The 576,716-nt window shown below is 39.3% G+C and overlaps 1 protein-coding gene across 2 annotated transcripts; it reads left to right on the top strand.

Annotated features, from left to right (window-relative positions):
• Positions 1-225,729: 225,729 nt before the first annotated feature.
• CNTNAP4 (contactin associated protein like 4) lies at positions 225,730-511,286 on the top strand. 2 transcript variants are annotated; one of them, XM_027513975.1, is made up of 24 exons: positions 225,730-226,372; positions 269,157-269,267; positions 320,936-321,129; positions 378,869-379,016; positions 399,490-399,693; positions 400,281-400,465; positions 401,252-401,395; positions 404,706-404,967; positions 412,993-413,142; positions 420,523-420,694; positions 424,333-424,439; positions 427,456-427,575; positions 437,927-438,124; positions 441,733-441,889; positions 447,936-448,063; positions 467,518-467,688; positions 468,710-468,928; positions 482,822-483,061; positions 484,528-484,752; positions 486,068-486,201; positions 487,042-487,129; positions 498,641-498,859; positions 502,888-502,959; positions 508,937-511,286. In XM_027513975.1, exons 1-24 carry the CDS (start codon positions 226,288-226,290, stop codon positions 509,128-509,130), a joined length of 3,927 nt encoding a protein of 1,308 aa, XP_027369776.1. In that variant the 5' UTR covers positions 225,730-226,287; the 3' UTR covers positions 509,131-511,286. The 2 variants fall into 2 exon arrangements, with proteins under 2 accessions (XP_027369776.1, XP_027369778.1); XM_027513977.1 differs by lacking the exons at positions 225,730-226,372; positions 269,157-269,267; positions 320,936-321,129; positions 378,869-379,016; positions 399,490-399,693 and having other exon boundaries at positions 400,389-400,465; positions 401,257-401,395.
• The last annotated feature ends 65,430 nt before the right edge of the window (positions 511,287-576,716 follow it).

Below are 576,716 nucleotides of genomic sequence, written 5' to 3'. Positions count from 1 at the left end.
AATTAAGGCTGGCCGTAAGTTAATTTGTTTTAGAGCTGAACAATCACTATATTGAGGAGTTCCCCGGTGGCTCAGACAGTAAAGCGTCTGTCTACCATACGGGAGATCCAAGTTCGATCCCTGGATCAGGGAGATCCCCTGGAGAAGGAAATGGCAATCTACTCCAGTACTATTCCCTGGAAAATCCCATGGACAGAGGAGCCTGGTAGGCTACGGTCCATGGGGTCACAAAGAGTCGGACACGACTGAGCGACTTCATTTTCACTAATCACTATATGAGGGCTGATTAGAGTGTTCTCTGTACTTTTTGCTGTGTTTGAAAGTTTGCATAGTGAAAAGGAGAACATGACACAAAGATAATAAGTGAAAGAATTGTATTTTCTGTGACTGAAGACATGGTGACATAATCACATCAAATCTGGATGGTGTTTGGAGCTAATATAAAATTTTTAGACATCGTTTAAATACAATTGCAAAACAAGAGGAGTGCTTTGATCTTGTGTTCAGTTCAGTTCAGTCACTCAGTCGTGTCCGACTCTTTGCGACCCCATGAATTGCAGCACGCCAGGCCTCCCTGTCCATCACCAACTCCCAGAGTTCACTCAGACTCACATCCATCGAGTCAGTGATGCCATCCAGCCATCTCTTCCTCTGTTGTCCCCTTCTCCTCCTGCCCCCAATCCCTCCCAGCATCAGTGTCTTTTCCAGTGAGTCAACTCTTCGCATGAGGTGGCCAAAGTACTGGAGTTTCAGCTTTAGCATCATTCCTTCCAAAGAAATCCCAGGGCTGATCTCCTTCAGAATGGACTGGTTGGATCTCCGAAGTTAGCATTTTTGTAAATTTATCTCACTGTGAATTTTACCTACCTATGAGATGTATATAACACAGTTTCCAAAACACATTACTGATAGTTGCTCTATTATTTAAGCGAGCTAAGAATTTAATTGGTTCTGACATTTTGGGTGGGTTCCAACATCTTCCTGGGGATGACTGTCTGGTTAGCTGTGATTTCAGTGCTCTTGCAGGAAGAGCACTGTCCTTCTGTTCTGCCATTTTGAACCAGTCTTTGGTTTTGGTGTTTTAAAGTTTTATTTTATATTGAAGTATAATTGATTTACAAATATTGTGTTAGTTTCAGGCTTACAGCAAAGTGATTCAGCTGAATAACTGTACATATACCTATATCCATTCTTCAGATTCCTTTCCCATGTAAGTTATTACAGTATATTGAGTAGAATTCCTTGGGCTACTCAGGAGATCTCTGTTTATGATCTATTTTATATATAGTAGTGTGTAATCCTCAACTCCTAGTTTGTCCCTCCCCTCCCACATTTCCCCACTGGTAATCATAAGTTTGTTTTTGAAGTCTGTGAGTCTGTTTCTCTTTTATAAGTTCATTTGTATCATTTTTAAAGATTTCACATATAAGTGATATCATATGATATTTATCTTTCTCTTTCTGATTTACTTTACTTAGTATGATAATCTCGAGATCATCCATCTGATAGTTTTAATATTGTCAAAATACCAAGTTTTCTAAATTTTTTTTGGCAATGCTGAGGGGAAAACATGATCTCCCCTTCTTTTGCAAGTGGTACTTTCCAACTTCTTTATTTAAATAACTTGTAATGACAGGTAAAATGATCGTAATATTTATTATATCTATTTATTTTGAGAATATTTACTAATTCCTCACTCAGAGGCTGTGGATACACACAGTGATTTAGTTTATTTTAAGCAAATGTTACAAAGTGCATTTAAAACAGTTATACCATATGTGACTGTTTTCAGCGAAGTACCTGAAAAAGCACCAGTGTGAAATTGGGGAAACTGAGCTAATAAATAATATTTAAGGATCTGCATCATTCAAAAGGTGCTGAAAAGCAAAACAGTGTGAGTTTAAATAAAGCAGTCCTCTATGTGCCTGGGCAGAGGGCCCTACCCTATAATACAAACATTCAGGCACACGTGTCCTCCTCAGAGTCTCCCCAAAGCAAGTGAATTCACATGACGCCTTGTCTTTCTTCCTTTGTATCATTTCTCCATCTTTTCAGACCCTCAGAAGACAAACCTTCTGTGAGTGAAACAACTGATCAGCCACTGCTAAGACCTCATCTACAGAACAGAATCTGTGATGCTTCATGCTGATATCTCATCTCTATACATATATATATATTAGTATATTTTGTTTTGGTAAAAATGCTTAACATGAGATCAACCTCTTAATAACATTTTAAGTGTACATTATCATTGCCTCTAGGTACAGTCTTGAATAGCAGATCTCTAGAATGTATTTAATTTGTCCTGTATTCAATGCATTAAATACAAATGTACTTAATTTGTCCTGTATTTAATGCATCAAAAATGCATTAAATGTATTTAATTTGTACTGCCACGGTTGTGTTCCCCGAGTGATCTAGGAGTGGTCTTGTTGATTGCTCCGCTTGCTCTCTGTGGGGGACACTTCTTTGTACGCACACGTCCTATCAGGTACACCTTTATAGGAATTCATCTCTCTCTGTTCTGCCCCAAATGGCAGTCCAACTCAAGAGACTGTCTGAGTGTGCAATGTACCACTTGATTTTCTTCCCAGCTGATTGCTGCTCTTAATAAGATTTTCTTTACCTCCAATCCTTGTTGTAAGTTAGACGCACTAAACATCAGATAAAAAGGGGGAAGACAAGTATTAGTGTCTCGTGGATACCCCTGGTTTCTTTGGGTGGTTTCAATTGCAGTGTTTTCCTATTTTAATGAGACTCAGTGTTCATGGGACTAGGGAGCTGCATAAAATGCAATGATGTGAACAAGTCTGAAAGCCCAAACAGCACAATACAATTCGCCTTTGGGACTCTCTGGAACTTTGAAGGAGCATTATGGAACACTGTTGTGTTGAAGCACTGCAGGTCCCTGAGCGGGTGTGAGGTGGAGACACATGGAAAGTTTCTGTGTATTGAATCAGTACCAGCCATCGTTTTACGGAAAACATCCAATTAAGTGTTTGTTAGCCTTTCGTGTGGAAGAAATCTCATTCACATTAGACTAATTCAATGTTTCAGAGTAGGAAAAAAAGTCACTCAGGTACTGGAGATTAGATAATTCCCAGATGGGTCTATTCATTTGTTTGAAGCAGTGGCTCTTTTAAAGTGTGTTCTGGGGACCAGTAGCATCAGCATCACCCAGAAATTTGTTAAAAATGCAAATTACCAAATCCCACTCCAGACCTACTGATTCAAAAACTCCTCCATGGCTCCCAGAAATCTGTTTTCCCTATGAAGGGATTCTGGGGAATACATGAATTTAAGAACCACTGTTTCAATGTGTATTTTTCAAAAGAAAGATTTTGAGATTTTCAGTCCATTAAAAGTTTTCTTAATATAGTAAAATCCTTTGAAATAATTCTTCAAGTCAGATAGTCTTTTTTTTTCTTTCAAGATAATTAATTCAAAACAATGGCAATCATATTCGCTTGATAATTCTGCTTGTTGATGGTTAGTCAGAAAATACTCGTATTTATTATCATTACAGCTGTCCCATTTTATTGTTCTGCTGACATGATTGAAGGCAGGAGGAGAAGGGGATGACAGAGGATGAGATGGTTGGATGGCATCACTCACTCGATGGACATGAGTTTGAGCAAGCTCTGGGAGTTGGTGATGGACAGGGAAGCCTGGTGTGCTGCAGTCCATGGGGTCACAGAGTCAGACACGACTGAGCGACTGAACCGAACTGAACTGTGCACTGTAAGTGGCCTGATGCGTAGCTTTAATGCCTGTGTATTTCTAAGGAAAACAAGAGAGGAATGCCTGTAGCTCCTTTGGGATCCATGGATTAATAATGAAGCAAAATTAATCATGGATAGAGTGTGAAGCTCATTTCAGCTTCAGATTCTAGGTCTGAACAGCATCATTTTCTCCCATTCTAAGGAGGCAGTGCGTGTAGCAGTCATTGCCTTGGCGAGTATGCCAAAGGAGCCTAATGTTAGTTATTGTCCTAGTGCTCTTTAACACTAATCCAGAGAAGTCTGCTGCAAGCTTCCCTGTTTATGCCATTATAAAGCTTGACTAATTGACAGAAACAAAAAATTAAGCAACTCCAGTTCGACAGCCCAGTTTCTCATATGACTATGCATGTACATTCTAAAGGGAGTATTAGAAATTGGCAGTATATTAAAAATGAATTTACTATGACTAAGGTCAGTTAAACTTTTTTTTTTTTTTTGCTTTTAAAAGTTGCTTTTTTTTTTCCCCTAATTTTATTTTATTTTTAAACTTTACATAATTGTATTAGTTTTGCCAAATATCAAAATGAATCCGCCACAGGTATACATGTGTTCGCCATCCTGAACCCTCCTCCCTCCTCCCTCCCCATACTCCCTCTGGGTCGTCCCAGTGCACTAGCCCCAAGCATCCAGTATCGTGCATCGAACCTGGACTGGCAACTCGTTTCTTACATGATATTTTACATGTAATTCTTATGACCTATCTATCCCTAAGAAGATGCCTTTTTATTATAAAGTGCTATTGCTTGTTTAAAAGTTTTCTTTGTCTGATACTAATATAGTTCCATCAGCTTTATTTTAGTTAGTAATCTTTTGGTATATCTTTCTTCCTCCCTTTGTTTTAGACAGTTTTTGTCATTTAAAACATACACCTTGTAAACAGCATATAGCAGGATTTTGTTATTTCTATCTAATCTGAAAGTCTGCCGTTTATAGAATATTTTTTCCATTAACATTTAATTAGTTATTACTGTAATTACTTATTACTAAATTTACCACCTTGCTTTTCTCTATTTACCCCTTTTCTTTCTTTGTTTCTTTTTCTTTCCTCAACTGAGTATCTTTGGATTGATCAAGTGTTTTTGTTATTCTCATTCTTTCCTCATTTTTAGTAATAAGTTGATAGTAATATTTATCCTTGACTTACTAAAATTTATTTTGAATGAATACTTTTATACTTCCAAAATGCCGTTGTTATTTAATAAAGGTTTAACTCCATTTAACCGCTCCTTGGGGACTTTTCTTCTTGTTCCTCTTTCATGTTACAACCATTCCCTGTTTTTGTCTTTGAGGGTATTTATTGTATTTATTTAAAATTCTTGGTCCAAATGTTTTAATAATTTGGGTGATATGCATTCTTCAGCTTTTGTGTTTCTTACTGTATTTACATTACTCTCCCCACCCCCCAAGTTTTATGACCAGTGAGTTGCTCATGTGCCCCTCAATTAGCACGTTGTCTGATAGGAAGGGCTTGGGCTGTAGTTCACAGTGTGTTTGGACATAAGGGGTGGATGCTCTCTCTAATGGACAGCTGCAGGTACCACAGAACCACTGTCCCCAACTCTGAAGGGCTCTGTCCCCCAGGTGAACCCTCAAGTTAGGGAGTAGGAATCTCCTTCCGTTTGGAGTTTAGGGTTTTAGACTAGAGAGTGGAGGAATCAGTGGAAGATGGCAGCACAGTAGCCCATATATGTTTTTGTTGGTGTTCTGCTCTCATACTGTTCTGGGAACACTGGGATTCCTGATCCAGTGTCAGGCAAAGGTGGTTCCAAAGCACCATGTGTGGGAGAGGAGGCGAAGATGGAGACTAAAAGAGAACTTAAAAGACTAAAAGAGAAATTTAAAACTAATACAATTATGTAAAGTTTAAAAAATAAAATAAAATTAGAGAAAAAAAAAAATAAAATAAATATACTAAATATAAAAAAAAAAAAAAAAAAAAAAAAAATAAAAGAGTTTTCCTACAAGCTTTAGTCTCATGGTCTTCTGGCCAGGCTGTGTCTATCAAAGCCCCCACACCCACCCATGGCACACATGCCCTCATAAAGAGATATAGTATAAGCTGCAGCAATCTCAGATCTCCTGAGGAACTCCTCATAGTTAGTATATGTTTATTCAAATTCATGCTGTCTTTTCATTTTATAATTTCTCCACAGAGACAAATGCAGAATCCATGCTAGGTCTCCACAGAGCAAGCCTGTTATTTCATTTATGATCCTCTCTCTGCCTTTTCTCCCAGCTCTCTTGTTGAAACTCATAAAACGGGGTTCTATATTTTGATACAGAAGAAGATTTGTGAATCAAAAACTAAGGCTGTGAATAAGTATGTGATACAATCATTTGCTCTGGGAAGACTATGTATTATGACAGGGAAAGTCTGTCTTCATTTCCATGTCTTGACCAGGTTCCAAATCCAGAAATCAGAGATTGAAATGAAAGTGAGCCCCGTGGCTCTCCCCTACCACAGACTTTTTTTTTTAATTATTAATCTAAGTAAAAGACGGCAAAGTAAGTGTAAAGCCAATCTGGGTATAGAAAGAAAGAAATAAAAGAAAGTGAAGTCGCTCATTTGTGTCCAACTCTTTGCGACCCCATGGACTGCAGCTTACCAGGCTCCTCTGTCCATGGGATTTTCCAGGCAAGAGTACTGGAGTGGGTTGCTATTTACTTCTCCAAATCTGGGTATAAATGATTTTAATTCATTTTCGTGGTGACTGTTCATGGAAACTTTTTTTTTTTGGTATTTCCCATAAAGGAAAAAAATTTTTAATAAAAAGGAACAGAAAATTAGAATTTTCTATACCAACTAATATGATAGTAACAAATGAAGCAACAAGAGGATGAAGCTGATAATTAAAAAAATTACTAAAATGTCTCCAGGGGATCAGACTATTGCTAACAGCCTGATTGTTTTTTTGCATAGTTTTCATGTAGATGTCCAAGATTATTTGATGAAGTGGAAGTTTAGTCATTGCTGAAATTGTTTTCAGGACTCTCAAGGAAAATTCTTTAAAACATACTTGGGATAATGAAGAATTGGATGAAATAAAACTGTAATAGATGCTTTCTCTTCGAGGTCTATTATAGTCACTCTTGCAGCCCAGCCTAAATCTCACTATCTTGCTTTGGATTTACTTGAAGAGAAAATGTTTCATTTTTGTGAAGAGCTGTTGGACACAGGGAAACTTCCCCTTCAATAAGATTATTTCTGGGCATGGGAACAATTGAAGCATTGTTTCTTCAAAATCGCTGAAATACACTTGAGAAGCCCTCCTGGTAGAATACGCTTTAATTTAGGTCTTATCACTGCTCGTCAGAGCTTTTGTGTCCACCTCTCTTTTGTCTCCAAATTATGAGTAGAGTTGGCACCGCACAGACAATTCAGAGAGGTGTTCTGAACTGTCATTGTTTTGGAAGTTTTTATTCGTCTATAGACCATGGAAGGAAGATGCAGTAAAAGATGTTAGGTCAGACACTTAAAAGGTTCTTACACTTAATTCCATTGTATGTTTTCTCTATCTGATGGTGTCAATAATTTTATGTGGGGACATTTTCTTTGATGAGGTTCACAGAGTACAGGATGTTTTATTTTGATTGGTGTAGAAGTGGCTGGGGTGGCCGTGTGGAAGAAAGCTTTCATAGCTTTCTAAATTTCATATGTTCTTTGCTCTATATTTTTCAGTTTCATCCAGGCACAAGTTTTTTATCCATGTGTCCTGGTCCCTATTCTTATTCAAGGAAGGAGCACTGTAAGCCTTTGATTTTTCCTACAGAAATAAGGGAATGTGGCACATTTATTATCAACACTTCATAAGATGCCTTCACTCAAATTCATTTGACAGTAAATTATTTTTAATTACACAGTATGATTATAGGGTTATGGTTTTAATCTTTTTTCTTCATCAAATAAAGCAAAAGTATGTTTTCACATACTGTAGATCAATTTTCCATGAATTTGTTGCTTTAAAATTTTCATTTTTCCTTTGTCAACTGTTTTGTTTCCCTCTTACATGGCCTGGTTTATTCCTCTGGGAATAAATGTTTCATTTATACGTTTATAAGCATTCTCCTTTTAGTTACCCTTGAAACTCTTTAATTATTTTTGTTCTATTTTTTTCTCTTATAAAATTAAAAATAGAACTGCCATGTGATCCAATAATTCTACCCCTGGGTAAAAAGAGTTGAAATCAAGATTTTAAAGAGATGCTTGCATCCCCATGTTCATTGCAGCAATATTCACAATAGCCACGATATGGAAATGACTCATATGCCTTGGCAGATGAATGTAGGAAGAAAATGTGGCATATACACACAGTGGAATATTATTCGGCCTTAAGAAAGAAATTTTGTCATATATGACAACATGAATGAACCTAGAAGACATTATGTGAAGTGAATTGAGCCAGTCACAGAAGGACAGTCCTTCATGATTCCGCTTAAATGCAGTATCTAAAATAGTCAAATACGTAGAAGCAGAGAATGGAATGTGGTTGCTGGGGCGGGGGAGGGGGTGTTTTTTGGTCAAGGAGTATTAAGTTCTAGTTATGGAAGATGAACATTCCAGAGATTTGCGGTGTAACATGTGCCGTAGTTAACAATATGGCTTTGTGTGTTTTAATATAGGTTAAGAGAATAGATTTCTTGTTTTCTTAACCCCAAAACAAAATGAAACAAGTCCACAAAAGAACATAAGGGCATTTTTGGACGTGATGGATATGTTTAGTACCTTGATTGTAGTGATGGTATCATGGGTGGATGCAATATGCCCAGACTCATCATGATGTATATATTCAATATGTGTAGTTTTTATCAGTTATACCTTGATAAATGTTAATCAGCATTTTATTTATAACTATAGAGATGTGTCAATTTTTTTTACCCTTCTTCTTAAAATCTTTTCTACCTCCAGATACATGTCCAGAGTTGTTTTGATTAGTTGACTGCAAAAGTATTTTGCAGTAAAGCAGGGATTATTGCTGTGTTGCTAAGACGTCTCTGACTCTTTTGTGACCACATGCAGTATAGCCCACCAGGCTCCTCTATGTGATTTCCCAGGCAAGAATACTGGAGTGGGTTGCCATTTCCTTCTCCCAGGGATCTTCCCAACCCAGGGATTGAATCCACATCTCCTGCATTGGCAGGTGGGTTCTTTACTGCTGGGCCACCATGGAAGCCCAAAGCAGGGATCACGTGTGTCTGTTTGCTGCCCTCTATATCCAGTTCTCATCTGGAGGAACAGCCAAATGGCATGTTCCACAGAGGTTCTCCTGACTTTGCTCTGTTTCTATTTCCTTTAGTTTTTCTATAGGAAATCCAATAATCTCATCCTTAGAAAAGTAATTTCTATTTTATTTTTCAGATTCTTGACTTGGAATTCTTACAACAATTGTAAAAACATGTGTTTTCTAGATATTTCATTGTAACATATATTACTAGTGAAAAGTTGGAGAGAATTTATGAATTAACCAATAGAAGAATATGATACTATGACTTAGGCTATATTATTTTTATAATGCTGTATTTTAAAGTGAAAAAGAAGATTAAAAAATATTAATTCAGTCATGTAAAGTATATGTGTGTGCTTTGGGGAAATGTGATTGGAAGGATATCAAACAAAATGTTAGCAATGATTATTGTTGTGGATGGTGGGGTTGTGTATTTTTTGTGTAACTTCTACTTTCATTTTTAAATTTGTATTTGGTTTATTATTTTGTAAAAAGCAAAGTACATGTATTTCTTTTTCTTGCAGTTACAACTCATTTCCACTTGGGGAGTAAACCAGTTCCCATTCACAAATTTAGCAATTACCTTATAGCATGTTGCTTTCCTTTCATAGATTCTCATATATAATCTTAACATTCACTCCAATATTCACTGCTATGTTCTTTATCTAGCCTGTTTTCAAAGAAATATTTTTTCTTCTGGAAAGCATTCTTTTCTCTTAATATTTTAATGTAGACAAATACTGGTTTTTAAGTTTTCTACTGATATACTATGATTGCCTTATTAAATTCTAAAGTGAGAATTCCTAGGCCTATGTCTGGGGATAATTCCTAGGCCTATGTCTGGATGGCATCACTCACTCAATGGAAATGAGTTTGAGTAAGCTCTGGGAGTTGGTGATGGACAGGGAAGCCTGGCGTGCTGCAGTCCATGGGGTTGCAAAGAGTCAGACATGACTGAGCGACTGAACTGACTGATGTCTGGTGAGAATTATTTTTTAAGTTTGTAGATCTGGAATGGATGCCTTGTCAGTGAAATTACATGCCTTATCAGTAGGAGGGATATGTACATTGGTCAGATTTTTTGTAAATTAAATTTTGCGAGAAATAAAACTCCTTTGGCTCTACTTCTGCAGACCATGGGATGGATTTTTAAAAAAATTGAAAGTCACAGAAAATCTGTTATAAATTCAGAATGTAATATGTTGGCATAGAAATGATATGATTCATCAATGAAGATTTTTATACCTTAATGGGATCTTTAAAATAATCTAGGAAAACCAGTTTGTTTGACAGACACAAGAACTCTATTGCAGAGATGTACACTATCCAGGATCTCATGACAATTACTAGCATTTAACAGATGATTATTAAATAGCTACTATGTGTTCAGCACTATGCTAGATATTAGGAATTTTTATTGTTTCTATTTAGTTTTTAATTATTTCCAATTTCCTTATAGTTTTAGAAATACTTAGGAAGTATTTCTTCCACTATAAGTGATCTCTTTACTCTCTGAAAACCTGTTACTGAATGTTAACACAGTAACTGCTCATATTCTGTTTGTTTGGCATTGTCGTTCTTTGTTATATATTGTTTTCTAGGAGTTTTTTGTATATATAAAAGTCTCATTCCAAACATATAACATTTTATTTCCAAGTCCATGAAAATTGGAGGAGTAAACTCCTACTGAAGAAAACAAACAAATTGGAAAAATATAGGATAAAGAATTCTCATGCATGCACACATACACGTGAACATTTGTGCTATCCCATCTCACTTCCTGGGGTAACCTCTCCCACTTTTAACTCGGTGTACACTCTTTTTGACATTTTCCTATGCATTTAAACTTGCACGCAAAGAAACACACAACTATATATTTATTTTTACACAACTGTTATAATACACAAATTTTACCACACAATTTACTCTTAAGTTAAATCTTACAGATTTTTTGATGTCAGACACATGAGCTCATTTTTATTAAAGACTGCATAATATTTCACAGAATGATGGATAAGAATAATCACATATTTATCTACTTCCCAATTAATAGACATTTGGAATACCTCTGTGGGCCACTATGCTGAGCATATGAACCTGTTTAAACCCATCTTTGTATGATACGTGGACTTTAGTATGAGGAAACAGAAATGGAATCACAAGGCCAAATTGGGCAAATTTTTAGTAATACTGATTTTTAAATTCCTGCTACAGTGCCCTTAAAATGGTAGAGCAGATTATGACAGAATCTTCTTCCTCCTCTTTCATCCACACTGTATGCTATCAACCTGATTGGGCTACAACTTCCGTAAGGAGATTATAGGGGCAAATACTCTCCTGTAACTGAGCTTTGCTGGTTGGAATGCGTGTGTAAAAAGGCTCGATTAAGTTCTCGCTGTAAAGTGGAACCACAGTTGCAAAATTCAGTCATAAGAAGTGCTATAGTGCTGCTGAATATAAGTGGCACATCTGTAGAATGGCCTGTAAGGGAGGGAGGGGATGGTAGGCATAGACTAGAAAAATAGCATTGCCAGAAACTATAGACAGGACAACTTTATTTTTACTCTAGTTCTAAATTTTTGAATGCCAAGGTACAGGGAGAAGGACCCAAAGAAATAGACTGCCTACACATTAGAATGTATTGTTAGCTGAGATCTTTTTTTCGTAAAATATTAGTATTTCATATATCTGATGAAATTCTTTCAATATTCAAAAGTCAACATGTAAGTTAATTGTTATCAAATAAGACTTTCCGCTGGATCATCGAAAAAGCAAGAGAGTTCCAGAAAAACACCGATTTCTGCTTTATTGACTACGCCAAAGCCTGTGACTGTGTGGATCACAATAAACTGTGGAAAATTCTGAAAGAGATGGGAATACCAGACCACCTGACCTGCCTCTTGAGAAACCTATATGCAGATCAGGAAGCAACAGTTAGAACTGGACATGAAACAACAGACTGGTTCCAAATAGGAAAAGGAGTACATCAAGGCTGTATATTGTCACCCTGCTTATTTAACTTCTATGCGGAGTACATCATGAGAAACGCTAGGCTGGAAGAAGCACAAGCTGGAATCAAGATTGCCCGGAGAAATATCAATATCCTCAGATATGCAGATGACACCACCCTTATGGCAGAAAGTGAAGAGGAACTAAAAAGCCTCTTGATGAAAGTGAAAGAGCAGAGTGAAAAAGTTGGTTTAAAGCTCAACATTCAGAAAACTAAGATCATGGCATCTGGTCCCATCACTTCATGGGAAATAGATGGGGAAACAGTGGAAACAGTGTCAGACTTTATTTTTTGGGGTTCCAAAACCACTGCAGATGGTGATTTCAGCCATGAAATTAAAAGACGCTTACTCCTTGGAAGGAAAGTTATGACCAACCTAGATAGCATATTGAAAGGCAGAGACATTAATTTGCCAACAAAGGTTCGTCTAGTCAAGGCTATGGTTTTTCCTGTGGACATGTATGCATGTGAGAGTTGGACTGTGAAGAAAGCTGAGCACCAAAGAATTGATGCTTTTGAACTATGGTGTTGGAGAAGACTCTTGAGAGTCCCTTGGACTGCAAGGAGATCCAACCAGTCCATTCTAAAGGAGATCAGTCCTGGGTGTTCTTTTGAAGGAATGATGCTAAAGCTGAAACTCCAGTCCTTTGGCCACCTCATGCAAAGAGTTGACTCATTGGAAAAGACTCGGATGCTGGGAGGGATTGGGCACAGGAGGAGAAGGGGACGACAGAGGATGAGATGGCTGGATGGCCTCTTGATGGACGTGAGTTTTTTTTTTTTTAATTTTAATTTTATTTTATTTTTAAACTTTACATAATTGTATTAGTTTTGCCAAATATCAAAATGAATCCACCACAGGTATACATGTGTTCCCCATCCTGAACCCTCCTCCCTCCTCCCTCCCCATACCATCCCTCTGGGTTGTCCCAGTGCACTAGCCCCAAGCATCCAGTATCATGCATCGAACCTGGACTGGCAGGAGAATGGTATTGAAACATGTAAAATATCATGTATGAAATGAGATGCCAGTCCAGGTTCGATGGACGTGAGTTTGAGTGAACTCTGGGAGTTGGTGATGGACAGGGAGGCCTGGCGTGCTGCTATTCATGGGGTCGTAAAGAGTAGGACACGACTGAGCGACTGAACTGAACTAAAGTGAAGACTTTTGTAGGTGCTCAGTTCAGAATTGCAGCCATGGGCTTCCCTGGTGGCCCAGTGGTTAAGAAGCCACCTTGTAATGCAAGGGACATTGCTTCAGTCCCTGGTCCAGGAAGATCCCACGTGCTGCAGGGTGGCTGAGCCCGTGGCCACCTCTGCTGAGCCAGCGCTCGAGAGCCCAGGAGCCACAACCACTGAGGCCCGTGTGCCTAGAGCCTGCACTCCACGAGAAGGGAAGCCACTGCAGCGAGAAGCCCACTCACCACAGCTGGAGAGAGTGCACATGCGGCCACGAAGACCCACCACAGCGGAATAGATACATAAATAAATAAACCGTAAAAAGCTGCAGCCGCACGTTATTCACAGCAGGTTTTTCAGTGTCAGTTTTGAACACAAGTAAAAGCAAAGTAATTTCTCCTCCTTAATTTGTATTTAGGAAGAAGATACGCACACACACACACACACACACACACACACACTACTCAATTCCAAATGTCTATCTGCTATGTATAGCAGTTTCAGCTTTATAGGTGGGAACCAAATGTTTACTGTCCCTTCTCCCTCTGTCCTCAGAGTCCTGCCCAGTGAGAGCTCATATGCAGATCAACCAGAATCCTCCCGCAAACCTGTCATTTTACCCGTATTGTTTTCATAAATTTGCTACCTCCCTTGGTGAAACGTATGATTTTCTTCTTCAGTTCACCTGAAAATTGCTTCTTCAGGCCTTCATTTGGAACAGTATAGATTTGGGTATTGTCAGCGGTTCAGGGATATATTTGAATGAAGTCACACTCCCTCGATCTAGGGCAATGTCATCAATCATTTGTGTCTCAGGGGTTTGTTTTGTGGCCCCATAGATCTTTGGCTCCAAAATGAGATAAATCCCTCACTTATGAACAGGGTCTGCAGCTGCACTTGATGGAGTCTTTCTGTCCGTTTCTAGATGATTGGACCAAGGGTGTTCCCAGATGAAGTTTGTATGTGTGGACGTGTTCACTGAATGTATAGCTTTTTCCTAAAAGCTTAAGTATTCTAGCAAAAGAGAATTTTATCTAAGAATATCTATCTAGGAATTTTATTTAAATTTTATCTAAGAAACTAAGGGTCAAGTTTAAGAAGAATATATGAAAAATTTGTATTCCTCCTCAAGTTAAGTGTTTGAAAAAACACAGAAGAGAAAGTTCCAAGTGTGGACAACAGTTCTAGATTGAGTAGATTTGTGCTAAGCACAAAAATTTCAATTATGAAGGAAAATCGCATTATCCAGTAAAATAACTTTTTAAATTATGATGGTAACATAGTTCACTCTGTGAAAAAACATTCAGAAAAGTAGAAAATTCCAACAATATTGGCAAAGAATGTGTCCATTAGTTTCTTTCCTTCTCATGTCATTTACATCTATATGTTTATATAAACATACCTTTATATGTTTATATAAAATCCATTCTTACATTATGTAATAGTAATACTAATAAATAATATTAAGCACTCAGCTAACGTGTACCTTCCAATTACTTTCTCATTCAATTCTACTGAAAAAAACTGTAATACATGTATTATTACATTCATTTTATAGATGTGAAGGCTAAAACTTAAAGTGGTAAATTTTCCAGGACACAAATTTACTAAGTTTGGTCCTTTGCCTATGCACAATTTTGCATCATTGTCTCTTTCAATCTGCACTTTGCAACTAACATAATTATGTTACATTCATTGTCCATGTTGCTGTGTTCCCTTTATAACAATAATTTCTAATGACTGTATTATGTCCATTAAATGCAAGTGCCTAAAATTGAACTATTCTAGGGTTGAAAATTGTATTACATTAAAAATTTCAGCAGAGTACTTTGTTAAATATTGTGGCACACATCATCTTTTCCATATTTTGGATTATTTTCTTAGGATATATGTTCATGACTAAAATTTATGCTCCCCTAAAAGATAAATATTAACATTTTCAGTACGCTGGATGTGTATTACCAAGCTATTTTCCAAAAAGATTCAGTTCACTTCAGTTCATTCGCTCAGTCGTGTCTGACTCTTTGCGACCCCAGGCATGCCAGGCCTCCCTGTCTATCACCAACTCCCAGAGTTTACCCAAACTCATGTCCATTGAGTTGGTGATGCCATCCAGCCTTCTCAGCCTCTGTCGTTCCCTTCTCCTTCCTCCTTCAATCTTTCCCAGCATCAGGGTCTTTTCAAATGAGTCAGTTCTTCATATCACGTGGCTAAAGTATTGGAGTTTCAGCTTCAGCATCAGTCCTTCTAATGAATATTCAGGACTGATTTCCTTTAGGATGGACTGGTTGGATCTCCTTGCAGTCCAAGGGACTCTCAAGAGTCTTCTCCAACACCACAGTTCAAAAGCATCAATTCTTTGGCACTCAGTTTTCTTTATAGTCCAACTCTTACATCCATACATGACCACTGGAAAAACCATAGTCTTGACTAGATGGACCTTTGTTGGCAAAGTAATGTCTCTGCTTTTTAATATGCTGTCTAGGTTGGTCATAGCTTTTCTTCCAAGGAGCAAGCAAGGAACAATATAACCAAAAAGGTTATATTGTTCTAAAAATTTACCAGTAGTTCTTCAGAGCAGTAGGTTTTCCACACCTTTACCAACATCAGTATAGTATTTTAGCTGTTTATAGGATACTTGAAATACAAGTTTACTGAAATAATAATTCAAATGTTGTAATGATGAATAAAATAATGAGTTAAAACTCCTTACTCACCTCTTCTCAAAATACACCCCTTGAAGTAGTGAATGTTTATAGCTCACTGTATTTGCTTCTGAGATACTTTCTGTGGTACATATTTGTATATGTATATATGTATGTTGGAGAAGGCAATGGCACCCCACTCCAGTATTCTTGCCTGGAAAATCCCATGGACGGAGGAGCCTGGTGGGCTGTAGTCCATGTGGTCGCTAAGAGTAGGAGACGACTGAGCGACTTCACTTTCACTTTTCACTTTCGTGCACTGGAGAAGGAAATGGCAACCCACTCCAGTGTTCTTGCCTGGAGAATCCCAGGGACGGGGGAGCCTGGTGGGCTGCTGTCTATGGGGTCGCACAGAGTCGGACACGACTGAAGTGACTTAGCAGCAGCAGCAGCAGCAACATATGTATGTATCCATCAGTCATAGTGTGACATGCATTATTCCTATTTAGTAATCTAACTAGTTATCTAAATAATGGACACCACACTACTTCTCTTTTGTTATTTAGTCGCTAAGTTGTGTCCGCGTCTTTTGTAACCCCATGGACCGTAGCCCACCAGGCTCTTCTGTCCATGGGATTTCCCAGGCAAGAATACTGGAATGGGTTGCCATTTCCTTCTCCATGGTATCTTCCCAGAGATCGAACCCATGTCTATCTATCTATCTATTATAGTGTGACATGCATTATTCCTATTTAGTTATCTAAATAATGGATACCACTCTATTTCATAGATACATTGTAATCTCAGAGGGTCTGTGATATGCTTTTGCATTTCCCTGAGTGGTCAATTGCTTTTGATTGTTACTGGTGCATGCTAGCCTGTTTTGGGAAGCAAGGGGAGTCTGTTTTCCTTGGCCAGCCATAGTTTTATACAGATCCTTAGTCCTTGATTCTCAGGGGTGGGGTTTTCTCAGTGATCCTGCCATTGCACCTGTATTAGGACCCGTCTAATGGATCGAGTCCAGGATGGTTTCCTGCTCATCCCTTAAGGGAATTTTCTTTTTCCGTTTTTTCATTTTCCATAGTGGTAGTAGATCTCTTACTCTGCCCTCGGGGATTCACGTTTGTGGCCCTTTCCCCGATGGGTTAAACCTGGTGTTGCCTAGAGGAGAAGGCACAGGGTGGCATTTTGTATTTTTCCCCACAGGCTGCCTTCCCGCCCTCTCGGTCCGCAACACCGAGAGAGGCTTTCTCCCGTCTCCCCTCTCCTCCCACTCTTTGTCTTGTGCATTTGGTGAGTCCTGTGTACCTGAATGAGTTCATGGCGAAGAGTCTCTAAGTGGGTGCAAAGTCCTGTGTGTCAGTAGCTCTTAGGGCTTCTGTTCTCTTACAGTTGCTCACACTGGGTCTGTATGAAGATCTCATCTTCATCCTGCTGCAGCTATTACAACAAGGCTCACGCCCTGTCTCTCCTTTGATATTAGAGTCGGTTGTTCTATTACCACAGCTTTTTGATGTGTCCAAGAAACATTATAATTTTGTACATTATCCTGCATTTTCTTGTCGTTAGGGTGGGAGTGATGTTCTTACCAGCTTTCTACATCTTAGAAACTGGAAATCTGTCTACTTTCATGAAAAGTATTTTACAGATACGCCTATGAAGTATCTTTTACTTTTGCTTGTTTTTTTTCTGACTTCTTTCAGTGTCTTATCTGCAATTTTTATATTTAGATTGTTTTCCTATGATGTTTTTGGAACTGTGCTTTTTCTTTCCTCAATATGTTGTCTTCTCTCCAGGACTGGCTCCGTTTACTTCACTGTACTGCTTTTAAAAATTTTTATTTTTTAGTAATTTCTCCAGAGTTAATAAGTGTAATCTATAGCATAGTCAGCTTGGTAGGAGTTTTTTTGACCATATCAGATAATTTGCTCTTATCTCTGTCTTCAATTTGGGATCATGGTTATCTACGTACATGGGGAGTCTGACATGATTTAACCTTAGCTTTCTGCTTAGTCCTGCCAACCTCTGTGCCCACAGATTTTAGTCCATCAGTTTCCCCTAAATTAGTCCCATCTGGTGTTTAGCAACACTAGAGAGGACTTTCTTTCAAGATTCACAGACTTCTGTAACTCTAGCTGTGCCCTCTCAGAGTCTCAGCAGGTATGACCCTAGTTCAGTTCAGTCAGTTCAGTTGCTCAGCCATGTCCCAGTCTTTTCAACCCCATGGACTGCAGCACACCAGGCCTCCTTGTCCATCACCAACTCCCGGAGTCCACCCAAACCCATGTCCATTGAGTCGGTGATGCCATCCAACCATCTTATCCTGTGTCATCCCCTTCTCCTCCTGCCTTCAATCTTTCCCAGCATCAGGGTCTTTTCAGATGAGTCAGTTCTTCACATCAGGTGGCCAAAGTATTGGAGTTTCAGCTTCAACATCAGTCCTTCCAATGAACACCCAGGACTGATCTCCTTTAGGATAGGCTGTGTTGGATCTCCTTGTAATCCAAGGAACTCTCAAGAGTCTTCTCCAACACCATAGTTCAAAAGCATCAATTCTTCAGCGCTCAGCTTTCTTTATAGTCCAACTCTCACATCCATATATGACTACTGGAAAAACCATAGCCTTGACTAGACAGATGTTTATTGGCAAAGTAATGTCTCTGCTTTTTAATATGCTGTCTAGATTGGTCATAGCTTTTCTTCCAAGGAGCAAGCATCTTTTCATTTCATGGCTGCAGTCACCATCTGTAGTAATTTGGGAGCCCCCCAAAATAAAGTCTCTCACTGATTCCATTGTTTCCCGATCTATTTGCCATGAAGTGATGGGACTGGATGCCATGATCTTTGTTTTCTGAGTGTTGAATTTTAAGCCAACTTTTTCACTCTCCTCTTTTACTTTCAGCAAGAGGCTCTTTAGTTCCTCTTCGCTTTCTGCTACAAGGCTGGTGTCATCTGAGTATCTGAGGCTATTGATATTTCTCCCAACAGTCTTGATTCCAGCTTGTGCTTCATCCAGCCCAGCATTTCTCATGATGTACTCTCATATAAGTTAAATAAGCAGGGTGACAATACGCAGGGTGACGTATTCCTTTCCCGACTTGGAACCAGTCTGTTGGTCCATGTCCAGTTCTAACTGTTGCTTCTTGACCCTTGTCGTATTGGTTAATTTTAAAAACTCCTCAAGTGATTCTAAAGCCTGATCAGTTTAAATTGGGAGATTGGGATTGACATACACACACTACTATGTTTAAAATAGTGAACCAACAAGGACCTGTGATACAGCACAGAGAACTCTGCTCAATATTCTGTAACAACCTAAATGGAAAAAGAGCTTGAAAAAGAAGATACACGTACATGTAGAACTGGATCACTTTGTTGTACACCTGAAAGACATTATTAATCAACTATACTCCAATATAAAATAAAAATTAAAAAACCCACTTAAGTTCTTATTCTACAGTTTTCATGACCTACAGTGAGGTCATGAACTCAGTAGCAAAACCTTCATGACAAATTGAGTTTTAAAGAGTGTAGAGAATTTAGAGTTGTGGAAAAAAGACAAAAAGTAATTCTTAACAATGAAAGTAGCACAATCAAAGAAACAGGCAGAAAAGTAAGGTGAATGTAATTACTGCTGCATTACTGCAATACAGCATGCTTGTTAGAAATTAGTTTGGGGCTAAATTTAGGTTGGTCTTGGAAGTCAAACTAAGGATACCAGGGTTCATTCTCTAGATAACAGGAACTCAATTAAGGTTTTGAAATGAAGAATAACGTGATTAATGCTGCCCACAAAAAACTAATCTACTAGCTTGTATATCCCTGACTGACATCCAGAGACTAGAAGTAGAAATAATATTTGCAATATTCTAGGAAAGAGTGATTGTGGGCTTGAATAAGAGGCTGATCACTGGAATGTAAAGGTTGTGACAGATGTGAAAACTAATAAGGCAAAAGGATCAGTGCAAGAGAGGGTAGCGTCAAGGGTAGTACTGAGGTTTTAAATGTAAATGATTAGAAAAACTAAGCTGTCATTTATAGCAACTGGGAACAGAGAAGCAAAAGCAGCTTTGGGGAAAAGATAAAACATTTAATTGGGGTCAGAATTCTTTTAGGGGTTGCTGGTACTTCCAACTGGTTTTAAGGCAAACTAGTCTAATTTCATTAATGCAAAAAATACAGTCCATCAGGCATGCAAACTTTCTGTTTTTAATAGTAAAATTCTATAATTGAGATTTTCTCATTTAATCCAGGGTACCCTGTGGATATATTGAATTAATACTCAATTTATTCATTTTGCATTTAATATGTAATATTTCACTTCATAATAATAATTTGATCTTTCAGAGAGTTTTCAAAAGTTTACTTAAATCATTTAAAGAATAAGTCAGGAAACTTGATTTACTTTCTAGTACAAAATCCTAACACTGATTATCCTCTGGTTTCTTTTGTGATTAATTTGATATTATGCTTTAATTTTATTCAGTGATATAACTTCCATTATTTTTAGCCTGTATTTTAAAATAATTTTTATCAAATTACAGTGTCCATACAGAAAAGTGCATAAATACCAGGTATAGACTGAAGAATTTTCACAACGTCCCCTCCGTTTTACTGCCTACCTCTTCCAGAGGAAACAGGCTCTTTCACTTTTACATTGTTTTTGCCTGAATGGAATCATACAGTAATTCTGTTTTAGAAATAGTTATTTCTTTTTATGAATTCCTCTAATCTTTATTGATATTTACATTGTTTCTGGTTGGCAGCTATTCAAAGGATGCTATTATATTGTAGTGATGTAAACCTTTCAGTCAATATATGTATGGGTGTTTGGGTTCATGTTTAGACTTGTGATTTTTGAGGGTGGGAATGGTAGGGTTTGTGCAAGTCCATCCTTTTGTAGAGAGTACCAAACAGTTTTCCAAAGTGGAAATGATGCGAGTTCCAGGTTCTCCTCATCCTTTTCTGTCCTTGGTGATCCTCTGGTCTTTTAAATTTCAGTCATTATTGATGTATATGCAATTGTAAATTACTGTGAAGTTAGTTTACATTTTGTGGTGGTTAAGGGAACTGGATACTTTCTCATGTTTATTGACCACACATTATCCTCATTTAAGAAGGAATTGCAGAAGATTCTTGGCTGTTTACTTTTTTTTTTTGTATGCAAGGAGTTTTATTACAGAATTTTAAAAAATTGAGGTGTAGTTGATATATTATTATATAATTATCATTTATAATTATATATAAATATTATATATTACATAATTTTCAAGGGTACAGTACAGTGATTCACAACTTTTAAAGGCTGTACTCCATTTATAGTTACTGTAAAATACTGGCTGTAGTCCCTGTGTTGTACAATATATCCATGTAGTTTATTTTATACAGAATAGTTTATACCTCCTAATTCCTTACTGCCATCTCGCCCCTCCTTCCTTCTCTCTCCCTGCTGGTAACTACTAGTTTATTCTGTAATCTGTGAGTATGTTTCTTTTTTGTTTTATTCACCAGTTTGTTTCTTTTTTAGATTCCGCACATAAGTGATACCATACAGTCTTTGCCTTTCTCTGTCTGCCATTTCACTAAGCACAGTACCCTCCAAGTCCATCCCTGTTGTTCAAATGGCACAATTTCATTCTTTTTTATGGCTGAGCAGTATCCCATTGTAGCTATACATACCACACCTTCATTTGAAGGGCACGTAAGTTGCTTCCATATCTTGACAATTGTAAATAATGCTGCTGTGAATATTGGGTTGCATGTATCTTTCTGAAATAGTGTTTTTGTTTTATATCCAGGAGTGGAATTGCTGAGACATATGGTAATTCCATTTTTAGTTTTTGGAGAAACCTCCACACTTCTCTCCTCATTGGCCGTACCACTGAATATAATTTTTTGACATCAAATATTTTTTTAAGATAGCTTAAGGAAGACTTCTGTTAGTATATAACAAGTTTTCTCATGGAAATGTCAAAAACCGTTGAATCTTATCATATACTTTCTTTGAAACTGTCAAAGTGACCATACATTTCTACCCTTTATTCTGTTAATGTGATGAATTGTGTGATTTGTTTTTATGTGTTAAAACCAGTTGCTCATTCCAGTAATTAATCCAACTTGTATATATTTCTGGATTATTTTTGCTAATATTTTATATAAAATTTTGTATGTATGTTTTTGACAGATGTTTGGTATGGCAGTTATGCTGGTCTCATAGAATAGTTGAGAAATTTCTATTTTTCTACTCTCTAGTTTTAAAAATAAGATCAATATTAATTATTTCTTAAATACATGGAGAAATTCAATTATAGAATCATGTCAGTCTGAAGTTTTCTCTGAAGATTTTCATTTGATAATGAAATACTGCAATAATTAGTAGATACACATTTCTTAGATTTTCTGTTTCTTATGCCAGATTTACTAAGTGTGTTTCACTAGAAATCTGTTCATTGTTTAATCTAAATTTATATAAAGTTGTTTATATATTTTTACATTGTTTTGTAGTTTTCATTCCTGATGTTGTTTGCTTGGGTTTTTCTCTTTGTATATCTCTGAAGTCTTCACATGGAGTTGATAGTTTTATTAAATTACTGTTTATTTTATGAAACTGTTAGTTTTCAAATGTTACAGTTAAAATTTTTTCTTTGTGTGCTTTTTTGTTTATTGTATTAATTTCTTATCTAATTTTACAGTTATCTTACTTTTGTTGGATAACTTACTGAGTTGGATGCTTCAGTTCAGTTCAGTTCAGTTGCTCAGTCGTGTCCGACTCTTCGCGGCCCCATGAATCGCAGCACGCCAGGCCTCCTTGTCCATCACCAACTCCTGGAGTTCACTCAGACTCACATCCATCGAGTCGGTGATGCCATCCAGCCATCTCTTCCTCTGTTGTCCCCTTCTCCTCCTGCCCCCAATCCCTCCCAGCATCAGAGTCTTTTCCAATAAGTCAACTCTTCGCATGAGGTGGCCAAAATACTGGAATTTCAGCTTCAGCATCATTCCCTCCAAAGAAATCCCAGGGCTGATGTCCTTCAGAATGGACTGGTTGGATCTCCTTGCAGTCCAAGGGACTCTCAAGAGTCTTCTCCAACACCACAGTTCAAAAGCATCAATTCTTCGGCGCTCAGCCTTCTTCACAGTCCAACTCTCACATCCATACATGACTACTGGAAAAACCATAGCCTTGACTAGACGAACCTTTGTTGGCAAAGTAATGTCTCTGCTTTTGAATATGCTATCTAGGTTGGTCATAACTTTCCTTCCAAGGAGTAAGCGTCTTTTAATTTCATGGCTGAACTCACCATCGGTAGTGATTTTGGAGCCCAAAAAAATAAAGTCTGACACTGTTTCCACTGTTTCCCCATCTATTTCCCATGAAGTGATGGGGCCGGATGCCATGATCTTCGTTTTCTGAATGTTGAGCTTTAAGCCAACTTTTTCACTCTCCACTTTCACTTTCATCAAGAGGCTTTTGAGTTCCTCTTCACTTTCTGCCATAAGGGTGGTATCATTTGCATATCTGAGGTTATTGATATTTCTCCCAGCAGTCTTGATTCCAGCTTGTGTTTCTTCCAGTCCAGCGTTTCTCATGATGTACTCTGCATAGAAGTTAAATAAACAGGGTGACAACATACAGCCTTGACGTACTCCTTTTCCTATTTGGAACCAGTCTGTTGTTCCATGTCCAGTTCTAACTGTTGCTTCCTGACCTGCATACAGATATCTCAAGAGGCAGGTCAGGTGGTCTGGTATTCCCATCTCCTTCAGGATTTTCCACAGTTTATTGTGATCCACAACTATGGCAAAGGCTTTTGCAAAGTCAATAAAGCAGAAATAGATGTTTTTCTGGAACTCTCTTGCTTTTTCCATGATCCAGCGGATGTTGGCAATTTGATCTCTGGTTCCTCTGCCTTTTCTAAAACCAGCTTGAACATCAGGAAGTTCATGGTTCACATATTGCTGAAGCCTGGCTTGGAGAATTTTGAACATTACTTTACTAGCATGTGAGATGAGTGCAATCATGCGGTAGTTTGAGCATTCTTTGGCATTGCCTTTCTTTGGGATTGGAATGAAAACTGACCTTTTCCAGGCCTGTGGCCACTGCTGAGTTTTCCAACTTTGCTGGCATAATGAGTGCAGCACTTTCACAGCATCATCTTTCAGGATTTGAAATAGCTCAACTGTAATTCCATCACCTCACCTCCACTAGCTTTGTTCGTAGTGATGCTTTCTAAGGCCCACTTGACTTCACATTCCAGGATGTCTGGCTCTAGGTCAGTGATCACACAATTGTGATTATCTAGGTTGTGAATATCTTTTTTGTACACTTCTTCTGTGTATTCTTGCCACCTCTTCTTGATATCTTCTGCTTCTGTTAGGTCCATACCATTTCTGTCCTTTATCGAGCCCATCTTTGCATGAAATGTCCCCTTGGAATCTGTAATTTTCTTGAAGAGATCTCTAGTCCTTCCCATTCTGTTATTTTCCTCTATTTCTTTGCATTGATCACTGAGGAAGGCTTTCTTATCTCTTCTTGCTATTCTTTGGAACTCTGCATTCAGATGCTTATAACTTGCCTTTTCTCCTTTGCTTTTCGCTTCTCTTCTTTTCACAGCTATTTGTAAGGCCTCCCCAGACAGCCATTTTGCTTTTTTTGTATTTCTTTTCCATGGGGATGGTCTTGATCCCTGTCTCCTGTACAATGTCACAAACCTCATTCCATAGTTCATCAGGCACTCTGTCTATCAGATCTAGGCCCTTAAATCTATTTCTCACTTCCACTGTATAATCATAAGGGATTTGATTTAGGTCATACCTGAATGGTCTAGTGGTTTGCCCTACTTTCTTCAGTTTAAGTCTGAATTTGGTAATAAGAAGCTCTTGATCTGAGTCACAATCAGCTCCCGGTCTTGTTTTTGTTGACTGTACAGAGCTTCTCCATCTTTGGCTGCAGAGAACATAATCAATCTGATTTCGGTGTTGACCATCTGGTGATGTCCATGTATAGAGTCTTCTCTTGTGTTGTTGGAAGAGGATGTTTGCTATGACCAGTGCATTTTCTTGGCAAAACTCTATTAGTCTTTGCCCTGCTTCATTCCGTATTCCAAGGCCAAATTTGCCTGTTATTCCAGGTGTTTCTTTTTTTTTTTTCCAGGTGTTTCTTGACTTCCTACTTTTGCATTCCAGTCCACCAGTGTTTATTCTTTTTATAAGTATGCCTTGAAAGTGAAAGTGAAGTCGCTCAGTCATGTCCAACTCTTTGTGACTCCCTGCGACTGTAGCCTACTAGGCTCCTCCATCCGTGGGATTTTCCAGGCAAGAGTACTGGAGTGGGGTGCCATTGCCTTTTCCAGGGGATCTTCCCAATCCAGGGGTTGAACCTGGGTCTCCCACACTGCAGACAGACCCCTTCACCATCTGAGCCACCAGGGAAGCCCCTATCAGTACAATTATATTCATTATCTTTCTATTTGACTGATTAAAAAATTACATTGTCTAACATTAACTTTGGCTCAGATATTGGGAGATTTTCTCGTTATACTTCTGTTACTTGTTTCTAATTCCCTTTGATCACATATGCACATGGAATTATCTCAGTCCTTGTAAATTTGTTGAGACTTACTATGAAACGGTATATTATCAATGTTGAAAAATTCTCCACATTACCTTGGGAGAAATGTGTGTTCTCCAGTTTGTGAGGATGGTGTTGTATACACTGATGTGATCAAAATTTTATTTATTTTTTATATATTTTTAATATAAATTTATTTTAATTGGAGGCTAATTACAATATTGTATTGGTTTTGCCATTTTGCTCTTCAAAACTTTTCTGTCTTTACTACTAATACTGACTTCTCTTACTAGTTACTGAGAACAATATGTTAAAATTTATTACTTTGCTTTTGTATTTCATATACTAGTCTATAAGATACATAAATTTTTCTGATGGATAGATTATTTAATCACAATAAAATGTCTTATTTTTTTCTTGAGTAATCTTCTTGCTTTGGAGTTGACATTTTTTTCTATTGATAAAGCTATACACACCCTTCTGGGCAATGTTTGTATTATATATAATATATTCTTTTACTGAAAACCTCTTTATCATTGTATTTAAGTCATATATTATTATTGTGCTTCATTTTATTTAGCCAGTCTCACAAGCTTTCTTTTAAGAAGTATGTAGTACACTTAAATTCAATTGAATTACAAATATTTTATGAATGTGTAGTAATTTTAGCACTTAAAATTTTTGGTATGCTGATGAAAAACTCAGTTTTGCTCATCTGGAGCTCTTTTCATTTTACTTCAGTTTTGAAGGATGTTTTCTCTTAGGTGTAGTTATCTAAATCAAAATACTTTTCTTTCAGCACTTTGATAGTGTCATTCCATTGATTTCTAATCTTTACAGTTTCTATTCAAGTGTTAACTATTAGCCTTATTGTTGTTCCTTTGAGGGTGATGTGTCTTTTTCTCTAGCTGATTTTATGATGTACGCCTTGGTACATATTGACTTTTCCAATTCCTTGAAAATGTGGAAACCTCCGCTAGTTTCCTCAGATTCTATAGGTAATGTTCCTCAGAGCCTGTAAGTGATGTTTTCACCTTTACCTCGTTCAGAATTTTTACATCATTAGTGGACTAAATCTGCATATACATGCCTGATGGATTTTTCTGGAAGGCTGCTCTAGATGTTCATGTGCTAAAAATGCTCAGGAATTAAAAATCCCTGAAAGTAAGTCTAATGACTGGCATTTGTTGGTATATAAATCTTAACAGTTCCCCCACATTTGTGTAGGATAATCCTGGAGCATGTGTTTTACATGATTTATTTTTTATTTATTTTTTGAATTTTTTTTATTTATTATTTTTTAATTTAATTTAATTTTTAAACTTTACAATATTGTATTGGTTTTGCCATATATCAACATGATCCACCACAGGTATGCACGTGTTCCCCATCTTGAACCCTCCTCCCTCCTCCCTCCCCATACCCTCCCTCTGGGTCGTCCCAGTGCACTAGCCCCAAGCATCCAGTATCGTGCATCAAACCTGGACTGGTGACTCATTTCATATATGATATTATACATGTTTCAATGCCATTCTCCCAAATCATCCCACCCTCTCCCTCTCCCACAGAGTCCAAAAGACTGTTCTATACATCAGTGTCTCTTTTGCTGTCTCGTACACAGGGTTATCGTTACCATCTTTCTAATTCCATATATATGCGTTAGTATACTGTACTGGTGTTTTTCTTTCTGGCTTACCTCACTCTGTATAATAGGCTCCAGTTTCATCCACCTCATTAGAACTGATTCAAATGTATTCTTTTTAATGGCTGAGTAATACGCCATTGTGTATATGTACCACAGCTTTCTTATCCATACACTATTTTTTTTAAAACTTTGAGCTTCCCCTAAGGGATTAGCTAGCATAATAATGTATCTTTTATCAGTTGCCATCCCTTCCCAGCATCACTTCCTCCGTTTTAGTGTTCCTTTCACTTTCAAATAAACCTTTTGTGACAGAGTCCTCCTCTCAGGGTTTGAGTCTACCCTAATCTCAGGAGACTAAAAAAAAGATTGTTAAGACCCTCCTGTGTGTGGGAGGGTAATACAGAGGTCAGGTGATATGTGAAGTCCTGGCTCAACTGTCTCACTGTGAATCCAATGGTTCATAAGTGCGCTCTAGTGAATTCCCCAGTCCCTCATTACATAATAAAGGCACATATAATTTGGCATAATTCTCACATTGGTGCCTGATTTCTGGAGAAAGAAGCAAAATGTTTGGGAAAAACAAGTAGAATCCCTTAAAATTACTCCCTGGTCAAGAGACTAAATGAGAATCCATAATGCATCCTGAGAGAAATGGCAGACTTAGTGTCACCTTGTAGACTTGGAGGCTGCAGGGTTGGTAGTCCCTATTATATTTCCATTCAATAAGCTAGTCTGAGTCCTAAAAATATCAGGATATTATGAAAAATTATGAGGAACTGCCATAAATGTAACCCAAGTGATAGCACCAGTCATATTGCCTTTTTGCAGTTGTCCACATGGTGATAAAGACAAATCTCAATATTATGAAAATGTTGGTGACTCCAAAGACCCCTGAGTATCAGGCACCTGCAGCGTCTGACTGAGCGCGGGAGTAGCAGCAGTGGTCCCTTTAAGTGTTACTCCTAATGACCAGGCTTGAGGAATTTGGGCTTCAGTTTCCAGAAGAGAAAAGCTTCTACCAGGCTGTGGAGCGAGAGATCCACACAAGCCAGATTACAGCTAACCCTAGTCATTCTGGGCTCTCTCATAGGAGTGCAGAAGCATTCAGGAAGTTACTACACTGTCAGTGGAAACTGATCATTATTACCACGAGGATATAAAGTTCAGTTCAGTTCAGTTCCGTCACTCAATTGTGTCCGACTCCTTGCGACTCCATGAACTGCAGCACGCCAGGCCTCCCTGTCCATCAGTAACTCCTGGAGCCCACCCAAACCTATGTCCATTGAGTCGGTGATGCCATCCAGCCATCTCATCCTCTGTCGTCCTCTTCTCCTCCTGCCCTCGATATAGAGTTGCTGCTGCATAATGAAGGCAGGAAGATTCACTGTCTTTCCACATGTGTACAGGCATGCTCAGTCGTGTCCAGCTCTTTGAGAGCCCACCAACCTCCCCTGTCCGTTATCCAGGCCAGAATACTAGAGTCAGTTGCCGTTTCCTTCTCCAGGGCATCTTCCTGACCCAGGATTGAACCCTTGTCTCCTGCATCTCCTGCACTGCAGGCGGATTATTATTATTATTTTTTTTTTACTGCTGAGCCACATCTTGCCCTATCTAATAATTTATGATAAATAGGTTCTAGCAGAAAGCATAACAAGAGCATGGTAACCAGAGGCTGCAGCCTTTAAGGGTGAGGATCTTCTTTACCCCACGTCATCAGAAGTACTGGCCAATTACAGAGGGGGATTAAATGGCGGAAGGGAGATACACAGTGTGTACGAGTCTCAGACTTTGGATGCACGGCGATGAGACGTGTCTCATGGCTCACTAAAACTCCTGCACGTCCATTTTTAAAACATTTCACCTTGAAGAAGAGTGACAAGACTTGACAAAATAGAGCAAACTAAACTTGAGGTGTGAGTTGTTCTGAGCATTACAGAGGGCAGACTGCCTGTAGCAGATATTGTCGATACCGTCTCAAATCCCCAGAGCTTATCGTGTCTGTGTGCTTTCGGTAATTGACAACTGTCAGTATCTGTATCTTCATGCTTCATGACTTGTTCTGGAAGGCTACTCTTCTATACCCAAGGAAGGTTAGAAATGCTCTGGAATTAAATCACATCTCAGCATTATCTCTCACCTAGTGCCTGATAAGAAAGAATGTACAAAAACCTCTGCCCCATCATGCCTTAGATGGGAAATATCTGAGCATAGTATGTGCTTTACAACATTTCCCAGAGTGACTCTAGTAATAAGTTATTGCCATCCTTTGTATCTTGCTGATTAGGGTCCTCTTTATTGCTTGTGTCCCTTCCCTCCTAGAGCAGTTTCCACTTCGCTCCTGATGTCCCTGGCATCTCCCAAAATGAACTACTTGCACTAAGATCTTTATGTCAGGCTCTGCTTTCGGAAAAACTCAAAACTAAGATTTGTAACCACTACATTTTGATAGTTTTTTTTTTTTTTTGCCTCTTAGCCAACTGCTTGAGGATTAGAAAATCCCTTAGGTGTAAAAGTACTTTTAAATACCAAACTCACTTCTCCGCTCTTCTTTTCTCTCTAGGTTCTTGACCCTTCAAGTCCTTCCTGGTTTGATAGTCCTCTGATGCCTTGAAACAGCCTCTAAAAAGTGTTATCTAGTTATTACAGTTGTTCTCAGTAGGAGAGTTGGTCCAACGTAACTGATAGCAGAAATCAATTTCTTTCATAAATCCATATGTGAATCAGAGAAACTTTAATGAGAACTTAAAAAGGCAGTTACTGCCTTCTTCCATGACATTTTGAAAACTCCGGGAACATTTGAAAAATGTAACATCCAGTTTTCTAGAGGTGAAAAATGATCAATTCAAGCTGAAGCCGTTCTTACATTGTAACTCATTCAATCACCTTTGATTCTTTGTTTTCTGCCAATCTCTACATCTTTTATGAGTAGTTCCTTTGCTCTTATTTTATGAGAGAGGATTAGACTTTTAAATTTGCTATTGTTTTCATGACATCTTCAGGGAGTAATTATCTGGCTTTTAAGGATCATACACTCATTCCTTTGGGGGTAAGGGAGAAAGTATAAAACATTCATATTTTTCTTCATTTTCATTCCAGTAAATATATTCTGAGGGGCACAGCGTAGTGCTTTAAATGGAAAGAGAGGTTAAGGGAATGAAAAAGTGCTTGTTTGAAGAGTTCACCATTAAGACTCATTCTGTAGATTAATAGAGAGATCACCAGTCTCCAGGGTTAGCAAGTCAACCATTTCATTAAAATTAAATTTACATGAAAATGTGGAGAAAATGAGTAACATTTCAGTCTTTGTTGGTAGCAGGTCAAAAAGCCACATCCCTGTTGAATCTGGAACTCTGCTTTATGGTGACTTTTTCTATGACCTATTTTCCAGCTCTCATTTTATTGACTAGCTAAAGGCTTCTCCATGAACCAGTTGGTTTATTTGCAGTTTTCTGTTTCATGTATTCAGGAAACTATGCCTATGAGCTGAGTTGTAAATATCATGCTCTAAGTGACGTGTCATTTAGAGAATGCCATGAAGTGTGATTGTTTCCTGAACAGTGACACATTTTACCTAATTAATTGTCTCTATGCTAAGGAGTTGGACATAGTATCATCTTGTTTGCTGATGTAAGGTGTGTCCCTTAACAATTACTTGCATGTTGGAGAGAAAAAAAAAAAAAGGACTTCCCTGGTAACTCAGACGGTAAAGCGTCTGCCTACAATGCGGCAGACCCGGATTCTATCCCTGGGTCAGGAAGATCCCCTGGAGAAGGAAACGGCAACCCACTCCAGTATTCATGCCTGGAAAATCCCATGGACGGAGGAGCCTGGTGGGCTACAATCCATGGGGTCGCAAAGAGTCGGACACGACTGAGCGACTTCTGTGTGTGTGTGGAGAAAAAAGAGGGAAACAACTTATGCCGTATTTATCATAAGGACTAGTCACAACTGAATGTTTATCCCATAATGTTAAAAAAAGAAAGAAAAAATGCCTAAGTTTTCTTATCGTGTCAATTAGATATAGGAAAAGAGTTTTCTTTATTCTCTCTGCGAAAGAATGTGAGTTGCTGATATAATACTCATTTCCTTCCCCTGTGAGATGCCACTCTGAAGTTATGGGGTATGAAAATATTACCAATTACTCTTGTAGCTTAGGTATCAAAAATGCTTTTAGATTAATTTCTAGTGTGCAAAAGCAGAGTGAAAGAAGCTTGCTCACTGTCTTAAATTCTGTGTGCTCCTTCTTTTTTGTGAGCATCCTACTTAATCCTGGCATTCTCAGTCTTGTTCCAGACTTCTCATTTCCTTGAGATAAGGAGAGATTTACAGCAATCTTGGTTATGGCTCTTGTCCACCACTGAATTACAGGTGTTTAATTGGCACATATAAGTTGAAGCAATTTCAACTCTGAAGCAGAGTCCATATCAAATGGTTCAAGATATGGCAATGATATCGTCTAAATTTTTTTTTTTTTTTTGGTGGTGGTGATACTACAGTAGCAACTAGCAGAGGTACCCAAGGAATTGTTCCAATGTGAGCAGGATAGATTTTAAAAAATTTCTCTGTATAGAGAACTTAAAAGTTAGATTATTTTGCTTATTCCGCCTCTTTGTGACCCCATGGACTGTAGCTTGCCAGGCTCCTCTGTCCATGGAATTCTCCAGGCAAGAATACTGGGGTGGGTAGCCATTGCCTTCTCCAGGGGATCTTCCCAACCCAGGAATTGAACCCAGGTCTCCTGCACTGCAGCCAGAGTCTTTACTGTCTCAGCCATCAGGGAAACTCCATATTCGTCATATGTTCTCCCTAAATGTCATGTAGTATTTTAATGTATTTATTATCATTCATTCATCCAAAATATATAGATAACTTACATACTAAGAATATTGCAAAATGATTGGTTTAAAAATATTAAAAAAATAAATATTTGCTTCCAAAAGAGCTGGCTGAACAACATTAGTGTTTGTTTTTTCTAAAAATAAGTGCCAGATTTAGGGCTAGATATTTCAGATATGCTAATGTTTATGACTGTTTGTATGAATGCTATGCTATATAATTTATTTAAACTAGTGTTCAAGATTTCCGTCAAAAGCATACTAACGTGCACCATCCTGTATTCAAGGTGAACTTTTGTTGTTTTTATACAGTGTGAACCTGGAAGCACCAGTCAGTATAGCATATGCTACTCTTATCCCAAATATATTTTTTTCTTTTCTGATATTTACTGAATGCTAATAATGTACTCGAAGCACCTTATTGCCTTTATATTTCATGATCCTTTTGTGGGAAGCGTTAGTCGCTCAGTCGTGTCCAATTCTTTGCAACTCCATGGACTGTAGCCCACCATGCTCCTCTGGTTCATGGGATTCTCCAGGCAAAAATACTGGAGTGGGTTGCCATTCCCTTCTCCAGGGAATCTTCCTGACCCAGGGATCGAACCTGGGTCTCCTTCACTGTAGGCAGGTTACCATCTGAGCCACTGGGGAAGCCCTGATCCTTATAGGTGCTGCTGTTAATACTTCAGTTTTACAAATAAGGAAATAGCCTGCGAGTCTCAGGTCACTCAGTCAGAGCCTTCACTCAGGGTCTACACCTTGGATGCTTTGTTGCCTTATGATCAAGAATATTTGGAGTTTGTGTGAGAATTTTCTTTCCAGTTAACACATGCTACTAAAGTAATGCTTAAAATTCTCCAAGCCAGGCTTCAGCAATATGTGAACCGTGAACTTCCTGATGACAAGCTGGTTTTAGAAAAGGCAGAGGAACCAGAGATCAAATTGCCAACATCCGCTGGATCATGGAAAAAGCAAGAGAGTTCCAAAAAAACATCTATTTCTGCTTTATTGACTATGCCAAAGCCTTTGCCATAGTTGTGGATCACCATCAACTGTGGAAAATTCTGAAAGAGATGGGAATACCAGACACCTGACCTGCCTCTTGAGAAATCTGTACGCAGGTCAGGAAGCAACAGTTAAAACTGGACATGGAACAACAGACTGGTTCCAAATAGGAAAAGGAGTACGTCAAGGCTGTATATTGTCACCCTGTTTATTTAACTTCTATGCAGAGTACATCATGAGAAACGCTGGACTGGAAGAAACACAAGCTGGAATCAAGATTGCTGGGAGAAATATCAATAACCTCAGATATGCAGATGACACCACCCTTATGGCAGAAAGTGAAGAGGAACTCAAAAGCCTCTTGATGAAGGTGAAAGTGGAGAGTGAAAAAGTTGGCTTAAAGCTCAACATTCAGAAAATGAAGATCATGGCATCCGGTCCCATCACTTCATGGGAAATAGATGGGGAAACAGTGGAAACAGTGTCAGACTTTATTTTTCTGGGCTCCAAAATCACTACAGATGGTGACTGCAGCCATGAAATTAAAAGACGCTTACTCCTTGGAAGGAAAGTTATGACCAACCTAGATAGCATATTCAAAAGCAGAGACATTACTTTGCCAACAAAGTTTCGTCTAGTCAAGGCTATGATTTTTCCTGTGGTCATGTATGGATGTGAGAGTTGGACTGTGAAGAAGGCTGAGCGCTGAAGAATTGATGCTTTTGAACTGTGGTGTTGGAGAAGACTCTTGAGAGTCCCTTGGACTGCAAGGAGATCCAACCAGTCCATTCTGAAGGAGATCAGCCCTGGGATTTCTTTGGAAGGAATGATGCTGAAGCTGAAACTCCAGTACTTTGGCCACCTCATGCAAAGAGTTGACTCATTGGAAAAGACTCTGATTGTGGGAGGGATTGGGGGCAAGAGGAGAAGGGGACGACAGAGGATGAGATGGCTGGATGGCATCACTGACTCAATGGATGTGAGTCTGAGTGAACTCCAGGAGTTGGTGATGGACAGGGAGGCCTGGCGTGCTGCAATTCATGGGGTCACAAAGAGTCGGACACAACTGAGCAACTGATCTGATCTAATGATGAGTTATAGTCAAGTCATTTTCCTCACAGGCTTAACTGCATTTTGAGTAGGGGAGCATCCCATACCTCAATATTGCCTCTGGATGTGGTTCCTGGCTGATTTTTGTATGTTTAGGCAAGAATGAAAGAAGGAAATAAGTTTGTAAAAGTAAGTGCTCTAGGGCATTTGTGGAATCAGAGAAGTGTATTAATACTCTAATCTACAGTTAGCCACCTATTCTTCCTGAGTACTATGTGCTGGCCCAGAAAAATAGAGTCAGCCACTGTTTCTACTGTTTTCCCGTCTATTTGCCAGGAAGTGATGGAACCAGATGCCATGATCTTAGTTTTCTGAATGTTGAGCTTTAAGCCAACTTTTTCACTCTCCTCTTTCACGTTCATCAAGAGGCTTTTTAGTTCCTCTTCACTTTCTGCCATAAGGGTGGTGTCATCTGCATATGTGAGGTTATTGATATTTCTCCCAGCAATCTTGATTCCAGCTTATGCTTCATCCAGTCCAGCATTTCTTATGATGCACTCTGCATAGAAGTTAAATAAGCAGGGTGCCAATATACAGCCTTGACGTACTCCTTTTCCTATTTGGAACCAGTCTGTTGTTCCATGTCCAGTTCTAACTGTTGCTTCCTGACCTGCATATAGGTTTCTCAAGAGGCAGGTCAGGTGGTCTGGTATTCCCATCTCTTTCAGAATTTTCCACAGTTTGTGGTGATCCACACAGTCAAAAGCTTTAGAATAGTCTGTAAAGCAGAAATAGATGTTTTTCTGGAACTCTCTTGCTTTTTTCAATGATCCAGCGGTTGTAGGCCATTTGATCTCTGTTTCCTCTGCCTTTTCTAAAACCAGCTTGAACATCTGGAAGTTCACGGTTCACGTACTGCTGAGGCCTGGCTTGCAGAATTTTGAACATTACTTTACTAGCGTGTGAGATGAGTGTAATTGTGCAGTAGTTTGAGCATTCTTTGGCATTGCCTTTCTTTGGGATTGGAATGAAAACTGACCTTTTCCAGGCCTGTGGCCACTGCTAAGTTTTCCAAATTTGCTGGCATATTGAGTGCAGCACTTTCACATCATGTTTCAGGATTTGAAATAGCTCAACTGGAATTCCATCACCTCACCTCCACTAGCTTTGTTCGTAGTGATGCTTTCTAAGGCCCACTTGACTTCACATTCCAGGATGTCTGGCTCTAGGTGAGTGATCACACCATCATGATTATCTGGGTCATGAAGATCTCTTTTGTACAGTTCTTCTGTGTATTCTTGCCACCTCTTCTTAATATCTTCTGCTTCTGTTAGGTCCATACCATTTCTGTCCTTTATTGAGCCCGTCTTTGCATGAAAAATCACTGCAGATGGTGACTGCAGCCATGAAATAAAAAGACGCTTACTCCTTGGAAGGAAAGTTATGACCAACCTAGAGAGCATATTAAAAAGCAGACATTACTTTGTCAACAAAGCTCTGTCTAGTCAAGGCTATGGTTTTTCCAGTGGTCATGTATGGATGTGAGAGTTGGACAATAAAGAAAGCTGAGCACCGAAGGATTGATGCTTTTGAATTGTGGTGTTGGAGAAGACTCTTGAGAGTCCCTTGGACTGCAAGGAGATCCAACCAGTCCATCCTAAAGGAGATCAGTCCTGGGTGTTCATTGGAAGGACTGATGCTGAAGCTGAAACTGCAATACTTTGGCCACCTGATGTGAAGAGCTGAGTCTTTGGAAAAGACCCTGATGCTGGGAATGATTGAGGGCAGGCGAGAAGGGGATGACAGAGGATGAGATGGTCAGATGGCATCAGTGACTCAATGGACAATGGGTTTGAGTGGACTCCGGGTGTTGGTGTGGACAGGGAGGCCTGGCGTGCTGGGATTCATGGGGTCCCAAAGAGTCGGACATGACTGAGCACACAACGGAACGTGCTGGCATCAGTAGGATTTGGGGGGATTTCCTGAGCTTTTTTGTTTGGCCATAAGCAATGAAAAGGAAAGGGGAAAATGACACGGGGGCAAAAAAAAATGCAAAGGGGTGAAGTGACATGGCAGGGAGATGAACAAAGAGACGCATATGGAAGGGGCAGCCCTGACCCGCCAGAGTGCTGGCTGGGTCTCTGGCAGGCACCGTTCTGTCAATTATTCCTCCTGCTCTGGTGAAGAGGGATAGAATTCATCACCAGCGCCTTTCCCCCTCCCCACTTCCACGTTTCTCTCTGGGGTTGGGAAAGGTGAGCAATTTGTTACAAATGCATGATGAATTTCATTAAGTATTCACAACTGCTGTTAAAATCACTGGAGATCTGCAAAATAGAACCCAACATGCCCAGAACAGATTTGACACACAGAGCAGAGATGTGAAATTTGCCAGAAATTAAAAGCTCTGCTGGTATTCAGGTCCTTTATGAGTCGTCTTTTTTTTTTTTTCCTGAGAAGAACATGATTTTATTGAAATGATGACAGTTACATGTTTTATTAATGTGCTTTTTAGACAGGCTTCATAACATGATCTCATCATAAAATTCTGAAGGTAATGGATTTATCATTCAATGAGTTAATGCAATAGAGAGTGCTTTGTAGCCTGGAAAGTGCTAAATAAATATTAGATATTACAGTCATAACCCACATAGCATTTTGTCTTATAGATTTTTAAAAAATTTTAAATGAGCTTTTTATTTTAGAATAATTTTAGATTTACAGAAAAGTTGTGAAATAGTACAAAGAGCTTCCACATACCCTGCACCTAGGTTCCCCTATTATGAGTACCTTAAAGTGTATGGCACAATTTATCATGAGTAATGAACCAGTATTAGTACATTATGTAAAGCCCACACTTTGTTCAGATTTCCTTAATTTTCACCTGAGGTCCTCTTCCTGCTCCACACTGCTATCCAGGATACCACTTTACATTTAGTTCTTAGGTTTCCTTAGAATCCTCCTGGCTGTGACAGTTACTCAGACTTTCCTTGCTTTTGGTGACCATGACAGTTTTGACGAGTACTGGTCAGGAATTTTATAGACTGTCCCTCAAGTGGAATTGTTCTGATGCTTTTCATATGGTTAGGCTGAAGTTATGAGTTTTTGAGAGTGTGATCGCAGAGGTAAAGTGCTGTCTTCATCACAGCATATCAAAGGTACGTACTGCCAATTTGATTTGTGATTCTTGGTGTTCATTGTGACCACGAGGCTGAAGTTGTGTTTATCAGTTTCCCCACTGTACGTTACTTTTTGTCTCCCTTTTCCACACTGTCCTCTTGGAAAGGAAGTCACTGTGCAGCGCACAGTCAGGCGGTGGGAGTTATGCTCCAGTTCCTTTAGTGGGAAGTGTCTACATGCATTATTTGAAATTTTTCTGCTCAGGAAATCTCTCTCTCTCTTATGTACATAATCATGTCCTTATATCCATATGGAACTGTAAATATTTAGTGTTTACTTTGCATTATAATCCAATACAAGTTAATTTTGTTGCTCAGATTATTCCAGCTTTGGCCATAGGGGGCTGTTTATTTTGGCTCTTAGGTCCCTTTGACGTACTTCCACGTGGGTATGTGTGGTTTTCTTTTTTTTTTTTTTTTTAACTTATTATTTTTGTTTAGCACTTGCATGCTTTCTGGCACTTATTAGATGCTCCAGGCTCCTCTTGCAGATATTCTGGCCCAGTACTGGGATCAACTATTTCTTCAAAGAGCCGTGGTGCCTTTTATTGAAGAATGTCATTAGAAATCAAGATATGAGTTATTTTGATACCAAAATGTCATTTCACAGTTTTCTCAGCTGACAAAGTAAAGAAATACTTGTGTGTACAGTAGTCCATGTATGTGCTTTACAACAGATCTCAAGGTGCAGCCACTGGATAGCCATCTGATGATGCTGTTCGTTGCAGAAGACCCCTAAAGGAAGATCTGAGACAGGCATTTCCATGGCCATCACAACTCTCCCTCATTGTGTGGGTCTGTTATGGGTCAAATTGTATCCTAACCCCAACCCCTCAGAATGTGACTGTGTTTAGAGATAGGGCCTTTAAAATAAGTAATTAAAGTAAAATAAGTTCAAAAGAGTGGGCCTAATTCCAGTATGACTCATATGCATGTAAGCAGAGGACCTTAGGACACAACACACACGGGAGGAAGGCCGTGTAAAGACACAGGGGAAGAGGGTCATCAAGCTGACCCAGTGGAAGAAACCAGCCCTGCTGACACCTCCAACTGGGCATATAGCCTCCAGGATTGCGAGAAAATTTCTGTTGTTTAAGCCACCCCATCTCTGGTACTTCGTTATGACAGCTCTAGAAAAAATAAAAGGTCCTCACATTTAAAACTCTTTAATGAAAAAAAACTATCTCAGAAACACTTGAGTATTTACAAGTAGCATGCTATGATGTCTGGAATTTATTTTTATATAGTCCAATCAAAAAAGGATTGGACTATATAAAAAAGGATGACAGATGATAAAGAATGGCAAAATGACTCTTACTGTGGAAGCTGTTTTGAGTATATGAAAATTCATTATCTAGTCTCTCTATTTTAGTGTATGATTGAAAATTGACATAATAAATTGTTTCAAAATGTAACTAACTCATTACTGTTAATTATTGATGAGTCTACTGGGCACAGCATGCCAGGATCTGTATGGATTTAAAAATGTTAAATTTAGAAAACCACAACAACAGTAATGGCTACCCACTGAAAGTCAGAGGTTCCATAGCACCCTCTGTGTAAGCTGTTTCAATGTTTACAACACAAGCCAATAAGATAGCTATTGTTGGCACTGATTTATAGTTAGTAAACAGCATAGTTTGGACTTGAATAGTAGCTTGCCTGTTTCAAAAGCCAGTTATTTCCACTATACTTTTCCATTATGCAACTGTGTCCCACACCAAGAGCTACTTTTACTGGATAAATACTGTGTGTCAAGCATTTTGTTGGGTGTAGTGTATCATGAAGGAGTGTAAAATTTGAAAAAAAATACCTTTTATGCATCTATCGATGTGGTTATATGATTGTTCTAATTTGTTCTATTAAGGCGGTAAAATGCATTAATTGATTTTTAGTAACGTTATTTGGATATAATTGATGTATAATTAACTGCCCATATTTAAAATCAACAATTTATTAGATTTTGGTATATCTACGCACCCATGAAACAATCACCACAGCTGGGATAATTACTGTAGTGCTCCCACCCAAGATTTCTCGTGCTCTTTTATAATCGCTGACTTCTGATCCCTTAAAACCCACACAACCAGTCATCTGGTTAATGTCACGATAGGTTAGCTTACAGTTTTTAGAACAATGATCAGCAAAAAATGACCTGTGGGCCAAATCTGGCCCAACCACCTGCTTCTATAAATGAAAATTTATTGGAACACAGACACACTCATTTGTTTACCTATTGTGTGGGTCTGAGAACACGGCCCAAGTTTTGGCAGTTCATAAGTCTTCCCTGGCTTTTAATTTTCTGCTGAGTCTCCTTGTATTTTTTCTGGGAATATGTAAGGCTTCATGACACAGATGGTGATATTTGGAGAGATAGGACCCTCTCTAGTGTCTCCTGAGTGCCAGTGCAGTTTTGCACATGTACATGGCCTTCCAGGAAGCCAGAGACTTATCAAAGCCCACTGTAGTGTCTCATTCCGTGATCCTTGTCAACTTTCTGGCTAGTCGGGCAGTCTACTGCCGGTCTCAACCAGAATTGCAGTCTCATGCTGGCTGTGATTTCATTCTCCCTATTGGTTTGCCACCAGGATTGCTACAGGTTTTGGCCAATGTCCAGGCATTTGGGATTTATCTACTTTCTGATTCAAATTAAATCCATGCCCTCCAGCGGTACAACTACTGGTTCCTGCTTAGTGAGTTGGTAAGGTAGGAGAGGGGCAGATCAAAACTGCCCCAAGCTAAAACTCCATCAAGTCCCACTGTTTTTGCCTCACGTTTGGTAGTTTTCTTCAGTGAACTCTTCTCCACTTAAAAAATATGCCTCTGGATGCTCTCCAGAGTACTGGAATTATTTCGGTCAATTTTGTCCAGCTGTGTCATTGCTTTGGGGGAGAGGTTTTGCAGAGCTCCACACTCCTCCATTCCAGAAGTCCTGCCTCCTCAGGCTGCTCTTTGCAGAAGTGTTATTATAAGTCTCATGATTCTCTCATTCTCGTCACTAATGCCCATCTTCTAAGAATTGTCAGCTGTAACTTTCATTTTTCTTCAGTTCAGTTCAGTCGCTTAGTCGTGTCCGACTCTTTGTGACCCCATGAACCGCAGCACGCCAGGCCTCCCTGTCCATCACCAACTCCCAGGGTTTACTCAAACTCATGTCCATTGAGTCGGTGATGCCATCCAGCCATCTCATCCTCTGTCATCCCCTTCTCCTCTTGCTCCCAATCCCTCCCAGCATCAGGGTCTTTTCCAATGAGTCAACACTTCACATGAGGTGGCCAGAGTATTGGAGTTTCAGCTTTAGCATCATTCCTTCCAAAGAACATCCAGGACTGATCTCCTTTAGGATGGACTGGTTGGATCTCCTTGCAGTCCAAGGGACTCTCAAGAGTCTTCTCCATCACCACAGTTCAAAAGCATCAATTCTTTGGCGCTCAGCTTTCTTCACAATCCAACTCTCACATCCATACATGACCAATGGAAAAACCATAGCTTTGACTAGACGGACCTTTGTTGGCAAAGTAATGTCTCTGCTTTTGAATATGCTGCCTAGGTTGGTCATAACTTTTCTTCCAAGGAGTAAGCATCTTTTAATTTCATGGCTGCAATCACCATCTACAGGGATTTTGGAGCCCCCAAAATAAAGTCAGCCACTGTTTCCACTGTTGCCCCATCTATTTCCCATGAAGTGATGGGACCAGATGCCATGATCTTCGTTTTCTGAATGTTGAGCTTTAAGCCAACTTTCTCACTCTCCTCTTTCACTTTCATCAAGAGGCTTTTTAGGTCCTCTTCACTTTCTGCCATAAGGATGGTGTCATCTGCATATCTGAAGTTATTGATATTTTTCCCGGCCATCTTGATTCCAGCTTGTGCTTCTTCCAGCCCAGCGTTTCTCATGATGTACTCTGCATAGAAGTTAAATAAGCAGGGTGACAATATACAGCCTTGACGTACTCCTTTTCCTGTTTGGAACCAGTCTGTTAAGTTACATCCTGTTTTGTGACCCTTATTACATCTTCTGTGCTGTTTGTAAATTATCATATTTACTTAACTAATATTTACTCTGTATTTACAATTTGCCTGTCAGTGTGGCAGCTTCTGAGTTAGGAAAGATGCATCAAATGGGCTGGTACCTTGCCTTCCTGAAATTCACACAAAATACATACATGATAAATCGATAAAATCACATGTGAAAACAATCAGTGCTTTTAAGTAAGTACAACTGTTCTACAAAGGGAATAGCTGGGGCAGTGGGTGGTGACTGTTTTGGGTAGAATGACGTGCTTTTAAAAGCTAATAGGTTAGGCCTGGTATGGAGGGTAAGAAGAGTCTGATGTGGTAATTTGTGGGACATGTGTTTCAGGCCAAGAGTCCCAAGGGCAGATATTTTTAAGTTGCCTATTAATGGCATGTAAAATGATAAATCTAAAACCTGGGTGAGATGAAGACTGGTAAGCAGGAGCAGGAGAAGGCAATGGCACCCCACTCCAGTACTCTTGCCTGGAAAATCCTATGGACGGAGGAGCCTGGTAGGCTGCAGTCCATGGGGTCGCTACAAGTCGGACAGGACTGAGCGATTTCCCTTTCACGTTTCACTTTCATGCATTGGAGGCGGAAATGGCAACCCCCTCCAGTGTTCTTGCCTGGAGAATCCCAGGGACAGGGGAGCCTGGTGGGCTGCCGTCTATGGGGTCGCACAGAGTCGGACACGACTGAAGCGACGCAGCAGCAGCAGCAAGCAGGAGCAAGGGCAAAAAATACTAGGTCAGTAATTGGAACATTAAAGAATGTTATTGACGTGAATCAGACTATGTAGGTGACACTTGCTATAGAGCCCAGTAGTATGGTGAAATTGCATTTCCCTCGTTGGAGTTTCAGTAACATACTTTTATTTCCATTCATTGGAGAAAGTTCCTAACTTTCAAATAAGTGCTCCCTTTCTATACCTTCCCAACTTGTTGAAAGTTTTTTCCTCATCTTAAATTCAGACTAGATATTTGAACAACTGGATTGGGAGGAAGGAACTTAGACATAATTTTAACATTTTAGTTTGGATTGATTGACGAATAGTTCACTTACTCGTACAGGCTGGGTGTTTCATGAACAAAGGAGTGATTGGCACAAATAAGGATAAAAACTGGGCTTTGATTTTCTCTCACCTCCTGATTGAGGTTCCGGAGCCTTGGTATGATGAGATGTTTCCATATTGCAAGTGTATTAGGGCCCTTGACACTGAAGCCTGGTTAAAAGTTAGAGTCCAGTATCCTTATTTTTCAAAGTGAGGTTTTGTCACAGCTAAACAGCAGCCAGGGGATTTACATGCTGTACAGCTGGAGCAGCCTGTGACAGCCGCAGCAAATTATGGAACTCCATCCTGACGTTAGTTTATAATAAACACACAAAAAGCAAGAAAGCATCTCACTTTCAGATACGAAAAATAAATACCCAAGAAAGAATTCAGATAATGGGTTCTTGTTTTAGGTTGGACATTAACTGAAGCAGATGTAAACAATGGCACCTTCCAGGGACCATTCAGGACCTTGAATGGTGTCCCTCAAAGGCTAGAGAAAAGAAAGAGAAATTGAACTCCTCCAAACACGTAGAGATTTGTTTATACATTAAACTTCTAAGGACGATGAAAATTTTGGCATAACACTTCATAGTATGATATCACCATTTTAATGTATTTATGAAGAAATAGAAGCAGATTTATACATTCCTCCTAAAATATGGATACATGCTCTTCAGAGGATGAATATATTCTCTTTTAATACCTATTTCAACGAAGAACTGAAATAACACAAGTGCCTTCCATAAAAATGATGAAAACTGAAAATGTGAAATGTGAAATCTCCAGAGAAATAGTAAATATTTAAAAGTTGAGCAGAAAACACCGAGAATTGCTGCATAACCATGTTCCAACACACTCACAGCCTCCCCCACCATCAACGTCCTTCGCAGAGTGGTGTTTTTGTTAAAGCTGATGAACCTGCATTAAAACATGATCACCCAAAACTCATCGTTTGCATTAGGGCTTATATTTGCCATTGTGCATTCTGCGGGTTTGGACAAATGTCTAACGACCTGTATTAACATACAGAATAGTTTTACTCCTCTAAAAATTCTCTGTCCTCTGCCTGTTTATCCCTTCCTTCCTGCCAACCGCTGATTTTTCACTCTCTCCCTAATCTTGTCTTTTTAGGAGTGTCATATCATTGGAACCACACAGTATGCAGTCTTTTCACATTGGCTTCAGTAAGTTAGCAAAATGCATTCAAGATTTCTCTGTGTCTTTTCATTGCTTGGTAGCTCATTTCTTTTCAGTGCTGACTGGATTATACCAGTTTATTCATACATTCATCTACTAAAGTGCATTGTTATTCCTTCCAAGTTTTGGCAGTTATGAATAAAGCTACTATAAACATCCATGCCAACAAAGGTCCATCTGGTCAAGGCTATGGTTTTTCCAGTGGTCATGTATGGATGTGAGAGTTGGACTGTGAAGAAAGCTGAGGGCCGAAGAATGGATGCTTTTGAACTGTGGTGTTGGAGAAGACTCTTGAGAGTCCCTTGGACTGCAAGGAGATCCAACCAGTCCATTCGGAAGGAGATCAGCCCTGGGATTTCTTTGGAAGGAATGATGCTAAAGCTGAAACTCCAGTACTTTGGCCACCTCATGCGAAGAGTTGACTCATTGGAAAAGACTCTGATACTGGGAGGGATTGGGGGCAGGAGGAGAAGGGGATGACAGAGGATGAGATGGCTGGATGGCATCACTGACTCGATGGACATGAGTCTGAGTAAACCCTGGGATTTGGTGATGGACAGGGACGCCTGGCGTGCTGCGATTCTCATGGGGTCGCAAAGAGTTGGACATGACTGAGCAACTGAACTGACTGACTGAAACATCCATGTGCAAAACATAAGTTCTGTGTGGCCAAAGGTTTCAGTTCATTTGAGTAAATACCAAGGAATGTGATTGCTGGATCATATGGATTATGTATAGTTTTGTAGGAAACTGACCAGCTAACTTCTAAAGTGACCGTCCCATTTTGCATTCCCACCAGAAATGAATGAGAGAGCCTATATTCCATATCCTTACCAATATTTGGGGTTTTCAGTGTTCTGGATTTTGGCCTTTCTAATAGGTGTGTTGTATGTCATTATTGTTTTAATTTGCAATTCCCTAATATCAGATGATGTTGAATGTTTTTTTATACACTTATTTCCCATCTGTATATCTTCTATCTGAGGTGTCTGTTAGTTTTTGGCCATTTTAAAATTGTTTCTGTATTGTTGTGTTTGAAGAGTTTTTTGTATATTTTGAATAGCAGTCCTTTATTGGATATACCTTTTCCAAATGTTTTCTCCCAGTCTTTGGCTTGTTTTTTCATTCTCTTGACATTTTTTATTTTAATGAATTCCAGCTTGCAAATTGCTTCTTTTGTGAGCCATACTTTTAGTATTGTGTTTAAAAATACAATTGATTTTGTACAACAAATATACATTGATATACAGAAAGTTATCAAGATTTTCTTTTATGTTATCTTCTAGGAGTTTTATAGTTTTTCATTTTACATTTGTATCTGATTCACTGTGAGCTGATTTTTGTGGAGTGTTGAGACTGTGTCTATGTGTCTGGATTCTAGAGGGTTTTTGTGTTTTTTTTTGGTAGGTGGATGTCCAGTTGTTCCAGAGCTATTTGTTGAAAAGACCATCTTTTCTCCGTTGTATTGCCTCTGCTCCTTTGTTGAAGATTATTTGACTTTATTTCTGTGGGTTTATTTCTGGACTCTGACCTGTTCCATTGATGTGTTCGCCTCTTCTTTGGCCAGTACCACACAAACGTGATTACTGTAGCTTTATAGAGAATTGTGGAGTTGGGTAGTGACGTCAGTCTTCCCTCTTTGTTATTCTCCTTCGATACTTGTTAGTTATTCTAGGTCTTCTGCTTCTCTATATAAACTTTAGAATCAGTTTGTCAGTATTGACAAAATAGCTTGTTAGAATTTTGATTGCACCAATTGTATCATTTTTTAACTGTTTGTATCAAGATCCAAGTAGGGTCAGGTGTTGCAAACTATTTATATATCTTTAAGTATCTTAAACATTTATAAAAATTTTTTTACAATGTTGTGTTGGTTTCTGCCATATAACAGCACAAATCAGTCATCACCATACGTATATCCCTTCCCTCCCTTCATCCCATTCCACCCCCTAGGTTGTCACAGAGCATAAGACTGCGCTCCAAAGAAACTTCTGTAGTATGAATCTATAAAATCCTAAATAATCATTAATATTGGAATACCAAAGATTTCATTTTAAGAAAGAGAATAAAACAAGGAGGCCTGCTATCATCACATCATTCAACATGATAGTGGAGAGCTCAACCAATTCAGTAATACAGACACTGAAGTGAACAGAATAAATAAAAGGAAGCCAGCCATTATTCATTATAAGCATAAGTGTGTGCATAGAAAGTATTTTAGCAATCTAAGCACAGAAAATTAGAATACAGTAGTATCTGTATTGGTATAAAATTGGTATAAAATAATTTAATTTTGTATTTGGCAAACTTATAAAGAAGGTGAATAAATACTCTTTTTAAGGTCTGAGCATTTATTTAATAGAGTAGAAAATCTATGGGTTTTTATTTTCAGCTCAAAATCAGGCATCAATATGTACATGCTGTATACCTCAAATGATTTTCATAATATTTTATTTACCAGACACAGGAACAGAATTTACCCATTCCTTCTAAGGAATACAATTAGATTTTATGTATACTAGAAATGACCTGCCATAAACAGGGCTGGAAATGATGAAAATTAGTACAACGTGGTACATGGATAAAAGAACAAATAACATTTTGTCTATCTTCAAGAATGTTGCTTCCTTCTGAAATTAAACCCAGCAGGTAGGAAGATTCTAAACAGACTTCGAATTGTTGAACATCTGCTCACCCTTGTGCAATCTAAAACAAGGGATGCATAACATTTTACAATGCTAAAATTCATACAATCCAGTTAGAGTCATTACAGTATTAAATTTTGGAGGGGGAGGATGTCTCAAATAGGATCTAAAATGTTTTTATTTTCTAGGTCGTAAAATACTATGAAACTGACCCAAACAGCTCTTTCATTATGTTAAAAATAGTTTAGTATCTTTTGCTAATTTAGGTTTATATCATTTCCTAAAGTTTCTCGAAGAGTAAAATTAATAAACCTTAAGGTCAACTATATTTAAATGAAATGGAAATTTAGATTTCAGCTTTAAGATGAAGCTGCTTTATTTTCTTCTTTGTAACCACGTGGCACCGTAACATGTTCTGGTTTGCTGCAGATGAGAAAGGGCTCAGTGCAGGCTGGAGTGACAAAAATACCCAAGAGTTTATCCTGCCTACTAATGCAGTGGTTATTCTAAAGAGTAGGTGGATGCCTCTAGTCCTGATCTTATAACTCATAGCCACTGCACAACTTGAAGGCTCTGCCTCCGTAGAAGGATGTCCCCCTGTTCTAATTTGCCTGGGTCCCCGCGCATCCTTCCAAGGGTTTAAAGAACAGTGGATAGGGCTTCTCTGGTGGCTCAGTGGTAAAGAATCCACCTGCCAAAGCAGGAAACATGGATTTGATCCCTGATCTCGGAAGATCCCACATGTCCCAGAGCAGCTAAGCCCACGTGCCACAACTATTGAGATTGTGCTCTAGAATCTGGGAGCCTCAACCCTGAAGCCCACGCATCCTGGAGCCTGTGCTCCACAAGAGAAGCTGCCGCAATGAGAGCACGTGCACTGCAACTGGAGAGCAGCACCACTTGCCACAACTAGAGAGAGAGCTGATGCAGCAAAGACCCAGCACAGCCAAAAACAAATAAATAGAAGTATTTTACAAAAAAAGAACAATGGGTAAGCAGCTGCCATAGATGGCTCAAGAGTTTTGTACTTCACAACTGATCTCATTTCCTCAGTTCATTTTCTGTGCAGAAAGAATCATGACACCCCTCAAGTGTCATGAACTTGCAAGTTGGTCTTTTCTAAAACTTTGTTGTCGTTCAGTTGCTCAGTTGTGTCCTACTCTTTGCAACCCCATGGATTGCAGCACGCCAGGCTTCCTTGTCCTTTAGTATCTCCTGGAATTTACTCAAACTCATGTCCATTGAGTAGGATGCCATCCAACCATCTCATCCTCTGTCATCCCCTTCTTATTTCCTTAGTCACAGACAAAACATGTTGAACTCTATCTGACATTCTCAAAAAGATGGAAGTATGTAATGAACGGATCAGCAGTTTACCAGGGCTTAAGGGAAAAGAGAAAGTTGTGACTTATAAAAGGTAGCATAGGTTCCCCACCCCTGACCCCGGGGTGATAGAATTATTCTGCATCCTGATCATGGTGGTAGTAACATGAATCTATATATGTGTTAAAATCCACAGATGTGTTCACCAGAAAAAAGGAAAGAGTCAATTTTACTGTTTGACAATTTAAAAGATAAAATTAAAAAAAATCATCCTAAAAGAAAATCCGAAGTGTTGTTATTTGTAGAGAGGTTCCCTGTCTGACCCCAGATCCACACCCACACAATCCAGTTAAGTAAAAAGTTTTCCAAGCACAGGCTTCCATGCTACTTTGTGTCTTAAACAGGATTATTTAAAAGCATGCTAAGGCAATTATCTCCTGTTGATGCCTAAGGAGAAGAAAAAAGCTGCGTTTTAAAAAGCTTTTAAACAACATTTAAAGCGAGAAACAGCCTTTGAAAAGCTATTTTCTTTTCTTAAAACATGCCCCCCTCCCCACTACAAATGGCACTTTTGTCGGGGCCTGTGTGAGACTGCAAGCGAAGGCATTACATTCAAAATTCTTTACTTTGGTTTGAGAGTGCCCTTTCCCCTTTCCTTTGTTGAATCATCAAGATCATGTACCTGTATTGTTATAGAACAAAGAGCTATTCTGTCTTTGGTTGCACAGTGATATAGACAAAAAATTTTAGGGTTTGTGGGACTTATTTTTTGTTGCATTCTGTCCCTTATATTTTGTTACTTCAGTTTTCCCCCCCAAGAGTGGAAAGCTATCAGTAATAAAAATGTAGAGCAGACGCTGACCCATGATGCTATGATTTGTCCAAGAGAAACAGAAATCATAAACATCAAATTCTAAGTTTGTCTCTGAATAATTTATTTATAAGATGATAATTTATATGCGAATTTGTGTGGCAAAACTGCATGCATGGCTATAAAACCGGAAGTAAATCAGCAAGCTAAAGATCATGGAACTTGTATCAGGGACTTCAGCAGTGTTCTTTGCCCTTGGTCTTTCCTCTTTGTGCAGTGAAAGCAAAGTAATCAAGTTTCTTACTCCCAAAATAGCTAAGTTGTAAGGAAGTCTTTTGATGATTTTGTTTTTATAAAAATTTATCTCAGTGAAATGAACCCCTGAGTTTCTAGCTAAAGTCATCGATTTTCTGCCTAGAAACATAGGTCCTTCTTCCTGGATTTGTGGTGAGTTTGTTCTTTCAAGATACCTTGATTCAGAACAAAAAATCAGATCTTCCGCAGAATCGATGATGAGAAATCTGTCAATTAGCGAAGATACTTGGTAAAATGTATTAAGTTATATTTAGAAAAAGGTAACAGAGAAGAGTTATAAAACTCTGTATGAAAACAGGCTTGTTTATCAAATGCCTTACTTTTCCTATAAGCAGTGTGATTCTGCCTGACTTAATTAATGTAATTGAGGTATATTTTCTCTCAGCAAAATTAGATAACAATAACTCTGTCTTAAATTTCCTGTGAAAATTAGACAAACAATACCTGCACTTTAAAAAGGCCTAGCATAGTTCCTTGGCAGATAATAAGCATGTGCTATTCTATCTCCTTGTCTTTTGACGTTTAAAACCATGTTTCTCAAACTTTTAAAACCCATAGAAGTTTTTGTTTTCTAGTGACCTCTCACCTGGCACCCAATATGTACCAGACCAAATCAGAGCTTTCTGGTTAAAGAGGAATTGAAAGCTTGCATTTCCAGTCCTAGAGTCTCCTGTCTTCTCTTGCATATCACATGTACCCTCCCTCCAACCCCCCATCTCCTTCCTCACTGCCACCCCCACTGCTACAGGTCTGCACTCTGCCTCAATAGCCTAGGACTCCAATCAAGAAATGTCGTTTGAAAACTCTACACCAAAGTTTAGAAAGACAGCGTGCTCATATTTAATAGCCTGTGCAAGTGTCTTATGCACAGTAACATTAGACTCATTGTGTTGGTTAAAGAGGAAAACATAAAAATGTTCATGTGAACCTAATGTTTTGTGTTCACTCAAAATCACACACATGCACATTATTTATTTGTGAGTCTTTTTGTGTAGAACCAATTTTTTTTTTTTTTAGAACAGTGTTCAGTTGATTGTAATTCTTGGGAAAAATATGCCTATAATTCTGTTATCCGTGATACCTAGTTTGACTTTAAAAAAGTGTACAACTTAATATGTTAAGTATATTCACCTTGTCATGAAACAGAACTTTTTTGTTTTGCAAATCTGAAAGGCTGTTCCTACTAAACAACCCCCCATCCCCACCTCCGAATGGCACTTTTTTAAAGTAATAGATTAAAGAGAATTGTGTAACCCTCTAAGAGCAAAATCTTTCTACTTGCATTCCTCAGCTTGTCCTAGACTGTCATTCATGTCTAATTTGAAAGCATTATTACATTATGTTTCTTTATTGTGTCTTCCTAAAGCGCCCCACTCCAGTACTCTTGCCTGGAAAATCCCATGGGCGGAGGAGCCTGGGGGGCTACAGTCTATGGGGTCGCGAAGAGTCGGGTCGCGAAGAGTCGGACACGACTGAGCGACTTCACTTTCACTTTTCACTTTCATGCATTGGAGAAGGAAATGGCAACCCACTCCAGTGTTCTTGCCTGGGGAATCCCAGGGATGGGGGAGCCTGGTGGGCTGCCGTCTATGGGGTTGCACAGAGTCGGACATGACTGAAGTGACTTAGCAGTAAAGCATTCAAGTTACTTTTCTTGAAAGAAATAGGTATCATCTCTCCCTCAGATTTCTTTTTTTTTCATTTTAATTTTGTTCTAATTTAATTACATTTCATACATATCAAGCTTCCCTGGTGGCTCAGATGGTAAGGAATCTGCCTGCAATGTAGGAGACTGGGTTTGATCCCTGGGTCAGGAAGGTCCCCTGGAGCAGGAAATGGCAACCCACTTCAGTATTCTTGCCTAGAGAATTCCATGGACAGAGGAGCCTGGAGGGCTAGAGTCCATGGGGTCGCAAAGAGTAGGACAGGACTGGGTGACTAACACCTTCACTTTGATTATTACGTTTCATTTATATCAAGCACAATTAGCTTAAGACATAAGAAGTGTCTCCACTCACTCTTAGTAAATGCATTTGTTTGGAGAAGCAGTTGACAAGCACTCTAGCAAACGGCCTACAAGTCCTGGGCTGTAACATGTTATGAACATGCTATGAACACATATGAAATATATGGATAATATAGCGTGTTTGTCAAATGGATATTACTGACAATGAGAAAGTGAGTTGCCATTTATCTGTCTATCCAAAAATCTGTCTATAACCTATAAGAATATATATATCAAATTGAAATACAAAGTTGGAGCTATGAAAGTGATCATGCTGCTGTTGCACATTTTGAAAATGGTTGTATATAGTTAGCAGTATTATATAGGGCAAGTACTTTAATACTTTGCTATTATGTAATACTTTGCTATTGAAGATATCAAGAGAAGACAAACAAATTCATAGTGTGTAACCATAAACAACACAGCTTGCTTTCCTTCAGGAAAATTTAAGAATTGTCTCTAATTTTCTTAAATTTAGAATTAATTCCCTTTGTGCTCTGCCTAAGGTATAGGGGGTGGTGAATATGTTGAACTCTGAAATGGAAATAGCAAAAGGAGGCAACATATTTTTAAATTTAGAAAAGAGAATCTAACCAAGGATTATAAATTCTGAGACTATGTAGACTTTTACACAGAAATTTGGGGGTTTCTGTAGTCTGAAGACTAAATTCAAAGTTATGAAATGTTTCAGAGCTCTGAGATAGTTGTGAAATTGATACAGAATTTATCAGTGAACTGCTGGTAATGTCGAGGAGCCCATCTCTTCCCTCTTGAAATGTAAATGGAAATTTCTCATCTTATTCTTTCACGCTTGTACTTTTCACTCACATTGGTTCATAATTAGGTATAACTCAGACTTCCCAAGTGTTGCTAGTGGTAAAGAAACTACTTGCCAATGCAAGAGATGTGGATTTGATCTCTGGGTTGGAAAGATCCCCTGGAGTAAGAAATGGTACCCCAACCTTCAGGATTCTTGCCTAGAAAATTCCATGGGCAGAGGAGCCTGGCAGGCTACAGTCCATGGGACTGCAGAGTCAGACACGACTGAGCAACGCAGTTAAGTGTATCAGTTGAAAATCTTCATCACCTACTGCTTTTGACGAGCTGGGAACTGATCCAAATCTTTGACAGCCACTTACTTTTAATACTTACTTTCTAACTTCTCTTTTTAATCTTGAGAATGTTGTTTATCATAATTTGTCAAACTGTCTTCAAAATATGAAAGTTCAAGATAGACATTACAAATTTGGGCTTGTTTTCTAACAAGTTTCAAACATATCTTAATTTTTTTTTAATGATGAGAGATACCCTATGAAGGGGTCAATGGCTTTAACCCACGTTCTATGAAAGCAGATCTCTTATACTCTTAATACATGTTTATTTTTTCCAACATCATCTTGTTTTTTTTTTTGAAAAATTCAGTTGCTTGTTCACTTGCATATGTGAGAAAATTAAGAATGCCAACTTTTATGTCACACTCTTTCAGGTTATTCTTGAGTTGAATTCCCTGGCTTTGGACTCACTCGTACAAGGTTATAGCACATAAACAATGTCCATAAATTCTCAGAAGGAAGTGGGCAATCAAGTGCTACCAGTTATTCTGCCATCCTTAAACGTGTTTAGTGTTTCAGCTAAAAAGAAAGCTGTGTCATACACAATTTGGGCATCTAATTGGTTGATGGGAAAAGATGCACCGTAAGCATGCCTACCAAAATAAGATCTTTTGGGGGATTCTGATTTAGTTAACTGCTAACCACATGAGAGTCATACTCTTCCACCCTCCCCTCCTTAAACGGCATATTTTGCTGATAGCAAGTAGTTTTTGGTTTCTACATCAGTCACTTATTTAGTTCATGAGTCTGCAATTTGGTGAGGGCTCAGTGAATTATAATTGTCTCTCTGCCATGTGGCTTGAGTGGGAGTAAATAGCAGTCTTAGAATGGCTCATTCAAGGTGGCTGACAAGGAGGTGCTTTTGTTCCCCTCCACATGGGTATCTCCACCCAAGTTTTTGCCAAGACTTTCAGCTTCCTTACAGGATGGTGTCTGAGGTCCTAGAGGGAGTATCCAGAGGAACAAAGTAGAACCTACCAGCTTCCAACAACAGGGACCATAAGCTGGTGCAGTAACCTTCTTCCATCTTATTTCATTGGTAAAACACAGAGCCCAAATTCAACTGGAAGGCCTGTGGATCTCACTTCTTGATAAGAGAGATGTCAGCACCATGGTAAATCAACTATATTTTAGTTAAGAAAAAGATGTCATAGGTAGTTGAGGCCATGTTTTAAAACTAACATGTCATTTACAAGTATAATAGAATTTAAATTATGATTCCTTTTTGATCTGTAGGTTAAATAGAAATTTAATATATAAGGGAATTTTCTAGTTATATTTTTGTTACTAAATTTCAAGTCTAATTATTCTATAGTGCAAGACTATTTACTACACATCAATAATCAATTCTGAGTTTAGGACTTGTTTTATATCTCAAGATATGATTGGAAATAGAGGAAAAACTAGATATATCCTAAAGTTTTGGGGCATAGTATTCAGTATATGAGTTAAGTTTACCAATTTTTAAATTATTTTTATTCAACTGTTCTATCAGATCAGATCAGTCGCTCAGTCGTGTCCGACTCTTTGCGACCCCATGAATCGCAGCACGCCAGGCCTCCCTGTCCATCACCAACTCCCGGAGTTCACTCAGACTCACGTCCATCGAGTCAGTGATGCCATCCAGCCATCTCATCCTCTGTCGTCCCCTTCTCCTCCTGCCCCCAATCCCTCCCAGCATCAGAGTCTTTTCCAATGAGTCAACTCTTCACATGAGGTGGCCAAAGTACTGGAGTTTCAGCTTCAGCATCATTCCTTCCAAAGAAATCCCAGGGCTGATCTCCTTCAGAATGGACTGGTTGGATCTCCTTGCAGTCCAAGGGACTCTCAAGAGTCTTCTCCAACACCACAGTTCAAAAGCATCAATTCTTCAGTGCTCAGCCTTCTTCACAGTCCAACTCTCACATCCATATATGACCACAGGAAAAACCATAGTCTTGACTAGACGAATCTTTGTTGGCAAAGTAATGTCTCTGCTTTTGAATATGCTGTCTAGGTTGGTCATAACTTTTCTTCCAAGGAGTAAGCATCTTTTGATTTCATGGCTGCAGTCACCATCTGTAGTGATTTTGGAGCCCAGAAAAATAAAGTCTGACACTGTTTCCACTGTTTCCCCATCTATTTGCCATGAAGTGATGGGACCAGATGCCATGATCTTCATTTTCTGAATGTTGAGCTTTAAGCCAACTTTTTCACTCTCCTCTTTCACTTTCATCAAGAGGCTTTTGAGTTCCTCCTCACTTTCTGCCATAAGGGTGGTGTCATCTGCATATCTGAGGTTATTGATATTTCTCCCGGCAATCTTGATTCCAGTTTGTGTTTCTTCCAGTCCAGCGTTTCTCATGATGTACTCTGCATATAAGTTAAATAAGCAGGGTGACAATATACAGCCTTGACGAACTCCTTTTCCTATTTGGAACCAGTCTGTTTTTCCATGTCCAGTTCTAAACTGTTGCTTCCTGACCTGCATACAGATTTCTCAAGAGGCAGGTCAGGTGGTCTGGTATTCCCATCTCTTTCAGAATTTTCCACAGTTTATTGTGATCCACACAGTCAAAGGCTTTGGCATAGTCAATAAAGCAGAAATAGATGTTTTTCTGGAACTCTCTTGCTTTTTCCATGATCCAGTGGATGTTGGCAATTTGATCTCTGGTTCCTCTACCTTTTCTAAAACCAGCTTGAACATCAGGAATTTCACGGTTCACATATTGCTGAAGCCTGGCTTGGAGAATTTTGAGCATTACTTTACTAGCGTGTGAGATGAGTGTAATTGTGCGGTAGTTTGAGCATTCTTTGGCATTGCCTTTCTTTGGGATTGGAATGAAAACTGACCTTTTCCAGGCCTGTGGCCACTGCTGAGTTTTCCAAATTTGCTGGCATATTGAGTGCAGCACTTTCACAGCATCATCTTTCAGGATTTGGAATAGCTCAACTGTAATTCCATCACCTCCACTAGCTTTGTTCGTAGTGATGCTTTCTAAGGCCCACTTGACTTCACATTCCAGGATGTCTGGCTCTAGGTCACTGATCACACCATCGTGATTATCTGGGTCGTGAAGATCTTTTTTGTACAGTTCTTCTGTGTATTCTTTCCATCTCTTCTTAATATCTTCTGCTTCTGTTAGGTCCATACCATTTCTGTCCTTTATCAAGCTCATCTTTGCATGAAATGTTCCTTTGGTATCTCTGATTTTCTTGAAGAGATCCCTAGTATTGCTAAATTTAGTTGGGTTCTTTAATTAGATACTGTCTGCTATGCTAAGTTGCTTCAGTCATGTTCGACTCTTTGCGACCCTGTTGACCATAGCCTATCAGGCTCCTCTGTCCGTGGGATTCTCCAGGCAAGAGTACTGGAGTGGGTTGCCATGCCCTCCTGTAATTAGATGCTAGGATCAGTTAGAATGTCACATAAATGATGGATTTTCTATTTTCCTTTAATTCTTCCAACTGTTTATACTGTATATATTTATTGAAATATAGTTGATTGATTTACAGTATACAAGATTGAAGATTAAAGCTTTGTGATGCTTTATTTTTATAGATCATACCCCGTATAAAATTATTATAATGTATGGCTATGTTCCCTGTGCTATATATTACATCCTTGTAACTTATTTATTTTATGCCCAGCAGTGTGTACCTCTCAATCCCCTTCACCTATTTTGGCCCTCTAGTTACCACTGGTAACCATTAGTTAGTTTTCTGTATCTGTGAGTCTGTTCCTGTTTGTTTGCTTTATTTTTCAGATTCCACATTTAAGTGGAAATATGTAATACTTGTCTATATCTTACTTATTTCACTAAACATATTATCCCCCAGGTCTATTCATGTTGTTGCAAATGGCAAAATTTTATTCTTCTCTATGACAGTAACATTTCATTGTGTTTCATATCTTCTTAATTCATTCATCTGTTGATGGACACGTAGGTTGTCTCTGTATCTTGGCTATTGTAAATAATGCTGCTGTGAACTTAGGGTGCACGTATCTTTTCAAATTTGTATTTTCATTTTCTTTTGGATAAATACCCTGGAGGAAAATTACTGGATTATATGGTAGTTCTAGTTTTAATTTTTTGAGGGAACTCAGTACTGTTTTCCGTAGTGGTTGCACCAATTTACATTCCCACGAACAGTGTACTGGGCGCTTCCTTTCTCTCTAGACCCTTGTCAACACTTGTTACTTCTTGTCTTTCTGACAGTGAGGTAACATTTCATTGTGGCTTTAATTTGCATTTCCTTGGAGATCAGCAATGTTGAGCATCTTTTCATGTGACTCTTGGCTACCTATATGTTTTGAATTACTGTTTTTATTTCACTTACCTATTCATTGTTTCTTTTCCTCTACATTCATAAGTTTAAATTTATATTTTCTTTTGTCTTTTCTCCTCTATGATTTTTAAAAATTACTTCTTAAAATTTTAAAATTTTTAATTTTTTAATTGAAGGATAATTGCTTTACAGAATTGTGTTGGTTTCTACCAAACATCAACACGAATCAGTCATTCCTCTGTGATTTTTTAAAGGTATACCATCCTTGAAAATTGTTTCAGTAATTTTCTAGAGAAGCAGAGATTCATGCCACATACGTAGCTAACTTATCAAAGTTAACATATTTTAAAAATTTTCCATACTTCCCAGAGAAAACAAAATTCTTGAAGTATATGAACTCGATCTATTATTGTTCTCAAACATTTTAATTTTTGGTATTACATACTTTAAATATAACAATGCCTTATTATTATCATTTTATACAGTCAACATTCATTTAGATTCACCCAATCATTTGCACTTTCACTCAGAAAAAATACCGTATGGCATTTAAAAAATACCACTTTGGAGATTTCCTTCTGTGTCTGGGTTTCCATAATTTTTGTTGAGAAGTTTGTTGCAAGACTTACTCTTGATTCTTTGAAGGTGCTGGATGTTATTTCCACAAATACTTAATTTTTTTCAATTTATTTGGTTTTCAAAGATTTCAAATAGTTTTCAAAAATATCTGCCTATAATTATTTGTTTGATTATTGTTTGTTTAATCCTTCTTCCTCTTCTTCTTTGCCTGCAGCTTCTTGAATATGTTATCAATTTTGGAAAATTCTCAGCCAATCTTTTTTTCTGCCATGTTCTTTCTATTCTTTCAGTTTTCTAGTAACATGTGAACTCTTTTCACCCCCATAGTAACTTACAACCTACTTTTACTCTTTTCCCTTCTATTATTCGATTTGGCCATTTTATTTTATTTACTGTGTTTGGATAATTGATTTCCTCCTTAGGTTTGTATAATCTGCTATTGAGCACATTCGTTGTTTTCAGTCTCAATAATTGATGATTTCTCATTAACTGAATTCTTTTTGTGTTCTTTTGTATTGTTCTATGCAAAAGTTTTTGATCTGAATTTTGCCTCTTTAAACATATGATGCAGTTATTTTAAAATTAATGATAATTCAATTACCTGAGTCCTGTGCAGATTTATTTGTATTCTCTGTTGCTTTCTTGATTTTGTCACTTAGTTCAGTTCAGTTCAGTTACTCAGTTGTGTCCAACTCTTTGCGACCCCATGAATCACAGCACACCAGGACTCCCTGTCTGTCACCAACTCCTGGAGTTCACTCAAACTCATATTCATCGAGTTGGTGATGCCATCCAGGCATCTCATCCTCTGTCGTCCCCTTCTCGTCCTGCCCTCAATCCCTCTCAGCATCAGAGTCTTTTCCAATGAGTCAATTCTTTGCATGAGGTGGCCAAAGTATTGGAGCTTCAACTTTAGCATCAGTCCTTCCAAAGAACACCCAGGACTGATCTCCTTTGGGATGGACTGGTTGGATCTCCTTGCAGTCCAAGGGACTCTCAAGAGTCTTCTCCAACACCACAGTTCAAAAGCATCAATTCTTCGGCCCTCAGCTTTCTTCACAGTCCAACTCTCACATCCATACATGACCACAGGAAAAACCATAGCCTTGACTAGACGGACCTTTGTTGGCAAAGTAATGTCTCTGCTTTTCAATATGCTATCTAGGTTGGTAATAACTTTCCTTCCAAGGAGTAAATGTCTTAATTTCATGGCTGCAGTCACCATCTGCAGTGGTTTTGGAGCCCCCAAAAATAAAGTCTGACACTGTTTCCACTGTTTCCCCATCTATTTCCCATGAAGTGATGGGACCAGATGCCATGATCTTCGTTTTCTGAATGTTGAGCTTTAAGCCAACATTTTCACTCTCCTCTTTCACTTTCATCAAGAGGCTTTTGAGTTCCTCCTCACTTTCTGCCATAAGGGTGGTGTCATCTGCATATCTGAGGCTATTGATATTTCTCCCAGCAATCTTGATTCCAGCTTGTGCTTCTTCCAGCCCAGCATTTCTCATGATGTACTCTGCAGAGAAGTTAAATAAGCAGGGTGACAATATACAGCCTTGACGTACTCTTTTTCCTATTTGGAACCAGTCTGTTGTTCCATGTCCAGTTCTAACTGTTGCTTCCTGACCTGCATACTGGTTTCTGAAGAGGCAAGTCAGGTGGTCTGGTATTCCCATCTCTTTCAGAATTTTCCACAGTTAATTGTGATCCACACAGTCAAAGGCTTTGGCATAGTCAAGAAAGCAGAAATAGGTGTTTTTCTGGAACTCTCTTGCTTTTTCCATGATCCAGTGAATGTTGGCAATTTGATCTCTGATTCTTCTGCCTTTTCTAAAACCAGCTTGAACATCTGTGAGTTCACAGTTCCCGTATTGATGAAGCCTGGAGAATTTTGAGCATTACTTTAGTAGTGTGTGAGAGGAGTTCATATGTGTGGTAGTTTGAGCATTCTTTGGCATTGCCTTTCTTTGGGATTAGTATCATCTGCTAATAGTGACTTTCTAAAATATGCAATCGAGTTTGATCCTTGGGTTTGGAAGATCCCCAGGAGGAGGACATGGCAACCCACTTCAGTATTCTTGCCTGAACAATCACATGGATGGAGGAGCCTGGCCGGCTACAATCCATAGGGTCTCAAAGAGTCAGGCATGATTGAAGTACTTAGCACACACACATGGAAAACATCCAGTGATGTATATTGTGAATAAGAAGTGGTCAAATTAATTTGCACCCTAGAAAAATATACTGTTTCTCCAGAGAGGTTTTAAGTTTGTTTTGAATGAAAGGTAGGGTCACAAGGAATCATTGATCTAATGAAGGCTTATCTCTAGCTTCAGTTCAGTTCAGTTCAGTTGCTCAGTAGTGTCCGACTCTTTGTGACCCCATGGACTGCATGCAGCACACCAGGGCTCCCTGTCCATCACCAACTCCTGGAGTTTACTCAAACTCATGTCCATCAAGTTGGTGATGCCATCCAACCATCTCATCCTCTGTCGTCCCCTTCTCCTCCTGCTTTCAGTCTTTCCTAGCATCAGCGTCTTTTGCAATCAGTCAGTTCTTCGCATTAGGTGGCCAAAGTATTGGAGTTTCAGCTTCAGCATCATTCCTTCCAAAGAACACCCAGGACTGATCTCCTTTAGGATGGACTGGTTGGATCTCCTTGCAGTCCAAGGGACTCTCAAGAGTCTTCTCCAACACCACAGTTCAAAAGCATCAATTCTTTGGTGCTCAACTTTCTTTATAGTCCAGCTCTCACATCCATACATGACTACTGGAAAAACCATAGCTTTGGCTAGATTGATCTTTGTTGGCAAAGCAGTGTCTCTGCTTTTTAATATCCTTCTCTTATTGGATAAGCCTTTGTGATTTACTAAGCTTTTCTCTACTTGGAAGTTCCTTAATTATTTTTTCATACTCCTGAAGTTGTAAATCTATCAAAAGTCTTGTTTTTAGGCACTTCTAAAATCAACATCAATTTCTATGATAAATATGGACTTTAATTTTGGGTTTATCTCACTGAGTTTCTTATGCTGGCCTTCTACCCTTTAATTTTTTTTATTATCTCCTTAATTCTTTGATGCCTTCACACGTAATTTATTAACTTTTTTTGCAGTTTTCTAATTGTTCTCAATTAGAAGGTTGTTCTCAGGGGTGAGCTTGGCCATTTTCCAAACTGGAGTTCTTATTTATTTATGTATAGCAGTAATTCTATAAAATTATTTATTAAACAAATATACAAACATGTAGTTTTTAAGTTCTTATAGTTAAAACTGTGAGATACAGGTGTTCTGTGACTCATGAAAGTTTTCATCAACCCTTCCCTGTTATTCAAACTTCTGGTTTATGTCTACTTAATTTTATGACTGTGTTTAAAACAGAATGAATTAAATTAAAAAAAAATTTGAGCTGAAGGATAATTTGAACACCAGTAAGTCTCTCTATTTTATAGGTCTTGTAATTGCAATTTAGAACAGTGGCAGCAGCAAGAGCATCAACTATGCTGAATGCACAATACTGTCTACAGCCTGCACAGCGAATCTTTAGGTCAAGAACCATACTTATCCTATATACTTTTATTATTGAGTATGAGTATATATTTCAAGGATACTTCAGTTCTGAGGCCAATAGCACTACAGGAGGGTTTTATCACCAGTTTCTAACAAATGTCCCCAATAGTTTCTTCCATGATTTACCTGCTCACAAATTATAGTTCCTTGTCATGCAGAAGGAAATGGTTCCCCTTGTTGAAGCAAAACATCTTGGGTTGGCCGTTTCATACAATCAGGAGACCAACATTGAGAGATACAGTCAGTAATTTTACTATTTGCCTGTAACAAAACCCAGATCAAATGAGGAGTGAGAAAATAATTGCTCAGTAGTCTAATCTTTTATATTTAATATTTTAATAGATCTAATTCATATCCACATAAAGAACTTGAAAAGAAAAATCTTTGAAAAAGGTGTTGCTTCAGACGTAGAAGAGAAGATAAAGATAGATGAAGTCCTTGCTTTGTATAATACATTTACACATCATTTCAAGAGAAATTGTTTTTGAAACAAAGTCCTAGTTCTAGACTCCAGACAACTTATTGTCATCTAACAACATAATAGAAATCTAATATATTTTACTCTTTTCTACATTTTGCTATCATATACTATCAGCCAAATTTTATGTAGTCTGTAACATTTTTTATCAAGTTTATCAATTGTGGGGTATAATTATGTACTACTAAAATACTTACCACTTTTTTTTTCAAAATTGCTTTATTTTCAGGTAGGAAACAAAATTTTATCTTTAACCAAACCAATGTACATTTGAAATCTACTGTTAGTGAGATATAGTAATTCTAATTCAACTTAATGTTTTGGTGTCAATTATTGTACATGATATTTTGGTTTATTGTCTTTTTGTTATTAATTCGAGTCGATTTCAGGGAAAATATTAAAATGAAAAAACTGAACAACACATGTCCTATAGGAATTTCTATTTTTAAAGAGCAGGTTTTCAGATAAACATAGGCAGTTGGTTTATAAGTATTCAACTGTTTCATTACCCATGGAATCAAGAAAAAATGATACTAGTTTCTGAAAATACAGGAAACACATCTCATGTAATGTGATTTCAATATTATGTCTATTTTTTTTCTCTATTGCTAATACACGTAGCTTGCGATTCACAAGTCATTATTTAATACCATATAAATTTAATATACCCTGAAGGGAATTTGCCCTAGGGACACATTAACAGGGCTAAATATGATTTTGAAAGCTATAAACTAAGCTTTCCAATTTACTGTTATTCAATCAGACCTAATTTGTATTTTCAGCATAAGCTAGAAGCAGAATAGTCAGTTTGCCTGCTTACTGTCAGAGGCAAAGAGAAACTTCTAGCAAATTCTCTAATGTATGTCTAATTGATACTTCTGTTGATAAACTACTAACAATATTAATTATTAATAGTATCCCTCAAGAGAAGGAAATACTTAAGATTTCTTTCTTTGCAAATATATAAATGTATTTGCAAAAAACCATGTTGTACTTTGGATCAATGAACTTAATTCAACCGACTCCTTTCATTGGCATGATTGTCAATATAAGTTTCTGCCTGTATTAATAATAAAGGTTTCGCTGTCAGTCTAATTCAATATGTAATTGTTCTCCTCCCATCCCAGGCTGTTAGCCAGGAATCAGTCTTGAAGCATGTGCACCACACCCTTAAATGGCATTGTTAGCGCTGTGACCGACAAGTGCAGCACGCTTTCATCTGCACATCCTAACTGCTGGTAACTGTGACAAGCAAAAGAAATGCAGAATGCTTCAGCGACAGGAAGACACTTTAGAGACTCCAAGGCCAAAGGTACAACTCATGGGCCTTGGTATATTTACAGAAACCATGTAGCATGGCCCTGGTTGTGCAGACAGAATTGCCAACATTTGCAAGTTACTGTTTGTGTAATATCTACTACCTGTGTGGTTTCTTTTTATGAAGCAGTTATTATTGAGGTATAATTCACGTTGAAGGCAAAAGGAGAAGGGAGCAGCAGAGGATGAAATAGATAGCATTACTGACTCAATGGACATGGATTTGAGCAAACTTTGGGAGATAGTGGAGGACAGAGGAGCCTGGTGTACTGCAGTCTGTGGGGTCACAAAGAGTCGGATATGATTTAGCGACTGAACAACAACAACTTCATATATCACAAACTTTACCCATTTTAAGTGTACAATATTTTTTTTTGCCGGATTTACAGAGTTTTGCAGATAGTTTCATAATTGCATATTTCCATCTCCCCCCAAAGTTTCCTTGTGTCCATTTGGAGTCAATTTCTGTTTCCACTCTAAGTGCTAGGCAAACAAAAATCTGCTTATGTCTCTATAGATTTTCCTTTTCTAGATATTTCCTATGTGTGGAAGCATTTCCTATAAATGGAAATGTATAATGTATTGTCTTTATGTCTGACTTTGTCCACTTAACATAATGCTTATTAATCATTAATCTGTCTTTTTTTGGGGTAAAATATCAATTCTACAACTTTTTTTTTCATTTTTAGTCAGGTTTTCATATTTCCTGGTTTTAAGAATTCTTTGTAGTTTTTGATACAAGTCTTTTATGAGATACTTGTCTTGCAAATAATGTCTACTAATCTGATCCCTGGTTTTAGATTATCTAGGTATCTTTTAAAACATAAAAGTCTGAAATTTTGATAAAGTCCAATTTATTCATTATATCATTTATAAATGGTGTTTCTCATGTTGTATCTAAAAGAGTTTTGCATAAGCTCAATTATAGAAAAAATTTTCTCCTATGTATTATTTTTTATTTTTTCTACCATTTAAAAAATTTTATAGTTTTTATTCTTTCTTTTAGGCTTTGGTACATTTGGGTTAACTTGCCATATGGCTGCCTCCATCTTCAAAGCCACCAAGAGAGACTCTTTCAGTTTTCCTTCATGTGTTTTAAATATTTTCTCCAGGAAGAACCTAGTCTATTTTTAGGACTCATCTGATTAGGTCAGATCCAGGGAGGATCATATCCTTTTTAAAAAGTCAATCGTGCCATATAATACAACCTAATCATATTCTGTCATATACCTCCCACTTTCAATAGAAGAGGCTATACAAGGACATTAATCACAGGGAAAAATTGTAGAATTCTGTGCAATACTTCTATTGACATGTGTATTAAGGCATAATATATTGATGTAAAAACATGTATGCTAGTCAGTTTCACTTGCCATTCTCAGGGAGATTTTATTTTATTTTATTATTATTTTTTTAATTTTATTTTATTTTTAAAACTTTACAATATTGTATTAGTTTTGCCAAATATCGAAATGAATCCGCCACAGGTATACCCGCGTTCCCCATCCTGAACCCTCCTCCCTCCTCCCTCCCCTACCCTCCGTCCCAGTGCACCAGCCCCAAGCATCCAGTACCGTGCATCGAACCTGGACTGGCGACTCGTTTCATACATGATATTATACATGTTTCAATGCTATTCTCCCAAATCTTCCCACCCTCTCCCTCTCCCACAGAGTCCATAAGACTGATCTATACATCAGTGTCTCTTTTGCTGTCTCGTACACAGGGTTATTGTTACCATCTTTCTGAATTCCATATATATGTGTTAGTATACTGTATTGGTGTTTTTCTTTCTGGCTTACTTCATTCTGTATAATAGGTTCCAGTTTTATCCATCTCATTAGAACTGATTCAAATGTATTCTTTTTAATGGCTGAGTAATACTCCATTGTGTATATGTACCATAGCTTTCTTATCCATTCATCTGCTGATGGGCATCTAGGTTGCTTCCATGTCCTGGCTATTATAAACAGTGCTGCGATGAACATTGGGGTACACGTGTCTCTTTCCCTTCTGGTTTCCTCAGTGTGTGTGCCCAGCAGTGAGATTGCTGGATCATAAGGCAGTTCTATTTCCAGTTTTTTAAGGAATCTCCATACTGTTCTCCATAGTGGCTGTACTAGTTTGCATTCCCACCAACATTGTAAGAAAGTTCCCCTTTCTCCACACCCTCTCCAGCATTTATTGCTTGTAGACTTTTGGATCGCAGCCATTCTGACTGGCGTGAAATGGTATCTCATAGTGGTTTTGATTTGCATTTCTCTGATAATGAGTGATGTTGAGCATCTTTTCATGTGTTTGTTAGCCATCTGTATGTCTTCTTTGGAGAAATGTCTATTTAGTTCTTTGGCTCATTTTTTGATTGGGTCATTTATTTTTCTGGAGTTGAGCTGTAGGAGTTGCTTGTATATTTTTGAGATTAGTTGTTTGTCAGTTGCTTCATTTGCTATTATTTTCTCCCATTCTGAAGGCTGCCTTTTCACCTTGCTAATAGTTTCCTTTGTTGTGCAGAAGCTTTTGAGTTTAATTAGGTCCCATTTGTTTATTTTTGCTTTTATTTCCAATATTCTGGGAGATGGGTCATAGAGGATCCTGCTGTGATGTATGTCAGAGAGTGTTTTGCCTATGTTCTCCTCTAGGAGTTTTATAGTTTCTGGTCTTACATTTAGATCTTTAATCCATTTTGAGTTTATTTTTGTGTATGGTGTTAGAAAGTGTTCTAGTTTCATTCTTTTACAAGTGGTTGACCAGTTTTCCCAGCACCACTTGTTAAAGAGATTGTCTTTAATCCATTGTATATTCTTGCATTCTTTGTCAAAGATAAGGTGTCCATATGTGCGTGGATTTATCTCTGGGCTTTCTATTTTATTCCATTGATCAATATTTCTGTCTTTGTGCCAGTACCATACTGTCTTGATGACTGTGGCTTTGTAATAGAGTCTGAAGTCAGGTAGGTTGATTCCTCCAGTTCCATTCTTCTTTGTCAAGATCGCTTTGGCTATTCGAGGTTTTTTGTATTTCCATACAAATTGTGAAATTATTTGTTCTAGCTCTGTGAAGAATACCATTGGTAGCTTGATAGGGATTGCATTGAATTTATAAATTGCTTTGGGTATTATACTCATTTTCACTATATTGATTCTTCCGATCCATGAACATGGTATATTTCTCCATCTATTAGTGTCCTCTTTGATTTCTTTCACCAGTGTTTTATAGTTTTCTATATATAGGTCTTTAGTTTCTTTAGGTAGATATATTCCTAAGTATTTTATTCTTTCCGTTGCAATGGTGAATGGAATTGTTTCCTTAATTTCTCTTTCAGTTTTCTCATTATTAGTGTATAGGAATGCAAGGGATTTCTGTGTGTTGATTTTATATCCTGCAACTTTACTATAATCATTGATTAGTTCTAGTAATTTTCTGGTGGAGTCTTTAGGGTTTTTTATGTAAAGGATCATGTCATCTGCAAACAGTGAGAGTTTTACTTCTTCTTTTCCCATTTGGATTCCTTTTATTTCTTTTTCTGCTCTGATTGCTGGGGCCAAAACTTCCAAAACTATGTTGAATAGTAATGGTGAAAGTGGGCACCCTTGTCTTGTTCCTGACTTTAGAGGAAATGCTTTCAATTTTTCACCATTGAGGATAATGTTTGCTGTGGGTTTGTCATATATAGCTTTTATTATGTTGAGGTATGTTCCTTCTATTCCTGCTTTCTGGAGAGTTCTTATCATAAATGGATGTTGAATTTTGTCAAAGGCTTTCTCTGCATCTATTGAGATAATCATATGGTTTTTGTTTTTCAATTTGTTAATGTGGTGTATAACATTGATTGATTTGTGGATATTGAAGAATCCTTGCATCCCTGGGATAAAGCCCACTTGGTCATGGTGTATGATGTTTTTAATGTATTGTTGGATTCTGATTGCTAGAATTTTGTTAAGGATTTTTGCATCCATGTTCATCAGTGATATTGGCCTGTAGTTTTCTTTTTTTGTGGGATCTTTGTCAGGTTTTGGTATTAGGGTGATGGTGGCCTCATATAATGAGTTTGGAAGTTGACCTTCCTCTGCAATTTTCTGGAAGAGTTTGAGCAGGATAGGTGTTAGCTCTTCTCTAAATTTTTGGTAGAATTCAGCTGTGAAGCTGTCTGGACCTGGGCTTTTGTTTGCTGGAAGATTTCTGATTACAGTTTCAACTTCCGTGCTTGTGATGGGTCTGTTGAAATTTTCTGTTTCTTCCTGGTCTAGTTTTGGAAAGTTGTACTTTTCTAAGAATTTGTCCATTTTTTCCACGTTGTCCATTTTATTGGCATATAATTGTTTATAGTAGTCTCTTATGATCCTTTGTATTTCTGTGTTGTCTGTTGTGATCTCTCCATTTTCATTTCTAATTTTATTGATTTGATTTTTCTCCCTTTGTTTCTTGATGAGTCTGGCTAATGGTTTGTCCATTTTATTTATCCTTTCAAAGAACCAGCTTTTGGCTTTGTTGATTTTTGCTATGGTCTCTTTTGTTTCTTTTGCATTTATTTCTGCCCTAATTTTTAAGATTTCTTTCCTTCTACTAACCCTGGGGTTCTTCATTTCTTCCTTTTCTAGTTGCTTTAGGTGTAGGGTTAGGTTATTTATTTGAGTTTTTTCTTGTTTCTTTAGGTATGCCTGTATTGCTATGAACTTTCCCCTTAGGACTGCTTTTAAAGTGTCCCACAGGTTTTGAGTTGTTGTGTTTTCATTTTCATTCATTTCTATGCAAATTTTGATTTCTTTTTTGATTTCTTCTGTGATTTGTTGGTTATTCAGCAGCATGTTGTTCATCCTCCATATGTTGGAATTTTTAATAGTTTTTCTCCTGTAATTGAGATCTAATCTTACTGCATTGTGGTCAGAAAAGATGCTTGGAATGATTTCTATTTTTTTGAATTTACCAAGGCTAGATTTATGGCCCAGGATGTGATCTATCCTGGAGAAGGTTCTATGTGCGCTTGAGAAAAAGGTGAAATTCATTGTTTTGGGATGAAATGTCCTATAGATATCAATTAGGTCTAACTGGTCTATTGTATCTTTTAATGTTTGTGTTTCCTTGTTAATTTTCTGTTTAGTTGATCTATCCATAGGTGTGAGTGGGGTATTAAAGTCTCCCACTATTATTGTGTTATTGTTAATTTCCCCTTTCATACTTGTTAGCATTTGTCTTACATATTGCGGCGCTCCTGTGTTGGGTGCATATATATTTATAATTGTTTTATCTTCTTCTTGGATTGATCCTTTGATCATTAGGTAGTGACCATCTTTGTCTCTTTTCACAGCCTTTGTTTTAAAGTCTATTTTATCTGATATGAGTATTGCTACTCCTGCTTTCTTTTGGTCCCTATTTGCATGGAAAATCTTTTTCCAGCCCTTCACTTTCAGTCTGTATGGGTCCCCTGTTTTGAGGTGGGTCTCTTGTAGACAACATATGTAGGGGTCTTGTTTTTGTATCCATTCAGCCAGTCTTTGTCTTTTGGTTGGGGCATTCAACCCATTTACGTTTAAGGTAATTACTGATAAGTATGATCCCGTTGCCATTTACTTTATTGTTTTGGGTTTGAGTTTATACACTATTTTTGTGTTTCCTGTCTAGAGAATATCCTTTAGTATTTGTTGGAGAGCTGGTTTGGTGGTGCTGAATTCTCTCAGCTTTACCTTGTCTGAGAAGCTTTTGGTTTCTCCTTCATATTTGAATGAGATCCTTGCTGGGTACAATAATCTGGGCTGTAGGTTATTTTCTTTCATCATTTTAAGTATGTCTTGCCATTCCCTCCTGGCTTGAAGAGTTTCTATTGAAAGATCAGCTGTTATCCTTATGGGAATTCCCTTGTGTGTTATTTGTTGTTTTTCCCTTGCTGCTTTTAAATTTGTTCTTTGTGTTTGATCTTTGTTAATTTGATTAATATGTGTCTTGGAGTGTTTCACCTTGGGTTTATCCTGTTTGGGACTCTCTGGGTTTCTTGGACTTGGGTGATTATTTCCTTCCCCATTTTAGGGAAGTTTTCAACTATTATCTCCTCAAGTATTTTCTCATGGTCTTTCTTTTTGTCTTCTTCTTCTGGGACCCCTATGATTCAAATGTTGTAGCGTTTAATATTGTCCTGGAGGTCTCTGAGATTGTCCTCATTTCTTTTAATTCGTTTTTCTTTTATCCTCTCTGATTCATTTATTTCTACCATTCTATCTTCTAATTCACTAATCCTATCTTCTGCCTCTGTTATTCTACTATTTGTTGCCTCCAGAGTGTTTTTAATTTCATTTATTACATTATTCATTTTATATTGACTCTCTTTTATTTCTTCTAGGTCCTTGTTAAACCTTTCTTGTATCTTCTCAATCTTAGTCTCCAAGCTATTTATCTGTGATTCCATTTTGATTTCAAGATTTTGGATCAATTTCACTATCATTATTCGGAATTCTTTATCAGGTAGATTCCCTATCTCTTCCTCTTTTGTTTGGTTTGGTGGGCATTTATCCTGTTCCTTTATCTGCTGGGTATTCCTCTGTCTCTTCTTCTTGTTTAAATTGCTGAGTTTGGGGTGTCCTTTCTGTATTCTGGCAGTTTGTGGAGTTCTCTTTATTGTGGCGTTTCCTCGCTGTGTGTGGGTTTGTACAGGTGGCTTGTCAAGGTTTCCTGGTTAGGGAAGCCTGTGTCGGTGTTCTGGTGAGTGGAGCTGTATTTCTTCTCTCTGGAGTGCAATGAAATGTCCAGTAATGAGTTATGGGATGTCTATGGTTTTGGGGTGACTTTGGGCTGCCTGTATCTTGGAGCTCAGGGCTGTGTTCCTTGCTGCTGGAGATTTTGCTTGGTATGTCTTGCCCTGAAATTTGTTTCACCCAGAGAGGTTTACAGCGTTATATGGAGAAGAGCAGAGTGAGGAGGGAGTTAGAGGTGACCCGAATGTGATGAGGTGGAGTCAGTAGAGGAGAGAGTGGGCTATTCAGTAATCTCTTCCTTATGTGCACTCCACAACTGGACCACTCAGAGTTGTTCACAGAGCTATACAGAGAAGAGAAGAAGGAAGAAGGTGGCAGAGGTGGCCAGGAGGATAAATGGGGGGAATGAAAAGGAGGGAGACAGATCCAGCCAGTAATTAGTTCCCTAAGTGTTCTCCACCGTCTGGAACACACAGAAATTCACAGAGTTGGGTAGAGTAGAGAGGGGTTAGGGAGGAGACACAGGCGACCTAGTGGAGAAAAAGGAGAGTCCAGAGGGAGAGAGAGCAGTTAAGCCAGTAATCTCGCTCCCTAGTGAAAAATGGGTACTGAAGATTGGGTTCTTAAAGGTACAAATTTGGTAACAAATACATAGAAGCAAAAATTTAAAATCTAGAGTAGAGTTTGGAATTTCAAAAATACGATGTTAAAGAAAAGAAGAAGGAAAAGAAAGAGAAAAAACGAACAACAAAAAAAAAAACAAGGTTGCAAAAATTATACAGAAAATATAGGTACAAAATTGATAACTAATACCAAAAAGAAAAAGTTAAAAATCTAGAGTAGAGTTTGGAATTTCAAAAATACAGTGTTAAAAAAAGAGGAAGAAAAAGAAAGAGAGGGAAAAAAAACACAAACAAACAAGAACAAACAAGGTCGCATAAATTATATATATATATAAAAAAAACTGGTACAAAATTGATAACAAATACCAAAAAGCATAAATTAAAAATCTAGAATAGAGTTTGGAATTTCAGATATACAATGTTAGTTAAAAGAAGAAGAGAAAGAGACAGAGAAAAAGAAAAAGAAAAAATAAAAAAGGGTCACAGAAATTATATAAAAACAAAAACAAAAAAAAAACTATAGGTACAAAATTGATAACAAATACTAAAAAGCTAAAATTAAAAATCTAGAGTAGAGTTTGGAATTTCAAAAATACAATGTTAAAAAAAAGAAGGGAAAAGAAAAAAAAAGTCAAAAAAATTATTAAAAAAATATATATATGAAGTTTGCTTTAAAAAAATAGGGTCTTCTTTTTTTTTTTTTGCCAAGTAATCGGTTATAAAAGTGGAAATTAAAGGAATAATAGAGGACTTAAATTTTTTTTTTTTTTATAGGCTCACTTGTTCAGTCGCACTGAGGGGAGGTAGGGAGGGATGCTGCAAACAAATAACACTGGCGTGTGCTCGCAGTGCCTCAGCCACTCTGGGTCTGCCCCCAGTTCACAGCGCGTGTAGCCTCTCTGTACACGCTGCTCAGGCTCTAGGTTGCTTTGCCGCGAACCATCCGCGGCCCGCCCTGGGCTGCCTGTACTTCCCGGGTCCAAGCCGCTCCGGTTCAGGCACTCGGGTAGTCCTCAGAGGCGCAGACTCTCAGTTGGGCCTGCATTTTGTGCCCTTCCCAGATCCGAGCAGCTCAGGTGATGAGGTGTTTTGCGCACGTGATTGCTGCGACTTATCGCCTCCCCGCCGCTCGGTTATCTAGTTGTGCACCGGCACAACTTCTCAGGCAGATGTTGACAGTCCAGACCCCCAAGAAGTTTTAGTTAGCAAAGAAGCCTGCTTACATTTTTATAGATAATGTCTCTCTGGGGCTGCGATTGTCCCCTTCCGGCTCTGGCTGCCTATCACCGGAAGGGGATGGTCTGCCGCCGGCTATCTCTGTTCAGTCCTTAGTTCCGTGCGTGGGCCTGGCGGTGTCATAGGTTAGGGCTGGCTCTTCGCGTGGTAGATATCCCACAGTCTGGTTTGCTAGCCCAAATTATTTCGCTCAGATAGTGCTCGGGGTATTCAGGCCAGATTCTTGAGATGCAGCCCGCGCCGCGCCTCTCAGGGAGATTTTAAAATGTTACATCAAGAGGAACAAAACAAAAAAGCGATTTACTTCATCTTCCTCTTGTGTATCTCTCTCAAACTGTGGTTCTTTGAAATGTTCTTAAGTGCAAAATTTCAAAAACCTAGTCTAATATATCATTACTCAAACTAAAATAGTTATAATCACTATTTAATACTAGGAAATGTAAACTTCAAATCTTGCTATTTATTAAAGATACTTTATTTGTAATATATAGTATCTCATTTTCCATTCACTGACTCATAAAGATGAATAGAATGAGGTGACAGAAAAAAATATTTTTGTGATAAATGAGAAATGGTATAGTTGCCTTTAGAGTTAATATGCAGTTTGGACTGGCCTTTTTTCAAATTCAAGTGCATGATAAATTACATTGATTGCATTTTCATGAAGATACCTGTGCTTAGAACAATGGCCTCATAGGAGCCATAAGATGCTATACTTGAATGGCTTTGAAAATATAAATACAATTATTTGGAAACTGATATGTTGAGGTAGGTTAGAATATATTTGGTTTTAAAGGACTTAACCCACTCTAATTCTTCATTAAGAAAATCAATCACAGGATGAGAACATGAATTAGATATCCCTAAATGTCATAACATTTATATATTGGATTTTATTTTTACTTCATTAAGAAACCAAATAGGACTGTAATTAAAGAAAACGATAGCATATGGTAGAGAGGCTGTTCATGGTTTTCCCAACTTTAAACACCATTAGAAATTCTACACTATGAAGGACAAGCCAAGTGAACTATATGCATAATTGATTAGAAACTTATCCATTTTTAAATCACAGAGAAAGCTACTTTTATTTAATTTGAAATCTGTTACACAACTCTGTTTGAAACTGAATGCCCTAAAATTTCCCATGAAATTTGAAGGGGATGAAAATAAATGAGTGAGCAAGGGCTTGAAAAAGGCTTGAAAGAGGCTTGAAAATCCCCTAACAATATTATTTAATTTAGAATAGATACATCTCAAAATTATATTTTTATAACTTCAATAACAAGTTAATCCCTCTCCTCAAAGTTTTGAATCAATAAAAACTATGTGAATGCCTACTGTATGTCAAGTGCTGGAAAAAATTCTGGGCAAAACATTTGATTCCTGTCCTCATCAAGTGGGTTGGAAAACAAGACAAGCAAAGTAATATTTACAATATATTGGATAAATACTCTCTGGTCTGAGAAGAGTGACTGGGGGACAAATGAGCATTTGATCTTAAAAGTCATTCTGATCACCCACAAATGATCAGGATTCAGCTTAATTTTTTTCCTCTCCCATTGCAGTTTTCTGGCTTGTTTACATAACTACAGTTTTCATTCTAAGTATTCATGTATTTTATAAGTATGGACATAAAAATCTGCCCCTGAGGTCCACACTAATTTTTATTTAGGTCAGTATTCTAATATGAAGCAGTAGAAGAATGAGATAGCCTTGAATGCCAATGTTTCCTTTTGTTTTTGACTTAGTGTAGAGCCAGTGCCAAATGCACAGCATTTGAATAATTTATGTTTGTATGTTTGGTGTGGGAGAGGTTGATGTGGTGTGTGGTGTGTTGTGACAGTTAGTGTGGGGATGTGTTGGAAGTGGCATGGTGTGTTGTGTGGTTGGGTTATGTGGTCTGTTGTGGATGGTAGGGTAATGTGTGCTATGCTCTGTGGTGCAGTGTGGTGTGTTAGGATGGTAGAGGTTATGGGGTGTGATGTTCAAGGTGGCATGTGACCCAGTGGGAGTTATATAGATGGTGTGTTCTGAGATGTGGCATGCCATACACAATGTGTTATATGGAACATCGTAGGTGTGTGAGTGTTGGCTAAGGTATAATATGATGCTATATTTTGCATTATTTTTTTGAAGTTCCATGTTCCTTAAGTCCTGTAAACACTGAAGGAAATATAAGTTCCTGCAAGTTAATATGGAACCAGGTTACACTAAGATATTATTTACTGTGTGAACTTGCATGCAATATAATTTTCCTGTGATGGTTGCAAGAGCACATATATGTAGAAGGCTTGTTGGACACAGACTGGGAGCTGGATGTTCCTAAGATGAGTAAGACAAATTGAGTAAGCATCCTCCAAGAGCTCTGGCCTAGGAAGAGCCACCAGTACAGCAAGGATGAGGTTTCCATTGAGGGGAGGAGATATTCTGAGGGAAACATCCTGGTAGATGACTTGAGCTAGGAGGTGAAATTGCAGGACATGAGTGTCCAGAGCACCCAATCACCATCAAGAGCTACTCAGTAGGAGGAAATCTGATGACTTAAAAAAATTTTTTTTAATAATTTATTTTTTAATTGAAGGATAATTGCTTTACAGACTTTTGTTGTTTTCTGTCAAACCTCAACATGAATCAGCCATAGGTATACATATATCCCCTCCCTTTTGACCCTCCCTCCCATCTCTCTCCCCACCCCACCCCTCTAGGTTGATACAGAGCCCCTGTTTGAGTTTCCTGAGCCATACAGCAAATTCCCATTGCTGTCTATTTTACATACGGTAATGTAAGTTTCCATGTTACTCTTTCCAACATCTCACCCTCTCCTCCCCTCTCCCCGTGTCCATAAGTCTATTGTCTGTTTCTCCATTGTCTGATGACTTTTTGATTCTTTTGTCTTTTTCTTTCTGATTGGAAAAGAGGTGGGCGAGATATAAATGAATGAAGAGACTTAGAAAAAAGGTACCCAATGAACTTATTTTCTGTGAGGACTGGTAGGGGAGAGGGATGAGGGGAAGGGAAGCTAGCACACATTTAAGAGGTTTTTCATGTTTCATAGCAAATTGCGTTCCTTCTTGTCATGTAAACACACCCTTCAGACTTTGCCTCTTTCCTTAAAACTACCATTGACTTTGGTAACCTCAGGATGCTGTGTGAAGAGGATTTGCAGAGAACGATGTGAAAGGAGACTGAATCCAGGAAAGTTCAGTGGAGCCTCAGGCAGAGGGGACCTGAGAATGAAGCACTTGCTGTCTGTGCAGACATTGGAGAAGGTTCTCTGTTACCCCATGATGTAGCTTCAGGAACTGGTACTAGTCTCAAGAGACTGAGAGACCCAGGTGATTTATAGGTATGAGGTAGGTATTTATAGGTATGAGGCCCATCCTTCTAGTCATAATTATGGAAGAAACAAACTGATGCTAGAGACTATAACTTCTCATTTCAGCTTGATACCACCTGGGTTCTTGAACTCTTTGATCAATGGAAATTGATAACAGGCCAGATGAGAATTGATAAAGTCCAGGCTTTATTGGGACTTGCTCTGTGAGTAACAGGTATCCTTGCTCACTCCCCAAGGAGGCGGCAAGTTGGCCCCTTAAATGGGGTGAGGATGGGGGCACACCTCGGGGTCAGGCTGGGGGAGCGGCAGAGGTGGTCTGACACCCGCTTGGTGCGGCTGTGTGCAGGGATCGTGCATGTTAGTTACTCTGCTTTTGCTCCCAGCACTTCAAAAGTGGCAGCTGGCTTTTGGCCTTTTTGTATCTTATTGTTCATAAATTGACCCAGTTACCCCTGAGTGTTGTTACTTTCAGTCCCCTTAGAATTTCTGTTCTGTTCCTCGAAGAGACGTCTGTCCAGGTGCAAGCACTCTAGTAAAGGGTTGCAGGTCCCATCCTACCTCAGGCTGAAGTATGAAGGATAGGCAAGAAGCACCGTGACAGTGTTGTCATTGGCAAGAAAAACTGGGTATGTTATTGGCATAGAGGAAAAATAAAATTGAGAAAAGCTGGTGTGATTTTCTCACATAGTAAGAGAGGCTGGATATAGGACTGGAGAGAGGTAAAACTCGGTTCTTTTTCTTTCATATAAAGCCATTGCTCCCACCTGACTTTTCTACTTATCCCTGCATGAGTATCTCTCCTTCTCCAATCGCCTCTCTTTCCTCTTGTTATATCCTTTCTGTTCTTCCTCCTTAGCTCTTGAGTGACCACTCATCTTCTCTGTCTCTAAATTTTCATAGTACAGATGGCCAAAAGGTAGTGGGAAGAGACAAGGATTTTATAGTCAAAGGAAAATTCAAAATACTCAGTTTGAGGAACAGACTCTAGGGCATCCCCATGATCCCTGCCTTGGTGTTCATGCCTTGTGAAATCCTCCTGTGAGTGTAGGAGGTAACTGAGACTTTCTTCTGGTCAATAGAATATGGAAAAGGTGAAGAGATTATTGCAGGTATAATTAAAGTGTCAAATAGTTGACTCCAAGTTAATCAGAAGGCAGATATTCCTGGGTGGGCCAGTCTTAATCGGATAAAAGCTCTTAAAGGAAGGACTGAGCTCTCATTTAGGTGAGGAACACACTCTCTCTCCATCACTGTTTTGAAGAATTGAACTTCCAGATAGTGAGAAGGGTGGCTTCTAGAAGCTGAGAATGACCTTGGGCTGACAGAAAGAAAGAAAACAAAAACCTCAGTCCTACAGCTGCAAGGAGATGAATAATACTAACATCATGAGAGCGGATGCATATCTTTCTCCATTGAGTCTCTAATGGGAACCCAGCTCTGGGTGATACCTACACTTTACTTGGTCAGATCCTGAAATGGAGAACCCAGGCAAGCCGTGACTGGACTTCTCACCTATGGAAGCCATGAGAGAATAAAGGAGTGTGGTTTTAAACTGCTAAGTTCGTTAATAGTGTATTAGGCAGCACAGAAAGCTAATATGCTCACCAATATGTAACTGAATTCTGATCCAGAAGATCTCAGTGGTCTGAGATGATCAAAATAGCAAATACTGACCAAAATATGATATACTAAGTAGCTTAATGGAGTAGGAAATGGCAACCCACTCCAGTACTCTTGCCTAGAAAACCCCATGGACAAAGGCACCTGGCGGGCTACAGTCCATGATGTCACAAAGAGTTGGACGTGACTAAGCACGCATGCAAGTAGCTTTAACACTCTGAATTTATTTTCTTATAGTTCTGGAGGCTAGAATTTCAACATCAAGGTTCTGGTCAATTTAGTCTTCCGTGAGGGCTGTTTTCCTGGCCTGCAGACAGTTGCCTTCTCGCTTTGTCTTCACATGCCCTTACCTTGGTGCATGCGCACAGAGATTGAGTTCTCTGGTGTCTCTACTTGGAAGGACATTACTTCAGTCAAATCAGAGCCCCACCCATTGGACCTTATTTAACTGTACTTACTTACTTTTTTACTCAAAGTGCAGTCACATGAGGGGTTAGTGCTTTACCATGTGAATTTTGAGGGAGACATACATTTAGTCCATAATAGTATTTCCCTCATAGGATTTCATGACTTTCCCCAGAGGATTTCATGCATTACATAAATGATATGCAACATATAAATCTGTAATACGTAAAAAGTTCCTACAAAATAATGACTGGAATGATAGAGAATTTGGCAGAAGGATTACTGACATTATCTGAAAAGACCATTTGATGTCCCAATAATAAATGTAGATGAAAACCATGACATTGCTTTTGCCTATAAATTTGCAAAGCTTAAAGTAAAAATTCTCAGTGATGACAGATGTTGCTGATTTCACAATTTTCAAAATTTTAAATGCACATGCAATGTAAGCATATAGGAAGATATCTACTATAACATTATTAGGTGATAGCAATATATTGAACTCAACTAAGTGTTCCATTAAGAGGACACAAGTTAAATACATTACTATAGGTATCACACTAACAGTCTGAAGAAAAGCAGGTAGGCCTATTTGCATTGATTTTAAAACAAGGCTTTTATATAGTATTAAGTGAGAAAAAAGTTGTAGTTTATTTCTTATAGTTCATTACTATGATATCTTTTTTTTTTTTTTTACAAATATGCTTAGCATTTTATATACATGTTACTGAAAACAGTGATAGGATCTCGATATTGAGACTTTGGAAATGATTTTTATTTTTTGAAATGTTCTGTTTTGTTTGATTTTTTTCTTAATAAAATCTTCTCCGACCATAAAATTAAAAAAAAGATAGACTTAATTATGTTTCACAAGAACATCCATCTATACAATTAAAAAGAGAATATTTTTAAATATACAACTTCTATATTTTTGTTTTGCTTTTAACCAAATAAAAGGAAATTCATTACCTTTATGACTGTGTTAAAGCTTGCCACTGTAACTGTGCTAGATGATTCAGCTTTTATATTATTCACTTAGATGCAATAGTTTTTCATTCTTAACAATATCTGTGCAGTTTGTGATTCATTCCAATTGGTTTGGTGAGTTATGTTCTACTGCTCTCCTCTTTACAAAAGAGGAATACAAACTTTAAGAGTGGTTGCTTTGCTGAAATTAAACAAATCAGTCATTTTTTGCAAGTAGCTAAAAAAAAAGAGTCAGAATATTATTTTGGTAGTTTTGTACTTGGTTCTCTGCAGTTCTCTCGTGTATAGAGGAGTTCTGTTTCTTTGATTATGCAGATAAAACCTAAATAACATTCCCTCCCGTCTTACTCATTATTCTTTTATTAGTGCCTTCCTCTAATATTTCATTAAGAAATAAATTATACCATGGTTATATTTAATGAACATGTTCCAATCGCTATGTACACAGTCACTGGGAATTCTGTACCCAATAAATGCTGTGGTTTTCATTCCTTTTTCTCTAAGGTCTGTTTCTTTTTATAGGATGGCATGATCTAGTGTTCATCACTACAAAATAATGTGTTTATCTGGCTCAAAAGGAAAATCCTAAAAAGCCCATATGTTACTGCATGCATGTGTGTGTGCTCAGTCGTGTTTGATTCTTTGTATCCCCATGGACTGTAGCCCGCCAGGCTCCTCTGTCCGTGGAATTTTTCCAGGCAAGAATACTGGAGTGGGTTGCCATTTCCTACTCCAGGGGATCTTCCCAATCCAGTGATTGAACCACATGTCTTGTGTCTCCCTCTTGGTAGGCAGATTCTTTACCACTGGGCCGCCTGGGAAGCCCGTATGTTACTGGTCCTAAGTAAATAGGATTTATGATAAGACAACACTCTTTAAATGATTGAGAAACTGTAACACAGCATCCTTTAAATGACCAAGTAAGGTAAACAACTCAATCCAGCAATTACAAACCCCCATACAAAGTATGGGAAAAAAGCCTCCTAGTCGTGCTCTTTATAGTGCTCTACCGTATCTTCCTCATACTGATAGTGAGATGTCCTCAGCTCTGTCTTGCTCCTGATCACTGGCCTGGTCCTATGGTGGACTGGACACAAATGACCTGTGGCTTCAGTCTGGGAAGTACAAGCTGTATGGAAACACTCAGCAGATAGAAATGTGTATGATATCGAGGCAATTGCCTGGATAACTAAGGCACTGACATACTTTTCCTTTAAACACCAACACTGTGATGCCTGCATGGACCAAATTGGTTTTTTCCTTTGCCACTTGAAAAAATAACTTATGTAGGATGTAGCTAACAAATAAGATACTTGAAGGTGGAATTTAATCTTATGGCTCCAATCAGTATTTATTTTCCCTGATCTCTTTCACATTGTTAATTATATTTTCAAGTGGTAAAATATTTGAGGCTCCTTGAAAATGAGCCCCAGTAGACTTTTATTAAGTTGCTGATATCCTGTCCTAATAATGAGCCCCAATCATGAGGGAGGTTGTCCATGCATCTCTCATCTTTTTGGTTTATTTCTTGAATGTAATTCACACTGCTACATATTTTTGTAAAGAAGCCTGAGACACAAGCACATTTGCTGGAAATGTTGAGATAAATGGGACTACTTTGCCTAGATCTCCATACTAGGTTAAAACATTTTTCATATTTTTCAGTAATAAAACTAAACTAATAAAATGAAACTTTGAAAATCACTCTTCTTTTTCTAATGGCACATGAATTGATACAGCAGCACATGTTGTTGAAATTTGTTATCTAGCTGAATAGAAATTGATGTTGCCCTTAATTTGGATCCATCATTCCAGCCCCAATAATATTTTATAATACTATCTCTGCTCCAAGAGCACTGTGATTTATCAAACCCTCTCAGAGAAGGGACGTGTGACCTTGTCCACAGTATCTTTCTTTGAGACTCTGTAAACAAAGTGACATGATGTGTGCAGTAAGCCTCTTCATAAGAATTGTTGTTATTCAGCTGCTAAGTCGTATCCAACTCTTTTGTGACCCTATGGACTGTAGCCTGCCAGGCTCCCCTGTTCATGGCATTTTCCTGGCAAGAATACTGGAGTGAGTTACCATTTCCTTCTTCCAGGGATCTTCCCGAGCCAGGAATTGAACCCCCATCTCCTGCACTGACAGGTGGATTTTTTATGACCAAACCACCATAAGAATATCAATGTATTGTTGTTGTTCAGTCACTCAGTCGTGTCCAACTCTTTGCGACCCCATTGACTGCAGCACGCCAGGCCTCCCTGTCCTTCACTATCTCCCAGAGTTTGTTCAAACTCATGTCCACTGAGTTAAATGATGCCATCCAATCATGTCATCCTCTGTTGCCCCCTTCTCCTCCAGCTTCCAGTCTTTCCCAGCATCAGGGTCTCTTCAAAAGTTGATTAATTAGTATTGAGAAAGGAGTACATGAAAGCTGTATATTGTCACCCTGCTTATTTAACTTATATGCAGAGTACATCATGAGAAATGCTGGACTGGATGAAGCACAAGCTGGAATCAAGATTGCAGGGAGTAATATCAATAATCTCAGATATGCAGATGACACTTCCTTTATGGCAGATAGTGAAGAGGAACTAAAGAGCCTCTTGATGAAAGTGAAAGAGGAGAGTGAAAAAGTTGGCTTAAAACTCAGCATTCAGAAAATTAAGATTGTGGCATCCGGTCCCATCACTTCCTGGCAAATAGATGGGGAAGCAGTGGAAACAGTGGCAGACTTTATTTTTTTAGGCTCCAAAATCACTGCAGATGGTGACTGCAGCCATGAAATTAAAAGACACTTACTCCTTGGAAGAAAAGTTATGACCAACCTGTACAACATATTAAAAAACAGAGACATTACTTTGCGAACAAAGGTCCATCTAATCAAGGCTATGGTTTTTCCAGTGGTCATGTATGGATGTGAGAGTTGGACTATAAAGAAAGCTGAATGCCAAAGAATTGATGCTTTTGAACTGTGGTGTTGGAGAAGACTCTTGAGAGTCCCTTGGACTGCAAGGAGATCCAACCAGTCCATCCTAAAGGAGATCAGTCCTGGGTGTTCATTGGAAGGCCTGATGCTGGAGCTGAAACTTCAAAACTTTGGCCACCTAATGCAAAGAACTGACTCATTTGAAAAGACCCTGATTCTGGGAAAGATTAAGGGTGGGAGAAGGGGACCACAGAGGATGAGATGGTTGGATGTCATCACTGACTCAATGGACATGAGTTTGAGTAAACTCTGAGAGTTGGTGATGGACAGGGAGGCCTGGTGTGCTGCAGTCCGTGGGGTCGCAAAGAGTGGAAAGAGGCTGAGCGACTGAACTGAACTGAATAAATAAACAAAGTAGTGTACATTAATAAGGTTATGGTGAACTATTTATGAGTTTCAAAAATTATTTTGTGTTTAGTAAACTTTATTTCATTGATGACAAGTTTCAAGGTGGTATTATCAGGATCACTACCTCTAGAAAGATGGTACTGATGAGCCCATATGCAGGGCAGCAGTGGAGACGCAGACATAGAGAACAGACTTGTGGCACGCAGGGGGATGGATAGAGTAGCAGGTAAACATGTACTTTCCCGTGTGTAAAATAGATTGCAAGTGGGAATTTGCTGTATGCCCAGGGAACTCAAACCGGGGCTCTGTGACAACATAGAGGCGTGGGATCAGGTGGGAAGTGGAAGGGAGTTTCAAGAGGGAGGGGACATATGTATCCTTATGGTTGATTCATGTTGATGTATAGCAGAGCCAACACAATACTATAAAGCAACTATCCTTCAATTAAGGAAAGATTAGTGTCATCAGGATTCTTAAATGTTACATTTGTTCATTCATCCATCTATTGATTCAGATATTTACTGAACATTTATTATATGTCCAATGTTATGTTCTACCCAGTGGACACAAAGGTAAATAGGAAACCACAAGTACTCTTAGGAACTCACAGCATTGGGACAAACCGCCATGAAATCCAAGGGCTTTAATGAAGTGTGGCCAAGTACAACCATAGAAATGCATAGGGGGTATCAATGTAGCATTGGGAAGAAGCATGAACCAACTTGGGCCTGGCCTGGGAGGTTTTGCAGACGTCACAGGTAATCAGAGACTTACAGGCTCAGTAAGAGAGTCAGCAGAAAAGGGATAGGAAAACTTCTTAGCCAACTGGGGTTACAGGGGGGAAATAGCCTGGGGCTAGGATGAGCAAAGAGGAAAACAGGTAGGCAGTCCAGTCTCCTATAATAGGAGTTAGGAGATGGGGATGAAGACGACAGTGAGGTGAAGAGGCGCACAGAGCGCTGAGCATTAAGTCCATGTTTTAGCATGTTACCAGTGTATATAACTAGGCTTCAACAGTATGCGAACTGAGAACTTCCAGATATTCAAGCTGGATTTAGGAAAGGTAGAGGAACCAGAGATCAAATTGCTAGCATCTGTTGGATCATAGAAAAAGCAAGAGAATTCCAGAAAAACATCTACTTCTGCTTCATTGACTCTGCTAAAGCTGTTGACTGTGTGGATCACAACAAACTGTGGAAAATTCTTAAAGAGATGGGAATACCAGACCACCTGACCCGATTCCCGTGAAACCTGTATGCAGGTCAAGAAGCAACAGTTAGAACTGAACATGGAACAATGGACTGGTTCCAAATTGGGAAAGGAGTATGTCAAGGCTGTATGTTGTCACCCTGCTTATTTAACTTCTATGTAGAGTACATCATGTGAAATGTTGGGCTGGATGAAGTACAAGCTGGAATCAAGACTGCTGGGAGAAATATCAATAATCTCAGATGTGCAGATGACACCACCCTTATGGCAGAAAGTGAAGAGGAACTAAAAAGCCTCTTGATGAAGGTGAAAGAGGAGAGTGAAAAAAACTGACTTAAAACTCAACATTCCAAAAACTAAGATCATGGCATCTGTTCCCATCACTTCCTGGCAAATAGACAGGGAAACAATGGAAACAGTGACAGACTTTATTTTCTTGGGCTCCAAAATCACTGTGGATGGTGCCTGCAGCTATGAAATTAAAAGATGCTTGCTCCTTGGAAGAAAAGCTATGACCAACCTAGACAGCAGATTAAAAAGCAGAGACATTACTTGGCTGACAATGTCCTATATAGTCAAAGCTGTGGTTTTTCCAATGGTCATGTATGCATGTGAGAGTTGAACCATAAAGAAAGCTGAGTGCCGAAGAATTGATGCTTTTGAACTGTGATGTTAGAGAAGACTGTTGAGAGTCCCTTGGACTGCAAGGAGATCAAAACAGTCAATCCTAAAGGAAATCAACCCTGAATAGTCATTGGAATGATTGATGCTGAAGCTGAAGCTCCAATACTCTGGCTACCTAATGCGAAGAGCTGACACATTAGAGAAGACCCTGATGCTGGGGAAGACTGAAGGCAGGAGGAGAAGGGGACAGAGGATGAGATGGTTGGATGGCATCACCAACTCAATGGGCATGAGTTTGAGCGAGCTCTGGGAGATGGTGAAGGACAGGGAAGCCTTTCGTGCTGCAGTCCATTGGGTCGCAAAGAGTCAGACACCACTGAGCACCTGAACAAGTATGTATAAAATAAACTTTGTCTTGGCCAAGGGGAAATAGAGATTTTCTTAGCCAAGAAGTAGTTGGCTAAGAAATTGGCTAAGCCAAAGAATGTTTTGTCTTAGCCAAGATTTCTTCCTGGCTAAGACAATATATTTTTGACACCAATATTCTAGTCACTTCCTTTTGAAAATATTTCTTTTTCTGGAGACTACTCAGCCTATTCAAGGTATATGCTCAGTGGATCCAAACTTCAAATCCTTTTTCTGGTGCTGGTCCACTGCAGTCTATCTGGGTTACTTGGCATCAGAGAAGAACTAACAAGTAGTTTCAGCAAGCAACTTACACCGAATTATAAAGAATTCTCTGTGTGTCGGGGCAGTTGCAAGAAGGGAAATGAGGTAAAAGAGACTTTGGAAGACTGGAAGCAGGGCATGCGCAAGGGAGGGAAGGGCCATTGACCATGTGTTCCTGCTGAGAGGACAAATAGAATGAGGAAGAGGGAAAAGACCTTGATTGGTGGAAGGCATTGTCTCCCTGAGAGATGTTATAGTGGAAGGATAAACACATGCAGATAGATACAAATTCCGTTTTCAGTATTGCAGAGGGATGAATGGTGATGAAATAGTTACAGTGCGTAATATTTGCGACATTGGATGAAGCGAAACACTGAGAAGCCTTGAAGAAGGGTGACGTGTGTGTGTGTGTGTGTGTGTGTGTGTGTGTGTATTTTTTTCTTTCCTCCATAGGACAGCATATTTGATTTTTATTTTAAAGGGTTCTTTTGGGGGTTTTATTTTGTTCTGTTTAGGATCAGAAATAAGTCCAAACTCTAATATGTTGTTATTACTTTGTACCCATATAACACATTTGTATCCATTGTTCTTCAGATATTTAAAGTCCTCTGCATACCTTTGGTAAAGTTATTCTGCAGCCCACCTCCTGATTTAAAGACGGGTTATTTCATGTCCACTGAGTGCTTGATGAGGCAGCTGCCTGGAGACGCAAAGTCTACCTCTCACAGGGCTCACAGATTTAGAAATAAACCACTGATTTAGGACAATGTTTGTGGATGTTTAGAAAAGAATTCTAAAAATGTTCTGTTAAAGATGTATTTAGGTGAGAACGTGTCAAACTCTCTGATATTCATTCAGTGTAAATATCCATTTTTCTCCTCTTATATATGAGGAATAAGAAGTGGATAAAATGGAAATATAGCATCTTACTTTGGTTCACTTTTTTCTTTTACGTTACTAACTTAAATTCTCAATCTTTTCTGATAAAATCATGATTTAAAAAAATTACCTTTCCAATACAGAAATCACTTGGTAAATATGATTTGAACATTCACGTCACAGAGGAAAGCCTGAGAAAAAAATAAAACAATTGTGCCTTCTTGTTCTCCACAGCTTTGAAGATCCCACTGATTTAGTAACCCTGAAAGTAGATTTAGGCTTATTGCATAGCGAGCCAAATAATATTGTCTGCCAATTATTACAGTAAAAAGGAAACTTGTATTAACTTAGAAATGAAGTCATTTCTTTCTTTGAGTGAGTAGAATAAAGTTGGAGGTGATTTTGATGCTATTGAGGCGGCCTTAATCACATTGTCTAGTTAAGTTGTTTATCCGAATCTTTTCATGAGAATGCCTAAGGGAAGTTCCCCTAACCCCCATTACTACACAATTAGGAAAATATTAGATCTTAATAGCAAACCAGACTGGTACATTTTCTACTAGGATCTCTTTTAAATCTAGGATTTAATTTAAGGATTTAATCTAATTTTCTCTTGAATCACTCATTTCTTTTCACAGTGCTGAAGTGTAGGATTTCATTTAAGGAAACCTCCCAATTCATCAATACTGTGTGAACACATAAACTAATATTCAAATAAAAATTAAAAAGGAATTTCAGGTAACTGAGGATTTCCCTTACCGTATCACTTTTATTGAAGATAAAATTTAAGCCTGAATATAGAGGAAAGCATAGCCCATTTGCAAGGCTATTTAGAAAAGATAATAAGAAAAGATAATAATAATCCTTGGGACTTATTGAGCGCACACCATCTGCCAGGTATTGCTCAAATGATTTGCATTCATTATGATATTTATTTCTCTCAGGAACCAGATAAGATAGATACTGGTAATATCACCCAAGTCACAGAGAGGTTAAAGAGCTTAAATAAGTTCACACAGTTGGTAAGAATGGAATCCAGAATCTATTCTCAAGCAGTCTGATTTAAGAACCTATAGCTAATTCTCAAAACACAACTTTGAGTAACCTATTTCATTGCTCAACAGTTGTTAGCAAGATGAGCTCGTCTTTAAATGTAACATAGAATTTGGGAAGTCAACAAAAATGGAGAAGTAGCTAATAGCCTACTAGCTATAATATTTTATAATGTTTTATATAAACCTATCTCAAAAATTTATTTTAGTAGATTCAGTTCTATAAGGTATATTTTCTTGTGTTTTCTTGACTATTGTAAGTGTTTTTCTCTGTATTCTAATTCACATCACAGTACAAATTCTGAATAGGTCCAGTACTGGCCAGAGCCTCCAGTCATAAAATGTAAATGTCCCTCATGGTGGAAATCAGTCCAGCAGCTTTGGCAAATGGTAGATAAATTAAAATGCAAAGTCATTACGGGTACTGAGTCCACATTTCACCATTTTGTCAGTCTGAATGAAGAGTTTGTTCAAATGACTTGGTAAAATCCAAATACCCTCATAATTCAGGAGTGAACTTTTAAAAGGGCCAAGGGGACACTTCCGCCTGGCTACTATAATCTGGTATTCCACTCTAGCCATGAGAGAAAGTTTATAAGTGTAGAAAAATGAATGTGCAAGAAAAGCAAGATTTTTGGGGGGGAAGGTTATCTTTTTCCTTTGAGAGTAGGAGAAGAGAAGTGACCCTCCCCAGGACTTTCTGCTATAAAACAAAGTGCAGATGATGGGCTTTTAGGAAATATGCAGACTTTATTTTGGATGTTGTCAGAAAAACTGTGAATTTTGTGTTGGAGAGAACTCTGCAAAGAAGGCCAGTTGGTCCCTGCCGTGTCCTTTAAATACATGATTCCCTATAGATTTCAGGAGCTGAGCAAAGAAGCAAGATAAATAAAGTCTGCAGGGGAGGATGCAGAAAATGTAGAAAAGGGGAGGTGCAGAAAAGGGACTGTTCTGAATCAGTGAGAGCTAAAGCCCAAGAGCAAGTGTGTGTGTAAATGGCGTGTGGAGTCAGCCACGATGCCAGCGGAGTAAGATGCTGACCTAGCTAGACTGAGTAAGGGAGTCTAACTCCTGTACAAAATTCCCAGCAGAATCACAGACCTGTAAATTGTTGTACTTTTCATTTAATTACTCAGTGCATTTCCTTAGACGTTTACCAAGAGGATCATTAAGTAATTCTTTAAAACAATGATCTGTGCTTAGAGTTTTGGTTAGATTATTTGGTGGAAGCAAAATTACCTGCGTGGTAGAAAACTAGGTGAAGTGTATCTAGTCCTCAAACTGATATCTAACCCCAGATGGCTGTTAAGAACTGAGTCTGTCTGTTCTCGTGCTTCTGGTGGGGTGAAATAATCACTGAACATAGAACACTGAACAAGAAATGATGAGGTGTACGAGAGTATTTAAGTTTAAATTAGGATACTTTCTTATACAAACGTTTTTCCTATTCTTGAATCATTTTTATGTCTGAAATTAAAAAGATTTGGCATACACAGGCACACACACAGAACACAGACATGTGTACATGCACAAGTTTACTTTGGGATTTTAAAAAATAAATATAACTTAAAAGACAAAATTGAAGATATTTCGCTGATGGAAATGTCATTAGTATTTTGAAAAAAATTTCAAATGTCATTTAAAATATTTATTTTTTGAATTGCATGCTCAATTTCCTTTCAGCATAAACTTCTCATGTCCACCAGGTAGATGGTAGAGGGGAGTGGAGTTTAATAACCTCATTCATTACTTCAGAAATAAGCATTTCAATTTGAAATTTCCATTTGGATATATTTTAATGAATACAGATTTCAAAATGGGTTGGGGTCTGATAAATCTCAGAACCTGTCATGATTATAGGGGCTTCCCAGGTGGTATAGTGGTAAAGAATCTGGCTGCCAATGCAGGAGATGCAAGAGACTTGGGTTAGATCCTTGGGTTGGGAAGATTCCCTGTAGCAGGAAATGGCAGCCCGCTCCAGTACTCTTACCTGGAAAACCCTATGGACAGAGGAGCCTGGTGGCCAGGCATGGGATCACAGAGAGTCGAAGCGACTGAGTGACTGAACACGTCATGGTAGTAACAATCATCGTGGACTCTATCAACTTTTAAAAGCAATAATAGTTGAATATAGGAACTCTGTACTGGTACATTTTAATAGCTAATCCTCTGAACTTTTGACATGAATTAAAAGTGCATTTCCAATGCTAATTACAACTACATCTCGCACACTGTTGTCTCTAAAGTTGGTTTGGTGTGGTTGTTTGAATCTTGGAGATTCAAGTGTACCAATGGAACACTGTGAGCAAATCACAAGTAGGTGGGTCTGTGGAATTATTTGGGGCTTTATCTTCGGTAAATTTAGGTTCAAGACCATCAAGACCATCTTGAAACTTACATTTTAAGTTCCATATTTATAATGATATGTAAAGAAGAAATTTGCCAATTTGTATCTTTCTTCTACATTTTAGAATATATTTTCTGCATAAAGTTAACTGTTGATTACATAAAGGATTACTTTTGTTTTATCTAATTGTTAATACATTAACTCCATATTTTAACCTATTCATGGCATTCAGTATTATAACCAGAGAATGGTTCTTCCATCACACCTTTGGAAGAAGTACTGTTTCTATAGCAGATACTCTTATGGGCACTTAGGTTGGTTCTATGACACACACCCCTCCCCCTCTCCCCTCTGCCTGCCCCACCAAGATGTCTCACTAAAGAGAATTGAGATCTCAACTAGGGCTGTTTGATTGTAAAACTCCATAGGGGCTTAACAAAACTATTGAAATGGCATGGCATGGAAGAACACCTAAATTGAGAAAATGAGAACTATAACCAAAGTAGTATGAAATACAATCAATAAAATCAATCAAGAAATCACAAGATATATATTCTGAGTTATGAAGCAGAATATTTTCCCTCAGTTGTAAAGGAATTGTTAGTAAGCGGCCCAAGTTGAGAATAAGGGAGGAACTTCCCTGGCAGTCCGTTGTTTAAGATTAGCCTTCCAATGCAGCGGGTACGGGTTTAGTCCCTGGTTGGGAACCCAAGATCCCACATGCCTGTGGACAAAAAACCAAAGCATAAAACAGAAGCAATATTGTAACAAATTAAATAAAGACTTTAAAAATGGTCCACATCAAAAAAATCTTAAAAATAAAAAAAAGAATAAGGAAAACAAGGGCTAACAATTCACACATGTTGTGGGAAAAATGGCTTAGAATTCCTTCTTAGTATTCAACCACTTTACAAATCAAATCCCTTATGATTATACAGTGGAAGTGACAAATATATTCAAGGGATTAGATCTGATAGACAGAGTGCCTGAAGAACTATGGATGGAGGTTTGTGACATTGTACAGGAGACAGTGATCAAGACCATCCCCAAGAAAGGGAAATGAAAAAAGGCAAAATGGTTGTCTGAGGAGGCCTTACAGATAGCTGAGAAAAGAAGGGAAGCAAAAGGCAAAGGAGAAAAGGAAAGATATACCCATTTGAATGCAGACTTCCAAAGAATAGCAAGGAGAGATAAGAAAGGCTTCTTCAATGATCAGTGCAAAGAAATAGAGGAAAACAATAGAATGGGAAAGACTAGAGATCTCTTCAAGAAAATTAGAGATACCAAAGGAACCTTTCATGCAAAAGTGAAAGTGAAAGTGAAGTTGCTCAGTTGTGTCTGAATCTTTATGACCCCATGGACTATGAGGGTAGCCTGTGAGTAGCCTATGAGGCTTCTCCATCCATGGAATTTTCCAGGTAAGAGTACTGGAGTGGGTTGCCATTTCCTTCTCCAGGGGAACTTCCCCATGCAGGGATCAAACCCGGGTCTCCTGCATTGCAAGTAGACACTTTTACTGTCTGAGCCACCAGGGAAGTTTCATGCAAAGATGGGCACACTAAAGGACAGAAATAGTAGGGACCTAACAGAAGCAGAAGATATTAAGAAGAGGTGGCAAGAATACACAGAACTATACAAAAAAAGATCTTCATGACCCAGATAACCAAAATGTTGTGATCACTCACCTAGAACCGGATATCCTGAAATGTGAAGTCAAGTGAGCCTTAGGGAGCATCAGTACGAACAAAGCTAGTGGAGGTGATAGAATTCCAGTTGAGCTGTTTTAAATCCTAAAAGATGATGCTGTGAAAGTGCTGCACTCAATATGCCAGCAAATTTGGAAAACTCAGCAGTAGCCACAGGACTGGAAAAGGTCAGTTTTCATTCCAATCCCAAAGAATGCTCAAACTACAGTGCAATTGCACTCACCTCACATGCTCGCAAAGTAATGGTCAAAATCCTTCAAGCCAGGCTTCAACAATACGTGAACCGAGAACTTCCAGATGTTCAAACTGGATTTAGGAAAGGCAGAGGAACCAGAGATCAAATTGCCAACATCCATTGGAACATAGAAAAAGCAAGAGAGTTCCAGAAAAACATCTATTTCTGCTCTATTGACTATGCCAAAGCCTTTGACTGTGTGGATCACAACAAACTGTGGAAAATTCTTGAAGAGATGGGAATATCAGATCACCTGACCTGCCTCCTGAGAAACCTGCATGCGGGTCAAGAAGCAACAGTTAGAACTGCACATGGAACAAAAGACTGGTTCCAAGTAGGAAAAGGAGTACGTCAAGGCTGTATACTGTCACCCTTCTTGTTTAGCTTCTATGCAGAGTACATCATATGAAATGCTGGGCTGGAAGAAGCACAAGCTGGAATCAAGATTGCTGGGAAAAATATCAATAACTTCAGATATGCAGATGACACCACCCTTATGGCAGAAAGCAAAGAAGAACTAAAGAGCCTCTTGATGAAAGTGAAAGAAGAGAGTGAAAAAACTGGCTTAAGACTTAACATTAAACAAACTCAGATCATGGCGTCTGGTTCCATCACTTCATGGCAAATAGAAGGGGAAACAATGGAAAACAGTGTCAGACTTTATTTTTTTGAGCTCAAAAATCACTGCAGATGGTGACTGCAGCCATGAAATTAAGACGCTTGCTCCGAGGAATAAAAGCTATGATCAACCTAGACAGCATATTAAAAAGCAGAGACATTACTTTGCCAACAAAGGTCTGTCTAGTCAAAGCTATGGTTTTCCAGTAGTCACGTATGGATGTGAGAGTTGGACTATAAAGAAAGCTGAGTGCTGAATTGATGCTTTTGAACCGATATTGGAGAAGACTCTTGAGAGTCCCTTGGACTACAAGGAGATCAAACCAGTCAATCCTAAAGGAAATCAGTCCTGAATATTCATTGGAAGGACAGATGCTGAAGCTGAAACTCCAATACTTTGGCCACCTGATGCGAAGAATTGACTCCTTGCAAAAGACCCTGATGCTGGGAAAGATTGAAGGCAGGAAGAGAAGGGGACGACAGAGGATGAGATGGTTGGATGGCATCACCAACTCAATGGACATGAGTTTGAGCAATTTCCTGGAGTTGGTGATGGAGAGGGAAGCCTGGCATGCTGCAGTCTATGGGGTTGCAGAGAGTCAGACACGACTAAGCGATTGAACTGAACTGAACTGAACATGAGATAATATACTGAAGAGAAAAATAGGGAATGCACATTTACTGAGCACTTATGAAGAGTTAGTTTTGTTCCAGACATTGTACATGATCCCATGGCCACTCTCTGTATTATAGTTATTACATTTACAGTTCAAGTAAATGGGGCTTAGAGACACAGAATCATTGGACATCTCAGAGTCAAAGGCAGAAATCATGGCAAGAACTCTTTAAAGTACAGTTCTGTGCTCATCTTAACATACCATAGAATTTGTGAACCTAACTGCATTAGGATAGAAGATATCCTGTCATTTAGCAAGAAATTCCTTGTAAGTCTCCAATAGTCTACCTTCTCTCCTTAGTCTCCTTTCTCAGCTCTTCCTCTTGACGTATTTCTTATATGCTGATTCTTTTTTTTTAAACAAAATTCACCCTTTTATTTATTTAAAAATATTTATTTGTTTATATCTTTATTTACTTGGCTTTTCTGGGTCTTAGCTGGGGCATGTGGTATCTAGTTCAAACTCAGGGCCTCTGCCTTGCTATGCCATTGTTCATATAAGGTAACAGGGGAAAAGGGGGGAGCAGTTAACAACAGATAGAAGAACAGAATTTATTGGTATAGTCCCTATTTATGTAGCTGTTCACAAAGTCAAAGTTAATCAGACCTTTATTCTTCTGTTGTTCTATCTGTGTTTCACTTACTGCGTATCAGCAGGAATGGTGTTCTTGGGAGGTCTGAGTGAACCTTTCATTTCTTAAAAAAACCCTTAATAGTTGATATTCCTGTTTTTCACGATTTGTCTTAGTTTTTCATAGACTAGGACGATTGGCCAATGGTGTGCTAATTATAATCAATTCCTAATTTCCTTTATATTTCTATATCAAGACCTGTGTTTGGACTGTGTTCTACAAGTACACGTAGAAAAAACACCCTATATGTATTTCATAGCTTGTAATGGTTTAACCACAACATTTTAAAGTAGAATAGCATGAATAATTTATCATCAGCATGTGTTTCTGTAACTAGGAAGACTGCTTCACAATACAAATCGTACTATGAGATGGCTTTAATGAGAAACAATCTTGCAAAGCCTTTGCCAGAAACACACACACATTTTTAAACTATGTGGATTATTCAAATCAAGTTGACTTGAAATTTAAAGTGTGAATTTGCTAATGGAAGACAGTGTTTGAAATAGCAAACACACTAGTCATTGACTACATTTTAACCAAACTAGGCTGTTTGAACTGGGAGATCTATTAGTTCCTTGAAAATCATTGCTAAATTTGATGTATAGAACTACATTTTTAATTTTACAGATTTTAATTTCTTGGCTTAATTACTCTGCATTGCTCAGGTTGTAAAAGCAACCTGATGAGTTATTTTTATTTATAGTGCTCCCATTCAAGGTGCTTATAATTATAGCTCACTGCAATGGAAATATGCAATCATCTATTTCATTGCCTTTAAGTTTTTTGAAATTAAACTTTTGCCAAAGGTTAAAGAACAGTTTTTAAAGATAAAATATTATTTGCCAAGATGATAAATAAGGAAATTTGCACATATGTGCATTGCAAAATCATTACAAATGGATGAAGTTATAATTTCTATTTGGCCAAGTCATTCAGTTTCAGAGTCATTAAACATTTATTGAGTAGCTTCAGTGTGCCATGCGTTTTCATATGACACCTTCATTTAGTGCTCAGAAATTTATAAACTTGATGCTCTCAGTAATACAAAAGCAAGTCTACTCTTATTTAGTAGGCACCTTGTGAGTTCTGTAATCATCAGGATACATAAAGATGCATTTCAGCTTCTTTGACTTGATTTGGGAGACCTCCATGGCCCCCCTCTCCAGCCCTACTCTGATCACTCCCCCAGGCACATCCCCGGTGACAGCTCTCCCGACCTTATTTCAGTTCCTCAGACACCTTTTTCTCTCCCCTACTCGTCCCTGTGCCTGTCTTGATCACCATTCCTACTCCACATCGTCACCCTTCCTCTGAACCAAGTCCAAATCATCTTTCAGGCACCAGCCTAAAGGTCATCTTATTCATTTAATGATGCCCAACTAGTGTTTATCAAATATTTTATCTGGTCCCACTTGACTAGGTTATGTGATCTTGCTACCTGTTACAGCCCATTCAAATTCTATCACAGTACTTATCAACTGTTACCATAATTTCTTATTTAATATACCTGTCTCCCTGGCAGGATGCTTAGCTCAGAGGCCAGACAATGACTGTATTCTTTCTCCTTGAAGTTCTGCCACCTGTCATCAGTTCTTTGTAATAGATGCTAGTAAACATGGTAAATCAATCATTGAACAGACTCACGGATCACAAAATACTTTCGTAAGTAGTATAGAACAAGCAGGTAAGGCTGAGTCCTTAGTTTGTTACAAATAACACAAAATGTCCTGGCTTTAAACCTGGGGAGTCAGCATGGGCTGCGAGGCAGTCAGCATTTGTGAAGAAACTGTGTGGTTACATAATATGAGCCTGGTGTGGCTATTGGGCTCTTCAGAGGTAGAGACTCTAGCGTTTCACCCTTCTAGAATGTGCCTGTGCCACCCTAGTTCAAAGCCGATGCATCAGCTGGTTTTCTTACTGAAAGATCTCTCAAGCATCAGCTGTCTGCAGAGCCAGTTCATAGCACGGCAGCTCAGAGGCTCCTGGAGATACTCTGCTTAGTTTATGCAGTTGATCTTTCTGCCCAGAGATCATGCCAGTCAGGGGGTGTATTTTTTACACTAATGAGATTAAGAATTGTGAAGAGCTCTCAGGTCAGAAATGACCTATGGAATGGTAGAAGCACTGCAATAAAACATATATATGCTGAAGAAGGAATTGTTAATTTGGTAACTATCATTTCCTACTCGGTTTAAAGGAGATTTTCCTCGTTGGCTAAATGAGCGTATGAACCGGAGCCCATGCACCGGCCATCACCAGGCTGATTTATTCTGTGTGCACATGTTTCTCTGCATTCTTAAACATTCATTTTCATTCCTGCCTTCCTCCCATTCCTCACACCCAAAACTTCATCTTTAAATCCAGTTGTTTTTGTCAGTATCATAAGAATGACAAATCACACGTATTTATTTATAAGAGACTTTGTAAAAGGTCTCTCAAGTGGAGGGGGGTAAAGAAAGAAGCTGCTAATGAATTGTCAGAAGGATAGTTAATTAAATTAAATTGGATTTTGTAAGTCTTAACGTGGGAGCCCCATCAAGTGATGCTGAGCACGGCATCACTTCTGAGTAAAGGTGGTGGGCAGAGAGCATGTCGTAAGATTCCCGTACCTGTGAGGACAACCCCACCTGCATTTTCATTTCCTTGTGGAAATCAACTATTGGCTTTGAGGAACGGAATACCAATTAGGACATTTGGGGCATGAAGGTAATTTAGTGGGTGAAGAAACAAAAATATCATCATCGCTTCTGTTGCTTACAGCAAATTAGCAGGTGGCCTAGAGAATGAACGAGCTGTTGAATGTTGTGCATTCACGAGCCCAGTTCCCCAAGGTGCAGCAAGAAAACACGTTCATCACGGAAGCAGGCATAGCTTCTGGACATGTTAGCACTTATTTTAAAAAGTGTGGAAATAACTTCTGCTTTAATGTGAATCAGAACTGAAGCTAGGTAATAATTTTCTTCCCACGTTTGGGTTGCCTTTAACTCTCAATTCAAAACTATATTCCATTGATTAGAAACATACAGAAATCAAACCAATTATTCACACACATTTTATAATAGATATAAAGCCACTTTATACTTTGCCTTTATGAATGACAATTTAAAGAGGCTTACAGGTGATTTGATCACCTAAGCCAATTTACATAAATGCAATGTGAGGAGGGCTTTATACTGCCAAATTGGATGAGGTATTTTTTTTAGTTTGCATAAAGTATTCTGCAAATGGTTCCATTTTCTTACTCTGTATCCAAGATTTCTCAAAACAGAATATCTGTTGGATTTACATTCTCTGTGTGGGAACAAACTGATGGAACTGAATGAAGGATTCAGTGTAAAAGATGAGCCTCACTGAGCAGAAACAGGCATCAAAGTGACTTGCCTTATCAGAAGCCCCAAATGACTAATCTATAATAATTAAAACAGTGCGATGCTGGCATAAGTGGATCAACTAACCAATTTACATTATCTTTAAAGAGACTCTTGGTATGATACATATAATAAAATGAAAAGGAATAGATTATTTTAAAATTCACTGGGCTAATTATCTATCTAAACAAGCACACACACACACACACACATGCACAGTACACTCCTTGGAATTTTTATCAAACCTCAGAAGAATAAATATTCTGAGGTGTTGTAAGTATCTATGCTTATGCTTATACTTCAATTGTAGATATCACAAAAGTCTACAAGTATATTAAGCCAATAAATAATTAAGAAAGATGTTTATAATTTTTAAAAAATCTCCAGAGGAAATAATCAGTCCTAGTGTACTTAAGGCTTCCCTCATAGCTCAGTTGGTAAAGAATCTGTCTGCCATGCAGGAGACCCTGGTTCAATCCCTGGGTCAGAAAGATCCCCTGGAGGAGGAAATGGCAACCCACTCCAGTATCCTTGCCTGGAGAATCCCAAGGACAGGGGAGCCTGGCAGGCTACAGTCCATGGGGTCCCAAGAGTCAGACACAACTTAGTGACTAAACCACCACCAGTATACTTAACCCCACAAAATATAACCTCTGTATATCAAAGGCACTGCAGAAAATTAAAGATCAAATGACAACCCAAGGAAAACATTTAGAGCATTTATGACAGAATAATAGTTAATATAGAGTTATATTTAAAGTGTGTATATCATACAAATCTTGAGAAACAAGAGTAAAAAATGAAGTAAAATAGGAAAAAGATTTGGATGGAAAAAGATTTAAAGAAAGTGGAAGACCAGTAAATGCTAAACTTTAGAAAAGATAAATTATCCAGTAATAAAAATATGTATCAATTAAACACCAGGCTGCAGTGAACACTCAGTCTTTCTGCAGACTGAGTGCATTGTGGAACAGAAGGGAGGAGTGTACTTGTAACCTGCCTCCATCCGTTCCAGCCCACCTGGGCTGATCATGCCCTTCTATTGATGGCCACATCTATCGATGGCCACAGCTCCCGCCAGCTGTCACTTTCTGTTTAGCAATTGCCTCAGGTTTCAGCCAGCCACCCAGCCCTTTGCCCCTACAGAAGAGGTGGCATAGCTTTCCCATGTGGCTGGCCTCAGAGGACCCTGCTCTTTGGTTGTCCTTAAGATTTTCCCACGTCTTTGTAAAGAACGTCTCAATTACCCTACTGAGTTTAGCATCAATTTCCTGTTAGGATACATGAAAACAAATGGGAAAACACCTTTTTTGTTGTTATAGAATAGACATATATAGAATCTTGTCATTACATTAAGAAAATGACATTTAAGGCTATATTCCAGTTTGGATTCCTTCACAGGCTTTATACACTTGTCTTTTAAATTTTAAATGGGTATTAATTTAAACATTAAAGGACAAAGATTTATTTTTCATTACATAAATTTCTTTTTAATACAAACAAGAGGAAAGGCACTTTACTATTCATTACTTACAGTTTGTGTTAATTTAAAATTATTAAAATTTTAATTTAATAGCATTGCTAAATCTGAGAAAATTTCATTTTTGGAGTGAATTGAAATGAAGTAAAACTAACCATTATTAGTATGTATCTTGGAAAATAACTTTTAATATGCAGTTGTTAATTTGTGTTCATTAATACCACTAAAACAAAGATGAACTGGATGTTGCAACAGTGACAGAGCACCATTAAAGTCCGAATTTTGTAAAAACACTTCAATACAGCATAAATAACAAGAAAAATATGGAGTCAACAATATATGCCAATTGGGGAAGTTTCTTTCTGAAACAAATGTCTCCCTGAAGTAAACTGTAGAGTAACAGTTAAGTGAAAGTCACTCAGTCATGCCTGACTCTTTGCGACCCCATGGACTATACAGCCCATAAAATTCTCCAGGCCAGAATACTGGAGTGGGTAGCTTTTCCCTTCTCCAGGGGATCTTCCCAACCCAGTGGCTGAACTTGCGTCTCCTGTGTCCCCTGCATTAGCAGGCATGTTCTTTGCCATTGAGCAACTGGGAAGTAAATATATAAACTGTGTTAAACAGTGATGAAGGAAAGTTATGTCCAACCTAGACAGCATATTCAAAAGCAGAGACATTACTTTGCCAACAAAGGTCCGTCCAGTCAAGGCTATGGTTTTTCTGTGGTCATGTATGGATGTGAGAGTTGGACTGTGAAGAAGGCTGAGCGCCAAAGAATTGATGCTTTTAAACTGTAGTGTTGGAGAAGACTCTTGAGAGTCCCTTGGACTGCAAGGAGATCCAACTAGTCCATTCTGAAGGAGATCAGCCCTGGGATTTCTTTGGAAGGAATGATGCTAAAGCTGAAACTCCAGTACTTTGGCCACCTCATGTGAAGAGTTGACTCATTGGAAAAGACTCTGATGCTGGGAGGGATTGGGGGCAAGAGGAGAAGGGGACGACAGAGGATGAAATGGCTGGATGGCATCACTGACTCAATGGACGTGAGTCTCAGTGAACTCCAGGAGTTGGTGATGGACAGGGAGGCCTGGCGTGCTGCGATTCATGGGGTTGCAAAGAGTCGGACATGACTGAGCGACTGATCTGATCTGATCTGAGGGATCGAACCCTAATCTCTCACATTGCAAGCGGATTCTTTACCAGCTGAGCCACAAGAGAAGCCCATAATAACAGTTAACATGGAATTAAATTTACTCATAAAACATTTAACAGTATGAAAAACCACATTGATTCATAAATTCAGAAAATAATAATAGAAATGAACAACAATAAACAAAACCCAAAAGAATAAAAATGAGATTTTAAAAAAAGATTAAAAAGGGTAAAATGGAAAGTAGTGGAAATGGAAGACAGGAAGAGAAGGAATAAATTCATATTATTTCAATTCCTGAAGAATAAAACAAAAGAGTGGAACAGAAATAGTGTTTAAAACTCTGAGAAAACTTTCCACATTTTTACTCACACATACATGCATGTACATTAAAGTTTTTTATATATGTGTGTATATCAACACCTGTATTATATGTATATATACACACAACATGCATATATACACATGCATGGATTATGTGTGTACGTATATATATATTCACATACACATGCATGTCTTCTAAAGTCAGTATCATCTTATTTAGTAAGTAACAGTAATGATGTTTCCAAAAAGAATAAGGCAAATATACCTACAGTCTCTGCATGCATCAGCACTTTGAATCAAATATTGATCAATGTGGTTGATCATAGGAAATGATTTATAGGCATAAGAATAGATAAAATGGACAGACAAGCAATAAAATTATCTTTAAAATTTTTTTTGCTGCTGGCCTGAATGTATATTTGAAAAACTCAAAGGAATGTAAAGAGTGAATTATGAAAAAAATTCAGTAAGTTATGAGGGTTTTGCCAACAAAGGTCTGTCTAGTCAAGGCTATGGTTTTTCCAGTGGTCATGTATGGATGTGAGAGTTGGACTATAAAGAAAGCTGAGCACCGAAGAATTGATGCTTTTGAACTGTGGTGTTGGAAAAGACTCTTGAGAGTTTTGGACTGCAAGGAGATCCAACCAGTCCATCCTAAAGGAGACTGGTCCTGGGTGTTCATTGGAAGGACTGATGCTGAAGCTGAAACTTCTATATTTTCACCACCTATGCGAAGAGTTGACTCATTGGAAAAGAGTCTGATGCTGGGAGGGATTGGGGGCAGGAGGAGAAGGGGATGACAGAAGTTGAGATGGCTGGATGGCATCATTGACTCGATGGACATGAGTTTGGGTGAACTCTGGGAGTTGGTGATGGACAGGGAGGCCTGGAGTGCTGCGATTCATGGGGTCACAGAGTTGGACACGACTGAGCAACTGAACTGAACTGAACTGAAGGAACATACAAAAATTAGAACTAGGTAGAGGACCAGTTGAGGAAAAGTGAAATATTTCTCAAGGACAAAAGAATAGACTCAAACAAATGGGAAAACATCACCTGTTCTTAGAGCAACTCAAATTTATAAAGATGTTTGTATTGTCTAGGTTGCTTTCTAAATTTTAATTCACTACCCACTAAAAAGGAAAATAACAGCAATTGTTTTTCATGGGGTTAGACCTAATAGACACTAAACCTTATATAAAAAAGGCAAATTTTAACATGTATACCTGTGGCGGATTCATTACGATATTTGGCAAAACTAATACAATTATGTAAAGTTTAAAAATAAAATAAAATTTAAAAAAAACAATGAAAATAATGAAAAACCATGAGGGGGGATAAGCCCTACCAGGGCTTATTTATTACTATTTATTTATTAAATTTATAAATATATTTATAAAAATTATAAATTTATTACTATAAATTCACCAAAACTCAAATAGTTTGGTTCATGGAGATACAAATAGAATTGTGCCATGGACAGTATTCTGTAATACTCCAGTATTCTTGCATAGAGAATCCCACGGACAGAGGAGCCTGGTGGGCTAAAGTCCATGGGATCGCAGAGAGTCAGACATGACTGAGCAACTAACACGTTCACTTTTGTAGAATAAAAAGTCAAGAAATAGACCCAAATACACATGGAAATTTAATATATTAAAAAATAACAAATGGACTTTATAATATCAGTGCTTTAAAACAAGACATTTATAAGCAAATAATAATTCCATGAAAAAGAGGAATGCATAATTCTCCAAAAATATGGACCCAAAGAACATAACGAATAAGTTTTAATGTCGCATTGAATATAATTTAGAACAAGTGTCACAAAGGAAAGAGAAATGACAGTGCTAGTTAATGAATGTTATGAGAGGTCCAGAAGTAGTAGTATGTAACATTATATGTAACATTTGTGTGTGCACACAAATGCCTTCAGTTCAGTTCAGTTGCTCAGTCGTGTCCGACTCTTTGCAACCCCATGAACTGCAGCACACCAGGCCTCCCTGTCCATCACCAACTCCCGGAGATCACTCAGACTCACGTCCATAGAGTCAGTGATGCCATCCAGCCATCTCATCCTCGGTCGTCCCCTTCTCCTCCTGCCCCTAATCCCTCCCAGCATCAGAGTCTTTTCCAATGAGTCAACTCTTCACATGAAATGGCCAAAGTATTGGAGTTTCAGCTTCAGCATCAGTCCTTCCAAAGAACACCCAGGACTGATCTCCTTTAGAATGGACTGGTTGGATCTCCTTGCAGTCCAAGGCACTCTCAAGAGTCTTCTCCAACACCACAGTTCAAAAGCATCAATACTTCGGTGCTCAGCTTTCTTCACAGTCCAACTTTCATATCCATACATGACCACTGGAAAAGCCATAACCTTGACTAGACGAACCTTTGTTGGCAAAGTAATGTCTCTGCTTTTGTATATGCTATCTAGGTTGGTCATAACTTTCCTTCCAAGGAGTAAGTGTCTTTTAATTTCATGGCTGCAATCACCATCTGCAGTGATTTTGGAGCCTAAAAAAATAAAGTCTGACACTGTTTCCACTGTTTCCCCATCTATTTGCCATGAAGTGATGGGACCAGATGCCATGATCTTAGTTTTCTGAATGTTGAGCTTTAAGCCAGCTTTTTCACTCTCCTCTTTCACTTTTATCAAGAGGCTTTTTAGTTCCTCTTCACTTTCTGCCATAAAGGTGTTGTCATCTGCATATCTGAGGCTATTGATATTTCTTCCAGCAATCTTTTTTTTTTTGCAAGATTCCCAGCAATCTTGATTCCATCTTATGCTTCTTCCAGCCCAGCGTTTCTCATGATGTACTCTGCATAGACGTTAAATAAGCAGGGTGACAATATACAGCCTTGACATAGTCCTTTTCCTATTTGGAACCAGTCTGTTGTTCGATGTCCAGTTCTAACTGTTGCTTCCTGATCTGCATATAGGTTTCTCAAGAGGCAGGTCAGGTGGTCTGATATTCCCATCTTTTTCAGAATTTTCCACAGTTTATTGTGATGTACACAGTCAAAGGCTTTGGAATATTCAATAAAGCAGAAATAGATGTTTTTCTGGAATTCTCTTCCTTTTTCCATGAAAAGTTCAAGCATATATAAACAAGAGAGAAGAAAAGATTCTTACTGTCAATGCTAATACTATAGCAATAAATGTAGAAAGAATAATAAAGTTAAAAAAGTTACCAGGTTGCAGCCATCATAGTTATAATTTATTCAGGCAATGGTGATCAATTGAGGCTAAAGCTGGATGAGAAAAAAGATATTTATGTGGTTTCATAATATCTCCACAAAATGCTCCTTTAACTACAAAGAGAAAAAATGCTAGCTTTACACCAGGTGAGAAATCTGGTAGATGTCACTCTAATCTAGTGGTCAAAGTTACCATCATCAGTGTGGAGAAAAACCAACATGATGTCATTCATGATATGTTGGACTTAGTAGGACAGCATCATTTCTGTGGTACCCCTGCTACATATGCATAACCTTAGTCATAAGGAAACGTCAAAGAAACCCAAGTTGAGGGATAGTATACAAAACAGCTGGCCTTGATTCCTCCAAAAATGAGAATATCATGAGTCACGAAGAGGCTCAGGGATATTTAAGGTTACAGGTGAATAAAGAATTATGACAAATGGGACTTCCTTGGTGGTCCAGTGGCTAAGACTCTAAGTTCCCAATGCAGAAAACCTGGGTTCAGTCCCTGGTCAGGAAACTGGATCCTGCGTGCCACAACTAAAGATTGCGCATGCCACAACTAAGCCCCAGCAGAGGCAAAAAATTAAATAAATATGTCTAAAAAAAGAATCATGACAAAAGCAGTATGTGATCTGAACAATGGACTAGAGGGAAATTATCTAAGAAGCAATATGGGGACAATTCTGAAATCAGAACAAGGACTGCGTATTAACCTGTAGTGTGTGTTCAACACTGAATTTCATTATTTTTGTAGTTTTATGTCATGCAAGAAAATATTCTTGTTCTTAGAAAATAAACATGGAAGTGCATACAGGAAAAGGAGCCTGATGTGTGCAAATTCTCAAATGGTTCAGAAAAAAAATCATGCATGAATGTTTATATTGTGCACGTATGTACCTAGTTAGAGGTGGAATAGGAAGAAAAATAGAGATGGAGAAAATGATAAAGAAATGTGACAAATATTAACAATTAGGAAATATGGCTGCAGGGTATGTAGGGTGGTTAGATAAAATTCAGGACACCCAAATAAAGAAAAACTATTTTTAGTATAGATATGTCCCAAATACTATAGTAATGTACTTTTTCTAAATAAATTCTTTGTTTTTAACCTGAAACTCATGTTTAATTGAGTGTTTTTTTTCTTTTGCTGATTCTGATAGCTCTACTATTACTTGACGCTTCTACTATTAATTAATAGTACTATCAATTTGGAAGGTGATTTCACCTTTTTAAATATGAAATATATAGCTGATGTGATAAACAGTCTGTGTGATATTCTTTCAGATTCTCTGATGTTTAAAATTATTTCAAAATAAAAATTTATAATTATCTGGGCTCTTACATTTCTAATTCCTATGAACTAATTTGTATAAGGTTAGAGGGCAGACATGAAGTAGGTAACATTTTTGAGGCTTCTCTATAATAAGATATATTTGCATAGTTCCTTACAGATCAACCATATTAGGTAGTAATTACTGTATATGTTATACTGAGGATCAATAAGGCTAATTAATTTCTCCAAGGTATTGCTATTTAGCAAGATCTCTAAAGTATACTGTCAAAAGTAATCTTATTGATATAGTAAATCCAGTATCAAAGATATTTCCACAAGTTGATTTTTTCGTTTATTCTTCTATCCATCAATATAATCCACGGGTAGTTATTAAAATCTTTTTATATTAGGAATCATGTCAATTAATGAACTAAGTATTAAAGCTTTCTTTTATGTTAAACAGTGAGTTTTTGAATCTGTAACTATAATAATTCATTAAGAGACTTTCTTTAATTCATTGGAGTAAGATTCATAAACTCTGTATCAACAGAATAGAAAGTAAACAAAATTATTAAGTAAAAATTTTCAGAAGTACTCATCACATTAGTTAACATTAAATAAAATTTTAATAAAATGGAATGTGAAGAATTTATTTATATGGTCTACAATTAAGTAGGAATTAATATGGATATCTTATTCTTTATAAAATTATGTTAAATAATCATTTTGTTCTCAAAGACTGTACTTCCTCCTGGTTCAGTCCCTAAATGCTCATTTGTAACTGTTAAAGTCAGACATTTGCCTGTGGTGAGAAACCCAGTCTGCTAATTACTACTATTAATTTGGATGGTGACTTTGCCTCTGTAAAAATGAAATATTAGCTGATACGATAAACAATGTATTTTGAATCTAAAAAAAGCAACAGCAAACACATAAGTGCTTTTTATATTTTACTTGCACTCGCGTGCTAAGTCACTTCAGTTGTGTCCGACTCTTTGCAAACTCCTGAACTGTACCCTGCCAGGCTCTTCTGTCCATGGGATTCTCCAGGCAAGAATCCTGGAGGGGGTTGCCATGCCCTCCCCTCCTCCAGAGGATCTTCCCGACCCAGGGATCTAACCCACATCACTTAAGTCTCCTGCACTGGCAAGTGGGTTCTTTACTACTAGTGCCACCTGGGAAGGCTTTACATTTTACTTAAATATGCCTATTTATCAAAATGTCTATATAAATTTGCAAACAAGTACAACTTTCTCAATGTCTCCTTTTTAAAATGCAGATATTTAGGTATATACATTTGCTGTCTATACGGCAATGCAGTAACTTTCTTTCAAAATATCTTCAAAGATTTAAAAAGTGAATATATTTAACCTCCCTTTAAAAATGGATTACACGTCAAGTTTAAAATTAAGAATTAGCTGAGGAAAATCAGACTTGACTAAAATTTGTTTTTAGAGAGAACTTGACAACCATATTGTTAGGTGGGTCGCCATAGCCCCTCCTCCCAGTATTCCTGCCTCAGTGTGTTCCTCTCCCTGAGTGTGAGGAGGACCTATGTCTTGCTTCTAAGCAATAAAATATGACAAAGGTGACACCCACCTAGCATGCCCTTCTCGTGATTATGCTTTATTCTGTGATGCAGACTTGCTTCAGAGGCTCTTCTTGCTGGTTGCTGAAGGAAGCTATGATGTAATGAACTTCCTAGGGAAAAAAAAAATCTGTGGGCACTCTGAGAACTGGGGGTGCCTCTAGGCACTATCAGTTAAGTTCAGTTTGTCACTCAGTCATGTCTGACTCTTTGCAACCCCATGAATTGCAGCACGCCAGGCGTCCCTGTCCATCACCAACTCCTGGAGTTCACCCAAACTCATGTCCATCGAGTCGGTGACGCCATCCAGCCATCTCATCCTCTGTAGTCCCCTTCTCCTCCTGCCCCCAATCCCTCCTAGCATCAGAGTCTTTTCCAATGAGTCAATACTTCGCATGAGGTGGCCAAAGTATTGGAGTTTCAGCTACAGCATCAGTCCTTTCAATGAACACCCAGGACTGATCTCCTTTAGGATGGACTGGCTGGAACTCCTTGCAGCCCAAGGGACTCTCAAGAGTCTTCTCCAACACCACAGTTCAATAGCATCAATTCTTCAGTGCTCAGCTTTCTTCACAGTCCAACTTTCACATCCATACATGACCACTGGAAAAAACATAGCCTTGACTAGATGGATCTTTATTGGCAAAATAACGTCTCTGCTTTTGAATATGCTGTACAGGTTGGTCATAACTTTACTTCCAAGGAGTAAGCATCTTTTAATTTCATGGCTTCAGTGATTTTGGAGCCCAGAAAAATAAAGTCAACCACTGTTTCCACTGTTTCCCCATCTATTTGCCATGAAGTGATGGGACCAGATGCCATGATCTTCATTTCTGAATGTTGAGCTTTAAGCCACCTTTTTCACTCTCCTCTTTCACTTTCATCAAGAGGCTTTTTAGTTCTTCACTTTCTGCCATAAGGGTGGTGTCATCTGCATATCTAAGGTTATTGATATTTCTCCCGGCAATCTTGATTCCAGCTTGTGCTTCATCCAGCCCAGCGTTTCTCATGATGTACTCTGTGTAGAAGTTAAATAAGCAGGATGACAATATACAGCCTTGATGTACTCCTTTTCCTATTTGGAACCAGTCTGTTGCTCCATGTCCAGTTCTAACTGTTGCTTCCTGACCTGCATACAGGTTTCTCAGGAGGCAGGTCAGGTGGTCTGGTATTCCCATCTCTTTCAGAATTTTCCACAGTTGATTGTGATCCACACAGTTAAAGGCTTTGGCATAGTCAAGAAAGCAGAAATAGATGTTTTTCCGGAACCCTCTTGCTTTTTCCATGATCCAGCAGATGTTGGCAATTTGATCTCTGGTTCCTCTGCCTTTTCTAAACCCAGCTTGAACATCTGGAAGTTCATGGTTCACATATTGCTGAAGCCTGGCTTGGAGAATTTTGAGCATTACTTTACTAGCGTGTGAGATGAGTGCAATTGTGCGGTAGTTTGAGCATTCTTTAGCATTGCCTTTCTTTGGGATTGGAATGAAAACTGACCTTTTGCAGTCCTGTGGCCACTGCTGAGTTTTCCCAATTTGCTGGCATATTGAGTGCAGCACTTTCACAGCATCATCTTTCAGGATTTGAAATAGCTCAACTGGAATTCCATCACCTCCATTAGCTTTATTCATAGTGATGCTTTCTAAGGCCCACTTGACTTCAAATCCAGGCTGTCTGACTCTAGGTGAGAGATCACACCATCATGATTATCTGGGTCATGAAGATCTTTTTTGTACAGTTCTTCTGTGTATTCTTGCCACCTCTTCTTAATATCTTCTGCTTCTGTTAGGTCCATACAATTGATCCCATTTTTGCATGGAATCTCTAATTTTCTTGAAGAGATCTCTAGTGTTTCCCATTCTGTTGTTTTCCTCTATTTCTTTGCATTGATTGCAAGGAAGGCTTTCTTATCTTTCCTTGCTATTCTTTGGAACTCTGCATTCAAATGGATATATCTTTCCTTTTCTCCTTTGCTTTTTGCTTCTCTTCTTTTTACAGCTATTTGTAAGACCTCCTCAGACAGCCATTTTGCTTCTTTGCATTTCTTTTTCTTGGAGATGTTCTTGATCCCTGTCTCCTGTACAGTGTCACGAACCTCTGTCCATAGTTCATCAGACACTCTATCATATCTAGTCCCTTAAATCTATTTCTCACTTCCACTGTATAATCATAAGGGATTTGATTTAGGTCATACCTGAATGGTCTAGTGGTTTTTCCCATTTTCTTCAATTTAAGAAGAAAATTGACACTTTGGGCAGCTTCTAGGAGATGGAGGCAGCCTCCAGCCCATAGCCAGTAAGAAGTCCATGTCTTCAGTTTTACACACACAAGGAAATGAATTCTGTCAATAATCTGAGTGAGAATCCAGGTAGATTCTCTCCCATTATAGCTTCCAGATGAGGATGCAGCCCAGGCTATACCTTGATTTCAGCCTTATTGAACTAAATGGCAGAGTTCCCTGGTAAGTTTACTTACAGACACTGTGAGATTATAAGTGTGTGTGTGTGTACGTTTAACTACTAATTTTGTGGTAGTTTGTTACCTAGCAGTAGGCAACTGATAAGAGATAACTTTCTTTCATTTTCTGTAATGTTCCCCAAAGACTTTTGAAATTAAAGAACATGAATGTGGTTTAAAAAAATGAAGCAGATTTTAGCTATAAACCATCAATATGAAAACATCTTTGAATTTTAAAATATTAAATACAATTAAAGAAGTTTTCTTTAATTAGATTTTTGCTAAAAGGTTAAGCAAAACAAACTAAAAAGAGGAAGTTTATTCTAAAATAATTCCTCGGAAGTTTTAACCTCTTAATTATAACTTTGGGGAAATTGCAAAGTTAATTTTTGAACAGTTAATAAAGTATTAGTCAACCTCTGATACATCTTTATGAGGAAACAACATAAATGAGTAAAGTTTAGTATCAGTGAACTGCAGATAGATAGGTTGATATAATACAAAAATGTAATGGTTATGTATTAATAAGACATTTATATTTCATAATTTTGCACTAAAATTATGGGAAAATGCATCAGAACCTTAATTTAAAAAATATTTTTAGCCTGATTCTGTACAAAAATAAATAATAGTTTAATTCAGCTGTTACTGAAAAATTAGGTATAGGAAGAGACATTAAATTTTTGAAGACTTATCCGATACATTTGCAATGAGGTATGTGTAAAATAATTTCCAGTTCTACTTTGGAAAACAGGAATTTTAACTGGGTCTGTTTATGAGATGGCCAACTCACTTGAAACAGTACTGTTTTTAAGTACTCTATTTTACTATTCCCATAAAACAGCAGATATTCTAAAAAAATCCAAATTTTTTGAAACTGCTGCTGCTGCTGCTAAGTCGCTTCAGTCGTGTCCGACTCTGTGCGACCCCATAGACGGCAGCCCACCAGGGTCCGCCGTCCCTGGGATTTCCCAGGCAAGAACATTGGAATGGGTTGCCATTTCCTTCTCCAATGAATGAAAGAGAAAAGTGAAAGTGAAGTTGCTCAGTCATGTCCGTCTCTTTGTGACCCCATGGACTACAGCCCACCAGGCTCCTCTGTCCATGGGATTTTCCAGGCAAGAGAACTGGAGTGGGGTGCCATTGCTTTCTCTTTCTCCGTTTTTGAAACTAGTAATTTACAAGATAATGTCTACAAGTATCACAATAAATTGTCCAAGTGAACTGAAACGTAAATTGCATATTTATTCATTCATCAGTTAAAAAACACACATTGAATTCCTGTGTATTCATCCATGTGACATACAGCATTTAGATGTTCTATCAAATTTCCCTTGTTCAGTACCATTCTTCCCATTGGATTCTTGCCATTTTCTTTTATTCCCTTCCCCTTTTCCCCCCACCTACATACAATCTTGGTCATCTTTCACTTTCTAAAAGTATTTTATTTTAGTTAAAAAAATAAAATAGGGGCTTGCCTTGTAGTCCAGTGGCTAGGACTTTGCACTTCCAATGAAGGAAGCTCCCAGTGCAATGGATTCTGCATGTAGCAACTAAGACCTAGCCAAATAAGTAAAATAAAAAAAAAATTAAATGTTTAAATTGTAGAATGAATGCTGTAATAACTATATATATATATATATATATATATATATATATATGCCTCTGGGGGCACAAGTGGTAAAGAATCTGCCTGCTAATGCAGGAGATGCAAGAGACACAGGTTCAGTCCCTGGGTCGGGAAGATCCCCTGGAGAAGGGAATGGCAACCCACTCCAAGTCTGGAAAATTCCATGGACAGAGGAGCCTGGCAGGCTGCGGTCAATGGGGTCCGCAGAGCCGGATGTGACTGAGTGACTAAGCACAGCCTATATATATATATAGAGAGAGAGAGAGCAGATATTTAATACTTCCAGGCTGTGGTTGGTTCTATGAAACCATTTGTCTTGGATCAACAGGCAATTTTCATGGCTCAGAATTTCCTTCTGGTATTTTGCCTAGACACCCTCTTCATGTACAAAGGCTTTGAGTTCTCTCCAGTCAGTTTACATCCCAAGGTAAATTGTGAACTTGTCGAACACAAAACAAATGCATCATACTCCTTGTGACCAGCAGGTGGGCCTAGAGGGGACCTTGTTGGTCACACAGAGCCTGAGGTTACACTGCCCAGCTTTGTAGCAGGGTAGAGGCTTGAGATAGCCACCAATTTCCAGCATCATGTCTTGTTGTAATAAAACCTTAGTTTTCTTCAGCCTCGAGAAAGTCAAATGCAGCCCTTAGCCCAATTTCTAGACGCTGTCTGCCCACAGTTTGCATGTATATGTCCTCTCTCTGCTGGTTCAGGTAAGAAACGGCCATTTAAGAATTCTTATGTAGGCAAAATGCAGGGCAGTGTTAATGACACTTCTGCTGAAACTGTCCTTAGCTACCTACTGCTGGACAGTTCCTCCTTTCATTTCAAGGATCAGATTTCTCTTCATATTTACCTTGCCCAAGTGGGTAAAGGATGAGTAACTAATCACCATCATATCTTCATCATCATCTCTCTGTATATTTCCATTCATGTATGTTGAGTGATGGGCTTCTCCTGTGACTCTAGTGGTAAAGAACCCACCTGCAGTGTAGGAGATGGAAGAGACAAGGGTTAGATCTCTGGGTTGGGAAGATCCCCTGGAGGAGGGCATGGCAACCCACTCCAGTATTCTTGCCTGGAGAACCCCATGGACAGAGGAGCCTGGTGGGCTACAGTCCAAAGGGTCGCAAAAAGTTGAACACGACTGGAGTGACTTAGCACACACTTCATGCACATGTTGAGTGAGAAAGCTGCATTTTGCAATAAGAATGAATTTTCCAGTTTCACTGCTTTGTAAACCAGACAAGGACTCCCAATTAGAAATGGGATGATGAAGATAAGGGAAAAATGTGCACCGAGTATTTCAGGAAACTGTTGCTGGAGTAAAGTTAGTTTTGAAGCCACAGGCATCCTCATATTGGTCTGTTAAGAGAACACACTAGCATTTAGCCTATGTCACCTGTGCCTACAACTTTCTGTGTACAGAAGGACAGACCATACTGAGAAGTCATAGAAGCCAGCTTTATATGCAAACTTCAAAACCTTTCTCATCTAGAAAAGTCTTTCCAAATCAATGACTCTATTCTTACATTATACGCTAAATACACACATTTATTAATAATTTTACCTCATGAAACTTTTATAAAAGCATATTCATTGCCAAAGGGAAAGCACCTTGAAACCAAAAACACTTTGAAAAACCTAAGTTTCTCCTTCTGCCCTATTTTGTAAAGACTTCCCCCTTATGTTTTCCATTAATATTCTGTATCATGATACACAAACATTAGTGTGGATCAGAATTTCAAAGTTAACATACATTTCAAAGCCATTAGAAAAAGCACAGACTGTGGTTGTTCTTTTTATGAGAATGGAGATTGAAGGCAGCTGTTTGCAAAAGCACTAATGTACTTTCAAACAGTGATGTAATGTCTAATGTCCGTAACCTTTTTAAGCCTGGTAATGTAGAAGACGTTTAGATTTACTGTGGAAACATGTCTCAATTTTATTTCCTCCAAAAAAAGGTACAGAGAGGCATGTGGAGTTTTGTTTTTACATTTGGTATCTAAATGTCATGGCCCATAAATAAAGCTACATACTACACAGAACTGGGATAAATTTGTTAGTTATCATTTTGGCCTAACAAAAAGTATAAGAACCTATTCAGACTATGAAATAGTGTCCCTTTAGATTAACCAAAGTGGGGTTAATCTAAAGGATTAATCTAAACAGGATAAATATCCTGTTCAAGTGGAGACTAATTAAATTGTTTGCTCTAAAAGAGCCATCCCTTATGTAAATATTAATTGAGATCTAATTATTTTTAAAGAAGTCCTTGGGAAACAAAATAGACTAAGTAGTAGTCTATCATCTGGGACTTTCCCAGATGGAGAGTAAGACTTAATCAGGCCAATACAAGATGTATTCGTTTCTTGTTTCTGCTGTAACAAACTGCTGCAAACTTAATGGCTTAAAGCTACACAGACTTATTATTACTATCTTGAAGTTCTGGAATTTAGAAGTGTAAAGTGGGTTGCTTTTTGCGCTCTGTTCCTTCCTGAGGTTCTAGGGAGACATCTGTTTCCTTGCTATTTCTAGATTCTAGAATTCTCCTGTACTCCCTCGCGCATGGCCTCTTTATCCATCCTCACAGTCAGCAGCACGATATCTTCAAATCTGTCTCTGCTTGTCATCACATCTCATTCTCTGATTTTGACCCTCCTGCCTTACCTTATAAATGACCTTATGGTTACAGCAGGGGCTTCCCTGGTGGCTCAGTGGTAAAGAATCTGCCTGCCAATGCAGGAAATGTGGGTTTGATCCCTGAGTTGGGAGGATCCCCTGAAGAAGGAATTGGCAACCCACTCTGGTAGTCTTGCCTTGGGAAATCCTGTGGACAGAGGAGCCTGGTGGGGTACAGTCCACGGGGTTGAAAAAGAGGCGGACACAACTTAGCAACAACTGAACAACAACATGTTTACATCAGCTCCCCCCCACCCCCTGATAATCCACGATGGTCTCTCATCTCATGACCCTTAACTTAGTGATATCTAGAAAGTTCCCTTTTGCCATGCAAGATGATCCAGTCACAATGTGTGTCTCTTTTTCGGTAGGAGAAGGCATATTCTGCCTATTATACAAGGTAAACTATCTGAAGTGCTAGAGTACTGTTAGAAAAACATCTAAATGTTGGAGGTGGTGTGAAACAGGGGATGAGAAAAACTAGTGCTGAGAGAGGTGGCCTGGGGCACTTACCATTGCTTGAATGTTTAGGCTTTCTTAGGGGACACGTCAAGAGGTTACTAAGAGCAAACTGTACTACCCAACTCGATGCAGCAAAAGATTCAGGTTATGTCTCTTGATATCCTGTGTTTGTGAAGATGTTGAGCAGGAGAGTGAGTCCATCAGATCCTTCTTTTGGGGATATAATGTTGGCACAAACATGGTGTTCTGTGACATGTGCTCATCTTGGGGACATAGGGGATGCCAGACAATCAACTGGAGGTTAAGGTAGAGATTTTTGAATTTTTATTTTTATTCACTGTTACAGTCATTTTAATTTCAAATTATGTTTGATCTGTAAGGTACAAAAAGTTGAGTATAAGCAAAATGTGAATATCAAATATTTAATGTAGATACATTTAGGGTGCATGTACTGTCTTTTTACTTCAACTTTCTTCCAAACAGCTCAAACCCACCAACAACAATAACAATAGTGATACCCAGTCCTAATGAGACTAGAAGTGAGTGGTTCAGAGTACACCCCAGACTGGGGACAAATGGGAATCAGGTTCAGTCAGAAACTGCAACAGCAGAAGACTCAGAAGTTAGATATCCTATTATTATTTTATGCCATATTCTTCTTGTAGAGGTAAAAACTGGAGAATTCTGTGAATCATTGTGATTTTTAAAATTATAAATCTAGGGATGTGGATCCTGAGACAACGTCAAAATTTTAAACCTTCATGACTGATGGTATAACCTGAATTAAGGCACAGAATAAAGACAAAGCAAGTGAGAAAATAATGAATCATAGAGAAAGGCTCTTAAAGAAGGAAAATGTTAAATGCTAACCATGAAGTTTTGGTGGATAAAAGGATAATTTATCTCTGCAGTATTATATACTAAGTTCCTTTAGTCAAAAATGAAGGTAATTGAGAATGGTAATTCCTAGGACAGAGTACGTGTCCCATAGCTTTGACATTTAATCAATCAGTGACTGGTGATCACAAAGTGAAAGTGAAAGTCGCTCAGTCGTGTCTGACTCTTTGCCACCCCATGGACTATACAGTCCGTGGAATTCTCCAGGCCAGAATACTGGAGTGGGTAGCCTTTCCCTTCTCCAAGGGATCTTCCCAACCCAGGGATTGAACCCAGGTCTCCTGTATTGCAGGTGGATTGTTTACCGGCTGAGCCACCAGGGAAGCCCAAGGGTACTGTAGTGAGTGGCCTATCTGTTTTCCAGAGGATCTTCCTGATCCAGGGATTGAACAGGGGTCTCCTGCAGTACCTGCAGGTTCTTACCAGCTGAGCTCTCAGGTGATCACAAAACCAGTTAATCTGTAATATGTGGGTGATTCTTTTTCTCATCCTATTTTGCTGTTTTTAGAAACCAGTAAATTAAAAATTGTATGTTAACATTTAATTAGTACTCAATAAATGCTAGACATTAAAAAGAATACTTTATAAAATGTTTTCTATAATAAAGTTTATATAATGAAATGTTTTGTATTACTCACACAAAAATATAGTAAGCACATGTAAATGTTCATTTAGTACGTGAATGAGGGAAAAAACCAAAATATTAACGCTGGTTAAAAAGAATTCAAGATAGAGTGTATATATAAACACAGAAACAAAAAAATGCTGGCATAAGATCATCAAATAATAGTGTAAAATTAGTTTCGTGTCCTACAAGGCAATAAAGCCTTAAGTTTGTGGGCTGTCTTTTCTACTAGACAAAAATCATTGGCAGCTTTAACAGACAAAACTCTACAAGTTGATATGAAACTTCCTAGAATTGGACTCTAATTAATAATAAATACATAGTGAAACAAAGAAAAATTCCCCTTTAGAATTAATAGTCATTGTTTTGTGGAGACTTATTCAGAACTGCTCCAAGTACGGCAGTAAAATGACATAAAATCATCTTTTTGCCTAAGTTCCAAGTTTTAAGTAATTATACATTTATGTTCATTATGCAGTGAGAGAACTGAACTTTAGAAAAGATTCAACTTATCCTAGGTAAAAAGAATTATAAATGGAGAAACCAGGATTTCAACCTACATAGTTTAGATGTAAATAATTATTGAAACAATTGCTCACATATATTGAGCCTTAGCAATATATTGTGTGTGTGTGTGTGTGTGTGTGCATATGTATGTCCGACTTTGCAACCCTATGGACTGTAGCCCACCAGGCTCCTCTGTCCATAGGATTCTCCAGGCAAGAGAGTTGGAGTGGGTTGCCGTGCCCTCCTACAGGGGATCTTCCCACCCAGGGATCCAACCCGCATCTGTTCCTTACCACTAGTGCCACCTGGGAAACCCAGCAATATAGTGTAAACTCACCTGAATGTTTTACATTAATAACTCATTTAATTCTCACAGTAAACTTGGGGTAAGTTCTGATTCCATCCCCATTTCCTAATAGAAAATTACTGTTTTCCAGCTGTATATTACTAAATGGGATGAGAAAAAATGAAAGCTTTTGGCAGTACATATTGTGTTGAGAATTATCTGCCTTCATCCAGCTGTGTTACTTGAGAAGAAGATTCCGGACCTTGGATGGACACGTACTGCTGTTTACTGAGCTAATTAAATTTACTGTGTCCTGCAAATCACCATGATGAAGAGATTAGAGAATATATGGATTATTTGTTTTTTGATTGTCTTAATTTAGTGATTCATATTCTCTCCCTTGATTTCCTTCCTGTTTTTGAAATTTGTTTATTGATTCATATCAGACCAATTTGATTCATGTTTAAGCTCTGAGATCATCTCAAGGACTACACTTCTCTACCTATTTAATTATATATTGTTATTGACCATTTCTTAAAGTTCTACTTCTCCAAAGCAATGAAAACTCAAGATTAATAGTAGCATTTCCCTAACTCAACTTGATCCCATCCATTCCGTTCAAAGCCATCTTTTACATCAGTTATCTCTGATCCCTACTAAGACAAAATAGGACTGTGATTGGTACTGGTAATGTTAATATTATTTTTAGTATCAGGATTGAGGTATTTGGCAGAAATTGAAGAGTCAAAGGAAGGTTTATGTTCCATACAACTACATTATATGTTTATAGTTTATGGACATGTTCTATTGTACTGATGTAGCATGTACATTAAAATTACAACACATTTGAAGTGACAGATATGAATCAAAAATAATGCTAGTTGATTTTCTTGAACCCTACCCATCTCCATCCAGAGTGTACACATGTCATTCAGGAGATCATAACTCTAAATTGCTGCCGACATTATCTTTCCAAAAGAGATATCTGTTGGTCACATTATCCTATTCAATCTGTTAAACATGTGCCAAGAATCAAAATTTCTTGCCCCTCATTCTGACCTTACTTTTTATAATATAGTTCTCTCTGAAAAGTCTTTTTTCCTTGCTCATCTTGCTCGATAGCAATCTATCAACATTAATTAAATACTCCCAAGGTAGCACATGTTTCTTTATGGCCCTTTTCCAGCCTTCTATTCTATCCGTCTCTCTTCCCTATTTCTATATTAAGTACTCGCTTTGTTATAACAGTATGACGGTTGACACTGTGGTGTCACTATCAAAGTCTTTCTCTCCAAGTGAAATTCTGAGAAGAAAGACGGAAGCTAAGTCTTTGTTTTCTTAGTAGTTCTTTGCAAACAGTGAATGCTCAATAATGGGATATCAAATAATTACCTTGTTGGAGAGCAAAATGAGTCAGACATGAATTAGTTCCCACCTGAATAAGTATTTTTATATCCTCTTCTGATTGAATCCCAGAAGTCACCTTTCATGTTTTATTTGATCATCCTGATTGCTTTGTCATATTTTCGCTCGATTGAGATAGTGACTTGCGGAGAGATTCATGCTATTCTAGCAGATGGATTTCTCTAAATGGGTCAAGATATTATGGAAGGAAAAGTTCCCACAACTCTCAATTATTTTCTTCAGGAAACAGAATTGAACCATGATTTCATACTGAAACCAAACTCTATCGCTGTATTTGAAAATACTAAGTTTGAAGCAGTTTAGTAATTTCTAAAGAGCTTTCTTCTATCTCCACTTACATAAAGAGAGCAACCACAACCTTTTTGTTTTTTTCTAACGGTTTTAAGATGTAACTTACACATTCTAATATACTGTCATGTTTTCATATCATGATAAATATTTAATGTTAATGGAAAAGAAGCATATATTTTGGACATAAATGTGGGACAAATGTTTAAAAAATAGAGAAAGGAGAAATTTGAGTTTCTAAAGGTATTTTATTCCTCAAAATGCTTTCCTACTGTCAGTGAATCTGCTTTTAAAAATCATTGTGTATAGAACAGTCTTATGGACTCTGTGGGAGAGGGAGAGGGTGGGAAGATTTGGGAGAATGACATTGTAACATGTAAAATATCATGTAAGAAACGAGTTGCCAGTCCAGGTTCGATGCACGATACTGGATGCTTGGGGCTGGTGCACTGGGACGACCCAGAGGGATGGTATGGGGAGGGAGGAGGGAGGAGGGTTCAGGATGGGGAACACATGTATACCTGTGGTGGATTCATTTTGATGTTTGGCAAAACTAATACAATTATGTAAAGTTTAAAAATAAAATAAAATTAAAACCAAAAAAAAAAAAATCATTGTGATATGAAATTTCTAATGAATATATGTTTAGCAAAGGAAGTAGGAAAATAGTAAGTACCTGCTTTTGAGAACTATCTTTTCAGGTCTAGAGGTGAACTGTTTTCAGTTCTGTTTTGTCAGGAGCTAATCTGTTAAAGAATTCACAGATGGAGTTGCCCTGGGGCACAGAGAGTGTTGGTGAGCATAGGGGGATGTGGGTCATCCATTATAGGGCTCCTTAACTATATTGGAATGTAAAGATTCATATAATGTCAAAACACACTTTCTCCTGGCAGCAGTTCCCCCAAAGAATGTGTATCTATCTGTTCTTCAAAGAATATAATTCCATGGTTCTCATCATCAGTCACTCAGTACTGTCTGACTCTTTGCAACTCCATGGGCTGTACCCTGCCAGGCTCCTGTCATGGAATTTTTCCAGGCAAATACTGGAGTGGGTTGCCATTTCCTAGGCCAGGGACCCTGGGATCAAACCCATGTCTCTTGAGCTTCCTGCACTGGCAGGCAGATTCTTTACCACTGAGCCACCTGGGAAGCCACGGCTGTCATAAATAGCTGAAAAATAATGAGGAACTCTGGCCCCTTACCTGGTTTACATAACAGAGGGCATCATTAGATATCACTTGAGATACAAGGGTCTAAATAAACTGAAAATTTTTTCTTTATGTAATTTTACTCATTTAGAGAGAAAAAAATACAAAAGAAAAACAGCCACTTGAAATGAAAACTTGAACTGGCCAGGAGTAAGACAGTGGTGTTATAACCTGAGATAAAATGAACCCTGAGATCCTCTATCCTTTCTTTCACCATCTGCATCAAAAAGATGATAAGCCTTTTTGTCAGTGCCTGTGTTTCACGTAAATTATACATACACGTGAACTTGAGAGCTCGTGACTAGGGGCCACATTCTCCATGTGAGTAGTGGTCAAACAGGAGATGGCAAGAATAAACATTGACATTTTAGGAATGAGCAAATTAAAATGGACTGGAATGGGTGAATTTAACTCAGATGACCATTATATCTACTACTGTGGGCAAGAATCCCTTAGAAGAAATGGAGTAACCATCATAGTCAACAAAAGAAAGCAAAATGCAGTACTTGGATGCAGTCTCAAAAACGATAGAATCATCTCTGTTTGCTTCCAAGGCAAACCATGCAATATCACAGTAATCCAAGTCTATGCCCCGACCAGTAAAGGTCCTCATTTAGCTTGAGGAAGCTGAAGCTGAATGATTCTATGAAGAACTTCTAGAACTAACACCCAAAAAAGATGTCCTTTTAATCATAGGGGGCTGGAATGCAAAAGTAGGAAGTCAAGAATTACCTGGAGTAACAGACAAATTTGGCCTTGGAGTACAGAATGAAGCAGGGCAAAGGCTAATAGAGTTTTGCCAAGACAACACACTGGTCATAGCAAACACCCTCTTCCAACAACACAAGAGAAGACTCTACACATGTACATCACCAGATGGTCAACACTGAAATCAGATTGATTATATTCTTTGCAACCAAAGATGGAGAAGCTCTATACAGTCAGCAAAAACAAGACTGGGCGCTGACTGTGGCACAGACCATGAATTCCTTATTGCTAAATTCAGACTTAAATTGAAGAAAGTAGGGAAAACCACTAAACCATTCAGGTATGACCTAAATCAACCCCCTTATGATTATACAGTGGAAGTGAGAAATAGATTTAAGGGACTAGATCTGATAGAGTGCCTGATGAACTATGGATGGGGGTTCGTGACATTGTACAGGAAGCAGGGATCAAGACCATCCCCAAGGAAAAGAAATGCAAAAAAACAAAATGGCTGTCTGAGGAGGCCTTACAAATAGCTATGAATAGAAGAGAAGTGAAAGGTAAAGGAGAAAAGGAAAGATATTCCCATTTGAATGCAGAGTTCCAAAGAAGAGCAAGGAGAGATAAGAAAGCCTTCCTCAGCAATCAGTGCAAAGAAATAGAGGAAAACAATAGAATGGGAAAGTCTAGAGATCTCTTCAAAAAAATTAGAGATACCAAAGGAACATTTCATGCAAAGATGGGCTCGATAAAGGACAGAAATGATATGGACCTAACAGAAGCGTGGCAAGAATACACAGAACTGTACAAAAAGATCTTCACAACCCAGATAATCACGATGGTGTGATCACTCACCAAGAGCCAGACATCCTGGAATGCAAAGTCAAGTGGGCCTTAGGAAGCATCACTACGAACAAAGCTAGTGGAGGTGATGGAATTCCAGTTGAGCTATTTCAAATCCTAAAAGATGATGCTGTGAAAGTGCTGCACTCAATATGCCAGCAAATTTGGAAAACTCAGCAGTGGCCACAGGACTGGAAAAGGTCAGTTTTCATTCCAATCCCAAAGAAAGGCAATGCCAAAGAATGCTCAAACTACCGCAGAATTGCATTCATCTCACATGCAGGCAAAGTAATGCTCAAAATTCTCCAAGCCAGGCTTCAACAGTAATGAACTGTGAGCTTCCAGATGTTCGAGCTGGATTTAGAAAAGGCAAAGAAACCAGAGATCAAATTGCCAACATCTGCTGGATCATCGACAAAGCAAGAGAGTTCCAGAAAAACATCTATTTCTGCTTTATTGACTATGCCAAAGCCTTTCACTGTGTGGACCACAACAAACTGTGGAAAATTCTGAAAGAGATGGGAATACCAGACCACCTGACCTGCCTCTTGAGAAATCTGTATGCAGGTCAGGAAGCAACAGTTAGAACTGGACATGGAACAACAGACTGGTTCCAAGTCGGGAAAAGGAGTACGTCAAGGCTGACTATTGTCACCCTGCTTATTTAATTTATATGCAGAGTACATCATGAGTGATGCTGGGCTGGATGAAGCAAAAGCTGGAGTCAAGATTGCCGAGTGAAATATCAGTAACCTCAGATATGCAGATGACACCACCCTTATGGCAGAAAGTGAAGAAGAACTAAAGAGCCTCTTGATGAAAGTGAAAGAGGAGAGTGAAAAAGGTGGCTTAAAGCTCAACATTCAGAAAACTAAGATCATGGCATCTGGTCCCATCACTTCATGGCAAACATATGGGGAAACAGTGAGAGCCATTATTTTTTTTTTAGCTCCAAAATCGCTACAGATGGTGACTGCAGCCATGAAATTAAAAGAAGCTTGCTCCTTTGAAGAAAACGCATGACTAACCTAGACAGCATATTAAAAGGCAGAGACATTACTTTTCCAACAAAGGTCCATCTAGTCAAGGCTATGGTTTTTCCAGTAGTCATTTTTGAATGTGAGAGTTGGATTATAAAGAAAGCTGAGTGCCTAAGAATTGATGCTTTTGAACTGTGGTGTTGGAAAACACTCTTGAGAATCCCTTGGACTTCAAGGAGTTCCAACCAGTCCATCCTAAAGGAAATCAGTCCTGAATATTCATTAGAAGGACTGATGCTGAAACTGAAACTCCAGTACTTTGGCCACCTGATGGGAAGAACTGACTCATTTGAAAAAACCCTGATGCTGGGGAAGATTGAAGGCAGGAGGAGAAGGGGATGACAGAGGATGAGATGATTGGATGGCATCACCAACTCAGTGGATATGAGTTTGAGTAAACTGCAGTTGTTGGCGATGGACAGGGAAGACTGGTGTGCTGCATGTAGTCCATGGGGTCGCAAAGATTGGGGCACGACTGAGCGACTGAACTGAACTGAGCTGAACTGATATTGAAACAAATTGGGATATTAAATGCTTGCTATTAGGGAGCTTTGAGGGCTTTCTTTGCCCTTCATCCTCATGCAGATCCTGCAGATCTGAGCATCATTCTAACAGTGTCAGCATGACCACCACGGACTGACCTGCCACCTCTTCTCTATCTACCTCCACTCCCTGGTACCAGGAGCTGATTTCATGAACTTCACAGTGCATTCATTTTGGTTCTGGCAAATTTATAGTGTGCCTTGGGATATAAATTTAATTGACTATCATTTCAGGCTTTGTCATCAGAAAGGTCATTGGAGAAAAATACATAGGGAAATTCTGAAGTAGGAAAATTGTCAGTTAATCTGAGCTTTTCATTTAACTAAGATTTTATTTTTAGGTCCAATTTCAACTTGCTATGCCAAAGGCCATTATAAAACCTGATGAAGAAATCATTTCCTTTTAAAAATGGTATAACATTTAATTGTAATTCTAATTATATTCAACTTAATGGTGATATTAAGGTATATTTTGAGTGGAGGCTGAGTTCTATCTGCTTTATTCCTTGGCAATGGTGGAATTGAGGCCATTGAAGTTGAATGACTTCTAGAATTACATACTTATCACTTACAATACTTTGTTAAATTTATTTTCCTGACGTGAAAAAATCTTTAAATATATGTATTTTAAGGAGTATTTTTATTTTAAAGATTACTTGCATTTCAAATGAAAGGAAAGAAAAATGTGTATCTGGAAATGTGGTTTTCTTGGACCTCCTTTTTATTTTTATTTATATATTATGTCTATTTAGTCTATGGATGGCTCTTATCATCATTTCCTAAAGTGTATGGAAAACTGTTGTCCATATTTATTCTTCCTCTTTTCTGCTATAATTGCTAACTTACATTCTTCAAAATTTCTTCTTTTCATGAGTAACTAAGTAGAAGTAAATATTAATTTGCCATCTCCAAAGAAAAGTCAACATAACAGGCTCAACTCGCATTCACTCATTTGCATGTCCATTGTTTTTATTTTTCAGTGAATGCTGAGTGCTTCTTGCATACGTATAATTTACTCGGTGCAAGAAAGAATTGAAATAAGATGGGTGGCACAAACCAGCTTTAAAGAATATTGAAGGAATGGAGACACTCTAGGATTTTCACATACATCAGATAACAAGAACATAAAATAAGAGGTAAGCAGTGTTTTTTTTTTTTTAAGGACGAGGTGGACTATTGGAAAGGACCTCTCCATAGACTAAGGGAAAAGTTTCATAAATGATGGGAAACTGCTATGAAAGTTGAAGAATAAGGAGAATTTGGATGAGTCAGAAATTAAGTGGAAGAAATGACAGGGAATGAGACCAACAAGAGTCAAGGCAGAGTTAGGAATAGAATGGGCAGCAGATTAGTAAGAGCAGAGAAGGTGGTTTGTGTGGAAAGAAGGAGGAGTTATTCACATGAAAAAGAAGGTTGGAACTGATTTTACAAGGCTTTGGTTTCCAACTCTTTGACTCAGGGGAATGCAATACCATCAGCCCTGTGTATCTGTGTGGGATCGATTCCAAAAGCTCCTGAATACCCAAATCTGCTAAAGCTTTAGTCCCTTGTTTAAAATGGCATAGTGCAGTCGGCCATCAGCATCTGAAGATGTGAAAGCCATGGATACAGGGGGCCACTTTCATCCTAAGGGATGGTGTTCCTAAACACTTCAGTTTACTGTTGTAACAAAGTCAACAAACCCTTCATGCTTTTGTAGCTGATTAATGACCACTTGATAAATCTTGAGAAAGGACATTAAAAAAAATTTTTTTAATACTGGAACTAATGGGGATGTCCCCATCTGATATTTGCTCAGATGTACTTCCCTATCAATGCTTTAATCATTTTTTAAAGACTGCTGGTTGTTGCCTCAATCACAGATGTGATGAAGCAGAAGTAGGTTATGCTACATCTAATTGTTCTTCATTCTCTGTTATATATTCTCATTTTATAACAATGATTTAAAAAAATTAATTTTTCATTGTAAAAATGAGTCATTTTATATTTCTCATAGCCAAAAATGAAACCCAAACATATTATTCTGGGATGCGCTCTTTTTCTTATCTTAAAAGAGCTAAACATAATGCTTGTTTTAAAGAATTTGGCAAAGTTGATATTGATGGGCTCTGGATTTTTTTTTCTGGCTTATTTTGCCTCCTGCTGGCTGCCTAAGTGATTGTTCCATCAGGCAGATATTAGAAATATACAAACACATGCAAGCCACTTGCAGTCTTCCAATCAGATTTCATCTGCTAATGGGCAGCCCAGCTCTCTCATGTATTTAAATCCATCTGGTGCTTCCCATGTTTCTGTGATGTATTTATTCACGGCCGTAATTTGGGTGTCAGCAACATGTTTCTCTGTCTTGAATTATCCACTTTTATCATTCAAATTATTAGTCTGTTCATTAAATGAGCTTTCATTTACATGCAACAGTGCTTTTGTTAATACTTTTAAATCCCTTTGGGAATTTTGAGACATATTTCTAGAATCTGATTGTGGATTATGATCCAAGTTACTATTCATTTATTCCTACAAAAAAGACATGTCATTGCTTCATATTTCTGAGACCAAGGAGTTGCATACCATGATGATCAATCAGAGGAATAAATAAAAGCCGATGGGAAGATATCAGTTGAGCAGAATGTTAATGTAACACAAGAGAATAGTTTATGTATAAATACAGAATTATAAACCAAACTTTAAGTAAATGAGGAAGAATCACATGTTGGAGTGAAAATGACAAATGAAATCCACCCATTCTTAGTGTTTGGCAGTTACCTAAAGCATGAAATAGGGAATAAATGGGGTAAGAATAAGATCAAATTAACATCTTGAACATTTTCAAGAAGGAGGGACTTGTACATCCATGAGGATGAGGGAAAGGACCAATGAGGGTCCAGGCATGTAGAGGGAAAGTAATTATTATTATGGGAAAGTCCGTGGAATAATGGAAGGCAACTTGAGTCATTGATGTAAGAAGAGAGAAATTCAAGGTTATCAAAAAGGTGGAGGCTGATAGAAAGATCATCGTGTGTGTCTCTGCCTTTTAAAGTGAAAATGCAGCCGTTTTACATTTTTCATCTTGCCTGATTGAAACTCTATACCTGTTAAACAGCATCTTCCTGTTTTCCCCTTCCCACCATTTTATTTTCTGTTTCTATGAGTTTGACTACTTTAGAGACCTCATGTGAGTAGAATCTTGCAGTATTTTTTTTCTGTGGCTGATTTATTTCACTTGGCATAATGTCTTCCAGGTTCATCCATGTCATTGCATATGACAGGATTTCCTTCTTTTTGTCATGGCTGAATAATGTTCCATTGTGCATATATATATATATATATATAAAGTTTTCTTCATCCGTTCATCTGTTGACATTAGGTTGTTTCTGGCTCTTGGCTATGGTAAATAACATGGGAGTGCACATATCTCTTAGAGACAATGATTTTAATTCTCTTGGAATTAAAGTGGCATCTGTTGCCTATTGTCAGGAGTAGAAATCTGAGCACTTCTGACCACTGCATCTTGGTATTGGAGTCTCCATGGAAAAATACTGCAGTCAAGCACTGGATGGAAAAAATGCTTTACTCACATGGAGAAGAGACACAGCAAGACCAGCTTCAGTGGCGGATGTCAGTCCCCAGTGGTCAGTAGGTGCCTCCCTGCAGCTGATGGAGCCTAATTGTTCTGCATTCATCCCTCTGTACTCCAGCAAGAGGGCCCTGTGGACAGATACAGTCATGAGGTTGTCAGGGTGCCATATGATGCACATGCTTAAGCAGGACGATCTAAGGAGCACACGCCGAGTCTGAAATTCTGAAATAGGAAAACATTTTCCCATTAGAAACATTTGACTGTGTTTTCTGTTGCTGTGTTAATAGTTTTTGTTTTAATTATTTTGTTGTGGTAAAATATACATAATATAAATTTACCATTTTAACAATTTTCCCACTAAGTGTTCATTTCTGTTCATTATGTTAAGGAGTTGATTGATATAGGATAATGAGTTATTAATATAAAGCTAACATTATTTTCCTTCCTCCAAAATTAGCAGTATGTTAATATTCCAGAAATATTTCTAATACAGTTTTGTAAGATATAAGATGAATTTTTATAGTTTTCCTCTGTAGTAGATTCTTTAACATTTTTTTAAAATTTTATATTGAAGTACAGTTGATTTACAATATTGTATTACTTTCGAGTGTATGGCAGAGTGATTCAGTTACATACTTATATCTCTTCTTTTTCAGGTTCTTTTCCCATAGAGGTGATTAGAGAGTTTTGAGTACAGTGCTCTCTGCTGTACTGTAGGTTCTTGTTGATTATTTTTTATATACTAGGTTGTTTATGTTAACCTGAAACTCCTGACTTATCCCTTCCCCTACTTTTTCCTTTTGGTATCCATAGTTTGTTTTCTAAGTCTGCTAGGTGGCTTCTAAAAGTATGGCTAGCATCATTCAGTGCAGGTCAAAAGTCATAGAGAAAAAAACCAACATCCAGTACCCAATCAAACTCACATTCAGGTCGCAATGAAATGGGTGTTTTCTTCTTCCTTCCACCGGTAACACGGCTCTAATTTCCTATTGCCATTTTGGTTTTGATTTCTATTTTCTTGATGGCTACTGATGTTAAACATTTTTTCAATATACCTATTGGCCATTTTTGTGTCTTTTTTGGGAGAAAAGTCTTTTCAAGCCCTTTGCCTCTTTTAAAATTGGATTATTTATTTGTTTTGTTTTGCTATTAAGTAGAAAGAGTTCCTTATGTACTTTGGAAACGAACCCTTATCAGATACATGGCTTGCAAGTATTTTCTCCCATTCTATAATTTACCTTTTCATACCATTGATTGCTTCTTTTGATGTGCAGGAGCTTTTGGTTTTAGTGTAGTCTAGCTTATCTAATTTCAGGTCTTATGTTTAACTGTTTAATGCATTTTGAGTTGATTTTTGAGAATGGTGTAAGATGAAGGCCCAATTTCATTCTTTTGCATATGAATATTCAATTTACCAGGTATAATTTATTGAGAAGAATTTCCTATCCCAACTGTGTGTTCTTGGCACCCTTATCAAAGATCAGTTGATAGTAGGTGTGGGTTTATTCTAGGATCTCTGTGGTACTGTTCTCTGAGCCTTTGCCCAGTACTATACTGTTTTGATTGTATCTTTGTAATATGTTTTGAAATCAGGAAGTATGAGGCCTTCAGTTTTGTCCTTTTTGCTCAAGATTGTTTTGACTATTCAAGGCCCTTTGTGGTTCCATATGAATTTTGGAATTGTTTTTTTTTTTTTAATTTTGGCAAAAAAATACCCTTAGGATTCTTAAGATGCATTGCACTGAATCTGTAGATTGTTTCAGCAGTATGGACATTTTAACAATATTGTCTTCTATTCCATGAACATGGCTTGTCTTTCCATTTATATGTGTCTTCTTTAATTCCTTTCAGCAATGTAATTATCACTGTAATAAGTCTTTTTCCCTCCTTGGTTAAATTTCTTCTTAAACATTTTATTCTTCTTGGTGGTATTGTAATGGAGATTGTTTTTCTAGCTTCCTTTTCAGATTGATAATTGTTAGTATGTCCACATCTGACTTTTGTGTGTTGATATACCTTTTCATTTTAAAAATAGAATGAGGCATAGAATCTAGAGAAGAAAATTGCAAAGACCAGGTTGGGGAGGTGGGAGGAGATGAGTTATGGCAGAAAATCAGTGGAGATATGGAAGTCAAACAGGGCAATATAAGCTACAGTGTCATGGATAATGAGATTCAGGCCCTCAACAATGAGTTCATCCATCTTTCCTGGGGACCTGCCATTCCTCTGTGACAGGTACTGTGATGTGCATTGGAAACACAGTGATGAAAGTCCAAGGGCAGGAAGTAAGACTGAGTATCTAACTCTTTCAGAGACCAGGGAGGATTTCAGTATAGCTGAAATACAGAGTGTTAGGTCAAGGCAGTAGAAGATTTTAAGAAGAAGAGGTCAACACTGCCACATTCTGAAGAGATATTGTGAAATTAAGGGAGCATGGCCACTGAGTTAGTTAGAAGGCAGGCAATGGTGATATTGACAAAAGCAGTTTCAGTAGATTTATTTTGGGTTAGAAGCCATATTAAGGGACTTGACAGGTAAATGAAAGAAGAGGAAATATGTGGAAAACTGAGCCCAAATCAGATTAAGACTTTCAGTGCCTGTAAGCGTGAGAATAGAGCCCACTCTCTTAAAGGTTATTTTCAACACAATTGTGTTTTTCAGAATGACACAAAATTTGCATGAATTCTGGAGTTGGAACAGCTTTCTTGTGTATCATCTAATTGCACAGCTCTGCATGAAAATGCTGTAATAGACTCCTTGGTATTTTGTGCCTTTGCTTTGCTGATGTCCTGTGCTTACTGCCCCACATGTATGTGGTGGCCCAGCACTTAAGAGGACTCATTTCAGGGAACTGGACTTTAAAGGAGAGAAATCTGAAGCATTGAAAAAGAGTTGGGAAATTAGGGTGAGGGGTTTGGGGCAAGGAAGGTGTTATGTTGTTTTTCATTTGGGGAACGTGTGAGAATTTTTAAACATTGATAGGAATGCAGTCCATAAAAAGAAATTTGGCTATGCATACGAGAAGGCAGGGTTGATGAAGCAAGTTTGCTGACAAGTTGAAAAGGATAAGATTGGGAGAAGAAATGGAAAGACTAGAATTAGTGAAACAACATACTCTCCATAGGAAGTACACCCCAAGATGTCCACCCTAGAGTATAGTGGGTTAAGGCAAATCAATATAATGCAACTATGTAGAGCATCCACTGGTTTAACATGTATATGTTCCTCATCAGTTCACACAGTTGTGGTCAGATGGTGACTGTAGTCATGAAATTAAAAGACGCTTGCTCCTTGGAAGAAAAGCTATCACCAACCTAGATAGCATATTAAAAAGCAGAGACATTACTTTGCCAACAAATGTCGGTCTAGTCAAAGCTATGGTTTTTCCAGTAGTCATGTATGGATGTGAGAGTTGGACTATAAAGAAACCTGAGCACCGAAGAATTGATGATTTTGAACTGTGGAGTTGGAGAAGATCTTGAGAGTCCCTTGGACTGCAAGGAGATCCAACCAGTAAATTCTGAAGGAAATCAGTCCTGAATATTCATTGGAAGGACTGATGCTGCAGCTGAAACTCCAATACTTTGGCCACCTGATGCAAAGAACTGACTCCTTGGAAAATACCCTGATGCTGGGGAAAATTGAAGGCAGGAAGAGGATGAGATGGTTGGATGGCATCACCGACTCAATGGACATGAGTTTGAGTGAACTCCGGGAGCTGGTGATGGACAGGGAAGCCTGGCGTGCTACAGTCCATGGGGTCGCAGAGTTGGACATGACTGAATGACTGACCTGAACTGCTACATATGCTTGTGTATTCATTTGTTTTTAGTGAAGTGCATTATATTTTGAGAAACTTGATCAGAGGAATCAATTGAAACAGACCTTCCATGGTGCTAACTTAGAAAATTTAACTATTCATAACAGTTTTTAAATGATCCTATGAACTAGACGCTCTGCCAAGTACTTTACGGGCATCATTTTATTTCATTTTCACCACAGACCTATGGATTAGCAACTATTAATATTGCCAAGGGTCATGGAGACAGAATGTAAACAAGATTTGATTATAAAGCCCTTGGCCTATCCATACTGATGTAATGTTTTCATTTACCATGTTTAAAGTAAGATGGAACATGGAAAAATAGTTCCTATAACCTGTTCTGTTTCCACTGTGTATCATAGGCTGAAATGCAACTAGATTGGACCACAAATATAGAGGACCAGTTGGAATTCAAGAAAGTTTAGATTCAGTTCAGTTCAGTTCAGTCGCTTAGTCGTGTCCAACTCTTTGCATGAATCTCAGCACGCCAGGCCTCCCTGTCCATCAATTAAACTACTCCCAGAGTTCACCCAGACTCACGTCCATCTAGTCAGTGATGCCATCCAGCCATCTCATCCTCTGTCGTCCCCTTCTCCTCCTGCCCCCAATCCCTCCCAGCATCAGAGTCTTTTCCAATTAGTCAACTCTTCGCATGAGGTGGCCAAAGGACTGGAGTTTCAGCTTTAGCATCATTCCTTCCAAAGAAATCCCAGGGCTGATCTCCTTCCGAATGGACTGGTTGGATCTCCTTGCAGTCCAAGGGACTCTCAAGAGTCTTCTCCAACACCACAGTTCAAAAGCATCAATTCTTTGGTGCTCAGCCTTCTTCACAGTCCAACCCTCACATCCATACATGACCACAGGAAAAACCATAGCCTTGACTAGACGAACCTTTGTTGGCAAAGTAATGTCTCTGCTTTTGTATATGCTATCTAGGTTGGTCATAACTTTCCTTCCAAGGAGTAAGCGTCTTTTAATTTCATGGCTGCAGTCAAAGTTGGCGCTCAGCCTTCTTCACAGTCCAACCCTCACATCCATACATGACCACAGGAAAAACCATAGCCTTGACTAGACGAACCTTTGTTGGCAAAGTAATGTCTCTGCTTTTGAATATGCTATCTAGGTTGGTCATAACTTTCCTTCCAAGGAGTAAGCGTCTTTTAATTTCATGGCTGCAGTCACCATCTGCAGTGATTTTGGAGCCCCCCAAAATAAAGTCTGACACTGTTTCCACTGTTTCCCCATCTGTTTGCCATGAAGTGATGGGACCGGATGCCATGATCTTTGTTTTCTGATTGTTGAGCTTTAAGCCAACTTTTTCACTCTCCAGTTTCACTTTCATCAAGAGGCTTTTTGGTTTGGATTACATGTCACCAAAACTCAGTAACTAAGCTGCAGCAGTTGGTTGAAGGGATGCTTTATAACCAACTTATGTAGATCAGTTTAAGAAGTGAATTTTTCATGTTAATGACAGACGCATAAAATAACACAGTGATGCCTACCAAAAACAATCTATTGAAACTCAATAAGAGAGTCATTATAAAGGGACTATGCAGAAACTCAAAGGCATATAGATGGTGTCATGTACACATGACCCTGTGAGCCTTGAGCTGTCTCTGCAGGCTTCTGTTCTGTTTCGCTCTGGTCCACCTCTCTCATACTTCCTGCTCTCTTCTCTGTCCATTCAGAGACAACGTACTCTTGACATGTGTTCCATTGTCCCTTTCATTGTAGGCTCTGAAATCTATCCTCCCCTTGCAAAGACCTGCCTGAATCTCAGGAGTGATTTCAATTCAACTTCAAGCTGGGAGGTCTACCACATAGGGTTTTGTTTAGGCATGTAACATCCTGGTAAGGATGACCTGCTGTTTTCATTTTCATTTTTCAGTTGAGAAAACTGAAACTAGGAGTGATTTTTCTAAGGTCCAACTTAGAATAATTTGTGTGGATAGGGCTTGCATTCTTGCTTTCTAATGCTATATGTCATAGCCTTCTATTGGATGGTAGTACCTAGATATAGGCTTCTCCCAAGATAGTTTGGTGACACAATGTAAATTGCTTTGAGGATCACACTCCTTCACATCATAACGCTTAGGTCTGACAGGTAAAGATGCTGAACTGTGAAGAGTGATGGAAACAAAGTGTGAGCATAAGTAAGGGCACAGATGGTTGCTGAAAATTATGAAATCAAGGTGCCAGGGGTTATGAAGAATCATACTCTGAGTGTACACGCTCCAGAGGTTCTCAGAATGATGGAAACTTATGATAAATGTATAAATGTATGACATCTTTGATGTTATTTTTTCCTATCATATTATTATCAAATGTTCTTAGTGCTGATTTATCACCATAAAATCTCAATAGATTTCAATATTGTAGAATATATATAGAAAAATATTACTAATGTAAAACCACCATGATACAGTGAAAATCACTATTATAACAGCAAATTTCTTTAAGAATGCAAAAGAGCCCATTAGAAACATTTGACTGTGCTTTTCTGTTGCTGTGTTTTCTATTTGTGCTTTACTTTCTCTATAATTACAAAAGAAGAAACTGCTATTACTGCCTACTTCAGAGACTAGAAAGGGAAATGAGTAACAGAATTTTTCTTCTTTTTTTTCCCTCACATGCAGCATACCAGTTTTATATGACTTCTGTTGTTAATTTCACTATTAGAAGTCTTTCTAATAAACTATTTCAAAATTATCACACAGTGAAAAAAATGTTAATTGAAAAAAACCAATGCATTAAATCATGTAATCTATAAACTTCCTAGTTGATCTCTATTTCTTTAAACAAAATCAAATGCTTTCTCCCCTATTATTAGCCATACTACTAATTAATCAGTCACATAGCTCTGCAAAGTTTCATAGAAAAACATTCCTTTCTGTTGGAAATGCACTTGTAGTTTGCAGTACTTACCTTCTGTCTGTTGCAGCTATGTAGATAAGAAGTTTAGCTTATGAGGCTTCATTTTAAATATTCAATATTTAATAAGTATTTATTAAAGCAAATGTAAGGTAAAAGAGCCTATTATTGTCTTTCTAAAAATGGAAGAGCTCAGTTATTAATTTGTAAACCCTGAGGAAGTTAGTTAACTCTATGAGATTCAATTTTCTCCACAAGAATAGCATAATAGTTTTTTCTCCATAAGGCCAAGCATTTTCATAATCTTTGGATCTTGTTTTAGGCAAAGAGTTCTCACATATGACACTCACAGCACAATCCATAGAGAAATAAATGGCAAATCTGACTTCAAAATTAAAAGATTTTTGTGCTCCAATAGACTTATTTAAGAAATAAAATGATAAGCAGCAGATTGTGATAAAATATTTGCAAGTGATATATCTGACAAATGATTTGTATCGGAAGTATGAAAAGGACTCTTACAAATCAACAATAAAGAACCAAATAATCCAATTTAAAAGTTGAGGGAGAAGAAAAATGGGCAGTGATTATTAATGGGTGCAAGCTTTCGTTTGGAGATGATGAAATGTTCTAAAATTAGGTGATGGTGATGGTTGTACAACTCTGTAAATATACTAAAAATGATTAAGTTGTGTACTTTTAATGGATGAACTGTGTCTTATGTAAATAAGACTTCACAAAACTGTTAATAATGGGAAAAATATACCAATAGACACTTCACCAAAGAGGACATATAAATGGCCAATAAACACATGAAAGGACATTCACCATCATTAGTCATTAGGAAATTGCAAATTAAAACCACAGTGGAGCAGCAGTTCATCTCACTGGAATGGTTGTAATAAAGAAGATAACACAGGCATTGGCAGGCATGTGGAGAAAATGGAACCCTCAAACATTACTGGTTACATGTAAAATGATATAGATACTTTGGAAAATAGTACGGCAGTTTATTTAAAAGTTGGATATGAATATATATCTACAACTCAGCAACTTCACTTGAAGTATCTACCAGAGGGAAATAAAAGTGTATGTTGACAAAAGACTTGTGAATGTTCATGGAGGCATTATTCATAATAGACAGAAAGTGGGAACACGCAGAACTGTATAAGCAGAATATGAAGCCCATAGAATGAGATACTACTCAGTCATAAAAATGAGGAACTACTGATACCTACATAAACATGAATGAAACTCCAAGTGTTATGATAATTGATTAAGAAAAACTGCCCAGAAGACTATTTGTTGTATGATTATGATTATGTGAAATGCCTTAAAAAAGCAAATTTATATAGACAGAAGGATTAGTGGCTGGCTGGGGCTGGAGGGGAAATGGGGATTGAGTGCAAACAAGCCTGAGGAATCTTTTTGGGGTGCTAGGCATGTTCTAAAACTGAACTGTGGTGATGGCTGCACAGTTGTATAAGTTAAAAAAATAATTGGATTCTACACTTAAAATGAGTGACATTTAATGGCATGTCAGTTACACTTCAGGGCTTGCCTGGTGGCTCAGTGGTGGAGAACCCTCCTGCCAATGCAGGAGATGTGGATTCAATCCATGAGTTGGAAAGATCCTCTGGAAAAGGAAATGACAATCCACTCCAGTATTCTTGCCCAGGAAATCCCATGTGCAGAGGAGCCTGGCTGGTGACAGTCCATGGAGTCGCAAAGAGTCAGACATGGCTTAGTGACTGAACAACAACAACAAATTACACTTCAAAAAGATATTTAAAAGGCTAAACAAAGAAAAGTAAAAATAACCTTGAATTATGTAGAACATTAAAGAAGAACCAGGAAAATTGCTGATTCTCTTTCCGTATATTCACATCAGACTTCTAATCATGTATATATACACATAATTACATGCATGTATGTAAGATTAATAGTCTAGTGTTAATATGCTATTACTCTTACATTTCTGTAGGGGTACTGCTGGTTAAGTAATGGGAAGTGAAAGAAGGAGATCTTGTGACATAGCAGAGACTGCTTATCATCTTTGCCATATGACTTAATGAAGGATCACTGTTGGTAGAGTGATCAATTAGTTACCTCCTAGGATTCCCTTCAGGGTAAGAGTTAAGTAATTACTGTGATTAAGAAAAGTCTGTTTATTGAAATGGTATGGATCATGTTCATTTTTCTTTTATTGTTCATTGCTAATGGTAAAAATAGAAAATTTGAAAGATACTGCATTCAAAACTAAGATTCTTTTCCCTTGAGTTGTATTGTACTTAAGAAATTAATTCCTGTGGTACATTGCTCAGAGTTGTAACAATAATATAGTCTTAGTGATTTTTCTGAGATCTAAGAGATGGTTTGGGGCTTCCCTCATGGCTCAGTGGTAAAGAATTCAGCTGGCAATGCAGGAGATGCGGGTTCAATCCCTGGGTCAGGAAGATCCCCTGGAGAAGGGAATGGCTACCCACTCCAGTATTCTTGCCTGGAAGATCCCATGGACAGAGGAGCCTGACAGGCTAAAGCCCAGGGGTCACAAAAGAGTTGGACTGTACTTAGCGACTAAAACAGCAAAACAGACAGTTTAGATCTTTGGGAAGCTTTAGAAGTCATTCACAAGATAGGGAGGAGGGATCTGATGATGGGAGACCCCATCGTGAGTCATCAGAAAACTTAGAGCTCTAGAACATGTGCTTAGTGGGTTAGAGACGATGGAGGAGACATGTGGTTTAGCATCTGTCACATGGGAATGACAATCCAGGGTACACCCTAGAAATTCACAGCCTATTGGCATGCTTCCAGGGTTGAATGTTCCAGATGGTACAGTCCACGCCTTGGTATATTAATGCTTCCCCTGATACCACTTTCTTGTGCTGGTGAATTTGCATATCAAGTGTATATGCCCTGCTGACTTCCTGACGTCAAAAATATACATCCCCCAAGTGATATATACATACATATATATATGTATGTGTGTATATATGTGTGTGTGTGTGTCTTATATATATATGTTCTACATACATATATATGTGCCTTAACTCCATAGTGAAAGAGTACTTCATCACAGTGGACTAGAACACCTATTTTACGATGTTTGCTAGAATTCTATGAGAATAGGAGAACATTTCCTGAGCTGAAACTATTTGGCACACAATTTTCTGGCATTGTATAGACATGATGTATAGCATGAGTAGGAATCGCACATTCAGCTAAATTGCTAGGATAACATAACAGGACCCCACAGTCACTGTGCTTTAATTGCAGAAGGTAACAGCCACCTAAGCAGGAATAAATTATGCCCAATTGTTAAGGACAATTATGTCTCTTATCAGCTGGTCAGCAACAAGAGACTGGGATATATGGACCATTAATCTGCGTGCGAGCATCTGTTCTGTTGTCCCTTCCAGAGAGAAAGTGAGAGACCTTTTGACCTCCCTTGTCAATCATCAGCAAATTAAAAACAACTGGCATCTTTTATATTGTAGGTCAGTTTTTAAAGGAGAATATTAGCCTAGATAATAGACCTACATTACTTTTGAAACCAATTAAGCTTTCTAAGACTTCTCTCTCCATACTTTCTCATATTCTATAACTGAAGCATTTCAGAGAGAAAGAGACTCAAAACCAGGAGATTCTATAAGTCATCATGACTTTAATTCTCAACTTCCCTATATTTGCTTGCTTTACTTTTGTATTCTAGCCTTTATCCTAAGAGGGCGATCAATAAATAATCAAATATATAACTAAACAAATACATATTTAAAAAATGAGGAACAATGGAACAGTATAGATAGAAAAAGGAAAAGGATGAAACCAAGGAGGTTAATTGCTAAATTCATTCTCCAAAGCTCTGTGTTTCTAAGTCCAGGTTTTCAAATTGCATTTTAGAAAGTTTACCACAAACTTACCTGGTTTTATAGTAGCAAAGGCGAGGATAGAAGTGATTCACACTGTCTTTATGACAAAAGCAATCAGATGATAAGAAAAACACAATTCTTAATACTGCCACTGGGAAGAAATTCGTCATGAAGAGCCCATTGTGTTATGTAGTGACTCATAGCATCAATAGCATCGTTATCCGTGAATACTGAGAACATCATAATTTTCTTTTCTTTTTATTACTTTTAGCATTACTCAGTTAGGGGATGGCGTTGTACCAAAAAATTGTTAGGTAAAATAATTGATTCTGGAGAACATTTGGAAGGCAGACCGCGTTTCTATGTGCTCTAGGGGAAGGGACTGGCAAAAATAACCTTAGTAATGCATGTTGGCTAAGTATTATAAGGAAAACATGAGCTCAGGGAAATGTTGGCTGTTTTATAAGAGGAAAGGACTATGCATCACCTGGATGGGAGCTGAATTCATGGAATAAATGACGATTATGCTGACACCCTTGGAGAGAACGTGAGTGTTCTCATGTTTGTGAGGAAGAGTCGTGAGTATTTGGGTATGACACATACAGATGGTGGCAGAAACTGGCAAGATGTCCCCCGATCACATTTTCCTATTTCTAGGCATGTGGGGAGAGTACATATGCCTGTGTCCCTTGCAGGTGGATTGCAGCCTCTCAACTAGTTCTGGACAGTGGAGCATAGCAGCGGATGAGGGGTGCTTTCGCTAGGCCTTGGTCATGAGCTCATTTACGTGATCCCAGGCAATCTCGTTCTTTCTCCTTCCTCTGTTGCCTGTGTCCTTTAAGGTGGGCACCATGGGAGAGAAGACTGGATATGTGAGAACCCATATGGGAGCGGAGGGGATAGCCAGCCTCTCATATCAGATTGTGATGTGCCCTAGAGAGCGTTACCCTGAAAAATCCAGCTCATTAAAAAAAAAAAAATTGTAGTGTTAATGAAGAAATAAATGAGTCAGAATTTGCCTATCATATTTTATTATCATTATTTAGTCTAATATTATCAATAACATTTATGTAAGTATAGTGTAATTTCAGACTTTTTTAAACTGTTTTCTTACCTCTATCATCATCAAAAATTGTCGTTGCTTTCAATATTTGAAAAGTGTAGATATGTTAAGTGACCTATACAAGTCACAGAGTTCATGAAATTACCTGTTGGAATTTTTGCCTTTTGATTGATTTACTTTTTAGTTGGGAATGATTTGTTATGTTTTTCCATTTATTATTTGTTTATATTATATGCTTTAGCACGGTAAACTGTAGTTTTATTATATTATTATATATTTGTAATTGTATTTTCTTATATAACCATCCATTTCATTGAAGTTTTCATTTATTTGGAAAGAAGTTAAGTGATATATCACCATATATATCAAGACAGTGTGAACATTTTTACCTGAATGGACCCCTCTCTACCATTTACTGTTTGTATGAAATTGATATGCCATTTGAACTTGGAAAGTACTGTCTTCTTAATTTTCTTTACTTTTTATAAAAAGGTAAACATGTAAAGTACCTATTACATCTGCATTATGAGAACTAAGGTCATATATAAACCCTTTCGGAGAAGGCAGTGGCACCCACTCCAGTACTCTTGCCTGGAAAATCCCATGGATAGAGAAGCCTGGTGCTGCAGTCCCTGGGGTCGCTGTGAGTCCGACACAAATGAGCGGCTTTGCTTTCACTTTTCACTTTCATCATTGGAGAAGGAAATGGCAACCCACTCCAGTGTTCTTGCCTGGAGAATCCCAGGTATGGCGGAGTCTGGTGGGCTGCCGTCTATGAGGTTGCACAGAGTCGGACATGACTGAAGTGACTTAGCAGTAGCAGTATAAACCCTTTAGAACCCACTGGGAACTCAATGTATATTAAATAGTGTTACTATTTCACAGTATCTCTAGCATCTTTTTACATGCATGATGGTTCAGTTCAGTTCAGTTCAGTCGCTCAGTCGTATCTGACTCTTTGCGACCCCATGAATCACAGCACGCCAGGCCTCCTTGTCCATCACCAACACCCTGATTTCACCCAAACTCATGTGCATCGAATCGGTGATGCCATCCAGCCATCTCATCCTCTGTCCTCCCCTTCTCTTCCTGCCCCCAATCCCACCCAGCATCAGGGTCTTTTCCAATGAGTCAACTCTTCGCATGAGGTGGCCAAAGTACTGGAGTTTCAGCTTCAGCATCAGTCCTTCCAATGAAAACCCAGGACTGGTCCCATTTAGGATGGACCGGTTGGATCTCCTTGCAGTCCAAGGGACTCTCAAGAGTCTTCTCCAACACCACAGTTCAAAAGCATCAATTCTTCAGCACTCAGCTTTCTTTGCAGTTCAACTCTCACATCCATCAATACATGACCACTGGAAAAACCATAGCCTTGATTAGACGGACATTTGTTGGCAAAGTAATGTCTCTGCTTTTGAATATGCTATCTAGGTTGGTCATAACTTTTCTTCCAAGGAGTAAGCGTCTTTTAATTTCATGGCTGCAGTCACCATCTGCAGTGATTTTGGAGCCCCCCAAAATAAAGTCTGACACTGTTTCCACTGTTTCCCCATCTATTTCCCATGAAGTGATGGAACTGGATGCCATGATCTTAGTTTTCTGAATGTTGAGCTTTAAGCCAACTTTTTCACTCTCCTCTTTCACTTTCTTTCTTTTTTTTATTTTATTTTTAAACTTTACAATATTGTATTAGTTTTGCCAAATATCGAAATGAATCCGCCACAGGTATACCTGTGTTCCCCATCCTGAACCCTCCTCCCTCCTCCCTCCCCATACCCTCCCTCTGGGTCATCCCAGTGCACCAGCCCCAAGCATCCAGTATCATGCATCACTTTCATCAAGAGGCTTTTTAGTTCCTCTTCACTTTCTGCCATAAGGGTGGTGTCATCTGCATATCTGAGGTTATTGATATTTCTTCCGGCAATCTTGATTCCAGCTTGCGCTTTTTCCAGCCCAGCATTTCTCATGATGTACTCTGCAGAGAAGTTAAATAAGCAGGGTGACAATATACAGCCTTGATGTACTCCTTTTCCTATTTGGAACCAGTCTGTTGTTCCATGTCCAATTCTAACTGTTACTTCCTGACCTGCATACTGGTTTCTGAAGAGGCAGGTCAGGTGGTCTGGTATTCCCATCTCTTTCAGAATTTTCCACAGTTTATTGTGACCCACACAGTCAAAGGCTTTGGCATAGTCAATAGAGCAGAAATAGATGTTTTTCTGGAACTCTCTTGCTTTTTTGATGATCCAGCGGATGTTGGCAATTTGATCTCTGGTTCTTCTGCCTTTTCTAAAACTAGCTTGAATATCTGGAAGTTCACGGTTCACATATTGCTGAAGCCTGGCTTGGAGAATTTTGAGCATTACTTTACTAGCGTGTGAGATGAGTGCAATTGTGCAGTTTGAGCATTCTTTAGCATTGCCTTTCTTTGGGATTGGAATGAAAACTGACCTTTTCCAGGCCTGTGACCACGGCTGAGTTTTCCAAATTTTTTGGCATATTGAGTGCAGCACTTGCACAACATCATCTTTCAGGATTTGAGATAGCTCAACTGGAATTCCATCACCTCCACTAGCTTTGTTCATAGTGATGCTTCCTAAGGCCCACTTGACTTCACATTCCAGGATGTCTGGCTCTAGGTGAGTGATCACACCATCATGATTATCTGGGTTGTGAAAATCTTTTTGTACAGTTCTTCTGTGTATTCTTGCCACCTCATCTTGATATCTTCTGCTTCTGTTAGGTCCATACCATTTCTGTCCTTTATCGAGCCCATCTTTGCATGAAATGTCCCCTTGGAGTCTGTAATTTTCTTGAAAAGATCTCTAGTCTTTCCCATTCTATTGTTTCCCTCTCTTTCTTTGCATTGATCGCTAAGGAAGGCTTTCTTATCTCTCCTTGTTATTCTTTGGAACTCTGCATTCAGATGCTTATAATCTTTCCTTTTCTCCTTTGCTTTTTGCTTCTCTTCTTTTCACAGCTATTTGTAAGGCCTCCTCAGACAGCCGTTTTGCTTTTTTGCATTTCTTTTCCATGGGGATGGTCTTGATCCCTGTCTCCTGTACAATGTCACGAACCCCCATCTATAGTTCATCAGGCACTCTGTCCATCAGATCTAGTCCCTTAAATCTATTTCTCACTTCCACTGTATAATCATAAGGGATTTGATTTAGTTTATACCTAAATGGTCTAGTGGTTTTCCCTACTTTCTTCAATTTAAATCTGAATTTGGCAATAAGGAGTTCATGATCTGAGCGACAGTTAGCTCCTGGTCTTGTTTTTGCTGACTGTCTAGAGCTTCTCCATCTTTGGATGCAAAGAATATAATCCATCTGATTTCGGTGTTGACCATCTGGTGATGTCCATGTGTAGAGTCTTCTCTTGTGTTGTTGGAAGAGGGTGTTTGCTATGACCAGTGTGTTCTGTTTGCAAAACTCTATTAGCGTGGTAAGTTGTGCTCATTTGTTCTTTCTTCACAAAAAAGTAATTAACCAACTAAACTTTGAGTCCTTTCACTGGGCTCACATCCTCACCTCTGTTTTCCAGCCAGGTGGAAAGCACCTCTCTTTCTTACTGCATGTGACAAATGGCAGACAGCCTGATGGCGGACTGGCCAATGGCTGGGGGACGCAGTACATTTGACTTGCCCGGCAGTTCCTACTGTGGATTCCTTATTGATTACCACTCATCTTTTCATCCTTGAATAAGGAAAATGTATCCCCTCTGTACAGCAGATCAAAAGGAAAATAGGAGAAGTTGACAAAGATGACCTGAATTTAACTTTTGGAATCTCAATAACAAATTCTTAGGGTACATTGTAGAGAATGGGTAATTAGAGGGGAAAAATATAAATATTAATGTCTAGGACAAAAGATTTAGAGTATTTACATTTAAAAATTAACATTTAATGCACTAACAGTCTTTATTATAGAACCTACTTAAAAAACAAAAATCACTAACTTATTTTAGTTGGTAGGGATACACAAAACAAAGAAAGTATTTTAAGAAGCAAGAGTTTTTATAAAAATTGGGGAAACCAACTCTGTATTGGAAAAAATTATTGAACATTGATTGAACATTCCCATCCCTGCCATTTATTACATACATAATCTTAAGCAAGTCCTCTTACAACTTTGAACCTCAGTCTTATTGTTAATAAAACAGTAAAAGTAATAATTTTTAGTGGGATTTTGAGCAATTGTATAAAAAGTACTACATGTACAATGAGAGGAGAACTGGAGTTTATTACATGTAGGTAGCTTTTCTCTTTCCTTATTATTCCTAAGCTTTATAGAAAAATGCAAGGCAAGGATAATAGAGAAAACTTGGCTGTGCTATATATTGTAGCAATGTGTAAGGAATAATATAAATAGTAAGCTATTAATGAAGTTTTGATGCCAACTGAAATAGAGGTCACAACATAAACACTGAAGTGGGGAAACTATAAAAAACAATTACTATAAAGTTACAGGCAGGATTTTCATTTAAATTTCCAGATTCAGAATATATGATTATGCACAAGGCCATCAATGTCTGAAAGTAAAAAAAAAACAAAACAAAAAATATCACTTGAAGTATCTTCTCCATAAAGAAAGCAAATGTACTGATAGAATATGTAGAATATTTTTCTAGGGAGCAATCCGAACAGAAGGAATTCTGTTATTTGGAAACATATGTACATGCAATCTTCCAAATGACAGCTCTTTCAATATATAATTTATAAACCTATATAAAATATATGCACACCTATAAAATCATGAGTAAAAGTCCAAATGAAAGGGCAATGAAGAGTTTAATTATCAGATCTATTTTGTGATATCTCAGGAAGAGCATATGTACTTGTTTTAATGGTTTTCCTTTTAGTGAAACTCTTAAAGCTTTTCCATTCATTAATAATATATGGAAAATCTTAGAATTAATTTTGTGTGACCACAACTTTTACTGAAAAAAAACAAAACAAAACTAAGCACAACTCTCAAGAGTTCTCTTATTTCAGATTGATGATTCTCTAGTAGCAATATTTCATCCATCAATTATTTAATTCCTCACCAAAGGATTAAAATAAAACATGATACTTAGAGCGATATCATATTTTGTATGATGTACCTAAAGGAGTGTGTACAGGAAAATTATAGCTTAAAAACATGTATTATTAAAGAGTCATTCAAAATCAGTAATCTCAGATTCCATCTAATCTAAAAAAAGTTAAAATTAAATCCAAAGAAAGACAATGGACTGGATAAGCAAACAATAGAGAAAATCAACAAGGTCAAACATTATCCATTAAAAATATTAATAAAATTGAACCCCCAGAAAAACTGATTTAGAAAAAAATAATCTTTATGAAAAATAAAAGAGTGACGTAACCACCAATCCTGTGATTTTAAAAGGGTGAGAAGAGAGTATCTGGACAAGTTTTAAGGAGGTATGTTAGACATTTTCTTATATTAAGTCTTCAAAATCTAGCATATATATTGTAACTGTAGCACGTATGAATTTGGACTAGTTACATATCAAGTCCGCAGTAACCACGTGTGGCCACCATATCGGATTTACATACGTGTGTGTAGTGATCTCAGTTAAACTTGTCGCAAGCCACCAAAGTTGAAAACCTAGTTTACCAAAATTAAAGACCAAATAAGACCAATTAATGTATGATTTTAAGGTATTTATCTTTGTGTCTACAGCAAAGCTCTAATTTGTAAACTGTTGCTTTTGAAATCAGACTTGCAGATTAATTTGTCAGCTGAGGTGGGCAGTGTTTTATAGGCTGGTGTTTCATTGGGATTGACCAGTAGGTAAAACAATCATTAACTGAAAGGAAATTGACAGTAACAGTAAGATAAAAATCTCAAACAATATGGAAGCAATTAATGCTACAGATTAGAACAATAACAATTCCAGATGAGATAAACATTAAACCCAGAAGGGATTCAGTAACTAAGGCAGAAAAAACTGGACAGAAAGAGTAGGCAGTGCTTCGCCACAGCGTTGGGAATATTCTCTAGAATGATTCCGCATCGGAGAGCAAATAATGTGTCTTCTCTTTTTTCACATCTGTAAATGGCATGCACTCTTTTCCTCACTCTTTGGTTTTCAGGGGAAAAAAGTTTATTTTAATTACAGATAAACAGAAAATAGGATTAAGTAGAGTCTTTTTTTTTTCTTTCTTTTTTTAAAATTTTTCAATTATTATTTTTTTTACTTGACAATATTGTATTGGTTTTGCCATACATCAACATGGTTCTGCCATGGGTGTACACATCTTTTTTAGATGGTGATCACTTAAACTGCCTCTTGGGATTAGAATTTTGAGTCTTCCTCTTACTTTTAATAAGTCTAGTTTCCTGTTGAGACTTGTCTAGATTGCCTCGTTTGTCTCTTATTATTTGAAATTAGATCCCAGTAAGTGCTGTTAGTCTTGTTTGTGTTCCCACGCACTAATCAAGGTACATAAATCATAATAATTGACCTGGGTTTAGTTCTGTTCCTCCTTCTAGCTAATTAATGATGTAGTCATCACAAGTAGATAAAAGAAGTAAAATGCACTGACTGATTATTTTGAGTATTAAAGACTCAATGCATAATCTTGGATTGGCTGTTAAGGATAAAAATCTGCTTTTACTTGACTTTCAGAAACAGGATTTGGGGAACTCAAGGTTATAATAAATGTCATTAAAATCAACTCACATTCTAGTCATTAAAATATCCTGGTTTACTAGTGTCATAGTGTTCAAGATGGGAGCATGAGGTAAGTCAGTGGTTTATCTCTCCAATGTTATTTTCTGAAAATGAAGAGAAGTGCATGGTTCTAGGTAGTGTCATGAGGGAATAGAGATAACTCTGTCTTAAGAATTTGAATGGAAGATCAGCTTAATAGGGTAAAGAAAGAATTCTACCTTTCTATATGCCACTGTAACAGTAAACAAGGATAATAGATGAAAATAAAAGTTATGACTCTCATGGTAAAATCATGAAAATGATTTTATTTAACTGATTAAAAAATTAAATAGTTTGAAACAGAATTAAAAATTGTTAAGTAAAAAATTTTTTTAAAGTCTAGGCTATTCTCTCTTAGAAAATCCATAAAAACCCATAATTGTATATATGTAAAATATACTGTGCAACAGAGAAAAAACTTTACCTATAGAAGTGGATGTACTTTGTTCTTCATTTTTGCAAACCTCTTTTTCTGTGGTTTTATCATAATGTGGATCAGCCCTATGAGTTAAAAAGTATGTTTTATTTTTCCCTCCTTTCCCATCAAAGTTTTTACTCAGATAATTTTAGATTCAGCTTCTCTGGTGGTTCACTGGTAAAGAATCTGCCTGCCAATGTAGGAGATATGGGTTCTATTCCTGGGTCAGGAAGATCCCTTGGAGAAGGAAATGGCAACCCACTCCAGTATTCTTGCAAAAAAGTCCATGGACAAAGGAGCCTGGTAGGCTACAATCCTTGGGGTTACAAAAGAGTTGGACACAACTTAGCAACTAAACAACAACAATTTAAAAATTCATGTACAGTTTTAAGAAATAACATTAAGTGATTCTGTGTACTTGTTACCATCTTTCGAAACTGTAGTACAGTATTACAACCAGAATACAATCCACTGATTTTATTCACAATTCCCCGTTTTTGCAAGTACATTTGTCCTTTGGTATCTGTGGGGGATTGGTTCCAAGACCTGCCATGGATACCAGAATCTGGGATTCTAAATTCTATACTCAGCCAGCCAGCCCTCTGCATCCAAGGAGGTTCTGCATTCTGAGACTTAAGCAACCACTGATCCTGTAGTACATACTGTATTTATTGAAAAGACTCGAAGTATAATTGAACCATGCAGTTCACACTTGCGTGGTTCATAGGTCAGCTGTGAAAGTGAAAGTCACTCAGTTGTGTCTGACTCTTTGCAACCCCCCTGGACTATACAGTCCATTGATTTCTCCAGGCCAGAATACTGGAGGGATCCCCCAACCCAGGGATCAAACCCAGGTCTCCCGCATGGCAGGTGGATTCTTTACCAACTGAGCTCATGTATTTTTGTGTGTCTGTGTATCTAGTTTTATGCAGTTTTGTCACATGTGCAGGTTGGTGTATTCATTACTACATTCAAGATACAGAGCAGTCCTATTTTCACAAGAATCCCTCACATTACCCTTTTATACCTTGCTCCCACACTCTACTCCCATCCCTAGCCTCAGGCAAAACCTAATCTCTTCTCCATTTCTATGATTTGTTATTTTAAGAAGATTATTTTAAGATTCTATATAAATAGAATCACACAGTATGTAACCTTTTGGATTGGATTTTTCACTCACATTTTCTTCAATGTCATTTCCAAATTGTTCTGTGTATCAGTAATTCATACCTTTTTGTTGTTGGGTAGTATTCCATGGTATGGATGTACCACAGTTTATTTCACCATTTGTCCATCAGAAAACATGTGGTTTGTTTTCAGTCTTTGGCTATTGCAAATAAAATGACAAATGCTATGAACATTTGTTTACAGGTTTTTCTGTGTTCTTTCTCTTTCTAAGAAACACACATGTAAATTCTATGGACTTTTGCAATGCAGACTTTAAATATTTTGTTTAAAATTGTGAATTAAACAAGGTAGGCAAACTCAATAATTTCTTTGAAAATGCTTAACTAAATGTGTGTTGGTATCATTTAAAAGTAGTTTTTAGATTGTCTATAAAATGAAGTTGAGATCAGAATTTCCTTGGAAGAGGAGAGGGGTGGTTGGAGGTGGTATGGAGTTCTTGAATCACCTTAAAATGAAATCCCATGGAGCTCTCATAGAGCACGCTGGACAGTCCCTCTGAGCAGTCTGCACCCAGAAAGAGGAGGGAGGCCAGGGTGGAGCCTCTGGCATGCTTACTGTGTTTACTCAGTGATTCCCTTGTCCTGGGGGAAACTGAATGAGGAGTTGGCATGGGCTGAGTTTTCACTGGTATCTCTCTGCTTTTCCCGTGGAAGAAAACAGCGAGCATTAGACACGTTTGTCCCTACCTCTCAAGGACCTCATAACACCAAATATTACAGTGCAGAACGAAGGCCATTTTGGATTCCTTTAGAATTACTTACTGAGGGTGTTGAATGCTAGGACTCTCTTGAGCCTGTTTCTATTTGTTCAGCTGAGGACCAAGACGTTGTTGAGGGAAAAACTTTATTACTATTTACCAGAGGCTCACAGTAGCATCCTCAGAACTTGAGGTAAAGAGAGTTAGATGTTTTCACAGCGTTCTTTTTTTTAACTTTCTATTTTATATTGGAGCATAGGCTCCCCAGGTGACCCTACTTGTAAAGAACCCACCTGCCAATGCAGGAGACATAAGAGATGCAGCTTGGAAAGATCTCCTGGAAAAGGGCATGACAATCCACTCCAGTATTCTTGCCTAGAAAATCCCCATGGACATAGGAGCCTGGTAGGGTACAGTCCATGGGATCACAAAGAGTCGGACACATCGGAAGCAACTTAGCATGCACATACCACCAATTAACAATGTTATGATAGTTTCAGATGGACAGCAAAGGGACTCAGCCACACATATACATGTATCCATTCTCCCCTAAACATCCCTGCTATCCAGGCTGCCACGTAACATTGACCAGAGTTCCCTGTGCTATACTGTAGGACCTTGCTTCTTATCCTTTTTAAATATAGCAGTGCATACCTCAGTTCAGTTCAATAGCTCAGTCATGTCCGACTCTTTGCGACCCCATGGACTGCAGCATGCCAGGCTTCCCTGTCCATCACCAACTCCTGGAGCTTGCTCAAACTCATGTTCATCAAGTCAGTGATCCTATCCAACCATCTCATCCTCTGTCACCCTCTTCTCCTCCTGCCTTCAATCTTTCCCAGCATCAGGGTCTTTTCTAAGGAGTCATTTCTTCACATCAGGTGGCCAAAGTATTGGATGCTGGTCTCAAACTCGCTAACTGTCCCTTTCCCCCATTCTCCCCTGGCAACTGTAAATTCATTCTCTAAGTCTTCACAGCATTTCTTTCTTGGTGTCCTTACTAAGGTAGGGTGCTGTGCAAACTAGTTGTTTAAGATAAAAAGCGTATTGCTTTCCTCAAAACCCCCCCCAGAAATCCAGCAAAACAAAAACCCAGAAATAAAAACCCACAGATTCCACACAGTATCCACTTGCTTTCTAATATAGCTCTATTTCTACAAACAAGTCAAGGTTTCAGCATTTCACTGAACTGTAAAAGCAGAACTCATGAGAGTAAATCTCACAGACAACAGTGATATTATGTGTCATCCTTTTCTCATTCAATTTTTCAAGAGGCAACAGTTCCTTATCTCACAGCCTGTCTGTGTTTTCAGAGTAGAGGTTGTACATTGCCCTTCAGAAGTGGGGACTGTTGGGTTTTTGTGTTAAGGTCATTTAAGTCACAAACCCCAGCTATTTCTCTCTTTCTGCAAATTAAACACACTCCCCGTTGTGTTGTAATGGATTTCAGTCCTTTGTAATTAAAGATCCAACTGTTCACCTCCTGAAACCAAGCGCTTTTTACCACATTGTTGCTTCATTTATCTCTGGGGGAAGACAGTGATCCACCCATTTGCTGCTGCAGTGACGCAGCACTCTCAGTACTGCTGGCAGTAACACAGCAATAAAAGCGGATACTCGACATTTTGGAGGAGAACCATTACCTTAACTCTCTAATGAGTTTTGTTTTTCAAGAGCTTTTCAGTAAAAAAGATTTACAGCAGAGGAAACCTCAGTCAGATGACTAGCTCATCAGAGTCTTATCACTGCTCAGAGTGATTAAAATATTTACTCTCAAGTTCTTCAGCTGGACTCTAGATTTCCTTTATCTAATATTTCCTTTCCTCTTTCATAAAAGAATTTCATTTCTTGCTTATTTTCTTCTCTTTTACTTTAACTCATTCCGTGGTTGCTCATGACTCATGACAACTTCTTTGTCCAAGTCCTATTCTGGGTTCCTCTGAAAGCAGAGTCTGGGACGGAGGGTGGGTGTGCTGTTCCCAAAGGAAGCAAGAGTGAGTGAAAGGGAGGGAGGCAAAAGAGGAGGAGGATGCATTTTCATGCTGATGCTACAAAGTTTGTTGAGTGTGGCTAGTTGCCAGATCCATGGTAACAAGCCTCTGAGAAGCTGAATAAGCAGCATTATCATCAGCTTAGGGTGGAAGGGAGAAGCACTCATTGACTGAATCCCGTTTCTGTTCAGAGGGTCACCCTATGAAGTCTTGCATTTCTGCAGATGCATGTCAGGACACTTGTATCCCATTGATTCTCTGGGAGAAGTCGCCAAGGAAGGCCCCATAGAAGCAGAGGTGCTCTTAGGGGGATGTTTGTCAGAATTCAGCCAGGGCTCAGGCAGAGCTGATAGTCACAGCAGCTGATGGAATAGAAGACAGTTGAGGCTTATTACGTGTCCAGTACATAGGGCATCGCTTCCTGTCGATTGTTGATCCATGTAGAAGCACAGGTGAAGCTAGTCCCTGCAATTGGGGGGGATTTAAAATAGTCTTGGAATTATGTTTTACTATAAAAAGAGATGACTAATTCAATCCTCTTTGAGAAACTAGAAAACAGGGAATGTACATGATTCATTCTGCATTTTTAAAAGGAAATGGAAAGTTTCCCAAAAACAGATGGCTCAATACAATTCTTACTAATAATGAGTATTTGTGGATAATTTGCATTTTTGGAACACCGGGATTTACAAATTTCAGTCACTAAAAGAATAACTTCAGTGCATTTTTTTTTGACACTAGTTTCGTATCAAAATTGGAAGTTTGGTCTCTGACATAATAGAGCCATTGAACAAGTTTGCTGTTAATAATTGTCATTTGTACTCAGGAGTCTCTGGAGACTATAATGTGTCCATTTTCATTTGACAAGTCTGGTCTGTTCAAGACCCAAAGTCCTGGACATAAGGAGATGTTATCCAGGACATACGAGCATGAAGACATTTCTTATAGCTCAGATAATAGTCACGTCTGCCTGTATGTATCAGTGCTGCCTTAGGAAATTTTAGCTAAAATGTTTCCCTAAGAGTGCTAAGCTACTACAGGTAAAAAGAGGTTAAAAAATAAGTAAGAATGTAAAAAGCAGTGTTACATTGGATCGTGTTTATTTGGCTTTCTTTCATTTTGGCTTTTGCTGAGAATTTTTTTAAGGGTAGGTGATTTATTTAGCCATAATTTTTATTTATTTAGCTATAAATTTATTTAGCCATAAATTTAAAAAAATAGTTTCAAACCTCTGTTGTTATAGAAATATCAATTTGTATTCTGGATTAAGACACAGGCAAACAATTTGTATCTCCTTCCCGTAAAATTCAAGCAACTAATTTTTTTCCAAATCCACATAACAGATTCTTCAGTTAGGTATTTTATGTTCTTAAAAATTTTTCTTTTGAAAAATACCTCTTGCATTCTTCTAAAGATATATAAGGATTTTGAAATCATATTCTTTGAATAATATTTCAGATGGATGACTTTTAAAATTTTTATTTTATTGAAGTATAGTTGATTTACAATGTTGTGTTAATTTCTGCTGTACAGCAGTGATTCAGCTATACATATATATATGTATATGCACACATTCTTTTTTGCATTCTTTTCCATTATGCTTTATCACAAGACATTGAACATAGTTCCCTGTGCTATACAGTAGGTCCTTGTTGTTTATCTCTTCTATATATAATAGTTTGCATTGGCTAATCCCATACTCCTAATCCATCCCTCTCGACTCCCACCCCGCTTGCTAATCATGAGTCTGTTCTCTGTCTGTGAGTCTGTTTTCTGTTTTACAGATAAGTTCGTTTGTGTCATGTTTTGGATTCCACATGTAAGTGAGAGCGTATGGTGTTTCTCTTTCTCTTTCTGACTTACTTCAGTTTGTATGCCATCATATGTATGTACCACATCTTTTTTATTTATTCACCTATTGATGGACATTTAGATTGTTTCCATGTCTTGGCTATTGTGACTAGTGTTGCTATGAACATAGGGGTGCATGTGTCTTTTTGAATTATAGTCTTGTCCGGATATATGCCCAGGAATTGGATTGCTGGATCATAAGGCAACTCTATTTTTAGTTTTTTGAGGAATCTCCATACTCTTCTCCATAGTGGCTGCACCAATTTACATTCCTGCCAACTGTGTAGGAGAGTTCCCTTTTCTTTCCACTCTCTCCAGCATTCGTTATTTGTAGACCTTTTAATGATGGCCATTTTGACTGTTATGAGTCGGTACCTTATTGTAGTTTTTTTTTGTATTTCTCTAGCGATTAGTGATGGCGAATGTCTTTTCATGTGACTATTGACCATTTACATGTCTTCTTTGGAGAAATATCCATTTAGGTCTTCTGCCCATGTTTTGATTGGGCTGTTTGTTTTTTTGTTATTGAGTCATATGAGCTGTTTCAGCAAGTATTTTTTTTTTTTTTCTTCCAATTTTATTTTATTTTTAAACTTTACATAATTGTATTAGTTTTGCCAAATATCAAAATGAATCCACCACAGGTATACATGTGTTCCCCATCCCGAACCCTCCTCCCTCCTCCCTCCCCATACCATCCCTCTGGGTCGTCCCAGTGCACCAGCCCCAAGCATCCAGCATCATGCATCGAACCTGGACTGGCAACTCGTTTCCTACATGATATTTTACATGTTTCATTGCCATTCTCCCAAATCTTCCCACCCTCTCCCTCTCCCACAGAGTCCATAAGACTGTTCTATACATCAGTGTCTCTTTTGCTGTCTCATACACCGGGTTATTGTTACCATCTTTCTAAATTCCATATATATGCGTTAGAATACTGTATTTATGTTTTTCCTTCTGGCTTACTTCACTCTGTATAATAGGCTCCAGTTTCATCCACCTCATTAGAACTGATTCAAATGTATTCTTTTTAATGGCTGAGTAATACTCCATTGTGTATATGTACCACAGCTTTCTTATCCATTCATCTGCTGATGGACATCTAGGTTGCTTCCATGTCTTGGCTATTATAAACAGTGCTGCGATGAACATTGGGGTACACGTGTCTCTTTCCCTTCTGGTTTCCTCAGTGTGTATGCCCAGCAGTGGGGTTGCTGGATCATAAGGCAGTTCTATTTCCAGTTTTTTAAGGAATCTCCACACTGTTCTCCATAGTGGCTGTACTAGTTTGCATTCCCACCAACAGTGTAAGAGGGTTCCCTTTTCTCCACACCCTCTCCAGCATTTATTATTTGTAGACTTTTGGATCGCAGCCATTCTGACTGGTGTGAAATGGTACCTCATAGTGGTTTTGATTTGCATTTCTCTGATAATGAGTGATGTTGAGCATCTTTTCATGTGTTTGTTAGCCATCTGTATGTCTTTTTTGGAGAAATGTCTATTTAGTTCTTTGGCCCATTTTTTGATTGGGTCGTTTATTTTTCTGGAGTTGAGCTGTAGGAGTTGCTTGTATATTTTTGAGATTAGTTGTTTGTCGGTTGCTTCATTTGCTATTATTTTCTCCCATTCTGAAGGCTGTCTTTTCACCTTGCTAATAGTTTCCTTTGATGTGCAGAAGCTTTTAAGGTTAATTAGGTCCCATTTGTTTATTTTTGCTTTTATTTCCAATATTCTGGGAGGTGGGTCATAGAGGATCCTGCTGTGATGTATGTCGGAGAGTGTTTTGCCTATGTTCTCCTCTAGGAGTTTTATAGTTTCTGGTCTTACGTTTAGATCTTTAATCCATTTTGAGTTTATTTTTGTGTATGGTGTTAGAAAGTGGTCCAGTTTCATTCTTTTACAAGTGGTTGACCAGATTTCCCAGCACCACTTGTTAAAGAGATTGTCTTTAATCCATTGTATATTCTTGCCTCCTTTGTCGAAGATAAGGTGTCCATATGTGCATGGATTTATCTCTGGGCTTTCTATTTTATTCCATTGATCAATATTTCTGTCTTTGTGCCAGTACCATACTGTCTTGATAACTGTGGCTTTGTAGTAGAGCCTGAAGTCAGGTAGGTTGATTCCTCCAGTTCCATTCTTCTTTCTCAAGATCGCTTTGGCTATTCGAGGTTTTTTGTATTTCCATACAAATTGTGAAATTATTTGTTCTAGCTCTGTGAAGAATACTGTTGGTAGCTTGATAGGGATTGCGTTGAATCTATAAATTGCGTTGGGTAGTATACTCATTTTCACTATATTGATTCTTCCAATCCATGAACATGGTATATTTCTCCATCTATTAGTGTCCTCTTTGATTTCTTTCACCAGTGTTTTATAGTTTTCTATATATAGGTCTTTAGTTTCTTTAGGTAGATATATTCCTAAGTATTTTATTCTTTCTGTTGCAATGGTGAATGGAATTGTTTCCTTAATTTCTCTTTCTGTTTTCTCATTATTAGTGTATAGGAATGCAAGGGATTTCTGTGTGTTGATTTTATATCCTGCAACTTTACTGTAGTCATTGATTAGTTCTAGTAATTTTCTGGTGGACTCTTTAGGGTTTTCTATGTAGAGGATCATGTCATCTGCAAATAGTGAGAGTTTTACTTCTTCTTTTCCAATTTGGATTCCTTTTATTTCTTTTTCTGCTCTGATTGCTGTGGCCAAAACTTCCAAAACTATGTTGAATAGTAATGGTGAAAGTGGGCACCCTTGTCTTGTTCCTGACTTTAGAGGAAATGCTTTCAATTTTTCACCATTGAGGATAATGTTTGCAGTGGGTTTGTCATCAGCAAGTATTTTTTAAACCGCCGTACAAAACTAGTCACAAATGAAAAAAAAAAATCAAAATTATTTTCCTTTATCGCTTTTTCCTGTATTTGCTTCATGAATAGGTCTTCCCTTGAAGTCAACCTATTTCAATACCTAAACAAATGTTCTGTTCACTGTACAGTCTCAGAAATAATTTCCCTTTTAAATAAATCATCCGATATCATATAATTTATGGTTACCCACATTTGATCATAGTCAAGTCCATGTTTTTAAAGAAATATTTTAGGGCTACAAAGGTTAAAAATGTATGCTATGAAAAACTGTGTCTAGATCCCAGGGAGTGAAATCAGTGTCATGTATTTAATATTTATCACTGTTTCTTACCATCAGAAGTGGCACCAAATAATTCCTCAAAACTACCCCTGCTCTTTATGTGATCCACTGCTCTGTCACGACACGTTAACTGAGACATAGACGCTGGAAAACCTTTCTTCTTAGCCTCTACCTAAATTGCCTGTAGATAAAAAGGAGCTCCCTAATCCCCAAGCCGTGACAGCAGTGTCATCTATTATACTGCAGAAGCAGAGAGAGGGAAAAGGGTAGATGTTGTTAAGAAACAAAATTCAGCTGAATAAACTTGAAATTTTAATTGGTTTTATTAAACAATTCATGAATCAAGTGTCCTCCCATGTAAGGTTGCTCTTAGGAGTTGTGCAAAATACAGGGGGCAGGGGTGGTGGTTCTAGGAGGACGTTAGGGCATGAAAGTGACTAGCCAAAGAAAATAATTGTCTTAGGCCAGGTCACCTTCTTTTGGGAGAGAGGTAAGTGTCTCTCTTGCAGATTACCTCTTCATGTGTGTGTGTGTGTGTTGGGGTGGGTGGAGGAAGAGGCCTGTGTGACAGATTACCTCACTGGTACTGACCAGAAGATTCCAGACTGGCTGATTAAGATTCCATTCCTGGGGAAGGTCAAAGCTGCAATTAGGTCAGGTATTAAATCTCGGTTAGGTTTCATGGGCTTTAGCACGAGTGATGTCATTTTAGGCCAGTGTTTTTTTTTCTTAAACAAGATTAAAATTCGGGGCTCCAGAGATAGGTTGCCTTCAGTCAGATTTGGCCTCCACCATTCACTAGCTCTGTGGCCTTAGGCAGGTTACTTAAGACTCAGTACCTCACCTGTAGAATGGCCATTTAAAAAAAGGATCTAAGCCCATAGGCTGTTAGGAGGCTTGAATAATGTAACATCTGCAAAGTGCATAGGAAGTTGTAGTGCGTAGATTATATCCACAAAGGTGAGCTATGGTGTTTCTCTTCTCTCTGTCCTAGTTGCTTCCCAACAGTAATTTCCATTCTTGGATTTCCTCCTTCATAAAAACATACGGCTTGGGAAGTCCACCCTATCTCCATGGCTTTGGGTGTATACAGTAATTCCTCCCTCATAACAGGCTCCACTTTTCATGGTTGCAGTTTCCTGAGGTCAGCTGCAGTCTGAAAATATTAAATGTAAAATTCCGGAAATAAATAGTTTATAAGTTTTAAACTGTGCCATTCTGACTAGCGTGATTCAGTCTTGCGCTGTCTGGCTCCAACCCGCCTGTGAGTCACCCCTTTGTCTCTGCCATTCCTTAGTGTTAGTCACTTAGTGCTCATCTTGCTTTTCAGATTGACTGTCAGGGTATCTCAGTGCTTGTGTTCAAATAACCCTTATTTTACCTAATAATGGCCCCAAAGTGCAAGAGGAGTGATGCTGGCAATTTGGATATGCCAGAGAGAAGCCGTAAAGTGCTTCCTTTAAGTGAAAAGTTGAAAGTTCTTGACTTAATAAGGAAAGATAAAAAATCCTATGCTGAGGTTGCTAAGATGTGTAGTAAGAATCAATCTTCTATCTGTGAAATTGTAAAGAAGGAAAAAGAAATTCATGCTAGTTTTGCTGTCACGCCTCAAACTGAAAAAGTTAACAGCCACAGTTAGTGGTAAGTGCTTAGCTAAGATGGAACAGGCATTGCATTTATTTATACAGTGAGATATTTTGAGAGAGCATTAGAGAGAGACCATATATATATAATGTATATATATATATATATATACACACACACACTGCTGCTGCTGCTGCTGCTGCTAAGTCGCTTAAGTCGTGTCCGACTCTGTGCGACCCCATAGACGGCAGCCCACCAGGCTCCCGCATCCCTGGGATTCTCCAGGCAAGAATACTGGAGTGGGTTGCCATTTCCTTCTCTAACGCATAAAAGTGAAAGTGAAGTCCTGTCTGACTCTTAGCGACCCCATGGACTACATCCTACCAGGCTCCTCCATCCATGGGATTTTCCAGGCAAGAGTACTGGAGTGGGGTGCCATTGCCTTCTCCAATATATATACACACACATATATAAAACTTTTATTATAGTACATTATTATTAATGTCCTATTTATTATTAGTTACTGTTGTTAATCTCTTGGTGTGCCTAGTTCATAAATGAAACTTTACCATAGATATGTTTGCATAGGGAAAAGCGTAGTGTGTGTTGGGGTCAGTACTATCTCCTATCTCAGGCGTCCACTTGGGGTTTGGAACACAACTCCCTGTAGGTAAGGGGGACTACTGTATTTTCTTTTTGTTCTTCTGTATCAGTTCTCCCTTTGATATGTTAACAGCACACAGAGCACCTCTTCCTAGTGTAAAGGCTGATAGAAATGTAAATAGTCAGCTTTTGAGTAGGGAAGGAGGCCACAGATGGGAAGAGGAAATAGGCTGCCTTCTGTTCTTTCCTTGCAGAAAACCTCACCATCTTGAACCCTCAGAGAGTTCAGCAAGAGAATGTATGGCTTGGGAAAGTGGCCAGAGCATTTGGCACCATGATTCAGCAGAGGAATCTTGGAAACAATGCACTATTTCTAGTAAAATGCGCCTTCTTCACGTGTAAGGGGCAGGCTCTGCAGAGTCCTGGGCAAACAAAGCATCATTTGCCTGCGTACAGAATGCTTCAGTCTGTTCTTTTCTCCAAACATATCCCATTTTCAATTTTCTGTTTTATTATAACCGTGTGCTGTTGTGACTCTTGCACTGACATTCTCGCTTGGCTTTCTTTGTTCCTGAGTAGGGGAAGTCTGTGTCAAAGACAGAAGCCTGGGGACTCCTGAGAGTCCTTTATAGGCAAATGCTAAAATTCCCAAGGTCCAAATCCTAAATGCAAAACAGCAAATGGTTTTAGTGTTCTAGGTTGACACACAAAATATGTTCATAGTTATATATATATTTTTTCTCATATAGTGATGGTTTTCAACTGAGAAATCCACCCTTCCCTCTCAATCATGTGTCAATGGTGACAACAGGAAAGGATACTGAGGATGAGAGATGTACCCGAGGAATTGTCACAGGTAGCATTCTGGTCCAAATATGTTTTCTGGGTCGGTTTTGTGGCCATGGGACTTTCAGTACTGTCACACGATTTTCAGCATAGGGCACATAAGAATCATATTTTCATAACGTTTCTGGATCTAATGAAATAGTTGATGTTAGTCATCCCAAATGAAGCAACAGTTGATATGTTATCATCTTCAGTTAGGACTCAAAAGATTAACATTTTGAAATCTAGAAACTAGCTCTTACTGATGCTCATTGAAGGCATTTTACCTGATTTATGGCCAGAATCTCTATTATATTTTGTAACAGGTCATAAAATGGGCCTGACAACACACAGTGGATGGAATGCATTGATGAAATACAGGTAGCATCTGACAATTCCATACTTTGATGATAATCTCCGATGTAAACGCTTTGGTCAAATGTTTTTGAGAACTAAGATGTTCTGATCACCCAGTGCCTGGGAACATTTAAGAAAAAACATACTCTCTCTCTCTCTCTCTCTCTCTCTCTCTCCCCCTCTCCCCCCACACTTTCTCTATCATTTTATTGCACTAACTCCTTTGTTTTCATCTTGCTGTCTGTCATTCAAAACTATGAAGAATAAATAAGTGTTCAAAGATTTAAAAAGCAGCGATAAATAAGTAAGCATTGATGTCATTTGCACAGGTTCCTAGTAACTACAAAAATAGTTTCATCTTCATTCCTTTAAAGGATCTGGAATTGATTCCTATATATAATGTAAGAAAAAGAGAGATGGAGACCTAAAATAAGACAGCCAAATGTGCAGCAATTCTAAAAAACCCCAATTTAAAAAGTTTTGAGTTTTTAAAAGTGAACCTAACATATTTAGTATACATAGCATGTCTTTCTAATATTAGAAAACTTGCAAATCATGAAATTTTATCAGAGTCACTTGCAGATAATTTTAACACACAAACATACAAATTAAGATATATCAGATATTTCACTCTATATGTTGATATATGAAGAGGAATTCCAAGATGTATTACGCATTACACTTTTTTTCTTATGAGGTCATTGTCATTTGCCAGAGCATTTTCTCATTATTTCTAAACATTTGCTAATGGGCGGGCTTACTAGTATTGCTTGAAAGAGACAGAAAGAGCTCCCATGTGAATTTAACCTAACTTTCCTCTAAATAAGTTACCCTTTCTTATACTCCATTGTGTCATTCTTGCAAATTCTCTTAAGAGACTCATCTTTGAAATCAATTGATAAAAACAGGCACAAAGCAGGTTGCTGTGATGTTGGCTACTAAGAAGGCGTATGTGTATCCGTGTGTGTGTGTGGTTATAACATGCCCATCCATCCTTAATAGCAATGCTTTATCATAAATCCAAGAAAGGAGAAAACTATATTACAGCAGAGCAATGTCCAGTGAAATTTGATCATCTTTCAGCCTGAGAATTGAATAACAAGTTAAATATTATTATTATCATTATTTAAATTAATAAGGCAAGGTAATATAATTTTAGAAATGGTTCAGTCTTTAATTGAAAGAACATGTGTAGAATTTAGTAATTTTATTTTTTTCAAAATCAAATGCTCATTAGTGAGCAAAAAGCAAGGGGAGAGAAACTCAGTCAAACCAAAGAAATAAGAATATACACAGCCCTTAAGATGGGGTAGCTTCTCAGCAAAGCCAGATTCCCTGAGCTCCTCTGACAGCCTCCTTCATGTGGACTGATTATCTGAATAACGGTTACTCCTTTTTCTGAGGCCAACTACTACATGCAGCTTGCAGGCAAGAGAGCCTGTTGTCAAAGCAGCCCATTATTCTGAGGTGTCAGGGAACAGGCAGATCTAAGAGACAGAAGAATCTGGATCCACATTCTAGATTTTTTGCTTATAGAGAAAGGTTTTAAAGAATCAACTATAGGAAGTTTTTTAAAAAAAGATTTATCTATTTATTTTATTTTTGGCTGTGCTGGGTCTTCCTTAGTGTGTGAGTGAGTGAATGAGTGAAAAACGCTCAGTCGTGTCCGACTCTTTGAGACCCCATGGACTATACAGTCCATGGAATTCTCCAGGCCAGAGTATTGGAGTGGGTAGCCTTTCCCTTCTCCAGATCTCCAGGAGATCTTCCAAACCCAGGGATTGAACCCAGGTACCCTACATTGCAGGCAGATTCTTTACCAGCTGAGCCATGAGGGAAGCCCAAGAATACTGGAGTGGGTGGCCTATCCCTTCTCCAGGGGATCTTCCTGACCTGGGTATTGAACTGGGGTTTCCTGCATTGCAGGTGGATTCTTTACCAACTGAGCTATCAGGGAAGCCCTGGTGTGCAAGGACTTTCTCTAACTGTGGCGAGAGGGGGCTACTCTTCTTGGCAGTGCATGGGCTTCTCATTGTGGTGGTGGTGCTTCTCTTGAGCACAGGCTCCACGGTGTTCAGGAGTTGTCGTCTGTGGTCTCTAGAGCACTGGCTCTGTAGTTGTGGTGCACAGGCTTGGTGGCTGTGCAACATGTGGCATCTTCCCAGACCAGGGATCGAACCCACGTGGCCTGCAACGGCAGGCAGGTTCTGTCGCCGGAAGTGGTGAATTGGTGAGCTCACTTTCTTCCTGTTACACATGGGAGGGCTCGTGGTGGTTGTCTAGTTATCCCATCATGTGTGTCTATTAGATGTGTTGGGTGATCAATAAGGTGATCATTTGGCTGTAGGGAATCAATGAGGAGCACTTCTGGATCTCATTGAAAAGAAAGCACATCATCCAAAGGTCCTGAACTGAGAGCTGGAGCCATCAGTGGGCCAGACCTTCATAGGATTAGTATACTTTAAGATGCATGTAGGAAAGTTACATTATTTTATTCAGGATTATTTTTTTTCCATTATAGTTAGGGGAAGGGTGTATGTGTGGATGCTAAAGAAGCATGCAATAAAATGCAGCTACATTTTTGTCTGCTTAAGCATCATTTTCCTTTCGGGAACCCTTATGTGAGCTGTGTGGGGCTATCCAGCAGATGGGCTGGTCCTGTGGGCACCTGATCTCAGGTGGGAGAACTGAAGCATGTCACCCCTGGATACAATGTTGATGTATGGGTGGAAATAAGAAGTATCATAATAGTTGTAAGAAGACTGATGTGGGAGTATGGGAGCCTGAAGATCCACCACCCAAGGTGGATGGGTCATGGTGGAGGATTCGGACAAAATGTGGTCCCCTGGAGAATGAAATGGCAAACCACTTCAGTATTCTTGCTTGAGAACCCCATGAACAGTAAGAAAAGGCAAAAAGATATAATAGAGAGGAACTCCCCAGGTTGGTAGGTACCCAAAATGCTACTGTAGAAAAGTGGAGAAATAACTCCAGAAAGAATGAAGAGATGGAGCCAAAGTGAAAACAATGCCCAGTTGTGTATGTGACTGCTAATGGAAGTAAGGTCTGATGCTGTAAGAACAATATTTCATAGGAACCTGGAATATTGTTAGATTTGTGAGTCAAGGTAAATTCAGTTGAATTCAGTTCAGTCACTCAGTCATGTCCGACTCTTTGCGACCTCATGAATTGCAGCATACCAGGCCTCCCTGTCCATCACAAACTCCCAGAGTTCACTCAAACTCATGTCCATCAAGTCTGTGTAAGGTAAATTAGAAGAGGTCAAACAGGAGATGGCAAGAGTGAACATCGACATTTTAGGAATCAGTGAACTAAAATGGACTGGAAAGGGGAAATTTTATTCATATGACCATTATATCTATTACTGTGGGCAAGAATCCCTCAGAAGAAGTGGAGTAACCCTCATAGTCAACAAAAGAGTCCAAAATGCAGTACTTGGGTGTGATCTCAAAAATGACAGAATGATTTCTGTTTGTTATCAAGGCAAGTGATTCAGTATCACAGTAATCCAAGTCTATGACCAAGTAGTAATGCTGAGGAAGCTGAAGTTGAACGGTTTTATGAAGACCTAGAAGATCATTTAGAACTAACACCCAAAAAAGATGTCCTTTTCATTATAGGGGACTGGAATGCAAAAGTAGGAAGTCAAGAAACACCTGGAGTAACAGGTAAATTTGGCCTTGGAGTACAGAATGAAGCAGTGTAAAAGCTAATAGAGTTTTGCCAAGAGAATGCACCGGTCATAGCAAACACCCTTTTCCAACAACACAAGACAAGGCTCTACACATGGACATCACCAGATGGTCAATACTGAAATCAGATTGATTATATTCTTTGTATCTGAAGATGGAGAAGCTCTAGACAGTCAGCAAAAACAAGACCGGGAGCTGACTGTGGCTCAGATCATGAACTCCTTATTGCCAAATTCAGACTTAAATTGAAGAAAGTGGGGAAAACCACTGGATCATTCAGGTATGACCTAAATCAAATCCCTTATGATTATACAGTGGAAGTGAGAAATCGATTTAAGGAACTAGATCTGATAGACAGAGTGCCTGATGAACTATGGATGGAGGTTCGTGACATTGTACAGGAGACAGGGATTAAGAAAATCCCCAAGAAAAGAGAAATACAAAAAAGCAAAATGGCTATCTGAGGAGGCCTTACAAATAGCTGTGAAAAGAAGAGAAGTGAAAAGCAATGGAGACAAGGAAAGATATAAGCATTTGAATGCAGAGTTCCAAAGAATAACAAGGAGAGATAAGAAAGCCTTCCTCAGCAATCAATGCAAAGAAATAGAGGAAAACAACAGAAGGGGAAAGACTAGAGATCTCTTCAAGAAAATTAGAAATACCAAAGGAACATTTCATGCAAAGATGGGCTCAATAAAGGACAGAAATGGTATGGACCTAACAGAAGCAGAAGATATTAAGAAGAGGTGGCAAGAATACACAGAAGAACTGTACAAAAAAGATCTTAATGACCAAGATAATCACGATGGTGTGATCCCTCACCTAGAGCCAGACATTCTGGAATGTGAGGTCAAGTGGGCCTTAGGAAGCATCACTACGAACAAAGCTAGTGGAGGTGATGGAATTCCAGGTGAGCTATTTCAAATCCTAAAAGAAGATGCTGTGAAAGTGCTATACTCATATGTCAGCAAATTTGGAAAACTCAGCCGTGGCCACAGGACTGGAAAAGGCCAGTTTTCATTCTAATCCCAAAGAAAGGCAATGCCAAGAATGCTCAAACTACCGCACAATTGCAGTCATCTCACACGCTAGTAGTACTCGAAATTCCCCAAGCCAAGCTTCAGCAATACATGAACTGTGAACTTCCAGATGTTCAAGCTGGTTTTAGAAAAGGCAGAGGAACCAGAGATCAAATTGCCAACATCCACTGGATCATGGAAAAAGCAAGAGAATTCCAGAAAAACATCTATTTCTGCTTTATTGCCTATGCCAAAGCCTTTCACTGTGTGGATCACAATACACTGTGGAAAATTCTGAAAGAGATGGGAATACCAGACCACCTGACCTGCCTCTTGAGAAAACTGTATGCAGGTCAGTAAGCAACAGTTAGAACTGGACATGGAACAACAGACTTGTTCCAAATAAGAAAGGAATACTGTATATTGTCACCCTGCTTATTTAACTTGTATGCAGAGTACATCATGAGAAACGCTGGGCTGGATGAAGCACAATTGGAATCAAGATTGCCAGGAGAAATATCAATAACCTCAAATATGCAGATGACACCACCCTTATGGCAGAAAGTGAAGAAGAACTAAAGAACCTCTTGATGAAAGTGAAAGAGGAGAGTGAAAAAGTTGGCTTAAAGCTCAACATTCAGAAAACTAAGATCATGGCATCTGGTCCCATCACTTCATGGGAAATAGATGGGGAAACAGTGGAAACAGTGTCAGGCTTTATTTTTTTGGGCTCCAAAATCACTGCAGATGGTGATTGCAGCCATGAAATTAAAAGACACTTACTCCTTGGAAGAAAAGTTATGACCAACCTAGATAGCATATACAAAAGCAGAGACATTACTTTACCAACAAATGTCTGTCTAGTCAAGGCTATCCATGTAGTCATGTATGGATGTGAGAATTAGACTGTGAAGCAAACTGAGCACTGAATAATTGCTGCTTTTGAACTGTGGTGTTGGAGAAGACTCTTGCGAGTCCCTTGGACTGCAAGGAGATCCAACCAGTCCATTCTAAAGGAGATCAGCCCTGGGATTTCTTTGGAAGGAATGATGCTAAAGCTGAAACTCCAGTACTTTGGCCACCTCATGTGAAGAGTTGACTCATTGGAAAAGACTCTGATGCTGGGAGGGATTGGGGGCAGGAGGAGAAGGGGACGACAGAGGATGAGATGGCTGGATGGCATCACTGACTCTATGGACATGAGTTTGAGTGAACTCTGGGAGTAGTTTAGTTGATGGACAGGGAGGCCTGGTGTGCTGTGATTCGTGTGGTTGCCAAGAGTCAGACATGACTGAGCGACTGAACTGAACTGAAAGCCTTTGACTCTGTGGATCACAACAGTTCAGTTTAGTTGCTCAGTCATGTCTGACTCTTTGCAATGCCATGGACTGCAGCATGCCAAGCTTCCCTGTCCATCATCAACTCCCAGAGTTCAGTCAAACTCATATCCATTGAGTCGGTGATGCCATCCATCCATCTTATCCCCTTCTCCTCCCACTTTCTATTTTTCCTAGTCTCAGGTTCTCTTCCAATGAGTCATTTCTTCACATCAGGTGGCCAGAGTATTGGAGTTTCAGCTCCAGTGTCTGTCCTTCCAATGAATATTCAGGACTGATTTCCTTTAGGATGGACTGGGTGGATCTCCTTGCTGTCCAAGGGACTCTCAAGAGTCTTCTCCAACACACAGTTCAAAAGCATCAATTTTTCGATGCTCAGCTTTCTTTGTAGTCCAACTCTCACATCCATACATGACCACTGGAAAAACCATAGCCTTGACTAGACAGACCTTTGTTGGCAAAGTAATGTCTCTGCTTTTTAATATGCTGTCTAGGTTGGTGATAGCTTTTCTTCCAAGGAGCAAGTGTCTTTTAATTTCATGGTTGCAGTCATCATCTGAGGTGATTTTGGAGCCCCCCAAAATAACTGTTTCTATTGTTTCCTGTCACAACTGTCACTGTTTCTATTGTTTCCCCATTTGCCAGGAAGTGATGGGACCAGATGCCATGATCTTTGTTTTCTGAATGTTGAGTTTTAAGCCAACTTTTTCACTCTCTTCTTTCACTTTCATCAAGAGGCTTTTTAGTTCCTTCATCTTCATTGGAAATAGATGGGGAAACAATGGAAAGATCAACAGGGTTTATTTTCTTGGGCTCTAAAATCACTTCAGATGATGACTTCTGCCATGAAATTAAAATATGCTTGCTCTTTGGAAGAAAAGCTATGACCAACCTAGACAGCATATTATAAAGCAGAGACATTACTTGGCCAACAAAGGTCTGTCTAGTCTAAGCTATGGTTTTTCCAGTAGTCATGTATGGATGTGAGAGTTACACTATAAAGCAAGCTCAGCACTGAAGAGTTGATGCTTTTGAACTGTGATGTTGGAAAAGACAGTTGAGTGTCCCTTGAACTGCAAGTAGATCAAACCAGTCAATCCTAAAGGAAACCAGTCCTGAATATTCATCAGAAGGACTGATGCTGAAGCTGAAACTTCAGTACTTTGCCCCGTGATGTAAGAACTGACTCCTTGGAAGAGACCCTGATGCTGGGAAAGATTGAAGGCAGGAGGAGAAGGGGATGGCAGAGGAAGAGATGGTTGGATGGCATCACCGACTCAATGGACATAAGTTTGAGCAAGCTCCAGGAGTTGGTGATGGCAGGGAAGCCTGCCATGCTGCAGTCCATTGGGTTGCAAAGAGTCAGACACGACTGAACAACTGAACTGAACTTAAATGAGGATCCCAGCAGCATGCAGTGGGCCATGAGGATGAGGTGAAACAAAGATTGGATACCCAAGAATGCCCATGGCAAATTTAGGCCTTGGGCCTTCCAGGTGTGTGCCGCAGTAATTACCTACTCTGTTAGCTCCCTGTTTCTGGTATAACAAATGATCACAAATTTAGTGGTTTAAAATAACACGGATGTATTATTTTCTAGTCTGGAGGTCAAAAGTCTGAAATTGGTCCTGTATGACTAAAATTAAGGTGTGTGCAGAGCTGCATTCATTCTGGAATCCAAGGAAGAATTTCTTTCTTGGCCTTTTCCAGCTTCTGGATGGTGCTTGTATTCCTGCTCATTTCCCCTTCCTTCTCATGCGATGTTAGTTATGTAGCCTCTTCATTTCTCTCTCTTCTTCCAATGTCTCTTCACCTTCCCTAATTCTAACCCTCCAGCATCCTTCCTGTAAGGACCCTTGGTTATAGTTGGCCCACACATTTAGTCCTGAATAATCTCCCCATGTCAAGATCCATAACTTAATTACGTATAGTTTCTTTTGCCATGCATGATAACATAACAGGTTGTAGGAAGTTGGATGTGGCCATCCTTGGAAGGGTGTTATTCAGTTTATCACATCTATTTTCAGCTGGCTTGAATTGGGATTTTGTCACTTTTATGCAGGAGAATCCTAATTAAGACCCAATGAGTCTGCATTTTTATTTCCCTTAGAAGTCAACTACCTGTTATTAATATAATCTCCTCCATTTAGTGCATATTGTAAATTCAAAAAAGTGGAGATATTTAGAAGAAATGACAGTAGAATGTGAATTATTAGTATTTTAACCCTCACTAGAGCAAATTACATATTTGCTTTCAGGTTTAGTTTCTTCATTTATAGTATTCAGAAAATAACTCTTGATTTGCCTGATTCACAGGGTTATGGTGAAAATCAAATGAGATTTACAAAACACACTAAATTCATGCTGCATGCACACAGAAATTACTTTTTTAAAATCTCATGTATGTGTAAGCTTTTAGGGTGAGTTATTCATTCAGTATTATTAACTGTGGTTTTTGGCCATGAATCTTGCTGTAATTGCTTTTGTGTATTCCTCCAGCCTAATGAAAAAAATAAAGATATGTAAGTCCCCTCTGCTTGAAGAAAGCAGAGAATAGGCAATTTCCTTTTCCCCTTTGCTTCAAAATCCATTGGGGAAAAAAGCAAAACAAGAAGAAATGGAAGGGAAAAAACCTCTTTTATGGAAGCAAGGAAATGATCATATCTCAACATGCCAAAACGTGAAGAAGATGTATTAAATGTTGTGAAATAACGCTTAGAGACAAGTAAGTATAAGAGAAAGCAAGACATACCTTTTTGTATATAAGGAAAGTTAAAGATTCTCCTGATAGCCTATGACTGACTCCAAGATAACTTTTTTCAGCTTAGTTCAGAGAGATAGGATATATAAATGTGAACATGTAACAGCTCAGAATGATGGAGGAGATATTGATGAAGGGAAAACCATACTATAGCACTTCAAAAAAATATATGCAGCTTAACTGAGGGCAGGGAGTTTGATTCTTGACCTAAAGAAGATGGGAAGGTAAATAACAGTCCTCAGGTCAAAAATTAATGTAAAGACATTTGCTGTGAGCACGATGACATCGTGGATACTAAAACTGAAAGATGATGTACAAAAAGATGGAAGAAATCCCAGATTTGATGACAGCATGCTTGAAGTAGCATATCCAAGTCTGTTATGGATCCCTGCATGAGATACCTAGATAAGAAATGATCTGCTGAGGACCAGTCTTAACATAACCAGTATGTGATCTGAGCACACTCACTCTATCATCAATCAAAAGGGAAAAGGAACTAAAATATAGAGAAGAAATGAATGTAGATCATATTGAAAAATTGCCCAGAGGAGGAGAGAGGTCACCAAGATAATTTACATAATCAAAATCTCCCTAAACAAATTATTTAAAGAAAATATAAAATATTTAAAATTATATGACAAAAAAAGAAAATGAGGAAAAAATTAAGGTATTGAAGAGATGAAATCTATATCTATAGAGTCAACCTAAATAAAGATGAGGCAAGCTCTGATTACCAGAGTTTGAGTTTATTCAAGACTAGCAGAGGAATTGCCTTTTAGGAAATGCAAACTGTGGCAAGTTACAAGTGGGTCTGCTGAGGGTTCAAGGTGGGCTGTTTTTGGGGTGCGCATGGAATACAATGGGGAGGAAGTCTAGTCACAGTCTGTGATAACTTAATTTGCTTGAGGATGGGGAGAGATCTTTGGTGGGTGTTTATTGTTAAGGAGGTTAAGTTTTGGTCTTCTATATATCAGACGTTTATGAGAAATCAGTCTCTTTGTCTTCTTGAGGGCCCATGTGTGAGATTCTCCTTTCCATATCCTCTGATTCCTTTTTAGATTGAAATCCTTTCAAAGTAGCATATACATATAAAATATATTTCAGATTAATTCTCAAATATAAAATTGAACAACTTTTTTCCCCCAACTGAACTAAGATCTTGAGTTGATCTTGTGAAAAGGTAGAACTTGTCCCAGGAAAAAAGTTAATGCCAACTTTAATTGGTATTTCTAAAAAATGTAGGTTTTTATTATTATTCAGGTAAAATGAGGCAAACAGATCAGGAGGCAATTGCCGTTGAATAAATAGTTTGTTATTCATAGTTCCCAAGAGAAAGGGTGCATCCTGCCATGCAGGGCCACACATAGAAACACCGGGGTCCATTAGGAGGCAGAGGGGACAAAGAGAAAATGTGGAAGAGTTTTTAATCTTGGTTTCTGTGGGAAGGAATGGATGAGGCAGGCTAGGCAAGTTTAAGATTAGTTAATTTAAATAACTTTAGTAGGCTCTGGGCTGGAAGGCTGTTCTTGTTACCAAGTCCAAGCTTGCTCTGCTCACCACATAACAGGCCAATAAAACTAGAGACGAGGTGTTGAGACAAGGAATATGACTATTTAGAAAGCTGGCTGACCAAGAAGATGGCAGACTAATGTCTGAAAATAACCATCCTATCAGGTCTGGATGCAGGTTCTTTTACAGAACAGAGATGGGGGGAGGCGAGGAAATAAAGTAAAAAAGCCATTAATTTTGCAAACATCTCCTAGAATAGCAAGACTTGGGTAAGGGATGTGTTAATTTCTTCCTTCTGTTGCACGAAGGGGGACCCCTTCCAGGGCCCAAAATTGGGCTCTTGTCTAACACCCAGAAATGAATTGTCTGAAGAGACACACATGCTGACAAATGAGAGACTTTATTGGGAAGGGGTAATCACTGCAGGTGGTGACTGCAGCCATGAAATTAAAAGACGCTTACTCCTTGGAAGAAAAGTTATGACCAACCTAGATAGCATATTCAAAAGCAGAGACATTACTTTACCAACAAAGGTTCGTCTAGTCAAGGCTATGATTTTTCCTATGGTCACGTATGGATGTGAGAGTTGGACTGTGAAGAAGGCTGAGCACCGAAGAATTGATGCTTTTGAACTGTGGTGTTGGAGAAGACTCTTGAGAGTCCCTTGGACTGCAAGGAGATCCAACCAGTCCATTCTGAAGGAGATCAACCCTGGGATTTCTTTGGAAGGAATGATGCTAAAGCTGAAACTCCAGTACTTTGGCCACCTCATGCGAAGAGTTGACTCATTGGAAAAGACTCTGATGCTGGGAGGGATTGGGGGCAGGAGGAGAAGGGGACGACAGAGGATGAGATGGCTGGATGGCATCACTGACTCGATGGACGTGAGTCTGAGTGAATTCTGGGAGCTGGTAATGGACAGGGAGGCCTGGCGTGCTGCGATTCATGGGGTCGCAAAGAGTCGGTCATGACTGAGTGACTGAACTGAACCTCGGTGGAGTGCAGTAGGGTAAGGGAACCCAGGAGGACTGCTCTGCCATGTGGCTCAAAGTTTGGGTTTTATGGTGATGGGATTAGTTTCCAGGTTGTCTCTGACCAATCATTCTGACTCAGGGGCCTTCCTGGTGGCACATGCATTGCTCAGCCAAGAGGGATGTCAGGAGGATTCTGGGAAGTGACAGACACTTGGCATCTCCTTTTGACCTTTCCTGAATTCTTCTGTTTGGTGGTAGCTTGTTAGTTCTGTTTCTTACCAGTACCTTCTGTCCTAAAATAACTCACACAAAGGCTACTATGGTGCCTGGCCAGGGTAGGCTGTTTGTTCGTAAGTTTCCCCTAACACTTTCTGAAACCACCCATGGGTGGATAGGGTCCTGAACAAAGACTCTTTGGTTTAATATTCAGTCAGAGGGACAGGGTTCCCTGAGGCCGGCTGTTATGTATAAACAATATCCTTTTAATGAACAAAAGCAATGGGAAGCAAAAGTTAGAGAAACAGATCTAACATGAAGTCCGTTATTCCCTGTAACACCCCTAGTTGTCTGTCACCTAGTCTTGGGGTGATGATGGTAGGGGAATACTGGCCTGAGTGTGAGTGCACTGTGAGAGCCACATAAAGGAGGAGAATGGGCTTTGGAATTGTGTTTTGCAAATGAAAGGCAGAGTTTGGTAGGGTTGTTGCTGTTTCTAGGAATTGGTAAATCCTAGAGGAATGTCTTTACCAGTGTCAGCAAGGCCCCAGATGTCAAAGTATCATGACATACAGAAAACATGACTAATAAAAGGTGCAGTAGTGTTGCAGGAAGGGCAACCCCTTCCAGGGCCCGAAACTGGGCTCTTGTCTAACACTTGGAATTGAATTGTCCAAGGAGACACGTCTCCTTTTGACCTTTCCTGAACTCTTCTGGTTGGTGGTGGCTTATTAGCTCTGTGTTCCTTAGCAGGACCTCCTGTCGTAAAACAGCTCATGCAAGTGGTTACTATGGTGCCTGGTCAGGGTGGGCTGTTTCAGTGTGCTTCCCCTAACAGTTTAATCTCCATGCAGTCCAAGGGACTCTCAAGAGTCTTCTCCAACACCATAGTTCTTTGCCGCTCAGCTTTCTTTACAATCCAACTCTCACATCCATACATGACTATTGGAGGGCTCTTAATAGTGGTGCTCTTAATAGAGCTCTTAATAATGAGGGCTCTTAATAGACAGTGAATCACAGTTCTAAAGAATGGTTTGCCATGCTTTGCCAAAATTATCATTTATTGTAACCATGATGCAATATTTATTTAATTAAAGCCTAATGAAGTTACATTGTATATTATCAGTAGATCATTGAGTTACAGAGGAATACCTTTCAACAATTTTGTGTGGAAGTGTCCAAAAAGAAGTTTGTTTTTCTTAAAATTAGATACTCTACGAATGCGCTATTGAAAATTTTTTATCTTCAAGGCAGAATGTTGGTAACGCTGCCCCTGAATTTGTATTTCATGCTATGTAAATTAACACCTGAACAAAGAAGAAATACACGGATGGATATATTTTCATGCATATACCCACAGAGACTTCAGGCTTGTAAGAGTTTTCACGTAATTGGAACCCAGGATGTGTGAAAATCTGGATAAAAAGGAATTTAGGATTCCAGACAAAAAGGAAAAGACAAAGGGAAGGAGTATTTATTAAGTCAGTGGGAGAACTTTTCATCCAGACTCATTAACATAACTAATAAACTTACGCTAAAACAGGTTTTTTCTTTTGTTAAAATAAATACCACCATTGGTATTGAGAATCTTGGAAAGGATCCCATGCAGTGGTAGAAAAGGATGAGAAGGAAAACTAATTCATTTTGCAGAAATGATTGGTCAGTTTACAGCACTTTGTGGACCAGAGAAGTATGAAGTAACTATTCACTCGTTTTCGTTCAGATACTTGTCAACAGAGTAAAAAAAAACAAATTATGTTACCGTTCAGCAGGGGGCTAGTGTTATCTGAGAATAGATACCAGTGACTTGAAGGCACTGGGAATGTGTCTCATTAAAATCACAAATGGCATCATGTTGGATGTGAGGACATACAGTCTGTAACATGGAAATAAGATTCAGAATTTCCTTTTTAAATTGGAGAAATGAAATGAGCTGTCAAAATAGAATGAAACTGAAGAGGGACACAATTGGCTCATTGACTGTGCACTTCCATCATTAAAGTTTCTCATCTGAAAAACGGACATAAAAGCTGTAAACAAAGGACAAATCCCTGGTCACAACATTGTTACCAGCAGCATGAAAGTTTTTGGTATAAAGTCTGTACATGCTTGACTTCTAAATGCCATGCATGAAATTCTTCTAAAACTCCAGAGTTAAGTTTCAACTATTTAATTTTTGTTGAAGATAAAAACCTCTGTGTTTTCAACAACTTTACAAAGCTTTTTGGATAATTAGCACTTTTTAGTTTTAGGTCTCTGCACTTGTTTTGGAGAGAGACAAAGATTCTTCAAATGTCTAAAACATTTGACAGCAAACACTTGCCTTTTCATGTGTTCAAGGGCACTCTGTATATACTTTGACGAATCTCAATTCCATCTATAGGAATGTTAGGGGAAGCACACTGACTGAAACTTTCCACCCTGGCCAGGCACCATAGTAACTATTTGCATACGTTGTTTTAAGACAGGAGGTCCTGGTAAGGAACATGGAACTAATAAGCCTCCGCCAACCGGAAGAGTTCGGGAAAGGTCAAAAGGAGACACCGCGGCTCCGACCACCTCCCAGAATCCTTCTCTCTAGCATCCATCTTGGCTGAGCAATGCGTGTGCCACCAGGAAAGACTCTGAATTAGAATGATTGGCCAAAAACCACCAGGAAACTGACCCCATCACCATAAAACCAAGACTGCAAGTCATGTGGCAGAACTGTTCTCCTGGGTTCACTTACCCTACTGCTCTCACCCGGGTGCCCTTCCCAATACAATCTCTTGCTTTGTCAGCACGTGTCTCCTTGGACAATTCTTTTCCGAGTGTTAGACAAGAGCCCAGTTTTGGGCCTTGGAAGGGGGTTCCCCTTCCTGCAACAGGCATATCTCAGAGATGTTGCTTCCCTGGCTAATGGTTTGTCAATTTTATTTATCCTTTGTAGATTTTTGCTATGGTCTCTTTTGTTTCTTTTGCATTTATTTCCACCCTAATTTTTAAGATTTCTTTCCTTCTACTAACCCTGGGGTTCTTCATTTCTTCCTTTTCTAGTTGCTTTAGGTGTAGAGTTAGGTTATTTATTTGACTTTTTTCTTGTTTCTTGAGGTATGCCTGGATTGCTATGAACTTTCCCCTTAGCACTGCTTTTACAGTGTCCCATAGGTTTTGGGTTGTTGTGTTTTCATTTTCATTCATTTCTATGCATATTTTGATTTCTTTTTTGATTTCTTCTGTGATTTGTTGGTTATTCAGTAGCGTGTTGTTCAGCCTCCATATGTTGGAATTTTTAATCGTTTTTCTCCTGTGATTGAGATCTAATCTTACTGCATTGTGGTCAGAAAATATGCTTGGAATGATTTCAATTTTTTTAAATTTACCAAGGCTAGATTTATGGCCCAGGATGTGATCTATCCTGGAGAAGGTTCCGTGTGCACTTGAGAAAGAGGTGAAATTCATTGTTTTGGGGTGAAATGTCCTATAGATATCAATTAGGTCTAACTGGTCTATTGTATCATTTAAAGTTTGTGTTTCCTTGTTAATTTTCTGTTTAGTTGATCTATCCATAGGTGTGAGTGGGGTATTAAAGTCTCCCACTATTATTGTGTTATTGTTAATTTCCCCTTTCATACTTGTTAGCATTTGTCTTACATATTGCAGTGCTCCTATGTTGGGTGCATATATATTTATAATTGTTATATCTTCTTCTTGGATTGACCTTTGATCATTATGTAGTGTCCTTTTTTGTCTCTTTTCACAGCCTGTGTTTTAAAGTCTATTTTATCTGATATGAGTATTGGTACTCCTGCTTTCTTTTGGTCTCGATTTGCATGGAATATTTTTTTCCAGACCTTCACTTTCAGTGTGTATGTGCTCCCTATTTTGAGGTGGGTCTCTTGTAGACAACATATATAGGTGTCTTATTTTTGTATCCATTCAGCCAGTCTTTGTCTTTTGGTTGGGGTATTCAACCCATTTACGTTTAAGGTAATTATTGATAAGTATGATCCCGTTGCCATTTACTTTATTGTTTTGGGTTTGAGTTTATACACCGTTTTTGTGTTTCCTGACTAGAGAATATCCTTTAGTATTTGTTGGAGAGCTGGTTTGCTGATGCTGAATTCTCTCAGCTTTTGCTTGTCTGTAAAGTTTTTGATTTCTCCTTCATATTTGAATGAGCTCCTTGCTGGGTACAGTAATCTGGGCTGTAGGTTTTTCTCTTTCATCACTTTAAGCATGTCCTGCCATTCCCTTCTGGCCTGAAGAGTTTCTATTGAAAGAACTGCTGTTAATTCTTATGGGAATCCTCTTGTGTGTTATTTGTTGTTTTTCCCTTGCTGCTTTTAATAGTTGTTCTTTGTGTTTGATCTTTGTTAATTTGATTAACATGTGTCTTGGGGTGTTTTGCCTTGGGTTTATCCTGTTTGGGACTCTCTGGGTTTCTTGCATTTGGGTGATTATTTCCTTCCCCATTTTAGGGAAGTTTTCAACTATTATCTCCTCAAGTATTTTCTCATGATCTTTCTTTTTGTCTTCTTCTTCTGGGACTCCTATGATTCGAATGTTGGGGCATTTAATATTGTCCTGGAGGTCTCTGAGATTGTCCTCATTTCTTTTAATTCGTTTTTCTTTTTTCCTCTCTGATTCATTTATTTCTACCTTCATTCTATCTTCTACTTCACTAATCCTATCTTCTGCCTCCATTATTCTACTATTTGTTGCCTCCAGAGTGTTTTTGATCTCACTTATTGCATTATTCATTATATATTGACTCTTTTTTATTTCTTCTAGGTCCTTGTTAAACCTTTCTTGCATCTCTCAATCCTTGTCTCCAGGCTATTTACCTGTGATTCCATTTTGATTTCAAGATTTTGGATCATTTTCACTATCATTATTTGGAATTCTTTATCAGGTAGATTCCATATCTCTTCCTCTTTTGTTTGGTTTGGTGGGCATTTATCCTGTTCCTTTACCTGCTGGGTATTCCTCTGTCTCTTCATCTTGTTTATAGTGCTGAATTTGGGGTGGCCTTTCTGTATTCTGGCAGTTTGTGGAGTTCTCTTTATTGTGGAGTTTACTCACTGTGGGTGGGGTTGTATCGGTGACTTGTCAAGGTTTCCTGGTTAGGGAAGCTTGTGTTGGTGTTCTGGTGGGTGGAGCTGGATTTCTTCTCTCTGGAGTGTGCAGTGAAGTGTCTAGTAATGAGTTATGAGATGTCAGTGGGTTTGGAGTGACTTTGGGCAGCCTGTATATTGAAGCTCAGGGCTGTGTTCCTGTGTTGTTGGAGAATTTGCATGGTATGTCTTACTCTGGAACTTGTTGGCCCTTGGGTGGTGCTTGGTTTCAGTGTAGGTATGGAGGCATTTGATGAGCTCCTGTCGATTAATGTTCCCTGAAGTCAGGAGTTCTCTGGTGTTCTCAGGATTTGGACTTAAGCCTCCTGCTTCTGGTTTTCAGTCTTATTTTAACAGTAGTCTCAATACTTCTCCTTCTATACAGCACCATTGATAAAACATCTAGGTTAAAGATGAAAAGTTTCTCCACAGTGAAGGACACCCAGAGAGGTTCACAGAGTTACATGGAGAAGAGAAGAGGGAGGAGGGGGTTAGAGGTGACCCGAATGAAATGAAGTGGAATCAAAAGAGGAGAGAGCAAGCTAGCCAGTAATCACTTCCTTATGTGTGCTCCACAGTCTGGACTGCTCAGAGATGTTCGCGGAGTTATACAGAGAAGAGAAGAGGGAGGAAGGAGACAGAGGTGTCCAGGAGGATAAAAGGGGGGAATGAAAAGGAGAGAGATAGATCCAGCCAGTAATCAGTTCCCTAAGTGTTCTCCACCATCTGGAACACACAGAGATTCACAGAGTTGGGTAGAGAAGAGAAGGGGGAGGGAGGAGACAGAGGAGACCTGGTGGAGAAAAAGGAGAGTCCAAAGGGGGAGAGAGCTGTCAAGCCAGTAATCTTGCTCCCAAGTAAAAATGGGTACTGAAGATTGGGTTCTTAAAGGTACAGAATTGATAAAAAATACCAAAAAGCAAAGATTAAAAACCTCTGGAGTAGAGGTTGGATTTTCAAAAATACAATATTAAAGAAAAGAAGGAAAAAAGTCACAAAATTTATAAATATATATATATGAAGTTTGCTTTAAAAAATAGGGTCTTTTTTTTTTTTGCAAAGTAATAGTAGGTTATAAAAATGAAAATTAAAGGAGTAATATAGGACTTAAAAATTAAAAAAAAAAAGAATTATTGTAAAAATAGTAAAAATATATTTAGGACTCTCTCTGGTGTTGTTGTGGGCAGTGTTGGCATCAGTTCATTTTCGGATAGTTCCTTGGTCCGGCTTATATTTCTCAAGATCTATAGGCCCCTTCCTATGTAGTTGGTACTAACGACAGGGTTTTAATATATTGCACCTGTCACTTCCAAGACAGTTCCCTCTGTTTTAGCTTCTTCTGTTTGCTGGTCTCTTAAGTGTCTGATTTCCGCCCTGACACAAGGTGGGCAGTGTGGACACTTTTTTTGGCGGGGGGCTCACTTGTTCAGTTGCACTGTGGGGAGGGAGGGCGCTGCAAACAAATAACACTGGCGTGTGCTCACTGTGTCTCAGCCACACTGGGCCTGCCCCCGCTCACGGTGCATGTGCCCTCCCTGTCCACACTGCTCAGGCTCTAGGTTGCTCCACCAGGAACCGTCCGAGGCCTGCCCTGGGCTGCATGCACCTCCCAGGTCTAAGCTGCTCAGGTTCAGGCACTCGGGTAGTCCTCAGAGGTGCAGACTCTGTTGGGCCTGTGTTTTGTGCCCTTCCCAGGTCCGAGCAGCTCAGGTGATGAGGTGTTTGGCGAGCGCGGTCGCTGCGACTTATCGCCTCCCTGGTCCCTGCCGCTCGGTTTTCTGGGTGTACACCGGCACACCTTCTCAGGCGGATGTTGACTGTCCAGAACCCCAAGAAGTCTTAGTTAGCAAAGAAACCTGCTCGCAGTTTGGTAGATAATGTCTCTCTGGGGCTGCGATTGCCCCCTTCTGGCTCTGGCTGCCTGTCCCAGAGGGGGTGGTCTGCAGCCAGCTAGTTCTGTTCAGTCCTTTGTTCTGTGCACGGTCCTGGCGATGTCTTAGGTTAGGGCTTTTCTCGCAGTAGCTATCCCGCAGTCTGGTTTGCTAGCCCAAGTTAGTTCTCTCAGATTGCCCTCGGGGCATTCAGGCCGGGTCCTTACTCTAAGTAATGCAGCCCGCACCTCCCTGCCCAGCCCCTGCTTGCTAGTGGCGGGTGCAGGCGTCTGCACTGCTTCTCCGCTGGGGGAGTTACCTTTGGGCACGTAATCTGTAGGTTTAAATTATTTATTTATTTTTTCTCCCTGTTATGTTGCCCTCTGTGCTTCCAAGGCTCACCACAGACTCGGCAGTGAGAGTGTTTCCTGGTGGTTGGAAACTTCTCTCTCTTTGAGACTCCCTTCCCGGGATGGAGCTCCATCCCTACCTCTTTTGTCTCTTTTTTTGTTTTTTATATTTTTTCCTATCTCCTTTCAAAAACAATGGGCTGCTTTTCTGGGTGCCTGATGTCCTCTGCAGGCATTCAGAAGTTGTTTTGTGGAATTTACTCAGCGTTTAGATGTTCTTTTGATGAATTTGTGGGGGAGAAAGTGGTCTCCCCGTCCTATTCCTCTACCATCTTAGGACCCCACCCCCCAAACCAATTATGATAGTGACATCAAAGATCACAGGTCATCATCATAAATACAATGATAATGAAAAAGTTTCAAATATTGAGAGAGTTACCCAGGTTTGACACAGACATGAAGTGAGCAAATGTTGGAAAAATGGTGTTGATAAACTTGCTTGATGCAGGGCTGCCACAAAACTTCAATTTGTAAAAAGTACAATATCTGCAAAGCACTATACATATTATACTAAAGTGCAATAAAATATTCCTGTATTTATTCTGAGATCAAGTCAATAAACTAATGTTCACAGGAACATTGAGAATGTTCTTAAGAAGAATTTGATAGAATATAAATATATGCCATATTGTACAGGATATATATTTCCATGTCCATTTTAACCATGGGTCTTAATGATCATTTATGTTGCTTAAGCAACTTCCAAAGGTTATCTCATTTACTCATGTTGAAATTAAGTAAGGAAGACAAGGTTGGTACTAATGTTTGCTTAAAAATATGGAATTTGTCTTCTCTGAATGAGCTATTTCACTTGGCCTGATACCCTCTAGACCTGCCCATGTTGTTGCAAGTGGCAAGATTTCATCTTCTTTTAATGACTGAGTGGTATCCCAGTGTATGTACATACCGCATGTTCTTTATTTCTGTTGATGAACATTTAGGTTGCTTCCATATCTTGGCTATTTTAAATAATGCTGTGATGAGCACAGGGGGACATATATCTCTTTGAACTTGGGTTTTTATTTTCTTCAGATCACTACCCCGATGTGCAACTGCTGGATCTTATGGTAGTTCTATTTTTAATTTTTTGAGGACTCTCCATGCTGCTTTCTACAGTGGCTGTACCAGTTTACATTCCCAGCAGGTGTGAGAGTTTCTTTTTCTCCACCACCTCAGCAACATTTGCTATTTGTTGTCTTTTTGATTGTCATTCTGACAGGTGTGAAGTGATACCTCGTTGTGGTTCTGATTTGCATTTCCCTGAGAATTACTAAGCCGTGTGGTGACACTCACAGAGAGATGTGAAGAATACTCACCAAAAACACTGATAGTGATGATGAAGTAAAGTTTATATTTTAAGATAGGACAGGAAAAAGAATTAAATATGAAATTCTCTCTCTGTGTTTCTTTGGTCCTTGAAGTGAAGTCGCTCAGTCGTGTCCGACTCTTTGCGACCCCGTGGACTGTAGCCCACCAGGCTCCTCCATCCATGGAATTTTCTAGGCAAGAGCACTGGGGAGTGGGTTGCTATTTTGGGCCTTCCCCCTCCCTAAGGTGCAGTGTGCATCTGCTTTACATGTTAACCAGAGTCCCTCAAAGATGAGAGTGCCTGCTCAACCATAAAAATATTGTTTTTTCTTTCTTCTGATGCTAGCAATGTAACTTCTTAAAAAACATAATGCTGTTTCTCAGCTCTGTAAGGGGTCATGGCGACTTGTTGCTCACTTTGTGTATGCTTTCCTGGACTATGTATCTTTGGTGACCTTTATGTAAAATATCAAGATGTCATTTTGATGTATGATCCTTTGTCTTAAAATATACGTGACTGTGCCTTAGATTTCTAACAGGTGGGCCAGTTCTCAGAGCTTTCTGAAAATCTGCTTCCTGGGCTATGAGCCTCAGTTGGGCTTGAATACAATTCCTGTTTTTTTAACTTGATAGATAGTTCATTAAATTTTTGTTGACAGTGATTGTTTCTGGGTGGTAGGAATTCCAGACTTTTATTTTTGTACCTTTTAATCTTTTTTGAACTTTTATAAACAGAAAAATTAAAGAACTAAATGAAGCCCTAACTAAGAGAGAGCTTAACAGAGGGAAACTATGGTATAAGAGGGGCATGTGTGTGTGCTAAGTCGCTTCAGGAGTATCCAACTCTTTGCAGCCCCATGCATCATAACCTGCAAAGGCTCCCTGTTCCAAGGGGTGCTCTCCAGGCAAAAATACTGGAGTGGTTTGCCCTGCTGTCCTCCAGGGGATCTTCCCCACGCAGGGATTGAACCCACATCTCTTACGTCTCCTGCAATGGGAGGCGGGTTCTTTTCCACTAGCGCCACCTGGGGGCAGCGTCGTATTAAAAAAGAGCACTAGGTTCTAATGAGGTGGATGAAACTGGAGCCTATTATACAGAGTGAAGTAAGCCAGAAGGAAAAACATAAATACAGTATACTAACGCATATATATGGAATTTAGGAAGATGGTAACAATAACCCGGTGTTCGAGACAGCAAAAGAGACACTGATGTATAGAACAGTCTTATGGACTCTGTGGGAGAGGGAGAGGGTGGGAAGATTTGGGAGAATGGCAATGAAACATGTAAAATATCATGTAGGAAACGAGTTGCCAGTCCAGGTTCGATGCGCGATGCTGGATGCTTGGGGCTGGTGCACTGGGACGGCCCAGAGGGATGGTATGGGGAGGGAGGAGGGAGGAGGGTTCGGGATGGGGAACACATGTATACCTGTGGCGGATTTATTTTGATATTTGGCAAAACTAATACAATTATGTAAAGTTTAAAAATAAAATAAAATTAGAAAAAAAAAAGAAAAAAAAAAAAAAAGAAAAAGTTGAAACCCAACTGCTGAATGATAGACTCAGCATACGACAAACTTGGGCAAGAGTTACAGTGGAAAATAATAAGTCTTTACTTGAAACTGTAGTTTGAGGCCTGAATGTTCATCCTTGCTGGAAACCAAAGAGTGTGAAAATAGAGCATTTCATAAATAGAAGAAAGAAAATGTTTTTCCAGCTAATCTAAAGCTCTCACTTCAAGTTCAAAGCAAATAAAATTTGATTTAGATCTAAAAAAAAAAAAAAAAAAGAGCACTAGGTAAATAGAATGAGACTGAGCATGCGTTTGCCACCAAATGGATAGATGGCTATCTTGATATTCTTTGGCTTTTAGCATTTGCTAGTACTCTTGCCTGGAAAATCCCATGGACGGAGGAGCCTGGTGGGCTGCAGTCCATGGGGTCGCTAAGAGTCAGACACGACTGAGCGACTTCACTTTCACTTTTCAGTTTCATGCATTGGAGAAGGAAATGGCAACCCACTCCAGTGTTCTTGCCTGGAGAATCCCAGGGACGGGGGAGCCTGGTGGGCTGCCGTCTATGGGGTCGCACAGAGTCGGACACGACTGAAGTGACTTAGCAGCAGCAGCAGCAGTGTTGCTATTCCTTTATGGTTATTTCTAAAATGTGTAATAATTCAGTACCTTCTAGTCATTTTTCCTTTCTTCTAGGATCCTTCCCATCGCAGGTATGCGCCTCAGCTTTGTCATTTATGTAAACAATTAGAGAGTACCACACACACGGTGAGAGTGTAATAAACACCAGCGCTTAATGCTGTTATTGTTAGCATTAATTCAACCCATACTTATTGAATATGTATGCTAATTCTGTTGCCTGTCACATTTGAAAAGGGAGAAGCATACAACACAGATGATTGTCTTTAGAGACCTTATACTCTAACGAGGATACAAAGGAATCTCTTCAAAATCCAATTCTCCCATCATGCTGCAACAGCCATTTGTTTTTTAAATAAGATAAAGTCCAAAGCATTGACACATTACCCAGTCTTTTGTGATCTGACATTTCCCTATAGATTCAGCCTTATAATAATGTTTCATGCTCAGTTGTGTCCGACTCTTTGTGACCTCATGGACTGTAGCCCACCAGGACCATCTGTCCATGGGATTTCCCAGGCAAGAATACTGGAGTGGGTTGCCATTTCCTTCTCTAGGGGATCTTTCTGACCCAGGGATCGAACCCATGTCTCCTGCATTGCAAGCAAATTCTTTACCACTGAGCCACCCGAGAAGCCCAGCTTCAGCCTTACTACTTGCCATTTACTTCTTTTAAGTTTTCAAAGCACCCGTGTTTTGTGATTCCTTTGTCCCGGCTGCACATTAATCTTGCAGAAGCTCCCTTTTCTCCTTTGTGTGTAATATTTTCCTTACTTAGAATTTTCTGGAGACAGCATAAAACTGGCTAATCAATGTGTATTCTTTAAGATTTGGCTCAAAGCCCACCTTTTCTATATAGCCCTCTCTGATCTTTTCTCAAATTCTGACCCTAGGATGTGTGTTATTTCTGCGTCTGACACAGTGGTGTATAACTGTCGTTCTTAGCTGGGGGCCATCTTTCTCCATAGGGGACATTTGGCAAAGCCTGGAAACATTTTAGTTGCCACAATGGGGCGATGCTCCTGCATCCAGTGGGTGTAGGCCAGGGAGAGTGATGAAAGTCCTGTGATGCTCAGAACAGCCTCCTCCAGCAAAGAGTTGACTGGTCCCACATGGCAGGAGTGCTGAGGTTCGAGACCTCATGTTGATGATTCTCCCCAGCCACTAGGTTATGACCTTCCCTTCTGTTTTATCTCTATGTCCTCAGCCTTAAGTCCAAAGCCTGCAACATGTTCATTAGATATTTCCTAAATACATGAAAGAAGGAGGAGATTAAAAGTATGCATGGCTATATAAATGATTATTGTCCAATAATAAAGACATTGGCAGTATTTTGACCAATAACAGTACTTCCTGATTGGGGAATTAAACTGTTGAAATGGGGTGTTAGATGACAGAGGGAACAGGGGTATGGGACAGAGAAATCTGTCTTAATCTTAATTGAGGATTAAGATTTTAATTACGGAAAAGGAAAATTAAGAGAAAATATCAGAGATTCATATGTACAGTGACATTTTCAACAGATTAAATCTTTTAGTAGATGGAAAAAAGTGTCAGAATAGTTTTTATTATTGTAGCCAACCAAGATTAATGGTATGTATAGTTACAATAGGGGCTTCCCTGGTGGCTCAGTTGGTAAAGAATCTGCCTGCAATGCAGGAGACCCTGGTTCAATTCCTGAGTGGGGAAGATCTTCTGGAGAAGAATAGGCTACCCACGCCAATATTCCTGGGCTTCCCTGGTGGCTCAGCTGGTAAAGAAGTGAACAGCTACTCACTCCAGTATTCTAGCCTGGGGAATTCACAGTCCATGGGGTCGCAAAGAGTTGGACACGACTAAGCAACTTTCACTTTCACTTTATTGTTACAATGAATGAAATTATTTTCCTTTTATTAAAATTAGAACTAATGTAATGTATCTGAATATTAACACAACATTGATTATTTAAGATGGGCTGTCTCAGTCTTTCTTACTCTTTATTCCAGGTATAAAATTCTGTGTAAGTAAATGCTTCTTTTTTCTGATATTAGTTTATGGTAGGTGAAAGAATTCTTATAACATAAGAGCTACTTTAAACTTTCAAACTAAAATTAAATGGAAATAGTTTTGAAGTTTAAAATACTTCTTTAAATTTTATGCCTTTTTGAAGTATATTATTTCAATCAACATCAGCCAAGAAAGCACTGAATTATTATCAAATACAGCTCTTGAAATACTTCCAAGTTGCGTAGGAAAAAAATCCTCCCAAACTCAAATGGCTGCCAATCTCACTGGAGACTATAAGGAAAAGAGAGTTAAAAAGCTATCAGAAAATGGAGAATCTGAGACCCTGTACTTCCTTCAGTTCAGTTCAGTCACTCAGTCGTGTCTGACTCTTTGCAACCCCATGGACTGCAGCATGCCAGGCCTCCCTGCCATCACAAACTCCCGGGGTTTACTCAAACTCATGTCCATTGAGTCAGTGATGTCATCCAACCATCTCATCCTCTGTTGTCCCCTTTTCCTGCCTTCAGTCTTTCCCAGCATCAGAGACTTTTCCAATGAGTCAGCTCTTTGCATCAGGTGGCCAAAGTATTGGAGTTTCAACTTCAACATCAGTCCTTCCAATGAATATTCAGGATTGATCTCCTTTAGGATGGACTGGTTGGATCTCCTTGCAATCCAAGGGACTCTCAAGGGTCTTCTCCAACACCACAGTTCAAAAGCATCAATTCTTCTGTGCTCAGCTTTCTTCACAGTCCAACTCTCATATCCATACATGACTCCTTGAAAAACCATAGCCTTGACTAGAGAGACCTTTGATGGCAAAGTAATGTCTCTGCTTTTAATATGCTGTCTAGGTTGGTCATAACTTTCCTTCCAAGGAGCAAATGTCTTTTAATTTCATGGCTGCAGTCACCATCTGCAGTGATTTTGGAGCCCCCCCCCAAAATAAAGTCAGCCACTGTTTCCACTGTTTCCCCATCTATTTGCCGTGAAGTGATGGGACTGGATGCCATGACCTTAGTTTTCTGAATGTTGAGCTTTAAGGCAACATTTTCACTCTCCCCTTTCACTTTGATCAAGAGGCTTTTTAGTTCTTCTTCACTTTCTGCCATAAAGGTGGTGTCATCTGCATATCTGAGGTTGTTGATATTTCTCCCAGCAATCTTGATTCCAGCTTGTGTTTCATCCAGCCCAGTGTTTCTCATGATGTACTCTGCATATAAGTTAAAAAAGCAGGGTGAGAATATACAGCCTTGATGTACTCCTTTCCCGATTTGTAACCAGTCTGTTGTTCCATGTCCAGTTCTAACTGTTGCTTCCTGACCTGCATACAGATTTCTTAGGAGGCAGGTCAGGTGGTCTGGTATTCCCATCTCTTGAACAATTTTCCACAGTTTGTTGTGACCCACACAGTCCCTTAAATATCATCATAAACATGACTTTTAATATCACATTTTCTTTAAAAAGATTAAATGAAAGTATATGAGGATTTCCTACTTCTGCCTGTAGATATTTAGGAAAGCTCATTTTATTAATATACTTCCATAAAATCCCATCCCAGGATTGAAGATTTTTCTCCTCCCTGCCTTCCAGTTTCTTCTAATGTACCTTTTCCTCTCACATTCTTTTTTAACTTTTAAAAAATATTTGTGAAATTTTTGCGTGTGAATAGTCTCCACATAGATAGGTATAACTGACATATCCCTTGTGTTATTTTGGAGTGTACAACGTATTGGTTTGATTGCAAAGTTATCACCACAATGTCTATTAACATCTGTCACCATACATACTTAAAATTTTTTTTCTTATGATGAGGACTTTTAAGATCTACTTTTTTACCAACTCTCAAATATGCAATACAGATTATTAACGAAGTCACTATGAAACTTATTTATTTTATAACTAGAAGTTTGTGCATTTTGACCCTCTTCACCCGTTTTTTCTCCCCATCCCCAGCCTGACAACCGCAAGTCTATTCTCTGTATCTCACATAGGTCCACTTTTTATGTTCTGCCCTTTGAAATGTGTGCATGCTAAGGTGCTCCACTCATGTCTGAGTCTCTGCAACCCCAAGGACTGTAGCCCACCGGCTCCTCTGTCCATGGATTCTCCAGGCGAGGATACCAGAGTGGGTTGCCATGCCCCCCTCTAGGGGGTCTTCGTGACCCAGGGGTTGAACCCGTGTCTCTTACATCTCGCAAATTGGCAGGCGAGCTGTTTACCAGCAGTTCTGCTTGGGAAGCCCACCCTTTAAAAGTACTGTAAACATACCCATCAATGAAGTGCTTTCCACAGAGGATGCCTGTAGTGTTTTTACTTATAACTTTTAAAATTATATTTTAAATCACCATTTTCATCAACACTAAAATTTTATAAGCAAAATGTTTTCTAAAACTCTTTCTTCTTTAGTGCAGAAGAACTTGAGAGAGTCTGACTCTTAATACCACCAAATGGTTATCACTGAATTGCAGTTCCATAGAAATTTCTGACTCCAAAGTTGTCCCTAGCTGAAGTAACAGTTAAGAAATAATGGCTTATACTAATCTTCTATATGCCTTTAGGGGATTGATTAATGGCCACCCAAAGATATCAAACTCTACTCCCCAGAACCTATAAATGATACTGTATAGGGAGAAGAGGTCTTTTCAGGTGTGATTAAGTTAAGGATCTTGAGATGGGATGATTATTCTGCATTATCAGTGTGAACCCTAAATGCCACCCAAAGTGTTCTTATAGGAGAGAGACAGAAGGAGGTTTGATACAGACACAAGAGAAAAAGGTGCGCACAGTGGAAAAGGTTTTGGAACCATGGGGGCTGAGAGTGGAGGGATGTGACCACAAGTGAAGGAATGCTCGCTGCCACCAAGAACTGAAGGGAGCAGGCAACCTGATTTCAATCTAGAGACATTGATTTTGGACTTCTGGCATCCAGAGTTGTGAGAGCACAACTTTCTGTGTTTTTTTTAAACCCCTAAATTTGTGGTAATTTGTGGCTGTATCCCCAGAAAATAAATATATGACACTTGGCACCAAAACATATCTTACGAACTAGATGGGAAAAAAAGATTGAAAAATGAATGTGCCATTCATGGGTCCATGTATGAATGTGAATGCAGCCAATTCCATCAGTACATAGAGGACTATGGGATCCGGTTTGAAGGTGAGCTGAGAAATCATTTGGTCCACTTTGATTCCCAATGTAGAAACTCTCTGTAATAACCTCTTTCTTGGTTGATCATTAAGCATTTACATGAGTCCTTTTAGAGACAGAGGGCTCACCATTTTAAAGGCAATGCATTCAGTAGTTGGCTATCTCTAATTCTTGGGGAAAAAATGCATGCATCATGATATAAATGAAGATAAGACAGGTGGCATTACTGGTAAGGAACCTGTCTGCCAATTCAAGAGACATAAGAGACATGGGTTTGATCCCTGGGTGGAAAGATTTGCTGGAGGCGGGCCTGGCAACCCATTCCAATATCCTTACCTGGAGAGTCCCATGGACAAAGGACCCTGGTGGGCTACAGTCCATAGAGTCACAAAGAGTCAGACATGACTGAAGTGGCTTAGCACACACACACAACCTATTTATACATTTGGCAAATATTAATTAACATTCATAACATGTGAAGCAATTCTTCAAGACACTGGGGCACAGCACAAATAAAGAAGAAGAAAAAGAGATTATTTTGTAGTTTGTTACAGCAGCCACGAGAAACGAATACATGCCTGACATAAGTTAAGTGGAAATAAAGTAGTGCATGGTGCCTGAAGTAAGAAATCAATAATGGAATAAAAGAATTCTAAAAAATAAAAAGAAAAAAATGAGGTTATTGATAAGAAAGTGATGAACTTCACACATATAACAAGGTGTTGATGGAGGATAAGTTTTTTTAAAAATGGAAAATTATAGTTAAAGCAATTGCTTTGCATTCTTACTGAAAAGTCATTCATATCCTTTAAGCAGTGCAGGCTAAATGGGTTTTTCCTGCAAGCATAGTTGTTTTAAAAGAGGGAATATGAATAACTTATTCGTAACTTATATTAATTAGTTATATCCTTTTGATTCTTCTAAGAAGAAAGAATCCTGAACACTATTTAATAAATATTGAAAAAGTCCCCTCTCCTGTTTAATTGTCACATTCCTGTCATCTTCTTAGTTCAGCATGTGCCGAATAAAGTTGCTTGAGTATCATGTTGTGGCCTCTCTTAAAGTAATGCTGTTGAATGCTGTGAAGGGGAAGGTGTGTAGTCTTTCTGTGGGGAGAGACGTGACCAACAGAGGGAAAAATGAGAATCCTGTGCTTTAAAGGCTGGATGAGGCAGATTATGGGACTTGCATAAGACTTTAATAACTGGGCATCAGGAGGGAACTGACTTTGAAAGTTAAGCGAGCAGAAGAGGGGCATGACAAAAGGATCATTACCCGAAACAGCTTAAGACAGACTAGCGATAGGAGCCTAAGAGATGGGAAGTTCATGAGGGAATTAGGACATAAGGATTGTTTTGTCCAGTAAGAAACACAAGGAGAGAGAGGAGGGACAATTCAAATGCAGACTCTGCAGAACTTACTGACCCACTGGGTAAAGGGCAATGAAGGAAGAAGAGCCAGATATTTCTCCTGGATTTATACAGTAGGTGATTGGGGAAGGTAACAGTAGGGAAGAAAAATTCCAAAGGCTGGATGTTGTAGGAGAAAAAAATTAATGAATGTGAATTTCCAAACAGAAGTTTTCAGTGGTCAATTAGGCATACAGAAATGGAATAAAGCAAGAAGCCAGAATTCTGATTTTCCCAGTAGAAACATACTCAGGGGCATCAGTCCGTTTTATATTCTGACTCCCTTTAGCTGGTAGGTTTAAATTCCTGTGACTCACTTACTCTGATGCTGACTAGTAGTGTGAAAGACGGACATGTAAGACTGAGCCCCCCAAAAGATGACGGGTGACTTTGGTGGAGTGTTGTGTCGGCCTGTGGCGAGAGACAATTCTGTCAAGCTGAACCTGAGAAATGTTTGTTTTTTAACAGTCTGTGATTATACGTGTATAATTATGGCTGATATGCATTGTTGTTCAGCAGAGACCAACACAACCATTGTAAGGCAATTTTACTCCAATTAAAAAATTAATTTAAGAAATGTCTATGATTGATGTGAGGAGTAATCTTTGTAATGGTTAACCTCATTAGCAGCATTCTTGAAAAAGGAACTATTGGAATTGGACTCTTTGATCATGGAAATACAATTTCAACGTCAGTTGCAGCCTGGGTCCACAGGTCACATTGGAATGGGAATTCTAGAGTTCTGTTTACAAGGGGTGGGTATAGGGTGGGATAGTCAACCCCCATCTGTACCTCAGTCTCCTTATCTGTAAAAATAAATGTTTTCTTCATAGGGATGTTATAAGGATACAGTGTCCCTACTGTGCAAAACCAATGTGACAGTTTTGATCCCTGGCTCTTTACAGGGACTCAGTAAACATTAATTCCAATCTTTATACCCTACCCACCTCCCATACACACACCAGAAGAAAAAAAAAATCTGTTTTCAACTGCTCAGTTAAGAAAAATGATCATGTTTATATTGCTTTGTGAACAAAGGCTCAGGTCAGTGAATAGGTAGTAAAACTAGCCTCACTGGACCACTGGGGAAGTCCCGATGTGTCAGTGATTTTGAATACATTATTGTGCTTAGTCCTGTGAAAGCAAGCATTTCACCTTTTAGTTGATGAAATAGTCTACTGTTTAAGCACACAGTGGCAACATCCATATGTTTTAACACTTTAACAAAATAGCTTCACTGTGCCCACACTTTATCAAGCCCAGGAAGCATAGATGTATTTAAGAGAGGAGAGGACCAACAGAATGCAGGATAAGAACTGCTTGAAGTTGACTTTGAATGGATAGTTGAATACGAAACAACCCGCGTTGTCATTATAATTTATTTAATCCAGAGCATCATCTAGCGGTTTACTCCCGGTAGCTTTTAGGAGTTTACCTTCAAAGGTACGCTGGGTTAGTATTCTTTCATAGGGTATAGACATGACCAACACTGAGAAGAATGACTAATGCTTTTCCAAAAGTGCTGAATGCTGGGTCCGCTTGGAGTTCATCTTGGTGAAAAATATTCTGATCACTGAAAAACTAAGGCAAAGTGTGAGTCCTGAGACTCATAGCAGCTTTAACAAAGATAGCATGAGTCACATTTGTCATTCTTAGTTGGAAATTAAAAATACATTTGACATTTTTGTGAAACAAATTCTATGATTTTTTTTTTGTCCTGAGGAAGAGTAAAACATTTCTCACCTTTCCTGGCCATCTCTATTTTGTTATTTAAATATAAAGAGTAAAAAATATTTTAGACCAGCTACTAGTGGGGACTTGGATAGTGCTCCAGAGATGGCAATCAACAGAGATTCAGATTACCCTGTGACTTCAGTGTTTGAAACATTTAAAGGAGAAAACAATGTGAAATTAGGTAAACTAGCAGCATTTGTAACAGAGGGCAGTTTACACAGTTCATTTAAGACAGACCATGGAGTCAATAATGTAATGCTCTGAGTTTTTGTTGGAACCTCTCTCTAGCTTTTCATAAGCTCATCTCTGCTTTGCAATAATTTAACTGTTTTTTCCCTGCTACAAGCCAATAGGGTATATCAGCAAATGTGCAGATAATGAAAAATCAATGCACTCTGTCAAACGCTCCCACTTCTCTTCAGATAATTCTCACTTTGGAAAGAAACTAAAGCAGTCACTTCAGTTCAGTTGCTCAGTCGTGTCTGACTCTTTGCGACCCCATGAATTGCAGCATGCCAGGCCTCCCTGTCCATCACCAACTCCCAGAGTTCACCCAAACTCACGTCCATTGAGTCAGTGATGCCATCCAGCCATCTCATCCTCTGTCCTCCCCTTCTCCTCCTGCCCCCAATCCTTCCCAGCATCAGAGTCTTTTCCAATGAGTCAACTCTTCGCATGAGGTGGCCGAAGTATTGGAGTTTCAGCTTTAGCATGAGTCCTTCCAAAGAACACCAAGGACTGATCTCCTTTAGAATGGACTGGTTGGATCTCCTTGCAGTCCAAGGGACTCTCAAGAGTCTTCTCCAACACCACAGTTCACCACTAGCAATATTAAATTCTTGACGAAATAATAGGACAAGTCTAAGCAAAAAAATCTCACAGGATTTGGGGTCAATTCAGGATGTGTATTTGTCTCAGGGCTCAAGTAATGTCTTCTCTCATATTGAAGTTATTTTGTTGTTATTTTGATTTGCATTTCTCTTCATAATTTATTTTTTCATATATGTTTGTTATGAACACTTAAAATGACCTGACTTAAAGAAACTTATTCTTTAAGCAGCTTTTCAGTTGTAAATAGTGGCAAGTACTTATCTTTCTATCCATTCTTATTAGTTTGCATGATTTGATGGGCTATTTTAGAAATGATAAGTTTTAAAGAACATAGTAATTCACTTGGTGAATACTCTGTGTTGTAACTTTGCATTTAAATCTGTACTTTAATCAAAAAGAGAAGAATTGTTTGGAAGAGGAAAAATGACCACAAGCACATGGAAAATATTTTGTTGGGAGTAGTGAAATATAGACGTAAAATGTATTTTAATAATATGTAGCATTAATTTAAAATATATGTGCACTCAGCATTGATATATCCTAAAAGAAAAAAAACATCCCATGTTCTTCTCCCATCTGTTTCTTCTTTTGTTTTCCAAAAAAAAATCTAATGAGTTCCAGAGAAGAGGCATTGGTTTTTTCATAAAGCTAGAGAATATATATCTCCTTTCATAAAATGCCAAGCTGTGTCCAATATTCTTGTGATTCATAGAATTCTAGGGTGTATTTGCTGAAACTGAAAAGTTCTGAACTCACTTGATGAAAAAAGCATGACAGATCTGTAAAAAGATTTTAGAAATTCCATTCCATTATAATCTGTAGCATCCACTAACAACCAATTTGGAGATGCTTGACTTTATGTAAAAACTTTAGTTTCTATTTTAATATTGATGCATATAAGAAGTACTGAGCCAACTTTCAAGAAAAGGAAACTGACACCGTGTTACACAGCTTTTGTTATATATGCTGATTGAAATGTACATCTTGTGATTGTTGGTTCATATAAGAATCTTAGATTTCTATGCTGAAGACTTGGAAAATAAAATTAGTTTCTAATGGTATCTGTTTATGCTTTTGCTAATTTCAATGACTTTATTGTTTGGCTAGGCTAAGTATCTTAATTTACATATCTTATATTTCACCTAACAGTGTTTTAAAATCTGTTGTTATATAAAACTCTGCTTGCTTTTCTGAATTCATAACTGTAAGGAGCAACATATTTATGATTAATGATGGAAAGTATGCTTCCAAGATGTTTTTATTTGCATTTATAGATATAATTTGCTAAAGGATTTATGTGCATACTACTCATAAATGTTCTGATCAGATATTTGACTGTAAAACATTTCTAAATGCCAGCCTCCACAGGCTAATGATCTATTCGTCCGAAATAGTATTCTGACACCCGTAAGTGATACATATTTTAGATCTTTTAGAAATACCCTTTGTATCTCTACCTCCTGTTTTAGCATATACCTGGGACAAGAATAAATTTCCTAGACAGTTAGGACAATTCAGAAGATAGGCTGATGATGGACCCTGACCTATGAAGCAGGTTAACCCAGGATAACTTTACAGGTTAACCTCTGAAGTCCAGGTGAGAACTCACAGAGTCAGGAAAGCCAAGAGGACACAGAGTACTCAAAGTGAAAAGGAACATAATGAGAAAGTCACTTGCCAGATCACAGAGCATTGTATGTGATGGAGGACCTCCATGGGAAATTGAGACATCCTGGCTCAACAGATAAAAATGAGTGATATGCCCAGACCATCTCAATTTATAGATAGGGTTGTACACTTTCAGGGAATATTTGTCAATTCACATTCCCCCCCACATAAATGCTGTTGTCCTACATTATCTCATTAAATCTTACCCCATCTTTTCTCCATAAATACCTGGTTCCCCACCCACCGACCCCTCCCACCCTTGGGCCACCTTTTCTAGATGTTCCAAGGCAGTGTGCTTGGCTCCATTATAAGTTCCCCATGTTCGTTTTTCTCTTTATTCCACATGTCCTGTTTATTGTTTTTGTTGTTGTTGTATAGTAGCTAGGTCGTGACTGACTCTTTTGCAGCCCCATGGACTGTAGCCCACCAGGTTTCAGAACTAGGAAAATTGTACATTGATATGTTGTCAAAGCACAAGTTATGTGGGAGGGAAGACTTTATTTAGACTGTTGTAATGGAGGAGAGAGACTGGATTCAACTTCCCTGATAGAAAAGGTCAGAGGGATTTTAAGTGCTGGGGTGAGTAAGTGGATAAGTCCTGGAGGACATTAAGGGGGAGGGGGGTTAATGGGACATGTTGAGCACATCAGGATTATTCCTGAGTTTGCAAATGGTTTGCCCTGTGATTAGGCCTTTGCATTTGCTAATTGCTGTCCACCAAAGCTAGTCTGCTATTCTCCCACAGAGGCTGGGAGATAGGGGTGCTGTCTCTCCTTTGATGTTTACTTTCAAAGAGATGGTTCCCAGGTCCCTGAGAAAACATTCCCTGAGTTGTAAATCTGACAAGAGCCTGGGAGAAGATTTATATACATTCCAAAGGTGCAGGGGAGAAATTTACAATTGCAAGTTTTCTCAGTAAAGGCTCTAAGAATAAGCAAGTCAGAGCCTAAAGTTAGGAAGAAATCTGTCTAAAGTTTAATGAAACTGAAGAGAATGCTAAGGCTGTCTAAATCAAGGGTTCATTAATTTTCAAATACTAACATTTATATCCATAGGCTGTCTAGGTCAGGTGTTTGTTGATTTTCAAATATTACTGTTTATATTCCTTGTGTGTCAGTTGCGTATCTTACATCTGATTATGAATTCTGTAACATACAAATGCATAAATGTAAATATTTCATACCAGTCTTCAGCCTTCTGTGTACTTAATTCTATATCCTATTTCTAGATCTCCATCATCATTTATTGTGCTGAAATTCACCAGAATGCCTCTAGGGCCAAACACTGAAACAGCTAAGACAGTCCCTTCTCCCCAAGACCTCTCTCCACTGTGTACAAGAACGCGTAGATCTTTATTGCTTGAGGGTAACTCCATTCACAGACGAAAGGGACGGTGGTCCAGTGTATTATCCAGTAGCCTTCGTGCAAGCCGCACCACTGGACACATAGTCCGAAAGAATACAACACAAAAGCAGTCATGCATCCCTTTGCCCATTCAGTACATTCCAGCGCAGAAAGTATCTGCAGAGGAGAGATGCACATTGCTTCTCTTCATTGTTCGGTTTGTTCCTGACTTCCCATAGTCTTTGTTCAAAACTCTAGAGCTGCTCTGTCCAGTAAGGTAGTCACTAGACACATGTGACTGCTGAGCTCTTGAAATGTGACCAGTCGAAGTTAAGAAGTGCTGTAATTTAAAAATATACACTGAATTTCAGAAACAATATAAAAATAATGTAAAATATCTCTGATAATTTTATATTCATTATTTGTTAAAACGATACTCTTTTGGATATATTGGGCTAAATATTAAAATGAATTTTATCTATTTTAGTTTTTACAATATGGTTGCTAGGAAATGTAAAATCATGTATGTGGCATGTATTAAATTTCTATTGGTCGGTAAGAGTCTAGAGAGTCAGACTCCCCACTTCCCAGTACCTAGGGTTTCGCTCTCCTTTGCCTTGGTCCCTATTATAAGGATTATTGGGCTTCCCAGGTGATGCTAGTGGTAAAGAACCTGCCTGCCAATCCAGGAGATATAGAGATGTGAGTTCGATCCCTGGGTCGGGAAGATCCCCTGGAGAAGGAAATGGCAACCCACTCCAGTATTCTTGCCTGAAGAATCCCATGGACAGAGGAGTCTGACAGGCTACAGTCCATGGAGTCGCACAGAGCCAGGCATGCCTGAAGCAGCTTAGCATGCGTAAGGATTATTGCCTTCCAGTTCTGCCTGCTTCTCTTGTTTAAATGCTAGCTGAAATGGAACCTCTTCCCTACATCACTGAGCTACTTAACACTAATTTATCATTTATAATGGTCATATATGTATCATTTTATTCCTCACACTGAAAATATATTCCCTTTTGTATCTAACCCTCCCATGGTGTTTATAATTAACACATGTATAGCTCAATAAATATCTATTTAATGTTCTAAATTCTGATCAAACAGCTAGCTGAAAACCCACTGTTTTCAATTTACCATCACATTCCTATAATTTCACTTAGGGGAGGAAGAAGATGTAAAGTAAAACCTTTATGTAAACTGTTTCTCTGAGTTCAGAGACTTTGAGAAAACCTAACCTACCCCCTTCCCGAGCTCCAACCTGGTCATTAGGTCTCAATCAAAGGGGTGGAGTAAGTTACCAGATGGGATCTGATTTCTTGTTTCTGTTAAAGGAGCTTATACTGCATTCAAGGACAAGTTGAGTAGAAGATTTTCTACTTGGATAAAATCAAGGGAACTATGATGAAAAACATACTTTTTATTGATGTGCAAGCTTTTCTTTTTTTCATAAAGAATCTTACTCAATGTTGTGATTGTTTGTTATAAAAATGATGTCAAAAGGCAGGATGCTATCCTTGTAAACTGTCAATAAGCATCCTTGATAAACCAGTGAAAGAAATCAGAGTATTCACTGGAAAGAATTTCAACCCCATGCTGACTTCAAGCAAGTATAATTTAATGGAAACATCAATGACAAAATATTCCTATGGTCAATGTGCAGACCTATAAATTATTAAATCCTCCAAGGCTGTGAAGGAATGGTCAAATTCAGTTTTCAAAGTGTTTTAGGTAAATGTGTTTTAAAAGAGTTTCCGCTTGAGGCACACATAGAACAGCTTACTCTGTTCCCTTGTAAAAGGCTAATCGAGTAGCTTAGAGCATCATAAAAATGATCGTCTCCCCCAGGGAACAGAAAACACCATTTTATCTTTCACATTGTCCATTCTGGGCACACCAGGGAATTATACTTGCTGCTAATGCAGAAGACGAGGGAGCGCTTACCTAAACACACCAGGAATGAGGATTTATAGGGGCAGATTCTAGAGGGGCTCTGGGATTGGGGCAGTAGCTCCCATTCACTGTCTTCTAATAGCTGACCCTAGCAGCTAAGGCCGGGGGTCCTGCACACCATGGAGAAGTGCGTGGAGCTTAGTGAGAACACAGCGTGAGGAGCCCAGCTCTGAGAGACATGCTAGAAATATAAACTTACTCCATTTTCTCCCAGTTTCAAGGGTGACATTGAGACTTTATGGATTGCTGCAGTTGATGAAGCTAAACATTTCATTTCCAACAAAAGGAACCAACATATTACTTATTCTGAATAATGATTTACATCACACATATTAACTTGGAGAAAACATGCATTATACTTTTTCTGTATTAAAATTTAAAGGTCAGGGTTTAAGTCAGGATTTCTTAGTCTCAGAACTATTAACATGTGGGGTTTAATAGTTATTTTTCAGGGGGAGATGACATCCTGTGCATTGGAGGATACTTAGCAAATTCCTGGCCTCTACTCTTTAGAAGCCAGTAGCTTCTGTCTCTGGTTTGTGACAACCAAAATGTCTCTGCACATTGCCAAATACCCTTTGTGGAGGAGGGCAAAATTGCCCATGAGACCACTGATTTAAATTAATAGTTTAAAGAGTTCACTTACATATCTGTGTATAATACACTCACATATACTGGATCTTTATCAGGGTGTACAGGTGCATATGATCAAATAGAAATCGTAGCATATCTAAGTATACTTTACTAAACACATGAAATAAAACTTCAGTGCAATCAGTGTCTAGGGAAATCAAGAGGGACAATAATGATCTTCTCAGATTATATATTCATGCGCCAAGGTTTTTTTTGTTGTTGTTGAACATTTGCTTCAAATATCATTATGTTAATTATAAAAGCACCCATCATTATAATTAAACAAAATACAGTATTCTAAAAATGTTTGTTGAGCAAATTGAATGAGCCAGATGCTATTCCAAGGGTTTGGGCTGAAGAACAGAAACGAAGCAAATGGATCCCTGCCCTCGTGAAGCTTCCAGTAGAGGGTGGTCGTATAATAATTAAATAAGTGTGTTAGTCTATCAGTCGTGTCTGACTCTTTGTGACCCCATGGACTGTAGCCCACCAGGCTCCTCTGTCCATGGGATTTCCCAGGCAAGAATACTGGAGTGGGTTGCCATTTCCTTCTCCAGGGGATTTTCCCCAGGGATTGAACTCAGGTCTCCTGCATTGCAGGCAGATTCTTTACCATCTGAGCCACCAGGGAAACCCAATAATTATTCATGCAAATATGAAATTAAGCATTGTGACATGAGCTCTGAAGGCAGGGTTTGTAGTAGAGACTCTTCCCCAAGGAAGCGGATTATAATACGTGTACTGTGTGTAACCGTACATATGCATATGCCAACAACGGTCACTGTTGTTTTCAGTTGCTCAGTCGTGTCCGACTCTTTGTGACCCCATGGACTGCAGCACGCCAGGCTGCTCGGTCCTCCACTATCCCCAAGAGTTTGCTGAAATTCATATTCACTGAGTCAGTGATGCTATCTAACCATCTCATCCTCTGTAACCTCCTTCTTCTTTTGCCTTCAATCTTTCCCAGCATCAGGGACTTTTCCAATGAGTAGGCTCTTCACATCAGGTGGCCAAAGAGTTGGAACTTCAGTTTCAGCATCAGTTTTTCCAATGAAAATTCAGGATTGATTTCCTGTAGGATTGACTGGTTTGATCTCTTTGCAGTCCAGGGTACTCTTAAGAGTCTTCTCCAGAATCACAGTTCAAACACATCAATTCTTTGGCACCCAGCCTTCTTTATGGCTCAACTTTATGGCGCATCCATATGTGACTATGGAAAAACCTTAGCTTTGACTATACAAACCTTTGTCGGCAAAGTGATGTCCCTGCTTTTTAATATGCCGTCTAGATTTATCATAGCTTTCCTTCCAGGAAGCCAGCACCTTTTAATTTTGTGCTTGCAGTCACTGTCCACAGTGATTTTGGAGCCCAGGAAAAGAAAATCTGTCACTGCTTCCACTTTTGCTGCTTCTATTTGCCATGAAGTGATGGGACTGGATGCCATGATCTTAGTTTTTTTAATATTGAGTTTCAAGTCAGCTTTTTCACTGTCCTCTTTCATCCTCAACAAGAGGCTCTTTAGTTCCTCCTTACTTTCTGGCATTAGAGTGGTATCATCTGCATATCAGAAGTTGTTAATATTTCTCCCAGCAATCTTAATTCAACTTGTGATCACCCAAGCCTGAAATTTTGCATGATGTACTCTGCATATAAATTAAATAAGCAAGGTGACAATATACAGCCTTACTGTGCTCTTTTCCCAATTTTGAACCTGTCAGTTGTTCCATGTCTGGTTCTAACTGTTGCTTCTTGACCTGGTAATAGGTTTCTCAGGAGACAGGTAAGGGGTCTGGTACTCCCATCTTTTTAAGAATTTTTCACAGTTTTTTTTGTGATCCATACAGTCAAAGGCTTTAGCATAGTCAGTGAAGCCGAAGTAGATGTTCTTCTGAAATTCCCTTGCTTTCTCCATAATCCAACAAATGTTGGTAATTTGATCTCTGGTTCCTCTGCCTTTTCTAAACCCAGCTTGTACTTCTGGAAGTTCTTGGTTCATATACTATCGAAGCCTTGTTTGGAGAATTTTGAGCATAACCTTACCAGGATGTGAAATGAGCACAATTGTACTGTAGTTTGAACCTTCTTAGGCATTGCCCTTCTTTGGGATTGGAATGAAAACTGATGTTTTCCAGTCCAGTGGCCATTGCTGAGTTCTCCAAATTTGCTGGCGTGTTGAGTGCAACACTTTAACGACATCATCTAGGATTTTAAACAGCTCAGCTGGAGCCTCTGCTAGGTTTGTTCATACAATGGTCACTATTGTTGTTCAGTCATTAAGTCATGTCTGACTGTTTTTGACCACATGGACTGTAACCTTTTAGGCTCCTTTGTCCATGGGATTTCCCAAGCAAGAATACTGGAGTGGGTTGCCATGTCCTTCTCCAGGGGATCTTCTCCACCCAGGGGTTGAACCTAGTCCCCTGCATTGCAGGTGGATTCTTTACTGCTGAGCCACCATATTATCATTTAAATCAATGGTGGTGCTCAGGTAATTCCACCATGTATTGGAGTAGGAGACTGGAATCGGGACAGGTGTTAACCGTGAAGGTTTCAGGTAAAACAAAGACTAGCGGTCAAGTTAAACTATTGATCCATAGGCTGGAAAAAAGAAGGAAGACTGGAACAAGAAAAAAGAGTGATGCTATACAGCAAACAAAAAATTAATGCATTCTAATAAGAACTACAGTTGAATACATATATGTATATATATGTATACCGTATACATATACATATATATGTATATTGTAAGATTTTTAAATAGCAATTCTGTTCTGTAAAAATCTTATAAAGAAAAAGACTTGGGGATTTAAAATTTCTGAACATCAATTTTCCTGGACAGCAAGATAAGGGGAGATAATTTATCTGGTGGTTTATAAATGGAAGGTACAGAGGTACAGTTGTATTTATAAGCTGTCTGCAAAGGAGGATCAAAACCCGTGGAACAAGTGCCGTGACAAAGATGAACACTTTTCTTACTAGCCAGTGAGTCTACTTTCCACTCCTGTTGGGAGTCCACAGTGGGTTAGGATGGGAGGTTGGGGTGAGGTTCTAGATCTCACAGCTGATCAGATAGAGATTCAACCATGTTGTATTCAATCCATGTTGTAGCGGAAACTTCTGGAACACCATGGCAGGGCAAACTGTGGTCTTTCGCTGACTATTTCACTGGCTGTAAAAGTCACGTGGTATTGCCTAACCATGTAGGGGGGAGAACATGAAATATTTTGAAGAACACTGGTATGTCTGCTATAGACATCACGATGTATACTTTGTACACTTTACAACAGTGTTTGTATTTAGTACTATGGTGTCTGTGACAGACACAAAATAGAAGGAACTAAATGATCATCAATATAGCAGGTTAAATGCCACCGTAGGGTAGCATATCATGGAGTGGGATACTGTGGAGGAGGTCCTCCCATGCTTATGTGGAAAGAGCTGCCAGATGAATTGCTAAGGACAAAGAAGAAAACATCGGGGGACTTTTATAGTATGAAACTTCTGCTGGCAAAACCAGGGCCTGGGGGGGTCAAAAGAGAAACTTTTATTTTTACTTGCTAGCCTTCTATACTATTTGGATTACCTACATTTTGAATTTTTCATTTTTTACTATGGATTTAATCAAGCATTACTGAATTAATAGGCTAAGAGAATATAATGGTTATATTTTGACTACTCAGATGAGAGACATATTATGACTGTAACAATATCACTGGAGCCCATTCAGAAATCATAGTGCAATAAAGGAAAGAATCTTTAGGAGCAATACAAGCTTAGAGCAATTTTAACTTGTTCTCTTTCTTAAGCCTAAAATTGTTCAATGAGCTCAAACTACGGCTGGCATTTTGACCATCAATTATCACTGTGTATTTATAGATATGCTCTTTCCCAGCAATTTCAGAAGGTTAAAGCAAATCTATATAATCAGTCTATTATTTGCCAGAAGATAAAGTGCCATTGAGGCTTGTGTAATCAAAGGCAAATGGTTCCAAATCTAACTTTAGCATTGGCTGGTGTTAAAATGTTGAAAGAAAGAGCTTTTCAAAAATAAGATAAATGTATATATTTACTTCCAAATATAGTCAAGTTGGGGCTTAAAAACCACAGTCTTTCATGTGTGAATATGATTTTATTGACGTACCATCACAGGGGTATATTACTGGAATTATGTTTTGTAGGAGTGATGGATTTTTCTTCAGATATTTCTTCAGTGCAGCTGGTGTGCTCTGGTGCAGTTGTAAGCTTTAAGTGATTCTTCCTCTGGTTGGTCACAATTTTTCTTCTTTCACCCAGTCAATATTTATGGTTCAGACAGAAATTCAGAGTCACTTCTCCAGGGACAGTTTCTGTGACCTCAGGACTGGATTAGGCCCCTTGAGTGGATAATTGGAGCTGCTTTACAGTTTTCCTCAGCTCTGCTTCTTACACTAGCCAGGTAAAGTTTGTGTTTGACATGACTTGTCTGCCTCACACAACTGCAAGCTCCAAGTCTGCTTTGCTCACCGTTGTAAACACACTTCTGATCGCAGCTGCTGAAATTCTGTTGTTGTTGTTCAGTCGCCCGGTGGTGTCTGAGTCTGTGACCCCAAGGATTGCAGCACACGAGGCCTCCCTGTCCCTCACCATCTCCCGGAGTCTGCCCAAGTTCATGTCCATTGCATCAGTGATGCTGTCCAACCATCTCATCCCCTGACGCCCTCTTCTCCTTTTGTCCTCAATCTTTCCCAGCATCAGGGGTTTTCCAATGAGTCGGCTGTTCGCATCAGATGACCAAAATACTGGAGCTTCAGCTTCAGCGTCAGTCTTTCCAACAAGTATTCAGGGTTGATTTGCCTTGAGATTGACTGGTTTGATCTCCTTGCTGTCCATGGGACTTTCAGGAATCTTCTCCAGCACCACAGTTCAAAGGCATCAATTCTTTGGTGCTCTGCCTTCTTTATGGTCCAGCTCTCACAACCGTACGTGACCACTGGGAAGACCGTAGCCTTGACCATACGGACCTTTGTTGGCAGAGTAAATGTCTCTACTTTTCAACACACTATCTAGATTTGTCATAGCTTTCCTGCCGAGAAGCAATTGTCTTCTGATTTCATGTGGCTGCAGTCACCATCTACAGTGATTTTAGAGCCCAAGAAGAGGAAATCTGTCACTACTTCCACCATTCCCCCCTCTATTTGCCATGAAGTAATGGGGCCAGATGCCATGATCTTAGCTGAAATGTAGGAAGTTTCAGAAGATGGCTATTGAATGAATGTATGCCGGCAAACGTACGTGCTCATATTCATGTGTGTGCATGTCCTATGCAGGGTAATTACAGAAGGAGGCTGGGGTACTGCAGAGAGAGTAAAGAGTCATGTCGTCCCCTCTCACATGAAAAGAACTCAAAGAGAATGATGTAGTGTGTTGGAGTCTGCTCTGAACCATCCTATGGGACGTGGAGAACCAAGACAAACCCTGTATTTTCTGGCCCTAGTCTCATCATGGTGTGATTTTTGAAATCATATCTCAGGCTTTGGAAAACATACTGTGGCCACTGGACTGTTATGTCCACCGGACTGCCCTGGTTCAGGGTGGGGATGGGGAAAGATAGTGGGATTATATTAACCCCTGTTGGCAGGAGTTGGATTTTCCTAGAGAGGAATGAAGGTATAGACAGTCAGACTTTGAAAGCATGGCATGAATCTATGGGTTAGCAGACTATTAAATATGTAAACAGGCAAGTAGAACTAGCAATGGGGAATCTTTGGGGGGACACCATGAGAATGGCTTGGTCTTTCCCTCTCCCCCTGTAAACACATTTCATTTGCTACCTTATAGTTTCTTCTAGACTTCCCTAAATGATCCATAAAGTCGCTTCCTCATGATCAGCCTTTCTCTCAGTGACAGACTAAGGAATGAAGCAAGGTTGTTAAGAGGTGGCTGTCGGCTCCACTAGGGAGAGCCATGCTCTTGAAGGTCCAGGCTAGATTGAATCAAGGTCATCAGAGAAGCCGGGCAAAGTTGTAATCAGATGATCTCTGGGCTGATGATGAGGGGGATTGACCCCTGGGAGGGCGAAGGAAGTGTAGACAGGAGAGAGCACAGGAATCACACTGCTTTCAAGGGCTAAGAAATGACTGTGTATAATTGTACACTGGGAGTTGAGGCTGCACAGAAAAAAAAATTGCATCAGTTGTGCCCTTGGTATGGAGATTGGATATTATTCTGCAATCAAACAGGAATCATGTGTAGTTTCTGAGCGGCTGAAATTTCTCATCTGTCTAGGTTTCAGCAGGATAAGCTGAGTCAGTGTGGAGGAACGGCAGACCAGTGCTGAAGTCATTCGAATGTAAGCGCCAGAAAGAGTAGTTTCCAAAAGACAGAGATTCTGATTTCTTATATTCTATGTTTGTAAGTTTGTTTTCACTTGAAATTTTTAAAATTTATTAAAATTATGGGAAAATCATCAACTTAGAAGACAGGCCAAGATTGGGGAAGAGTATCAAGATTTTGCTAAAGGATACCTGTTTTGTGACATTGGTAAACAGAAAAATAGAAACACAATTGGACAAGCTTAGGACCAAAGAAAAAAGAAATAGCCATGGTTGTTGCTGTTGGTCAGTGCTTGATGGCATAGCTGACCCAACTAGAATCATGAAAAGACACGTATTTGTATCCTTGAAGAATGAGGCTTGTTATACCACTGGAGGATGTGTGTTGTGTGTGAGGGAGTGAGTGAAAGTCTCTCAGTCGTGTCCGACTCTGCAACCGCATGCGCTATACAGTCCATGGAATTCTCCAGGCCAGAATACTGGAGTGGGTAGCTTTTCCCTTCTCCAGGGGATATGCGTAGGCATTTGTGTATATTGTATGCACACCACACACATACACACACACATTTTGTAGGATAATTGCCTTACAATATCATCTTGCTTTCTGCCATACATCGACATGAATCAGCCATAGGTATACATATGCCCCTCCCTCTTGATCCTTCCTCCTGTCTCCCATCCCATCCCACCCCTCTAGGTTGTCACAGAGCACCTCACCAGAGATTTTTAAATTGTAAATACTGTAGCAGTGTTAATTTTATTATCTGACAGAACTTCTTTTCCCAATAATTGCTCTGCAAGAATTAAATGCTAAATCAGCAAAGTTCTAGAGTATTCAGTCGATCTGCTTATTATACAAGATTATACAATTTCTGTTAAGTGGTTCCCAGAGGCTTCCAAAACAGGTTATCTTTGTCCTAAATGTAGATTAATTTCTTTACTATTTCCCAGCCTCATTTAACCTTTTTAATGTGAGGTATGATTCGTTTACCTCATTCTTAAAATTTGATTTAAATATCAGGAAAATTAACTCTCAGAAATGTTAATTCCTTTGATATATTTTAGGAAGTATAGCACTAGAGGTTTTCATATTAATTTTGGTTGTACTTTTTTATTACCTACCTCCAAATATATGTACATAAACATATGTATATTTGTATAATCTCTGATGACATTTGGGAAATTTCATGTTGCTATAGAGAGTTTCTCCTGTGAATAAAAGATATTTGTTTAAGGAAATAAGGGGAATTCCTGCAAACGTAGCAAGACCTTTGTCCAGTATACCCTGTTAAGTAATATATGTACTTTATTTGGCCTGTGCTTCCTTGGTATATAATTCGTTAAAAATATGAGAATGTAGCAACATCAGCTAGCCCAGAAGCAATGCTATTAACCTGTGTGGTCAGGGCAGTTGGAGCCGTGTGGGAGCAGTTAATCAGCTAATGGATATTTCTGTAGGGAGAAGGTGTCAGGTGGTGACGTATGAGTCGCACAGCCCGAGCAGACGGAATCATGAGTCTACAACCACAGGCTCTTTCTGGGTTGTTTTGCTGCCTGTCTCTGCAGACCTTTTCTCCTCCTCTGCCACTTTACTATTGCCTGTCGTTAATTTACTACATCCATTGTTTACAAAATTACTGAATTTATAAGATAAAAGATATTTTGTATTCGCAAAAGAAGCAAGTTTAATTATAAATTATGTTACTCATATCTGTAACTTGCACTGAAGTAAGGCTAGCTTTGAAAACTTTACAGTATATTTTCTACTATATATATAACATTTTGTAATTTATTATTTTAATACAAGAAACCACAATAAACTATGAATAAGAGGTCCAAATCTCATCACTAGATAAACTCTGGAGTTGCCTTTTCTAGGTGGTCTCATCTTCAAATTCTGTCAACAGGGTGTAGGATATTATAAAATATTTTAGTTTTTGCTTTTCTGGAAAGGGAACAAGGGTATTTTATAATTTTAATTTGTATCATTATAGGTGACATTCTCGATTCTTACTTATTGGCCATGGCCAAAAATGCTTCTTGCATCTAATTTATCTTTAAATGTTTAAAAGTATGCTTACTGGATAGAGATATCATAGCTCTGGTGGTAAAGAATCTGCCTGCAGTGCAGGAAACCCAGGTTCGATTCCTGGGTCAGGAAGATCCCCTGGAGAAGGAAATGGCAACCCACTCCAGTATTCTTGCCTGGAGAATCCCATGGACAGAGGAGCTGGTGGGCTACAGTCCATGGGGTCGCAAGAGTTGGACACGACTTAGTGACTAAAGAGAGAGATATATTAAATGCAACTCTCATGATATGAGATAACTTCAGTCTATACAAATAAAATAATTAAACATTAATAACTTACTCTTCATAATAATTGGTAAAATCTGGGAAAACATGAATAGTATCAGTCATATATATTATTCATCAAAACATGTTTTGGATTTCTTCTCAAGCAGGAGAGCACAGCAATAGGCTGTCAATCTGTCAACCACAGATCAGACCGGTGGTTCACATGGTGGGGTCTTCAGACCAGCAGTATCAGTAACACATGGGGACTTGTTAGAAATACCTAATTTGGGGCCCCCTAAAACCTAGTAATCAGAATACTGGGGCGGGGCCCCTCAATCTGTGTTTTAACAAGCCCTTCGTGTGATTATGGGGCTTCCTGGATAGCTCAGTTGGTAAAGAATCCACCTGCAATGCAGGAAACCCCAGTTCACTTCCTGGGTTGGGAAGATGGTGAAGGGATAGGCCACCCTCTCCAGTATTCTTGGGCTTCCCTGGTGGCTCAGCTGGTAAAGTATCCACCTGCAATGTGAGAGACCTGGGTTCAGTCCCTGGGTTGGGATGAGCCCCTGGAGAAGGGAAAGGCTACCCACTCCAGTATTCTGGGCTGGAGAATTCCATGGCCTGTATGGTCCATGGGGTTGCAAAGAGTCAGACGCGACCAAGCGACTTTAACTTCACTTCACTTCAGGTGATTACAATGAAGCAAGCACCTTCAAGTCTGAGAATAACTGGACTAGAGTGAGGAGGCTCACGTGAGATGCTGCTTGAGTTACTTTTCTCACCCCCTGCATCGTGTCACTTTGCACCTTTTCTCTTTTACTTTGAGGTTTGTTTTCGGCTGTGCCAGCTCTCTGTTGCTGTGCTGGCTTTTCTCTGGTTGCGGCGGGCAGGGGCTGCCCTTCGGCTGCGGTGCACAGGACGCGGGCTCCGGGCGCGAGGACCTCAGCAGCTGCGGCTCCCCAGCTCTCGAGCACAGGCTCGGCAGTTGTGGTGCGTAGGTTTCGTTTCTCCGTGGTACTCCTGGATCGGATGTCGAACCTGTGTCTCCTGCGTTGGCAGGCTGATTCTTTACCCGCTAGCCACCAGGGAAGCCCCGATGCATTTTCTAGTAAGACCTCTCTCCTCCTTCTCTCTCTCTCTCCCGTTCTCTTTCTCTATTTCTCTGTCTCTCTCTTACACACAAACACACACACATACACATTCTATTTATGGGTGTCTTTATTCTTTAATCTTTTCTAGATAATAGCTTTGTTAATGTATTGGTACATGTGGAGAATCTATTAGCTTTTAAGATAAAAAGTTAATTTGCTAAATTTTCCCCATATGTTCAAACTCATAGTGTTTGCTGTGATTGCGATGTATAAAAAAAAAGCATATTGCTCAACTTGGCATAACTTTAAGAATACTTTTGTGGACTTGCATCAGCACTGTTCTAAACATGCTCTATTAAAATCTAAATCTTTCAGACTAGAGGTCATTGCTGCTACTGCTAAGTCACTTCAGTCCTGTCTGACTCAGTGCAACCCCACAGACGGCAGCCCACGAGGCTTCCCCGTCCCTGGGATTCTCCAGGCAAGAACACTGGAGTGGGTTGCCCTTTCCTTCTCCAATGCATGAAAGTGAAAAGTGAAAGTGAAGTCGCTCAGTCGTGTCCGACCGTCAGCGACCCCATGGACTGCAGCCTTCCAGGCTCCTCCGTCCATGGGATTTTCCAGGCAAGAGTACTGGAGTGGGGTGCCATTGCCTTCTCTGCTAGAGGTCATTACAGAAGCCTTATTATGTGTCAGGATTTTAGACTGAAAATTTCTAATCAAAGCTTACTTATTCCTAAAGACAGTGAATGGAATATGCATATTATTATTACTACCATTATTATTATTTATTTATCTTTAAAAATATGTTGAGGTAACACTGGTTTGTAATATTACAATATTAATATTACAAATATTTAATGTGTAAGACATTATATTTAAATTTGTATGTGCATCACAGTGTGCTCACCACCAAAAGTTTATTTTCCATCAGTTACCCTACGGTTGATCCTTTTTACCCATTTCATTCTCTCCATATGGCCCATCTGGTAACCACTACACTGTCCTCTATATCTCCATGTTAGTTTTTGTTTGCCACAGTTATTTGGTTTGGTAGGCATTTATCCTGTTCCTTTACCAGCCATGGTTATTGTTAAAACTGTGTATGTTACTATCTTTACATATCTTATTTCCTTCAAGCTTTATAATAACTCTATTATTCTTGTACACACAGGTCTACAGGAATATACATTATAAAAAGAATTGGATAGACACTCAAAATTTTAAATGTGTGTGATTGAGACTATTAAATTCTGCTCATCAGAACAGATTCTAAATAGACTTTAGATTAACCTAAAGGCTTTTAATGAAACTAAATTTTATTAGGCAGTTTTCATATTTAATATTTATATAACTCTCATGTTATCTAATATTGTACCATTTAATGAGGGGTTGAATAGTAGGATTTTCTTTCTATGTAAATAATTCTTTGGAAAGATTATTTGTGTCCTAAGGAGCTATAACTATGCTGTTGTGAATTTGGGTATCTTTTAGGCTGAGGTGTTTCTGGAGAATTCATAAAAGTTTTCTATTTTGTAGTGCAGTTCAGTCCAAGTCATCATTTTCTAAATGTTGAGTGTCTATAAACTCATAGCTTCAAAGAATGGTACAGTATTGAAAATGCAATAACGAATAAGAAAATGGAACCTATTCTTCCATAAATAAATTCACTCTGGTCCCATTAAAGTTCATCAGAATTTAAGAATAATGTGAGAGCATAGTGCCTGTTTATTAAGTGCTACTTTATGAGCTACTCTTTTGGAACCAAACTTATAAAGAACTATGTTTACTTTTGCTGTGGAGCCTATTCAAAAGAGGATGCTAAGAAAATTGGAGGTGCTCATTTTCTTATTTGCATCAAAGTAACAAAATGGGCTTTTTTCTAGAAGATGTATTTATCAAAAACAATTTAATAAAAGATTGTACTTATAACAAATATTGGATTTTTTGGAATTAAAACATTGAGGTATTTGAAGCACAGATAAAGTAAGAAATCTGGGTTTCTGTAGTTGTCAAACAGAGAAGAAACCTAAAGATAAATAGATCATCCTTTATGGAAAATGTAATTAACTTATGTGTACTTTAGTAGCATTTGAATGAGAGAAAAATGGAGATTGGCCATAATGATTTTAGAGGAGAAATGGACACAATCCAGTGATTCTGCACTGATGAGACTTTGCCTTCCTTGAAGGACAGATATGGACAATTTTGTTTGTAAAAAATATATCCCATTACATTCAGAGAAACATTCTTGATTGGAAATGTGATATGAGATAATGTGTGTGTGAGGTAATTGGGCAGTCAAATGTATAATGTTTTGGCTACTCAAAGTTCACCTCCATCAGGGTTTGGGGGCATTTCCCAGTGGGTTGACTGGTGAGAAGCAGAGGGCTTCCTACCAACAGGACATCACAGGGGGATCCACCTCCTTACTGACTCTCTGGCAGCCAGTGTGTGGGCTTGCATCTAAGACTGGGATGTTTACTTGCTTCCTACCCAGACCAGGTGCTGATGAGTCTAAGACTGTGGGAGAGCTGGTTCCTGGCTCTCAGCTCCAAGGGTTGCCTTGGTTTCTGGGCAATTTCTAACCCAAGTCCTTGAGAAGAATCCCATGAATTTGCATTATCTTTCTACTGTATTTCCTTCTTGCTTATGGTGATTGGTATTAGTTTCTTTTGCTTACAACCAAGATCTCTAATGTTGGAAATTTTTGTATCTATTTTTGTATCTATTTCTTAAGAGTTTGCTATATTTTAGTAATGTGCATATGTTGCAGTTTTATTTACTAAGGAAAATCATGGTTTATGCCTCCACATAGTTGGACTGTGAAGAAAGCTGAGCACCGAAGAATTGATGCTTTTGAATTGTGGTATTGGAGAAGACTCTTGAGAGTCCCTTGGACTGCAAGGAGATCCAACCAGTCCATTCTAAAGGAGATCAGTCCTGGGTGTTCTGTGGAAGGAATGATGCTAAAGCTGAAACTCCAATACTTTGGCTACCTCATGAGAAGAGTTGACTCATTGGAAAAGACCCTGATGCTGGGAGGGATTGGGGGCAGGAGGAGAAGGGAACAACAGAGGATGAGATGGCTGGATGGCATCACCAATGTGAGTTTGGGTGAACTCCTGGAGTTGGTGATGGACAGGGAGGCCTGGCATGCTGCGATTCATGAGGTCGCAAAGAGTCGTACACGACTGAGCGACTGAACTGAACTGAACTGATGCCTCCACAAATTTACAGCTTCAAGCAGGATGTGAATCAGTATGGAAAGTGCAACATACAGAGTAATAAAATAATCTTAGTGTTAATATGCATGTTAAAGAACTAGCATGTTATACAGGATATGTTTTGAAGCAATTCAACAAAGTGCCATGACTTTTCACACACAGTAGCCCTACTTTCATTGGATAAATTTGAAAGCAACTCTGTGTGTGTGAATGTTTTGTGGTGTTTAAAAGAACCTATGCATGATTTTCTCAAAGCCACCCAATTCAGAAACTACTTTTTTTTTTTTTTTAACATGAACTGCTATCTCCAGAGAACACATAATTTGAAAGGGGGCTTTAAGATTGTGATCCAATGACTGACTTTTCCAATAAAAAGAAAATTCATCCATCTTTCCTCTTGCCTTCGCATAACTGAAAACAACTCATTTTAAATACTAATTATTCAAGTCTTTTGAGGCTGCTAAAATACTGAAGAATCTTTAAAAAAAAATGTGCTGATAACCAAGTGCACAGATGACTCTCTGTAGCCTACCTGCTGCATAACCTCTTACTGGATATAAAGAAATAGATAGATTTAAGGCATTTCTCCCCTTATACACACTGAATTTAATACAAGTCCCGTGTAAAGATAAGGAGGAAAACGAACTGTTTGTTTCTGTACACTTTCATCTAAAATAGATCAAGTTGCACCTATCAACTTTCATTCCAACTTTGATTCAATAGTGAGACCTAGTTATGTGTTTACCAATGTGAAGGTTTCTGGCAGCCAAATCTTCAAAGAAATAACTACTTCATAGTCTTTCAGGGAGTTAAGTAGGGGAATGATATAGGAACTTTTTGAATCTGATAATGTTTAATCTGCAACTAAATCTGGGTATGTATAATTTTCTTTCCTAGCATACCATATCTTATTCCTTAATATGAATTAAAAAATACCTTTGTCTTCAAAAGTATTATTCGAAAATGGACAATGTGCTGGTGTGCTCAGTTGTGGCCGACTCTTTGAGACCCCATGGACTGTAGCCCACCAGATTCCTTTGTCAATGGAATTTTCCAGGCAAGAATATTGGAGTGGGTTGCCATTTCCTTCTCCAAAAAATAGACAATAGGCAAAAGAATAACATTATCTTTAAAGACTGTTTTTATAATGCAGAAAGATTGTTGAACTGGGGGTTGATGAAAAACAAATATAAATCTGTTGGTCACTGTCAATTACCTCAAATTAATATCTGATTTAAAACTTAATTTCATACTATACCCAAGTAGAAACTAAGTCACTGTGAAAGAACAAACAGATATTTGCAATAGAAGGTGGCTTGTTTTAGACAGTATTCCTGCATTGATTTGGGCAGCATTAGTGTGGGGATGGGGAGTGATCAGGTGACCAGTAGTCATGGAAGTCGTTGGAAGCTGAAGCTCCTATACTGTGGCCACCTGATGCAAAGAGCCGACCCATTGGGAAAGACCCTGATGCTGGGAAAAACTGAGGGCAAAAGGAGAAGGGGGCAGCAGAGGATGAGATGGTTGGATGGCATCACCAACTCAACAGACATGAATTTGAGCAAATTCCAGGAGACAGTGAAGGACAGAGGAGCCTAGCGTGCTGCAGTCCATGGGGTCGCAAGAGTTGGACACAATTTAGCAACTGAACCAGAACAAGAACAGCAGAGTGCGCTCTGTGATGTCCGAGGCACACACGCCTTCACAGTCTGTACTGGGGGTGGATGACCTTGCATTATCTAATAATAGCACACCCTGTATGTGTAGCGCATCCTTCTGTCTCCATCTTGCCAAGGTGAGTCATTTTCAGGATCCGCCTTGGACTTTTACTTGAAAATGTTGTATTTACCACTTTGTTTTTTTTTCCTTTCTCAAATTCCCCTATCATGATAAGAATGTAGTTTTAAAAATAATCAACAATTCTGGAAGTGAAAAAGAGTTCTGAGAGTCCACCATTAACTAAAGATATCAGTGGCAGGGGAATCAGAAGGTGACCCAGAAATGGTAACTAATTTAGGAAGCAAAGTAATTCTGAGCCCAGAACCTTGTGTGGAGGAATAGTGAAGCCGTCACGCCCACAGGAACCCTGAGAAGCCCAATACTCAGGGGTTTCCAGTTACCCCTCAGTGAGGCCATCACGCCCACAGGAACCCTGAGAAGCCCAATACTCAGGGGCTTCCAGTTACCCCTCAGTGAAGCCGTCACGCCCACAGGAACCCTGAGAAGCCCAATACTCAGGGGCTTCCAGTTACCCCTCCGTGAAGCCGTCACACCCACAGGAACCCTGAGAAGCCCAATACTCAGGGGCTTCCAGTTACCCCTCAGTGAAGCCATCACACCCACAGGAACCCTGAGAAGCCCAATACTCAGGGGCTTCCAGTTACCCCTCAGTGAGGGTCGGGCCCTGGATGAAAAGAGAAAAAAATGGACAGAAAATAGGAAAATATTGACTGTTGACAGAGCACAAAAGAAATTTCCTCCTCTCTGCACATACAGGAGTTTATAGTTTCTCGAGCTGGCTCGAGGCAGTTCCTTTGTTTCACTCTCAGTTCTGACTACCTTCTTTTCCAGAAATGTCGTATCTCTGTGAAGCAGAATCTTCAGTGATTTCTGTGATACATAGATTGTGCTGCATGGAAATTAATATGGAATAGGGACTGAGGGTGTTGATGTCTGTTCTAATTCTAAAAATTGAGAAGTTGTGCACTCATGTTCAGTTGCTCAGTCGTGTCCAGCTCTTTGTGACTCTTTGGACTACAGCCTGTCAGGCTCCTCTGCCTATAGGGTTTTTCAGGCAAGCATACTGGAGTGGGTTGCATTTTCCTCCTCTGAGCGATCTTCCCGATCCAGGGATGAAACCTCCATCTCATGTGTCTCCTGCATTGCAGGGGAATTCTCTACCCACTGAGCCATAACAGGCACACACTCACTTTTCATTAAAAACTATTATTATATTTTCTACAATTGACAGATATTGTTTACTCATATGGCTACTAAGTTGTTAGGGATATGGATACGTATTGCATTGCTCGGTCCCAGCAACTTAAAAGAGGGGGATTGTTTGGTTATTTCTTTTGCCTAGGGGCCCTGTGGAAATAATCACAGATGCACCAATGGAGCTGTGATCTGAGGAAGTTTGGGACCCTTTGGTCTAAGCCAATTAAAGCAATGCCATTCTTTTGTGTAAAATCCTAACTGCCCCACCCTGCCTTGAAGTTAGGAGTCACCTTAGGATCCAGTGTTGGTCAATGAGATGCAGGAGAAATTGTACTGTGTAACATCTTAGAGAGTCATTTCTCTTCCTAATAAGAGCTGTCCATAGGAGATGAAAAGATTTTGCCGCCATGGTCAGCCCCTGCTTCCTGCTTTTGAAGGTGGCCCTGTTGCCTGGAGCTGAGTTAGCCGTCATGCCACATGATTTGACAACCAAGAATACAAAGCAAAGTACTGAAGACAGCAGGGAAGAACAGCAACCATCTACCTCCAAAGTTCTCAATAGATAAAAGTAGAACCTCGGTTGGTTTAAATCACTGTGGGTGACTTTACTATTACTTGTGTCTGAAATTCCTAACTGATGTAATGAAAATGTAAACATGGATGAGTCTTGAGTTAACAAAAAGTATGAAATAGAAACTACATGGCGAGTGTGTGAGGCACTGGGGGATGGTGAGGCTTCACAGAGTTACCATCTATAGAGTCAAAGGCAAGCGAATAATGTACAAAAGTACATCACTTTTTAAAATATGAAGGTAAATGCTAGAGGAAAGATTGAGGGTGTTTGCCAAGAGAATTAGGATAGGGAAGGTAGGGGTAGTAATAATAACTAACTTTTAATCAACCCTGAATATTCATTGGAAGGACTGATGCTGAAGCTCCAATACTTTGGCCACCTGATGCAAAGAGCCAACCCGTCGGAAAAGACTCTGATGCTGGGAAAGATTGAGGGCAGGAGGAGAGGGGGCGACAGAGGACGAGATGGTCGGATGGCATCACCGACTGCATGGACATGAGTTTGAGCAAGCTCCGGGAGATAGTGAAGGACAGGGAAGCCTGGCGTGCTGTACCACGGGGTTGCAGAGTTGGACACGATATGGAGACTGAACGACAATCGCAAAACATTTACTTTGCTCTTAGCGTGTTCCGGGAGTTGTGCACATTGTTTCACACGTCTGCTCACAACAGTTCTATGAGGTAGAGACTTTTTAATGTCTCCATTTATCAGATGAAGAAGTGAGGCAGAAATACAGTTAACCTGATGGCTAAAACAGGAGACTGCTGTTGTTTATTATTAAACTTTCCAGCAAGCTTTTATTTTTTTTTTTACTAAGTACTTTTATTAATGTAGCAAATATAAAAAAATCATTTAAAAGATTTCAGCAACCAAAGTTTTACTCACTTCTGTTTTTTGAAGAAATTAAGTATCTCTGAATTAATATTCCTGAATCATTATGCTGTTATGTTCTTAATAACAGTAAGAACATTGGATCTGAAGAGACCACATAGTACTTTAAATTGATGTTTGCAATGTCTGGCAACACTTTTAGAAGTGGATTTTGTGTTGGCCAGAAATCCTGATGAATGCTATTCTGAAATATCAGGCATCTTAAAAGAGAATCATGGGTTGGGGTTTGGCAGATCTTGCATTTGCAACTTAACTTAGGCGGTTGTTTCTATTTCATTGAGCACCACATATGCAAATAGATTGAAGTAATTTTAAATTCAAGCAAGATCAGATACAATTAGGAAAAATATAAAATAAATTAACTTCATCTTAACTTTCACCCCAGAGAAATCAATATTATGTCCTTTAAGATAACTTCTTAGTATTTCCTTGGATCTGAACAAGGCTTTAAGGATTGTTTAGTCTAACTTAGACCTGGTCTGCAAAATCTCTATAAATTCCCAGAGAATGAATTACCAGTACCTGTTAAATCAATCCTGTGACAGGGAAAGCAAACCTTTTGAGGTCATCCAGAGGGATTCCAATTATGTCTTAGAGACTCATATTGAAATTACTTTTTAAGAATTAATAATCTTGATTAACAAAGCTTGAAATAACATAGTCATTGAACTAATATATAAAGATAATTATATGAAAGACAATATGAGATTTTCTAAGGCTCTTTCTTTTCCCATTAGTTTACCCAAATCAAAGTGCCTGCTAGGTACAATTAGCCACAAGAGACTTCGCACACTGGGAGATGGGAAAGGGACACCAAATGCTCTTGCTTTCGTTGTTGCTGCTCATGTTGGAAATAAGTGAATAATTTAATCCAGCTTTTACAAGAATCTATATCTTAAGAATTTGCTTTAACTTTGGCAACAGAATTTGTTTTCGCCAATATGAAAATTATGAATGTTGTCACCCTCTATATCCAATGGTATGTTCTTCTGTTGTATTTTTTTTTTTTGTATTGACCTGAATGCTCCTTTTTAAAAAAAAACATTTATTGGAGTTTAGTTTATTTACAATGTTATGGTAGGTTCAGGTGTATGGCAAAGTGAATCAGTTATATGTATACATACACTCAGTCCTCTTTTTTCAGATTCTTTCCCCATATAGGCCATTACAGAGTATAGATTTACCCGTGCCACACAGCAAGTTGTTATTAGTTATCTATTTTATATATAGTAGTGTGCATATGTGCATATATTCCACTGTATATATGTCCCACATCTTCTTCATCCATTCCTCTGTCGATGGACACTTAGGCTGCTTCCATGTCCTGGCTGTCGTGAGTAGTGCAGCAGTGAACACTGGGGTGCATGTATCTTCTTGAGTTGTGGTTTTCTCCAGGTATTTGCCCTGGAGTGGGATTGCTGGATCATATGGTAGTCCTATTTTTAGTTTTTTAAGGAACCTCCACACTGTTCTCCATAGTGGCTGTATCAGTTCACTTTCCCACCAACAGTGTAGGAGGGTTCCCTTTTCCCATACCCTCTCCACCATTTATTGTTTGTAGATTTTTTGATGATGGTCAATCTGTAGTTTTGATGGCCTCATTGTAGTTTTGATTTTCATCTCTCTGATGATTAGTGATGTTGAGAATCTTTTCATGTGCTTTTTGGCCATCTGTATGTCTTCTCTGAAGAAATGTCAGGTTAGGTCTTCTGCCCATTTTTTGATTGGGTCGTTTGTTTTGGGGTATTTAGCTGCATGAGCTCTTTGTATATTTTGGAGATTAATCCTTTGTTGGTTGCTTCATTTACAAACATTTTCTCTCATTCTAAGGGCTATCTTTTTGTTTTGTTTATGGTTTCCTTTGCTGTGCAAAAGCTTTTAAGTTTAATTCAGTTCAGTTCAGTTCAGTTCAGTCGCTCAGTCGTGTCCAACTCTTTGTGACCCCATGGACTGCAGCACACCAGGCCCCCCTGTCCATCACCAACTCCTGGAGTTTACTCAAACTCGTGTCCATTGAGTCGGTGATGCCATCCAGCCATCTCATCCTCTGTCGTCCCCTTTTCCTTTCACCTTCAATCATTCCCAGCATCAGGGTCTTTTCAGATGAGTCAGTTCTTCACATCAGGTGGCCAAAGTACTGAAGTTTCAGCTTCAGCATCAGTCCTTCCAATGAAAATGTTTCTAATAGTAGCTTCTAAATCAGCAGTACTTCTTACTCATACTTCCTGTGTGGGATACTACATAATTCATGGTATATAAAAAAATACATATACATATATATATATATATATATACCTTTTTAAATGATGAAACCATTGCTTCATGACTTTCATTCTTGAATATGTTCTTTGATTTAACTGGCTAAATCCAGCATGATTATGTAGTTTACATTTCACTAATCCAAATGAAGGCAAAAGAAGGGAGAAAGATTAATTTTATAAGTTGTATACTAAACAAAAAGATGTTTATACACAAAGGAAAGCATTGTCCTTTATTGATTTTACATGGATATGGATTTTTTAAAAAAAACTCATCAATTATCATAATTGAAAAGAAAATTTAGGAGTAGAAGGAAAGACAAATTTGCATGTAAAGATTATTTTCTATTTTCGCGTTTCTTTTTCAAACGATTCATACAAGCAGTCTAGCAATAAAGTTGGATATAGGCTCAATATGCAAAGGGGATAGTTTTTATAATATATCATCAAAAAACAATTTGAAGGCCCACACATATATGCCTATGTATATTTAAGATGTATAATTTACAACTAAAATATAGTGGATCTAAAAATATATCTAGCAAAAATTTTTTAAACCTTGTTCATGGGTGTTATTAAAATTTTGTTGAAATGCAGTAAGTAAAATTTTAATAAATGGATATATATCCCATTATCATGATGGAAGCACTTACTTTTTGAGGCTATTCTTTCTAAATTGATTTTTAGACTTGAGACCTCTTCAGTAAAAATCTGCAAAAAATTTCCATGAAACTCGGATAGCTGATTCTTGGGTTATATGAGTCCAGTGGTCCTAAAAGACAAGTTACGTTTGAACAAGAAGATGGATAATGAGGGGAAACTTTTCCTATTTGAAGATTAAGATTTTAAAAACCATGTATAGAATATCACTGATACATGGGTATATAAATTGACCAGCACAGTAACACATGGGCTTCCCTGGTGGCTCAGATGGTAAAGAATCTGCCTGCAATGCAGCTGACCTGGGTTTGATCCCTGGGTTGGGAGGATCCCCTGGAGAAGTGAATGGCAACCCACTCTAGAATTCTTGCCTGGAAAATTTCATGGACAGAGGAGCTTGGTGAGTTACAGTCCATGGAGTTGCAAAGAGTCAGACATGACTGAGCGACTAACACACACACACACACAACATAATAACATACAAAGTCCATACATGGTACCAGTAAAATTATGGATAGAAATATAAACTTGCATTTCCTAAGGAAGCATGTATATTCAATAAGTAAACATTTGAAGAAAGTGTAAGTTCACCATAATCAGAAACATGCAGAATGACCTACTATGCTGTGTTCATTCAACCAGAAACAAAGTCGAGGTAAAATCCCCAGCGTTTAAGAGGATGCGGATCAATGAAATTTATCATTCATTACTGTCAGCAGTTTAAATTGGCATAACCATGTTGAAAACTAGTTTTATATTAGCTTATAAATTTGAAATTTTATATACCCAGAAATTGTATCTCTTGTGAAATATTTATTAGAAATTTTACACCTTGCACCAGGAGACTTAAAGCAGATAATTCATAGCAGCAATGTTTGTGATTTTAAAAATCCAGAAATGGCCCAGTTTATTTTTTTTAAATTGTACTATATTCACAAAATAGATAGCAACAAAATTAATGAACTATACTATACAAGGGTGACAGGACAAAATAAATTATTCTTGTAACATCCTATTGAATGAAAATAAAAAGGCTACACAAAGAATGGTTTTTTTCATGTCTTCAACAACTAGCAAAACTAGAGTTAGTTCATGGGTATTTCTTATATTACTTATCTTCATTATTTTTCAAAATTAAGAAACAGACTAAAAATTAAAATGAAATTAAAGAGAGCCATATATGAACTCACAGTGACAGAGAATGTGAATCAAACATTATGATTTCTCCCATTCCATGTAGCTGATAGAAAGAAATAAGAGATCAGTGAAGTTAATCCATTTGTCAAATGTCATACAAATACCATGGTACAAAAGCTGAATTCAGTCAGTGGGATTTAAAGCCAGTATGTTCCCACCATACCACATTACCACAAAGAGCAGGGGAATAGAAAAGAGTAGTTCTTTAAAAGAGCTTTGCACAAAACTTGTAAAATTATGGAAGGTGTACATTCCTCGTAACTCTTTTAAGAGCAACATTTTTCTCTAAGACCCATAAGTCTAATTTATACAAAGTTTGTTTCCTCTAATATTTTTCTAGCTTCATTTGAAAATAATGAAATAAGAGAATAGCTACACAAAAATACAGGCAACGACACTGACATTTTAAATATTTATAATAAACTGAAAGCAAATTTTGTCATGCATTCTCCCATGCACTTTGACTCAAATATCTTTTAAAGCATTTTCATTTTACCTTATCAGAGCTGAAAGGAGCATTTGAGATCATCTATTCCAAATCTTATTCTGTAGATAAAGTTCCCAAGGTTACAGTGCTCATAGCCAAGCCTGGACTCAAGGTCACTTCTCCTGGTGTCTAAATCCCATGGAAGTTTCTAGTCCTGATCTAGTGACCTGAGGGATTTCTGTCATTCTGGACAGAATAATGCTTTTAGAAGCAATTTGAGGAAGAGAAAGTGAATGCCAAATATTCTAGTGTATTCCTCACACGGGAGATGGATGTACCACAAATTTATTATGCGTCTACAAAGTGCAATCACAGTGGAATTCAGCAGCTGCTCCCCACTGAGCCAGTCCCTCTGCTACTTCGGGTAAACTTTATTAAAAGTTAGTGAGGATGGAGAAATAAATTCGTGCTTATTTAAAATATAAAGGAATAAAATTGGTGTGACCACATGGGAAATGTCCTTAGTTATTTTCACCTATTCTTAAATAGGGAAAAGGTGTGGAATGCTTTATTGACGTCTTTATAAAGAGATGCCATTTTTGAGGGAAATCAAATTAAATCTAACTTCAGGCTTTTTTCAAAATATTTCTCTTATTTCTATTAATAAAAAGTGAGCACTTTGAATGCTATCAAATCCAAGAAACAGCTGTCTTTCAAATTTATAGTTTAGGCTCACCTAGAAACAAAACAAAACTCCCAGAATGTCATATCCTCTACTTGGAAATTCCCTGTCCTGCCCAGATAGTGACTCAGACTCCTGTCTATTATTTAAAATACAGTTTATACGTTACCTCTTCTGGTCTCCCAGGGTAGTAAGCTTCTTTCATTTTTACCTTATCACAATACTCATTGCAATTGGACTTGCTTTAGGGTTTCTCGCAAGTATGTCCCTCGTTGCACTGTGACCCATGGAGGCAAATACTGTGTCTTACTCACAGAGCTTACTTACAGTGCCATTGTGCTCTGAACACGATTTGGTGTTTTTCTCTGGCCGCACTGCTCAGCATGTGGGGTCTTAGTTCTCCAACCAAGGAGCGAAACCAGGCCCCCTGCATTGGAAGCTCTGAGTCTTAACCACTGGACCACCAGGGAAGTCCCCTAAGCGTCTTTCTCACCCCTCAGTGTTCTGCCTGTGTTGTAGGACGCTGGGAAGCTGTGGACTGTGTTTCCCAAACTCCTATTATTTCTGGGTCCTGTTAGGGTCAGTCAATGAGAGGTACAAAGGGAAAACGCTACTCCTTTCTTGGAGCTGCAAGGGTAGTGCCAGGAGCAGCCTGGGATCACGGGGAGCTCCTGGGAGGGCAGGCAGGGTTCTGAACGTGCCCTTAGGCGGCTCCGCTCCAGCCGTGCCTGCCCGGGGGCACAGTGTCCTGGGTAACATTATCAACTCCTTTGCTTCTCCACCTCAGGAGTGGTGGTGTTCTCCTGCAGTTATGAATAGCCTTTCTTTTGGGGCTTCCCAGGTGGCGCAGTGGTAAAGAAGCCACCTGCCTGCCAGTGCAGGAGACGCAAGAGATGCGGGCTCAGTCCCTGGGTTGGGAAGATGGAGTAGGACGTGGCAACCCACTCCAGTAATCTTGGCTGAAAAATTCCATGAACAGAGGAACCTGGCAGGCTAAGGTCCGTGGGGTCACAAAGAGTCGGACACGACTGAGTGACTGAGCAGATGCACAGCCTTTCCTTCTGTTCTAACAGCTCTTTCAATACCCATATAAGAAAATTCTATGTGAAACTCTCTTTGTTGAAATTCACAGAACAGTTCTGTTTATTCATATTTGGAACTGTTGCAATGTTTACTATAAAATAAGGACTGTAAAAAATAATTTGGGTGTGAGACGGCCCTTACTAACTAAATATGATTCCAGGGCTGCAACTACCAGGTTTTATTTTAAAGGGACACGAAACTCATAAGAGCAAAGCAGTCTTTTAAAATGATTATAAAGTCATTCTTTAAAAATGATTATAAAGTCAGATTTAAAATGATTATCTCAGTCATCATTTCTGTTTAACACTAGCAGATACCCCCACCCCCGCCAACTCACTGTGTTAGGTCATTTGTAGGTTAGCTCATTGTTGAGTATAAGATGTTGTTAACATTATATATACCCAGCACATTAAATGCAAATTCATTTCAAATTTCAAAAGATAGTGATTTGAATATCAAAAGATTAAGAAGGGCCCTTGGAAAAATTGACTGAAGACCACAAATATTTTTGCAAAATTCACTTTTGTGTTTATATTGTTGAAGTCAGATAGATGCAAACTGAATGTCAACATTCAGTCACACAGTTTTGTCAGAAATATAATTTAAAAGTAAAGAAAAAGAAGACTCAGCATGAGTTAGGTTCTTCAACGGTTACAAATTCTTCCCATCCCACCGCGTACCTCTCTGTGATGTGAATCACCACCTCCTCCTGTCGCTAGAGTAGACTCTCTTTCTCCAGCCCCTTAAATCTGAACTGGGCTTGTGCTTTGCTGTGACAAATAGAATATGTTGGAAATGATATAGTGTGACCCCTGGAGATTAGGCTTCAAGATACCTTGCTGTTTACATCCTCATCCTCTGATCACTGCCCTGAAACCTCCATGTAAGGAAGCAAAGTTAACCGTGTGGAGGAGAACTGAAATGCTCCAACTGGCGTCCAACCAACACACATGAAATGAGGCCATCTTGGATAGTCTAGTCCACCAACCACCAGAAGTAGGAGAAATAATAAATCATTACTGTCTTTGGCCACTGCATTTAGGGATGGCTTTTACACAGCAGAGTTTGGCTAAAAATACAACAGTTGCTTCAGTTTTAGATTATTTTAATAACTAGCAAAGAGTCGCAGTATTTTAATGATTGTTACTTTTTTGAAGACTGTGCCCTTGCCCATATAAAGCAGTAATTTATTTTAAAATCAATAGTACTTTTTAAGCTAATTTTATATTTTCTTCAAATAGTATCCCATTAGTGAATAAATATTTGTCATTGTCAGAAATCTCAATTTCTGAAAGAAAGTGAACGTGCAGGTTTTTATGAGTGATCACAATATTCATCCTATACTGGTTCATATCTTCAAGAAAAAAATGACATTTAATAAGCAGGCCAGTGATTTTTGCAATACATGATGTAATGAGATGTTTTCAAAGGAATCCATGAGTTTCTTAAAATTTCCCTCTATGTTTTAAACAAAATTAGCAGGGTCATTGAGTAAAGGCACAGTTTATTCAAGAATGTACAGCATTATAATTTGTATAATATGTATTTTGTTCAGTATTGTTGAGGTTGCGTTTCACTTCACTGCAGCAGAAGCAGAGTGTACATTCTGATTTGCTAGTAATATATAAATCTCCCTTTCTTTGAGGGAGAGCCTGTGAGGGTGAAATTTTCTTGAAAATGAATCTAGTGAAGAAATGATACCTATAAAACCACACACTCAATATTCGATGTTATCAAAATATTGTTAGATACATAACTATACGTATATACATATGTAATAAGAAACACAAGTTAAGTAAAAAAAAAAAAAACATAATAATAATTGTGACCTGACAGTGACCTGTATTCAGTGGCGTGTCAGTGGTGCTTCTTGTGCAAAGAAAATTTTGACATTCTTAATTCAATCGGGGGGTTCAATGATGTAAAAGAATTTCACAAAGACTTTGTAACTTAAAAAGGCTCACATCACTTGCAAATTTTTTTAGCAAATAAAGAGAACATAAATATAATGGATTTGAATAATACAATTTTTCTTTTAGTCTAAAGTGGACCCTGGGTAGCATAATCTGAATATACAACAGATAGCTACAAGAATTTAAAGTTGTCAAAACTAACATTTTTACCCTTTGGTAAATATATCTATGAGATATGTTTTGAAATCTAAGTATGACTATATTAAGTCTCTCATTTGGGCTAAACACGGAGTGACATCAAATACATTTATAATTATTAGCTGTTTTTGGAAAGTCTTTTTAAGAACAGTTTTCTTGGGTTTACTTTTTTTCTTTTAAGTATTTTTTATTGAAGGATAATAATTTACAGAATTCTGCTGTTTTCTTTAAGACTACTTTATTGAGGTATAGAATCAGCATACTAAAGCTATATTGTATTTAATGTATACAACTTAATGCATTTTCTTGGATTTTGTTGCTGTCTAGTCACTCAGGTATGTCTGCCTCTTCTGCATTCCCTTGGACTGTAGCCCGCAGGCTCCTCTGCCCATGGGATTTCCCGGGCAAGCATACTGGAGTGGGTTGCCATTTCCCCTTCCACCAAATCTTCCTGACTCGGGGACTGACCCACGTCTCTACCACTGAGCCACCTGGGAAGCCTGTTTTTACATTAATAATGATTTGACCCTTTTATTAAGCTTTCCTGTGTTATGGGAGCTAGAAAATTTGCCTTAGTTGTTTTCATACAGTTTTCACGACCCTCTTGGAAGGCAGGTATAAATAATAAGTCTTAGAGAGATTTGGTGACTTGCTCAAATGGGTGAAAGAAGTAGAAATTCAAAAGTCTTGCTTTTGGTCTCCTCCCCTCCACTGTTTCATTCAAGTGGGCCACCATGCTGTTTTAACTGGGATCAATTTTATTTTATTTTTAGGCCATTTTTCTTTTCTTTTCTCATATACAAACTGCTTAATTTCTAATTATTTTTTATTTTCTTGTATAAAAATGTGAACTAGAGGATCACACTAATTTGTTTTAGAGGACTATTGGTTACAGAGGAATATTGTTTGTGAGCACTCTTGATGGTTATTGCAGGTGGCTGAGTTCACTTTTCATCCATAAAATACAGAGACATTTTAACTCTTCTGAGATATTACAATCTGAAATTTTAATGCCCATGATTTCTGTAAATTTTGAAGGAAAATTGCTTTTAATTGTCTTTAATGGAAAAATAAGGTACTGAAATACTGGCATGTTATAAAAACTTTACCCAGCCTTTGCGAACATCTAGAGCAGCACTGTCCATTGTGGCTTTCCATGGATGGAAATGTCCTATATGCGCATCGTCCAGCATGGCAGCCGCTGTTGAGCACTTGAAATGCGGAAGGTGGGGCAGAGCACCAGGCTTTAATAGTAACACGGCTAGTGGGTGCCGTGTTGGACAGCAGGTCAAAATGAAATGGCTTCAAGCATCCATCCCCTTCATAGGGCTGACTGCCCACACTGTTCAGACAGCACGCAGAAAGTCAGCTAATGTCTTTAAGGAAACAAGAGAACTCTGTTACTGCACTCTTCCTGTTTCTTGCCTCTGTAGAGATGCATTACCATGTTTGCAAAAGTAATGACCAGTTTTACTTGTAGGACATTAACCCCAGCTATCCCCACTCTTCTGTAACAGTGGTTTTTCTGCCTGAGAGTTGGAGAACTGCTCCCTGAAGACACTTTACAGCTCTTCAGCTGCTGGGCAAAAAACCTGCCGTGCTTTGTGGATCTGAAGATCTAGGTGGTGGGTGGATTTGATTTTCCTGGACCTGCCGGAGGACAAAATTGTTTCTGCTTCATTATCCTAAGAAATGGAACTTTTCAGGAGGCGGTCTAGAGTTCTAAAACATAAATATTGGTAGCTATAAAAGATATTCAAACTTCTTATCTAAGGAATTCTTTGTTTTCTGTAGTAACTGTGTTCCCTCATGTTTATATCATTTCACTATAAAGATATCACAAATCTAGGCATGACATTTCTGAATGCTATGCATTCCTACTGGAATAAGCTTTTTCTATCAGAGAAGTAAAACTCTGATTGCTGTAGTCACAAGATTTTACCAAGACAAAACTGTACAGAAAGCAAATCCATCTTTGACATGTAATTATCTTTTTCTGCATCCTCTCCTTCCCCCACCACATATATTCTTTATTCTGTTCTTTTCCCCTTTTCTGTCTAACCCTCTTGAATGGGTGATCTTCGCCCTCTTCTAAATCATGGTTGGTTCCTAGGAAGGGGGCTGAAATTCAGATGAGGATGATCAAAAATAGTCTTACCTTTTTAGTATACTTGAATTTTAAGCACAATGTTATTTCTGTTTAAGAAATTGAGTATTTTGTCTTATGCTAAACATATTTAAAATAATTTGATGCAATCAAGAGTTTACTTCCTAGCTCCTGAAATCTCACCCCAATTTTGGGTAACTAAAGTTCTTATGTGTAAAGTTAATCCTGATTTATGGTCTCTTAATCTTTCTAAATCAATGAAGACATCTAAATCAGGAAAGAACATATATGGATAATGCATCAGTGGATACTGGTGTCATGATGCCTTATGATGTTAAATCAGACATGATAAGTCACATTAATGGTATGTACTTTTGATAGAGTCACCTGGTGGCTCAGATGGTGAAGAATCTGCCTGCAATGCAGGACACTTGGGTTCAATCCCTGGCTCAGGAAGATGCCCTGGAGAAAGGAATGGCTCCTCACTCCAATATTCTTAGAGAAGGAAATGGCAACCCACTCCGATATTCTTACCTGAAGAGGTCCATGGGCAGAGGAGCCTGGTGGGCTACAGTCCACGGGGTTGTAAAGAGTGAGATGCAACTGAGAGATTTTCACTCGCTCACTTTTGATATAGTGTAATAGCAACAGCAAGTGGGCCTTAGGAAGCATCACTATGAACAAAGCTAGTGGAGGTGATGGATTTCCAGCTGATATATTTCAAATCCTAAAAGATGATGCTGTGAAAGTGCTGCACTCAATATGCTAGCAAATTTGGAAAACTCAGCAGTGGCCACAGGACTGGAAAAGGTCAGTGTTCATTCCAATCCCAAAGAAAAACAATGCCAAAAAATGCTCAAACTACTGCACAATTGCACTCATCTCACACACTAGCAAAGTAATGCTCAAAATTCTCCAAGCTTGGCCTCAATAGTATGTGAACCGAGAACTTCCAGGTGTTCAAGCTGAATTTAGAAAAGGCAGAGGAACCGGAGATCAAATTGTCAACATCCACTGGATCGTAGAAAAAGCAAGAGAGTTCCAGAAAAACATCTATTTCTGCTTTATTAACTATGCCAAAGCCTTTGACTGTGTGGATTACAACTGTAGAAAATTCTTAAAGAGATGGGAATGCCAGACCACCTTACCTGCCTCTAGAGAAATCTGTATTCAGGTCACGAAGAAACAGTTAGAAATGGACATGGAACAATGGACTGGTTCCAAATTGGGAAAGGAGTACGTCAAGGCTGTATATTGTCACCCTGCTTATTTAACTTATATGCAGAGTACATCATGAGAAATGCTGGGCTAGATGAAGCACAAGCTGGAATCAAGATTGCTGGGAGAAATATCAATAACCTCAAATAAGCAGATGACACCACCCTTATGGCAGAAAGTGAAGAGGAACTAAAAAGCCTCTTGATGAAGGTGAAAGTGGAGAGTGAAAAATCTGGCTTAAAGCTCAACACTTAAAAAACGAAGATCATGGATGGCATCTGGTCCCATCACTTCATGGCAAATAGATGGGGAAACAATGGAAACAGTGGCAGACTTTATTTTCCTGGGCTCCAAAATCACTGCAGATGGTGACAGCAGCCATGAAATTAAAAGATGCTTGCTCCTTGGAAGAAAAGCTATGACCAACCTAGACAGCATATTAAAAAGCAGAGACATTACTTTGCCGACAAAGGTCCAGCTAGTGAAAGCTATAGTTTTTCCAGTAGTCATGTATGGATGTGAGAGTTGAACCATAAAGAAGGCTGAGCACTGAAGAATTGATGCTTTTGAACTGTGGTGTTGGAGAAGACTCTTGAGAGTCCCTTGGACTGCAAGGAGATCAAACCAGTCAATCCTTAAGATCAGTCCTGAATATTCATTGGAAGGGCTGATGTTGAAGCTCCAATACTTGGGCTACCTGATGTGAAGAACTGACTCATTGGAAAAGACCCTGATGCTGGGGAAGATTGAAGGCAGGAGGAGAAGAGGACAACAGGGGATGAGATGGTTGGATGGCATCACCGACTCGATGGACTTGAGTTTGAGCAAGCTCTGGGAGTTGGTGATGGACAGGGAGGCCTGGCGTGCTAGAGCCATGGGATTGCAGAGTTGGACACAATTGAGTGACTGAACTGAACTGACTGAATGGGAACGGCACTTTATCTCCACAGTCTTCCCTTTGCTATCATTCCAGTTTAATCATAAGAAAAGTAACAGACAAATTCCAATACGAGACATTGTACAGAATAACTGACCAGTATGCCTCAAAACTGCTGCTGCTGCTGAGTCGCTTCAGTTGTGTCCGACTCTGTGTGACCCCAGAGATGGCAGCCCACCAGGCTCCCCCGTCCCTGGGATTCTCCAGTCAAGAATACTGGAGTGGGTTGCCATTTCCTTCTCCAATGCATGAAAGTGAAAAGTGAAAGTGAAATTACTTAGTCATCTCCGACTCCTAGCGACCCCATGGACTGCAGCCTACCAGGCTTCTCCATCCATGGGATTTTCCAGGCAAGAGTACTGGAGTAGGGTGCCATTGCCTTCTCCTCAAAACTGCTAAAATAGTAAAAAAGAAGGAAAGCTTGATAAAGAGTTAAAGCCAAAAGTATCCTGTGTGTGAAGTCACTCTGTCGTGTCCGACTCTTTGTGACCCCATGGACTGCAGCCCATCAGGCTCCTCTGTCCATGGAATTTTTTAGGCAAGAGTACTGGAGTGGGTTGCCATTTCCTTCTCCAGGGGATCTTCCCGACCCAGGGATTGAACCTGGGTCTCCCGCATTGCAGGCAGATGCTTTACCATCTGATACCTCCAAAAGTATCCTAAGGAGGCGCAAATACTAAATGTAACGTAGTGTCCCTGGTGGGATCCTAGAATACGTAAAGTTCATTAGGAAACACAAAGGGGGGTCTGAGTAAGATATGACCTTTTAGTTAATGATAATATATTAGTATTGACTCATTAGTCATAACAAATGTACCAAACTAATATAAGATATCAATCATAGAAAAAACTATGTTTGTGTGTGGGGGTGTAAATGGGAGCTTTCTGTTCTTTGTAATTTCTCTATAAATCAAAAAGTTTTAAAATTAAAATTCATTTTTATTACAATACTTAATATGTTAAAATATTTAAGAAATATTTAAAATTAAAAAAAATTTTAAACTGGTTTTCAAAAAAGTCATTAATGACATCACACTTAATGTACTATATTTTATTCAGAATGATATCTGAAAATCCTAAATGCTTTTTTTTGAAAACTATTATACTTCATACTTTAAATCTTGTTGCATTATGCAAACTATGTAAAGAGATGCATATGTATAATTTCTGAGGAGAGTGTCCAGTGTCGCCTACAGTTTTTACCTTTATTTGCACAGTGTCTTTATTATGTAAAGGTTGTGTCAGGTGAGATATTAATAGGAAAAATCCACTGCTCGAGCTCTGGGTATTTGCAGAGTTGCAAAACTCAGTATGTGTATTATTATCAAAGTCATCACTTAAGCTATTTGTAACACACTGATTAAAAGAGAAAACAAAATAGTAATAAGGCAGTATAAAGATCGCTTGTGAAAAGTGCATTTAAGTTATACAATGTTGAGCCCCTTAACTGAAAATATAGTACAAAATAAACGTAAATACCATTAATAAAATATTAACTCAGTGAAGTTTCAATCCTAATGAAAAAGACAATGAATAGTTTTTGTATGTTGACTGTTATGGCAAAGAAAACATTGTTCATAGTCAGTATAAATATATTTGGGAAGGGGCTTTTGGCAATAACGTTCTTGCCCCATAAATAGGTTTCTCAGACCAATTTCCACGTGTGTGAGGTCCCCCACACCAACAAGCAATTCTCAGACAGCAGCGGCATCCAGAAATGGCATCAGGTTCCTCAGGTGGAGGGTTCAGTCCTACAAGACCAGCACCCTGTCCCCACTTCAGACTTCAGTCATGAGTCCAGGTTGTTACCAGTGCTTCTGACTGACCAGCTATAAATCAGAGCTTTCCAGGACCCCCACCTTGGGTTCAATTAATTTGCTTAAGTGGTTCCCAGAACTCAGAAATACTGTACTTACTAGGCCAATGGCTTATTATAACAGGATTTAATTCAGGAACAGATGAAAGAGATACCTAAAGCAAGGTAAGGGGAGGGGCGTGGAGCGTCCATGCCCCTACCAGGAGCACCACCATCCGTCAACTCTCCATGTGTTCACCAACCTAGATGCTCTCAGACAGCTGTCCTTTTGGGGGTTTATGGAAGCTTTGATTACGTAGGCATGCTTAATTCAACCTCCAGTCCCCATCCTTAGAAGTAACCTCATTCACATATCACAAGACATCTTTAAAACTGTCAACACAAGAGATTCTAGGAGTTTGGGGAGCTCTTGAGCCAGGAACCGAGGAAGAAGACCAAATGAATATAAGAGAAATACATTTGGTCATTCCGATGACCAAAACACATTTCTCATGAATCACAAAAAGAATCAATTTTGAGTAGTCACATCAACAAAACTGCAGAACAGGAAGCCCAGCCTCTCCTCCCCGCAGGGAGACACCCACAAACCAACTGCCTTTGTAAGAAATCCAAAAACCAGGTAAGAGGTTCAGGCACCAGATAACACAGTTCACATGAATAATGGAAATGGAGTTGCATCTTAATCTCTTTCCACTCTTTTGCTGTGACTTTGTTCCTCTATGACCTGATGATCCTTTTTTCAATTTGAAGTACAGTCCAGGAGCCTCTGTCTACACTGTGGTGGGACACACTTCTCTGGCAAGTTGTACCAAAAGGAAATTGAAAGCCTTACTTTACAAATTCTAACCTTTTTAGTTTGATTTATAATGCTTTCCCAGGCAGGGTCTGGCCCATAATATGCATACGCCAAACCTGAAGCACCAGCAGTTGTTTTTATCTTAATCAGTGGAAAATGTAACCACAAATGTATACACGGGGAGAAATGATTTGTGACGTCTGAATCAGCAGTACTGTAATGTGCGAAATTAGGTCTCTACGCTTTTCTGATTTTTTTCCCATTCAGACTCATTGGCTTTTTTTTTGTTTGTTTTTTTCCTCCTGACATTAAGCACCACTCTGGAAGGGATGGAGAAAAAAAAAAAAGCACAAATCAGTAGGTCTTGGTGAACAGCCCTTTTCTGCCACCAATGAGTCATGTCCCTCTAGCAAGTCATAATCCTCTCCTCATCAGATTTATCATCTGTGCAAAAAGAGCTGTAATAATATAGTGATTACAGGAACAATATTGATTGTCTGACTCTCAGGGGCTTTTACTTCAGAAGCATTGTCTCAGCCATGAAGTTGATACTCCACTTATCCTTGGTTCACAGATGAGGAGACTGAGAATGAGGAATGGTACACAGCTTGCTCAAGGGCAGGCTTGAAGCTGGGCTACCAGACTCCAACACTGCCTGCTCAAACCACTTCTCTGAACAGTCAGCGTGCAGATAGCTAAGGCCAGTGAGTGATTACGGACCCACCACGTGCTAGGCACTCAGTGGGGAGTTGTCACAAATTATATCAGGATGACTCTGAGACATTAGTCTCTTATCTTTTTTAAAAAAGGAAGTCAAAGAGTGATCAGAACCACAGCGAAAGCTGAATTCATATCTGGGCTTCTTGGTTATAATGTCTAAACTCTCTCCACTGTGTCATGTGGTCAGTGTGGCTCTCTCCTCTCTGAGGCCGTCAGGCAGAGTCTGGTGGTGCAGTGGCTTAAAATGCCTGAGTGTTTTATTAAGTGCCAGCCTCCAAGTCATTTCTATCACCATAGCCCATTGATATGGAAAAATCCATCTTTAATGGCTGCTATGAAAATTTACACTTTGTCCTAAAGAGGTTATTATTGCCGGGAAATGTCCAGTTATTTTTAATGTTTGATATGTGTAGTGATCCTTTTAAAATGTATCCTCTAATTTATTTTATGGGAACAATTAAGTATAAAGTTTTAGTAGAAAGACAACTTTTCTCTTCTGGAGAGTCTGAGACCCATTCCCCTGTGTGCAGTCATCGAAGGAAAGAGTTTTAGAGCTTTGTGGACCAGAATGCTGAGCCTACTCTCTGTGGCACTTCGGACAGACTGCTGAACTTCACTGAGGCTCAGTCTGTTTGTTTGTTAAATGGGCACAATGATATTTCCCTCAAAGATTTCTATAGTAATTTAATTAGATAATAAGTGGCATATATGTTCAACAATATTTAATCCCTTTGATAATTACTTAACAGAAATCATCCATTTATATCTGCGTTGGCTTAACATGCTATGTTTGAAAATAACAAAACCAGGGATATTGGTCTAGAAATACAGAGTAAACAGTTAAGCAACGACCTTTCTTTTCCACTGCTGTCTTTTTTTTTTTTTTTTTAACAGACCTCAGGTTATCACTGGCACTGGCAGAGCTCAGGAAGGAGTTATACTCTTATGTGAGGGGCAGCAAGTCCTCGAATGAGAGCAGTAAGACTAGGGTCAGAAAAACAAAATCCAGTCCTTGGTGCTTCTCTTACTAACTCTATGCTCTCCTCAAATCATTTAAATTCCTGTTCTTGTTTTCTCATCTGCAAAATAGAAACATTAAAAATACCTGTTCTGTTTTGTTTGCAGGCAAGAGCTATCTCTTATGGTTATACCGGAGACGACTTCTCCCATTTCCCCCTTATTTCATTCATTTCAGAGCAAGGTTGCTGCTGCTGAATGCTTCTGTTTCTTCTTATTTGTTATCACCAAGAAGTGCTTGAGAACCTCAGGATTCCCATTCTGATAAAATTTAGCACATTCTAAGTTAAATATCTTGACATTTTAAAGAGATTATTTATCCTTCTATGACCCATGCAATACACTTATTTATGTGATATTACCTTCATTATTTAAATATTTTAATATTCTGTTCAAGAACTGGTAGTATCTGTGGATCAGCCATTAGAAGAATAATTTTTCTATAGTTGGTGGTCTTCTGAACTCAACTTTACTCCTCTGTCCTCTAGACCATTTGCAAACATCTTTATATTATTTAGGAGGTTTGGTATAAGCGTGTTGTGTGTGTGTGTTTGTGGGGGTTCCTTTTCTTCAGTGTCTCGTCATTTTTATTTTGGGGCCTTTGGAGAATTGTTATTAAAGAATTTGATTGTAGTATGCCACTGTGGCCTGATGCATTCATCAGAATAGATCTAGCCAAAGCATTCAGTTTGTGGATTTGTACTCCTGATGCACTAAAATAAGAAATGTTAATTTCTTGTAGACTATTACTAGATGATTTTAAATATGTGCCAAACAGGAATGTCTGTTTCCTTGTGAAGCAATTCCATAATAAAAATGCTGGCACCGTAGCTGAAGAGGAGAATTTTATATAAACAGAAGAAAAACAACAGCAAGTATTTTCCCCAAGGACAGTTTTAGCTACAATTTAGCAATGCTGCTTAGTTACTTCTGTCTCATTTTATGCTTTTGTTTTGAAACAAAGCGCAATTTTACCTGGATGCACTCCCGGATAATCAGGAATTAGCTCAGTACGTTGACTGGCTTTGCTGAAGGCGAGACCTCCGGAAAATCAGGATGCTCCACCGCCCCGCCCCGCCCCCCACTGACATCTCCAGAGGGGAGAAAAGGGTTAAGGATTATTGAAGAATAGAAGAGACGGGGAGGGAGCCCCGAGGAGGCCCGGGAGCAGCAGGCCGCGCCTCCAGGTCCAGCTTTCATCAGCGGCGCAGCGCGCAGCGGAGCTCCGGGCACCGCTGCGTATTCGGAGGAGGGACGCGGCTGCCAATTTCTGGGACCACGGCTGCGAGGGGTGGGCGTGGCTTCGGCAGTGTGGATGCTTGTTAGAAAAGATGCTGGGCGCTTTTCAGTGAGCAGTCAGGGCTGTGGTGTGCGTGTTTGTGTGTGTGTGTGTGTGTGTATGTGTGTGTGTGTGAGTGAGTGAGAGAGAGGGGTGCTGTTCAGAGAGAGAGAGGAGGGAGACTGAGCGACCCAGAGGTGCTGAAGACCCAGACAGAGCTGGGCGAGGGACTGAGAACAGCACTGGAGCCGTCGGAGAGCCACTCAAGATCTTTTGGGGGAGCCCAGTAAATGTGAACATGGGGTCTGTCACGGGAGCTGTCCTCAAGACGCTACTTCTGCTGTCTACTCCAAATTGGAACAGGGTTTTAGCTGGGAATTCCTGTAAGTATACATACATGATTTAAAACTTGCAGGGGGGCCTCTCTGCAAAACTTTAATTCTGTTCTTTTTTTTTTTTATGATTATTATTTGCAACTCGGACTGCCTCAAAGCATATTGCTATAAAGGAAGCATCATTTTAAAAATCTTGCGTATATGACTGGGTTTACACATGTCATTCCTCTGGGTCCGGTCAGAATATGCCAAGTATCATTTCTTGTCCTTTTTTTTTTTTTTTTTGTCTGTGAACAGAATCTTATCCTCTGGTATTTGTGTATTCATTGAGAAAGCTCAAGTTCTCCTAAAGCATTAAATTAGCATCTGAACCAAGGAATAGGCAGTGAATGTTCCTTCTTCATTTCTGCCCTTTTTTAGGTTTACTGAATTTAATTGGAATTATGTGTAGCAGGAAAACAAACTGGCAGACTTTGCATGATGCTGCATTAGCTTAGATTTCTGAAGTTTGCGCTTTAGCAGACCAATAGGCGGCTGTGCCTTTAAAATGATGCCAGGATAATAGCTGAAATGTGCTGCAGAATTCAGGGGCAGAATTGGGGAGGTGAGCCTTAATACTCGGAGTTGCGTCCTCAGTGCCACCAGAATGAGCCTTCAGCATTGCTCAGAGAGCACACCTGAGCCCCGAATGTCACTTAAAGAAAATACACTCAGGTGATTTTTCAGAAGCACTATCCTTGAATTTTTAGCTTCATAAATTTGTGATTGAATATTCTGGTTCTGAGTTAATGGTATGAGGGAGGATTTATTTAAGACCTTATTTCTAATGTAAGTATCATCCAAAATAATTTGGCAGAGATCTCTCCATCCAGGTTTTATTAGAGAGAAGAAAAGTTTTAAAAGTTGTATTTGGCCTAAAATCTCTAAATGGGAGAATTTCCCCCTTCTTGATGAATGATCAACAAGCTCAGCAAATATGACTTTCTCTTTCTTGTACTTCAGAGGAAAAGCTTATCTGCTGGTAAGGTCTGTTCAAGACTTTGTGTCATATTGTTAGGTTTGGGGACACAAATAAGCCAGTAACCAGATGTTTGCTTGGGCACATCCCTTGAGTGCACTGAAGCACTCTGATGTGGGAAGAACATTAGAAATGACCTTACTGGCACAAGTCAAATGCTCATTTACACGGAATGGCCACTGTGCTTCCATGCTTCCATTCACTATTAACTCATTTAATGGTGTGGTGCCTCTATCACTCTGAAGGAAAAGGACTTCACTTGGGCGCTGTGCTGTGTCTCAGTCTCTGTTTTCATTTGTGGGTGTAAGAATGCCGTGAGTCAGTAAAATGTGCGTGTTTTCACCTAGTCAAAATCTTGGGAGGCTGTCAAAGTAGCCTTTGCAACAAACAATAATAACACAGACCCACTTGCACACACACAAAGTTTTGTAGAAAAGGCATAAGTAATACATCGTCCAACTACTGAAGTTCAGTAAAAAAGGAAGCACTAGAGGTCACTCTTACAATGGAAAGCACATCATGTGAAGCGTCCTTCCCTTAAGAAAAGCAGAGCTGAAGTCTGGCCTAGAGGCAGTGTTGTCTTTACAGTACACTGGCTGTTTGAGTTTATAATCAGTTAATGCAACTGATTGGGCTACTTGTTTACATTTGTTTGCTTTCTTGAAGTCCAATAAAAGGCAGAATAACATCCAGTAGCTTTCTTTGTAATGTATCTTCTTCAAAGGAAAGATGAGCTGCTGAGAAGATCTGAGAAGAGTAGAATGTTTGTGGGTGCTTACCTCTGGTTGGGCTTATTTTTCAAGAAGTTGTTTAATGCTCTTTTACACATTCGATAAACTTAAAGAACCTATAGGTTCTTAAATTCTTAGGGACTTTTAAATATTAAAGTTGGAATTCTTGGTTACCAATATATTTTCAGAGTTGGCTGTTCTTGAAGTGTCATAAATACAGGTAAAATGACTTCAGATAATTAAAGGTGCAGTCAGCAATTTCTTATTCCTATCACATTGATAATACAATTTGTTGCAATAGATATAAAAGAAAAATTCATTTCCCAATTTCATTTCACTCTTTTAACATTTGGTATTTTGGTATGTGAAGGAAGCAAGGTCTACATATTACCAAGTCAGGGTGCTTCCTGTGTTGTATCTTTTTTGGAGGAACAAGTATACATGTTTACCAGAAAGGGTGAAATTCAGTGTGTGGACAAGTGACCATCAACCAGCATGCCAGCATGAGTATTTTTAAAGTATTGTAACTCCAGTAATTCTTTTGGACAAGACTTTTATATTAAAACACGAATCAATCTTGAACACCAATATTAAAGTCAGGGAGAACTGAATGGAAATTAAGAAAATTAAAGGTCAGTCTCTCAGGTGAATACAAAGACATGGAACAGCTGATTCCCCAGTAACCAAGTCTGCGGTCCATTGCGTCGGCCCAAGACTGCCTAAGGCTGCCAGTGTGAACCTTGGCACAGGACAGCATCTCTACACCAGGGACAGCTCCGGGATGAGGCAACTTTAATTTGAATGTTAGTTGATGTAATTAATCAACAGGATGACTTTACATTAGAAGGATTCCGTGCGAACACTCACACAGATATTCATGTCCATGTGTATGTATTTGTGTGTGTGAACATATGTTTATATAAAGATGCAGAAACCGCTGGGCCCACGCGCTTCCACATCTTTGGTGGCTTGCTTCTCCTCTTCTACCTAAAGATGAAATATATGGAACCGACCACCTTCTTTGCCTACTGGCACCGTACTTGACGTTTCAGAAGTGTTGAACCAGCCCCAGGTCTTTGCTCCTTGTTCTGGTCAAGGTGTTTGTTATTGTACTGAAGGGCTCCTTCCACGAAAGTTTAGACACAGACTCTTCTATAAGGGCTTGTGCTTTGATAAGTTGCACAGGCTGTTATTGGTTTCCTCACTTGCTACTAAGACACGTGCACTGAGAAGGGAGTCATCTATTTTCAAATTGCTCTCATGAACCCAGTTTTCTTCTGAGCATTAAGACGTTGTTAAGGAGGGGGGCGTTGATGTGGTGGAACAGCTGTTAGTCTTGAGGCAAGTTAAGAGTTTTGCTTTTTACTCCTGCACATCATGTGATGGAAGCTCTCTGGCTTCAGATACACTGAGAATTTTAATGCTTACCAAGCAGCTTATGAATGACATAATTAGAGGTTACGTTCTTGCTGTGTGCTTTCTTTTCGCTATTTGGAATAAAGGCTGTATCTGATATCTACCCTGAAAGAAGCACTAAAGAGTATGTTAAAATTAACAACAGATGACGATGATGACTTAGGTAGATGATCACTCTTGGGGGCTCTGGGATATCACCTAATTGCTACTGGTCAGATTCTCAAATTGCTCAAATTCAGTCTGGTACTTTTTTCTAGAAACTTCCTTCTTTTCCTCCACCCAAATTCTTTTCCATAGCAAAAAATAACCAGAATACAACAACAGTAAAATTATTGATAAAATAGAATTATATGATGCAATACATAAATAGCCGGCCTCAGGATATAAAGGTGAGCCTGAACTTTGACTCACTTTTCTGACAGCAGTACTGTATTTGTTTTCATCAGTTTGGTGCATTCCCCCTCCCTGACTGTATGCATCTCAGATCCTTTCTGAGTAGAGCAGCCTCCAGCTGTGGAGATAATACAGCTCATAGCCAGCAGGTGATCGAACACGTGGCTTCCATATGATACCTAGTGCTTACCCTAAGTATCTACAAAGCATTTCCATGTCTTCTAAAATTAATTTCAGAATCCATATCATATATAAACAATTCTTTATGGAAGCCAATCTCTGTATCAAGATTGAATTAATTTACCTTGAAAACAATACGACTGTAAGATATCCTTTGTAAGATAATGTAATACTTAGTTCAGAGGTTGGTAAAATACAGCTCATGGGCCAAGTCTTGCCCACTGCCTGTTTTGTGTCATATTCTGTGAATTAAGAGTGGGTTTTTACATTTTTAAATATTTGAAAAAAAATTAACTGAAGGATTATTTGTGACATAAGAGAATCATATTAAATTCAAATTTTAGTTGTTCATTCTTCTCATTAGTAGACCTGTATGGCAAAACTTTATACTTAATTATTCTTATATTTTAAATTTTGTCAATAAAATCATTTTAAAATTGATTTCCCTCTTGTCATACAAGAACATGCATAATATTATCTATTCTCTAGCTCTTTATATAAAAAGTTCATTGACCTTTGATTTAAAGAATACACAATACAGTATAATGATGTGACCTGGATAGTGGATAAATTACATACTACTATGATAAAATTAAAATTTAGTCTTAATTATTTAGCATACAAATACATTCCTGAAGAATTAAAGTGTGGACTGTAATGATACAGTTGCCAGAAGCTATAACAGAAAAGGGCTTCCCTGGTGGCTCAGACAGTAAAGAATCCGCCTGCAGCGCAGGAGACCTGGGTTTGATCCCTGGGTTGGGAAGATCCCCTGGAGGAGGGCATGGCAACCCACTCCAGTATTCTTGCCTGGAGAATCCCATGGACAGAGGAGCCTGGCGGGCTATAATCCATGAGGTCACAGAGTTGGCACAACTGAGCAACTCAGCACACACATAACAGAAAAGGCCTTCATTAGCATCTTCTCGACATATGTCTTTTTAAATACTTTATCCTTCAGAAATCTTGTTATTTCCACGGGTATGAATTATTTATAACTATTTGCAAAGTTTCAGCAGTTTTGGCTGCTAAAGAGTAGCTTTCAATCTCAAGTAATCCCATTAGTATCAGAAGCTCAATAAAGTGTATAAGTAATTGCATCTTAGATATTCTGAATGAAAATTCTATTGTTATTTGATACTTTCATGAGTATAAAATATTCCACTCCATAATTATCAGAACTTGCATTTGAAATCACTGATTGTATGAAGTAAATCATCTTAGGGGAAGAGTGTTCTTGTCCTTATGACTTTTACATTAGCTTCCTAAAAATTCTGAAATTGGCAAACTTTCTATAATAAATTGAAAAGTAGAGTTTCATTTAAGCACTGCCCACTGAGAATTTATAATAATTGAGCAGGTGCCTTTCACCTACTCATGCCAAGATAATTAATCTTTATATGAATGCCTTATCTATTTGGAATTGTATTTAATTTTCCTTTCCAAATACTGATGAGTGGCCTCATTTTATTTACCTTATACTGTTTACTATGGTGTTTGTTAGAAGTTTGAGTTAAAAAATAATAGAGAGTATTCTATTTTTAAAATTATTTTCCTTGAAATTTCGCTGTAGCATTTTCCCCAAAATAAATGGCTATATGTTAATTTATTTTTCATAAAACTGTTTATAATGGTCCAGTGCTGGTGAAGATTTCTGTCTTATCAGAAGACCAACTCCAGATCATGTCAGCCTAGGACGGTCTCATAAAACTTCCTTAATGGGACTTACTCTGGACATTGATAAGAGTGATGAGTGGATTCATGACTCTTCATGGTAAATAGGTAAAAAAGGATAATGACAGTCATATTACATGATTCTGAACTTTTTTACAATAGACTATCAGTCTTGCTTTGCAAGCACCTCTTTTTCACAATTTGATACTACATTTAGAATCCGAATCCCTTTTACCTTAGATAAGTCATATTAGGGCCTTAATGTTGTCAACTTATGAATCATATGACTGATTAGTCAGGTTACTTAAGAAGTCCTTCTCTGTCCTTTAATAAAATGTTTTCCTTCCCCTTCATTGTGACTTTTAAGTTTCCATAATGACCTCGCTTCTGAAAACAGTACGAAAAAATAATAAGAATTTATCCAAAATTGTTACTTAAATCTCAGATATGTATATTCAGATTGGTGGATGAATGTTTCTGGTGAAATATTAATATTAAAGAATGCAGATTTGGATATTTTCAGCGGCCTGGTGTTTCCATTCTTGCTTTTAGCTTAATTATTTTTTCATTTTTATTAATTCAGAAATCTTGGCCTCAGTAACATTTCATATTTTTCTAGAATTATTGCAGTTTTTCAAGTAAACTAGTATGATAAGGAAAGACGAACCTGTCATAGAATATGTGCTTAAAATAGGGGAGGTTTCATGGATTAATCATAATCATGAGGTGAACTGAGCTGTGTTCTTGGTGATGGCAGGGTGAATCCCCATAGAATATTTGGATCATTGTTTTAATGGGTATTTCTGTTGGGAACTTTCAGAAATACTCTTTAACAAACAGATCTTTAAAAACATGTCTTGAATTGTAGCATCAAATGCTAAGGTCAATTTGATTTTGGCCCCTTTAAAAAGAAGAATCTCAGAAAGAGAAATAAATGCCCCAAAATAAAATGCAAACAAAAGATTATGGAGCTTTAGAAGGATGAAAAGTCCTTAAACTCATCAAAAAGCCTCAATTAATTGAATCTACTTAAATGAATAAATCATCTACAATATTAATATCATAATTTGAAGTCTTTGAGTTTTTTTTTTTTTTTGGAAGTTCAAAATTTCTTGAGAAATAATAGGTAGTTTACCCATAAGGCTAAGTTACAATAAATGTATTTCTAAATAACCAAGATGTCTTTGACATTGGATTATCTTTTTAGTTACTTTTGGCGGGAAACTGATGTCTGAGATTTCAAATTTAAATTTCTTCAGTGAGTTCTGAGGCTGTTGTCACTTGGTTGCGTGCTTCAATTAGGCATGTATTATGTATCCATGTGTTTATTTATCTGACTTCTAGAACTATCATTCACTGTTTACTATCTGAGAATTTACACCTTCCACAATGCTGATCACTCTGGGATCTTGATGACTCTGTGTTGGTAAACACCATTATCAGATATACTACTGCACAAGTAGAGATATTTTTGCTTGCCAGTTGACTTTGAAAGGATAAAGTTTTTGCCGGAACGTCTTTTTGGGCATTCACATACATGGTACCAGGAACTACAGTTATTGCTTAATGGTAAGGAATTCACATGCAAAGTGCATTACAAATCGTCATTGCTTCGGTTCTTCTGAGTTAAGTTGGCATTTGGAAGAGGAAGAGTATGTGCTTCATTTTTTTTCTCCCAGTGCATTTTTGTCATGGTTCACAGAAAAGTGTATTCTGGTCATAAAATCAGAGAAATAGCATAACAGGAGGTAAAAATGAGCCTGTTTATGTTACAGTTAATGAGTCATTCCAATGTAATAATTGGAAAAGTGAGTGAAGCCTGAAAACATTTGACATTTTAAGTAGTTTAAAATTAGTAACTATAAAATTTTTTATGCCATAAGTATTTAATAGAGCAGTGAAGAAATTTACCTCTAAGATTTTTAAATCACAAAGGAAAAAAGAGTGTAATATGTATCAGTTGGCCTAAAGCTCTAATTACTTTTTTTTTTATTAAGTCCCTCTTATTACTTGGCAGTGCTCTAGATTAAGATGTTATATGCTTCTAAATTGTAAAAGATGTATTTGTTTCTGTAACCAATATTTTTTCTCCCTCACTGGCAATTATGGTACTTACAAATGAGGCCACAGGTTGATATTAGTTTAGAAACAGCATGTGAATATGTGAATTCAACTGCTTTCCTAAATTACATTTACTGTATAGTTTTAAGACAAACTACAACCTGTGATTTCATTTACTTCAGACTTAACTCTGAAGTTATAACGTAGAGAGAGCTATTTTTTGAATGTCCATTGAAGGGCATGGATAAACTCTCCTAGGAACTGGTTGCAGGCCTTGGGATTAGTAGATGGTTGGGTGACAACGAGCAGCCCACAGCTAAGAGCCCCGCATCTTCCTGTTAATGTGAACCAGTTACCTTTGTGTTTCAGACCCCAAGGAGAGATTTTTGAGAAAATTTGGGAAAGTTCAACTTATCTCTGGACTAATAGCTTTGTTCCAAAAGATCGAATATGTATTTTTAATTTTTAAAATAATTTTATTTATTTATTTATTCTCTTGGCTGTGGTGGGTCTTGGTTGCTACCTGGGATTTTCTCTAGTTGCAGCCACTCCCTGGTCGCGGTGTGCAGGCTCCTCACCGCGGCGGCTTCTCTCGTTGCGGAGGGTGGGCTCTAGAGCACAGACTCAGTAGCTGCGGTGCGCGGGCTTAGTTGCTCCCCGACACGTGGGTTCTTCCCGGACCAGGGATCATACCTGTGTCCCCTGCATTGGCAAGTGGATTCTTTACCACCGAGCCACCAGAGAAACCCTGATTATGTATTTAGATCTTGAAGACTAGTGTTTGGTTTTGAAAGGTAGTGATGTGTGTTTGTCTTGTAAGATTTGTTCCTCAGTAGGTACACAGAAAGAAGGAACTAAATGCAAAATGGTCTGTGAGAGAAATGAATTGCTGAGAGGGAACTATGTGTGTGTGAGTGTGCACGTGTGTGCACACCAATGTTGGAAGGTACTGTGGGTGGGGACTGGGAAACAGGCCATGCTGACAGAGAAATGGAAAACATTCCCCTAGGTGGCACATTTTCAATTAAGTATTGTTGGGATATATAATAAAATTTTTATTTTATTGCTGCCACACAGAATAGTCTCCCATATAGTTTAAAAACAGTATGTGGGATTAAAAAAATAGCAGGAGGTCTTTTTGCATCCGATTTAAACTCATCCCAAGCAGAGGGATAGTGTTGCCCTTCTGTGACCCCAAAGTGCTTTATTTTCTAGGAAATGCCACAAAGACCTTTGGATCTCCAATACTTAACTTCCAGTCAGTCTCAGGGCGCTAGTCTTTATGAATATGGCAACAAAGGCAGAAAATGGCAGGAGAGATTTTGACTTAAAAAGCACTAGATAAATTGAAACATAATTTAACTCTTAAAGACAATGTGGTAAAGGGATAGGGCATTCTAAACAAACTTTGCGTTTTTCACATCATTCACTTTTATCTCTCAATTTTGGCTGACTTTAAACAAAAAGAATCTATCTCCAAGGCAGAAAGCTGCATGAATGCTTAGTGATCCTCATAATTAAGGATTTATAATACATATTTACATTTGCCATGTTTAGATGTTTAGGACTTAATTAAAAGAGCATTGCTAAAATAAAAGCAATTCTATCTAAAGTGGTGGTGAGGGAATTTTGTGCAAGGTTATAAAGCTGCTCGATTAGGCTCCTTTGTTTCATTGTAAGTATGATGTTTGAACTGTTGTACTTTAAACATGGAGCCTGTATTATAATCCTCTTAAGAAAACATCATGCACCTCTAAAATGTCATAATACAGCTTCTTAAGTATCATAAGATGTATGTGTGCTAAGTCGCTTCAGTCGTGTCCAACTCTTTGCAACCCTTTGGACAGTAGCCCGCCACATTCCTCTGTCCATGGGATTCTCCAAGCTAGAATACTAGAGTGGGTTTCCATGTCCTCCTCCAGGGGCTTTTCCTGACCCAGGGTCAAACCCACATCTTTTGTTTCCTTCATTGGCAGGCGGGTTCTTTACCAAGAGTGCTGCTGTATAGTCCTTCCTAAAACACACAAAGAGAGAACGTGTGGAGAAAGCCCTAAGATAGATTCAGAAAGCAAAGAGCAAACACTGTAGATACCTTCTTTTTCTTAACTTCATAGCAACCTACAGGATCAAATCACAAAGTGGAATATGATAAAATAAAATAGTTCATAGTCAAATGTCCACTAGAGAAATGGAAAAAGGAAGCTACCAAAAATACGATGTAGAATTTTGGGTACTAAGAATAAAGTTATGATTGCAATAATTTGCTATGCTTGATGCATAAAACTGAGTCATCTGCTGGTGTGGCCTTGTAAACGATCATGTTCATGTCTTAGAAACCTTTCCTTCTCTTTCTGTCTCTCTCTCCCTTGCTTTATATATACATATGTGTGTGTGTGCTGCTGCTGCTGCTAAGTTGCTTCAGTCATGTCCGACTCTGTGCGACCCAATAGACAGCAGCCCACCAGGCTCCCCCGTCCCTGGGATTCTCCAGGCAAGAACACTGGAGTGGGTTGCCATTTCCTTTTCCAATGCATGAAAGTGAAAAGTGAAAGTGAAATCGCTCAGTCATGTATGACTCTTAGCGACCCCATGGTGTGTGTGTATGTGTATATAAATTGCAACATTAAATAGATCAGCATGAAAAGAGTGTATGCAGTATCATTAATCACTGAGACTGTCTCTAGAGAAGATGCCAGCAGGGCCTGCTTGTTCTGAGTTAACAGAATCGAGTCTCCCTTGCTCACTTTGCTGGATGTGAGGGGCTCCGGCTGTGGCATCTGCCATCGTTACGATTGCCAGGGCTGATCTGGCCGACAAGACTGGCAAGGCGGCTGTCCTCTTCCTCCCTCACTACTTCCTGTGACTCATGCAGTATTTTTAAATACTTACACATATATCCTATTTTTAGGTATGTCTGCCATAAAAATGCATTGATGTTTTCAATCAGTGTTTTAAGGCTTTTATCAAAAAAGAAACCAAGTCTTGTCTCATAGCTATATTTCATTGTTAGGTGTTTTCAGTTGAAGTTCCAGCTTATTAGGGTAGTAAACAAATACCTTCCTGCCCTGAATCTGCTTATCTTTCCCCTTTTGTCGGTCTTGACTGCTTTCTCTCCCTCCCATTCCTGCCCACCCCGGCCCAAGGGTCCTCCAGCCTAAAGGTATCCAGCCTCTGGGATCTAATGCCTGATGCTCTGAGGTGGAGTTGATGTAGTCATCGAAATAAAGCGCACAGGCAATGTGCTTGAGTCATCCCGAAACCATATACCCCAACCCCAGTCTGTGGAAAAATTGTCTTCCGTGAAACTGGTCCCTGGTGCCAAAAACGCTGGGGACCACTGCTCTAGCCTCTGTCACCTGGTCTTTCCAGCTGCTGTTCCCTTTGCCTGGTTGCCTTCAATCACTTCCTCTAAATCCTCCTGGAAAACTTACACTGAAACCTAGCCTCACCTCCTTCCTCTGTGGACTCTTACATGATCAAATCACCTCACCTCTCTCCATCCTCCTCATAGAAATTCAGTAGAACCTTGAGTGTTCATTCACCTATTCCTGATCATAGAGCATCAAGTCTGATTTTTTTTTTTAAGAAAACACATCTCTGTCTCTGCTTTCTTTTGTATTCATAGCAAACGTCATCTGATAGGCCACTCTGTCAGATCAATTTTGATTGAGAATGTTCAGTGGACAGGCGAACAAAAAATACATCATAAATATAAAATTGTATTAGCATATTCCCCTTTCCAGGCCATCATGTTGCCCCTTCATCTCTGTAGCAACTCCCAGGTCATCCCCTTCAATTTGAGAAGTTATTTTGAAAAATTCTTGCCACATTTCGGGAAGAAATGTTCAACTCCTTTATTTATCCTGCACTTCAATTCCTTTATTTTGTGTTTTCTCATTCGAAGATTTTTCTCCTTTTTGGAAGATAGAAGAAAAATAAAATCAATTTTCTCTTTTCATCATTAACTTTTATTAATAAAGACATACTTGTAGTTTCTTTGCTTTTCTTTTGTCTATAAATATACACAAAGTGTTTTTCATTGCCTTTAGTAATTTTGACAAGCATGAATGGGTTCTGAACTTGTGTTTTCCTTTTAATTCCATATATTAAAAAAAATATTTTCTTGTAAAACATTGTCACTTTTTAAAGATTGCTCGCATGTTCCTTCCTCCTCGTGGTATACATTTGGGACTTTCGTTTGTAATTCATAGCTTTCCACACATGTTGACATAAATCATGATTAATATTGACACATGTTCTTTTTGTGTTGACCCTGTGGACTCCACGATGGTGGAGTGTACCTCACAGGCCTGGGAGGCAAATATTATCACCATTAGACAAACTAAGAAATTGAAATTTAGGAGGTATTTCCAAAGTCACTGAGTAAGAAAGGATAGAGCTGGGGCTTGAACCCAACGTTAATGATGCCAGATCCATTGCTCTTTGAAATGGAATACACTCATCTTCTCCGTGAGCCTGTGAAATCACCTATACTGAGTATTAGAACTCACACTTGTCTGTTCTCAGGGTTCCCCCCCTGGTGTGATAAACCATAAGGTAATATGCTTGTGTCTTCCAAGGATTCTGTCACTTGCATTTTATCAGCATGCTCTTCCTTACTAATTGGGCTAAAGTATCAAACATTACCCAGTGAAAATATCAGTGTAAATTTTCTCCTCTGAATTACATCAACAACCCCCTACCTTTGCTCTCTGATACCCAAGGACCTATCCATTCTGTCTAAATTCTTTCTTTGAGTCAGTAGTTCCAGGAACAAGTTCTAAGAGGCTTGAACAGTGCAAATCAGAAAGGAAAACCAGCTCCTTTCTGCAGGATGGCAGATCTACCCGATTGAGGCGATCTGCGATTTTGTTTTCTCTTCACTCTTCAGTCACAGTTTTATTTACATATACATACAGTATAATACTTTCCTAATGCTCTCAAAATGCTATAAATAAAAATGAAGATACTGCAGTGCTACTGCTGGACACAAATGTCAGCGCCGTGGATGTGTGAGCACAGTTTCTTTGTCCTTTAGAATCAGTGAACAGGTTAGGCTCCAAGTAGTATACAGCCTAGGACAGAAAAAAGATGCAGTGGCCTGTGAATTAGATCCTCATTCTTCATCACTGGCACAAGATCAACGAAGGAGTTTTCAGCATCCCCGGTACCTTTCCTGGGTCTCTCCCCTGAAGACAGGTAATGTTATATATGTGTATGCCTTCAGGGTTAAAACCAGATAAGATAGGATTCTGCAGGATATACACAGATTCCTGGGGAGCTGCTGAGAGGAGCCAGGCCACTTCAGAGACCCAGACTGGATCGGTGCCTCTGTTTCTATGTCTGCACGCGGGGCCTCTGCTTCAGTGGGTGCCGTGAGCAAAACGGTGACTGTCTGCTGTCTGCTGGGTAAACTGCTGGAGGCTGACGTGCTGCAGCTCTTCAGTCGCCCATTCCAGTTCTTGTTCTTTGTCCTGTAATCGTTTGGTGTCTTGTCCAAGAGATCTTTCCGCAGGTTTAGTAATGTTTTCCAGCCTCAGACCCTGCTGGCAAAACTCGGCTCCTTCCCCATGTTCAGCGGTGTGCTCCCTTAGGGAGCTGTCTTAGTCTGCTAGAGTTGTCATAGCAAAACACTGCAGACTAGGTGGCTCAAACAACAGAAATTTATATTTTCAAAGTTCTAGTGGCTGGAAATGAAAGATCAAGGTGCCAGCTGGGTTGATGCCTCGTGACAGCTCATTTCTTGGCTTCTGGTGGCCACCTGTTTGCTATGTCCTCACACAGCCTTCCTTCTGTGATTGGTCGGAGAGAGAGAAAGCGAGCTCCGGTGTGTATCTCCTCTTCTTATAAGACCACCAGTCCTATCCCATTGGGATCCCACCCTTATGATCTCATTTAACCTGAAGTACCTCCTGAAAGGCCCTGCCTCCAAATATAGTCACATGGGGGACTCAGGCTTCAGGGTATGCATTTTTAGGGGAGGGACATAATTCAGTCCATAATAAGTGCTTAAATGGCAACCCACTCCAGTACTCTTGCCTGGAAGATCCCGTGGACGGAGGAGCCTGGTGGGCTACAGTCCATGGGGTGGCAAAGAGTAGGACATGACTGAGCGACTTCACTTTCACTTTTATTTTAACTGCCTGCAGAAAGTGTATCTTCTCTTGGTATCCGAGAGATACATTGCTCTGACCTGTTGAAACCCATCATGTGAGTGCGGTCATCCTCTAGTGTTTTTTTTGTCTTCCAGTTGAGCCCTCCTCAGTGGTGCTGCGGGACCACGTGGCTGGCCGTCACAGAAGCTGCCTCCCCCGACCATTCTCTCCTTCCTTCCATCTGAGCCTTGCTCTCTCACTGCCTCTACCTGAGGCTTGCTGATAACCGGTACAGGATTCCATCATAGTGATAAAACAAAAAAAGCCTTCCCATAATATAACAACAGTCTTGGATCTTTGAAGCAAGTCGTTCCCTTCCTGAGTGTATGATTCTGTTCTAAATACTCCTTCCAGCAGATCTTAGACATAGATAAGATGGTAATTTACTGCCCTTTATTAAAATCGCCTCTCCATTTATCACCGACCCTCACACAGCAGTTACCAGAAATATTATTTTATCCCCCTCCAAATTCTTTTCTCCTTTATGTTACTGAGCTCCAGTTGTGTTGTGATTTGCTCCCTGTGTTTCTCATGTCCCCTTCCTCAAAGCTGATTTTGCAGTGCGTTTCCTCAGGCACTTTTCTGCTTCTAATCCATAAAACCCAGAGCACGCGAATTCTTTTTTTTTCCGCTGGCATGTCTTCTATGTCGAGCCAAAGAACAAACAAAACATAAGTAAAACAAATGAACAATCATCATCCTAATAACTTCTTTAAATTCAATTTAAAATTTGTCTAATTTAGAGTTTGTGGGATGGCCTCCTCGTTTGGAAAACTGGGACAGATGTTTGCCATACACTGTTGCAGTCAATCTTACCGCAGCATCTGTTCACTCCTTTGCGTGTTTTCCTATCCTCTCCAGTGCATTTCTCTTGTGGCGAAATAGTCTTTGTCTTTTTAAACGGTTCTTCATAACTTATCAGGTGGATGTGCTGTTATTTAAACATTAAGAACCAATTGGTTGTTCATTGATTTTTAAATTTTCTTAGGTTGCCAGTGTCCACTTCTAGTGGTATATGGCTATCTTTAAGATGCCTGTGGTTCTCTAAGTATCTTAATCCATTTACCTAGGTCAGTGTCATGAAGTGCTCAACGTCTTTGTCCTACTTTAGCAAAACTCTAAATTTATTTTGGAAGGCGAAATTTAAAGCAGTGGCTGTCTTACACCCTTCTCTTCCCTGCTCAAGAATTTATAACACTTAAAGACGGTTCTGTGTCTCTTCCAGCAGTATCATTTGTTCAGACATGAATCAGAGGTGGTGGGTAGAGATGCCACACTGACAGGTCGCAGAAGCTCATCTGTCACCCTCCGGGAAACCTGCTCGCTCATCACTTGGTCTTGTCAGTCACACACACAGCCGTGTCGTCTCTACAGCCTTCCGCGGCATCACCAATCACCCCTCCGTGTGTCCCCCTTGGGAGCTCGGTGCCCCTGGCCTCTGACGGGCTGCTGCGAGTGCAGGTCTTCAGATATCACCATGAGCCTGATATCTCCTCCAGAAGGCACAAGTCTCTGTTTATGGGAAGAACCTCTTAACTGCCGTCTCACGCCTCACTTGCTACTGATTTTGATTTTCCTCTGGCATCTTTTGAGTTTTGTCTTCCTTTTAAAAATATCTGTAACTTTTTCCATCTTTTTGAGAAAATTTTAACATCTCAAGAAGCATTAGGATTCCTCCATACTGTCGTTCTCTCCTTAATCAGCAAAAGCAACCTATATTTAAAAATGAAGACCACAGTGAACAAGAAAAGCTTAAGATTTACGATTTTGAATGAGAACTCTGTTTCCCAGAGTGGATATGATTCTGTGAAAAAGCTGATACGTGTTTGAATGGTGTTCATTGATCCCAGTCTCTTTCTGAAAAAGAAAAATATCAGAGACATTGAGGACACTTTGTGTCTCACTCTTTGAGTGTTGACCCTGTTTATCCAGCCCAGCTCTCTTTAAAAGGTTCATCTTACTTTGCTCAAGCAATACACTACACCTTAAAATTTTTACTCTATTGAACAAAGCAATGAGATCATCATTTTAATATTATCTTTGATGTAACAATATCAATATTGATGAGCTCTCTAGTTCTAGGTACAACCGTCTTGAATGCTTCCCAGTTCTTCATCTTCCCAACTGTACAAGTAAAAAATATTAAGGGAAAATGATTTCCTAGGGCATTAATTAATTGGTTCTAAAATGAGTTTCTTCTTAGTTTGTACAATCTACCTTTTGGGTGGACTTAGGTGACCTGCACTTAAGGCAACCTTTCACAAAATGTATCTTCATAGTGTTATGGCTATATGCTTGGAACTATTTGGATACTGTTGAAAATAAATGTATTCAATCACCCATTTCATCTGCCAGGCAAATACCAGGTGAAATACCACAAGCAAATGGGCTAATCCAAGAAGTGAAATCTATTGTATCTTCTTGAAAGTGCTGTGTTGTTGTTTTTTTAATTAAAAGATACGACTTTTATGATGCCTGGAACTGAGAGTAGCGTTTTTAGCAGAGTGGTTGGAACTGAAAGTTGTGATCAGTTTTTATTCTTTATGTCTTTATAAGACAATTTCTTCTGTCTTACATTCTTCTAAAAGTAGGAGATGTAAACTGACCAAGTCCCAGTCTGCCCAGCAGTTGCCATTTCAGGGGAGCTTCCTGTGCGACGCCCAGTAAAAGAAATATCCTGTTACCCTGGAGTTACCGTAGTTTGGAGGGCAAGTAGAATAGGCAAAGAAATTATCCATTCATCTCCTCAGCTTCTAAAATTACATCTGAGTTTTTGTTCTAGTTAGGCAGGTGAAGGTAAAATCATAAATGCCTGCCACTCAGGGACCCAAAACCGTTTGTGGAAGACAGAAAGACATACCTGAAAGTAATTCAGATGAAAGGCAGGCTCTGATACATACTTCACTTCAATCTAGATTTCTGATGTAATGCCATTATGATTTATTTGGTAACTTAGTGTGTTTCCTCTCATTTCCGTTAAAAATCAATATATGACCGGTAATATTACTGGAGTTGATAAGAGATGAGTTATTATATTTTTTTACTGACTGTGAGTTTGGAAATTTATCTCCGTAAATTACACTGGGTGAAAATGTTCCATATTAAGTGAACTCCATAATTGTACTCTTTGGGACTCTGGCTGTTTTTAGGTTGGCACTGATGATTTAGAGAATTATACCTAAGAAAGAAATACTAGCTAAGAATATTATAAAAATTCTTAGTGAAATAACATTTACATTGGCTGGATGTGCTTGGTTGCATACAAGCAATTGCTTTTCACTGGGTTGGGTGGTTGTTCATTCAGTCTATTAAAGTATTCCTTGCTCTTATAATTGTTGAGGCTTCTTCTGCTCACCTCATTCACATATTTACTCAGTGAATATTTAGTGTGCCTCTGCAGTGTGCTGCCTATCATTACACATGTCTGCAGCATCAGTGGTTTTGAAATGTTATAATGGTCAGAATCACTAACTTCTTGCTGACAATTGAGAATGGAAGTTTTGACTCCTGGATTCATGAAGCTTTTGAAACCACGTTTTATGCCTAAGGTTTTGACTGTCTTACAAGAAAATGTACAATACGGTTCAGGGTACTCACAGGATGGATGGTTCTGTGGCAAGCAGTGTGCTCAGTTGCTGTTTTGGCTGACTCTCAACCAGCCCACGATGGGCTGACGCTCAGTACTGCCATTTGCTAGTTCTGTAGAAAAGCACACTAGTGTGTGATAGGCATGATGAGAGAGAGGAATACAAGGCATTTGGGCTGCTTATAGGCAGAGCATCAGAGAAAGCTATTTCTTGAACAAATAGAAGAGCCTGGAGGGGGAAGTGGGGGAAGCACATTTCAGTTAGAAGGAGCCTCACAAAGCATGGAGCACTGGAATACACCACAGGCAGTCCAGAAGGACTGGCTGAAAGTGAGGCCCGACAGCAGGTAAAACTAATGAAATACATAGTCACGAAGCATCCCAGGGGACGAGTCTTTAACATAAAGCAGAGACCTCAGTATTCTCCAGGGGATCACATTATTGTTAGAAGTGTTATATGTACACTTGTGGGTGACGTTGATTAGATCTGTCTTTTGTAAAGTTAAACTCTTGGCAATATGAAGAGAGGAATGATGAGGAAAGGGGAATGGAGTCTATCCTGGGAACACAGAATCAGATAGTTAGCGGGTGAATTAGTTCCTGTAAGAATAAGAACTGTGAAACATCTGAGCCAGTGACAGTGGAGACGGCCTCGTTCCACGAGAACATGTAAGAATGATGAACATCGAGACTGATTGGATGTAATATATCAACACATGAGTGCAAGGAGTGGTCAATTCCAGTTAGTGATTTTCGTTTTTGCTTTATTATAACTGTGTTTATATTCCAAAAAGTATAATATACTTTTGGTATGTAGCTTCTTTCTTTGCAAATAAGGAATCTTGATTCATTTATATATATATATATATATTTTTTTTTTCATTCTCTTCTGCACCCTCTTTACAAAGGATCGTATGTAAATTTTTTGAGATAGTGTGTGTTATGTACACTGTGATATTTCATAAAGGTCTGTGCCATGGGGCTATATTAAGTAAAACCTTTCTGAAATAAGGCTCATACAGAGTACTGTCTGGCATCGCATGTTGTTACATTTTAATGACATCTCTTATTTTGGGCAGTAACAGAAATATATCCTGAATTAAAGATTTCTTGTACTATTCTTCCCCATCACTGCTAAATATGATGTTTTCCTATCTTCCACTCAGATATCCAACCCCACCCCACCCAGATGGCTTAGAAAGTAGAGATTCAATACTAAAATGTTGAATACCTGTAGTTGGGTTATTTAAAGATTTCGGGACAGATACAGTCTGGGTTGAAGTATCTATCACTTGATGTGTAAAAAGAGGGCCTAGGCAAAATAGAAAAGCAAAACTTGATTAAAATTTTACAGTGTGCTCTTTAATTTAATTGAACAAACATTTACCAAGTGCCATTGGTGTCAAACTATGTGCTAGAAAACAGGTATATATCAGTGTATAGACTCTGCTCTCAAAATGGAAGAGAGAGAAAAGAGAGAAATGGTATTAACTGTAACATTTTTGAAAATGCCTCATAATTTAAAATGCACTTCTTTGCTATACTTTGGAAACCATAAATGGATACTATTAAATTATTGACCATCTTTGATACTACACGCAGTGAGAAGAACCGAGGTAATTATCCCTCTAGAGAGTTTTAATTCTCCAGTGTGTTTTGCAGGGCCACACAGTCTTGTGAGATTTAAAAATCTGTGGTAGGAAACATTGGAGGCTTATAGTTGTTCTCCAGTGGCAACTGGTACATTTTTAAAATATGCCTCTGGACATATCCAGCTATGAAAAAAACCCAGAAGGCTTTTACTCAACAAAGTTGTAAAGAAATAACCTTTTCTAATTTATAAGTGAACTCAGAGGATTTATGAAAGATAGAAGAAAAACTTTTTTTTTTTTTTAATTCTAGTGTTTGATCATTAGAATTTCAAGTACAATAGAATCAACAACTGGTATTTAACAGCTATTTAAATTAATGATTTACATTTTAGCATTTGTAATACACTGTTATTTAATTTAAACTTTGCTTAAAACCAGCAAACATATAGTCAAAATTCTATTAGATAAGAATGTGCCCTGCCCTTATTAATGCAAAGAACTTCAGGTATTGAATGAATTATAATAAAAAATGATTATTTATATTTATTTTTACTCAAGCACAGTAATATATTTTATTTATTATGCTGCACTTAAAAAAATAAAACAGGACCTGTTCCTTCAGATGTGCGTATTATGAGTTATTGTACACTGGAAACAGGGAATTCTTGGTTTCAGTTTATCACTTCAGCCTCCTCCATGTTAATTGAAATCCACATTGTCAGGCTATGAAATAACCGGTCTTTATCCCTTAAAATTTTCAACATTTACTAAACAAAAAGAAGCCAAGAAATTTATGAGAAATAGGTAGATAGATAGGCAGATGATACATAATTCTTCACTCTGCTAATGGTTATATGTAATCTTCCAGCATGCTGTTTTCAGATCACTTTACCCAAAGACTCCAAATAACTTGCCATTTCTTGTTTTGTTTGGCATTTGCAACATATAAAATTTTCTGCTTTAAATATTTCTTTTAAAATATTACTCACACTACACAAGACCTGATACATCAGATTCTAACCTAAAAGCCAGAGATCATGTCTGATCTTCTGTCCCCTCCTCTTTAGATGAGATTCGTTACCTTTTCTGATAACCTGTAGTCAGAAACCCTTCAAGACACTCTGATTCTCTGCTGCCTTCACCGATCTGTTGGAGTGGTCACAAATTGCTAGTTCTTCCTTCGTCAGCATCTCTGCACTCACACCTTTCCTTTTGTTTTCCTGTCACAGCCAGAAAGGTGGAGCCCTTTCCATGACACTGTGGGGCTGAGCATTTAGATGGGGACAATAGATGTGTGAACACAGAATTTCAATGTGTTAATTACTGTGCAAGAGTCTTATACAGAGCGCCAGGAGGACAAGGAAGACACTCAAGCCCAAGGAGGTCAGCTAATGGCTCTTTGTATAGAGGCCATTCCTAGCTGACCGTCTCAGCCAGTGGCACAGAGCGATGAACCTGAATAGAACTGCTAGTTTAATCAAAATGTAATAGTCTAGTTTAACCAAGATGTAATCATTAAAATGTAATAGTCCTGGAGATTTCATATGAAGAAGGGTTGATGGGATGGGGACAAGTAAAGTTGAAATGAATTTGGAATGAACACTCCTGGTATCCTGCATGGTGATCAGATGGTTTAGAATACCCCATTCAAATGTGTGTGTGTGTGTGTGTGTGTTTGGAGGAGGGGGTAGGCTGGGAGGCAGTGCTGGGAGGCAGCCAGAGCCTCCTGTTATAGCATCCAACCAAGTGGTGAAATCCATCAGGATCCGCGACCACATCCTGGAGGTAATGAGGTGGTTGTAGCCATTTGCTCTCCAAGGGCCCTGTTGTCTGCAAGGATATTGGATAGCTGGCTTGTAAACCATCTGCAGGATCACAGTCCCATCAGTGGGGTCATTTTCTGATATGCAGACCCTTAGGTCTTTTCAGCAAAGGAAGTGTGCCTGGTGAGCATTTAAATACTGGTTATAGACTGGGGAGGAATAAGTAGAGCTGAAATGATATCCCAGTGAACTTTGTGCTACACTGATTCCTCTTTCCTGATTGTGACTCAGTGTTCTCTAGAGCCTGGTAGAGAGTTTATTTTGTTTTCTTTTTGGCCACTCTGCGTGACTTGCAGGATTCCCTGACAGGGGATAGAACCCAGGCCTCTGTCAGTGAGAGTGGAGAGTCCTAACCACTGGATCGCTGGGGATTCCCCTGGTTCAGTTCAGTCCAGTCACTCAGTTGTGTCCCACTCTTTGCCACCCCATCGTCCAATGAACACCCAGGACTGATCTCCTTTAGGATGGACTGGTTGGATCTCCTTGCAGTCCAAGGGACTGTCAAGCATCTTCTCCAACACCACACTTCAAAAGCATCAATTCTTCAGTGCTCAGCTTTCTTTATAGTCCAACTCTCACATCCATACATGACCACTGGAAAAACCATAGCCTTGACTAGACGGACCTTTGTTGACAAAGTAACGTCTCTGCTTTTGATTATGCTGTCTAGGTTGGTCACAGCGTTCCTTCCAAGGAGTATGCATCTTTTAATTTCATGGCTGCAGTCACCATCTGCAGTGATTTTGGAGCCCAGAAAAATAAAGTCAGCCACTGTTTCCATTGTTTCCCCATCTATTTGCCATGAAGTGGTGGGACTGGATGCCATGATCTTCGTTTTCTGAATGTTGAGCTTTAAGCCAACTTTTTCACTCTCCTCTTTCACTTTAATCAAGAGGCTCTTTAGTTCTTCTTCACTTTCTGCCATAAGAGTGGTGTCATCTGCATATCTGAGGTAATTGATATTTCTCCTGGCAATCTTGATTCCACCTTGTGCTTCTTCCAGCTCAGCATTTCTCAATATGTACTCTGCATATAAGTTAAATAAGGAGGGTGACAATATACAGCCTTGATGTACTCCTTTTCCTATCTGGAACCAGCCTGTTGTTCCATGTCCAGTTCTAACTGTTGCTTCCTGACCTGCATACAGGTTTCTCAAGAGGCAGGTCAGGTGGTCTGGTATTCCCATCTCTTTCAGAATTTTCCACAGTTTGTGGTGATCCATGCAGTCAAAGGCTTTGGCATAGTCAATAAAGCAGAAATAGATGTTTTTCTGGAACTCTTTTGCTTTTTCGATGATCCGGCGAATGTTGGCAATTTGATCTCTGGTTCCTCTGTCTTTTCTAAAACCAGCTTGAACATCTGGAAGTTCATGGTTCACATATTGCTGAAGCCTGGCTTGGAGAATTTTAAGCATCACTTTACTAGCGTGTGAGATGAGTGCAACTGTGTGGTAGTTTGAGCATTCTTTGGCATTGCCTTTCTTTGGGATTGGAATGTAAACTGATCTTTTCCAGTCCTGTGGCTACAGCTGAGTCTTCCAAATTTGCTGACGTAGTGAGTGCAGCACTTGCACAGCATCATCTTTCAGGATTTGAAATAGCTCAACTCAAATTCCATCACCTCCACTAGCTTTGTTCATAGTAGCAAAAGAGTTCCAGAAAATTATCTACTTCTGCTTTATTAACTACGCCAAAGCCTTTGATTGTGTGAATCACAACAAACTGTGGAAAATTCTTAAAGAGATGGGAATACCAGACCACCTTACCTGCCTCCTAAGAAACCTGAATGCAGGTCAAGAAGCAACAGTTAGAACCAGGATGGTACAACAGACTGCTTCCAAATAGGGGAAGAGGTACGTCAAGGCTATATATTGTCATCCTGCTTATTTAACTTAGATGCAGAGTATATCATGTGAAATGCCAGGCTGGATGAAGCACAAGTTGGAAGCAAGATTGCTGAGAGAAATATCAATAACCTCAGATATGCAGATGACACCACCCTTATGGCAGAAAGTGAAGAGGAACTAAAGAGCCTCTTGATGAAAGTGAAAGAGCAGAGTGAAAAAGCTGGCTTTAAGCTCAACATTCAAAACACGAAAATCATGGCATTTGGTCCCATCACTTCATGGCAAATAGATGGAGAAACAATGAAAACAGTGACAGACTATTTTCTTGGGCTCTAAAATCACTGCAGATGTGACTGTGGCCATGAAATTAAAAGACGGTTGCTCCTTGGAAGGAAAGCTATGACCAACCTAGACAGCATATTAAAAACCAGAGACATTACTTTGCTGACAAAGGTCTGTCTAGTCAAAGCTATGATTTTTTCAGTAGTCTTGTATGGATGTGAGAGTTGGACTATAAAGAAAGCTGAGTACTGAATAATTGATGCTTTTGAATTATGGTGTTGGAGAAGACGCTTAAGAGTCTTTTGGACTGCAAGGAGATCAAAGTCGTCAATCCTAAAGGAAACTAGTCCTAAATATTCATTGGAAGGAGTGATGTTGAAGCTGAAACTCCTACACTTTGGCCACCTGATGCGAAGAGCTGATTCATTTGAAGAGACCCTGATGCTTGGGAAGATTGAGGGTGGGAGGAGAAGGGGACAACAGAGGATGAGATGGTTGAATGGCAGCACCGACTTGATGGGCAGGGGTTTGGGTGGACTCCGGGAGTTGGTGATGGACAGGGAGGCCTGGCGTGCTGTGGTTCATGGGGTCACAAAGAGTTGGACACTACTGAGCGACTGAAATGAACTGAACTTGCTTTTTCTATGATCCAATGGATGTTGGCAATTTGATCTCTGGTTCCTCTGCTTTTTCTAAATCCAGCTTGAATATTTGGAAGTTCACTGTTTACGTACTATTGAAGTCTGGCTTGGAGAATTTTGAGCATTACTTCACTAGTGTGTGAGATGAGTGCAATTGTGCGGTAGTTTGAGCATTCTTTGTCATTGCCTTTCTTTGGGATTGGAATGAAAACTGACCTTTTTGAGTCCTGTGGCCACTGCTGAGTTTTCCAAATTTGCTGGCATATTGAGTGCAGCACTTTCACAGCATCATCTTTCAGGATTTGGAATAATTTCATCACCTCCACTAGCTTTGTTCCTAGCTTCCTAAGGCCCACTTGACTTCACACTCCAGGATGTCTGGCTCTAGTTGAGTGATCACACCATCATGGTTATCTGGGTCATGAAGATCTTTTTTGTATAGTTCTTCTGTGTATTCTTGCCAACTTTTCTTAATATCTTCTGCTTTCGTTAGGTCCATACCATTTCTGTTCTTTATTGTGCACATCTTCACATGAAATGTTTCTTTGGTATCTCTAATTTTCTTGAAGAGATCTCTATCTTTCCCATTCTATTGTTTTCCTCTGTTTCTTTGCACTGACCACTGAGGAAGGCTTTCTTATCTCTCCTTGCTATTCTTTGGAATTCTGCATTTGTAATGGGTACATCTTTCCTTTTCTCCTTTGCCTTTTGTGTCTTTTCTTTTCTCAGCTATTTGTAAGGCCTCCTTGGACAACCATTTTTCCTTTTTCATTTCTTTTTCTTGGGGATGGTCTTGATCCCTGACTCCTGTACAATGTCACGAACCTCCATCCATAGTTCTTCAGGCACTCTATAAAATCTAATCCCTTGAATCTAGTTGTCACTTCCACTGTATAATTGTATGGGACTTGATTTAGGTCATACCTGAATGGTCTAATGGTTTTCCCTACTGTGTTCAATTTAAGTCTGAATTTGGCAGTAAGGAATTCATGATCTGAGCCACAGTCAGCTCCGGTCTTGTTTCTGCTGACTATTTGGAGCTCCATCTTTGATTGCAAAGAATGTAATCAATCTGATTTCTGTACTGACCATCTGATGATGTCCATGTGTAGAGTCTTGTGTTTTTGAAGAGGGTGTTTGGTATAACCAGTGCGTTGTCTTGGCAAAACTCTGTTAGCCTTTGACCTGCTTCATTTTGTACTCCAAGGCCAAACTGCTTGTAGCATAATGAAGTCATTAAAGTAAAGATGTTGAATAGGAGAAAAAAAAAAGTCTAAAGTCTTCAGCAAGAAATTTACATTCTCTGACCTTCAATTCCCAATCTAGAAAATGGAGATAATATCTTCCTTACAAGGTTGTTGTAAGGATTTAACAAGGCTAAGACATTGTATGCAATATAGGTAACTATTATTATTATTAGCCTTTTTCTCTAGAGGGCTCCAGTTAAGATATCCTTGGTACAACAGCATGGATCAGTTCATCCTATTAATGCCTTAGCTGCTGCTTGCAAGGTCACTTTCTGGTAGATTAGATGCAATGACATGTTAGGGAAGTATCTATCTGAACGATGGGTCAAGGAGAGGATGTCTTTTACATTGGCGTGATGATGGCGGGAACAGGTAACAAATACTTGGTCAACTCAACAGCATTTTGTAGGAATTAATATGAAAATGATAACTTATTCACATCAAAACAAAGTAAAAACTATACACCATTCTTTCCAATTCCAGAAAAAGGGGAGTAGAAAAATAAATTAGCATTGAAAAGAGAAATATTTTGAATGAGACTCTTGAGTTTTGTCTTTTATAATGGGAATCACCAGTTTTTAAGCATGGTAGTCTGGAAAAGCAACATGACACATCATGACCACTTGTAATACTATCATCACCCTTTTAAGTTGCAAGGATTATTTTAAGCTAATTTTTTCCTCCATTTTCAAGTTTCTCCAGAGAAACAGAACCAGTAAGCTGTGTGCATATAGAGAAATTTATTCTAAGGAATTGGCTCATGTTTAAGCTAATTAAGTACTATAGTCAAATGACAAATATTTAAAGATTTTTTTCAGTTCAGTTCAGTCACTCAGTCGTGTCCGACTCTTTGCAACCCCATGAACTGCAGCACACCAGGCCTCCCTGTCCATCACCAACTCCCCGAGTCCACCCAAACTCATGTCCATCAAGTCGGTGATGCCATCCAACCATCTCATCCTCTGTTGTCCCCTTCTCCTCCTGCCCCCAATCCCTCCCAGTATCAGGGTCTTTTCCAATGAGTCAGCTCTTCACATGAGGTGGCCAAAGTATTGGAGTTTCAGCTTCATCATCAGTCCTTCTAATGAACACCCAGGACTGATCTCCTTTAGGATGGACTGGTTGGATCTCCTTGCAGTCCATGCGACTCTCAAGAGTCTTCTCCAACACCACAGTTCAAAAGCATTAATTCTTTGGCGCTCAGCTTTCTTCACAGTCCGACTCTCACATCCATACATGACCACTGGAAAAACCATGGCCTTGACTAGACGGATGTTTGTTGGCAAAATAATGTCTCTGCTTTTGATTATGCTATCTAGGTTGGTCATAACTTTCCTTCCAAGGAGTAAGTGTCTTTTAATTTTATGGCTGCAGTCACCATCTGCAGTGATTTTGGAGCCCAGAAAAATAAAGTCAGCCACTGTTTCCACTGTTTCCCCTGTTTCCCCATCTATTTGCCATGAAATGATGGGACCAGATGCCAGGATCTTCGTTTTCTGAATGTTGAGCTTTAAGCCAACTTTTTCACTCTCCTCTTTCACTTTCATCAAGAGGCTCTTTAGTTCTTCTTCACTTTCTGCCATAAGAATTTGTATTTTGAGGCCAAAAGTAAATCATGGTAGGATTTCTAATTCAAGATGTAGTACATATATCTAAGATGAAATTAGCAATTTAAAAGTGTTATTTGCAAATAATATGTTTTTGTAAACATTTAAAGACCAAGAAGTAAATGAGTTGCCAGTAAAACTCATTTAGTTGTTAACAGCATTGGTTTAGTTACAAAAGAACGTTATCAGGATGTTGGCAGGGTTACAGTAATTTTAAAGAGATGAAAGATGCATCCTGTGGTCTCATCTAAGACTTGGAATCCTCTCCCAACTCCCATGCTTACTGGCAGAATTACCTTGCAGCTGAGGCCCTCAGTTTCATGCTTGCTGTCAGTTTGGGGATGTTCTAAACTCCTAGAGACCTCTATAAGAAACATGTGACAGAGTTCTATGAGGACAGTGGAAACAGTTTTACTTATTTCAGGTCCTCTATGACTTCTTTGTATCTTTGGCCTTTAAGACTTTTAGGCTTAAAGGCTTCAAGTTAAATAAATTAAGGATTTTAATTCATTACACCTGCATGATCTCTTCTGCTGTATAATGTAACCTAATCACAGGAGTGATATCCCATATCACTAGGTTTTCACAGGTTTTGCCTTCAATCAAGGAGGGAGGGGGGGGTGTGAGGATTATACAAGGTTCTTCACCAGGCTAGAATTCTGGGGCCATCTTAAACTCTGTCTACAGAGTGGCTCACACATCTGGCTCTGGTGGCCATGCTAAGATGCTACCTGTAGGAGATCAGGGGTGGGGAAGGTCCAAGTGTCCTTGAAACAGTGATGGTTCTCTGGTGGGAGTGTAGTCTTGTTGGAATGTTCCAGAACTTAGAACTGGAATTGGCCTGTTGTCCCATTGAGCTGACTTAACACCTGCTCAGCCAGTTTTTAAGGAAGCTGCCAAAAACAGTGGAAATCAACCCCGGAGGCCAGCCAAGCTCATCCCTTGTTCAATTATGAGATAAAACACAATAATCTCAGCCAATGAACTGGAAATATCCTCCATCTAACTTTATGTTGGCATTCAGAGAAGCTTATTGTTTCTAGTCATCTTCGTCTGTCCTCCGCCCCTACTGGCCTACCCCTTAGTTAGACATAGTGGTTTATTAAAATACCTTTGTGGACTCACCTATTAAAATGTATTTATCTGCCAAAAAATTTATCACTGTGAAGGACTTGAGCCTTCATCTTTAAGTGTGATATTTTGAGATACAAATAACAACTCTCAAAATAATTTGGTAATAAAATGGAGTATTTGTTCTGAAATGTCAGAGTATCATCTAACATGACTAGAACAGGAACTGAAATGAGGCTTACCCAATTTTCCCTCCAGGAATCAAAGTCTGAAACATGGCAATTTCAGGTTGAAAATAATCAGTTAATGGAAATAGCACATACTCAGGAGGTCATCATTGCTCTGACTTCACGCATGTGTGAGGTAGCCGGGCACAGCGTGAATGCTCCGAACATTCTAACTACATCATCAAAGATGTCTAAATGAAGAGATGCCTGTGTCCTCTGAATCCTTTCCACTTTTCTTATGAATCACGGCCGCTAAATTTATGCATCATTTGGTCTTAAATTCTATTTTTCTGGATTAAATGAAGCAAAGGACTCTAAAATTCAAGAGATATAAAGAAAAATAGGGCCTTTTGGAACTTTAAAAATTATCCCTTAATAGAAAAACAGTGCATCCCAAGGACACTTAACTTCCTTTTTAGGTTAATAATTCTGTGCCAGTTTTTTTAGAGGGACACTAACAATGTGATTGGACATGTAAAAGGCTGCCCTCTCTTTCTCTTTCTTTTGGTTAATTCTTTTTTTTTTTTTTTTTAATTCAGTTCCAACTCTTGAAATGTTTGAATTTATAATTTTATCTATTTACTTACTTTTGGCTCTGCTGAGCCTTTGCTGCACGTGGGCTTTCTCTAGTTGCGTCGAGCCGGGCCACTCTAGTTGCGGCGTGCGGGCCTCCCATTGTGGTGGCCTCCCGTTGCCAAGCACGGGCTCTAGGCACGCAGGCTCAGGAGCTGGGCCGTGCGGGCTCCATAGCTGCAGTTCTTGGGCTCAAGAGCACAGGCTCAGTGGTTGTGGTGCACAGGCTTAGCTGCCCCATGGCATGTAAAATCTTTCTGGACTGGTGATCAAACCCCTCCTGCACTGGCAGATTCTTCATCACTGGACTACCAGGGAAGTCCAAAAGTTTTGAATTTATACTAGTAATTATTTAAGGTAGTGATCACAGTTACACAATACTTACTATATACCAGCTACCAATATTCCTGATATCAGATCAGATCAGATCAGTCGCTCAGTCGTGTCTGACTCTTTGCGACCCCATGAATCACAGCACGCCAGGCCTCCCTGTCCATCACCAACTCCCAGAGTTCACTCAGATTCACGTCCATCGAGTTGGTGATGCCATCCAGCCATCTCATCCTCTGTCGTCCCCTTCTCCTCCTGCCCCCAATCCCTCCCAGCATCAGAGTCTTTTCCAGTGAGTCAACTCTTCGCATGAGGTGGCCAAAGTACTGGAGTTTCAGCTTTAGCATCATTCCTTCCAAAGAACACCCAGGGCTGATCTCCTTCAGAATGGACTGGTATATGCTGACTTTTAATTCTCAGAAAGCTTACCTTAGTACTATTTAAAGTACTAAGGTAAGTACTTTCCATTTAAAGGTGGAAAGAGGCAGTTTAAATAAAGTGCCTAAGATCCTTCAGTAACTGGCAGAGGCAGGACTTGAGCCCCTGGAGGATGGCTGTGCGGTTAGCCTTGTCGTCACTTGTGCTATGTTCTGGGTTCTGAAAGAGGTGACAGGTAACTCGCGGCACTGACCATCTGCTTTCGTCCCAACAAGTGGAGACCTAGATCACCTGAAAGGTGTCCTAGTAGAAGCCCAGTCAGGTTAAGGAGGGGCCCTCCGGTGGGATGGGAGGAACGGTGGTTGAGGGGTGGGTTTCACGAAGAATGGGGAACTATGGCTGAAACCTGGAGAAGAAGCAGGCGCTCACAAGGAAAAGAAGCTCTTTAAGCTTTGTGTATCGAGGAGATGGTTACGATAATATTCCAAGTGACTTTGGGAACGACACAGTCCTGTTATTGTTGTTCAGTCGCTCAGTCATGTCTGACTCTTTTGCAACCCTATGAACTACAGCAAGCCAGGATTCCCTGTCCTTCACAATCTCCTGGAGCTTGCTCAAACTCATGTCCATCAAGTCGGCGATGCCATCCAACCATCTCATCCTCTGTCGTCCCCTTCTCCTCCTGCCTTCAGTCTTTCCCAGCATCAGGATCTTTTCCAGTGAGTTGGGTTTTCACATCCAGTGGCCAAAGTATTGGAGCTTCAGCTTCAGCATCGGTCCTTCCAATGAATAGTCAGGACTGATCTCCTTTAGGATTGACTGGTTGGATCTCCTTGCAGTCCAAGGGACTCTCAAGAGTCTTCTCCAACACCACAGTTTGAAAGCATCAATTCTTCAGCACTCAGCCTTATTTATAGTCCAACTCCTACATCCATACGTGGCTATTGGAAAAAAGCATAGCTTTGACTATACAGACCTTTGTAGGCAAAGGTCCAGTCTTATCACTCTCAAATTATAATCACACATGGGGATTCCATTATTGTTAACTCCAATGGCTTACTCAAAATAGAAAGTCTCATCATCAAAGCAGTATATGTGTGTCACTACACCAGACTCAAAACTACCTTTTAACAATCTCTGGGCAATGTTTTGAATCTGAAAAAAAAAAATCACATTTTTGATTCTACACCTACAGTTTGGCAATTGTGGTAGCTATAGGACTGTGGCCTCTAAGGGATGTCCACCTCCTAATCCCTGGAGTCTTTGAATTTGTTACCTTACAAAGTGACTGGCAAAGGGACTTCATAGATGTGACTAGATTAAGGCTCTTGAGATGGTGATATTATCTTGGATTATCCAGTTGGGTCCAGTATAATCACAAGAATAAGTGTAAGAAGGAGGCAGGGCAGTCAGGAAGAAGATATGATGATGCAAGCAGCAATCAGAAGGCTGTGCACAGTGCAGTCGGCCTCTGCAAGCTGGAAAGGGGAAGGAAACATTCTCCTCTAGAGCTTGAGAAGGAATATCACCCTGCTGACAGCTTGACTTCAGCTCAGTGAAACTAATTTTGGCCTTCTGACCTCCTGAACTGTAAGCTAATACATTTGTGTTGCTTTAAGACACTAAGTTTGTGGTAATTTGTTACAGCAGCAACAGGAATCTAATACAGTGGCCATTCCTCTGCCTCTATTCCTGGGCTGTGAAAAACAAGTTGTTTGTATTAATATGAGTATCACTCCAGAGTCTTTGTATGAACCTATTAGAAAGAAAGAAAAAGATGGAAGAAAAGTTCTTTACACTAAACATCTAAACCTATTTTCTTTTAAAGACTCACCTTCATTGCCATTTGACTTTAGTTGTTCTATCATAGGTTTAAAGGCAAGTTAATCTATATTGTTTGCAATAAATGGATGAGGATTCACATAAACTCGTATGTATGAGTTCACTTTGTGTACACTGCAGAATCTGTGTATGAGCAAATGTATGTAAAACTTCCTTGGATTTATTTATATGTGATACTTTCTAGGCCTCTCATCACTTTTCTTGCTTGACTGTATGTTGTATGTTGAGATTGTCAACAGCATAAACCTCATGTTAGTGAACATCATTTTTACTTTGTTGTCATTTTTTCCAACTGAATTTTTAATCTTACATGAGCATTTTCTTTTGACTGGGCTTCCTCTTCATTAATTCAAAGCATACTTTATCATATCCATGTTACACACCTATTAATGTTCTAAAACTCTCCCCACCTCCACTCCAAAAAAATCCAAAATTTATGAGAGAACCCTTTATAGCTCTGTTTTAATCCTAGTGTATTCTGCAATCTATTATTTGAATGATTTTGAATTTTATACCTGCTTAAAACTTTTCTCTTTAAGTCCTTTTTTAGTCAAAAGTCAGTTCTGAAATTTAGACTTGGTCATAAAAGGAATGAATTTGAGATAAGGTTACAAATCTTAAATCTATTTATTGTAATAGAGAAGAAACTTTTACATTCTAATGCAAGTTAATCACTAAAGGGATGTTGCCTATAAACTTAAATTATATATAAGGGCCCTTCTCTGGTTCCCCTGCCCCCTAGGTAATGTGCATTAAGCTAAAATATCCTTGTCTAGCTCACAGGAAACATCTTGACCAGGCCCACCAGTGAATGACAGCAGGGAGGAAGAAATTAACACATCCCCTTGGAGGCTGGCCAGAACCAGAAAAAGTTTGATTCTACTTGTGCCCTTCTTGGAAGAAGCCTGAATTCCATCAGGCAAGGTGGTTCTCTGGGGCATGAGTCCACCATCTTTTTGGTCTGCCAGCTTTTCAAATAAAGTTGCTATTCCCCGCCCCAACAACTTGTCTCTTTATATACTGGCCTGTTGTGCAGGAGGCGCTTAGATTCAGGAACATCATCATGGTGTCACGTGTGGTCATTTATCTGTCAGTAAAGGCTTGTGTTGTATACAGATTCCTAGAACTCTGATACTGTCTCTACTTTTTAATTATTTCTTCCACCCTTTCACCTTTGGATGGTTTTGTTTGGTGAATTTGTAGGTCTCCTTGTCCTAGTATCTGGACTTCATAGTTGCTATTAAACCTCTAAAATCAATCAGCCTCTGGCTGTGCTGTCATTAAAAGTTAACTGCCTTCCCATTAATCCATTAACTGGGAAAGGTATTCAAGGCTGTAACTTGGGGTATGTAAGCCAATGTTTGCCTCCAAGTGAAAGTTTATCCTATTAACATCAAAGAGTATTTATATATATATTATATATATATGCCTAGACATATATGTGCATATATACATATGTATACGTATGTGTATATATATGAGTATGTATATATAAATCACCCATGGCTTATGTAGAAGAAAATGCATAGAAACTTATAGGCTGCTACCAGAAATGAATTCTTGAAAACTAGAAAATCATTTTTGTCTTTGACTCAGCTCTAGAAAACATACTGATAAATATTTACTTGTTTTGAGTTGCAGCAGTATGTTATTTTTTAGATTTAAGCCACTGATTGACAAGGTTAGAAGCTCATGCTTGTCTTATATCTAACAGTGGTATCCTCAGTGAATGTTAATCTTCATGTCAAAGACAGATCACTATACAAGCTAAAGAATTTAGCAGTGATCTATACTCAGTGGTAGCTAATTGAGTTGAAATGTTATTTTAGGTAACGATGAGAGAGAAAAATCAGGATAGGCCCATATTTTGTCACCTACTCTTATGAAAACTTATATTTTATTCATGCCCAGTTGTATCATCACCACTCCTTAAACTTTCTTTTTTCTCACCAGAATGTCACTATGTGGTAGCTGCCTCCACACACTGTCAGTTGACATACTTACACAGGGAGAAAGGGACGGGGTGTGATACCACAGCCATTTCTTCAATCTTTAAATAGCTTCATGAAACAGTACAAAAAGCATAAAGAGGTTTGCAAAAGGAACAAAGCTCTCCATTGGTTAGAAATTAATTTGCAAGTCTATTTTAGTGGTTTCCAAATTAGCATGGTCCTGGCTAAACTACACCCCAGACAAAGCAAGTCATAGCGACCTGGAATAGGGCAAGTCATGGGCAAGTTATAAACCTCCCTCCATGATTGTACTGGATTGGCCAAAAAGGTTGTTCAGATTGTTCCAGAAAACGGTTTTTGGTCAACACAATACTCTGTAGCTAGGATGGATTACTATAGGTGCATGTTCCATAAAAGTGATATATATATATATATATATAAAATCAAGAGATTGATGCTACTTTTCAAACATAAACTGGGACTTCTGTAAATTCTTAGGATGGGCTTCTGTGGCTTTTCTTTGATGTGCTGAGTGAATGCTTAGGGTGGTTACAACTGTGAGGATGAACCTGCATAGCTGGGAGGACCTCATTGACATGGAAATCAATGAAGGCCACCGAAATGAGAAAAAGCACAGACTTTTTTTCCAATTAATTAATTTTAATTGGAGGATAATTACAAAATTATGATGGCTTTTGCCATACATCAACATGAATCAGTCACAGGTATATATGTGTCCCCCCTATCCTGAAACCCCCTCCTTCCTTCCCCGTCTTATCCCTCTGGGTTGTCCCCATGCACCGTCCTTGGGTGCCCTGCTTCATGCATCAAACTTGCACTGGTCATCATTACCATCATTACATATGGTGATATACATGTTTCAATGCTATACTCTCAAATCATCCCACCCTCACCTTCTTCCTCTTGAGTCCAAGAGTCTGTTCTTTACATCTGTGTTTCCTTTGCCACCCTGCATGTAGGATCATCAGAACTGTCTTTCTAAATTCCATATATATGCGTTAATATACTGTACCTGTCTTTCTTTTTCTGATTTACTTCACTCTGTATAATAGGCTCTAAGTTCATCCACCTCATTAGAACTGACTCAAATGCATTCCGTTTTATAGCTGAGTAATATGTACCACAACTTCCTTGTCCATTCATCCGCCAATGGACATCTAGGTTGTTTCCATGTTCTAGCTATTGTAAACAGTGCTGCAGTGAACATTGGGGTACACGTGTCTCTTTCAATTCTGGTTTCCTCGGTGTGTATGCCCAGCAGTGGGATTGCTGGGTCGTATGGCAGTTCTATTTCCAGTTTTTTAAGGAATCTCCACACTGTCCTCCATAGTGGCTGTATGAGTTTGCATTCCCACCAACAGTGTAAGAGGGTTCCCTTTTCTCTATACCCTCTCCAGCATTTATTGTTTGTAGACTGTTTGACGATGGCCATTCTGACCAGGGTGAGATGATAACTCATTGTGGGTGTGATTTTCATTTTTCTAATAATGAGTAATGTTGAGCGTCTTTTCATTAGTTTGTTAGCCATCTGCATGTCTTCTTTGAAGAGATGTCTGTTTAGGTTTTTTGCCCACATTTTGATTGGATTGTTCGTTTTTCTGGTATTGAGCTGCAGGAGCTGCTTATATATTTTGGAGATTAATTCTTTGTCAGTTGTTTTGTTTGCTATTATTTTCTCCCATTCTGAGGGCTTTTCACCTTGTTTATAGTTCCCTTCGTTGAGAGCACAGACTCTTCATTCAGAGCTTGCTGTAGCAAGGGAGTCAGCTACCATCAGCTGTGTTCTGCAGAGACTCAAATGCTGGCAGGGGGTGAGGGAAAGCTTTATTGTGGGAAAAAAAAAAAACACAAAAGAAGGCATCAGGTATGCTTTGATTGCAAGCTGTTTGCAGGGGGACACTGTAGACATGGTAATCAGGAGTGAGCCATCCTATGTGATTGATTAGGTGTACATATTTCGGTTCCTCTGTATTTGGCAGAGATTTATCCAGTCCAGGTATCTCAGTGGTAAAGAATCTGCTTACCAATGCAGGAAACACAAGAGATGCAAGTTTCATCCCTGGGTTGGGAAGATCCCCTGGAGGAGGAAATGGCAACCTGAGCCAGTATTCTTGTCTGGTTAATCCCCTGGACAGAGGAGCCTGACAAGCTACAGTCCATGGGGTCGCAAAGAGTCAGACACAACTGAGCAATTGAGCACACACTCACACAAGTTGGAAGCAGGCACACAAGTTGGGAAGCTGTAAGGTATTTACCAAGTGTTGGCTATTTGGAGCCAGTTGCTACAGCAGTTATTGTTTGGTTTCCTGAACAGGCTACTGAGGATAGTAGGTTGGCTCCTGGGCTGGTTGCTACACATTATGAGGTTCTATTTTTGTACATAGTATGGTCATTGTCCATTTGTATATTCGGTCTCTCACTGGGCAGGAGTGGTCATCAGGGTCTGGATCCTGTGTCATGCTAGGGCAGGAAGATGGGACTCCTTCTGAAATCGTGAAACTGGACCTGAATAATCTGTAGAACTAACTCAGGTTGGACTTATGGTTAAAGAACAATATTGTATTCTCACTTTGGGGATGAAAGCTTGCCTTGTACACAATATTTTTGAATGATGTCAGCAAAATTCCACACTTTTCCTAAATTAGTCCATTATTTCCAACTTCAACTGAATGACAATTTCAATAATACAGATTGGAATAAAGCGCTTTAAGGAAATAGATTTCTTGAAAGGAAAGGCATTCCTAACCCTCAATCTGTCAATGGAATGTTTGAATTCTAATAGGTCTAAACAGTCAACTGTTTTCGGAAACGACTGAGATGCGATGTCTCTAAAGCTCCCAGGGGAGGCCTCACTTCTGGTGTATGGAAAGTTTCTGAAGGTATTAAGCATCTTTCCTGCCTGTCCTTTTCTGCCCTGTCCTACCCTTCTGTAGTGAGTATTCCCATGGGAAACGTGATTCGTCAGGAGGCATGCAACTGATTTCAGCAGGTCTTCCAAATAACAGAGAAAGTTGTTTTACTCAGTGGCAACTAAGCTGAATGTTACTGAAAATCAGGCCTATTTTTGCAAGTATACTTTAGATTACCAGTTTCAACAATGTGTGCCTCAGAACAGCAGCTCTGTGACTTTGGGTAAATCGTCTAACTACTGTGTCCCTTCCTCCTCAATCGTACAATGGAATTAATAGTATCAAATGGTATAAGGTATTTGTCAGTATTTAATACACATACAGCACCAAGAACATAAGCAGCCAATAACATACACCTATTATCTTAGTACAGATTGTATTGCACAGAGATTAAGAAAATTGATTTACTTTTATTAAAACCTGAACAGCTTTTACTTATAGAAATTATGAAATAAAGCCCTTTGTAAAATTAAATTAAATTACTATCAATTAAGCTATATTAAAATGCTTTCAATATAGCTTGCATCTGTATTTGTAAGAGGCTATTGAGTATATTCATATACACAATTTGCCAGAGATCTAATTTATCATTGTCTTTTTAATGACAATGGTAAGTTCTCTCACAGTAAGGAGTAAACAGTATCTTTTCTGAGATATTGGCTTGAAAGCTGTAGGTTTGTGTGTCATTGTGCGTGTGTGTACATGCATGCACATGAAAATATTTCAACAGAAAGTAGGTAATTTTTTCCCTTAGAATGTGTGTGTGTGTGTATGTGTGCTCAGTCACTCTGTCGTGTCCAACTCTTTGAGACCCCAGGGACTGTAGCCTGCCAGGCTCCTCTGTCCATGGGGATTCTCCAGGCAAGAGTACTGGAGTGGGTTGCCATGCCCCCTCCAGGGTGAATGTATATTCTAAAACAATTATGTATGTATAATAATAAATATGTATAGATATGTATATTCTAATATAATTCTCTAAAAAAGTGAATCAAAACAAATATATGAAAAAATTAACAAAAATTCTGTAATTACAAAAAGACAAAATAATAAGTTATACATTATTATACATCATTCATTATTATATATTAATAATGTATAACTTAATAATTATAATTTAATGTATTAAGTTATATGTTATTATACATTATTATTATTTCTCACTATATATCAAGTTTAATGTGGAAATTCTAATATGACTATGAGAAGTTGTATAAAGAGTAATATCATTTTGAAAAAGCATAGAGTAGTAACAGTGATGTTCATTTCTTCCTCTGATAGAAAAAAACACAAATTAACCAAACATACCTTGCTACCCTTTAGATTTGTAGAAGCCTCCCCCTTGATGACAGTGTTTTTAAATTTCACTGGTGACTGAAGTCTTCCACGCTCTCCTGTGCCCCTTCCCTGGTGGCTCAGTGGTAAAGAATCCTACCAGTGCAACAGATGCAGGTTCGATCCTGGGTCAGGAAGATCCTCTGGAGAAGGAAATGGCAACCCGCTCCAGTATTCTAGCCTGGGAAATCCCATGGACAGAGGAGCCTGGTGGGCTATAGTCCATGGCGTCACCAAGAGTTGGACATGACTGAGCATGTCCACATATAAGTAATGCCATACAATGTTTGTCTCAGGGAGACTTCAAGGGTTTCCCTGGTGGCTCAGATGGTAAAGACTCTGCTGCAATGCAGGAGACCTGGGTTCAATTCCTGGGTCGGGAAGATCCCCTGGAGAAGAGAATGGCAACCCACTACAGTATTTTTGCCTGGGAAATCCCATGGACAGAGGAGCCTGGTGGGCTACAGTTCATGGGGTCACAGAAGAGTTGGATATGACTGAGTGACTGAGCACATGAAATTATACTACATATTGTATGTACAAGTGAAGAACATATGTCACATGTATATATAATATAAATATTATAATATATGGTAGTAAATACATGTATATTAATACATATGTAATATGTGAATATAAAAATATTTACACATAAATACATAAGTCTGTATTTCTGTGGATAAATGCCTACAGCTCTCCTCAGCTTGGAAACAGTATCCTCTCTCTTCTTCTGGCCCCTGCTAGGCTCCAGCACTTCCTCCCTCTTGTCTCATCTGGAGGCTGTGCCCTATACCAACCATTGCTTCCTTGGGCTCTAGAGGTAGTGAGATAGGGTGCTTTCAAGAAGGAGGGGGAGCCTTTGGAGGGCCATCCCCAGGGCCTACCTAAGAAGGCCATATAATAAGTCTGTGCCATCAGTTAAACTTATGATTGATGGCCAACTTAGCATTTATACAGGGTCAGCTTGTATACATTGCCGGGGTCCAGCCCCAGTGGATCCAGGGAAATTCGAAGGAGAGACAGCTTCAGCGATCAGGATACGATAGCTTTAATTAAATATTAATTAGACATATGAAGAGTAATAGGATGAGGATGGCTCAGTAGGAAAATTCAGTGGAGAAAAGAGGCTGAATAACTTGGTTTACGTGGAAAGCTAGTAAAATTCCAAGGCAAGGAATTTATGTCACCTACGTAGGCCGCAGGTGTCCTCCTGTTCTCCTGAAGGAGAGGAGACACTAAGGCCTCCCCAGTCAGATCTTAGAAGCCCAGGCATAGTTAGTAGGCTTGACGAGCCTCCACGTTCCAAATAATTCAGCCAGAAGGTGAGAGAACGACATGGGGAGACCAGTCTTTTGAGGAACTGATCCCCTTTTTTATTTTTCCAGGATCTGTTTTTATACACTGAGATGTTATACAAAAGTCACGTGGGGTCAGCAGTCCTGACTTTTATTAAAGTCAGGTGCTTCATACAGATGTATACAGAGGTCTTAGGGGTGTTACATCATCTTCTGGCCAGGGGGCCTGCTGACAATTTATGACCCTTTCCTTGTGACAGCGGTCAGTCAACCAGAACACTTATTTCTCCAGGGGTGATTATTCTTAAAATAGACGCCACCTTCTGAAGGTACCAAATAAAGTTACATTCCTATAGGGTGAGGGTGTAGTGGGTTTTAATTAAGGAAAGAATTTGCTTAGCCTAGGTCCAATGTGATTAATACCAAAGGTTAATACTTATTTCTTCTATATATTCATTAATGTGTATAAGGGTAGGGGATGTGGAGACTTAGCAGTAAATATTGGCTCAACAAATGAAAAACCCTTCACCAATACAATTTCTAATCAGCCCACTATACAATACTAATAGTTTTCTAACTTCTCTAAAGAACCTGTTTTTAGAAGGTTTAAAGCATCTCATGCCTCTCACAGTTGGGAGGCTGTGAGCAATCACATGTGGCCGGACAAGCCTGTCAGGCAGGCTAGAGAACCTTCAGAGGAGTTTGTAGGTTGAAACACTCCTATCACGCCCAGGAATTATTATTAACTGGAGCTGTAAGTTAACTCCTTCTCTGAAAGAGGTGGTGGGGGACAGCCCCCCGTAAAGTCAGAGGTGTAGGTGAGAGCACAAAGTAGTAAAGTAGGCAGGCTCTGGTTTTGGGGGTGGGTGCTTGAGAATTTCCAGGGGGACTCCTGAGGCTCCATCCCGCCTTTGTGTATGTCAAGCCTCCTTCCTCATGACCTTTGCCACGGGCGGAGGTCCTCATGCTGGCTCCCGGCAGTACACTATATATACATATATATACACATACATTTTGTAATACATATATGTATATTGTAATATATGTATGTCATGCCTGTACATATATGCATTATGGTTGTAAATATAATTATATATTATATGCATAATTGTATATATATAATAAATGCATGACACTGTAGTATAACTATACTGTGCTATGTATTATGCATAAGTACAAATATTGTACATATACATATTAGATGTATATAATACATTGTTACTAATATATATATACTATATGTCTGTATGGTACATATGTACTTGGTGAAGGGACCAGATATTAGGATGATCTGATGTAGTATTTAAATATCATGGTCTCATCACAAGGAGATGAGCAAATTAACCAAATTCTGTGTCTCAATTTTACCTCATCTGTAAAATAATATTAGTATCTCAAAGAAGAATGGTAAAAACTGGTAGATCCGCTGGAGAAGGGAAAGGCTACCCACTCCAGGATTCTTGGGCTTCCCTTGTGGCTCAGCTGGACAAGAATCCTCCTGCAATGCAGGAGACCTGGGTTCGATCCCAGGGTTGGGAAGATCTCCTGGAGAAGGGAAAGTCTACCCTCTCCAGTATTCTGGCCTGGAGAATTCCATGGGCTGTATAGTCCATGGGGTCCCAAAGAGTCTGACAGAACTGAGCGACTTACACTTCACTTCACTCGTGTGAAACGGTTCTAAGTTCTTAGCAGAGTGCTCACTGAATGCGTGTGTTCATTATTATTAGTTCTATGTAAGGATAACTTTAGAATATTTTACTGCTAAACGAACATACCACAGATTGTGGGGAAATGTATATACTCATGCAACCACAACTCAGGCTGACAGCTGGAACTGTAGCTGACACTGAAGCCCTCGTCTATTCCCGGCTGCCCCCCAACCACCCGCCTCCCCCGCAACTCCACCCTGCCCGCCCCGCTGATCCCTTTCCCATATCACGTGTCCTTTTCCCCACAGATGGGGTAAACACCCCTTCTCTTAGATTAATCGCATTCTTTTTAAGCTAAAAATAGAACAGTATTGATTCTCAATTTATAGTGGCAAAAACAAATGTGCAATAAGTGTATGCCCTCTAGAGTGATTGCACTAGAGAGTCATTTTACATCTGAAGCATTGAGTTGAATCTGCATAATTGACTGTGAATTGCAGTGAAACAGCCTAGCTTTGGGGGGGGTCACATTTATACCTGAATACTGATAGTGATTCACAAGTATTATAGTTTCGGTTGATACAACACCCACACATGCACACACCCCATATATATATGTGCTCATTTGTGCACACAAACACATACGTCATAGTTTCCACAGCATACGGAAGCGTTCTGGTTGTTGCTTGAGTGTAACACTTCACGAATTGTTACGTCTTTTTATGTCTACATTTCTTAACACTTGAATTACAACTGGATCGACAGTGTCAGTACTTAAGCCGATCGATAGACGTGCAGGAAGTCTGGACCAGTTATCAGTCTGTTTTAAGAGTTAAAGAATTTAAGATGTGAAAGAAGAAAAAGTGGACTTTTAAATGAAAATGAGACAATCCTAAAAAATGAATGCTATCTTTAGCAAATTCTTTTGAAAAGCATTCAAATGTGAAGTTGGTAAATTTGTACTAACCGCTTATACTTTAAACCTTTAACTTGAAGGAAAAGTGTATATTTCAAATAGCAGCACTGCAGAAAAATATTGTAGTTTGAATATTTAAGCAATAAAACTACTAGTGACGGTTAAAAAAAAACCATGTTCAAAATGCTTAGACTTCACAAAATTTCAGGTGAATCTATGTAATCCTAGATGTATTTAAATTAAAATGTTCATTGTTAAATTAAGAATTGTGACAATAATCGTGCATGATTTTTAATTACCAACATACGTTAAATCCTAAATATAAGAGAAATATTATCTGGTAAGAGCAAAAATGGCTACTGCTTAGTAATTATATAATATGAAAATCTAAAGACTGCATGAAATGAAGAGTTAGCTGAATAAAATGTCAACATGAGACTATTCTTACACTTTTCCTTACTGTTTGTACCTTCCTTTTTATTGGCTATGTGACATACATAATAGAATAGATAATAAGACATGTATATATGTATTTCATATATACCCTTATATACCTATTGATATATACATGTATGTATGGGAATGTACACACACACACACACACACACCCTGCCTTCCTTCAGAAGTGACCACTGTCTTGAATTCTGAGCTTTTCATTACTTTGTTTTTTAATAGTATTTTCCTCATCACTTATGTCCCTAAATAATGTTTTATTTAGCTTTGCTTGTTTTTAAGATTCTCAAAGCTATCAACATATATTATATGGTCTTCTATAGCCATTTTCCCATTAAAATTTGTATTTCTAAGATCGCACCTTTTTGTTTTTTCTTTTGGTGTCCGTTGGTGTAGTTCCTTTTACTGCTGTATGTTATTCCATTGTGAAAAGTACTGTGATTTATTTATCTCTTATTTGATCAGTAAATGTTCAGATTGTCAATTTTTGCTGCTATGAGCACTGTTGCTAGAAACTGCTCACGTATCCCTGTGAACAAATACAAGAGCTGCTCTAGGTTAATGCTGCCCGCTTTCCTGATGGCACAGTTAATACTCGCATTTGTGTAACACCCTTATCCGGCGGCTCTGCCGAGGCGGACATACCTATCAGTGGGGCGACGGGCCTCGGGAAGCAGAGGTTCAAAAAATGCAAGCTGATGATAAATTGTTTTTTTTAAAGTAGATTCTCATGTTTACACTGCCACTGGCGGGATGTTGGGGCTTCTCTTGGCCCACATTGTCTAGACCATCTGGCGTTGTCAGATGTATTAAATCTTGCTGGCCTCCTGTCTGTGGAGTGAAAGTGAAGTCTCTCAGTCGTGTCCGACTCTTTGCAACCACATGGACTGTAGCCCACCAGGCTCCTCCGTCCATGGGATTTTCCAGGCAAGAATACTGGAGTGAGTTGTCATTTCCTTCTCCAGGGGATCTTCCCAACCCAGGGATCAAACCCGGGTCTCCCGCGCTGCAGGCAGACTCTTTAGGGTCTGAGCCACCAGGGAAGCTCTGTAAAATAGTATCTAATAGTAGTGTTAATTTATGCTTTGAGTTTGAGTATCATTTTAAAGTGGTTCTGTGCTGTGAACTCTCTGCTCTGGTTTTGTGTCATTTTTTCCTACTGTGTTTTCTAACTGATTTGAAAGGAGTTTTTGTTTCTCCTCATTTTTTGTTTTGTTTCCCTTCATTTGCAAAACTAATTGTAAACTGTTCCGGGAATACTTTGTTCATGTTGTTACTTCTCTTCACTTCACCTGTCTTTTGACAGCTCTAAGTTCTTAATTTTAATGTAGTTAAATAATATACATTTATTTGTGTAAATTAGGTATACTGATGAGATATTTTTGTTTCTTGTTTAAGTAAACTGTTTCTATCTCAAAATACTATTTTGTAATTTCTATGTAGTTTTCTTTCTCCATTTCCATATTGTCCTGTCTTTAAATTCTTTTTCTCTTGTTGAGTGTTTACTATCTATAAACAGTGGGCATATTGTTAGGTTTATTTGTTTCATTTTCTTTATTTGTTTTATCTATTGAATCCAAGTAAGCTGTCAGCAGGCTACTAACCTGAATGTGGAATTTTTCCTTTTGGCAGATAATTGTGATGACCCTCTGGTGTCTACCTTGTCTCAAGCATCATTCAGCAGTTCTTCTGAGCTCTCCAGCAGTCATGGTCCTGGGTTTGCAAGGCTAAACCGAAGAGATGGTAAGTCTGCTTTTTCTGCTCTGATTGGTTCATGATGAATCTCATTCATCTTCCATTCTCTTTTAGTAAAATCATTGTTAAGTGATACATTGTGAAAGGAAGTAAATTATAAAAGGAAGTAAATTTGTAAATAAGCAAATGGCAGAAACTGGTGGGTTGTACATGACATTTGGGATTGGTTCTGGAATGGCAAAGGGATGCGCCTATTTAAATATCTTGCATCATCGTTTTAGCACCCAAAGAATTGAATTCCCTCAATCTGGTGATTTTTTAAAATGTATCTTATAAAATAAACTTTTATTTAAAATTTTTATTTTAAATTGAAGTATAGTTGATATACTGTACAATTTTAGTTTCAGGTGTGCAGTATATTGTACAGTTTGACATTGAAATACACTTTGAAGTGATCACCATGTTAAGTCTAGTAACCAAAGATATTACAGTATTATTACCATATTCCCTATGCTGTATATTACATCCTATGACTTATTTATTTTATATATGGAATTTCTCTCACCTATATTATTCATTCCCTCAACCTTCCATTCCTTCTGTGGCAACCACCTCTTACTTTTCTGTCTCTATGGGTCTGATTTCATTTTGTTTGTTTTATAGATTCCAGATATAAGTGCAGTCATATAGTTTTGTCTTTGACTTATTTCACTTAATACCCTCTAGATTCATCTAAGTTATCACAAATGGTAAGATTTCACTTTTTTAATGAAAAATAGATATTCCATTGTATATGTATATACTGCATCTTCTTCAGTGATTCATCTACAGAGGACACTTTGGTTGTTTCCATTACTTGGCTATTGTAAATAATGCCGCAGTGAACATAGGAGGGCATATATCTTTTTCATGCTTTTATATTCTTGGGGTAAATACGCAGAAGTGAAGTTGCTGGACTTTATGGTGGCTCTGTTTTTAAATTTTGGAGGGACCTCAATGCTGCACCAGTTAACAATTCCACCAGCAGTGCACCGGGGCTCCCTTTCCTCTGCACCTTCCCTAACATTTGTTACTGGTAGTCGTGATGTCGCCTTTTGGATTATAGCCATTCTGACAGGTGTGAGGTATACTTCACTGTGGTTTTTATTTGCATTTCCCTGGCGGTGAGTGATGTCGAGGCATGTTGTGGCTGGGCCCCCACTGTGAGTGAGCTGGCGGGGGGCCTGACCCCCAGCTGGCTGGCTGTGTGACCTGGGGTGCATGCCTGTTGTGGACCCACTGCTGGGTGTTGTTATCATGCGTATGTGCTCAGTTGTGTCTGACTCTTTATGACCCCAGCACTGTATCCTGCCAGGCTCCTCTGTCCATGGGATTTCCCAGGCAAGAATACTGGAGTGGGTTGCCATTTCCTCCTCCAGGGGATCTTCCTGACCCAGGGATTGAACCCTCATCTCTTGCATCTCCTGTATTGGCAGGTGGATTCTTCACCACTGTGCCACCTGAGAAGCCTGGATGGTGGTGCTTCCTGGCACTAGTAGGCTCAGGAGAGGATTCCAAAATGGCACTTGCCACTGCTGGTGTCAGCCCAGGAGAAGGAGATTCCACAAATAGCCATCAGTGTCTCATTACCGAGGGGAGTCTCAACTGCCTCTTGTCTCTGTGGAAGGCTCTGCAAGGGCGTTAACCGAGTCTGACCCAGGTGCCTTTCAAATGACTGCCTCTCCACTGGGACTTTGCATATGTGAGACTTTGCACACATCCTTTAAGAGTGCAGTCTGTGTTGTCCATAGCCCTCTGGCTCTTCCAAACATGCCCTGTTCCTTTTCAAAGCTCGACTTCTGGGGCCTCATCTTTTCTGTGCAGGATTCCTGGGCCGAGAGCCCTATATGTGGCTTGGACAGCATGCCCCTTACTGAGGACCTCTGTGACTATGATTTCCCTTGTATTTGTGGGTCACTGATTCTGGGCTGGGGGTCCTGACTAGATTGCATCTCTGTCCTTCTTGCCTGTCTTCTTGTTGCTTTTTCTTTATGCTTTTAGTTATGTAAAATCTTTTCTGCTTGTCTTCAGGTCATTCTCATAGATAGTTAGCTTTCTAAGTAGTTAATTTTGATGCACACATGGAAGGAGGTGGGTTCAGAGTTTCCCTACTCCTCCATCTTGATCCTAAAATATACTTTTCTACAACAATATACAATCATTATGTATACAGTAGCCATGAAAATGTAACTGATCCTCTGTTTTAAGATAAGAAGGAAGTTTGCAAGAAGTGATTTTAAAAGTTGCTAATTATATATGAAAGCATTCCCCCTAAGATCAGGAATAAGACGAGGGTGTCCACTTTATTTAAGAGTGTCCTATTATTTAATAGGGTGTCCACTATTATTCAACATAGTTCTGGAAGTCCTAGCTATAGCAATCAGAGAAGAAAAAGAAATTAAAGGAATCCAGATTGGAAAAGAAGAAATAAAGCCCTCACTGCAGATGATATGATACTGTACATAGAAAACCCTAAAGATAGTATCAGAAAATTACTAGAGCTAATCAGTGAATTTAGCAAAATTGCAGGATACAAAATCAATGCACAGAAATCACTTGCATTTCTATATACTAACAATGAAGAATCAGAAAGAGAAACTAAGGCGTCAATCCCATTCACCATTGCAACAAAAAGAATTAAATATCTAGGAAAAAACTTACCTAAGGAGAAAAAAGAACTGTACACAGAAAATAATAAGACACTAATGAAAAAAATCAAAGATGACAGAAACAGATGGAGAGATATTCCATGTTCCTGGGTAGGAAGAATTAATATTGTGGAAATGACGAGACTACCAAGTGCAATCTACAGATTCAGTGTGATCCCTATCAAATTACCAATGACAATTTTCACAGAACTAGAACAAAAAAATTAACAATTCATATGGAAACACAAAAGACCCTGGATAGCCAAAGCAGTCTTGAGAAAGAAGACTGAAACTGGAGGAATCAACCTTCCTGACTTCAGATTATACTACAAAGCTACAGTCATCAAGACAGTATGGTACTGGCACAAAAACAGAAATATAGACCAATGGAACAAGATAGAAATCCCAGAAATAAACCCAGGCACCTTTGGGTACCTTATTTTTGACAAAGGAGGCAAGAATATACAATGGGGCAAAGACAGCCTCTTCAATAAATGGTGCTGGGAGAACTAGAGAGCTACATGTAAAAGAATGAAATTAGAACACTTCCTAACAACATACACAAAGATACACTCAAAATGGATTTAAGACCTAAATGAAAGACCAGAAACTATAAACCCTTAGAGGAAAACATAGGCAGAACACTCGATGACATAAAGCAAGATCCTCTATGACCCACCTCCTAGAGTAATGGAAATAAAACCAAAAGTAAACTAGTGGGACCTGATTAAACTTAAAAGCTTTTGCACAGCGAAGGAAACTATAACCAAGGTGAAAAGACAACCCTCAGAATGGGAGAAAATAATAGCAAATGAAACAACTGGCAAAAGATTAATTTCCAAAATATACAAGCAGCTCATTCAACTCAATACCAGAAAAACAAACAACCCAATCAAAAAGTGGGAAAAAGACCTAAACAGACATTTCTCCAAAGAAGACATACAAATGGCTAACAAATACATTAAAAGATGCTCAACATCGCTCATTATTACAGAAATGCAAATCAAAACTATCACCTCACACCAGTCAGATATCACCTCACACTGGTGAGATATGATGTCACACTGGTCAGAATGGCCATCAACAAAAAGTCTACAAACAATAAATGCTGGAGAGGGTGTGGAGAAAAGGGAATGCTCTTGTACTCTTGGTGGGAATGTAAATTGATACAATCACTGTGGAAGATGATATAGAGATTCCTTAAAAAACTGGGAATAAAAGCACCATATGACCTAGCAACCCCACTCCTAGGCATATACCCTGAGGAAACCAAAATTGAAAGAGACATATGTATCCCATTGTTCATTGCAGCACTATTCACAATAGCTAGAACATGGAAGCAACCTAGATGTCCATCAACAGATGGATGGATAAAAAAGTTGTGGTACGTATACACAATGGAATATCACTCAGCCATAAACAGGAACGCCCTTGAGTCAGTTCTAATGAGGTGGATGAACCTAGAACCTATTATACAGAGTGAAGTAAGTCAGAAAGAGAAAGATAAATATTGCATTCTAATGCATATATATGGAATCTAGAAAAATGGTACTGAAGAATTTATTTACAGGGCAGCTGTAGAGAAACAGACATAGAGAATAGACTTATGGACATGGTGAGAGGGGGGAAGAGAGGGTTAGATGTTGGAAAGAGTAACACGGAAACTTACATTGCTATATGTAAAATAGACAGCCAATGGGAATTTGCTGTATGGCTCAGGAAACTCAAACAGGGGCTCTGTATCAACTTAGAGGGGTGAGATGGGGAGGGAGCTGGGAGGGAGGGTCAAAACGGAGGGGATATATGTGTACCCATGGCATCCGGTCCCATCGCTTCATGGGAAATAGATGGGGAAACAGTGGAAACAGTGTCAGACTTTATTTTTCTGGGCTCCAAAATCAGTGCAGATGGTGACTGCAGCCATGAAATTAAAAGACGCTTACTCCTTGGAAGGAAAGTTATGACCAACCTAGATAGCATATTCAAAAGCAGAGACGTTACTTTGCCAACAAAGGTCCGTCTAGTCAAGGCTATGGTTTTTCCTGTGGTCATGTATGGATGTGAGAGTTGGACTGTGAAGAAGACTGAGCACCGAAGGATTGATGCTTTTGAACTGTGGTGTTGGAGAAGACTCTTGAGAGTCCCTTGGACTCAAGGAGATCCAACCAGTCCATTCTGAAGGAGATCAGCCCTGGGATTTCTTTGGAAGGAATGATGCTAAAGCTGAAACTCCAGTACTTTGGCCACCTCATGCGAAGAGTTGACTCACTGGAAAAGACTCTGATGCTGGGAGGGATTGGGGGCAAGAGGAGAAGGGGATGACAGAGGATGAAATGGCTGAATGGCATCACTGACTCGATGGACATGAGTCTGAGTGAACTCCGGGAGTTCGTGATGGACAGGGAGGCCTGGCGTGCTGTGATTCATGGGGTTGCAAAGAGTCAGACACAACTGAGCGACTGATCTGATCTGATGGCTGATTCATGTTGAGGTTTGACAGAAAACAACAAAATCTATAAAGCAATTATCCTTCAGTAAAAAAGTTGCTAGTTGTTTAAAAATAGTCATCCCTAAATTTATTTAATTCTCAATGTGAATGACATGATTTTCTCTTCTGTTGAGGAATGGGAAGTTAATAAGATTTCATGCTCCTTTGGGAATACTTAGTTCATATTGTTGACTATCTCTTAGGTAGGTTGTGTTTGATTGCTTCAGTATGTTTCAAGAAAAGTGCAGATAATTAAATGGCAACTTAGTGTAGAAATAAGAGAATTTCAAAACTCTATGGACTTAAAGACAGAGTATCATTGTTATCCCTTCCTATATACTAAGACAAAACCCATCTGCTCATGCATTCTATGGAAAAAGAATTAGCAATACTAACCAAAAAATACTATTAAGAAGCATAAAAAGACATCAACATCATATATTAGTAAAACTGTGATTCAGTCATTTCTTATTCCCTTCTCACATGCTGTATCAGCCACATCTTTTTTTCAGCTTTTAGTTATTCTAGTGAGTATATAGTGAAAGTGAAAGTTGCTCAGTTGTGTCCGACTCTTTGCGACCCCATGGACTAAACAGTCCCTGGAATTCTCCAGCCAGAATACTGGAGTCGGTAGCCTTTCTCTTCTCCAGGGGATCTTCCTGACCCAGGGATTGAACTGGGGTCTCCTGCATTGCAGGCAGGTTCTTTACCAACTAAGCTATAGGAACCCTGTAGGTATATAATGGCTTCTTATATTGTGGGTTTTACAAATTAATTAATTATTATTTATTTGTGGCCACACTGGGTCTTTGTTGCTGCACACAGGCTTTCTCTGGTTGTAGAAAGCGGGATCTCCTCTCTAGCTGCAATGTGTAGGCTGCTCGCTGTGGTGGCTTCTCTCGGTGCAGAGCACAGGCTGCAGAGCACGGGCTCAGTCGTTTCTGTGCACGGGCTTAGCTGCCGCAACGCACGTGGATCTTCCCGGACCAGGGATTGAACGTGTGTCCCCTGCATTGGCAGGCGGAGTTTTAACTGCTGGACCACCAGGGAAGCGCTCAGCCACTTCTGAGTTTACTGGTTGGTCTTATTCTTTGTTCTGTTGTTTAATGTTTGAGTACGTTGAACACTGGACAGAACAAATGGATTGTGTGTTTGTGTGTTTTGCTATATGATAAGTATTATAAATACCTAACACTGCAGTGTGAGTTTGAGTTTATTCAAAAGATTTTATCTGATATTATTTGATACATTCCTCTATGTGTGTTTCTTTTTTATTGGGTGCAGTTGCCATAACTTTGTGTGTTTCTTAGTGTGAGACTATCATTGGGGAGTAATAACTGAGATCCTTGTCTTACTCAGTTTACAAGGAGAACTTTGTGGGCTTTGAATACTTTTGTGTAGATAATTCTTGCTGTTACTTTTATTTGCTTTATAGTGAAAGTTACTGTCACATTGGACTATTTCTCTTGTTTTCAGTTCTGAATCCCTTACTACAGGCAAGTGGGCTTTCCTCGCCACTAAGGGAGTTGGTCCAGATTCTGAGCCAGTGGTCCCTCCTGTGAGAATGCTGCCATCAAAACAGTGACCTTAGAATGAAGTTTCTATCTTGTACTTCTTTTTAAAAGTAAAGCAGTTTAACATTTACCACCACTCCATTTGAGTAATAAAACATTTCATAGGATTGGCCCATGAAAAGAGATGCAAAATTTAATGTAACTACTTATCTTTATTTCATTTGTTGGGGTTCAAGAAATCATACACATTCTCTCTATGTGTGTGTGTGTATATATATACATATATATGATGTGTTATTTGTTGAATCAAATCATATTTTTTCATTAATTTATATACTCATCAGGAATCTTCATCAGTAGGACTCATTTTCATTCTCAATTCGTTTCTATGGCTCTTGGTAAAACACAATATTAAACTTCATGAATCTCATTTGCATGTTAATGAAATAGAGAAACAAAACAGGATCATTTTAATTATCTTTTGCTGGTTGTCAGCCTACTTGATTACATTTTTTCTTTTTTATTTCGTTTTTCTTTTTTTTTCCTATTAATTACATGAAGTGCTCACAAAGGAATGTCAGATTTTGAGTGATTTATTAAAGGCTATATATTATACTAGTATGGCAACACTCCTTGTAGTATTTAAATCAGGCTATGGAAGGGTGTCCAGCTAAGTCGGCAAGTAACGTATAAATTAAGTCAGCTAATAAAGATCCTAGTATCCTAGAAACCCAGATGGAGTGACCTCTTTGCTATGGAGTCTGGAAAACTTAGGGCTAAAGAACAGACAAGCAAGAAATGAGAAATCAAGCTCAACAACCCACAGCGTTCCATCTAAGATAAGTAAGAAGTGCTCTGGGTAACACTGTGATAATGACTAGGCCCTGTAATGGGGAAAAGAGATCAGCAAAAGACTACTATTAAATGGAATTATTCCATTTCTACCAGTAGGGAAGAAGAAAAATGTACTTTTATTGAGGTCTGTTAATTTAATTTTGCCACTTAATTCTATTGTGAGTTGAAATGTGTCCTTCAAAAGAATGTGTTCACTTCTTAACCCTGATTCCTCTGAATGTGACCTCCTTTAGACTTAGAGTCTTTGTGGATGCAATCAGTATCAGGTCATAATGGACTAGTGCGTGTGCGTGCTCAGTCGTGCCTGACTCTTTGTGACCCCATGGACTGTAGCCCACCAGGCTCCTCTGTCCATGGGATTCTCCAGGCAAGAATACTGGAGTGGGTTGCCATGCCCTTCTCCAGGGATCGAACCGGTATCTCCTGGGTCTTCTGCAGTACAGATGGATTCTTTACCACTGAGCCACCAGGATTAGGCTGAACCCTAAATCGAATGACTTGCAAAGAGTTGGACATGATTTAGCAACTGAACAACAGCAACTAGAATCCAATGACGGGTGTTCTTCTAAAAGAAAAGAGATCCACAGGGACACAGAGACAGAGGGAAGAAGTCCCTGAGAAGACAGAAGCAGAAATTGGGACAACACAGCTGCTGCTGCCGCTGCGGCTGAGTCGCTTCAGTCGTGTCCGACTCTGTGCGACCCCATAGACGGCAGCTCACCAGGCTCCCCCGTCCCTGGGATTCTCCAGGCAAGAACACTGGAGCGGGTTGCCATTTCCTTCTCCAGTGCATGAAAGTGAAAAGTGAAAGGGAAGTCGCTCAGTCGTGTCCGACTCTTAGCGACCCCATGGACTGCAGCCCACCAGGCTCCTCCGTCCATGGGATTCTCCAGGCAAGAGTACTGGAGTGGGGTGCCATTGCCTTCTCCGGACGACATAGCAACAAACCAAGAAATATCAAGTATTGCCAGCAAACTCCAGCGGGGAGGGTTTTTCTTTGAAGCCGGCAGAGGGAGCATGGCCCTGCTGACGCCTGTTTTGGACTTCTAACCTCCAAAGCTGTGAGAGAGTTAATTTTATTCCTTAAAAGCTGTGCAGCTAGTGATACTTCGTTATAGCAGCCTGGGAGGCTGGTACAAGCGCCCTGAGGAGATGATGTCTTCTCCATGTTTCTTTTGCACTGGAAGATGCTTCTCGATTTGAACCTGACAGATTTCACAGCTCAGAGACGTGTGATCCAAACTTAACCCTAAACCACACAAACAAACAAACACTAATCACTACTTTATTGGCTCTGTAATGGAATCTCATCTCTGCCCTTATATACTATTCCCATTGTTACAGTTTCAGTGTAGGTTGAGTTACTAATACATTTGGCACCTGAAAATTTTGCCATCATCAGTGTATGGTTCAGACGGGTTCTAGTGTGCCATTCAGTGGTCCAAGTGTGTTCTTAGGACAGGATATAAAGAGGTCATATGTATAGAACTGTTTCTGAAGTTGCAAGAGAGTCTAAATGAATGTTGTTATTTTCATGTACTTGGGAAACCTTGGAAATGGGTTATAGCAAACTGAGGTGCTTGTCTAAGGCTTCCTGGGTGGCTCAGTGGTCAAGAATCCACCTGCCAGTACAAGAGATCCAGAAGATGTGGGTTTGATTCCTGGATCAGGAAGATCCCCTAGAGGAAATGGCAACCCACTCCAGTATTCCTGTGTGGAAAATCCCATGGACAGAGGAGCCTGGAGGTTACAGTTAATGGGGTCATAAAGAGTCAGACACAACTTAGTGACTGAGCATGCGCTTGTAAAAGCAGTAAATAAAATGACTGTACAGAGCAAAAATAGAATATTTGTATGTGTGAATGTAAACAGGAGTATGTACAGCAGGTTGCCCCCATACGTAACAAATACTGAGATTTTCCTCTCATCTATTCTGTAAGATCAAAATATTTCCTCTTTTGCTAGAAAGTGGAATATTTGTCTCTATTTTCCCATTGTCTGTTTATCCACAGCTGAACCCTTCTCCTCTAAATGCTTGTAAAGCAGTGCTTTCTTCATGCCTGTAGGGTTTGCTGTTAAAACCAAGCATCTATCTGTAGAGAAATGAGCATATTTAGTTAGTGGACAGAAGGAACTCTGATTCTGGATGTACCTCTAGTGGGAAAAATGACAACATTCTATACAGAATTATTTGGCAGTTCATACTGCTCTAAATCATTGTGCTTGTTTGCGTGTAACTATTATGCTTGCATTAAAATCCCATAGATAAGTTCCCAAGGTATGTCTGGTGCATGTCACTTGCTTGAGGACAGTTGAGGTGAATGCTTCTGGCTGTTAAGCATATTGCATAATATCATTTATAATGCTCACATTTAAAATGAAAATATACTTGATAGCCAATTCCTTATGAGGAAAAGAATGAGAGACGAATTCTGTATGGGACTGAAAAAACTCGAGCCTCAGGAAAGGTGAGTCTCATCGGCCAGGTGGGTGCAGGTCTGAAACGTGCCTGACGGTCCCCAGGATCAGAGCTGGGGCAGGTGAGCCTCATCGACCAAGTGTAGAACATTGACTACATTGAGAACGGTGTGTTCTTGGAGAGGTGGTTAAAGAACAAGAGATGTCAGCAGTTTGTTTGCTTCTGTGTCAACTGCTTCCCGCACACCCGGGATGGATGTGCCTGAGTTAGCCCTTAGCACCGAAGAGTTCCCTGAACTGCAAGGGTCCCGAGTCTCCATGCTGAGTCAGGCTGTAAGTACACAGCTCTGCATTAGCTCTGCCCTGTTTTTCTGTCTTGCCTTAACTGATCTGAGATTAGGAGATGTACAGTTCCTAGTGTTGGGATGAGAGCACTTAGCCCTGACAAACCCCCCCAAGGATTCAGATCCCTGCGCGTCACCCCTGTGGTCACAGGACACAATCTCCTCTCCAGCACACCTGAACCTCAGCCTCCTGCTCTGCTTCTCTGCTTTATACTTGCGGGGGGTCACAACATTTTAGGTGAGGGATGAACACTTAAGTGTTACTTATCTGGATCGATTCACTGTTCCTGGGTTTAAATCATTACTACTTCTTACTTTTTTTTTTTAAAGATGGAAGAGATATTTAATCTCTATGCTTAAACTCTCTAGTTTTCTTCTGGAAGAATAGGGATAATACTGACATGGTTTTGGGTTTATTGAAAATGATCACAGTGCTGTGGTGTGGCCACAAGAATTACTAAAGTATGGTCCCAAGAGAATTTGAACAGTTTCAGAGCATGTCCTGCCAATTAACCTCACTTCAGCAACCCTCACGGGACCAGATATATACATGAACTGTTATAAAGGTAATCTCAGAAAACTCAGGCTTCCACAAAACCTCTGGCGAAAGAGTATTTTTATTCTTGATTAATTCTAGAACAGAGCAGGGTCAAAGAATTACATTTTATGTGTTCATTATTAGCTTGAAGTAAAGATAAAATGTTCTCATACATCCTTAGTCAAAATCTGTGAACTAGGGTATTCTGGTGGTTTTATTTAAAATATTTAGCAACTGGAAGTTGGTTTAAGAAGTTAAAATAATACTAACATTTTGATAAAGGTTTGGAAAATGAAATTCTAGATCAGTTTTATGGTCACTGGTGTGTCATGTATTTATATAGATTGTGTTTTGTGTACTGGCTTTGAGAAGGTGAAATAAAGATGAGTGAATATTTACATCTAATTTATTGATAAGCCTATGTCCTCTATTCATTAAAGAATCAGAGGGTTTGCTGTCATGTCTGGGATTAATATGCAGTCACTTCCGTTCTCTCAGTTCATTTGATTTACCACCGGAGGTGATTGTCCTCCTGACCACTTGGCTCTTCCTTACTTTGGGTGTCTCTCTGTTCTGACCCTTACTCAGGAACATGCTCTACTATCTTCCGATCTCTGGCCACGGTCCTGATACTCCCTCCTTCTTACCCTTTGTTGTCCTGGTCTGTCCTGTAGCACAGTTTCTTCAGCTCTAAATCGGTCTGATGATGCAATCCCAGTGAGTGTGCCACGTTCCTAAGTAATTTACAGAGATGAAAAATGCTGGTTTTGGAATCACAAAAAGTAGGTTATCATACTAAACTGTGAGTGCCCTTGGGAAAATGATATATTCTCTCTTTTTTCCCTGTAAATGTATGGAGTCAAATTTGGGGATCTCTAAATCCAGTGGCAATGTACTTTTTTTATTTGTAATATTCTGTAGGCTATGTCTCTTTTCCTTTTAACTCACTCTAATAATGGAGATCTTCAAAGCATGTGAGTGAGTGACTTTGATGGCTTTTCAATAAGAAGGTAAGGGCAGAATCTTAAGGGAGACTGTCCTTCCAAGTCCCCTCAATTAGAAGACACAGAATGTGCCTGGCTTAGGAGGTAGTCTTCAACTGTTATAAAATATAGGAATTCAAGTGATAAATATGAGTCTATTGTAATTGACATAGTGGGCTTCCCTTGTAGCTCACTCGGTAAAGAATCTGCCTGCAGCAGGAGACCCGGGTTCAATCCCTGGGTTGGGAAGATCCCATGGAGAAGGAAATGGCAACCCACTCCAGTATCCTTGCCTGGAAAATTTCACGGACAGAGGAGCCTGGTGGGCTGCAGTCCATGGGGTCTCAAAGAGTTGGGCACGACTGAGTGACTAACGCTTATTGTAATTGACACAGGGGCTCAAATTTAGTCACTTAAAATGCATCCATAAAGTTAAAAATTATTATTAATATATAAAATACACTTCTTTGTGTATATCTAATATTCTTCACTCTGTAGAGGAGGAAAATTTCACATGTTGGTACAGTGAAATAATAGTGGGTGGTGTTTGGTTGAGTTCTCCCAAAATTACACCCTGGACCAATGGTTGAGGTGCCAGTGGTTTATTAGGGGATGGTTCCCAGGAGAAAACAGCGAGGGAGTGTAGGAAGCACAATAGGAGGGAGGAGAGCACAGTTTCAAGTGAAGTCCCACACACAGCCTAATCTCCCAGGAAACTCTGGGTGGTGAAGTTTTACCTAAGGCTTTGTCTTACCTCCCATTAAGGGAACTGAGGCTAGCAAGGTGGCTGGCAGTGTAAATAATTTAGAATAGCTAGTGTCTAAGCACTAGCTTTAGACAGTATAATCAAATGCAATAAACTAGCTGGCTTAAACAATAGACATTTTTTTCTCACGGTTCTGGAAGCTGAAAAGTCCAAGATCAAGGTGTCAGCAGATTCTGTTCCTTGTTAGTAGCTCGCAGCAGCCACTTCCCTGCTGTGTGCTCACATGGCCTCTCCTTGGTGCTTGCGTATTTGGGGAGGGAGAGAAAGAGCTCTCTGTCTTCCTTATAAGGTGACTAATCCCATCATGGGGGTCCCACTCTAAAGACCTCATCTAAATCTAACTGCCTCTGAAAGGTGATACCAAATATCATCACACCGGGTGGGGGGCGGGTTATGGCTTCAACATATGAGTCTGGGGGCAGGGTGGGTCACAGCCCTTAAAAGCTGCATTTCTATAAACCAGTGAACCAACTACAAAGTGTTAACTGCTTGGTGATATCTGAGGGAAACCAAGATAGCCAAGCCTTCAGGGTCAAAGATCCTGGAGAGAAAAGAAATACCATATAGTGAGCCTGACATTTTCAGCACCAAATAACAGAGCTTCAAAACATAAAAAACTGGACAGAAATAATAGGTGAAAAAAAAAATGAAACACCAAACATAGTGAGAGGTTTTTAATCTCTCTCTTTCTTGGTAGCTTATATAGGAAATATGCAAAAGACCAGTGGAAATACAGATTTTAACAACAAAGTTAACAAATTTGACAGAATATTTATGCATGTAATTTATATTTACATAATAGGTAGCATATATAAACCTCTACCTCCAACAACTGCAAAATATACATTCTTATCCAGAGTACCTAGAATATTTACTTAAATTTATTCTGGGTCATAAAAAATGCTTCAGCAAATCTCAAAGGATTTAAATCATGCAGGGTAGGTGCCCTGGGTACAGTTGAATTAATCTAGAAATCAATAATTAAAAAATACTTAAAAACCCAGAAAGGTGTGGAATTTAATTAATACGCTTCTCAAAAAGAAATCTCAATGGAAATGAGAGAACACTTAAACTCAATGGTAACAAAATACCATAGGTCAGAATTGTGAGGTGCAACTTAGGTCAAATTGATAGCCTTAATTGCACATATTAAAGAAGAAGGAAAGCTAAATATTTATGATCCACCCATTGCTTACTTCTTTAGTTTCTCAAGAAATTAGAAAAAGAACAACAGATTAAGCCCAAAGTAAGGAAAAGAAAAGGAATAAAAGTACATTAATTAATGAAATATAAAATATGTAGTATATGTAGTATAGACAAAACCATAATAAGAGGATATTTTAACAAGTGTCCTGCTAATAATTGTGAAAACTTAAATGAACTGAAAAAATTATTTGAAAACCACAACCTGAAAAATTGTCCCCAAGAAATAAAATATTTCTCTGTCAGATAAAGATAGTAAATCCATAATGCACACACTCCAACAGAGAAAACTTCAGGCTAAAATGAATTCATGTGTGAATTCTTCCAGACACTTTTAAGGAAGCTACAACTCTAATCTTGCACATTCTCTTCCAGAGGACAGAAAAAAAAAAAAGTACTCCCCAACTCATTCTATGAGAGCAGCATAACCTTGATACCAAGCCACGTCAAGGACAAACAGGGAAGAAAAATTAAAAGCCACTCTCTCTCATGAATATAAATGTGAAATGCTATAAACAAAATATTAGCATACATGTGTGAAGGGGGCTTGGCTTCAGCGTGAGAATGCACCTTCTCAGCTGGAGTGCACGTGTGTTCTGAGAGCATGGTGGGCTGCACAACCAGAAAAACAGTGAAAGCAGGGCCTGGAGCTCTCTTGTCTGATCCATGCATAAGTATCTTGAGCATCTTACCTAGGAGAGGATGGAGTGGAAATGTGACAATAGCTAGCAATAGGAAGCCATCTTTTTTTCTTTTTGAAAACAAATTTTAATTGGAGGATAATTGCTTTACATTATTGTGTTGGTTTCGGTCGTACAGCAATGTGAATCAGCCAAACATATATGCCCTCCTTCTTGAACCTCCCTCCCGTTGCCCCCGCCCCATCCCACTCCTCTATGCTGTCACAGAGCACGGGGCAGAGCTCCCTGTGTTATATAGCAACTTCCCACTAGCTCTGTTTTACACATGGAAAGCCATAGTTTGTTCACTTATATTAGGGACTATCATAATTAAAGATGTGCTGTTTTATATTGGACATCTCCTGGACAACACTTAACATCTTTTCAGCTCCACCTCCTTCTGCAACTGGGACCAAGTTCAGCTTCCCACAGGTATAACAGGGTCTCCTCTTGTAGTTCCACTGACCTGTCACTTCCTGCCCTGTGGCTCCCCTGATGCTGGGGAGGGTCAGCTCCCAGGGAACCAGTTCAGTTCAGTCGCTCAGTCGTGTCCGACACTTTGCGACCCCATGAATCACAGCACGCCAGGCCTCCCTGTCCATCACCAACTCCCGGAGTTTACCCAAACTCATGTCTGTCGAGTCGGTGATGCTATCCAGCCATCTCATCCTCTGTTCTCCCCTTTTCCTCCTGCCCCCAATCTCTCCCAGTATCAGGGTCTTTTCCAATAAATCAACTCTTCGCATGAGGTGGCCAAAGTATTGGAGTTTCAGCTTCAGCATCAGTCCTTCCAATGAACACCCAGGGCTGATCTCCTTCAGAATGGACTGGTTGGATCTCTTTGCAGTCCAAGGGACTCTCAAGAGTCTTCTCCAACACCACAGTTCAAAAGAATCAATTCTCTTGCACTCAGCTTTCTTCACAGTCCAACTCTCACATCCATACATGACCACTGGAAAAACCATAGCCTTGACTAGATGGACCTTTGTTGGCAAAGTAATGTCTCTGCTTTTGATTATGCTATCTAGGTTGGTCATAACTTTTCTTCCAAGGAGTAAGCGTCTTTTAATTTCATGGCTGCAATCACCATCTGAAGTGGTTTTTCTGCTCCTGCTCCTGCTAAGTCACTTCAGTGGTGTCTGACTCTGTGCGACCACATAGATGGCAGCCCACCAGGCTCCCCCGTCCCTGGGATTCTCCAGGCAAGAACACTGGAGTGGGTTGCCATTGCATGAAAGTGAAAAGTGAAAGTGAAGTCGCTCAGTCGTGTCCGACTCTTAGCGACCCCATGGACTGCAGCCTACCAGGCTCCTCTGCCCATGGAATTTTCCAGGCAAGAGTACTGGAGTGGGGTGCCATTGCCTTCTCCCGAAGGGGTTTTGGAGCCCCCCAAAATAAAGTCTGACACTGTTTCCACTGTTTCCCCATCTATTTCCCATGAAGTGATGGGACCAGATGCCATGACCTTAGTTTTCTGAATGTTGAGCTTTAAGCCCACTTTTTCACTCTCCTCTTTCACTTTCATCAAAAGGCTTTTTAGTTCTTCACTTTCTGCCATAAGGGTGGTGTCATCTGCATATCTGAGGTTATTGATTATTTCTCCCGGCAATCTTTATTCCAGCTTGTGCTTCTTCCAGCCCAGTGTTTCTCATGATGTACTCTGCATAGAAGTTAAATAAGCAGGGTAACAATAACCAGTGGGCACTGTAAATCCTGATGCAGGGCTCTGGGCACTGTTGCCTGCCTGTGAGACTGACCTTGACCGACAGAGGAGGAGACCTGAGGGATGAAATCTTCCACCTTTGTCCTCAGGGTGGAAAGTTCTGAGCTGTGTCTCCTCAAAAGGCTGCTTGGAAAAACGCCAAGCTTTTCATTTTATCCATACATTCTTTTCCTGATTTTGTTATTACCTGTCTGTGTTTTCTTGTATCTCTTTGAACTTCCTTAAGATGATTATTTTGAGTTCTTTGTTAGACGGGAGACCTTTATTTCTTTGGGGTCAGTTCAGTTCAGTCGCTCCGTCGTGTCCGACTCTTTGCGTCCCCGTGAATCGCAGCACGCCAGGCCTCCCTGTCCATCACCAACTCCCGGAGTTCACTCAGTTTATTAGTGTCTTTTGGTGGTCTCACGTTTGCCTGCCTTTTTGGGGTCTATGTAGCCTTGCACTGGTGTCTGTGCAGTTGAAGGAGCATCACTGGGCAGATTCCTGGGCAGGCAGGCTGGTCCCAGCCTGTCTGAGAGGGACCGAGCTGAATCAAGGGCCACTTCCCGGTGGGCGTGCCTCCCTCCGCGTCCCTGAGTGGGCGGAGCTGTTCCCTGTCTGCTTCGCCGCCGAGCGACCATTCAGTCAGACTGAGGGGGCAGGGACCTCGCCAGACCGCAGCTGACCGCAGCTGCGAGGGCCTGGGGCCAGCTCACGGGGCTGCTTCACGATCTGCAGCCACCCTGAGGGCGACTAGCTTGCTGTCGGGCGCGGTGGGTGTATCTCCTGCCAGACCTCCCCCACCGCAGCTTGGAGTGCGGCGCTGAGCTACAAGGACTGTTTGAGAGTCTCCTTTTGGGTTAGAATCGGTGGGCCCCCCCTCCAGGGACATCGTCAGCAAGTCTCCTGGTGGGTCCCTGGGCCCTGGGCCTGCCGCTGGATCCCAGAGCTCCCACCCAGGCGCTTCTGTCCATGGAGGGCTGCCGGATTGTTGTTGCTAAGCGGGTGTATGTGAGTGAGAGACTTCCTATTCTGCCGTCTTACCGACGACGTCACTTCATATGTTAGGCCTCTGTCTGTCTAATAGTTCTGTAAATAAAAATATGCTCCCGTAAATTGTCTCATTTGATTTTTCACTGTACCCTGAAGCCTGCCCTGCAGATGTAATTCCACAAGAAAAGAGGTAGAAGAATTACACGAATTTAGGACTTCTCTGTTTCTTCTCAAATACAACTTTATGTCAGAGATTTTCTCCCTCAGTGGGAACTATTAGGTCCTTACAGGTCTAAGTTTAAGTCGAAAGCTAGCCTAAGATCCAGTGGTTTGATATTTGTTGTTTTTCTCCTATCTGGATACTAAAACAGAGAAGAAAAGGGGCACATACACAATTGAAGTATAATTGGCTGTATAAAATAGAACTGACTTAATAGACTATACAACAATATCTTGACTGTATAAAAATGAAAAGCAAGATCAGAGACTCCGTGCCAAAATGAGAATGTTTATGTGGGTTTTTACAAAGCCTCATCTTTGACCTTGGCGCTGTGTGTGCCCTCCCTGAGCAAGCTGGTTCACTGCCAGGGCCTCAAGAGGAGGCCTGTGCAGACACCTCCCACATTTGTGCTGGAGGAGAAACATGTCTGACAATCTCCCATCTTGTATTTTCAATTGCTTGCTGGAATTTTCCAACTGCCTGCTAGAAGGCTTGTCTTCCCCAAAAAGCTCGACATAAGACTTGTTAAATATATCACCTCTAAACCAGCTTCTACTTGTAATTATTTTTCTTTTCTGGTTCCTGATGGTTATCTTAATCACCATGGCTTAACATTCTTAGAATCACCTTTTATTTCTCCCTTGATCCCTTCTCCTGAATTTGATAAATTCTTTCTCATACTCTTTTTTGGGGAGAGGGGTTTCCATTGCTACTACCCTAAAGCAGTTTTTGGATTTCTAGCCAAGGTTATTTTAATAACCATTCTATTTTGAAGTCATGTACCTTTGAGGCTTTCCTCAATAAAAAATAAAATTTAAAGCAGTGTCATGACCTTGTTTTTTGCCTGCTTAAGATTTTCAACCTCCTTGCATGTATAGGTATTTCTGAATATACTTTCCAAAGTCTAGCTAATATTCTGAGCGATTGAGCAGATAATTTGGTAGTTTCAAGGAAAGAAGAATAAAAAATGCTTATAAACTTTTCACAAGTTAAACTGTAAGATTTTGTGAATTGTCTACAACTCACAGAGTGCAGACATACTTCATTTTATTGTGCTTTGAAGATACTGTGTTTCTACAGATTTAAGGTTTGTGGCAGCTCTGTGTCAGCCAAGTCTATTGTTACCATTTTTTCAAGAACGTTTGCTCACCTTGTGTTTCTGTGTCACATTTTGGTAGTTCTCACAATATTGCTAACTTTTGTGTTATTATTTTAATTGGTATGGAGATTTGTGGTTAGTGATCTTGATGTTAGTACTATGACTCAGTGAAGACTCAGTAACATTTATTTTTTAGTGATAAAGCTTTTTTAAATTAAATATGTATATGTTAAAAGAGATGCTCTCGCATACTTAGTAGATCAAGTATAGTATAAGCATAACTTTTATATGCACTGGGAAACCAGAAAATTTGTTTGACTCATTTTACTGTGATATTTGCTTTATTGTGGTGGTCTTTATTCCCCAGTATCTCTGAGGCATGCCTGGATAGTTTCTCTTAACTACCCTATCTTTGCTTAATTTATGTGTTATTACTTATATTTCTTCTACAAATAAAATAAATTTACAATATCATAAATACAGGGCTTCCTTGGTGGCTCAGATGGTAAAGAATCTGCCTACAATGCAGGAGATCATGGTTTGATCCCTGGGTTGGGAAGATCCTCTGGAGAAGGGAATGCCTACACACTCCAGTATTCTTGCCTGGAGAATTCTATGGACAGAGGATGAGGAGTGATCATGACTTTAGTACAAAGATTAAATCATAGAAGCTGGGATATGTGAATATTTGAGTATGGTGATTTCATATAAGCATCTAAATCAGACAAGCACTAGGTGGACATTGGACTTACTAGACAAAGATTTTAAATTGTCTTTCAAATATGCTCAAAGAGTCAAAGGAAATAAGGAGAATGAAATCTCAACACATAGAGAACGTGGATTGTAAAGCAAATCTAATTTAGTGTCTTCTAATGTGAGTGTTATGGATTTTTTCTGCAATAGAGGAAAACAGAAGATGTACATCAAAGTTGCATTTCCAATAGCAAAAACCCATCTCATTATTAGTATTATGCTCATGGAGCAAAATAGAATAAAGTGTTCACAGAATTTCTCTCTCTCAGAAAGACACTATCGCAAGCAGTATTTTTCGGTGGTCCTGGATATGGAGTAAACACTATGAGAACATGCTAATAGACCCCTGCTTTCTTCACTGGTACAACTGCTTTGACTTCTGAGTTTTCATCTTCCTTCTACTTGTATGAAAGTGAAGGACTCGACCCTTTGAATCTGGTTAGCCGTGGTGATCCACAAGTGTAGGAGACAGCGTTGATCCTTGTGCTCTGGATCATCTGATGCACATTGCAGGTTGGAAGATGCCCTGGAGCTGGACTGAGGTGGCACTGGGTGGACACAAGAAGCCTTGTTCACAGAGGAGAGTGTGCTGACAGTAACATGTCTCAATGTGACAGTTTTACCAAACTGACGTCACTAGGAAGTGTGGGAGTTGGGGGGGGTATCTTTATTGTGTTGTGCAAAAAAGTGAGCAATACTTTGTGCTTTTTTCTGCATGAAAGTAAACTGGTTCATGTTGGCAAACGTGAGCACATAAGTTCCGGTAATGAAGAATGAAATAAAAAGCATTTTTAATGACAATAATAACTGCTTCAGTGGCTGTTTCTCTCTGTGAGGTGATATGGGGGTGGAAATAGACATGACCTGTCCATTGGTCCTTCGTCTCCCCGTCCAGCTCAGAGAGGCACATGCCACCCACAGCCTAAGGGAAAGAAACAAATTTAAGTGGGTACCCTTTAGATCTAAAATAGAAACAATTTGAAAGGGGAAATGGCCAGCCTAAAGGAATCCCTTTTCCCCATACCCCACAGAGGGAAGAGACATGAGGAAGTAAGTCTGAAGGATCATATTCTATGATGTCTTGTCCTCAAACTAAGTTCACAGTAGGAAGCTTGACAGAACCCTTCATTCACACTCAGGTGTCTGAATGTGAAAGGGTGCTCAGAGTGGGTGCTTGAAGGGGAGACTGCCTGCCCCAAGAGGAGTCACTGGATCACCCTGCTGCTGCACTGCAGAGCTGGCGGTCTGACAGTCCCCACATCAGCCCCGGGTGGCATGTGAGGGAAGCCAAGAATGGATGTGGAAATTAGGGCATGAAGCAGTGGGTGTGGGCAAAGGTCATACCAGGGGTGGGAGGAAGAACATCACAATGTCGTGACAAGGCACGTCCCGACCAACCTGCAACAGATCAACTTGGAGCAGAGTGGAGTGGCTTACGGACCACACAAGACAAGAGTGGTCCCCATCTCCACTGCCCCCAGGGTGGGCAGGAAGGGGGGCAGATCCCTGAGAGCATTTCGAAGCTGAAAGTGACAGAAATAAAATCCTGAATTGACAGAAATCCATAAACTGGACCGAGTTCCTCTGAAATGATTAGATTGATTTTCTGCATTGGACAGAATAGGAACTCAAGAGAGAAAATTAGATTGAGTTAGGAAAAAAAAATGCATTTTTCATACCTGAGGCTACAACTGAGAAATTCATAACTGCAATATGATTCCAACTGCTTTGCTCAAGTAGCTTATCTGAGATATGGTCAGTAACCTGCCAGCTTGTGAGAGCAGGTCTTTTCAGCTCAGCACTGTCAAGTTGGGACCTTGAAATCTGCCATGGAGGCCTTTACACCACAGGAAGTGACAGATGCTGTGAAGCAGGAGTCCTACATACTACTTACTTGGACGTACCTCTCATCAGACAAGATGTAATGATGTCAGAGGAAAAGATACAAGAATTTCTTTTAAGAATTGGACTGTGAACCAAAACAGTTTGACATGCTCCTAGTGCTTAATTGTTTGTTGCTTAAAAAAAGAACCTATAAATATGTAGTTTGTATTTTCACAATGTATTATTAATACATCTGGTTTTCCTCAGTCACATATAAATTAAGATTTTTTTAATTTAGTAAACATCAAGAATGACAGTTAAACCAACTCACTGCAGAAGCTGCCTGTGCAGACCAAACTATCCACCTGGCTGGGCATAGGTTGGTAAAAAGATTGCAAATACCATCTTCTTATAAAAGAATATGAAGAACCATGCATATTATTAGTGATCTTAAAATACTGTTTATTCTGTACATTTACAATTGTGGATGGTCTCTATTTATTAAGTTATCTAAAATCGGTGATCCACCTGTGTACCAAACACAGCACACACACTGTTTGTCCGATGCTGAGAACTGAGTTTGACTGCTGTTTTCCTAGCTTTGAATGAAAGGTTGTCTGCAGTCTGGTTCCCCTATTCCCCTCTCTCTTGCTGTAATGGCCGCGGCCCTTTCACGTCCCCTCACCCACTTCAGTTCAGTTCCTGCCGTCCTGAGAAACGTGCCTCGCCTCTGTCCTCACAGTATTCCTCCCCTCTGAAGGCACCAACCCTTCATTCTGCCTTTCAAAATCCCACCCCCAAACCTGAATGAAATGTTCATATTTCTGCTTCCCTAATCACTCAGCCAGCCCTCACCGTGTCCTGAACTTCCTCGTATAACGCGTATCATCTGCTGATGTGTCATCTTTCATAAAAGATAAAGCTCGTGACGGTGGAAGCCACGTCATAAGTGCTGATGAAGAGGCTCTGAAGTGGAACTGTGTTTAGGGCTGTGCCTGATTTACTGCAGCTCTGTGACCTTTCACAAGTGACTCTACCTCCCCTTGCCTCAGTCTCTTCACGTCTAAAATGGGAAAAATCGTAATTTCTATCACTAAGGCTTATTGTGAGAACGAATAAGTCAGAACAATGAAGTACTTAGTGTGTTGTAGAATATATAGGCAATTTTTATTCATAGCTGGCAGCTCCAGAATCATCCTTAGCATTTCTTTTTTTTTTAATTGAAGTACAGTTGATTTACAATTTTGAGTTAGTTTCAGCTGTACAGCAAGTGATTCTGATATAAGTTATTGTAAGATATTGAGCATAGTTCTGTGTGCTGTACAGTAAATCCTTATTGTTTATCTATTTTATATAAAGTAGTGTGTATCTGTTTATCCCTACTCTTTTTTATCATTTATTTATTTGTGACTGTGCTGAGTCTGCCTTGCTGCGCGGGCTTTTCTCTAGCTGCCGCAGCGGGGGCTGCTCTTAGCTGTGGCGCGTGGACTTACGCGGTGACTTCTCTTGCTGCGGAACTTGGGCTCTAGGGTGCGCGGGCTTCTGTAGTTGCAGCACATGGGCTCAGGAGTTGCGGCTCTGGGCTCTAGATCACAGACTCAACAGTTGTGGTACATGGGCTTGGTTGTTCAGCGGTATATGGGATCTTCCTGGATCAGGAATCAAACTCGTGTTTCCTGCTGGCAGATTCTTTACCACTGAGCAATTAGGGAGGCCCATATTCCACACTCTTAATTTATCCCTCCCCATCCCCTCTTTCCCCTTTGGTAACTGTAAGTTTGTTTGCTATGTCTGTGAATCTGTTTCTGTTTAGTCAGTGAATCCATTTGTATTGTTTTTTAGATTCTACATGTATGTGATATCATATAGTACTTGTCTTTCTGACTTCATTTACTATGACATTTTCTAGGTCAGTCAATGTTGCTGCAAATGCAGTATTTCATTCTTTTTATGGCTGAGTATTATTACTGTGTGAGTGTGTGTGTGTGTGTGTGTGTACACCACATCTTTATTCATTCATCTGTCAGTGGACACTTACGCTGCTTCCGTATCTTGGCGGTTATAAACAGTGCTGCTATGAACACTGGGGTGTATTTATATGTTTTTGAAGAGTTTTCGTCTCTTCTGGATATACCTGGCATTTCTTTTGATTATATATGTGCTGATGGATATGTTGATCACATTTTGGTTCAGGTTTTTGGGATGTATGTTATGGATATTAATGATAGTGATTAGAATGATATTGATAATTCCCTGTGTACAATATTTTTCTCTGTTTGAAAAGTTTGTGTGTGATCTAATACCGAAGACCATAACTAGTCAGTCTGATTAGGGAGGTAAATTCTATATTCTTTGTTATAAGGGATGACATTTAGAGACTCTAAAGAAAAGGTATTCTATAACCTTCTAGTTTTTTGTGCTTAATAATTTTTATTAAGAATTATAAATGTTTACAATAGCTAAGACACAGAAGCCTCCAAGATGTTCATCAGCAGACAGATGGCAGACAAATGTCCAATGGCAGAAAGTTGTGGTACATATACACAATGAAATATTACTCAGCAAAAAAAAAAGAAAAAAAAGAATGCATTTGAGTTAGTTCTAATGAGGTAGATGAAACTGGAACCTATTATACAGAATGAAGTAAGTCAGAAAGAAAAACACCAATACAGTATATTAATGAATATTTTTGGAATTTAGAAAGATGGGAACAACGACCCTATATGCAAGACAGCAAAAGAGACACAGATGTAAAGAACAGACTTTTGGACTCTGGGAGAAGGCAAGGGTGGGATGATTTGAGACAATAACATTGAAACATGTATATTACCATATGTGAAATAAGTGGTCAGTCCAAATTCGATGAATGAAACAGGGCACTCAAAGCCAGTGCTCTGGAACAACCCAGAGGGATGGGATGTGGAGGGAGGTGGGAGGGGGGTTCAGGATGGGGGACACATGTACACCTGTGACTGATTCATGTCAATGTATGGCAAAAGCCACCACAATATTGTAAAGTAATTAGCCTCCAATTAAAATAAATAAATTAATTAAAAGAATTAGAAATATCCTAAATTTCATAGCCTGTCCTTTATTCAACTTTCAATCTCTTATTTCTGTATTCTTCCTATTTTTGAAAGGGTATGAAAAGAGTTTATTAGAAGTGTTTATATTTTTCAAAAATATAAACACTAACCAGTGTAGTTAATCTACACACAAACAATATAATTTATATTTTAAGACATTTAATTATGTTGATACTTTATTAAATTAATTTGTTGTTCAGTCACTCAGTTGTATCCGACTCTTTGTGACCCTATGGACTGCAGCACGCTAGGCTTCTCTGTCCTTCACTGTCTCCCATAGTTTGCTCAAATTCATGTCCTTTGGGTCAGTAATGCCATCCAACCTTCTCATCCTTTGTCATCTCCTTCTCCTTCCTGCTTTCAATCTTTCCCAGCATCAGGATCTTTCTGAGTTAGCTTTTTGCATCAGGTGGCCAAAGTATTGGCGCTTCAGCTTCAGCCTCAGTCCTTCCAGTGAATATTCAGGGTTGATTTCCTTTAGGATTGACTGGTTTGATCTCCTTGCAGTCCAAGGGACTCTCAAGAGTCTTCTCCAGCATCACAGTTTGAAAGCATCAATCCTTGAGCGCTCAGCCTTCTTTATGGTCAAAAATCTCACCTCTGTACATGACTACTGGAAAAACTATAGCTTTGACAGACCTTTGTCAGCAATATGATGTCTCTGCTTTTTAATATGCTGTCTAGATTTGTCATAGCTTTCCTTCCAAGCGGCAAGCCTCTTTTAATCTCACGGCTGCGGTCACTGTCCACAGTGATTTTGGAGCCCAAGAAAATAATGTCTGTCACTGTTTCCATTTTTCCCCCATCTATTTGCCAGGAAGTGGCAAATTAATATTCAGCCAAAATTCATTTATTCAGTGGAATTCAAGATACAATTTCAGATACTACAAAAAAATTGACAGAAATTAATCAGAGTTATATCTTAGAAAAAAATGACATGAAAAGAGTTTAAGATCCTTTAAAAATTTGAATTTGCTCATTAAAAAAGTCTGTCATTTTACTTTGTTACTAGAAAGCAAAACTCTCACAGCCCCTTGACCTTCTGAAATCATCTCAGAGTCTATCTAATTTACTTCAATTGCTCTGAATTTGGCCATATTAGAACAATAAGAGTTTAGCTAATGGCAAGCCTCACTTTTGTGTCTTAGCAGCTTACAAACATTTCTGCCAAGGGGTAAGAATGGTATTCTCATAGGGAACTTGATTCTTAGTTATTAATTTAACAAACATAAATAAACATTTCTGCCAAGGGGTATGAATGGTATTCTCATAGGGAACTTGATTCTTAGTTATTAATTTAACAAACATAAATAAACTATATTATCTCATATTACAGAATTCTTATAGCTAGATTGTGGGAGAAGTGGTATTTGAGTTGTAGCTGAGAGGTGGAGGAAACGAAGTCCTGGCTGAGTGAGAAGCATAAGGATAAGTATAATTCAAATGAAATTGTGGAGAATGAAAACAGACTTCATAAAAAAAAATAGACTATTTTTCTGAGGCTCCAGTGCCAGACTGAAGTTGCATTTAGTGCTGTGCCAAAAAGGATGCTCTTTGCAACCAGGAGAAAAATGATTCAACTTGCTTTTACCAAAACAACTCTGGGAATGGTGGCAAAAACAGGTCGGTTATCTAAAAGGCACATATTGAAGATTTTTAGGAAGAGTAGACTATCAGGCTCAGAGTACAATTTCCTGATTTCCTTTCCAAAGCCTGTAAACGTTTGCAAACCCCAATGGCCTTGCTTCCTTCATTCTTATCCCCCTTAGAAGGCCTGCCCCTCTGTTCTACAGTGACTCACTCATAGCATTCTGAGTCCTTCACACTTCCCCAGGATTCCCGTTCTTTCAATTTTGTATGTTTCAGATTTCCCTTCCATGGATGACTCTCCTCTCAGCACCACCATCCAGAAACTTTTCTAAGCTATCATCCTTGACTTTGTTGTTTCCCAGCTCCTTGCCCTCCCAGCATCTGACATCAAAGCGATTGTCCACAGGGCATCAAGGCCCGCCAGTCTCCCTCCCTGGGATCTCTCAGATGCCTTCATGTCTCCTCATTCTTTCATTTACTCACTTCAAAGCCGTATCCCCAGCAACTAAAAATAAATACAGAAAATAAGTTGAATTGAGTGGTTGACACTTGGACTTAAACTAAAGTAGGAATCATGAAAAGCAAAGGGGACAATGACAGCACTTTGGAGATGATGTTGACCAGATTTGGCCATTTCTACACATATAGAAATTTGTATTATTGAAAGGGGATAATTAGAAATGATTTTCACATTTTAGTCTGAGCGACTTGAAGATGGAAATGATGTGGCCATCTGGTTTTGACAGGAGGTAAGGCATCCATTTTTGGAATGTTGAGTTTGAGATATCTATAGGGCATCCATGAATAGATATATAGGAAGCATTCAGGATTTAGAATTTAGATTTCAAAGGAAAGTCAGAGCTAAAGATAAAGGTTCAGGCCTCATCATCTAAAACAACAACAACAAAAAACTAATCATTGCAGCCAAAGGCATGAGAAATGGTGTCCACTGAGAATGTAAAGTAAAAGAGGAGAGAGCAGTTGTGTTAGCTTTTCAACAAAAGTGGAGAAAGGAAGCTCTCTGAAGGATGCTGAAAAGGGCTGGCCAGGGGAGTGAGGGGAAAACCCAAGAAGTTGCAGTGTCACCTGGAGCTGAGGATGCTCTTAGTAACAGCTGTTTGGTCATGAAACATTTCCTGATAGTTTTATTTGCAGCTCTGTTATTGACTTAGGCACATATTCTAAAGATGCAGGATGTCAGCATAGCAAAAGCAAACAGCTGTTTTTCTTTTGTTGAAGGCATCATCCTTCAAGAGTCATGTAAATCATGAATTCCTATTGAAACTCTGCCTAAAGACCATCTGGGAGGTCCCCTTAAATATATGGGAAGGGAGATGGGAAGCAGGTCCGGGAGGGTGGGGACATGGGTATACCTATGGCTGATTCTTGTTGATGTATGACAGAAAACCAGAAAAGCTTATAAAGCAATTATCCTTCAATTAAAAAATTAAAACAAAATATACAGATGTAAAAAAATATAGCATGCATGCAGTCATATTGTTTCTCCGGTGTTTTATGAAAAGAGCCAAAATCCTAGGATTGTGTATATTTGCAAAAGATCTTTTTCTTTACAAAGCACAGTTAACACACTACAGTACTCTTCTACTCAGTTACATGTTTGTTGAAGGAAAAATTGACGCCTTTAAATACAAATATAAAGATCTTGGCATTTATGTTTAACAGGCTCAGCTGACTCTGGAAATATTATGTTCATATTTCTTGAAATTGTGAATTGCTCATTTTAAAACTACTTTATGGAGGTGTGATTGATATGCATTAAGCTGTACATATTTAATACATACAACTTGATGAGTTTGGAGATAAGTATATACCCATAACACCATCACCATAATCACAGCCCTAAACTTACTCATCACTTTCAAAAGTCCCCATTCATTTATTTTTCTTAAAAAAGTTTTGATGGTAATTTAAAAACTTGAAATGTAAAATTCTAAACCCTGAAGGTATATTCCAAACAGTATTGACAAATTAACTTTTTTTTTTTTCAGAAAAAGAATATAGTAAAAGCAAAAACAATTGCAGTATGATAAACCATGTTGATAACTGAATTTTCATTTTCATCAAAAGTGCTATTTGTTTTTGTCGTTGTTCTGGCTGTCATCACGACCATGCGCAGAGTTGCTCCTGCCAGGACGCTGTTCTCAGTGGCCGCATTCTCCTGTGTGGTGATGGAATGTGCAGGGAGGCACCGGCATGCGGGAGAGAGGCACAGTCTTGGCTGGAACAACTTGAAATTGACAAGGCAGAGCATGACCTACTTTTGGGGTCCATCTTTTCTGATCCAGAAAGTGTTTGCATTAACTCTCATTCCCAGCTGGAAACACCACTTTATTATGACTCAGTGGATCAATGAACACTAGGAACCATGAACCATGATAGGTGGCCTGACAGTCGTGTGAAAGGCCTCATTGGTTCGAGTGGAAATGAAGCTGCCTTGTGAGACTCCCTTTTTTTTATCAAGATGGACAATTTAGAACTTTCCATTATACATTGCAAATAGTGAAAAGGTAGAGATACACAGAACAAAATGATGCATTTTTTTCCCCCTTCTCCTTGTGCTTCCCCACCTTTCACATCCTGGCGGACTCAACTGAGCTCCCTCAAAATAAGACAATTTTTATCTTTGTGAAGCCAGGGCAATGCAGGCTATCCTTTCTGATACAGAATAATTGGTGGTATATCATTTTAGAAAGTGTTTATCTCTAAGTTTAGGTTATACAGTCACAAAATGACAAGTTTATAACCATAGGCTAAAATCAGATTAATAAATTTAAAAAGTTTAATTGGAAAAAACCACCCAACAGTGGTTTGTTACACTTATGTCCATTTCGAGTCTTCACAATTTTGGCACAATAAACTATTGAAAAATCTAATATGTTGAAATTTGATTTGTTTTGTATAATGAAGTAAAGAAACCATTGGACACACAGGTAATAATTGAGAATAATGTTTAAAAAATCTAAATGTATGTCCATCACTGGCAAAGTTAATGGCCATGTATCACAGTTTGGACATAAATCTCATAAAAGCATATTTTTCCTCTGTATTTTTTTAAAAAACTATAACCCTTGTGTGTTCCTCTATTTGTACATAGGCCAGGAGCCAGATGGAGCTGGCTAGGGTGCTTGGATGTTAGAGGAAGCAATTCATTTGTATAGCAAAAGAGTCTGCCATCCAAAGCATTTCTGGAATTGAATGTGAGCACAGAGGAATATTGTACCTGCTGGCTTCAGACACCAAATCCTATTTGTATCTAACTGCACTGTGCAATTGTAGAACACTACATTATTAAAGACAGTAGATTGTGTGTGTTCATGTGTATGTGTGTGTGTGTGTGTGTTTATTTCTCTCTTATTTGTGCCACAAATCGGTGTGATGCCCAGTGAATGTTGAGTGATTCTGCTCTAGAGTGTAAACTTGACTGTATCAATGCTATGCATATGGCAAAATTTTTTTTTATCAGATACATACATCGATTCTGGTTGACCCCCCATGTACACATGGAAATGTTCTTGACAATCCACATATAGTTTTGAAAATCATAAATTATATAAAAATGCATAATCAGCAGCTTTGAGGATGTTAAGCACACCCACAAAATACTCATAAAGATACTCTAGTATCTTTCACCATTCAGATTTGAAATATTGGTTGATCTGATTTTCTCAGGCCAGTTTCAAACCTCTGAGACTGCAAAGTTATATTAGTAGTTGAGAAATAACATGGAAACACCATGTATTTTTCAGTTTTGTCAAAACTTTAGCAGTTGAGTATTCTTTTCAGTTGGGGAAGACCCTGCTTGCTCTTCACTTCAGAGACTGTTTCCCATTTGTGCCCACCATAACACCATCACCATAATCACAGCCCTAAACTTACTCATCACTTTCAAAAGTCCCCATTCAGGTCACCTCAACCCACCCCCACCTCTGCTGAGTATAAGACCCCCCCTTTGGATGTGTCAGTCCCTTCTAGGTAAATGCTAAGACCTCCTGATTTCCTAATCTTCCCATTACACATTTCCAAAATGCAGTTGGCATCAGCGGAGCGCAGATGGTGTCTTGGCATAGTTGGCTGGGGGGCTTCCCTGGCACGTGTTGGTGACTGTGTGATGTCCACCAGAGATCATTGACTGGATCTTTCTGTCCCAGTTCAGGGCAGCCTGAGTGTGGTTTGCTTGGTCCTGGCCCTGTGTTTGTTGATGTGCGCTGCCGAACTTAGTGACCAGTGAGTCCCTTTGGCTGTTCTCTTGGCAAAGGCCATCACCTATTCTGGGTCCCATTGCACCTCTTGTTTCATTTAGATTCCCTGAAGCTGGTTGTGACATTCTTTTGGTTAATAGGTAGAGAATATGTACAGTGATCTTCGGGCATTGTTACTCCTGTGAAGGGGAATCCCTGGTGGCTCAGTGGTAAGGAATTTGCCTGCAATACAGGAGATGTGGATTCAATTCCTGGGTCAGGAAGATCCCCTGGGGGAGGGCGTGGCAACCCACTCCAGTATTCTTGCCTGAGAAATCCCATGGACAGAGGCGTCTGGTGGGCTGCAGTCCATGGGGTCCCGAGCTGGACACTACTGAGTGACTAACACATACACAATCCACCACCACCACTACAGTGAAGAATCCCTCTGGTTAGCTCTAGTCAGACCCTCATTCATTTCTAAGCCTTGTTCTTTATCTTCTCAGACTCTGTGTAATGGTTTCTGGGGAGCATGACTCATAAGGTAGAAAAATGAAAAACACATCATTCTAATAAAAAAACCCAATTATCTCATCAAAGAAAATTGCACTGGATTGAGTTAAAAAGACAAGAAACACTATTCAAGTCTATAGCAATGGGGGTCAAGACTTCTGCAGTAGGGGAGAGAGGGGGAACTGTTGAAATCAAGATGGGGGAATTTTTAAGCACTGAGCTGAGCTAATGGAAAAGTACTGGAGAACATTAGGGGACCTTGGTCAGTGTGCTTAGGGCATTTGTGTCTGCTAATTGGTGCTTATGGAAGTTAAGCTCCTGCCCTCCCTGCAGAGGCTGGGAGATAGGGGTCTATCTTTCTTGATTATACTTCAGAGGGATGACTCAGATTCTTGAGAAAGACATTCTTGGGTTGTAAAACTGTAAAGAGGCTTCATGAAGATTTCCATTTCAAGGGACAGAGAAATAATTTACAATGGCAAATTCCCTAAATTAAATGCTCTGAGAAAAAGGGAGGCTGGGTTCTATGGTCAGAGGAAAAAAAACTGTCTAAAGTTTAGTCAGGCTGTGAGGGGCATTAAGGCTGTTTTGGCCACAAACGTCACTAATCATTTTTCCTATTGCCTGTGAAAGAAAAGTTTCCACGATAAAATAACACTTAAAAAGCGATAAATAATGGGATTAAATAAAATACGTGTATTTAATACTAAGTTCAACAAACACCTAAGCCTACAGGTAAACATATCTTATTCATTGGGGTTATAATGCTGTTTTAATGTTGTAGCATTTTCTCAAATTGGAAAAACATTAAATGATTTAATCAATCAAATTCTGCACTTTTTTTTGGAACCTCTTTTGATTATACTGTGTCCTAGTATTGCTGGCTTTTCCAGTCATTATGTGGAAATGATGTCTGTCGGGTATAAGAGAGTGACTTCGGTTTCTTGACCCAGGAGTGATATGAGGACATTTGGCTCATGACAGCTTATCATCTCTCTCTGGCTGGGGAAGATAAAAAAAAAGGTAGGGAAGCAAAAATGGTTTTTCAGTCTCTGGGATATTGTCAGTATGCTCTATCTGATGCATGAGGTCATTTACTGAAATGACCTGCCTCACTGTAGTAGATCTAAATCGAAACTTTTAGAAAAGTATTATAATGGCCTTAGAAAGCAAAACATGGGCAAATCCTGATTACCATCTGAATTTTCAGACATCATGTGCTCAGAGTAATTTTTCCAAAACTACTAATTTGAGTGAAATAAAACTGACTGTAGTGGAATTAAAGCACAGAATTTGGCATTTTTGCAATTTTATTCTAGTCTTCTAAGATGAAATTTGGCTGTCCCCAAATTTGCACATCAAATATACCAATCAAAATGCCTGAGCAGAGAAAGGATGTAAATATTTACTGATCAATCCACTGAATTATTAAAGACTTCAGAAATGTTTGATCTGGCAATGCAAGAAGTAGGGCTGAGAGTCAGCCTGCCAATTTGCTGGGAGGAAAAATTGATCAACAGCAAAGCACTAAAACCTAGGAGAATTTAGTAAGGTATTATTAATTTAGAACCTTGCTGGGGAAATAAAGTGAAAAGCGTCTCTTTTTTTACTGTATCAAAAAAAGCTGAAAACAAAGCAATAAATATATCTAGGAAATAATAGTTCACAAGTGATTAAGCTAGGTACCTTTGGGGTGATTGGTAGACATTGTGTGTATGTATGTGCGTGCCTGTGTGTGTGTGGATGTGTGTCTCAGCCAAGTGCTTGAAGTTTTCTCTTTGAACACCTCATTGAAAATGCCATTTTGCAAAGAGAAGTGTCTTGTGCTCTTATTTAGTTTTAGCTTTTACCACTAGGTATAATATGTTCAGATTTTGTATATAAATTTATACAGTCTTACTACTTTCATTACAGATTTACTTAATTCCTTTATGCATTGAATAGTTGTTAAGCTCCTACCATGTGTCAGGCAGTGTGCTAGACACATAGGATCTATCTTTGAACAAAACAGGCAAAGACTGTAGGCCTCGTTGAGCTTATATTCTAATAGGGCAAGATAAATGATAAAGAAATATAGTAAATAAGAAATTATGTGTAAATATGTCAATGTCTGGCCAGAAAAAAAAAAAAAAAAGAAAACTGGTTTGGATGAAGTGGTTTGGAGCAGGACTGCTGGGTGGAAGGAATTTTAATAGGGAAGGTCAGGAGATACAAGCTTGAATGAGAGCATCACATCTGAGCAGACCTGATGGTAGCAATGATGTTAGCCCCAGCTTTCTCAGAGAAGAGCACTCCGGGCGGAAAGGATAGCTTATCACAGGGTCGTATGGGAGATGGGAGAATGACACTTGCTTGGAGAATCTCGAAGAGGCCGTTGTTGATGGAGTTTCCTGATCTGGAAAGCTAGATCTGGTGTGGGAGCCTTGCAAGGGAGGCAGGTCATGTGAGGAATCTGGAGGCTGTAGAGCGATGACTGTGCCTTCCACCGTGTGTGGAAGTTAGTGTAGTGTTTTGAGCACAGAAATAACTTAAACCTGTTGTGTAGAGGATGGAGTCCTGCTGACCAAAGGGAGAAGCAGGGAGACTTGTTAGCTTGCTATGGCGAGAATCCAGGCTGGATTAGAAAGGCGCACCAGTGAAGACGGAGAAGTCCTCTGATTCTGTAGAGTTGAGTAATACCAGCAGTATTTTTGTTAGCTTGGTAGAATGGTGAGAAAGAAAGAAAGGAGTCGAGCACACTCTGCTTTTTGGGGTTTTTTTTTGCCCTAAAAATCGTTAAGAATGGAATTGTCATAAACTAGTTTGGGGAAGCATGTGAATAGAGTGGATAGAGTGGGGTTTGGTGGAAGAAAAGGCGTTTGGTTTGGGAAATGTTAAAGATATCAAGCAGTGAATCTAATATCAGGGAAGAGTTTGGCGATGGAGATATAAACTAGGGAATTTCTGGCACATGATATTTTTAAGTCCTTGAGGCCGAGAGGGGCCATCCAGGGGTGGATGAAGATGGAAAAGACACAGGGCGAAGGACTGAGCCCTGGAGCATCTCAGCCTTAAGAGAGAAGAGATAAAAGGAAAAACTGTCACTGGAGATGGAAACGAAGCAAAAAATAAACTAAGAAGAGGGACTTCCCTGAGGGTCCAGTGGTTAAGACTCTGCGCTTCCACTGCAGGGGCCATGGGTTCAATCCCTGGTGGGGGAAGTAAGATCCCACATGGCACATGATGTGGCTAAAACATTTGAAAAATAAATAAACTAAGAATAAGGTTAAGAGAATGAGCTTTTGAGGAAATTAAGTAAACAAATAATATCAGGGCATTAGGAGTAGTCGAATGTCTCAGATGTCGCTGACAGGCCAAGTGGTAGTCAGACCCATTGATTTAGCAATACAGAATTCTTCGGTAATCTTGACAAGAGCAGCTTGAGTTAAGTGACGTGGACTGAAAGTCTAATTGACACTGGCCTAAGAGAGAATGAGATCAGAAACACTGTAAAGAATGCGTATGGACATTGTACTTGAATTAACATATTACCTTAATAGAAAAAATAGAATGGAGTCAACAGAAGTTTTTTTTTTTCCTTTTAAAATGTGGAAAATAACAGCATGCATGTATATTAGTGGGATCCATTAAGGAGAAAAAAATAATGAAGACAAGAGTGAAGAATTGCTGGTGCAGTGGCCTGAGTGGATTTAGCACAGTGGAAGGGGCTGCCCAATGGCTCATGTGCAAGGAGATAAACCAGTCCATCCTAAAGGAAATCCACCTGAATATTCACCAGAAGGACTGATGCTGAAGCTGAAGCTCCTCCAGTACTTTGGCTACCTGATGCGAAGAGCTGACTCATTGGAAAAGACCCTGATGCTGAGAAAGATTTAATGCAAAAGAAGGGGGTGGCAGAGGATGAGATGGTTAGATCGCATCACTGACTCAATGGACATGAGTTTGAGCAAACTCCAGGAGTTGGTGAAGGACAGGGAAGCCTGGCGTGCTGCAGTCCATGGGGTCGCAAAGAGTCGGACACGACTGAGCGACTGAACAGCAGCAGCACCGGGAAAGCGCGGGGCTGCCCTGCGGGCCCAGCGGGACTCAGGGATGCTGACTGTGCCATCAGAACTGCCTCTCGCTTCATCTCTCCAGTCTGCTCGGGTCTTTGCTGCTTCACCGAGGTTTTCCTCGACCATTGCTCCTACAACTCGATGCCTAATTCCCATCCTTTCAGCTTTCACAGCAGAAAAGAGGGTTGTTCTCTAACAGTCTCCGTAAAATCCAGGAATTGCCCTGCTGGCTAGGCTAGCTGGCCTGCCCATGCTGTGACAGTCTCTGCAGGCAGGGGCAGCTGGGCCAACATTCAGGAGTAAACATGCGGCAAGACGAGCCAGGCACGGAGCATCAATAGAGTTGTGTTTCTTCCAGTGAAAAGAACAGCACTGGTAGAATACAAAGCTTGATAAGGTTCTCAATGGTGGCCCCAGGACACTGCAGACCATTTAAGGGAGCCGGACAAATATTGACACAATTTTTTTCTGATCCTTTTACCTTATTGTAATTCACTGTCAAGATCAAAATGATCCAGGCCAGTTTACACTTGTGAGGAAATCTAGATGAAATCACATGTGAAAAAAAGAACCATAGAGGGAAATTTCCCCTATGCGAGTTTTAATTAAGCCAGTTACTTTGTGGAAGTGCAGATGCCCTCATGGTGGCTACGGTTGTTACTGAACTGTGTTCCCGTCTGTCTTGTGTCCTTGAGCACCTGTATCCTTCTGTGCTTTAAATCTTGAGAAAAATGGCTTGCCCTTTCCTGTGTTCCAACCTTTACAAAGTCGACAAGCTCTGTGACACGTCACCTTCACTGATGACCATCAGCAGTGGCAGTCATGCCATTTTTAATATTAGTAGGGGATAGATGAGATTCTTTTCTATATTTTAAGGTTCCAACCAAGAGTACTTTATCTTCAGTTTTTCTTTCACTTCTATGAAATTGTAAAATGTTCCTCCATGTCCTGAACTAAATATTGACGCTACCTAGTAGATGGAATGTGAGGATCTTAAACACAATTCAGCCAGCTGGTTATTTATATTTAAATAACACTGAATATACTATTTGAATATATTATTGGGGTAGAATATACCACCCTGAGGCAATGATAGTTGTATAATTATTTCAAGGTTAAAGAATGAAAAAGGAGGAGATTTTTAAAAATGAGATTCTAATAGATTAAAATCATTTTAAAAATAATTTTTCATCTATACTAAAAATTTGGGTTATTTTACTTAGCTTCTGTAAAGCTCTTTTTTAAATAAAGTTTCACTTGAAAAGAAGAGATATTAAAACATTTCATCTCACTAAATAATTTTAATAATTAAGTTTAATATTGTGCATAAAATTTCTAGTGACTTAGCATACAGTAGGCACCAGATAATTTTTAGTTTGCTTTTCTTAGCAACATATATTATAAAGCCAGTTCTTTAGGAACCTGATGTTTAAAAGCAGGAGGCAGCAGACACAAGAGATGCTGTATTTTGTGGTCATTCAGTAACTAAATTTTTTCAAAGCTCAACTTTACTGTGATGGTAACTCTTTGGAGTTGATAGCGGTAATAATTGTTTTATGGCTCAAAAAGTAACAGCCATGATATACTCACATGCTTGCTGTGTGTGGGAGAAATCAATAAGCACTTGTGCTTCTTAAATTTAAATCTCACAGCTGTACTACAGTGCTTTAAAAGTCTCATCAATGAGTGGAAGGGTCTTAAGTGTGAAGTTTCAGGCTGTGATACGAAGATGCAAGAAATGTTTCTGTTTGAATAAATTTATGCCATTTTATTATGCCAAGTCTCAGTAGTGAGGCCAAGGCAGGAGAAAAAGGAGCGTGGAATAGGGGGAGGAGGACTGCGGTGTGGGGAAGGAAAGAATGGAGGGACAAGACTCGGTCTTGTCGATTAAGCATCAGTAACCGTGGAATGCTTGGTGTTCAGGGGCAAAGAACCCACCTGGCGATGCGGGAGGCCTCTGCCTGGGGTAGCTTGGCCTCAGCTGCAGCTGCACTTTGGTTTCATGTCCCTACATGTCATCAGAGGCCGGCACAACTGAAGGATGCTGAGTTCTACACCCATGTCTATATGCCTGTGTCTGTGTCCTTACATTTTCCACACTACTATTCAGCATTTGTTTTAAAATCAGAACCTTCAAAACTCCATCACACACTTACACCATGTGTATCTTCAGCGCTGCATGGTTTAAAACCCTGTTGCAATCTCAGGATTCCCTGTGGCTGGATTATCCTGCTGACATGACTTGGTAAAGCCTGGGAGCATCTGAATTCCCATTACCTTATTGGTGTACCTCGTTAATGACATCGCTTGATTAGCATATCAGTAGTACCTTTTCACCACAGGTAAGAAATTGAAATGTTCAAGGTCAATTAACTGCAAATGTTTCAAGTCGGTTGGTTCAGCTATAACGGTGAGTGATGCTGGGAAGAGGGAGCGGTCAGTGAGAGACGCCTCGTGCTCCTGATGAGAATTGATGATCCAATTTTCACTCACTGGAATCATGCTGATTCTTTTTTTTTTTTTTCCCCTCTCACTGTGCTTCTCTCACATGTTTGTGTTTTAAACAGTGGTCTATAAAGGAATGTCAAAAGTGCCACAGAAATATTATGCTACTCTGTATTAAAAATATGTCTTCATGACCGACTTTAGACCTTTAAAATTAACTAGAAAGAGCAAGAAACAAAATGACTCAGTATTTTTCTCAAAGGTGTAAGGTGATGTAGATAAAATTCCAAACATAGAGACTCCAGGGAAAGATGATGGCTGGCTGGAGGCACTTCGTCCGTTCTTTCCTTTTCTATGTAAAGAAAGAAGATAAAAAATGCAGAGAGAGTTGCAACGTACCTGCCAACTATGCTACTGATATTAACCAAGCACCCTTGGTGAACATCAGACCCCAGAAACTTTCAACTTGAAGACTTTTGATAGACCTGTGGCAGAACAGTAAAAATTAGATTGAACACTGGAGGGAAGTTTCTACCCATTCACCCCTCCTGTCATGTATCCATACTTCAAAGACGTGGTCTGTTGTTAACTCTAGAGAGGGAAGATGACCCTACTGCCAGGTAGCCAAATCCTGAAATTCCCCAACCCTGGCTGCTGCTGTCTTTTCTACATCCATTATGACACATCCACTTACATGTCGTAACAGTAGGCGGGCGCACTGCCGTGTCCTGGTTCAGAGCTCGGTGCGTCTTGCTGCTCTGCAGACTGGTGCAAGGCGTTCAGACCCTCTGTGTCTCAGCACGGCGCTTGGAGAATTAAGCAACAGTGCCTTCACAGTGTGCCCAACGCAAAGTACTCACTGCGTAAATACTAAGTAATACCACGGTAAAATAAGTGGGAAAGTTGGATGGAGTTTCATTACATCCTGAGAAGTGAAATATGGTGAAGGAGTTGGCTTAGATTTTAAAATAATGCTATGAGAGCAGTTTGCAGTCAGGGTTCAAGAGCTCCCTGAGCTATTTTTGGTCAGGTGCTATTTAAGGTGTTCTTCAGAGCATTCAAAAGTAAGTTCTCTTCCACATAGATAACAGACTGCATGAGAGATGCCCTTTGTGGACAGCAAAGCCATGCTAGATCAATGACACCAAGGCACTCAGATTACAGCCAAGTCCCTTGTCTACCCAGCGCGCCTTCTTACTTAAAATGTAAGAGTTTTTCCCCATCACCTAAACATGGTAGATGGTGCCCCAAAGAACTCTACTCATCCAGCTTACCAGCCCAAACCACACATTCTCCAAGGGCAAATACAGAGAAAAGTAAAAACACACCAGTAAAAACTGCACAATCTCTAAATATTTTGGGTCCCTAAGGAGAGCATTGTACTTTCGATGTATAGAGTGAAAGACACTTTTGAACAACGATTCCCTCCAAGACAGAAGGAAATTTGAAAAAAAGCATCTATTTCTAAAGACTATGTAGTAAGTAATCTCAGGACGCATACCTGAATACAAGCGGGAGTTAGTGTGATGCTGTCAAGAGAGGACGTTATAGGAATAGAATTCTTTTAAAAGATGCTGCCTTGACTCATTTTGTGGTCCTGACTAGAGCCAGGTTAGTTCCCCTTCTTGAGCAGCTGGTTATGTCCAAACCCAGCCCCTCCCCTCACACCCTCTGTGGCCACTACACATCTGAACGGGTCACGCTGCAGCCAGGTGCAGACGCCTGGACACAGCCCCTGCTGCCCGGAGCCCCTTCACATTAGCCAGTCCACACAGGGCACACAACAGCTAGCTAACTCCTCCCCGCTCTGCATACGTCAGCTGCTCCCTTCAGCTTCAGCTACTCATCCTTTCTGGGACATACTTCCCTCCATGGTCTGCCTGGCAATCTTCTCTTTGAAGCTGGGAGTAACACAGAGTTCTGCTTGTCCTTACTCAGACTGTCACTGTGTTGTCTGCCACCCAAAAGATTTTTAAATCTTATTAAAGCAGGTTGTTCACACAGATGTCTCCCTTTAGGCCTCACAATGCTATGCGCTGCACCATAATAGTAAATATTGTGTAAATAGTAAATAGTAAACGGACTGTCACCACACCCCCATTCCTAGATAGGATACAACTAGTGATGTGTTGGAGAACTGGCTGGAGTCGGAGTGAGTACTGATATGCAGAGTTTGCCAGTGTTCATGGTTTAAATACTCTCACTATGGCCAATTGCAAAGATGGCTATGTTTAATAATCATCTTGTAGAATTCCTGAAAGTGTAATCATCTCTTGCCTGTTGCTGCAAGCCAGTTATCACTGGATGGAACTCTCCATCACTTACTGTATTATTGCTCCCTGTACCTGCCTCACCAGTAACATTTCCCAGGTGTGTTTCCAGCATGCTTTTCATGTCTGTTCCTCCTGTGTGCTGTGCTGTGCTCAGTCGTGTCTGACTCTCTGTGACCCCATGGACTGTAGCCCGCCAGGCTCCTCTGTCCCTGAGATTCTCCAGGCAAGAACACTGGAGTGGGTTGCCATGCCCTCCTCCAGGGGATCTTCCCAACCAAGAGATCGAACCTGCATCTCCTTTGTCTCCTGCATTGACAGGCAGATTCTTTACCATCTGAGCCACCAGGGAATAAGACTGTAAACACAGTCAAGGCAGGAATGATCCCTAGACCATTCTGGTATTCTGGGGCTTAATGCTGTCCCTCTTTCTCTAAGGAGTCTAAACATCATCAGACATTTAGAGGCCATTTCCAAGTTCCATGTTCAGTTCAGTTCAGTCACTCAGTCATGTCCGACGCTTTGAGACCTCATGAACCTCAGCACGCCAGGCCTCCCTGTCCCTCACCAACTCCCGGAGTCCATCCAAACCCATGTCCATTGAGTCGGAGAGGCCATCCAACCATCTCATCTTCTGTCGTCCCCTTCTCCTCCTGCCCTCAATCTTTCCCAGCATCAGAGTCTTTTCAAATGAGTCAGCTCTTCGCATCAGGTGGCCAAAGGATTGGAGTTTCAGCTTCAACATCAGTCCTTCCAATGAACACCCAGGACTGATCTCCTTTAGGATGGACTGGTTGGATCTCCTTGAAGTCCAAGAACTCTCAAGAGTCTTTTCCAACACCACAGTTCAAAAGCATCAATTCTTCAGCACTCAGCTTTCTTTATAGTCCAACTCTCACATCCACACATGACCACTGGAAAAACCATAGACTTGACTAGATGGACCTTTGTTGACAAAGGTCTCTGCTTCTTAATATGCTGTCTAGATTGCTCATAACTTGCCTTCCAAGGAATGAGCATCTTTTAATTTCATGGCTGCAGTCACCGTCTGCAGTGATTTTGGAGCCCCCCAAAATAAAGTCTGACACTGTTTCCACTGTTTCCCCACCTATTTGCCATGAAGTGATGGAACCGGATGCCATGATCTTAGTTTTCTGAATGTTGAGCTTTAAGCCAACTTTTTCACTCTCCTCTTTCACTTTCATCAAGAGGCCCTTTAATTATTCTTCACTTTCTGCCATAAGGGTGGTGTCATCTGCATCTTTGAGGTTATTGATATTTCTCCCAGCAATCTTGATTCCAGCTTGTCCTTCATCCATCCCAGCATTTCTCATAATGTACTCTGCATAGAAGTTAAATAAGCAGGGTGACAATTTACAGCCTTGACGTACTCCTTTTCCTATTTGGAACCAGTCTGTTGTTCCATGTCCAGCTCTAACTGTTGCTTCCTGACCTGCATACAGGTTTCTGAAGAGGCAGGTCAGGTGGTCTGGTATTCCCATCTCTTTCAGAATTTTCCACAGTTTATTGTGATCCACACAGTCAAAGGCTTTGGCATAGTCAATAAAGCAGAAATAGATGTTTTTCTGGAACTCTCTTGCTTTTTCCATGATCCAGCGGATGTTGGCAATTTGATCTCTGGTTCCTCTGCCTTTTCTAAAACCAGCTTGAACATCTGGAAGTTCATCGTTCACAGATTGCTGAAACCTGGCTTGGAGAATTTTGAGCATTACTTTACTAGTGTGTGAGATGAGTGCAATTGTGCAGTAGTTTGAGAATTCTTTGGCATTGCCTTCCTTTGGGATTGGAATGAAAACTGACCTTTTCCAGTCCTGTGGCCACTGCTAAGTTTTCCAAATTTGCTGGCATATTGAGTGCAGCACTTTCACAGCATCATCTTTCAGGATTTGAAATAGCTCAACTGGAATTCCACCACTTCCACTAGCTTTGTTCGTAGTGATGCTTCCTAAGGCCCACTTGACTTCACGTTCCAGGATGTCTGGCTCTAGGTGAGTGTTCACACCATCATGATATTGGTCGGGAAGATTTTTTTGTATAGTTCTTCTGTGTATACTTGCCACCTCTTCTTAATATCTTCTGCTTCTGTTAGGTCCATACCATTTCTGTCCTTTATTGAGCCCATCATTGCATGAAATGTTCCTTTGGTATCTCTAATTTTCTTTTTTTTCCCCCAGCTTCTCTATTTTATTTTATTTATTTATTTTAATATTATTATTATTATTATTATTTTTACTTTACAGTATTGTATTGGTTTTGCCATACATCAACATGCATCTGCCACGGATGTACATGTGTTCCCCATCCTGAACCCCCCTCCCACCTCCCTCCCCATACCATCCCTCTGGGTCATCCCATTGCACCAGCCCCAAGCTTCCTGTATCCTGCATTGAACCTGGACTGGCGATTCATTTCACATATGATATTATACATGTTTTAATGCCATTCTCCCAAATCATCCCCCACCCGCACAGAGTCCAAAAGACTGTTCTATACATCTGTGTCTCTTTTACTGTCTCGCATACAGAGTTGTCATTACCATCTTTCTAAATTCTATATATATGTGTTAATATATGTTTTAATATGTGTTTTTCTTTCTGGCTTACTTCACTCTGTATAATAGGCTCCAGTTTCATCCACCTCATTAGAACTGATTCAAATGTATTCTTTATAATTGTTGAGTAATACTCCATTGTGTATATGTACCACAGCTTTCTTATCCATTCATCTGCTGATGGACATCTAGGTTGCTTCCATGTCCTGGCTATTATAAACAGTGCTGCGATGAACATTGGGGTACACGTGTCTCTTTCCCTTCTGGTTTCCTTGGTGTGTATGCCCAGCAGTGGGATTGCTGGGTCGTATGGCAGTTCTAGTTCCAGTTTTTTAAGGAATCTCCACACTGTTCTCCATAGTGGCTGTACTAGTTTGCATTCCCACCAACAGTGTAAGAGGGTTCCCTTTTCTCCACACCCTCTCCAGCATTTATTGCTTGTAGACTTTTGGATCGAAGCTATTCTGACTGGCGTGAAATGGTACCTCATTGTGGTTTTGATTTGCATTTCTCTGATAATGAGTGATGTTGAGCATCTTTTCATGTGTTCGTTAGCCATCTGTATGTCTTCTTTGGAGAAATGTCTGTTTAGTTCTTTGGCCCATTTTTTGATTGAGTCGTTTATTTTTCCGGAATTGAGCTGCAGGAGTTGCTTGCATATTTTTGAGATTAGTTGTTTGTCAGTTGCTTCATTTGCTATTATTTTCTCCCATTCTGAAGGCTGTCTTTTCACCTTGCTTATAGTTTCTTTTGTTGTGCAGAAGCTTTTAATTTTAATTAGGTCCCATTTGTTTATTTTTGCTTTTATTTCCAATATTCTGGGAGGTGGGTCATAGAGGATCCTGCTGTGATGTATGTCAGAGAGTGTTTTGCCTATGTTCTCCTCTAAGAGTTTTATAGTTTCTGGTTTTACATTTAGATCTTTAATCCATTTTGAGTTTATTTTTGTGTATGGTGTTAGAAAGTGTTCTAGTTTCATTCTTTTACAAGTGGTTGACCAGTTTTCCCAGCACCACTTGTTAAAGGGATTGTCTTTTCTCCATTGTATATTCCTGCCTCCTTTGTCAAAGATAAGGTGTCCATATGTGTGTGGATTTATCTCTGGGCTTCCTATTTTGTTTCATTGATCTATATTTCTCCCTTTGTGCCAGTACCATACTTTCTTGATGACTGTGGCTTTGTAGTAGAGCCTGAAGTCAGGCAGGTTGATTCTTCCAGTTCCATTCTTTTTTCTCAAGATTGCTTTGGCTATTCGAGGTTTTTTGTATTTCCATACAAATTGTGAAATTATTTGTTCTAGCTCTGTGAAAAATACCGTTGGTAGCTTGATAGGGATTGCATTGAATCTATAGATTGCTTTGGATAGTATACTCATTTTCACTATATTGATTCTTCCGATCCATGAATATGGTATATTTCTCCATCTATTAGTGTCCTCTTTGATTTCTTTCATCAGTGTTTTATAGTTTTCTTTATATAGGTCTTTAGTTTCTTTAGGTAGATACATTCCTAAGTATTTTATTCTTTGTGTTGCAATGGTGAATGGAATTCTTTCCTTAATTTCTCTTTCTATTTTCTCATTATTAGTGTATAGGAATGCAAGGGATTTCTGTGTGTTGATTTTATATCCTGCAACTTTACTATATTCATTGATTAGCTCTAGTAATTTTCTGGTGGAGTCTTTAGGGTTTTCTATGTAGAGGATCATGTCATCTGCAAACAGTGAGAGTTTTGCTTCTTCTTTTCCAATTTGGATTCCTTTTATTTCTTTTTCTCCTCTGATTGCTGTGGCCAAAACTTCCAAAACTATGTTGAATAGTAGTGGTGAGAGTGGGCACCCTTGTCTTGTTCCTGACCTTAGGGGAAATGCTTTCAATTTTTCACCATTGAGGATAACGTTTGCTGTGGATTTGTCATATATAGCTTTTATTATGTTGAGGTATGTTCCTTCTATTCCTGCTTCCTGGAGAGTTTTTATCATAAATGGATGTTGAATTTTATCAAAGGCTTTCTCTGAATCTCTTGAGATAATCATATTGCTTTTATTTTTCAATTTGTTAATGTGGTGTATAACATTGATTGATTTGTGGATATTGAAGAATCCTTGCATCCCTGGGATAAAGCCCACTTGGTCATGGTGTATGATCTTTTATATGTATTGTTGGATTCTGACTGCTAGAATTTTATTAAGGATTTTTGCATCTATGTTCATCAATGATATTGGCCTGTAGTTTTCTTTTTTTGTGGCATCTTTGTCAGGTTTTGGTATTAGGGTGATGGTGGCCTCATAGAATGAGTTTGGAAGTTTACCTTCCTCTGCAATTTTCTGGAAGAGTTTGAGTAGGATAGGTGTCAGCTCTTCTCTAAACTTTTGGTAGAATTCAGCTGTGAAGCTGTCTGGACCTGGGCTTTTGTTTGCTGAAAGATTTCTGATTACAGTTTCAATTTCCATGCTTGTGATGGATCTGTTAAGATTTTCTATTTCTTCCTCGTTCAGTTTTGGAAAGTTGTACTTTTCTAAGAATTTGTCCATTTCTTCCACGTTGTCCATTTTATTGGCATATAATTGCTGATAGTAGTCTCTTATGATCCTTTGTATTTCTGTGTTGTCTGTTGTGATCTCTCCATTTTCATTTCTAATTTTATTGATTTGATTTTTCTCCCTTTGTTTCTTGATGAGTCTGGCTAATGGTTTGTCCATTTTATTTATCCTTTCAAAGAACCAGCTTTTGGCTTTGTTGATTTTTGCTATGGTCTCCTTTGTTTCTTTTGCATGTATTTCTGCCCTAATTTTTAAGATTTCTTTCCTTCCACTAACCCTGGAGTTCTTCATTTCTTCCTTTTCTAGTTGCTTTAGGTGTAGAGTTAGATTATTTATTTGACTTTTTTCTTGTTTCTTGAGGTATGCCTGTATTGCTATGAACTTTCCCCTTAGCACTGCTTTTACAGTGTCCCACAGGTTTTGGGTTGTTGTGTTTTCATTTTCATTCGTTTCTATGCATATTTTGATTTCTTCTGTGATTTGTTGTTTATTCAGCAGTGTGTTTTTCAGCCTCCATATGTTGGAATTTTTAACATTTTTTCTCCTGTAATTGAGATCTAATCTTACTGCATTGTGGTCAGAAAAGATGCTTGGAATGATTTCGATTTTTTTTGAATTTACCAAGGCTAGATTTATGGCCCAGGATGTGATCTATCCTGGAGAAGGTTCCATGTGCGCTTGAGAAAAAGGTGAAATTCATTGTTTTGGGGTGAAATGTCCTATAGATATAAATTAGGCCTAACTGGTCTATTGTATCATTTAAAGTTTGTGTTTCTTTGTTAATTTTCTGTTTAGTTGATCTATCCATAGGTGTGATTGGGGTATTAAAGTCTCCCACTATTATTGTGTTATTGTTAATTTCCCCTTTCATACTTGTTAGCATTTATCTTACATATTGCAGTGCTCCTATGTTGGGTGTATATATATTTAAAATTGTTATCTCTTCTTCTTGGATTGATCCTTTGATCATTATGTAGTGTCCTTTGTCTCTTTTTACAGCCCTGTTTTAAAGTCTACTTTATCTGATATGAGTATTGCTACTCCTGCTTTCTTTTGATCTCTATTTTTATGGAAAATCTTTTTCCAGCCCTTCACTTTCAGTCTGTATGTGTCCCCTGTTTTGAGGTGGGTCTCTTGTAGACAACATATATAGGTGTCTTGTTTTTGTATCCATTCAGCCAGTCTTTGTCTTTTGGTTGGGGCATTCAACCCATTTACGTTTAAGGTAGTTATTGATAAGTATGATCCCGTTGCCATTTACTTTATTGTTTTGGGTTCGAATTTATACACCGTTTTTGTGTCTCCTGTCTAGAGAATATCCTTTAGCATTTGTTGGAGAGCTAGTTTGGTGGTGCTGAATTCTCTCAGCTTTTGCTTGTCTGTAAAGCTTTTGATTTCTCCTTCATATTTGAATGAGATCCTTGCTGGGTACAGTAATCTGGGCTGTAGGTTATTTTCTTTCATCACTTTAAGTATGTCCTGCCATTCCCTCCTGGCCCTGAAGAGTTTCTATTGAAAGATCAGCTGTTATCCTTATGGGAATCCCCTTGTGTGTTATTTGTTGTTTTTCACTTGCTGCTTTTAATATTTGTTCTTTGTGTTTGATCTTTGTTAATTTGATTAATATGTGTCTTGGGGTGTTTCGCCTTGGGTTTATTCTGTTTGGGGCTCTCTGGGTTTCTTGGAATTGGGTGATTATTTCCTTCCCCATTTTAGGGAAGTTTTCAACTATTATCTCCTCAAGTATTTTCTCATGGTCTTTCTTTTTGTCTTCTTCTTCTGGGACTCCTATGATTCGAATGTTGTGGCGTTTAATATTGTCCTGGAGGTCTCTGAGATTGTCCTCATTTATTTTAATTCATTTTTCTTTTTTCCTCTCTGGTTCATTTCTACCACTCTATCTTCTATTTCACTAATCCTATCTTCTGCCTCCATTATTCTACTATTTGTTGCCTCCAGAGTGTTTTTTATCTCATTTATTGCATTATTCATTATATATTGATTCTTTTTATTTCTTCTAGGTCCTTGTTAAACCTTTATTGCATTTTCTCAATCCTTGCCTCCAGGCTATTTATCTGTGATTTCATTTTTATTTCAAGATTTTGGATCATTTTCACTATCATTATTTGGAATTCTTTATCAGGTAGATTCCCTATCTCTTCCTCTTTTGTTTGGTTTGGTGGGCATTTATCCTGTTCCTTTACCTGCTGGGTATTCCTCTGTCTCTTCATCTTGTTTATATTGCTGAGTTTGGGGTGGCCTTTCTGTATTCTGGCAGTTTGTGGAGTTCTCTTTATTATGGCGTTTCCTCACTGTGGGTTGGGTTGTATCGGTGGCTTGTGACGGTTTCTTGGTTAGGGAAGCTTGTGTCGGTGTTCTGGTGGGTGGAGCTGGATTTCCTCTCTCTGGAGTGTGCAGTGAAGTGTCTAGTAACGAGTTATGAGATGTCAATGGGTTTGGAGTAACATTGGGCAGTCTGTATATTGAAGCTCAGGGCTGTGTTCCTGGAGAATTTGCATGGTATGTCTTGCTCTGGAACTTGTTGGCCTTGGGTGGTGCTTGGTTTCAGCATAGGTATGTAGGCGTTTGATGAACTCCTATCGCTTAATGTTCCTGGAGTCAGGTGTTCTATGATGTTCTCAGGATTTGCACTTAAGCCTCCTGCTTCTGGTTTTCAGTCTTATTTTTACAGTAGTCTCAAGACTTCTTCTATACAGCGCTGTTGATAAAACATCTAGGTTAAAGATGAAAGAGGTGTCCCTCTCCACAGTGAGGGACACCCAGAGAGGTTCACAAAGTTACATGGGGAAGAGAAGAGGGAGGAGAGAGTTAGAGGTGACCCGAATGAGATGAAGTGGAATCAAAAGAGGAGAGAGCAAGCTAGCCAGTAATCACTTCCTTATGTGTGCTCCACAGTCTGGACTGCTCAGAGATGTTCATGGAGTTATACAGAGAAGAGAAGAGGGAGGAAGGAGACAGAGGTGGCCAGGAGGATAAAAGGGGGAATGAAAAGGAGAGACATAGATCCAGTCAGTAATCAGTTCCCTAAGTGAGCTCCACCGTCTGGAATACACAGAGATTCAGAGAGTTGGGTAGAGAAGAGAAGGGGGAGGGAGGAGACAGAGGTGACCTAGTGGAGAGAAAGGAGAGTCCAAAGGAGGAGAGAGCAGTCAAGCCAGTAATCTCACTCCCAGGTAAAAATAGGTACTGAAGATTGGGTTCTTAAAGGTACAAATTTGATAACAAATACCAAAAAGCAAAGATTAAAATTCTAGAGGTTGGATTTTCAAAAATACAGTATTAAAGAAAAGAAGAAGAAAAAAACACAAAGTCACAAAAGTTATTAAAATATATATATATATAAAGTTTGCTTTAAAAAATAGTCTTTTTTTTGCAAAGTAATAGTAGGTTATAAAAGTGAAAATTAAAGGAGTAATCAGATCAGATCAGATCAGATCAGTCACTCAGTCGTGTCCGACTCTTTGTGACCCCACGAATCGCAGCACGCCAGGCCTCCCTGTCCATCACCAACTCCCGGAGTTCACTCAGACTCACGTCCATCGAGTCAGTGATGCCATCCAGCCATCTCCTCCTCTGTCGTCTCCTTCTCCTCCTGCCCCCAATCCCTCCCAGCATCAGAGTCTTTTCCAATGAGTCAACTCTTCACATGAGGTGGCCAAAGTACTGGAGTTTCAGCTTTAGCATCATTCCTTCCAAAGAAATCCCAGGGCTGATCTCCCTCAGAATGGACTGGTTGGATCTCTTTGCAGTCCAAGGGACTCTCAAGCATCTTCTCCAACACCACAGTTCAAAAGCATCAATTCTTCAGCGCTCAGCCTTCTTCACAGTCCAACTCTCACATCCATACATGACCACAGAAAAAACCATAGCCTTGACTAGATGGACCTTTGTGGGCAAAGTAATGTCTCTGCTTTTGAAATATGCTATCTAGTTGGTCATAACTTTCCTTCCAAGGAATAAGCGTCTTTTAATTTCATGGCTGCAGTCACCATCTGTAGTGATTTTGGAGCCCAGAAAAATAAAGTCTGACACTGTTTCCACTGTTTCCCCATCTATTTCCCATGAAGGGGTGGGACCGGATGCCATGATCTTAGTTTTCTGAATGTTGAGCTTTAAGCCAACTTTTTCACTCTCCACTTTCACTTTCATCAAGAGGCTTTTGAGTTCCTCTTCACTTTCTGCCATAAGGCTGGTGTCATCTGCATATCTGAGGTTATTTATATTTCTCCCGGCAATCTTGATTCCAGCTTGTGTTTCTTCCAGTCCAGCGTTTCTCATGATGTACTCTGCATATAAGTTAAATAAACAGGTGACAATATACAGCCTTGACGAACTCCTTTTCCTATTTGGAAGCATTCTGTTGTTCCATGTCCAGTTCTAACTGTGGCTTCCTGACCTGCATACAAATTTCTCAAGAGGCAGATCAGGTGGTCTGGTATTCCCATCTCTTTCAGAATTTTCCACAGTTTATTGTGATCCACACAGTCAAAGGCTTTGGCATAGTCAATAAAGCAGAAATATATGTTTTATAGAGGACTTAAAAATTATAAAAAAGTTAAAAAAGAAAAAAAGAAAAGAAAAAATAAGAAGAAAAGAAAAGAAAAAGGAAAGAATGATCGTAAAAATAGTAAAAATATATGTAGGACTTTCTCTGGTGTTGTGGGCAGTGTGGGGTCAGTTCATTTTCGGATAGTTTCTTGGTCCGGCTTATATTTCTCAAGATCTGTAGGCCCCTTCCTATGCAGTCGGTACTAACTACAGGGTTTTAATCTATTGCACCTGTCACTTCCAAGGCGGTTCCCTCGGTTTTAGCTTCTGTTTGCTGGTCTCTTCAGTGTCTGATTTTTGCCCTGACACAATGGGGCGGTGGTGGACACTTTTTTAGGGTCACTTGTTCAGTGGCGCTGTGGGGAGGGAGGGATGCTGTAGACAAATAACACTGGCGTGTGCTTAGTGTCTCAGCCACACTGGGCCTGTGCCCCACTCACGGTGCGTGCATCCTCCCTGCCCACACAGCTCAGGCTCTAGGTTGCTCCACCAGAACGGTCCGAGGCCGGCCCTGGGCTGCATGCACCTCCCAGGTCCAAGCCACTCAGGCTCAGGCACTCGGGTAGTCCTCAGAGGCGCAGACTCCGTTGGGCTTGCGTTTTGTGCCCTTCCCAGCTCCGAGCAGCTCAGGTGATGAGGTGTTTGGTGAGCGCGGTCACTGCGACTTACCGCCTCTCCCGACCCTGCTGCTTGGTTTTCTGGGTGTACAACTGGCGCACCTTCTCAGGTGGATGACTGTCCAGGACCCCAAGAAGTCTTAGTAAGCAAGGAAGCCTGCTTGTAGTTTGGTAGATAATGTCTCTCTGGGGCTGCGATTGCCCTCTTCCGGCTTTGGCTGCCTGTCACCGGAGGAGGATGGTCTGCAGCCCGCTAGTTCTATTCTGCCCTTTGTTCTGTGCGTGGGTCTGGCGGTGTCTTAGGGCTTTTCGCGTGGTAGCTATCCCACAGTCTGGTTTGTTAGCCCAGATTAATTGGCTCTGATTTCCCTCGGGGGAATTCCGCCCAATCCTTACTCTAAGCAATGCAGCCCGCGCCTCCCTGCCCAGCCCCCGCTTGCTAGTGGCGGGCGCAGGCCTCTGCGCTGCTTCTCCTCTGGGAAAGTTGCCATTGGGCTCCTAATCTGTGGGTTTTAATTATTTACTTATTTTTCCTCCCTATTATGTTGCCCTCTGTGCTTCCAAGGCTCAGCACAGACTGGGCAGTGAGAGTGTTTCCTGGTGTTTGGAAACTTCTCTCTTTTTAAGACTCCCTTCCCGGGATGGAGCTCTGTCCCTACCTCTTTTGTCTCTTTTTTTGTCTTTTATATTTTTCCTACCTCCTTTCAAAGAGAATGGGCTGCTTTTCTGGGTGCCTGATGTCCTCTGCTGGCATTCAGAAGTTCTTTTGTGGATTTTACTCAGCGTTTAAATGTTCTTTTGATGAATTTGTGGCGGAGAAAATGGTCTCCCCGTCCTATTCCTCCGCCATCTTAGGACCGCCTCCTCTAATTTTCTTGAAGAGATCTCTAGTCTTTCCCATTCTGTTGTTTTCCTCTATTTCTTTGCATTGATTGCTGAGGAAGGCTTTCTTATCTCTCCTTGTTATTCTTTGGAACTCTGCATTCAAATGGGTATATCTTTCCTTTTCTCCATTGCTTTTCTCTTCTCTTATTTTCACAGCTATTTGTAAGGCCTCCTCAGACAGCCACTTTGCTTTTTTGCATTTCTTTTCCATGGGGATGGTCTTGATCCCTGTTTCCTGTACAATGTCACGAACCCCCGTCCATAGTTCATCAGGCACTCTGTCTATCAGATCTAGTTCCTTAAATCTATTTCTCACTTCCACTGTATAGTCATAAGGGATTTGATTTAGGTCATACCTGAATGGTCTAGTGGTTTTCCCTACTTCTTCAATTTCAGTCTGAATTTGGCAATAAGAAGTTCATGATCTGAGCCACAGTAAGCTCCTGGTCTTGTTTTTGCTGACTGTATAGAGCTTCTCATCTTTGGCTGCAAAGAATATAATCAATCTGATTTTGGTGTTGACCATCTGGTGATGTCCATGTGTAGAGTTTTCTCTTGTGTTGTTGGAAGAGGGTGTTTGCTATGACCAGTGTGTTCTCTTGGCAGAACTGTATTAGCTTTTGTCCTGCTTCATTTTGTACTCCAAGGCCAAATTTACCGGTTACTCTAGGTGTTTCTTGACTTCCTACTTTTGCATTCCAGGCCTCTATAATGAAAAGGACATCTTTTTTTGGGTGTTAGTTCTAGAATGTCTTGTAGGTCTTCATAGAACCGTTCAACTTCAGCGTCTTCAGCATTCCTGGTCAGGACATAGACTTGGATTACCGTAATATTAAATGGTTTGCCTTGGAAATGAACAGAGATCATTCTTTCATTTCTGAGATTTCATCCAAGTACTGCATTTCCAAGTTCCATGTAGTTTGAAGGTAAATCACAGTCTGAAGGCAAATCGTTACTCAGCCGTGTGTGGGCACTGAACATACTAGTTCTATGTGCTGACATGGCTGTCTGCCTCTCAAATTAAGGACTTTAAACATACAGTGAGTTTAACCTCACTGAATTTGCTCTCCCAGTGTTAGATGGTTGTAACACCTAGAAATCAACATAATTAATATAGGTGCCATCCATTTACATTATATTCTTGTTTCTCTGTATTTTTTTTTTTTACCATTATGGAAAGTTTTGTATTTTGGAAATTTGACTTTCTGAAGTTTCATAGAGGAATAGTCTTACTGGCATTGCTAGTTCATTAACAGATGTCTAATGAATTCTTTGCTCATTTCTCTTTTTTCTCTTTTCACAAAAGGAGCTGGTGGCTGGTCTCCACTTGTGTCAAATAAATACCAGTGGTTGCAGATTGACCTTGGAGAGAGGATGGAGATCACTGCCGTGGCCACCCAAGGGGGATATGGGAGCTCCAACTGGGTGACCAGCTACCTCCTGATGTTCAGCGACAGCGGCAGGAACTGGAAGCAGTATCGCCAGGAGGACAGTATCTGGGTATGTTTCTTTAACAGAATACATGGCCTCTCAGAGGAGGAAGCATGGTCATTCCTACAGACAGTTTAAGAATCTCTTAAACTTTGTTTAGAATCAGAATCTTTGGACTTACTTAGAAAACATTTTCCAATGTATTAATATTCATTTTCCAATACATTTTATGGTTTAATTTAAGAAAATACTAAAAGTAAACTTATTTCACAGAGTCCTAAGAAACTGAAGGAAAAAACAATCTCATTAGTGCTCTAAATAGTGTGAAGATTAAAGGAAGAAACCAAGCCTGTATAAAACATTTTTTGTTTAGTAACATAGCAGTTTTGCATTGCCTTTATTTAAGGTTGGCAAAAAGAATTTTTTTTGTTGTTCTGATGACTCTGAGAAATATGAATTAATGTCTCCCTAGTATATAGAGGTTTTTATATATAATATTTAGAATATTTATATATGTCTTATACACACATATATGATTTATATATAAACCTTTCTGTAGTCTTTTCAAGTGTTAAAATGCTGTGTTTTGTGGACAGGGCACAGCTGTTACAAGGGAGACTGACCAGGAGGCAGTTTGTAATAAAGTGAGTGGTATTTGTAGTTGACCGAGTATACATGAACACCCAGTGGGAGAAGGAAGCTAAAGAAAGTTTGCTTGCTGGTGAAGAAAGGACTTCTCTTTTAGTGTAGAAAAGTATTGGTTTGGATTTTATGTGGGCCAGGGACAACATACTGCAATCAAAGAACTTTTTTTTTTTTTTTAATTTTCCTCTGACTGAGCTGCTGGAACCAGAGAAAATGAGTAACTTAATGAAGCGTTGTTCTTAGCACACAGATAATTTGGAGGCCTGTTTGGGCACATAATGATAATTTTCTTTGATCAGTCAACGGCCTGTCTTTTGAAACTTCCTAGAACTCCGTGACACATTGTAAACTCATTGAAGAAAGGGACTGTGATTATTCACCTTTGTATCTCTGAAGCACTTGGTGGTCATTCAATTGCATGTTTATTGATGTAAGTTGAATTGAGAAAATGTAGCCCTGCTCTTTCTCTAGAGAGAACGACTGTTAGGCTGGAAGTTTTCTGTAAGCATTTTCAGAAAACCTGCCTTAAAATCCAAAGGAAGTTGAAGTTATGTATAAGAGCAAGAAAAATTGGATATTACGGTTGAATTAATCCCATGAAAACCATTCAAACTGGGGATAAATTAAACAGTAATTATGAACCAATAGCTGTGAAAGCCTAATGAGGTATTTTTTTAACTAGGTGTTTGGATTATCTTTTACTCTTTTCTTCTAAATAAGCTTTGGATTTTAAACTAGATAAGTAGTGGCTAATATTTAGCTGTATTAAGTAAGATGTGTATTTTGACATTTTTTAGAGAGAAAGATTAACCATGAAAATTAATTGTTTTCATGGATCAAGCTTGAGGAAAGCCAAACCTGGACAGTGCTGTTCGTCTTTTTCACTTACCTTGTAAAAAGCGAGGTGGTCAGGGTGCATTAGTGACACGAATGATATCCTTAACTAATCCAAACCAATCAATGTAAAGACAGATGGTATCTATCACAGTTACTTGGCTTGGTAATGTCGTTTTTAGACTCTGACTACAGTCAGAATGGACTAACAGATTTGGGAAAGACTGGACTATAATTTTGGATATGGTAAAGAAAGCAGATGGATAACTGAACGTCAAGATCAAAACTGAGACTTGCCGCTGATGCCATGACCACACATAAAATGGATACGGTTATGGTGTAGGTAAAACAGCTCAAATCTTCAAACATTGTCAATATATGTATAAACACACATGCGCGTGCACACACACACACACACACTCATGCTGTCTGTCCATCCCAGGTAGGCTCATAGTTCTCTCTTTACCCCGTAATTACTCAGGTCCCTCCCTGAGGGAAGCCCCCCTCTGTGACTCTACAATAGCAACAGGGGCAAAATGAAACATGGTGAATTGTAACCTGGTTCCAGGTTGTTTAAAATGATCTGGCACAGATCACTTTAATGTGGGTTTTTTGTTTAGCTAAAGACCAATTTTTAATTGATGTTCGTAGTAAGGAATTTGACTCTTTGTCACATTTAGCACATCTGTATTTTGTAAATTTTTTTTTTTTTTTTTTTGCCCATTATGGGTAATGTATCCAGATTATACAAAACATGACAATTTTTTTAAGCGCTTCACAGTCTGCTCCAGATGATACAAATAAATCTGTGGAAGAGAGTTAGGGAACCCATAAAGCATTATAGGAGAATGTGATGGAAAGAGGAAGAAAAGGCAGTTGTTACAAGTTTAGAAACACATAAAATAAAACCCATCAACATGGATACAAATGCTGCCGTGGGGATTCCTCATTCTCCTTCAATGTATTCTCTTCGAGCACTAGAGAGAGCAATGACTTCTGTACACCTGAAAGAATTCATCAAATGCCCTGCTGCTTCTTACAAATAATCTTTAAAAAAGAAAGGCAAAATACTTCATTTGTTATCTTTACGGCCATGCATATACTTGATAGAACTGTAAATTTGAGAGAGACATATTTTTTAAAAATTAATTTTTGGATAAAACTTATAGTCCAGTGCCCACAAATATAATTTATACAAAGTACTCTTTCTAGATGGCATATAAATATTTTGCAAAAAATAGAGAATGCAAATTGCTGTAATTGTTCCTCTCGAAGACAAAACAAAATTTCTCAACATCCACAGTCAAAAGACTTTTCAGCCAGTTTATTGTAAACGATTGGAAAAGGAAGTGTGAAGTATAATTTTTGCTCATCTAAGAACAATTTCTGGAATTTCATAAAACTAACATCTTAGAAAATTATTTTAAGCAGAGTAACATGTGCAGGAACTTTACAGCTGAATTATACAAATTCTCTCTTTTACACTGCAGACGATAAGGGCAAGGGACGGGATGGCACTAATTTTATGAATTATTTAAGGGAATACGATTATTATGCACAATGAGGCTTCCCTGGTGGCCCAGACAGTAAAGAATTTGCCTGCAATGCAGGAGACTTGGATTTGATACCTGGGTCAGGAAGATGCCCTGGAGAAAAAGAATGGCTACCCACTCCAGTATTCTTGCCCAGAGAGTTCCATGGACAGAGAGGAGCCTGGTAGGCTACAGTTCATGGGGTTGGAGTGTATTATGCACAATATTTCAATTGTATCTCATTTTTCAAACAAAAAACCATAATTTCATATTAACATATTTCTGAAGTTAATATAACTTTTTTTAAATTAAAAGTGTTGAGTGTCATGGTTTGGCTTTGGCTAGTGAAAGACACGGAGGCCCCCATGACGTGTATAGTCAATTAGACAAAAGTATCTCCTGTCACCATATAGTCACAGCATTATTATCACTGTGAATGATTGAGTTGTCAACTCTATACCACCTGCAAAGATTTTAACATGTATTTATGTCCAGTCAAATAAATAAGTGGCTGGGGTCATTTAATAGAAAACCCAATGAGGCAGAAATTCAAGTGAGAGGTGTGTGGTAAGTCTGGTGGACTCCCCACTTTGTGAGGTGCAGCTTTCCTAGACCTTTCCCTCTGTTGACCTTTCTCCTATGTTATTCTAGTATTCTAAGCCCACCACATGTGTGGTGATATAAAGTGTAACAGCACTGATGCCCTGTATGTCAACATGTCAAATCATCAAGCTTAATGCCTTGCAATCCTTGGCTCAGAACTTGGGCAAATGCCTGGAGAGTGCTTTAAGCTGCTTCTGCTTTTCAACACAGCCTCTGCTTGAGTGCCAGAAAGATGTTTTTTATTGAAAGTCTATATGATTAGTCTGTATTCCCAGGGACTCTCCTGTTGGTATTTCTATTTAACTTGGTTCTCTCACTTTTGGAAATGATTAACCTAGGAGTGCCTGGTTGGAGGTGGCTGCATTGGGGTTTTTAATGTGACGTTGGTCATAAATCAGAACAATTAGTCTGCTAGGTGCCTTCTCAATCAAGCAGCATGGTTTATTTCACCTCGTCCCATCTGTGCCCATTCTGTAACACGTTATGTCAGTCCCTTCTCATAAACTTTCTGGGCTCACGTAAATTGGAACTTTACATGAATATGTAATATACAAAAATATATATTAACCCCTGTAAACTGTGGGAACACATATGCATTGAATAAGATAAATGGCAACGTTGCTTCACATTCTTCCAATTGACCTGTCCCTAAGCAAGCAAAATAAAAGTAATTTGAAGAGAGTGATTAGGGTCAGCAGATTTGATTTAATGCCCCCTTCAGAGCACACACTCACATCCAGTTTATCCTCAAAGCATCAACCAGAGGATGGCATGTTTTAAAACCACTTTACAGCTCGTGTCTCACATTCCCCCACGTGACAGTTCAGGGACGAGACACCACCCTCTTTTCTCCCCTCTTATCCTTGCTGTGATGCAGTGCTGCAGATGTCTGCATCTGACTCTTCTCATTCCCCAGTCCCAGGAGGTACATTTGGAAATCTCTCTGGGAAGCGATTCTGTCCTTCTGAAGTGTTTCTTTATTGCTGCATAAGACGCAGTCAGTTAGGTCTTCTAAAAACTAATGCATGAGCGTCTCTTTCCTATTTTACATTTTTAATTTTCAAACTTACCACACATAATCAGAGAAGAGGCTAGAAAAATATATAAAGGTAGAAAGGAGGAAAGATTTGGCATTGATACAATATATTCCTTAAAAATCTAAGAGAACATCTTATTTTTTTTTAAAGATAATTCAATAAACTCTGTGCCTAACAATAAAATTAATTTTTAAAACCTGTAATTTATCTTTCTACATATAAAAAACTAGGTAGACAACATAAAAGGAAAACATATGCTCCACTTAAAATAGAACTCCCAAATGATAAATATCAAGGGAGAAAGTAAAAAGAAATTATGAGATTTATGAAGATAATATTTAGAATATTACTAATGAACATAAAAGAAGATGATTAAATGTGAAGACATATCTATCTGAAATAGAAAGCAATACACCAGCAGCAGGTCACTTACTTAGGCAGATTTTATTAACAGTACTTCTGTGCAGCCGAGTACTGGATGGCCATCAGAAACAGATGATGTAAAAATACACTGGCCATTGCTGCAGTGAATTTCAAAACCAATGGAAAATTTTCAATTGAAGTGTCATTTGATACTGAAGAATAAATCTTAAGGACTGAGGAGAAAGAGATGGGGACAATGGATGGAATATATGTCAATTTACTAAAGCACAGGTAAAGATTGGATTTATATGAAGTTTCAAAGGGGATAATCTGAGACTGAAAGAAATGAAGGGCAGCAGAGAGGAGTGGATAGGAAACAATCCAATTATTGATTTTTTTAAAAAAAAACAAACATAATGGCTATCTCCCACTTGTTAGATGAAATTATCTTTTAACAGTTATTGATAGTACCAAGCCTATGGGAGTTATCAATATGTAGCATCATATATTATTTTTAATATTATTTTAGTAGTTTATATATTTATATTTTACAGTGGTTGGATGGCATTTATATGTGCAACGTGTCATCTAATCTTTGATCATAAAATAGAAAAACACCACATTTCTGATACTAAATTGGTTTGTGAGTCAGCACTCAGTCAGAAAATCAGAAATTACTCCGGGCATCTGAAACTGCAAAGTCATTCTAGAAAATTGGTTACAGGTAGTGGAAAAGCTGATCAAAGCAAATCAGGTGTGAGGTGGTGCACCCTTCAGAGCCCAGCAGCAGCAAGCAGACACTGTAACTTCTCAGGAGTGGAGGGATAATGAGAAGGTGGTGTTTCTAGAGTTTGTAGCTGACACTGTTCAGTTAGTGCTAGAACCGTGGCAGGGACTGTCCAATGGAAGATTCTGGAAGCAAGGCTTGTCCATGGGGAGCAGGAGCCTTGAAAGAGGCTCAGCCACTACTGAGAAGCTGCCTGAGGCATTGAAAGAGTGGGGAGAAATATCCAGGCTCCCCCTTCCTCTCACCTGTCAAACTCTCTCTGCCCGGCAGGAAGCTTGCTCGCACAGGACCTGGGACTGTCAGTCTCCATCACTCAGCCTTCCTGTGGCTCAGAATAGAGCAGGGAACAGTGATACATGGCTCTAAGGGAAACAAGCACAGCCCTAAGAAGCTACGTTGTTCCTAAGGAAGTCTCACCTCTATAAACTTTTTCCTACAGAATGAGGGAGAATTCAGGTACTTGCTGAGTAATTTAATCCCTCATTCCTTTCAGTAGTAAAATTGCAGGCTTCTCCATCAAGAAGGTTGATCAGTAATACTTTGATACGGAAGGAATTGAGATGTCTACAGTAAGTTCCCACCTTGTTAGGGTGGCTTAGTGCCTGAGTCATGTCTGACTCTTTTGCGACCCCATGGACTGTAGCCCGCCAGACTCCTCTGTCCTTGAGATTTCCCAGGCAAGCATACTGGAGTGGGTTGCCATGTCCTTCTCCCAAGTTCCCACCTAAGTTCATGTTAATTTAGCTCTCTTTCCTCCTGTCAATACTGATGAATATGCAAAGCTAGGGAAGAACAGTATTTCAACCGGAATTCATGGTGTAGATGAAATCATTGGTTTAGTGTCATTTTTTACACATAATCTACTGTAAGGCAGGAGAAAACCATAAATTATGAATTCACCGTCTTGTTGTTTATCACAGTACGTACTGAAGACAGAGTATAGTTTTGCCTTCTGTGTGGGAGAGAGAGCATTGCTGTGTTTCTCATCAGACATTCTATAGCTGAGTCCAGGACTCCCCTGCAGAGGATCAAGTAGAAGGGTGTATCTGTGGATTAATGCACGCTGTTGTTGCCTCTAGGATGGGGCTGTTGCACACATTTGTTGTGCAAACACAGCCCACTGCTCCTTTATTGAAGTGTTTCTGCTTGCCTGGCAGACTGGGTGGCCACATCCCGTCCCGGATCTGGCACGTTTCATTGGCAGCTTCTTCATGTACCACAGCTTCTATCTCAGACACTTAGTTGCTGCTCTCAGGACATTCCCAAGGTTTCTTGTATTTTCAGACTTCTCTTCTGGGCATGCTCTTCAGTTCTGTGAGGCCTGCGTCATCCCTCCCAGTGTAGGGCCTTTCAGGCACTTACTCTAGTCCAGCCTGCCCCATCGCTTTTCCAGTCGTCACCAACTCATCTCTAGAGTCTTTTCCCAATGGCATCTGCCATTGTGTTATTTCCAGGAAGACTTTCTGGAGAATTTTGCCTAGTTTGTATAACCTTAATCAGCTGAATTTCAAACTCATTCATATATTTTTCATTTGCTTTCACTCTACTTATACATTTTCCTTTCTTCCAGATTTTACATGTGACAGAAATTCCCAAACACTGCTGGCTAAAATGCATACTGTACCTACTGAATTCCTAGGATACAGGAGATAGTCCAAGGAAAGAGTAAATGTGATTGGAGAGAGGACCACCGTACTGTTTTGCTAATGTGGTTTAGAATTGATATTAACAAAAGCATAACGGTAAAAGGAAGCACTTTTGTGATTATTTACTTCAGACCCAAAACCCAGTGATCGGTGATGTTTCTGTTGGTTCACGATGCAGAGGTCCTGCATGTTTACTGGGTGAGGGTGCGCGTGTGCTTGTGTGTGCGTGCTTAGTCGCTCAGTCACGTCCGACTCTGTGTGACCCTATGGACTGTAGCTCACCAGACTCCTCGTCCGTGGAATTTTCTGGGCAAGTATACTGGAATGGGTTGCCATTTCCTCCTCCAGGGGATCTTCCCCACCCAGGGATGGAACTCATATCTCCTTTGTCTCCTGCATTGCAGGCGGATTCTTTACCCACTGAGCCATGGGGGAAGCCCACTGAGATGAGGGTATCCATCTGATATTTTGTATAAGTATGTAAAAGAAGAACTCCTAGTCATAACCAGGACTTGAGCCATACGGCTTTATCCATCCACATTCCCAATTGCTGTTAGGAGTCCTGCTTCTGAGCTGGTATTGTCTCAGATTTTCTCTTTATATTATTATCTGCCTCTTACTCCTTTCAGAAATGTCCATAAAGAATAATCCTTTGGTTGATTTAGAAGAGCCATGCTTTCGGAAAGTGTTAGGGCATTTGTCCAGAAGTAGCCATGAGGATGAAAGGAAGAAAACACGAAGCGAAAATGCTAGGAAGTATTCTGCAGAGCTGTGTCTATAAATCAGAGAGATGCAGTTCAAAAGAAATCATATTTGATTTGTATTCTGCAAATGAAAATTTTATTTAGCTTTGAACTCCTATCTTCCCTTCCGTGCTTCTTATTGTTATTATTAATCTCTCATACTGAAAGGTTGTCTTCCTTTTGGAGCCTTGAACATTTTAAGTACTTAATAACAGGGTTCTTTTTCAATAAGAGAGAGAGAAGAGAGAAATTGCTAGAGCAGTGAAAAGAGATCCTCGGGGAGCAATGGCTTTATTACAATATGTCAGAGTCATCATGAGCTGGGGGTGGGTGGGGAATATAAGTTTCAGAGAAAAAAAGCTTATATTTATTTTAGCAAGTTTGTGGAAAAGTTGCAGAAAATAGTCCTAAGAGCCACAAAGCTATTATGGTAATGGCAGTTCCATTTTTATACTCTGGAATTCAAAGGTAAAAAAAAAATTTTCCCAATATGTCACTTTGGCATATAGATTTTTGATCCTTAGATTAGAATAAATACATAAATTAATTAAGCTTACAGTGCTATTTATGCTTTCTTTAAAAATTTGCATGTCAGAGATGACAGATAAATACAAAAACTAAATTGGAAAGAAATTGGTCTTTTCTATGTCTCCCTCTTGGTTTTTTTCCATAAAATCAAGCACTTTGGATACATGAGCACACATTGAATTTCCATATGATTCCTCTAAATTTTTTTGGTTTGTACTTTTAAATTCTTAGCCTTCGAGTGTTTAATTTGTCTGAACTGCATAACGTATACACTTGACTATAGCACAAGTTTTTAAAAAGACGTTTTCACAAATAAGGAACTGTAATTTGTATGATTAGACCAGGCATGTATGTATTTTCATGAAATATATTCCTTCTATTTATTTCTGTTTACTCTCTGCTTAGAACACCGCATAGGGCTTTTCTACACTGGAGTCTTCCGCCCCGAGGAAATCTATACAGCTTTTCACATTGGGCCACACATGGCTGTATCCTGCCTCCACTCCAGGAAAGTCCCTGTGAATCGTCCTCTCCCCTCCTCTCCTCCGTTGAAACTCACCATCCCCAGGCTCTGGATTGAAAGCAGAATAAACATGATGGGCTCTGATAATCCGGGACAACTGAGGCAAATGCCATCAGCACACAGTGGTCTCAGTTTCTGTGCACATGCCCAGGACGGCTTTCTGGAAACCATGGTACTATTTCTCTAGTCTGGGCCAAGAGTGACTCGGATAGTTGGCGTGTCAAATCAGGTCCAGTTCAAAGTAGCAAAGTACTTTGAAAATACTACACCAAAGTACCAGAGCTGTGGCACGCAAAAGGAAGAAGAGGCGCAGGCTGTGGATGGCCGTAGGAAGTCATCTCTGTTACCAGGCCACAGGCCTTCAGATGCAGGCACCATCTCTAACAGCTGTGTGACTCTGGACAAGTTGCTTTTACCCCCTGCAAATTGCAATAATAAATGCCTTAAAGAATTTGTATGAGGGAGGAAGGAAGTGGGATGAGGGGAAGGAGGAAGGGACTTTTGCAGAATTAAATGCAAAAAAAAAGAGAAAACCTATAAAAACTCATGCAAAAGTTTTTTTTTTTTTTTTTTAATATAAATACCGTTATGAACTTAGCAAAGAATCAGGTGAAGACTAGTGTGGATTTTCAATCTGCCAACAATGGTGCCATTTTAAAGAATTCAATAGTCAGCACTTAAGTACTTAGCTCACAACTACTTAAGGGCTTTGTTCTTGTTTAGTTGCTAACTCATGTCTGATTCTTTGTGACCCTGTGGATTGTAGCCCACCAGGTTCTTCTATCCAGTGATTTTCTAGGCAAGAACACTGGAGTGGGTTGCCATGCCCTCCTCCAGGAGGATCTTCCCAACCCAGGGACTGAAGTCAGGTCTCTCGCATTGTAGGCAGATTCTTTACCACTGAGCCACCTGGGAATTAGAGAAGGCAATGGCACCCCACTCCAGTACTCTTGCCTGGAAAAATCCCATGGGTGGAGGAGCCTGGTAGGCTGCAGTCCATGGGGTCGCTGAGAGTTGGACACACTGAGTGACTTCACTTTCACTTTTCACTTTCATGCATTGGAGAAGGAAATGGCAACCCACTCCAGTGTTCTTGCCTGGAGAATCCCAGGGACGGGGGAGCCTGGTGGGCTGCCGTCTCTGGGGTCGCACAGAGTTGGACACGACTGACGCGACTTAGCAGCAGCAACAGCAGCAGCACCTGGGAATCCCATATAAGGGCTAGAAGGGCTGAGATCTTAAGCAGCAGCTTTGAAATTTTGTGTTTTTACCTAGAGGCAAAAATGAAATATCCAATACTTTAAAAAATAAAATAAATGAATAAAAGTACTGCTACTGCTGCTAAGTCGCTTCACTCATGTCTGACTCTATGTGACCCCATAGACGGCAGCCCACCAGGCTCCCCCATCCCTGGAATTCTCCAGACAAGAACACTGGAGTGGGTTGCCATTTCCTTTTCCAATGCAGAAAAGTGAAAGTGAAGTCACTCAGTCGTGTCCGACTCTTAGCGACCTCATGGACTGCAGCCTACCAGGCCTCCTCCGTCCATGGGATTTTCCAGGCAAGAGTACTGGAGTGGGTTGCCATTGCCTTCTCTGAATAAAATACTAAGTGATTAAAAAAAAAAAAAAGCCTCACACAAAATTAACAATAGATCTGAGGTTATCAGCAATTCAGCTAGGAGGAGATTGAATGCAGTCATTTTTAGGAGAGGAACCATGACAAGAAGGAGGGAAGCTGTTGCTGCTGCTGCTAAGTCGCTTCAGTCATGTCCGACTCTGTGCAACCCCATGGATGGCAGCCCACGAGGGAAGAGGAAATGGCAAATACTATTCCCAGTAGTTTGGTGGTGTGGAGAAGAAGTGGGATGATGGTAAAGAGATGGGATGAGTGATGCGCAGACAGAGGGCTTGTTAGTGGAGAGACTTGCGCTTGGTTAGCACTTGAGAGGGAGCCCTTGGAGGTCCAGGGATTGAACATGGAGGTGATTCCAGTGCGAGGGGATCCAGATCATAGTTGGTTTTGAAGCATGACATATCTTACAAAAGAAGAAAAAAAAGTAAAAATGTGTTTGAACTTCAGCCTATGGAATGGCTCTTTGTGGGCAGAAAGGTCCTGTGTTTACAGACAACAAAGAGAAGTGAGAATGGTGTGGACCAGGAAAAGAATCTCCGCCCAGCACTGAGAGCTCAGCGAAGGCTGGAGACCACACACACGGTGCCCGTGTGCGCTGTTGTTTGGTTTTCACCAGCCGTGAGCTGGTTACGCGTGTGCAGGAGCAGAGGGTGTAGTTTCTTAGTCTGATCCAGGATTGGAATCCGGGGGAAACTGTGGTGGAAGGACTTGTCTAGGATAAGAATGCCTATGAGCTGGCAGGAACATCGAGGAAGGAAAGTGTCATAGAGTCAGTGTTCTACAGGGAGGGAGTGAAGTCAAGGGGGCAGGTGCTGATAGAAAGGAACCAATTCGATGTACATAGACTTGTTTTAAGGAGTTGGCTCAAGTGATTGTGGAGGTTTGGCAAGTCCAGAATATGCACGGCAGATTGGAGATGCTTAGGAGAATTGCAATTGAGTCTTAAGAAATCCTTTGGCAAAATTCCCTCTTCTAGGAAGGTCAGTCTTTTTTTCTCCTAAGGCCTTTTTCTCCTAAGGGAAAGACTAGAGACCTCTTCAAGAAAATTAGAGATACCAAGGGAACATTTCATGCAAAGATGGGCTCGATAAAGGACAGAAATGGTATGGACCTAACAGAAGCAGAAGATATTAAGAAGAGGTGGCAAGAATACACAGAAGAACTATACAGAAGCACCAGTTAGAACTGGACATGGAACAATAGACTGGTTCCAAATAGGAAAAGGAGTACTGTATATTGTCAAGGCTGTATATTGTCACCCTGCTTATTTAACTTCTATGCAGAGTACATCATGAGAAACGCTGGGCTGGAAGAAACACAAGCTGGAATCAAGATTGCCAGGAGAAATATCAATAACCTCAGATATGCAGATGACACCACCCTTATGGCAGAAAGTGAAGAGGAACTAAAAAGTCTCTTGATGAAGGTGAAAGAGGAGAGTGAAAAAGTTGGCTTAAAGCTCAACATTCAGAAAACGAAGATCATGGCATCTGGTCCCATCACTTCATGGGAAATAGATGGGGAAACAGTGGAAACGGTGTCAGACTTTATTTCTTGGGGCTCCAAAATCACTGCAGATGGTGACTGCAGCCATGAAATTAAAAGACGCTTACTCCTTGGAAGGAAAGTTATGACCGACCTAGATAGCATATTCAAAAGCAGAGACATTACTTTGCCAGCAAAGGTCCGTCTAGTCAAGGCTATGGTTTTTCCTGTGGTCATGTATGGATGTGAGAGTTGGACTGTGAAGAAAGCTGAGTGCTGAAGAATTGATGCTTTTGAACTGTGATGATGGAGAAGACTCTTGAGAGTCCCATGGACTGCAAGGAGATCCAAGCAGTCCATTCTGAAGGAGATCAGCCCTGGGATTTCTTTGAAAGGAATGATGCTAAAGCTGAAACTCCAGTACTTTGGCCACCTCATGCGAAGAGTTGACTCACTGGAAAAGACTCTGATGCTGGGAGGGATTGGGGGCAGGAGGAGAAGGAGACGACAGAGGATGAGATGGCTGGATGGCATCACTGACTCGATGGTCGTGAGTCTGAGTGAACTCCGGGAGTTGGTGATGGACAGGGAGGCCTGGCGTGCTGTGATTCATGGGGTCGCAAAGAGTCAGACACGACTGAGCGACTGAACTGAACTGAAGGCCTTCAACTGACTGGATGTGGTGCACCCACATTAGGGAGTGTCATCTGTTTTATTAGAAACTCCACTGCTTTAAATGTTAATCTCATCTTAAAAGTATCTTCACAGAAACATCCAGGAAAATATTTGACTAAATGTGTGGGAAGTGTGACCTAGTCAAGTTGACATATAAAATTAACTATCACAGAGATGGAAGATGTCAAAGGAACAGTGGAGCTTTTGAGGGTGAAAAGTAAATAAGCGTGGGAGAATGAGATTGAGAGAACTAGAGAGATCTAGTGATCTGGGATCAAAAAATAGAATATAAGCATTTACAATTTCAAAGATGGTGCAATCACAGGGAATGATTAAGGACCTAGATGTGGGCAGATAAGTATTAAAAAGGAGCATGTGAAGGTCATTTAATTCCAGGATGCTTTATGGATCATCCAAAGGTACTGAAGCAGAAAGTTGCCCAAGAAGATTGCAACAAAGAAGAGGAAATGACCTTTAGTTTGTGGGAGGACGAAAGCTGAGAGGGCCGGAATTTGCTATAATCAGCGGATATTCACAAAGAAGCAGAAATAAGTGTCCTCTCTTCTCTTTCCTTTTGCTTGCTTATTTTCATGAGGAAGAAAGAAAAATTATGCAGAATTGATAGAAGCTTTATAAAATGCTTACTGACTCCATAGACATGTAGCATTTGGGAAAAGTGAGCAAAATTCACTTTCGGTTCCAAAATGCTAATTAGAATTTCATGGGATATGCTAATCTCTTTTGGACATGCCCTGACAGACACACCCAGAGATAATGTTTTACTAGTTATCTAGGCATCTCTTAGCTCAGTCAAGTTAACACGTAAAATTAGTCATCGCAGATGCGTTTCACTCTGCACCGTTCCTCAGCTGTTATAGGATCTAATTAAATCAGAGCCCTACTTTCCGCTCCTTAACAAATCACTCCAGTTCACAGAAAGACATGGGAAATAGGAGAAAAGAATGCAGAGGCCCATGGGCTTTGGGAGTGACTGTGGAAGCTATCCTGGGCTTCCCAGGTGCTGCTTGTGGTGAAGAACCTGGCAGGAGACCGAAGAGAAGCGGGTTGGATCCCTGCGTCGGGAAGATCCCCTGGAGGAGGGCGTGGTAACCACTCCAGTGTTCTTGCCTGGGATAATCCCACTGACAGAGGAGCCTGGCAGGCTACAGCCCATGCAGTTGCAAAGAGTCAGATGTGACTGAATGATTTAGCACACACACCTGCATGGAAGGCGTCCTAGGGAAGGTCACGTATCCTGAAAAGGAACGAAATGAACAGGAACTCTTCCAACAGTCTAGGGGTGAGATAGTTTTCCTCTGCTATTTCTCACTCTGTATAAGCTTTTTTCCATTAAAACTTTCATTTATAAAATTTATTTTATCCTTTGAACTTTCTTTGGAGTTTGCAGGTGGCACTGATTTTTCTTTCTGTCCTTCTCCATTTCTGATCTTAGTGGAGTCGATTCCAAAACAGGACACTCTTCCTTTTACCAATTTTGTCTCATTGTTGCCTTCCTACCTTGTGTGTGGCAGCTAGAGGTCACACCCTAATTTCTCAGGTCATCATTCATGTGAGATGCATCTATTAATGATGCCTTTCCTCCCAATGGAACTGGAGATTAACCAAGCTGCGACATCACCCTTTGAGTGGCTTCTGGTATTCTACTACTGATTTAATGGTTAAGGGCCTGCACATCAGTTTCAATCACTACTGACTGATCTTAGCTGGTTCTGACCAGGACAATGGTCCTCATCTTTTTTCTAAATTGATTCACGGATGTGGAATATTCTTGCTTCCTGTACCGTTCTTGAGTTAATGATATGTGAAGGATTTCTCTATGCTTAAGTTCAGATTTAAAAAGATATGCTTAACATCTATAAAATGGAGTACATCTTGAGGACTTTGTGGTGTGAAGTCCTTGACTCCAAGGGTATTTGTCTGTCTAGTTTAATGACATTTGCTCAAATGCTCAATGTCTGAAGTCAGAATTTCAGAGTGAAAGCGCCACGTATTTTTTGAGGAAAATACTCTATCAACTACAACTCAGGTTTACTACAGTTTCTCAAGACATTCTAGGGCCATTATTTTCTGCTGAAAAATATGTTCAAAATGACCCTATATTTTTAGGACTAGGTGATGTACACTATTATTTATTTTAATTTGAATAAGGTGTGATATCTAAAGGATTTGGGGCATCTAAAATGAAATCAGTAGAGTGGAGGGTGGTGACAGCTGGCATGGGCGTAAAGAACTAGGATTTATATATTCTGATAAACTTCACGCCTCTCTGCATCATATAATTGGTCTTGGTCTCACTGATTAAAAGTACATTAGAAACTAAGTTCCTTTAGATTGCAAGATTACTTTGAAATTTGTGTTGCTAGACTTTAAAGGAAAATGATGGGTACATTTTATAGTCTGCATTTTTTATGCTTTTCCCCATTTTTAAAAAGTGCAAGCAATTATATGAATAGTGTAACAATAAGAGAACCAAGAGATAACTTTGAAATTGAATGTGATTAGGGGAACTTTTTTTTTCCTAAACACTTTCATCAATTGCTTTTTGTTATTAGAAACACTGCCTCTATATAACTGAAGAGCTGTGTTCTTACTGCTAGACAATGCTTGGAACAGAACAATGTGTACTCAAACCATCCATAAATATTTAAAAGTTCTGATGATACAGCAGTTACCAAGGATAGAGTCAGTGTGTGCTCAGGAAGTCATATATATATAGGTTGCTTCTTCCACACCACAAAGCATCGATATGTGCGCCTTAGAATGCCAAGAAAAAATTATGATGCAGCGTGAACTCACAGTTACTTTCTTTTCAGTTAGACGTCTACCATTGTAATTATTATCATATTATTATTGAACATCCCTGGACCTTCTCTCCTGTTTTTTTCTTCTGTGACTGTTCTCTGCAACTTTCCCAAGTTTTTCTCCGTGCTTTACAACAACTTTTCTCTATTGCCTATTATCATTTACCCACAATTACTTTCTCCTAAAACTTTCTCAGGAACTTATAAATACTATCACAATATCTTCCCCAAAATGCATTGCATTGGATGGGCTAAATTTTAAAGTTTAACCATTTTAATAAAGGTATTCCTTTTTTTAAGTTGACATTCTCTCAATCTCTGTGCTCCATGGAGGCATTGAGATAGAGGCCTTTCCTGTGTGTTTGGAGTGAGTCCCCTAAGTGGACACGAGACAAGTCACAGTAGCTATCTTGTCTGTCCCCCACCGAGTCTTCTTCCAGCAGAGACTCTGAGAGATGTACAGCCTTCTCCATGGGAAATAGTAGTAGTAATTCCGATGTCATGTCCGAGTAGAAGGAGGATGCAGGTGGACAGTGATACTTGAGGGATTAGGCCGGAAAAGGCTCCAAAATTTACTGTAGGATGGCCTGGACTCTTCTTACCCTTCCTTCATGGGATCACTTTTCATCTGGATAACCATTCAAGGGTGAAGACCATTTAAAAAGATGCATTAAAATGCATGTCTTACCTCTACCTCTCACATTTCTTCAGTTACCTTGACAAAGTGAAGCAAATGGGTAGGGTATATTACCTTTTATTTAAATAAAGGGAATGGAAATACATATTTTCTCATATTTTTTAAATAAATGGGAAGATAAGCAAGAGCAATTTAGAAATGTTACTTCTGTGATAACCTATAGGAGGAGGGATGGAATAGGGATAGGATATAGACTTTTGTGTTTTTTTATGTTTATCTAAAAAGTAATAAACACAATTTAAAGATTGTACAATGATATTAAATAAAACTTCGGAAGCTATTTCTAAAGATCAACAATAGCATGAAACAAACCTGTGTGTTGAGTTAAAGGCACACACACACACAGAGGAATTGTTTTAAGTGACTTGAAACACAGCAGTTACGTATTTTTATTGTTTTAGAAGCCACTGACAAAAAATCTTGAACTACTTTCAGTAATCACATTTTGTTCGTGACATACATAATATCTTATTTAAAATATTATATTATGGCTGTAAAACTTGTTTTGTTAAAACAGTTAAGTGATCATTTTAATATCAGAAATCATAATTTTATTGAAAGAGAAACGAGAAACAAACATAAAATTGAAGAGATGAGGTACATATCCTGCACTGAGTTTGAATTGGATGTGTCAATATGAATTTAATTGCTAGAGAGGATGTGGAGAAAAGGGAACCCTCTTGTACTGTTGGTGGGAATGTAAATTGATACAACCACTATGGAAAATAGTATCAGATTAGATCAGATCAGTCGCTCAGTCGTGTCCGACTCTTTGTGACCCCATGAATCGCAGAATGCCAGGCCTCCCTGTCCATCACCAACTCCCAGAGTTCACTCAGACTCACGTCCATCAAGTCAGTAATGCCATCCAGCCGTCTCATCCTCTGTCGTCCCCTTCTCCTCCTGCCCCCAATCCCTCCCAGCATCAGAGTCTTTTCCAATGAGTCAACTCTTCGCATGAGGTGGCCAAAGTACTGGAGTTTCAGCTTTAGCATCATTCCTTCCAAAGAAATCCCAGGGCTGATCTCCCTCAGAATGGACTGGTTGGATCTCCTTGCAGTCCAAGGGACTCTCAAGAGTCTTCTCCAACACCACAGTTCAAAAGTATAGAGATTCTTTTAAAAAATTAGGTATAAAGCTACCATATGACATAACAGTTCCACTACTGGGCATATACCCTGAGAAAACCGTATTCAAAAAGACACATGTACCCCACTGTTCTCTGCAGCTCTGTTTACAACAGCCAGGACAGGGAAACAACCTAGACGCCCATCAACAGATGGAGGATAAAGATGTGATGCATATACACAATGGAATATTACTCAGCTGCAAAAGGAATGCATTTGAGTCAGTTGAAATGGATGACCCTAGAGTGTGTTATTCAGAGTGAAGTAAGTCAGAAAGAGAAAAACAAATATCATATATTATGCATATATATCAGAGAAGGCAAAATGGCACCCCACTCCAGTTCTCTTGCCTGGAAGATCCCATGGATGGAGGAGCCTGGTGGGTTGCAGTTCCTGGGGTCACTAAGAGTCAGACACGACTGAGTGACTTCACTTTCAATTTTCACTTTCATGCATTGGAGGAGGAAATGGCAACCCACTCCAGTGTTCTTGCCTGGAGAATCCCAGGGACTGGGGAGCCTGGTGGGCTGCTGTCTATGGGGTCACACAGAGTCAGACACAACTGAAGCGACTTAGCAGCAGCAGCAGCAGCATGCATATATATGGAATCTAGAAAAATGATACTGATGAACCTATTTGCAGGGCAGGTATAGAGACGTACTTGTAGAGGATGGTCTGTTCTTGTGGACACAGTTGGGGAGGGGAAGAGAGGGTGGGCCAAATCCAGAGTCGCACTGACATATATACATCAACATGTGTAAAACAGATTGCTAAGGAGAAGCTGCTTTATAACACAGGGAGCCCAGCCCAGCTCCCTGTGACAACCTAGAAGGGTGGGATGGAGCAAGGGGAGGAAGGGAGACTCGAGAGGGAGGGTGTATATATTTATTTACATATATATATATATGCAATGGCGACTCACTCCAGTACTCTTGCCTGGAAAATCCCATGGACAGAGGAGCCTGGTTGGCTGCAGTCCATGGGGTCGCTGAGTCGGACACGACTGAGTGACTTTACTTTCACTTTTCACTTTCATGCACTGGAGAAGGAAATGGCAACCCACTCCAGTGTTCTTGCCTGGAGAATCCCAGGGACGGGGGAGCCTGGTGGGCTGCCGTCTATGGGGTCGCACAGAGTCAGACACGACTGAAGCGACTTAGCAGCAGCATATATATGTGTGTGTGTGTGTGTGTGTGTGTGTGTGTGTGTGTGTGTGTGTGTGTGTACTTATGGCTGACTTGTGTTGTTGTACAGTGGAAACCAGCACAGCATTGTAATTATCCTTCAATTTAAAAAAAGAAAATAAAACTATTTCCTAATTCTTTTGATCAAGAATGTGTGACCAGCCTTAAACAGTGATCCTCCTTACCCCTTGATTGTGTAAGGAGGAATCCCAGACTCAGGATTCATTGTGAAAAATAGTTGAATCCAGCTATGAGGCATGAAGTATACAAAATAAATCTAGAATATTACAGTATTAATACCTGAAAACTAGGATTTTTACTAAAGACCACTGGGGTCATGTCAAAAAGACTTAGGAGCCGACTGGAAAAGCATTTCACTGGCCAAAATGAAACAACTAGAATATCAATAAGAATCATACCAGAAATGTATTGAAACACCAACTTAGTTAAACTTTCATTAATTCATTATAATACAAAAGTTTCCTTATTCATCATCTTCGGAAGATGCGAGAGGATCAACTCACTGAACACTGGCTCAAAAAGCAATAATGAGTATTTTTTTCTGCTTTTTCAGATTAAACTACATCTCAGGGTAACCAAGTGTTTGATGAAGAGGAATTTTGTCTTTAGAGATGTATTCTAGAATTAAAAAGACATTAAAGAAGGGATGACAGAATCAGAATATCACCATTTTATAACCCCTAGTTAAATAATGTACTCGTGGCACATCAGTGATCTCTGGAATCATAAAAACAGAGACAGTCAGGCCTAACGCATCTCCTGCTGGACACGTACAGTGTGTTTTTTGAAGGCCTCTGGCCTGAAGTTCACATGTAAGTCAGATCAAGCCCCACAGTCTAACTGGATAGGACGCATCATATGACACTGTAGAGAGGCAATCGGCAAACCGTGGGAAACTGGAAGACAACTGGCCAGCAGTTTCCAATAGCAAACTGAGAGAAAATGACAGGGAGATGATCCACAGGTTAAAAGATATTTAAGAGGAACAACAACTGCATGGAAATTTGGGGTAACCTTTTTTGAACAATATTGCATATACATGCACACACAGGCCCATACATTTTCAAGAGAGAAGCAATCATCATAGGATGTTGATGTTATTATAGAACTATTGTCAACATTCTGGGTTTTGAAATTAAATTCTTACCCATTAAAGAAATATTATGAGATATTTATGCAAAATCACTGTAGATGTGACTGCAGCCATGAAATTAAAAGACGCTTACTCTTTGGAAGAAAAGTTATGACCAACCTAGATAGCATATTGAAAAGCAGAGACATTACTTTGCCAACAAAGGTCCGTCTAGTCAAGGCTATGGTTTTTCCACTGGTCATGTATGGATGTGAGAGTTGGACTGTGAAGAAAGCTGAGTGACAAAGAATTGATGCTTTTGAACTGTGGTGTTGGAGAAGACTCCTGAGAATCCCTTGGACTGCAAGGAGATCCAACCAGTCCATTCTAAAGGAGGTCAGCCCTGGGTGTTCCTTGGAAGGAATGATGCTAAAGCTGAAAGTCCAGTACTTTGGCCACCTCATGTGAAGAGCTGACTCATTGTAAAAGACTCTGATGCTGGGAGGGATTGGGGGCAGGAGGAAAAGGGGATGACAGAGGATGAGATGGCTGGATGGCATCACTGACTCGATGGACGTGAGTCTGAGTGAACTCCGGGAGATGGTGATAGACAGGGAGGCCTGGCATGCTGCGATTCATGGGGTCGAAAAGAGTCAGACATGACTGAGTGACTGAACTGAACTGAACTAATGCATGAAAAATATGATGTCTGAGAGTGGCTTTAAAATAATCTAATAGGAAAGGTCATGGAGTGGGAGGGGATGTGGGTAGAGGTGAACTAAGATGAGCCATGAGTTAGCAGTCTTTGAAACTGGATATGGATGACTTTTTTGTTCTGTCTCCCTTCTAGAGTATATGTTTGAAAATGTCTATAATAAAATTTTTCATGCCAGATATATGCTTTCTCCTCTTTAACTTTTTAGTAGTTTTAAGTTTCCATTCTCACACGTGTTAATTTTGCTGACAATAAGGCTGGCAATCACGAACACCACTAGGAGAGTCAAATGGAGAAATGAAGACTCAGGAAGGTTTGCTTGTCTCCACTGAGGTGAAGGGAGGTGGTCCAGACCCAGAGGACACTGTTCTGATAAAAGAGCACTTGGGCTGGGAGTGGGGAGGAAGGAGATGAGGCTTGCTGCTACCTCAGAATAGAGAAGAGGAAGCAAAGGCAGATCTTACAGGGAAGGAGAAGGAGAGGAATTGAGGGGAGAGTAAGAGCAGCCATCGTCCTCTCTTATTTCTCCACCCCTGTGCCTCAGGCTCAGTGATGCGCGAGCAGAGGGGATACCTCTGGCTCTAGCTGACTTGCCTTTTACTTCCCCATACCTGCGGGGTGCTGGGCGTGATGCGCGAGCAGAGGGGATACCTCTGGCTCTAGCTGACTTGCCTTTTACTTCCCCGCACCTGCGGGGTGCTGGGCATGATGCGCGAGCAGAGGGGATACCTCTGGCTCTAGCTGACTTGCCTTTTACTTCCCCGCACCTGCGGGGTGCTGGGCAGAGAGGAGCTGACAGTGGATTAGCCTCGCCCGGATCTGCCTTCACGAGGCGTTGGATTCCTTTACTCCTTTCACAGAAGCACTCATGGAAGGTGACTGGAAGTGGTCCTGTGAGCCAAGTTTTATAATATCCTCAAAATCATCTAATCTACCTTTGTCTGTGTACACACTAAGTCGTTTCAGTCCTGTCTGACCTTTTGCAACCTATGGATGGTAGCCCGCCAGGCTCCTCTGTCCATGGAGTTTTCCAGGCAAGAATACTGGAGTGGGTTGCCATTTCCTTCTCCAAGGGATCTTCCTCACCCAGGACTGAACTCCATCTCTTACGTCTCCTGTATTGGTGCAGGATTCTGTATCACTAGCACCACTTGGGAATCCCCCCTTTGTCTAGGCTTTTAGGAATAATTTCTAAAGTATGAAGCATACATGATAACACATATTAAAGAGCTTTTCTTTTATGATGATTCATTAGCACCTGCATTTATAGTTCTGCTTCTTTTCCTCTTAAAATACCTAATATAAAATAAAATGGGAACAACAGGGAAACATATATTTCAGTACCCGAGCTACATTTGAAGTGTGCATTTAAAATGTTAAGAATCAGTGATTTCTTTTAAAGTCACAATCAATATTTTTCTAAGAAAAATAATCCAAGACATACATATAGTGAACATATACATGTGAATTATTCTGACACCTGACAGGCAAAACTTGTAAAGTATGAAATAGCTTATATGTTAGGAGCAGGATTATAAATCTTTAAAGATCATTTTTTATGACATTATAATGCATTTTGTTGATTTGTCTTGACACTTAACTATGGATTTCTCCAGCAGTTAGTTAAAGCAGTAAGAAATATACAGTAAGTAGAGTTAATTCTCATTATTCGTGACAGTTATGTTTTATAAATTCCCTATGAACACTGAATTGGCCAATACTAAACTGTTGCTCCTGAAGGAAATATAGAGTGAGGTTCCTGTGAGCCTCTGGTGACCAATATGTGACACAGAGACAGAAAGTGTGCAAATGCTATAAGAAAAATGGCGCTGGGTGGACGCAGGGGTGCCACAGACCTTCGATTTGTGAGACGTGGTATCTGTGAAGGGCAGTAAAACGAGGGATGCCTGGATTGTTGATTCATTAACTGAACTCACGGCCAACAGCACTATAACTCAGGCCTGAGCACAGCTTATTGATCACACATATTTTCTCCACGAGGCACATCACAGCCTTCTCGCCCTTAAGACTAGGCAGCACTTGAGTATTAATGCATAGGGGTCTCCTTAAACAGCAGAATCACCAAGAAAGGTACAGGAACGTGAATCTGTGACACTAAATACAACACGAAAAGGACATTGGGGATGGGAACTGAAACAGGAAAACAGAGTATTGCCTGGTTTTAACTCAGTTGGAAACACACATCATGGGCAACCCAAACTTTTCAGCACTACACGTGTCCACCAGTGACCACGAAGACACCACAGATATTGATTTTTTTTAATTTTATTTTTAATTGGAAGATAATTGTTTTACCACATTGTGTTGGTTTCTGCCGTACAACTTGAATCAGCTTAGAGTCGATGTTACAAATATATTGTAGCAAGAAGGTGTGCTTACCAGTACAGAATCTATGAATATTGAGAATTGGCTGTCACTTAATGGGTCACTAGATCAGGAATGTTTTCTACAATGTTTGTGATAAGATTATAGAACCAGGCTCACTCAGGCAGAATCGTCACGTTCTTTTCTCTTAGAAACTGTCTTTCGCCTTCTCAGGGGTTGTTTTTGTTCTTTAGTTGCTAAGTCATGGCTGACTCTTTACAACCCCATGGATTGTGGCGCAGCAGGCTCCTCTGTCCATGGGGTTTCCCAGGCAAGAATACTGGAGTGGGTTTCCATTTCCTTCTCCAAGGGCTCTTCCTAACCCAGGGATAGAACCCACATCTCCTGTATGGGCAGAGGAGTTCTTTACCACTGAGCCACCAAGGAAGCCCACCTTTTCAGGGGTACACTTTAAAAAAAATTCAATCTGTGTTTGCTTGCAGGACTTAGCAAGACTAAAATGGAAGCTCTCAAAGATATATCTGTATTATTTATGCTAATTTTTCAGCGTATCACTTGGTGCTGGAAAACATACTAGTGCTCAGGAGATATGTAGACAAAATAAATGAATATGAGTCCTGAATAATGTGCATCCTGTTATGGTAAGCAGAATGGCCCTCCAAAGATGCTCATATCCTAAATCTCAGAACCCATGAATATGCTACCTTACATGACAATGGGTATTTCGGGTTGCAAATGGATTTAAAGTTGCTAATTGGCTGATTTTGGAATCAAAATGTTCCTGAAATAATCTAGCAGAGAAGTAATGAAAATTAATGTTGTTTTAAAAACCATGGAACATGGACAAAACCTTGATTGCATGCTGTCAGCCAATGTGATTTAGCAGAGGTTTAGCTAGGATGATTATGTTGTCATGAGGATGAGCTAGGATGATATAAAGCATTTATTTCTGCTGCCAAATACAGTCCATGCTCAGTAAATATAAAGCTGTTACTGTTATTGTTAAGAATGTCATTGCTATTATTACATGAACATAGTAGAGATATATCTTTCTCTTTCCCTCCTTTCTAAGCTAGTGAAAGTACTTTATTAAAAAACATTCATTTTTCTGAAATCCAACACTGTGTGAATATTAGTCATTAGCCATGCTTGCCAGTCTATTTTGCCCCAAACGAAAAGGTTTTGTATTTTACTGTCGGCCACTGACTTGAGATGCATACAAATCACCCTCATGTGTAGGTGGGTAGCAATTACTTGACAAGTTCTTGCCTCATGGATTTAGCTAAGTCAGCATTTTGCGGTGTCAGGAACGTTTCTGAGACATTTACCCAAGAGTTCATTATAGTGTGCTGCTTATTTCATCCATCCTCAGAAAGGGAGCAGCAGTGTGTACTGCCAGGAACTCACTCTTCCTGGAAAGTCAGCATTTTTCAAACATTGGTATACTAATTAAAACAGGAAGAATACTTTCCTCTACACAGCAAAATACCTTTCTTTCTTATTGGGGTAGTGATTAAGTGGATCTGAAACATTTAGAATTGTACATTTAGTCAGACTATTGATTAAATGGATTTGAAACAAATAAAGGAGGCATTAATATGGTTCTAGTATTTTCATAAATATATCCATTCACACAAAGTAATATGAGCATAAAATAAAAAGAAAAACTCAAGATCCTAAAATTATAGTTATCTCTTATATAATACTACAATTTGTAATATCATCTATGTAATGTCATTTTGTGTGAGATACAAAAAATATATATATATATACACACACACACACATACACATACATATAGACTTTTTACCTGTCCATGCCAAATATTTTAGACTATATTTTTTTTCCCCTCAGATAAGCTTATATTAATAAATATCTATTGGTGTTGTACATGCAAGGAAACTAAAATCACAGAAATGAAATAATGTTTTCCAAGTCATTCAACTTGAGGCATATATGACTCCAGACTAAAATCTGTCCCAACATGTTCTGTTTCTACCATAAAATCATTCATTTTGTGATTCAAACAGTAATATTTAGTAAGAACTTCTGTACCCTTATAGTAACTCTAGAAAAAATGGAAAGTAATGCTAAAAAAACTTTAAAAGTTTACATATTGAATATATGTGTATATAAGCCAAAATATTATATATTGGCATTAGTTTCTCCAGTGGCTCAGTGGTAAAGAATCTGCCTGCAATGCAGGAGATGCAAGTTCAATCCCTGGGTCATAAAGATCCCCCTGGAGAAGGGAATGGCAACCCCCTCCAGTATTCTTGCCTGAAAAAAATCCCATGGACAGGGGAGTCTGGTGGGCTAACAGTCCATGGAGTCACAAAGAGTCAGACATGACTTATCGACTAGATGGCAACAACGATATATTTGCATAATGAGCAACACACTGTATAGCATGTAACACAATAAAAGCAAGTACAAAAGTGTTTGCATTGATGAAAGAGAGAAAATGGATATTGCTAGACATGAGGGAAAACTCAAACAGGAGGCAATTAATGAGCAGGATAAAGCTTTCTGTGTGTGTGGGATCAGACCACGCCATGGTGCCATATAGACTTACGGAAGTATGTGTCCTGACCCACATACATACACACATCACACACATCAGCTGAGCCTGTCTTGCGTTTGTGTCTGCCCCTGAATCAGTGTCACGGGAGTTGTTTCCGCAGCGTTGCTTACAGCAATTCCATCCAGTGAGTCGACGGTTCTATTTATGGGCATCTCATTACCTGAGAATGGTGACCCAGTCTGTGCGCAGATATTCTGATTCTTCTATCTAATATGCCTTCCCAAACTAATGTGTTTTAGTCTGGGCTCCCCCACAAGCACTTCCTGAGGCAAGAATTTGAGTGCAAGTTATTTATTTGGAAGGTGATCCCGAGAAACAACAGTAGGAGGGGGAGAAATGAGGCTGAGAGAGAAAGGAGCTAATAAAAATGCGGTGTGGGCAACTGGAGCTCAGCCCCGGCAGGGAATTCTAGGAGCTGGTGTTGCTTGTATCTGCGTTGTCACCCACGGGGCGAGTCAGTCATCCACCTTCTCCAGCCAGTCATGGGTGCAGGGCTCATCCTTCTCCCTGGGAGACAGATAAAGCCTCAGATAAACTTACGTGATGGTGGAAGCTGGGATTAAGCAACACAGGTCTGGAAATGGCAGAAGCCTCAGATATCTGGTGGGGTCCTGACATCTGTGGCTACAGTGCTCCAGCCTTATCTGTTGGAGCTAGTCTTTTGAAGCCATCAAGTTCTTTTTCATCAGTGCACTTGAGGCCTCCTGGACTGGACCACTCTCTGAAGACCGGGGTCTGGACCGTATCCACTTCCCAGGCTTCACCTCCCCCTTGAAACCTCAGTGTGTGACTGCTTCCTTTAAGAGAAGTCCAGTGCTCCTTCGCTCAGTAAGCTTTCACAGCAGGGGCTGTGTTCACAAACTGGAGATCAGCTCTCTGTCTTCTGGCCCCACCAATATTAGGTACCAAAAACTCTGCTTGTTGTAAGTAGCCATCGTACCTCCCCATCAGTGCATTATCAAGCGCAGTACCAAGTGAAAGGATGTGGCCTGAAACCAAAGTTGTCCCAGTGATCCCACTCCTGGCACCAGAATCTGGATTAGTTGGTGTTCTCCAGAGAAAGGGGGGTGGTTCCCGGGTGGCACCAGTGTCTACCTGCCTGCCAATACAGGAGACATAAGAGACGTGGGTTCAATCCCTGGGTCAGGAAGATTTCCCTGGAGGAGGGGCATGGCAGCCCACTCCACTATTCTTGCCTGGAGAATCCCATGGACATGACTGAAGTGACTTAGTGCACACACAGAGAAAAGGAATCAATTATATAAACACATAAAGACATTTATTGTAAGGTATTGGAGCATGCGATGGTGGAGGCTGAGAATCCCCTAATCTGCAGTCAGCAAGCTGGAGATCCAGGGAAGCCTGGGATGTGGGCTGAAGGCCTGAGAGCTGGAGGGCAGACGGTACAGATTCAAGTCCAAGTCTGAAGGACCGGGAACTCTGAAGGCAGGAGAAGATCTGGGTCCCATTTCTCAGCCAAGCAGAAGGATCATGAAACCAGCCTTGGCTGTGAGCAGGCTGGATGATGCCCATCCACCCTGGGGAGGGCCATCCGCTTTACCAGGTCACCAGTTCACATACAGAAGCGCCCTCACAGACACACCCAGGAATCAGATATCTGGGCATCTGATGCTTTATCAGATATCTGAGTATCTGGTGGCCCAGTCACGTTGACACATAACATGAACCATTGTAAGGCCATGCTTTGTCAGATTTTGTTCTATCCTTGCTCCTCCTCAGCTCTCTCAGCTAAATTGAACTCTGTGATCACTTCTGAGTTGAACTATAGGTTTCCTTCCTGAAGTTTGGGGAGTATAGAGTCCGGTATTCCTTCTAGTTCGCATTAACCGCTTTTGTCTATGGATGTGGACAGTAACTCATACTGACTTTTGGCTGAACTCTAAAGATTAATATTGCCTTCTTGCACATGAGAAAGAATCAGACATGGTAAATGTTTCCAACATAAATGACCTCAATGTTACTTTATTCCACATCTGTTACTGTTTTTGGTTGAAAAAATCAACCCATTTTTTTCCCCCACCATTGGCAGTCTTTCCAATTTGTATCTGACTTGTAGAAATTGCATTTTTATGGGGGAGTGTTCTGAAGCATGCTAACATTATTTTTATCTAAAATGTCCTGCTATGCCGAAAGTATGCTCGGCCTAGTAAGGGTCAGGCTGGCATTTTATAACTCAACTAGATTACCTCATTATAGTCACAGTCTGTTTTCCTGATCAGCAGTATCAGCATCTCTTAGGAGCATGTTATAATTGCAGAATGGGACCCCCCCATGCCAGCCTATGCAGTCACAACCTCTGGGAATAGAGCCCAGGAATCATGGTTTCACAGTTCTTTGGTGTGATGTCAGAAAGAAAGAAAGAGAGAGAGAGAGAGAGAGAAAGAAAGAAAGAAAAAGTGAAGTCGCACAGTTGTGTCTGACTCTTTGCGACCCAGTGGACCGTAGCCCACCAGGCTCCTCCATCCATGGGATTCTCCAGGCAAGAATACTGGAGTGGGTTGCCATTTCCTTCTCATGCAAAAGGAGCACCGGTTAGAAAGACGGCATTTCAGGCACCTCTCTCCAGGCCAACTGAGTCAGGATTTCAACAAGAGCCCCAGGAAATTCACGTGCACATCACAATCTGAAGAGCCCTGTTCAGAGGATTTAGCTTGTGTCATCAGTGTCAGTAAATAGTAAGCTATATCAAATTACTCAATGAAATTAGCATTAAAAATGGGTCTTAGTATGGACAGTTATGGAAGGAAGGAAATATTCCTCAATGTCACTGACCCAAAAGGAGAACCACCGTTAACTCTGACATCAAAGTTCTCATTGGAAAGCCATGAGCCCAGATACTGTATCTATGAGTCCTACACGAAGGAGGCAGCTCGGGAAAGAAGGGTAGAGAAAGGCACCCTGCAGATCCGATTTCAACTCCCTTACTTAAAAAACAAAACAAGACATTGCCAGGCTACTCAGAATGGTTGGAACACATCCTTGAGACAGTGGGGAAAGGTCTCCTCTCAGGGAGAGGTGCAGAGATTTATTTCCTGGCACACACTGCCCCCTTGGCCCTGGCACATCCCGTCACTCGGGAAATGTGCCTCCGTCAAACACAAAGAAAAAAGAAAAAACAAATATTTTCTAGTGTTGAGTCCTTAGGGAATAACCCTTATTTGAAATAACAAATGGACATGGAATTTGAATTTTCAGAGCGTGCACACAGACACGGATACCTGGGCACAGATTCTTTAGTTTCGCACGGACGTCCCTCTGCCTGGAGACTGGCTGGCGCAGGTCAGGGCAGCGGGCAGGTGGGCGCAGGTGCGGCGCTGGGAGGCAGGGAGCCGGGGCGCTTCGCCCGGGGTCTCTGCTTGTGCCCTGTCATTTGCTTCTTGCCAAGTCTGAGAAATGGAGTCTCAGCAGCAGAGGCTTATCAATTTCATCACAAAGATTTTAATCGCTCTCAGCCTGGGAAATGGCTTTAAGAACCGTGATTGTCTCCATCCCACTCTGACACGGAGATCTCCCGCATCCTTTTGTTCCCCACAAATCCTGCTCAGAGAGGTTCTGTCAAATTCACTCTCTACCTCGCGGACTTTTTTTTCTCCATTATGGAACAGTCCCTGTAAACCACCACTTTACTATTACTATGGCTATTCTCAACAATTGAGAACAACTTGAGTATCCAGTGAGGAGCTCCCAAATATGCCCTGCGTTTGACACGTGATGAACTGATCAAGAAAGCGCAGATGTCAAGTTAGTCATGTCACACTGAGGCGGGATGGGTCCCCAGGTAAACCCTATTTTACACCATTTTCCGTGTTCACTCTGGTATTTATCCCAGTGACAGTGGCAGTAAGTCCCATGGCTTTGGATGATCAGGCAGGAATCCGAAGGTCCATTCAGCCAGAGTGCGCTAAGCCCCGGGCACCTGTTCTGCCCTGTGCTGCTGGATTAATGGAGATGAACATTCTTGGGCACAGTTCTGCCCAGAACTCTGAGCAGAGCTGGAGACAGAGTTCTGGGTCCTCAAGGGATCACGGCCAAGACAGCACCGAGATGGGTCGGACAAGGCTTAGTGAGGGTCTCATGGCTTTAGGTGTGAGGAGGAGCACATTTCTGGCAGAGAAGCATATGCAGCCGGATGGTGGTGGGAGTGGGGGTGGGGTGGGGAGTGCGACATTCAGGCAGCAACAAGGAGAGCCTCCCCAGGGTAGAGGGGGCCACGCTGGGAGGGCCTGGGAGGTTGCGGCACAAAGGTCACTTTCACGTGAGCTGTATCCCCAGCCTCCCTCCCTGAAAAGAGTCTCCCTAAGAAGAGTCTTCAGCTCTCTGCGCTGTGAGATCTGGCTAAAATGTAGAAGTCCCTGCTGCCTCTTTAGAGAACTGTTAGGCCTATCAAGTAGCTGTAAAATAATTTAAATGTTAGGGGCTTAAATGAGGTCAGAGGAAAAAGAAAGTCAGTGCAAATGACTTATTTCAGAGAAACAAGCTCTGTGAGACTGTGAGCACTTTCGTGTGTCAAATGCTTCCCCTCTGGTGGCTTTTCCTCTGGATGTGCGGGTGAATACATGATCCTCTTCAAGGGGATGAACAGAGAAGCTGAAGAAAGAGATCAGATAGAGCAGGGAGAAAAGTTACGCCTATTTTCTTTAATGGCAAGCTCTGACTTCTATGACATCTGAAAATTCATGAGAAAATATATACCTTTAAAAATTCATCTTATCGTTTGACATTCCTCATGAGAGGGCCTGATCTTAGTGGTAGAATAGAGTTGGTTTTGCAAGTTGACCTCGAGCAAGCTATTTAAATAGTGTCTATTTAAATGGAGTTTATTCTGTAAATCACAGGTGCCATGTCCTTTGCTGTCATTGAAATTGGGAAGGTTGGATTTGCAAGTGCACACACGTGTAAGTGCCTTATAGTTTTGGAAAGTGTGACAAGAATGAATGTGTCCTCCAAATGCTAATTAGCTAGAATAAAAATGAAAGATTATATTTATTGGTATCAGATTGCAACTATAAAATGACTTAATGGACAGGACTGTAACTTTCAACAAATGACTAGAGGAAACGACCCAATTTTCCACTGATTTTTAGAAGTGCTGAGATGATTCTATAACAACATATTTAACTTCCTTTTATAATGAAAGTTTTCACTATTTAAAATAAAAATTATACTTTGAGATAAAATGGTTTTATTGAAATTAAATTTCAACACTCTTGGTATCTACTTAAATATTGATTTAGTTCTGTTACTGTGTTCTGATTATCAGAGAGGCCCTAGGCATTTTCAGTGAATGAATGTGGAAAACCGAGGAGTACAGAGAGAATACAGCCCGTGTGATGAGTGATGGATCACCCACACCTTCCCACCATGGAAAGTGCCTGAGATTGAAACCACCCTTCAGTGTTTTCTCCCCCAGTCAATATGACATTTCATAGGCCCTTTTTATGTAGGGTCACAGGTACTCCCCTTTCCCAAAGTGATGACATGATGAATGATTTTCTGCTGATTTGATAGAACAACTAGACAAATCAGTGGGACCAGAGCCACCAACATTGCTTCAAAGACAGCTGTGCATTTGAAATGGTTTCCTTCTGCTGACAAGACATGATGCTCCTGGAGGAATGTCCGTAATGACAGCAAACGGAAGCCAGGTGGAAAGCTCTGAGATTGGGCTGTAGGGAGATCATGACCTTCTGAAACTGCTCAAAATCAGATCCTTAGAGGACACCAGAGGACTAGACAGCATTCATTTTCCCCCCATTTCACTCTTCCTTTTTCAGGCTGGAGGTTATTAAAATAGAGTGTGATAAATTATTTCATTTGAAGAGAAATGATATTTTGAAAGTATCCTCAGTAAAAAATAAATGTGCAAGGAGGACCTTTTGGCAGTTTTATCTTGCTCACAGATGAGTGACTGGCACCGGCAGCAGGGTGGTGCCATGAAAATACCTCTCATTTTTATTAACCTGAACAATAAATAAATAAGGAAAGATCTCAGCATCAACTAAAAGTAAGACATATGTTAAGTGAGTCTATGATATGGAACTCTGACAAATTTTACTTCCTTAAACTAATTTCTTGAGCTTCCTTGTGGCTCAGCTGGTAAAAAATCTGCCTGCAACGTAGGAGACCTGGGTTCGATTCCTGGGTTGGGAAGATCCCCTGGAGAAGGGAAAGGGTACCCACTCCAGTACTCTGGCCTGGAGAATTCCACGGACTCTATAGTCCATGGGGTTGCAAAGAGTCGGACATGACTGAGCAACTTTCACTAAACTAACTTCTTGCTGCTGCTGCTGCTGCTAAGTCGATTCAGTCGTGTCTGACTCTGTGCGACCCCACAGATGGCAGCCCACCAGGCTCTGCCGTCCCTGGGATTCTTCAGGCAAGAACACTGGAGTGGGTTGCCATTTCCTTCTCCAACACGTGAAAGTGAAAAGGGAAAGTGAAGTCGCTCAGTCGTGTCCAACTCTCAGCGACCCCATGGACTGCAGCCCACCAGGCTCCTCTGTCCAAGGGATTTGCCAGGCAAGAGTACTGGAGTGGGGTGCCATTGCCTTCTCTAACTAACTTCTTAGGCATCTGTATATCTAAAGAGCGAAAGGAATGACTTCACATTCCTTCAAACCCGCACCATAGCCAGCCATTTAATTTAACAAAGACTAGCAGACGTACTGATCTCAATAATAGCTGCCATGGTGGCTCTCCAGCCAGACACCACTGGACACAGACCTCTGGTCAAACAACTCTGGGCTTCCTTCCTATCACAACAAAGGAGAGGGCGCTTTGTACTTGAGTCTCCTAAATTTTATCTGCGAGTTGGGGAATGAAACAGGGCTAAAGCTGTAATTGGTGGAAATAGCCGGCCCAAGAGGTAGACCCTGTACTTCTGTGGTGTCATCGCTATTTTGGTTTTGGGATGCATTCAGGCAGAATGTGGAGAATGCAATGGCACCCCACTCTGGTACTCTTGCCTGGAAAATCCCATGGACGGAGGAGCCCAGTAGGCTGCAGTCCATGGAGTCACTAAGAGTCGGACACGACTGAGCGACTTCACTTTCCCTTTTCACTTTCATGCATTGGAGAAGGAAATGGCAACCCACTCCAGTGTTCTTGCCTGGAGAATCCCAGGGATGGCGGGGCCTGGTGGGCTGCCGTCTATGGGGTCGCACAGAGTCGGACACGACTGAAGCGACTTAGCAGCAGCAGCAGCAGGCGGAATGACAGAGCGTCTCATTTTTGTCTCTCTCCGTCACGGCCACAGAGTAACCTTGTGTGATGTTGGTGTCTTGTGACGCTGTTTATGATCAACTGTAAAACACCAGCCTAGACCCCAAGTGCCGCAGCCAGGGCGGCCTTCCCCTTCTCGCCGTCCTTCCCCTCCCGCGGCCCGTGCGGCCCTGAGCCCTGCTGGGCCTGCACACCAATCACTCACCCTTCAGAAACGCCCGGTGCAGGCGGGATGTGTCATTCTTCCCAGTTCACACATAAAACATCACATCGCTCAGAAGTCCCTCGCGTCCCCGTGGACCGCGGACAAGAACTGAAGCTATTTATCATAAAAGCCTAATTAGGGCAATAAGTAAACACACAGCAAACAATGAGAGGTTTCAAAGAAAGCAGAGACAAAAGGGGTTGAGGGGAGCCAGAAGCGTGTGGAACTGGGGCGTTTGACATGTATTCAAGTAGTGATAGAAATTCGAAGAGAGGCTTCCTGGGTAGGTGGGGCCTGGGGTCGTTTCAGGTCCAGTGAGAGCAAAGGCAGAGAGGAGAAGAGGCGGCAGGGTCCAGAGAGCAGCCTGGCTGGAGGGACAGCACGTGGGAGAGGACTGGGAGGGTCGGGAGCGGAGGACCGAGTGCGCCAGCCTGGGCTTGATTCGAAATGGAGGCTTGAGAAGGCTGTGCTCCGTTTGGTCACTGGACGTTTTTGTCCTGGCACTAGGGCATATTCCAGGCAGGGAGGCATGTGGGTAATAAGACTGAACATTTCCCAAGCTTTGAGCATCAAATATTCATTCATTTATTCAGTGGATACTTATTTAGTGCTGTGCCTTTGGCGGTGAGGTATTTGCAGGGGAATCCATCATGGATGAGGCCCTTTCCTTTCTGTAGGGTTAGAGTTATGTTAGAGTATGACATCACAGTCATACTCGAGTTTCTGTTGTAGTCACCAAGTGAACGAGGAGGACCGGGAGCCTACAGGGGAAGGGACAAGGCACCCTCCGTGACATGAGGGGAGGATTTATTCAGGAGGTGATACTTGAGCCAGAGGCCAAAAGACGGGAAGCAGTTCCCAGGCAGAGAATCCACATAGATGAGGCTGGTGGGGATGATGAGAAATGAAGGATGAGAACAGAGAGAAATTGTTGAACATTACGGTCAGAAGAATGTGAGTGAGCTCTGAGCTGTTGATGTCAGGATAATTGTGGGGAAGGACATTAAGTTGTAAGGGTTAAATCTTAACGGAATTGGGGTCGGTGTGGTCAGTGGCTCTTCGCCCCCTCCGTTTCCAAGGAGAGTCTGGCTGTTCATGGGACAGAAGGAAAGAAGGTTTGGAACGTGCCTACAGCAGCATCAGATAGGGAGTGGGTAGTTTTGTTTTCATAACAATGCATTCCTAGGAATGGACCTTATAGCAACTGTTCCATACCTAAGGGGCTTCCCTGATGGCTCAGTGGTAAAGAATCTGCCTGCCAATTCAGGAACTGCAGGAGACTTGGGTTCAGTCTCTCAGTCAGGAAGATTGCCTGGAGTAGGAAATGGCAACCTGCTCCAGTCTTCTTGCATGGATAATCCAAGGGACAGAAGAGCCTGGTGGGCTGCAGTCCATGGAGTCGCAAACAGCTGGACAGGACTGAGCATGCACACACATACCAAAGAGTAGCAGAAAGAGCCAAAAATAATAAGATCTGAGCCATAAAATACTAGAGTTACTGTCACTTCATACATTCTGTCATTTCATGAATAAAATTTCATGACTATAATCACAGCACTATAAATAAATGAATGAATAAATAAACAAAAGAATATATGAATGCATACACACACAGGGAGAGGGGGAGAGCAAGAGATCTTGTGCTACTGGAAACCTTCGCCTAGTGTAATACGAAGTTTCTCGAGCTGTGTTTGCCTGCATCAGTCATCTGGAGGGCTCACTAACTGGCCTGTAATACTACATGCTGGGCATCTGCTTCTCCTTAATACCCACTCTCTGGTCACGGACACTCAGGTTGCTCCCAGCTCTCAGCCGCCATGCTGCTGAGAGCATCTTCTGCATGCCTCTTTATGCTCTCGGGTGAGATTGCTTTCAGCTAGAAACTGAGCCACTGGGTAGTAGGATATATCCATCTCAGTGACTGATCCATGACCGAACTACGTAATGCAAGGGTGTGCTTGAGAGGAGCCGTATCCGTCTACATTCTCACCAGCGATACAGGAAGGGCCCCATGTGTCCACATTCCTGCCAACACACGCGATTGTCTAGCTTTCTGAATTGTGTCAGCCTTTTAAGCACAAAGTTTTATCTTATTTCTTATTGTCTTATTAAATAATACTGTTCAGCATCTGTTCATGCAGTGCATTTGTTTTTTCTCTCTTAACTTGCTAACTGTGTGATCTTGGATGTCCCTTCACCTTTATAGAGTTTCAGTTCTCTCTGTAATATGAGGGAAAAGTATGTCTGTCTCACCGAAAGGTGGTGGAATGAGGAAACACACGGAAAGTGATCTGAACTTGGTCTGCAGAGTAGTAAGCTCCCTCAAGAAGTTTTCTGTATTTGTTATTATTAGATTTATTTTCCAGATGATTTATCAAAAGGCAAATTTAAAAAGAGTTTAGGGAATTGGGTTATTATAAAATTGCCAATACCTGAAATTAAGTTAAGGGATATTCTTTTGAGGTCATTGGAACCCATGGTAAGAGAGCAAGAGAAACTGTAGTGGAGAATGTTCAGGAAATTGATAATGTCCAGGACAAGGGGATTTGGAAAAAGGCAAGAGACTAACAGTGGATTAAAAAAAAAAAAAAGAATAATGTATTTTTCTTCTTTCTTTTTGTTTATCTTTCTATTGTAAGTATTATAATCACATCACTAAAAATTGCCAAATGGAAGAGGTTAAAAAAAGAAATCTGTAAGTTTGTCCCTTAAGAAACCACTATTGAAACTTTAATGTATCATCTTTATTCTTTTCTTATTATGCTTAACTTTGAATTAACTTATAATTATGCTGCTCACACAGTCATGTATCATACTTAAGTAAAAAAGAGAGCATGCTAATTTTTCAATAGTCTGCAAAATCACCATTTTAATTGCTTCATAATATTCCCTCAAGTGCATGTGCCAGGGTAATTATATTTTAGTGCTCTGGACTTGAAAGTAATTCAGTATCTTCAAAAGCGTGTAGTATAAATTACAAATTATTTTAATCCAGTGGATTTAGACATGCTCACACTAAGATAGTGTAAGTCAATGTGCTTAACAATACGTCATATTTACACAGCTCCATAGAGAACAAACATCTTTAGTAATACTGTTTTCAAGCAGTGCTGTGAATTTGGACCTTCTGGGCATTAATACTGTGTTGGAGATGAAGGAGTCAGCCAAGGCTGTATGTTTAAGAATATGCTTTAGATCTAACCTTTGGAAGAACCCAAACAAGATTCCCTTCTCCAGTGCACTTTCTTTAAATAACATCATCCTACTTCTGAAGCAAAACAGCTCAGAGAAAGGTTAACCAAGGGACTAAGTTAGAATCTCCCAGTATACATGGATGTTTGGCACGATTGATTAATCATTTTAAATTGTTCAATACATGGTGTCTATGTATAAGGCTCCGTCAATATTTTTATAAGCATTAAATGAATGTGTGAAATCGCTTATCACAGTAAATAGACATGTTAGAAATTTAAGGCTGAGTCTAAGACTTGCACAGCTGTTGCTGTTGTTTGGTCGCTCAGTTGTGCCCATCTGTTTTGCCACCCCGTGGACTGTAGCCCATCAGGCTCCTCTGTCCATGGCATTTCCCAGGCAAGAGCACTGGAGTGGGTTGCCATTTTCTTCTCCAGGGGATCTTCCCGACCCAGAGATGGAACCTGAGTCTCCTGCGTTGGCCGGTGGATTCTTTACTGCTGAGCCACCTGGGAAGCCCCCGACTGCGGAGTACTGTATATAAACACTTGTGTTTTGATACTTCAGAACATATGGTGATGATACTGTGGTGAAGACTTTATGATAAATGTATGTTAAAGCATGTGTTTCAAATAAGGAGATGATTTCATTTCTTGAATTCTGAATAGAAAGTGATACAGAATTAGTAGATTGCCTGAACGCACGTACTAATGAGCTTCTTCTCAGAAGACCTGCATTTTCTTCAGTGTCATTCTCTATGAGCACGTACCCATAATGTTATAAAAGGTAACATTATGTCACATTCTAGAGACCTTCATAAACCACACTATGGTAGTGATCACTCCTTCTCTGTGGTCATTTGCTGAGCAAAATAAAATGGAGAATTGCACCTTTCAGTATCATCAGTGCCTAAATAACTTATTTTGGAAACATTATGCATAGCATGTAAATGGTCCCTGGGTTACACCTTTTTCCATAACTAAAGAGTATAATATAGAAACGGATCATTTTATCAGATATAGTCAATCTTGATTACTAAATAAATCAGTTTTTTGGTGTGTGTGGTGCGATGAGAGCTTTTAAGTTGACTAGATAAATTAAAATAAATGTTTCTTGCCTGTCAATAGGTAACTTTCAAAATGTATACTTACAGTAAGAAGAATATTATAAAAGAAAATATAAGCTTATAAATATACTCAGCTTCTTACACACATTAATTTGTTTAATCTGCACGACAATCACTGCCCACATATGTTCCATATACACAAATAAAAAGAAAAGCAAAATGAACACCTTTGTACACATTCCCAAACCATCAAATTATGGCTAATCCTATCCCATCCATCTCCCCCATATATTGCTCCTGTTTTGGTATTTCAAAGCAAACACCAACATCTTAGCCTTTCATCCTTAACTATTTCAGTGTGAATCTCTAACAGGCAAAAAGCCTTTCTTAAAACAGAACCTAAAAAAATAGCAGTAATTCATTTACATTATCGAATATCTAGTTGGTCTTCAAATATCTAGTTGGTAGTTAACTGGAAAAATGCATTTTATCATTCCCAGCATACAAATAAAGACTGTAACTTTTCTAAGACCTGATTCTAGTAAGAAATAAAGTTCATATAAAGACTGTTGTTGCTGGAGCCTGTTCTCTGCACGTGTACTCTGTGCAGTACCGGCACTCGGCAGGGATCCGAGTCCCTGAGGCACTGCTGGAGGAGCCGTGTTCAGAGCAAAGGTTTATTCCTCTCCTGATAGAACCGTGGTTTTAATACCTGAGCTGAGGACACGGCCCGGATAGGTCACTGTGTCTGTCATCCCTTTATTCCTAATCGTGGCCTAAGAATTCATGACTGTTCTGGGAGAATTCAGGGAAAATTTGAACGTATAGAACAGTAGTCTCTACACTATATATCATGTTGAGATAAATATTATTTAACTATAAAGTAATAAACCCTGATACTGTGTCATCAGAATTCTAGGAGAGGTTGCCCTCTGATTCATTCATTTAAATTTCTTTATCTACAGAGAGCAAGGAGGCGTTTTACCTGGTTCCTTAAGGAATACTATGGTTGTTTCATACATTAGAAACAATGTATTATCTTAAAATTCAAATAAGTAAAATTTTAAAGTCTATAGAATATCCTTGGGTTTCCCTGAGAACACATTTGGTGAAGAATCTGCCTGCACTGCAGGAGACCCAGGTTTGATTCCTGGGTCGGGAAGATCTGCTGGAGAAGGGATAGGTTACCGTCTCCAGTATTCTTGTGCTTCCTTTGTGGCTCAACTGGTAAAGAATCAGCCTGCAGTGTGGGAGACCTGGGTTTGATTGAAGATCTCCTGCAGAAGAGAAAGGCTACCCACTCCAGTATTCTGGCCTAGAGAGTTCCATGGACTTGCAAAGAGTTGGACATAACTGAGTGACTTTCCAAAAAAAAAAAAAAAAAGGAATATCATTAAAATCATATGCAGTCTACTTTATAAATAGATTTCAAGCATGCATATAGGTATCTATAAAAGTTTCTGTTTTAGATTTATTGCGTACTGTTGAAATATTTTTCAAATGTTCATCAACTAATCTCAGTTGCTTTGAAACAAAAGTAATATGGGCATTTAAGAACCTCTTATTGCTGTGTGATGCTATAATTACACTGACAGAAATATAATTCCCAAAATTTACATTCAAAGGTAGTTGAGTTTTAAAAGAAATAAAACTCTGCATTCAAGAAATGAAAACTATTTTTATTTGAGTAAATAAATACTTTTCTGAGAAGCATTTTCTTGATAATTTTTGCCTTGAAGTTAAAAATATTGTCAACTACATTCAAATAAGTGTTCATCTGAATACTTTGTTTCCTAAATGGAACTGTCACTTTGATCAAAGGACATTTAAAAGAGTCGCTGTTTCTCTTTGGGCTGTTTGGCTGGGAGACTCAGATATTAAGCCCAAATAATGCTATTCAGTCAGGGCCAGTGTGCCATCTGCGAGGACTGGATGGCTCCGCCACTCACCAACCACAGCTGCACTTCCACAGAACTTGTAATGAGCCAGGCAGATACTAATTTCTATATTTTACTTATTAATGATTCATACTTCAAACTTTGAGAGTAATTATTTCCCTTCCCAATTTATAGATGAAGAAACTGAAGTTTAGGAATATAGTTCATGGAAGTTTCTCCAGCTATTAAGGGATAGGTCCCTATCTATTAAGAGCCACAATAGTCTTGTTTCACCAGGGCAAACTAAGTGAAGTCTCCTGATCAAAGGTGTTAGATGGACATCTTTAGTTTTGCTCTATGAAGAGGGGGTGAATACACTGGTAATGTTTCAGTTGGTGTTGGAATGATGATTATTGAGGCTTTAAAAAGTTGCCTACAAAGATTAAAGAGATATTTGAACATGAAATAAATGAATTTTTGTCATCTTTATGTTAAGTAAAGATTTATTTCCAAATCTCAGATACCCTAGCAATAAAAACGGAGCACATGCATTAAGGTGTTCAAGTTTTCTGCATTCTTTGTTAAATTTATCTATATCAAGGTACCCATGGGTATATGAGCCATTTACTGGTTGGTTTTGTTATTTTGTCACATCTGGCAGAGTTTCAAAAGGCAATACAAGTAGGCAGGTGTTATTATTGATTGCAATAAAACACTTTTGCGCTAGTCCCTCTAACCCAGTGTCTACTGTATGCATTTATTCACCCTCTGTTCCCAGAGGACTGGTGAGTTTGTCTCTTTGGTGAAGAATAGGATAGGAAAGTCTGCAGGTTTTTGCTCCCTGATTACATTATTGCTAAGTAAAGTAGTCTCTCCCTTGACTTTCTGTGTAATGAAACTTTAATTGTGTGACCAAATTATACAGAATCTGAAGGTCAAACTACCCCAAATAATACTGAATTGTAGTTTCATCTCTGTGTTCTAAAAATACTTGGTTAAATATCAAATTGGCACCGACTTTAAAAAGAAGACTTTAGAATCCATTATAATATCTTTGTACCCGGCTAAGACCTCAGAAAACTACACAGCTTCTGAGTGACAAGCTTCTATGAAGGTTTAGGTTATGATCTAAGTGAAGATACAGTGTTCACCAGTTAAAGTATATAGTATTTAATTTACATCACAATGTAAATTAATGCACATTATTATAATATATAATAATAATATAATGTAATTAATATGTATTAAATAAGGAATGGCTTCAGAGGCCGAAATGAAATCCATTGACTCTAAAACTATAAGAAGCAATAAGAACTGATTGAACAGTAAGAGCTGATTAAACATTTCAGCTTCTCAAATTAAATATAATAGGTAGATATTTTATTGTATTCTGCCTAAAAGACTGGTTGATTATTTTGTATCTTTCTAAAACACAAATATGTTTCTAACTGAGAGAACTATTAGCGATTCATTTAATAAATAAATGCCGTTTTAAAGTACTCTGAAGATTAATCAACATATTAGAAAGTCTGTATGAAAACATTAATAGAATATAGAGGTAAGTGAGGAATATTTTACTTTAAATTTTATAATATCTCTAATAGATAACTCAATAGTTTTATCACTGAATAATAGTTTTTTTAATGATAATGGTCATAGGAATGCCATTATTCTTTGTAATATTAATAGTAAAGGAAAGATGCTAATGGGACTCATTATGGTATAATGCATGATAAATCATATGATATCTAAAATTTGAAGTTGAAAGGTACTTCTCATGGGGTTCTTAATGATCTATATAGAAAAGCACAAGAGTGAAAAATACAATTTTAATGAGGTATTCTTTAAAATCTTTTTTTTTTTTGCTTTTAGATAAATATATGCAAATTTTAATCTCAATTGTGTTCACTGAACTATCTCTTAAAGCATTAAGGGCATATTTCTTTTCCATAGTTTCCAAGATTATTTTCATTTATTTTTATGTTGAAGTACAACACACATCCAGTAAAAGGCGAAAGGCATTATGTATGCAGCTCATGAGTGATCAAAAAGTGAATGCAGTTATCTAAATATTACCTAGGCCAAAAACATTACAGGACTTCCCAGGTGGCTCAGTGGTAAAGAATCCACCTGCCAACGCAGGAGATGCAGATTTGATCCCTGGGTCAGAAAGATCCCTCCCGGAGGAGATAATAGCAACCCGCTCCAGTATGCTTGCCTGGAAAATCCTATGGACAGAGGAGCCTGGTGGGCTATAGTCCGTGGGGTTGCAGAGTCAGACGTGACCTGACGGAGGACACACATCAGCAGTAAGAATGTTACCAGATCTCAGACACCTCGTTCATCCTTTCCTGATCGCTACCACCTCCCTCTTCTCGCAAGCTATTCACTGTCATGACTACTAATGCCAGTTTTGAACTGTGTACAAAAGGGATCGTGAAATGTGTATATTTTTCTCTCTTGGCTTCTTGGGTTAACATTATGCTTGTTAAACACCATGCTGTGGCATATGGGTGTAACTGATTAATTTTCATTGCGTTACAACATTTCATTATCTGGCTGTGTCTAAATTTGTTTATCCATTCTACAAATAGTATGTGAGTTGTGTTTTGGGACTCTTCTGAGGATACTTGAGGCATGTGCGTGTCTTTTGGTACACAATGTCTGCTTTGCAGTAGGGTGCTTTCTTCAGAGTGGTATTGCTGGTGCCTCAAATAAGGATAGGTTGAACTTTAGTTAGAACTTAGTGTAACATGTGAAAGGCTTTTTTATGGAGATTGTGCTAATTACACTCAGCAGTAGTGTGTGAAAATGCCATTTGCTCGACATTCTCGACAACACTTGATATAGTCAGTTTTATTTTATTTTCACTTTTTAATGTTTCCCTCAATTCTGGCCAACCTACTTGAAGTGTAGAATTCTCACACTGGTTTTAATTTGCAGTACTTCCATGACTAATGAGGCTGGACACTGTTGAATGGATTTGTTAGCCGTTTAGATATTTCCTTTATTCCTCTTTTCCTTAGCGCTTTGTAGCCCTCTGTATATTCTGGTTACTAATACACTGGAAAATCGCTTCTCTTGTTCTGTGGCTTCTCTTTTCACTGTTTTAACATCTTTAAATGAACAGAGATTCTTAAACTCAATAGATGTGCGTTTGTCGTCTTTCCTCTATGGTTTGTGCCTTTGGCATCGCGTTTGAGAAGTATTTGTGTTCCTCAGAGTTGTGGAGATGTGAAGTTGTGAAGATGTGAAGTTGTGAAGTCAGCTGTGCCGTCTTCTGGTAGCTTTACTGTTTTGTTTTTCCCATATAGGCCTACATTCTTACTGGAATTCTGCCTATGATTTCAAGTAGTAATCAACCCGTCTTCCATTACATTTTTTCTTCTTTTTTCCCCCAGAGTTGATATTCGATTGGCCTGGTACTATGCACTTAAAAGAAGTTGTTTGTTTCTTTTTTTTAATGCTCTGCATTGCAAACATTTTCAAAATGTACTGTGCATATATGTTCAGTCTGTATTCTGTTCCATTGTTCTGTCTGAGTACCTCTCTGCCAATATGACATTGTCTCTCTCTCTCTTTTTTTGGATCACATTGTTAAGACTTCACATTCAGTAAAGAAAATCCTTTGACTTTGTTTTTCTTCATGAATATCTTGGTGATTCCTGTCTGTTTGTGTTTCTACTAAGAATGTGTGAGCGTTCTTGTTGTTCCACATCCTTTCCAATATTTAGTGTTGTCAGTGTCCTGGATTTTAGCTCTTTTAACAGATGTGTAACTTCAGTTCATATTTATATACAGACTTTTATCCAGTGGATTTGCTAAACTCTCTATATGCAGTAAAAAAAAAAAAATATATATATATATATATATACACATACACAATCATGCAGCCTATGAATAACAGCAGTTTTATTTTTTCCTTTCCCATCCTTATTACCTGTTAAATATTTTTGTTACCTTATTGTACTAATTAGGCTTCCCTGGTAGCTCAGCTGGTAAAGAATCTGCCTCTAATGCAGGAGACCCTGGTTTGATTTCTGGGTCAGAAGATCCTCTGGAGAAGGGGTAGGCTACCCACTCTAGTATTCTTAAGCTTCCTTGGTGGCTCAGATGGTGAAGAATCCACCCGCAATGCGGGAGACCTGCGTTTGACCCCTGAGTGGGGAAGATCCCCTGGAGAAGGGAATGGCTACCCACTCCAATATGGCTAATTCTATGGACAGAGGAGCCTGGCAGGCTACAGTCCATAGGATCACAAAGAGTCAGAGACAACTGAGCGACTTTCACTTTCACTGTACTAATTAGAATATTCACTACAGGTTGAATTGATGGGTCTGTAGACAACATGCTTGCCTGGGACCCAAACTCTTAAACAGCTCTCAGAATCTTGTCCTATTTGTGATGCTGACTGTAAAACTTGTAGATATTCCGTACTTGGCTAAAGGTTTTAATCTTGTTTAATTGCTGAGTTTAATCAAAGACTATTTCTGCATTTATCTAGAAGACTATATTTTCTTCAACTTGATTAATTACATTGAAGAGTTTTTAAATGTTAAGCACTCCTTATATTCCTGGAATAAACTTGATTGCATTTTGACCTATTATATCTTTTCTTTATTTTTATATCCTAATATAATATTGCAAGTTTCTTTTAAGGATTGTGGGATCTGTATTTTAATAAGATTGGCTTTTGTTTTCCTCCTTACAAGTTTTTTCCCTCAGATTTTGATATCACAGTTACGCTGGCCTCACGAAACAAACTGGGAAACAATTCTGTTTTTCTACTTTTTTGAAGTGCTTATATGATGCTTGTGTTGTTATATCCTCAAATATTGAGAAGAATTCATTAGGGAAAACAAAAGGGACTGAAGTTTTCTGTGTGGGAACATTTTTAAATTGTAGATTTAGTTTTGCCTATATATAGGCAACTCAGATTTCCCTGTTTCTCACCTGCTTTGGTAAATTACAGTTTGGAATATGTCTATTTAATCTTTAAAATTATTGGCATAAAATTATTCCAGATATTCTCTTATTATCATTCTCATGTGTGTAGGATGGTAAAATGCTATTTTGCATTCCGGATATTGGTTGTGTCTCTTTTCCTTGATCGGTTTAGCTAGTGGGTTTTTTTTTTTTTTTTTTCATCTAAATCTCCTTCAAAACCTTAAGACAAATACCATATAATATCCTTTATATGTAGAATCTAAACTGTGGCACAAATGAACGTATCTATAACACAGACAGACTGATACAGAACAGACTTGTGGTTTGCAAGGGGGAGGGGGAAGGGTGATGGGTGAACTGGGAGTTTGAGTTGGTAAATGCAAACTGTTCCATTTAGAATGGATAGCAACAGGTTCTGCTGAATAGCACAGGGAACTGTCCTCAATATCCCGTGATAAACCATACTGGAAAAGAATATAATAAAAGTATACATATGCGTATAACTGAGTCACTTTGCTGCATAGCAAAGATGGGCACAATGTTGTAAATCAACTATCAGTCCAGTCGCTCAGTCGCGTCCGACTCTGTGCGACCCCATGAATCGCAGCACGCCAGGCCTCCCTGTCCATCACCAACTCCCGGAGTTCACTCAAACTCACGTCCATCGAGTCAGTGATGCCATCCAGCCATCTCATCCTCTGTCGTCCCCTTCTCCTCCTGCCCCCAATCCCTCCCAGCATCAGAGTCTTTTCCAATGAGTCAACTCTTCTCATGAGGTGGCCAAAGTACTAGAATTTCAGCTTCAGCATCATTCCTTCCAAAGAAATCCCAGGGCTGATCTCCTTCAGAATGGACTGGTTGGATCTCCTTGCAGTCCAAGGGACTCTCAAGAGTCTTCTCCAACACCACAGTTCAAAAGCATCAATTCTTAGGCGCTCAGCCTTCTTCACAGTCCAACTCTCACATCCATACATGACCACTGGAAAAACCATAGCCTTGACTGGACGAACCTTTGTTGGCAAAGTAATGTCTCTGCTTTTGAATATGCTATCTAGGTTGGTCATAACTTTCCTTCCAAGCAGTGTCTTTTAATTTCATGGCTGCAGTCACCATCTGCAGTGATTTTGGAGCCCCCCAAAATAAAGTCTGACACTGTTTCTACTGGTTCCCCATCTATTTCCCATGAAGTGATGGGACCAGATGCCATGATCTTATACTTCAAAAATTAAATAGATGTCTTTTGAAGCCTTATTTTTAGTATCTACTTCCTGTTTCATCCTTGGTTTTAACTTACTGTATTCTTCCTGGTGTCTGCATTCATCCTCAGCTCATTAATCTTCTCCTTCCTTCTTTTGATGTCCACGTGCTCGACAGCAGTGACTTCTATTCCACTCGTGATATTGATAATTTGGGTCTTCTTGATCTTTTTTTCTTGGACAGCATGACTAGAGATTTATCAATTTTAGCAAACTTTTCAAAGAACCAGCTTTTGGTTTTGTTGATTTTCTCTAACACATTCTGTTTTCTATTGCAATAACTTGTGGTGTATATTTTTATTACTTCTTTTCTTCTTTAGACTTAAGTTGCTCTATATCCTTTAGTTCCCTAAGATAGAAACTTATTTATTTAGATCTTTATTGTTTCTAATACATACATTTAATGCTAAAAATGCTGCTGTTCCCCACAAATTTTCATAAATTGTATTTTCACTTACATCAGTTTTTAAAAATTTGACTTGGGATTTCTGCTTCAACTCGGGTTATTTTCAAACATTTTGTGACTTTCTAGCTATCTTTCTGTTACTGATTAATAGTTGAATTCTATTGTGATTTGAGAGCATACTTTGTATGATTTGTATTCTTTTAAATTTGTGAGGGCCCATGCATGCTTCATGAACTGGAGAGGACTGTTTCTGCTGCTGTTGGCTGGAAGAGCCTAAAATGTCAGTTAGATCCAGTTGATTAACAGTGATGCGGGTCTTTTACATTCTTGCTGCTTTTCTCCCTCCTTGACGTATCAATTAGTCCAGCTGTTATAATGGATTTGCCTGTCTCTCCTGATTGTCCCGTCAGTGTGTGCCTTGTGTGCTGGGGCTCTGCTGTTAGGTCCATATGCAGAGAGGAATGTTAAGCCACCTTGGAAAATTGATATTTTTGTCATTGTGAGGTGTGCCGACTTATCTATGATAATCTTCCTTTTTCTGAAGTCTGCTTTGTCTGAAATTAATATAGCTATCCTAGGTTTATTTAGATTTAGCATCACTGTAAAAAGTAAAATATAAAATGAACATCAAACTTGAAAATTCCCTGAGGAGACAAAACCATTTAAGCCATATAAGCAAAACTAAATCTAGCCTACTTCATGTGCATAAGCAAAACTTAACTTAGTTTACTTCTTGTAAATGCTAAGTCATCTTCCTTAACATGGTATTAAATAATCACTTTTGAGCAATCCCCTGCCCTCTAGAAACCCTCATTGTAATAACCAATCACCATAAAGGTTAAACCGCTTCCTCATTTTTTCACTTCGTAAGCCATTCTGTAACATTTTGCCTCTGAGCTTCATATTAGTTTTGAGGTTGCAAGCGTCCAGTTCTAAACTGTTCTTAACATGTACAATAAACTCTTCCTGATTACTGTTTTATTGATCTGGTGGTTTTAATCTTGCTATTTATGAATTTTTGAGATTAACATGGCTTATCTTTCTCCATGTCTTTACTTTTAATCAGTTTTAATCTTTCATTTAAAATAAATTTCTTATAGATAGCAAATAGTTGGATCTGGTCATCCTTTATACGGCTCTAAAGATCTCTGTGATTTAAGCAGCGTATTTAGATCCACTTTTAAAGTACTTATTGATATATTTGGATTAATATTGTCTATCACATTTGCAGCTGTTTTCTCTTTGTTGTATTTGTACTGTGTTTCTGTTTTATTTTTGGCTGTGTGGGGTCTTTGCTGTGAGCCAGGACCGCTCCCTGGCTGCAGGGCACAGGCCCCTCACGGCAGTGGCCCCCTTGCTATGGAGCATGGGCTCCAGGCGCATGGGCCTCAGTAGTCGGGACACAGTAATACACTCAATAGCTGCAGGTCCAGTCGCTGGGCACACAGGCCTATTGCTCTGCGACGTGTGCAATCTTCCCCCATCAGGGATCGAACCCGTGTCTCCTGCATTGGCAGGTAGATTCTTTTCCACAGCCACCAGGGAAGCCCTGTCTTATGTTTTTTGTTCCCCTCTTTTCTTTTTCTTGTTGTCCTTCTTTTAAATGCCTTATTTGAATTTAATTGAGCATTTTGTAGGATTCTGTTTTATCTCTTCCTATTGTTTCTTTGGGGCTTCCTAGGTTGTGCTAGTGGTAAAGAACCCACCTGCCAATGCAGGAGACATAAAAGACGTGGGTCTGATCCCTGGGTTAGGAAGATCCTCTGGAGAAGGGCATGGCAACCCACTCCAGTATTCTCGCCTAGAGAATTCCATGGACAGAGGAGCCAGGCAGGCTACAGTCCATGGGGTCGCAAAGAGTCGGACACAACTGAAGCAACTTAGCACACGTTGTTTCTTTAAACAAGAATAAGAAAAATAAATTTATCTTACCTTTTTTTATTCTTTCTCAAATACTCTTCCTCTCTTTGCATAGATCGAGGTTTCTGACATATATCATTTCCTTTGTCTGAAGAACTTCTTTTAAATATTTCTTTCAGAGCAGATCTACTAGTGGTAAATATCATCAGCTTTTGTCTGAGAAAATCTTTATTTCTCATTTGGTGTTGAAGGATAGTTTCTCTGGCTATAGGATTCTAAGATTATTTTCACTTCTTTCAACACCTTAAATGTTTCACTCCACTCTCTACTTGCTTGTATGATTTCTGATATAATTTCTGATGTCCAATGTAGTCCTTATTCTTGTTCTTCCAAAGGTAAGGTATTCCTCTGGCTTCTTTCAAAATGTTCTCTTTAGTTTTGCTTTTCTGCAGTTGGAATGTGTATGACTAAATATAGTTTTTATTTGGATTTCTAACCTGCTTATTATTCTTTGAACTTCTTGGACCTTGTGTCTGTCATTAATTTTAGAAATTCATTGGCCATTATCATTTCAAATATTTTTTCAGCTCCATTCTCTCTACTCACCTTCTTTATTCCATTTTTGGATACATTACAACTTTTACAGTTATCCTATGGTTATTGGATATTCCCTTCCACTTTTTTTTTCCTCTTTGCAATTCAATTTGGCAAGTTTGTATTTTCTTATCTTCAAGCTCACTGATTCTTTTTTGGCTATGTTGAATGTATCAATGTACCCATTAAAGATACTCTTCATTTCTGTTACAGTGTTTTTGATTTCTAAATATTTTGGAATCTTTGGTTCTTTCTTAGATTTTCATGTCTCTGCTGATATTACCCAGGTGTTCTTGCATGTTGTCCACTTTTTCCATTAGAGTCCTTCCCATATTCATTATAATTTTTAAAAAATTTCTAGTCTGATAATTCAAACATCTGTAAGATATGTGAACCTGATGGTGATTGTCATTAAGTTTTGATGATTGTCTTGCTGGTTGCCTGTCTTGCAACTTTTTGTTGAAATTTGGACATTTTGTGTCTAGTCATGGGAACTGAGATAAATAGGTCTTTGTTTGAGAGTTTATATTAATCTGGCTAGAAATTGGGCTGTATTTAATGTTTTCTATACATGCTATATGGAGAAGGCAATGGCACCCTACTCCAGTACTCTTGCCTGGCAAATCCCACGGACGGAGGAGCCTGGTGGGCTGCAGTCCATGGGGTCGCTAAGAGTCGGACACGACTGAGCGACTTCACTTTGACTTTTCACTTTCATGCATTGGAGAAGGAAATGGCAACCCACTCCAGTGTTCTTGCCTGGAGAATCCCAGGGACGGGGGAGCCTGGTGGGCTGCCGTCTATGGGGTCGCACAGAGTCGGACACGACTGAAGCGACTTAGCAGCAGCAGCAGCATACACGCTATCGGTGTCATAGACTTCAAATCCATCTAGTACCCTTGTTTTTGCCTCTCCTTTGACTTCAGCATCCTCTTCAGAGGTGGTCTGGGTTTCACATTTTTCTCAGTTGTTATCCAGTATTATTATACTGGAGTCCTGTTGGCATTGGTGGTATGATGAGAGAGAATAAGAATGTTCTCCAATATTGTGATTAAATGTCAGTGCCTTTGTCTTAAAACTGTGGCCTTCACTAGTGTTTCTAGAGGTCCTGGGGAGGCTGTGTGCTTAGTTGCGTCTGACTCCTTGCCACCCCATAGACTGTACAGCCTGCCGGGCTCCTCTGTCCAAGGGATTTTCCAGGTAAGAATACCAGAGTGGGTTGCCGTTTCCTTCTTTAGGGCATCTTCCTGACCCAGGGATCGAACCCATGTCTGCTGCACTGCAGGTGGATCCTTTATTCACTGAGCCATCAGGGAATAGGCTCTGGCAGATTTTCCCCTGGATGGTAGATCACTCTGAGTGTAGCAGTGATTACCCTTACCCCTCCTTGCTAGAGCCAAGAAGAAAATTTTTTTTTTTTTTTCTGATTGTCACAGAGCATTACTGTGGGCTTTCCCTCCAGGAAACTATCTATGCTCTGTGACAAGGCCTCAAGAGTTTCTCATTCTCATGCTAGTCCACGCTTGGCCTCTATCAATTCATCAAGATTACCATGGGAGCCCCTATCAGTTTATGGCACCAGCAGATGGACAGATTTCTGCTGTCTTTGGGTAGCTTTCTCTCTCCGGATCTCAGAGGTGTGGTTTGCCGTGTGTATTAGTCAGCTCAAGCTGCTATAACAAAATGCTATAGGCTGGATGGCTCAAAAAACAGGCATTTATTTCTCACAGTTCTGGAGGTTAGGAAGTCTAGGATTAAGGTGCTGGCTGACTTAGTTCCTCGTGAGGAGCCTTCATGGTTTGCAGACATCAGCCTTCTTACTGTGTCCTCACCTGGCAAAGTGAAAGGAAGCTCTGGTCTGTCTTCCTCATCTTGTAAGGATGCTAACCCCATCATGGGGTCCCCAACCCTCATGACTTCCTCTAAACCTGATTACCTCCCCAAATTCCCACCTCCCAATACTGTCACCATGGAAGTGGTTAGGGCTTCACCCTACATGCTTTAGGAGGGACACAACTCAGTGCATGTAATCTCAAGTTTCTGATGGCTCTCAGAAAACATTGATTTTCGGCTTGCCCCACTTTCTTGTTCTGTAGAGTAATGGTTTCCCAGTTCTTTAAATAACATAGCTGATGCCTTTCCTATTCACTAAACTGTGTGCATGTTCAAGACTATAAATTTCCTTTAAGAACAATTTTTGCTGATGTTTTATTGCTTTCTATTGTGTGTATGACATTATATATGAAGAATTGAACAGATAATTTGAGATTTAGAAGGATATCTTCCTACAGAGTATAATTACAGTTGCTTCTGCAGGCAGCAAGGAGCATGAGGCCTCTCTGACCGTCATGTAATCTCACAGGTGGAGAAAATGGGAAGCTGAATTTTCATCCCTGTGGGGAGTTGTCTCTCTGCATCTTACCATTTATTCTTAGCTGTAGACTCTCAAAGTTTTGACATGAACTGCATGGAAGCTTATGGGATATTCATGCCCTTGAGGGCTCTAGAACTAAATTTTTATCTTTAACTCTGTGAAGTTGTCCAAAGGTCTGCTCAGTTTCTTCTCTTTAGAAATCCTTAGGTCAGCTAAAGAGGAAAACAAGGGTCCCAAAAGTAGGGCTGGTCTCTTTGGCTGCTCTTCTCCCAGATCTTGGACATTTAATATTTTATTGTCTTTTAGATCTTCAGTCCCTGTTTCTCATTTTGTACAGCTTTTAGCAGGGGAGTTGTTCAGAATCTCCTAATCTACCATTACCTTAATATAATTAGGTTTTAGTTAAAAGTTATTTTGCATCTCAATCAAATTTTAATCTTCCACAAAATTATCCATGTATTACCCTAATATAAATTTATGTCCATATATCAGCCACATAACAATTTGTTACTATATCTCAACAGTAGTTGAGACCATGGTATCTAGTCCCAACACTCCATGGCAAATAGATGGGCAAACAATGGAAACAGTGACAGACTATTTACTTGGGCTCACAGCAGATGGTGACTGAAGCCATGAAATTAAAAGACACTTGCTCCTTGGAAGAAAAGCTCTAACAGACCTAGACAGCATATTAAAAAACAGAGACATTACTTTGCTGACAAAGGTCTGTGTAGTCAAAGTTATGATTTTTCCAGTAGTCATGTATGGATGTAAGAGTTGGACTATAAAGAATGCTTTAGAACTGTGTTGTTGGAGAAGACTCTTGCGGGTCCCTTGGACAGCAAGGAGATCAAACCAGTCCATCCTAAAGAAAATCAACCCTGAATATTCATTGGAAGGACTGATGCTGAAGCTGAAGCTCTGATACTTTAGCCACCTGATGTGAAGAGCTGACTCAGTGGAAAAGACCCTGATGTTGGGAAAGATTGAGGGCAGGAGAAGAAGGGGACAACAGAGGATGAGATGGTTTGATGGCATCACCAATTTGATGGACATGGGTTTGCGCAAGCTCTGGGAGTTGGTGATGGACAGGGAGGCTTGGCGTGCTGCAGTGCGTGGGGTTGCAAAGAGTCGGACACAACTGAGAAAGTGAACAGGAACAATAGTTATGGACTTCAGTGAAGGATGCATCTTTCATGTACTTTTTCTCTCTTTCCCTTTGATATTTCTGTCTTGAGAATTTGAACCCTTCTGTGCTGAAAGGGCCTAACCAGTGTATGTTACAGCTTTGTGCATCCACAGATTCTAATATAATGGCTGGTTTGCGGTTCCTCAGTGGACTATTGTTAATAATTTGGTATCCCTCAAAATAAATATTTTAAAGCTATTGAATATTTTCTGAGAGAGATAATAGAAACTGATTTAATATTAATAAAATTTGATACCCTTTTATTTTGAAAATTGAGTGTTATTGTATATTCAGAACAAAACTTAACTTTCTGATTTGACTGCTATACTCCCTTGCTGATCTTCTATTATGTTAAACAAATTCCATTCACACTCAAGATAGAATCAACTTCTGTTAGATACAGTTGCAGTGTCTTATGCAGCATATTAATATGTTTAAATGTTAATCTTATCTGGGTTTATGTTAGCATATTGCCCATTTTTTGATAGTTCTTATTTTTCTTTGCTTTTTCTTTTACATTTTTCTAGACCTGATCTCATGGGAGGCATACTTAGTAAAGATTTATAACCAACATCGTAAAATAAAGAGCTGATTTCCATTAGACAGCATGTTGCTGTGATATATTTAGTGTCTATCTATTAGCTGACTGTGTCAAAATGAATTGTACCTGGAAAAAAGGTCATATGTAAGTCACACGAATAAGGGAGGTCAGAGGATTTTACTGTTTGCCTGTTTGTTGTATTGAATTTCTACTCACGGTACTATTTATTTTGGTGGGAGCTGGACGATTCTATGTGTAGTTACAAATCTGCTGGAAAACAGCAGGTAACTGCTCCCGTGTTTCTGATTTATTACAGCCATGTTTTGGAGCCCCTTATGAACTGCCATATGGCTATCTTCCTTTATGCATCTTGGCTTTCATAGATGAATTGCTCAATTACTATTTGCAAAAGAAATTAATGCTATTACACTTCTTCATAAACTTTAGAATCACTATGAAAATACTTAAAATCCTGTGAGAAACTTTAATTCATTAACTCAATAAATTATCTTGGTTAGAATACATTTCTAAACCCATCTATGAACACCTCATTGAGTTTGAAAATCATCAAGTCTTGAAGAAAAATATAATTAAGGCTTTTGATTTTTATCACATAAGACACATCACCTTAATTTTACTTTTAGATATTTCATATGTTTGATGATCTGATGGCATATTCTTTTATATTATGCATCTACTAGGAGGTTACCATTTATATGAAAGTATCCTATTGATAATTGAACATTTGTCTTTTAATTTCGAGAAAACGTAGTTAATGGAACAATCCTATTGTCTGTAAAATCAACTGGAAGAGATATGTTCCAGCCAGTAATAATCTAAGTTGCATTAATTTCAAATGTGTCTAAGATGTTAAATATAAATTATGAGAAAAATGGAAAAAAACCCTCAGATAAAATATCAGGTTTCCTCTAGGGTTGGTTGGTGTTTTCATGTCCTGTAAGAGTGAGGCCTTTTGATGCTTAGCTAAATTATGGGCTTTTGATTCAGAGAAGTATGGAATTAAATCCTTACCCTGTCACTTTCTAGCTGTGTGGTTCTAGGCACATAACCTCTATAATTTTTGTTATCCTCAGTTTTACGGTGAGCAGAAAAATACTTCACAGCCTTGAGGCAAGTATTAAAACTACATAATATATATTTCTGCTGTGTCTGATGTTGAGACACAACCTTTCATGTTGAAGACAGTCCGACTGATAGCACAACAGACATTTGTTACTTACTTATTCCTGCTTTTGGAAGTTAACCCTAGTGAACTCTTCTGCTAAAACCTTTTCTCTCTCTGAAAAATTTTGAGATGAAATAGCAAGGGGAAAAGAGCACGATTTATCCACAAGCCTGAAGAATGTTCAAGGAGCAGGCCAAAGACCAAAAGCACAAGTCAGTCTGACCTGCATTGAAATGCAGACTCTAAAGCCCCTCCCGCAGATGTGATGCATGACAGTGCCTCAGGTCATGTGGACCCATGCTCAAGTTCAGAATCTGTAGTATGAGGGAGGACATACACGTTCTCATAATAAAATTATTTTTTCAAAAGAGAATGAGACGTTTAAATTCATGCATTCCTTTGTGAATTATAATGATATGAAAAAATCTTATAGCAAATTGAGGAAAGTCTCTTAGGCAATGGAATTACATTAGGAATATTAGTATGCATTGGACTTTCCATTTATAAAGCAACATGGCTTTAATTCCCTGTCTCAGTCATAGACATTATACAAAAATTCCTGTTAGATTATTGAATTCCACAACAGAATCTTTGTTATCTTATGTTTTAAGTTATCAACACGGGGAGCAAAAAATGCAAATATTATTGTTCAGTTAAATATATTTAATTAGTAGTAATGGTGCATGTTTTCCCAATGTTATTGATATTAGAATATTATTAAAGGTACCCAAAGCGCTACTAAGTGATATTTTTGCCTGTTCTGTCATTGTACACACTTACATGTATGTGTTACTTTATTTTGCTAATTACTGTAAAATTAGTACATGCTAGTTAAAAAATTTATAAATGAATAAACTGTACTAAGTTAAAATCTCATAATCCCCACCTCAAAATTTCCCTTATCCCTTGTAAGAAATAATCGCTTAAAATTTTGAATGTGCCCAGATGTTTTTATAACTTAGACAAACTAAGTAATTTGCATTTCTTCTTTATGTTCTCAAAATTCAAATAGCTCATAAACTGATCACATAAACTGTGAAAATCTTCCATTTACAGATGTCCTCTTTCCATTTACCTACCCATAGCCACTGTCACCTGCATCTTTTCTCCCAATCCCATTAAATGCTGAGATCATCACAGTGCCATCTATCTCAATCTGTGAACTTAGATTAATTTTGGAAAAATGCGAGATATTTTGGAGGGCTATCTAATTCATCATCCAGCTGTTCCCTGCAAGAAATCATAATTAGGTATTGTATTAACCTGCCAGCCGTACCCAGGAAAACAGAATCAGAAGTATAAGAAAGTCTGATTAGGATTGAATATCTATAAACGTGGTCCTCAACCTTGGAGACACATTACCCTGACTTGGAGAGCCTGTAAAGAATCAGACACGCACGCACATGCGTACAACAATGCCCAGTCTGAGCACTGGGACGTTTAATATGTCATTCAGGTTTGGGAAATACTGTCTAAAATAAAACTGCCCTTCATCAGCCCTTCTAAGGAAAAGGTCAGAATAAATGGACATTTTCAGGCAAATGTGAGTGGTTTTGACAGCAAAGGAGATCCTGGTGTGCTAAATATGAAGTGAGGATGGATATTAGGTAGTGTGACACAGTTGACCTTTTATACTAGGTCCTCGACTCGTGGAATAGATGGGACATTCTAGAAGTGTCTGGTTATTAGAGTCCAAATATCGATGGGATTAAATGATGTTCTCCTGTTTATGTTCTGGGAAATACTAGCCAAGAATATGGGACTAACAGATTTCAAGCATGCTGCGTAACTGTCGCTCCCTCAGGAGATACAGTGCTCATTTGTACCTTCTCATTTGACATGTTCAGAGAGATACTATAGTCGAGAAACTTGTTGAACTTTGGTTTGTTTTTAAGCCCAGTGTTACCCAAACATGCACATCCAACAGATATTTTGTTGAGAACCACTTTGAGCCCAGCCGTGTTCTAGGTACTGCAGAAGGAAGGTCAGTAAAAGTCCATGCTTAATAGAGCTTATCTTCTGGGTGATGGAGGGGTGGGGGTGGAAGATAAACAAATAATCAAAAAAGATCCCCAAATAATGAGTAATATGAAGAAAATAAAACAGAAAGGTAATAAGATGCCAGGGTGCCAGGTACACTCCTTCAGAACCTGGGGGATCAGAAAGGGCCCGTCTTAGGTGGCTCTCTTTAGAACAAAGCCTGAGATGCCAAGAAGAGCTGGTTGTGCCAAGATCATAAGGGAAGAACTTTCAGAGGGGAGTGAACAGCCGGTGGTAAAGGCGCTCAGGGGAGCTGAACTTGGTTTTCACACAGAGGCTCCCTGTGCTTCAAGCGTTGTGGACGAGGTTGCCAAAGATGGTGCTAATGTCTGATAAGGAATTCGGATTTTGTTCTAAGTGGTAAAGGAAGCAGTGGGGGTAACATAATTTATTTTACCTTTAAAAATCATACTGACTGCTCAGAGGGAACGAGATTAGGGATATGGTTGGGCATGGGCATGGGAAAGAGAAGGCTGAAAAGATAAGGAGGAGGCCATTGAAGTAGTTCTGGTGAAATACTGCTTTGTTGAACTGGGTGGTCATAGCTGAGATGAAGGGAGATGCCCCGATTTGGGATATAATTTGAAGACACTGTCACAGAACTGCTTATTTTGTGTGAGCCTGAAAATTGGGTGTATGAGGTATTGGGGCATTGAGGGATAAGGGGAATCAAATCAAATTAATTTGACTATGAAAAACCCTTAAAGTGTCTGCCTGCAATGTGGGAGACCTGGGTTCGATCCCTGGGTTGGGAAGATCCCCTGGAGAAGGAAATGGCAACCCACTCTAGTACTCTTGCCTGGAGAATCCCATGGAGGGAAGAGCCTGGTAGGCTACAGTCCACGGGGTCGCAAACAGTTGGACACAACTGAGCTACTTCACTTCACTTTCTTTCTTTATGAAAAACCCAACTTTATTATTATTATTATTTTTACTGTGTTAGAAAATATTTTGGTAAATGCTTATTTGTGAAGTAGAAAGAAAAGGAGGCAAATGGATAGATTCCCTGGGTATTGGTGTTACTGAAATATTTGCTTAGTCTGGTATGGTCTACATGAGCGTGACCTCATTTGTGGATCGAGTCATGGTAAGGGGACCTACCACGTGGCTGAGTAGATCATAATAAGATCCCTTATTTTGTTGCATGTCTTGATTGTTACAGTTAAACAAAAAAAGGAGGAGGAGGAGGGGAAGAGAAGGAGAACAGGAAGGTGGAAGGGGAAGAAGAGGTGGAAGAGGACACAGAAAAGAAGAAATAAAAAATTTAAAAGTTAAATATCAATTATTGAGAACAGTTTCTGTCTCATCCTAACTTTTTCACATATGCAGCTTTACCATATGTCATGTAGGAGAAAATAAAAGCTGTTTAAGTGTGGGTTTTGCAGGTGTTAGGTAGATGCATCCTGATATTGTGAAAGGAACACTGCTCTTGGTCTTACCATATAATAGTTTTGCAAACACCAGAGGGTTTTTTTTTTCTTGCCATTTTGACATTTAATTTCCTCATTTGCAATTTGATGGTACTAGCTCAGCAGCATTCCTATGGTCTTTATAGCTTCAGATTCTAGAGTCTGTCAGTCTAATTTCACATCTTTCCAAATTATTATTGATTCCAGTTTCCCTTAACAATTTTTAAATAGAGATGCTTTTACTTTATTATTTTTTTATTGAATAAAAATGACATGTAACAACAGTTTTTAATGTGTGTATCCGGCTGTGTGGTGAGTGAAGTTTAAGAGCCTATTCTCAGAGTGTAGCTCTGACTTGAATGTCTGGTGATACTTTCCTTTATGTTGCTGAGTAAGATGAGAAAGTGAAACAGCAGAAACAAGTCTGAATCTTACTCATTCATCAACTACATGAGCAACTTCCATGCGGAATCTGATTCTAGTTTTTGAATACAAGAGGATGTTCTCACTGTTCATGTCAGTAACTTTTATTTTCATCTGCACTTCATAGAAACAAACTTTACTGGGGGTTTCACAGTGAAAGCTGACTTCATGCAGATGGTGGGATTTAAACTGCTATATAGAAAGCAGTTTAGACCATAGTAACTTCTGCAGATGAAACTTTATGATATAACTGTTAATGATATGATCTTCTTTAAATGGTTGCCATTTTATAAGTTAAAAAGCAAATCAGACACTGCTTATTGGCGTTTTAGGGGACAAAGTGAAATAGATACTCTCCAGATGCACTGATTTCCTTCTTGCTCTTTTCTTCTAGGGGTTTGTAGGAAATGCAAACGCAGACAGTGTTGTGTACTATAGACTCCAGCCTTCTATCAAAGCCAGATTTCTGCGCTTCATCCCTCTAGAGTGGAACCCCAAGGGCAGAATTGGAATGCGAATTGAGGTGTTTGGATGTGCATATAGTAAGTATTTGTTTATCCAACGCAGTGGAATAGATATCAAAGGAGATGTTTTAAAAGCCAACTATATGCTGAAATTGACTTTAGAGTATGTAAAGAGACGGAAAAACAGGGGCAATTTTTGTGGAAAGCTTTATATGTGCCCATACATGCCAATATTGGCTTATGTTTTCTGCTTTTATATTTTAAATCAGAAATGGAAGCATTTTATTGACAAATTGATACAGAGATAAATAGATAGATGTTTGTAGACACATGTGAGTCCATTTACCCAAATCTGATATTACTGACTATATCTTAACTTGTAAATATTAGAACTTATCTCTGTAGGCTATATTTTATGATGTTTCATTTGGGTAGCCAAAATTTAATAAAAGACAGTGACCCATTTAGTAAAACCAATCATCTGTTGTGAGAACAAAGAATGCTTTTCCTCTGCAGCCTAAAAATAATATGCCATGAAACTCACTTATAAATATGCTATGCCTTGAACATAAATTCATAGAGAAAGTAAAGACCCCTGCCAAAGTGTAAAGTGTGTTTGAAATACTTTCATATAAGAAAAGGTAGAAACCACAGATTTCACTTAGTCTCCTCCTAATGAAGCATTTTGTTATGTCTTTCTGTGGGACAGGGACCTAAGAGTTATTGATAGTCTACCTCAAGCCACACTATCCTGTCAGATGCCCTTCTATTAGAGAACAATGAGTTAGTTAATATGATCTACAATTATCAGACCAGCAGTCTGAGGTTTGGAGACAGTCAGTAATTTGCCCAGTGTCTCACAACTTAGTCCACAGAAGAACTGTTCAGTTCCACTACATCCTGATTCCTCTAGTAAACCTTTATTTCTTTAGCCACTAAAGCTTTCTTCTCACGTGTCTCATCGCTTTTTCAGGCTCACTTTATTTATGTAAAAGGTGGGCATGTCATACAGAGGACAGGCAGCTTGTTGAAATTGTCTGCACTGCGTCCGACAGAGAAACGACGTTGACAGAAATGTCATGATTGTATTAATAGCAATAGAGCACTCATGTTAATAGGATTAATTTTTATAATTCCAAAAGTAACACTTTTCTTCAGTGCTTGTTATATGTTTGACACCACATTAAGCAGTTAGTTTATAATTCAAAACCAAGTCCAGATAAACATTATTAGGTAACTCTTCCATTCCCCTGCTTTGCAAATGAGGAAGCTAAAGCTTAGAGATTCGACTCTTGAGGCTGTGACTTGCTCCAGTCCCCCAGATAGGAAATGACAGGATTTGCAGCCTCATCTGCCAGACTCCAGAACCCCAGCTCATGCTCTGCCTCCTCCAGCTGTTAAATCCAAGACGAGCCATGGGCAGCTTAACTTCTCACCATCTGCCTGACTTCCTGGTAGCTTTCTTGGCTTCTGCAGTTCAGCTCAGCTGCTCCTGGTATGTGTTAGCGCCTCCCTTTACAATGATCTCACTTGAATAAAATTATCCTTAAAGAAAAAAAAAATCCCACCCCAGATTGTGATTCTGGAACACAGAATCTGGACAGTCTTATTTGTCTTAGGATTGTGGAGTTTTACATGCCATACAATGGACAATCAGCAAAGCAAACTCCAAAACGATTCATATTTATAGTTACATTTTCTACTGGTTCAGAGCATCCACTTTGCAAAATATTTATCACTGTATAATAATAGCAAACAGTTATTGAGCACTTACTCTGCGTCAGATAACAGTTTTTATAGATATTCTAATTTAATCCTAAAAATCACCCATCCAAAGAAGTCTTAGAAATATTAAGCAGTTTTCCCAGCAGCACACACTTCATATTTTGAATCTCATATGTAAACTCAACATTAGTTTAACAAGGCTACTGATGCTAGTCTCCTTTGTAATGTCCCTATGAAGTGGCTGCTGGGAAAGGAGGGTCTTTGAGTCTCTGAGAAGTAGCGGCAAGTTCCTTTGAGTTCTCTGCTGCTTTGTGCTGGATGATAACTCATCTTCCTCCCACTTCCCACCCTTGTATTGATCTGCAGCCCCATGGAACAGTGTTTTCACTGTGACTTCATTTGCTGTCTCTTGGAGGAAAGTACATCAGCTGTGCATTTAGTCAGCCTCCTTTTTTCATGGACCCACGATTGAAGGATCAATACTGAGAGGAAGTATTTTAAACTCAAACATAAAGACACATGGTAAAATGATATTGTTGTTGCTGTTCAGTTGCCAAGTCATGTCCTACTTTTGAGACCCCGTGGCCTGCAGCATGACAGGCTTGCCTGTCCTTCACCGTCTTCCAGAGTTTGCTCAAACTCGTGTCCATTGAGTCGGTGATGCCATCCAACCATCTCATCCTCTGTTGTCCCCTTCTGTTGGATAATTTTGTATAAAAGACAAAAAAATAAACTTAATGGAAAAATACTTTCATAGATGACCAAAAAATAACCTCAACAAGGTTGGGTGTGAATGCATTATGGGAATGTATTTGATCAAGTTGACTTTAATTCCTCAATTACACCATAGTCAACACTTATTCTCATGTATGCATAGCATTAGCCTTGCAGAATATTAGTTTACTAAAACATTATACTATTTATCATTCAGTTCAGTTCAGTTCAGTCGCTCAGTCATGTCTGACTCTTTGCGACCCCGTGAACCACAGCATACCAGGCCTCCCTGTCCATCACCAACTCCCAGAGTCCACTCAAACCCATGTCCATTGAGTCGGTGATGCCATCCAACCATCTCATCCTCTGTCGTCCCCTTCTCTTTCTGCCCTCAATCTTTCCCAGCATCAGGGTCTTTTCAAATGAGTCAGCTCTTTGCATCAGGTGGCCAAAGTATTGGAGTTTCAGCTTCAATATCAGTCCTTCCAATGAACACCCAGGACTGATCTCCTTTAGAATGGACTGGTTAGATCTCCTTGCAGTCCAAGGGACTCTCAAGAGTCTTCTCCAACACCACAGTTCAAAAGCATCAATTCTTTGGTGCTCAGCTTTCTTTATAGTCCAACTCACATCCATACATGACCACGGGAAAAACCATAGCCTTGACTAGACGGACCTTTGTTGGCAAAGTAATGTCTCTCCTTTTTAATATGCTGTCTAGATTGGCCATAACTTTCCTTCCAAGGAGTAAGCGTCTTTTAATTTCATGGCTGCAGTCACCATCTGCAGTGATTTTTCAGCCCCCAAACATAAAGTCAGCCACTGTTTCCATGGTTTCCCCATCTATTTGCCATGAAATGATGGGACTGATGCCATGATCTTAGTTTTCTGAATGTTGAGCTTTAAGCCAACTTTTTCACTCTCCTCTTTCACTTTCATCAAGAGGCTCTTTAGTGCTTCTTCACTGCCATAAGGGTGGTGTCATCTGCATATCTGAGGTTATTGATATTTCTCCTGGCAATCTTGATTCCAGCTTGTGCTTCCTCTAGCCCAGTGTTTCTCATGATGTACTCTGCATACAAGTTAAATGAGCAGGGTGACAATATAAAGCCGTGACATACTCCTTTTCCTATTTGGAAACAGTCTGTTGTTCCATGTCCAGTTCTAACTGTTGCTTCCTGACCTGCATACAGGTTTCTCAAGAGGCAGGTCAGGTGGTCTGGTATTCCCATCTCTTGAAGAATTTTCCACATTTTATTGTGATCCACACAGTCAAAGGCTTTGGCATAGTCAATAAAGCAGAAATAGATGTTTTTCTGGAACTCTCTCCTTTTTCGATGATCCAGCGGATGTTGGGAATTTGATCTTTGGGTCCTCTGCCTTTTCTAAAACCAGCTTGAACGTCTGTAAGTTCATGATTCACATATTGCTGAAGCCTGGCTTGGAGAATTTTAAGCATCACTTTACTAGCGTGTGAGATGAGTGCAATTGTGCGGTAGTTTGAGCATTCTTTGTTATTATCTTTCTTTGGGATTGGAATGAAAACTAACCTTTTCCAGTCCTGTGGCCACTGCTGAGTTTTCCAAATTCACTGGCACATTGAGTGCAGCACTTTCACAGCATCATCTTTTAGGATTTGAAATAGCTCAACTGGAATTCCATCACCTCCACTAGCTTTGTTCATAGTGATGCTTTCTAAGGCCCACTTGACTTCACATTCCAGGATGTCTGGCTCTAGGTGAGTGATCACACCATCGTGATTATCTGGGTCATGAAGATCTTTTTTGAACAGTTCTTCTGTGTATTCTTGCCACAAATACAGAATTTCTTGCCACAAATACAGAATTTGTATTCTTGCCACAAATTCTTAATATCTTCAGCTTCTGTTAGGTCCATACCATTTCTGTCCTTTATTGAGCCCATCTTTGCATGGAATGTTCCTTTGGTATCTCTGATTTTCTTGAAGAGATCTCTAGTCTTTCCCATTCTATTCTTTTCCTCTATTTCTTTGCATTGATCTCTGAGGAAGGCTTTCTTATCTCTCCTTGCTATTCTTTGGAACTCTGCATTCAAATGGGTATATCTTTCCTTTTCTCCTTCGCTTTTCACTTCCCTTCTTTTCACAGCTATTTGTAAGGCCTCCTCAGACAGCCATTTTGCTTTTTTGCATTTCTTTTTCTTGGAGATGGTTTTGATCCCTGTCTCCTTTACAGTGTCACAAAGCTCCATCCATAGTTCATCAGGGACTCTTGTCCATCAGATCTAGTCCCTTAAATCTATTTTTCACTAAGGGATTTGATTTAGGTTGTACCTGAATGGTCTAGTGGTTTTCCCTACTTTCTTCAATTTCAGTCTGAATTTGGCAATAAGGAGTTCATGATCTGAGCCACACTCAGCTCCCGGTCTTTTTTTTTTGCTGACTGTATAGAGCCTCTCCATCTTTGGCTGCAAAGAATATAATCAATCTGATTTTGGTGTTGACCACTGGAGAGTTAATATGAGTCAGATGCTATTTTTTATAATCTTAATGACACAGTGAAGTCAGTACTTGTATACTACCATTGTATGGTCTGCTAAATGACCCCTGTGACTTGCTCTGGGTTGCCTGGCACAGAAATATCTGTGATCACTAGTGTTCCCTGCCCTCAATAGGACAAGCTATAGGTCAGCAGAAGAATCCAGCTTAGGATTTTGTCTTCAAGTCTCTGAGTAGCCCAGATCAGACTGGATTTTCCCCAGATATGCAAGCCCATTTTTCTGCAATCGTTACAACGAAAAGAAAAAAAAAAAAAATAAAGGAAAAGTGTTAAGGGTGCAGTATGAGCAGGGTAGGGTCTCTCCCCGAGCACAGACTCTGGACACCTGTCCATGTTGGCAGTGAAGTGGGCCTCCTGGGGGCTTGCAGAAGGCCTGGAGCATTGCATCTGCCTGCCGGCTCATGTGTTCCCATTGCCTGCACCATGTTACCATGACTTTGGGGGGGAGTGTGATTACCTGAGCAACTCACTCAAGAATATTGTGTACTACAGTGCTTCAAAAGTCTCCTGACATGGGGAAAAGTGGACTCACAGAAATTAAGGACTTTGGAATTGCACAGCCTGTGTTAGATCTAGGATCTGAAATCAGATCCGTCACCTTCCAAAACTAGTACTCTTGATGAATCAAACTTGTGTTCATCCTTTAAATATCTATTAACACTGGCAAAAAAAGAAATCTACTTTTTTTAGTGCAGTAGGGTGTAGGGAGGAATTTAAATTAATATACACTTCCTTAAAGATGAGAAAGTGTGATGTCATGAAAATGACACAAACCCAAAGCAAAATATGGTACCATTAGTATAAGGTGTTAGGAATGAAGTGATTGATAGACTAAGGTTAGTATGAGAAAGTTTATGGCAGTAGGTTTTGAAACTAAGGTGCAGATATTTTTGCATGGGAGGCTGTGAAAATGGTCTAAATAGGAGAAAGGGTGTGGTCAGTCAAGCCTGGGAATGAGGATCAGTCTATACGCTTGGAGGATCAGTTTGCATTTGAGAATTGTGATTCAGACTGAAATATGGGTGCAGGGTGGAGGGCTATATGAGGGGTACAGATTAAAGGCAGCAGCTCAGTTGGAAGGTTTCTTGAATTCCTTTGTGCAAGTGACAGCTGGAGTCTCAGACTAGAGGACCAGCAATATGGAAAGAGAGTTCTCCTGAATTGAATCAAATTCACAATATGATGAGACTACTGTTGAATCTTTACCATCTAAGCCACCAGGGAGGCCCTGGTGAGTCTGCCTGCAATGCAGGAGACCCAGGTTCAATCCCTGAGTTGGGAAGATCCCCTGGAGAAGGGAATGGAAACTCCACTCCAAATTCTTGCCTGGAGAATTCCATGGACAGAGGATCCTGGTCGACTACAGCCTATGGAGTTGGATAGGACCGAGTGACAACACTTTCTCTTTCACTATCGCATCAAGAGAATTCGGTGATTTTATGTGAGTAGCCACTGAGTTATCATCAAATTTGAGCGACTGTCTGGAAGGTGATACCATTTACTGGGAGGAGGCACTGGAGAACAAATAAGTTCTGGAAGGGAGCAGGAGAAAGAATTAATTCCACTATTGAAGCAACAGTTAGAACTGGACATGGAACAACAGACTGGTTCCAAATAGGAAAAGGAGTAAGTCAAGGCCGTTTTTGTCACCCTGTTTATTTAACTTATATGCAGAGTACATCATGAGAAATGCTGGGCTGGAAGAAGCACAAGATGGAATCAAGATTGCCAGGAGAAATATCAATAACCTCAGATACACAGATGACACCACCCTTATGGCAGAAAGTGAAGAGGAACTAAAAAGCCTCTTGATGAAAGTGAAAGTGGAGAGTGAAAAAGTTGGCTTAAAGCTCAACATTCAGAAAACAAAGATCATGGCATCCGGTCCCATCACTTCATGGGAAATAGATGGGAAATAGAAACAGTGTCAGACTTTATATTTCTGGGCTCCAAAATCACTGCAGATGGTGACTGCAGCCATGAAATTAAAAGACGCTTCCTTCTTGAAAGGAAAGTTATGACCGACCTAGATAGCATATTCAAAAGCAGAGACATTACTTTGCCCACAAAGGTTCGTCTAGTCAAGGCTATGGTTTTTCCTGTGGTCATGTATGGATGTGACAGTTGGACTGTGAAGAAAGCTGAGCACCGAAGAATTGATGCTTTTGAACTGTGGTGTTGGAGAAGACTCTTGAGAGTCCCTTGGACTGCAAGGAGATCCAACCAGTCCATTCTGAAGGAGATCAGCCCTGGGATTTCTTTGGAAGGAATGATGCTAAAGCTGAAACTGCAGTACTTGGGCCACCTCATGAGAAGTGTTGACTCACTGGAAAAGACTCTGATGCTGGGCGGGATTGGGGGCAGGAGGAGAAGGGGACGACAGAGGATGAGATGGCTGGATGGCATCACTGACTCGATGGACGTGAGTCTGAGTGAACTCCGGGAGTTGGTGATGGACAGGGAGGCCTGGTGTGCTGTGATTCATGGGGTTGCAAAGAGTCGGACACGACTGAGCGACTGATCTGATCTGATTGACTCAGTGAGTTTGAGCGACAAAAATACGGAAGATAGGAACTCCATAGCTTCTGGGTTGGGGATACAGAATTGAAACCTATACAATATCATTAGTTATTAAGTCATAATCTTTCTACTTACTGTCGATAATAAAAGTATAAAGTTTAAAGCTATGTTTGTACAACTGCTCATGTCTTTGAAAGACAGAAATGCTTTTCTCTCATAATTAAAACAGGTCTTTCATACTGTTTTTCAGGTAGTGTGCATTTTTTGCCAAAATTTAACCTCACCCCCTCCCCATTGTGCCTAATGTGTGTTGGCTAGAGTTATACATGCAAGCTGTCCCTGTGAATATTGCTGGGAAAGTGGCTGTTGTGAGACCCACACATGGTTTTATTACCCTCTCTCCCAATGAGTTAGAGCAGTAACTTGTTATGAAGGAGCACCAAGTGAATGGAAAATCCATATCAAAGAGCATGTTCTCCTTTTATGTCGGTAAACCTGAAGTTGTTTCCTGAGTAATGAGAGAAGCAGAAGCTAGATTTTATGGGTTCAAAGGGAAAGTATAAATTTCAGATGTCTTGGCCGTAGCCACTGCAAACATGTTTATAGATCTGGACAAGAGGTTTTGGGAAGGAAATAACTTGTGGAAGAAAGAAAAAGACAGTGTTTGATGGTGAAGAAATACTGCTCTATGCAGTGTGTCCCAAAGAATAAACAATGGTAAACAAAAGGCAAGAAAAGAAAATAACCGGGTTCAAGCGAGTGCGTCTGAGGAGTCCTTCGGAATGGCAATTAAGCCGCAGGAGATAATGTTTAATTGTGGGTAAACTGCTGAAGCAGTTGCCCTGAGAGTAAATTCTTGGTTTTTTTCTCTAGTTCTTATGGGAACACTCTCATTTTGTAATCCGTGGTCTCTACTTACTCGTCCTCAGCAGAAGAACATCCAACTGCCCAGCCATAGCGAAAATAATTAGTGTCTTTGAACTGCTGTGGTTTCATGATTTTTCTAGTCTTAGGATCTTTAAATGATACATAAGGCCATCACACACATCCAGCCTTTATTCCCCTACCTAGATAATTCTTTAACTTGTGGTCTTTTCTCAGTGTGGAAATCACACTTTCTGACAGTTTCTCTAGTACTTCCTGTTTAGGTCAGAAGGTATGTTCTGCCCCCAGTCACATCAGGCACATTCTATGATGTTGAAACTAGATAGTCTTCTGGATAGATGAATGAATGAATTGCAGCAGGTCTGGGGAACCTCAGGAAGGCTGTCCCCATCATCCAGGTGGCACACCCAGCCTGTTAGAGATCAGGCATAGGGCCCTGGGCAAGGAGTGAGTGAGAGGCCTGGCAGAGAAGAAATGTACAGAAGTGTCAGTCTTGTATGCTTATGTGCTTAACGGCAGACCATGTAAGAGAAAAGTATGGATTCTATTTAATAGATGGAAATAAGTCAGATAGTGCAAAACACATTAACTTAAAAAAATAAGAGTGTGCATTTTGTAATGTAAAAGATACTGAAAGTTAGAACTTTCAGAACTACAGATGTGAGTTAGAACTACTCACATCTGTAGATTTCTGCTTAGAAAATATATTAACAGGAAACGTAATAAAGTGGCATGAGAAGTGCAAGTGTTTATGTGGGTGAAAAACTCTGAGAGAAAACTAGGTAATCGACTCTGTCTACTCAGGGTGCAGCTCTCTCACACCACTTGTTGGGTTAGCGGGGAAAGGAAAAGCAGGAAATGTGTTATATTTACCTAAAGTATAGTTGTGATTGAATCCAATATCTAATTATTAAGCAACTCCAACAGATGCCCTGGAAAAGGGAATGGCTACCCACTCCAGTATCCTTGCCTGGGGAATTCCATAGACAGAAGAGCCTGGTGGGTTACAGCCCATGGGGTCGCAAAGTGTTAGATATGACTGAGCACCTAATGCTAACAACGTGTTAACTGCTGAAATCTTGACAAGATGCATTAAATACAATCCCTGCTCTCAGATTGTTTATCAGCTAATACTGCAGCTAAGGGATCCTATTTTATGTCAGAGTTTAAAAAGAGGATAGATTCTTATTGGCCTAAAATCAAAGTAGATAAATTCTAATTCTTTGCAGAGTTTATAGTCTTAAGATTTTAATTTGATGATAGGTGAAGTTATAGTAAATTAAAATAAGGTTAGCTATTAAAATTCGAGGAAATAAGGACACTGTGAAAACCCATCAGGATTATGTCAAAAGCACACAGAGCCAACTGAAGAGGCTCTCACTGATCAAAGATGCAAATATTTTAGCATCTGTAAAGTTGGTAACTGCAGTTCTGAAACATATTAACTATATTTAAAAGAATGGATTCATGATAATTCTAAAAAGAGAAAACTCTCATTGGTCACCTAGGAGAGCTATTAAGGAATTGACTCATTATTTTGAAAACTAATAAATGTGGAGAAAACATCAAGCATTTATCCTGGTTTTCCTATGTAATCTGTACCTCAAGGCGATCACATAGAAGATTAGAAGGGCTTTCTGTTTTAAGTTATATTTATATAAATAAAGAAGAAATAGTAGAATCAGTATATGCCCATTTTGCAATCCTAAATAAGTTAATGGACCAAGTTAATAATTATATAACATTCACATTATAATATATCCACAATATAATACAATCCACCATATATTATAATATCCAAATTTATTATACTCAAGCAGTAGCAGTTGATGAAAAGGGAAATATCTCTGAGATGAACATATAACATTTACAAAGTGTTGTTATTAAAATGATAATAATAGCATGCATGTGTTCACAAAAAGAGAGAGATTTCCTTTTAGGTACCAGTCATAAGAGAGAGCTTTTATTGGACTATCTTGCTGCCCACAACAATTATTGTTGCTGGATAAAATATATATTTTAAAAGCTGCTTCAGGGCTTTGAAGTTCAACTCAAAACAGGCAGAAACTTGAAAAGGACTTGATTTTTGAAAGATGGAAAACAAATTCCAGGAGATCCACGTGTAACTGACTTCCTCCTAAGAACATCATTATACTCAAGAAGAAGGGAGCCAAATTTTGCTAGGAGACAGAGGACAAAGTTCAAAGTTGCCAGAGTGGTTAGAACTTTAGGGTGGAATACCGAAAAGCAAGGTGTCAGAAGGGGAGCCCTGACTTCTGCGTCCACAGTCCCCTTAAAGCCTTGCCTGATCCCTGACTTGCACGTGCCCACGATGCACCGGGCAAAAGCAGGAGCCAGGAGACGAAAATCCTGGGGACTTCATTCAGCACCTGCCTAGTTCTGGGAAGGGCACCTTTGGATTCAAGTCCTGCCATCTTAGACTTGCTAAGCACTTTGGGCTTCTAACTGAAAACCCAGAAAAGCATTGCTTTAGGAATAAACACCGTAACCGATGGCCAACTGTTATGTCCTGGGACTAAAGACAAATCCAAAATAGACCTGTCCCAGAAAAATCTGGAAGCAAGCTTTCACAGAGTCAAGGTGATCTGCCAGTAATTCAGCTCCCTGTGGAGCTGAATTTTCCCTGTAGTTCCTTCCACGCCATCCATCTCTCGCCAGACTCCCCGCCTTCCCAGCCCTTCCTACCCACTCCTCCCCTCCCCACATCCTCCTGACCCTGGACCTTCTCATAGCGGTCATCTATTCATCTTAAATATCACTTCCTCAGAGATGTCATCCCTAATCAGCAACCTAATTTGAATCTTTCTACTCAAAACTCTCATATAACCCTGTCCTTTTCCTTCAAGTTCCACTTACCATTTGTAAAAGCATCTGTTCACATGGGGATGAGTCTCATGATGTCTTTCTTTTCCTTATGGTTTGAGGATCCGTGAGGCCAGAAGCCTGAATGTTCACTGTTACACAGGCTTCTGCTATAGAACTTAGCACAGTACATGTTCAGCAATTATTTGTTAAGTAGATGCATTAAGAAAAATGTCTGATTCGCTATGATATAAACCAAAAAAGTGAATGAATATGTAAATATCCAAGTTTATTATATTCAAGCCGTGGCAGTTGATGAAAAGGGAAAAATCTCTGAGATGAACATATGACGTTTCCAAAGTTGTTATTAAGATGATAATAATAGCATGCCTGTGTGCTCAGTCACATCTGACTCTTTGTGACCCTGTGGATAGTAGTCTGCCAGGTTCCTCTGTCCATGGAATTTTCCAGGCAAGAATACTGGAGTGGGTTACCATTTCCTCCTCCAGAGGGTCTTTCTGACCCAGGGACTGAGCCCGTGTCTCCTGCATCTCCTGCATAGGCAGGTGCCTTCTTTACCACTGAGCCACTAAATAGCATACTCAGTAATAAATGTCAAGGCATTTTGATGTTTCCACTGGATGCCAAGATCTTCTTTGGTGTAGCATGAAAGGTTGGAATTATTCTTCACATGTTCCAAATGGGGAAACTGAGAATCTGTGAGATCACAAAAATTAAAATATTAGAAACAGAAATCCAGCTTACATCCTCCCATGACACACTCCAGTGTCCTTGATGAAGTAGATGTTATCTATTTCAAGTCTATTCAAAATGTTAATTTAGATTGACATATAAATGGCCATGATGACGTTTGCTCCCATGACCCCCTGGAGTGTTATCACAGACCTTAATTATTTAAAACCATGATAGTCAAGTCACCTTTTCCCTGTCTGCCTTCTTCCTTTTTGTTGTATTACTTTTAGTTGTTTTAAACCCGAGTCCCTTAAATCATTCTGTGTTCTTTTATGCTACCATGCAAAAATAGAACAGCTCATTTCCTGTTGATTTCTAGAGTGCTTCGTCTGTCCTCTACATCTCTTTAAAGCCTAGTTCTGTAGTGCAGACGCAAGTGCCTCTACGTCATGCTGTAGCTTTAACATTTCACTATATAATAGTTTAACGGTGACTCAGTCTGATTAATGTGTTTTATTTATAAAGAGAAACTGGACCTCTGTTTAGTGATTCATAGGTAGTAATTTTTAAATAGAGAGGCAGTATTCAGTGTTTAGGGCTGAATTCAATTTCGCCAAGAAGAGTTTGGTCCGTCTCTGTTTCCACCAGCAGTAACTCTCTTTTTCTATTTGTGTTTTTTGGGTGATTCCCTAACAATTATTAGAAGACTGTCTTGTCTTTTTCAAGAATTCTTCCAGGACCATCAATAAAGTCAATTTCCTATTTTTAATGACTTGTTTTCCAGTTCATGCATTTCCTATTTCATTTTTTCTGATTTAAGTTTCTTAGTCAGCTGATCTCATCAATAATAATATGATTCAATAATAATATGGTTTAACTCACAGAATCTGTTGCTCCCTGAAACGTCTTTCAGGGACAAGTCGCTACCACCTCCACAACTTTCTGCAAGTACCGCCTATGATATTAATAAACAAAACAATTTTGATTTCCACGGTACAATTCCATATGCAATGAGGTTGTTCACTTTCAGAGAACAGGTTTCTATAAACTACTTGCTCTTCTTGTCAGATAACCCTCATGCTTTCGGCCTCAGGCTCACTCAGGAACCTGTCTGTCAGGGTTGTCTTTCAGAGGTTCTATTAATGAATTAGTGGACGTCAGGCAGAGCTCGGGATGTTTGTTGAGTATTTGTGGAGGCCACAAGAGGTTCTCCTTAGCTGACTCTAACGTGGGGGACCATGGCACGCCTTTGAGAAATCAAGCCCTTGGATGTGTTTTTTTCTGATAAGGTGGGGAAAACATTGCTTTTGCAAGTGGCAACCCCTAACAATTGGAGAAGCCTCCAGCTTCTAGAGCAGGGGCAGGGTGCAAGGGTGAGGAAAGGGGACTGGGTCAGGTGGGGGATATCACCGTGAGGAGTGTGCCTGCGTGTAAAATATGCAGAGGGAGGAAACCAGTTTGCTGCTCACGGAGGTGAAGCATTTCTGCCATTTAGTTAGCCTCCTTCTCTGAGGCTGAGGTTCGGCTCCCCCTTCACATGTGAGAAATCATTTGGGACCCAGCTCTACTGCAGAAGTGAAGCCTGAACAATCACCACTCAGGGACGGGTGTCCTCCCCGTTAGACTGTAAGCTCTGGGGGAACTGTGCTTGGTTTTATGCATCACTGTGCCTTCCACTGTGTTCGTAGAAAGGTCTCCGTAAACATGAGCTGCAGAAGGAGCACAGAATACGTTTCAGCAATTCCACTTCTGACACAACTCCCTGAAAGAAATTTAAATATTTTCTCTGAGGAAACTTTGTATTCAGTGGGAAGTTGTATTTCTGAACCACGCAAATCAAGCAGGCCATACCTCTTTCCCAGGGTCACAGGGAGAATTGATACGAGAGCAGGGCTTGCAATCTTTGTGAGTCTCTTCTTTCCTTGATTCCTGCTCTGAGAAGAATTGAGATGGAGGTATTCACTGAGGAGGGTTCAGGTCACTGACAATTGCCGTGGTGAGTCAGCTCAGGCATTTGCTGACAGACAGAGAAAAAGCCACAGAACCCGCAGATGGCTCAAGCTCATTCTTGCTGCATAACCCAGCAATGACATTGGAAATTGAGCATTTCTTGGGTACTTCAGAAATTCATTATTTTTTAAAGAGTCCACTTAAAAAAAAATAAACACACGAAATGTATTTATTAAACTATTGTTGGCATATCTCTTTCCCCGCCCAGTATTCTAATAATAAATAATAGCATTAGCGTTAGTAATTGTTCACATTTATTGAAGCCTAATTATATGCCAACAACTTCCAAAATTATATAGTAATGCATTCATACAACAGTCCTATGAAGAATATTCTATTATTAACAAAATATGTAAGTCACCTATATTTCAGCTTCAAAAAAGAATATACTCTTATTATTCCAACATTACAGTTGAAGGAATAGGGCCAAAGAGAGATAGTAACTTGCTGTGATGGAATAATGCCCTACAATCGTAAACATGTTACCATACATGACAAAGGTACTTTATAGTTGTGATTAAGTTAAGGGTCTTGAGTTGGGGAGATTATCCTGAATTATCCAGGTGGACCCAATGTAATCACAGGAGTCCTTGTAAAACAGAGGTGACAGGATCAGTTAGAAAAGGAGATGTGACTGTGAATGCAAACATGAGCGATGATGAGAAAGAGAAATTTGAAGTTGCTCTGATGCTGGTTCTGTACATGAAGGAAGGGGCCATAAGTCAAGGAATGAAAGGGTTCCTAAAAGCTGGAAAAGGCAAGCAAAGTGACTGTCTTCTAGAGACATCAGAGGGAAAGCAGTCCCTGCCAACCCTGATTTTCAGTTCGATTCAGTTCAGTTCAGTTGTGACCCCATGAATCACAGCATGCCAGGCCTCTCTGTGCATCACCAACTCCCCGGAGTTCACTCAGACTCATGTCCATCGAGTCGGTGATGCCATCCAGCCATCTCATCCTCTGTCGTCCCCTTTTCCTCCTGCCCCCAATCCCTCCCAGCATCAGAGTCTTTTCCAATGAGTCAACTCTTCGCATGAGGTGGCCAAAGTACTGGAGTTTCAGCTTCAGCATCAGTCCTTCCAAAGAACACCCAGGACTGATCTCCTTTAAGATGGACTGGTTGGATCTCCTTGCAGTCCAAGGGACTCTCAAGAGTCTTCTCCAACACCACAGTTCAAAAGCATCAATTCTTCGGCACTCAGCTTTCTTCACAGTCCAACTCTCACATCCATACATGACCAGTGGAAAAACCATAGCCTTGACTAGATGGACTTCTGTTGGCAAAGTAATGACTTCTGAATTCCAAAGCTGTTAGATAACAAATTTGTGTTTTCTTTTTATGGAACAAAGTGTGTTCCAGCAATGATAGAAAACTCATACACTTGCCTAAGGTAGAGTGCAGACTGAAACCCACACTGACTAGCTGTCTTAACTACCAGGCTAAGTATAATGTACTTATGAAAAATGGCTGAAAGGGCACAGACCAACAGGAGGTGAACATGTCAGAACAATTTGAAATTTATTTATAGAAAATTAGAGTTCATGCCCTCCCCATGGTGAGCCAGCATAAAATAGAGTCACATTATTAATATTGATGATAATATAATCATTAAAATATAACCTCAGTTATAGATCAGTCTCTTTTGGAAACAGAAGTAAAAACATTTATGTGAAATATTAGCAAATCAAATCCAGCGATGCATAAGGCTAGCATATCATGCACGTTTAATTCAGGAATACAGATTTAACATTTGGTGTTCCCAGGTGGTACAGTTGGTAAAGAATTCTACCAGTGCTGGAGATGCAAGAGACATGGGTTGGATCCTTGGGTGGAGAAGACCCCCTGGAGTAAGAAATGGCAACCCACTCCAGTTTTCTTGCCTGGAAAATTCCATGGACAGAGGAGTCTGGCAGGCTGCAGTGCATGAGTTCACAAAGAGTTGGACATGACTCAGCACACACACACACACACACACACACAGAGTCACACACAATTGAGTAATATGATTCACCATGTCAACAGAATAAAGAATAAAAATCATGTCATCTGAATTGATATAGAGTAAGTATTTGATGAAATCCAGTACCTAATTCATGATGAGAACTCTTTACCAACAAGGAAACAAAAGTAGCTACTTTAATCTGTTAGAAGCTATCTACAAAGAATTTATAGCAAGTATCCTACTTAATGGTGGATTATTTCAGATTGTCCCCTGAGATCAGGAGTGAGACAAGATGCTTACTATTATCATTTCTATTCAATATTCTGTTAGAGGTCAGTGCAATAAAGCAATGAAGTAAAAACCCATTTAAAAACATAACTTTAGTTAATTAATATACCGATGAACAAATTTGCAATTAGAGAAGCAGTTCTCTCTTACAATCAAGTAGCATGTCTCTTCCTACATCTTTGGACAGTAGACCATTTACTGTTACAAGTGTTGTTAACCGCCAACTTTCAGTTGTTCCTGTAATCCATTTTCTAATACCTCTGCTTTTCCTATTTATATATTCCATTGTGTACAAAAGCTTCTTTTCTCCAAAAAAATGTTTGACAAAAGATTGGAATGTGTTATTAAATGTAAATTTAAATGTTAATATTATTTTAGATATTAATTTAGTGTTTTCATTAAAACAAATAAGCATTGAGTTGGATTAATTTTATTAATGGTCCATACACCTGTCAGTTTCAACATGAAGAAATACTGTTATAAATCATCTGGACTTTTTATTTTGTGAGAATGTGTTTGCATTGCCAGTGCTCTTTTTTAAAAGAAAATTTATTGTAGTATAGCTGATTTACCATGCTGTGTTAGTTTCAGGTGTACAGAAAAGGGAATCAGTTATACATGTATATGCATATATATTTCACATTCTTTCCCATTTAGATTATTATGGAATATTAAGTAAACTTCCTGTGCTATACAGTAGGTCCTTATGAGTTATCTGTTTTATATACAGTAATGTGTATATATTAATCCCAACCTAATTTATCACGTCCCCTCGTTTTTTCCTTTGGTAATGATTTTATTTTGAGATCTATTTCTATTTTGTAAATAAATTGATTTGTATCATTTTTATTAGATTTCACATATAGGGGATATCATATGATATTTGTCTTTCTATTTCTGACTTACTTCACTTAGTATGATAATCTCTAGGTCTATCCACGTTGCTGCAGATGGCATTATTGAATTCTCTTTCTATGGCTGAGTGATACTCCATCACATGTGTGCCGAGTCTTCTCTATCCTCTCCTCTGGTGACGGTCATTTAGGTTGCTTCCATGTCCTGGCTGTTGTGAGCAGTGCTGCAATTGGGGCGCGTGTATTGTTTTGAATTATGGCTTTCTCTGGATATATACCCAGGGATGGGGTTTCTGGGTCAGATGGTAGTTCTGTATTGATCCAAGTAGAGCATAAAGGTATATCAAAGGTGCATTTGATTTATTAGAGAAGGCATCCAAAGAAAATTCGAGAGACTGAGTGTATATAGGAACCTAAGAACGTTGGATTACTGTCACTAGGTTAACTACACGAATGGTTAAAATGCCCAACAGGGCAATAAAACCAAAATATTTGGGGATATATTTTCTGCCAGAATCGAAGTTATTTACATCTCTACTGGGGGAAAAAAAAACTATAAATTAATGTGTAACTTAGAGTCTGGCCCTAATCAGTAATAAATAGTAAAACTAGACATTTGTGAATTCACGTAAAATTAAGTAATCCTTAGACAGGACTCTTTTAAAAAGCTCCAGCATGACATTGAGAGGACATGAAGTTATTCCTTTGATTTATTTTCCAGTTTTTCCAGTTTTCTTGGTAGTGGTAACATCGCTTTCCAAAGAGACATCTCTCTTCCATCAGCATCCTTGGAGAAAATTTAGATTCTCCCTCTTTCTCCCTCTGTCTCTCAAAAGATTATTTTTTTTCAGCTAGTCCCAGATTTTTATATCATTAACTGTCTTTAATCATAGCACAGCATTTTATGAGTATTATTTAAAATCATATGCTTTTAATATGTCAGATAAATTCTGTAAATAGCTTTTATAAATGAGCTTTCTATCTAAAGTAATACTGTTTGGAACCATCCTGAATTTCTTGTTTTATGAGAATCCTCATATATATATATTGCATGGATGTGATGTGAAGTTTCCCTGTACTGACATTGTACTCACACTCTGAATTGTTTTTAGATTTTTTTTTTCCTGAAGGATATTGTTCACATGGATGTGAGATCTGTGATGTGACTGTAATGAGTTTGTTGAACCCTCTACTTCGCTACCTCCTGCTTTTCAGGCCCCCTTTTTAAGGGCAGCCACCTCCCTTCAAGTTCTCCTTCTGAGAGCTGAGTTACTGACTGCCCCTGGGGTTTCTCAGCAACCTCAGAGCTTCCTTTCAGGACAGTGGAGGAAAGACTGTGTTGGGAGAATGTCTAGCCATCTTAAAATTAAACATAATAGAACTAATTCTATTTTATGGGGACAAGTTTAGGAGTTGAAGTCTGGCAAGAGTAAGAAGATTATTGATTACCCTCTGCTTTAGCCTCAGAACTGAGCTTCCCCAACTACCTTAACTAAAGTGACCCCAGGCTTCTTTTAATCTTGATCAGAATGCCTCTGACAGTCTGTAATGGTTTATGAATTTACTCTTTTACATGCCACTTGTCTGTCTTCACTGAATATAAGTTCCTTGAGGACAAGGACCATATTGGTGTTGGTCCATCTTTTTATTGCAGCATCCATCACAGGGCCTCAAACTAGATGGTCTAAATACATGTTTATTTAGTGAATGGGTCCAATTACATTGTGTGATACCTGCGAATTAAGAACATAATAGGTCAGAGCAAGAGAAAATGGCAAGTGGCTTCCATTTAAGAGATGAAACAGTATACCACTGCCTTAGGCATCAGTAGTCTAATATGTTTCTCACTATCCCATATTGCTGATGGACATATTCCTGGCACAAAGCTTTTGGTGCAATGAAAGGCTAATATGACCATTATAATGTAATAGCTATAGTGAAGAAGAGAGGAAAAAAGAAATAGAAGGCTGAAGTATCCCAGGCTAGTCCCTCATTGGGGAAAAAAAATATCTCTTGGTAGCTAATTCCAAAGATAGACTTTATCTGAAATAAAATCATTATAATGATGGTTGCCTTTAAGCGATGCATTAACTCAGAGATAACTGCATTGCTCCAAATGTGTCAGCATTTAAGGCCTGTCTTATTGGAATTTTTCTTAATTTATTGTAATCTAATAATCATAGAACACATTATTTGTATTTGACACAGAGTTATGTTTGTGTCATGCACATTCATTCAGCTATATAACAAGGAATAATTGTTCGGTTAACATTATTCTTTCTACAGAATGCAATGTTTATTCATGTGTACTTGGTGAATGAATTCTTTATAAGCACATTAACAAGATGTGGAAAAATCAAACCTCTGAATTTCCAAAAGATAGCTGCATAAAATAGTTGAAAAAAATTTTGGGTAGTGGTGAATATAAATGGTTCATATTAAATATGATGGATAATCTGAATGAGATGCATATTTGAGCATACAAGTTGATGTAATAATTTTGTCGAATGAAACAAGATGAGTAAACTGTAATGTCGTTCTGTTGACTGGGAGACGTCACCTAACCAGTTGAAAAATAGCTTCCTATTTTATTGGGCTTCCCTAACCTCTTCATTTATTACATAAATGCACTCTCAAGGGTAATTGCTTTTTTTAAAAAAAACTTTGATTTGTGAAATGCAGGAAATGCTGCCAGGCTTTCTGAGTATTATCAGCTCTTTTTTCTGTCGCCTGTTCAGGGTGCAACTGATTTTGACAGATGTACTGTTATGTTACTGGTATAACATGACATCTTTTTTCAGATGAACTGAATAAAAGTGATCTTGACAATGAGTAGATAAGACACTGTCAGAAAGCTGAAAAAACCTGTCAATGTCACAGTTATGACACAAACACGGCAGAACAGCTCTTATAATGTCATTAAGTGAATATCTTTCCAACAACACCCGTGAGGAGATAGAAAATAGCATTGCTCTTAAATACTATTACTTAGCCACACACACAAAAAAATATAACACAAAGGTCAGTTTAATATACATTTGAGGTGGCATTTGATGAGTCTGATGTATATGTATGTATTTATATGTGAATCTTTTTTATATGGCATGTATGAAAGAATTTTGAGATTTCAAAAGTAGGAAAAGATTTCTACTTTTTCAGAAGCTAAAAAACCCTTTAACTCCAGCTTTTAAGAAAGTCATTGAAAATGTTGATCATGAAATATGCAAAGTGGTTTTAGCGGTATTAATTATAATCTTTTCCCTGATGTTTTTATGGGTTAAGAAACAGTCTTTAATAACATAAGAGAAATTAGGCATACATTTCAAAATATATTTCTAGATCATGAATTTTGTAAATAGGTGGGTAAAATCTGAAATGGAATCAGTCCCAGGTATCAAGAAGGAATTAGACATTTGTGGTTTTATTTTCCATTATTATGATTGACTTGGAGCTGAACTATACATGTATGGGTATATGTTTAATCCTCTCATAGATGTGGTTTTTAAATACTTTAATGAAAAGCATATTTATCCTTAGAACGACTTTTGATATCTTTGTCTAGGATCAGAGGTGGTTGATCTTGATGGAAAAAGTTGCCTTCTCTACAGATTTGATCAAAAATCTTTGAGCCCGATAAAGGATGTAATTTCTTTGAAATTTAAAACCATGCAGAGTGATGGGATTCTACTCCACCGGGAAGGACAAAATGGAGATCACATCACGCTGGAATTAAGAAGAGGAAAACTCTTTTTGCTTATTAATTCAGGTAAAACTCTTTGGATAAAGTGCTTGAAAATCTGGTCATTTAGCTATCACCTTAGTAACTTTATGCTTTTATAACTTACCTTTTTTAGTGATTAAGGTACCTTATTTCCACATTCAAGGGTTTATATGTGTGTGTGTGTATATATATATATATATATATATATATATATATGCCAGTATTGCACTTTCATGTAATTTGTGAACTATTCAGGACCCTCATTTGATGTTTCTTACACAGTGCTGATAGAACCACTTAGTTATTTTCAAACGTCTTGATGGAAGGGATGGGTCACTGAAAAATACTGAGGTATTATAAAATAATAAGGTTGTAGCAAAGATAAAATTTTCATTGAAAACGAACCTGTGATGATGGGTAATACTAATAAAGAGAATTAACAGTGGAAGAAATGACAGCAAGGTTGAGAGGATATTGTATTCAAAGTTGAGGTAAATTCAGACTAGCGTTTTGGCTGGGGTGCATGGAAGGAGATTGCAGTTGTTATGAGAGACTCTGGTCCCCATGAAAGAATGCTTTTCTCTTTTTTTCAGCTGGGAATCATGGCTCTGTTCTTTTCTCTCCCCTCTAAGGTGACGCGAAGCCGCCCTCGGCTCGTGCCCCGGTCAGGCTCACCCTGGGCAGCCTGCTGGACGACCAACACTGGCACTCCGTGCTCATCCAGCGCTTGGGCACACAGGTCAACTTCACGGTGGACGGGCACAGGCGTCGTTTCCGCGCCCAGGGCGAGTTCAGTTCCCTGCATCTCGATTATGAGGTGTGATGGTTACGTTTCAATTCATGCAGACTTCGTGAAGTCTAGGTGGTGAGGTCTAGGAAGGCAGTGCTCTAGAAGACCCACCTCCAGAGTCAGTCAAGGTCCTGAGGAAGTGTTCCTCTAGGTAGCCTCACTCAGGTAGTGAGTTTTGTGCCTATAGTACTGCGGCTTCATTTTTCTCCCTGCATGTTAATTTATCTTTATAAAGAAACATCATCTTTTTTTTGCCTGCAGTGTGTATGCAGGAAATCTCCCTGAAGAGATCTCCTTACTACAAGTAAATATAGACTGTGTTGTATGATTTTGGAGGTGGTGGGGGCAAAAAGCACTCCTGAACAGTGCAGATTTAGAGAAAGAATGTAGCAACGAATAGGTTAACTGATTCATCAATACCCAATTCAAATGCACAAAAATCAATATATGCCAGAAATGTATATAAAATAAAATGTCATTATAATTGGTTACATTGTTAAAACCAGTCACTATGGAAATAAAGATGTATTTTTCTTCAACAACCAATAAATATTAAAATCAAGTTTGATTAGCAACTTGTAAGAATAATCAAGCTCTATTGTCAGTGAAAACTGAATGCATATAAACTTATTTTAAAACCTGCATCATAATTTTTTTTTAAATCTCCATTTGAAATTAACAATATGGCAGTGTAGAGTACTGAAAAATTGGTCTATCTGTGATGACTACAGCTATAGTTGCTAATCGTAATTATTTAAGCAGATTATCAGAAAATCACTAAACAATATTATTGATGCCATTTTTCTTTCTAAGATCAGCTTTGGAGGGATTCCAGCACCTGGAAAACCAGTGTCATTCCCCCATAAACACTTTCATGGGTGTTTAGAAAATCTCTTTTACGATGGAGTGGATATCATTGATTTGGCCAAGCGGCAGGACCCACAGATGATCGTTATGGTAAGAGAGTCTTCATGTATACAAAAAAGGGAAAACTGTGTGGCTTTCCCCCCCACACAAAAATGCTTCATTTTGAATTCCCACTTGACATGATATTTTATTTTATTTTATTTTTTTTTTTGACATGATATTTTAGACCTTACTCTTGTTCTTTAGAAAAAGAGTTCTCAGTTCTCAGCTTGGCAATATGCATGTACGGGATTAATTCTATGCAAAATATTTAAAATTCACAGGTCATGATTATTTTATTTTTATATGAAGTAAAGCAGGTTCTTTTCTTGGTACAATTGATCATTTTATTTTGTTGTGATATTATTGGTCCCAGGAGACTAATTTCTTTTCCTCTGTAATTTCCTTAATAAGATACTCCCTGACTTACTCTCCGAAGCAGAATACTGGTTTCCTGGAATCAGATAACATGCACGTATATTAGAGAAGCGGTTGGAAAATTTGTATTTTGCCATGGTCATTCATAACTAATAAAAGAAGCTAATAGGCTTTTACAAGATTGCATCTGCCACGAGCAGTGCTGGTCAGGCTGTTTGATGTTCTAATTCTATGGAAATGTGGTGGAATTTAAATACAGCTGTATTGGTCAGGGTGCAGTCAGAGAAGCACTCTGGGTTTAGGGACAAGGGGTCTGTTTTAGGACTTGGATCTTAACAGCTGGAGGCACTGGAAAGTGGAGGTCAGCGGTCTGGAAGAAGAGATGGAGCAGAGTGAAAGAGGCAGGACACGCTGGGATAGTCACCAGCCCCTCTGTCATCATCCTTCCCTGGACTTCATCACACGCAGACAGCCTTTTGGGGAAAGTGGCCAGCCTTTCACTTCTGACTCAGGTGTCTCGTCAGCTCCCTCTTTGGCTAACTTTTAACTGGACCCAGACAAGAAATGAGATTCTGGGGAACGTGCTTTCTAGCTTAACCTGCTTGCTGATAGAAAAGCAGACACATCCAACCATTTGAATACATTCCTTTAATTATTCAAAATTCAAAATATATAATAAAGCTCATGTTGTGTCAGCAAAACCCAGAGTACATCACAGAATTATTTATTGCTTATAAAATATTTTATTTTTAATTCTCTGTGTGAATTGATAGTGCTTATATGAGCACACCATCCAGCAAGATTTTTTAAATAGTTTTTTTTTTAATATAAAAAGGAAAAGGATTTAGATGGAAAATAAAACTATTGTAGAGAGATAGATGTGAGTGTTTCATTGCAAAATGAGTTTCCAGAAGCTGCTCATGTAGCTAACACCGGCTCTTCATTGCCAAGAGGATTTGCTGCTTGCAGAGTAGCTAGCAGACAGCTGTCCAAATGCAGCTGGTAAATGTTTCCATTTTTACCAGGTTTGCTAGTCTTATAATTGCCTTTACATTATGGGTCAGTATATTTCACTCTTCAGCTTTTGATGTTTCATTCACTGGGACAAGATATTTGTCTGCAGTGAAAGCTAGTTCACTTTTAACAGAATCACAATATAGCCAAATGTTTTTGTTTAACCTAGACCAGTACTTTAATTCCAGCTTGTCTTGTTTTAAATAAAGTGATTTCATTGACTTTTCAAATCTATATTTAGAAGGTTTGTTGAAGGTTATTTTCAGGAAAAATAAAAACATTTATCTTGATTTATGAAGCCTGTTAAGGAACATGCTAATTATTTCTAAATAGTTCAGACGTTAACATTTTTTTCTTAATCCTTAAATATGTATTTAGTGCTAACAGCAAAATAATCTTTCATGTACAATATTTTAATGAAAATTCATGCAATTCTAATGTATCTTGAAGATCTATTTAAAAACCATTAGACAAGAAATAATACATGTAAATCTGATGACAAGAGCATAAAAATAAGAAAAAAACCACAATGGTTCAAAATAAGAATGTAAGTAGTACATTGTACATTGTATTATGCAATCTTAAACCTAAAAAAAAAAGAAAGAAAAATAGGCAGAGGTTATGAACCGACCCTTCTGATGAAAGTGAGGCCAAAGAGCAACAAACCCATGAAAAAGACTTAGATTCTTTATTAGGTAAATGCAAGATAAATAACAACGATACATCACGTGGGCGTTTTGTCCTTGAACTTATGCAGATTTAAAAGAAATGTAATACCTATTGCTGCCAAGGATGTGGGGAAAAGTATGTCTTTGTGTACTACTGTTGGAAATGTGGAAAATTTAACTTTTTTTTTGAATTCAAGAAAGAAACTGGAAATATTTACTAAAATATGTAGATATACTAGCTCTGTATTTAGAACCGTCTTCTGAAGAACTGAAAATACCATCACATAGAGAAGCTTATTCGTGCTTGGTTGAGAGAGGCAAAACTTTGAAACAAAGTGACATCATACTAGTGGAAGTGGAAGTGTCAGTGGCTCAGTCATGTCCCAACTCTGCAATCTGATGGACTGTAATTCACCAGGCTCCTCTGCCCTGGAATTCTCCAGGCAAGAATACTGGAGTGGGTAGCTGTTCCCTCCTCCAGGGGATCTTCCCAACCCAGGGATCAAACCTATGTTTCCTGCTTTGCAGGCAGATTCTTTACCACTGAGCCACTGGAAAAACCCCTTGATAAGAAAACAATTGACTGGAAATTTGACCATTCACACAGTAGAATATTGCCTAATCAATAAAAGTAGGAATTAGGCTTTCACCAGATAATTCAAAAGGATTTCCATAAGGTATTTGTTAATGATAAAATCATGGTACAGCAAACATAAAACATGGCTCCCATTTTTATAAAACAAATAATGTCTAGTGTGTTGGTATATGTATTCCAAATATATATTTAGATATATGTGAATATACATATAACTGAACACATGCCTTAAATATGTATATGCACATATGTGTGTTGATATATTAATATACGTTTGTATGTGTCAATAGTAACAGAAAATTATGAAAGAATATGGAAGGGGAGCCAGTAGCTCATTAATATTGGTTATGTTATGGAGTAGCTTTGAAGCCAAAGGCAGCGAAAGTAGGAAGGGAAAACCAAGTAAAACATAAATAAAGAATTATTTTAAATAAATTTTGATTGAATTCAATTGCATTGAGTTAGATGCCTTTGTGAAATTTGAGAAATCGGAAGAAAACAATTTCACCCAGAAAGCCCAGGGAGAGATTTGCCTGACTGTGTATCCCTGGATTTGAAGAACCTTTAAGACGTATGGCAAGGATTCCGTATCCATGTGGGTAGCAGTTTTCCCTGTTGTTTTAAACCATGGGTAATTAGATCGTTCAGATTCTATTACTAATGTGGTGTGTCATTCTTAAAGCTTTCCCTTTTGCTCTCTTCTCAGGGAAATGTGTCGTTTTCTTGTTCACAACCGCAGTCTGTGCCCGTGACTTTTCTGAGCCCCAGGAGTTACTTGGCACTGCCAGGATCTTTCGGGGAGGACGAGATTTCTGCCACTTTTCAATTTCGAACTTGGAATAAGGCTGGGCTTCTGTTATTCACGGAGCTTCAACTGGTTTCAGGGGGTCTCCTCCTCTTTCTCAATGATGGAAAACTTAAGCTGCATCTCTACCATCCAGGAAAATTACCCAGTGACATCACAGCAGGTAATAAGTGTATTCCTGCAGGCAAAGCATATGGGTTTGAAAGATTTCATTATCTCTCTGTCCCTTCTCTGTAAAATTTTATGCTTAACCCCCAAATTAATATTTGTTTAACAAATGAATACTTGAGTTAATAAGATTATCTCTTCCTTAGAGGAACTGGATTCCAATTTTCTTTTAAATATGGCTTCAGCACTAGCAGTTCTTATTAACCAAAATGATAGTTGTAGGGGAATAGAAATTTCCTTCCATGACCCTCTTGCCCACTCCAGATAAATCAATGTATCCTGAGGAAATGCATTTTGAGAAAAATATGAAAGACTTGAAATGGATCCCAAGTTTGCTGGGTGTCTTCAATGGAAGATGAGTCTTTGTATAACACAGTTATAAGTCTTATCTGGCCTTTGAGAGATGGGGAGGGGTCTTTTGGGGATTGTTATCTCTATATTATTTAGTCAGATTAACTTTGCTTGCTGCTGTAATCTGTGTGGAGTTGCATATATTTGGGGGAAAGATTTACGTGAAGTTTCTCATTCAGGAACCAAATAGAATTCTCTGCACTTCTAGGCAATACGGTACCATTTTAATGGTTAGAAGTAATATAATTAAGGAGACTCTCTGAGAGTCTGGAAAATTAATGTCTAATTTAGGTCAGTGCTTTGGGTGAGGGATATTTTTGTCTCTTCATTAAAATTATATAGTTCTTGACAAAGGATCTCCATCAAATTTTCATATATATGGAATAATACCCAAGCCAAGCAACTAGAGGTCACACTGGGGTAAATTGCTATATCAGTTTAATAAATGATCTTTAAAAACAATTTAAAGATGCCATTGTACTACTCATCTATATTAACTACGACCAAAATTGATAGAATATGAGTGGGAGAGGAAAAAAAGTTAAAAACCAAATATAAGAAACAAGTAGTATACAAATGAATACGCTGGATCTTCGTGTTTCTTTTTTCTTGTTCATATACCACAGTAGTTTGAACGTGGGAACTGAAACTTCAATATCAATTATAATTTTTAAGAAGTACTGTGCTGTGACTTTTTAATGTAATACTCAAACTGTGGTAGATTTGCAGGCTTGACAAAAGGAAATAAATTAATCAGTGTCATATTAATAATTAATAGGCTCCCTAAAATCAAGGCCTAAAAATATAAGCTTGCCATTAATGTGTAGTTTATTCTGATGTATTTGACATCCTCTGGGGTGGTTGTATTCATGGCCTAATTTTCAGCATCTTAGAGAAGCTGCTTCAGTGCAGTGTTATTGTACAGAGCCCCATGAAGCTAGTTCATTTCTAAACACTTTACAGGCTTGCAAATTTAATAAACTACTAGGTGTAAATCTATCTAGACCACCTCGAATGAGTTTAAAAATTAATGTTTAAATCTGTGTACAATCTTACTATTATGACATCACATGACTTAGTGCCCATAGCTAATAATAAGGATCCTTGACAAAATATGAATGTTAATATAGTAAAATTGTTACACTTCAGATAATAAAGTAGGACTTTACACACTAAATCCCCCATTCCCATCTTTCTAGTTTCTTTTAAAATATTAATTTTTGCTAGTTTCAGCAAGAAAAGTGCATTTTGCATTTGAAAGTGGACTCTTTAAATGGTCTGGGTGTGTGGTCCATTTGCTTCTCTCATAGAGAAGACTTTCACAGGCACAGTGTTCGATAATTAAATCAGTTGTCAGGATGCATCATAATGACTGAAGAGAATCGAGGACCTACTGGTGGGTTAATATCACATTATACTAAATCATTCTATTATATGAGGATGGCTCAGTTTTTCTTTACTACTGGGGATATAAATTATTACTCTTACATATTTTCAAAACTCAAAGTTTTCAATGTCTTTTACAATGGAATAAAAATACAGTGTCCATTGTATTGAGGAAGAATGGAATTGTGCAGATGTTTGAATTATCAGGCTAAATTTTTAATGTGATGTAGAGCTTTGCAAATCATTATTTGGAATGGTTCAAAAATATTATGTCAGTTTATGTCATTTTTGAAATATTAAAGATATTATATTAGTCTAAATCATAAAACATATTAGCAGCCCTACAAAATCGCTTGTGACACAGTGTCGCCAGTCTTTGTCATCTTTATACATGACAGAGCAAAAATTATTTGATCAAGAATCTAACAATTTGGTTGTATTTTCCTGCTGCTGCTGCTAAGTCGCTTCAGTCGTGTCCGACTCTGTGCGACCTCATAGACTGCAGCCCACCAGGCTCCCCCGTCCCTGGGATTCTCCAGGCAAGAACACTGGAGTGGGTTGCCATTTCCTTCTCCAGTGCGTGAAAGTGAAAAGTGAAAGTGAAGTCGCTCAGTAGTGTCCAACTCTTCGCGACCCCATGGACTGCAGCCTACCAGGCTCCTCCGTCCATGGGAGTTTCCAGGCAAGAGTACTACAAATTCTTGACTATCAAATTTGAGATTTTTGCTATGAGTTTTATATTTCTGCTATTGTTTTTGCGTTAAGGTGAAAATCAGGCTTGAAAACAAGCTTCTTGCTCCCGTGGGCAGGGCCTGGCAGATGCTGGTTCTGCGTGTTTCCGTTACTGAGCTTTCTGGTTCTTGTGACCCTGACAGAGAGGCTGCCCTCTTGATTCCCCTCACCCAGGAGAAGCCATTTTTAAAGTTCTTTCTTTCTCTAATGGAATATTCCTGTCTTTCACATTAGAACCTCATCGCTCCCTGAAAGTCCTGCTTCCACCTAACATGATTGACAGCCATAACCTCCATATTTTCTTCTTGGCAAGAGCTATCTGGTGTCATGGACCTTTAATTCTGGTTAGTGGATATAGTTAGTGAGTATAGGAATGTCTGGCACAGTTTTGAAGCACTGAAAGTTATTTGGAACAGGCAAAACCCTTTAGTCTGTCCTTGAGTAATGGCCTTTGTATAACTGCCTTTTGCTCTTTTGCAAATAACCTACCTATACAGCTTTTTCTGCTTTACACATCCTATTCCATGGATGCTTGTTATAATCTTATGGGAGAGTGACAGCAGCTAAAGTGTCATAATATTTCTGTAGTGGTTTTAAGACTGGTCCCTGAAGATTATATACGAGGAACCGAGAGATACCTTTTTCTTCCTCCTGTATTTTGTATGTCTGTGTGTTTTGGGTCTGAGAGAGAGATAGAAGGAGAGAGAAGGAAGAGGAGGAGGAAGGGAAGAAGGGGAGAGGGAAGAAGGTTCTTATAAAGGTGGGATTCCACCTTCTCCTGCCACCTGCAGTTGCAAACCTTTCCATTTATTCTTCTATTCTTCCAGCTGGAGTTGTCAGTGGTTTCCACCCAGAGACCACAGTGATCACCCTTACTGTCCAACAGGTTGGGTTTGTTGCGTATTGCAACAGGGAGGAGCCTCACCCAGGGAACCATGGGGAGTCCCATCACAAAGGTGTTAAGGACAACTTGTCATAGAATTTTGGATTATGTTAGCTAATTTGGAGGGAGATTTCAAGGAAATTTGGCGGGGATTAAATGCTGCCAGGAGGTGAGGGAATTTGTGTGGTTAAATATCTTTGTAAATTTTATTTTGAAGAATGGAGGCATGAAGTAAAGCTAAATTTGTAATTGATTTCAAAAGTCAGTTGTCATTCATGCTGTCCGGGAGAGGATTTGATATTTTTTGTAGTTTGCACAGTAACCTTGCTTTTGTCTGTGCTTAAACCAGATTGTAGAGGAGTTTTGAAGGAATTTTGGGTCCCATTTCACTGTAGTAACAGAGCGACCTTGTCTGGTCTTGATGTTCTGTGAGCTTGTTGATGCTCAGCGGGAGAACCCTACTGCCGAGCTCTGGGTGCTCTCCAGCGTCTCCCACCATCAGGGCCCCCCTGAGAGTACCAGCCACTAGTCCCAGGCTCTTGGGGGCTGCTTTTCTCTTTCTCAAAGTTAATTGTTTAACATGAGCCAAACAGCAAGGTCACCACCCATCCTGCAGGCCAAGAAGAATGTGGGTTTTGGCGTCAGCTCACCAGTTGGATGCTTCCTTGGGTGATTTGTTTATCCTCTTGTGCTTCATGGTCTCCATGTTTGAAACGAGAATAACAGTAGTAATGTTGAAGATTAAATGACATGATGCATATAAAGCACACAGCACCTGGTGTGAATAATAGGCACTAGATTATTGTTTTTATTATTATTACACCAACACGTATTCCTTCCCCTAATCAAAAGTTGTGAGTGTTGGGAGCAGCGCACTAGAATTAGCATTTAATTACCTGATTCGGTGAATTGGAAAAAAATACATATTCTGCAATTCCACCTTTTCCTTCCTCTCTCACTGTGTTGTGGCCTTGGAAAAGGGCTCACTTCTCTTCAGATATTAAAGTTGTAGACTTAAAAGAAAATAGTATCCAACTTACAAATTATCCTTTTTATCATGTGGAATTAAGTGAAACAGATTGCACAGGTCATTCATTATTTAACTTGAGTAATACATCCCATCGATGGGTCATAAAAGTTTCCTCATCGTAAGCAAGTGATGTCTGTTGCAAATGAGGTTCAAGAATAGTTTTCTGAAGGTTCCCTCACAAATACAGCACAACTCCAGAACCCACACGCTGAGCAGATGGGTGCATGTAACTGTGTCAAATTGAGAGCGGCCGTCCTGGCAGACTTGTGTTCTTAATCTAAGTTAGCTTCTGTGTTGACAGAAGATGTCCTGAGCCTTTGACTTTACTCTGCTGGCCCTACCCAGAAGCCCCTTGGAGCAAAGTTGCTTGGAGTGTGCCCCCCTGGAACATAGTGGTCCAGCGAAATACTTGTTCCTGAGATAAGTACAGAAATTGGGAGGAAAAGCTCCTAGAAGCTGTTACAGCAAGAAGGCATCACTGCAACATTTAAGCATATGGTCAGTGGGCTTGTGTTTTAGATGCCTTCTTTCTTTAATGTTTTTGTCATTTATTTTTACTGAATTTTATGAAAGTTATCAGTCTGCAGTAGGTCAGAAGAGAAAATGTCCCCCACCAGAGGTAGCTTGATAAGCACCTCCCAGGCCAGTGGAAAGCTAAGATGAGAAAACAGAAGCCGTGTACGCAGGCACATCCGAGCTTTGAGAAAGAGAGGGTGGGAAACCCACGGCAGGGTGAGGAGGGTGGGAAGTTTTTATCTGTGTGACGTAAAGCTCAGTACAAGGATTTTCACTCTAAATGTATCCTCTGAAAGGAAGCACAGGATGACAAATTTGGGACATTTGATTTATTTTAGTCCAATCTCATACCGTCAGAGATTATATAACTCTATTCAGCCTTCTATTTCAGAGTCCACTCTTAGAAAATATGTCCAAAATTATCTAGCCTATATCCTTCATTTTTCAGTTTTTAGGTTTTTCTCATTATCTTTCGCAAACCAAATCAAAGTTGGGTCTTTGGAAATCTTTTTTTGGTTCATGGGTATAATGTGAAAGTAAGCTTTGGTGCCCAGGGTGGAGTTTGTGTTATGCTAAATGAGTCCAGGGCAAAGAGCTTCATCATCTAAAGCAGCTTCCATGCATTTTCTGTCTGAAAGCTTGTGGTCGGAAATAGCCGGGGAAATAAAGAAATTGCACAAAGTATCAGGAAAGAGGCCCATGAATTTTAGGTTTAATAGAGTACTTATATTTTTATTTAGTAATTTGATCTGCAAAATCATACAGAGCTGAATATTTGGTGGATTTGGTAGATATAAACCTTACTGATTTACCTACAACAGAGAGACTTAGATTTCACCAGTTTGCTGAGTATTCAAAACAGAACCCTATAGACTTAATTCCCTTTAAGAGGAAAAGGCTCCACAGCCTCCTTGATTCGTGACACAGGGACCACCTTAGGAGGGTCTAGAGACTGTTTTTATAGGTGATAAGGAAACCTTGATTTTTTACTGTAGCAATTTTTATTATGTATATAAACTTGGAAAATACAGAAAAATTATAGCTAGGAATAAAAACAACTACTATTTTCTTGTATGTGAAAATTACTGTTTGTGTGCATTTCCTTTCAGCCCTTTCGCATATTTATAGACAATCAGGAATATAATTAGAATTGTACATATGGAGTTAATTCTCATTACTTGGAGTAGTTACGTCCTATGAAGTTGTTGCGGACATGGAATTAATAAATACTAAACCATTGTTTCCAGGGGAAATACAGGGTTAGGTTCTTGCATGCCTCTAGTGACAACATTTTTGTACACCAATCAACACAACCTCCTATGTATGATTGTGTTTGAAGACACCTTCTTTAATATTTATTGTTAATCACCAGCATTGAACTCATGGCCAACATTAACTCATGCCTGAAAGGAGCTTACCTATCACATGTATTTTTCTCTGTAAGGCAAATCATTGCCTTCTTGCACTTTGGAACACTAGACAACACTTAGTCACTGTGTGAGGGGGCCTTTTAAACAGCAAACTCACTAACAGAAAGCACAAAAATGTGAAGACAGATTTACATAGGAGAGCTGAAGCAAGAAGCTTTGCCTTGCGTGACCTCAGCCGTAAGCTTGCATGTCAGTTGACTTGAATTTTTCTCTGCTCTGTGTATTTCTGTGACTGACCCCAAAAGTGCCCTGAGTAATGATTTGGAGGCTACTGATATATTATGGCAAGTAGTTGAATTTGCAAATACAAAATCTGTAAATTATGACCAGCTTTATGAATATGGTTTTATACACTGCTTTATTTTTTAACTCTCCATTATACCACTACACTTTCAGCATTCATTATAATCTCTTCAAATATTTCTATAATAATTGACAATATACTTTGCTAAATATTCTAGACTCATAAAAGATGACTACACCAAAGTGTAAAAGAGCAGATAAATCATTTTATTAGGTATAACCTAGAATTTTGGAAAGTATCTGTGCTCTTCCCAAGCCACTCCTTCTAAAAGGTAAATTACATAATGAAAGCTGAAAATTAGCCCATGCCAAATAATTTAAAGATTTTCACCATTCAGGATTGTCCAAACTTGAATTAGAATTTTGTTCTCTCTACTGATGCCCCAAGACATGAAGATAATCATGCACTATTTCCATGTATTTCAATATTCCAATTATTTCAATAATCTCAAAAATGCAAACACCCCCTTATGGGAGAAAGTGAAGAGGAACTAAAGAGACTCTTGGTGAAAGTGAAAGAGGAGAGTGAAAAAGCTGGCTTAAAACTCAGCATTCAAAAAACCAAGATCATGGAATCTGGTCCTGTCACTTCATGGCAAATAGATGGGGAAACAATGGAAACAGTGACAGACTTTATTTCCTTGAGCTCCAAAATCACTGCAGATGGTGACTGCAGCCTTGAAAATAAAAGATGCTTGCTCCTTGGAAGAAAAGCTATGGCAAACCTAGACAACATATTAAAAAGCAGAGACGTTATTTTGCCAACCAAGGTTCATCTAGTCAAACCTATGGTTTTTCCAGTGGTCATATATGGATGTGGACCATAAGGAAAGCTGAGCGCTGAAGAATTGATGCTTTTGAATTGTGGTTTTGGAGAAGACTCTTGAGAGTCCCTTGGACTGCAAGGAGATCCAACCAGTCGATCCTTAAGGAAATAAATCCTGAATATTCATTGGAAGGACTGATGCTGAAGCTGAAGCTCCAATACTTTGACCACCTGATGCAAAGAGTCGACTCGTTAAAAAAGACTCTGATGCTGGGAAAGATTGAAGGCAGGAGAAGGGATGACAGAGGATGAGATGATTGACTGGCATCGCTGACTCAATGGACATGAGTTTGAGCAAGCTCCAGGAGATGGTGAAGGCCAGGGAAGCCTGGCGTGCTATAGTCGCAAAGAGTCGGATACAACTGAGCGACTAACAACAGCAATGTAGAGGGTGCTGATTGCCCACCAGTCTCCCTTCCCTGTCTTGCTTCTTGTTTTCTTTTGTTAAGAGTTGTTAGATTACTGTACTTGATTGAGTGGTGTGTACATTGCCATTTCTAACCAACTGCTTACAGTGTTCACTGTTAATAGATATCTCTTTTAACTGATTCTGTCTCCCCCAGGTGTTGGATTAAATGATGGACAGTGGCATTCCGTCTCCTTATCTGCCAAAAGGAATTACCTGAGTGTGGTGGTTGATGGCCAAGTGGCTTCTGCATCCCCCTCCCAGGGCCCTGAGCAGATTTATTCAGGGGGCATCTTTTATTTTGGAGGTAAGAGAAGCAGTCACTCCATATGGGCAGTTGAGTCATGTTCACAGTTACTACCCCTGTGTCTTGAAGTCAGCATGTTTTAACCAATGTCAATATTATGGAATCATTTTTCACTTTCTTTGAAGATGGAAATGTTGAGTGGATCATGATGATAAATCATGACATAAAATGTATTTCTTTGAGGTGGACTGACTTATGCTTATGATTTCTGTAATGAGATTGCTTGCAAGTAGACCATGCTCTTCTGTTCTTACTTTAAAATTTTGTTATGTTTTCCTAAAGTTGAATAGGCCTTACATGTGTACCTTTCTCAGATTTTATGGGCTCATTTCATTGTGGTGTTTTCCTGTTTATGCCTCTTAGCTTTTCCAGAGCATCCTTATTGCTTTTCTACTGCTCAATGCAGACAATATTATGCCAATGGACAAATAATCTAACTTAATTAGCCACAGAAGCCTTTTCTCATTGCTAAATAATAATTCACTGATACATTTGGTAGAATTAGGGCACCAGCCTTCAACCCCAGGACGTCTCTCAAAAAGAACAAAAAGTGTTTACTTGCCTAGTGGATGTTTGATTAAACTAAAAGCTTCAAAAAGCAACCTATGGAAGTGGAAATGAATGTCTATCACTGGAAAATTAAAATAAGACAATATTTGACGTTAATTAGAAAGGCAGAGCTTCCCCGATTGCTCAGCTGGTAAAGAATCTGTCTGCAAGGCAGGCTCTCAGGAGATGCAGGTTCCATTCCAGGGCCAGGAAGATCCCCTGGGGGGAGGAAATGGCAACCTACTCCAGTATTCTTGCCTAAAAAATCCCATGGACAGAGGATCCAATCCCATGGACTTGTGGGCTACAATCCAAAGGGTCCCAAGGAGTCGGACACAGCCGAGCACAGAGCAGCACACACAGAATCGCACAGTTGTAGAAATCATAATCATAACTTACAGTGTTTCTTCTTTTTGCTATTTTGAATTGTAATCATGACTTCTGTCTGGAATCACCTTTGAATTTGGTTGAAAGCCCAGGCTTCATTATTCATCAATAATATGCAAATTCCTTTCCAAGAATTGACAGTAAGTACACAGACCGTGAATCATGCATCTTATATTAAGAGCGAACAAACAAACCAAAAAAAAAAAAAAAAACCTTCATAATCCTTTGCTATAAAAGGCAGCATAATGCCAAAAATATTGAAAGATAGAATTGCTTCCTTTATGAAGATTTGTTCATTTATAAGTTCATTTTATAAATTAAGTTGTTTATAAAACATCATGGAATATATGATTGAGTTTATGGCAACCTATAGCAACATGGTCCTTTAATAGATGGTAAGCTCAAAATTCTCCAAGCCAGGCTTTAGCAATATGTGAACCGTGAACTTCCTGATGTTCAAGCTGGTTTTAGAAAAGGCAGAGGAACCAGAGATCAAATTGCCAACATCTGCTGGATCATGGAAAAAGCAAGAGAGTTCCAGAAAAACATCTATTTCTGCTTTATTGACTATGCCAAGACCTTTGACTGTGTGGATCACAATAAACTGTGGAAAATTCTTCAAGAGATGGGAATACCAGACCACCTGACCTGCCTCTTGAGAAATTTGTATGCAGGTCAGGAAGCAACAGTTAGAACTGGACATGGAACAACAGACTGGTTCCAAATAGGAAAAGGAGTTCATCAAGGCTGTATATTGTCACCCTGTTTATTTAATTATATGCAGAGTACATCATGAGAAACCCTGGACTGGAAGAAACACAAGCTGGAATCAAGATTGCTGGGAGAAATATCACTAACCTCAGATATGCAAATGACAGCAACTTTATGGCAGAAAGTGAAGAGGAACTCAAAAGCCTCTTGATGAAAGTGAAAGTGGAGAGTGAAAAAGTTGGCTTACAGCTCAACATTCAGAAAATTAAGATCATGGCATCCGGTCCCACCACTTCATGGGAAATAGATGGGGAAACAGTGGAAACAGTGTCAGACTTTATTTTTCTGGGCTCCAAAATCACTGCAGATGGTGACTGCCGCCATGAAATTAAAAGACGCTTTCTCCTTGGAAGGAAAGTTATGACCAACCTAGATAGCATATTCAAAAGCAGAGACACTACTTTGCCAACAAAGGTCCCTCTAGTCAAGGCTATGGTTTTTCCTGTGGTCATGTATGGATGTGAGAGTTGGACTGTGAAGAAGGCTGAATGCTGAAGAATTGATGCTTTTGAACTGTGTGGTGTTGGAGAAGGCTCTTGAGAGTCCCTTGGACTGCAAGGAGATCCAACCAGTCCATTTTGAAGGAGATCAGCCCTGGGATTTCTTTGGAAGGAATGATGCTAAAGCTGAAACTGCAGTACTTGGGCCACCTCATGTGAAGAGTTGACTCACTGGAAAAGACTCTGATGCTGGGAGGGATTGGGGGCAGGAGGAGAAGGGGACGACAGAGGATGAGATGGCTGGATGGCATCACTGACTCGATGGACGTGAGTCTGAGTGAACTCCGGGAGTTGGTGATGGACAGGGAGGCCTGGCGTGCTGCGATTCATGGGGTTGCAAAGAGTCGGACACGACTGAGCAACTGATCCGATCTGATCTGAAGATATACAAACAGTTCCTGAGTTAGAATTTTTCAGCTTTACAGTGGTGTGAAGAAATACACATTCAGTAGAAACCGTACTTTGAATTTTTTTCTTTTCTCAGACTCGTGACATGTAGGGTAATGTTAATATTCTCTCACGATGCTGGGCAGTGGCAGTGAGCCACAGCTCCCAGTCTTGCACACAATCACGAGGGTAAACAGCAGATACTCTTAAACCGTTCAGTTCCCACTCAACCAATCTGTTTTCGCTTTCAGTACAGTATTCAATAAATTGTGGAGAATATTTAACACTTTATTATAAAGTAGATTTTGCCCAACTGTTGACTAACGTAAGTGTCCTGAGCACGTTTAAGGGTGGCTAAGCTAAGCTATGATGTTTGGTAGGTCGGGTACATTAAACATAGTTTTGACTTAGGATATTTTCAATTTACAATGGGTTTATCAAGATGCAGCCGCACTGTAAGGCAAGGAAGATCTGTATAGAACAACTTTAATCAAGAGAAGATTGAGAAACACCAAAAGAGATAAGAAAAAAACCCAAGCATTTTGTTAAATGATGAAAAAAAGATGATAAAAATAATAGAACTTTAAGTCATGAAAATAGAATCATCATTCTTAAATTATTTTACACCCTTCACGTTCAGATTTAATGATGCCTACCTTTTTTTTTGTAGAAAATTTTGACTGTTATTCACACTATCATACTTTATAACAAAATATATCACATGTACACTCTAATTTTGCTTGCTTTTATTATGATACATATGATGCACACCATTTTAATTACCTGAACTTATGATGTTTGTATGTTTTAGATTTACCAGAGAGTTGCAAAGTTACACAGGGAGTTGCCATATACCTCTTACCCTGTTACCTCGTCTTGTTCACATCTTACATCATATACACAATTTAAAGAATACGAATTATTATTTTTAAAAAATACGCATCTGAACATGCATTTCCAAGCTAAGAAAGATAACATTACCAGCATCCATTTGTCCTTCCATCATCACATCTCTTCATGTTCCCCATTGAATGGGGCTTTTATTCCTCCCTTCATGTATTAAGCTGTTCCTAAGTCCCTAAACAATACGCTGTGGAAACTTCCATAATAAAACTTCAACTTTAGGGCTTTTATTTAGATGACCAGTCTTAAGTTTACTTAGGCAATATCTCTGTTTGTTCAATCGTCTTCTCAATTGGCGTCCTTAAGTACTAGAGTATGTTTGATTCTGGCATGAGATTCTGACTTCCGTGGTGGCTCAGACAGTAAAGCGTCTGTCTACAATGGGGGAGACCTGGGTTCGATTCCTGGGTCAGGAAGATTCCCTGGGGAAGGAAATGGCAACCCACTCCAGTATTCTTGCCTAGAAAATCCCATGGTGGACAGAGGAGCCTGCACCAGGGGTCCTCTGTCCACGGGGTCGCAAAGAGTCAGAGGCGACTGAGCGAGATTCTACTCATCAGTAAATATACACCCTGTGAACCCCAGGGCACCCTAATATTTCCAGGACTGGGAGCATGGGTCCAGAGAAAAGCAGGGGCCTCCTGCTGCCATGGTTCTGCCTCCTCCTCCGGGCCTCGTTCTTCCAGGACCTGGGGGAGGAGGGGTGCCTCCTCCTGGAAACCCAAGTAGGTCTTTGGGGTGAGAATTCTGGATTCTGGGAGTGGCCTGGAGGGGAGAAGTTCCACGTGGGCCCATCACCTGACCTTGTGAGGCCTCCCAGAGCTATGGGCAGAATCATGGCTGGAGGAAGGCTAGAACAGGGGCCCCTAAAGGGCAGACTGGTGCAGGGACCCTCACTGCCTGAGTGGTACTGGCGGTGGGGTGACCAGCTCTCCCTGGTTTTAACACTGAACACCTGCAGTCCTGGAAATAGCCTCTCCACTTCCCTCCCGAGAGCTAACTTGACAGTTGGCTACCTTAGGAAACCTCTCCTGTGCAGACGAAAGTCCCCTTTATTCCTGGGGTCTGTTTTATCTAGATGGAAAGCTTTTCTTAGGTAACCAGTTTGTCTTCAAGTAAATAAATATCCCATGTTCTGAGACACTTCCAATCCATTCTTCTTTGTTTCTCTCCAAATTCAACTGCAAATTCCTCGTTATCAGCAGTCAGTCTAGCCTGTCACCTGACTTCATTGCCACTGTGCAAAGGGCAGTCTGTCCCACCAGCCTTGGTTGGATCTGTTTTCTGTGTCAGGCTTGGAGGTGACAATTGGGAGAGCGGGCTGCTTGGGGCTCACAGCGCTCTGCATATACCATGCCAAATACCACGCTCTGCCGCCACTGTTTACTTTTTCTCCTTCCTCAAAGGTATGCTTTCCAAAAAATTACTGAGGTCAGCTTTTATCTTTTATTTATAAACCATAAATTTTAAATCCGGGTCCTCCGGATTTAAATGGAGGAAAGTCTAACTTCTAGGAATTCCCCTACGCCGGTCTTTGTGTGATGGAATAACACTGTGAAGCACAAGCTAGAAACACTAGACTGTGTGCAGAATCCTCACACTCCCGCTTGTATAAATCAGACACTGTCCGTCTAGGGAAGGGGCTACACCACCATGAAGTCATACCGGCATCTTCTGGCACACGCAGTGATGATGTATCTGCCATCCTCAGAGGGGCTTAACATGCTACCCGCTTCTGGTAATGCAGCCATCCATTAATTCAGCATAAAGAATTCCCCAGAAATCTTCATATTTTAGAACTTCCATCTCAAACCAGTTCAGTCCTGAGCCTGTCTCTGCCGTTGCATTGTATTAACCTGTAGATGTCTGTTATCACAGGCTAATGAGGCTAACCTGGGGTGAACCCTTCTTTGTTCTTGAGAATCTCTTGCTTATTAAACAGTGTAGCCAGGAATGTGAAGGGCCTTGCAATATGACCGCTGTGCACTCTGTAACATTCCATGACCTCTCCTTGTGATGATGAGTTTGCTTAGTTTCGTCCCCTAGAGGCATATCGCACCATTTATTTTATTCTGAAATAGTTTGAAATGTGTCAGGAAACACCACCTGGAGAAAAGGAGATTAGCAGAGCTGTTTATATTCCTGGCATATTGTAGTTGCCCCCAAATATTATTGAACTATTATCCTCTTGGTTTTTATGTTAACATTCTTAATTGGTTAATAACTCATCTAGAAAGCACATCCAGATTATGGTAACCATATCCTGTACCATAGGAGGATTTTAAGCACTGAAATCGAGTATAGAATCATGTACAATATAAATGCTCATGAAGGTTTCATCACCTTTTCTTGCTATACTAAATTTTAAATTTCAGCATCTCCATTACTTAAAGTATAATATTTCACCATGCCTGATAACAGTTTAAATATGAATCCCGGCCTTTCCTTTGCCAGGTTAAATGTATTTTGTTAGGAAAACAAAGCATTAAGGAGAAATATCTGCAGTCAAAATATTTAATTATAATGGAAACTCCCAGGTAGAAAACGAGCATGGATTGTACAGGAATTAGCAAGTTGCTGATTCATTTCTTATTCTTTGAAATTGTAACAGTGGTTGACAACCATAACGGCAAAGAAAGATTAATGAAAAATACATAAGTATAATATATGTGTTCATACTCCATAAAATTGTTTATTTCACTTGGATAGAGAAATAGTTAGAACATCATTAAACTCCAGACAATAATAGTTAATATTATAGTTCTTTATTATTAAAATAATTAGAAACAGGTCTTAGATAAATGTTAGGAAGAACTCAGTGTAAGTGGAGCATTTTTTTATGCGGCAGAGAATAAATAAAGTCAAACAGTGAAATGTTTTTGACATTAAGCCATTATGATTTATTAAAATGCAAGTATATGTGGCTCTTACATGCAAATGAAAAGTATTTAATTAAATAAATAGTTGTAATTTTATTCCAAGTCATTGTAGCTCCTTTTCCAAATAGCCTTCAACAGAAAGGTATTTCACCATTACTAATTTATCTTTTCTTATCTACAGTGCACATTTTCATCCTTTAAGCTCCTTTTTTTTTGCATCCCCAAAGACTTAAGTCCTTGGGTTTAAGTTATACATAATTTAACACTGCTGGCTGACATGTGAGGATCCTGGAGCTGATTTGTGTATTTCTAAAACTGAGATCAAGTCGGTATACTTGCACATAATTATTGAAACAGTAGTCATTTCCTGTGAATCCTGTGGTATCATAATAAAGAGAAATGCATTGTGTGAATTGTACTTTGTAATTTAGATCAAATGAATAATGACTGCAATGGGCTTCCCTCTCTGTTTTAATTTAATAATCAAATGCCTATTTATTTATTTATTTATTTTTTTTTTATTTTCTCCACTTCAGGATTATTTTATTTTTACAAGGAAAGAGTGTACTATATGTAGAGAGACAGAAAATATTAAGACTAGAAGAGACTTCCAAAATATTTCAGTCTGTTTTTTAGATAAAGGTTGGTCTGTCTCCTCCTGCTGCCCCACCCCCACCTCAATTACAATCTGATTATTCCTTTTTAAATAAGTCAAGTAATATTGTATTACACATGTATGTGTACACATGCATACACATGTATGCCTGTGGCGGATTCATTTTGATATTTGGCAAAACTAATACAATTATGTAAAGTTTAAAAATAAAATAAAATTAAAAAAAAAAGTCACTAGCCTACAGGTTTAGCTTCAAGTAGTCATGAAAATATTACTTGACTTATTCAAATGCCTATTTAAAAAAAAAAAAAAAACTTATTTTAGTGAAGATACTGAGTCCTGATTCACCATGATGTATCCTGACCAACTTTGGTTTTGTTTTTATCAGGTTGTCCTGACAGCAGCTTTGGATCCAAATGTAAAAGTCCACTCGGTGGGTTCCAGGGATGCATGAGACTCATCTCCATCCGTCACGAGGTGGTAGATCTGATTTCACTTCAGCCGGGGGCCCTTGGGAACTTCAGCGACCTTCAGATAGACTCCTGTGGAATCACAGACAGGTAGGGGCAGTCTCCCTTCTTTATGTTGACTTGTCTATTTTCAGACTTCGGGCAGCATGTTGAAATTAGTAGATAAACATTTTCTCTTTTTCTCACCATCATCTGTTCCGCAGGAAATAGATAATTTTTACGTTAGAAATAAAATATGCTTTTAGTTTTATGCTTATTTCCAGTGATAAAATTTGGGTAGAAGATATGACCATATTATTTATATGTACAAATAGCTACCAGTCCCCAAAAGATGATGGTGATGCTGCTGTAATTTTAAGGACATATAAATGTATAAAAAATATGATTAAACCTAATCACTTAGGATACCCTAACAGTAATAGAGACCATCAGGGGCCAGTAAACCAGAGACCTATGTGGTTAGTTGTCAGACTGGCTTTTGCTTCCCTGACAGCTGAATAATATTACAGAGACTACTGCTGCTGCTAAATCACTTCAGTCGTGTCCAACTCTGTGCGACCCCATAGACGGCAGCCCATCAGGCTCCCCCATCCCTGGGATTCTCCAAGCAAGAACACTGGAGTGGGTTGCCATTTCCTTCTCCAATGCATGAAAGTGAAAAGTGAAAGTGAAGTCGCTCAGTTGTGTCTGACTCTTAGCGACCCCATGGACTGCAGCCCACCAGGCTGCTCCATCCATGGGATTTTCCAGGCAAGAGTACTGGAGTGGGGTGCCATTGCCTTCTCCGATTACAGAGACACAGGAACTTAATTGGTTGCTGTGGTCCTAATGTGTACCTTTAAGAATACATTACCATCTTCTCTGCAGGGAAAATGAAGAGGAAACTCCCCTGTGGAAAAGTTTTGGAGCCATCGTATTGATGATGGTATAAGGATGATCCACTAGTTTCAATAGGCATTCCAGTGTAGGGCATGAAGGGCATGACAGGGCAAGACTTGGGGGTTCATTGTAGACGACATTACTTTTAATATAGTAGTTGATAGTTAATAGTTTAAAAGTGTTTTTAGGCATGGGCAACTGTAGCAAAATAATCTTGCCACTCATGAAGGCATTTATTTTTAATTATTGAGTTCAATGAAATATCATGGCAATTCCAGATTAAAAAAAATAAGCAATGTGACAAACTTAACCCAGCATGTAGTCATGTTCAGTATATATTTTGAGAAAATACATTAATTCTGAGTTCTAAAAATAATTTTCTATTTGTATGAAACATTTTGTCAACATAAACACACATCTGTTACATCTGAAGACCATTTACTGTATCACTGTCTGTTGATGCTATTTTGAACACTGGTAGATACTATGTCTGGAGAGGGCAATGGCAACCCACTCTGGTACTCTTGCCTGGAAAATCCCATGGATGGAGGAGAGAGTTGGACACGACTGAGTGACTCACTTTCACTTTTCACTTTCATGCATTGGAGAAGGAAATGGCAACCCACTCCAGTGTTCTTGCCTGGAGAATCCCAGGGATGGGGGAGCCTGGTGGGCTGCCATCTATGGGGTCACACAGAGTCGGACATGACTGAAGCGACTTAGCAGCAGCAGATACTATGTCATATGTAGAAAAAAATCATTATGATCTAACTTAATAATGTATTAGGACATCATTTCCTCTCTATGAATATGTACTTATTTAACTCAATTTGTAGATAAAATGGTTCTTTCTATAATGAAAGATAATATGTAAGGGAGAATTGAGATGATAAACCTCAGTTGGGTTGATGTGGGGAATAACAGTGACCATCTCCATAGTTACAGCCACACCAGCTTGGGATCATCAATCCTGATTTGGAGGAAGGCCTGGAGCAAGGCACCCTGGGTCGGCTCTCACAGAAGCAGGGAGCTCACCCTCAGTGGGTAATAGCCTCCAGGGACCGGCGGGAAGGTTCAGTCATCCACACTAGCAGTGATGGTCATGTTAAAATTGGGAAGATCCTGTTAGCAAAACGTGAAGTTCCCAATCTTAGTTTTTACAAAAGGAGATGGCAGAAACTTCATCAAGAATATGTTCTTAACAGATTTTGTAATTTATTTTTTATTCTGGGGTGAGTGAGAGCATTTCAAGCCTTGGTCTCATTATAACTTTCCATTTAAATTCTAAAAAGCATCAGTTATTTGATCAGGGTGATTTGAGCTGATACCAGAAGCTCTTTAACTTTTTTTGTCTGTGGCGCCTTATGCATTTCAGTGGTTTTTTTTCACTGCTCTGAGTCAAAAGGGACAACTCATGCTTTCATTTAAACAGTTACTTGGTTCCAGGCAACTTTATAAGTGTTTATGTCCTAACAATTTAGAAACCTTTTGAAAAAGTTATTTATACATTTATTTTATATATATATATATATATATATATATATATAATTAGAAAAAATTTAACTTTATTTTTAATGTAGTGTACAACCTTTCAAAACTTGGAGTCACATCAAACACTGCTGCCCTTACCTTTTTTCAACATGATTTCACATGGCATTACTTTGTGTCAACTACCGAAGGGCCAGCTTCTCCAAGATAAGACGTGATTAAAAGGAACCTATTACGATCTAATGTGGGAATTTAACTGCCTCAAGCTAGTCAGTGGCACAGTGCTTGACAGCTCTTGAGTCTGCCTTATTTCTCTTCAAAATGTAAAATGTCCTGGGAGCGCCTGTGGTGTTGATTCAGCACCCCAACGCACCCTGGCCCGCTGCTGGGACCCACTGTATGTCCTCAGCGTTCCTTGGTGTGCACACCAGGGAACAGGGCTGCCCCTCCACCCCACTTCCTTCTTTCCTTCCCCCTTCTTTATAGCCGCTTCCTTTAAATGTTCAGTGTGGGAAATCAGTATGATTAAATGTTGTTTTGTGTAAACTATTGATGTTTCTGGCAACATACTAAATCACTGTTGCATTGCTTAGGAAAAAGAGAGGGCTATGATATAATAGGACATGGTGAAAATTAACAGTCACAGCTACCTGAGAACTGGTTGAAGTCTGATGAACTTAGAGTTCTGTGATTAAGATCCCAGAAGGACAGATGGCGGAGAAGGCAATGGCACCCCACTCCAGTACTCTTGCCTGGAAAATCCCATGGACAGAAGAGCCTGGTAGGCTGCAGTCCATGGGGTTGCGAAGAGTCAGACATGACTGAGTGACTTCACTTTCACTTTTCACTTTCATGCATTGGAGAAGGAAATGGCAACCACTCCAGTGTTCTTGCCTGGAGAATCCCAGGGACGGGGGAGCCTGGTGGGCTGCCATCTTTGGGGTCGCACAGAGTTGGACACGACTGAAGCGACTTAGCAGCAGCAGCAGCAACAACAGATGGAATGACCACTGTGTGTGCTCAGTTGTGCCCGACTCTTTGCGACCCCAGGCACTATTGCCTGCCAGGCTTCCCTGTCCAAGGGATTCTCCAGGCAAGAATACTGGAGCAGGTTGCCATTTCCTTCTCCAGGGGATCTTCCCGACCCAGGAATCAAACCCACGCCTCCTGCGGCTCCTGCATTGGCAGGTGGATTCTTTACCCCCATACCACATGAGAGGCGTGGGATGACCATGAGTAACACTCTATTTACTCTTTAGATTACTGTTTACATTCTTCTTTCACATGATCATGTGTAATTTATCAGTATTTTGTGACATTTCACGGTGAGTAGTAGTAACTGTATCTGCACCTCCTTTTAGGTGTTTGCCTAACTATTGTGAACATGGCGGTGAGTGCTCCCAGTCGTGGGACACCTTTCATTGCAACTGTGCAAACACTGGGTACAGGGGAGCAACGTGCCACAACTGTAAGCCAAACACACCTCCCTGTTCTTGCCTCTGTCCCGGCTCCCTTGTTCATTTCCTTTTCTTTGTTGTGTATATGTTTATATGTCCATGTGCGTACAACCCTGAACCTTAGCGTTCAGTTGATTTCCAGTTTATTTTTCATCCGCACTTCTTTTCATAAAGTAGGCAAGGTAGCTTATAGAAACACATAAGACAGAAAAGAGTAGGAGAGCCTGCAAGGAGAAAATACATGTAGAAAAAAAAGGTAGCTAAGGATAAACATAAACTATAGTGCCAAATAGGTAATCCCTAAATTCTCTTTGTCACGCAGTCATGTCCAACACTTTGCAACCCCATGGACTGTAGTTGTCCAGGCTCCTCTACCCATGGGATTTCCCAGGCAAGAGCACTGGAGTGGGTTGCCATTCCCTTCTCCAGTGGATCTTCCCAACCCAGGGATCAAACCCGCTTTTCCTGTATTGGCAGGTGGATTTTTTACCACTGACCCACCTGGGAAGCCCTTAAATTCTCTTGCAACTCCATTAATAAAAATGGTGAGGATAAGGATGGTCGAAATCATATTAATCATAATAGTTAATTTCATTGAGTATTTTCTAAATGCCGGGTACTGCTCTAGTATTTTGTATGTCCCAGCTCAGTTACTTGTGATGACCGCCCTTGTAGGTGGGTATTGTTATTGCTACCGGGTACCTACCACCCGGTAGGTAGCAGAGAGAGATTAATCAGCTTGCCCAAAGTGCCTGAAATAGTTGAGGCACAGTGAGAATGTGGGCGTGTGTAATTATACTCCAGAGCCTGGTACCACAACCATCTTCTTTTCCTGTTTTAGAAGCTGTGTGTTCTTTTCTGGTGAAAATTTGTGTGTGTTGTTAAGACTCATGTCATTTTCTTGTCTACTTGTTCAGCACAAATGCCCATTTTTTTCCTTCTCATTTTTTTCATATTATTGCTGACTGTGAGCAGCTTAACTCCTAGTCCTCTGACACGCAGCCGTGACTTCAGGCAAGGGCCTTAGGTGGAGTCCTCAGTCTCCTGTCTCCTGTCTCGTCACTGTGAACTGCTTTGTACTCCTGCCGGAGCTGAGACTGGAGCTCCGGGCTCCCAGCCCCGGAGGCCCCACGAGGGACCCTCAGAAGTCCTGACTCAGAGCTGGAGAGGGCATGAGTCTAGGTGGGGAGCTCCTGGGCTCACCCTCACGCCTCCACAATCAACTGTGTGGACTGAATGCCTTGTAAGATCAGAAAGGACACCTGCTGTCGCTAAAGCCAGGCCAACTTTCCTACCCTGGATCACCAGTACCAGAATGACGGTGTATTTTAATTTTTCATACCCACCATCATCCCAATTACAGCAACTAATTCAAAACACAAAGCTAATTGAATGTGTTTTAACTAATTGTTTATTTTCAACTGTTAGCTGTGACTGAATCTAAATATAAGCACAAACATCTCTGAGCCAAAAAAAAAATTAGATGATAAATAACTATTTTCATCAGTAGCCCACAACTTGATCCAATCGTTAAATTCATTTATTAGGTTCTTGAGCAAGTAGGAATCAAAATTTTTTGCCAAAAACTATTCTGAGAAATGGGGCCAAGATAACAAACCTGGCTATAATGAAGTCATCACCATCATTAGCTTGAGTAAAAGGCAGGTTAGCAATGGAGTCTTTTAAAAGATTTTATTAGAAAATAATATTTTAAACAGTCCTGTTAAAAAGTGAAGTAATACACATAAAGCAAAAGCACTCACACAGTTGTATGTCCTTTCTAATACCAGCCCTCATGGCAAAGTTATGTGTGTATCCCAACCTCCTTCAAGCAATTTGTCAACACATGTATAAGCATACAGAAATATAGAAATTAGCCCTTTCACATGCCCGTTTCACTGCATAAAATACAAATGTGCCTAGAAAACAATCCATCTTATATCTCCTCCTATGTAATGTACAGTAGGAGCAAAATAGAAACAAGGAATTGTGGAGGAGTAGAGAAGTAAATTTGTATGTTTATCTGAAATCTCTGTAACGCTAAAAAAAATTAGTTACAGTATTTCATACTGTCTAAAAACTCATTAACATAGTTTTGAAAAATTTAGACTAGATCAAGGAAGGACATTCAGGGGATGGTTTATTTCTCATTCCACAAAATTAAAAGCTTGATGGAAATCACCATTATAATTGGCCAAGTCTTCAGTGAAATGAGTGTATCGTATAGAGTTGCTAATATCAAGACTTGTACATGGCAAATATATAATTGTAAAATTAAAAATATCCAATGATGGATCAAAACACATTTAGGCCAATTGAGGGCATATCTTATATCAGCATTTCTTTTGCTTTGAATTTTAATTATCTTAAATTCTCATTACAGAGCATTAGAAAAAGTTTCTTTTGTAAATTACTTTTTAAATTATTCACAAGAAGCTTTGTAAATCATCTTGTTTTATGGGAAAAAAAGGATTTTATGTGAGAAAAGTGACTAGTTGCAGCATTATTTAAAGCTTTTCTGATGCTTAATTTTTGGATAACAGCAGCTTATTCAAGGAGATTACATTATTGTGCTTCAGATGTTAGGTTTTTACAAGGTGATACTAGAATTAGAAATTCCAAAGTGATTGTTGAAAGATCCATTTGGATGGATGTACAAAATTGAGGTCAAATTATACTTAAAAGAATCTTAGCATTTAAAACACCTACCTTCTATTTTGTTGTTTTACCTAATGTAAAAATAAACTAAAATTTCATTTTAAATGAATAATCTTGCATTCCTTTAGTAATAAAATGAAATGCCATAAAATACAATCCCATTCTTTCTTTTCTCTATCTAATCTTCTTTCATCCATATTTGTTTAAAAAATGAGTTTTGTCTTAAAATGTGTATTACCTTTTCTCTTGGTCAGTAATGTACATATTAAATTTCAAGACTTGGAATATTTTGTGTCCAAACTAAAATTTAAGAAATTAATTTTATACTGTTTCACTTATGATGACACTTGCACTTTTTTTTTTTAACAGCCATATACGAGCAGTCATGTGAAGCCTATAAGCATAAAGGAAATACTTCAGGGTTTTACTACATAGATGCAGATGGAAGTGGTCCCCTTGAACCATTTCTTCTATATTGCAATATGACTGGTGAGTTCATCAACTTTCATTTAACAGTTAAATTTGCATGAACACTTTAAACACAAAATTAGAATGAAACAATAAGTTGACGTAATTTGCAACTTGATTAAAATGTATATTGTTCAGTAAAAGAACTTAAAGTCAAACTTTAAAAAAATAGTTTAATGGTAGTGATTTAAAATGTCATTATTTTCTATGCATGTGCTATCTGTGTAGAATATCTAATAATAAATGTATCTTATTAAGTCCCAATCCAAAAAGGATAGACTTTATTCCTCTGAGAAGATTGATACATACCTAGGATTTCCCTTGTGTGTAGAATCTAGAAAACAAATGAACAAACATAACAAAAGAGTAACAGGCTCCTAGATACAGAGAACAAGCAGGTGACTGTCCAGTGGGAGAGGAGTAGGGGGATGAAAAGAGAAAATTGTGACCAAGTGTGGTAATGAATGCTAATTATCTTGTTTATGGTGAGCATTTCACAATGTGTATTTATATGAAACCATCACATTATATACCTTAAATACACACAATTTTGCCAACCTAAATAAAGCTGAAAAATATTTTAAATAATAATAATGAAAGAAAAAAGATCGATGCATGTGAAAGCTTTGAAAATATTTTCTTAAATTTGGGTAAGAATGAATTTTATTCCTTACCTACATAAACTTATATAGGAATTAATAGTGTTGGAAAATGTGTTTGCTTCAATGCAGCATCCATTCATGATAAAAAGAAAATGAAAACTCAGTAAATTACCAGTAGAAGGAAATGTCCTTAATTTGTTAAAGAGGACCCATTAAAAAAACCTACAGTATATATCACAGTTTTTTGTGGAGTACTGAAAAATTTATCCCTGTTACCAACATTAATGCAGCGATGCCTGCTATTATCACTCTGTTCACCATTGTTTTTGGAAGTCCTAGGCAGTGTAATAAAGCAAGAGAAAGAAATGAAAGACATACATACTAGAAAAAATGACTCTCATTATTTGTAGATGGCCAGGTTATGTATTGAGAGTTTTCTGAACAATATACAGAGTATTAAAATTCAGAATGATTGCTAGATACCTAGTTAAGGTAAAAGTTAATTTTATTTCTGTATATCAGCAATAAGTAATTAAAATGAAATTTTAGAAGATTCTATTTTTAGTAGCATCAAAAATCTCAAATACATGGTAATAAATCTAAAGAAAGTTGTGCATAGCTTTTACACAGAAAATTGTAAAATACTCTTGAGATAAATTAAGTCCTAAAAAACGGAGAAATATAAAATTTTCATTGACTAGAAAACTCAATATGGTGATATAAATGTCAATTCTTCCCAACTTGGTACTGATTGAGTGCAAACCTTAGTTAAAATTTCAACAGGGTGTTTGTTGGTTGGTATAATTGGACTTCCCTGGTACCTCAGATGATAAAGAATCCACATGCATGCAGAAGCCCTGGGTTTGATCCCTGGGTTAGAAAGATCCCCTGGAGTAGGAAATGGCAACCCACTCCATTCTTTCCTGGAGAATTCCATGGACAGAGGAGCCTGGCAGGCTACAGTCCATGGGATCAAATAGTTGGACACAACTAAATGACTAATACTTTCATAATTGTTTTGGTGAAACTTGACAAGCAGACTCTAAAACTTTACCAGCAAATTTGAAGGGGCCAGAAGAACTAAATCAATCTTAAAGAATAAAGTTGGAGGACTCAAGTCTACCAGCTATAATATAGACATTACGCTGATAAATTGAGTAAAACAGCATGTGATTGACACAAGGAAAACCAGACAGACAATGAAACGAGATAGAGAATCTGTAAACAGACTCATATATGGATAGTTGATTCATTGCAAAGGTAGCATTCGTGTACAGTGAAGGAAAGATGGTTTTTTCAGTGTGTGCTCAGTCAATTCAATTGTGTCCGACTCTTTGCAACCCCATGGACCCTATGGAGCCTGCCAAGCTCCTCTGTCCATGGGATTCTCCAGGCAAGAATACTGGAGTGAGTTACCCTGATCTTCCCAATTCAGGGATTAAACCGGCATCTCCTGTGTCTCCTGTATTGCAGGCAGATTCTTTACCCACTGAACCACCTGCTGGGTGAAATTGTGTGTAAATACTGTAAAAAGACGTGATCCCTTCATCGTCAAACACAAATGGATTCTAGATGAACTGTGCTGTGTAGTAGCCACTATTTAGATTTACATTTAATTGAAATTAATATAACTAAATGAAACAAGTTGTACAAATCTGAATTGATTCATTACAATAAAATTAAATTAAAAGCCATTTCCTCAGTCTCACTAGCCACAGTTTAACTGCTGCATAGCCACCAATCCATCATTGCAAAAAGTTTACACTGGATAGCACTTTGTCAGGAGGTCAGCATTTCATGGAGCAAAATAAACAGAAAAAGGAAATATTGCATTGAAGCAGGAGGCATGGTAGAGGAGGATTTACTGCTTAAAATCTGGCAGTGAATATCTAGGGAAAGAGCCTTCTGGGCAGAGGAAATAAATGCTAAGTCCTGAGAGAGTGTTGCGTGTGTGTGTTCAGAAAAGATCGGCAGATACAGTGTGGCTGGAGTGTGGTGAGCAAACTTGAAGTACAGGAAAGCAAGAAATAATCAAGTGGGAGGGGGCAGGAGAGGAAGAGTCAGGGGTCCTTACAGCGTGTCAGGTCTCTGGTTTTTACCCTGAGTGAGTTCCGAAGACCTTGGAGAGTTTTAAGCAATGCTAGATGCTACCTGGCTTTCGTTAATAGGATCACGTTTGGTCCTGTGTTGGGAAATGCCTGTCTAGGAGCAGAGGTAGAAAAGAGTTAGAAGATGTATTCATACACACACACACACATATATATATAGGTATATACCAAATATGTACATGCATATGAATAATATGTATATGTGTAATAGGAGTATAGGAGTTAGGAAGCCTGTTTGGAGACTGAGTTTAAGTAATTAAGAATCCAGGCAAGAGCCAGGAAGGTGGTCTGCACTGGATCATACAATGTAGATGGTGGACGGAGATTCAATTTTCTCATTGAATATGTGTGAGGAATGAGAAAACAAAGGCAACCAAAAAATAACACCACATTTTTGGCTTCGGCAACTGGAGTGATTAAGTTGCCGTGGTCTGAGATGTGGTCAGAGAGTTTTGAGGGGAAAGATGAGCTCAGTTTTACACACTTTGAATTTGAGATATCTGTTGCACATTCATGAAATATTGAGAAGGCAGTTGAATATGGGAGCAACGGTTCCTTTGTATTAAAGTGTAATTCTAAAAGCTGCAAGGTAGTGGCAAATCTTGCTGACAAATGTTTTGGAAAATTACTATAGAATGTGTTTTTAGGGATGTTTCATATAACATAGCCAGGTGGCTTCAGTTTGCTCTACCATCATTGGAAATACTGCCTGTCTTAGTCTCTTTGGGCAGCGAGAAGGCAATGGCACCCCACTCCAGTACTCTTGCCTGGAAAATCCCATGGACGGAGGAGCCTGGTGGGCTGCAGTCCATGGGGTCGCTAAGAGTTGGACACAACTGAGCAACTTCACTTTCACTTCTCACTTTCATGCATTGGAGAAGGAAATGGCAACCCACTCCAGTGTTCTTGCCTGGAGAATCCCAGGGACGGGGGAGCCTGGTGGGCTGCCATCTATGGGGTCGCACAGAGTCGGACACGACTGAAGTGACTTAGCAGCAGTAGCAGCTGCTCTATTTGTGAGAATTAAACATAGTAAGTGTGAGAAGACTTCACAGACAGAAAAGGAAAATTTTGCAATTGAATAATATGAATTCAGGTGTCAAATAACTTTTTGATTTTTTTCCTGTTTAATGAGGGTTTTGAGTGAGATTCAACAATCTGTCACTGTATCCCTGTGAATCCTGTGTTGCCACCAAGCACCCTGAACTATACCCATGTACTTGCTTTATGAAGTTTTGATTCTGCGGTTCAGACACCTCGAAGTTGCTAAGTGTCTGTATTCTTAGAGCTCTAAGAAACACCACACACACACACACACACACAGAGAATTCTCATTATCCGTGATAGTTATGTTCTATAAAGTAACCACAGTCACTTGAATTTATGAATACTGGACCATTGCTTCCAGGGAATTACAGTAAGATTAGGTAACCAGTATTCTTGGGCTTCCCTTGTGGCTCAGCTGGTAAAGAATCCACCTGCAATGTGGGAGACCTGGCTTCGATCCAGGGTTGGAAAGATCCCCTGGAGAAGGCAAAGGCTACCCACTCCAGTATTCTGGCCTGGAGAATTCCATGGACTGTATAGACCATGGGGAAGCAAAGAGTTGGACACAACTGAGCGACTTTAACTTTCACTTAAATTCCTGCAGGCTTCTAGTCACAGTATTCTCAACTGATCAATATATGACCTTGTTTCACTTGTGTTTCAGATTAAAGACACCTTATTTAATGCATTCTGTTAATTAATTAACACTGAACTCACAACCAACAGCACCAGAACTCACACCTGAAGGAAGTGTATCGATCCCGTGTGTTGCCAGGAGGCGCAACATAGCCTTCTTGTGCTTAGGAACCAGAGTGAAATCAACAAAGAACATGCGACAAATAGAATACATGTTTACAGGATGAGAGCTGAAGCGAGGAGTCACAGCCTGGCTCTGTTCAACTTCAGCTGGGCAACTGAAATTCATATTGGGCAACTTTTAATTTTTTTGGCTTTGTACCTGCAGACATGCAGGAACGCCTCAAGAACTGATTTGGGGATTCAAATAAGTTTTAGTGAGTAGCCAAATTCATAAATGAGAATCTGATACACATACATACGTTGGCTATGTTATGTTTTTATGCATAATACTTTAGTAATTTATAGGCCGTGTGCATTTTTCATGACCATCTCAATGGTAAAGAAATTATTAATTTCACTTTATTGAGAGGAATTATTTTATTTTCTAATAAATCAACATTTACCTTATTATATTACATTACTAATGCCTATCTTAGTTCCTTGAGGTGCTTTACCAAGGTTATCAAAAAGTATTAATGAAAAAGAGGACATTCACAAAGCTTCAAACCCTTTGAAGAGCAAGCGGTGGAAGACAGAGACAAAGATAACCCAGTTAGGAGACAGCAAAGTGTTTTCAGAAGCTCCAGAATGTTGAAATATATTCAAACAAAAGTGACAGTCCCAGAATGTAACAAGCCGGTGAAAAATACATGTCACAACTTGAGGCTTTCCTTACTCATCTGGTTTTGCAAATGAGAAAAGCAAGACTCAGGGAAGTTCATGGAGGCAGGCTGAGGAATATCATTAGGGATAGATCAAGAGCTGAAACCTGGGTCTGTCTCCCAGCCTGAAAATGTTTCCTCTAGAAAAGGCTACATTCTATCAGCGTCTCATTGCCTGTAACCAATAACCTATCCTCAAGGTACAGCAATCAGGTATACCAATTTTGAAGGCAAGACAAAAGGCTGGATTGGTAGTTTTCAAATGTGTAACTAAAGAAAAAATTCTTAATCAAGAATTAATATCCAACAGACAAATCCACATGGATTTAATTTCTTTAACCATTACAAGCTAAAAGATACAAAGAAAATCTCTTTTGAATGGATAATTTCTGAAACTTAAAAGTCTGAAAATTTTTTCTAAACACAGTCTTCTAAATAAAATTTAAAAAATTTTAGGATAATGTGAATCCCAGTGGTTGTCTCTGTTGTAATGTACAGGACTTTTTTTCTTCTTCTTCATGAAAGCCTTTTCTATATTGAAATAGTTTTATGTAAGAAATGTCTCATCAAACATTACACTGTGAGGACATCTTTTCAGTGTGGAGAAAGTGATGAGGCGGTACAGCTGTGGCTTTTGAAGTTTTGTGGAAATGATAATTCTATGGCTTAAGCTCACCTTTTCCTGGGCACCCACTTCCAAGACTCCTGGATTTAGTTTCACTGACTCAGTAAGTTTAGAGACCAAGACCTGGGTCTCTGCTCTATTAAATGCAAGCTCCCCATGTGATTCCGAGATAAGGGCTCTTGAGACCCTTTCATGAGAAGGCTGGAGAGTGAGACTTAAAACAGCAAAACTATCTTTACTACAGGGATTTCAACAATAGAGACCTTCCTAATAGCTATGAGAGTTAATAACTCACTACCATTATTTAAATGCGCCTTGTTTACATCCGCTTTTGCTCCAGGATGCTAGCTGCTTTTTTGTCTCTCAGCTTTCCTTAACACAGCACTTCCGGCCTGTTCTTAAAGTCTTTATCACCTCTGTCACCGCAGCTATTAATCCTGAAGGAATACGCACTCTGCAACTGTGTTGCTTAAACAGCATTTTTTTTTTCTTTACACTGTTATCACATTAAAAAATAGCAGTCAGCCCAAGATAAATCAAGTTCTTAATTACTCAGTTGCTTAACATACAGTCTATATATTAGAAATCACTTCAGGGAGAGAAATCACTTCAGGTCTACACCAGTAGGCCTAAAATGCCTTTCAGTGTTTTAGCGTATATATTAATTTCATAGATTTTTCTGCTCTCTCTCTTTACTCATTTCCCTGTGTTTCCTTACCTTGACAACTCTCTTTGCATTTGGTAAAGGATCATTTTCAAAAAAATTAAATCATGACTCTTACACAGATATAAAAAATAAAAGCTAAACACGTTTTGAAGATTTTATGTAATGTTTACCTTACTAATAATGGAAGATCCTCTGGAGAAGGCAATGGCACCCCACTCCAATACCTTTGCCTGGAAAATCCCATGGACGGAGGAGCCAGGTAGGCCTCAGTCCATGGGGTCGCAAAGAGTCGGACATGACTGAGTGATTTCACTTTCCCTTTCACTTTACTAATGAGGGGGCTTCCCTGGTGGCTTGGCTGGTAAAGAATCTGCCTGCAATGCAGGAGACCTAGGTTCAGTCCCTGGGTTTGGAAGATCCCTTGGAGACGGGAACAGCTGCCCACTCCAGTATTCTGGCCTGGAGAATTCCATGGACTGTATAGTCCATGGGGTTGCAAAGAGGCGGACACGACTGAGCGACTTACACTTTCACTTTACTAATGAGGAAACTGGTAAGATATAATAGCCAGTTGTAAGAAGTTTCAAAGAACAGATATATCTCTACATCGGTAATACTGAAATGACTGTGCCAGTGGAGGCAAAACCAGCTTCTTCCACAGCAGAGGAACCCAGACAGCCTCTAGCAGGTAGATTGGCCAGCCTGTAGACAGCAATTACTTGTTGTAAGGAAACAATGACTTTCTTGCTAAGCAAAACAAACAACAACAAAGTAAGTCTGTGTTAAAGGATGATTAAATATGTCTTACAAGTTAGAGATAGTGGACTTCTCTGGAGAAATTCAAAGCTTATCTCCTCCAGATTTATTTGCCTACCTTCTAAGTGATAAACACCTGAGGACTGCCCGCCTCCTCCTTGAAGAAGATTTGTTGCATTCCAGAGTCCTCTCTCACTCTTAGGAGGGGTGGAGGTGTGCCAGCCATCCTCTGTAAGCTCCAGGTCTCGTATTTTAGGGGTCCCTGTGTCATGGTGCAACTCTAGTGCGCACATAGAAGGCAAGATAACTTGTTAGCTTGCAAGTGGGAGGTCTCATACCCTTCATAGCTGCAGCCTTAGCATTATTTTGCAGTAGCATCAGATGTCTACTATTTCCAAAGTTCGAAAGCAGCTAAAAGGAGAATCACACAGATCGCCTGGAAGACTGTGCTCTAGTCTGGGCAGTGCTTTGGTTCTAGTCACTCATTTATTTATCCCTTCAGTAACTAGTGTCTTTCTCTGCACGTTGTGCCCAGCCACGCACTAGAGGTGCTATGATTAGCGAGTTAGAATCCATCATTCTTCTAGTAGAGCTTACAGACCAGTGGGAAAACCCGATTTAATAAATCACAGAACACTGAATTACACATAGTGAAGTCTTTGTCTTTTATAGTTGTAATTTCTAAGCAGGTATTTGTAGAAACATTGGATACCATGATCATGTCCAAAAGAACAGTATGACAGTTTGCAGAGATTCCTCTGTTAGTAAAACACATGAGAAATGGAGCCTGGATGTTGGGCCCTCACGTCCATTGCCCAGAATCCACTGTGATGCTTTCATTCTCTCTCCTTTGCCCTGGACATCTTAATTGCTGATAAGTGCAGTGTCCGCATAGCTTCATCTTTGTAGCACCTTTTATTGAAAGTGAACTCGCTTGCAGAAACTATCATAATATGGAAATTTTAGAATTTCAAAAGGAGACATTTCTCTGAGCTGCCCTTTAGCAGCTGACATGCACTGTGGCCTTGGATTTCTTACACCACCTTAAGAGACCTTGAAAGAACATGATGTGTTCATCATGACCCAGAGGATGCTAAACGATAGGGAAGTCCCTCTAAGGATGACCTGAAAGGCAAAGAGACAAAGGCTTCAAGTAGATTTATTGTCCAGCTCTTTTGACAGCTACTCAGCCAGAGATGAGCTGCTTCACCCATGCCATTGATTCCCTACAAGAAAGGATGAATGGTTCTGCTGAATAATAAAAGCAGAGTCCAGCAGAGGCTAGGTTAACACATTTGCCCAGTTAATAATCTTAAATTTCTAATAGCCAAGACTGCGTGGCTAAAATGATAGAATTTCAGACTTAATAGATTGTCTCCTATATTCTCCCCCCTACCTTTTTTTTTTTTAGAATTTGGAAATGGAGGCTCAGATTTCACCTGACTTTCTTAAGGGTGCTGACCCATGCCAGATCCGCAAACTCGGGTCTCCTGGTGATCTTCTCGCTGTCCTGCTGTCTGGCCATCCATAATTAATTTCACTAGCTTGTATATCATGTCCTCTTTGAGGAAGACAATTTACTGATCAGGCTTTTCAGTCAGCTGAAATTCAAGGTGGAAATGAAAGCAATGGTTTTATTGCTATAAAAGGCTATGGTTTCAGAGAAAAATTATGTTCCACTCATGGAAGAGAATATGGCTGTCAAATTTGCCTCGTGTCTCATTTATTTAACAGGCTTCTCCATTCAAAATTCTGATGACCAGGAGAGGGGTGGGAGTGGAATTCCTTGCTCTGATTGTGTTGATCCATGTGAATGTATTCTCTGAAAACAGGGGGGCTGGGTATCTCTACCGACTGTTTTCCTCCAATTTAGATTCTTCCTCTGTAATACCAAAGAGTTATGTGACTTAACGGCACATTTATAGCAGAGTTTTGACAACTTCCAATCTGTTTCTCACCTATTAAATCAGAGGCCTTTTGATTAATGTGTTCTTAGGCCTGCGTATATCATGGTAAATATAATATGAAGTTGATTGCTGGGAAAGTTGAAAGACAGATACAATATGTCTATCTTCTGTTACAACCCTTGTAGGGTTTTTATTTCATCTAAATAATTTTGGTAATCAGTGTGATGGAAATGTCTGCAGACATTCAGGACTCGCACATACGCAGAGATGTTTTATTTTTCTTGTGAGTCAAGATGCTGATACTGTGCCACGTATTCAGAAGCATAACTTGCTATTGCACTGCATAACTGTGCGGGTCACATGGTACCTAAATGAATATTTCAAATTTGACTTTAAAAGAAATAGGTGTAATCCTGGTGTAATTTCCTAGCATCTGTCTCCTATGAATATGTAGTGATGTGTATGTGTTTGTGTAGGTAGATTAATCATATTACATATAGTTTTGTATCCTGCATTCCCCACTTTGATATTTTGTACATTTTCCCATATTATTAAAAAAAAGTGCTCTGAAGCTTGATTTAAAAAGGAAATAGATGTACACGCATAATTAAAAGTTGTCTGAAGGGAGGTATATGGGCCATAAAAAGTTGACTTTCTTTTTGCTGGCAGCATGGATGATTTCCAAGGATGGATAAATCATTGCTTATGTTATGTAATTTAAAATATTTTAAAGATTCAAAGATGCATTTTTTTCATACTGTAACATCTCTGAATTCAGGATGTATCAACAATCAGCAGTGTTTTACAGTTATAATAGGCAGCATTATTCTTTTCTTTCTTAAACAAAATTAATGATGCATCTTTTAAAAGTAGAATGTCAGATTTGATGAAATGTACAAAATTTAATAATCAGTTTTCTTAATATTTTTACCATGAATACTTTCTGGCTGAATTATATGAAAAAGTAGAATAAAAACACTGCAAATGCATGGCAATCATATAAACTTCAGGGAAAATAATCATTTTACTATAATTTTAAAATTTTAAGAATCCATTTGTATTGATTCTACCTCTCAGAGAGGTTTGATGACTAGAAAAATTTGACTCAGATAAAAGGTGATTTTGATTTTCTTTATTTATTTTAACTTTTGCAGACTAGTGATGGTCTCCTCTCTTTCTTCCCCCATTTCTGCATACAAGAAACTGCGTGGACCATCATACAGCACAATGGCTCTGATGTCACAAGAGTCCGAAATACCAACCCAGAGAACCCTTACACTGGGTTTTTCGAGTATGTGGCCAGCATGGAGCAACTCCAGGCCACCATTAACCGCGCAGAGCACTGTGAACAGGAGCTGACCTACTACTGCAAGAAGTCGCGGCTTGTAAGCAAGGAAGGTAAGTGAACTGGGGCATCCATCCCCCTACCCATGGGGTGCCTTACTGCATCAGCTCCTGCAGAGTTTAATTGTGCCAAGGTGCTGGCAAAGAGCTACCCAGGGCGTGTGCTCCCCAAGTGTTTAGCAAGCCTGTCACAGTCGGGAAGTCACGGAGATGCTGTTGCCTGAAGAAAAGAACAAGGTCAGCTGACACTGAGCTTTGTTCAAAGCCTTGATTGTCTCTGGCGTCTCTCTCTGGCTTCAGTTGGAGGGCTGCACAGAAAGGGCTTCCTCCTTACACTCGGTGAATGCTCAGTGTCGGTCCCTTGTAAAGGGCAACTGACACATTCAGTTTGTTTTTATCATGGGAAAGAGCTAATAAAAATATGACTCCATTTTCTGAAAGTGACTCTTCCGTGTGACTCTTTCACGGATTGTTGACAAGTTACCCTCTGGGTATAACTGAAAATTAGAGCAGGCTGCTGGAAACATGGCTTTTTTTTTTTTCCCAGTAGCTCAAATAGGAATCAGAAAACCATGTTTAACTCTTTCTCTTATTCTACCTTTAATAATCAGTTTCTGCTCCTAAATTCTGATTCTAGTTTGTGTTTTCTCCCTTTAGAACGTCTCATTATGTGAGATTATCTGGAGTTCCACCAGGTCTGCCTCCATGTAGGCTTTAATGACCGGATACATGAAGCTATTGCAAGACCTTTCCTACTGGCCTCTCAACTGGCCATCAGTCCTTATCTCCTACCCACCCAATGTAGCATCCACATGATTAATCTGTGTAAAGAAAATTAACCTTTAAGAAACACTGCTTCCATCAGGACCCTGTACTGTTTAAGAAGCTCTGATGTCCTCCTCGATCCTCTGTCCAATACAGACTCTTCTGTCTAGACACCTCCATGCCACCAGGTGGAGGGTGGGATAACACATACAAAGTGAAATTGAAGTGAGCTTCCCTGGTGGCTCAGACAGTAAAGCGTCTGCCTGCAATGTGGGAGACCCAGGTTTGATCCCTGGGTTGGGAAGATCCCCTGGAGAAGGAAATGGCAACCCACTCCAGTGCTCTTGCCTGGAAAATTCCATGGACTGAGGAGCCTGGTGGGCTACAGTCCATGTGGTAGCAAAGCGTCAGACACGACTGAGCAACTTCACTTCACTCACCTCTCTTTCCAGCTCTCCAGTGCATCATGCTTACAGTGATCCTACCAGTTTAGTATGAGACTGATGGTTCATTGTTAGTGAATATCTATCTTGGAATCTATAAAAATAGATAAGCAAGTATGGAAGTGTAGTCTAAGAGGAAAATTGAAACTCACTCAGTCGTGTCCGACTCTTTGTGACCCCATGAAGAAAGGATACTGAAGAGGGTAGCATTTTCCTTCTCCAGGGGATCTTTCCAACCCAGGAATTGAACCCAGGTCTCCCGCATTGCAGGCAGATTCTTTACCAGCCGAGCCACAAGGGAAACCCTTCTAAGAGGAAAGAGAACATAAATACAGAAGGGTAAATGAATGTGATGAAACAAAATGGAACTAAGTTGCTTGACTAGAGAAGAAAGAAAAGGAAAGGCAATGGTCAGAGTCACAAATGAGTCAAACTCTAAAAGAACCAGAAAACAAAATCCCCAAGGATGCTAGTGAGCGAGCTGAGCCCCACACGATGACGAGGGGATGGCAGTGACTGTGAAGGCGTTTCCTGCGTCAGGGCTGGTGGCGCCGCACATCTTGCTCTTGAGGCTCCCCAGGTGTTTCAGCCAGGCTTGGGAGCCACTGGCGAAGAGAATAGTAAATTCTAGAAGGCTCTAGAACCGGGGTTGGGGGTATCCATTGAATACACAGATTTTCTTCAGATCCATGACCCTAGAATCCATATAGAATGGATTTGAGGTGAAAAAGAGGGAACAGTTTGGATTTTGAGGTTGTAATAAGGAATGTACGGGAAAGATCAGGAAGGTGGTGTGAGACAAGTTAAATTTACAGTTTCAAATCTTGAAACTATAACAGCATCAAGCAATAATGGTGCTGTGATTGTGGATGAATAAAGTGGAGATGTTTGTGAAAATGTTTCCAGCGAGATATGGGTCCTCCAGCTCGGCACACTGCAAGGGTGGTCAGTGGGAATACTCAAGCCATTTGGAATTTTATTCATAACTATGGGAGTAGAGGTGATCCACCGTCATTCCTGATATTTCATCGTTTTAATTTCAACTTAAAAATTTTCTCACGCTTTTCTTAATTCTTTCTTATATAAATTCTTTAGGACACTTCAATAAGACTAAGGAAATCAGAGGTATTTGGTATCCTTAAAATATTCAGTGGTTTCTACTTCCTAGGGAAGATAGCAAATTTAGATGTGAAAATACTATTCAGTATTTAAGAATAATGATTTATTTTTTAAAAATCTATAACCACATAATGTTTTAAGCAGTATGTCAAAATAGATCTAGTAAATGTTTCAAGTAGGTTTTGCCTTCAGTTGATGAGTTAATCATGCAGTTAAAGAGAATGAAGATTGTTGATATTGAGTAGTACGTTAACATTAGCCTCCAACAGCTCCTTGATTTCTTGGCACAGTGCACAGGAATGTATAGTAATGCTGAGTGAGAACTTACCTGCATTAGCACAGATCCAATGTAATAGTAAGATTTATGAGCATTGGCATTTGTAAGTAAGGGAGAAATTAGTAAAAGTAAGGCTAGTGGCCACAACTTGAAAGGTTTGAAAGTCAGTGGAAAGATGATCGCGCACCTTTGAGGAGCTGACTGATTTGATGTTGCCTTCGTCTCACACCCTGACTCTCCAGTGACTGCGATTTTTCCCCTCTAACTCGTTTTTCCCCTAAGACAGATTTCCTGCAAACCATATCTAAATGTTCCGTCTATTCCTTGCTCTAGCTTCTTGGCATCATTTTAGTCTTAGCTCTGTGAAGGAGCTGGTAACTGAACATTCATCATAGAAAGAAATGCATTTGGTTGAGGGAAACTTTGTTTTTGAGTGTCGTATTTGCTTTGGGCATAAAGATCTTTCAGTGTTATTTCTGTAGTCTCTGAAGAAGTAGCCAAGCCAGTAAACAGAAGAAAAAATATGTACTTTCAAATATATCTTGAATCATAGCGAGGGAATGCCATACCATGCCTAAACAGCTAGTTTATCTTTAGTCGATAAGTATATTGAGATAAATCACTGACTTTACACAGCATTTCATAATGTTCTAGTAGGCATATTATGTTCTCAAATCAATTTTGTTTCTCATATGTTAATTACTGTGGATTATAATTTGATGCCTTGTTGTTTCAAAAAATTATTAAATAAAAGAAATGGCGTGTGTGAACTCTCAATACATTTTTTTTATATTATGCCTGAATTAAATAGAAACTGCTGGTTTCTTTCCTACTCAAAGAAAAATATATCAATAATTTAAGCTTAAATAATGAAATATTTTTTTTAAAAAGCTTTCTTAAGGAAATACCATCAGTTATGAAGTTTGGAATATCACTACATCAAACCAGTCTTTCCTCCTTTCATTCTTTTTAATGATTTGGGAAAGAAGGGAATTATACTGGGATGGAAGGTCACGGGTTACAAAGCAGATGTCGTTTTTCTCACCTTTATTTTTCAGATGGAGCCCCTCTGAGCTGGTGGGTTGGAAGAACCAACGAAACACAAACTTACTGGGGAGGTTCTTTGCCTGATCCTCAAAAATGTACTTGTGGATTGGAGGGGAACTGCGTTGATTCTCAGTATTACTGCAACTGTGACGCTGACCGGAATGAATGGTGATTTTTATGATTTCCTTATGCAAGATCAAGTTTATTATTAATTTTTTAAAATAAGTCACTGCCACATATATAAGTAGGTAGATGCTGAACAACTTAGTACAGTGAAGAAATTAGATAAAGATATGTTTTGATGAAATGTATTGCAACTAATCTGACTTCTAGATGGGAAGATCATGATCTTTTTATTTGAATTTTGTGGTAATAGAGCATGAGTCATGCACCTTTTATTTTTGTAATATGATGAAACAGAAGCATCTGTTTCATGCTTGCTTTTCATTTTGAGTCAATTATCATTATCTTTGAAATTAAGTATAATTAAGAATTATATTCTCAAAACATAGTTACATAAATATATTAAAATTTACATAAATTATATTTAAATAAATATATTTAATACTAACATATCTCTTCAAATATGTTAATCTCTTCTCTTTAAATATGTAAGCCTAGACTTTCCCACAATTACTTAAACATGTAGCTCTTTTATTTTCTTAAAGGATGCATTATACTATGAAAAACTGATATTCTGTTAATCATATTTTGAAAAGGAAATCTATAATATTTAGATTTTATATTGAGCTTGAAATGCTTTATTTATTCATTTGACATTACATTTATTCATTTGAAAAATATCAAAGACTGTGTTATATCAAAAAGCAGATTATTTTATGCCTTTAAAGGAGGCATCTGTATGCAGTCATTATTGTACTTTTATTGTTATGTGTTCATCATGAAGAACATTGTCTCTCTTACTTAAAGTCTGGTTTTTCAAATTTTCTATTTTTGGAAGATACTTTTTTCTTCTTGCTGCCTTCACACACACATACACACACACACATACACAAATGCCCACAGTGTGTTTTAAAATGTGAATAAATTTTTTTTAAATTAATCTAATCACCAGTAGGCTTCCCTCCAGGTGGCTCACTGGTAAAGAATCTACCTGCCAACGCAGGAGATGCGGGGTCAGTCCTGGGGTCAGGAAGAGTGCTTGGAGAAGCAAATGGCAGCCCACTCCAGTGTTCTTGCCTGGGAAAGCCCATGGACAGAGGAGCCTGGCAGCTACAGTCCATGGGGTCACTAAAGAATCAGACATGACGTGGCAACTAAACAACAACATCAGTCACCAATAACTCTATCTCTGCATGACATTTTATTCATTAAAAATAAGATTTAAAAATAAGATTTTGAAACTTTTCATATTAAATTCCGCTTATGCTAACGTAGCTTGTGTAGAACTAACCTAACCCCAGATAACATTTATAATCCCAGGAAAACTATTTATTACAAACACCTACTTGAAGCAAGGAGAGATAAGAAAGCCTTCCTTAGCCATCAATGCAGAGAAATAGAGGAAACAATAGAATAGGAAAGGCTAGTGATCTCTTCAAGAAGATTAGAGATACCAAGGAATATTTGATGCAAAGATGGGCTCAATAAAGGACAGAAATGGTATGGACCTAAAGGAAGCAGAGATATTAAAAAGAGGTGGCAAGAATACACAGAAGAACTGTACAAAAAAGATTTTCGTGACTCAGATAATCACGATGGTGTGATCACTCACCTAGGGCTGGACATCCTGGAACGTGAAGTCAAGTGGGCCTTAGGAAGCATCACTACAAACAAAGCTAGTGGAGGTGATGGAATTCCAGTTGAGCTATTTCAAATCCTGAAAGATGATGCTGTGAAAGTGCTACACTCAATATGTCAGTAAATTTGGAAAACTAAGCAGTGGCCATGGGACTGGAAAAGGTCAGTTTTAATTCCAATCCCAAAGAAAGGCAATGCCAAAAAATGCTCAAACTACCACACAATTGCACTCATCTCACATGCTAGTAAAGTAATGCTCAAAATTCTCCAAGCCAGGCTTCAGCAATACATGAACTGTGAACTTCCAAATATTCAATCTGGTTTTAGAAAAGGCAGAGGAACCAGAGATCAAATTGCTAACATCCACTGGATCATCGAAAAAGCAAGAGAGTTCCAGAAAAACATCTATTTCTGCTTTATTGACTATGCCAAAGCCTTTGACTGTGTGGATCACAATAAACTGGAAAGTTCTGAAAGAGATGGGAATACCAGACCACCTGACCTGCCTCTTGAGAAACCAGTATGCAGGTCAGGAGGCAATAGTTAGAACTGGACATGGAAGAACAGACTGGTTCCAAATAGGAAAAGGAGTCCATCAAGGCTGTATATTATCACCCTACTTATTTAACTTCTATGCAGAGTACATCATGAGAAACACTGGGCTGGAAGAAGCGCAAGCTAGAATCAAGATTGCTGGGAGAAATATCAATAACCTCAGATATGCAGATGACACCATCTTTATGGCAGAAAGTGAAGAGGAACTCAAAAGCCTCTTGATGAAAGTGAAAGAGGAGAGTGAAAAAGTTGGTTTAAAACTCAACATTTAGAAAACTAAGATCATGGCATCCAGTCCCATCACTTCATGGCAAATAGATGGGGAAACAGTGGAAACAGTGGCTGACTTTATTTTTTGGGGCTGAAAAATCACTGTAGATGGTGATTGCAGGCATGAAATGAAAAGACGCTTACTCCTTGGAAGGAAAGTTATGACCAACCTAGATAGCATGTTCAAAAGCAGAGATATTACTTTGCCAACGAAGGTCCGTCTAGTCAAGGCTATGGTTCTTCCTGTGTTCATGTATGGATGTGAGAGTTGGACTATAAAGAAAGCTGAGCACAGAAGAATTGAAGCTTTTGAACTGTGGTGTTGGAGAAGACTCTTGAGAGTCCCTTGGACTGCAAGGAGATCAACCAGTCCATCCTAAAGGAGATCAGTCCTGAGTGTGTACTGGAAGGACTGATATTGAAACTGAAACTCCAATACTTTGGCCACCTGATGCGAAGAGCTGACTCATTTGAAAAGACCCTGGTGCTGGGAAAGATTGAGGGCAGGAGAAGAAGGGGACGACAGAGGATGAGAATGTTGGATGGCATCACTGACTCAATGAACATGAGTTTGGGTAAACTCTGGGAGTTGGTGATGGACAGGTAGGCCTAGCATGCTACAGTTCAGTTCAGTTCAGTTCAGTCGCTCAGTCGTGTCTGACTCTTTGCCACCCCGTGAATCATGTGCTACAGTTCATGGGGTCACAAAGAGTCAGATAGGACTGAGTGACTGAACTGAACTGAACTGAACTTGAAGCAAGTGGAAAATAACCAAATGTAGGCAGAAACTCCCAGGGTTGTGAGCCTTCAGCCCTTCAAAGAAGGGAGTATCCGTGGATGAGATTTATGTTTAGATGCCTTTTCTCTGAAACTACTCACCAGATCACCTGCCACAGGGTGGCTAGAACTCAAAGAGATTACTAGAGTCTGGGTGCGGGGTGGGGGTGGGGGGCGGCTACAGGTATCAGAGGAAGATTCAAAGCAACCAGAATGCCTGGAAATGGATTTCTGGACATTTCGGAATGGAGAAAACCACTTGAGAGGAGACCACTATATCAGCTCCTCTAGAACCCTGACCTCTGAGCTGCACGTGCACAGGGGCGATTTCTAGGAACCAAGCAGAGAGATGCAGTTGGACCACTGATCCCGCAATACAGGGACTTCAGCAGCAACCACCAGAGAGACCAGATTGGGAGTGTGAGTCTCCTTGGCTGACTTGGGCTTTGTAAAGCCCTAGAAATAGAAATGACAGAAGGTCCAGGACTTTACAGCAAAGACTATGTCCCCAAACTGAGTATGACTGAAAACTACCAGTGAAACTGACCCAGGCCCACCCCGATGAAGTAAAAACAAGCCTCCAGCGTTTATTGTGATAAGGTTGTGATTTAACTGTTTGTGAAAACAAAAACCTAGCCTTCTGAGAAGGAAAGCAGATTCTAGAATCTACAGTGTATCACCCATAAAATCCAAAATATTATAGCAATGGTTGCTAATTCAAAAAAAAAAAAAAATAGCAAACTTTGATCCAAAGTCAAGAAAATAAAAGTTCTAGCAGAAACAGGTGCTGGGTCACTGGTGTCTTATTAGCAGGCAAACATATTAAATCAACTCTTAAAAAAATGTATAAAAAATTAAAGGTAAAAATAATCACAAAGGAACCAAGGGTATTCTAAGCAGATAAATGAGAACTTTATTAAAGAGGCAAATGTACATTTTAGAACAGAAAAGTACAACATCTGAAGTTAAATATTCACTGCATAGAATTCAACTCTTATGGGGGTTAGCAAAAGAAATCTTCAGTAAACCTGAAGACAGATCAGTATAAATCATTCAATCTGAAGAATACAGGAAAAAAAAAATTGAAAGAAAAATTGACAGACCCTTTGTGGCTTGTGGGAAAATATCTATGATTTAACAGGCAAGAAATTGGAGTCCCAGAGCAGCAGGAAATAAAATGAGGCAAAAGTATATATCGTTTGATGAAACCATGGCTGAAAATCTCTCAAATTTGCTTAATAAACATCTCTGGAAGCGAGCCCCCGAGATGGCCCCCAGTTATCCACACTGCCTGTTATTCACACCACTGTGTAATTTCCTTCTCTTGTGTGTTGCATGGACCTTGTGACTTGCTTTTAAAGAATAGTATATGGTAAAATGATGAGATGTCACTTCAGAGACTGAGTTACAAAAGACCATGACTTCTAACATGCTTGAAATTCACTCTCTGCATCTTCCAGCCTTCTTGTTTGATACAGCAGCCTGCCATGTTGTGAGCTATTGTGGACAAAGATTCGAGGGTCACCCTCAACCAGCAGCTGGTGAATACCCAAGGCTTTCAGTTCAGTGCCCAGCAAGTAGTAGAATACTGCCAGTAGCCACAGGAGTGAGCCTTCCCCACCCGAGCACTGAGTTGACTTCAGTCCCTGCCAACACTTTGAGTGTAGCCTTGAGATGCTGAACCAGAGGGCCATAAAGCAGAAGAATCACAGATTATATAAAAGGTCTTAAGTCACCACTTTGTTTTGGGGGATAATTTGTTATGCATTAGTATCAACAGATAACTAATACAACTTCAATGATGTTTTGAAAGGAGCCAGTTTGGGTGAATCTGGTGGAACACCTTCCACACAGGGTAATCAGGATGCAAATGAAGGTGACCTCACATCAGAAGACAATGAAATGACACCTTTTGTGGGGAAAGAGAAGGCAGTATCGACCCAGACTTTGACAGAGGACAAAAATACATTTCACAAATGAAAGTAAAATAAAGTCCTGTTCAGATTAAACAAATGCAGAGAGAATTTGTTGTCAGCAGAACTGTACCATAAGAAATAGTGATGGAAATTCTTCAGGCTAAACAGACCGTTTAAAATAGATCTTCAGGCAGGAATGAAGGGCACTGGGAATCATGAATATGTCAGTAAATGGAAAAAGCAGTGTTTAAATTTTTCTCTTGATTAAATAAATTAAAATTCACTATTTAATTGTATTATAAAGCTTGTAGCATCTGGATTTAAAATATATTGCAACTATGGCATAAAGAACAGGTGTTTGTGTAGGAAGGGTGTTAATTATCCCATAGTAAGCTTATGACATTTTAAGTAATACAACATAAAATCTAAGTAGACTGTGATGAATTAAGGATGCATCTTATAATCCATGAAGCAAATATTAAAATAAAATAAGCAGATATATAGCTAAAGAGTGAGTGAAAAAATAAAATTGAATACCAAAAGAAATATGGAGTAAACCAAGAGGAGGCATGAAGTGGGGAGCAGAAATACAAGATGTCCTGTGGGAGGAAAAATAAGAAATAAATACCAAAACGATAGATCTAAAAACCCACTATCAATCATTACATTAAATGGCAATGGATTAACCATCTCATTTAAAAGGCAAAAAGTGGCCAACAGAACTTAAAAGCACCAGCTATATTCGGACTGCAAGGAACGCTAAAACGCTGCCCTGTTTTTTCATTCTCAGATGAGCCCTTTGCTCCCGACCCTTTTATGGGTCCCCATTCAGCTCAGGACATCTTGGCTTTGAAATGTAATAAGGACTGTTGTTTCCTTTCTAACTCTGTTAATCAGAATAGTTTAAGAACCTTGTTGTTGTTACTGTCTTTCAGGACCAATGACACTGGGTTCCTCTCCTACAAGGAGCATCTGCCGGTGACCAGGATTGTGATCACAGACACTGGCCGGCCGCACTCAGAAGCAGCGTATAAACTGGGGCCTCTGCTGTGCCGCGGAGACAGTAAGTGATGGCGACGCGCCCTCAGCGTGTCTGAGCAAAGAGGTGTCACCTAAGAGCCGTGTTGCTACATAATAATTAGTCAGACTTCTCTTTTGAAAACCCATAAGCAGTGTCTGAAATCATCCCCCTAGTCAGTCAACAAAGTGGCCCTATAGGATGGAAAGCCCTAGAACAAATGCCGTGACAGCGGGCCTTGTTAAGATTCCAAGAGAAAGAAACCACAAAGCACCTCTGTTTGGTTCATAAATTCGTTCCATCCTTCCTCAGTGTCTACATGCCATTATCCATATAGGAGCACCTCAGTGCTGCATAACATTATTAAGGATGTATGGTGAGTTTTCTACTGTTGGGCCTGGGGTGAAATTAGAACATCAGTAGAATCAAAGTCAGTTTAATCAAACATATTTCAACTTTCATTCTCTTTTTCTCCCCCCACCAGTTTGTGTGTGTGTTCTTACTCTAAATCAGTGGGACCTGCTGTTTTGTATATTCAATATATGAATACTCTGAACCGGAGTTTTTTAGTTAAAATATAGTGTCACAGAAAATACATATTTTAAGCAGAGAAAGAAATAAGCATATGTGGCCATTTATAACCTCTCTGAAGTCAGTTAGGTTCGAGACTGATTCATTACTTTTTTATGCTTTTAGTTACTTCCAGAACTTAACATGCAAATAGAAGAAATATTTATTTACCTTAAAAGTATATCCTGAAATGAAGGTTTATTCTAGAGGCTCAGCAGAGAAAGAGTTGATCTGACAATGCATTGAGTTTATGGAGATGCATAGCAGAAGTTGCTTTGCTAAAAAGCCAAGATGATACTGACCTATAAAAAGGTGTATGTACATTGTAAAAAAAAAAATGGCCTGCCATTATACCTCCCATCCCTAATCTTTATCATCTCAGCTTCTTGGTCTGCCAGTAGGCCTTACACAGTCACTTGAAGATGACATAGGATATTTCACGGAGGGAAAAGTTATGTACAAAGAGATGAGGTTGTAAACGCAGGCTGCATCCAGAGAAGCGCAATGATTTTGCGTGACAATGGAGAAATTGTTCTATTCATCACACGCACTCCTCACAGCTGGCTCTGATCTGAGTGCTGCAGGGGCTTAGGTCGGCTCCCCCCATTTACCACTGTCCCTGGGGAATTGTTCTGCTTTGACTGAGGTTGCTGCCAACTCGATTCCTTAGGGGTTCTTTCTTGCAGACTTCCCATCTTGAACTTGAGCGCACAGCATCTTTTCACTCAGAGCAGGGCTTCTCCATCCCAGGCGACTCACTCCCTTAGGGAACGTTTGGCAATATCTGGAGACGTGCTTGGCTGTTGCAGCTGTGGGGGGTTGAGTGCTACTGGATCCAGAGGGAGCGGCCAGAAATGCTGTGAATACCCTGCAGTGCACACGACAGCCTCCACCACAGGGCGTATCTGGTCCTTGAGGTCTGTGGCGAGAGGCTAAGAAACCAAGCATTTAGCTGCTACCAGAATGGGGGTGCAGAGGGAGGCTCACAATATTAGGACAAGGATTAAAAACAGTGTAAGGGTTTGGAGACCTGCGGGTTTACCTCAGACATTAGTGAAACAGTCCCCGAGTTTTCCCTGGCCTTCCTGTCCACCACATCTACTTTAGGGTTGGGGCTTATCCTCATGTGAGTTCACAGAGCATTTTCTGCATAAATGGCCCTGTCTGAAGAGCAGCAGTATCAGAGTAATGAATGCCGCCTATTTTCTCTGTGTGGGCAGCCTGCACCTCTGAAGGTGCAAAGCCCTAGACACATTTATTTATTTATTTATTTTCCTTTCCAAATGAGATAAACGGGGCAGATGTGGGGCTTCTAGATACGGGATCATGCAAAGTGGGCCTTAAAAGCAGAGGTGAGTTATATGAAAGTTATCCTGAAGGCATTGTGGCTGGAACACTAATTTGGACTGGCATACTTTAAGGCTGAGAACTGGCTTAGTTCTCATGATCCAGGAAAGTGACCTTTGAGTGTAAGACAAGGACAGTTATGAAGGCTTGAACTAGGCAATGGTTGGCATGGGGCTTAGATAAGGGGCTCAGTCAGGGAGGTGAATTCAGTACGATCTGGGGTGAGGGTGACAGGGTATGACAATTACCTCCAGGTTTCTGACTTGAGTAAAGCTGGTGGCACCATTTGTTGAGATAGTAAGAATGATTCGTTGAGGCACAGAATTCTTAGATTTTCTTTGAACAGAAAAATGGAAAGATGAAAATAAAAAGAAAAGTATCTTGGTCCTATCACACAAACCAGATAGGTTGAAAATTTTATATCTAGCCATGTTTTTCTAGGAAAGAAAAAACAACCCAGAAGCCTTGAGAAAGCAGGATGAATAAACAAAAATAAGTGAGACCCACAGGTACCAGATGCACCAGATGCTAGCTGGCTCCTAATTCCAAGTCTTTATTTTCATTTTTTTAAATGTAGATGGGTGTGGAATTTTGTTACTACTAGTATTTATTTTCATTTTTTAAAATGTGGATGGGTGTGGAATTTTGTTACTACTAGTACTATTGTTTAATGTCAGAAGTCACAGATAACATTGTTAAACATTTTACCAAAAGCACAAAAGATATGAATGATAAAGTCCCCTTTTTAAAGTTGTTCTGCAGATATAAAACTTCATAAATATTGTTGACCTAAAGAATTTATGAATATGAAAACAAGTTTTTTGAAAAAAAATATGTGAAAAGTAAATGGAAGAATTCAACATCCTATTTATAAAAATTAAGGAAACTAGGAACTTAAACTTCCTCAATATTTTAAAAGACATTTGTGAAAATCTAAAAATCTAATGCTTTATCCTGAATTGTCACAGACTTAATACTTCCTCTCTAAGATCAGGATCTAAACAAAGATGTCTGTTCTCACCAATCCTATTCAGTATCCTACTGTGAGTCCTAGCACAAGTAGTAAGTAAAGAAAAGGAATTCAAGGCCTATAGATTAGAAAGGAAGAAATAGAATGTCTCCATTTATAGATGACATGGTTTTCTAGGTAGAAAATTCCTAAGAATATTTTTTTTTAAAGTGAGTTTAGCAAGGTAATAGGATGCAAGTTCAATATGCAAAAACAAATTATATCTCTATATGTTAGTAATGAAAAATTGAAATTTTAAAAGTACCTTTTTATAGCAGAATTAGAATCCATTTGCAAAAACAGAAGAATTTCAACCATACTTCAAACTGCATACCAAAAATAATTCAAATTAATTATAAACTTAAATGTAAACTCACAAACTATAAAACTTCTCTAAGAAAATATGGAAGAAAATCTTAGTGACCTTGGGTTAAGCAAAGATTTTTTAGATAGAGCATCAAAAGCATAACCCATAAATTTTTAAATGATAAATTGAGGTTCATCATAATTAAAAACTGCTTTTAACATGACATTGTTTAAAAAATGGGAAGAAGAGTCACACATGGGGAAAATACATTTGCAAAGTCCATATCTGATAGAGGCTAAATATATGAAGAACCTTCTAACAGTGCAATTAAAAAAAATTCAGATTAACAAATGGGCAAATGATTTGCACATACATTTTGTAAGATAAAATACACAGATTTCAAAGAAACACATAAAATTTTCAATATCATTAGTCATTAGGGAAATGTACTACATTTAACACCACAATAAGATACTGGTATATAGCTATCAGAATGGCTGACACTGTAAAAATATAATAAAACAAAAAAAACTGACAATATCAACTGCCAAGAATATAGAGAAGCTGGAATTTGCATTGCTGGTGCCAAGTGCAAAATGGTACTGTCACTTTGGCAATTTTTTTATAAATCTAAACACACATTTACTATAAGATCCAGCAACCCCACTCCTAGGTATTTGCAGAAGAGACATGAAATATCCGTATGAACAGGTTTATATTGATTTTATGCATAGTCTTCTAAAACTGGAAACCACCCAAATGTCAGTGGTTTAATGAATAAGCCAGTGGTTTAATGAATAAGCCAGTGGATAAACATTCCGTTTTACTGTGGTGTATCTACACTGTACAATGGAATATTACTAAACAGTAAAAAGAACCAACAGCATGGATGAATCTTCAGTGCATGGTACTGACTAATAGAAGCCTGACTTAAAAGGCTCTGTGCTGGATCATTCGATTTCTAAGATATTCTGGAAAAAGCAAAACCATAGGAAGAGAAAAAAGATCTCTTTGCCAATCGCTTTAAGGCAAGAGGAATTTTACAAAAGAGAATAGGTAAAGGAGATGTTCTATGTCTTGAGTGTTATGGTAACTTACGTGACTTGAAGCATTTGTCAAAATTCCTAGAGCAATACACAGAATTACTCAGTTTTATTCTGTGTAAATTATCCTCAGTACATCTGACTCAGAAAAAAAAACACCATAAAAATCACAACCCACAACTAAACATTAATAATAGTACAGATAGTTATTGTTGCTTAATTTTTAAAGACTTTATTTTTAAAATAAATTTACAATGAAATGAAGAGGAAATTACTGAGGTTTTTCATATATTTTCTGTCCTCACACATGTATAACCTGTCCCATTAGCAACATCATTCACCAGAATGGTCCTTCTTTTTTTAAGCAAAAATGAAGGTTGCTTAATTTTAAAGTTGGGTAATTAAAAAAATATCAATAGTTAAACTTGTAAGACATAAAAACTAGTAAAGATTTTAGTAACATGGGTATTCTCCTATGTATTCTCCTATGTCTCCTAGGATTCAGTAGGATCCTACTGAATATGTTTCTGACTTTTACTAACCGTGGAGACAGAATCAAAGGAGCAAATCATGGAAAAACATCTGGGTCTACAGTTAAGAGAAAGGTGATAACTAGGAGGTTTTCTGTAGGTATTTTCCTTTCTGCTCTCTCAGGAGAAGTGGGACCATCTTCATTTGTGGGGTGCCATCACAAGTCTTCTAGACCAATACTTCTTCAACTTCAGCATGTGTTGAAAATTACCTGAAGAGCATGCCAATTGTAGCTGTGTTATCTTCAGCACTCTTACCTCACACTAAGGAGAAAGAGTAGAAATCTAGTATTAACCCACAGAGTTACATGATTTTTTGACATCAATCAGGAAGTGCGAAAGGGAAGGTCCATAGCAATAGAGGCATACCTCAAGAAAAGAAAAAGTCAAATAAATAACCTAACTCTACACCTAAAGCAACTAGAAAAGGAAGAAATGAAGAACCCCAGGGTTAGTAGAAGGAAAGAAGTCTTACAAATTAGGGCAGAAATAAATGCAAAAGAAACCATAGCAAAAATCAACAAAGCCAAAAGCTGGTTCTTTGAGAAGATAAATAATATTGACAAACCATTAGCCAGACTCATCAAGAAACAAAGGGAGAAAAATCAAATCAATAAAATTAGAAATGAAAATGGAGAGATCACAACAGACAACACAGAAATACAAAGGATCATAAGAAACTACTATCAGAACTATATACAAATAAAATGGACAACTTGGAAAAAATGGACAAATTCTTAGAAAAGTACAACTTTCAAAAACTGAACCAGAAAGAAATAGAAAATCTTAAGAGACCCATCACACGCACGGAAATTGAAACTGTAATCAGAAATCTTCCAGCAAACAAAAGCCCGGGACCAGTCGGCTTCTCAGCTGAATTCTACCAAAAATTTAGAGAAGAGCTAACACCTGTCCTACTCAAACTCTTCCAGAAAATTGCAGAGGAGGGTCAACTTCCAAACTCATTCTATGAGGCCACCATCACCTTAATACCAAAACCTGACAAAGATGCCACAAATAAAGAAAACTACAGGCCAATATCACTGATGAACATAGATGCAAAAATCCTTAACAAAATTCTAGCAATCAGAATCCAACAACACATTAAAAAGATCATACATCATGACCAAGTGGGCTTTATCCCAGGGATGCAAGAATTCTTCAATACCCACAAGTTAATCAATGTAATACACCACATTAACAAATTGAAAAATAAAAACCATATGATTATCTCAATAGATGCAGAGAAAGCCTTTGACAAAATTCAACATCCATTTATGATAAAAACCCTCCAGAAAGCAGGAATAGAAGGAACATACCTCAATATAATAAAAGCTATCTATGACAAACCCACAGCAAACATTATCTTTAATGGTGAAAAATTGAAAGCATTTCCCCTAAAGTCAGGAGCAAGACAAGGGTGCCCACGCTCACCACTACTATTCAGCATAGTTTTGGAAGTTTTGGGCACAGCAATCAGAGCAGAAAAATAAATAAAAAGAATGCAGATTGGAAAGGAAGAAGTAAAACCCACTGTTTGCAGATGACATGATCCTCTACATAGAAAACCCTAAAGACTCCACCAGAAAATTACTAGAGCTCATCAATGGATATAGTAAAGTTTCAGGATATAAAATCAACACACAGAAATCCCTTGCATTCCTATACAGTAATAATGAGAAAATAGAAAGAGAAATGAAGGAAACAATTCCATTCACCATTGCAATGCAAAGAATAAAATACTTAGGAATATATCTACCAAAAGAAACAAAGACCTATATAAAGAAACTATAAAACGTCCGTGAAAGAAATCAAAGAGTACACTAATAGATGGAGAAATATACCGTGTTCATGGATTGGAAGAATCAATATAGTGAAAATGAGTATACTACCCAAAGCAATCTATAGATTCAATGCAATCCCTATCAAGCTACCAACGGTATTTTTCACAGAGCTAGAACAAATAATTTCACAATTTGTATGGAAATACAAAAAAACCTCAAATAGCCAAAGCAATCTTGAGAAAAAAGAATGGAACTGGAAGAATCAACCTGCCTGACTTCAGGCTCTACTACAAAGCCACAGTCATCAAGACAGTATGGTGCTGGCACAAAGAGAGAAATATAGATCAATGGAACAAAATAGGAAGCCCAGAAACAAATCTATGCACCGATGGACACCTTATCTTTAACAAAGGAGGCAAGAATATACAATGGAGAAAAGACAATCTCTTTAACAAGTTGTGCTGGGTAACTGGTCAACCACTTGTAAAAGAATGAAACTAGAACACTTTTTAACACCATACACAAAAATAAACTCAAAATGGATTAAAGATCTAAAGGTATGACCAGAAACTATAAAACTCCTAGAGGAGAACATAGGCAAAACACTCTCCGACATACATCACAGCAGGATCCTCTATGACCCACCTCCCAGAATATTGGGAATAAAAGCAAAAATAAACAAATGGGACCTAATTAAAATTAAAAGCTTCTACACAACAAAGGAAAATATAAGCAAGGTGGAAAGACAGCCTTCAGAATGGGAGAAAATAATAGCAAATGAAACAACTGACAAAGAATTCATCTCAAAAATATACAAGCAACTCCTACAGCTCAATTCCAGGAAGATAAATGACTCAATCAAAAAATGGGCCAAAGAACTAAATAGACATTTCTCCAAAGAAGACATACAGATGGCTAACAAACACATGAAAAGATGCTCAACATCACTCATTATCAGAGTGATCACTCATTATCAGAGCAAATCAAAACCACATGAGGTACCATTTCACACCAGTCAGAATGGCTGCTATCCAAAAGTCTACAAGTAATAAATGCTGGAGAGGGTGTGGAGAACAGGGAACCCTCTTACACTGTTGGTGGGAATGCAAACTAGTACAGCCACTATGGAGAACAGTGTGGAGATTCCTTTAAAAACTGGAAATAGAACTGCCATCAGTTCAGTTCAGTTCAGTTGCTCAGTCGTGTCCAACTCTTTGTGACCCCATGAATGGCAGCACGCCAGGCCTCCCTGTCCATCACCAACTCCAGGAGTTCACCCAAACTCATATGTATTGAGTCGGTGATACCATCCTGCCATCTCATCCTCTGTCGTCCCCTTCTCCTCCTGCTCCCAATCCCTCCCAGCATCAGGGTCTTTTCCAATTAGTCAACTCTTTGCATGAGGTGGCCAAAGTATTGGAGTTTCAGTGTCAGCATGGATCCTTCCAATGAACACCCAGGACTGCCATATGACCCAGCAATCCCACTGCTGGGTATACACACCAAGGAAACCAGAATTGAAAGAGACATATGTACCCCAATGTTCATTGCAGCACTGTTTATAATAGCCAGGATATGGAAGCAACCTAGATGTCCATCAGCAGACAAATGGATAAGAAAGCTGTGGTACATATACACAATGGAGTATTGCTCAGCCATTAAAAAGAATACATTTGAATCAGTTCTAATGAGGTGGATGAAACTGGAGCCTATTATACAGAGTGAAGTAAGCCAGAAAGAAAAACACCAATACAGTATACTAATGCATATATATGGAATTTAAAAAGGTGGTAACGATAACCCTGTATGCGAGACAGCAAAAGAGACACAGATGTATAGAACAGTCTTTTGGACTCTGTGGGAGAGGGCGAGGGTGGGATGATTTGGGAGAATGGCATTGAAACATGTATATTATCATATGTGAAATGAATCGCCAGTCCAGTTTCGATGCATGATACAGGATGCTCCGGGCCAGTGCACTGGGATGAACCAGAGGGATGGAATGGGGAGGGAGATGGGGGGAGGGGTTCAGGATGGGGAACACATGTACACCCGTGGCAGATTCATGTCAGTGTATGGCAAAACCGATACAATATTGTAAAGTAATTTGCCTCCAATTTAAATAAATTTATATTAAAAAAAAATAAAACCTAGAAGAAACAAAGAGATGGAGAAATTAGAAGACAAGATGGTAGCAAGATGGGGTGGGAAGATCTTGGTGCCTACACTGTGTTCTTCAAACAGAAGAGAGATCACCAGTCTGGCACCTTTTACTCACATAAAAGTAAATGTTGTTGGTTTTTTTTTTTACGGAAAATATAAATAAAAAATATTTGTTCTACTTTGATCACAAAAGAAATTTTAGTGTTGAATTCGAAGCATAGCTATTATTACTTTTACTTTTAAGAATATCATAGTTTCTATTTAGTTTTTGAAAATGAAACTGTTCAACTGTTTTCACAATGAAGTTAACACTAATGGTTAAAAAAAAAAAAAAAAAGAAGAAGAAGATACCTGCATGGACCTTCCCCTACTTCTGAAGGTCCTTTAGCATAAAGACAATTCATCAACCACTGATGGCATCTAGCATCATTTTCTCTTCACTTGCTGTCTTTGCTTCATCTGTGAAACACCCCCAATCCTTTTAATGAAACCATTCACACCCTTTCTCCACAAAGCCTTCCGCAGGTCTCTAGAGGACATTTTCCTACACTCTCAAAGAATGTTGAGTAAATTACAAAGATACACTTCTTGTTCTGGCTTTTAATTATTTCTGAGCCTCTCAAGAGTAGGTCCATTCCTCATTTATTATTGTATCTTGACACCTAGTACATTACCTGTTACATGAAAGATAATCAATAAATAGCAGTTTATGAAGGAGTACGAATGATCCATCATATACAGCTCGAGAAACTTATAGCTTGTGAATTATTCGTGAGAGACAGGAGTAAGGTTTTGATTGTACTTATTAAATGATATGCAAATATATTTCAATTAAAGGTTTTGATTACATTTTGAAAGACATTCTGATCTTAAAAAAGTCACATACTACAAAGGTCATCTAGTTCCATCTTGAGCCATTTGTCATTCATGTACATGGGCCTGAGACAGGGAAAGTGCCTTCAAATAAACACATAGTTTTACTTATTTGATTTGCACTCTTGATGGTACAGTGCCTTTATAAAACTGAAACATTGTCTACTTCTTGGAGAAAAAATATTTTGTGACTTATTTTGCTTTTTGTTTTCTGTTCTTTTGAAAAGATCTACATTATAAGCTAGTCATTGACATTCAAGAAACTTCCCAAATGTGGGAGAACAAACGTTCTTTCTAACACTTTTTAAAAGGTTTCCATGTTTTAGAGACTGGGAATCTTGATAATTCTCAGGACTGCATACACATACATACCTTTATTTGTTGTTTTACTTTTAAACATTAATGATAGTTGATATGAAGTCATTATAAAATCTTAAGATATACAGATATGTCGAAGAAAAGACTGTAGTAATCACCGAGAGTCACACAACTCTGAACTAGTGACTAATACGAGAGAGCATTATTCCAGACATTCCTAAATATCGCTAGTGCAGGGTTTCCCAACCTCGGGACTCTCGCCATTGGGCTGAGTGATTCCTTGCGATGGTTGGGGGCTGTCCTGTCCTTTGTGGGACATTAAGCAGTATCCTTGGACCCTACCCACTACATGCTAGAAGCATGCTCCCCAGTTGTGACAACAAAGTATGTCTCCAGAAAAAGCCAAATGTTTCCTGGGGTCCAGAATAGCCCCAGGTTAAGAGGCACTATTCTAGATAGAGGAATAGAAAAAGAGATTCAGAAATAAATTTATTTATTAACTTTATGAACTGAAACTGACAGAGAAAGAAGAAACAAACTGAAGCCACGGGGATTGATTTATATTATTTATATACATGATAAACATGTATTCAATGTGCTAACTTAAACTTTATAAAAGTTGTAAAGGTTATAGAGTCACTAGGTTCTCTATTAAAGTCTTTTGTATTCTAGACAGCATTGGTCTGTTCTGAAAAATGTGAAAATTAGCATGCATCTGTCGTCATCTCTTCTTTTTCTCCCCCCACCTCCCAATTTTTGCTAGTTTTGCTATTATTTGTATGGTTGTCTATTTTTTGAATACTAACCACTGGTCCTGTCGTCAGAGGCCCTCTATTCATGAATGAATGTTTTTCTGTTTATTCTTGGATGAATTGCATTTTCAGGTAATGATATTTTCTTTGTTGTTGTTGTTGTTTTTTTTTTTTTTTCTCTCTTCTAGAAAGACTCAAGCGTTGTTGCATTTCCTGAGTTGGCACACGCTTGAGAATATTGGTTGCCTCTGAACTCTAAAATGAAGTTGGCTGGTTTAATTTTATGCTGTTTGTTGCTAACAGCTTTATTGAGATACAGTCCATGTGCCCTGTAATTCACCTATTTGAAGTGTACAATCTAATGGTGTTTCAGTGTATTAAATGGAGTTGTATAACCGTCACCACAAGCAATTTTAGAACGTTTTTATGTCTCATAAAGAAACTTGTACCTGTTAGCACACTTTCCATTTTCCCCAAACTCCCACCCCAACCCTAGTCAACCATGCATCTACTCTTTATCTCCGCTGACTTACCAATTCTGGACATTTCATACAGGTGAAAACCTAGAATGTGGGATCTTTGCGACTGGCTTCTTTCACTAGCATCACATTGGCAAAGTTTATCCATACTTGTAGACTATATCAAATATTCTTTATTTTTTAAGGCCTAGTCATTCCTTTGTGTGGATCCACCGCATTTTGATCATCCACTAATCAGTTGTTGGCCATTTGTACTGGTTTCACTTTTTGTCTATTATGAATAATGTTGCTGTGAACATCTGTGTCTCAGTGTGTTTTTTTGGGACATGTATATTTCCACTTCTTAGGAGTATACATTTAGGAGTGGAACCTCTGGAGTATAAGGTAACCCTGTATTTAACCTTATAAGAAAGTGATGTAATGTTTTTGAGTCACATTTTGCAACTCTTCAGCAGTTTGTACATAATATCCTACTGGGCTTGCACTAAGAGATTCAGTCAGCCTTGTCTTTTCTAGCTTTGTAAGGTGTCTTTTGATGGACACCTTTTGATTCATATTTCATTATGGATTAATATTCTATTTTTGTTTTTCACCAAAAGAGCTTGTATGTGCTTACACTCTCAGAATTCTTTCAAATTTGGTAAGACTTACCTGTTACCTTAATACTTAAAAAAGAAAGTTAGGTTTGCTACATTTTCTTTCAGAAATTTGTAGACAGTGTTCCTTTATCTTCTAATGTTTAATGTTGCTGTGGGAAATTCTGAGGCCTAATTGACTTTTCCAGCTTGAGATGATTTGCTTTTTCTGACTGAATTATTGAAGGAATAGTTATCCTTACAGGTCAGTAACTTAACAACTCAGTGTTGTGTGCCACAACTTTCTCCTAAAATAGGATATGATGTGGTAAAATGTATGCCTGCATTTTATAATCTGTTTCAAGAGTTGTAAGCATGATCTAAATTTCTGCTCTCAGTAATTATGTGACAAGGTAGTATTTTTTTTAAGCTCTTTGACATTTGAATTTTTCTACTAATTTTTTGAAATGTAGTTCTTCTCAGTTAATTCATTGCGTTGAAATTTCATGTCTAATCAAGACACCCTCAGAACTTACATGGTTTGAAAAGATTGTTCTAAGTTTCTTGTTCTAAGAAACCCTTGTCATTGAAATTAGTTTTTTCATTTTGCCTGCATCGACTTGTTCAGCTGTCTGAGAAATCACAGCTGCGCAGAATGCATTAAATAATCAAAGGTGCATGTAGGCAATAAATAACTTTGCAGAAGTTGTATTCTTAGACTGGAAAAAGATATTGACTAGTGATTTGGTTAATTTCTCTTCCGTTTGACAGAGTCCTGTTCCATTTGGCAGACTACATATAAACCATTAAAACGAAGGAGGATCAATTCCATTTTAACCGATAATCATATAATATAATTTTGCAAGCTCCACTATATCTGGTAACCCTTCACCATTAATAAATTCTTTTTATTTTTTAAGTCTTGGGTTTTATCATATTTTATTTCCTTGAGCTTCCTTTATCTCATTTTCTTAAAGTTTCTCCACCTTGTTACCCCCTCCTCTATTCTTGCTTTTTCTCTTTCTTCTGTCTCTGTTCTGTCTCCCCTCTTTACCTTCCTCTATCTGCTTGTGCATCACACACCTTTCAGAATGGCTAAAATAAAAAAAAAAAATGGTGACAACACAAAATTCTGGTCAGAATGTGGAGAAACTGATCACTCATACATGCTGCTGGGAATGTAAATTGATACAGCAACTCTGGACATTTTTGGCAGTTTCAAAAAAAAAAAAAAAAAAAAGCATGCAACTCTCATTAGAATCACTGATTATACCCCTTGGCATTTATCCCAGAGAACTGAAGACTTATTTGTACAAAAACCAGCACGAGGATGCTCCTAGCAGCTTGACTTGTAATAACTGAAAACTGGAGACAACCCACATGTCTTTCAGCGGGCACATAGTTAAATAAATTGTGGAGCATCCGTGCCATGCCACACTACTTAGCAATAAAAAGGAATGAACTATGGACATATACAACAAGCTGGGTGAATCTTAAGAGATAATTATGAGTGAAAAGATAGTGCAGGCGGCTGCGACATGGCGCATGTGGCCGAGAGGAGCCACCCCATGTCCGAGGTCAGGGGCAGCGGCCGAGAGTACCAGACTGCGACGGTGGAGGAACTGCCGAGAGGAGCTACCCCGCGTCCGAGGTCAGGGGTGGCGACGAGAGGAGTTACTCCGCGTCCGAGGTCGGGGGCGGCGGCCGGGAGGAGCTACCCCAGGCCCGAGGAGCAACCCACGCCCAAAGAAAGACAATGCCAAAGAATGCTCAAACTACCGCACAATTGCACTCATCTCACATGCTAGTAAAGTAATGCTCAAAATTCTCCAAGCCAGACTTCAGCAATATGTGAACCGTGAACTTCCTGATGTTCAAGCTGGTTTTAGAAAAGGCAGAGGAACCAGAGATCAAATTGCCAACATCCAGTGGATCATGGAAAAAGCAAGAGAGTTCCAGAAAAACATCTATTTCTGCTTTATTGACTATGCCAAAGCCTTTGACTGTGTGGATCACAATAAACTGTGGGAAATTCTTCAAGAGATGGGAATACCAGACCACCTGACCTGCCTCTTGAGAAATTTGTATGCAGGTCAGGAAGCAACAGTTAGAACTGCACATGGAACAACAGACTGGTTCCAAATAGGAAAAGGAGTTCATCAAGGCTGTATATTGTCACCCTGTTTATTTAACTTATATGCAGAGTATATCATGAGAAACACTCGACTGGAAGAAACACAAGCTGGAATCAAGATTGCTGGGAGAAATATCAGTAACCTCAGATATGCAGATGACACCACCCTTATGGCAGAAAGTGAAGAGGAACTCAAAAGCCTCTTGATGAAAGTGAAAGTGGAGAGTGAAAAAATTGGCTTAAAGCTCAACATTCAGAAAATGAAGATCATGGCATCCGGTCCCACCACTTCATGGGAAATAGATGGGGAAACAGTGGAAACAGTGTCAGACTTCATTTTTCTGGGCTCCAAAATCACTACAGATGGTGACTGCGGCCATGAAATTAAAAGACGCTTACTCCTTGAAAGGAAAGTTATGACCAACCTAGATAGCATATTCAAAAGCAGAGACATTACTTGCCAACAAAAGTTCGTCTAGTCAAGGCTATGGTTTTTCCTGTGGTCATGTATGGATGTGAGAGTTGGACTGTGAAGAAGGCTGAGTGCTGAAGAATTGATGCTTTTGAACTGTGGTGTTGGAGAAGACTCTTGGGAGTCCCTTGGAGATCCAACCAGTCCATTCTGAAGGAGATCAGCCCTGGGATTTCTTTGGAAGGACTGATGCTAAAGCTGAAACTCCAGTACTTTGGCCACCTCATGCGAAGAGTTGACTCATTGGAAAAGACTCTGATGCTGGTAGGGATTGGGGGCAGGAGGAGAAGGGGACGACAGAGGATGAGATGGCTGGATGGCATCACTGACTCGATGGACATGAGTCTGAGTGAACTCCGGGAGTTGGTGATGGACAGGGAGGCCTGGCGTGCTGCAATTCATAGGGTTGCAAAGAGTCAGACACGACTGAGCTACTGATCTGATCTGATGAGTGAAAAAATTATTAGTCTCAAAAGACTGCATGCTGTACACCTTTATTTGCAGAGGGTTCCTCAAATGATGGTGGAGAACAGGTTAGTGGTTGCCTGGGGTTAGAGAGGGCAGAATGGAAGAGGGTGTGCCTGTAAGAGTGAGGCATAGTGATGAAAATGTTCCTCGCCTTAAGTATATCCATGCCAATGCCCTGGTCATGATATTGGACCACAGTCTTGCAAGATATTATCATTGGGGGAAATTAGGTAAAGGGTACACAGAATCTTTATTATTTCCTACAACTCCAAAGTAAAAATTTTCATTAAAGAAACCCATATTTACAGCTTTTAAAAACGATTTAAGTGTTCAGAAAGATTCCTTTGACTAGTAAATTATCCCTTACCTTAGCATTTCTGTATTTTCATTTTAATTTATTCACTTTTAAGAAAGGTAGTGCTACCAAACTCATCAAGTTGTATACACTAAATATGTACAGCTTTTTACATGTGAGTCATATCTCATATCAGAGAAGGCAATGGCACCCCACTCCAGTACTCTTGCCTGGAAAATCCCATGGACGGAGGAGCCTGGTAGGCTGCAGTCCATGGGGTCACTAAGAGTCGGACACGACTGAGCGACTTCACTTTCACTTTTCACTTTCATGCATTGGAGAAGGAAATGGCAACCCACTCCAGTGTTCTTGCCTGGAGAATCCCAGGGATGGGGGAGCCTGGTGGGCTGCCGTCTGTGGGGTCGCACAGAGTCGGATACGACTGAAGCAACTTAGCAGCAGCAGCAGCTGCATATTTCATATAAGTGGTTTTTGAAAAAAGAGAGGAAGAAGGAAAGGAGGTGTTAGCATGTTATGCAGTTTGATTTTTAAAGTAAAACATAGTGTCTAAAAAAACAACTGATTTGTCAAATATTGTCCTTTTTAAAAATATTTTTATTGAAATGTAATTCATATACTGTGCAATTCACCATATAAAGTGAACTATTCAATGAGAGTGTGTTCATAGCATGGTGTAACCATTGCCACAATGAATTTTAGAACATTTTCATCACCCTAGAAAGAACTCTAGGCCTCTTAGCCTCGGAAAAAGGCTAAGAGGCCAAGTCATCTTCAGTTTTCCATCTTCCCAGCCAACTAATCTACTTTCTGTCTCTATAAATATGTTTGCTTTTTAAAAGAGAATCAGTATCATTAATGAATGATATAAATAAAAGTTTAGTAAAACAGATGTTTAAAAAATTAATTGTAATCTTAATATTCTACTAAGTTAATTTTCCCCCATGGGCTCTTTTTACCTTATGTATAGAATTAAATACTGGGTACATCTTTCTTTTCTATGTAAAAAATATATGAATCCTATTATTCATACAATTTGTTTTGAATTCTAGAAATTTAATAACTGGTATACCTGAAGGAATCTTTCCATATCTCTAGTACCCTATAGTGAATATAATTGAGACTATAGTAATTATTATTTAATTATTATTTACTTAGAATAATGCATTTTTATGTATACTTATATCTGTTTTTTTCAGATTCCTTTCCCATATAGGTGATTACAGAATTCTGCGTAGAGGTCCCTGTGCTGTATAGCAGGTCTCTTTGTTGATTTTCTATTTTATCTATAGTAATATGCATATGTGAGTTCTTCCCTAGTAGCTCAGGTGGTAAAGAATCCACCTGCAATGCAGGAAACCTGGCTTTGATCCCTGGGTCAGGAAGATCCCCTGGAGAAGGGAATGGCAACTCACTTCAATACTCTTGCCTAGAGAAGTCCATGGACAGTGGAGCCTGGCAGGCTACAGTCCATGGGACAAGGACTGTAGAGTTGGACATGACTGAGTGACTAACACACACACATGTCAATCCCAAACTCCTAATTTATCCTCCCTGCCCTCCACTTTTCCCCTTTGGTAACCATAAGTTTGTTTTCCGTGTCTGTGAGTCCATTTATATTTTGCAAATAAATTCATTTGTATCATATTTTCATAGTCCGCATGTAAGTATCATAATTGTCTTTGTCTGAATTAATTCTCTTGGTGTGACAGTCTCTAGGTCCATGTGGGCTGCTGCAAATGATGCTCTGTTGGGATGACAAAGAGCATTCACATAGTAGGCGTTTGCATTCAGGTCTGCTGCAGGCATAGCCCAGGGATTTTTAAACCACCCCAGCCATGAAATCCTCTCTTCGAAAGACCTGCTGCTTCTGCTGCAGCGTGCCTGCTGGGCTCTGCTGCGCCTCCTCTTTCCTGCCCTTCCTTCTCCAAGGCAACCTACATCCTCCCGGGTGCTTCTTGGCACACCTGTAAAGATCTGAGCTATCAAATGCCAATAATGGTATTTGATCACAGAAATATTGGTCTTGGCTTTCTTTATAATTGTTGTGGATTAGGAGCAATTTCTTAATTCAGTTAAATGTTCTTCGGTTTTTACCTACTGTGAGTCTGTAAAATAAGGTTTGGTAACTAGACAAACGAGGTACTTAACTAGACAAACGAGGTGTGTGGAGAGTGCTTAAACTACCTAAGATAATAAATTGTTTTCACTACTGTAGAAGCATTCATTGTAAAGATAGCAGCAATTCAAAGAATTTGTTCCTCTGTTTGAACCAGTTCCCTGAAGCCCTCTATATGATGTTCTATTGGGTTAGTTGTGATTTAAAAATGAAGCCAATGGAATATTATATTCTCATAGTAATATTATCTAATTTAGACCTTCAAGTAATTCTTTTTTTTTTTAAATTTTTAAATTTTATTTTATTTTTAAACTTTACATAATTGTATTAGTTTTGCCAAATATCAAAATGAATCCGCCACAGGTATACATGTGTTCCCCATCCTGAACCCTCCTCCCTCCTCCCTCCCCATACCATCCCTCTGGGTCGTCCCAGTGCACTAGTCCCAAGCATCCAGTATCGTGCATCGAACCTGGACTGGCAACTCGTTTCTTACATGATATTTTACATGTTTCAATGTCATTCTCCCAAATCTTCCCACCCTCTCCCTCTCCCACAGAGTCCATAAGACTGTTCTATACATCAGTGTCTCTGAGTGTTCCTATTAGTAATCAGTCCAAATGAGCAAGATTTAATAATATTCCATAATTTAAAGTTACAGCTTTATTTTAATGTTTATACATTTCAGCAGGCAGACATTTAATTCCTTCTAAAAATAGATCAGGTAAGAACTGTTAAGAACACCAGTGTGTTATTACCCCTGGCTTGATATTTTGCATTTTCTTGCTTTCTTTTCTAGAAAGCAAAATGTGTAGGCATATAAATAGCTATAAAATGGAAATAAGGGCAAAGTTTGACATACTCAGAAAATATACAGTTTCTCTTGGCTGTAGGGAGAAAAAAGTCCCTTCGAGTGCATTCTCAGCTGAATAAACTCAGCTCTAAAATTGTCCACATATGAGCTGGGGATTGACTTTTGAATCAGGTCATAGGAAATACAGAAAAAATACAATAGATGTAAACACTGTCTGGATCCAGAATTTATAGAAAAGAAATGACAATCTTAAGGAATAAGTAGAAGCCAAGTCAAGTTTTTAACTCTAACTCCGTGTCTGTTCTCTGCTAGCATAATGAATCGTTGTTTTGAAATTCCTGTGTTTTAACTTCAGAGGATCAATAAGTCTTTCTTCCAGGAAGGTGATTTAGTCGAATTTTATTCAGTGTTGTGAGTACATATTATGTATGGGCAGTTGCTTAAAACTCAAGATGTACATCTCTTTCTGATGTGTCGACAACTTGCATAGTTCATTGCTCCAATAATGCTTCTCATCAACCACATGTATCCAGCTGGATTTCACGCCTGTCACTTCATGCCACTGCATGTGTATTTTTTTCCCCATATATTCTGCTATGTAAGGCCCAGAATATTTTTTTTCAAAAGAAAATTTGTAGATAACCAGAAAAAAGTGGGAAAGTGAAGAAGTTGTATTTCAGTATGACAGGAATTATAGTTAACTATATAGTCCACATAATTTTTTGCAAATGTCTTAATATCCTTCAATTTTGAAACACTTTCACCTTCTTATTTCGAGCATTTAAAACATTTTGAGAGCCTTTTCCCTCACTCTAACAAGCAGAGTAAAAGATAATTTAGGATGAAAAGAGCATTTTCTCTGTGAGACTATCAGCGTAGCACAGAGTAAGTACTGTCTTGATCTTTAATTAGATGAGAATATTTTTACTGCCAATCTCAGTTTAAAAAATCACAAAGTCCATTAATGAAAACAGTTTTTTGAGGGTGTAGCTTTGTAAAACATGAAATTAAAAGTGTTAGAATGAAAAACATTTTGAGCTTCTGAAGAGTTTTTGTTATTTAAAGTAATGTAGGTGTTTCAATTTTCAAATTATAAAAAAATTGTCTATTAATGCTTGGCAGATCTTACCATAACACTTTGGCATTTAGGCTGTGGGGTTTTTTTCTTCATATGAAATATAACTTTCAGACCTTTAGTGTGGTCATCATTCCTGTCCTGTGTTGGAAGGAACCCAGAATTCCAATCCTTGTAAAATCTCTCATCATGTTTTCATGTTTTGCATACTGCATAATTAACAGACAAAAGAAAAGCAGCTTTGTACAAATGAGCAATATTTTAATAGTAAAACTGCAAAAAATAGAAAATGTAGTTATGTCATTTATTTTATAAATTTGTTTCCTTTTTTATTTTCCCTTAAAAATAAAACAGAGTTGTTTTGGAATTCAGCTTCTTTCAATACCGAGGCATCCTACCTCCATTTTCCTACTTTCCATGGGGAGCTGAGTGCGGATGTGTCTTTCTTCTTCAAGACCACAGCTTCATCTGGGGTGTTTTTAGAGAACCTGGGGATTACCGATTTCATACGGATAGAGCTACGCTGTAAGTTGTGTTTTCCTTAGATGTCTGTGGAATTCTGTTTAGGAGTAATGAGGTGTACAGTCATGTCCAACTCTTTGTTACCTCATGGACTGTAGCCCCCCAGGCTCCTCTGTCCATGGGATTTTCCAGGCAAGAGTACTGGAGTGGGTAGCCATTTCCTATTCCAGGGGTTTATGAGTAAATTCTGAAACTAATTTTTAAAGTACTGTGTTTCTACATTATCAACCAAATCTTTTCATTGTGTCCTTTGGGAAGAAAAATATATTAAGATAGCATTTTTTGTAAGAAAATTATTTAATATTTAACATGTGATAATTTGGGGAAATTATTAGTATTCTCTAGAACCAACTTAAAAAGTCTTTTAAATTCAGAAAAATTAAATCTTTTTAAAAATCCAAATTCTCAGTTTAAAAATTAATTAAATTAACCAGCCATATTTTCTGCTATCCTCTTAGACTGCTAATATTTTGATATCAAATGTATATTGCATGCTTTTGAAATTAAATAAACCCTGAATCACTGTCAAAATTATTTTTATATAAAATTCCAGATGCTATTTAATTCTCTTCCCCTGGCTAAATAGCTTTGATGTGGAGACGTGGGTTCGATCCCAAGGTTGGAAAGATCCCCTAAAGGAGTAAATGGCAAATCACTCCAGTATTCTTGCCCGGAAAATCCCATGGACTGAGGAACCAGGTGGGCTAGTCCATGGGGTCACAAAAGAGTCAGAAATGACTGAGAGACTAAACAAACAAATAGCTTTAGTTTTTGTCAATATGAACAGTTAACTCCAGTGATGAATTTCTTAGAATCCATTTTCCCCCCAAAATACAAACGTATTTTACTGTCTCTTTCCATATCTATTCTGCACCGACATCCTTGGTTTCTTCCATAGAATGCAAACCATTATCTTCATGTTTAGTGACCGCTGATGCAATGGGGCTCTTCCCGAGGGTATTGAAGACTGAGCCCCCCCACCACGGGGACTAACACGAACAATCTTCATGTCTGATCCTTCCAGCTCCTGCAGTTGTGACATTTTCATTTGACGTGGGAAATGGGCCTTTTGAAATCTCGGTGCAGTCACCCACTCACTTTAGTGACAACCAGTGGCACCACGTTAGGGTTGAGAGGAACATGAAGGAGGCCTCGGTTCGAGTGGATCAGCTCTCACCAAAGACGCAGCCGGCCCCAGCGGACGGGCATGTCCTCCTGCAGCTCAACAGTCAGCTCTTCGTGGGTAAGCCCTGCTTTGGACAATTTGTCTTTAATTGTATGATGTAAGTGCAGAGATGGGCCAAAAGAAAATAATGCCAACTGTAGATAAGGATGCAGTCCATGGGGTCACAAGGAGTTGGATACGACGCAGGGACTGAACTGAACTGATAAGATAATGATAACACCACCCCCAAACCACCATTTACTGAGAACCTGTGTTCCAGGCTGCACTGGGTGTTTTTACTACTTCCTCATAACCAATCCATGCAATGGATATTATCCCAGTTTTACCGACAAGGTAATTGAGGTGCAGGAGGCTGAAATCTCTTGCCTTCAGAAACCCACCTAGTAATGAAATTCACATTTGTGTTTGACTAATTCCTAAACCAGCATTCTTTTCATTTCCAGTTTTGTTGAGATGTAATTAACATAGGACGCCATATAAATTTAACATCAGATCAGATCAGTCGCTCAGTCGTGTCCAACTCTTTGCGACCCCATGAATCGCAGCACTCCAGGCCTCCCTGTCCATCACGAACTCCCGGAGTTCACTGAGACTCACGTCCATCGAGTCTGTGATGCCATCCAGCCATCTCAATATTCTTAATTTTCCAGATTATGTGACTTGTTTCAATTTTTTTAAAATGTTATTGTCTTTAGTCAAAGAACCCTCCTTGTAAATCCAGCTGACGCCAACCAGTGATCCCTGCCAAAAACAAGCTAATGGCGGGGAAAAAAAAAAAAAAAAAAAAAAACCAGCATGAGCAAACTGTTGTAGCATCCATGGTTTGACCAGTTACACCAGTTCTACTGGTGTCCATTATTTTCCCATTTTTTCTGATGCCTTCTGATCACCTACTTTACGTTTATATCCAAATGTTGTTCCTTTATTTTCGAATTACATTCACTTGGTATTTATAGATTTGATAGAAGAATCCTTCTGGGTGTGTTTGTTTTACATCTTTGCTAATTACAGCACTTATTGACCATGAAGTTCAAGGAATTATCTCTTACTTGATCACTTTTCACATATTTTAGTGTAAATGAGGACACAGCAACACTGTCACTCAGGATAAATTGTAAATTATCAGAAACTGTTTCAAGCCTTTGTAAGAGTTATGTTTTAGAGCAAAATTCTCATCAGATCCCCATTACATCTTCTCTTGTTTAATGGCCTTGTTTTAAGCTCTCTCACTGGGAAGGGTGAAGCTGATTAAAGGCTGTGGAAATAATAAAGAAAACATGAGAGGAAATACATAACTTTTCTTTTAATAACATGCTAGGAGCTCAGTCAGGAAATTGACACAGATATTTCTTGAGTTACAAACAATAAGAGATGGTCACAGCAAAAGGTATGGCAATTTAAAATCTGTCAGGATCTAGGAAATAGCCTTCCTGTTCTTAGAAATTGAGAAAGCTGAAACAGTCCTTGAATTTTTCAGTGAAATCTGTTGCAGTTTGCCTGGGCATGACCTTTCATTCTTGGTATGAATTTTAACTTCCTAGAAATGGAGTCACCGTGTATTGTGTCTGATAGGAACCCTGGCCTTAATTTGTTTTCAGGTAGTTGTAATGGGTAGAAATACTATTATGATATAGAATGATATATTAGGGCAGACTTGAGTCTTTTGCCATCAGTCATGTTAATAAGGATCTAAGACATTTTATCTTTATGCGGAATATTGGTTAGGATTTTTACATTCCCATATGTTAAATTCAAGCATGATCGTGTTATTAGAAAGTTTTAGAAATTGAAATCTTTAATGTATTTTCAAAATCATTGAAAATTAAAAGGAAAAGCAGAAAGAAAGATCTTTGGAAAAAGTTACGTCTATTGAGAAAAATCTCTTTATATAGCTTCCTCCTTCCTACTCACAGCTAACGGAGTAAATAGAAGTGGTTAATGTGATTATATTAAAAAATGGACTCATGTTGAAAGAAAGTCTTGCAGCCTTAGGTAGAGACACATCATTGATTGTCAAGAGGCCATATAAGTATCTATTTTTGTCTTTACCTCTACTATAAGACTGAACTACTCTTAGGAAAGGACCCCAACCAAGTTAATAGAATAATACATGCAAGATAACATCAAAATTTGTCAATTTACAATATTACTGTTAAATCAGCATTTTTTTTTATTTCTAGATGAAAATACCTTTCCCCTTTGGGAAGATTCAATGGAATTTAAATTATAATTAAAAAGTTATACTGAATTAGCATAAAATGGGTGAAAACTAGTATCAAAAAAACTAGTAATAATCACAGCTAGTTTGATGTAGCACTTATTAAGACAAAAGGTAGTTTTCTGCCTTCCTGAGAGTATATTTCAGGGAAAAAGGCAAGAGGCAGCCAAAAAAAATAAAGACAAATAAGACAAAACAAAAAAATACATATATAAATATCAGTTCAGTTCAGCTCAGTTGCTCAGTCACATCTGACTCTTCGCGACGCCATGGACTGCAGCACACCAGGCCCCCCTGTCCATCACCAACTCCTGGAGCTTACCCAAACTCATGTCCACTGAATTGGTGAGGCCATCCAACCATCTCATCCTCTGTCGTCCCTTCTCTGCCCACCTTCAATCTTTTCCAGCATCAGGGTTTTTCCAGTGAGTCAGTACTTTGTATCAGGTGGCCAAAATATTGGAGTTTCAGCTTCAACATCAATCCTTCCAATGAATATTCAGGACTGATTTCCTTTAGGATAGACTGGTTGGATCTCCTTGCAGTCCAAGGGACTCTTAAGAATCTTCTTCAACAACACAGTTCAAAAGCATCAATTCTTCTGCGCTCAGCTTTCTTTATAGTCCAAATCCCACATCCATATATGATTACTGAAAAAACCATAGCCTTGACCAGATGGACCTTTGTTGGCAAAGTAATGTCTATGCTTTTTAATATGCATCTAAGTTGGTCATAGCTTTCCCTCCAAGGAGCAAGCATCTTTTAATTTCATGGCTGCAATCACTATCTGTGGTGATTTTGGAGCCCCCAAAGATAAAGTCTATCACGGTTTCCACTGTTTCCCCATCTGTTTGCCATGAAGTGATGGGACCAGATGCCATGACCTTAGTTTTCTGAATGTTGAGCTTTAAGCCAACTTTTTCACTCTCCTCTTTCACTTTGATCAAGAGCCTCTTCAGTTCTTCTTCACTTTCTGCCATAAGGGTGGTGTCATCTGCATATCTGAGGTTGTTGATATTTCTCTTGGCAATCTTGATTCCAGCCTGTGCTTCATCCAGTCCAACATTTCTCATGATGTACTCTGCGTATAAGTTAAATAAGCAGGGTGACAAATACAGCCTTGACATACTCCTTTTCCTATTTGGAACCAGTCTGTTGTTCCATGTCCAGTTCTAACTGTTGCTTCCTGACTTGCATGTAGATTTCTCAAGAAGCAGGTGAGATGGTCTGGTATTCTCATCTCTTTAAGAATTTTCCACAGTTTGTTGTGATCCACACAGTCAAAGGCTTTGGCATAGTCAACAAAGCAGAAGTAGATGTTTTTCTGGAACTCTTTTGATGATCCAACGGATATTGGCAATTTGATCTCTGGTTCCTCTGCATTTTTTTTAATCCAGCTTGAACATCTGAAAGTTCACAGTTCTTATACTGTTGAAACCTGGCTTGGAGAATTTTGAATTCTCCAAGTAACTAGAATGGCTTTGCTAGTGTTTGAGACGAGTGCAATTGAGCGATAGTTTGAGCATTCTTTGGCATTGCCTTTCTTAGGGATTGGAATGAAAACTGACGTTTTCCAGTCCTGTGGCCACTGCTGAGTTTTCCAAATTTGCTTTCATATTGAGTGCAGCACTTTCACAGCATCGTCTTTTAGGATTTGAAATAGCTCAACTGGAATTCCATCACCTCCACTAGCTTTGTTCATAGTGATGCTTTCTGAGGCCCACTTGACCTCGCATTCCATATATATATATATATGTATGTATATAAAAAATGTGTATATACACACACAAGCTTGCATACACACATATATGTAAAATTTCAGATAATGATAAATACAGAAAGTAAAAGTAGAATAAGACATCAGGCAGTTTGGTTTGCAGACTTTTATTTCAAGTGGGGTATTCACAGAAGCCCTCTCTGAGGACCTTACATTGGAACAGAGGCCAGCGGAAGTAGGAGTGGAATCCCTGTGAACATCCAAAGGAAGAGAATTCCAGGCAATGGCGATGAATTTTGGGAATTAAGGAGTAACTCAAGGTGTCTGCGGATGGAATTTGTGTGGGAGGAGAGGATGGTGCAAAGCGAGGTTGAGTTATATATTGTAAGGCCATGGTCTGGACTTTGGATTTTATTCTAAAGGCTCAGATGAGTGGAATGGTCTAATTTCTGTTTTCTACATTCTCTCTTAGTAGGGAAAAGGTAGAAGAAGGCCATGGCTTTAGTCCCTGAGAGAGATTGTGGCAGCATGGGCCAGAGGGGAGATGGTGATAAAGAAAGTTGGGATATGTCTTAAATGGAGGTGTACACCACTTACTAATGAGTTGTTTATCACTGCTAGTGTTTTCCATTTACTCCTGCTAATATCCTTCTGCAAGTTCTCTGAATTACTCACATCATTTCTCAGTCTTTAATTTCATCTGAAGTTAGCTTTTCTTGTTTTCTTCCTTTATCCTAACTTGCAGCAGGATTAAAGCTGTTCCCGGGCCCCACATATGCAGTCCAAACCACAGTCTTGCCGGCCTGGAAAAGACCGCTGGGTATTCTTCATAGTCCAGAGGAAATAGCCTGCCTCCCCAGTTGAGGTTCCACCCCCCCACCATCACTGTCACCAGGAAGTCGGGCTGCTTTGTTCAAGTGTTCTTTGCCAGCACATGACAGATGTAAAGGGACCTTCTCTTAGAAACTGCTTCCCCACATATTAATGCCTTCACATTGTTGGAGTTAAGTCAACTCTCAGAGCCTTGACTCCTTGGGTGACTGGAAGTCCCTGCTTTAATCCAATATAATTGATTTTCTGGCTAAAATCTTAAAGGGCAATTTCATTTCCCTTACTTACAGGTTCAAGAGTTTAATTTGTAGTTCATCCATCCATATTAAAAATAATTATGACTAATCAGTATTTTCAAGGGTGTGTAACGACTATCATTTGTATTTGGGGATCAGGACAAATAAATGAGATAAGTGTAATCGAAAAGAGTAAGCCTGTAGTTTCCAGCATCAATTTTTCTCCTAATAAAAATGTTTAAATTGAGACATTGATGATGGTGATGATGATGACATTTTAAATTATGTGGAAGCAGAATTTTTATAAATAGGGCAAAGCTGAAAGGCCAAGGTTAGTGTATCAATTGGTCAAAGTTAGATTATGTTATTACCACAGCATTCAGTAGTTTTTATTAAAAAATTCACCTTCTTTTTTATAACCAAATAGAGCACAAAACTGGAGAAGGCAATGGCACCCCACTCCAGTACTCTTGCCTGGAGAATCCATGGACGGAGGAGCCTGGTGGGCTGCAGTCCATGGGGTCGCTAAGAGTCGGGCAAGACTGAGTGACTTCACTTTCACTTTTCACTTTCATGCATTGGAGAAGGAAATGGCCACCCACTCCAGTATACTTGCCTGGAGAATCCCAGGGATGGGGGAACCTGGGGGGCTGCCATCTATGAGGTCACACAGAGTTGGACCCGACTGAAGCGACTTAGCAGCAGCAGCAGCAGCAGAGCACAAAACAGTAAACCCATTGTGGAATATTTCAAATACCAAATAAAGTTATTTTGTAGTACTACAAATATGAAACAGTAGAACTTTCAACAATGTAGAAATTTGCTTGTTTAAGATACTCTCTTCAACACTTTTCCCTACAAGTAAAACATTGCAGATATTTGAATATATGTTAATCTTGATTTAAATTATCTTCTCCAGCTGCCTGTGCTACCATTGCCAGGTCTATGTTGATTTACATTACCTTTTTTTGAGATGAGAGGTTTTGGCAGCCTCTCAGAAGTGAGTCGGAGAAGGCAATGGCACCCCACTCCAGTGTTCTTGCCTGGAGAATCCCAGGGACGGAGGAGCCTGGTGGGCTGCCATCTATGGGGTTTCACAGAGTCGGACAAGACTGAAGCGACTTAGCAGCAGCAGCAGCAGAAGTGAGCACTGCAATAGGATAACATAAAGGAAACCAGTGTATTTTCTCCATCGCTTGCTTCACTCTGTCCTCTAAGGACCGATAATAAAGTCTGTTCACATCTCAGAGTGAGACTCTGAGGTAAGACTAATGCTTCTGAGCAAAATCTTTTTATTTCTGAGCAGAATCAGTAAAACTAAATAGAAAGCATGACTGAAAATGTGATTCAGCTGAGCAGCAATTATACATGGCAGTTGAAATAGGCATAAGGAAATGGTATATAGTTTCAGAGATTCAACTATACCACGAAATGATAAAAAACAAGAACTTGAACAATCCGTGTAGCTCCTGATATTAGCATAACTATCTTCAACTAATCTAAACTGTAGGATGGCATGCAAAGTGAAGGAGTAATGAAATCATGAATGGAAATCTTTGTATGAAAAAGTTAACACTGATGTGACGGTCAGATGAGAAACAGTAGAACATCTTCCCTCCCCCCAGGAAATCTCAGCCATCACATTGCTATTTAGTGTAAAAATGACGATTCCCCTCCTATCTGTCGCCCATCTTTCTCCAATCTTGTTCTAAATTATGGCATTAAGTCCTTACCAACCTTTTCACATTCTTTCACTCTGTCCTTTATTGTTTTTGTGTGATTCATGACATGTCTTAAATAGTCCTATTCAGAGATGCTATTCCCTATCTTTAAAAATAAGTTTAGCAACTCAATGCTGATTGGTGTAGTAAACATATGCCCTTGACCTTGTAGACATGGGGGACTCAATGTTGAGAGTCACTGCTGTGATTACACACCCACAGCCATTCTCCAGCCACGGAAATGATGCAGAGAAAAGAATCAATCATTTTTTTTAAGCTGAAATGTGACAGTGGTCATTTTCTATTTTGGTTTGTAAACTCAGCATTTTTCTTAGAAGCATCTTAAATTAGCCTTGAATTGATTTTCATTCAACCAGCTCTGCAATTTTTGTTTGCAGCCTGAATTCTTTCACTGGAAGGTTTCTAAATGGGGCAAACTTCATTTCAATACTTTGGGACTAGGACCCGAAGGAGAAGTAAGGACTCCTGACATAGACTCAGAAGTCATTTGCATTGCATTTGAATTGCAGCAAATCTACAAATATTTATTATCTTGAGCAAACAGTTTCTAAATACCATACCCAAAGGTTAATGCTGAACTCTAACACATTGAAGCTCTGAAGGCTGGTTTTCAACCTAGTCACACATTCATGGGGAGCTTTGGGGACACTGACAGTACCAGAAAAGTGAAAGTGAAAGTCGCTCTGTCGTGTCTGACTCTTTGCAACCCCGTGGACTTTACAATCCATGGAACTCTCCAGGCCAGAATACTGGAGTGGGTAGCCTTTTCCTTCCCCAGGGCATCTTCCCAACCCAGGGATTGAACCCCGGTCTCCTGCATTGCATTGCATTGCAGGTGGATTCTTTACCAGCTGAGCCACAAGGGAAGCCCAAGAATACTGGAGTGGGAAGCCACTCCCTTCTCCAGGGGATCTTCCCAACCCAGGGATTGAACCCAGGTCTCTCGCATTGCAGGTGGATTCTTTACCAGCTGAGCCACAGGGAAGTACCAGGACAGTACCAGAACAGAGATATATTTATTTACTGCAGATGGATATTTGCATACTTTCAAAGTTGCATATTACAAATACAGCCCTGTGCTGGTCTTTTGGTGAACATATGCTTGTATTCTGGTTGGTTGTGTACCTAGGGGTGGAATTACTGGGCCATTGCCTTCTCTGTACTGGGTCATAGGAATAAGCATATGTCAAGCGTTAGGAGACACTGCCAAATCTCTGTTGGCCATTTGGATATCATCCTTTTTGAAGTGGCTGTTCAGATCTGTTGCCCATTTTCTACAGGGTTGTCTTCTTTTAAGAAAAATTTAGAAGTTCTTTATATATATAGTGGATGAGTCCTTTACAGATTCATTTATTATAGATATTTTCCTTTACGGTTTGCATTTTCACATTGCTGATGTCTTTTGATGAGCAGAAGTTCTTAATTATAATATAATCTAGATTTCTTTCTCTTTACTTTCTGTTTGTTTTTGATAGGCTAAAATATAGCTACAGGAAGAGAATGCCAAACAACTTGATGTTTGAATAATTTTTATTACAGGCTAATTTTCCTTTGTAGTCATAAATACATTCCCTCATTACCAAAGTTCAGTGCAATAAAAGTCGTGTTGCTCTGTAATGTAATCATATCATTTATTTCAAATATTTTCTTCTCTCTTTGAGATGTCATTTTCATGATTAACCAGAGAAGCTCCCAGTGGACTTTTCCTTGTCCAGTGGCAAATCTTGAGTGACCGTTGAATTGAATTCTTAAATCAGAATTCAAATGGGATCTCTTGAGATCAGAGAATATGATAAATAGCACCAAGGTTCATTTCTTTGAAAAACAGGCCTTAGTATGGTCGAATCACTGAGCACTATGGCCTTAACTCTGAGTAGACCCATTTTTCCCTGTTGCTGCTACCACCAGGACCCGTGCTCATCACTGGCTCTGGTTCAGGGAAAAGTGACTGACTTTTCTGCCTGTGGCATGCTTTCTTACACCACCTGCCTCTTTCAGCCGTCACAGCTCTTTGAACTTGAGGGAGGACAGTCCTGCTCTTCCCAGCCTTGCAGGGCTTTGTTCAGTAAGAAATGTTCCATGGCAAAACTATAGCTGGGCATCCGGCCTCAGCACTTACACGAACTGATGCTATTGTTGCTGCAAGGCCGTGTCTTCCCCCGGACCTCGGGGGTGGCTGGGAAGACCCGCTGCGTGGTGTGCAGAGCACAGTCCCCTGACCTGGTCCAGGCCCTGCCCGCATGCCCAGTCACTTCCCTGCCCCCGTTGAAGGCCCGTGGCCAGGGCCTCCCTGCCATTCTCTGCAGAGTGCCCTGCTCAGAGAGAGCCCCTGTCCTCTGCCCGACGAGCCTCTGCAATTTTGGATTTTGGGGGATCTTGTTTTCTTTGTTCTTCTAAGGCCCCTGGATGGATTGTACAGTTCCCAGTTAATCCTCAATTATATTCGAGCAAAGCACATAAATAATTTGCCATTAAAAAATTAAAGGTCTTCCTGCCACAGAAGTAGTGGGAAATTGGCATAGGAAAGAGCCAGCTTGGACTCTGTGACAATAGCATCTGTCACTTAGTCTGATTTCCTGAGAGCATGAAACGTGATGAAAGGATTGGGCTCAGTCTCCACTTGGCACCTAGCACACTTGTTTAGGTGCAATATCCCAATACCGTGTGTAAGTGAACAGATTCGGTTGTATCCATCCACATAGGAAGGTTGGGTGTTTGTTTCACAAAATGTGCAGTGTATATGAAGTTCCAGAATCCATTATATCTGATACAGTATGGCAGGTAAATTGATAGCAAATTAATTGGAAGACGGTTCCAAACATAATAACTCAGCAGAAGCATCCAGAATCAATTAATCAAACTGCAACTCATTTTAATTGGACATCCTCTAACCTGGAGAAGTCGTTGGAATGTCTAATTAAGCTTTCAAGCCCAACCCTATTTACATGAACCATGTTTTCCTGAACAGCTACATCTTAAAATGAAAGGTTAGTAACTTGAAGCCTCATGGTAAAGTAAAAATCTTCAATACCCATGTGCTGCAAATGTTTATTTAATTGGACATCACATTTTCTTGGTAATTTTAAAATATAGTTTAAAGCCATTTAATTAGGCAAACATTAGCTCCTTAAGAGGGCTTCCCAGGTGGCTTAGTGGTAAAGAATGGCCTGCCAATACAGGAGACACAGGTTTGATCCCTGGGTCAGGAAGATCTCCAGGAGAAGGAAATGGCAGCCCACTACGTGCCTGAGAAATCCCAAGGACGAGGAGCCTGGTGGGCTTCCATCCATGGGATTGCAAAGAGTCAGACACGACTGAGTGTCTGAGCACATACACACGAAACTCTTTAAAAGTACAGAATCAAGAAATCTTACTTACAAACTGTGTTGATTTTCTTCTCACTATTACAAATGCCGTTTAAGCATGCATTTCACATGTATATGCATATATTTCTACCTGTGAATATCCCCATCCTCTGACCTTCCTCTCCACTTGGTATCTCTTTCTACCTCTTTCTATGCTCATGTTTCCCTTCCTAAATCCATTACTATACCGTGAGATCTGTGAGACCAAGACCCACTGTGTGTAACTCTGCACTCTTTACCTCCAGTGTCAGACAGTGTCCAGAAAAGAGCTGCTAAATAATGCTAGCAGGACTGAAATGCCATTGAAATTGAAAGTGATCTGAGGAGAAGAAAATGCAACTCTTCTTTTTTGACCGGGTTTTGGTGTGGAGAAGAAGGAGGCATCCCCAACTGTAGGTTTTTGTCTTAACTCTGCCTCTGACTAAACATATTTATTCTAAAATTTCTCAGCTGTGCCCACGGGCTAGTCCCTGAACTTGTCTGTGCCTCTAGTCTCTCATCTGCAACAAAAACAGCAGAAAACAAACAAGAATGAATGAGATGGAGCTGATGAAAATGGATGTCTTAAGTTGTTGGACTCCAGGTTATTTAGTTATTATTATGTCACTGGCAGACTGAGATAAACCCCTAAATCAGAGAGCCTGTGGATATTTCAGAGTGACAAATGCATAACAGACGGTGATTTAGTGGTGCTGTGTACTATAAACTCTACACCATGATTTAAAATACTGTAACATGAAGTCAGTGAAATACACCAGGAATACACACCTCTAATGAAGACTTCATAGCATCTGGCCCTCCTCCAAAGAGTGCCCGGGCCAGAGCTAAAACCAAGGCTGCGGGCCGACCTCCTTACCCAGGAAAGAGAACTCCAGCAAGGATGCCCCAAGAATCTCTGTCACAGACTTGACTGAGCCCTAGACATTCTTACTGAGTCAAGATAGCAGCAGCCTGGATGTGGAAGGAAAAGATGTCCTGAGGACGAGGGATGCAGAGAGATGCCAGGGATGGCAGAAGATGAGGAAGTGTAGAAGGAGCGCAGCAAGGGTGGCAGCGATTCCGAAACTCTGGGATAGCAGCAACTTGTCCCTGCCTTGCCCAAGAGCCTGGAATTGTACGATGTCTGGCTCCATACCACACTAAATCTGGATTTATAGATAGAGCATATGACACCCACCCCCTTAAGGTTTTCATATTCTTTATCAAAGAGGTGTAAATAATGTCAGCTGAAGCCATTTGAATATAGACGTTTAATACCATCATTTGACTCAATACCTGTAGACGATGAAAATTTTGCACCTAGTTTTATGTCCCTGGATATGTTCCGGTTTCTTCTGGTTTATAGTCTATGGGAACTTGAATAGAATTTGTATCCTCCTATTGTGTGAAAATTGTATAAATCTTAATTATGTTGAATTGGTTCATAGTGCTTTTCAGCTCTACTATGTCCTTCTACTTGTCTATTCATTCTATGAATTTTTGAGAGTTTGGTGTTGAAACTCCAAATAAACATCTTAATTTATCTACTTAAAAATAATTGCAATATATAGGAAAACTATATGTAACTTTGTTATGTTTAAAAAAACTGGTGAGAATGGCAAAAATAAATAAATACAATCATTTGAATAGGGACCATTACATCTATGAATCTGAATTATATAATACCATGAGTCCCAGGAGATTCAGTCTCAGGAGATGCTTTTAGTTTTGTCTTCATGGTATGTCATTATCCAAAAGCATAGAATTAATTTATTCAGAAATATTCATTGAGTTTTATCAATGTTCTCAGTCCCAGGGACCCAAACATCCCTGTGAGGAAATGTACCTCTTTTCAAATTTTGAAGCACCATGCTCCCAGCTGCTACTACAATCAGTTTAATGAATGAGTGTGTTGATTATTAACAGTAAATTAATTGAGTATTAATACTTAGCTATGACTAATGTTCATTTAGCTGTAGTTGTAAATAGTTATTGCAACGCTGTTATGTGTGAGCTAGTGAAAGACAAGGGAGCTGGCATGGTGCAGTCCATGAGGTCGCAAAGAGTTGACTGAACAACAACAAATTCTGTGTCAGATGCTGTTCTGTGTGCTGGGGTTTCAGTGTGATTGAAATAGCCCTAACTGAATGTGTATTTTGATGGAGAGACACTGGTAATATAGAAAGTAAATTGTTCAAATGTAAAGCTTGCTGGATGATGACATATTTTTGTAGGTTCTTTCTGGAAATTTTCTGGTTCTAAAATTAAAAAAAAAAACACCTCTTTAATCTCTGAGAATAAGGAGACCTTACGTAAATGGGGCTAGATTAGGAGCTCGCTAGATGAAGTGAGGGAGGAGGGAGTGAACCCATTTTAGGAAGAGAGAACAGGTACGGAGCGGGTATGCAGTCCTGGTGGTGAGACAACATCAGCTGTACAAAAGATGAAGCTCCTTTTCAGAGGTTCCAAGAACATCTAAGTGTTTCTGGGTAAATCACCTGGATTATTTAGATTAGGACACTGTTTTCCTATTTCGAGTTCTGAGCTTTTGTTTATTGATATTCCTGGGCACCGATGTATGTCCAAGTGCACTCAGAGGTTTCATTCCTATTAAGACGATGCTTTATATATGGGAGTCAGGTGACTGTCTCAGTCTGATTCACAGCCTTGTGTGTGGCCCACCACAATCAGTATTTTTGGGGGAGCCTAAGCCTGTATTTTCAAGAAGCCTTTCCATGAGGTACTCTTATTCCTGACGTTTGAGAACCTCTGCCTTAGGATGTGTGTGTGTCAGCCACTCAGTTGTGTCCAACTCTTTGCCATCCCGTGTGCTATAGCCCCACCAGGCTCCTCTGTCCATGGACTTCTCCAGGCAAGAATACTGGAGTGGACTGCCGTTTCCTCCTCCACTGCCTTAGGACAGCAGGGTCTGATTCTTCCCAAACTCTTAAAACCTCTTCAAGGGCGGCTTGCTAAGTGCATGTTGTTATCTTTCATTCAGTAAATGTTACACCACTCTGTGTCTCCATTAACCCACTTCCCCAGTGTTGTTGAGAATCTTTCCAAAACAGTAAGCACTAGTCCAACACTTGAAAAACTTCACTGGGAAATACACCCAACAAAAGCAGATACTCTGGTGCTCAGTCTGCTGCTGCATGTTTGATGAAAGGATAATGACCAAAAGATTACATTAATGCACAATCAAGTTAGAAGACCTCAAAGATTCCTTCATAATTCTCACTAATGAAAGCTGTCCCGCATCAGGATCAGGTTGCAATATGAAGGACAACCACATGTGTGGTGCCTGCATGCGTGCTAAGAAGCTTCAGTCCTGTCCAAGTCTTTGTGACCTCATGTGACCCCAGGGGAGCCCACCAGGCTCCTCTGTCCATGGGATTCTCCAGGCAAGAATACTGGAGTGGGTTGCCATGCCCTCCTCCACCCACAAATATATGCTTATTAAAAATTGCAAGAAAAAATTAGTTTCTACATAAGAATATCAATACATATCACTGTTATTTTGAATGAAAGTGAAATAGAGCCTTTAATTTGTTCTTTAAAATAAAACAAACTGATTTTAAAAGTCTCCAATTTAAAGTTTTATAAAACTCTTTTAGAAAACAAATCTGTAACAAATTCAACCTTTGGGGAAAAAATGAATGAATGAATTTTATCTTTATGAATTCTTTTAATCGTATTTTGTCACAAATCGTGCTTACAGAAGCATATAGACCCTCTGACTCTGGCCGTTCTTTGTTAAGGCCACAATTTTGGCCTCTGTGAGGCCTCAGTCTTGCTTGGTCTTAAAATCCTGAACGAAACCCCTCAGAACATGTTCGCATGTGCAGTATTTCCCTTGTAGGTGGAACGGCCACCCGACAGAGGGGCTTCCTGGGTTGCATTCGGTCTCTGCAGTTGAACGGAGAGGCCCTGGACCTGGAAGAAAGAGCCAGGGTGACCCCGGGAGTGGAGCCGGGGTGCAGAGGACACTGCAGCAGCTATGGGAGGTTGTGCCACCACGGGGGCATGTGCATGGAGAAGCCCAGCGGGTTCTCCTGTGACTGCACCTCCTCCGCGTACGCGGGGCCCTTCTGCTCAGACGGTGAGTATGACAAGGATCCCCCCAAGAGCAAGACGGACCCAATGTGAATAAAACCTCCAGCAGTTCTTTTTTTTGTAGCTCTTTAAAACAAAAATATTTCCATTCCTGAACATTTTTTTTGGGGGGGGGATTGCCTATTTTATGCCCATGACATTTCGTTACTTAAATATTTGCCTCAGTTCCTTAAAAACTGTGTCTTTTAATGATAAACCTTCTAAAGTATCAGCTGCTCCATCTGCTCTTTTCTATCTACTGTTAATGCTCAAATAATACAGGTGTCAACAGCCAGTCCCATGGGGGCAGTTCTCATTTTTAAAATCATTACAAGCATTGTTGTTATTTTTGAAGATGGCCAGCCATGCAAAGACATTTGGGAAGCCTTGTTGTTTGAGCCAACAAATATTGTTTAGCAAACAGGACTAGAAATAACTTTTCCATTGAGTATCGACGTGTGACAAAATAGAGATACTCAGACACCTTGTTCTGTGAAATGCTGACTTTCTGTTGGTGAAGTGAAACAGTGGACCGTTTTTCAGCTGGTCTTGTTCACTGATCCACGTCATGGAAGAAGGGAAAAGCTGAGTGTAGCACTTAGCGTTCTGAACAGATTTCTGTGAATAGACAAACATTTGCTACACCTTCATAGTTCCTCATAGAAAATCGTCATCCAGTTTAATTCAATTGCTTTACTTAAGTGTTTCTGGACTACTGGACCTTCACCTGAAGGAGACTAACGAAAATTGGCCTCAAACTGAAGCGATCCCTGCTTTGCAATGAAAACATTTGGGATTGTTTAAAGGAAAGTTGGCCAAAACGAACTCTTCAAATCATCTACTTTCTATCAGGAATAACTTATCGTTTAAAATCAACCTTGGGTAATCAACCACTGCTTCTGTCTTTCTGTAATTCTCCTGTTTAAAGTTAGAACGAAGACCGTGTCTTTACAAGAGCATGTCTTCGTTTTCTGAATCTAAATGATTTCCAGGTCATCTTGCAAAGTGTAATCGGGAATGTTATTCTGCATCCACATAGTATATAGGATTTAAAACGAATATTATAGATAGTAAAAATAAAACAAACAGACAAAACCCCTAAAGCACTGAGTGGAGATGTTGCCACATTATCCATGCGGATCACCTGCAGCTCGCATTCAACAACCGCCCTGTATAGTGAGGAAGGGAAGAGCTCCGGAATCCCAAACTAGTTGCCCCTTCCACCATCCTCTTCATTTTTATACAAATATATTTGTGTGTGTGTGTGTGCATGAATTTCTGATATTAATCCTAAATTAATAAATACTAATCCTAAATGAATAAATCCTAAGTATTAAAATCATTTATGTAAGTAAAATGATTTTTTAAAACTTGGATAGTTATTTTTTAAATTTAAAAAGTGTCATAACTGAGACCATGGAATAATCCTTGGTCTTCAATTTTTTTAAACATAAAGTGTGCTTATCATTTCAGAGATTTCTGCCTATTTTGGATCTGGCTCATCTGTGATTTACAATTTTCAAGAAAATTACTCCTTAAGTAAGAATTCCAGCTCCCACGCGGCTTCGTTTCATGGTGACACCAGGCTGAGCAGGGAAACGATCAAGTTTAGCTTCCGCACAACACGGACGCCAAGCCTGCTGCTCTATCTGAGTTCCTTTTATAAAGAGTACCTTTCCGTTATCCTAGCCAAAAACGGTGAGTGCTGTTCAGATGAGAGAAGATACTATCAGAGCATTAGATCTGTAGTAATATGGATACTTCTCATGTTCTTGCTTCTCAGACTACAAACAGGAAAAAAATAAATGTGCCTGTTTGATGTATTCAGTTTTGTTTTTTCAGTGCTGTCCTGTAAATTTAATCTAAAAGGATTATTTAAAATACTTAAAATGTCTTTATAGCCATATAGCTTTGGTAATTTAACATATTTTGTGTGAATGTTTAATTTATGTAGATAAAATATTTATTATAAATATTTTATATAAATATATAAATTTTATATAAAATATTTCCTTCAAATCGAAGTAGAGAAGTTTTGAGAGAATGTTAACCAATTAGCATTATGTATAAGAAGATGTCCATAAAATAATCTCTTGGTTCTGATTTTCTAGTACACCAGTGCAGGATGATGGTGTGCGGTTTAGGACGTGTGTGCTACGGAGAGCCACTTACTGTTGTTGTTCTCGTCCCTTTATCTGGGTTACAGATAAAAAAATTTTGTGAATAAATTGTCTGGGTGAGGAAAACAAAGGAACGTACAAACATGCAGATATATCATTTCAACTAAATAAAATATGGCCCAAGGGCACTGAACACCAAATTTTAAAAAATATTGTTCAATAAGTATATTCCTCCTTACAATATGTATTTTGAGCTTGAAGTTTTTCTACATATATTTGTTAAACTGAAAGATATCCTGTGAAGTAGATTTACTGACATCTTTGCAGGCAATTAAATGAGTAGTATTAACTCTAATAGTAAGTTTGGCTTAAAACTATTCATCTCACCCTAATTTCATTCCAAACTCTATAACCATGACCACTTGAAAAATATTCCTTATCTTTAGTAAAACTGTATTTGATAATAATAATTCCATTCATCAGTTGCATTTCAGGAATGGTAGGCATACTTTTTGAAAGATGAATTACAGAAAGAAAGTTACTGCAATATTCCACAGTAGTTTGATATTTCATAATATATTAAACCTTATTATTTTAAGTCAGAGGCTAGTACAAAGATTTGCATATGCTTAATTACATATTTGACAAATTAAATATTTGCAACAAAGAACCTGCTTATTGGCAACATATTTGCTCTTAATTTTGGGAAAATAGTGCAATTTCACATGGAAACTGACTTCTAGGAATTATGATGAAAGTGTACAGCCAAATAAACTGTTGTGAATTCTTCCCCAGGTATTAGTAAGTAACAAAAAAGGACTCTGAGGTTTTTTTAAAGGCGTTTTTTAAAAATACAATTTTAACTAAACTATAACTTTTCCCCTCTACTTTAGGAAGTTTGCAGATCAGGTACAAGCTAAATAGATATCAAGAACCCGATGTTGTTAACTTTGATTTCAAAAACATGGCCGATGGGCAACTTCACCACGTAAAGATTAACAGAGAAGAAGCAGTGGTCTTTGTGGAGGTAATAGAGAAAATACAGCAGAAGCAGTGGTTGCAAGTAAACTCCCCAGCATGACGGACCTGCAGCAGAAACTGGATAATGGATAGATTAAATAAAGCCATTCTTCCAGTGCCACCCTTACACAAATCATAGACCATCAAATGTGTTGTTTTTTTAGCAGTAGGATTCTGTTTAAGAGATTAATAGTATTTGATACTTAAAATTGCCAAACTTTCCTATTTGTTTTACTTTTGCTTTACTCAGGTGGGAAGTGCTTTTTAGTTTAGCGTGATCTGCTATTGGCAGAACTGTTGCTACTCTAATGAAACCAGTTTACTTCAGATGGCTGTACGTGCAGCCATATTTCTTGCACAGAAATTAATGATCACAATTTCAGAATGAATTCTAAAATGATGTGAATTACAGCAGAGAAAGTTGAATTATTCACTCCACCAGCTTTTGAAGAAAAGCACATATGTTTCAGCCCTCTAGATAGAGGAAACTTTCTTAGCTAAATGACTCAAGTTAAAATACCCAGCTAAGTAAAAATATCAAGATGAAGATAACTTGTATCTTTTTGTGGGTTTTCTCCATTTGAATTTCTTATACAGTGGAGAAAAATAAAGTGATATAAGGGGATAGAAGGTAGGGTGCACTGGTGTCTGAGGGTAGCATAGAAGTAGTTTAGAAAATAATATTCACCTGTATAAATGACTGACTTTAAACTCTGTTTTTCTAATCTTTGGGGCCATATTAACAATTGCCTATTTTATCATTTTGTTTTGTCTTCCTTTGCTTCCTGTCCTCTTCTCAATGACAACATCCATGTGGATATTTGCATCTCATGTAACAATTTTGTAGATTGATGAGAGCATGAGGAGGCAAGTCCACCTGGCGTCAGGTACAGAACTCAGTGCTGTCAGATCCCTTGTACTGGGCAGGATTATAGGTAAGTAAAAGGAATGGCCTTTTGCCTAATCATGATGCATAAACATGGACCAGAAGAGTCATGTTCCAGATGCACAAACACACACACAAAACACACAAATTCATCATGCCGAAAGAAACCCCTTGCCTTATTTCAGTTGTGAAGTGAATGATAATCAAGGCAGAAACTGTACTTTCTCAGGGGTGTGTGTAATTGTGAGCTGGGACATTTTGTAAGATGAGCAAGCATCCTCCTTGCATAGTATCGCCATGCTGGTGTCTGCCCTGTGTCAGTCCAGCATAATGAAACATGGTCTCCCTCTCACACTTCAAAAATATCAAATAATAAAGGTATAAATAACACACCATATATCAATCAGCTGCCGGACATATAAACCATAATCTAATGATAGCACTGGGATTAGGTCAGAAGAATATGGAGGAGAAAGCAATTGCCATTCTGCTGGTTGGTGAATATGCTTCAGGTTGTGGCCTGGATCCTGTCTGTTTTGTTGAAGGCAGCGGCCAGCCACTCCTGCTGACTTATAATATAACCCAGTGTCTGTCTAAATGCCTTGTAATTCTTATTTCTGTCCACCAGTTACCTCTGATGATAGCATGGAAAGAGAAACATAGTCTTGCCATTTTAGCACAAAACATGTGTGCTTTTAAAATATTTGCCAGCAAAGACTAAATGGAAAGAGGGGCAATAAATTTTAAAAGAGATTTTCTTTTTAGATATAAATGGGAGGTTGGAGGACTTCCTGTAGTCTGGTTTTCATTCCTAGTTTGATATTTGACATTAGCCTGGAATATTTTGCCCAAGATAGTAAATGAAATATTTTATTTTTGACCTTTTCAGGTACTTGTACCTTGATATATCACTTCTTACATTCCTTTTACATAATGTTAGAATCTTGAGAATGCTTGATTAAACCTGTGGGTGAATGATCAAGATATTGGTTCTGAGAAGGTTAATACTTAAGTTTACAAATATTTATAGTCTTTCTAGCATTGTGACAAGCGCCAAAGTTGTATGCTCTTATTCTCCAAACAAATAAAGGAAATTGAATTGAATTGTTCTTCTAGTATGCTAGGATGGACATGAAATATATGTGTAAAGGACTACTTAGATATCTGGAAGCTTAACTGGAAAATCCCAAGTGGTTTCATAGCATAAACCACATAAATTCAACTATAGTAATAAAAAAGATCAAATAATTATAATAAATTTCAATTTCATGAGTTCCTCAGTCTAGTAGGGTCTGAGTTGAGGCATTTTACAGAAAAATGTAAAATTAAAAGATTAAAGATTCTAACAACTATGCATAATGTTGATAAAATCATATTTTTGAAAAAATAGCATCTTCAAACTTAATGCCAGATTTGCTGATGAAAATACTTTGTGTGAATAGAAGTATGTTAAATATATTATAAAACAATTGGGAAACTGACCTGCATTCTATGAGGAAGATTGTAATCAAACAGTAGAATAATAACATTCATTATATAGATACTTGTTTCCCTTTTTATAACGAATATTGCAGATTAATAAGGAATTAAAGATGTTAATGTTTTTACTCAAGAATAGCATGTTATTAAGACTCATATCACTCATGCTGAAAAATAAGATTAAAGTCCAAGTTTAGCAGTAAACTTTAGAGTCTGAATCAATTCATTCTCCTAAAAATGGAAGTATGAATTTATTGATATCCTAAGGTGTGAATCTTGACCAAGGACTAACATTGCATTCAAATCATGTGTAATTCAAAGGAGACTAATAATTTATGGTCATATGGTGTGGTATATGTATGCATTTACAACAAAATGTTATGTAGTATATTATTATATTTTAATATGCTACATTAATTTATGGTAAAAATAGATGCTAAAATGGAGCTATGCATTTTCCAGAGAGTTGGTCAATCTTGAGGTTTCTATGTTAGTTGCAGTCCTCCAAGAATCCATTGTCAAGACAAAATTAACCACGTGAGGGTTTTATCAAGGGGACACTTATGAAAGAGAACGTGAGGAGAGAGCTTGTCAAGACTGCATGCAAGCCTGCCTTCCAGTGAAGGAGAGAGGGAGGGACAGTTAGAAGCATCCTGGACTTCAGCTTTGTGGGGGAGCCGAGTCTGTTGGCCGCCAGAGGAGTCTCGTGTCTCCAGAGGGTGGGTGTGCCTTAGAGTCCCCGCTGTGGTCAGCTTTTGCCTGGGAACAGCCATGGGAAGCAAGGCCCTGGCCCAAGCCTGAGGATGAGTTTCAGAGCCCGGCACCTGGGGCCCTCAGTCGATTCCTCTCACCCAGTTGGAGGTCTGCAAGGCACATTCTCCTGACCTCATGCTAACCAACAGTGGTTTTCATTTTTATAAGCCCGTTTGGTTCCCTTATTCATTTAGCACCTACGCTGTGATCACCTGTTGTAAACACAGGGAGTGCCAGCATGGCAGACGTTGCATCTGCCCTCACAGAATTTATGGTTAGTGGGCAGATAATCCTAATACACGATGTTCCTGTGTATCTAATTGAGTGTAGTACACCCTATGTTGCTTGGGATAAAATAGCTCCAGATTACCCTCCAAAGTAAAGTAAGTTAGCATGCCGTGGGACCCCCCTGGTGGCCCAGTGGCTAGGACTCGGTGCTTTCACCGCCGCGGCCCTGGGTTCAGTCTCTGCCAGGGAAATGAGATCTTGAAAGCTGCATGCTGCAGCCAAGAAAAATAGTAAAATACTTATATCATCTATAATATCTGAATATTTATTTTAAGGGAGCAGAAGATAAACATTTTAGAGTTGTCATTTGCCTACACTTTCAAACAAACACTCAAGGATATGACCGTCCACTGCCATTTCAGATGGACCCCAGAAATGAAGGGCGTTCTTCCCCTGTTTTCCATACTCATTCCTTACACTTAGGAAGAATCATGGGAATAATTTTGGATCATTGTCACTATTAATCAGTATTACTAGCAGATGTTGAAAGGAGGGTAAATTTTAGAAATCATATCAATCTGTACTGTGATGACATGAAAACCGTCTCTAACTCCCTACTACACTTGAAATATTTGAGGACGCAGTAACTTTGGCAATAATAGTCATTAGTGGTTGGGAGCTGGGGTGAGAAGATCAAGCTCTTTGCCAAAGCAGCTCAATTCAGACACTCCTATATTCAATAAAGTACATTACATTTGCTTTTCATATTCAGAATTCACTATAAAGTGAAGCTCTGGATTCTATGTCTGGATACTTTAATATGTTAGGATACATTTATGATTTATTTGAGTAAAAACTGGATGATTATTTGCACTCATCCTGAGCAGTAGCTTTTGTATATTGGAGGTGATTGATGACCATTAAAAATCATTTCTCTCTACTGAGGCCACAGAGCCAGGAAGTGCTCTTGGATCACTATGGTGGGATTTGGGCCAGATGTAAATAAAGTCTGTAGTCAGCCAGGAACGGACATCCACTTACCCTGCTGAAGAGCTTGAGAACAATCTCAATGTGTCAGGAATCCTTTATGTAAAACTCACTTCAGAGCCCAGAGGTGAGGAAGATATGTGAGCCAAATAAGCTAAGGGCACTGCAATTGTGTAAATATATTGTGAAATGTCTCTTAAGATAATGGAAGGTTTATTTTAAAAGAGAAGTACCATTTGGAGCAAAAAAATAAAAAGTCTACTTTAAAATCACCTTTTTGTATTCATCAGGTTGATTTTTTAGTATTTGATAATTAAAATATAGACCATCTTCAGTACTTGGCATGACTTCATCCTTATCGTGGCTCCAGTCATTTCCAGATACAGCTATATCATTTTGAATTGGCCCTACCTAGAAACTTAAAAACAGCCTTTCTCCTCATGATACATGAGCATTGATCAGAAGTGTCATATTCTAAAAGCAGAGAACACTCATGATGTTGAAATGTTTTATCTGATTTTAATTATAGAGCAAATGATAAGGTAGACACTGGGATTTTGTCAGAAGCACATATAATCACAAGTACGTGCTCCAGGTGGGATGGGCAAGTGTGTGCCATTGATGAGGATTTGGCTGTTAAACATCATAAAACAGAGCTCTACTTACACTTCAATAGAGAGCAAATGATAGAAGCCAAAACCCCAAATCCCAAATTATATATCAGCTGCCAAAACCTAGAAACCCTCAGACAGTGATAAAACTCAAATAATTTCTAAAATAAAAAGGAGAAAGCAGTTCTTTTATGTCTTTAGATTACTGATGTGCTTGAAAATGTACCTGCATCAGGAGTAAGTGAAAAATAGAACCACGATCAGGCCTTACAGTGCTGTGTGAGTGAACTTATTAAAGACCAGGCACTGACGGATGAGACAGGGAGAGGATGCAATTGACGGGAGTCCGGATACAGGACCTTCAGGGTGGAGAGAGGGCACAGACACAGCAGGGACACGGGTCCGGCCAGCCCAAGGTCTACAGCTCTGTCAGAGCAAGGCCAGCGAAATGTGAATTCTGCTTGTGTTGTCTGTTAAGTATAACCGAGGGCTGGAGGTAGTTTCCATGTCATCAGAGTAAGATATTGCTTCCTCTAAATCATCTTCGTTGCTTGAGAGCTGCTAGTGATGCTTGTTAACGATGATTGGAGCTAAAAATTGTTCCTACAGTCCACTCCCATTTGTAGAGATGAGGACAGAGAGGAAACACTTCCTCCATTTCTGTTCTTCCTTCTGAAGAGGCAGACAGTCTGATGTCATTTCTTTGTTAAGTGTGTTCAAAATGTATTAAGTACTGAGGCCACAGTGAATGATTCCTCAATCAGCTCCTTTAAGAGACCTACTTAAGCAAAGATTGCAGAAAAAGACATCTCTCCACGATGTAATTAATCAAAGGAAATATGCAGGTACAGGGTTGTTTGGCTAATTCATTAAGCTTTTATTGGGTCACAATTCCACTGCATGGAAAAAAAAATATCTCCATTAAGATCGTTACATACTCTTGAAATTGCATAAAAACCTCTCATAGCATAATGTGCCCACATTTTGAATAATAACGTAATTTAACCTGTTGAAAAATGATTGAAAATTACTGTTCTCAGAGGCTGAGTGATGTTTACAGCGACTACTTATGACTTTTGTATGTGAGAAATGTCATGGTGCAAGAGCACTGACAGCAGAAACCGGTTGGTACATCCTGGTGGGAAGAATCAGGTTGCGTCAGATAAACTCCTCGAGGGTCAATCTCCCTCGAAAAATTAACAGGCTGTGTTACATTGGCTTTGGTTATCCAAACTCATTAACTTTAGTTCTGAGTTCTTTTTTTGTTTGTTTGTTTACAGATTTGTTTTTTATGTTAGGAAAGTTTTCTTAGTCTGAAGATGTTTTCCCTCACGGCAAGCAGTAGCTTTGGTATATTTAAGGACAGTGACAGTGGGGATCATTTATCTCTTGTGAGGCTGCAGAGCCAGGAAGTAACTCAGGTTTCTGCAGTGGAGACCTGGGCCAGAGGTAAATAAAGTGTGTGGTTAGAGGGAAGAGGATGTCTACTGCATCTCCTCAGAAGAGCTCAGGAACAGACCTCAGTCACGGGGATATTTTATGTCAAACCTGCTTCAAAGCCCAGGGGTACATAAGAAAGTTTAATTCAGTTGCTTAAGGACACTGTGATTTTGTAAAAGTCCAGTCAAATGACACTTCCAATGAGACAGGTCGTGCTGAAAGCAAAAGAGAAGCTCAGGTTGCCCCGAGATGCCTCACTATAAATAGCTTTTACATTAATCAGTCCTCAAGGTTGCATCTCAGAGCAGTAGGCTTGGTTGGCATATAAACACCTTTCATGAAAAGCTGACATTATCCGTGCTGTACTTGCTGTCTGCTTTGCCATTTTCCTTTGCCGCTAACTTTTGTCATTGTTACATCCTAGTTGATGGTAAAAATATCCTCCTGGGTTTTAGCACTGAGTCACTGTACCATTTTCTGGCAAGCTTTCTTTATCTTTACGGATTAAAGGCCTTGCGATCCTCTTAAGATGGCCCCGTTTGCATAGGTATGGTCAAGCTACTTAGGTTTGTTTTGAGGTTTTTCGTTTTGCTTTGTTGTTACTGTTGTTTTGAGAGCCGCAAGAAGTTTCATGAAGCACTTCGGGTTTTAATTGTTCTTCATTTATTTCATATCCTTTCCGGAAACAGTTTCCTCTCTCTGGTAATAAATAGAAAAGTGCTTCAAACAAATTTTAACTCCTTGGTACTCTTTTTTTTTTTTTTTTTTAAGAACTTTTGGGAGAAGATTTCTTTACAAAAGCAGAAGTCATTCCCTTGGTTGGAAGATAACAGTTGAGGCTAATTTTTTAACAGGCAGGATCACCCTCAAAATCTGGGTTGGTTAGGGATTTTTATAACCAGAGACAATCTAAATGTAATTGTCTTATCAGGATTTCAATGAAGTAAAGCGATATTTGTCTTCAATTCCTCCACCTGTCCTGCTCTAACACTTAGATGTTGTTGATATTTTTGAAGTCAGATAAGAGGAAAGATAGATATTTTTGCTCATTGGCTGTACTAGTCCTGTTCTCAGTGCAGATATCTGATGCTAGGCATTGCTTTTAAGCAACTTAATATAACTGCTGATTTCATTCAGACTCAATTCTGGGAAAATGGCTGCAAAATCCCATAGTTTCTTTCTCTCCAACTTCTAATTTCAACCCATTGAGTCTCCTGAAACAAGGGGGTTGATGGTCCAGCCCAGCTGGTGGGGTTGCCTAGAGGCTGCCAATGAGACTGTGTTCTGAGACTCCCTGCTTCTGGTTGGAAGGGAACCTGGGGACCAGTCTACAGGAGTCTTAGGGTAGACCCTGAATTGTGTGGATCCTGAAAAATGCTTGGCTTGCAGAGATCCCTGGACCCCGTGGGGAAAGGGCAGCATTGGAAACTCAGGGCTTCCATCTTCCTGCTTTGACTGAAATGTGAGAACTTCCTCAGTCCTAAAATTTGGGCCAAGTTTTCTGTATCCTGAAGCTGAGCAGGTGTTTGGCTGGTAGCTTCACTGACAAGATGGCTGATACGCTATCTACCTTCTCTGGGCGTCAACCACCTGAAGAGACAGTGAGGGAGAACCAACCAGGAGATGAGAAAAGCAGCCTGTCCACAACCCTTGATTCACCAGCAGTCAGATGGGAGAGAAACCAGAACAACCAGAAGTAAGCTATCCAAGGAGACAGTCCCCATCCTGAGGGAAATCTAGCAAGAGCAATGCAAGGAGATTCTAGCCAAGCCAAAAAAGACCTTGAGGAACTAAAAGTATGATTTTCCCAGACTAAAAAAAAATAAAAGTTGTCTTTATGGATATTTGAAATCATCCCCTGGAGAGCAAGTGAATGAAGCACTGTTGTTCAGTGGCTCAGTCATGTCCAATTCTTTGAGACCCCATGGACTGTGGCATGCCAGGCTCATCTGTCCTCCACTGTCTCCCAGAATTTGTGCAAATTCACATCCATTGAGTCAGCAATGCTATCTGTCTCATCCTCTGCCACCTGCTTCTTTTTTGGCCTTCAATCTTTCCTAGCAGCAGGGTCTTCCCATCAGGTGGTCAAAGTATTGGAGCTTCAGCTTCAGTGTCAGTCCTTCCAATAAATAAAGGGTTGATTTCCTTTAGGATTGACTGGTTTGATCTCTTTTCAATCCAGGGGCCTCTCAAGAGTCTTCTCCAGCACCATAATTCAAAAGCATCAGTTCTTTGGTGCTCAGCCTCTTTATGGTCCAGCTTGGACATCTGCATGTGACTACTGGAAAACCACAGCTTTGACTCTGTGAACCTCTGTCAACAAAGTGATGTCTCTGCTTTTTAATATGCTGTATAGGTTTGTCATAGCTTTCCCTCCAAGGAGCAAGCGTCTTTTAACTTTATGGCTACAGTCATCATCTGTAGTGATCTTGGAGCCCAAGAAAATAAGATCGTCACTGCTTCCACTTTGCCTCCTTTTTTTTGCCATGAAGTGATGGAACTGGATGCCACAATCTTAGTGTTTTGAATGTTGAGTTTTAACCCAGATTTTTCACTCTCCTCTTTCACCTTCATCAAGAGGCTGTTTAGTTCCTCTTCACTTTTTGCCATTAGAGTGGTATCATCTGCATATCTGAGGTTATTGATATTTCTCCCCACAATCTTGATTCCAGCTCAGGATTCATCCAGCCCAGCATTTCACCTGACATACTCTGCAAAGAAATTAAATAAACAGGGTGACAGTATACACCTTTCTTGTATTCCTTTCCCAATTTTAAACCAGTCTGTTGTTCCTTGTCTAGTTCTAACTATTGCTCCTTGTGTGAGTGAAGCCATGGACCCACAAAAAACAAGTCCTAAAAGAAATCAGGAGGGAAACTAAAGGCAGTTAAATGTTCATGCAGAGGAGGTTCAGCATGAATGCTCGGCAGTCCAGAAGTATAAAAGGAGTGAAACTGAACCAGTGGTTGCACACTCAACATATGGAATTTTCCAAGCTGCAGATTAAAAGGGCCCACCATGTTCTGTGCATAATTGATGAGCGAAGATACACAACAGGAACAATCAGATTTTAAAAATCCCTAAATCACAGGGAATCTTGCAAAATGTAAGAAAGAAGAGCCAGAAGACACTAGAGTAATATGTATAGATGACTAAGAAAATAGGGCTGTGCAGAGTCATCCTTAAAACAGACACACAGAAAAATCACCTAATCCATCAAGATAAATTTCTGTTCCATATCCACTCCATCACACTTTCTAATTTACTTCTTCATAGCATTATCTGTCTTCAAAATTCTCATCCATTCCTATTTCATGTATATTGTCTCCCCTGCTAGAATGTAAGATGCTCGAACAGCAGGGAATGTGTTTCCTGTACATTTAGCTCTTAAAACAAATATTGATTGACCACTTGAAGTTTTAGAGCTTAAAGCTTTTTGTTTTTTAACAATATTTTATAAGAGGTAGATATTTTCAATCTAAAGGTATAGGATTTTTTAAAGTTGCCTCATATCAAGTTTTTACCAGAGAAATGAATCTTATTTATTTACTTTTTGTTGTTGTTGTTGTTATTCAAAAGGTAAGATTTTTTTTTTAAGATCTATAGACATGTTATTCAAGATTTTAACCCTGGAGAAGAAATATGAGAAGCACTGTTCTGATTATGTTGCTATTAAAGTATATTTCTCTTTATTTCTTGTTAGAGTTTAAAAACAAAAACCAAAACTCCAAAGAAAGAATCTTCTCTTTTTCTAAAAATATATATGTTTGAATGTATTTCCATCTGTTCAAATGGGTGGCTGCTGTGTGGTGGGACTGAGTTAGTTCTTTGGTTTACACACAAAGGTGATGAAGCACCTCCCGTGTAACAGATGCTGGTGTTGAGGGTCTCCTGTGTGCTCACAGAGCAGCAGAATGCCTCTCAGGGCTCCTTGTGCAGAGACGCAGGATAGCCTGGTGGTAAAAACACAGCCTCCAGAGCTGGAATGCCTTGGTCTGAATACTGTATCCCCCAGCACAACAGGAAGGTAATATAATCTCTCTAATTTTCAGATTGTTTTAATATAGTATGATACTCATGATGCTAAATATCTAATCAGTATTTTTTTTAAAGGCATAAAATGTGAATGAAAATAGAACAAAAGGAAGTGTTCTTCAAAAACCTTGATATAACAAAGACAGGTTCAATCAGAATTGAGTTGCCCAGAGTCATTTCAAGCATAGCTCTCAAGTAAAAAAAAAATAAAAAATACCACAGAGGATATAAGCAGAGTAAAAGAATGTGTCAGTAATAAACAAAAGAACCCAACAGGCCTAGAGTCCAGTGCATGAGGCCAACAGCCGAGTAACCTCAGGCAAATCACTAAAATTCTCAACCTAAAGGGTCTTGTCTATGTGATTTAAATAGGTTATTCATGGCTCAGTTCAGTTCAGTCGCTCAGTCGTGTCTGACTCTTTGCGACCCCATGAACCGCAGCATGCCAGGCCTCCCTGTCCATCACCAACTTCCAGAGTCCACCCAAACCCATGTCCATTGAGTGGATGATGCCATCCAACCATCTCATCCTCTGTCGTCCCCTTCTCCTCCTGCCCTCTATCTTTCCCAGCATCAGGGTCTTTTCAAATGAGTTAGCTCTTCGCATCAGGTGGCCAAAGTATTGAAGTTTCAGCTTCAGCATCAGTCCTTCCAATGAACACCCAGGACTGATCTCCTTTAGGATGGATTGGTTGGATCTCCTTGCAGTGCAAGGGACTCTCAAGAGTCTTCTCCAACCACAGTTCAAAAGCATCAATTCTTCTGTGCTCATCTTTCTTTATAGTCCAACTCTCACATCTATACATGACCACTGGAAAAACCATAGCCTTGACTAGACAGACCTTTGTTGGCAAAGTAATGTCTCTGCTTTTCAATATGCTATCTAGGATGGTCATAACTTTCCTTTCAAGGAGTACGCATCTTTTAATTTCATGGCTGCAATCACCATCTGCAGTGATTTTGGAGTCCTGTGTGAGTTAAACACAAACATGCAAATCAAATTCCTTAGAATAGTGCCTACCATATAATAAGCATTCATAAATACAATATTTATTTTATTAGTTTTTTAAAAGGGCTTCCCTGATGGCTCTGGCTGTAAAGAATCTGCCTGTAATTCAGGACACATGGGTTTGATCCCTGAGTGGGGAAGATCCCCTGGAGAAGGAAATGGTTACTCTCTCCATTATTCTTACCTGGAGAATCCCATGGACAGAGGAGCCCACCGGGCTGCAGTCCATGGGTCTCAAAGAGCCAGACGTGACTGAGCAACTAACACTTCCACTTTAAAAAGAGAGAAAAAAATGCAAATGTTGGTGTCCACATATGTGCAGCAGAGGAAAGAGGAATCCTGCTGTTTTATGATCTTGTTGAGTGGGTGGATGCATCATAGGCTGATACCATTTGAATGTTAAAAACCTACAATTAATGCCCCTTGTTTAGATTTCATGCTTGCCAAGCATGAAATATCTTCTCCACTGTAAAATTATGAATTAATATTTTGACATTCAAACCAATCTCTGCCCCGCAGTAGTCCCATATTAACCCAATGCTCATTAAAATGGGGAAGGGTTATCTAGGTATAGGGAATGCACACTGTCTCGGTCTGAGTGATAGGTGGACAGTGAAACTGGGAGTAAAGGCAGCATGGGGGGTGAGAGTTTTCACTGCTGGGCACGAAGAAGTAGAGTCCCTAATGGCTTTGAGATACAGCCTCTTACGTAATATCTGCAGGACCCAGATCAGTTCATTATCAGACCCATTCTTGTAGAAGCTTTAATGATTTCCAGAGAGCTCTCAATGTATTTAATTAGCCATGCTTAAACACTTGTCTTCATTAACCTGGGATATGTCACCAGTAGTTGTGGAAAGACTTAGTGAATGTCTTGTAATAAAGACAAAAGCAAAAGGAATTTAGTAGCTGAGTACGTATTGCTGCTGCATCATCAGGACTTGGACTATTGCACTGTGCAATTGGCTGTTTGCACCTTCTCTGTTATCAGTACTGCCACGTCTCTTTGGCTTCACAGAACACAGCGATGTGGACCAGGAGACAGCACTGGCGGGCGCACAGGGCTTCCTGGGCTGTCTGTCTGCTGTGCAGGTCAGCCACGTGGCCCCGCTGAAGGCCGCTCTGCAGCCCAGCCGCCCAGCCCCCATCACCGTCTCGGGACACGTGACGGAGTCCAGCTGTGTGGCCCAGGCTGGCACTGATGCCACATCGAGGGAGAGGACGCACTCCTTTGCAGGTGGTGTATGGCTTTTCCTGTACCCAGTCACAAGCGGTATATCCACTGAATGTTAAAATATTTTGATGTTTCTGTGACGACGTATTCCCAATATGATTTCTTTTTCCTTAATTTATTTTTAATTGGAGGATGATTACAATATTGTGTTGGTTGGGCTTCCCTGGTGGCTTTGATGGTAAAGAATCTGCATGCGGTGCAGGGGACCCAGGTTTGATCTCTGGGTCGGGAAAATCCCCTGGAGAAGGGAATGACGACCTGCTCCAGTTTTCTTGCCTGGGGAATTCCATGAACAGACTCTAACAGGCTACAGTCCATGGGGCCGCAGAGCTGGACAAGACTGAGCGACTGACATTTTCACTTTTCCTTGTGTTGGTTTTTGCCATACGTCAACATGAAACAGCCATAAGTATTTGAAATGGATTCTTAAAACTGGTTTTTAATTTTTTTATTTTTTTATATGTTTATGTATTATCCTTGATAATAATTTTATTCTGAAGTCTGTTTTATCTGAAATTATTATAGCTATCCTAGATTTCTTTTTATTTATTTTATTTTTAAACTTTACAATATCGTATTGGTTCTGCCATATATCGAAATGAATCCACCACAGGCATACATGTGTCCCCATCCTGAACCCTCCTCCCTCCTCCCTCCCCATACCATCCCTCTGGGTCGTCCCAGTGCATCAGCCCCAAGCATCCAGAATCATGCATCGAATCTGGACTGGCGACTCATTTCATACTTGATATTATACATATTTCAATGCCATTCTCCCAAATAATCCCACCTTCTCCCTCTCCCACAGAGTCCAAAAGACTGTTCTATGCATCAGTGTCTCTTTTGCTGTCTCGTATACAGGGTTATCGTTACCATCTTTCTAAATTCCATATATATGTGTTAGTATACTGTATTGGTGTTTTTCTTTCTGGCTTACTTCACTCTGTATAATAGGCTCCAGTTTCATCCACCTCATTAGAACTGCTTCAAATGTATTCTTTTTAATGGCTGAGTAATACTCCATTGTGTATATGTACCACCGCTTTCTTATCCATTCACCTGCTGATGGACATCTAGGTTGCTTCCATGTCCTGGCTATTATAAACAGTGCTGCGATGAACATTGGGGTACACATGTCTCTTTCAATTCTGGTTTCCTCAGTGTGTATGCCCAGCAGTGGGATTGCTGGATCATAAGGCAGTTCTATTTCCAGTTTTTTAAGGAATCTCCACACTGTTCTCCATAGTGGCTGTACTAGTTTGCATTCCCACCAACAGTGTAAGAGGGTTCTCTGTTCTCCACACCCTCTCCAGCATTTATTGCTTGTAGACTTTTGGATAGCAGCCATTCTGACTGGCGTGAAATGGTACCTCATAGTGGCTTTGATTTGCATTTCTCTGATAATGAATGATGTTGAGCATCTTTTCATGTGTTTGTTAGCCATCTGTATGTCTTCTTTGGAGAAATGTCTATTTAGTTCTTTGGCCCATTTTTTGATTGGGTCATTTATTTTTCCGGAATTGAGCTGCAGGTGTTGCTTGCATATTTTTGAGATTAGTTGTTTGTCAGTTGTTTCATTTGCTATTATTTTCTCCCATTCTGAAGGCTGTCTTTCCACCTTGCTTATATTTTCCTTTGTTGTGCAGAAGCTTTAAAGTTTAATTATGTCCCATTTGTTTATTTTTGCTTTTATTTCCAATATTCTGGGAGGTGGGTCATAGAGGATCCTGCTGTGATGTATGTCGGAGAGTGTTTTGCCTATGTTCTCCTCTAGGAGTTTTATAGTTTCTCGTCATATGTTTAGATCTTTAATCCATTTTGAGTTTATTTTGTGTATGGTGTTAGAAAGTGTTCTAGTTTCATTCTTTTACAAGTAGTTGACCAGTTTTCCCAGCACCACTTGTTAAAGAGATTGTCTTTAATCCATTGTATATTTTTGCCTCCTTTGTCAAAGATAAGGTGTCCATATGTGCGTGGATTAATCTCCGGGCTTTCTATTTTGTTCCGTTGACCTATATTTCTGTCTTTGTGCCAGTACCATACTGTCTTGATGACTGTGGCTTTGTAGTAGAGCCTGAAGTCAGGCAGGTTAATTCCTCCAGTTCCATTCTTCTTTCTCAAGATAGCTTGGCTATTCGAGGTTTTTTGTATTTCCATACAAATTGTGAAATTATTTGTTCTAGCTCTGTGAAGAATACCATTGGTAGCTTGATAGGGATTGCATTGAATCTATTAATTGCCTTGGGGAGTATACTCATTTTCACTATATTGATTCTTCCAATCCATGAACATGGTATATTTCTCCATCTATTAGTGTCACTTTGATTTCTTTCACCAGTGTTTTATAGTTTTCTTTATATAGATCTTTAGTTTCTTTAGGTAGATATATTCCTATGTATTTTATTCTTTTTGTTGCAATGGTGAATGGAATTGTTTCCTTAATTTCTCTTTCTGTTTTCTCATTATTAGTGCATAGGAATGCAAGGGATTTCTATGTGTTGATTTTATATCCTACAATTTTACTATAATCATTGATTAATTCTAGTAATTTTCTGGTGGAGTCTTTAGAGTTTTCTATGTAGAGGATCATGTCATCTGCAAAGAGTGAGAGTTTTACTTCTTCTTTTCCAATTTGAATTCCTTTTATTTCTTTTTCTGTTCAGATTGCTGTGGCCAAAACTTCCAAAACTATGTTGAATAGTAATGGTGAAAGTGGGCACCCTTGTCTTGTTCCTGACTATAGAGGAAATGCTTTCAATTTTTCACCATTGAGGATAATGTTTGCTGTGGGTTTGTCATATATAGCTTTTATTATGTTGAGGTATGTTCCTGCTATTCCTGCTTTCTGGAGAGTTTTTATCATAAATGGATGTTGAATTTTCAAACAAAGGCTTTCTCTGCATCTATTGAGATAATCATATGGTTTTTATTTTTCAATTTGTTAATGTGGTGTATTACATTGATTGATTTGTGGATATTGAAGGATCCTTGCATCCCTGGGATAAAGCCCACTTGGTCATGGTGTATGATCTTTTTAATGTGTTGTTGGATTCTGATTGCTAGAATTTTGTTAAGGATTTTTGCATCTATGTTCATCAGTGATATTGGCCTGTAGTTTTCTTTTTTTGTGGCATCTTTGTCAGGTTTTAGTATTAGGGTGATGGTGGCCTCATAGAATGAGTTTGGAAGTTTACCTTCCTCTGCAATTTTCTGGAAGAGTTTGAGTAGGATAGGTGTTAGCTCTTCTCTAAATTTTTGGTAGAATTCAGCTGTGAAGCCGTCTGGACCTGGGCTTTTGTTTGCTGGAAGATTTTTGATTACAGTTTCAATTTCCATGCTTGTGATGGGTCTGTTAAGATTTTCTATTTCTTCCTGGCCCAGTTTTTGAAAGTTGTACTTTTCTAAGAATTTGTCCATTTCTTCCACGTTGTCCATTTTATTGGCATATAATTGCTGATAGTAGTCTCTTATGATCCTTTGTACTTCTGTGTTGTCTGTTGTGATCTCTCCATTTTCATTTCTAATTTTATTGATTTGATTTTTCTCCCTTTGTTTCTTGATGAGCCTGGCTAATGGTTTGTCCATTTTATTTATCCTTTCAAAGAACCAGCTTTTGGCTTTGTTGATTTTTGCTATGGTCTCTTTTGTTTCTTTTGCATGTATTTCTGCCCTAATTTTTAAGATTTCTTTCCTTATACTAACCCTGGAGTTCTTCATTTCTTCCTTTTCTAGTTGCTTTAGGTGTAGAGTTAGGTTATTTATTTGACTTTTTTCTTGTTTCTTGAGGTATGCCTGTATTGCTATGAACTTTACCTTTGATTCTTTCCCATTTCTTTTTTAGATTCTCAATTCTCAATTCCTTATTCATACGGGCCTTTGCATGTGGGTATTGCAGAAGTTTACAGTTACAGACATTCCACATTGACCTCTATAATTCTCTTCTGATTTAAACTGTTTATGAATTTTTAAAAAGTCTTCTTTTTACTCTCCTATATCACCCCCATTCCCCTCTTTTTTGTCCTTTAATGTAGATCATTCTGGAACAAGAGATGACAGAGAACCCCTCACGAAGACAATCAAAAGTGACTCTGCAGTCATTGGAGGTAACAGAAAGCATGAATGAGCTCTTCTTCGGTACTTAATATCGTTCCTAATAATGGTGAATATTTAGCATTATAGACACTATAGGGCTGCTGGTAAAGAATCCGCCTGCCAACATAGGAAATTCAGGTTCTATCCCTGGGTAGAGAAGATTCCCTGGAGAAGGAAGTGGCAACCCACTCCAGTATTCTTGCCTGGGAAATTCCATGGACAGAGGAGCCTGGTGGGCTACAGTCCACAGGGTCCCTAAAGAGTTGGACACTGAACAGACAGTACTGAAGAATCTGTACATGTCCCAAGAGTTATCACTGAATCCTGAGGTCAGGAAGGTGATTTATTATTTGTATTGGATTGTCATATAGTCTTCTTAAATTTGCAGCTTCCTTGGAGATTTCCAGTACAAATAATTGATAATTTCACTGAAATACCACACTCAAGTATTAGTATTAGATATTATTAGGACATTGGAGAAGGCAATGGCACCCCACTCCAGTACTCTTGCCTGGAAAATCCCATGGACAGAGGAACCTGGTAGGCTGCAGTCCATGGGGTCGCTAAGAGTCGGACACAACTGCATTGGAGAAGGAAATGGCAACCCACTCCAGTGTTCTTGCCTGGAGAATCCCAGGGACGGGGGAGCCTGGTGGGCTGCCATCTATGGGGTCTCAGAGTCGGACTCGACTGACACGACTTAGCAGCAGCAGCAGCAGCAGGACATAGTACTAATAATGAATATCATTTAGCTTTAGAATGGCCATCTGCACTCCCTAGGGTGTTCTGATTGTATTTAAGGAAGTGTCATTTTTTGGTTTCTTAGACACATCACTGCTTCTGCAAGAATTTATGTAGCAAGTTGGAAAATTCTGAGATGAACATTAAAAACATGTGTTTATTGTTGCCTTAATGCTTAATAAAGTGGATTATTTTCCTGGTTTAGATGCCCTTCTCAATGAATATTACAGTTGTATTTGCATTTTATCAAATACTAAGCTAATGGAATAAAAGTGGTTTATTACTTATTTTAAATTGCAAAATTAGCACCAAAAAATTTAAATATATCTTCCTGGCAGTAGAGCAGCATATTCTCTGAGACATAATTTATTCAAAACCAAGCCCCCACATAAACCTTTTTCTTCCTGATTAATGGTTTTCAGAATATTATTAATCAGATTATTGAAATGTTAAATGGTTCACCTTTTCTCCATATTCTGCAAATGATATAGAAAGTAAGCAATTATTTTATTATATTGCCAAGTAATGTGGTTAGACATATTCTTGAGCAGCTTATGTGGGCTTATAATTGATCCATTTGTTTCTCTACTTTTTACACCCTTACTTGTGTAGACATCAGCTTCCTTTAAGTACTTAGAATTTTATTTAGACAGAATAGTACTGATCAAAATTTGCAAGAATATTAAAATCCCCATTGCTTTTTCAGTTGTTTTATTTTTGTCAAATTAATGGTGTATAAATTAAAGATGCATAAAATAGGCTCCTCACCCTGTTAGAAGAGTAGTTAAAATCTGCATGTGTAAAATAAATATATTAATATAGCATTAAAACATTAACTGGTAAAAACTCTAAATTTAAAATTATACCATTTATCAATGCAATGCGCTCAACATTTCAAATTGGGACTCCTGTTTGTCAAACAAATTGTCTCGGTCTCATAATGAAGAGGAAAAGTTAAAATTTCACATAACCTCCTGCTCGTTCTGCCTCTGTAACTCAGCTTGCTCCTTGCAAAGTCTGGATCATGTAGGTCACGTAGTCTTGGAAAGTGGGGACTTACAATACGAGGAACCGGAGCTTATCTCACTCACCTTGTCCTGCTCTTTGCCATTGCCCAGCCCCTGCAAACCTGCTTAATCATGCCAGTCCCTGTAAGGTCAGGCATTCCCCTCCCCGTCTTGACCGCTATTCCCACGCGTGCAAAACCCCCTAGTTTAAACCAGCCTATTAGCAGCTATTGTTGCCCACTATAGTCTGCCTATAAAAACTCCGTAACCCCTTGTTCGGGGCTCAGAGCTTGGAGTGTTAACTCCTCTGTGCCTGCTGGCATAATAAACCTGAGTTCTCCAACTCTCCGAGTGTGGTGCTTGGTTTCTTGATTACTGGTTTCTGCAACAATAATGGTGCTTTTACTGTGTATTTTCTATACACCAATAAATATAGTATGAATATAGGGAGATGCAGATACATAGTTATGTGTAGTCATGCCAATGTTAGAGCAAGTATTTAATCTTTTTATCATACCTTTGGGCAAAGATTACTGGCAAGATTTGCAGAGTAAAGGAAGAAGTGTGTTTATAAGTTATTCTGTGTTATTCTAGAATGGAAGCAAGTTGTAGGTCGTGTGTGAAATTCTCACTCGACTCGGATGCATAGAGCAGAGCAAGACTCTATGGAAGGTTTACTGCTTAGGGTCTCCCCAGGGCCTCTGGATCTAGTGGTGCCTGCTTTTGATCACAGCAGGGACTGAGCTTCAGAACCAGAGCAGTGGGTTGTGGCCATCTAAGCTCCAAAGGCCTTGTCTGGGATCACATGCAATTCATCTGCTAAATCACAGAATACCATTCTCTAGTGTGTTTCTCCATCTGCCAGCATTGTGGTAGATTTCTTCAACTGTTGTATTCTTACTCTTAACTTGCATCCGCTGTGTAACATGAGTTAGTCCATTTAAGTATATTCTAATTGGCTAATTCTCCTATGTTTTACATTTTAGGCAATCTTTTTCTTGAATTATAAACAACAAATAAATAAACAGGGTGAGGTGGGGAAATTGATTTAATAAGACATTTAAAACTGGTGACTCAGACACTAGAGAGAGTTTCTGGTCAGACTTCACAGATATGAATGGTCAGATTGAGACAGCAAGCTACGTAATTTCATCATAAAAACACATTCACACAGAACTTCAGATAGTAATGTCTCAGAATGTGGTAGGTAGTCATATTTCATCTATAATATCTTTTTTCCTTTCCTTTTTTTTTTTTTCTGGTGTATCATGTTAAATCAAGGTTTTTCTTGGACATAACAAACCCTGACATAACACTGTCTCTAATTCAGTTCAGTTCAGTCACTCAATTGTGTCCAGCTCTTTGTGACCCCATAGACTGCAGCACGCCCGGCCTCCTTGTCCATCACCAACTCCTGGAGCGTGTTCAAACTCATGTCCATTGAGTTGGTGATGCCATCCAACCACCTCATCCTCTGTTGTCCCCTTGTCCTCCTGCCTTCAATCTTTCCCAGGATCAGGGTCTTTTCCAGTGAGTCAGTTCTTTGCATCAGGTGGCCAAAGGATATAAACCGTCTCCAATTACAAGAGATAAATCACATGCATGGAGCAAACCCATTCCAGAGCCCATCCCTGATTTTGTCTGCAGTAGCCTGCTGTCTGTGTGGGCTTCCCACTTGGTGCTGGTGGTAAAGAATCCACCTGCCAATGCAGGGCACACAGGAGATGCAGGAGATATGGGTTTGATCCCTGGGTCAGAAAGATCCACTGGAGTAGGAAAGAGCACCCCACTCCAGTATTCTGCCTGGAGAATTATGTGGGCAGAGGAGCCTGGCAGACTACAGTCCATGGACCTGCAAAGAGTCGGACACAATTAAGCACAGCACAGCAATTAAGACACACAATTAAGACACAGCAATTAAGACACAGGCTACTGTCTGTACCTACTTCATCAGCTTTCTCCATTGAAATTGTTTAGGATCTCATTCTTTAAATCAGAGGCCTATAACCAAGCAATAGAATACTGATAACAACTCATTACTTTTCTAAGATGAGAGGCAAAATATATGACAACAAATGGATATTCTGATTTCAATTATTAATAAAACAATTATATCCATTAGAAAATTCTTCAGATTTCAATACAGAATTCACTTATCAGATTTATGTTAGATCTGTCAGCAAGGAATTGCTATCCCTTTCAGATAAAGCTGACATAGCCAAAACTCAGCTTAGCCCCTAGCTATATTATTGGCTATAGTCAATCTGCCCATCAGATCATGTACTCTAGAATCCATTGTGACTGATGAGGACCTTTGAAGTTTCTGCTATCCCTCTCAGATAAGTGTGTCATAGCCAAAAATCGGCTTAGCCCCTGGCAATATTATTAGCTGTAGTCAATCTGCCCATCAGAGCACGTACTCGAGAATCCATTGTGACTGATGAGGACCTTTGAAGTTTTGGTTTCAGTTGGAGTGATCAGAGTTGTTTACACCTACTTTAAACTAGAGCAAAGAGTCCTTGTTTTATGATATGAGACTCCATCCACCTTGCTGTTTCCGTTGTACTTATTTTCATCTGAAAACACTATGTTCACACCGCCACTGATTTCACCAGAAGAGTCTAAGTATGAGGAACTCTCAAACTTGTGACAGACAACAGTTTTCCAAGTTCTACGCTTCATTTGAAAACTTGGCTTTGATCACTGGCATCCTACACTTTCAGTTGTTTATCTTGAAGTGACAGATTCACTTCATTTTAGAGAAAATTTCTGCCAGATATCCAAGTTAAAACAACCACAGTTTATCTGTCAGTCGTTCTTTCCAAGTAAAACAGTGTTCTTTACAGGAAAAAGCAACTAGTTCAGCTCACAACTCAACTGAAATGCTCACACTGGCCTTCTTCCAGAGACAGCCACCGTACTTCAGTCTGCGGGAGAAGTATCAGTACTTTACAGATACTTTCCATTTCATCACACAAAATGTGAGAAAGTCTTATGGGCAAAAGTCACAATTTGACAAAATGTATAATTTTAGTGCTTCATCAAGGACATTCTTAAATGAAGCTGGCAGAGCAGTGCCTGCTTACTTTATGAATTCAGTGACCACTTTGAAACTTTGGTGACCTTGCCTTAGTTCATGTTAAGGTACCAGGAACTCTACCTAACCTTGCTTTGTTCTCTCAGTGGGCACGTCAACATGGTGAGAAAGGCATCTTAGAGTTATTACGAATAGCGTCAACGCTATGGGCCTCCTCAAAATGTTCCAGGAACCATCAAGGATTCAGAGATCTCACTCTGAAGATAACTGACTTAACATAATGCCAGAATTGGTAACCAATTAGCATAGCTAACCGCTGTGGTGTTTAAATTTTTTATTTACAATCAGATGTCTCAAAAAGTCAATATTCTTAATATAGATATAATCTCATCTGTGTATCAGGATCAATATAGTTAATAGTAAGGATTATTCATATAAAACTTGTTCTTGCTATTTAGGGATATAACAAATTATTGATAATCAACTTCATTAAAATGTTAATGTTTAAGGGGATAAATTAGGAGATTGGGATCAACATATACACACTACTATATGTAAAATAGATAACCAACAAGGACCTATTGTATGACACAGGGACTTTACTCAATATTTTGTCACAACCTATAAAGGAAAAGAATTTGAAAAATAATAGAGATACATGTATGTGTGTGTATATATATATATATATATATATATATATGTATGTATAATGGAATCATGCTGTACACCTTAAACTAACAGAACATTGTAAATCAACTAAAGTTCAGTTTTAAAATGTTCACATATTTAAGTATTAAAAACACATTTGATTATTTTATGATGTTACTACTACTATATAATTTCAAAATAACTAAACTTGTCTAGGTATTAATATGAGGTGACCAAATGGACTTAGAGATGTGTAGGTAATATATTATTAAAAAATTGTATATACAAATACACTAAATAATCCATTATAATATGCATTCAGAATAAGTGAAGGTGAGCCCATAAGACTGACAGAACTCAGAAGTAAACTCAACATATTTTGATAATACTTGATCCAGAAATGCCTGAGATTTTTGATATTTACAACTTACATGTACTAGATGCTTGATTTTGGTAGAAAATAATTTTACTATGACTTCTTAAACAATGAAGTCTATACAGTTTCTGTTTGGACAACGGTTCTGATTTTGTGTGTCTCTTCTCTTCTCTCACTAGGTTTGATAGCTGTTGTGATCTTTATCTTGCTGTGCATCGCTGCCATAGCTGTCCGCATTTATCAGCAGAAAAGGTTATACAAAAGAAATGAGGCAAAAAGGTCAGAGAATGTAGACAATGCTGAGGCTGTTTTGAAAAGTGAGCTTAATATACAAAATCCAGTCAATGAAAATCAGAAAGAGTACTTCTTCTGATTGGCAGAGATGATTTACTGTATAACTACAATAGCCTGATTTAATAGCCAGGGGCTCTCAAAGAACAAAAAGCAAGCTCTCCCACTGAATGTACAGGCAATGGATTTGCAGACTGCCACGTTGCCAGACTCGAGATGGCTCCAGGAGGCCTCATCCATTGACTTATTTCCCACAGCGGTCATTCTGTATAACAAGAATTAGATATTGCTGTTAATTTCCAGCCATTCTGATACAATCTAAAGCAGAAGTTTAACTCACTTGAGAGCTACAGTTTTTCATTGTGAAAACTGTAGTGCTAGCCTCTCAACCACGTGCTACCTAAGTTGTGTTAGAGGTGAAAATCAAAATTGGACTATAATGACCTTGCTTTATTTGAGAACATATGCTGTGTTTGCTTTGGTGTCCCCATGGTGTTATTCATAGACCTGGAAATGCTTCTAAGATCCTGTTTGGCTGGTGTTTGCATCTTCAGTGGCCAAAAGTATATAAACCCCTTTGCCTTTCTCTGTATTGCATTCAATACAATTTATCAATAGTCTGGAAAAATGTTTTTGTTTTCATTGGTTTGTTTGTATTGCTCTATTTCGATTTGACTGTTTTTAATGATTTTGAAAACATGAGGTTTTGCGTGTAAGGCTCCAGCTCTGAACATAAAATTTGTATGTAACAAGACTCAGAAAGTGCATTGGTCATCAGTATGTGATGTCTTGCCTTTAAAACATTTCTGTTTAATTTGTTGTCATGGTTTGGTATTGGTAGTAGTTAAGAACCTGGTTAATGCCCATTTCCCAAAGAATGTGAAATATTTGCAAGTAAACTTGTTGATAAAACACACACACACAATTCTTAACACTGCAAAGAATTATTTTTTATTTACAACTGTAATGTCTCAAATGAAATATACTTCTGAGAATATTTCCCCCAAATCCTATGTAAGCTTTCTTTATAGGTTTATAATTCTGTTTTTCTAAAGTATATCACCCACTTTTCTTTGATCTCTATTGACTATATACCATGGAGCATCTTCTTATGTATTAGAAAAAAGAGACAATTTGACATGTAAGCTCCATTCTTCATTCTAAATTATATCCCCCACTTCAGGTATATATTCAGCTATATACTAATCTCCAGGGCATACTTTTTGGAATATAAGTTTCAGTCACGCCCCCTTTTTTGCAAAACCAGTAGAGTTGTTAAAGTGTGTTCCTTCTAAGGGGTGATGGCATATTATATGTCATATTCTATCATTTGAGTTACTTCTCATTTATGATGATGGAGTAAATTTCTCAAAAAGAACCAAAAATCAATATAACTTACTAACTAGTACATTCTGATTAGGAGATATATACGTGCCTGAAATTCAAATAATTATCAATCACTTTATGAAACTGTTGCAGTAATTACCTTTGAGGCCATGTGAACAAGATGCCTTCATGTAGCTATCTTTGAATTCCACAAGCCAATTATGTAGCAAAGGCACTTTGGCATTTATACTGATACTTTCCAGGTGTCTGCCAAGGGAAAATTAGATGCTTTAGTTTGTCCACACCAGAACAATTTGGAAATACGTAAAGTGAACGCTTTTCCCCTTATTTTCCCTCTTAACTCTCCTTATAAAACCTGCCTGTCCTTTCTCATAGCACTGTATTAATTTTGATGTTTCTGTAAATGCTTGATGAAATCTTAACCATGGTTTATGAAAGACCTATATGGATACATGGCATTCTTTTTCTTTAAAGTCCCGTGGTAGCCGCGAAGGGGTTGAACACCAAAATGGTAGTTTTCATTTCATGCAAAGCTGAATATAATGGTAACAGCCCTGAATCTTTTACATGTGTTCTGGTTATTTAGTAGCAGTGTTAACTTGGTTGGGAGCTGGAAGGTGGACAGGCTTATAGACAGTGAAGCCTCACAGTACTCTGTGGTCTGCTCTGCTAGGTTTAACATTATGGCATTAAAACGCACTGATATATCATACGCCATGACTCTCATTCCCTGGTTTGTAATCTGTTCCTTCTTTTTTCTTAATAAAATGCATTTTTGAAGTAAAATGCAGAATATATTTTGAGATGTTGTATAAAAGTTTCAAATGAGGGAATTATACTGGATTTTTTTTTCTCAAAACAGTAAAAAGATGTGTAGAAGTATGCCTTCTTTACTGGTGTTTGTGACTTTTTTAAACTTTCTGGTACACCCCATGATTATTATGAATTGTTAACAAAAGTTGCATTTATAATGTACTTTTCCTTTTAACTAGACTCAGAAATGAAAGAAAATATACAAAAATGTTTCCTGATTGTAACAAGGAAATTGAACTAGATTTTACATTTTTCCAGAGAACAACAATTTGCCTGCTAGCATTTGTTTGCTTAAAAGCTACTTATGTTTACATTGGGTGATATCCTTTTACTTCTGCAGAGAACTTGGCCAATGAACCCTATATATATACATAGGATCATATGTAAGAATATAGCACACACTGCTGAAATATCAACGTTTAAAAATTCTTTATTGATTATTTCAAGTGACACAAATGAAAACAATATGTAATTAACATTCTCTTTTGAGAAGACCAAATTTCTCAAACCTCATTAAATTCAAATATGAAATAAAATGGACTTAGCATGGCACATGAAATGAGGGTCACGCCTGGGAAATGACATCTTAATTTTGTAGAAACTATATCCGCTCTAGGAAATAGTTCCACGTTTAAAAATCTTTTCCCCAGTGTTGCTCTTTAAAGCAAATTTAATGAATTATTTAGACAGTAAGTTAAAGACAAAAACCAGAAGAAGAACCCAGACAACAACCAGACAGAAGTTAAGCATCCCAGATTCTCTCTCACCAGGTGGTCTTATCCTTCGTCTATAAAAAAATAATCCTTGCAACAGAGTCCATCATGCAACTGGTGATCACTGGTATATTATTTAGTGTGAAAATCTCAGTTTTACAGATGAAAAGTCTGAGATGCATGTATATGAGGATATATGGTTATATCCCCAAGGGGACGTATATTAATAGTACTGTGTAAGTGGTGAGGCTGTGACAAGAATTTCATTTTTGCTGTACACTTTGCTGATAATTAGTGCCTTCAGGACATGAAGTTTTGATAGTTATTTAGTGGTATAGAAAATTTGGAGGATCTTGGTTTCCTTTTTGTCCAAGTTCTAGTTCTAGATCTTTTCCATATTTAAATGAACATAAACCTTTGTTTGTAGGTCATTGCCATCAATAGACTTGGTTTTCTTTAAAAAAATATTTATTAAGCTTATGGTTCTTGATCCTAGGAGAGATATTTTAACTGAAACATAGGTAGTCTTAATGAAATACTCAGTATGAATTGGATCTGACTGAGTCACTTCAAGTGTTTTCCATATGGTAGAAGGTGGCACATCTCATTAAAATATGTTTTGTTGATCGATTTCCCAATCCACATATCAACTAAATGATTAATCTAACTAAATAATACAATTTTACAGATGCATTTAATAAGTTCTGCTCAACTTCTACTTTTCCAAAGTTCAGCTAATGGAGAGTGGTAACAGGGAAGAAAAAATTCAGCAGCTGACTGTGTGTTTGGAATGTATGTGAATGAGCACATGCGAGTTTACAAAGAAGACTGTGAGAAGCAAGAAAATATGAACAGTTTGCACATAATGTGGTAAGAGAGTTGGACTTCTGGTGTGTCAGTAACTTCCCCGGAGCGTGGTTTTGACGATTGGAAAATGCAAATAAAGTGGGAGGGAAAACCATCTGACCCACCATTGTAATGGCTTTTCTGGGGAAACCGTTTTTTATTATCTTCCCTATTTATAGTATTGTATTTAAAATATATTTTAAGATACATGCATATATTTTAAATCTCAAGTAGTACAAGACATCTTACAAGGGAAAATAGCCCTGCACTGCCCTATCCCCTGCCGTATCATGTTCAGCTCCTTTAGCTGTCACTTTTTAGCTCTCTCCGTGTTTCTTAATTACATTCCTAACAGGCTGAGTTCTCTGGGGAAGCAAACTCTTGAGGCAGAGATTGTCATGAAGGAAATTTACTAGGGAGTAATGAAGAAAGCTGAGCACTGAAGAATTGATGCTTTTGAACTGTGGTATTGGAGAAGACTCTTGAGAGTCCCTTGGACTGCAAGGAGATTCAACCAGTCTATCCTAAAGATCAGTCCTAGGTGTTCATTGGAAGGACTGATGTTGAAGCTGAAACTCCAGTACTTTGGCCACCTCATGCGAAGAGTTGACTCATTGGAAAAGACTCTGATGCTGGGAGGGATTGGGGCCAGGAGGAGAAGGGGACGACAGACGATGAGGTGGCTGGATGGCATCACTGACTCGATGGACATGAGTTTGAGTGAACTCCTGGAGTTGGTGATGGACAGGGAGGCCTGGCGTGCTGTGATTCTTGGGGTCGCAAAGAGTCGGACACTACTGAGCGACTGAAGTGAACTGAACTGAATGTAGAGGTCAACATCTGAGAAAAGAAGATGCAGAGTTGGGTGGATGGAGAGGTTGGTGCCATCACAACAGACTCAGCCCACCCTGTGAATGTGGTCCTTTAAAGAAGTCCTGAATTGGGGAGAGGCTGGGGCATTATAACTCCTGTACTTATCAACAGTGAAATTTGAATTTCACATGATTTCCACTCCAGCGTCATCAAATGTTTCTGTTCTGATTTCCTCCCCTGCACCCCGACAATCATTTTAAAATGTATGAACTATTCTTGGCTGACAGACCTTGCAAACGTAGGCAGTGAGTTGCATTTGGTCTGCTGTAGTTTGCCGATTCCTGCTTTCACTGGGCAGTGGTAAATAAGTATATTTGCCTGCAAGGCAGGAGATGCGGGTTCAGTCCCTGGGTCAGGAAGGTCCCCTGGGGGAGGAAATGGCTACCCACTCCAGTATTCTTGCCTGGAAAATCCCAGAAGAGCCTGATGGGGTACACCCATGCAGTTGCAAGAGTCAGACATGATTTAGTGACTTAACTCCGGCCACCACCATCAGCCAGGCATTGGGTATTGACTGCTTGGTGCCCAGGGCATCAACTTGGACAAACAGCTCTTCAGCTTAGGTAGTTCCTGAAGAAGAAGGATAGACCTCTGATGAATCTGTTTCTGTTTTGCTACCACACACTTATTTACTGTATTTTTCTTCATCCAACTAGCCAGATATCCTTTACTCCAGATCCTTTTTGGTTGAACTTTCCTAGAGAAGAACCTGTATTTGGTTATTCTTTGTTTCTCTGTGTAAAATGACCTGAGCCCAGGTCACTGTCTGTCCCCATATTTCCTGAGTTAGGTATAGAATGTCTGGTACATTTCTTTGCATAAATGTGTCTTGCTTTCCTTCTATGGAGGCAATGCAAGTAGTGAATCTAGCCAGAGTGGACCCTAGGTTCCTTCCTTGGCTGTGACTTCTTGTCCCTCCTCCTGAGAGAAGATTGGAAATTCTCAAAACTTGGTTTGCTCAGTGTTTTCATATGGAAAATTAGGAGCGCTAATGAATTTTTTCTAAAGTCATTAAATTAGTAATATCTATTTTATCAAGCCATAAACTAGCAAGACCAGTTCCTGTTATAATTCCTTGTGTCACACCAGACTGATTTGTGTTTGCTCATAATAAAATAACTTTCCTTCTCCATGTGCTGATACCAGACATGGTTTCGTGCTCATTGAACTAACACATCTGCTTTCAAACTGTTTGTGTGAGAAACTTTCTGATAAATTATATTTCTGTGAAAGTTCATGTTTCTCTATATTTTCTAAAGGAGCAAATTAATTTTTAAATTGAGCAAATGACCTGTTCTTCCAAAGTACATGTGAAAAGAATATGGTTACAAATGACTATGATGATCAAGAGACTCTTTGCACAAATTTTTTTCATTTGCTTAAAATATCTGACAAACTTTTCTTAGTAGAAAATCTGTAGCATCAAATAAATTTTTGGAGAATGACATCTTCTGGAATAGGGCTGTAATTCTATGAAGAATAAACCAAACATAACAAAGCGGCACATTTTATCATACCAAAAACAATCAAAAATTAAACCTGACCAAACTAATTTAAACATAGATGACTTCCATTCAGAACTATAGTGGTGATAATTCTGATGATGGTTTCTGAATGTTTTCACATGTCCACACATCCTTCTTCTACCTGTAATTTATATAAGAAAAAGAAAATTCCTCATCTTTCCTGATGACTTTCATAGTGGAATTTAGTACACCTTACCATATTTGAAATTTCATGATGTGTGAAATTGACATGGTGATAAAATGCCTCTAAAATTTTTGTTGAGCAGTTGCTACTTTTCTGTTGGCTTCGGTCATGAAATTGACTCACAGCACCATGAGATCAAGATATGTGTCTTCCTGGCTTTCACGTTCAGTCAGTCCCACCACCAACACAGGGCTTGATTAACAGCCACCCAGTAGAGTTAATTGAATGACTAAGTAAGTAATGACTAAGATTAAGTAAATAATGACTGAGCACTGGCTGCTTTCTGTGTATGTATAATTGACATAATTGAAGGGTCAATTTCTTACCCCATAGGAAAGCAAGGCTGCTGCAAAGATAAATAATTATCTTTACCTGAAAACCCTGAACACCACTAGTAATGTTTAAATGCAGCCTTGACTATTAGCAAAACAGATTAATCCATCCCTCATGCCACTGTACTTTTCAATAAAATATATTTAATCAGCATCTTAGTTAATATTACTTTACTAAAATCAATCTTTTCCTATCTTGCAAACAAACCCACAAACAAAACAAAAAGACAAATATGTGTGCTGAAAATTTCATTCTCTAGACAATTCTTACATTGTCTAGTCCTTGTTATCTCTGATTTGCTCTTAATGAAGCGCACTAGCCTCCAGCCCACTTTTCACATGTTATAAAGAGCTCTGCCACAATCCGTCATTTACTTGTCTGTTCAGTATTATTCATGCTGTCATGTAGAACTGAAAGCTAGTTTCTCAACAGTTACCTGAACTACTAATATTAACATAACTTTCTTTGTTGAGTATATGGAAGATGTATACAATATGTGCTCACAATTATGCAGTATAGGCTTGCTGTTATGAGCATTTGGATTTTTTTTTTAATGACTGTGATTTGAGCATCATAGATTACACAGCGTGTTTAAATTGAAAGAAAATGAGGATTTTCAATATTGTAATTTGTGAGGTGAATTGTATTTTCTAATATAATCTTCTGTTTGGTTTGAAAATTGTTTCACTTGAAGTCCAGGTGGAAGGGGGTGGGGGGCAGAGGACGAGCAAGCACCCACTCCTTGATTGGACAGGATGCTTGCAGTGGCCTCGGCGCACTGGCTGGCTGGCAGCAGCTCTGCTGTGCTTACACACGCATCAGCATGGCTCCATTTCCAGTGACTTTGGCATGTAGGATGATTGAGGGTGATGGCTTTCTCTTACTTGATTAAAATTGGTAGAAACATAGACAGTCCTCCAGTTATTTTTTATGCAGCTTACTAACTATTGTTTTTCTTTGTAAATGGACATTTACTACCTATTTAGAGCAATAAAATACCTCAAAGCAAACATTAAGCAAAATGTAGCTTATTTATCACATGCCCAACTCCTCCTGATAGTAATAACCATGAATGCAGTGTCCATTACATGGTAAAGTCTACATTTTTACAAGTTGCTTTATAGATCCATTTTGTGATCACTAATAAACCTATTTCCAAAATATCCAATTAAGAAAGACCTTAATGAAAGCCAATTACTCAATGCCCTAAATTTGCTCAATTTTATATTTGAGGTACTGAAATGTGTTTTAAATGAGTCACATTATATACATTAGTGCTAAAAATGGCACCTTCGTTCAATACCAATTCACCCACAGTAACACTTATGGGCAATTAACATTTCATTTTGCATGCTGCATTCATCAGTAATGTGCTTTTACTTATTGTAATGTTGAAAGAGTGTAACTACATTTATAGTAAATGCCTTTATTACTAATCAAGCTGGACTTTGCTCAACAACAGACCTGGCACTTTGTATGCGGGTGATGTGCCCGTTCATGTCCCAGTAGCAACTTTCAGAAGAATAAGCTGAAATGTGTACCAGGAGGGGAAATTAAACGTCTCGGTAGCATTTTAGGTTTAATTTGGAAACAGTGCAAGAAAAGATGGGCCTACATGAGAGTGCCAGGTCTCTATCCTTTATAAAATTTTATTTGAAATAATTTGAGAATTCCAGGAAAGCTGTAAAACTGGGACAGAAGGAAAGTATTTACCCTTCCTTCACCTTCCCTAATATTAACAACTTACACAGACAGACTTCAATGCTAAAAACCAGGAAATTAACATTGAATGTTAGCCTACAGATTCTCATGCAACTTCCTCTAATTTTCCCCCTATTATCCTATTTTTGCTCCAGGATCTAGTCCAGGATCCTTGATTGCATGTAGCTGCTGTGTCTCTTTAATGCCCTTCCACCTGGCATGGCTCCTTGCTGCTACTGCTGCTGCTAAGTCGCTTCAGTCGTGTCCGACTCTGTGCGACCCCAAAGATGGCAGCCCACCAGACTCCCTCCTCCCTGGGATTCTCCAGGCAAGAACACTGGAGTGGGTTGCCATTTCCTTCTCCAATGCATGAAAGTGAAAAATGAAAGTGAAGTTGCTCAGTCGTGTCCGACTCGAGCGACCCCATGGACTGCAGCCTACCAGGCTCCTCCATCCATGGGATTTTCCAGGCGAGAGTACTGGAGTGGGGTGCCACTGCCTTCTCCGGGCATGGCTCCTCAGTCTGCTCTTAATCTTTCATGACTGTGATGCTTCTGATTTCTTACAACACCTGATCATTTTATAGATACCACTCAGTTTTGGTTTTCCTGGTTTTTCTTCTGATGAAATAGAACACATGAATTTTTTTGGCATGAAAATCACAGAAGCAATGTTGTGTCCTGCTCAGTTCATAGTATCATGGAGTACATGAGGTCAGGATGTCTCATTACTTGTGATATGGACCCTGGATTCCTGGTACATGTGGTGTCCTTTGAGTTTCTCCTTTGCAAAGTTACCTTTAGCCGAGGCTGATTTTCCCTTAAACTTTCCCCCACTGATGCAGCATCCATTTCCGCATCTTGCCTCCTCCTGTCATTACTGTGAAGTCTGCCTCATGATGCTTTGTATTCCCTTCATTCCTTCCACATTTATTAACTTAGATCTTTCCCTAAGGAAGAGCTGCCATTCTCCACCATCTAAGTATTTAATTATTCATTGATGTTAGTATGGACACACGCTTGTTTGGTTTATTCAGTGGGTCACGATCCAGTCCCATGACTGTCTTCTTTGTTACTCAGATTGTTCCATATTTGGCCTCCTTGGTTATGGCCTCCAGGTGAGGCTTATAGATGGTCACAGAGGATCATATGACCAAATCACTGTTATGTATGAAATAGATAATCAACAAGGACTAACTGTGTAGCACAGGGTTATATTTTGTAATTACCTATAAGGGAAAAGAATCTGAAAATAAGTGTATGTGTATATATATATATATATATATATATATCTGAATCATGTTGCTGTACACCTGAAACTAACACAACATTCTAAGTGAATTATACTTCAATTTTTTAAAAGTAAGTACACAAACAACCAGTTGAAAGTCAAGGAAAAACATTAGCTATATTTTTTAGAAATAAAGTATTGACCCTGGTATTTAATGAATCGCAAGTACTTCTGTATATTCCTAGCAGAAAATGCCTAATGGATAGTTTTCCATGTGAAACATTGTTCTCTTCACACCTCCAGTTTTAAGTAAAGTTCAGTTCAAGTCTTATTTCCCTTCCCTCTCCTCTAGTTTAAGAAGAAACTTCTGACTTCTTTGACTTGGCTGTTTTAAATAATCCATAGTGCTATCATCAAAGATAAAGTCAGACACTGGTTAAAATGGTAAGGACAGGGTTTGGTTAGTAATAAATATTGCAATAGGGGAAAGTGTCTAGCATTAGCTGAACTCAACTTGCATTGTAGGGGGGTGACTGGCATCTTATGAGGGGGGGTGTTGCTTAGAAGGGGTGCGTGGAGGCTCAGCAGAGTTAGGAAAGGGAAAGTGACCAGGGTTACTCAGTACAGGTGCGACTAGGACAGCGGTGTCCGCTTGTTGGCCATTTCCTTTCCTCAGGGATTGACAAAATGGTAAACTATTTTGGCAACCTTGAGTTTTCCCAAGGTAGGCACTTAAAGGGGAGCTAGTGCCATGGCAGGGATATTAGAAACTTTTTAAATGTTGGTTCAGGTCTTTCCAACAAGAATGAGGCCTAGTGGAGAAGATGGAGAGGAGGAGCCTGCCTAGCATTTGGATGAAGAGAGGATCTTTGCTCCATATCCTCTGGCTCTTTGTCCTTTTGTTGGTGGTTTTTTGTTTGTTTGTCCTGTTCTGTTTTGGTCTAATTGACAAAAAAATATGATTTTATTCTGCAGACACTAGAGCACTGAAGTTTCTCAATCTGTTTTTAAGAACGTCTGTTTTGACACAAAGGTTTTTACCTCATCCTCAGGCGGGCAGGTTATGACCTGTGAGTATGTGTCCACCACACAGAGCTCTGCAGCCGTGACCCCCATCTGCTTTCCTGGTTGCAATTGCACATCCCCATGGACAACTTGTATCTTCAGAGCATTTCAGTGGGTACAGTGCATTTGTCAAAGTGATTAAAGAGACCAAAAATTTTCCTCTAGGAAACATTTTTGTAAAGCATTATGTAAATATGGTGTTCTAGAGATAATTAAAAATCTATCAATATTTGTAAATATATATAGTATATATATGTTTGTAACATGTGTATATATATTCCTGTGTAGTTGATTTTGCTTGTGTGTGTTTATCTGCTTCTGGGTTTTATGTACTCTGTGTATGTTTTCTTGTACAGTCACTTGCCTGAATTATAAAAGACACTTTATACTTTGTTGTAAATTTTAAAAGGCAGATTATTTTCCAAGCAAGGCAGATTATTTTCCAAGCGAGATACATTGTAAAAACTTGGTAGACTCATTTGGACTGCTAAATTCTCAAAGTTCCTCCCTGTTCCAAATTCACTTTATTTATAAATAACATGTATTCCAAAGCCACCTTATCACAGCCTCCTAGATGTCTTACAAATCCTAATGCTGCAAGTAACTTTCAACAGTACCTGTATAAAGGTACACAGGATACGTTCAGTTTGGCATTTATTAAGTGCTACATAGGTGTTAATTATTATGCATTTCACCTAAATCCAAACAACTGATTGATTCATCAGTAATATGTAGGCAATAATTTTCACACATTTCATGTAAATAGAGAAACATTAATTACTTTACTACAAACAAAGCATACATTCCAAGAATCTTTTCCAAAGCAATTACCAATCAATTGGCAAAACAGGATTGGGACTCTGAAGGTGTCCGTGACTTTGATCAACATTCTCTATGTATTAGATGGAGTAGTTCTCAACATCGGAAGAAAATAAGTCAGCTGTGGTTGCCCAGCCCCCAGGTCACGTGATTCTGGTTAAATGCGAACACGAGGAATTTCAACTTTAAATCAACGTCTCCTCCGAGCTGGTGGAAGATGTCGTTAGAGTTGGTAGTTTGAGAACTGTTAGGCTCTTTGCTTGTTGTCCAGAGGATGCAGTTGGGGAGGACTGCTGGGAAAGGAGGTGGATTTGTGCGTAAAAAGTGTTTAAAAAAAAAAAAAAAAGGCGTGAAAGCGTAAAGAGTGGCAGCCAGAGGCGCGAGCAAACACAGGGAGATGTAGGCGTCCAGAAGGTGGTGAAGGTGAGTCACCGTGGGATAGCAAGGTGAGTTCTCAGCCTCAGTAAGCCAGAAACCACCCAGCCTCCACATCTTGACCTCATCTGATGCCGTGTTGAAGTTATTGACAAGGAGGTCATCTCAGTGTTGATTTCCTGAAAAGAAATAAACGTTTAAATGTGTGTTTGCAAAACAAGTACTCGCTCCACACTGTATCACCTAAGCAAAAGCTAAAACACGAATATCTAAGTTTTTTTAACCAATGGCAATTTTCAAGTTAATTCTTCTAAATGTAAGTGACTGGATTTATTCATTCCTGGTTTATGATGTACACAGAAACCATGGGTTCATATTTGTCTATGACTTAAATAATTATTTTTTGCACACCATTTTCACTCTTCCATCTCTTTGTTCTTGAAGTTGAATAAAAGGCATAATGTGGTGTTCTTTCAATTCTATAATGTGACTCCTTTGAAGGTTGAGCAAAAGCCTAGTGTGCTGAGTAGGCTGACTTCAATCCAGTTGAATATTCTCTGAGATTTAAAATGTATCAAGACCCTGGGAATTAAATACAAGTAGTGCTAATGTGAATATAAATAAAGATTTTCACCTGGGGAGGCGATCATGCTCTCAAAGTGCTGTAATAACAAAATATTCATTTTTTAAAAAAGATCTAACAAGTTAAATTATTTACTGTGATTTATTTGCACAATGAATACAGTTTTTAAAAAACTCATTTTTATTTGTTTTCATTGCTTTATTCCCCACTTGGCACATTGCTTTAGTTTTGTTTTCCAGTTTGTGCTTTAGTTAGTTTTGTTCTTAACTGGTAAATATAATTTTTGATTTCCTTTGTTCACCAGGTCATTCTACTGTACTTTAATTCAGTCAGACTGTTTTGATTTTGCTTATGGGAATATATTATATGTGTATATTCCATTACTTTAACTGTTATTTGCCTGATTTTTAACTTCCATTTGTCTTGGGTTCATCTTTGGTATCTCACTTTTGGATATTTGTTTTAATCTCACTTAATGCCATAACAAACCACTTGTGGAATCATCGGAGAGGGAGCACTGACTCCAAGACCCTAGACTGCCAGAGAACTAACCCTGCTGCTAAATCACTTCAGTCGTGTCCGACTCTGTGCGACCCCATAGACGGCAGCCACCAGGCTCCCCCGTCCCTGGGATTCTCCAGGCAAGAACACTGGAGTGGGTTGCCATTTCCTTCTCCAATGTGTGAAAAGTGAAAGTGAAGTCACTCAGTCGTGTTTGACTCTTCGCGACCCCATGGTCTGCAGCCTACCAAGCTCCTCCGTCCATGGGATTCTCCAGGCAAGAGTACTGGAGTGGGGTGCCATTGCCTAGGGGGTATCAAATAGTGAGAACTCACACAGAGGAAACCACTTGAATACAAGACCCAGCATCACCCAACCACCAGTAGCACCCTGTGCAGAACACCTCATCTAAACAACAAACAAAACAAAAATACAAGCCGAATCATCAGCATACAGGATTACCAACTCACTCAGCCTTGCCCATCAGGAGAAACAAACAAACAAGTGAGCACAAATCTCACCCTATATGAAGCTTACACAAACCACTGGACCAACCTTAGGAGGGCAGAAACCAAAAGCAAGAAAGAATTCAACCTTGAAGCCTGGGAAATGGAGACCTCAGACACAATAAGTTAAAAAAAAATAATGAAAAGACCGAGAAATACTACACAAATGAAGGAACAAATTAGAAACACAGAAGTCCAAATAAATGAAGAGGAAATAGGCAAACTACCTGAAAAAGAATTCAGAATAATGGTAGTAAAGATGATCAAAAACCTTGAAAACATACTGGAGAAAATGCTTAAATCAATTAACAAGATCTAGAAGAATTAAAGAATAAATATATGGAGACAAACAACACAATTACTGAAATGAAAAATACTCTAGAAGAAACCAATAGTAGAATATCTGAAGCAGAAGAACAAATCAGTGAGCTGGAAGATAACTTGGTGAAAATAACTTCTGAAGAGCAGAATAAAGTAAAACAAATGAAAAGAACTGAGGATAGCCTCAGAGACTTCTGGAACAATATCAAACGCACTGACATTCGAATTACAGGGGTCCCAGAGCAGAGTAAAACAAAGTGTATGAGCAAATTTTTGAAGAGATTATAGTTGAAAATTTCCCCTACATGGAAAAGGAAATAGTCATGTCCAAGAGCTGCAAAGAGTCCCATACAGGAGAAACCCAAGGAGAAACATGCTAAGACACGTACTAATCAAATTAACAAAGACTAAACACAAAGAAAGATATTAAAAGCGACAAGGGAGAAGCAACAAGTAACATACAAGGGAAACCCCATACGTTTAACAGCTGGTTTTTCAGCAGAAACTCTGCAGGCCAGTAGGGAATGGCAGGATATATTTAAAGTACTGAAAGGGAAAAATCTACAACCAAGATTACTGTACTCAACTAGGATCTCATTCAAAATTGATGGAAAAATAGAAAGCTTTTCAGACAATCAAAAGTTAAGAGAATTCAGTACCACCAAACCAGCTCTACAACAAATGTTAAAGGACTTATATAGTCAAACAATACAAGAGAAGAAAAAAGATCTACAAAATCAACCCCAAACAATTAAGAAAATGGCAGTGGGAACATATGTATATCAATAATTATTTTAAATATAAATGAATTAAATGCTCCAACCAAAAAACACAGACTGGCTGAATGGATACAAAAACAAGACCCATATATATGCTGTCTATGAGAAACCGACTTCAGACCTAAAGACAGATAAAGACTGAAAGTGAAATGGAAAAATGCATTCCATGCAAATGGGAAGCAAAACAAAGCTGGAGGAGCAATCCTCATATCAGACAAAATAGACCTTAAAGAAGATTGCAAGAGGTAAGGAAGAACACTACATAATGATCAAGAGATCAACCCAAGAGGAAGACAACAATTGTAAATATCTATGCACCCAACATAGAAGCACCTCAGTATGTAAGACAAACACTAACAGACATAAAAGGAGAAATTAACAGTAACACAGTAATGTAGGAGACTTTAACACCCCACTCACACCAATGGACAGATCATCAAAACAGAAAATTATTAAGGAAACAGAAGCCTTAGATGATACATTAGATGAGATGGATCTCATTGATAACTTCAAGACATTCCATCCAAATGCATAAGACACCTTCTTCTCAAGTGCACATGGAACATCCTCCAGGATCGACCACATCTTGGGTCACAAGTCAAACCACAGCAAATTTAAGAAGATTGCAATTGCATCAAACATCTCTGACCACAACGCTATGAGACTAAATATCAATGATGAGAAAAAAACTGTAAGAAACACAAAAACATAGAGATTAAACAATACATTCCTAAATAGCCAACAGTTTGCTGCTGCTGCTAAGTCGCTTCAGTCGTGTCCGACTCTGTGCGACCCCATAGACGGCAGCCCACCAGGCCCCGCCATCCCTGGGATTCTCCAGGCAAGAACACTGGAGTGGGTTGCCATTTCCTTCTCCAATGCATGAAAGTGAAAAGGGAAAGTGAAGTTGCTCAGTCGTGTCCGACTCTTAGTGACCCCATGGACTGCAGCCTACCAGGCTCCTCCGTCCATGGGATTTTCCAGACAAGAGTACGGGAGTGGGGTGCGATTGCCAACAGTTTACTGAAGATCAAAAGGGACAAAAATTTTTTCTAGAAACAAATGACAATGAAAACATGAAAACTCAAAACCTTATAGGATGCAGCAAACGAAGTTCTAAGAGGGAAGTTTATAGCAATCCTACCTCAAGAAACAAGAAAAACATTGAACAGATGACCTAATTTTATGCCTAAAACAACTGGAAAAAGAAGAACAAAAAACCCCAAAATTAGTAAAAGGAAAGAAATCATAAAGATCAGAGCAGAAATAATTGAAAAAGAAATGAAAGAAACAATAGTGAAGATTAATAAAACTAAAAGCAGGTTCTTTGAGAAGATAAACAAAATTGACAAACCTTTGGCCAGACTCATGAAGAAAAAAAGAGAGAAGAATCAAATCAACAAAATTAGAAATGAGAAAGGAGAGGTTACAACAGACAGTGCAGAAATACAAAGGATTATAAGAGACTATTATGAACAACATAATGGCAATAAAATGGATAATCTGGAAGAAATGGACAGATTCTTAGATAAGTCCAATCTTCCAAGACTGAACCAGGAAGAAATAGAAATTATGAACAGCCCAGTCACAAGCACTGAAATTGAAGCTGTGATCAAAAATCTCCCAAAAAACAAAAGGCTGGTACCAGATGGCTTCACAGAATTCTATCAAACATTTAAAGAAGAGCTTAATGTTTATCCTTCTAAAACTCAAAAAATTGCAGAGGAAGGAACACTTCCAAATTCATTCTACAAGGCCATCATCACCCTGATATCAAAACCAGACAAAATACAAAAAAAGAAAACTATAGGACAATATCACTGGTGAACATAGATGCAAAATCCTCAACAAAAGTTTAGCAGACAGAATTCAGCAGCACATCAAATACCTCATACACCATTATCAAGTTGGGTTTATTCCAGGGATGCAACGATTCTTCAATATATGCAAATCAATCAATGTGATACACCATATTAACAAATTGCAAGATAAAAACCATATGATAATCTCAATAGATGCTGAAAAAGCCTTTGACAAAATTCAGCACCCATTTTTTATTAAAACTCTTTCAAAAAATGGGCATAGACAGAACCTACCTCGACATAATAGAGGCCATATATGATAAGCCTACAGCAATAATTATTCTCAATGGTGAAAAACTGAAAGCATTCCCCCTAAGATCAGGAACAAGACACGGGTGTCCACTTTCACCACTGTTATTCCACGTAGTTCTGGAAGTCCTAGCTATAGCAACCAGAGAAGAAAAAGAAATAAAAGGAATCCAGATTGGAAAAGAAGTAAAGTTCCTACTGTTTGCAGATGACAAGATACGATACATAGAAAACCCTAAAGATAGTATCAGAAAACTACTAGAGCTAATCCTTGAATTTAGCAATGTTACAGGATACAGAATCAACACACAGAAATCACTTACATTTCTATATACTAACAATGAAAAATCAGAAATAGAAATTGAGGAATCAATCCCATTCACCATTGCAACAAAAATAATCAAATATCTAGAAATAAGCTTACCTAAGGAGTCAAAAGAACTGTACCCAGAAAATTATAAGATGCTAATGAGAGAAATCAAAGGCAACATAAACAGATGGAGAGATATTCCATGTTCCTGGGTAGGAAGAATCAATATTATGAAAATGACTATACTACCAAACACAATCTACAGATTCAATGTGATCCCTATCAAATTACCAATGACATTTTTCACAGAACTAGAACAAAACATTTCACAATTCATAAGGAAACACAAAAGAACCCCGAATAGCCAAAGCAGTCTTGAGAAAGAAGAATGGAGGTGGAGGAATCAACCTTCCTGACTTCAGATTATACTCCAAAGCTAGTCATCAAGACAGTATGGTACTGGCACAAAAACAGAAATATAGCCCAATGGAACAGATAGAAAGCCCAGAAATAAACCCATGCACCTATGGGTGCCTTATATTTGACAAAGGAAGCAAGAATATACAATGGGACAAAGACAGCCTCTTCAATAAATGGTGCTGGGAACACTGGACAGCTACACATAGAAGAATGAAATTAGAAGACTTCCTAACACCACACACAAAGATACACTCAAAATGGATTAAAGACCTGAATGTAAGACCAGAAACTATAAAACTCTTAGAGGAAAACATAGGCAAAACGTTTGATGACACATATCAAAGTAAGATCCTCTATGACCCACCTCTTAGAGTAATGGAAATAAAAACAAAAGTAAACAAGTGGGACCTGATTAAACTTAAAAAGTTATGCACAGCAAAGGAAACTATAAGCCAGGTGAAAAGACAACCCTGAGACCTGGAGAAAATAATAGCAAATGAAATAACTGACAAATGATTAATTTCAAAAACATACAAGCAGATCATACAACTCAATACCAGAAAAACAAAATGAAAAAGTGGGGAAAAGACCTAAAGATACATTTCTCCAAAGAAGATGTAGAGATGGCTAACAAACACCTGAAAAGATGCTCAACACCGCTCATTATTAGAGAAATGCAAATCAAAACTACAATGAGATATCACCTCACACCAGTCAGAATGGCCATCATCAAAAAGTCTACAAGCAATAATTGCTGGAGAGGGTGTGGAGAAAAGGGAATGCTCTTGCACTGTTGGTGAGAACGTAAATTGATACAGCCACTATGGAAAATGGTATGATTCCTTCAAAAGCTAGGAATAAAAGCACCATATGACCCAGCAATCCCACCCCTAGGCATATACCCCAAGGAAACCATAATTGAAAAAGACACATGTATCCCATTGTTCATTGCAGCACTGTTTACAATAGCTAGGACATGGAAGTGACCTAGACGTCCATCATCATATGAACGGATAAAGAAGTAGTGGTGCATGTACACGATGGAATATTACTCAGCCATAAAAAGGAACACCTTTGAGCCAGTTCTAATGAGGTGGATGAACCCAGAAGTCAGAAAGAGAAAGATAAATATCGTATTCTAACACATATATATGGAATCTAAAAAAATGGTACTGAAGAATTTATTTACAGGGCAGCAGTGGAGAAATAGACATAGAGAATAGACTTATGGACATGGGAAGAGGGGAGGAGAGGGTGAGATGTATGGAAAGAGTAACATGGAAACTTACATTACTGTATGTAAAATAGATAGCCAACGGGAATTTGCTGTATGACTCAGGAAACTCAAACAGGGGCTCTGTATCAACCTAGAGGGGTGGGATGGGGAGGGAGATGGAAGGGAGGCTCCAAAGGGAGGGGATATATGTATCAGTTCAGTTCAGTCACTCAGTTGTGTCCAACTCTTTGCTACCCCATGAACTGCAGCACGCCAGGCCTCCTTGTCCAACACCACCTCCCAAAGTTTACTCAAACTCACGTCCACTGAGTCAGTGATGCCATCCAACCATCTCATCCTGTCATCCCTTTCTCCTCCTGCCTTCAATCTTTCCCAGCATCAGGGTCTTTTCCAATAAGTCAGTTTTTGCATCAGGTGGCCAAAATATTGGAGTTTCAGCTTCAGCATCAGTCCTTCCAATGAATATTCAAACTGATTTCCTTTAAGATGGACTGGTTGGATCTCCTTGCTGACCAAGGGACTCTCAAGAGTCTTCTCCAACACCACAATTCAAAAGCATCAATTGTTCAGTGCTCAGCTTTCTTTATAGTCCAACTCTCACATCCATACATGACTACTGGAAAAACCACTGCTTTGACTAGACGGACCTTTGTTGGCAAAATGATGTCTCTACCTATGGCTTATTCATGTTGAGGTTTGACAGAAAACAACAAAATTCTGTAAAGCTATTATCCTTCAATAAAAAAGTTTAAAAAAAAACTTCATTTTTAAAAAGAAGCTAAAGTCCAATACCAAATTATGTTTTCCAAAGGTATTTGGAAAATGGGAATTCTCAGTAACATAAATTAGAGTTTACAGGGCTTCTGACTGTTAAGCCAGTGGTGAATCTATGTACTTGCTATGTTCTCAAAACAAGATTCTCTACCTCCCCACCAAGAAAAAAAAATATCTCACCCAAACTGAGAATTTTAAAATGTGTTGCAAACAAATTGTTGTGATGTAACATAAAAACACATTGAAGCTAATGGAAATTTGGATGCCTATTTCAAAAGGTAAGAAGCAATATTTAATACACTCAGTTTATCAAAGTGGTCTCATCATTAGAATCATGGGAATCTCTTTTGTGATAATTATTGTTCTTATTCCTTGTAATAGTAAAACCAAAGCATCTTAAAGGCGGAAGATAATTATATTTTAGATCAATGGCTTTTTAATTGCTGTACATCTATCGTGATGAGTGTATCAGTAAGTGTTTTAAATGTAAAACTGGATCTTGAGAGATGTGAGAGTGGTGACATGAGAAGAAATTTCATGAGAATAGTAAACTGTAGGGGAGTATGAAGGTATGTAGGGGAAGAGGAGAGAACCAGCAGATAAAACAGAAGTAGAACAGCTGGAAATCGTTGATTAGTTTGTTTACTTTGCCTGGTGTGGCTCCCAAAAACCACTGTGAAGTTAAGACTTAAAAGAAATGAACACACATTTTAAATGTATGAAATGCAAATAGTGGGTTCTGAGGGAAATCTGAAGGGGGAGTTGTCAATCTGAACTTGCGCATAGAGCACCATGAATCTTGTTAAATCCCTTTTTGATTCAGCCACTCCTGGCTTTACCCGGAGAGTCTGCGTTTCTTTTCTGCTTCCACCGGTGCCATGGTTGCTGGTTCATGGACCACATTTTGAATATTGAGGTTTTAAACAGAGTGTGTACACCCATGAGTGGTTTTTGAACAAACAGTTGGGAGGGAACACAAAGAAGTATCAGAATCCTGTCAACACGCCTTAGGAAATTTTGTTGAAATAGATGCTTTTTGAGATGCTATATCCTTTTTCTCATGAGGCTTTTCATCAGGAAGAGCAGAGTTCAGATCGACATTTAAGTCTCCAAATCCTGTCGATGCTGCTCAGTGGAAAAACAGGTAAGTGTAAATACTAATAGATGGTCAGGTAGAATCTGGGGGGAAAGAAGATTTAAACTTGACATGTTATTAAATATTTAGACTAACACGCCTTGGGATTTTAGGTCTTGGAAATTCCCGGGCAGAATGAATTTGGGAGTGATGGGTGTCATTTCACTCAATGGGAAGTTGCTGCTGTAGCTTGGTTTGCTCCTGCCGTACATTCTGTCTGCCTGGGAGACCAAGCACAGCGAGTTTTCTCAGCAAATCGTGTTAGTTTGAACAGATGTGAAAGTCTTGACATTTTATGACATATAAACATTTGTTTTGAAAAAATGTTTATTTTTTTCTGCCAAAACTAAACCCAAGTCACAGAGTTCCTGCCTCTCTCAGCTGGAGTCTTGGTTCATGTTGCTCATTACTGCACATGTTTACGGATGTGGGTTCTCTTGTGAAACATCAAAAATTCATGGATAGAAGCACAGATTTTTAAAATGTATCAGAATGAGAAAGGTAATAGTGTCTTAACATGAAGAGACCTTTGTCCCTGTGATGTAAAACTGTGGCAGGATTTCCTGACATTTGTGTAGTATTTTCCTTCTGGGTATGACTGGTGTGACAGTCCTTGAATGGATGTTGTTTTCCTGTGACCTTTCAAAGGTTAGCCATGTATAAGATTCAGGAGTGTGTGCACACACACACACACACATCTGGTTTACCATTTCTCAAAGAATTCTTTAACTTAGGACTTTACAAACTAACAGGTAATTAGCTAAGAAATACTCGGTGATATCGGCGATAGGTGATGGATGGGTATATCTGCTGAGAGACCTCTGTGATACATTTATACTCCTGAAGTCTAGTCAAGTGATGACCGCATGCTGCTCCCAGTGAGGAGCCAGTGCAGCTCCCCCAGGGCCCTTCGTGGTTGTCTTAAATCTTTGCCCATTCTCAAGTAAGTCCCATTCTGGTACTTAACTCCTGGCCACAGGTTCTTGCACAACTTCTGTATTTTCTCTGTGCTTGACCATCACTCTGTTCGATAATTTATCCCCCCAAAATAAAAGATTTTAAAATTTTGTATTATTTATTTTGCTTCTTTAAAAAAATTACAGTATAGGTTATTTACAATAATTCAAGTGTACAGCAAAACATTTCAGATATATGTATATTCTTTTTCAGGTTCTTTTAAATTTGGGTTATTATAAGATACTATAGTTCCCTATGCTATACAGTAGGTCCTTGTGTGTCTATTTTATATAGAGTAGTGCATATCTGTTAATTCCCAGCTCCCAATTTATCTTCTCCCTGTTTCTCCTTTGATAACCATAAATTTGTTTTCTATATCTGTATTTGTTTTGTAAATAAGTTCATTTGTATCATATTTTAGATTCCACACATAAGTGACATATAGTATTTCTCTTTGTGTGTATGTACATATAATATTTATATAGTAGAATATTACTCAACTATAAAAAGAACAGTTGCTCCGTCTGAAGCAACATGGGTGGAGCTGAAGATGATCATATTAAGTGAAGTGGTCAGACGGGGAAAGACAAATATCACATCCCCTTCTTTTAAAAGCCCTCTACGAATTCCATAGGGAGACCTGTTGGCCGGCTGTGTATCCTTGCACCTCAGTTTTCCTGGGATTCCCAATTTGTGCTGTATTCTCTATTTGTTCCCACAGTCATCTTGGCTTACTCTCTATGTTGAGCCATTTTCACTTTTTGGCAGTTTCTGAAGTTTTGGGGGATTTTTTAAAAGTCCAAAAGCTTAGACTGTACTCTGGAACAATTAAGTCAGAATCCTTGGGGTGGGGTTCTGGTATTTTGATGCATTGGTATTTTTTTAAAAACTCTTTGAGAGATTCCAACATGTAGCCACGTACAGCCCGGGTTCTGAGGGACCACACACACACGCACACGCATACACACGGCATCGCTGTTGTCAGGGGCCACACTGGCTGTCCTCTGTGGAGCCTCTTGGACGACAGGCAGTGGCTTTCTCTGCGCACCCAGCCTGCAAGCCAGTGGGGGCCCACAGTGGCCACTGTAATCCCTGACAATCCTAGGCCTCTCTGGAAGGATCTGCCTCCCCTCGTATTGCTCTGCGGTCATTTCCTGACCTAGAGAGAGGCTCCAAGTTTTCAGCTGAAATAGCTGCACTCAGGGGGCATATGGAAAGCTGTTCTTCTAAGATAACAGAACAAGTCTTATGTCTCTGGTCTTCCATTTTCTTTTGAAACTTTTTCCTTTTGCCAAAAACATTGTGCCAAACTTACAGCCATATTTTCAACCAAAGGTAGCAGGAGCCTTCCAGAGAAACAAACTGTAAGTCATTTTTCCACCCACTAGAGTAAATTAAAATCAGACCATTTAGTGAGGCTTCTATTTAAAGGTACTTTTTTCTATTTGCGTTTCATGAGAAAAAAAATAAGCAATTCATCTATGCCCCTTAGTTCAGATCATTTATTTGCAAGTCTTACCATGTATTCTCCCATCACTCATCGGGAATAAACCTGCCACACCGAGGAGATTGCCTGACTCTGCTGTTGGACTTTAATCTGCGTCTGGCTTGTCTTTATATCTACAAGGGTTGCCCCCTCGGAAAATCTCAGTAAACGCTTCTCACAAGAATTTCTACTGATCCTAAATTTGGTTAGGGATTTGCAATTCATTCTGATTTTTTTTTTGGGTGTATAATCAGTGGATATGGTGAGCGAGACGCTTGCTTGAAGATGTGTGAGTTACATTGCTTTTGCTTTCCTGATATGTTGCTGTGCAGAATCGATTAGGTTTCTGGCAGTAACAAACATGGTGTGTGATAGATGCTTGATAAGCATGTTAGGCCAAAGGCCAGGAAGAACACAGAAGATGGAGGAGATATTGTGATTCCACCTGTGGCTTCACTTCCAGCTGGCCCCTGATGGGTGGATGGGATTTGGACAGCAAGAAAGTAGTGGAAAGGAAGAGAGAGAATCGGGAGTGAATGTGGCGGTGCTGGGGAGGTGGGGGAGGGCGTGGGGTGTTGAGTCAGTTCCCCTTTCATTATGTGCAGATGTGGAGAAATTGGATAAATGAAAAGGGAGATGAAAATTGTACAATTTCAGTCATTTCCTCAGCAGTCATCTCTCCGAAGGTTGGTTCTGTAGCTACTGGCAGGTGGCCAACTTGCTAAGTCCTCTTAAATTGACAGAGAAGCCAGATAAATATCCACTCTTGGCAGCACTTCCCTGACAGATGGTCTGGCATTCATGGTGTAATCGGAGGCAACAATGGTCGCGCTAAAAACTCTCCAGCCTAGCATCGCCTAGTTACCGCGTGCAATATATAACTAGGGTTTCAACGTGCTAGCAGTTACTGTGGTGGAAACAAGGGAGATGAAACTGCATATAATAACCAAGAAGTTGCATCCCCATCCAAGGGGGTGAATGTTTCTGATGGGGGTGCATATAAAGCTACTTTTCAGACTTAAAGTGCAAAAATAGAAGAAAGTGGGCAGAGTTGTAATTGTTGGTTATTTTTTCATCAAAATGAATGCTGACGGTACACTTGTGACCCTCAGATGAAGTGGAAAATTCATGAGCTTCTAAGAAATGTCCTTCGGTAGCTTTTCAAGTCTTTTGGTCAGCAGATTGGGTTTCAGTGCCAAGAAAAAGTCAGATATCTTGTAATTTGTTCAGTCACTCAGTCATGTTCGACTCTTTATGACCCCATGGACTGCAGCACGCCAGACTTCCAAGCATCTCATCCTCTGTCACCCCCTTCTCCTCCTGCCCTCAATCTTTCCCAGCATCAGGGTCTTTTCCAGCGGATGGCTATAACTGTTTGTATCACTACTTTCTGACGCTTGCCGTGCCCTGTGCAAGGATAAAGGACAGTGTGGCACAGCAATGGCAATGTGTCCTGGGGAATTAGACAGTGGCTGAAGCTAGACAGTCACTTAAACTGGGTCGTTGCTCATGGCGCTACTACTCGACTTCAGTTGCCATTTCTCTTAATGAAATCCCTCCATTGCTAATCTGATTTTGAAGAAGCTATTGTGATTTACCAACATTACTTATTCCAGTTCCCTACAGAATGTCTTAGCAACTTAAAAAATAAAAGAGATAATCTGAAGAGGAGACTATCAGCTGTAATTATATCGAAGAATGTAAATAAATGCCTTGCAATAGTGAAGATGTTAATGAAGACGGTAGGGTTGATGCCTAAATTAAGATTTTAAGGAGGAAAGTATGGGACTTCATCAGAAATAGAGTAGACTAAGGAAAAAGAATTATCGATGCTTCCAAACCCTTGAGAGTCATGAAGCCATCTATTACCACAGTTGCCAATATTGTCAGTAGAAACTGTTTGAGACCTGTAGCCATAGAATAATTACAGTCTTCTTCTTCCTGTTTGAAAGGAGGTCATGATCGATGGTAGAATCCATAACTTTATTTCAGTTTTAGCTAGGAAGCAGATTGTACCTCTTTTTGTCCATAGGTCTAATTATTTGTTTCCAAAAAAAATGTTGCTTTATATTGATATTTTTGTTTCCACTGTCTATTAAAGAGAAATTAAATAAGGGAAAAATTTATCTGTGTCCCCTCAATAGATTTATACCTAAGAAGAAAATCCGTCCTAGGATTCTCAATTTCTGAGTTAAATAATACAAAGTCATTTATGAAGGGACCTTATCCCTAAGAGATAAGGGGTCCTCCAAGCTCTGCTTCTTCCTGGTTCTTTCACAATCTATGTAAAAGGGTGCTTCTTATTGCTGAACAAAAAGGTACTGATCACTGAACCCATGCCAGGCTCTGTGTTTTTTTTTAATTATTATTTAACTGGAGGAAAATTGCTTTACAATATTTTGTTGATTTTTTCCATACAGCAGCGAAACCAACCATAATTACACATATCTCACCTCCCTCCCTCGCCTTCTCCCCTCCCCTCGCCCCGAGTGTCAGGCTGAGCTCTTTGTACCGCACAGCAACCTCTCAGCAGCTAGCCATCCTACATATGGTGGTGAGTACGTGTCAGCACTGCTCTCTCCATTCACCCCACTCTCTCCTTCCCTCACTGTGTCCACAAGTCCCTTCCCAAATCTGCATCTCCATTCCTAGAGCCCGTTATACAGAGTGAGGTAAGTCAGAAAGAGAGAAACATCATATAGTAACACATATACATATGGAACCTAGAAAAATGATATTGATGAACCTATTTGTAGGACAGGAATGAAGATGCAGATAGAGGCTCTGTTTTAGATAGTGGAGATACTAGATCATTTCGGGGCAAATGATTCAAGGGAAGTTTCAAGAAAGCAGGGCTTTGCTCTGGCTTGGATGCTGTCAAAAAATGCAGGGAATTCTGTGTTTGTGAATCTTCAACTTACCTAGGAGTGAAGAATAAGGACTTTGCTGACAGTCCAGCAGTTAAGAGTTCACACTTCCAGGACAGGTGTGTGGGTTTGATCCCTGGTCAGGGAACTAAGGCTTCCCAGGTGACTCAGTGATAAAGACTCTGCCCGCAATGCAGGAGCCCTGGGTTTGATCCTTGGTTTGGGAAGATCCCCTGGAGAAGGAAAGGCAACCCGTTCCCGTATTCTTGCCTGGAGAATCCCATGGACAGAGGAGCCTGGTGGGCTCCAGTCCATGGGGTCGCAAAGAGTCAGACATGACTGAGCCACTGAGTGCCCACACATACACACACACAGAGGGAACTAAGATCCCATGTCATGGGGTGGCCAAAACAAGTTAAAAAAAAAAAAGAGTGAGGCCAGGGCTGGGGTAAGCAAAGAAGCAGGAACCATCCATTTCAGCTGGGAGGGAGGGGAGTCGGGATCTTTCTGGTTTGCAGAGTTTTCTGTCTGTGCTTAGGCACCACTGCAAAGTAGTATTTGGGGGTCACATTTTCTCACAGTCGCAAGTGCCTTGTCGGAGGTTGGTGTCCTGTGAAACAGTTGGTATTGGCCAGGGGAACATCAAGGCTCAGGTGTAAAGTCAAACCAGCTCCAGAAAATCTGTTCTCACCGATGGATGACATCAAGTGTGGAATGGAAAACAGGGCAGAGACATCAGAGTGGCGGTGCTGCTGGAGATCGGGCGGACAGAGGGCTTCCCTGGAGAGGCGATACTGGAACTGGAATCATTAAAACGAGACAACGTGCCGTGTGGCTAATTCCAGGGATAATAAGATGATTCAGGCAGTGGAGGAGCAGATGCAAAGGGCCTGGGCAGGAATGAGTCTAAACACTCTGGTTGCAGGCACAGCCATGGTGCAGTGGTGGGAGTTGTTGATACGGCAGCGGTGGTGGAGACTGCAGTCACAACAGAACTGAGGCACGCTGCTCATAAAACAGCAGCTGCAATCGACTGAATGCCTATTTTGAATGCATGTAACTTTTCTCACTTTATCCTTAATAAATTGCTATGTTTCATAAATGAAAGTAAGGTGCAGAGCAGTATATAAAATATACTCAAGTGGATGGTAACTCACATACATGTGTCCTTTTTTTCTATTGCTATGTAGTAAATCACCCTAAAAGTTCACATTGGCTTGTTGTCTTAAGCTGCTGTATTATTTCTGTGAGTCAGGAACACGGGTACAGATTCTCTGCTTCAGGGTCTCTCCCAAGCCTGTCAAGATGCCAGAGCCTGAGGTCTCAAAGTGAAGGCTTGAGTGGGGAGGGGTGTCCTTCCAAGCTCATTTATATGCTGTTGTTAGGATTCAACTGAAGGGTTGTTGGGCGAGGGGGTCTCAGTTCCTCACGGGCCGTTGGCTGCAGACTGCCCTCCGCTAGGAGCCACATGGCTTTTCTCTTCTTGGTGGTGTTGGTTTAGTCACTAAGTCATGTCCAACTCTTGTGACCCCATGAATTATAGCCCTCCACGTTCCTCTGTCCATGGGATTCTCCAGGCAAGAGTACTGGAGTGGGTTGCCATTTCCTTCTCCAGGGTATCTTCCTGATCCAAGGATCGAACCTGGGTCTCCTGCCCTGCCGGCAGACTCTACCATCTGAGCCACCAGGGAAGCCCAAAAACATAGAGTGGTAAAACGCTTCTAAAATTGCATTTAGGGCAGTTGTATTGAGATTAATTAAGATTTGGTTTATGACCCAGAGTCCACAAGTAAAATATTACCCAGTCTGACAATTTAGGGGAAAAGTAAAGATTCAAGAGTTCAAAATACAGGGGAGTCAGTTTTTAAAAAGCTAGGGATTGGAGTCAAAAGAGCTGATACATTTGATTTAATTCTCTACCTGAAAAACCCACAGGGCCCTATTTATCTACAGCCCATGGCTATGTCTTCTGTCTGTTATGACCCTCTCAGATCTGAAGTTTATTCAGCTCCTATGGCAGGTTATCTTCCAGAGATTTTTCTCTGGGATACAGTTATTTTTATTTCCACAAATGCAGAGTCGTCAGTGGTCCACGTTACCTGACCAAGACCACACAGAATGTATCGACTGTGTCTGAAAGGAAAAAGAAAAAAATTGAGTCATAGACTAAAACTTGTCTGAATGTCATTGATGCTGGTGCCAAATTGAGGATTGAAAGTAAATGACCTTGAATCTTTAATATTTCATGATCTTAAACAGATGAAAGGTTATTAGGGCAAGTGCTAGAATAAAGCACATAAATTCAAGATGAGGAGTGACGGTCAGCACCAGGCCAGGTGAAGTTTTCAGGCTATTAAAATTCTCTTTGGTATGCACCCTGCATCCCAGCCTGCCTTCAGTCTCCGCTGCATTTAAGCTGGGGATTCCTCTCCACTAGAATTAAACAGTCACCGCTGAGGCTAAGGCAGGCGCTGTGTGTGCAACACACACCCACAGAAACAGCACTCCGCGTGCACTCACACCTCCCTTCACCTTCTCCCCTGCCACGCCTCCCCCCAAACACGCCTGCTCTCCAGCCCCACCCCCGAGTCCCCATATATGTCTGTGCGTGTGCGTGTGTGTGGACACACACATTACTTGTGGCCCTCACAACTTCCCGAATCCCATTTCACATGCTACCCTCAGATGCCCAAATCCCCTCACTCATCCCTCACACAAGCCTCCCTCATGAACACCCCTACTTCACACCTTTCTCCATGCGTGTATTCCCTGCAAGTGTCTCCCCCACATATCCCCACCCAGAGACATCCACACACACTCACTGTCATATGTGCCTTCACTATCAGACACACCCCCGCCCCCGCACGTCCATGTACTCCCAACATGCATACGTTCTGATGCAGGACAGTAAGATTTAACAGGCTTTTAGGAAAATTCACTAAATTCAAAACTACGTATTTCATGAAATTAAAAAGAATCGTGAGTAACACAGATTATACAAGTAGGTCGTCCTTTTTCTTTGCTTTTACCCATTTTAGAAGTTAGGCTAAAGCCGTAATTACTGAATGTCACACGTATTCAATAAAACTAAGCTTCTCCAGTATGCAGTAAAATTAGCTTTTCAGCTGCACATAAAAATAAGGGCTGTGAAACTACCTTGTCAGTGGTGGTTTTATAGAATGCTCTGTCCACGTGAAAGTTAATGCTCCTTGGGTTGACATACGGAACTAATTTGATGGATGTATGTTCAAATGAAATATGTCTCAATGATTCACAGGCTGGGTAACACTGAGAGACTAGCTGGTTGGATGGAAATTTTTTTTGTATAAATCAAATTATTTTTATGATGGAAGTACTTAGGGACCAGCACTGGAAGGACTTGGAAATTGAGACTGTGAAGATAATGTTTATTTTAAAAGACAAATAGCACTGCCGGTTTGACTTGTATTTATTAAGGTTTACACAATAATACTAGATACAGCTACAATTCTGTGGTTACACCTATGTTAGGTTCTCGTGGAAGAATGCATTGATTTTGTGTAGAAGCCTGTATTTATGTGTTTCATGAGCAGTGTTTATCCTGTTCTCTAAGTACCTTGTTGCTATGATTTGCATAAAGCGGAAGTGATCTTACCATATGCATTCTTTCTAAAGACTGTGTTGTTGTTTTTCGGTTCCCAGGCGTGACCGACTCTTTGTGACCCCGTGGACTATAGCATGCCAGGCCTCCCTGACCCTCACCATCTCCTGGAGTTTGCCCAAGTTCATATCTGTTGCATCAGTGATGCCGTCCAGCCATCTCCTCCTCTGACGCCCTCTTCTCCTTCTGCCCTCAATCTTTCCCAGCATCAGGGACTTTTCCAGTGTCTGTTCACATCAGGTAACCAAAATACTAGTTTCAGCTTCAGCAGTCCTTCCAGTGAATATTCAGGGTTGATCTCCCTTAAGATTGACTAAAGACTTTACAGTTTGCAAATTGGAGTGTTTTGGAAGGTATCAACTCTTCCATAAAACACAGGCATGCAAAAAAAACAAAACAAAACAGGAATGTCTTCTATTCTCTAGAATTCCCTATGGAGTATGAGAAATTAAATCTCTACTGAAAGACATAATCTCAGGAGACATTTTACTAAATTCTCACAATACATCAGTGTGTCTGATGAAGACAACTGGCTTACAGCTGAGCTAATTGAAATCATGCAGCTCTGTCTTTAGTTCTGATTTTTGGCCATTAACCAAAGTCGTATTAATGAGTCCCAGTGATGAGTACCAATGGAAGTCAGATTATTTACATGTGATGTTATAATTGTTAGAGATATCTCCAAAATAGTGTATATTCATGTGAAAAATTATAATAATTATTAGCCTGCCATGAAAGCATGTTATTTAATGTAATAAGCTGCCCTTTCACATAATATTTTGATTATCTGTATATCAGTATTATTCATACTGCCTAAGGGGGCTGCTGACCCACATTCTAGATGAGTTTGCTGGAAGGCTTTATCAGGGATTCAGTTTTCAACAACAAAATGCTTGGTTAAAAGGTAGAAATTAAATTTACCAACACAGTGTGGGAGGGTGACTTGCCGGCTTGCTCAGTCATGTCTGAATCTTTGCAACCCTGTGGACTGCAGCCCGCCAATAGGCTCCTCTGTCCGTGAGATTTTCCAGACAAGAATACTGAAGTGGGTTGCCATTTCTTCCTTCAGGGGATCTTCCTGACCCGGGGATCTTCCTGACCCAGGGATCAAACCCGCATCTCTTGTGTCTCTTGAATTGGCAGGCCTATTCTTTACCAGTTCACCTCCTAGGAAGCCCAGGAGGGTTACTTATAAAGATGAAAAAATTCATTGCAGAAAACAGAAAATGGATAGAGCTAGAACTGAATATCCTGTACACACAAACCAATAAAGATTTCCACTTAGCTGTAAGTAAGGCTTAAGAGCATCTGTGTTAGAGAGGACCTAAGTGTTTCCATTTGCCAGATTATCTCAAAATAGTCCCTAAATCTTTTTGGCACAGAGTGGCAGAAGTCAGACCAACAACTGTTTGAAAACCAGTTGGGGGAAAAAAGAGAACTTAACTGTCAGAGTGGATTCTTAAACAACACAGAGTCTGGTAGTCCAGTGATTAGGACTCCACGCATCCACGCCAAGGGCCTGAGTTCCATCTCTGATCTGGGAGCTAAGACCACATAAGCCACAAGGTCATAAAAACCAAACCAAAAATAAACAACAACCAAAAAAACCCCAATACAAGGTATCATGTATACCACCTGTTTTAATCTAATTGGCAGGAAGTCTCTGTCAGCAACATAGAAGTGTAATCTTGGGGGACACATTATTTAATTTATATCATGTTAAATTGACACTGGATTGTTTCTAATGATATTAATTGACTTTGCAAAAAGAATTAACTAATCCAAAAAAATGTATCCCACAATCGGGTTAGCATTATTAAACACAGCCACAATTCATGATTTATGCTATACAGATGTATCAGGGGGTGACGTATGTGTGTATGTAGTCATATAAATTTGGAGCACAAAATATTTCTTGTGCAAAACATTTTTAAACTGTTATACCTTTATTCATAATAAATAAATATCTTCCATTAGGTGTACTCTTTATCTGGATATGACATGCTGTAGGTTTCAAATATTATACATTCCAAACATTAATAAAGCCCATTTCGTTGAGAAAAACTTGCAAGAAGCAATGTAATAATGTATCTTTCCATCATACGTTATGCATCTGCTTTAGGAAAGTAATTGTGTTTATGCATTTAATACATTTGGCAACCAATTTATCTGTTAATAACATTATGATATTTTATTATCAATTCAGTTTATATAAATTGTGTTCAGTGTTAGTGCTATGTGTGTGATATGAATGGGAATGAAGTATTTCACAGTTATGTACATTGTGAAGATAATGTTTTCCCTGGCATGATTATTTCAGGCCATTTCCTTTTTTTCTTCAAGTTTTATTCTTCTTAAAATTTTCTCTGTAAATCTCTGTGTTCACTGATACATTTGACTATCTTTAAGACTGTCAGAACAAGCATTGCTAACCTAAATAGCATAGCTATCAAAAAATTAGATTTCTCCAGCCATATCAACCCTTAAGTCACATGAAGGTGTGTCGTGATGCCGGTGTGTCTAGGCTCTGCTGAACTAACTAGGTGGACTGTGGTTGGTTGTGTTGATTCAGAATGAGAATTGGGTCAGACACATGGTGAGATGAAAGGGGACCAAGACACACAAGAGGCAGGAGCCATATTTGTAAGTTTTGCATTAAAAAAAATAGGCTAAACCCCACCAAATCTTCATTCAGAAAGCTGTCCCTAATACACTCCCCATTTCTCACTGTCCCTTTGCTCTGTCCCTGTACTTTGTCTTCTTGTTGTTCATTCGCTAAGTTATATCCAACTCCCTGTGACCCCATGGACTATGGCAAGGTGGGCTCCTCTGTCCATGGGGTTTCCCAGGCAAGAGCACTGGAGTGGTTGTCATTTCCTTCTCCAGGGGATCTTCCCAACCTGGGGATCAAACCTGCATCTGCTGCATCGCAGTCAGATTCTTTACCACTGAGCCACCAGGGAAGCCATACTCTGTTATATGTACCACCTAAAACTCCTGCTCTTCTTAATTCTTTTAGTGCCTTCAACCAAAATCTAAAGCCCCATTGCATGAATTCTGTCTTTTCTGTATCTGTTTTTCTCACAGACAAAGTGGAGGTCCCATATGGGTGGTGGGGTCTGTTGATGATGGGAGGGCATGGATGGATTTGTGGATGAGTACTAGCTGTGCCCCTGGGGCAAAACCTTCACCTACCTTCTCAGGTTCCCAGAGATGCCTTCTTCTCTATGTCTTTGTGGGATGTCATCTCGCCTACGCCAGACTCCTGAAATTGGGTGAATCATCAACTTCAGGGGGTGAGGCTTGGCTTTCTTCGTGCCTGTTGAAGGGTCTTGGGGGGCATTAGCTCCCTCGAACAGGAAACAATTAACAGGAATTGAGAAGATGAATTCCTCCTCGTTCCTCTTCCCCAAGATGAGATTCCTCCTTGCAACACTTGGAGAATTTCCCAGCACTGACGAACATTCCTGTGATCTGCCTTGTCTTTCTGTGCATCCCTGCAAAGCAACAGGCATCTCTGTGCAGAACAGCTTCCCTTACTTCCCTTTCTTTCCCCTTCCCTTCTGTCTCTGGGCTATAGCCATCTGAATAACGTTTTAGCATTTGAATCCTTTCCTTGGGCTTTCTTTTCTGCTAAATCTCACAGACAAAGACAATCTGTACTAGAAGTATTGGAAAAATACAGATGTTCAAAATTGGTTTTAGGTTTTGGATTGCTTGTCTGAATGAAAAGACTGGTAAGCATTATCACTAGCCAGTAAGTAGGGTGGCAGTGAGTCCTAGCACGGAGTGGCAGGGTTACCGGGAAGGAGGTCCTGGCTCGTGGCACTGCCCTGGAAGATGAAGGAATTCTTGCTTGACATCAGGATAATGGAGCAGAATGGCTTCTGCTGGAACTTACAGAAAGATGTGGCAATCTCCAGGCGCTCAACTGCCAGTTGAAGGCATGTTCTGAAACCAGGTGGCCTGAAATGCAGTGTTGAGGGTTACCTCCTGCAGCCTCAAAGAACAGCGTACTAAAAGTCAGGCTCCAATGACAGCGTAGCAAAGCCACAAACAAAACCAAATATACAATCCCTGTAGATTTCTGGTGTCAAAATCGAGGCCCTGATAGGGGGAAAAATAGTCCATGAGACTTGCCTGGGGAGGAATGGGTGCTTAAATGTTGGTACCAACCTTTTTTCCTTCGGAGTTCCCCAAGTTCCTCTTTGTCCCAGTAGGTTGGCTTCCTCTGGCCAGAGGCTGAGTGAAGGCTTTGCTGAAGTGGGGGCCCCTTATTCCAAGTCAATAACCAGCGTCAGTTCTGAGTGTGTCCTGAACGACAAAGTACAAGGACTGCTCCTGGGGGTGGGGGTGGGGAGGGGAGAAAAAGAGCCAACACCACAATGCAGATTCGGGACATAGCTGATATATGTCAGCCAGCATCAGGGGTGCATGGACTGAGTGGATTTTTAGCAGTTTTAGACTGATTGTGTGTGTGCGATAGAAGATAGAAATTAGAGAATTCATCGATATGAATTCTTCTGTAATTGAAGTCAACAAAATGTAAAAATACCTGGAGCTTACTTCTGATGGCACCATGGAGCCTAGATCAAACAATAGTCTATCAAACAAGTGAAGTGAAAATACCATTCCATCATGAAGGAGAAATTGAAAGACTCAGGGTGGTGGGTGTGTTAGGATGATTGATGATGCGCGGCCTGAGTCTCCCAACCGGATAGAACTGACCCATCTCACTCTGAGAACCTCGCTTTGACTTGCTTGAAAAAAGGGAGCAAACAAAAGAAGGGTCGACCCATTTCATCCAAAAAGCAAATAGTAATAGTATAGTAGATATATTGCTTTCTCAATGGTTTATCTCTTTTTAAAAAATGTATTTTGCCCTTGCAAATTTCCTATTCAATTCTGAATTCTGCAGTGACATCATCTGGAGGTGAGCTATGAAAGACCTATGAGATAATTAACTTAATGGCACATGTATTAAAAAATTGAAAAATTAGGATGTGTAAGTAATTCACCTTCTTGAGGTGAGTTTATGACTGAGTCACTGTTAGTTCTATCATTAAAAAAGTGATTTGAGGCAGATTGCTTCACTTACTCATAAAATGAGTTAAGATTAAACTACTTTAAAACTTTTTTGATAGGTGTTATCTAGCATTGCATCGATAATCTGTGATTCAGATGGACATTGTAGGGTTGAAAGTGTCACTGGCGGTTGCTAGTCAATCAGGTTGTAAGGAGCACGTCACAGAATAAAACGGCTTCTAAGATTCCCCAGGGAAAGTGTAGATCATGTGGTTCTGTAAGTGAATTTACAAACTCAACTTTAAAATGTGTTCTGAAATATTAGATCTCTGAGTTTAGCCACTAAGTGCTTTTGTCCACAAATCTGAGTGATTCCTCAAAGACAACTTGTTACTTCACACCATCATGAATCTCCCAAAGATAGATGCTCTCAAAATCTACCACTTCTAATAAAATGGAAAAGTCCATATGTTTATTAAATTGTCTTTCAACAAAGTAACTGACACTGAATTTAAAGGAGCACCCCCCCCCCAATTATAATACACTGGGATACCAATACTCGGTAGTCCTTTCAGATAGCCCAGTACAGACTGACAAAGTGTGCACGTGTGCTTTACAGGCTACAGAGCAGAAGAGTTAAGAGCGTTGCTGTCATCAGCTGAAATGGTAAATGAAGCTCCTGGTGTTCCTAAGAGTAGAAATACAGTTGTTCCACATCTCTGCATGAAGTGATCACTGAGTTCCTGAGTCTTGCATATATACTTATAAATACAATCATAATAACTGAATTTATAACAGTGTTGACAGAAATTGGCAAGAAAAATATTTTCTAGAGCTACCTTCATTAGTTTATTTCCCTGATTGGTTTTCAATGGAGAGATATGAAATGACTTCATTGTTTTCTCCTTTTAATTATATCTTCCTGAAAATATTTTCATTAAGATCTTTTATGTGTAGTCACACAACACAGTTGATGCATAATAGAGAAGGTTTTTTTTTTTATTTTTAATCTATTTTGGTTTTACTGTTTATCATTACTGGCTTTCTGGGCCTTCTGAGTTTCTTTGTGCTGGCCACATAATGCAACTCAGATTATCCAGGGCAAGATTTTGCAGTTATATCATTCTTCCTAATTTTCAGCTTTGTTGGAGCGATTTTTTTTTTTCTTACCCCTATACACCATCAAGCCAAGTATCTGCTCCTCTGCTTGGAGGGTTCAAGTCTGCTGATTGAAGACAGGTACACATTTGCAATGAGACCTTGTTAAATGAGTGGGATTTTTAGCATTATTTTACTTCTTTTGTGTAACCCAAAAAAGACCAGTATCACTGATTACTTTTATACCCTAATAATTCTGCTGTCTTTCCGTGGAAATAATGTTGCAGCATTTATGTGAATCCACAGAGCTGCCTGGAGGGTCTCTTGTTGGAGATTAGACAAGAGCTTAGGTCTCTTGATGAGGTCAATTTTGAGGTCAGAAAGAATAGAGTGGAATTAGGAAAAGTTATTCTTCTAAAACCACTCATTCTCTTCTGATATTTGATCTGTTTTTAATATGGCTGGAATTGTACTGAGGATCTATATACAACTGATACCATTATTTCCACAAAAAATATGGTATGGCTATAATGGTCAGGATGAAATTAACTTACTTTTGAAACAATCAATTTGTTATGTAACCTGTACTCTGCAAAATTTTGTGATTAGTAGTAGATGGTACTGAAATTAGAAGTATAAAGAGATCCATGTGGGACCAGGCAACCGGGCTTTTGCAATAGAATAATGGATAGTAACGTTGTGGCCACCAGGAACCTCATTTATTCATTCGTCCATCTATTCAAAATTCATTGACACACTGAACCGGTTACCATGGATACAGTAATCTGCAACACAGCTATCTCCCTTGTCTTTATGGTCTTATAATTTAAGGGAGACCAGCAATAGGGACTCAGAAAGTCCAAATACCTTGGAATATTTAAGTCAGGCTTGGGGTGTTGCCCCATGGAGGATGTAATCCCAGATTTAGACAGAAGGGAAACTTAGACTAATCTAGATCATGGCTTAGAGCTTTGTCATTCCAGACAATTCTAACAGAGCTCTATGGGGTCATCATTAGTCACTGAACCACAGACACCCAATTAGTGGGAGAAAAAATCCAAATAAATAATTTACTGGTGGTGGTGGTGTAGTCACTAAGTCATGTCTGACTCTTGCAACCCCATGAACTATATAGCCTGCAAGGCTCCTCTGTCCATGGGATTCTCCAGGCATGAATACTGGAGTGGGTTGCCATTTCCTTCTCCAGGGGATCTTCCCGACCCAGGAATCGAACCTGGGTCTCCTGCATTGCAGGCAGATTCTTTACCGACTGAACTATGATTTATTATGAGGATCTAAATAATAAGCAGACCCTTGGCTGTCCGTTTTCAGAGCCATCTTTTTCCTGACACTGAGTCAGTGCTAAATCCAATTGTGAACTGGTAATTGAATCATTCTTGTTGGAGATTACAACAAAGCTTGAAATAGCATTCAGGACTCAGATTAGAGAGTGCATCTTTTCAAATAAATGTGTAAACCTCTAATTTTTTCCCTCTCCTCTGATTAGTTCAGGATGTATTTATTTACCTTTACTTAAAAGCAGTCAAGCACCATTTCTCTGTCTTTATTCTTTTCTTCTCACACGTTTCAGTGCACTGAGAGGCCCTTCAGCCCTACTCAGCTTCAGCAACCTCAGTCACATCACCTCAGTCACATCACTAGAGGTCATGAACACTGGAGAAGGCATAAATGAAAGCTGGGATCAAATCTTTGTTCAGCCATCCATTTGCTGCATGACATCATCAAAAGTTATAACCCCATTAAACAATATCGATTCTTCCGATCTAAGAGCACACTGTATCTTTCCATCTGTTTGTGTCTTCTTCAGTTTCTTTCATCAGTGTCTTACAGTTTTCAGAGGACAGATCTTTTACCTCCTTAGGTAGGTTTATTCCTAGATATTTAATTTTTTTTGATGGGATTGTTCCCTTAATTTCTTATATTTTATTGTTGGTACATAGAAGTGCAACAGATTTCTGTATATTAATTTGGTATTCTACACCTTTATAGAATTCATTAATGATCCCTAGTAGTTTGATGGTGGCATCTTTTGGATTTTCTATGTAGTAGCATGTCATCTGCAAACAGTACAGTTTTACTTCTTCCTTTCCAATTTTGGATTCCTTTTATTTTTCTTCACCAATTGCTGTGGCAGTACTTCTAAAACTATGTTGAATAAAAGTGGCAAGATTGGGCATCCTTGTCTTTATCCGGATCGTAGAGTGAATGCTTTGATCTGAGGATTAGTTACATCCATACCAGGTGCTTAGCAGGACTGATTTTACTTTTTAAAGATCATTATCTGGCATAGGATAGATAATGCAACATATGGTACCTATTATTACTGTTGTTGCTATCCTTCAATCCTTGTATTCCTTCTTCTACCAGCTTTACTAATTTTCTCATTTACAGCGTGTAAACTGTTATACATTAGGCCCTAAATGGGAAACATTGTTCTAGGGGAACCTTACTTACATCTAATGTAATTGATTATGGGTAATTGTTAATAAAAACAAGAGGAAAGTATAAAGGTAAGTGAAATACTTCAGAAAAGAACAGTAAATGTTTAAAATGCAGTAGACAACAAAGAATTTAAGAATGGGAATTGAGAGAAAATTGAATTTTTAGGAAGCAGTGATTATAAGTGATAAAATAATAAAGTGAGAATGAAATTAAGATATGAGAAGCAGTATTTAGGGAACTGCATTTACTTAGTCTAATTTTTAAATGTCAAAATGTCTTTTAAGAGTAATTCTGCTTTAAGATTTTTTTAAAATTTGCTCTTTTAATCGGGATGTGTTGATAAACACAGAGAGAGATTAGAATCTGATTCTGATTTGTAGCTTTTGCCTATTTCCATAGTGTAAATACTCCCACCATGGTCCAGTTCAGATTGCCAACTTGACATTGCTGAGTGAAGAGTTGACAAGAAATTCACAGAATTGGCTTTCTTGCGAGCTGGTGCAAGCTGACTGTCTCCAGCACACCTTGCTTTAAACCTTGTTTAAAAGTGAATGCCTATAGCATTTTTTTTTTTTTTTTTTTGTAGTTGACCACAAAATGGGCCTTAATCCGCATGCTCAGAGTCTAAGTGGGCTCAATATGTATTGTGTTACTGTCTCTTTATGGGCTTTAAGGCTGCCTTTTAGGGATTTCTCATTTCCTCCTGAGTTCCATGGCTTTGATAAAGTTAATTGTGACCATAAATGATATTAATCATTTGGCAAAGGCTACTTCTGTGTGTGGGGAAATCAAGAGGGTAGATTAACACACTAGGCAGGTAGTAATGGCTTTTCCATTATAAAAATTTTATTAGAAGTAGCAAAACATAGCATGTAACTATCAATTCTTATTATTTATACTAACATTAAGCAACTTTTAAAAGAATGCAGGCACAGAGGTCCAATTCAGCTTCTGCGATTCAGCCATCTGATTTACCTATAAATGTTAACTGTTATTTCTCCAAAATCTAACATTTTTTTCCTTTAATCACTTTAAAGAGATTTCTGCTACCGCTTTGATGGTGCTTTGGGTGATGGAAAACCAAGGTGTAGACATTTACATGTATTTCCCTGAGTAGCTGCTCGTGGTTCCGTTTAGACATTTACATGTATTTCCCTGAGTAGCTGCTCGTGGTTCCCTTTTTCATTGTTGTCAGTTTCCCTGGCGCCTTTTCTCAACCCATCTTCGGAGGACCTGAGAATATGTGGAGCCAGCCTAAGGGCAAAGTGGTGGTCCTGCAAGCAGAAGCTGAAATGTCTACGTACGTAGCTGCGATCAGGCCAATAAGATTGTCCCTTTCCTCTGGCATCGAGGCGGTGGTGAAGGAGTAGGCCCGCCTTCACTTGATCCCTGAGACACAGGAGGATGGGAGCAGGGTCTACCAAGTCCGTAATTCCACCAGTGCGCCACTTTGGTGTCCTAAAGGGGCATCGATCAGCTTCTCTGAGAAGCATTTTTTGAAGACAGTCTAGCATACAAGTGTGTATCTTCACTCATGGAAATACTAGTTAACTTGCCCTTGGGAGGTGCTATTGACAGGCCAACAGAGAGTTATTGATTTTGCGAAAAGCCAGATACTTTTGAGTAAACATGGAACGTGAGAGGCCCCCAGAGAACTTGTGCCCTGAGAGGCTCTGGGAGCTGTCACAGCAGGTGCCACTTTGGAGTCACTGCGGAGATTGGTCCCGAGGGTGCAGCCACCATAGCTGCACTCAGGTGGCACAGATGGCCTTGAGCGTGAGCCGTTGCCTGGATGTCTCAAGGGACCATCTTAGTGTTACTGTCTTCCTTGTAACACCAGCTTTCGTTTGATCTTTAGCATCCAATGGGAACATGGGAAATATTGACTTACTTTCTTTCTTTTCATCAGTTCTTTCTTAAGCTTAGACACAAACTGTTTTAACTCGGGAACCCTGGGAGTCCTGGTACCTAAAAGCTTATTGCAGAGGCCCATGTCAGTCACTCTATCAAAGGGAATGGCTAAGGTGCTTGGACCCTGTGTGGTAGAAATTGGTGCTTAAACCTGCTAATCAGCTTTCAGCCTTCTCTGGGGGTCAAGTTTAAACTCTGAAGGGTCCTTTTAAAAAGAATGCTTACATATAACATATTTTGAATGAATAATTAGCATGTATACCACTTGCTTTCTTCCAGGTGCTTCATTTAGTAATCAGCATGCATTATACTATGCACGTCTCAAAATCACAATGAGATTGGTACCATTGTTATTTGTTATAATTATCTATTATTTTTAGGTTCAAATTGCTGGTGGGAAAACCCAGTTTTAGAGGGAATGTGTATTGCATCCAAGGATTTAGTTAGGAAATGGCATGAATTCAGTTATTTGAGACACTTAAAGAGGCTTGTTTTACTACCTCTGGTACTGAATACACATATGTGTGTTTTAAGGAAACGTTTAAGGAAATTACCAAGTGGATTACCAAGTGGATTGTTTACCAAGTGGATTGGCTTCCCTGATGGCTTAGACAATAAAAAATATGCCTGCAATGCAGGAGATCCAGGTTTGATCCTTGGGTTGGAAAGATCCTGGAGAAGAGAATGGCAACCCACTCCAGTATTCTTGCCTGGAGAATCCCATGGGCAGAGGAGCTTGGCAGGCTACAGTCCATGGGGTCACAAAGAGTTGGACACGACTGAGCAACTTGGCACACAAACACACCAAGTGAATTACTTAGAGCGTTTCACACTTATAAGGTGATTCTATTGTACTTGTGCCTTCATCTCTCAATTGCAGTTATTTAAAAATTCTGGATTAGAATTTACACATTTATGATAAAGTAAAAATAAGGCATTATCTAGACAAATCAGGTATAGTTTTCCTTTAAAGAGTTGAATATTAAATTTTTTATATTTTTGTCTTTTCATTGTTTTCAGCCTTGTGTAGGTCTCTTTGCTTGGTCGATTGTTTACTGAGTGAGAAGGGAAAACCCAGTCTGTGTATTCTGTGATGTGTGGGGTGAACAGATGCTTATGAAGTCTACCTAGTCCTCCAGGGAAGAGAGGGAAAGAAGGCAGGGATGCATTAGTAAGAGCCTTGAAATGACGATCGTCTGCCAGCAAGGAGATATTTAGGGTTTAATATCTTGGCAAACAAGTCTTGAGGAGCCGATTTAGCATTCCGCCATCATCCAGAGGATCGATCCTTTGTCCTTGCCTGAAGTCAGATGTAGTTAGATGAGATGAAGCTGATATATTTTGTCTGCAAACTTAAAGGAGCCAAATGTTAACCAGCTATTAAAAAGTAAAATAATGTTATCTCTTCCCTGTTTTGGACATGACAGCCAGAGAAGGGCCACTCAGCATCACCCCAATGTTCTCTGCCTCTGGAGTGTTTAGCTAATTTACTTTATTCCTCAAAACGTATTTTCTACTGTAAGCACCTATAAAAATGATTACCATAATTGTTTTTGCCTATGGCAAAGTATGAAGAACGCCCCGGCTTATGTGGTACAGTTATTATTTTTTTTAGACATGCAAACACAGCAGTTCCTTTTACATTTGACTACCCAGCAATTTCCATAATATCTTCACAATTATATATTACATAAATGCTTTCACTACATAATGAATATTTTTATTTCTTGATTCAATTTTATGGTAGGGAGACCATAATGGCATTAAAAATGTGGGAAATTCCTCTGCTTTTAATGCCATCTGGGTTTTCGTAATATATGCCAAATGGATGTATGAATTCTGAAAATTATGGAAAGTTGCTTACTTAACTTCAGTTTCATGATCTTTAGAAGGATTTAATGTGTAATCAGCAGATCCATTCTGTTTTACCATATTTTTGGTTTTTAGATATCCATTCCTTCCCCCCCAAATGTGAAAAGAAACCTAAAAATCAGAATATTTTCCATTTAGGGAGTATTGTCTACCATTATTTTTAGTGATAAATATATTCAAGCAGCAAAACACACAAATAAAAAATAAAGTGTTTCCCTAAATCTGACCATCTGAAAATAATAAATGTTCATATTTTGTGAAACACATTCTGATTGCTTTTATAACACATATACAAGTAGAAGAGTAGAAAGATGATAGGTTTATGAAAGTATGTTTAAAATTCTATAATTTTAAATAAAATTATTAAAAACTAATATATACAAGTGATAGAGAATATAAACTGTACAACTGGTGTATCCTGCAACTAAAAAGGTTTTTCTCCCAATGCAAGACTTTATTCTCAAGTCTGAGGAATAAGAAAGCAAATAATGTTACTTATGTTCTGTGACTTTCTAAATTACAGGTTTATATATAAAATACATGTAATACAAAGTTTAACTTTTAAGTGGAAACTTAGCAGGAGAAAATAAAATTTTAGTTTTTTACAAATCCTTAAATATAAGAAATATTACTTTAAAAATAAAGTCTAGGAGAGTAGGAGGCAAAGTTTGAAGATGGCAGAAGGGGCCTCAAGGAGTATAGGTACCTCTCTCTATAAATTGGAAAAGGCAATGAAACAATTCTTCCTGAAGCCTCCAGAAGGTTCATAGCTCTGCCAATACATTGATTGTAGCCCAGATATACCCATTTTGGACTTCTGACTTACAAAACGAGATCAAGCCCTGAACGTCTCCAAGACCCTAGACTGCCAGAGAACTAACCCTCAGTTCAGTTCAGTATCTCAGTCGTGTCCGACTCTTTGCAACCCCATGAACTGCAGCACGCCAGGCCTCCCTGTCCATTACCAACTCCCGGAGTTCACTCAGACTCACATCCATCAAGTCGGTGATGCCATCTAGCCATCTCATCCTGTCGTCCCCTTCTCCTCCTGCCCCCAATCCCTCCCAGCATCAGAGTCCTCTCCAATGAGTCAACTCTTCGCATCAGGTGGCCAAAGTACTGGAGTTTCAGCTTTAGCATCATTCCTTCCAAAGAAATCCCAGAGCTGATCTCCTTCAGAATGGACTGGTTGGATCTCCTTGCAGTCCAAGGGACTCTCAAGAGTCTTCTCCAAAACACCACAGTTCAAAAGCATCAATTCTTTGGTGCTCAGCTCTCATCACAGTCCAACTCTCACATCCATACATGACCACTGGAACAACCATAGCCTTGACTAGACCGACCTTTGTTGGCAAAGTAATGTCTCTCCTTTTGAATATGCTATCTAGGTTGGTCACAGCTTTTCAGGGAGTATCAAATAGTGAGAACTCACACAAAGGAAACCACTTGAATACAAGACCAACAAATAGCAGCCTGTGCAGGCCAAAACATCTAAACAACAAACAAAAATACAAACCCAATCATCAGGAGACAGGATTACCAACTCACTCAGTCTTACCCATAGAGGAAAAACAAAAAAAACATGTGAGCACAAATCTCACCCTATATAAAGCTTACATAAACTGCTGGACCAACCTTAGGAGGGCAGAAACAAAAAGCAAGAAAGAATTCAACCTTGAAGCCTGGGAAAAGGAGACCTCAAACACAATAAGTTAAAAAAAAATAATGAAAAGGCAGAGAACTGCTAGACAAAAGAAGGAACATATTAGAAACACAGAAGTCCGAATAAATGAAGAAGAAATAGGCAAACTACCTGAAAAAGAATTCAGAATAACGATAGTAAAGATGATCAAAAATCTTGAAAACAAAATGGAGAAAATGAAAGAATCAATTAACCAGGGCCTAGAAGAATAAAAGAATAAACATACAGAGACAAACAACACAATTACTGAAATTAAAAATACTCTAGAAGGAATCAGTAGCAGAATATCTGAAGCAGAAGAACGAATCAGTGACCTGGAAGATAAAGTGGTAGAAATAACACTTGAAGAGCAGAATAAAGTAAAACGAATGAAAAGAACTGAGGATAGTCTCAGAGACCTCTGGGACAATATGAAGCACACCAACATTCAAGTTATAGGGGTACCAGAATAAGAAGAGGAAAAGAAATGATATGAAAAAAAGTTTTGAAGAGATTGTAGTTGAAAATTTCCCCAACATGGAAAAGGAAATAGTCAATCAAGTCTAAAAGATGCAGAGAGTCCCATACAGAATAAACCCAGGGAGAAACATGCCAAGAAACACACATAATGAAACTAACAAAGACTAAACACAAAGAAAAAATATTAAAAGCAACAAGGGAGAAGCAACAAGTAACATACAAGGGAAACCCCATACGTTTAACAGCTGGTCTTTCAGCAGGAACTCTGCAGGCCAGTAGGGAATGGCAGGATATATTTAAAGTACTGAAAGGGAAAAATCTACAACCAAGATTACTGTACCCAGCCAGGATGTCATTCAAAATTGATGGAAAAATAAAAAGCTTTTTAGACAAGCAAAAGTTAAGAGAATTCAGCACCACCAAATGAGCTTTACAACAAATGTTAAAGGGACTTATATGGTCAAGCAATACAAGAGAAGGAAAAAGATCTACAAAATCAACCACAAACAATTGAGAAATAGGCAACGAGAACATATATATCAATAATTATTTTAAATGTAAATGGATAAATGCTCCAACCAAAAGACACAGACTGGCTGAATGGATACAAGAACAAGACCCAGACCCATATATATTCTGTCTACAAGAAACCCACTTCAGACCTCAAGACACATATAGACTGAGAGGATGGAAAAATACATTCCATGCAAATGGGAAGCAAAAGAAAGCTGGAGAAGCAATCCTCATATCAGACAAAATAGACCTTAAAGTAAAGAAGATTACAAGAGATAAGGAAGAACAGTCATAATGATCAAGGGAGGAATCCAAGAGGAAGACATAACAATTGTAAATATCTATGCACCCATCATAGGAGCACCTCAGTACGTAAGACAAGCACTGACAGACATAAAAGGAGAAATTAACAGTAACACAGTAATAGTAGGAGACTTTAACACCCACTTACACAGATCATCAAAACAGAAAATTAATAAGGAAACACAAATCTTAAATGATTCATTAGATGAGATGGATCTCATTGATATGTCCAGGACATTCCATCTAAATGCAGAAGACACCTTCTTCTAAAGTGCACATGGAACATTCTCTAGGATAGACCACACCTCGGGTCACAAATCAAACCTCAGTAAATTTAAGAAAATTGAAATTGTATCAAGCATTGTCTCTGACCACAAAGCTATGAGACTAGATATCAATTACAAGGAAAAAAACTGTAAGAAACACAAACACTTGGAGATTACGAACAATACATGTCTAAATAGCCAACAGGTTATTGAAGAAATCAAAAGGGAAATAAAAAAAATTTCTAGAAACAAATGACAATGAAAACACAACTCAAAACCTATCGGATGCAGCAAAAGCAGTTCTAGGAGGGTAGTCTATAGCAATACAATCCTACCTCAAGAAGCAAGAAAAACATCGAATAGACAAGCTAACTTTACACCTAAAACAACTGGAAAAAAAAGAACAAAATCTCCCCAAAATTAGTAGAAGGAAAGAAATCATAAAGATCCAAGCAGAAATAAATGAAAAAGAAATGAAAGAAACAATCAGTTCAGTTCAGTCGCTCAGTCGTGTCCAACTCTTTGCGACCCCATGTATCGCAGCACGCCAGGCCTCCCTGTCCATCACCAACTCCCGGAGTTCACTCAGATTCACGTCCATCGAGTCGGTGATGCCATCCAGCCATCTCATCCTCTGTCATCCCCTTCTCCTCCTGCTCCCAATCCCTCCCAGCATCAGAGTCTTTTCCAATGAGTCAACTCTTCGCATCAGGTGGCCAAAGTACTGGAGTTTCAGCTTTAGCATCATTCCTTCCAAAGAAATCCCAATAGTAAAGATTAATAAAACTAAAAGCTGGTTCTTTGAGAAGATAAACAAAATTTTCAAACTTTTTGCCAGACTCATCAAGAAAAGAAAAGAGAAAAATTAAATCAACAAAGGAGAGGTTACAACAGACAATGCAGAAATACAAAGGATTATATGAGACTATTGTGAACAACTCTATGGCAACTCCTGCATAAATGGACAGATTCTTAGAAAAGTTCAATCTTCCAAAATTGAACCAGGAAGAAATAGAAATTGAAGCTGTGATCAAAAATTTCCCAAAAAACAAAAGCCCAGGACCAGATGGCTTTCTAGGAGAATTCTATCAAACGTTTCAGTTCAGTTCAGTCACTCATTCTTGTCCGACTCTTTGCGATCCCATGAAATACAGCACGCCAGTCCTCCCTGTCCATCACAAACTCCCGGAGTTGGTGATGCCATCCAACCATCTCATCCTCTGTCATCCCCTTCTGCTCCTGCCCTCAATCTTTCCCAGCATCAGGGTCTTTTCAAATGAGTCAGCTCTTCGCATCATGTGGCCAAAGTATTGGAGTTTCAGCTTCAACATCAGTCCTTCCAATGAATACCCAGGACTGATCTCCTTTAGGATGGACTGGTTCTATCTCCTTGGTGACCAAGGGACTCTCAAGAGTCTTCTCCAACACCACAGTTCAAAAGCATCAATTCTTCGGTGTTCAGCTTTCTTTATAGTCCAACTCTCACATCCATACATGACTACTGGAAAAACCATAGCCTTGACTAGACAGACCTTTGTTGAAAAGTAATGTCTCTGCTTTTTAATATGCTATATAGGTTGGTTATAACTTTCCTTCCAAGGAGTAAGTGTCTTTTAATTACATGGCTGCAATCACCATCTGCAGTGATTTTGGAGCCAAAAAAATAAAGTCAGCCACTGTTTCCACTGTTTCCCCATCTTTTAGCCATATAGTGATGGGACCAGATGCCATGATCTTAGTTTTCTGAATGTTGAGCTTTAAGTAAACTTTTTCACTCTCCTCTTTCACTTTCATCAAGAGGCTCTTTAGTTCTTTTTCACTTTCTGCCATAAGGGTGGTTTATCTGAGTTTAGTTCTTCTTCACTTTCTGCCATAAGGGTGGTTTATCTGAGTTTATTGATATTTCTCCCCACAATCTTAATTCCAGCTTGTGCTTCCTCCAGCCCAGCATTTCTCATGATATACTCTGCATGTAAGTTAAATAAGCACGGTGACAATATACAGCTTTGACGTACTCCTTTTCCTATTTGGAACCAGTCTGTTGTTCCATGTCTAGTTCTAACTGTTGCTTCCTGACCTGCATATAGGTTTCTCAAGAGGCAGGTCAGGTGGTCTGGTATTCCCATCTCTTTCAGAATTTTCCACAGTTCATTGTGATCCACACAGTCAAAGGCTTTGGCATAGTCAATAAGGCAGAAATAGAGTTTTTTCTGGAACTCTCTTGCTTTTTCAATGATCCAGTGAATGTTGGCAATTTGATCTCTGGTTCCTCTGCCTTTTCTAAATCCAGCTTGAACATCTGGAAGTTCATGGTTAATGTATTGCTGAAGCCTTGCTTGGAGAATTTTGAGCATTACTTTACTAGTATGTGAGATGAGTGCAATTGTGTGGTAGTTTGCCACACAATCATACATTGAGAGAAGGGCTAATGCCTATCTTTCTAAAACTCTTTCAAAAAGTTGCAGAGGAAGGAACACTTCCAAATTCATTCTATGAGGCCACCACCACCCTGATACCAAAACCAGACAAAGAAAATACAAAAAAAGAAAACTGCAGGCCAGTATCTCTGGCAAACATAGATGCAAAAATCCTCAAGAGAATTTTAGCAGACAGAATTCAGCAACACATCAAAAAGCTCATACACCGTGATCAAGTTGGGTTTATTCCAGGGATGCAGTGATTCTTCAGTATACACAAATCAATCAATGTGATACACCATATTAACAAATTGAAAGCTAAAAACCATATGATAATCTCAATACATGCTGAAAAAGCCTTTGACAAAATTCAGCACCCATTTATGATTAAAACTCTTCAAAAAATGGACATAGATGGAACTTACTTCAACATACCAAAGGCCATATATGATAAGCCTACAGCAATAATTATTCTCAATGGTGAAAAACTGAAAGCATTCCCCCTAAGATCAGGAGCAAGACAAGGGTATCCACTTTCACCACTATTAATCAACATAGTTCTGGAAGTCCTAGCTATAGCAATCAGAAAAGAAAAAGAAACAAAAGGAGTTCAGATCATTAAAGAAGAAGTAAAGCTCTCACTGTTTGCAGATGACATGATACTGTACATAGAAAATCCTAAAGATAGTATTAGAAAACTACTAGAGCTAATCAGTGAATTTAGCAAAGTTGCAGGATACAAAATCAATACACAAAATGACTTGCAATTCTATATACTAACAATGAAAAATCAGAAAGAGCAATTAAGGAATCAATCCCATTCACCATTGCAACAAAAACAATTAAATATCTAGGAATAAACTTACCTTAAGGAGATAAAGGAACTGCACACAGAAAATTATAAGACAGCAAAGCTAGGGGAGGTGATGGGATTCCAGTTGAGCTATTTCAAATCCTGAAAGATGATGCTGTGAAAGTGCTGCACTCATTATGCCAGAAAATTTGGAAAACTCAGTAGTGGCCACAGGACTGGAAAAGGTCAGTTTTCATTCCAATCCCAAAGAAAGGCAATGCCAAAGAATGCACTAACTACCGCACAATTGCACTCATCTCACACACTAGTAAAGTCATGCTCAAAATTCTCCTAGACAGGCTTCAGCAATACATGAACCGTGAACTTCCAGATGTTCAAGCTGGATTTAGAAAAGGCAGAGAAACCAGAGATCAAATTGCCAACATTCGCTGGATCATCAAAAAAGCAAGAGAGTTCCAGAAAAACCTCTATTTCTGCTTTATTGACTATGCCAAAGCCTTTGACTGTGTGGATCACAATGAACTGTGGAAAATTCTGAAAGAGATGGGAATACCAGACCACCTGACCTGCCTCTTGAGAAACCTATATGCAGGTCAGGAAGCAACAGTTAGAACTAGACATGGAACAACAGACTGGTTCCAAATAGGAAAAGGAGTACGTCATGGCTGTCATCCTGCTTATTTAACTTACATGCAGAGTACATAATAAGAAATGCTGGGCTGAAGAAGCACAAGCTGGAATCAAGATTGCCGGGAGAAATATCAGTAACCTCAGATATGCAGATGAAACCACCCTTATGCCAGAAAATGAAGAGGAACTAAAAAGCCTCTTGATGAAAGTGAAAGTGGAGAGTGAAAAATTTGGCTTAAAGCTCAACATTCAGAAAACTAAGGTCATGGCATCTGGTCCCATCACTTCATGGGAATAGATGGGGAAACAGTAGAAACAGTGTCAGACTTTATTTTTTTGACTCCAAAATCACTGCAGATGGTGATTGCAGCCATGAAATTAAAAGACGCTTACTCCTTGGAAGGAAAGTTATGACCAACCTAAATAGCATATTGAAAATCAGAGACATTACTTTGCCAACAAAGGTCCGTCTAGTCAAGGCTATGGTTTTTCCAGTGGTCATGTATGGATGTGAGAGTTGGACTGTGAAGAAAGCTGAGCGCCAAAGATTTGATGCTTTTGAACTGTGGTGTTTTGGAGAAGACTCTTGAGAGTCCCTTGGACTGCAAGGAGATCCAGCCAGTCCATTCTAAAGGAGATCAGCCCTGGGTGTTCTTTGGAAGGAATGATGCTAAAGCTGAAACTCCAGTACTTTGGCCACCTCATGCAAAGAGTTGACTCACTGGAAAAGACTCTGATGCTGGGAGGGATTGGGGGCAGGAGGAGAAGGGGATGACAGAGGATGAGATGGCTGGATGGCATCACCGACTCAATGGATGCAAGTTTGAGTGAACTCCGAGAGTTGGTGATGGACAGGGAGGCCTGGCATGCTGCGATTCATGGGGTCACAAAGAGTAGGACACAACTGAGTGACTGAACTGAACTGAATGAAAGAAATCCAAGGCAACATAAACAGATGGAGAGAGATTCCATTTTCCTGGGTAGAAAGAATCAATATTGTGAAAATGACTATACTACCTAATGCAATCTGCAGATTCAATGCAATCCCTATCAAATTACCAATGACATTTTTCACAGAATTAGAACAAAACATTCCACAATTCACATGGAAACACAAAATACCACGAATAGCCAAAGCAGCCTTGAGAAAGAAGAATGGAGCTGGAGGAATCAACCTTCCTGACTTCAGATTTTATGCCAAAGCTAGTCATCAAGACAGTATGGTACTGGCATAAAAACAGAAATATAGACCAATGGAACAAGATAGAAAGCCCATAAATAAACCCATGCACCTTTGGGTACCTTATTTTTGACAAAGGAGGCAAGAATATACAATGGGGCAAAGACAGCCTCTTCGATAAATGGTGCTGGGAACACTGGACAGCTACATGTAAAAGAATGAAATTAGAACACTTGCTAACACCACACACAGATAAAATGGATTAAGGACCTGAATGTAAGACCAGAAACTATAAAAGTCTTAGAGGGAAACATAGGCAAAACATTCAATGACACAAATCAAAGCAAGATCCTCTATGACCCTCCTCCTAAAGTAATGGAAATAAAAACAAAAGTAAACAAGTGGGACCTGATTAGACTTAAACCCTTTTCCACAACAAAGGAAACAATAAGCAAGGTGAAAATACAACCCTGTGACTGGGAGAAAATAATAGCAAATGAAACAACTGGCAAAGGATTAATTTCAAAAATATACACGCAGCTCATACAACTCAATACCAGAAAAACTAACAGCCCAATCAAAAAGTGGGAAAAAGACCTAAACAGACATTTCTCCAAAAAAGACATACAGATGACCAACAAACACATGAAAAGATGCTGAACATTGCTTATTATTAGAGAAATGCAAATCAAAACTACGATGAGATATCACCTCACACCAGTCAGAATGGCCATCATCAAAAAGTCTACAAAAAATAAATGCTGCAGAGGGTGTGGAGAAAAGGGAATGCTCTTGCACTGTTGGTGAGAACGTAAATTGATACAGCCACTATGGAAAATGGTATGGAGATTCCTTAAAAAACGAGAAATAAAACCAGCATAGGTGCAGTCCCACTCCTAGGCATACACCCTGGGGAAACCAAAATTGGAAAAGACACATGTAGCCCATTGTTCATTGCAGCACTATTTACAAAAGCTAGAATATGGACACAACCTAGATGTCCATCAACAGATGAATGGATAAAGAAGTAGTGGTGCATATGCATGATGGAATATTACTCAGCCATAGAAAGGAACACCTGTGATTCAGTTCTAGTGAGGCGGATGAACCTAGGACCTATTATATAGAGTGAAGTAAGTCAGAAAGAGAAAGATTAATATCACATTATAATGCACATATGCAGAATCTACAAATATGGTACTGAAGAATTTACTTATAGGGCAACAATGGAGAAACAGACATAGAGAATACAAAAATAAATAATAGTCTAAAATTAAGAAAAAAATAACATCATTTCAGTCCTTAAAAAAACCACACAACTTAATAAATGAAGACACAAATGTAAAGAACTCTGAACATTATGATAGAAAGAACAGAATTCAGGTATCATAACTTGTATGTGTGCTCCTTTCTCTCTCTGTAAATTTATTGAATTGACTTTTTTTCATTTTTGAATATCAGGAACATTCATCATCATTTTATATATAAATAGTCAATTAGTAATTATTACTAATTGATTACTAGTCATTAAATATCATTGACATAATGAACAATTATCCTTTTTCTTATCATTGAAAATAGGAATGAGGTTGGAATAAAATGGCCTTACTCCCTATTTTAAAATTTTTAACATAAAAATTTAAATGCCCAGCAATTTAGTTGGCTCACTTTTTAGTTTTAATTTGTATTACATTCCTGTCTATATGTACTACCCCATAATTGAAAAATCCTTCATACCTGACACTAATTGAATATTTCAGTTCAGTTCAGTTGCTCAGTTGTCTCTGATTCTTTGCAAGCCCATGGACTGCAGCATGCCAGGCCTCCATGCCCATTACCAATTCTTGGGGTTTACCCAAACTTATGTCTATTGAATTGGTGATGCCATCCAACCATCTCATCCTCTGTTGTCCCCTTCTCCTCCTGCCTTCAATCTTTCCCAGATTCAGGGTCTTTTCAAATGAGTCAGTTCTTCATAACAGGTGGCCAAAGTATCGGAGTTTCAGCTTCAACATCAGTCCTTCCAATGAACACTCAGGACAGATCTCCTTTAGGATGGACTGGTTGGATCTCCTTGCAGTCCAAGGGACTCTCAAGAGTGTTCTGCAACACCACAGTTCAAGAGCATCAATTCTTTGGTGCTCAGCTTTCTTTGTCCAACCCTCACATCCATACATGACTACTGGAAAAACCATAGCCTTGACTAGATGGACTTTTGTTGGCAAAGTAATGTCTCTGCTTTTTAATATGCTGACTAGGTTGGTCATACCTTTCTTTCCAAAGAGTAAGTATCTTTTAATTTCATGGTTGCAATCACCATCTGCAGTGATTTTGGAGCCAAAAATAAATAAAGTCAGCCACTGTTCCCACAGTTTCCCCATCTATTTGACATGAAGAGATGGGACCAGATGCTGTGACCTTAGTTTTCTGAATGTTGAACTTTAAGTAAATTTTTTCACTCTCCTCTTTCACTTTCATCAAGAGGCTCTTTAGTTCTTCTTCACTCTCTGCCATAAGGGTGGTGTCATCTGCATATCTGAGGTTATTGATATTTCTTCTGGCAATCTTGATTCCAGCTTGTGCTTCCTCCAGCCCAGCATTTCTCGTGATGTATTCTGCATATAAGCTAAATAAGCAGGGTGACAATATACAGCTTTGACACACTCCTTTTCCTATTTGGAACCAGTCCATTGTTCCATATCCAGTTCTACTGTTGCTTCCTGCATACAGATTTCTCAAGAGGCAGGTCAGGTGGTCTGAAATTCCCATATCTTTCAGAATTTTTCACAGTTTCACAGTGTTGTGATTGACACAGTCAAAGGCTTTGGCGTAGTCAATAAAGGAGAAGTAGATGTTTTTCTGGAACTCTCTTGCTTTTTGCATGATCCAGCGGATGTTGGCAGTTTGATCTCTGCTTCCTCTGCCTTTTCTAAAACCAGCTTGAACATCTGGAAGTTCACGGATCATGTATTTTTGAAGCCTGGCTTGGAGAATTTTGAGCATTACTTTACTATTGTGTGAGATGAGTGCAATTGTGCAGTAGTTTGAGCATTCTTTGGCATTGCCTTTCTTTGGGATTGGAATGAAAACTGACCTTTTCCAGTCCTGTGGCCACTGCTGAGTTTTCCAAATTTGCTGGCATATTGAGTGCAGCACTTCCACAGCATCATCTTCCAGGATTTGGAATAGCTCAACTGATAATAACTGGAATTATCACCTCCACTAGCTTTGTTCATAGTGATGCTTTCTAAGGCCCACTTGACTTCCCATTCCAGGATGTCTGGCCCTAGGTGAGTGATCATACTATCGTGATTATCTGGGTCATGAAGATCTTTTTTGTACAGTTCTTCTGTGTATTCTTGCCACCTCTTCTTAATATTTTCTGCTTCTGTTAGGTCCATACCATTTCTGTCCTTTATTGAGCCCATCTTTGCATGAAATGTTCCCTTGGTATCTCTAATTTTCTTGAAGAGATCTCTAGTCTTTCCTATTCTATTGTTTTCCTCTATTTCTTTGCAATGATCGCTGAGGAAGGCTTTCTTATGTCTCCTTGCTATTGCTCTCCGTGAGGAGATACCCCATGTCCAAGGGCAGAGAAACCCCAGTAAGATGGTAGGTGCTGAGAGAGGGCATCAGAGGACAGAGAGACAGAAATCATAATCCTAGAAAACTAACCAATCTAATCACATGGACCACAGCCTTGTCTAACTCAATGAAACTATGAGCCATGCCGTGTAGGACCACCTTAGACAGACGTGTCATGGTGGAGGGTTCTGACAAAATGTGGTCCACTGGAAAAGGGCAAACCTTCTCCAAATGGCAAACCACTTCAGGATTCTTGCCTTGAGAACCCCATGAACAGTATGAAAAAGCAAATAGGACACAGAAAGATGAACACCCCAGGTCGGTAGGTGCCCAATATGCTACTGGAGATCAGTGGAGAAATAATGAAGAAATGGAACCAAAGCAAAAACAACACCCAGTTGTGGATGTGACTGGTGATGGAAGCAAGATCTGATGCTGTAAAGATCAATATTGCATAGGAACCTGGAATGTTAGGTCCATGAATCAAGGCAAATTGGAAGTGGTCAAACAGGAGATGGCAAGAGTGAACATCAACATTTTAGGAATCAGTGAACTAAAATGGACTGGAATGGGTGAATTTAACTCAGATGACCATCATATCTACTACTGTGGGCAAGAATCCCTTAGAAGAAATAGAGTAGCCATCTGAGTCAACAAAAGAGTACGAAATGCAGTACTTGGATACAATCTCAAAAACGACAGAATATCTCTGTTCGTTTCCAAGGCAAACCATTCAATATCATGGTAATCCAAATCTGTGCCCCAACCAGTAATGCTGAAGAAGCTGAAGTTGAATGGTTCTATGAAGACCTACAAGACCTTTTAGAACTAACACCCAAAAAAGATGTCCTTTTCATTATAGGGGACTGGAATGCAAAAGTAGGAAGTCAAGAAATACCTGGAGTAACAGGCAAATTTGGCCTTGGAATACGGAATGAAGCAGGGCAAAGACTAATAGCATTCTGTCAAGAGAATGCACTGGTCATAGCAAACACCCTCTTCCAACAATACAAGAGAAGACTCTACACATGGACATCACCAGATGGCGAACACTGAAATCAGATTGATTATATTATTTGCAGCCAAAGATGGAGATGCTCTATACAGTCAGCACAAACAAGACCAGGAGCTGACTATGTCTCAGATCATAAATTCCTTATTGCCAAACTCAGACTTAAATTAAAGAAAATAGGGAAAACCACTAGACCATGGTATGACCTAAATCAAATCCCTTACAATTATACAGTGGAAGTGGGAAATAGATTTAAGGGACTAGATTTGGTAGACAGAGTGCCTGGTGAACTGTGGACAGAGGTTTGTGACATTATACAGTAGACAGGGATCAAGACCATCCCCAAGAAAAAGAAATGCAAAAAAGCAAAATGGCTGTCTGAGAAGGCCTTACAAATAGCTGTGAAAAGAAGAGAAGCAAAAAACAAAGGAGAAAAGGAAAGAATTGAATATTTACTGTTTAATAAATATCGAATTTTCTAAGCCACAAATTTTGGCTTAGAAAAGGCAAAAACTTTACTAAGCATTTAAATTTATTCCTCAGAATAAATCTATGAGTCAGATACTGATGAACTGGATTTAGAAAATTGCTCCAAGTCACACTGTAGGGGAATTGAATTGTAATTCACACAACTTGGCTACAGATTCCTCATGCTTAGCTGCTGTGGGCTGTTCACTCTTAAGTTTCAGTCTACATGAGACCGGAGGTACGGAACAAAAGATAGATTCTGCAGTTAAAGGTTTCACAAACAGAGGAGACAGGGAGGTGATCCAGACAGTTGTATCCAGGGTAACACATGCAAATAAAGAGCAGGAGCAGTAAGAAGGAAAATGGGAAACACTTCAAAGAACAGAAAACATTTGAGCTGGGAAGCAAAAAAACAGGAGTTTAAGGTAAAGAACAGTGTGTGTGTGTGTGTGTGTGTGTGTGTAAATGTGGGAATGTGGGTGGCAGCATCTCCAGCCAGAAGATCAGGTTTGATTGCGAGCAAACTGCGAAGCAGCAGGAAATAATTGGGTAAATACCAACTAGTGCTATAGGTGAGGTGTGAGAGGCAACCAATTTAACACAATGAATTTGATGAGAAAATAAATGTTCCTATAATCACGGGTTTTGGATGCCTTAAAAAGACATCTCATTCTGTGGGTGATGTTGTGCCAGAGAAGATTTTAACCAATGAAGGAAACACTGATGTTGTAGAAAGATGACTGGCTGTGTTGAGATGACAAGAGAAGAACATGGGCGAAGCACAGATGCAGGTTCACAGGGCCATCATCGTTCTCTTAGAGAGGAAATGATGCTCTGTTTTATCAACACCCTTAACAGTTCTTAGGAAATGCACAGTGTGAACAATTCAGGGAAAAATAGTTAACTGTAACATGGAAATAATTGCCTAAAAGGGAGAGAAATGTGGTTCCATTGGAGCAAGTCTGTACAGACAGGATGACTCTTTTCAATATGGAAAGTAAATACAATTGAGGAATATAGCGTGGGAGCTAAAAGGCACCGCAGGTTAAGAGAAGAAGTCTTGGCTCTGAATTTCTAGGTAATTGGCTGTTGTGTTTCTGTCAGGGAAAATTTTAGATCTTGGTAAGATATGCAACTGCTCTAGGGCAGTTTTGGTCAATGAAATAGGTGAAGCGTATTACCAAGGTGATTTCATTGTCAGAACTGCAGGACAGACTTCATCCACAGGGGTGATCACTGAGGCTGTAGGCGTGAGGGTAACTTTACAGTCGTGTGATAACTGTGGTTTCAGTGGCGTACAAAGAAGCTCAGAACGTTTTTCCCAGTGCACCTACTGTTCGACCTAGTTTGAGACTCAACAAATTCACCATCATCACCATGAATTAAATTCTAAGCACTTATGTTCATTTGACCTTACACTACGGTTTGCATGGGCATGAATGCATGCACACACACTCACTCAAGGCACAAGAAAACATGGTGTTACAGGATTTAGGTTACCAGCTGCAGCACATTCCCGAGTCCCTACCCAATCTGTTTGAATTCAGAGCCCATGCTAAATTCACATATTTGAAGGTACTTCCAAAGAAGTTAAGATAAAGCCTTTTTGCTGCACGATTCCAAGAGGTGGGATTAGGACAGCAAAAAGAAATTCCATGGACATGCATTTAAGCTAAATACAAGAAAGATACCAACAACCATCTAGGCTGGCACCCAAATAAAAAGCTCCCTGGAGGCTAACCAGCTAAGGGCAGATACTCACCATGGGAAGTGAGGAGGGCAGGGTGGGTACCAAACACAGTGATTCATCTAGTCCTTATGGTGATGCTATAGAGACATTTTATTTCTATTACTCTTATTTTATACATGAAGAAAATGAGGCAGTAACAGGTTAAGTAACTGACATCGTGCCAAAAGCGAGGACAGGGAGGAGCTAGGATCAAACCCCATGCAGTCAAACCGAGAGTCAGGCTCCGTCTGGAGACGCTTCAAGCATCAGAACATATGGTTGAACTAAGTAACTTTTACCTTCCCTTCTAACCTTGAAACTTGATGATCATATGCACTCAGCTGGCTGACATATTCTTATAAAATACACATGCACAGCATCTCCTTGATGTTACACTGCCTGTCACATTTGGAAATTCTGAGGAAAAAATAAAAATCCTCTCTCTGAAGGTCATGCATGAGCAAGTGCTATAATGTGAAAAGAATTGAAATCCTAATTTGAAGAAATGCTCCATTTGCATCTACATGCAGCCTTATGATTTATAACAGGGTGACTTTTGAGCTCAAATAGAAAGTTTTCCAGTGTGAGTGATTCTTCATTTTCCAATTTCAATGGGAGCTTGAAAATCAAAATTTTAAAAATTAGTTCATATGTATTTTGATTTACATTAGAGCGATTAAAGATAACATCTCCAAAGTTTTCTCATTGGACATACTAATCATCTTTTATTGTAATCACATTGTAAGAGACAAAGGAAATCTCTAAAATGACAATGCACAAAATATTAAAGAAAACCCACCAAACGGTGTATTTATATATGTTAGCTGGCCATTGTGAGAATATCTGTAAATACAAATAGCCCACTTGGTAACTGAGAGAATCTCATCAATACAGGAGGGGGTTGTTTTGAAACTTAGTAAACATTGATAGCATTTGATCCCCATTATATAACTTTCAAAATCCTCTCTTTTTCCTCGATTGTTATATATAGATATATCACTAATATAAAGAGATCATCAACAAAGTATTAACTCCAACTCTATATTGCAACAAAATACATAATCATTCAGGAGTAGAATCGTTATATGTATTTTAACTTCTTCTTCAATCAGATTTTTTATCTGAATATAATAAATATGAGCTATTTGCCATTTTCATGGGATAACATATTTTTTTATCTCCTTCTCCCCACGGTAAGCAGAGAATAGCAGGAGTAGTTATTGAGATGAAGGCAGTGAGATATCAGTGTGAAAGATAATGCACGACCTGGTTCATCTAAATGGGTTGGGAAATTTCATTTCCACTGTATACCATGACTCCTAGAGAGGCAACTTTCTATTTCAGATGAAAACTCTATCATAAATCATCAAGCTTCATGCAGATGCAAATAGAGCATTTCTTCAAATTAGGGTTTCAGTTCCTTTCATAGGAAATGGGAGTTTTATGATTTTATTTCCATAGGTCAGCATAACTTGTCAGACTTAGTTATAATCAGTGTTAACACAGCTCCTTCCATCATATTCTTCCAAACCACGCAGTTTTACATGAAAAAAATGGAAGTTTAATGAACAACTGACAGGTACCTGATTTCAGCCATGTTGCTGCCGTATACGGATGATGAAATAGTAACCTGGAAAGAAGCCTAAATGGGAAATTACACTTATATAACCTGTTGTCTGCATTTTTTCTATTAGAAATTGCAAAATCCTGATCATTTCTTTCTTACCAAGATTTTCCCAAATTGCTCTTCTTTTTCTTGGTAATTTTGCAGAATTTACCAACAGTGTTATCATGCAGTGGAATTTTTGGATCTCTTTACAGCTCGAGTAATTAGGAGTTAAGTGGACATGCCAGAGAAGTCAGTGGAGTGGAGGACACGAGGTTTCCATGGGAGGGATGTCGCTGTGCCATATGCTGTGCGGTTATAGTGCATTGAAAACTATGACGTATTCTCACAAGACTCTCCTCCTCTCAAGATATCTGCTGGTATGAAATTTACTGTGTTTGTGTGTGCTCCTTTACAAACGTCAGGTTAAATGATGTGGAGAGAAGGAAGGGGCAAGAAATTCCAAATGGCACACCTTCTGGAGAAAGATTTGTGCTAAATCCTTGAAATGGTAATTGGGTAAGTGTGATAGCCAGAAAATGCTAACCAGTTCACATTTTCTGCATGTGAATACGACTAAACTTTAGCATTTCATCTTCATCCACCCAGTCTCAGATTCCATTGTCAATAGCAAGACTCATGTGTTTCTAAATATTATCTTTGACATGAATAAATGATATTAAAAAACTGACCAGAAATTACTAATTATGATTGCATTGTTTCTCAAAGGAGACTATTCATTATGGGTTGTCAGGTTATTTTTACAATATTTTAGATGCCTAGAATATTTTATATATTAAAAAGTATATACATGTATAATATGTCTATGTATACATATATATGGGCTTCCCAGGTAGCCCAGTGGTAAAGAAGCCACCTGCCAGTGCAGGAGACCTGGGTTTTATCCTTGCATCAGGAAGATCCTCTGGAGGAGGAAATGGCAACCCTTTCCAGTATTCTTGCCTGGAAAATTCCAGGAACAGAGGAGCCTCACGGGCTAGAGTCCATGGGGTCACAAAGAGTCGGACATGACTGAGCATGCATGTGTGTGCATATACACACAGACACACACACATGTGTTACGTGTATATATACAACACAAATATTATAGATAATAATTTCCCCACCTAAAGAATAGTGTTAGCAAACAAAAGCAAAATATTTACACTGAGGATGGTATACTAACTCTACTGAAACAATTTCAACAAAAGGTGATTAACAGCCATTTATCAGTAGCTGTATTAATCCAAAATCCCTACTGCCAGCAGTTTTATATTTGTCTCCGAGTTCTCAGATGGATGTCGGGGCAGAGGAAATTGAGTTTTACTGTGGCAATTAGTTTTGCTCTTAGGATAATTTTTCACTAGTCAGAAGTATGATGCTTAGCAAGAAATTCATTTTCTTTTCCAGTGTGAGTGAAGAATGGTATTTCTCTGGTTGCTTGGTACTTGGCCATTTGGTCTAAAGCACCAGCTGACAAGCAAGTCAGGATAATTTGTTTCTCTTCTTGGCCTGTCGCCTACATGTTGAATGCAAAAGAGATGCTTTTTGAATTATATTACTAAATAGAATCTTGGGTCCTAGCCCAGAAATTTATTAATGGTTATTGAGATATCAGATCACAACATGGTGTGTGGTTAAAGTTCCAGAGAACAGGTGTATTTTTTTTTCTTTCTTGTAGTGAGTATTGTTTTTATATCCACTTTTGGTTATATTTTAGATCAGGCAAAAGCAGATGAGAAGGGAAGAATTTTTACATAATTTGATGATGATACCATACAGGTTTTGGCAAAATATATTGTAGAGATTTTTAAATGCTTTGTTTTAAATGTCTTCTGTGCTTTAGGAAATTGTAAGAATGAGGTTAAGTTTAGAGGTTAGGCTATGAAATCGATATACTCGCAGTCCTTGAGGCGGAACTTCACATGGCTTGAGTTGAAATGACCTTTCCTCTGCGTGTGGCGGTGTCATAGATAGGAGAGGCCTCATTAGATGTTGACGGTACCACTGTCCCCTCCAGGGTTGGTGCCTTCACCTGTAACCCAGGTATTCATCATACCAACCTCCCACAGTAGACTGGAGAGCTCCATGCTTACGCTTATGCGTGAGAAGAAGCTGGCCTATTCCTGGCACATGGTATGGGATGTTACACTTCCAGGTACATATAGATGATGTCTTTGAGACTTGGGAGAAGCATCTTAATTGGCACGCATCAGGCAATGTGGTAAGCATTTATATATATTCATTTATCTAATCCACACAACAATCATATATTTACATATATATGTGTATATGTATACCACACATATATATATATTAATCTACATAATGTTATCATAACATGTCCAAAGTCCAATAGCTACTTAGGCAGCAGATTTGGGATTCAAATGTTCATTGATTTCCAAACTCCACTCTCTCAATGTGTTCTTTGAGCTAATCATTACAAATACCATCTATGAGGACAAATATAAATGTATAAATATGTATCATATGTGGAAGAAACAAAGTTACCGCATGTGTGTAAATTGATTTCCTATTTTATTATACTATACATGGCCATCAGTTCAGTTCAGTTCAGTCTCTCAGTCTTGTCCGACTCTGCGACCCCATGAATCGCAGCACGCCAGGCCTCCCTGTCCATCACCAACTCCCAGAGTTCACTTAGACTCACGTCCATCGAGTCGGTGATGCCATCCAGCCATCTCATCCTCTGTCGTCCCCTTCTCCTCCTGCCCCCAACCCCTTCCAGCATCAGGGTCTTTTCCAATGAGTCAACTCTTTGCATGAGGTGGCCAAAGTTTCAGCTTTAGCATCATTCCTTCCAAAGAAATCCCAGGGCTGATCTCCTTCAGAATGGACTGGTTGGATCTCCTTGCAGTCCAAGGGACTCTCAAGAGTCTTCTCCAACACCACAGTTCAAAAGCATCAATTCTTCGGTGCTCAGCCTTCTTCACAGTCCAACTCTCACATCCATACATGACCACTGGAAAAACCATAGCCTTGACTAGACGGACCTTTGTTGGCAAAGTAATGTCTCTGCTTTTGAATATGCTATCTAGGTTGGTCATAACTTTCCTTCCAAGGAGTAAGCGTCTTTTAATTTCATGACTGCAGTCACCATAATTATAGATAAATAAATATCCCATATAAAGGCATAATAGCAACTGCATGTGTATACATATGTCTCTATGTGTACATATATATTAATATATGTAGATTGCTTTATTTTCCCTTAATTGTTTCTGTGAGGAGAGCTTCTAATTATAATGCCCCAGATTATGGTGCTCACTGTTTTGGGAACCATACTGAAATGTTGGAAAGGTCCCTGGGCTGAGAGCTAGAGGACAGAGGCGTGTTTGAGGCTGTAGCTTTACTTGCGTCATATATGAAATGAGGGACTTAGATCTTAGCACCATTCAAGTTCTAAGCTGGGCTGATCCTTTGAAGGTCCTAAAGATCTCCTAGTACTGAGCTGGGACAGGAAAGGAAACGAGTGTCAACAGACTTTTCAGGAAACGTTACCATCTGCCATGACTTTTACAACAATTCAAAGAGAACAATAACAACCACAAAATTCCTGATCAAAGCCGTAGCTGAATTTATGAATTTGATTTTCATGCAAATTCGGCTCTAAACATGAAGTGAGTCGTGAAATGGAATTTGAAGGGGTCGCGCTCCCGTTCATGACTGACTTCAGCATCCATCTGCCCAACTCCCTCTCCAGCCCCCCATCCTCGTACAAAAGAGATCATTCGGGCTGATGTTTATCAGATGCTATAAATGGAGTTAATCATTTGAGAATAGAAAAATGAAGTTGTTCTTAGACTGGTAATGACACTCCTGTTTGTTTTAGAGACTGTTTTTTCTCTGCCTGGGAACATTAAAACATGACAAAATCTTACCTATTAAAAACTGTGTGTAATGTTTGAATCTGTGTAGAGAAGTCCATAGAGAGGATCAGGAAAAATTCTGACTTTCTGCTAAAAGTATCATAAAAGTTTAGGAAAAAATAATTAAGCAGGGATGTGAGGGGAGCTCCATTAATATAGAAATGTAACATCTTTTTTTCTAGTAAAAAAGATGACCAAGCAAAAAACATCCATGGTATAAATAGTTGTAATATTACCCATAGCTTTAATATGTGGAACTTTTAACAACCTAGGAAAACTGAGTTTTCAGGGGGAGTGAATGATTTATAAATTTTAAATGAACTGCTTAATATTAATAATTTTCACATCATATATCCAAAGGATTAGTCTTCAGCGTTTTCTTCTCATCTCGGTAAACATAACTCTCAACTTGAAAGAATATAATTAATGCTATAAGTTACATTACTTGTTAAGTTGTTATTTCTGATTTATATTGTTACTGAACTCAGCTTTGGCTGCCTCAGAAGCCAGTTCTTTAGAGAGAGATGTGTTGATAGGAAAGGAAAGGGTACTTAATTCAGGAGGTGGCCAACCTGGGAAGAAGGTGAATTTGTGTCCAAAAACCAATCTGGAAGATTCTGCTCAACTGTGAAAGTGTTTTAAAGAGAGAAAGGGGAAGTTAATCACAATTAACCATTTGGGAAGAGGATAAGTGTCTTCCTTCCACTGTGTGCAGACTTTCTTCTGATTGGTTAGTGGTGAGGTAGCTGGACAAAGTTCCAGGATTCTTTTGCTCAGCCTAGAGTTACCATCCTCTACCTGGTTGGGGGCCTTATTTCCAGTGGAAGAACTCAAAGGTGGTGGTTGTTCAGTCACTAAGTCCTGCCTGTCTGACTCTTTGCGACCCCATGGACTGCCCATGGACTGCAGCACGCCAGGCCTCCCTGTCCGTCACCAGCTCCCGAAGTTAACTCAAACTCATGTCCATCGGGTCAGTGATGCCATCCAACCATCTCATCCTCTGTCATCCCCTTTTCCTCTTGCCCTCAGTCTTTCCCAGCATTAGGGTCTTTTGCAATGAAGTTGGCTCATCACATCACATGACCAAAGTATTGAAGCTTCAGCATCAGGCCTTCCAGTGAATATTCAGGGTTGATTTCCTTTAGGATTGACTGGTTTGATCTCCTTGCAAGGGACTCTTGGAAGATCCCTTCCAAGGGACTCTCAAGAGTCTTCTCCAGAACCAAAGTTCGAAAGCATCAATTCTTTGGCACTCAATCTTCTTTGTCATCCAACTCTCACATCTGTACATGACTACTGAAAAAACTGTGGCTTTGATTATGTGGACCTTTGTTGGCAAAGTGATGTCTATACTTTTTTAATACACTGTCTAGGTTTGTCATAGCTTTTCTTCCAAGGAGCAAGCGTCTTTTAATTTCATGGCTGCAGTCACCATCTACAGTGATTTTGGAGCCCAAGAAAATAGTCTGTCACTGTTTCTATTGTTTCCCCATCTATTTGCCCTGAAGTGATGGATCTGGATGCCATGATCTTTGTGTTTTGAATGTTGAGTTTTAAGGAAGCTTTGTCACTCTCCTCTTTCATCTTCATCAAGAGGCTCTTTAGTTCCTCTTTGCTTTCTGCCATTAGAGTGGTGTCATCTGCATGTCTAAGGTTATTGATACTTCTCCTGGCAATCTTGATTCCAGCTTGTGCTTCATCCAGCCCATCATTTAGCATGATGTACTCTGCATATACATTGAATGAAGCCTATTTCCTGCAAACAAGAAAGGGGGATGGAGACAGAAAGATTTGTACCTGGGAGGGCTCCACAGGGTCCTGCTCGGTTTCAGTACTTCCCTTGTATTTTGTGATGGCAGAGTTCCAAATCGTAGCTTTTATTCCTAAAAATGAGTTTTAATTTACAAGTCAAGAAGGTAATATCAATTTATTACTGTGTTTTTATAGACTATGTCCTATATACTGGCTCCGATAGTTTTTACCCATAAATGCATTATGTTACATTTCTCAGAAAATGTGTACAAATAACTCCAAAATTCTAAAAATGTTATCAGTGTTCTAGCTCTCTTCTCTAGACACCTGGGATAAAAATACCAATGCCAAGTATTTGTAATCCCACATTTACAAAGGGAGCTTTCATGTTTTAAATATGACTTCTAATGTATGGATTCTTATGGCGCCTCTGTTATTTTCCCCACTCAAACAGAATTGTGTTTCTATTCCTGTCAACCCAACAACCAGAATAGAACTTGTACTGTTCTGCTTCTAGACTTTGTTTATGGTTTTCAATTTCTCTCTTTACCATGGTTATATTAACATTATTTAATCACAGGCCTTGATGTTTACTTTTCTAACAACAGGATATTATTTATTCAGAACACATATTTTTCATATTAGCCAAGGCTTTCTGAAATCATTCTAGTGTGTCAGTGAATGTATAATTAGGCATTTTTCTAAATACACAATAATTACCCAGCACAAAAATCTACTGTTTCTATTTCTAAAGTTTTAAGATACCCAGAGTGGTTTGTAATTTGAAAAAAATTGATATATGAAAGACCTAAGCACTCTCCACGTGTTGCTTTCTTTTTCGGCTGTGCTGTGTCTCGACTGCTGCTCGGGCTTCTCTCCACTTGCAGAGAGCGGAGGCCACGTTCTAGTTGCAGCACGCAGGTTTCTCGTTGCACTGGCTTCTCTATCTGCAGCACAAGGCTCAGTAGTTGTGGCTTGTGGGCTTAGTTGCTCTGTGAAATGCAGGATCTTCCTGAACTAGTGATCAGACCCCTGTGTCGTGCATTGGCAGGTGGATTCTTTACCACTGAGCCACCAGGGAACTCTTCATTTGGTTTTTGAAGTAAACTTTATATTGAGGTATAATGTTCACAAAGAAAAATGCACACGTTAGAACTATACGATTCAGTGAAGTTTCAAAAAGTGAAGGCATGCAGGTAGCTGCCATAGAACATTACCAGTCTAATTCCTTACGGTGATTGCTCATCCACGTGTACCTCTATTCTGACTTCCAGCATTGATCAAGTTCTTTTATTAACATTATATGAATGAAAATATAAAGTAAGGGCTCTTTTGTTTTTGGCTTTTTTCACTCAACATATTTCTGAGACGTAGTCGTGTTACAAGTAACATGACTTGATTTTGTCTCATTGTTCTGTGGTACTGCTTCTTATGAATATACATGAAAGGCAGAGCTGCTCAATCATCGCTGGACTAGGATGTATATAATGCAGTGTCAGCAGGTGAATGATATACCTGGCTCACATATTAAATTTGGGTCTATGTGATGTGTGGGAAACGGACTGGAAATGAGACACAGCATGGCCGGCCAGAGCAGTTGTAAGAGATGAGAACGACTTGACTGAACACTGAATTGAGGAGGAGAGGATTGTGGGTGTAGGGCTTGAGAGGAAGGGCACTGTGCAGACTGTGATATTTTTGTTTCTTTTTAAAATTGTATCTATTTACTTATTTTTAACTGTGCTGGCTCTTTGTTGCTGTGCACGGATTTCTCCGGACGTGGTGAGTGGGGGCTACCTCCAGTTGTGGTGTGCGGGCTTCTCATCGCGGTGGCTCCAGCTGTTACGGAGCGGGGACTCTAGGGCACTCTGGCTTCAGTAGCCGCAGCCTGCAGGCTCTGGAGGGCCAGTGCAGCAGTTGTGGCACGTGGGCTGAGTGCTCCATGGCATGTGGAATCTTCCCGGGTCAGGGACTGAACTCACGTGCCCTGCATCAGCAGGCAGATTACCACCCAGCCACCAGGAAAGCCCCAACCACCGGACCACCAGGGAAGTCCCTCTCTTGTTTTTAAACGACTTTATTGAAATATGATTGACACACAACAAGCTGTACATACTTAATGTATACAGCTTGATGAATTTGGAGAGGGTCATTCATTCATGAAATCAGCACCACAGTGCTCCCCCAAAAAAGTGCAATTTGAAGTCTTTTTAAAAAATTTGAACAACTGGGTGGATGGAAATTCTTTTGTACAGAGATCAGTGTCAGAAGACAGGGGTCCGGGGAATATTAGTTCTGAGCTTCCTCAGAAGCTCATTAATATCTGATTGTTGAGTAGGCCTTTAGCTAAATGAGTATGGATCTCATCAAGGCTCGAAAGGAAATTGGGAGTTGTTGATATATGAGTAGATTTAAAACAGTGCAAGGTCACGATCATCTAGGAATTGAATAAAGAGTAACAGGAGAAGAGTTTGGGCTTTCCCGGTGGCTTAGACAGTAAAGAATCCACCTGCCATGTGGGAGACCCAGGTTCAATCCCTGGGTTGGGAAGGTCCCCTGGAGAAGGGCATGGAAACCCACTCCAATATTCTTGTCTGGAGAATCCCCATGGACAGAGGAGCCTGTGGGCTAGAGTCCATGGTGTCGCAAAGAGTCAGACACAACTGAGCAACTTAGCACAAGAACAGAGAAGACTTTAGACTGTGTCTTAAAAGAAAATTCAGTATTTAAAAGATTACGTGAAAAGGGAAACTTGAAACAGAGACAAAAGTATTTCAGTTTTAGGAGAAATGTTGAACCCAAGTTCATGTGCCTGATGCACAGTGAGGCCAAACACATGGAAACTCTGGCGTTTGGAGCCAAGAGTGGCTTACTACAAGGCCAGACAAGGAGTGCGGGTGCTCACACTCGAAAGACCCGAGCTCTCCAGAGGTTTTCAGGGAAGAGTTTTTAAAGCAAAAGTTCATGCGGAGGACTTCTGGATGAACGCCTTTCTTCTGATTGGCTGGTGATGGGGTAACAGTATGGGTTTCGAGAATCTCGATCATCTGCCTCCTGGTTCCAACTGGTCTGGGGTCCAGTCCTTGTATTTAGCTTGAAATCACTGTCTCCCACCTGGGTGAGGCCTCAGTTCTTGTTGAAGAACTTAAAGGTGCCATCAGATTGTTATGTGTGTCCCTTGAGGAGGAGCTGGAACTCAGCTCTGTCCCTGCACTATTATTTCTGATGCTTCTCCACTGTTTCTGCATCGCCTCACTTCCCTTATTAGTAACTGTTTCAATCTGCCCTTTGGAACGTAAGGTGCTTCTCTTGTGGCTCACCTGGTAAAGAATCCGCCTGCAATGTGGGAGACCTGGGTTTGATCCCTGGGTTGGGAAGATCCTCTGGAGAAGGGAAAGGCTACCCACTCCAGTATTCTGGCCTGGAGAATTCCATGGACTGCATAGTCCATGGGGTCGCAAAGAGTCGAACATGTCTGAGTGACTTTAACTTTCACTTGGAACTTAAGGAAGCCCTACAAA

This window comes from Bos indicus x Bos taurus, chromosome 18 (assembly GCF_003369695.1).
Source record: "Bos indicus x Bos taurus breed Angus x Brahman F1 hybrid chromosome 18, Bos_hybrid_MaternalHap_v2.0, whole genome shotgun sequence".
NCBI lineage: Eukaryota > Metazoa > Chordata > Mammalia > Artiodactyla > Bovidae > Bos > Bos indicus x Bos taurus.
This window is presented reverse-complemented; position numbering and strand designations above follow the sequence as displayed.

Bases quoted from the DNA above. Each gene is read 5' to 3' on its own strand.
- CNTNAP4 (XM_027513975.1), top strand. From the start codon at position 226,288: ATGGGGTCTGTCACGGGAGCTGTCCTCAAGACGCTACTTCTGCTGTCT. The intron at 379,017-399,489 runs GTAAGTATTTGT...ATCTTTGTCTAG, and splicing joins GGTGTTTGGATGTGCATATA to GATCAGAGGTGGTTGATCTT. The intron at 467,689-468,709 runs GTAAGTTGTGTT...TGATCCTTCCAG, and splicing joins CATACGGATAGAGCTACGCT to CTCCTGCAGTTGTGACATTT.